This window comes from Aotus nancymaae, unplaced genomic scaffold, assembly GCF_030222135.1.
Source record: "Aotus nancymaae isolate 86718 unplaced genomic scaffold, 86718_ANA_hifiasm-v0.15.2.pri h1tg000117l, whole genome shotgun sequence".
NCBI lineage: Eukaryota > Metazoa > Chordata > Mammalia > Primates > Aotidae > Aotus > Aotus nancymaae.
The window spans coordinates 6,757,654-7,334,369 of NW_026988532.1; the positions used below are offsets into that span (position 1 = coordinate 6,757,654).

The 576,716-nt window shown below is 38.5% G+C and overlaps 1 protein-coding gene and 1 pseudogene across 2 annotated transcripts; both read right to left on the bottom strand.

The window, feature by feature from the left end:
• Positions 1-12,650: 12,650 nt before the first annotated feature.
• Positions 12,651-402,307, bottom strand: VAV3 (vav guanine nucleotide exchange factor 3). 2 transcript variants are annotated; one of them, XM_012466320.3, is made up of 27 exons: positions 401,805-402,307; positions 311,774-311,890; positions 213,145-213,203; positions 210,715-210,780; positions 204,431-204,539; positions 202,335-202,427; positions 200,100-200,168; positions 198,099-198,202; positions 196,727-196,826; positions 192,818-192,913; positions 189,310-189,378; positions 187,536-187,622; positions 182,137-182,222; positions 180,464-180,596; positions 179,969-180,078; positions 139,283-139,384; positions 138,883-138,983; positions 127,766-127,791; positions 122,874-122,919; positions 83,327-83,463; positions 61,721-61,786; positions 48,634-48,668; positions 42,334-42,450; positions 41,687-41,774; positions 35,264-35,393; positions 15,520-15,671; positions 12,651-14,841 (listed from the first exon to the last, which is right to left on the bottom strand). In XM_012466320.3, exons 1-27 carry the CDS (start codon positions 402,006-402,008, stop codon positions 14,800-14,802), a joined length of 2,544 nt encoding a protein of 847 aa, XP_012321743.1. In that variant the 5' UTR covers positions 402,009-402,307; the 3' UTR covers positions 12,651-14,799. The 2 variants fall into 2 exon arrangements, with proteins under 2 accessions (XP_012321743.1, XP_021523191.1); XM_021667516.2 differs by lacking the exons at positions 12,651-14,841; positions 15,520-15,671 and adding an exon at positions 15,688-17,880 and having other exon boundaries at positions 401,805-402,008.
• Positions 402,308-490,337: 88,030 nt separating this feature from the next.
• On the bottom strand, positions 490,338-491,455 carry LOC105726776 (farnesyl pyrophosphate synthase-like; annotated as a pseudogene).
• Between the last annotated feature and the right edge of the window lie 85,261 nt (positions 491,456-576,716).

Sequence of the window (576,716 nt, forward strand, 5' to 3'; positions counted from 1 at the left end):
AAACCAACCCAGAACCGCACAGCCTCATAGAAAATGAACAACTTTCTCCTGAATGTTGACTGGATAAACAATGAAATGAAGGCAGAAATAAAGATGCTCTTTGAAAGCAATTGAATGAAGACATCACATACCAGAATCTCTGGGACACATTTAAATCAGTCTCTAGAGGAAAATATATAGCAATAAGTGCCCACATGAGAAGAAAGGAGAGATCTAAAATTGACACCCTATCGTCAAATTGAAAGAGCTAGAGGAGCAAGATCAAAAAAACTCAAAACCTAGCAGAAGACAAGAAATAACTAAGATCAAAGCAGAATTGAAGGAGATAGAGACACGAAAAACCCTACCAAAAAATCAATAAATCCAGGAGCTGGTTTTTTGAAAAGATCAACAAAATAGACAGACCACTAGCCAGACTAATAAAAAAGAAAAGAGAGAATAACCAAATAGATGCAATAAAAAATGATAAAGGGGATATCACCACAGATGCCACAGAAATTCAAACCATCATCAGAGATTATTACAAACAACTCTATGCACATAAACTAGAAAACCTGGAAGAAATGGATAAATTCCTGGACAGTTGCCTCCTCCCAAGCCTAAACCAGGAAGAAGTCGAAACCCTGAATAGATCAATAACAAGTTCTGAAGTCGAGGCAGCAATTAAGAGCCTAGCACCCAAAAAAAGCCCAGGTCCAGATGGGTTCACAGCCGAATTCTACCAGACATACAAAGAGGAACTGGTACCATTCCTACTGAAACTATTCCAAATAATCCAAAAAGAGGGAATCCTTCCCAAATTATTCTATGAGACCAACATCATCCTAATACCAAAACCCGGCAGAGACTCAACAAGAAAAGAAAACTACAGGCCAATATCTATGATGAACATAGATGCAAAAATCTTCAATAAAATACTGGCAAGCCGATTGCAACAGCACATCAAAAAGCTTATCCACCATGATCAAGTAGGATTCATCCCGGGGATGCAAGGCTGGTTCAATATATGCAAGTCTATAAATGTAATTCACCACATAAACAGAACAAAAGACAAAAATCACATGATTATCTCAATTGATGCAGAGAAGGCCTTCGACAAAATTCAACAGCCCTTTATGCTAAAAACTCTCAATAAACTAGGTATCGACGGAACGTATCTCAAAATAATAAAAGCTATTTACGACAAACCAACAGTCAATATCATACTGAATGGGCAAAAACTGGGAGCATTCCCTTTGAAATCTGGCACTAGACAAGGATGCCCTCTCTCACCACTCCTATTCAATATAGTACTGGAAGTTCTAGCCAGAGCAGTCAGGCAAGAAAAAGAAATAAAGGGTATTCAATTAGGAAAGGAGGAAGTCAAATTGTCTCTATTTGCAGATGACATGATTGCATATCTAGAAGACCCCATCATCTCAGCCCAAAATCTCCTGAAACTGATAAGCAACTTCAGCAAAGTCTCAGGATGCAAAAATCACAAGCATTCCTATACACCAATAACAGACTTAAAGAGAGCCAAATCAAGAACGAACTGCCATTCACAATTGCTACAAAGAGAATAAAACACCTAGGAATACAACTAACAAGGAACGTAAAGGAACTCTTCAAGGAGAACTACAAACCACTGCTCAACGAAATAAGAGAGGACACAAACAGATGGAGAAACATTCCATGTTCATGGTTAGGAAGAATCAATATCGTGAAAATGGCCATACTGCCCGAAGTAATTTACAGATTCAATGCTATCCCCATCAGGCTACCAATGACCTTCTTCACAGAACTGGAAAAAACCACCTTAAACTTCATATGGAACCAAAAGAGAGCCCGCATAGCCAAGTCAATTCTAAGCAAAAAGAACAAAGCGGGAGGCATCACACTTCAGGACATCAAACTATACTACAAGGCTACAGTAATCAAAACAGCATGGTACTGGTACCAAAACAGAGATATAGACCAATGGAGCAGAACAGAGGCGTCAGAGGCAACACAACATATCTACAACCATCCGATCTTTGACAAACCTGATAAAAACAAGCAATGGGGAAAGGATTCCCTGTTCAATAAGTGGTGTTGGGAAAACTGGCTAGCCATATGCAGAAAGCAGAAACTCGACCCCTTCCTGACACTTTACACTAAAATTGACTCCAGATGGATTAAAGACTTAAACATAAGACCTAACACCATAAAAACCCTAGAAGGAAACCTAGGCAAAACCATTCAGGACAGAGGCGTAGGCAAGGACTTTATGACCAAAACACCAAAAGCATTGGCAACAAAAGCCAAAATAGACAAATGGGACCTAATCAAACTCCACAGCTTCTGCACGGCAAAAGAAACAGTCAATAGAGTGAATCGGCAACCAACAGAATGGGAAAAAATTTTTGCAGCCTACCCGTCTGACAAAGGGCTGATATCCAGAATTTACAATGAGCTAAAACAGATTTACAAGAAAAAAACAAACAAGCCCATTCAAAAATGGGTGAAGGATATGAACAGATACTTTACAAAAGAAGACATACATGAGGCCAACAAGCATATGAAAAAATGCTCATCATCACTGGTCATTAGAGAAATGCAAATCAAAACTACATTGAGATACCATCTCACGCCAGTTAGAATGGCGATCATTAAAAAATCTGGAGACAACAGATGCTGGAGAGGATGTGGAGAAATAGGAACACTTTTACACTGTTGGTGGGAGTGTAAATTAGTTCAATCATTGTGGATTACAGTGTGGCGATTCCTCAAGGACCTAGAAATAGAAATTCCATTTGACCCAGCAATCCCATTATTGGGTATATATCCAAAGGATTATAAATCATTCTACTATAAGGACACATGCACACGAATGTTCATAGCAGCACAGTTTACAATAGCAAAGACCTGGAACCAACCCAAATGCCCATCGATGATAGACTGGACAGGAAAAATGTGGCACATATACACCATGGAATATTATGCAGCCATCAAAAATGAGGAGTTCGCGTCCTTTGTAGGGACATGGATGAACCTGGAAACCATCATTCTCAGCAAACTGACACAAGAACACAAAATCAAACATCGCATGGTCTCACTCATAGATGGGTATTGAACAATGGGAACACATGGACACAGGGAGGGGAGCACTATACACTGGGGTCTGTTGAGGGGGAGTGGGGGGGACAGCGGGGGTTGGGGAGTTGGGGAGGGATAGCATGGGGAGAAATGCCAGATATGGGTGAAGGGGAGGAAGGCAGCAAATCACACTGCCACATATGCACCTATGCAACAACCTTGCATGTTTTTCACATGTACCCCAAAACCTAAAATGCAATTAAAAAAAAAAAAAAAGAAGAAGATCTGTATCCTGATGGAAGGGTCTGATAGATAAATGAAGTCTGAATTTGTGTAATGGAGAGGGTATCATCACTGAAATGATGTCCTTTAGCACAGGAGAAGAAATGGGATTCTGTGGGTAGGTGAACTGGTGAGCTTTGGAGAAGCACACAGGCCCAGTTTACGTAGCAAGAACAGAAGAGGGTACTGGTGCGAGTAGACTAGTAGGTGTGGTGGGGAATGTTTTAGATGGTCTCCTGTGATTTGTCCCTATTCCTGGAGTCTTCTTTTCTACCCAGTCTCTAAATACTGGAGTGCCCCAAGGCTCAGACATTAGCTTGCTGCTTCTCGTATACTTATTTGCTAAGATGATATCACTTAGTCTCCTGGCTTAAAATATGCTACTCATTTCCAAATGTTTTCCTCCTGCCCCAACCTCTCTTTAAACTCCAGACTCAGACCCAACTGCCTACCCAGTATCTGTTCAATATCTAATGAGCATCTTAAGCTTAATGTGTCTAGATCCGAATAACTGATTTCTTACTTTCCTTCCCAAATCAGCTGCTCATCCTTAACCATGTGTGTAGATCACCATGCACAGAGCTGCTGAAGCCAAAAATGTTGACACCTCCCATAATGATGTTTTCTCCCATTGTCACTTTACATTCAAGCTGTAAGTTAGGCCAGCAGTAACTTCAAAATACATCTGAAATCCCAATACTTCTTACACGTCCCTTTATATCATGCTAATGTGAACCACCAACATTTTTCACCTGTGTTACATAAGAGTACTTTTATGGTCTCTCTGCTTCCACTTCTGTCTCCCTTTAGTAAAACTTCCACCCAGAATCCACAGTGATTCTTTGATCAGGCAAATCTGATCATGTCTCTTTCCAGCTTGTCTTGGTCCATTTTGTGTTGCTAGAAGAAAATACCTGAACCTGGGTAATTGATAAAGAAAAGGCGTTTATTTGGCTCATGATTCTGGTGGCTGGAAAGTCCAAGATTAGGCAGAGAACACACGTGAGAAAGGAAGCAAGAGAATGAAACCGAGGAAGCCAGATTCTTTTTAACAACCTGCTCTCATGGTAACTAATCCATTCTCCAGAGAGCAAGAACTCACTCACCACCAAGGAAGGGCATTATTCTATTCATGAGGGATCCATGAGGGATCCACGCCCATGATGAAAACGTCTGCCACTAGGTTCCACCTTCAAACACAGCCACACCGGCAATTCAACTTTTGCATGAGTCATGGCTGCAATGAGCCATATCCAAACCATTACCACTGCTTAAGATTCGCCACTGGTTTTCCAAAACATAAAATCCTAAGTCCTTTCCATTACCTACAAGGTCATCCTGGACCAAGATGATCTGGTTCAAGATTAGCTCTCTAACTCATCTTATACCAAGAGAGGCTTTCCCTGACCAGCAGATCTAAAGTAGCACATTCCTCATACATTCTCCTTTCTTTGCTTTGATTTTTTTCATTGTATTTACCACTTCCTGATATTATGTCATGTATATTCATTTATTGTCTATCTCCCTGTTCTTTCCAATATAAAGTAGACTCTATAAGAGCAGAGAATTGTCTGTTTTGTTCACCATGTATTTCCAGCACTTGTGCCATGAATTAAATAAATGGGAGGTGTTAAAGAGTTCTGAAAAAGGGAACGAAATAATATAATCAAAAGATTAGAGGGAGGTGAGAATGGAGGCAGGGATGGCAGTTAGGGGCTCTTGCAATCATCTAGGCGACATGAGGTTGACTGGGACTCAGGTGAAAGAAGCGGAGATATTAAGAAGAGAATGCTGCAAGATTTACGCCCTTCAAAGTTGTCCACCTATTTTTGTTTGAGCGTCAGTTTTCTGTCCCATTTACAAATTTGATTTCATGAAGATGTATCATGGCCAAATATTTATTGAATGTCTTTATGCAGGATAATGGGATGTTAGAACTGGAAGTGGGCTTGAGGTCTTCATTCTACAGATAAGAAAACTGAGCCTCAGAGAGGTTGGGGGTTCCACCCAGAGCCTCTCGGCTCATTAGTGGAAGAGTCAAGAACTAGAACGTGGTTTGTCTTATTCTCATTCCTGTGCTCTTTCCACCACCACAATAGTTGTATTGCAAAATTATCTTGGAAAAACTATATGTACTTATATTAAGAACTTTGAAACTGCTAATTGTTGTAAAAATAACTTGTCATATGATTATAAAAGTTCAATTTAGGCCTCTTGCACAATTTTAATTGTGTTTTGGGCTGTGCTGAGAAGCCCCAAGAGGACACAACAGATTTTCATTTGGATCTTTGCGCCCAACAGCTTCAAACTGATAGTGCAACGTTCAGTATATCATTCCAGAATTATTAATTTAGGGCTTATCCACTCCCCCTTTCCTGGATGCCCCTCCTAAATATCCACTCAATGTCATCTTTGAGGCAGGAGCTTAAAAAATGGAATTATGTCCAGTATTTTAGAGACATTGCAAAATAAACCACGTAATGAGTAGACCAGAGAGGCTGCACACAGATAAAGAAAACAATTTTTTTCACACTAATGTAGATTCATTGCCTCACAGACTATTAATGTAAACTTTATCCTTCAAACCACCTAGCAAGAATAGTTCATCATTAAGCATAATAAATGCTGAGGGCATTACCCACCTCTCTATAAAACCACAGCACATTTTTTTCTCCCTTCTTCATATTATGTAGGCCTAATTTGCACAGAATCCAGAAGTGTTTCATTAATCCACTTAAATAGGTTGCTTTTTCCTAATGAGCTCACCTACACGAAAGTACCTAGGAGCTTTCCCCTCCTGGTGGGAAGATGTGTGATTCTGACACATAGAGTGAGGAAGAAAAATAAAAAGGTAATTCATTTGAGGCTGATGGCCTGAGAAGGTGACAAACACATGAGTGGAAAGGGCACTGTTTCTATCAGTATCTACTTGAATTTCTGCAAAAGTTTGGCCTTTTTTATGCCCCTTGAGGTTGAGCAGGACAGAGACAGGCTGTGAACACATCCGTCCCTAAGTATAGTCTCGCTCTGGCTCCCTCTACTCTTCCCATGCTGCACCCTGTGCCGAGTAATCTCTGCTGAAGCATTTGTATCATTTAGCATGCACTCTAATAACATGAGAATATAAGAAAGAGAGCTGTTACGGATTTAATTGTGTCCCCTTCAAATGCATATGTTGAAGTGCTAAACACTGGTACCTCAAAATGTGACCTTATTTGGAAATGGGGAGGTTGCAGATGTGATTAGTCAAGACTAGATCAGGCTGGTGTAGGGTGGGCCCCTAATTAAATGTAACTGGTGTCCTTATAAAAAGGAGAATTTTAGACACAGAAACACACACAGGGAGAATGCCATGTGACGATTACAGCTATGCTGCTGCAGCCGAGAACTACAGAGGCCAGGAGAAAGCCCTGGAGCGGATCCTTTCTAGTGCCTTCGGAGGGGGCATGGCCCTGCACGCACCTTGATCTTCGATTTCTGGCCTCAAGAACTATGAGACCATAAGTTTCTGCTATTTAAGCCACTGGGTTTGTGGTACTTTATTATGGCATCCCCAGCAAACAAATACAGGAGCTATTATCAAAGAAAGCCAATGTTGATTGCACTGGTCTAGCTCTATCTCAGTCCACAGCATCCAGTGTGAGCTTTCTGAAATGCAAATGAGATCACCTCACATCCCTGCTTAAAAGCCTCCAGGGGCTACTGTCACCCCCCTTTCCCCGCCTATAAGATCTACCAGATCTGCTCCCGGAAACTCTCTTCCTTTTCACCGCTCCAACCACACGGGGCCCTTGTAGTTCTCCAAACACTAAGCACTCAGATATTCACGTTTGTTTTTTCTTCTCACTTAAATTAGGTCTCTGCCAAAAAAAGTAATTTCCTCATAAAGCCGCCTTTGATCACCATATTCAAATAACACTTTCCTCACGTATTTTGCCTTTTGTTCCCTCCGTAACACTCACCAGTGCCTGTGTCTTACTCATCATCATCTGCAAGCAGATATGATTTTCAAGGGTAGGAATTGTGTCAGGTCCATTGTTGTAACCTCAAAGGCTAGAATTATAGAGTTTGTAGAAGGAGCTCGATACACATTTGTTGAAGGAATGAATGAAAGAATGAAGGAATGGATGATTTGCCACGTACTCTGGGATTTTAGAGTTTTAAGTTTTTAACAGCTACTTCCAGGGCGTGCCTGGTTGCGGTTTTCGCTTTTCTCTGTGTTCCTGTGTGGTTGAGCCTGCATCACACATACTGGACACTTCTCCCACACTTCCTCTCTCCCTCTTTCTCTCTCCCAACAATCTGAGCCTCAGGAAAGGCATTTCCTGAATGAGGAAATGGGCAAAGAAAATGAGCTTCCCTGGGAACACCTCCTTCTCTTATTCATCCTTGTATTCCCTGCAGAGGCTGGTATAGAGTGGGCTCAGTAAACACTGATTAAAGGAGACAATAGGAAATTATTTTTTATGAAGAACTACATTTTAGATTCCTTTAAGTTTCTCTGAAGTAACACAAGCCATTCAGATAGGACTCATCTTTGGGTCCAATGACCATTCAATGCACCAATCTGTCGTAGGCAGCCAGTAGGATGGCCCCCAACAATCCCTTTGTCCTGGTGTTCGTCCTGTGTAAGCCCCTCCCCTTGAGCATGAGCTGGATTTAGTAACTTAACACTAAGGGATAGAATAGAGCTGAGTGCTGGGCTGTCACTTCTAAGATGGTTATAAAAAGACCAGCTTTCATCTCAAGTGCTTTTGCTCTTTCCCTCTTAGATGCTTATTTTGGGAGAAGCCAGATGCCATGTTGTGAGGCAGCCATGTGGAGAGGTCCACAGGAGTGAACTGTGGAGCAGACTCTCCCCCGGTTGGGCCTGGAGATGACTGTGGCCTGGCTGACACCTTGATAGAAGCCTCATGGGAGACCCGAAGTCAGAAATACACAGCGAATCTGCTCCTGGATTTCCTACCCACAGAAACTGTGAAATAAGAGTTGTTTGCTGTACCCAACTGCGAAGTTTGAGAGTACAGTATTTGTCACGTAGCAGTGGATCACTACTAATACATGGTGCTGTGGTAGAGCATTTGATTGGGGCTCCATTTGTGCATCATATGAAGAGATTACTAAGTGAAAAGTTAACTCAAGGCCACGCATGGTGGCTCACGCCTGTAATCCCAGCACTTTGGGAGGCCTAGGTGGGCAGATCACCTGTGGTCAGGAGTTTGAGACCAGCCTGACCAACATGGAGATACCCGTCTCTACTAAAAATACAAAATTAGATGGGTGTGGTGGTGCATGCCTGTAATCCCAGCTACGCAGGAGGCCGAGGCAGGAGAATTGCTTGAACCCGGGAGGCAGAGCTTGCAGTGAGCTGAGATTGCACCATTGTACTCCAGCCTGGGCAACAAAAGCGAAACTCCGTCTCAAAAAAAAAAAAAAATTACAGCTAATGTTTCATTTAATCCTCACAAAACCCCCCTGAACTAAGGTGCTATCATAATCCCATTCTAACTATGGAGAAAGGACAGTGTAAGCATCTTGCCCAAGACCATACGGCTAATAAGTGGTAGAGTCAGTCTGGTTCCAAAGTCTTAACCACTAGTCTACACTGCTGTTTAGACAAAAAGACAGATCGTATAGATTAGTAAAACATGTCAAATAGTCTTAAAAAGCAACCCTAGTGTAGAAGACTTACTAAACTAGGACAAGATTTTTCATGATTAAAAGATGGGATGATGTCAGTCTGTAACGAATTCTCAGAAGGATTATAGGAGATAAATGAGATGATATACAACAAATACCTAGCACGCTGTCTGGCAGATACTGGTACAAAAAGAACAGCCAAAGGAGGAAAGGAGATGGACTAAAAATTATCACTGGAAAAAAAAATTCACTTTCAGCAGAGAGGTCATTTGGATCACTAGAAAATCCATCATCCACGTCTAGATAACAGGTTGATGGGTGCAGCAAACCACCATGGCACATGGATACCTATGGAACAAACTTGCACGTTCTGCACGTGCATCCCAGAACTTAAAGTTAACAAAAAAAGAAAGAACAAGAAAATCCACAAGTATTTCCTGATCAGACTCCTGAGTCATTGCTATTCTTATTGACTTGTTTCAAACTCATCACGACAGGCTGACAGCAAGAGGTGCAAGGATTGTGACTCACTCATATTCTCACCTGATCTAGGATCCCAGCAGTCACCCAGAATGATTCCCAGAAGAAAGGCCTCAAGAATGGAGGAAATAATTCTGGAGTCAGAGGCTCTTGAGTGCTGTTGTATGAGAGAGGAATAGAGACAGCATTTAGTGACTTGGAGCTGGGACACCCATGTTTGTGTCTTTACCTTGACACTATTTTCTACCTGCATGACCTTGGGCAAGCCAGATCATGAGTTGGACACATTGGCTATTCTCGAGTTCAACTTCCCTCCTATTCAGCACTCTCAACGTGGACCCCAACATCCATTAGAGAACAGAGTGTGAAGTGACTTTTGTGTACACTCTGTTTCTGCACCAAGGCCTCTCCCCATCTGGCCATGCGCCTGGGTCATCATTTGTAGTTGCATTGTGCCTAGAAATTCAGGGACTTTGAGAGAGCCAATGTGTCCAGACTGCTTCAGAAAAAAGTTTGTTTTCTGTCACTGTTTCCCTCAATCTGGTTTAATCAATGGCACCGAATGAGAGACAGAATTCCTTTACGATATCCTTTCTGGGACTTGTTCATTACTTAGAATACGGTGGCTTCCAAAGTCTGCCAGACAAGATGTGGGTGCATAACATTTCTAATCAGAGTCCAACCAATCCCAGCAAACTAGTTTCAGTGAAAAATGAAGTGACTAATGGACTCAGTCTAAATGATTATGAGCTAAGTAAAAATTCCATTTTCCTAGTCAAAATAATGTAGAGCTGTTAGCTTCAACTTCTGAGATTGTTTGTGGGTTTGCATATTAATCTTCCTGAACATGTATACCTTTTACTCTGTCCATAATTTGAGTGCAGAAATTAAACTATATGTGAAAAAAGCATAAACTCTCAATAATATTCAAAATAAAGGCTACAAGTACATAATTTTGTTCCTGAGTATCTTGTCTTTCATGAAGGGAGGGAAACCAACATTTCTTGCATACCTACTATGCGTGAGGCTCTGTACTAGGGGCTTTTCTCATATGTTACTATTTATTCTTCACAACAGCTCTCTCAGGCGCTTTTAAAGATCTCTTTATTTATTTATTTATTTACTTGAGACAGAGTCTTGCTCTGTCACCCAGGCTGGAATGTAGCGGTGCGATCTTGGCTCACTGAAACTTCTGCCTCCCAGATTCAAGCGATTCTCCTGCCTTAGCCTCCTGAGTAGCCGGGATTACAGGTGCATGCCACCACACCTGCCTAATTTTTGTGTTTTTCGTACAGACAGGGATTCACCATGTTGGTCAGGCTGGCCTCTAACTCCTGACCTTGTGATTCGCCCACCTTGGCCTCCCAAAGTGCTGGGGTTACAGGTATGAGCCACCGCGCCTGGCCTAATGATCTCTTTATTACAGAAGAGGAAATGCATCTTCATGGGAGAAGTGGCCAGATGTGTGATTATATACTGATTCGTGGTCAGGGACTTGGAAGAAGCATGATTGGAAAATTGGTGACAAAGAAATCTGGGGAAGATGTACGTGGATGGATTTCTCTGAGTGGTCAAAAACTGTGAAGAAATTTGTATCCTATGTGAGTGCTCACCAACGGGTGACCTCAGCACAGGAGGATTTTAATAATCAAGTGGATAGGATGACCCGTTCTGTGGACACCATTCAGCCCCTTTCCCCAGCCAGCCCTGTCATCGTTCAATGGGCCCATGAACGAAGAGGCCATGGTGGCAGGGATGGAGGTTACACATGGGCTCAACAACATGGACTTCCACTTGCCAAGGCTGACCTGGCCATGGACACTGCTGAGTGCCCAATTTACCAGCAGCAGAGACCAACACTGAGCCCTTGATATGGCACCATTCCTCGGGGTGATCAGCCAGCTATCTGGTGGCAGGTTGATTATATTGGACCTCTTCCACCATGGAAAGGGCAGAGGTTTGTCCTCACTGGAATAGACACTTACTCCGGATATGGATTTGCCTATCCTGCATCGATCCTTCTGTCAAGACTACCAACCATGGACTCAGATAATGCCTTATCCACCATCATGGTATTCCACACAGCACTGCCTCTAATCAAGGCACTCACTTTACAGCTAAAGAAGTGCAGCAGTGGGCTTGTGCTCATGGAATTTACTGGTCTTACCATGTTCCACATCATCCTGAAGCAGCAGGATAGAAAGTTAGGATGGCCTTTTCAAGGCACAATTACAACGCCAATTAGGTGACAATACTTGGCAGGGCTGGGACAAAATTCTTTAGAAGGCCGTGTATGCTCTGAATCAGCACTAAATATATAGTACTGTTTCTCCCATAGCCAGGATTCACAGGTCCAGGAATCAAGGAGTGGAAGTGAAAGTGGCACCACTCACCATCACCCCTAGTGATCCACTAGCAAAATTGTTTCCTGTTCCCACAATATTACGTTCTGCAGCCTAGAGGTCTTAGTTCCAGAAGGAGGAATGCTGCAGATATGGGTACAGCCCGGCGTGAGATTTACACTCTCTCTCCAGGATTTTCAAGGGCCAACCAGAGCTCACCAGATGCCGCTGGAACCGCGACGCTTTTCAAGGCATGGACCCCTCTCTCTAGGTGAACTCAATTTCGGGGCGCCCTGACCTTCACAAAGAGAAGGAAACTCTCCCCAGGGCTCCTGCTGGCTTCTCTGGGATCCATTGCATTACTGTGCTGGACACTTGGCAGTGCCCATCTCTGCCACTCCAGATTCAGAGATCTGAACCTGACTCCCTTTCGATTGGCTGAGCGCAATGGAGGCCATCACCCGTCACTTCAAAGTGGTGCTCACCAATCTCTCAGGACTGACTGACAAACCCACGTTCAGCTACTGTTCACATGGAACCCTTTTCGACTTCGGCCTTCAAAAGTTCTCCTTCGAATATTTGCTACTACCACCAAGATCTGCACCTATGGCGGCTCCACCCAGGCTCAGCCCTGGGCTTCAAGACTCACCGCCGCGGCCCTTTTTGACAGGTAGCACCCACGGGGCTGATGGTGGGAGGGAGGTGACTCCTGCTCCCCCCACCACTCCCATCCACTCTGGACTGCTGGCGACGGCTGGGTACAGGCCCAACAATCCAGCACCATCCATTTTCAGGAGAACCCTGACTAATACAGGGATCATGCAATAAAAAGACTCCAACTCCGAGAAATCAATTTAGTCACTATTTATTGTATTGACATATTTACAAAATAGTACAAAGCGAAATACCACTCTAATTCACCATATTACACAAGGGCTGCATACAGGCAAGACAAAGTATATGGAAAACACTCACTTCTGTCTTTGGTATTAGAACTCTACACAAACCCGCAGCATTTAAAGTTTCCAATACAAAGTATTAAACGCAGACAAAGATGGAATCAGTAATGTCACAAAAAACGGGCTCTAATATCCTCTGCTAGGAAACCCCCAGGCCCATGAAATGCAACAGGAAGACTAAACACCATTTATAAGGAGAGGGTCTGTTGACTAAACCAAACAAGAGATGCTGCGATACCATCCACAGGAGTGTTTCTGCTTGTGTGAGGCTGCTCCCTCCATAACAAAGTTGGCTGATGGCAACAGACAAAACATTCCTGAGACAGAGTCGCAGATAAGACTTGACAGGAAAGAATCCATTCCAAGAGTACACTTCGTGGTGTAACTGTACTGTACAGAACATTTTATAAAATACATTTTTGTCATCATTTACACATATACAAAGACTTAACTGGTTTTAGCAAATAATAATTTTTCTAAAACACAATCACAGTTTACATAATTCTGAGGTAAAGGTCTTGGATCTATCCTAGATGAAAAGTCCTAGCCCATGAGTCTCTAACGGGGGGATGTATCCAGTCAGCCATGAGTTCTGGCACCCAAATGGCTTGAGGAGAGGGCAGGCCACACCTGCTTCGTTTCAGAGATGATTTGAAATTTCAGAATTGAGTGCTCCTGGTTCAGCTCTACTAAGTTAATGCTTCTAACTTTGTGTTGTTGTTGTTTTTCCAAAAATGAAAACTCAATCTTGTCAGTACACGACTTCAGCAACGGAGGAAGTATTTCATCAGGGAAGGGCCAAGTCAGTGTCTTAACTGGACTGCCTTGACTGGGGGCTCTGCACCCCAGAAAGAATGTATTTAGGATCCTCACATGAAAGAGTGATGGCTTGGCAAAACAAATGTACTGCAAGACCGATCTTCCCTCCTGTTAATACACTCCCAGGACGGGCTGCGGAGGGGGAGACTCTGAGAGAAACTGAAAGCCCAATGTCCCTTTCTCTGTCCCAGAAATGAATAAAGGATCCAGCTGTGCTTTCCTTCCAAAATCGTTAACGAAGTTGTTTGTGCTCTAAGAAAATGTGGGAATCAAAAAGTCATTTTTGTGTCAGGGGGAGGAGGGTGGGAGGACAAGGCATGTGTTAATGGATATTGCTGCTATAAAATGACATAATTTATAGCCCTTGATCTGTTTCTGTAAACAATGCCACCTTATTCAGATTATTGGCAACTACCCATAATACACCTAGCCAAGATTCTTTCATAAAGTCAAGTACTATATTTCCAAAATAATCCAATGAAATCATGAAGATTGTGAAGGTCAACTATGAAGATTACTCTCTATGTGTTTTTTCACTTTTTATAAAGAAGTTTGCAAATATAACCAGGACACCAAATGAATAATTAAAACCCTTCAGGGATATTTCACTTATGATGCTAACCTGAGCACTGGCCTCATATTTAATAATAACGCAAGTAACATCTGAGGGTAAAAGTGTTTGTCGGGCAATGAGTCACCTTGTTGGACAATTTAAGACGAGTAAGGCTGGATCTTTCCAGTAAGCTGCTCGAATGGCAGAGCTCCAATTTTTCTTCATGCTGGGAAAAGAAAAATTATACTTCTGCTTCTTTGCACCGTCAAATAATCTGGTGAATGGCAGGTGAGAATAAAGCAAAACTGTATTAAAGATTTACTAATGACTAACATTCATGGTATCTGACCGGATGAAGTAGAGACACATGAACCAATGTGTTTGCAGGGCTCTTCTGGGAGGAACAGCTCTTGGCTTTGCCCTGGTCCCTGACAATGACAGACTGGCAGCCTGTTTCTTGCACAGCTCTAGGCAAACCATTAATCTGTCAGTACCAGCATCTTTTAGAAATCTCAGCATTAAGACTTAGGAGGGGTTAAGGAGGGAGGATGTTGAACAGCCAGAAATGCAGCTTTTTAAACACTTCAGTTAATTCACAATGCTGTGCAGGCCTCTGTTTATCACCTCTCTGAAATTTCTGGTGCAGGGTGCAATGCTGGATTTGAATTTATTCATCCTCTTCCACATATGTGGATGGAAACCAGCCCACCTAAAAAAGAAAAGCAACCAACATAGCAACGTGACTTTGTATCTGACACTTCAAAGGATTCTACAACAGAGCATTTTGTTTTCATAGTACCCCAGTTAAATGGGGGTTTTATGCTCATTGTAGGTGAGAGGATTGGTTTGACTGCTCGTAGAAGCCTAATAGAGTGAATGATCGAAATGGAGGAATAAAATAAACTTAAACAGTGTTCTAATCCACTAGCACACAAATAAATATGTAAATTGAGTATAATACGGGGGGCTCTGCTGCATAATGATTCCTATTTCTGCTGTAGAACAGGATGAAAAGACAGAGGTATTATGTCCCATTCTTTCCAATTTAGATCAGCAGCTCTTATAGATATTTTGCAATACACATAAAGTTTAGTTCAATGGCTCAGGGTCTAAAAAGAACTGAAATGCTCCTTAACTCTTTTCCAAGCAGGAAGCTACCACACTTACCCAGGTGAATTTTATTTATGTCACTGTCATATTCATTTCAAATATTTCCAGTGAGTCCCTAGTACCAGCAAAATACATCACCAGTCTCCAGAGGGCAGGGGCCTGTGGGCTGAAGGCTGCAATACGGTATAGAGGCTTCTCCCTGGCACCACAACGGGTACCTACAACTGCTCAGTCCCCTTCATTCACGTGCACCAGGACATCAAGAGGGCCAGCTTACCCTGCCATTTACTTCTCCTCTCCACCAGCCATTTGCACTCATCTTTGTGTAAATCTTCACCACGTCTCCTTTCAACAAGGACAACTCTCGCATATCTCTTGCACAGAAGTCATACCGAGCGATGGCAATGCCCAGCACTTTTGGGCTTAACACTGTTAAGAAATGACAAGGAATGAGAGTAAGCTTGCAGTTAGTTAACAACCATAAGAACCTAATCAGATGAATGTTATTGATGCTATCAAATGCACAGTCATGATTTCATTACAGACCAGAGATAACGGCAGAGGAGCTTGAAAGCAGCAGAATTGCTGTTTCAATTCAATCAGGTGCAGGCAAATTCACTTCAAAAAGTTTAAAGAACCATTGTCCTGTTTTTCCATTCTTCATCTATAAGAACTTCAAAGTAAAGACTAGTTTTTATAAAAATGAAACAAAACAAAAAACCCCAAATTAAAAGAAAAACTGGTTAATATCTAAGTATCTAAGGAGATAGAATCTGAAATAATTTCATCATAAATTTCCTATTGATGGCCCAGTCATCTGTTTCTAACTAGCACCTCCAAGATAAAGCTTTATGTTTTCATCCAGTAACTGCTTCAACTAACACTCAAAACAAAGAAACATTTTGCTCTGATGTAAGTCTGTCAAATCTATGCTATCACTTCTGGTTAGGTGGCACTCTCCCCAGTGAGACTTTCTATGTTAAAACTATTTGGTGATAAATTTAGTTATGGTTTTCTATATAATTCACCTATGTGAAGGGGTGTGAATCAGAAGAAACGAATACTATCCATATATGTTCTTTCTTTGAAACAAATATTGCCTTACAGAAAACCTTTACTGATGTATCTAATCAAAAACAAGATGTCAGGGTATTCAGGGTACTCATCTCCTGTGTCCAGAGTTGGGGGGTGTGTGTGTGTTTAATTTTTGATGGCAGGAGAGGAGCTAACTTTCTCCCTGCCCTTGCTGGCCCTGTTCTGAAAAGAAAACTCCATTCCAGTGGTTCATGTTTGTTAGTCTCTAGTGTTTCATAGCACATTTTATATTAACTTCCCTACCTGTTGCTCTTCGGGGTTATAAAGTGTTTTCAATTATATGTTCAGTGAATCTGAGAATCACTCATCGGAAACTGGTGAAACTTTATAAATCTTAAATGGTAAAGGAACTTAAGTGTAAGAAAAAGAGACAAATGGGAAACACCATCCATCTGTATTTTTAACAGTTCCCAGGGCTCAGGCAGTAGAAGTTATGACCCGTGTTACCCTGGAAGGGCCTGCCCACTTGGCCACAGGGATCTCTGACCTATTATTCATGGCTTTGTAATGACATAAAATTTTTTAGACTCCAGGTGTCCATCATGAGATAAATGAATGGCAATACCACAGATTTCAGAACTGTAAAGGGAGTAAAAATAGGTCATTTTATTTTACTGTTCAGGACACAAACCACTTTAATAGCTTTCTCACTGAAAACTGTCCCGTTACTAGGGCACTACCGTTAGAGTCAGTACACATAAAAACACCCCTGTGACGGAAAAACCCAATCATCAACTTAAAGGTGTGACCTTGCATACGTCTTCTAACCCCTCGAGGCCACATTTTTCTCATATGTGAAATGAAAGGTTTGCACTAGATGACTTCAAAGGTTTTTCTAGTTCTAAATTCTTTGATTTTTATTGGGATATGCAGGTTAATTTTTAAACATGTGTCAGGAAACAGACTATATCTAATGTCATGTAAATAGCCATTAAACTCTCTGGCTAATGACAGAAATCAAGACAAAAACGCCCAGGCACAACCTGAAGAAATTCAGAATTCATGGGCGCCGGTCATCTTTTCAAGTCCTATGTACTGAATTTTATTTTATATTTGGAAACAAAGTTTGGCTTTTAATTCTATTTATTTTCTTTAGAAAAATACATAAATATTGGCTTTTCTCAACTAAAATTTCTGGTTCTCAAGAAAAATAATGATTTTATAGATTTTCATCCCCCTTTCTACTTCTAGCCCTATCCCTCTCCAAACTCTCCCCAACAGGTAAATTAGAAAATGTCTTACTGAAATACATGGCATGAGCACACACGCAAAAACGAGTGAAATGTCATGACAAACAATGACTTTATGACAGAGAAGAGTAAAGTGCATGGTGGTAATGGAACTCGAGGGACTGTCTGTGAGGAGATGTATCTATATGAGAAGCCATACATTGAACTCGAATATTTTATTTGCAAGCAGAAGCAAGTTGAAGAGACAAATAAAAGCAATAAAGCAGTACCTGACCAGAAAGGAGTGGAAGAAGGGGGAACAAAGCTGTAGTCTGGAGGAGTTACAAAAGAAAAGCCACAGAACAAAGAGGGGGCTTCGAGAAAGGAAGAAAAAGAGAGAAGCAAAAGAGCATTTAGGTATTGGCAAAAATATCTCAACACAACTCTTTTGTTGTCTGTAATCATGAGAAAATCGTCACATCAAAGTTGGATTATCGAGCTCCATTTTCACCCACTTCTTTCCTATCACCATTTCTAAATGAAGAACAAGCCAAGCTTTTATATTTTGATAGACAATAGTATTTTGCAATTCAGAGCTGTCTATCCTTTTAGAGGCAAACACAGAGAATACCCACTGCACACTGCCATCTTTGAACCCCATCCATGCAAGGATGGCCAACGATGGCCTCATCCTCTTGATGAAGTGCCCAATTCCCACTTTGTTACATCAGTGGAAAGGGTGTGCTGTAGATTCGTAGTGTAAAATAATCCTTCACATCAAAACTGTTATAAAGAAAAGCCTGTAAGATGGTGTCAACAAAACATGCCGAACCCATGGAAAATTCAAGAAAATCATTCATACAATTTGTTAGAAACCATCTCCATCCTCCCAACCAAGCATGCACAAGCCAGCTTATTTTCAAAAGGAGAAAAGTGCAATTAGAAATGAAAACCACTCTGACTCTTATTATAGCTGGAAAAAAAATAAATATATTCTCCATATTGTATGGATGTACAGAAAAGTTACATGTATATGGATGTTCTAAAACTTTTCATTTTACTTTTAATATAAGAGCTAATAACATTTATCAAATGGTTCTGAAGTCTTAGATACCATGCTGAATGTGCTACATTCAGTATTTTACTTAATCGTCACAACAGCTCTAAATGGAAGGTACTAGTATTATTTCTTCTTTACATCTGAGAAAAATCTGGAATCAAACCTAAGTGCTGTGACTCCAGGGTACCTGCTCTTAGTGACTGCTGCACTATTCTGCAACTGCCGCTCTGTTTCAGGCACCTCTGCAGGCAGCTATATAATTTGACCTGCTGATACCAAGGTGCTACTGCAATGGAAAGGAAGGTGTGGTTATATACTTTCTCCCAGTATTTATTCTCCACTTCTTTCGTGTCATAGATCATGCACTGGGCTATGTTTGCCTAGAGAGGATGCTACATTTCTCAGCCTCCCTTACAGTCTAGTATAGCCATACAACCAAGTTCTGGCCAATGAAATATAAACAAAAGTGTCATGAGACAGCTTCTGGGACCTTTTCTAAGTGGGCACATGCCTTTGCCTTTCTTTTTGGCTCTTCATTCTGTCCTGCTGTCTGGAATTTGAAAGCTACTACCTTGGTCCATGAGGAGGAAAGCCTCCCCCTCAGGATGGTAGAGCATGAGCCTGAAGGAACCTGGATCACTAAAGATTTCCTGGAAGGGAGATGACCAGCCTTCCTCCAGCCGTGGGCTATTTCAAGGATTTTTTGGGAAAGAGAAATAACTATCTTCTTGAAACCTATTTAAGGTTTTTGGGTTGCTGTTACTTGTACCATGGCCCAATCTGAACTGTGACAAAAAGTTTTTTACAGCCAAGGATGAGGTAAAAGTGAGCTAATCTAACTGGGAACGAGTTTACATCATCTTCCAATATATTCTGCCTCTCTTCAGGTAACTGCTTGATTTGACAACCACAGAATTCTTCCAAAGTTAATATTCTTGCCAGGAAAGGGTCCTAGGGATATCCATGGATAGTAGTAACTTATTAAGGAGATTCCCAGACATCACCCAAGCAGACTAGCCAGGGAATTGGAGGGAGTTTAGTTATTCTTAGAATTAATGACCTTGGAGCCCTCATATACACACTGATGCATTCATGACATACTTTTCTCATGAATGGCCTCATGTTTGCTTTTCACTTACCGTGAAGTATGCTCTTATTTATAATCAAAGTTCTTATCTATTCCTTGCACATTCTGCAGTACATTTTTACTTTTAAATATGCTGATACATGCCATTATAACTAATTTTTACAATCAGCCCAAGTCATTTTTAGCCATGCAGTAGAAATGGTACATTTTTATTTTCTTGAGATCATGATATACTGTTAGAGGATAGGATGCTACCTCCATTTTAATGAAGCAAATGACACACATTTAACTCTATTATTGGAAGAAAATCTGGTGCTGAGATTCCTATCCCATGTCTGTGAGAACTTCAGTTAAAAGCCCTCATTCCAAACATTACTTCTGTCAGGCATTAGAATTCTCTCCTTGGACTGTTTTCTAAGTGTCCATCCTTGTCTCTCTCTCTCTCTCTGGGATTATTTTATCCATAAAGAAATAGAACACTTTATTTCTCCAAAATTTCTAATGAAGGTAATTTACACCAAGAGTCTGGAATATAACAAGAGATAAGTTAGCTCTAGAAGAGAGAAATCATGAGCCAATGAAAACACAGTTAAATGCAAATCAAATAATCTCAACAACAGGTAGATAAATTAGATTAGATAACCTATCTGTAATCTTAAAATATCTAATATTCCTAAAGGAATATGGGTAATGCTTCACTAAAGGACCTAAATCTCTGTTTCAATTATACAATATCAGGATGCTAGCTCTGTCTCTTATCTAACTCTAAAAGCCTTATCATCATTTGCATTTCTATCAAGTAGCTAGAATTAGAATCCTCTTAAATCTTATCTAAAATATTCTAATTCCATCCAAACAGTAGTTAGCCCTCACAGTTAGGTTTTGGCCCCACTGCTGTCTTCACTTAAACTAATTTTTCCCTGATGAATGCAGGAGATTCTTGGATATGATTTGTCTTCTCACCTGAATTTCAGTCTCGACTTCAAATGTTTTCATGACACTACTACAAAGAATAGCTTTTATGTCTGATTTTATGTGTCTGAATCCAAATTCATCTTCTTCCCTGTAATCTAGCTCAAATTCCCATGTTTCCACTCACCCCACCCCCCTGCAAGAACTCCCCTGTTCTCTCTGCAAACCACTCTTGCAAAGTTTGTACACTGTTCAGCCCTCCCTGTCCCCTTTCTAAGTAAAGTGCTTTCTTCCTCGGCAATATGAAATTAACCCTTCAGTAATTCGCAGCTGCACCATCCCAATTCAGGTATCTAACTCATTCCTACCCTCAGAAAACTGCCAGCCAAATGGCCTTCTTTCTTTTGGCTTTCTTTCTATTCTGTTCTACATACTGCCTTCACAGCAACTCACCTTTGATGTAGACTCCATCATGCTATTTGCTTAAATTATGAAATCCAAACCCTCGTCCTAAATTACATGACAGTTCATAATCTGGCCACTCTTGCCTCTCTAATGAAATCTGTATACGTTCCCACATGTGTTCTCTTTACCCGGAACAGCTTCTGGGGCCCTCAGCTATACTTCCAACTCCAAATATCTGTTCATTCTGGAATTCTGCTCCTCCCCTGGTCTCTGCTAACCTTAACTTCCTGGTCTCAAAAGCTCAACCCAGACTCCTCTCGGGAGCCTTCCCTGACAATCCAGACAACACTCAGGCCCATTCTCCGACCTTCCCTAGCTCTCTGGTAGGCATTTGCATCATGGCACTTCCTGGCTCTGATGTTTAGTGCACGTTTTCCTGTGTTGTAGCCCCACTTAGATGGTGATTCTGGGGGGCAAGGGCCAGTTCTTACATTGCTTCTGCATCCTTCACAGGATCAGGCCCAGCGCTAAGCAACGGAAGCTGCTGAATGGACAAGCATCTCGGCAGGATATTTAATTTTGCAGGTTCCTTATGTCTCCTCTCCCATTCCTTTAGCTCATCTTCTGCCCACTTAAACTGCTCCATAAGACTTCCAACAAAGTCCAGCAAAAGACAAAGAAAGTGAAATATGTGCAGGTTCTACTCCCCAGGCTTTCTGAGAGCCACAATCTATCAGTGATATTCCTACAATAACTAATTTTTTTCCTGAGATGCTGAACACCTATTAAATACTGTATGTCTCACGGCATTAACCACACTCTATGCCTGAGGAATCTTCTTAGGAGTAAAAGGTTAATTAGTTTCTCCTGCCATCCAGTGTATAGCTCTCAGCCAAACATTTTCAGGATTGGTAGGGATGCTTTCTTCTTCTCTACACACTGTAGCATGACTTACTGTTGCCACTCTTCCTATATATCTGTGGTAACTGCCTTTAGGTCCTTAATTCCTTTGAGCTGGGAAAACAGCATTTGAATGTCTGGCAACTACTGAGACAAGGGTAAAAGATAACATGTTTCTCCAGGAAAGCATGGATTTAAACCCAGATGCAAGCAATATCAGAATAAGGTATTTGATAAAAATATTTTTAGAATAATTTAACCTGTAAAACATATTTGCACCCATACTGATAATATATCCACATATTTCTACCATCATCAAACTCCTCCTATCATACCAAGAAACTTCTAAGGTAAAAATTTTTGGTAGATGCATGTCCTGGAATAGAATTAAAAAGAGCCAGTAACAGTGACACTCAAATGGGAATGGGAATGTTGAGGTGATTATCATCTGAACTCTTCATTCACTGCCTAACCTTATAGATACCTACCTGCTAGTGCATTATGTTATTTTGGAAGCTTCGTGTGAGAGTACTGTTTTATGTATATCAGCATCCATTTAGATAATATTATACCAATACTGTGACCTCATTCAGTAAGTAATCATTTTCAAACTGCATGCTTCTTTTAAAGGCCTAACTTTCCTCCTTTTACAAACACTTTCGACTCCATGTTAGCACAGACAAGGGAGAATACCTTGCTCAGAGAGACCATCACGCTTAGGCAGGAATCTGGTTATTCTGCCTGTGTGTGACACCTGGCTCTCAACGGAGCTAACATTCATGCGGCATTATTAGCCGATGACTCAGTGGCTCATAACTAGAGACTTAATGTTTCCAGTTAGGAACTATTAAGAGTACAGTCAAATATTATTTATCAACTTTCCCAAGTTAAGCAAAACCTGATGTACTAACATTATCTAATATAAACAGGAGTTATCTGTTAAATAAATAAGCTGGAAATAGAAGTTATCAGCATAGCCGTAATAATTGATTGGCAAATCATTAGTGGTTATTATTCAGTTCTGAGACCTGACTGAGAAGATAAAGCCACAAAACACAGAAGAATGTCAATTCAAAAAAAAAAAGAACACAGTGTTTATGGTAGGATAAAAAAGTACTAGTGACTGGATATTTGATGACTATTCTTTTGTTGCCAAGGCTAAGAATTGCTTTAAGGTATTATGTTCTGCCTTGATCATGCTATGATGTTCATGAGCAAATGAAAATTTACTCAGTTTTCAGTAATATTTAAAATTTGTACACAGCAGAAACCAACCTGAATCAACACTCTTCCTTCAGGTACTAGTTACCAAATCATAAGTATTTTTGAACTAACAATTATCCATTACATGTATCAGAGAACATTACCTTAAGTATTTGCTAAGTATTCTCTGGGACAAACACTCCTTAACACTCAGTTTTTAGTTGTAACAAGCACATGTGTTCACACTTACTTAGGTAACAAAGAGTTGTTAGTAAGAAGATCAGAAGATTGAGCCGATGGTACTGTGGACACAGGGATCACCTGTGTTTGCTGCCCAGCAGTGGCCCTACATGTTTTCCTGAAGAACTGTACTTTTAAGTGGTATGCTTTGATGAGCAGTCTAGGAGGCTCTTTTTGCCAAGATTGTCTACAGATGGCCTAACAGCAGAGAACATGCTGAGAATTTAATGAATGCTTAATTTAAATTTGTGATCCTTACCCTGGTTTTATTTCAGAACTCAAGCATGTAGTTTTAGATGCCCTGCAAAATTCATAGACATAGTACCCTCTATCTGCTCCCCATGCTCCCCCAAACAAAACAACCTAAAGCCCCGTTGTTTAGTGCTTATTGTATCTCTTATATATTGTCACTGAAAAAAACTAGGAATAATTTAGATTAATTTCATTTAATTGAATGCTTACATCTGGTAAGTAGACAAAGTTATTTTAACCCGAAATCCAAAGCTGTAACAAGGAAAACTTATGTCTAGGATTATTGTAAAAAATATACAACTACTTAATATTCAATGCCACAGAGAGTAAACATGTAAAGCCATTAACAAGAAAACAAAGTAAGTACAAGGTCTTTCCTATTGCTATGGAAAACTGCCTGGGATTTCATATGATTTATATGCCTATGATTTATCAAGATGTTAATTCAAAATCCCTATTTTAAAAATAATTGGCAGACATTTATTATATTACTAATGTGCCACAGACTGTGCTATGATTTTATAGGAGATATGATGAATAGGTACAGTCTCTGACATCAAAGGAGCTTACAAATTAGTGAAGAGATACAGACAGAAATTGAGATAAGGAAATAATTCATTTTGGATTGAGAATGCTATGATTAGACTTTAAGCTCTATTGGAGCCCTTAACACAAAAGAAAATCCTCCAAACTCCCAGTTGCTCAGGCCATGTGTTGGATCACCCTTAAAATAGGGTCATGTTATATGGCCACTATCATCTCTTACCTGGATTGCTGCATGGGCCTCTTAACTGGTCTTCTGTGCCTACCTTGTCACCTCTTTCTCATGGTCTTTTTTTCCAATACGGAAGCCAGAATAACCCTATTAAAACTTAAAGGCAGACCATGTTTCTTCTTTACCTAAATCCTCCCAATGGTTTCCTGTTTCTTCAAGAGTAAAACCTAAAGTCCTTTAGGGCCTCACTTACGCTTTGAACCTCATCTCTGGCTACTTTCCTCTTGGTCCTTCTGCTCTGGCCACATTGCCTGGTCAGACATACCCTTTCCTTAGCACTGGAGGTTCTCTCTTTTATCTCCTTGAGTCTTGACTCAAATGTCACCTTCACAATGAGGCCTGCTGTGATGTCCTATAAAATAGTCATGGATTCACACCACTAGTGCCATGTGATGCTGACAGAAACAGGGCTTATTGTGAGAACAACATACAATCAGAGAAGTAGATACAGTACATGCAATCTCCCAAACTCCCATTGTCCTACCGCTGAGGTGAGACACAAATGCTCTGCACACATTGTGCTTACAGTTTCGGCATCCTGCTCTACATATTAACAGGATATTTATGCAAGTTTACAAGAGGAGAAGCTCCCCGGTCACACAAGTGGCCTGTCAGAAAGGGCAGCTTCTAGAGCCACTGGCTGGTGTCAGCCTGCTCGATTGTTGAACTAACTTAGAAGTGATGACCCAGCTTTCCGCTATGCTACCAGAAAGAGGGAAAACGAGACTATAGTTTTGTTCTTCATCACCCAGTGAGCCTGGTTAAAAATTGTAAGTCATCCCTCAGCACTCATGAGTACCACTCCCTTGGTATGTTTTTTTTTTTTTTTCCCCCAGAGCACTCAGCAACTTCTAACGTAATACACTTAAATTATTTTTCTAAATCTATTAGCTACCTTCCCCACTAGCAAGTAAATTCCATAAGGGTAGGGACTTTTATCCATGATATTCACTGCTGCCTTTTAACAGTGCGTGCCCTGAAGTAAGCTCTCAATTAAGATCTGTTGAATGAACGTATGAATGAAAAATGAATGAATGAATGTGGGGAACTTTGTGAGGATGTAACAACCAAAGAATAAATTAGAAAAGAAATGCTAGATTTGATTCAAGTATGCAGAATTGTACCCTTTGAGGAGGAAGGATGAAGGGAAGGGTGGAAATTAACTGGGGAAGAATGAGTTTTGAATAGAGAAAAATCTGAGCCAATGAGTCAGTCAATATTCAAATTTTTGTACCCAGTCTGACAAATTGGAGTACATCTATCAGAGGGTGGTGAGGATGGTGAAAGACTGACAACCATTCATATGATGATGAATTGGATAAATATTTTTAAAAAGGAAAGAAAAGGAAGAAATGAAGAGGTAGGAAGGAAGTGCAGGGAAGGGAAAAGAACATACTAGATGAAAGGTTATCATTGTAGGGAGAGTACATAGTATATTTATTTTGACTATGTAATACATGATTTTATAGTATATTTGGGGTTATCCTGGTTGGGAGAATATATATTTATTTTGAACTAATCATAGTAAATAGCTATAGAAAATCAAATTTCTAGATCAATATAAGAAAAAAAACCTTAATTTTGTTCAGAAAAAAGGGTGTTTTGTGTGGTATTGAACATAAAGTCCCCTGAGTGTTCAACCAAAGCCTGATCATGACCTCTCAGGAGGGTTATAGAATGTACTTGTTTGAAAGAAACCTGTATTAAGGCTAATGTGGATGGTAAGTTTGAAGTGTCTAGATACAAGAAGAGTTTCTCTGGCATTCCCTCCTATTGTTCAGATGTTAAACTATACTGTATATAACACTTGCGGGGTGTGTGTGATATAGTATTTAATGCAAGCAGAGGCTCAACAACTGTTGAAATGTATGAAGCAATGAATGAAAGTATGAATTAATAAAAGGAAACCCTACCTGCATATGTAGTCAACTTATTAATGCTATTAACAGCAGAGAATTGCAGAGTTAAAACATGCTACCTTATGCAGATTTGGGATTCAACAAGGGAAGTCAAATATCAGGAACAAAGATGTATCAGTATTGATCCTCATAACTAGAAGCCTGGTTAAATTTTTAGGAAGAAAAATGGGAATTTCTCTCAATTTAGATGAATTTGTTTTTCAAGCAAGAAACTAGTAAAACCAAATTCTTGGATCACAGCTGCTATATGAAAGCACTATGGTAAATTAGAGACTGTTACATATATTAACTGGATTGAGACAAGGTATGTATGTATGTATGTATGTATTCATGTATGTATATATGTATTTTTGATACAGAATCTTGCTCTGTTGCCCAGACTGGAGTGCAGCGGCGCCATCTTGGCTCACTGCAACCTCTGTTCCTGGGTTCAAATGATTATCCTGCCTCAGCCTCCTAAGTAGCTGGAATTACAGGTGTGTGCCACCATGTGTGGCTAATTTTTGTATTCTTGGTAAAGACGGGGTTTCATCATGTTGGCCAGGCAGGTTTCAAACTCCTAACCTCCTAACCTCAAATGATCCATCTGCTTCGGCCTCTCAAAGTGCTGGGGATTACAGGCATGAGCCACCATGCCCAGCCAAGACCAGTTTTTAATTTAGAACATGAGGTTATATGAGATGGTAAAAAAGTATTAATGAACAGTATAAAAGATGAGAAATTTGAAGATCCTAAGTACTGCTTCTGAGCCTTGAAACATTTAAAAGCTAGTTCTGAATGAGGTTATCTGAATCTGTAGAATTTATACCTGTAAGCCATACTCTTAAGGGATCCTAGATACTGGTTGCTAACTTTTAAAGCTATCAAGCTGAGAATAAAAAATGCCTTTGAGAATCTGGTAAAGCTCTTGAAGTAAGTAAATAAAAAAAAGGGAAGCCCAGCATCACCAACTAATGAAGATGTGCAATTGTAGTTGATCAGTTGCCCAAGAACTGTAAATTCTGTGGAAACCATAGACAAACTGAGGGAAGAGAACATAAAAATGTCAGCAATATGTTATAACTAACTTAGCCCACAGAGCAGTGTGCATACTGGGAGAGCAGAGCCAAACCCCAGGAAATGGAAGTAGGAAACCAAAGTGCCAGGGAAAAGGAGAAGGACTTTATAAATATACTTAAAATTGTCAAATGAGGCTAATGTAACACTTCACACTGGCTAACAGTATTGGAAGTGGTAGCAGGAGCAGTAGTGTAATAGCAGGAGCAAAACACATAGCACTTCCCACATGTGAGACGCTATTCTCAGTATTTCACACCTACTAACTCTTTTAAGGCTCCTAACATGAGCATTAAACACTATGAGACAGTGTTGCATGATGAAATAAACTGGGGAAAACTCTAGATAAACTGTCACATTCCTAGTAGGGAATATATCATACTAGCAGCATTTCTTATATATCTGTTTGATAAAAGAAATCTTTTCATGGTCCTTTGCACAAGGCTATAGATTCCTGGAATACTCCATTGGAGATATTGATCTAAAATATGTAAAAGGGGTTTGAAAAGTAAGAGTGTCCTGTTAATCATCAAATTATTGAATGTCAGAATTCTTAGTTTCTCTTACTCCATATCAAATATTTAATACAATGTTTCAGACAAATGGTCACGCAAGTATTGTTTAGGAGCCTGCATTGTCTAGAAGCCCACTTTCTCAGAAAGATAGGGCATTTCACTGTGGAAAAGTGATATAATTCATTGAAAACACTTTTTTTTTGTATTATGGTAGTGTTTTTCGTTTATAAATCCCATTCACCGACTGCCTGACTGCACTAATAATGCAAAATCTGCTTATAACTCCAAGTTATAAATACGATAAAAAGAAAAATTAGAATAAGAATGGAAAAAAATTAGAGAAAAGTTTAAAATTAATACAATGAAACTGCAGTGGGTCGAATGGTGGCCCTGCAAAAAGATATGCCCTCCCAGAACCTGTGAACCTGTGAACCTGTGAATGTGACTTTATTTGAAACAGAGGTCTTTGCAGATGTAATTCAGTTAAGGATCTCAAAATAAGATCAACCTGTATTTGGGTGGGCCCTAAATCCAGTGACAACTGTCCATAAGAAAAGAGAAGGGGGGATGATACACATAGAAGGTGACATGAAAACCAGCAGAGACTGGAGCAATGCATCTGTAAACCAAGCCACGCCAAGGATTGCCTAAGAGAGGAGCACGGGAGGGATTCTTCCTCAGAGTCTCCAGAAGAATGGAGGCTAACACTTTGATTTTCAACTTCTGGCCTCCAGAAGGGTAAGACAGTAAACCTCTCTTGATATAAGTCACTTGGTTTATGGTAATTTTATAGCAGTTCTAGGAAACTAATGAGATTAAAGCAAATATTTAAATTACCAGAATAAAATTAGATCATATCAAATCCAAGTGCAAAATGACCAAGGAAAAGATGACAAAATCTGAGGACAAAATAAGATCAGAAAATAAAGGCAGATGAATATGGGAATGCTGAATTAAAAGGGCAAGGGAGAAACTAAGTGAAGTGGATGTTTGGGAACCTGACGAAGGAGATAATATACACTGTTCCCATTACACGGTAATATAACTAATAAATAGTAGTTAAGGAATTATTAGGATATTTAAGGAATTGTCAGGAATGAGAATGCTATATTATGTTCTATGTTCTAGTTAAATAAACGTAACACAAATTATCCAAGTTTCTGTTTCTGCCTAAAATAGTGACTAAAAATGAAGCATAAGCACATTGTTGGATGATGAATAGAATAATGGGGACAGTGGATGGCAAGAAAGAGACCACACCCAGGGAGAGAAAGCCTAGGCTCTGTTCTGGCTTCTACTTCTTCCTGCAAGGTCATCTATGTGGTTCCAATGACACGAGTAGCCTTTGTCAGTCTTTGAAGAACTGCTACACTATTTGTTACCACACTGAAAGGAACACGCTGATCTAAATTTTGTTTTCAAGCTTACCCATACTTCCATGCTTTTCCAGTATCAACTTAGCACTCCAATATCTGGTGTGTCTCCCATGAACCTTAGGCTCTGACTTCACTTATTTAGCCTCTTCTGAGGCTATTTCATGCAAGGCACTGTGCAAAAGTACAATTGAGAATGACAAGCAAAGGGTCCTGGCTCCTAGGGTTCCAGGGAACAATGATCAGAAGAAATTAAACCTATACACAAAAGCCTATAATCCTCACATCACTATATTTTATGTGAATTATGAAATGAAGTACTAATCATTCATAAAATTCTACCTTCAATCGGGACCACCCTCCTAGGTGCCAACTGCATACCAAACCATTGAGTATCTGTAGGTACCTGAACACTCTGCAAAACTCAATAGATTACCTTTTCCTCTTAAACCTGTTCTATCTCTTCTGTTTCCTGGTTTGTCAGTGGTTTTATCACTTGCCAGCTGTCCAAAGCAAATACTTATGTACCATACTTGTACTAATTTGATCTCAAATTATTTATCCAGTCAACTCAACCTCTAAAGTATATCCAAATTTGCCACTGTCCTTTTCTACTGTCACTATGCAACTCATGTCCAAAGCGTGCTCATCCCTCTCATGGACACCTGCAATAGCCTCCTAACTCATCTCCCTCCTGTGCATGCCTCCCTCTAGACCACTCCTCAGGAGCAGTCGGTGATCTTTTAAAATAATGTCAATTAGTTCACACCATTTTCTGTCTGTAAAACTTCAACACATTCCTACTGCAAACAGGAATCCACTCACTGTGCTCCCAACACATTGATCCTTTTTTAGTTCCTTAAACATATAGAGTTCCCTGCTGCTGCTTATGAACCTTCACACAAGTGACCTCTTCACTATGCAGGTTCCCTACTGGCCACCACCCAACACCCTGTCAGCTCTCAGAGACCCTTTAAGGTCAGTCTGACTGTTACTTTCAAAAGTATTTCTCTGACCCTACAGGTTAAATGATCCTGCTCCCATTTCCTTTCACTTATGCTTCAGCTTCATAAGGATTATCAAATTTGTGATTATTGAAGGCCTTTGTTTTTGTCTGTTCCTGTCCACCAGATTGCAAATCTTATTCACTGTTATAATTCCAGTAACTAGCACAAGGTCTAGCACATGCTAAGTGTTGAAAATATTTGCAGGATAAAGGGATGAATGACTGAATAAGCAAATTCAATGAAGTCACAGGTAAGGAACAGATGGCTTCAAATATGATCTGTTTAGTATATGCTAGTGTTCTACATGTCCTGAAATCAATGGACCAGGCCCTCCTATCTCTGAAGCAGGCAAAAGAAGAACACTGTCACCACCTCCCAATTCTTCAGATATAGCTGCAGATGGGATCATCTCCACAATTTAAAACTTTCTATTCTGAAATATTTCAGACTTAAAGTAGCAAGAATAGCAAAAGGAATTCCCACACATTTTTCATTCAGACTCCCCAAATGTTAACATTTTATGATGTTTACTTTATCAATCTATGTATTTTTCCTGAGCCACTTGAGAATAAATTGCAGACATAATGCCCCTTATTGCTAAGTACTCAGCACACGTTCCCTAAAAGCAAAGGTATTCTCTTCTCTTGTATAACCACAGTACAATTATCAAAAGCAGAGAATTGCATTGATGTGGTACTATTTCTTAATTGAGAGAATTTATTTGAAATTTGCTAACTGCATCACATCCTTTATAGGAACAGATATACACACATATTTTATAACATATACAAAATATATGATACTATGTACATATGTATACATACACATGTGTATATGTATGTGTGTGTATATATATACATATATATATATCTATGTGCACATATGTATCTTTTCAATTCCTGTTCTAGAATTCAATCCAAGACTATATGTTATATGTAGTTGTCATATGTCTTGGTCTTCTTTAATCTGAAACAGTTTCTCAGACTTCGTCTTTAACGATCTTGACATTTTTAGAGTATAAACCAATTATTTTGCAGAGTGTCTTTCAATTTGGGATTGTCTGATGTTTTATCATGATTAGATTCCACTTATGCATTTTTGGGACACAAATACCATCAAAGTGTTGGTGTGTCCTACTTGGAGCATTATATTAGGAGGTACATGATATCTCTTTGTCCCATTAATAGTGACGTTAACTTTGTGGCAATTACTATTATCCTTTTGTAATTAAAAAGTTCTTATGGAAGATACTTTGATATTATATAAATATAGTGATGGCCATTTTAAAAAATTACCGAGCTCTACTCTGTGGCCCAACTAGTTCTCTACAAATAAAAACTTGGCAAAATATTTAGGTCTGCTTATGGGTCACAAAATAGCTAATTATACAACTTTTCCTAGTATGCCAATCTGTTAATATTACCTTACGCACTTCTCTCATACACACAAAGAAAAAAACCTAAGATGCTATTTTTAAAAGAACATTATAAAATCTCTAATCTCATTCCTCATTCATCAGATGAGAAAGCTAAGGCCCAGATAGGCTTAGTGACTCGCCTAAGGTCAGACAGCTACTCTGGCAGACCTGAAAATAATTAAGTGTTCATTGTAGAGCAAGAAAGGCAAAAGTCAATTTAATGCCCTTCAAATACACAAGCCCTATAGGCATTCCTAAAGCAATCTAAGGCAGGTTTGAGATGATCATTTTGGAAAATAATGGGATTTTTACAAAGATCCATAGAACATCTTTCATGGAGCCACTGAAGTTTCCAGGGGAAGCACAAGAGCTCACTGCTATGCCTGAGTTCTCTCTTTGTTCTTTTTCTCTCTTCTCTTCTTTCTTAGAATGACTCTTAAGTCATTCCAAAGGCAAAGATAAAATCCTATCACTCTGGGAGACAGGCTGAGAGACAGCCTATGATGGGCTCCTAACTTTAAAATGTTATGCTCCTTGCCCAATACTTTGGACACTTGCTTAATTCTAATCAATATCTTTTTACATGTTATTTTGCATTTGCATAAGATGGCCCTGTCATAATCTTATCACATTGTACATATTTGAAAAAATAGTTGGTAAACATCCTAAGAACATTCTAACCTAGACTAGCCCAAAAGCAATCGGCCTGTGCAGTGCTCTGAGACTTTCTTTTTCAAGGTGACTATATTGTTTAAAAATAATAAGAATAATGAACAGTAGGTTTCAGGAGTTGAACTTCCATTCTCAATCTCTACTCAGAACACAGAATGGTTCCAAGCTTTACCTTGCCTGCTCTGTATCCTCCAAGGCCTTTCAGAAGTAATGGAGATGCCATTTCTGTCCAACCCAGTATCCCAAGGTAATAATGCTTGGCAAATGTTATTTTTAGATGACAGCAGCATATCTAAAGCTATGAACCAAAGGTAAGCAATATGAAGACATCCGGCACAATCTTCCTATACAGAACATGCAGCATTTCCTCCTTACCACTTCCTGGGATGTACAACATGCATAGAAACAGAAGCAGTCTTTCTTTAAGGGAACCTTTATCAAGACTTGGTATAAAATAAGCAAGTTATATTTAAAAAATCATAAAGGCAAAGATGTGAATTGCTATAAGTCATAATTAGTAAATTTATTCAAGCCTTAGAAATATAGAAAAGTGCTGCGTTAGAATAAGAGTTAGAAGTAGCAGCAGTAGTAGAGAAAGTAGAAGTTGCAGAGTCAGCAATAACTTTAACTATTTAACATGTAAGAGCACTGTGCTAAGTGCTTTATATAGAGCACCTCATTTAGTCCTCAGAACCACCTTACTCTTCCTCTAACTTTATACAAAGTTAGTCTAAAGTAAATAAAACATTGGGAGAGTATCATAAATTTGATCAAAGATTGTAATTCTTCTTTGCAGTAACAAATGACTAATCTTGGAGGGTTAACCACTGTGCAATTATTACTAACCCACTCCCCTTCTCTTCTTTTGAGTCACTTTATGAGGGAGATCTTCCCTGATCACTCCATATTAAAATATAAAATTCCTCCAAGCCAGACTTGCCTGAGTCTCCCCATTAAAATGTAAACTCCATAAAGGTAGGAACTTTGTCTTCTTAATTACTATATCCCAGAACCAGAACAGTGCCTTGTGTGTATTAGGTGTTTAATATATGTCTGTTTAACGAATGAATAACTGATCAACAAAACCAAACTCTACCAAATATAAAATTTTAAATGAATTGTTTGCTTTCCCTTCACAATTACACAAAAAAAAGTTACAGTGGCTTGACTTAAGTTGTCAGAATCTCTTAAAAAGATTGGGTAGAGAAGCTTGAGAAGTCACGAAGAAGGTGTGATTTTATTCTCTTATTTTATATTATTCTCTTATTTTGATATCATTTTTTAAATTTGATTCTTCATGGAACCCATGACTTTATTTGTTGAAAAATTTCTCTGGGGCTAGCATGGATATTCAAAGACATTCTACCGGCTATGCTTTTTTTTTTTTAAAAAAAAGGGCCTGTAATTCTCTTCCTAGTTGCCAAACAAGTTTTAGCATTAAATACTTCATTAAACATGAGATAAAATTTTAGGTTAGGAAACTTTATTCCCTGCTAGACGACATTCTCTGAATATCTCCATGTACTAAACACTGAGGAATTGGCTGGGAGTAAACCACAGAGTGAAATATGAAGGTTAGTGACCTTCCTACCTAATATGGGACATCTGTTCTCCCTGTTTGCCCACTTCTCCCTCCTAGGCTCTCTAGAGCTAAGTGAACAACTCAAACAGGATTTTTCATCTAACTGACCTCCTTGGCAACTTTTATTATCTCTTGCTGCTGGGAAGGCAAAGAAACAGAGCTTTGAAAATTACATGTTTCATGCTGGGGGAAATGTCATAGCTTCAATAGAGTTTTAAGAAATTTGTAGAAAAACTTTTTTATGGAAAACTTCCATTTTTGAATGAGCAAAAATTATTTGAGAATCTAAAATAGTCAAGTAATCTTGGGCTAAAAAGTAACAAGATAAAATGTAATAGGTGTTTAAAGTTTTAACATGAAGTTCGCTCTGCTTTCACTGTACGAGCTTAGGCATACATCATTCATTGATCACTGTGAGGAGAACATCTATTAAGTTACTTAAATAAAAAACATGTCAGTTGATGTGACAAATTGTTTGTTTACTTAAATTGAAATGTATAAAACTTCACCGACATTGTTGAAACCCAGAGCATTACCTGTTTCCTTTTTAGTTTCTGCTTTTAGGCAAAAATATAAAGTTATATTAAACTGATGCAAATTCTGTTTTCAAATACCTCTAGATATCCCAGTTTTGCTTAGGTTAAAGATTCTAAGAGTAATGAAACTGCATTCATTTCTCCCCTAAAACAGTTTTTTTTAAAGTGATATCAAAATAAGAGAATAAAATCACACCTTCTTCATGACATTTTTCATTACAATTTTTTTGTTACACACTGTATCTATCTCCAGGAAGATTATGTAACATTAAACAATGAGAAAAAAAGTTTTTGACTTAGATTCACAGTTCAACTGTAACATGTTTTCGTTTGCATGCTAATCTTTTGTGATTAGCTGTGGCACATATAGTTTTAGAAATACCAGCACCCCAAAACACACGTTAGTAATGTCAAAATTCTGAAAGCAGTTATTAAAATAGAACATAAGCAGATTTGAGATACTAGGCTAATTGACGAGCTGTGTACCAGTCCTGCTTAAATACTATTACTCAAACAGAATTATGACCACAAGCATTACATGTCAGTTAAAAAGAGTTTAGTTAATATAAAAGTTAATGAAAAGTATATAATGTAAATATTAACAAATCTTTTACATTTCTGATGGAATTTTGAACATAAACATAATTTTTAATTTGCCATAAAGATCTATAATTAGATATATTCATAAGCCTGTTGGTCCATCTGATTCTACTTAGCTCCAGAAAAAAGTCCTTGCTCATGCATTAGCACATTCATCAGTTATATTTTAAAATTTGGAATGAAGATGTTTAATGTTATTGCGCCTCTAATTTTTAAGTGACAGCAAATTGTATTCTCAATACTCACAGCTGTTGCCTGCTCTATGACCCCTCTGTCCAGCTGAATGTTCTGGCTCCTTGTATGGAAACTGTAGAGTTGTATCTAAGGTTCTGAATCCTTCCTTGAGAGAATGATGCTTGTAGTATTCCACAAGTTCCTTTGGAAAAAAGAATTAAACATATTTTTGATAAGGATACTTTTGTTTTCAAACAGGTCAACACCTGAACACATAAATACAAGGATGACCAATTTATTGTTAAATTTTCCATATGTATATGGAAGATTAAGTAAATTATAATCTCTCCCTGCTGTCTGGATGTACATGACACCTACCTAATAGTTGCCCTTGTTACTCAGGTCATTAATAATATGAGTTATCCCCTATTGTTATTCACGGATAGAGAACATCCTGTTAGTCTTCAGTCAGATGTAGCAAATGAAAAGAAACCTTGCTAAACCTCAATTTCAGAGTAGTAATTATTGTTCTTATTTATGAAATACTTGCCTTTCTAAACCAAAATAAAAGGAACAGCTGCTTGCTGAATATATAGCAATTTCTAGTTTCCTGCACTTATTTTCTTTCAAAATGGCAGAAAAACAAACTTGTACTTCTTCATGGTAAACAGAAGTTGATAAAGCACGAATAGTACTTGACATCGTTTTTAGTTTATGATGAAGTGTAGTACCTATCATAGCTCCGCATATCTGCTACTCAGAGGTCAGTGTAGTTCATTCCAGTTTTCTCTTATAAATAATTTGCCTTAAACACATCCAAGTCTAATGTAATAACCACATGCCATCTTTCAGACTACGGTTTCAGGAAACTTCTTTTGACAGGTTGGTTTCATAGATTCTTCACAAATCTGAATCCTTCTACTGTAAACTGATACTGAATAATAATTTATAATAAAAATACATTATCATTGAATGAGTACTGTAGACACAAAATTTCTTATAAATATCTGAAATAAAAATAAAATCAAAATCACTTTCAGCTTAATTACCCAATGCTTCTACTGGAGCACCTTTTAAAAAATGAAAAACAGAAAAAAACCTCATTTCTTCTAAAAATACCACTGCCATCAACTTAATATCTCTGTTCAATGGTTATGTTCAAAGTTCCCCAAACAAATCAATGAGTCCAAAAATCACTCGAAAGAAGAAAAAGAGAATCATCAATGATTTATTTATGATTTAGGACAAAACTTGGGTATGTCGTGGAATGCACTGTACCAGGTGTTTCAGGTGTGACAGAGATTATAAAGATAAGGTTCCTGCCCTGGAGGAGTTCTCATCCTGGAAGGAAAAGTTCAAAGGCATGAAAGAGAACTTCGTTTTGTGTATCCAATGGGAAGGATGATGAAACGTTTTGTAATACAAGTAGCTTGGCTTAAACTTAAGAACTAGTAAAACTGCAATAGCCAGGAACAGGGGAAAGATCATTTCAGATAGAGCAGGCAGGCTGGAAACAGACATAAAGGTGATAAAACAAAGATCACCTTTCACAAACTAAAAGCTGCATAGTTTGGCTAAAGCATTGGATAAAGCAAATGGAGGTTTTTCAATTTCACTTATAAAATGGGGCCAATAATATGATAACAAGGAATATATAAAATACTTAATACATGTGAAAAATTGTAGCAGCTATCCCATTATCTCATGTGCCAAGACCTTTACATAGCTTCTTATAACCTTCACTCAAGAACATTATGAAATGGGCCTTATTCCCATTGATGCTCAAATCTCAGTGAGGTGAGTAAACTTATGCAAGGTCACATAGCTAGTGTCTTTCTCCAAAGTTTGTGCTCTTAACTATATCATACTATTAGCAAATACTGCCTAGCAAATATAAATACAAAAACAGGGGCCATGCATGGTGGCTCATGCCTGTAATCCCCACATTTTGAGAGGATGAGGCAGGTTAATCACTTGAGGTCAGGAGTTCAAGACTAGCTTGGCCAACATGGCAAAACTCTGTCTCTACTAAAAATACAAAAATGTTAGCCAGGTGTGGTGGCAGCCACCTGTAATCCCAGCTACTTGGGAGGCTGAGATAGGAGTATTGCTTGAACCCAGGAAGGAAAGGTTGCAGTGAGCTGAGGTCGCGCCATTGTACTCCAGCCTGAGCAATAAGAATGAAACTGTCTCAAAAAAAAAAAAAAATACACACACACACACACACACACACAGGGAGGCAAGCAAAAGTGAAGTCATTTTTGCTATGTGCTCATGATGTCCAAGGAACTTTGTTTTCTTAGACTTAAGATGTTAGGATCTTCCAATTATTGTATCTATAACTTGAAAAATACGTATTTCTTCCTTTCTTCCTCAGGCCCAGATAATGTGGGTCCCTGGTGAAGCAAGTAATTTGGAATCAGACTAACCTTTAAAAATGAAGAGAAAAAGAAACTAAATACCATGTAGAAGTTCGTATCTCCAAAATGGTTTCAATGGTCAGAACATATATTTTTATTTTGGTGAATTTTAACATGTTTTGCACAGGCAAGGTATAGAATTCAATTCTACTTAGTGACCAATATTGCTTTTTTTTTTTTTTTTAAATACAAAGCAAAATTTTGTGAGGTATCTGGAATAAAATATATATATATATATATATATAATCTATCTATCTATCTATCTATCTATCTATCTATCTATCTATCTATCTATCTGTATGTATATATAGTGTCACTGATACAAATGATACCAAAGAGTTTTCTCCTAGTCTTATTACTTAAATTGAGTAAAATATGTTATCTTCTTTAGCAAATTCGAAAACAAACTTGAAGGGAATTAAAAGCCATAGCTTTGAACTTCAACATAATTTTGTTACAGGTAACATGAATTTTATGATTTTTGCTAGGAATTACTATGAATTACAATTTATATGAATTTGACTAGAAACCATAGAATTATCATACTGGAAAAGGATTTGGTGATTAATACTCGCCCACCCCTAAATTTTATGGAAGAAAAAATGACTTTCCCAAAGCCTAGGGTCATACAGTTTAGTAAGCTGCAAAATACTCTTTATCACTTCACTAAGCATGGAAGATATTTTAGTTCCATTTTTACAGTCTTATGAAGGTAAATCTTCCTACATGTTTCTAACTGGGTAGAATTAAATAGTGTCACCATGGATCTTTTCCAATTTGCCTTTATGCTTTCTGTATTTTAGTCTAATCCACCCCTGCTTTAACAGTCATTGACCTTCAGGTACAACAAGTAAGTAAGAAGACTCTAAACAAAAGAAATCACTAAGCTTTTCTTATCTCACACTGACACAGCAGTGTCAACAATTCAAGTCTCTGAAAAATAATGAGTGAGAGCCAGTCATTCCAATTACCAAGGAAACAGGCAATGGAGATGGTTTATAAACAGCATTTGGACATGGGCTGTCTGGCATACATAAAAATTAGAACAAAATTAATGCCTTGTAATCTGGATACAGAAATTCATTTAGGATTTGAATTTAATGACTAAGAAAAACCAAGATTTTGATTAACCAAGCTATTGAAACTCAAGGGAAAAAGGTTAGGTCATAACCACCTAAGGCCAATCTTCTTATTGAGAAACCAGTTAATTTAAAAGCAGCTCTGGAGTTGGCTTATATTTTACATGCTTTCCAGATTTAAATTTAATTCCAGACCCTATTGTGTTTCACAGATAGAAGAGTATACTAATACAAATAATAAGAAGATACTGAAATATTCTTAAGAAATAACAACTCAAATCCACAGATCACTCCTTATAATAGAGAAGTGTGTTATTTGATTCCAACATGATAAAAAGTAACTCCCTGAAGTTCGCACGATCTTGATTTTGAGGAGCCTTTACACTAATTAATCATCTTCTACCTCCTTCCAGAAGTTCAGGTTACTAGAACATGAGCCATTCCTTCTGATCAAGTATCCATGTGGCATTTTCCAGCCTAGGTTCAAAGGACTGCTCTATTGTGAGGTTCTTGGTATAGACATATTTACTACTTCTTAAGCTTCTTTTTAGAATGGCTGAGTCTTTTTGAGTTCTCCAGAAAGTAATTTCACTAGTAAGGACTCAATACAAATTTGCCTCACAAATGAAACAAAAAGAAAGAGTAGCTTCAGACTGGTTCAGCTACCTCTTCAGCAATTTTTACAGTTATTTGCTAAACCTGACAAAAGCACTTTTCTGAGATTGAGATTTTTTTTTCAGCTCCTTGTTTTTCTTTTCACAATTACATCCTTTGCTAATGTTTGTTAGTTTCATTTTGGTTTGCTAAAATTCTTAGTCCCTTCCCTTTAACACACTGTGATGCATGCTTCCTTATAAAACATCCCCAGATATGGAGGAAAGAAATATATATGCACGTGTCTAATAGAGGCACTGTTGAGATTTTATACATAACATATAAGGGAAGCCTATTTTAGTCCTGTGACAAGTACTTTTAATTCCTTTTCCAAAGAACATCATTGTATAAACTTTTAAGGATCTCTTGCACAAATTTTTTGAATGCTGGGACTGTACTGCTTTCATTATAATCACAGCTTTACATGCAGATAGAAACTCAGGCATCCATGTCTATTAATCCAGGTCACCGTAGTATTACTGGCTTTTCACATCTAACCTTGGCTTCTGAAGAACTTCCTTGAGCTGAACCCAGGTGACACAAAGCTAAATTGATTGGCCCTTTCCAGCAACTATTCCTTTTCATCTTCTTTGCTTGTCTCCTCTGATGGGAGTTACTTTTGCTGCTTTCAAAGTCTGCAAGGCTGGCATTTATCTTTGGCCCTGCAGCAGTTTTTTTCCTTTTCTTTTTCTTTTGAGATGGAGTTTTGCTCTGTTGCCCAGGCTAGAGTGTCATAGTGTGATCTCAGCTCACCACAACCTCTGCCTCCCAGATTCAAGTGATTCTCCCCTGCAGCAGTTTTTTTAAGTCCCATATTGACTGTAACACTGTGGAGCAGCCTCATTACCAGCCAAGGAAGTTCTGCAGGTGAAAGCTCAAGCTGGTGTGTCTTGCAGAGATGTGGAGAGCCCCTGTGCATGCTTTCATCATGTCTCAGCTGTGCCTGTCATTCATTATTTGTGCATCCACTTGCCACCTCCTTCCAGGTTTTCATTTTATGAAGAACCTCCTCTGGTCCAATTCTCTCTGTGCTCAGCCTACTTGTTTCAACAGAATGTAAGTCACTTCCAGCAGGGAAGATGCCTGGATCTTGGTTACAAATTTGACAGAGTTTACATTTTCCAGGACACGACCTTGCTGCCCATCCTTAGATTTTGAACTGGGAATGATCTTTACATCCACAGAGATTTTCTTATTTGTCTTTCAACTCAAGATGCTTCAATTTCTTTAAAACACTGACACCTGCCTTGAAGCAGTTCTAAATTTTTGGATAAGGTATTCGAGCTGGCCTACTTTGTAAGGCTCCCTTACACTCAGTTTAACTTTATTGTTAACAACTGCAAAGTGCTTTGAGATGTTTTCTGGAAGGATGCAGTATGTATCATTTGATTAATGCTTCAATCAATGAGTGGTCCTTCTCACTGTTGCTCAAAGTACTTAGCAGTGCAAATGCATCTTATGTCCTATATCCAAATTCTTCATTATCTCAAGAAACTACCAAACTTGAGAAACACACTTGAGACCATTTAAGGAAATGTGAACTTACAGTTTACTGTTAGCAATACATATGTGATGACATATACACATCGTTTAAATGACATACATGAAATATTCTTCTACGCTAACAAGAGTATGAATAAGTTGTATTTTTTTAAATTGTGGGAATAATCCTTATTCATTTGATGTGTTTTGACAATATACTATTTCCATTTAAATATACAATTCCTATGAAATATCAACTGTTAAGTGGCAAAAATGTTACCTTGTTAATGCATAATTATCCGAGGTAATAAATGAGAAACACAGCAGAGATCACTTAAAATAGCAGAAAAATACAAAAATCTTTTCAATTTGACTTTATTACATTTTATATAAATAGAACCTAAATGATAGACTTATTTTACTAATTACAACTTTTTGTGTTATGATTTAAAATGCTGTCTTCTGCCTGAATCAGGACATAGATACAAAGGAAGAAAAAAGAAGAAAGAAAGGTATATTAAAAATCTGCTGTGTCATTTAAACACAAACCAAAACTCATACAAATAGAAGTTTATTGTATTTATATTTGAATTTGGCATTGCTCTAAGTGTCATAAAAATATAGACCGAAAGTTATCTAAAACCTGCAAACAATTTATAATGAAGAATATGATTTGAGCAATATAAAACTTAGAGATTTTTAAATTAGAATTTTCAGGATTGTGTTGCAAAATTAGAATATGATTCTCTTTAAGTAATTTTTCAGTTAACCAAATATCCAAGAAACTACAGAATTAAAATGACCTTTCTAACAAAAGAAAAATAAGGATCCTAGATTGAAAAGAAATAATCAATGCTTACCATTAAACTTTTAAATTTTCTATTTTCTGCAATGTGAAAAAAGCCATCTCTTGTTAAAATCTTGATGTGCTTTGCTTCATTATTGTACCTGTGGGCAATGAATAACTTATGAATATAAATGTGTTTTTAATCAGTAGAAATCAATAATTACCAGAGGGCATGCCCCAATAACATTATAGGAATTAATTCTGCAGACAAAATATATACCTATGCCAATACGCTGGTGACAGCTAATTAACAAAATATATTTACTAGATTGGTTGAAGATACAACCAATATTTGAAGTGAGAAGGAAGATTGGATTTGACTAATCATTATGCTCAATTTATTAAGTTCAGTTTGAAAACAGAAAAATAAGACAAAAATTGAGAAATTTATACTGTTAGAATTTACTAGAAATAGATACAAATCAAACCACAAAAATACAATGTTATGAAAGAAATCGAATATGCCAATTAGCAGCCTATAACACTTATTACTGTTTTTCTAAGAGATATTTTCAAGTATTAATGAACTGTCTGGATAGGTGCATTATTTCTGCTGCAATTAGAACTTCGGTTTTCAACTTCAGTGTTATGCATGTCAGATGGTCTATGCAATTATAAAAACAGGAAATCTATTTCTGCAAAAGTACTTGTCCTACTTACTTAATGCTAATTGCATATTCTCCTGACTCTTTGGTCCTGTGCCTCACAAGGTAAGTACTATTTACCCTATTAATAAGTTCAGTCTCTGCTTGCAATCTTTCCATTGCTCCAGCATACCTGTAAAACACAATGACACAGAAATTTTGGATAATATACCTGGAAGAGAACAGAGGCTAAAAGTAAGCATCTCTCAATATTTAATTTAGTGGCAGATTTGAGCTGTTGGTAATTTTATACTAATTACATTGTTTAAGAAAAATAAATCAGAAAAAAGGTCCTTTAATATGTCCAAACACAAACGTTCTACAAAGCTAACAACAGCAAAATGAACAGTGCCTAATACCCACTAAGCACCTAGTAAATAAATAGGACAAAGAGGAGTCAGTAGGTATCAGGTTAAAAGACAGTGTGGAGAGCCTAGGGACAGGAAGGAAAAGGCTTGTAGAAAGACACTGCCCTGCATAAGATACATGGACAAACTTATTTTAGCTTTTCTATATAGACTATGAAATGAAATCTCCTTTAAGAGTCTTTTTTAAAGGAAATTCTAGTAACAATTAAGTTTTTTTTTTTAATTTTATTTTTTGTCAAAGCCATTTAACAAGTCTCTAGGAAATTAGAAAATTTCCCAACAATTAAGTTATTTTTAATAATTATTTTTTAATATGAGATTAATTCATATAGTCCACAATTTTGATAGCACATTTTCTTAAGAAGTTAGTAATGAGTAAAATTTAGTTTTAAAAGGTAGATATTTTTAAAACCAGAATTTAATCTCCCTAGACTTTGTTGGCCATAAACAAATTCCATAATCACTATAATAATAAAAGGCTCAAATTTAATCTTAAAATATTCTTTAATGACCCCTCCCTCACATCAAATATAGGTGTAAAATCTCCTGGCAACATACATCAGAGATTTTGGCCAAAAGAACTTAAAGGAAAAATTCTGTTTAGATTGGTTCTTTTTCAAAGTTAGTCAATAATTAACACAGCAGAAAATCCTCTGGTTCACATATAGACTCACGTAACTCAGTATGAACATCAACCTCCAACACAAACTAAATATTCATTTAAAATGCATATGGCAGGCATTCAATAAAAGTTTGTTGAGAGAGGACACGTTAGGTTTCCATCAAGTATAAAAGAGAAACTAAGGGCATTTTATGCAGATGGTACCTTGGGTTAAAAGAAAAGTTATAACAACTCATGAACTACTGGGACCTAGTATAATCTATCTGACTCATGCCTACCTCTCTTCAACTTTATCTCTTACATCCTCCATAACTAGTCTCCAGACTTCTTTCAGATCCAGGAATTTCTCAAGCTCCTTTTGAGCTTAGAGTCTTCTCACAGACTCCCTTGTCTGGAAACACTCACCCTCTATCAAGACAATATTCCTTCTCATTGTTCAGGTTTATAAGGGTCTTTTCTGACCATATCATCTAAAGAATGTTGTCCTGCATCTTGTACTACCTACTCCGTTATTCTCATTACAGTATCCCTATTTTCACGGCATTTATCACAACTAGTATTTAGTGTATGCATTTTTATCAAAGTTATACATTAACATGGTTTTCAAAGTCCATTCACATTATAATAATTACAATGAAAAAGCAGCAGTATTCCATTAGACCAGCATTATACTCCAAGTCCCATTTCAAACACTGTACCTAGTTTTTATTTCTACTTGTCTATTTCTAAACAATTATATGACAATTTCTTATCAATTTTAGATGATTTCAGGAAGAAAAATCATCTTCCCCCTGCCACCTGTGCTCACTCCTTTATAGTGCTGTTCCTCACTCTTGTCTTTCTGTAACCTCTACAAAGCCAAGCTGTCATCTGGCCCAGTTTTGGCATGGTGTCCATTCAAAGAATATCTGCCCTCCAAAATAAAATTGCTTATGTTTTTGTTTATTCAAGTTCTTTGTCTCTATCACAGATTCTTTCCAAATTCTCCAAAAACACCTCCCAATAATACATTTTTCAACACCATTGCTATGGTTCGAATGCAGACTGTTGTCAAAATGCAGCCGAAACTTTCATGCACAAAATTTAAAGTATTATATAAAATTACCTTCAGGCTTTGTGTATAAGGTATATATGAAACATAAATACATTTTGTGTTTAGACTTGGGTCCCATCCTGAATATATCTCATATGTATATGCAAATATTCCAAAATCTGAAAAAAATCTGAAATTTGGTCTCAAGCATTTTGAATAAGGGATACTTAACCTATAGCTATATTAACTGGATTAGGACAACCAAATAATCTACCTGTTAAACTTCTCTGTGGAGACTTTTCTTCTGAGCCCTCCACTCTCTTCTAATTGATACTGCTTGCTCTACTAAGCCTGTTGACTTACTGTAGTCCCCATATACTTCTCTTTGCTCTCCCGTCCTGGCTTCTGTATCTCCCTCTTCCTTGGTTTACAAGCTCATCCTTCAGTTTTCTGTAAATATATACAGGGTGTAACACTCTAAAGTCCCACATCTATAAAAATATTTTATTTTACCTAGTAATTCATAGTTTGGCTATGAATATTATTAAAATATTCATTGTTTGGCTATTGGGTAAAGAGTTCTAGATGAGAAATTATTTTGCCTCTCAAATAATAATACATTGATCCATTGTCTTTTAACTTCCATTCAATGCCATTTCTAATTCTCTGTATGTGATCTGATTTGTTTCTCCCTAGAAACCTTCAGATTCTGAATTCTCTATACTGCAAAATTTCATGATAATGTGGGGTTTTTTTTAATATACATTTTTCTGGCCTTTTAGAAGCATCTTTAATTTGGAGCCGCATGTCTTTCAGTTCTGAGAAATTTCTGTATCATTTGTTTGATAATTGCTGTCCTCAGTTTTCTCCTTCTGGAATTACTACTACTTGAGTGCTGTATCCTCCGAGTCAATAGCTTAGTTTCCATATCATTTCTCCCATATTATCTATCTCAGACTTTTTAGAAGATTTGCTCTACTTTATTTTCCAAGTCTACAATATTTAACTTGTAAGAACTCCTTTTTATTTTGATTATTTTTTAAAACATCAAGCTTACTTCCAATGAACTTATGTTTTCTTTTAATTTTGAAGACGTAAATAAAAGTTTTTTAAGTCATCTGCTCACTCTAGTATGTATTTTCAAATTTCTTTCTTTTTTTTTATATTTAGTTCAAGGGTTTTCTCAAATGTACAGTTAATCTTTGTTGTTTGTTCCTACTTAAGAGGGATGCATCCACGATTGACTGGAAGCTCTGTGTGTGTGAGCACCAAAGTAGGTCCATTGTGTAGGAATCTGATCTTTGTTTTTTAGTTTTTTTGAGACAAAGCCTCACACTGTTGCCTGGGCTGGTGTGCAGTGGTGCAATCTTGGTTTGCTGCAATCTCTGCCTCCAGAGTTCAAGCAATTATCCTGCCTCAGCCTCCTGAGTAGCTAGGATTACAGGCACCCGCCATGACACTGGGCTAATTTTTTGTATTTTTAGTAGAGATGAGGTTTCACTATGTTGGCCAGGCTGGTCTCGACCTCCTGACCTCATGATCCATCTGCCTCAGCTTCCCAACATGCTGGGATTACAGGCGTGAGCGACTGCGCCCAGCCAGGTCTGATCATTTGATAAGCACCTGAGGACTGGGCTGGGAAACACCCACAGGTCTGGATTTTAGATTTTTAACTCTATTTTGTTTCTTTAGCCAAAAATCTTCCAAATTCCTGCCTGAATACCAAGACAGGGAAGTATGTATATATGGGACCCAGCTGCCATGGTGCTAAACCTGAGCTACACGAGAGAGCTGGAGAGCATCATCACTCAGTATACAGAGCCCTGTTTTCAGAATGGTATCTCCCCAGTCTCTGCTAGGCTTGATCTTTCCAAATCTAGGTTCTATATGATTCATCTTTTCCACATAATATAGCTTCTATCACCAGTGTCTCTTGCCACTGCAGGAAAAGGCAATTTGTCTGACTCCTAAGAGAAAAGGCAGGGACCCTGGCATCTATCTCTTGTTCTGCGTACAGATTTTCAGACAGTTCCCCAGTTTGCAGTTCCAAATCTCTTTCCTGTCTTTTGATACCCCAAAACATAGATTATTAAAGACAATCATCTTAATTTTCTATTTATTTCATTCTGTATGCAAAAGACAAAATTTACCTTGTGGAAACAACTTAGTTTTAAATGTAGAAATAATGAGTAGATAATAGAGTTGATGATACTTAACTTCTCAGTGACTTGAGAACTACCATACCATTATACAATGTAATTTTCTCTTAATAGTTTAGTATTTCTAAAACTGAAGCTTTTATTTTCTGGGGTAGTGATCATTTTGTTCCCTAGCAGAAGACATTTCACATCAAACTGCTTGCTTAGTTTAAATAGATTGTCCAGGTTGCTCAAGAAAAAAGTAAAAGTAATTTTAAAGTTCTACTATATCTTTATTTTTTCCTGTTTTCAAGGTTTTACCTCTGCCTGAACATTTTGCTTTTTTAAGAATAATATTATTATAACTGGTCATATTTTCAGTAGGATTTTACATACTGGCAAGGGTGCATTTTAAAACAAGGGTACAAAACCTATCCTCTGGTGCCCTGAAGGTTCTCAGGTACCTGATAAGTTTATTTCATAAAATCTATGCAGTTTGAGGTAGCAGTATTTATCCCTCAAACCATTACCTTTGTAACTATAATGCCCAGTTACATGAAAAATGGTGTAAGAGAAGAAACTAATCATCGCACTTTCAAGATTTTTAACAGTTCCTGATGTTTTTTAGTTTGATTGTCAATGCTATCGGCTCTGCTCTCCAAATATAATTTCTTTCAGGACTACAGTTTAAAATTCCACAGACACTAATGACTTCAAATTGTCTTCAATCAGGTAAAAATAAAGTACATTTCCAGTTCTATCACAAACCTGCTGCAATGTCTTCAGCAAGCTCAGTGCTGAGGCCCAGGGAGGGACCTCAGGGAGGGTAGACAGTAACTAGAGAAGGCAGAAGTGAGTGACTGCCAGAGGAGGGCAGGTGGGGTAGGACCCGAGCAGGAGAATCCCGAACCCTGCACAATGGATTCCTACACTTTAAAAAGTAACTCAGGATTTTCCATGCTTTTGTTACAGAACAGAAAATAATCAGAATATGTAAAAAAAAAAAAAAATCAGATAATTCACATGGTAACATGCAAACCCAACTAGTACTATAGATTCCCAGGATATTTCATTTATATACGTATTCTGAGCTCTCATTTTTATACATGTATTTTAATATCAAGAAAATCAAAATAGATTCATTCTTTTTAAGAGGAGTCAAATACAAAAGTCAGGAAAACAAATCAAAATGAGTAATGTGCCCACATTCTGTATTTTGGGGGCAGTAGAGCAATGTACAGATGGCATAACTTGGAATTCCAGCTTTACCACTCACTAGTTGCATGTTCTGTTTCTTTGTTTCTTCATGCATAAAAATAACAACACTCACCACTACTTTTCTTATATAAATGTCGAAGAAACAAAATAAAACACGTACAGTACAAAGCATATAGTAAATAGTATGTATTAGTTATTATAATCATAACTATTCTGGATCCTAAATGTATTTTTTAATAGTTAAAGATATCTAGAAAATAATAATTACCACCCACTACAATTCTTTGGTTTTGTTAATGATACTGTCAGCCTTTAAGTGGTAAGGATGCCCCATCCTTTTGACATATTTTGTTGCTCCCATATTGTATGTTGTAAATTTTATTTTTAGAAGCTACTATTGTCAGTCAGGAACAGTGGCTCACACCTGTAATCCCAGCATTTTGGAGGATCACTTGAGCCCAGGAGTTCAAGGCTGCAGTGAGTTACGACCACACCACTGCACTCCATCCTGGGTGACAGAGCAAGACCTCATCTCTAAAACAATAAAAAATTAAAAAAAGAATCTCCTACTGTCCTTTTTTGAGCTAATTTTTAGTTTCAGAAAATGAAATCATATTTTTTTCTCTCTGCTTTATTAAATCTCTAAAATATAAGGTACATATGCATATGTTCCATTCCTTTCTGTGGCTGTTATAAACTTTAAATGATCAGTCAAGGGCAACTGGGCACTCATGCATGTACATGCACCTCCCTCTCAGATAAAGATATGGAAAGGTCAGCAATACATGAATTCATTACAGTGTTTTGTTACATCTGAAAACACTGTTAGCCAAGACAAATGGAAATGGAATATGGTTTACTACCCCCACATTTAAGGCATCCTGGAGCTAAGGGTATGGTATTTCAACTTAGCTACATAAACATTTTTAATACTTACCAGGGTTGGCAAGAATAATCTACTGGTTTGGGCACCTAGGATATAAAAAGGCAAAAATAGATTAAGTTTACTTAAGGGAAGCTTTTAGAAATCAATCATTAATTCAGTTCAGCTGACTCAGCTCTATAAAACCCTAAGTAGCACAGTCCTGGAACTATCCATTGGCAATTTTATACAGAGTGAATCACAGTATATGTCAGAAAAGTAGAAAATAATTCATTTCACTTTAATTCATTCTTTCATTCATTTTACTGCCACTGTAACTCTAAGGGGAGAGATAGCAAGCAAATATGAACTAGAAACTTTTAATATTTATTATCAAGGCAATTTAATTCTATCAAAGAAAATTAAAGTGAAAACGTTATTAAGAAAACCAAATAGCACTTTACTTTTCCAAAGCATTAGGAAAACATGCAAAATAAACAGTATATACTGGATGTAGACTCTTACTTTGTAATGAATTCTAAATTCAGATTTAAAAATCTACCAACTAGAAACCTTTTATTCAGAAAAAAGGCATGGAAAATACTTATTTTTCCATTTTCTCACATAGAGCTTTGCACAAGGGAAAAATATTGCATTTCCTGTTCAAAGAAAGAAAGCAAACTTGTAGCTGCTGATGGTCAACTAGAAAATGAACAAAGACAAAGCAGGTATATTAATGTTAAAAATAAGAAATAAAATATATTCTACAGAGAGGATTACAAAGATTAAAAATCCCTAACAATAGGAGTACAGATAGTCTGTCTCATGTCCAAATCTTTGATATATACATTCCATGCTATTACTGGTATTTTTATATTTGGTGATTGAAAATAGTGTTCCCTCATTTGTAACAGTAAAATCTATAGTATTTCAGAGAACTGGCCAATGTGAATATGTCTCTAGCTATGCTAGTCTTTACACTGTGCTGTTACTATTTTGCCCTTCCAAGTTGAGTTATGTACAGGTTGAGCATCCCTTATCTGCAATGCTTGGGACTAGAGATGTTTCCAATTTTGGATTAAAAAAATTTAGAATATTTGCATTATGTTCAGCATCTCTAATCCAAAAACGTAAAATCTTACATGTTTCAGTGAACATTTCCTTTAAGTGTCATGTCAGAGCTCAAAAAGTTTAGACTTTAGAGCATTTCAGATCTCAGATTTCCAAATTAGGACTATTCAAGCTGTATCAAAAATCATCTTTCTAGTCAGAACATTTCTTTGATTATTAATATTCAAATATTTTTATCCTATGTATTACATTTTTAATATTACCACTTTGCAAAATCCAGATAAACAGCAATTAATATTGAAGGTAAATTACACCTATTCTAATCTTTCAAATAGTTTCTTACATAATTTTGTTTTCACAAATAAATTGATCTTCAATAGTTTCCCTTTTGATGATAAGATACACATGGCTTCTGAAATCTGATGGGAAAAATATTTCCTCTCCCCCTCTCCCTCTCTGTGTTCTTTAAAAGTATAATGTATGTGTTTATTCTTTTTTTTTGGGGGGGGGTTGCTGAGGGAGATAGTTGTTATTTAATGGAGAGAGAGTTGTTGCGGGAGAGAGTTGTTATTTAATGGGGAGAGAGTTGTTATTTAACGGGGGTAGAGTTGCTGGGAAGAGAGTTGTTATTTAATGCGAGAGAGTGGCTTGGGACTAGAGATGTTTTATAATGGGGACAGAATTGTTATTTAATGGGGAGAGAGTTGTTATTTAATGGAGATAGAGTTGTTGGGGGAGGGAGCTGTCATTTAATGGGGAGAGTGGTTGGGGGAGAGAGCTGTCATTTAATGAGGAGAGAGGTTTTCTTTTTTTTGTACTTTAAGTTCTGAGGTACATGTGCAGATCTTGCAGGATTGTTGCATAGATACACACATGCCATGGTGGTTTGCTGCCTCCATCTCTCTGTCACCTACATCAGGCATTTCTCCCAATGTTATCCTTCCCCAACCTCCCCACCCCCTGCTGTCCCTCCCTTAGCCCCTATCCCCCAACAGACACCAGTGTGTGATGTTGCCCCTCCCTGTGTCCCTGTGTTCTCATTGTTCAACACCTGCCTATGAGTGAGAACATGCAGTGTTTGGTTTTCTGTTCTTGTGTCAGTTTGCTGAGAATGATGGTTTCCAGGTTCATCCACATCCCTACAAAGGGCATGAACTCATCATTTTTTATGGCTGCATAGTATTCCATGGTGTACATGTGCCACATTTTCTTTGTCCAGTCTATCATCCATGGGCATTTGGGTTGGTTCCAGGACTTGGTTATTGTAAACAATGCCACAATAAACATACATGTGCTTTTCTTTATAATAGAATGATTTATAATCCTTTGGGTATATACCCAGTAATGGGATTGCTGGGTCAAATGGAATTTCTATTTCTAGGTCCTTGAGGAAGCGCCACACTGTCTTCCACAATGGTTGAACTAGTTTACACTCCCACCAACAGTGTAAAAGTGTTCCTATTTCTCCACATCCTCTCCAGCATCTGTTGTCTCCAGATTTTTTAATGATCGCCATTCTAACTGGCATGAGGTGGTATCTCAATGTGGTTTTGATTTGCATTTCTCTAATGACCTGTGATGATGAGCATTTTTTCATATGTTTGTTGGCCTCATAAGTGTCTTCTTTTGAAAACTGTCTCTTCAAGTCCTTCACCCACTTTTGAATGGGTTTGTTTAATTGTTTTCTTGTAAATCTGCTTTAGTTCTTTGTAGATTCTGGATATTAGCCCTTTGTCATATGGGTAGATTGCAAAATTTTTTTCCCATTCTTTTAGTTGCCAGTTCACTCTAATGATTGTTTTTTTTTGCTGGGCAGAAACTCTTAAGTTCAATTAGATCCCATTTGTCTATTTTGGCTTTTGTTGCCATTGCTTTTGTTGTAGTCATGAAGTCTTTGCCTATGCCTATGTCCTCAATGGTTTTGCCTAGGTTTACTTCTGGAGTTTTTATGGTGTTAGGTCTTATGTTTAAATCTTTAATCCATCTGGAGTTAATTTTACTGTAAGGTGTAAGAATGGGGCCCAGTTTCAGCTTTATGCACATTGCTAGACAATAGTTATCCCAACACCATTTATTAAACAGGGAATCATTTCCCCATTGCTTGTTTTTGTCAGGTTTGTAAAAGATCAGATGGTTTTAGATGTGTGGCATTACTTTTAAGATCTCTGTTCTGTTCTGTTGGTCTACATCTCTGTTTTGGTACCAGTATCCTGCTGTTTTGATTACTGTAGCCTTGTAGTATAGTTTGAAGTCAGGTAGCATGATGCCTCCAGCTTTGTTCTTTTTGCTTAGGATTGTCTTGGCTATTTCAGCTCTCTTTTGGTTCCATATGAAGTTTAAAGTGTTTTTTTTCAGTTCTGTGAAGAAGGTCAATGGTAGCTTAATGGGGATAGTACTGAATCTATAAATTACTTTGGGCAGTATGGCCATTTTCACAATATTGATTTTTCCTAACCAGGAGCATGGAATGTTTTTCCATCTGCCTGAGTCCTCTCTTATTTCCTTGAGCAGTGGTTTGTAGTTCTCCTTGAAGAGGTCCTTCACATCCTTTGTTAGTTGTATTCCTAAGTATTTTATTCTCTTTGTAGCAATTGTGAATGGCAGTTCACTCGTGATTTGGCTCTCTGTTGGTCTGTTATTGGTGTATAGAAATGCTTGTGATTTCTGCACATTGATTTTGTATCTTGAGACTTTGCTGAAGTTGCTTATCAGCTTAAGGAGATTTTGGGTTGAGACAATGGGTTCTTCTAAATATACAATTGTGTTGTCTGCAAATAGAGACAATTTGACTTCCTCTATTCCTAATTGAATACTCTTTATTTCTTTTTCTTGCCTGATTTCTCTGGCTAGAAATCCAATACTATGTTGAACAAGAATGGTGAGAGAGGGCATCCTTGTCTAGTGCCAGTTTTCAAAGGGAATGCTTTCAGTTTTTGCCCATTCAGTATCATATTGGCTGTGAGTTTGTAATAAATAGCTTTTATTATTTTGAGATATGTTCCATTGATACCTAGTTTATTGAGAGTTTTTAGCATAATGGGTTGTTGAATTTTGTCGAAGTGCTTCTCTGCATCTATTGAGATGATCATGTGGTTTTTGTCCTTGGTTCTGCTTATGTGATGGATTATGTTTATAGATTTGTATATGTTGAACCAGCCTTGTATCCCCAGGATGAAGCCTACTTGATCATGATGGATAAGCTTTTTGATGTGCTGTTGCAAGCAGTTTGCCAGTATTTTGTTGAAGATTTTTGCATCTATGTTCATCATGGATATTGGCCTAAAGTTTTCTTTTTCAGTTGTGTCTCTGCCAGGTTTTGGTATCAGGATGATGTTGGTCTCATAAAATGAGTTAGGGAGGATACCATTTTTTGGTATTGTTTGGAATAGTTTCATAAGGAATGGTACCAGCTCCTTTTTGTATTTCTGGTTGAACTTGTCTGGACCTGGACACTTTTTGGTTGGTAGGTTATTAATTGCTGCCTCAACTTCAGACCTTGTTAGTCTATTCAGGGATTCAACTTCTTCCTGGTTTAGTCTTGGGAGGGAGTACGTGTCCAGGAATTTATCCATTTCTTACAGGTTTATTGGGTTATGTGCATAGAGTTGTTTGTAGCAATCTCTGATGGTAGTTTGTATTTCTGTAGAATTGGTGGTGATATCGCCTTCATCATTTTTTATTGCATCTGTTAGATTCTTCTCTCTTTTCTATTAGTCTGGCTAACAGTCTATTTTGTTGATCTTTTCAAAAAATCAGCTCCTGGATTTATTGATTTTTTGAAGGGTTTTTTGTGTCTCTATCTCCTTCACTTCTGCTCTGATCGTAGTTATTTCTTGTCTTCTGCTAGCTTTTGAATTTTTTTTGATCTTGCTCCTCTAGCTCTTTCAATTTTGATGATAGGGTGTTGATTTTAGATCTGTCCTCGCTTGTCATGTGGGCATTTATTGCTATAAATTTCCCTCTAGACACTGCTTTAAATGTGTCCCAGAGATTCTGGTACGTTGTATCTTCACTCTTATTGATTTCAAAGAACATCTTTATTTCTGCCTTCATTTCATTGTTTATCCAGTCACCATTCAGGAGCAAGTTGTTCAGTTTCTATGTAGTTGTGTGGTTTTGCGTGAGTTTCTTAATCCTGAGTTCTGATTTGATTGCACTGTGGTCTGAGAGATAGTTATGACTTCCATTCTTCTGCGCTTGCTGAGGAGTAATTTACTTCCAATTTTAGAGTAAGTGTGATGTGGTGCTGAGAAGAATGTATATTCTGTGGATTTGGGGTGGAGAGTTCTATAGATGTCTATTAGGTCCACTTGGCCCAGATCTGTGTCTATGTCCTGGATATCCTTGTTGATTTTCTTTCTCATTCATCTGTCTAATATTGACAGTGGAGTATTAAAAGTCTCCTTCTGCTATTGTGTGGGAGTCTAAGTCTCTTGGTGGGTCGTTAAGAACTTGCTTTATATATCAGGGTGCTTCTGTACTGGGTGCGTATATATTTAGAATAGTTAGCTCTTCTTGTTGCATTGATCCTTTTACCATTATGTAATGCCCTTCTTTGTCTCTTTTGATCTTTGTTAAAGTCCATTTTATCAGAAACTAGGATTGTAACCCCTCCTTTTTTTTGCTCTCCATTTGCTTAGTAAATATTCCTCCATCCCTTTATTTTGAGTCTAGGTGTGTCCTTGTACATGAGAAAAGTCTCCTGAATATGGCACTCTGATGAGTCTCAACTTTTTAACCAGTTTGTCAGTCTGTGTCTTTTGATTGGGGCATTTAGGCCATTTACATTTAATATTAATATTCTTATGTGTGAATTTGATCCTGTCATTTTTACTGGTTACTGGCTGGTTGTTTTGACCATTAGTTGGTGCAGTTTCTTCATTGTGTCATTGGTCTTCACTATTTGGTATGTTTTTGCAGTGACTGGTGCTGATTGTTCCTTTCTATGTTTAGTGCTTCCTTAAGAAGCTCTTGTTAGGCAAGTCTGGCAGTGATGAAATCTCTCAGCAATTGTTTGTACGTAAAGGATTTTATTTCTCCTTCACTTATGAAGCTTAGTTTGGCTAGATATGAAATTCTAGGTTGAAAGTTCTTTTCTTTAAGGATGTTGAATATTGGTTCCTACTCTCTTCTGGCTTGTAGGGTTTCTGCTGAGAGATCTGTCATAAGTCTGATGGGCTTCCCTTTGTGGGTGACCCAACTTGTCTCTCTGGCTGCCCTTAGCCGTATTTTCCTTCATTTCAACCCTGGTGAATCAGACAATTATGTGCCTTGGGATTGCTCTTCTTGAGGAATATCTTTGTGGTGTTCTCTGTATTTCCTGGATTTGAATGTTGGCCTGCCTTGCTAGGCTGGGGAAGTTCTCCTGCATAATATCCTGAAGAGTGTTTTCTAGCTCGGATTCATTCTCCCCATCACATTCAGGTACACCGATCAAGCACAGATTAGGTCTTTTCACATAATCCGGTATTTCTTAGAGGCTTTGTTCATTTCTTTTCACTCTTTTTTTCTCTAATCTTGCCTTCTTATTTCATTTCATTGAGTTGATCTTCAATCTCTGATATCCTTTCTTCTACTTGGTCAATTTGGATTGAAACTTGTGTATGCTTCATGAAGTTCTCATGCTGTGTTTTTCAGCTCCATCAAGTCATTTATGTTCTTCTCTAAGATGGTTATTCTAGTTAGCATTTTGTCTAACCTTTCTTCAAGGTTTTTAGTTTCTTTGCATTGGGTTAGAACATGTTCCTCTAGCTCAGAGAAGTTTGTTATTACCCACCTTCTGAAGCCTGCTTCTGTCAATTCATCAAACTCATTCTCCATCCTGTTTTGTTCCCTTGCTGGTGAGGAGTTGTGATCCCTTGGAGGAGGAGAGGCGTTCTGGCCTTTGATGATTTCATCCTTTTTGTGCTGGTTTCTTCCCATCTTCATGGATTTATCTGCCTTTGATCTTTGAAGTTGGTGATTTCAGATGGGGTCTCTGAGTGGACATCCTTTCTCTTGATGTTGGAGCTATTTCTTATTGTGTTTTAGTTTTCCTTCTAACAGTCAGGTCCCTCTGCTGTAGGACTGCTGGAGGTCCACTCTAGACCTTGCTTGCCTGCAAATCACCCATGGGGGTTGCAGAACAGCAAGGATTGCTGCCTGAGCTTTCCTCTGGTAGCTTTGTCCCAGAAGGGTACCCACCAGATGACAGCCAGAGCTTTCCTGTATGAGGCATCTTGTTGGTTATACAGGGGTCAGGGAGCTGCTTGAGTAGGCAGTCTGTCCCTTGTCTGCCTGCAGAAGCACTGCTGGGCTGTCAGGGACTCAGTCCAGCTGCTGTGCTCCTCTGGCTTTTGTTTACACAGGTAGGTTTAGACCCGCCTCAACAATGGGGGACGTCCTTCCTCCCACTGAGCTCAATTGTCCCGGGCCAAGCTTGACCTGATGTGCTGGCTGCAAAACTCTCAAGCAAGAGGGCTTCAGTTTGCTGGTCTTTGTGGGGGTGGGACCCGCCCAGTCATACCACCTGTCTCTCTGCTTTCAGCTTCCCCTCTTTCTGGGGAGCAGGTAGCTCCATCCCACAGGTACTCTTGGTGCTAGGCAAAACGTTCACCCAGTTCTGTACCGACAACCTGTGGCACCTGCTGGAGCTGCTGCTCCTGTATGTTTATTCTTAAGCCAAAAAGAATAAACAGAAAAGAGAACAGGGCGGGGGGGGCGGGGGAGAGAGAGAGAGAGAGAGAGAGAGGGAGGGAGAGAGAGAAAGAAAGGAAGGAGGAGAGTGAAGAATCTCAAAATATTCTGGCTGTGGACTCCTTTGGCTTTTAAAAAGGCTGGAGATCCAAAAAGGACATAGTGACGTAAGATTCTAAAACAGAACAGGCAACTGATGCTGTTCCACCTTGAAGTGTCCAAATAGAGCTTTTCTCTCTTCAGTGGGTGCATTCTAACGTGAGGATCTAGGACTACCTTCTCAGCCATGATTCCTATTACTAAGGTGGGGTCCTATCCTTTTCCATCAGTCATGGGCCCTCTGCATTTTCTTCTGTGTACTATGGGTCCTTGTTTGGACAGTTACTTCATATTTAAGACAATAGATAATTTCCTTTTGGGAACTTTTTCATCTTTGAGCATATGATTACTATTTTTCCCTAATGCCATTTTCCAGCAGCACCATAATCAGTTAACATTGCTAAACTTCTGCTATGAACATACTGTTTTTAAGAAACATTTTATTGAGAATATAGAATCCATACGAACCTTATAGAAATGCTATTTTTATCCATACAAACCTTATAGCATTTCCATAAGGTTTGTATGGATACAAACACAAACCTTATAAAACCTTACAGAAATTCTTTAAAGGTTATAATACCTTTAAGGTTGTAATACAACCTTATAGAAATACCATAAGGTTTCTATCTGAATTTTAGCCACCCAGAATGATACGATCCAGTGCCTGCCCTCAAGTTAGCCATAAAACAAATAAACTCACCCTAGTACCACTCCTTTTTCCAAGTGTCAACTCTTCTCCTGAGAAGTACCCTTAAATAGTTTTGTTGTAATATTTTGTCCACAACTTGTAGTTATGTGTGGGAGGACTGGTCCAATAGGAGCTGTTCAACAGTTACCAGAAGTGGAAACTCTTGTTGATTCTATTACTGCTGTTGTTAGCTGGGTCTAATTATCAACTCTTATAGATAATCTGTCTTTTCTCTCATTTAGTTTTAATAGTTTGTCTTTAATGTCCTATAGTCTCATTATGATGTATCCAGGTGTTAATTAATTTTAATATACACTTTTTGACTCTCAAGATTAGAGTTTTATTATAGAATCTGGAAAGTTCTCAGCCATTGTTTATTTGAATATTGCTTTTCTGCAATTATCTTTATTCTCTCCTTCTATTAAATGTATTTGTATCTCATCACTCCAACTGTTCTTTGAGAAATTTCTTCAGATTTTTCTCCAATTTCCTACGCAACTGTGTCCTATGTGCCATCCATTAAGGCTTTCAATTACTATACCTGAATCTTTTTCATATATGCCTAACTATATAGTGCCTTGCTTTCCTCTTAGATTTTTGTTTCCTTTAATTTCTTAAACCATATTAAGTGTAACATTTTGAATTTTTGAATATTAAGCATAAATTTTTGAATCTAAAATTCAAATATTTGCTGTATTTGTGGGTTTAAGTATATATTTTATTGTTTCTGCTGACCTTGGTACAAGGTGATTTGTTTCTGCATGAATGTAATGATTCCAAATTGTGAATGTATGTTCCCTAGGACTTTCTGTATAAAAATCATTTGAGGAATGTGCACAAAGAGGCTCCAATCCAGAGAGAATTTGAATTTTCATTGGGAGAATAATCAATGTGGAATTTTTTTTTAATTATTATTTTTTATTTGAGACGAGTCTTGCTCTGTCACCCAGACTGGAGTGCAGTGGCACAATCTGGAATAATTTTAAACTACGTTTCTAGCTTAGAATCATTTAGGTAGTAGAGCTGGTATTAATTCCAGCCTTTCATCTAGATGGTTTTGGATTTAAGGTTAGAAATTCCCAGGGGAGATTGCTTTCCTTTTTGTTTTCCAATCCTGAACCATAGCAAGGTAGGCATATCACTGTCAGTGGGATGGGTTTTCTCCTAGTTTACCCACTAAGCGCTTCTGGAATCAGAGATTCTACCCAAGTTTACATTGTGCTGCAGTTCCAGTTTGTCTCTAGTTACCATATTGCTAAAAATAAAATTGACTCATTCATGAACCGCCTGTGTTTCCCTCAGTTCTAGGTTTCTACCTGCATACCACAGAAGTTTTGAGGAGATGGATGTGGCATATGCAGGAAAATAAATTTTAAGCCTAGAATGAAACATTCAGCACTACTCATAGACCCCTGATAAATAATATATCCCAGAATCAAAAGCAATACCATTTTCCAAACTTCCTCAAAGTACCCTGTCTCCTTCAAATTCTCATCTTTCTACTTACTTTTACTTAACTTGTCCTCTAGTTAAAAAATTAATCTGTAATTTCATTAAGCAGTAAAATTTAAAGTAGCTACTTGCTACTATAAAACAACCATATTTAGTAGTCCTACTTATAATTATAAGTTACTCTACAATTCTGTCATCTTAAAATTTCTGAACGTATTTCTCCTTCTAGCTACTTTTTGGGTCAGCAAATATCATTTGCTATGATTCTACAGGCTGATTTAATTAGTGTCTACCATTGGTAATGTCGTATATACAGCTAGGGACTTGCATTTGCTTTTTTACTCCTTTGTTCATTCATTCAGCAGTAATTTATAAAATATCTACTTTGTACTAGATTGTCCCTAAAATAAAACTTCAAATGCTAATTTGTATGCCTTATTCAAGAGGCTGTAAACAAAAACAGTTTCATAAACAGAAAACAGTACATGGTATATTTAGTGCTTAACATTCTTGATGTGATGTCTTTAGGTTCTTAAACTTCTTAATGTTAGGACGTATAATATCCTGCCACCTGCCTACATATATATATTACTACTTTACAGATAGGAAGCCTGAATCTTGTTCATACAAAGTCAAAAAACTAGATAATCATTTTAGCTTATCTAATTAAATAAGAGTTGTAGCAAACTTCAATAATCTTTCAAGACTGTAATGTAATCTAAGACAAAAAATATGCAACATTATAGAACAATGGAATAGAACAGCAAGCCCAGAAATAATGCCACACACCTACAACCATCTGATCTTTGACAAAGCTGACAAAAACAAGCAATGGGGCTGGGACTCCCTGTTCAGTAATGGGGAGAAACAAGATTATGTCCTTTGCAGCAACATGGATGGAGCTGTAGGCCATTATCATAAGTGAATTAACATAGGAAAGGAAAGGCAAATAACACATGTTCTCACTTATAAGTTGGAGCTAAACATTCAATAAATGGTGCTGGGATAACTGGCTAGCCATATGCAGAAGACTGAAACTGAACCCCTTCCTTATATCATATACAAAAATCAGCTTGAGATAGATTGAAGACTTAAATGTAAAACCTAAACCCATAAAAACCCAGGAGGACAACCTAGGAAATACCATTCTGGACATAGGACCTAGCAAAGATTTCATGACTAAGATGCCAAAAGCAATTGCAACAAAAACAAAATTTGACAAATGGGAAATTAAACTAAAGGGCTTCTGCACAGCAAAAGAAACAATCAAGAGAGTAAACAGACAATGTACAGAATGGGATAAAATATTTATAAACTATGCATCTGACAAAGGTCTAATATGCAGCATCTAAAAAAATGTAAATAAATTAACAAGCCAAAAACCAACTCTATTAAATAGTGGGCAAATGACATGAACAGACGCTTTTAGAAAGAAGATATACATACACTCAGCCAACAAGCATTTGAAAACATGCTCAATTTTACTAATCATTAAAGAAATGCATATTGAAACTATTGTGAGATACCATGTTACTTCAGTAAAAATGGCTTTTGTTAAAAAGTAAAAAAATAACAGATGCTGGCAAGGTTGCAGAGCAAAGGGAATGCTGATACACTGCTGGTGGGAATGTAATTTAGTTCAGCCTTTGTGGAAAGGATTGTGGCAATTTCTCAAGGAAATTAAGACAGAATTCTCATTTGACCCAGCAATCCCATTATTAGGTATATACCCAAAGAAACAGAAATTGTCCTGCAAATACAGATATGCATGCATATGCTCATTCCAGCAATATTCACAATAGCAAAGACATGGAATCAATCTAAATGCTCATCAAGGGTAGACTGGATAAAGAAAATGTGGTACATATATACCACGGAATACTACACAGCCATAAAAAGAAACAAGATCATGCCCTTTGCAGCAGCATGGATGGAGCTGGAGGCCATTATTATAAGTGAACAAACACAGGAGAGGAAAAGCAAGTAACATGTTCTCACTTATAAGTGAAAGCTAAACACTGAGTACACATGGACATCAGAAGGGAACAACAGACTCCAGGGTCTTCCTTGAAGGTGGAAGGTGGGAGGAGAGTGAGGATCTAAACACTACCTATCAGGTACTATGCTTAGAACCTGAGTGACAAAATAATCTGTACACCAAACCCCCATGACATGCAATTTACTCAAATAATAAACCTGCACATGTACCCCTAAACCTAAAATTAAAAGTTAAAAATGTGATATTAGAACACAGAACCAACAGAATAACAGCTGCTTTTCTATTCTCTTTGCTTTTGAAAATAAAGCTTGAATGAGTGGAGTAAATTATCCTATAGTGTACTTTCTAAAATCAAGGATGGCAAATTTTCATGTTTCTAACATTAAAAAGAATGTCCAGTTTAGAAATTCAGTAACTACTGAAATATAGCAAGCAATATAGTTTAAGGAGAGTTTTCCCCCCGTCAGGCAATCATCTCCATCATATTAGTAAAGGAATTTCATTTACTTTGGAGTCAACAACTTAAAAAGTTGTGTAGAAAAAAATCACCCCAATACCAACTTATGACATTAAAATCATGTTACCCTACACAGACATTTATCAGTATCATAACACACCAGGGAGTACACTTTAGGTTACATTCACCCATAATATTGAGTAAATGTTCATTTATTCTCCTTTTATCTGTGTCTGATAGTTTCAAAAAATTCAATTACGACATTAAACAGTAATGACACTTTGTTTAGACATTTAATTGAAGAGTTTGTGGACTTTTAATTTTCTAGCATGCGTTCGAAGACATCAGTTGAAGTGTAGTGTCACCCTGTAACCCAAGTGACTGGAAGCAGACCATACCATTCTCATTTCGGTGGGAAAGGGGAAACTTGTACAATGCTTCTAATTTGTAACTGTGGTTTATTTCTTCTAAAACCTTTTAGACAATTTAGTTTTCTAAGTTCTACTAAGTTAAATTTACCTCTTGTATATATTTTCTTAACATTTAAAAACATATTCTGACAATAGAATCATAATGATGATGAAAATGATAATTTTTCTAGAAAATATTAATAAAATTAATAACCGGCCTGGACAGCATCCTTTGTAGATTTTTGCACAATTTATCACAGCATCAAAAACAAAACAAAGCAAGATAAAATGAAGATACTAGTACTTACACATGGGCAGGGCTTGACAGCATCACTTGGAAAAAATCCAACCTCTCCAGATGCTAAATTTCTGCCCTAATGAAGAAAAAAAATGCCAATGTTAAGAACAAATTTACCGCAAATTATAACCCCATGATGTAGCATACGTAGAGTACTGTTGCTTAGGATTCTTAGAATTCCTTATGCATTACATCCAGTCCTGCGCATTAACTTACTGTGGCTCAGAAAAGGAAGCAAAAGTAGAGATAGTTTTTTCAGTTGTTCAACTTTACATCTGGTTTCAGGTCATGAGCATAAAATAATTCAAGTTTTTTTTCAATCTACCCTTCCATTTTGTTAGCTTTAATCTCTCTCATTCCTACAGAACAGTGGACACCAAAGTTTTTGACACCAGAGATGTGGGGCAAGGTGGGGTGGGTGCTGGGGGTGAGGGGGGTTTTCAGGAGAAAACCGTTTCACCTGAGGCATTAGATTCTCATAAAGGGTGTGCAAACTAGATCCCTGACATGTACAGATCACAGTAAAGTTCGCACTCCTATGAGAATCTAATGCCGTCACTGATCTGACAGGAGGCACAGCTCAGGTGGTAATGCTTGCTCATTGGTTGCTCACCTCCTGCTGTGTGGTCCAGTTCCTAATAGGTCACGATCGGTGGCCTGGGGATTGGGGATCCTTGTGTTAGAGAGATAATGGCAGTTTCTATCTTTAGCCTTTATATTCATTGGTACAAGCAGATAATATGAATTTTGTGAAGGCATATAATTAGCAATTCCATATAAAGGGATACTACTAGTCTAATAGAAGACAAGCGAATGTCTCTCTAGCAAGATGGTATGTCAAGATGTGAAAATAGAAAACAGTGTGATGTAAGTTTTAGATGATTTTCAGATTTAAGAAAAAGAAATAGGATACTTATTAACAGAAGAAGACCATTAAGATTTTGGAGAATAGATCTCTATTAGGTTGGTGAAAATGTCACTGTTGTTTTTGCTATGAAATTGCAAAAATACTAATACTTACTGAATCCTTGATATGTGCTAGACTTCTATGAGTGTTTTATTTAATCCTTGCTATGATCCTTTATGGTAGGTCCAATTACTATCAGCACATTACAGATGAGGAAAATGAGACATGAAGAAGGTAAATAATCTGCCCATGGTCACAAAGCTAACAAGTACAGAGCCAGAAATCAAACTCTATAAAGGGTTGTCTCTCTGTACAAGCATAATGGAGACTCATGAAGGACAGTGGGACATAAAGAGAAAAAATAGGAAACAATTTGACAATAATAGCTGAATTCTATCATTGGTGATGGCATTTCTTTAAAGGTGTTGTATGTTTTAGGAGACTTAAACTTGCACCAATGTGGAATATGGCTCCTAGATGGATATCACTTTTGGAGTTGAGAATGTCACGAGGGAACTGATACCATGGTAAGGAAAGGGATTGGAGGGGGAGAAACAGGTGCTGAAGACACTATTTAACTGAGTCTGTTAAAGTAGCCAGTGGATTAGATATGGGAAGAGAAGATGATCTGTTTTTGAGTTAAAGACTGGGAAAAGTGTGCAGGATAGAAGTAGGAGGTGATTAGAGAATCCATCCAAACAACACAGACTTGGATGACAGAGGGGAACCTGGAAATTAGAGCAAGGCTGTCATGGGACAAAATGTAGAGAGAAGGCAGAAGACAGAATTTACAGAAATTAGTGAAATGACAAGGCAGAAAGAAACTATCAGGAGAGAGAAGAATCAGAGACCTGGAAGTGATGGCAGCAGTAACTACAAGGTTGGATGAACTGTTTCTTTCAGTCAGCTGTGTTTATCAAGCGCCCTATGATGCTTTATTTTCAGCATGGCAGTGAGATACAAGTAAATAAGTATGATATTTAGGACTATACCCACTAGCCAGACCTTTACACATAAATGCACTGCAATGCTACCTGAATGCTGAATGCAGAATATAAGGGTGTGTAGTGGGAACCATACACCGATTAAGCTCAGAAGAGAAAAGAATAAGAATGCTTAAAAAAACAAACAAGACCTTTGAGAGTAACAAAGGAAATAAGTCTGTTTTTCAGAGGAAAGGCCAAAGAGAGAGAGTTCTGTAATGGTCTTCCAAAGTACATTTGAAGGTGTACCAACAAATTGGAAAATTATGGCTATTGTAAAAATAGTAAACTGTCGATTTCCACTCTTCTTCAGAACAAAGACAAAAGGCCTTTATCTATAGAATGCAGCGTACAGGAGAATAAGTGATATTTTTTTGACCATGTATGTTGGCCAGTGTAATACCATCTACTTTCTCAGAGCAAACCTGATGCAGAGCCCCTCATATAAATTGACACCTTCATTCTGTTCCTCCTCCAAAACTCAGTTGGCACATCAGATACTCTGTCATCTCTTCCCCAAGGAGCAGATTCCAGATTGAATCCCATGCCTGTTCTCCCACCACACTTTTCCATACCCTTGGTGGTACATAAATTAGTAGTACTTTAGTAGTATTCACTTCTAGTAGTATATGTAATTATTGTTCAACATGGTCTTCTCTATTAGTAGACTGTGAGTTCCTTGACATAAGGGACAATCTCTCAGTCATTTTTGTATAACAAGATGTCAGACACAGAGTAGGCCCTTAATAAATGTTTCTAAGGGGAGATATAACTCAATCTGATAGTTCTATGTCAACAAGGAGGATGGCCTTAAAGTACTCTTCATTAAAAAGGATAAAATACAGCCATGTGCCACATGATGACATTTCCGTCAATGACTAACCTTATATATGATGGTGCCATAAGATTATAATATCATGTTTTTACTGTACTTTTTCTATGTTTAGATACACAAATGTTATAACTACCTACAATATTCAGTACGGTAATATGCTATACAAGTTTGTAGCCTAGCAACAAGAGGCTATATGTGTAGCCTAGGTATGTAGTAGGTTATACTATCTAGGTTTGTGTAAGTACACTCCCTAACATTTGCACAATGATGCATTTATAAGTATGTATCATTGTCATTAAGTAACCCATGACTATATGTCACATTTTTTTTTCACACAGACAAGCATTGAAAAACGTTAAGCTGCCTGTTTCTACGGGAAAATATTTACATGGTGACATTCTTTCACCTGTCTTTGACATGTTCTATAAGGACAGTGTTGGGGAGTGCAATGTCACAATCAAGGAAAAAAGGATAAGGAACCAAAGATTAAAAGAGTAGAAAAGAGATGAATTTTTTAGCTGATGAAAGTGTATAGACTGGCATAGTTTTTCTTTCTTTCTTCCTTTGTAGAAACAGGTGTTCCACACAAAAGACATAATTAGGAACTGAAATCATGCTAGATGGTTGACGAAGACACCATGGTTGTATAAGAAATGCTCTAAAACTAGTTGAACATATAATTTTCCATCCAAATCAAGACCTTTTGAGAGTAAATGGGTAGTGACTGATAATTATGCCAGAACAAAAGGTATAAACTGAAACTGTTTTGGGTAAATAAGTCATCAGATATGACACATGGTCATCATATCAAAACTCATTTTGTTCTTTCTCATCTCATTTAAAGGACACTCTTGGAGGTCCTTCAGGAGGGAAAAAATTTCACTAAACAGGCTGCCAATGTCATTCTGAATTGTTTTTTCTTTAATGAAATGCCCTAGCAGATCAGGTCACATTCCTTAAATGGTCTTAGGCATTCCTTAGATGAGAGATAATTTAACTTGTTTTGCCATATGAATAAAGTTACAATTACTAACTAATTCCTAGTCTCCTCAGTTTTAGCTATGAGGGATAATATGTGCTATATTCAATAATTTCCACTTATTAAAAAGATAGCTAGCCTACAACATTTGGAGGATTCAAAACAAAGTAGTGTGTAGGAGGGGTTTCTTTGGTTTCTCGGTAGATGTGTGTGGGATGTACATTGGTAATTCATTAAGACTAATGGGTAGAGCAGCTGTTAATCCCCTACGCATGGATGAAATTGCAGACTGTAACTATGAAATAGACCAACTTGATATCCAATGATTTAGTGTATTTTATGTGATGATATGAGGGACCTTGATGAGGGACATGCAACTGAATTTTCTTCTTTACATTACTGTGTGGGCATTTTATTCTGGGTCAGATAATCAGCTTGTCATCCCTTTTATGAGTATTACAAATGCCAGAGATATGGAATCATCTTTTAGTTATCCTCCTGCTTGATATTTGTTCTGTAACTCCCTTAGCATCTTCAAGGTCAACTTGAAAACATTCCTCTCTCGTACTATGTGTCATCTGATACACCATACCGTGCTATCTTTATATGCATTTATTCTGCAGGGCATCTCTGTACTATGTGATGAGACTTTTGTAAATCTAACAGTACAGGTTGGGTCATTCTTATGAAATACTTTCTTTAGAAGGCACCTGAAAAAATAGCTTATGGGTAGTAATATGGTGAGAAAAAATGTAACTTTATAATTTTCATTAAATTACCTGGAGCAGACATAAAGCAAAATAATATTGAATTATAATTCATAAAATAATAATGCCTTTTTCCTGAAAAGAAATTTTTTTCCTGTAGAAAAACGCATCAAACTAAAATTATTGACAACTTTCTCTGACATTCCCGAGTATCACAAATATAAATGCATACTCAGGCACTTATTTATTTCTAACTGACCTTAGGTTTTAACTATTCTTCATTTTTCTTAAATAAGAATCCACACTGAATCACAATGAATTGAAACTACTTCAGGTTTGCTGATAGAAATGATATTCACAATCTACCTGTACAGACAGATACATTAAGGCATGCCTCATTTTTAAGCCCACAGACAAGGATGGCTTAAAATGACAAAGCTTATCTTCCAAAAATCTTAATCGTAAATTGCTTGGCTCCTAACTCTCTAAAAAAAGGAGAAAGAATTGCTTTGAGAAAAATACAGTGTCTCTTCCCTGTGGCTCATTTATCCCCTTAATACTACCTGGATTGGAGCTTTAATGCACTCCTGGAATAGCGCTGAACAATTTGAAACAGATGTGGAAAGCTGAATGTAAAAGGGACAGATTAATGGTTATTTATGAACGACTGGAAATTCTCCCAAGTTACAATGCCCTAAACACTCTCAACTTATGCACGATGGTGCTGTGGAGATTACTAAGTAATATATCACACATGGGTAATGGCCAGAGCAACTGTCACCCTGTCCAGTCACTTCCCGCTGTCAGAAATACACATGTTGAGGATTTGGGGAAAGAAGATGTACAGCGTGGCCATGAATTATGGGAATATAGGTGAATGCACTGTACACATAAATTAGTTCATTGATTGGATGGGAAGATGGAATGAAAGAAGGATGGACAGAAAGATGGACACACTATTTTTGGAATTATTCTGATGAAGTTTGTGAGGACACGTAAGAAAAAAAACAGAAAAGATGAGGTGATCAGGAAAAGACCCAGTCAAAAACTGGCCATTGGTAAGGAGAGATTTTTAATCACAGCTGCATATTGTAACCATCATCAGTTTGATATACATAAGGGATAGTTCTTGGAAAACACAAAAAGGCAGTATCATAGGAATGTGTCATCAGAAGAGCTTGTTCTATTCCTAGCTCTGCTAAAAAAAGATGTGCAACCTTTGGCAAATCTCAGTGGTAAAACGGGGATGATGATAAGATCTGCCACACATGCCTCACCAGGTGGCTGCAAGGATCAAAGATTTAACATGCATGAAACTACTCTGCAAATGCTAAATACTTGTTTTATTTTATCTACAATATTGCTTTTTGATTATTGTCAATCAGTTATTTCATTTCTAAGTTTTCCTTTTTTATTTGGACCATTCATGTGTTATTAAAATAGAAATGTCTAATCCTGTGTATAATCCCACCACTCTCTTTATATTTCAGTAAACTTGCTAAGCCACAAGAAACATAGACTCTCATATCACTTTCACCTGAACAGGAAATATTATATTTCTGATAGTCCATTCTTTTACTCAAATGTTTTCTTGGAAGTACCTATATTCTTTCATTATTAATTGCCTCCTATATGATGAGTAAGATATGCACTTTCTACCAGTGAACACCTTGAAAATTTGCCAAGCATATCTGCATATGGTTATATGGTGGTCACTACCATTAATTCTAAAAAAGTCATGTTCACACACAAAATAAAACCATAGCTATGCATTTTTGTTATTTCTTAGTCAAAAGGGGATATGATTCTTAACTGTTGTCCAATGTACAAATAGTGAAAGTTCATGAGGCTGTTCAAAAGACAGTCTATATTTCTGGCATATTTCACTTGTAAAGAGGCTGCCATTGGCTTAGAATTCTGAATAAGTCTAAGAAACTTTCACCTTGGTCTAGGATCTCTGAAATTAGATTTACCTTCAATTTTGTATGGGTTTATAATTGCATTGAATCATCAAAATATATGACAAAGTCCTCAATTACAGTTGATGGGTTTTCCAAGTCACACAAAATTGTGTTTACTACATCTCTGAAATTTTGGCAGATGGAAGTCTCAAAAACCCTTAAAAATTAAAACTTGTAAAATGTATACTGAGAAAAAAAAACCACTAAAAGCCATAAGCTGTATTTCTACACTTAGTAGATTTGAAATGAATATAACACTAGAACGAGACTTTACAGAGTGTTTTTTCTGTTATTCAAATATGTGTTTAGTGAGGTCCCTGCATTTCTGCAGTAAGAAAGGGAATCCTCTGATTATGGTTCTCTTAATGCTTTTTCTCCAAAGTCTCACTGGGTGGGATGCACATGATACAATCCTAAATCATACTCTTCTGACTGTGAGAGAGAGAGTGTGTGTGTGTGTGTGTGTGTGTGTGTGTGTGTGTGTGTGAAGTAAACAAGAGAATACCTTTAATGATAGAAAAAATAATCGGCAAGTAAAAACCAGTCTACATGTAGGTAAGCCAAAACCCACGTTGTTACTCAATACAAAATCTGGAAAGAACCAGGTTCTACCACATCTTGGTGAGAAGCCATATAACCAAAAAACAATCCAGGCTTAACAAAGGTACAGAGAAATTTGCTTTTCTAATACTGACAAACAACAAGGGAATGTTTTTCTATCCTTAGCAATTTTAATAAGTAATTACAAAGAAAATATTCTGAATTATAGCACCATACACACTAAATGCTCATGGCAGTATGAGACATTTTTAAAGAATGTTACTTTTCTACTAAGAACAAAAGTAGTGCTTTAAAGAAAAGGTTACTGACTTCCTAATATGCACCAGGCACTTTGCTACATACTAAAGAATTAAAAATGAATAGACTATGGACATGATCTTCAAGGATCTCATTCAGACAATGTCTTTCCTTAATTCATCTTTGCTTTGGCTATTTTCGTAATTTTTGTGAAATTTCTGAACAGGAAAAAATCCTATGAGGTGACAATTTGATATGATTAGGAAGTTGGGAGCCTGGGTTTTATTCTTAGCCCTCTGATCTTGAGGAGGTCATTCAACCTTTCTTGACTTCAATATCCTCACCTGTGAAATGGAGAGAATGACCTAAGGATTTCCAATGTCTTGGCTACCACCAAAGTTCTTTGCTTACATAAGCACTTTTGCAACGTCCCCACAATACTCCACTCAGTTATGGTTGGCCAAAAAATATTTGATCCACAAATTCTTAATTAGGGATAGTATGTGTCATCAGTAATCTTTTTTTTTTTTTTTTTTTTTTTTTTGAGAGAGAGTCTCACTCTGCCACCCAGGTTAGAGTGCAATGGCACAATCTCTGCTCACTGCAAGCTCTGCCTCCCGGGCTCAAGTGATTCTCCTGCCTCAGCCTCCCGAGTAGCTGGGATTACAGGTGCCCACCACCATGCCCAGCTAATCTCTGTATTTTTATTAGAGATGGGGTTTCACCAGGTTGGCCAGGCTGGTTTCAAACTCCTCACCTCAAATCATCCACCCACATCAGCCTCCCAAAGTGCTGGGATTACAGGCATAAGCCACCATGCCAGGCCAGTAATTTAATCTGATAGCATTTATTTACAGAAGACAAGGACATTTCAGTTCCTTTGTGATGTTCATTTTAACTCAGTGTGAAGTGGTCTATTTTCCAACGCACATAAGGGTTGACTTGTTAGAAATTGCATTCATTAATTCATTCTTCAGGAATTCAGATTATCATGAATAATTAAAATTCAATATATGTTATAATTTGATAAATTATTTGGCCTCAATTCTTAAGAGCATGTGCACATGCACATTCTACTGAAACCACTTGTGGTATCGAATCCATAATCATGTCAGATGCAATTCCAAATTCATGGCCCACTGAAAGTATTCTGTGATTGACACAAAGTTTTAGTAATTATGGCAGAATGTAGCTTATATGGTAATAAAATAATGGAAGAAAAAGGACCGCAACAGAATTCCTCAGAACTTTCCCCCATAATTATAATCCCTTACCCTCCAGAAAAGTAGAGGTAATACTTCCTTGTCTGAACTTCTACTTAGATGGCAGTATCCTCATCTATGTACATTATAACCTACATTGCTCTGTACCAAGTATTGGAAAAATACAAGTAAGAACTGTTAACCAAAAATGCCCATCTTGAGAATTAACAATTAAGACCTCACCCACTTTGTCAGGAGGCCTGCCAATTCCCATAACACAGTCTGTACACTTCGAAACATTCCTGCAAACTCAGTTTATGATCTATTTAATCAAAGCCAGTTGACAATCACCCAGGGAAAATGTTTCTTACAGACCTTTACTAATGCCTATTATCTTCTATAATCATCTCTCCCAAGGCCTCCCTTGTTCTAGTATAGTCACACGCTGCCTTTTTCTCCTTTCCTATAATTAGGGACTATGATTTAACTCAGTATTTACAGGCAAATACCTGTCAAAATCAAGGTCTCATGATTATAGGACATACTAATACCGACTGAGCCTCTACACTTTCACACAGCTTTTTATCCCCACAGCCGCGATTTCAATTCTGCCTTAGCTTCTACTGATTTTACACAAGGGATGGGGCTAATGCATCGGTGGTGAGAGGAAGTTTAGAAGAAAAGCCAAGATGAGCAGAAGGACACCAGAAAAACAAGCTCCAACGTTGCCTTAAAAAGTATCACTGCCATGATAAAATCGAAGTTTGAGACTTCATGAAGAAATGCCCTTGGATAGGAATCTGAAGGGAAAAACACTTACCAGTTCCCAGAGATGTGTACTGTCTGGTTTAAAACCCAAAGCAATGAGTCTTCTGGTGTCCGAAATCAGTTTCCTTAACCAAGGAGATCTGATTCTTTCTTACATTTCTGTAATGTTCTTATTTTCCTCTGACTATGATGCAGACAGACATTTGAATTTTACATCAGGAGGAAAAATACACAACTTTAGAAAATTCTATTGGAGCCAATATTCTTGTGTGGTCTAGAAAGGATTAGAAGTCTCCTTTTAATCTAGGGCAAAGGAAAAGAATTCTTTGAAGTGACTGACCTCTGAAGTTTCAGGGAGAGGTGTCAGAGGGAAGATCTACTAACTCCACTCAGCCGCACCTCCCTTCTCCAGTCCTCAGAGGGTTTCTGGGTGAGGTTGTTCATTATTGCACAGATCACTTAAGTTCTCAGTCACATTCCCTAGGCAACATCTGTTTTCTGTAAACCCCTATCTCTCTTTTTCCTTCCTTCTCCATCACTCTCTGTGAGGCATCCTGGGTCTTCAAAACCTGCTCTGAGCAAAAGGGCTCATGATTTTTACCCTGATAATTATTTAAATCAACAAATCCCTTCTGAATTGATCGTTTGCATTTTTATGTCTAATTATGAAGTAAAACATTTAATCTCTGATTAAAGAAATTTCAAAAACTGGGTACGAGAATTGGGAAGGCAGAATAGTCAGTCTTCTATGAGACCATATGTGCCAGTGAGACTCTTCACATTGAACAGGGGGAGAATGAAACCTAAAACAAAAACAAAATAAAGCATACCTTTCAAAATCATTAATCATTATAACCAAATACACATTTTTCTGCTGTCAATCTCTTTTCAACTTTACTTCCTATGATTCTCACAACCCCATGAGTCATTTAAGAATTAAAATCTCATTTTATAGATGAAAAATTTGAGGAAACAATATTAAGTAGTTTTAAAAGTATTCTGGGAGAAAAAAGACAAATTTAAATCTGAGAAGATGAGTATTTTAATGGTCTTTCAAATGACATCGTAAAGCATAATTTAATAAACAATTCATTTTAAAACTTGTAAATAACACATTATGGAGATCACAACTCTGAATAGACTTATTCATTCCAGACCTATGGACTGAATGCCTATTTTATTCTAGGCATCTGAAATAAAGCAATGAAAGCCATAGCTCTTTTATTTCTGGAGTGCTCTAACTAGGCAGGAAGAAGGATAAAAAGACCCTTAGGACACAGTATGATGGGTGTTATGAGAGAAGCCTTTTTGGTTCAGAGAAGACCTCAGAGAAGGTGACCCAGTATTGTGCCTTGATGGTAAAGAAGGATTTAGCTGACAGAATGGGGGTGAAAGGGAAAATCGAGGAAGAGGTAACATATATATCAATGGTTGAGATTTGAGAAAACAGATATCCTGTGGAAAAAATCCCCGGAATCAGTCCTTCATTTTTTGATTCAGCTTAAAGTGAAGAAAAAAATGCCTGTAAAAAGAGAAAGCCACTTGGACTGTTTGAAGACCACATACAGCAGTTCTGTGGGAAGTAAAAATTCTTGACAAGGTAAACCCAGACAAGGGCCAGAACACTCATCACCACTGGGTCTGGATGGCTGAGAGGATGGTAGCAGGGAACCCAGCATCTTGTTGCCCCTGGCCAAGAGCCCACAACCCTCCAGGTTCATTGCCTCTGAAATCAGCGTGACTAGAAATGCTTCCTTCCTTCTGAGAACCTTCAAGTTCTCTCTAAGCTCAACTTACTTTCTTTTTATTTTCTGTGTGACTCTTCCTGTTACACAAAAACTTATAAAGTGATGTTTTGTTTTCTGATTTTTCTACCAAAAAAGAATAAAACTGCCTTTAAAAGTGTGTTTTCCTTAGTGGTATTAAAAAATTAACTAACTCTCCTAAAACAAAGTAGGATGGTCTAATATATAGAACTAAAGTAGGGGACCAAAAGTCTGAAAAGGACGCTAGTTTTAATTCTACAACTGCCATTTTATAAACAGGTGATAAATTTGGCTCTTTAAAGTCACAGTTCTAAATGAAGGTAACATGATTTTCCATTTACCCTCTTTATGGAGACCTTGTGAATTAAGAGTGTGTGTAAAAAAATTTTCACTCCTTAGAATAAAGATCATGTAGATGCATGATTAGTAAGCGTGAAGTATCACAACTATTTTCTAAGTTATTTAACTTTCATTGTAGATAAAAATATATATTACTTTTGGCACTGATTACAGTTCTACTGCTTATAATTGCCTTTTGGTTCCAATTAGCTTACAAAATTCTCCCTGTGGAACATTTGGATATTCATAAATGACAATGAGGCAAATAAAATCCCATGATATAAGACACAGAATCCTCATTGTTTCACAGGCTTTATTCTAAGAAGAAAACACATATAAAGCCTCTATTATAATAGAAACCATAGATGACATGGCTTAATTTTACATTAGCCTGTTTCTCTGTCTTGCCTTCTCTTCCTTTGAGATAAATATAGTTTATCTTTTCTGGGAAAATAAAGTTTGTAATATGAACAACTTTCTTCCAGCATGAAGGATATACTCAGGAGTTACTAAGATTTTATTATCACATATTGCAACAAAGACTTAAAAGCAACATGTTTGTCATCATCAATTGCATGACATGATCATAATTGTCCTGTATGTTGTCACGCTCAGTAAAAACTATGCCTTACACCTGCACTAGAAAATGTTCCCCAAATGGCCAATTTCCTATTTTATATTCATTTCACTTGAAGGCAATTTTATAGCGTTTTCAAGGAAAGAGGAAGAAAAAAAGAAGACAAAGAAGAAAAGAAAACGCTGCCAAAATGAATCCTTCAATGCAAAGATTGAACAGAGTACATTTTTACAGCTCAATTGATAATTCATTGTTTGAAATAAGTAATAATGAAAATGCAGATTGCCCATTTATTCAATAGCATTAGAAATTACTGTTGTTATAATAATAATACAGACTAAATTAATAGCTATTCAAAGAAAGAAAGTTCCTGATATATAGTAGAGGATAATTTGTATTCTCTTGACATACAGCATGTGGAAAACATGACAGCCTACTATAAAATCTGACTTCCCACACTAATGAGTGAAGTCATTCACTTGCAAAAACAGAAAAAACAGGTTAGAAAGCACAACTTCTCAAAAGTTTCCAAATAAGCCAAAGCACCTAACTAGTACAAAAGACATTTTTGAAATCAAATACAAAGCCACTGTAACATCTCAAAAAATGTTCTAGATTTTTATCTATAGCTTTAATGCTAGCTATATTTGTAACAATATGATTTACAAAACCTTAATAAAAAAACTCAGAATGAAAACCAGGTGCGTCATTTATCTGGTGCTCTGATTATTCCTTATATCATGGTGGCCGCCAGGTTAGAAACTGGTTCTCTAGTTTCTGGTTCTCCCAACATGAAACACAGTCAGTCACATAGTAGGCACTTTATAAGTGTCTGAGTGGATGGATGGGAAGATAAAAGGATGGAAGAATGGGTGAGAAGATGGATGGATGGATGGATGGATGAATGGATAGGAGCCGCTATCTAATGAGCACTGTGCTAGAACTCCTTTGTGTATTTGTTTTATTTTGTATGTGGTGATTGCTACTTCCACTTTACAGATAAAACTGAGACCCACAGAGTAAGTAATCTGTTTAAAGTCACACTGCTAATAGATGGCAGAGTCAGTAACACTCCGCAAAATAGGCTATCATTTTCTAAACACGTAACTTGCTTCTCCAGAGCTAAGTATTTGCACTCTGAAGAAAGATTAAGAAGGAACCAAAAAGAAGTGCTTAAAAACTATGTTCTCGAAAACAATTAAAAAACATTCCCAGTGGGGGAGTCACATCTTTTAGGATTCTCGTCATAAAGTACATGTCTTCTTTGAGTATGAAAATCAGCAAATTAACATAAAAGGGGCCACCGCAAAAATGACGAAAGACACACATGACTTCAAAGGATCAACCACTATATGATTCCACATTTACACCCAATAAGGAGGAAAGGCTTTTGTTCAAATATTTAAAATAAGCATGGCATTCTAGATCATGCCATTGAGTAAGTGCAGATTCAACCCAGTATCCTGCGTGTACCTTCCGTATGTCCAGTCTATGAAGCAAAAGCTAATTTAATCATGATAGCTATGAGACACTGTAAGATCTCAAGTGCTTTTTCAATTAGAGAACACTATATCAAGTTCAGTACAAAGACTGTTTAGCAAGTGATTTTTTAAATCATATACTAATTTGTCAAAAAGGTACCCCTTATTTGGTAACTATCAAAGCCAAAGTTCTGTGACACCTTATTTTGTAGCTACATTTAATAATACCAATCACCAACCAGTGAGCTGGGGATAATGTCAAAATTGCCATAGAATTTTATCAATTAGACCATCACCTCAATGGTTCACATTAGATTTATCTGGGGTTTTATACAACCTACTTATGCCTGGGCTCAAACCAGGCCCTCTGTGTCTTAATCTGTGGAAGAAAGGCTGTATGCTGACATTACTGAAAAGCTCCCCAGGTGATTCAGTCAGGGTGGTAAGCACTGCTCTGGTATAGCACCGCTCATGTAACACATGAAGAACGTAAGTTATATAGTGATTAAATGATTTGACTGAAGCCATATAGCTATTTGGCTACAGATACACAACTTGAGTTTAGTCTTTCTCACACTGCCATTGGTTCATTTCAATAAAACTAGCATTTGTTGACTAAAAATTCTTTGATTGTCTTAGAAGTATCTGCAACACAATTCTGATCTACGTTACATGTGTGTGGGAAACACCAGATGAACTTTTAACACATGTCCAAAAATTTGAACATATTACTGGCTGCTGGTAAGCAAAAATGGTTCTTCTAAAGACAGGAGACCTAACGTCAAACCAATGATAGGAATTGATAACGAAGTGTGAGCAGTGTCTGAGTAGTGAATAAAGAGTTAGCCCTCAATACATACTTGCTTTCAGAAATGAATCTGCTAATTGTTTTTCTCTGTTCTAAACATTAGCATTACTTGTTCTTAATCATTACATATACCCCAGACATATCCACATATCTGTCATCCAATGGTTCTCACTTCTCCTATGATGCTCCTGTCTCCAAAACCATTCCAATACTATGCCAGAACATCTTCATGCTTATAGGCTGCTGAAAGGAAATGACAACTACCAATGTCTTTCTTTTTGTCTAGAAAGAATAGGAGGCAGTAACGTTTAGTAAAAAATGGTACTGCGCTGGTTGTCACAGACTCTCAATTATAGTTCTACTTTTAATATTATGTGCTGTGAGGAATGAAGGAAATAATAAGTCTCAAAACATTATGAATATAATTGAAAGGACCATCTATACCTACCGTGACAGAAAAAAATAGTGAACACATGAAAAAAGATACTATACACAGTTAAGTTTTACAAATCTAAGGTTTAAGGGAAAAAAAGTTGGAAAGGAACAGAGAGCTTGGTTAGAAAAATATTAAGTCCCAAAATTATCTTTTTAAAGCTAAATGCCTCTAAGCATACATTGGGCATGGCTACAGGACTCCTGGGTGACCTTCGGAGTGAATCTCAAACACCACACTTTGCAAGCCACTTATACACACCAAGATCTTCAACATTTTGTGGTTGGCTTGACTACTTCCTGTCCCTTTCTTTGTTAAGAAAAACTGATTGGCTTTCAGTGCCCTTGGAACGGCTCACAAAACCAGTTTTTTCTTAGGGCTGCTCATATAGCTTCAAAATGTTTTCTGTCTGTGGCACACTGTTATTTTAGTATCTCGGTGAACCACACCTCCTGGTATTCAACTGGTATGGTCCCCTCCTCTTGTACTGGGCTGGCCACATATTGCTTTAACCAACAAAAAGTGGCAAAAGTAGTTCTGCACCAGTTCTGGTGCTTAGGCTTAAGAAGGTCCAGCGGCTTCCCCTTTTATACTTTTGGGAGCCAGCTACCATGTAGGAAGTCTGAGTACCCTGAGATCACCATCCTGTGAGGAAGATAAGGAGCCACTGAAGAGGTTAATGTGCAGAGAGCTTCCACTGAATTCCCAAGCAGAGGCTAACACAAACTGCCAATTCTGTGGACACGGGCATTTGGGACTTTACAGCTGCTCCCAGCATTCCAACCATCAACTAAAGCAGAAGAACCACCTTATCACCCATAGCATTATGAGAAATAATACATTGTTGTGTAATAATCACAAAACTGAAACACTGTCACAAATTTGATGGTGACAGTGAAAGAAAGTCACAAAACTAGTTTCTTTAATTAGCATAAAGACAGCCACCTTCCCAGTACCCCTAAGATGCAATAAAATGTATACCTATCTAGTCAGGTTGACCAGGCAAAAATGATACATTACTGATATCAGGAATGAGACAGATAATACAACTACAGTTTCTACAGATATTAAAAGGATGATGAAGGAATATGATGAATAAAAATTCATGCCATTAAATTTGACAACTTCGATAAAATGAACAAATTCCTTGAAAACCACAAACTACCAACACTCACTCAAAGAGAAGCAATTAACCTAAATAGCCCTATGTTTGTTTTATAATTTTTTGTTTTTTTAAAAAAACTTTTAAGCCAGGCACACTGATTCATGCCTGTAATCCCAGCACTTTGGGGCAGATCATTTGAGGTCAGGAGTTTGTGACCAGCCTGGGCAACATGGTGAAACTTTGTTTCTACTAAAAGTACAAAAATTAGCTGGACGTGGTGACGCTCGCCTGTAACCCCAGCTACTCAGGTGGCTGAGGCACAAGAATTGCTTAAACCTGGAGGCAGAGGCTGCAGCGAGCCAAGATCCTGCCCCTGTACTCCAGCCTCTCCAGCCTGAGCGACAGAGCAAGCTCCATCTCAAAAAACAAAAACAAAACAAAAAACAAAACACAAAAACAAACCCAACTTCCACTAAGGAAGCTCTTGGTCTAGACAGCTTCCCTAGTAAATTCTATGAAATACTTCAGGAAGAAATAATACCAATTCTAGAAATCTCTTTTAGAAAATTGAAGAGAAGGGAATAGTTCCCAATTCATTCTTTGAACATTTCATTATTACTCAAACCAGACAAAGGTATTATAAGAAAATAAAACAATGTATAAAAAGGATAATATATCATTGCCATTTGGAATTTAATCACAGAAAAGAAATACTGATTTAACATATGAAAATCAATCAAATTCACTACATTAATAAAAACAAAAAATTATATCATCATTTCAATGGATGCAGAAAGAGCATTTGACAAAATCCAACATTTATTACTGATGAAAACTTGCAGAAGACTATGACTAGAAGGCAATGTCCTCAAATGAAAGGCATTTATGAGAAACTATAGAGAACAACATACTTAATGGAAAGAAACTTAATGTTTTTCCTCTAAGATCAGGAATAAGGCAAGGATATACTCTCTCATGACTTCTATTTGACATTTTACTGGACATTCTAGGCATTGCTACAAGTCAAGAAAAAGAATTAAAAGGCAGTCAGGTTGCAAAGAAAGAAGTAAAACTGTTTATTCATTGGCAACATGATGTCTATATTAAAAAATCTGTTGGAATCTACACAAGGAAAGCTACAAGAACTAGTGAGTTTAATAAGAGTTAAAGAATAAGAGTTCAATCTACAAAAATCAATTGAATTTCTGTATCTCCCAATAAACAATAGAAGTTAACATTATAAAACTCATTTAGAACAGCATCAAAATGAAATGTGAAATAATTACAAATATGACAAAAGATGTCTATGACCTTAAATCTGAAAACTGCAAAACACTGCTGAGCATTAAATACCTAAATAAATGAGGAGTATAGTATCTTCAGTGATTAGAAGACTCAATATTGTTAGGCTGTCAATTGTCCTATATTGATCTACAATTCAATGTGATCCCAATCGAATTCTCAACATGCATTTTTACTGGTGACAAGGTTTAAAGTTGAGAAGGTGATTGCAAAATTCATATGACATGCAAAGGACCAAGAAAACCCAAAACACCTATGAAAGAAGGAATAAAACAAATTTAGAGGACTAACATTGTCTGACTTCAAGACATCTTATTAGCTGCAGAAATTGAGACAGCATCACATTGGTATAAAGATGGGAAAAGAAATAAATGGAACAAAATGGAGTCCAGAAGAAATAAATGGAACAAAATGGAGTCCAGAAACATCTACATATACATATATATAAAGATATATATGTACACACACACATATATACACATAAAGATATATATACACATATATCGATATATATACATATATATGTGTACACACACATATAAAGATATATATACGGTCACATATATATACACATACACACATATATATGGACAACCCATTATCTACAAAAGTACAATGGCAATCCGGTGGAGAAATAATCGCCTTTCAACAAATGCTGCTGGAACACCTAGATATCCATATGCAAAAACATCCTGACATTAGTACCATATACAAAACAAAACTCAAAATGAATCATAAACCTAAATGTAAAACCTAAAACTATAAAGTTTCTAGAAGATAACAAAGGAGAATGTCTTTGTAACTTTAGGGTAAGCAAAGATTTGCTAAGATGTAATACCATTAGCATGATCCATATAAAGAACAAATTAACAAACTGGACTACATCAAAGGTAAAAATTTCCGCTCTATGTACAATATTATCAAGAGAATAGAAAAAAAAACAAGCCACAGGTTAGAAGAAATATATAGAAATAAAATATTTTGTAAGGTACTTTTACCCAAAATATCTAGGGAGCTCTCAAATCTAAATAATAAAAAATGCATTACTTATTAAAAAATCTGACAAAGTATTTGAACAAGCACTTCACCAGTAAAGTTATATAGATGGTAAATAAGCACACAAAAACATGTTCAACATTATTAATGAAAAATTAATGATTAACGAAATGCAAATCAAAACCACAATGAGACACCACTATATACCTGCTAGAATAAATAAAATTTAAAAGACTAGCTCATGCTTGCAATCCTAGCTACTTGGCAGGCTCATGTGGGACGGATGCTTAAGGCCAGGAGTTCAAGAACAACCTGGGCAATTTAGCTAGACACCATCTCTAAAAAATTAGCCAGGCATGGTGACACATGTCTGTAGTTCCAACTACTTAGGAGGCTGAGATGGGAAGATGACTTGAGCCCAGGAATTTGAGGCTACAGTGATCTAGGACTGTACCACTACACTCTATCCTGGGCAATGGAGCAAGACCCTGTATTTAAAAAAAAACAAAAAAAATGACCATACCAAATGTCGGCAAGGATAAGAAACATCTAGAACTCTCATATACAGCTGGGAGAAATGTAACATGGTATAGGGACTTTGAAAAACAATTTGGTAATTTCTCAAAAACTTAAATGTATATCTACATATGATCTATACATTCCCCTCATGGTATTGGCACCTAAGAGCATAGGTGGGTGCTGAACAATGAGAACACATGGGCAAAGGGAGGGGAACATCACACACTGGGGTATGTTGGGGGGTCGGGGGCTAGGTGAAGGACAGCAGTGGGTGGGGAGGTTGGAGAGGAATAACACTGGGAGAAATGTCTGATGTAGGTGACAGGGAGAATGGAGACAGGAAACCACCATGGCATGTGTGTACCTATGCAACAATCCTGCAAGATCTGCACATATACCCCAGAACTTAAATTACAATTAAAAAAAAGAAGAAAAAGAAAAACATTGGGTCCATACAAAGAATTATACTTGAATGTTCATAGAAATTTTATTTGCAATAGCCAAAAACTAGTAGCAACCTGAAAGTCCATCAACAGGCTAACAGGTAAATAAACTGCGCTATCTCCACACACGGAACGATAATCAGCAATAAAAAGAACCATTTGTGGGCCAGGCGTGGTGGCTTACGCCTGTAATCCCAGCACTTTGGGAGGCCGAGGCGGGTGGATCACGAGGTCAAGAGATCGAGACCATCCTGGTCAACATGGTGAAACCCCGTCTCTACTAAAAATACAAAAAATTAGCTGGGCATGGTAGTGCGTGCCTGTAATCCCAGCTACGCAGGAGGCTGAGGCAGGAGAATTGCCTGAACCCAGGAGGCGGAGGTTGCGGTGAGCCGAGATCGCGCCATTGCACTCCAGCCTGGGTAACAAGAGCGAAACTCCGTCTAAAAAAAAAAACCATTTGTACACATAGCAACGTGATGGAATCTCAAGATAATCATGTTATGTGAAATAAGCCATACAAAAAATAATACTATGTGATGCACATCAAATTCTAAAAAAAAATGCAAACTCATCTCTAGTCTGAAAGCAGAACAGTGGTTGCTGAGGGTTGTTGGGAGAGGCAGAGCAAAGCAACAGGTAAGAGCATGACTGAGGGATTGCCAAGGGGCACAAAAACTTTTAGGAATGACATTGGATATGTTTATTATCCTGATTATAGTGATGGTTTCACTTACATATGTGTGTTCAAACCTATCAAATTGTACACTTAAACTATGCGCAGTTTACCATCCATCTCAAAGCTGTTTTTATATAAAGTGGCACTAATGATCCAAGGAGGAGTGCGGGAGACTGGCTTACGAATAGGACATGGAGTGGTAGAAACTGAGGACAGATTACTTCCCCAACAAGCTTAGCTTTGGTTGTGGAGAGGAAGAGGGCGAGAGAGTGCCTGGCATAACCAGACAAAAGGCTGAGTTAAATGTTTAAGATGGGAGAAGCTTAGAAAAGGAGCCAGTAGAGAGAATAAAGTTGACATTTAGAAGTCAAGAGCCAGCTGATGGAATATGGGATAAAAATCCAAGAAGAAAGATAAGTCTTGAATATGAAGAGCCTTATGGCTACAAATGCAGGTATGTTTTGTGGTTAGGCTGAGAGACGCAGGAGTCATCTGAAGAGGTAGTGGAATTCAAGTCTGTTGTTCTCTCTTTTCTTTTTCTGGGAAGGATGAAGTTTGGGAGGAGTAAGTTACTTAAGAAGAATGGTGGAGCTTTGGAAAAATCATTGGCTACCACAATTGAAATAGTGGTTAGAGATAAATGTTCAATCTTTGAGCATTCTTATATAAATACATGACAGACAATAAAATAGTTTTAAGCTAATAAAATAGCTGTCCCTTCCATATGTGCACAATGGATTACTACCCAACAGTCTTTTCTCTGATTTCTCTCTCTTTACCTCTAACCACATTTCACTTGTGATCATCTTTCTGTTGATTCACACTTTTCCCTCAATGCACAATAGATTTTTAACAAATTCTTTCCTCAACATCAGTGGGAAATATTTCTACCATACACACAAAATTTGATATTGAACAGCTTTTTTTAATCTTAACATAAAACCATATTTACCTAAGTTTAAAAAAAGTTTCAAGCAAATTAAAGTCCACAGGCCAAGAGAGATTTCACCATCGGAAAACATCAACATGCTCACTTACTTTTCACATTTCATATATTTTATGAATAATACCCAGAGCACCTCTGAGCACTCCAGGTATTACTGTCAGTAGACAGAAAGTAAATGTGGTCAGAAATGGCCACAGGTAAGCTAATTAGGTACTTCCCCTGAAGTGAACTGTTAATATATTAAAGCCATGCAAATTAGCTCATACCCACAGGTCCTAGGTTTGGAAAAAATGCCTTGGTAAAGTAGGAGTTTTTAATAAAAATAATAATTATGACCCTACAACATTGATAGCATTTTTCTCGAGTGTTCCAAGTTTTGTTGCCACTTCGGCATTAGTAAATATGGAAAAGGTTAATAAAAAATATTTTCCCCACATCATGTAAAATTTCTGACGCTGAAAGCATGCAGTTTCTAAAGACAAGAGTCATTTTTCTTTAAGCAGTAATAAATCATCCGTTACATCTAACAAACTGTAATTTGGACAGTGTCAGAGGCGTGTGAACCAGAGCAACTCCATCTTAAGTAGGAGCTGGGTAAAATGAGGTTGAAACCTCCTAGGCTGCATTCCCAGATAGTTAAGGCATTCTAAATCACAGGATAAGATACAGGTCATAAAGACCTTGCTGTTAAAACAGCCTGCAGTAAAGAAACCGGCTAAATCCTACCAAAACCAAGATGGCCACAAGATGGTCGTCCTCGCTACCACACTCCCATCAGCACCATGACAGCTTACAAATGCCATGGCAACATCAGGAAGTTACCCTATATGGTCAAAAAAGGGAAGGCATGAATAACCACCCCTTGTTTAGTATATCATCAAGAAATAACCATAAAAATGGGCAACCAGCAACCCTCAGGGCTGCTCTACAGAGTAGCCATTTTTTTACTTTATTTTATTTTATTCCTTTACTTTCTTAATAAACTTGCTTTTGTTTTGCACTACAGACTTGCCCTGAATTCTTTCTTGCACAGATCCAAAAACCCTCTCTTGGATCAGGACCCTCTCCTGTAACAATAGTACCTGCCAAAACAGACTGTGTGCATCTCCTCTCAGAAGTTCAACAGTATCCCCGGCCTGGAGGTGTAAAGGGGGTCCTTCATGAAGAGCTGGGGGTGGTGCTCCAGAATAGTTCCTAATGACCTGCATCTTTGGTAAACCTGAAAATAAGCCAAACAAGTTTTAGAATTCAAAAAAAATTATGTGTGAAGTCTATATGTATTTTTTTAAAGCCATTATTAACATTAAAAAGTGTTAATATCACCAAGTCCAAGTAAACATTTTAAGTAACTACAATAGAATTCTTTTCAACTTTCTCATTATATAAGATGGTAATAGAATAAGACACATATTTATCCCCTGATCCCCGACATACTTTTCCTCTCCCTCACCATCAATCTCTTTTTAGTTGAAAAAATATTTCTCCTTCAGCTGATGCCTGCTTCATAAAAAACATATCACGTACAGCTTAATGGAAAAGCATCAATTTTTTCATCAACTCTATCCTTTCTGCCTATTACTTTCCTCTTGGGCACTGGCTGATTTCATCACTGAGGAGGTTCACCCTTTCTGTGTATGTATCACACCGCCCAGTATATGGCTCATATCTTAAGGTTATCTTTGTAATTCAAAAGCAAAAAAGGTGATGGATGTGCCACTGCAATACTTCAGACATTTATATGGAGAAACTCTTCAGGCTCAAATTTAGGCTTGCAAAACAGACCCAATAAAGAGAACATGTCTAAGCCAATAGCACCAACGATATTTGAAATACAGATCCATTCCTTCTCTTTGTACTTCTTTGAATGTGCAATGAAGGCTTCCATTCAATATTTCATTTTTGAGAGACCAGCAGCTTCAATTGAACATGGGTCTAACTGCCGCAATACTGGTCACAATGGACAACCTCACAGTCACTTTTTCATTTACAGGTGAAACTGCTCCCTGCCAAGAGAGGCCACTCATAAACATTGGTTTTTTTTTTTTTTTGCACATTTAAGGAATGAAACCTTTGCTTATTACCCTTCAGGACATTTTATTCTAATAATTAACCATGGTGAAGCTGTAACTGGCTGAAAATGCTGCACTAAACATATAAAGAAGGATGAATGACTGTCATTCAGATGTAGATATCCAAGTTATCTAGAAAAATCTCAAAACATAAATCTCATACATAAAATGCTTCAGCAAACAGTTTATTAAAGTCCTCAAAATTCTTTTGAACAACCATGCCAGAGGGAGAAAAATAAGCGTGGCTATAAACTGAACAGACAAGAAAAGTTTTACAACACTTGTTTATCAATCCAATCAGGAGGCAGAAAGTTGAAAAACACTGTGCCCTTCACCCCAATTTAGATGCTAGGACTGCCGAGGCTTGTCAGGAGTTGCTACATCCTCCTTTGCTTCTGTTCTTGTGCCACAGAACCCCCAGAGGGATGATTTTAATCTCACAGTCATGAAGCATTTCTCTACCAGATGTTATAAGGTTGCACCCTAACACCAACAGTAGATTTCATTGACTTTTTTCTACACAACACTCTATAAGGTAACTCCTCTCAGTTAAACGTTTAACAGACTTGTTCTCCATACACTGCAAATGCCTTGAGTATAGAGAGCTTATTTTACACGTTCTATTAAGTTGCTACTGCTAATTTAAAATGAAACCTAAATATTTCATACACACAAGTGATTAAGAACTCCAACAGGTGGAAGAGGATGCAATATAAAGTAGAATAATTTTTTTTTTTTTTTGAGATGGAGTTTCGCTCGTTACCCAGGCTGGAGTGCAATGGTGCAATCTTGGCTCACCGCAACCTCTGCCTCCTGGGTTCAAGCAATTCTCCTGCCTCAGCCTCCCAGGTAGCTGGGACTACAGGTGCACACCACCATGCCCAGCTAATTTTTGTATTTTTAGTAGAGACGGGGTTTCACCATGTTGACAAGGATAGTCTCAATCTCTTGACCTCGTGATCCACCCGATAATTTTTTAAATGAAGTCTGGTTTGCATGATAGTTAACTCCATGTTTGAGGGAGAGAATTGCAGTTCACCTCTGTTTTACTGAGCATATCTAGAGCAAGGAAAGCATCTCATATGGAAGACTCCCTGTGTAATTCTGTTTTTCTGACAGCTTTTAAATAAAGGCAGAAGTCAAGAAAGAAGTTTTCAAACCTCAAATAGCTGATGTGGCCTCAGACACTGGGGCCAGTCCTGAGCCCTGGCCTTCACTGCAGTTTTCTGTTGCCAAGAGCCACAGGGATTAAAGGGAGCAATGCCATGTGACAAATGATGGAAAGAGCAGTCCCTTTATTGTCAACATGCCCAAGTCAATCATTATTAAGAAGAAATGACTGAAAATTCATAGAGTGTTTAGAAAAAAATTAATTTTGATGACATTTCACCACCCAAATATATATTAGGGATTAAAATACAGAAATGTCCAGGCTCCATAAGAGGCTGTAAGGTGTTAGGCATGGAGCAATGCTGCCTCATATGTCTTTTTTTAGATGGACTGTAATGCCCACAAAATGCCCACAACATGTAAAGTAATCTTTAACATTACAAAGGGTACATATACCAGTATACTCTGGTTATGCAATAGGACCTAGCTATGCTACAAAGTAGGAATGATATACTTTGCTTTTCTAGTCCCACTTATTCCTAAGTTTTTTATTTACTCTATCTTTTCTGGTATTGCTTTCTTCTTGGTTATGAGCTTCATTGAGGAAGTTCACCTAGTATCACACTAGCATAGGTATGTTGCTGACCTCATCCCCAAAGCAAAAATGTGTAACTCTTGCCAAGAATTATGGTTAAGCCCAGGTAGTAGTCACCAAAACATTGTTACTAACCTCTATTCAGCCATAATCAACTTACAAAGTACAGTGTTTTCTTCAATTCATATTTTTTTTTGTGGAAGGAATTGTGAGTTTATAATGGAATGTATTGGGTTTTTTTTGGTCATTTGTTAGGGTGGTCTTTGGTGATTTATTTCTGATTGTCAGCACTTCCCATTTCAGTATGATCTGTTGTCAGGGCTACAGAGATCAAAGGATAAAAGGAATGAAACAAGGGCACAGCGATATAATGAATTCTGACACCTTGCCCTTTGCTTCTGATTTTAGCATATAGTAGGTGTTCTATAACACAGGTGGGATAAATGGTTGATTTCCAAAATGTCCTTTAATATTCTTCCGCTTATAAAAAAGGCACAATTACATTGCTAAGAACATGAACACACATTAACTGAAAGACAAAAAAATTCCAATTAAAATAAGAGGAAATGGGTTAAACTTGACATCAACACTCAATCATCAATATAATTCTTAACACAGTCTACTGCCACAGCAGGCATCACACTTCACAAACGAGATCAATGGAGAATAAATTAGATTTACAGATGCTTATATTTCAAATAGCCATTTATTATTAACTTAATGTAGGTTTTCTTCTCCCCCTAGAAAACATGGCTCTGGCAGGTTTTAACCTCTGTTTAAAAACATCTAGGAGAGCACATTCACCACACATCCCCATGACAACTCAGTCATTGTTGCATAGAGTTTATTAGTACGGTCTTGAAATTTACTTTAAAATTTCTATGTAACTTCTCTCCATTGACCAACTGCCTTCAGTCTGGAATTACGCTGAAGATGAGAAATCTTCTTTTAATAGATTAGTCTTTCAAAATTTGTTCAGACTTAAAATCCCTAGTTCCTTAAAAAACTCCATTCATATTTTCCCTCGGCTGCCATACTTCAAGGATTCTGAGATGCAAAGTAGCGCAAACCATAAAAGTTGAACTCTTAAGTTTCCTCACTGACACCAACTAATTGGAAATAGTCATATCCCTTAAAAATTGACAAGAAATACACATTTCATTGTATTATAGACTCACAAGTAATCCCAGAAACCTGCTTCTCTCTTCTTGGGAAAACACAGACCTAACAATTGTTTAGTTTCTCTCCACTCCAGAACTGTATTTACAACAGATGTGTTAGCTGAGTTACAGTGTTGTTTACTGAAATCTGAATGTTTATATTGCAACTACCTTCAGACATTAAATGCAAAATAATCATACGTACTTTCAACATATGTATTTGGGTAATCTTAGAAGTTCCTAAAACTTTTGTGTAATCAATTATAATTATCCAAGGAAATATAATTAAAATACTAAGCCAAAATTAGACCTCCTGCCAGATACTTAATTATTTTACCTTGTTTCATCCCCTACAACAAATGCTTTGTTGTACAGCTAACTATGCCCTTAATATATAACGTGAGAATTTTGCTCATTAACTTTTGTTCACACTAGTAATTGTGCTTGGTCTTAAATCAGACAAGATCTCCAAGTCAAACTTATGCAGGAGGAATTAACAAACACATTAACAATATTAAAATGATAGTTATACTCTACCAATAGTCATGTGTTTCTGGTTAAATAAAACAAAAGCTACATGTAGGTATGTAGAATGCTAGAGTTTCCCAAAACAATACAGAAGTGTTTTTAAAAGGGGGACCTGAAACAAGATTTCCTTTCAAATCTGAATTCAGTACCACTAAGAGTGACACATGCCAAGTTACACGTGCTTTTTAAAAAAGTCAATTCTAAGTAGAATCCTATTAGAAAATCACTGATAAATTTCATATAAACTTTCAAACTTCAATGAACTGAACAGCTAATTGTAGAAGCATCAACCACTGTGTCTTCTAAGCAGGGCAAGAAGAGTGATTGCTACAATATAGATTAGTATCTATTCATGATGCTGATATCACTGCTCTAATGCAATGGGCTTCCCCAAGGCAATAACTTAGAAGAGAGTGCTGCCTACTAGATAAATGGGCTGTCAGTAATATGCTGGCCTTTCACCTCCGAGGTCCAATTTAAAATCTAAACACAGCCACATTAAAAAATAATTAGTTTTACAAGATATCAGAAGATGTAGATGGTTTATCCTGGGAAACTGATCACAAGCATAACATATCCATTCATTCATCAAATGGGACTTGAGCATTCTGTAAGTGCTGGGCACAGCAGTTTCAGAAGAAAGCAAGGGAAAGTATCCTGCCTTCAAACAGCCTATAGTCAGTCCATGAAATAGACAGTTGAACTCTAAGATAACAATACAACTGGGCATGATCTTCCATCCAGTGGGAACTTTAAAAAAAAATTCATATCCATAAAAATTTTAGGAAATTTTGCTTTCATAACTCTTAGGTAGAACCATAAAACATGTATTTTATTTTTTCTATAAATTTCCTAGGTGTGACATCTAAACTCTAGCCAAATTTGGGAATCACATTCTTGTGGGTACATGTGCAAAACACCATGACCAATGCCCACCACTGCCAAACTTGCTTTTGAAAAAATTACAGTGAAATAAGTGCTTCCTGTCATCTTACCAACTAAATCCCTTTTAAATTAACATGTGCACCTTTCCTGATACAAGTCCACAATCTAAGAATCAGGTCCTAATGACCAGGATGAGCCTGGGATGCTAGGTGCTGGGATTCCCCTGCCATCACACCTTGCAGCACTCTTTCTAAGAAAACATGACGTTTTCATTCTTTTGCTGGTCTTTAGAGAGGGGAGTAAAGGAACCACAGCATGGAAACCATCTGCTACAACAGAAGCAGACAAATTGGTGGAAAAAAAACTGGTCTAAAGAACTAACTGTTCACAAAGGGAACACTCCCCATCGATAATTTTTAAAATTTTCACCGGAGAAGCCTACATTATTTTTATAAACAATGATGACTCAAATAAAGGAAATAGCACTGTCACAGCTCATATAAAAACAAGATCAGGCAGAGATGCCTTCCTCCATCTTCATAATCACTGACTAGTCACTCTTTGGCACTGCCTACCGGAGTATTAGTGAATCATGAATCAAGGATGAAAGATAATGATAATGCCTTTTAGAAGGTTTTTTCACCTTTATTAAAAAGGTGTTATAGGCTACCAAATACAAAATAACTATAAAATTTCATGTGTTACTTGAAAATTCATGCAAATTTAACATTATGTTCTATTATACATATACATTTCTTTAAAAAAAGATTCCCTAAAATCGTTAAGGTCAACACTTCAAGAGAAAATACCATATACTTGGCAGACCCCTGGCAAACAGCTATTCCCAGGGATGTAAAGAATCCAGTTTCAGAAGCACAGCCCTGAGCTATCTTTTCATCTTTGTTAAAGACGGAAAAAGAACACAGTTACAAAATTTTAAAGAGTATTATCACCTAGTCTAACCACCTTATTTTTCACATTATAAAACTAAATACTAAAATAAATTGTCTAAAGTCAACAGCAAATTAGAAGCAAAAACAGAACAAAAATCTAATTTACAGGCTCTTAGTTCAGGTTTCCCTATACCAGCTTAGTCATTCTACTCAACCTACAGGGAATGAGACTGGTAGAGAAGAGGCTCCTGACATGGTAGATGTAAGTTTCAGGATGAGCCCTGCTGCATGTCTGGTTTTATCTTGGGAAGCAGGAGAGGAGGAGGCAGAACTTTTCTTCAAGTGGTGAACAACTGAGAGCTCACCAACACTAGGTGAATTCCAGCAGGAAGGTAATAATTCTCAGTAACATGCTCTAAAAACAGAGCCTCAAAAGCCCTCAACTTAAAAAATAAATCATTATATTGGACAAGCTGCAGAACTCTTAGAGCTTGACACATCCATATGCAGCTCTGTGGACATGTGAGTTAGTGTCCACAGGTAGGTTTTTCTACAGAAGGTTACAATCATTTAAACCACATCATTCTGCTCATCTGACCACACCCAAGTAACTCAGGGCTGATGATTAACTCAAAGACTGAAATAAATAGGCTTAACATGTGAGACACCAGTGGCTGAGGAGGAGGCCAGGGGAGACGGTCTAAGGAGCAGCCTCATTGAAGGATATTTGCTTTTACGGAACATAGGAGCAGGAGGCAGATATCTAAGTCAGCAAAAAACAACAATTTCCAACTTATGTAAAGAAAAGATGATTGAGATCACCAGTTTTAAAAAAAACTGTTGGTCCAGAAAGATCCCCTTAAGGCCTGCCATACCCTTCCCTTCTTCTAAGGCAGAGGTCCAGAGTGATTACTGAGATGATCTCCTAGGCTTTTTTTGCTGCTGTTGTTACTCTCCTACCATAAACACCCAGCTCCCAGAGCAACTAAGCATGTTTCCTTTCTTGCAAACAAAATGAACCATCATCAGTCCACTCACAAAGGATATGTAAAGGACAAGACAACAGAGTGAAAGTAAAAATGATTAAGGGCACTTTGCAAGAACCAAATTTTCCTTCTTTGTTCTATAGGTTCATTTATTTATTCAATAAATATTTACAGATCATTCATATATTGGTTCTGGCCTTGCACTGGGAATGCTACCATAAATAAGACTGAATATATCCCTGTCTCATAAAGCTCATATTTTAGTGGAGGAGACAAACACAAAAGCAAGTGAATCTATGTAATAATACCAGAGAAAAGTATCATAAAGAACCACTTAGAAAGAGATTCTGGATTAGAGAGTGACAGGGGTGTGTGTGGAGTGGGGGATGCTTTATTTAAGGGAAGGTCATCAGGTCAGGGTTAAGGCCTGAGAATAAGACAGTAGGCATTTGGGAGGAAAAATTTAACAGGCAAACTGAACCCTATGCATGAATGCTCTGAGACTGGAATGAACTTGAAAGTACTTGAGGGACAGAAAAAATGTCAGTGACACTGCATGAAAGCGATGGATAAAATTTAAACTTGATAATATGCAGTCCTGAGGGTCTAGCCCATTTTATTACTGCTTTCCTATACTCATTCTGTGAATTATTTGAAATTTATTGAACAGGTCAAGTTCTCATTAACATACTTTACCTTCTTCCTGGCATATACTTACTGATGTCTGAATATCTCACCCCCTACCCAAGGGGAAAAATAATCTCAACTACTCTTCTCACTCCTTAAAACTCAAATACAGTTTCTAAGAAACCCATTGCTGTAGACTAAATGTTTATGTACCCCCAAATACATATGTTGACACCTAATTCCCAGCGTGATGGTATTAGGAGGTGGAGCCTTTGAGAAGCAATTAGGCCATAAGGGTGGAGCCCCATGTGCAGGATTCCTGCCCTTGTAAAAGAGGCCCTAGAGAGCTCCCTTACCCCATCTATCATGTGAGAACACTGAGAAGACAGCCATCTATAGTGGCCCTTGCCAGACACTGAATCTACTGGCACCTTGACTGTAGATTTCTTAGACTCCAAAACTGTAAGCTGTCATTTATAAATCAGAGTCTATGGTACTTTATTGGAGCAGCCCGAACAGATTAAAACACTTACCAACATTCCCTTAAGTGCATTTCAAGGGCCTTAAATATACACTCCTTTAGATGCTGATGCTTCTTGCTTCAGTACCACTCAACATACTAACAGTATTTATTTAGCTAGTATAAAGTGTAGGTACCAGACTATAGCACCTTTCTTTGTGGTCTTGGTACAGAGTTTATATCTACTAGACTGTGACCAACCAGCATGGCGGCATAGGTTATATACTTTATCACAACGATTTTTTTGTTTTGTTTTTGGAAAAAAGAAGGAAGAAAGGAAGGTAGTGACCCTTTCTCTCCCAAAGGCCACCCTTCCAAATATGGATGTGCACACACATGCACACATACTTGATTATATCTCCAAAATTTCTCTCTAATCAAACCATTTCCCACTTTCATTTTTACTGCCCAGTTCAAGCACTGTGTTTCTAATTGGCTTTTCCTCATCCACTCGTATAATGCTTGACCATTCTACACACAGCAGCCTGATTTAAAAAATAATAAATTATACAATAAGTTTCCTATTAAAAACTTGTCCACAACACTTAGATTTAAGTTTGAACTCCTGGTCACTGCATAAAATACCCTATATGTTTTCTGGCCCCTGATAGCTCTCCAGTTTCATCTTGTTCCAGCCTCACACTTGCTCACTGTTTTTAGTCATGCTGACGTTCTTATGGTTGCTTAAATACTTGGAGCAAGTAGGTCTTACAGGCGAGTGAACCAGAGCGACTCCATCTTGAATAGGGGCTGTGTAAAATAAGGCTGAGGCCTACTGGGCTGTATTCCCAGATGATTAAGGCATTCTAAGTCACAGGATAAAATAGGAGGCCAGCACAAGATGCAGATCATAAAGACCCTTGCTGATAAAACAGACTGCAGTAAAGAAACTGCCTAAATCCCACCAAAACCAAGATGGCACTGAGAGTGACCTCTCCTAGTTCTCACTGCTACACTCTCACCAGTGCCACGAACAGTTTACAAATGCCATGACAATGTCAAGAAGTTACCCCATATGGTCTAAAAAGGAAAGGCATGAATAATTCACCCTGTATTTAGCATGTCATCAAGAAATAACCATAAAAATGGGCAACCAGCAGTCCTTGGGGCCACTCTGTCTATGGAGTAGCCATTATTTTATTCCTTTACTTTCTCAGTAAAGTTGCTTTCACTTTACTAACTCACCTGCATTCTTTCTTGTGTGAGATCCACGAAACCTCTCCTGGGGTCTGGATTGGGATCCCTTTCCTATAACAGGTCCAGCCAAGACAGTCTACATGATGAACCTGCACTTCACATAGTTACCGGTTTACTTGCTAGTATCTATTTCCTCTTGTTTTCATATATATTTATATTGCCTAAATGTGTATGATAAACATTTATTTTCATAGCCAAATTTAGCTTTTAATGATATAAATATTCAATTATTGGTATTATAGAAACAGACTGTCAATTGATCGTTAGTTTTGACTTGCTTTTAAACTACTTTTATTTATTTGTGCTTTTACCCAACTGTCAATATGCTACATGTAACTGAAATTTTCCAAAAGAATAAAATTGTTTTTTACATGTAGAACTGCTAATATATTTCTTAAAGGTTCTTATTAATGATCCTTTTAATAATTTATATTCATTCTGAATACACTTTAAATGAGATGACTTGCATCATTTTTGTTAAACAAAAACACACTTCTTTGTTTCCTATAAACTGAATTATTTGCTGCTTTTATTTTTCTCTGTTCTCTTGACCTCTCCTTCCTGTGATAATCTTGCTTGAGTAGCAGAAAGCATATTCAGATGCATGCCAAAAAGATTCAGATTCTTGTAGACAAGGTTTATTGATTTATATGTTAAAATGAAGAGCATGTGCAATTGGTATTTCTGACTAGCAAAGTTTCAGAGAACACAGATGACTCTGCACCATCAGTTTGAAGGGCTGATTTTTTTTTTAAGAGGCTAGGGAGCCCTTAGCTCAGAGACCAACTATCAACATATCCACATAAAAATACACATACATTGAACAATCTCTCTACCATTCTTACGAACATTCTTCCATTACAAACTTCTGAAATAGAACAAGGGAAATGCAGAAGAGCGGTCTTTTCTTTATAAAATGGTGCTACAATGAAAATCTTAACTTGGCAGAACTTCTAACCTGGTCAGTCTTCGAAAACTTCTATGAGTCCACTTTCAAACTCTGAGGATCTACAATCACCACAATATCTAACAGGTAACTCTAAGGTTTAGTCCCTCCCTTGTTTTTATTTGAATTTTGAATTTTTCCTTCTTAACCTTTTTCTGAAGTGGAAAAAGGAATTCAAGTCAGATAGAACCATTTAGTTACAATCCTGTGGATTCAGACATGAGCAGAGTAAATATATACATTTATCAGTTTAAAATAAAGCAAATATAAACTATGACTCAAAAACCACCAATGTTTCATAGGAGAAGGCTGACTATGTGTCTTCATTTTAATACAGTAAAATTTTTTATTTAAATTCCCTTTCACTGGGGCCAAATGTCAACCACCAACATATTTACCTACGAATATACATAAACTTTGCCCACTTCTCAGGAACATTCCTTCTTAACAGTGTCTATAATAAAGAGAGAGGAAAACATCAGAAACCATGCTGAGTTGTGCATTCTTTTGAAATAATATTGTTGTGACCATGAAAACACTACATGCTAGAATAGTGAGTGTGTCAAAGAAGGTTCTTATTTAGCCAAATATTTTCATTTACATATGAAGCAACTTAAGTCCAGTTGCGTATTGCTAGCTGAAAGCAAAAGTGGTGTTCTTTCCAAAAGCATTTTGCTACCCACTAAGGGTGGAATCCTTGATTGACCAGGAAAAATAAGTTTAGACTAGATTACAGAAAGTTCACAAGTACTTATTTCAGATTTCAATTATTTAATGAATGCATCACTACTCTTTTCCAAGGAAGCTGGAAAAGGAATAAGATTCAAAATTTTCTAGTGAGAATGGTAGTTTTATAGGCAACAGTAAATCCTTAAGATTATTATAGGAAGTTCAGAGATTTAGTCTCAAAATCTCTATAACCTTGGGATTACAATATTGGAAAAATATATTCTGTCTCCTTCCTATAAATTAATTGGGAATACAAAAAAATTAAGGTTACACTGGTAAAATTAGAGTTATACACAGAAAAGGCACACTGAAACAAAACTTTTAGTTCAACCTCAGTTCTCAATTAAAACACCAGTCACACTTAGCACAAAGTTCACATGTACAACTGTTCAATTACAGTTCATAAAAGCACCTGAAAATAACATAGAGCCAAAGCAATCCTGGACAAATAGAGCAAAGCTAGAAACATCATACTACCTGACTTCAAAATATAATACAAATCTATACTAACCAAATCAGCATGGCACTGGCATAAAAACAGACACACAGGCCGGGCGCAGTGGCTCACGCCTGTAATCCCAGCACTTTGGGAGGCCGAGGCGGGTGGATCACGAGGTCAAGAGATCGAGACCATCCCGGTCAACATGGTGAAACCCCGTCTCTACTAAAAATACAAAAAATTAGCTGGGCATGGTGGCATGTGCCTGTAATCCCAGCTACTCAGGAGGCTGAGGCAGGAGAATTGCCAGAACCCAGGAGGCGGAGGTTGCGGTGAGCCGAGATCGCGCCATTGCACTCCAGCCTGGGTAACAAGAGTGAAACTCCGTCTCAAAAACAAAAAAACAAAAAAACAAAAAACAAAACAAAACAAAAAAAAGACACACAGACCAATGGAACAGAATAGAAACTCAGCTATAAATCTATGCATTTACATCCAATTCATTTTTGACAAAGGCGCCAAGAACATACAACAGGGAAAGGGCAGTCGCTTCAGCAAATGGTGCTGGGAAAACTAGATACTCATGCAGAAATGAAAAACTAGACGCTTATATCTTACCACGTATCTAAATCAAAATGTATTAGAGACTTAAATCTAAGACCTCAAAACTATGAAACTACTAGAAGAAAACCTCGTGGAAATGCTCCAGGACAGTGGTCTGGGAAAAGGTGTAAGAAGACCTCAAAAGCACAGGCAACTAAAGCAAAAATAGAACAGGATTACGTTAAGCTAAAAAGCTTCTGAACAGCAAAGCAAACAATTGACAATGTAGAGAATCGGAGAAAATATTTGTGAACATCCATCTTACAAGGAATGAATAACCAGGAGCTCAAACAACTCAGAAGTAAAGAAATGAATCATCTAACTTAAAAATGAGCTAAAGATCTGAGTAGACATTTCTCAAAAAAAGGTGTATTAGGGGTCAACAGGTACGTGAAAAATGCTCAATACCAATAATGATCAGGGCAATGCAAATGAAAACCAGAGTGAGATATCATCTTATCCCATTTAGAATGGCTTTTCTCAAAAAGACAGAATAACAGATGCCAGTGAGGGCGTGCAGAAAGGGGATTCCTCATATACTATTGGTGGTAATGCTAATTAGTATAGCCACTATAGAAAATAGTGTAGAGGTTCCTCAAAAAACTAAAAATAGAACTACAGAATGATTTACCAATTCCCAATTCCACTACTGGGTATGCAGCCAAAAGAAAGGAAATCGATACATTCAACTGATACCTGCACTCCCATGTTTCTTGTAACTCTATTCATAACAGCTGGAATATGGAAATCAACCTAACAGTCCAACAATGGATGAATGGATAAGAAAATGTGACATTTATATATACAATGAAATATTATTCAGCCATACATGCAACCATAAAAAAGAATGAAATCCTGTCATTTGTGGCAATATGGATGGAACTGAAGGTTATTATGTTAAGTAAAATAAGCCAAGAATAGAAAAACAAATATTTAGTTCTTCCTCCTATGTGAGAGCTAAAAATGTTGCCAGGTTGGTCTCAAACTCCTGATGTCAAATGATCTGCCCACCTCAGCCTCCCAAAGTGTTGGGATTACAGGCATGAACCACGGCGCCCAGCCTCTATTTCTTGAATAATTAAAGTAAGACTTCAGCTTATGAAACAAAACAATCTAACAATGGTTAGGTCAATGTAGTATAAAGGGGACTTTATGAGAAAATTCCACATCTATTAAATCATGGCCTACAAATAAGAATCTTTTCTTATTTTTTAAGCAGAATTTCAAATTTTATGACCTATATTCTCTTAATTTTCCCTTTCTGGCTGTCTCAGGAAATAATGAGTGCTATAGAAAAGGATGGCTAAGAAAGAACTGTTATACACAGGAACTTAATTCTTCTTGACATTTTGTCCCAAGAGTTGCCTCTGGGTATATATTGTCTTAGACACCACAGTGATTCATATCACCTTGGACATATTACTTCTGATCTAGCATGACACTGACACAGAGGTCAACTGAAGTTCCACACAGCTAACATAGGGAGAGCAAAGTAGGCACAGCTTCCATGCAAAGACTGTGGCAAAATATTCTCTGGGATTCACAGAACACATATTATGATTAAATTTCTATTAATTATAAACATGAAACAGAACTGGATATTAAAACAGCATTTTCATACTTGATATTCAGTATTTTCAGTTGCTTCACTGGTGTTGTTAAAAAATGTATGTCCAACAACTTAATCACTAGTGCAGTCATGTAAGAGAAATTGCTCACTAATTGCTATTAGTACAGCCATATTAAGAGGAACTATAACCAGAAAATCTGCAATACAGGTTTTAGTTTTGATTTTGGCATGGAATTTATATGAGGACATAAGCATTTCATTAAATGCCATTTTGCCTCAATTTACTTACTGGGCACAATACTTCAGTATCTCTTTCTAATGTAAGAAAACCAAATTCCCGTTCAAATTAATGGCCTCAATAAAGAATGTTCAATGTGAAACATATAATAATATAAAATATAGCTAAAGAATAAAAGGTCTGATTTGTTACTTCAAAACTATACATAGGAAAAGTGAATGGAGATTAGATAAATTCATCAAAGAAATTCATCTTACTCAATAAATTAATGTCTACAATGCAACTGTAAAAGTAACTACTTACACTTCTACGAATCCCATAGACTTCAGCTCTTTACAATGTCCAAAAAGAGAACCACCTGGGATTCCGAAGTTTCTTCTTTAAAGTATGCAGGAGCACTGACAAAGTGACTGTTCTTTTTATGAGGAAGTGCTTTTATTTTTATATAACTATATACGTAGATAGATATACAAATATTTTATATTTTTACATAACCTTCTTGGAATCAACAGAAATGTATTCCAATTTAGTCATATTCCTTAGGAAATGCCTACTGAGCTTCTACTATCCATCAGCTACTATGTTGGGTATTAGGAACACGTTATTACCTGTATTTGTTTTCTGTTGAAGGCTTCTTTTAACATATGAGTTAAAACATGCAAATAGTTTTCCGTAAAATCTATCGATTAGGTAATAAAGTCTCCAATGAGAAACCAATGCGAGAGTGGTGAGTGCTAAACTAGACCTTTTTCATCCCTCATCTTCACAATCTTCATGAACAAATCACCAGAATACTGCCAAATTCTAAAGGGCAAACATTTATACTTCCCTTTCCCCGACCTCAAGACATAGGAAAGCTTCAGAAATGCCATAATGTATCAGGGAAATCTCTCCTACAACTGAAATGAAAATTCCTTGGCATCTAACAAGTATTCCCACAGATAATCTGATTCACAATTAATTTACTCACTTCTTTCCCCACACCACGTTTTTTCTTTCCTTGGGTTTATTCTCACTTGTTCCAGTTTCAGGTCATGGCATGTTGAACCCTGCAATGCTCAGAAAGGGAGTTTCCTTTCTTTGCAGACCTTTCCCACAGTCATTACTCTTTGAGTAACAGTGGTGACAGCGAACACTGCTTTCAAGGTGCCAAACTTGAAGATTTCTTTTCTGCTACACCAAGTTATATAATTGTTATTTTCATCTTAATTATCCAAGTGAGTGGGAAGTCATTTTGAGATTTGGCTCCCTTGGCTTTGAAACAAGGTAACTAGAAAAGAAACTAACTCATGTGCCAGCTCCTCTAGACATCCATCTATTTCTTCACAGAAAGAAAGATGGAAATGTGCACCAGGCCAAGGTAGACCACTGGCCTTACAGCCTCCTTCTCTGACAGAGTGAAGCTTTCACTTTACACCCATTTTCCCTTTTATGGAAGACATCATTCACTATGGCTGCAAAGGGAAGGAGATTCTAGGAGATAATTTATGTCTTAGTATTTCAGCTTTCAGCTTCTGTTTGTTCCTCTTTTCCAAAGGCATTCATTCATCCCCATGCATATTAATTTTTTTAAAAACCCACCCCATCCAATGCTTATTTTCTGCTTAGAATGTGAATAACAATAAATAAGGCAGCCTTTCCCTTATCCTCAAAAAGCTTAGAGTCTAAAAGGCAAAAGGAAAATTATACAGGCAAATATCATAAAGTATTATGAGTTTTACAGTAGAAAAATTGCAAATGCTATGGAAGCACAAGCCAAAAGGACATAATCTCATCAAATGTTCAGGGGAGGTACAATGTTCAAACATATTGTTCAGGAAAAAAATCAAGTTACAAGCAGCAGTGTACACAATATAACCTTATTTTTGTGTTTAAATACACACAGACACATACACACAGATACACACACAGACACACACACATACACACACGGAAGCACAGAAAAAAAAATCTGTAAAGATATGGGCCACAGTCCACAATATTAACAATGCTTATATCTGATGTGTAAAATTACGAGAACTTTTTTCCTTACCTGGGTTTTCTAAACTTTATGTAGTTAACTTTATAATATTATTTAACAAAAGTTTTTTTTTTTTTTAAAACTGGAGATAGTAAACAAAATCCTTTAATGACACCCTTGTTGCCTAAAAACACGTGTCCAAAATTCCTTGTCCTGACCATGAGTATCACCACCATCCCTCACTCTCCTACCACACCATTACAGTATTCAGCCATCAGAGCCACCTCTGGTCAACCAACACTGCACCTTTATGTGACTTAGAATGAGCATCCTCTCTAAGCAGGATTGGCAAGTAGATGGCACATTCCTGCAAAGAAGCAGCACTTCTTTCCCTGGATACTTTCCCATGCCAGGACCTGCTAGCTGGAGCTCAGTCCCCATCAGCCTCCTTCATGGGGCAGCTCTGTGACATGCACACACAAGAGGCACCACTCTCACACTACCTGTTATGCACCCAAAGTGCTTGCTACCATCCTCTGCCAAGTAAACCATTCATTTCCACAGTGTAAGGCTATGCTTTTGGATCATTCTGGTCCTTTACGGCACCACCTCTGCAATGTCTTCCCAACCCTCCCAGGCAGATATACTGTACACTCCTTTGTTCTGTAGGAGATTGGTCAGGGTGGTGGGAAAAATTATAGAGAAAAATGTAAACCTTCTTGGAAGGATAGAAGGTTTTGCAAAGGCTTTGGGAAAAGGTTTATGGCTGAAGGCAGCCTAATCCTCTTACCTTGAGCTAATAGCAAAGAGCAGATAACAAGGGAATGTAGAGGAGTTTATCTAAATAGCTTGTTTACCTATTTCCCCAGAAACAGAAATCAACCTTTGATCACCCTGTGAATGACTGTTCTTCTACTTGGGGGGTCAACAATGTTAATTACCCACAAATGGTGCTTGCTCAAGACATTTGTAATTAAATCTGTTCTAAAATAAATATATGCCTCTCTGGCATATGGGGGCTTCATGGCCAAACTCCAGCCTCTTTGGGGTCTGTTAGCTGTGGGGTCCCCTGGCCGTGCTCACACAGGCAAAACATCTGTGTCTGCATAGTTCTGTCAGCCATCGCTCAGGCAGTCTACCAGTCAGACTCAGCACTGTTCAATTGTGTTTCTGAATTTTTATTACAGAAACTATTAAACATAATTTACATGTTAATTTAGTTTTGTTTTCTCCCCATTTGAATATAAGCTTTACAAGGTCAGAGACCATGAAAATTATTCAATTGTTTATCCTAAGCATGGTGTTTGGTGCCCAACAATCTCTCAATAAAAGTTTGTTAAATAAATGAAAGCATATGTGAATGTTTATCATTAAAGAATAGATTTTTAAAATAATTTTAACATAGACATTTTCCTGCATTTCTTAATTTTGTTTCTACAAATATAATGGCAATATGGGGCCACTCTGTGTGTATATGCATTGCCAAATTCTCTATTTCAAATAAGGTAAACAAATGAACAAGATCATTAAAACTGTGGTTCTGTTCCACACCTAACATGTTCTGGGACTTGATGATACCCAATTTCTCTACCTACCACTGAAAATTAAGTTGGTATTACAGATTAGTTGAGGAAGATATTTTCCTCTCCTAAATGAACAATTATTAGATTTTCAAGTCATTATGAGCCTATAAGCAAAAAAATTAAACTGCTCTGTAAGCAAATAGGAGTTTAATTCATAATGTGAATAACTGTTTACATGGTATAGACCTAAAATTTGAAAAACTAGAGCACTGTATTTAAAGAGACTGTTATTTTTAAAAAATGAATTGCTATGATTTTTTTCAGCATTAAATCCATTTTGCAAAATGAGACTGTCAACAAATATATCTCCCTACATGACATGAATACAAATGTACTTAGTCCCCTTTCTCCAGCTGATTAAAATTACATGTTAAAATATGACATGTTGTTTTTATAAGAAAGCTATAAAGCTAAAACATTAGGGAAGCTCAAAAACATGCACAAATGAATACTGTCTCAATTTTTACTCTGCTCAATTTGGATTTTTCCTGAGAAGATTTCTATAAGGGAAAAAAATATCTGCCTGAAGTGGAGACAATAATGTCACAGGATATAAGTTATCTCATAACACACAGTGCATTTCCAGAGCACAAATGCTGCTGTTCCTCAATGATCAATGTTTTTAGAGGCCCAATAGTTATCTGTTCTATTTCATTAAAAGAACCAAGAGTTGAATGGATTTTATTCTAGGCCACTGGTCTTAAAGATTCCTATAGCCCAAATCCAACCAGACTGACAAGTTAAGTGCTGATGTTTTAGTAAGAACATTTACTAACCAAATGAAAGCTCTGTGAGGTACCATACTTCCCAGGAAAATGCTAACAAAACACATTCTCTCTGTGCCTAATGGGTAGAAAAATACGTATGAGTCATACGAGTAATGGGCAAGGAAGTGAAGCTAAAAGTTGCTAACCCTATCCAACTACTATTTAAAATACCAGCAGTTGAAAGCACTTTCAGAATGGGGCAAGTGTCAATCATACAGCAAATTCTGCAACACTGAAACCCTGACTATCCACAGCAATGACCCACACATCCACTTCTTGAGATGCTCCAGGCTGATCGTGTTTTCCTGAAGCTTCCTCGTATTTTCAATTACAGTTCTTTATAAATCTAATCATATTTTAAATATGCTGAAGAATTTATGTTTTAAGAATATATGTGGTAAATCTAAGTTCTTGCATAAACCAAAAAATGTATTTAAGACTGGAATATATGTTGCTCTAGTCCATCTGGTTAGTTAGGATTAATTGGAAACATCTGGGGGTGATTGCCTAGTGCAAAGTGTATTCAGGGACTTAAAAATGTACTTTCCCTTTGTAGATATTCAAATAGAATTTTAATATATAGACTTCTACACTGCTCTACAGGCTTGTGTAAATTTGGGTCATTAAAAACAGACTACTATAATAAAAGAAAGTTGACAAATGTCTGTCCTAAACCAAGTATTTCTGGTCCAAATATTACTCTTAACAAAATAAATATGTATAATATTCTATTGGAAGGGCTTTAAAAATATCTCTGGGTCTTCTGTAACCTCCATAAGCTTTCTCTAGATTTTTGAATCCCAGGTAAATTTGGATTAAAAATGAATATAATGAAAAAAATTGTTTGATAAGCTCTTTCACTAAACATATTATAGCTAGAACAATGTAACAGGCAGACTTAGATGCCACATGATTCAAGATAATTGCCTATAAAGTGGTCAGAGCTTCAAAGAAAAAAACATGCCAATTTGGAAAATGAAGCATTTGGTAGTATTTTACCTCTGCTGAAAAATTTGATTGCCTTGCCTTTCGGTACCAGCAAATTCCCCTTTATAATTCCAGCAAATAGTATCATAGAAATATTCTACTGTTGCTATTATGGATCCTAAATGAAACTCCTACTATTCTAATATGGCTCTGAGTGGTTAATATTAGACACAAATGATTTTCACTTGAAGATTTTTGCAAAACTTATCAAAATATCACTTTATAAGACATGTCTGTGTTCTATGATGCTATGGGTTTGAAATCTTTTATGCATTGAAAAAAATGACAAGGATAGTATGGACTCAACAAAACTCCAATGTAATGCTTTTCATTGTTTTTGTACAATAGCCTCAAAAATAAGCAACTAGTAAAACAGGACTGCTGGCTCATTAACAAACCATTTCCTTTTCTTTTTTTCCCCCTCTTTCTTAATGGTTTAATAAACATACATTAGTGATTACATAATGGTTTCTATATTTTTCACCTTGTTTTGTACAAGCATTCATTGCCCTCCCCTCCAATTTTATTTTTCTTCGACTTTATTTTAAGTTCCAAGGTACTTAAAATGTGCAGAGTGTGCAGGTTTGTTACATAGGTAAACACGTGCCATTGTGGTTTCCTGCACAGATCAAACCATCACCTAGGTATTAAGCCCAGCATCTATTACCTATTATTCCTGATGCTTTCCCTCCCCAACCCCCAACAAAAGGCCCAAGTGTGTGCTGTTCCCTGTCACCACCATGTGTCCATGTGTTCTTATCGTTCACTTCCTATTTATAAGTGAGAACTTGTAGTGCTTGAACAAATCATTTTCTTAATTTTCAAAGTATAAAAAGCAGCAGCATAGGTCGGCTTTCCAAAGAGGTTAAAGATTTTCACACCACAAACCAGTGTTCACTTTTATAAAGTTGGACTTCCAATTTTGTTCAATATGTATTTCCTGATCACCTACAATGTTCCAGATACTATGGGTATAAATAAGAAAAAGATGAAGCTCCAATTACTAAGGAGCTTATGAAAGATTGTAGAAAGTAGATGTACACCCAGATCATAAAGAAAAAAAAATACTATATCAGTGCTGTCATGGGACAGTGACCCACGATGCACACCAGATATGGAGTACCATAAGGTAGGATTCTTGGAAGAGAGAATATTGGAACTAGTTTAGATAGATGAATGATACATAGAAATTAACCAGATATAGAAGTAGAGTAAATAGAGAAGTAGATTAAAGTTATTTTGTCCAGAAACAAGAGCATAAGCCAAGGTACAGTGGCAAGAAAGAATTCAGTATATGTGGAAAATTACCAGATCTCCACTATTGCAGAAGGAGTAGGAATAAGTTAGGTATAAATCAGGTCTTGGGGGTCTTTTATAGTTAATATACTGTAGACTGGTTCTGAATATGGGCTGAAGAGTTTAAGTAGGAGAGGCCATGATCTCTCTCCTTTAGGTAAATAATTCTTATGATAGTCTGGAGGAGTCAATAAAATAAGTCAGGATTGGAGGCAGGATGAACAGTTGGACAGATGTTACAACAGCCGACAAACTGAATAATAATTTACTAAATACCAGTGGTATAGAAGAAGGGTTAGATTGTGGGAAAATATGGGGGTTGAGAAGGGTCCATACCAGGCTGGACAATAAGGAGTGCATTGTCTGGGGATAATCTGAAAACAATAATAAAACTGACTTTTAATCAAAGCTGGTTTGGTTTTTCTTATCGCATAGGCCAGCAATTCTCAGCAATGTCAGTGATAAAATATCCTTCCCCAATAGTAGGTAGCCTACTCCCATTGTATCCACCCTCCTTGACACAGCACTGCTAAAAGCTTTCGTGTGAAGGGTCCTGCACTAAATCTCCCTAGGAACTGTAAAGATAAAGACCAGGTGCTTGTCTTCAAAGGAGCTATCAGTCTAGCAAGGGAGATAAGGCACATACCTCAATAATTATAACTCACAAATACACTTTGATATGGTCAGTCACACCACAAGATCAAGGGTGGAAACCAACTAGTTTTATATACCTGACTGCACACAGCCATCCCTGCTGAGGGCAGAGTCAGTGTCTCACAGGTCAATGCTAGAACCACTCTGTCCCAACCTGATCCAGAGGGAGGAGGGATCCCTCCATGTCAGTATTGCTGCACACCTACTACGTCACCTCCTAGTTACAGAATCACATGGCCAAAATGCATGGCAGCTCTTGCTATCTCTGCTTTATAGACATGCTAGTGATGCATAAAGAAACAAAGGGTGATGGATATTATCTGTAAATGCAACTGTTTAAGGAAGGTAGAATGTGAGGAGAAGGGAATCTGTTCCAGAAACAAAACAGGGAAGGGGAAAAGTATTTTCAGAGAATGCTCCCAGGGTCACTAGGTTCATAAGTTAACATAGTTCTACATGGCCTGCAGAATAGGGGTTTTTATGCCAATATTTTCACCACACACATTCTTTTCCTTTACCCCTTCACTTTACCCTTCCTCTTTACTATGGAAAGAATATTAGGATACTAAGATGTGAACAGGTATTTGAAATCACCAAATCCAACCCACCAATTTTCAAGAGTAAAATAATGTTCATAAAAGTTAAATGAGCTACAAAAGTCATACAACTGGCTACTGGCATTCATGAATAACCAATAATGTTCTTACTCTTACTTAAAATATAAGGGTTAATGTCTTATTCCTCGAAAGCATATTCCTTGGAGAATACCAGAGTGACCTGAAGCAAGGTGGTATCTGCAATTTGGAAATTGGTATGTGGGCCTCCAAGACTGTGATGGCCACAACGTGGCAGGCAGGTGCAATCCGTGATGTCTGGACCAGGAGCCACTATTTCCAGAAGCAGCACAGCAGATGACCCTGGCTCCTGACCCCTCACTCTGTTTCATATTTCTACAGCAAGATCATTTAATGAGATATTAATTTGCACGTGTTCCACAGTATTTTCCCTCTCTCCCTCTTATAAGCAGGCAGTTAAGACCTTTATTTCCTTGCCTTGGGTAGCACTGCAGGGTAGCGAGCAAAAGCTTGTAAAGTCACGAATTCTCTTTGTCTTTTATAAAGCCTGGTTACTAGGAAGATTATGCTGAGTGTGTCCCAGTGGAGAGGATAAAGAAGTATCAGCCTTTGACAGAACTAAGAGAAGAGAGAGGAAACTCCACAGAAGCAGAAGAATATAGAGGTTTATGGGTCCCAGGGCACCCAGGAACTGCTTACCACTCTATGGCTTGTCTAGGGAGGCTGTAAGACTTCACCAGCTTAATAAGCACCAAGGATTGCTGGGTCCTAGGCCTCGGAACACTCTCTGGTCAGACATTGCACTGTCTCACATATGAGACATGAGCAGGCAGTCATCACACCTCAACCAAAGGGATAAAGGCTCAAGGTCGGAATAAAGCTGATTTTAAGAAAATACACAATGGTGTATTTCATGAACTCCTAAATTTAGGGACTGAAATTCCTACTAGCTACCTTCTGCAGTGTATATCATTCTATAGACAGCTAGTAACTGTGCCCACTGCCCTCTAAGTCCATCAAACTGTGCCTGGTTTTTTACTCCGAAAATGCTGCACTAACTGCCTAGCCCATATTCAGTTCTCTTTAAATACCAATCTACAGCCTTTTAAATATCATAATGATCTATTTGTAAGATTGTATCATTAACTCTAGAAAACTGAAAATATTTTACTTTTAAATATACTAGCTAACACTTACAAAGCATTTTTCATGTGTCAGGCCCTGTTCTATGACCTTAGGATATATTAACTCATTTAAGGCTCATGACAACCCTATGAAGTATGTCTTATTATTTCCATTTTAAAGCAGTTATGGTACGGAGGGTTTAAGTGACTTGAGCAAGGTCACAGAGCTGGTAAACAGTGAAGACTACATTCAAACCTAGGCAACCTAGCTCTAGAGTTTCTGTATCATTGATTGTCCAAAAAGCATCATAAGCCAGACACGTAAGAGCCAGCAACTTGTACTGCCGCCTTTGCTCTAATGGATCTGGAAACTTAAAATCAAAACAAACAAGACAACAGCATGGCCATGACCTCGGAAGTCTGGTACCCAGAACCTGCCTCTACAGGTTTTAGCTCACCTTCTACACTTCTGCTCCAGGATTGTACAGATGGTGGCAAAAATCAGGGTGATGCTAATATCTACCAGTTATTAGTATAGACAAAGACCAAACATTGTGCTAATGTTCCAAATATGTTCTCTCAGTTAATTGATACATAGAAATTCTGGAAGGTGGATGCTAATAACACCCCAAGTAACAAAGGATGGACTAGGGTACACCGCTAAGTAGTGAGGCAAAGCACTGAGCCAGGCAAAGCTAATTACAAAACTAATTTTTAAACTACTTATATTGTCTGGCTACCCACACATGCACTTAAGAGCATGCCTGTAATGGGATAGCAATGCAGGAAATATAATCCAACAAGGTCTCCATATGTGCCTAGGAAATGAGACGCAATTTTTACACAAAATAATGTAAATGAATTTATTATAAGGTTTATTGCCATCATTGAGTGATGATGGTTTCTCCGATGATGGTTTATGTTAGGATTATTAGACACACACACACACAATGAATAAATCACAACACAGAAAACAATCATCCTCTATAAATGATTTAAAATAGCAATATCATGCTTTAAACCCTGTTTTCTACACAAATCTTAATGAAGACAGTAAGAGAAAAGACAGTATAAAGAACAAACAGAAGTAGCATTTATTACATTAGTTTGGGGTCATTTCCTGATATTTTGCTATGATTTTATTTTCTAATCATGTTAAAATCAAAGGCACACTAATGAAAGATCCAAGATGCTATATGGAATGAGCTTCCTTCCTTCCCTGGAATTGTAGCATCCAAAGGTTGGCAGAGACCCGAGGGACCACCTGCAGTGCCTACTTGCCCTTTGCCCAACTGGGCCCTTCCGAGAAGCTCTTTCCCAGGCTCTCCAATCATACCTCAGCTGGTCCTCTCTCATCCAGGACCCACATGATAGCAACCCTATCTAGAAGCCCTCACATCAAGGTCATATTTCTCCTTTCATTTGATATTAACAATTAAGAGTGTTTATCCTTCTTCAATTTAACCAAGATTATTTATCTTTAGCCTACCTCAGCTCACTTCCTCCCTCCACTGAGCATCCGGCATGATCCATCACTGAAGTCAGCCTAGCTACAAAATAAATCTTCTGATAAAGTGCACTGATTTAGCGCATGCATTCCTACAAGACTCCTAATTTAGCTGAAAACATACAATGCTTCTGATAGTTATGGAAACACATATATGGACATTTTATAACGATTTGGTTAAAAGTGCTCACTTTCAGCGTTTATTACTTATGTGAATTTGGACACCTGTCACAACTCTCAGTGTAGTGTCCTCATCTGTAAAATGGGCATAATATCTCTCACAGGTTTTGTTGTGAGAATTAAAAATAACGTTTGTAAAACCTCTAGTATGTGAACAAATATTGCTCTAATATTCTTTCCATGGCTACTTCACATCATGCTGACTGATATTTCATACAAAGATGAATCTGCAGTCATGGAATACAATGAAATGTGTAGAATAAGAGATCAGCAAACCATCAACTTTTTCCTCATTGTAGTGAGAGAAAGAAACCACAGGTATAGTCCTAGGAACTATGTTTGGACAGTCTAGATAGTAGGAAAGTAACAATTCTAAAGAAATATACCATTAAATGAATGTAGGTGTTTCAGTGGGAATTTCTAATGTCTAATATTAACTTTAGTTTATATTTTTAGGTAAAACGTACAATTTTGACTGTCACATGTTAAATGGAATTTCACTTTATTTTAGCTTCTAGTTGGCAGTATCTTATTACAGAAGCATCCTGAAACAGTTAGTTCACAAGCTACTTATTTCAACGTGTTTATTTGTATTCTCTTCAACTCTTTGGTGGTAAGGGTGTGGGGTTCAGGATTTCTAAGGAAGTCACCGCTGACTATACACAGAAAATCCCCAAGGGAGAAAGTCAAGAGCTGATAAGAAAGTCATAAAGAACACAGGAAAAAAAGAAAAATGAGTCAGGCCAGTGCTCTTTAAAATTGAAGACAGAAAAATTCTTGGCTGCACTTTCATTCTATTTCACCTTACAAAAACCTCCTGCTATTCTACTCTGCTCAAAGTTTTCTTTCCAAACTACTTTGAATTAAAAAATGAAGTAATCCTTACTAAGTGTCCATATGATCTCTTCTTTATTCTTCACTGTGGAAGTGGGGACAAAAAGAGCTACCCAGTTTTGTTGCTGGACACCAGTCTCATCTGTCTCCTGTGATTTTCAGAAACCTCAACGCTGCGTGTCCTCAGGAATTTTTGTTCTTCTTTTGGCTTTTTACAATGCTTCTAGTAGCAGTGGCCATAGAAATACAGAAATGAACAAAACAGGGCATATCTTCTAATAGAGACAAGAAAGAAATCAACACATTTCAAGAGTGCCTGAAAATTTCACCGTGGTTCCATTCTTATCTCTGATACTTGGTAGCTGATGGTTGTAAACAAAGGGATACTAGAGCTTTTCTTGCACAGCAGGTTTTCTGTTTTTCCTATTTATGATTGTTTAAATTGGTGTTTCTGTTTTCCAGCATGAGGTTTACCTTAGTTCTTTCTTTTTTTTCCAGATTGTCATCCCTTTCATCTATTGGCGATATGCTGTATTACTCATGAATTTTAAATTAGAAGACAGAAGGAAAGAGGTAAAGAAATTGTTGTAAAGAAAGAGCTGTGTACTTTCCAGTAAATGGTAATGAAAAACATCTTAGAGGATAGAGTAACTACATGGCTGACTCTAAAACACAGTCTATATTACACACTGATCACCCAAATAATGTTACAGTTGAGAATCTGAGACACATGGCAAAATAAAGATTTCACAACTTGGCACTTTTCAGAATTATATTACATGATTTTGTATGCTATAGCTAGGTTCAGTTTTCTATCTTGATTAAGACATTATATCATTTGTGCCAGAGGATGTGGGTAGGGTCAGTTATTGTCATCCCATTTTACAGATCAGAAAACTGAAGCTTATTAAATTGTCCAAAGATTCGCACAGCAGCTTGGACTGAAAGTCATGTTTTCAAACTTCATGCCCATACTGCTTCCTACCAGTGAGAGTAAGAATTTCCATCACTGCTGGTTCTTGGCCAGCTATCCTGTGCCAAGCACTGTGCTTGAAGTGCTTTGCCTGTGTTATGACCACAGAGTGAGGAGGTAACAGAGCCAAGAATCTGGATCCAGATCTGTCTGATCCATGGGCCCAGACTTAACCAACACATTCTACTTCCATACACTATGCCTGGGCATTCTCAGAGCATGTTAAATTTACATAGCATTATCACAAATTAAATAACAGCCAAATTAAAACCTTTTCAAATGAAGATTAAACATTTTTTTTTTTTTTTGCCTTTCAGAAATGTTATTGAAAAAAATTGGCAAGAGACATGAAGTATGTTTGTTCTTGTGCTTCGATGGTGATTAATGAACTCCTTTTGGGAGAGGCAAGATCTGCACTTGGCATTAATATTATAAACTTTTCTCATCCCAGTAGCTTCTCTTTAGGTGGGAAAAGCAGTTATATAAGGCAGCGATTAATGAGATGCCACAAATGTTGATTTAGTCCCAGATAGGGATTTTTTTTTCCTCCCTCAAATCTAAGTGCTTCACCCAAATTAATTTTAAGTCACACTACAAATATGAGTAAAGTGTGCTGACTTGAGTTGAAAATACATCATATGCTCAACCTGAGTCCATATGCTTTTTCCCTCAGTTTCTTCCTGTTTTGCTAGGGAAAAAAAAAAATCCTTGAACAGTTTGAAATTCTAAGAAGGTGCTGCCATTTCATTTTCTCAAAATCATTGGCCAGATTCTGTTCTTGGATACTGCTTGAATTTAAATGGAAGATGCACAAAGTGTTTAAATCTGGGAACCCCAAAGCATGGCATTATATTTTTTGAACATGGCAATGTTACTTCCTCTGGGAGGGAAAAGCTATAATATTAGCACCATAATGGTAGGTGGAGGTAGTGAAATACATGTACAGTTTTCGTTTTTTATCTAACCATGTTGATGTCCTCTAGACAAACTGAAAGAGTAATTCTTACTCCCAAAAAGGAAAAGTTCTGTCCTGAACTGAAGACATCACACAATTTCGTTGGGCCATGTAATATAATAAGAAGCTACGATCACAACTGTTACTATCTGGACATCCAGAAGTATGTTCTCTGAACGGATCATAAGGGTCAACATGCCAGGCGGGAATCCAAAGTCATTATTCTACCTGCTTACAACTGACTTCTCCAAGGAAGTTTTTTTATTAAACACCTAATATTTTTATGGCAACATATAGGACTTTCCAAATTAGAACTCGAAAGTGTAGAATCTCTGTACTGTTTTTGAAATGAGAGCATATCTATTCCATATTTCAAACAAAGAAGTTGAAATTTTCATACCTTGATGAAAATTTATTAAACCTGAAGTTCTTTTAAAATAATAGGTATAGTCTCACCCCCAGGAGCAGCAGAGTAAATTAAGATGAGGAGGATTTGTAAAATTAAGGGAGACATATATGTACAAAGAGAAGTAAGAACAATGGGAGGAGCTACTCTGAACTCAAAGGCAGAGCCACAGAATATTCTTCTTCCTACTTCCAAAAATCCTTGGAGAAGTTAGCCTTAGTTTGTCATATTTAACAAACAAACAAAAAAACCCAAAGAACAAAGCAGCAAAAAAAAAAAAACCCTGATTATTTCAATATTAAGTACTTATTTGTTTAAAATGTAATTTTTTACCTATACAGAACATGTATTGTGACATGTTTTGCACAAGATAACTTATGATTTTAGCAAGTCATGTGTATAATATAATGTGGTTGTTATGCAACATAAAAAAGATAAATTTAGACTGGGCACAGTGGCTCATACATGTAATAGCACACTGCAAGGCCAAGATGGACAGATACTTGAGGCCAATAGTTTGAGACCAGCCTGGTCAACATGGTGAAACACTGCCTCTACTAAAAATACAAAAAATTAGCCAGGAATGGTGTCACATGCCTGTAATCCCAGCTACTCGGGTGGCTGAGGTACCAGAATTCGTTGAACCCGAGAGGTAAAGGTTGCAGGGAACCGAAATTGCACCACTGGACTCCAGCCTGGGTGACAGAGCAAGACTCTGCCTCAAAAAAAAAAAAAAAAAAGATAAATGTAAATTCTGTAAAATCTTGTAATGTAAATCCTGAAAAACATTTTGATACACATTTGGAACTAGTTGCAGAATTAAAATCTATTCCTGAAATAAAAATAAGTTAAAGAAGTAAAATAGGTTTTTACTTACAAATAAGTTAAATGGTCAAATGCTACAAAAATTGAACAATAAAATTATAAGTAGGTGTTTAATAGAAGTCAGAGGAGGGAAAACTTTTTAAGCACAAAAGGAATAAAAGAGACCATAAATAAAATGTCCATAATTTTGACCCCTGGTCAATTTAAAACTTTATATAGAAACAAGCCAGAAAAAATATTTTCCATAAATGCAAAATTGGTAACACACACACTCACACACACACACATATTCTTACAAATAATTTAGAAAAGCCCCAATTCTTAAATAGAAAGCATAAAGAAATATAATAGATAATTCATAGAAAAAAATACAAATAGCCAAAATCATTAAAAATAGTCTATCTCACTAAAAATCAAGATGTTCATATTATGGTATCAACTACGATGATATGATAGTAAGATACTATTTTCCTATCAAATGACTTAAAGTAAAAAGAATAATACAAGGTTGGTGGGCATAAAATAAGACATATTCTCATATCCTAATAATATGTGGAGATATAATTCAATGTAATATTTCTAAAAGGTAAATTTGGCAGCATATACATCCAAAATCTAGGAGTTGATATGCTTTGTCCCAGATGTTGTACCTCTATGACTCCACTGTTAAATAATAATCAACCATATGGTAAAGAATGTTCATCTGTAGATGTTACTCAAAGCATTTAGAAAAATAAAAATTAGAAAAGCTAATGTCTAACAATAAGTTATACTAAAATCCACTTCTTTTTTTTTTTTGGAGGAGTATTTAATGATTCAAGAGTAAGTATAGCTACGATGATCTTTTCAACCAGTCCTAGCTGCCCATGTCGATCTGCTGGTTAAAACCCTTCCAAAGGCTCAATCTGCTCTTCAGAATAAAGTCAAATTCCTCAACGTGCATCAACCAAGATCTTGCCTTGGTTTTCTTTATATTCTCTTTGTGAATGGCTCTACTGTTCCAACCCTCTGAGTCTTCTCCAACTCCGGGCCTTTCCCTCTGCCTGTAACCCTCTTATCTGCATTCAGATGCTGGATTCCAGGTTAGACATCATTTCCTGATACCCACATATCTAAAATCTATGCCTCTTTTAAGCACACGCTCTGTATTTCCCTGATCTCAAATCTTCACCATTACCTTTGCTCCATGACACAGCAGCTGTGTGAGGGAAAACACATCTTGTTCATTCTTGTACACTTAATGCCAAGTCAGCATACTTGTCAAACAGTTGAAAGAATAAATGAATCCACAAATATATTCAATGAAACAAAATTAAGTGATGAAAGGAGAATACCAAACTGGAAACACAGGCATTTAGTAAACATGTGGCTGCACATAAAGAAGAAACCTATGAGAGAAAAAGTGTATAACAAAAGTATAAAGGGTGATTATCTGAGTGAGAGGATTACAGGCAATTTGTCCAGAGAACTTTTCTATACTTCCTTATAATTTCTGAATACTGCAGAATAAACTTTTCAAAATGCAAAACTCTAGCAAAGAAGCTCAAGTGTTATTTTTTAAAAAGTGTTTGCTGCCTCATTTTTAAATACTACTTCGACAACAAATATCTATTGTATTTCTGTCACCACTGCACTTATCCAAATGACAACACTGCAAAATAATCTGAACAGTTTTTCAGAACAGCATATTTAAAAATTATATATTAATCTAAATAGTTAACTCCTTAAAATAGCTTTTAAAAAATTCAACTGCATTCAAGTTTAATATTTAGACTGCCAGAAATTCTTTCCGTTTCCAAACTGTTAAGCAGAGTGAGTTCTGCTGGGTGTCATCCACACGGCATGTTTCAGTGCCAGTGTCTACAGTTGTTGGTTTCAGAACCTCTAATTAGCTGCCTTATCTTCTGCTAGGGATTCTTCTGATGCTAAGTTTTAATCATCCAAATTAATTGAAATACTGTAGCGATTTCAGATTAACATTTTCAAAATTAACAATGCATAAAATAAAATCACTCATAAATCTGCTTGGTAACAGCAGCCACTAATGAACTCTGAAAATCAGACCAGATCCCACTGCTAATTTGTACAGAACTATACAGCTAGACCACAGGAAATAAGCTTTTCTCTGTCCAAAGCTTGACATAAGTAAAATACAAAGATGTCTAGAAGGATAAGGTCTCTAGAGCCAAATATGCTGCAATTAAGTTTGGCACCCACAGAGTACTGTGTGACCTTGGTTGAAGTACTTAACCTCTCAGAGCTTTGGTTCCTTCTGCTTAAAAACCCCAACCCAATGATCCTTGGCTCCTGATACTAACATACTTAAATCTCTTCCCTGAATGTGGGTAGCCAAAAGAATAGGACAAAGGTGATAGGATGTCACTTTTGTGATTATATTATAGAAGATTTTAATGTCCACCTTGCAATGAAACCCTAACACCTTCTTGGATTGTACATTCTGATGAAGCAAGCATCCATGGTGGGTAGGTCCATGTAGCAAAGAATTGAGGACAGCTTCTGGCCAGGTGTTCCAGGTCATAAGGCCCTCAGTTCAACAGTCCAAAAGGTATGGAATCCTGCCAACAATGTATGTGAGTTTGGAAGTGAACCCATCCCCAGTTGAGCCTTCAGATGAGATCCAGCCCTGGCCAATATCTTAAGTGAACTATTGTGAGAAACCCTGAAGCACAGAACTCAACTAAGCCATCCCCAGATTTCTGAGTCACAGAAACTGAGACAACACATGTGTGTTGTTTTAAGCTGCTGAATTCATGGTAAACTGTTAACCAGCAATAGAAAATACAGGTAAGTAAGCAGAGGGGCAGGACACAAATCCAGATCTGTGCCACTGCAGAACCCTCAGACGACACCACTGCACAGGGCTGCTCTTGGAGATTAAAACTGCTGTTGTGCATGAAAATGTTTAATATAGATCAAATTTAAAAATATCTTTCTTCTCTTTTTTCCTCATTACTCTTTTATTGCTGTTGAAGCAGGCTGTAGCTTAAATTTAATCCCTTAAGAGCTATATTATCTGGCTCCCCTACATTCTTACCCTGACCCTTCCTTTAGGGAGATGGCACCTTTCTTCACTTCCGTCCCCACAAAACATGCTGTTAGGTTCTGTTTCCTCAGTTCTCTAATCTGATAGACTAATCTATACTAACATGTGAGTAGCTAACAATAAAATAAAGGATGATCACTGTCTAAAAACAGTACCTGCATTCAAAGGAGAATATCAACGTGATATGTGAGGTACCATGATAGGGTTACAAGATGATCAAATATGTAAGAAAATTATTGTTTTATCACTGCAAACTAAAAGCTGCCATTTAGAATAAGCCTTTGCTGGGAATCCCCAGTTCCTATTTTAAGTTCATTTCTCCAGATTTGCCATTTTGGATACCAGAGAACAATCAGAGGATCCTACAAATGGAAAAAGGATGAGATAGGAGAGGTGGAAAACCTAGCCAAAGATGCCCAAGGATGAAAGCTGGCTGAAATTTGTTGCACAAAATAATAGGTGCATATTATAATCTGCTAAAACCAAGTTTATCTTTCCTCTCTCCCATTCATTTGTAAACAGAATTATAGAAAACAAATTTCATGTGGACAAGCTAGTTCAGTTCCATTTCCCATCTCCGAAGTGAGTACAGAAGCCAGACTGGCCAATCAACAGAGTACTCTGGTTGCACTGATTGCTTCAGAGAGGAGCACATGGTCTAGGCCAGGCCAATTAAAGCCCTCCTTGGGATTCTGCTGAATTTACTGAGAGAAAGGCCTTCTATTTTCTCGGAATTCACCAGCTAGGGGACAAGGTACACTGAGAGGTGCTAACAGACAACTTTGCCTCCACATGAGAAAAACCTCTGTGAGGTGCATGTTGACAAGAAGCTAATAGAAGAGAAAGGAGAACTGAGACACAAAGAGAAACTGAACTCTAATGATATCAGTTGGAGTCCCTGGACCCATCTCTGCCTAAAGCCCAAACGCTCTGGAATTCCCAGTTACCTAACTCAGGAAACTCTCATTTTTCCTTTTTTTTTTTTTCCTTAAGCTAGTTTGAAATGGGTTTTGTCACTTGGTAATCAAAAGCATATTGGTTGGTAAGAACTGAACTGACCCAAATCTAGGAACAGATTGATAACTTCATTAAAACATATGTAGTTCTAGTAAATTCACTTACTGATGTGTAGTTTAGATATTTTGTTTTCTTGTCCTGTGTCCTTCAGTTTGCAAAATATTCTCCCTTATCTGCCTTCAGTCAACCAGACCATTCATAACCTGTATCACACACTTTGGAAGTTTATCATGTAGTACACAATATTACTTAGACATGTTATGTTTGTATGTCTTCACTTTCCAGCAAAATTCCAAGTTCCTCAAAGGCAGAGAAACTCCACATATTTTTAATACCTATACAAAACAAAATGAACTAGTCTCAAAAGAAAAATAATCCATAAAAACAATGATAAGAACCTAAGTTTTTATTTTCATTCAAATTAAAAATTTAGAAATCAGCTTGATTTGAATATGCTGAAAGATAACTAATTGCCAATATGAGTCATTTTGACAGAAATTCCACAAACAGCACTCCAGGGTTCTAATTAATTTGATAATAATCTCGCTATTCATACACAGAACTGTAGTATAAATAAGATCATGAATTATATTAAGAATTACTTTATCAATGTCCTCTCCTGAAATCAACTGGATATCATTCGCATCAAATATTGTTATAGAAAGTCAGTATGTTTTGACCTAGTTGGTTCCTTTCATTGAAGTTACTTCAGACTTAAGTGCTGAAACTCAATTATCTGCCTCTCAGATGTCACTGGCCCATAAGAAATTTCTGAAGTTTCTTTATCTACTTAGCTTTTCATGGCATATACTTCTTTTCCTGAAATAGAATGGTATTCAACCAGCATGACCATAGGTATGGCACAGGAAGCCCATTCCATTATCTGATGTTCTAAGTAAGGAACAGTTTATTGATGATAAATGTTAAAAGTAGCTCACTAGGTTCAATACCTATTTTTCAGAAATTTCTTCAAAATATTTTATAGATACATACTTTATTTTCTAAAACATAACTAGTACCATAAGAGAAATTGCTGAAAGTGCATAAATGGCCCAGAGTAGGTTCTAAGTATTATAATTCAAATGTTCTGTTATTTCTGTAATCATATCACTGATGTGTATTTTCTACCTAAAAGCAACCACATGCACATCTCCACGTATCACCTCACCTTTGTTCCGATTCTGAAGGTACCTAACCAGCGTAAAAGACGGGCTTGGCAAGGCATGCACAGACCTGCCAGACAACAGCAGGAGTGATCCTTTGTGAACTTGGAATGAGCCTTGAAGGGGAGAAATAAATGCTCCTCAAACCAAGAAAGATGTGAGCAAGGGGCTGTGGAGCTCATTTGAAATCTGTTATCCCAGTAAAGGGAATCAAAAAGGTAGTCTTGAAAATAACAAGAAGATCAACTATCTTAGTGCAAAACTAGTCTTACTGTCTGTGGTTTAATAGAAGCTTGAAAAAAAGTCAGCTATTTTAAAAACCAGAGCATGCTCCTCAGCATTTGTTCACAGCTTGGATTTCTCATTTCTCTGCAATGAATCTTAATCACTGGGTTTACTGTCCCAGTTTTTTCAAGTTCATTTCTTTCAATGTGAAATACATTTCTACACATTTACAATTATGCTCCCAATATTTAGATTAGGATTTATGTTTGATGAGAAATTAGTTTTGGAGGTGATAGAAAAGACAGAAGTAGGTTTGACTGATTAATATGGAAATATTCTAATCTATGGAAACTTTATTATTTATTACAGACAAAAGCTCATTTACTAAAACCTTCAGGAATATGTATTTGTCTCTCTCATAAAAAGATATAAAATGTATTTTTAGATAAGTGCTTTTAAAAACACTGTGTGGTTAATTTTCTCAATGTTTTCTATTTAGAAACAAAAATACAAAATTTCTCTATTGAGCATCTTGGTATTATATTTAAAACCAAACTTAAAAGCAATCAAAAATTCTGTTTAGACTTGGAATAAATTTCACAATCCTTTGAAATTAAAACACTAAAAACAATGATATTAAATTATAATTCAATTCAATGAACCAGTATAACATTTTTATTCATATAAATGAAAACATTTATACATAACTCAGATTAAAAGACATTTGTCTTTCCCAATTTGTTTTGCTTTCTTGCACGTTTTGTATAATCCTAGATCTTTTTACATGTCTATCAAACTATTCACTAATTGTTTTTAAGGCACTGCTATACAGTAATAAATCCATATATAAAATAGTATATAGTATTTAAAAAATTATGTGTACATTTATATACATGCATTTATGCAATCAAAACTTTGTGTCTGTATCTATTCCTTTCCTAAGAAGGATATAAATTATTTGTGGAAAGGGGCCATGTTTTATAATTAATGACAATGCTGTGCTTAATGTCACATAAGAAATGAAATTGGTAATAAAAGAAAGATTTCTTAGATTCCTTTAATCAGACAAGAACAAATGGGAATGGCGTTATATGTCAATCCTATCCACCTGAAAGAGAAAGTGACCATCTTTGAAGATGTCTCTGCTAAGAAACAGTAAGAAATCTCCTTGGTGAATCAGAAAAGACAGTGTTCCTAAGCCATGTGCATCTCTTTGTAATCAAGAGTTTAACAATGAGCATCTGAGAAACAAGAGTTGTCAGAAAGGACTCATCAATTTAACCATTATCTATTCAAGGTTGTCACAAAGCACAAGAGTTACTTAAGATCAGAAAGGGTGTAAGGTATTTAAACATTTCCTATCTCCTCTATATAATCTTTAGCCAGTACAACACAGAATGATGGTCTGAAGTGCTTAAAAGCTAGTGACTGCAGGCTTAAATACAAGATGCTATGAGGTCCACAGATACAAGACAATTTTGCAATAATTTAAAAACATGTACTCAATGAAAAGAATACACGTCCTGGTATACAGATTTGCCACATGCAAACTGAAATAAATCTTGTATCTCTTATACTGAGACAGAAATAATTTTAAGCTCAGTATTAAAATTTAATTGGTAACTATGACCTTGAGTGCCACTTTAGGAGAAAAATATTACACCAGTGCTAAGATTTTCTTAAGATTTACGATCTCATGTTCTTGAAAAAGGCCTAGCACCTCCATGTTCCTGAAATAATTGATCTGTCTGTTACAAATGTTATTTTCCTGATATCAACATCTGTCTTAGGAAGAAAAGTAAAAATCGATGAAAATTCCCTGCTATATTTAAGAAATCCAAAAGAGCTACCAGAATTTGCATATAATACATTAGTATATTTATAAAAGCAGTCAAGATTATAAGTTGATACATTTCTTAGCACACAACAGAAGACAAGTAAAGAGCAAAGCCATTTACAAATATTGCCTATAAAGATTAATCACAATTATTAATAAGGAGTAAATGATTTAAATGTGCTAACAAGCTACAATGCAAACCTAGAGTTCACATCTTTCTTGAATTTGAATAAACCCCACAATATATGTTTTCAATATTAGGAGTCTTTCTTTGATTCTTTATTGCAATAACAAACACTAATAATTTCACCCAAAAAAAACCTCTCAACTATCACAATTGACTATGTTTATTAGTAAAGATAAGCAAAAGATCATGAAAGCCGTTAGATTAAGGGGAAATAACAACAAATCTGAAAATGACTGTGATTATGTAGCTTCTTGTTTCAACAGAAATTCAACATAAAATTCAGAGTCTGTCTGCAAAGAAATAATGAGGAAATGTTATTCTCCTTCACATGACAAAATGTCCAATATTAAAGAACATGCTCTAATATAAACTAGTTAATACAGTAATTGCTATACTTAGCATTTACTATATACTGGGCACCTCAGAAAGTACTTTACATGCTCTTTTGTTTCTTGAGATAAGGTCTTGCTCTGTCACCCAGGCTGGAATGTAGTGGTGACATCATAGCTCACCACAGCCTCAAGCTCCCAGCTTCAGGTGGTTCTCCCACTTGGCCTCCCACCATGCCCAACCTACATATATACTACATATATATATTTTATATATATATATATATATATATATATATATATTTTTTTTTTTTTTTTTTTTGAGATGGAGTTTCACTCTTGTTACCCAGGCTGGAGTGCAATGGCGCGATCTCAGCTCACCGCAACCTCCACCTCCTGGGTTCAGGCAATTCTCCTGCCTCAGCCTCCCGAGTAGCTGGGATTACAGGCACGTGCCACCATGCCCAGCTAATTTTTAGTATTTTTAGTAGAGACGGGGTTTCACCATGTTGACCAGGATGGTCTCGATCTCTTGACCTCGTGATCCACCTGCCTCGGCCTCCCAAAGTGCTGGGATTACAGGCGTGAGCCACCACGCCCGGCCCCCAGCCTACATATATTAACTCACAACAACATTGTAAGTTAGGTCCTCTTATTAATTTCCTTTTACAAATGAGGAAACTACAGCACAGAGAGAGGAAGCAAACTGCTTAAGTTCAAACAGCAAGTAAACAGCTAAGGCCAGTCCCAAGCCCAGGAAACATGGCTCAGAGTCATCCTTCCCACCACTAGACTATGCCTTGTTTCGTTAGTATATCAACAGGAGGAATTTAAAAAGAAAGAACGCCAATGCATACATAAAAAGTATATCATCACTTATTGCTTCACATAGCATTTATTAAGCACCTACTACCCATTGGACTATGCAGTAAGTTCCTTTTTAATGCAAAAGGGCTATGGAGAATATATATAATTTACCTTTGTACATGGCTCTGAAATTTGGACCTGGTGAAGTGGTTACACCTGGCCTAAAATGTTTAATCAGTTGTTTTTATATGCCACTTTAAGTGAGACCCAGGCAAGTCATGTATTGACACTTGAAGATGTTAACTAAATTAATTATAGGATTAAAAAAAAGGAACTTTCATGGTAAAAACATTAATAGCAAATAATGCATCGTGGAAGCAGTTTGTCTATGCAGATTCAGCTTCACTGATCCCTTGTTTAAACACCTTGTCTGAAAATTTCTAAACAGCCACATGAGGATCAAGGCACGATGGTCATCAGGTAAGAGTTAACTTTGAACAAAGAAGCTTTGCAACTAACCAGCAGAAAGAGGCAGAGATGCAAAAGTCAAGCAACTTTAAATACATAAGTCAAGCCTAAATCAAAAGACAGCTATGGGGAGTAATAGGCTTACCATATCATCAGCCTAAACAGGCAAAATCATCAAGTGTTTGGTTTTTTTATTTCCAAAAATATGGAAAAAGGAAAAATATATACATTTATTATACTTAATGGAAAACTATTACCTATGTTCTTACAAACATACATACAACAGTATTTTTCTTGTAAGTTTATTCTTCATCAAGTTCTAAAGTCTTTGGACAAGTAGAAATACCAAAACAAACAAACAAACAAAAACTGTACCTATACAAAGCTATCACCTTCAGGATACAGGAGCATAAATCTGTTTTACCGTTGTTCTACTTTGCCATATTTAAAATCTGTGAATTTACTATACTGATCTAAATAATCTAAGGGATTCTAGAAAATTTTGGCTATAAATTGTTGAGTCAAATATGTTCCTACTGACAAACTACAAATATAAAAGTGCATTTCCCTGAGGGGAGAAGAAAGAAAAAATACATTTAAAAAAGAACATTTATAAAGGTTAAATAATTTTTCTGAAGTAGCAATACTATAACTCACACAAAACAAGATACAAACATTATGTTCCCAGTCAAACACTCCTGCTAAATATAATAGAGAAAGTCACTTCTAAATATTATTGCAGAGTCTGCTGCAAAGGATATTGTCTTGGGAAAGTCAGAACTATTAAAAAGTAAACCAGAACCCTGTTTTTTTTGATGACTTCAATTGTGTTCTGTAGTTAAAAGATTTAAACTGGTCTCAGGACACAAGTGAGGCAATTTCTAGCCAGAGGCAACAAAGCTCCTATAAATCTTAAACAGCTCATAAACTGGCAAGACTACCATGGGTGTGGTTTCAGTTATAAGCTATAATGCTTTGAAAACTAAACTTTACAACCAGGTGAATACCACTTACGATGGGAAAACAAAATGAAACACATAATCCAGGTTATTTTCCAGTAAAGCTACTCCATTTTTCATGTTCCTCTTGGTTTATTATCAAGTTCGTATATTTGGAATCCTTTAACTGTGAATACCTTTAACTCACAACAAAAGAATCACATACATAAAAAATCTTTGGTAATTAAACTGTGGAAGGAAGGCATTGCATAATGGATGAAAAAAATAACTATACTAACAAAATGACAGGGCAAATCTCACAATGCTAAATAGAAAACAACTGAATGTTTTCTGCAGACAAATAATTGGTCTCCAGAGAGGAAACCTGTCACAAAGTCCCTAAAAACCATGCTGCTATTATAAAATAGTATAGATATAGAATGAAGAAATTTTCTCCGATGGGGGGTGGTTACCAGTTGTCTGGTTTATGCTCTCCCCTACTTACTTAGAAAACAGTAATTTTTAAGTGCCAGCTAACTGTTTATTTGTTTTTTTTTTTTTACTAGATTTACAAAGGAACACAGGGAGGGTGCTGGATATGTTAGCATTAACCAGGCACCCTGAGGCTGTTCAGTTAGCAAATAACCAGCTCAACTGCTGACTGTGAAAAGAGTGCAATGCTGGTGCCTGCTGGTAGTTATTCATCATGTGAATGATTTACACGTTAGACTGTGATCTCTTTGTCACACATTATACACCAAACCATGAGGAACAAAGGCCAACAATATGCCTGACTTTCCACAGCAATTCCCATATAATTTCATAAGCACTTAGCTGAAGCCATCATTATGGGATGTTTAATCAGAAACACACCTGGATCCACCTGTTTAGCAGTTCTTCGGAGTCCATTGGTCCGTTTCTGTGCAGAAAAGGAAAACAAAGCGAAAGAAATACATGTTGGTAATGTTGCATTATTAAATTATATTACTATTGGCACTTAGGAAAGCAAATGAATGCTGCACGTTTTCCAATTAAAAGTATGACTAAATTTGATCAGAGTATTAAAGTTTGTTTTTTTATAATTTAACCTTTTTTTTTTTTTAAATAAGTCTTCCTCTTGTACATCATTACACTTGATAAGTCGCTGGTACCTTATAACAGTAAGAAAAAAAATATTTTTGGTTGCCAACTCCAGATATTGAGACTCAGTTTTTTAAAAGTCTTAGTGACTGCGGAGAGAACAAAGCTCAGCAGCCATCTTGGTTAGAAAATGTTCCCAGTCAAGACATATGAGCAATAGCCTTAAACTGATTTCCTATACCTCTAACTCAGCTATTTATGGGGACTCACAGACAGACTGAAGAAGACATACAACCTCAAAACAAAGATCTGAAGCTCTGATTTTAGCAAACACTTAAATGAGAATAGTGTTTTAACTATAGACCAGTTGAAAACTTTGAAAAACAAAACAGGCATGCAGTTTGTGAACCATAAAAATAAATTCTTATTATAGAAAATGAAGCCATAAGAAAAAAACTTTGCATTACAAAAACTAAGAAATTTTAAATCTATGAAAATTCATGGTTACATATTTCTTAAGCAATTAAACTCATTCCCACCTAATAACTACAGTAATCTCACTAATTAAAAAAGTCTTGATTTCATTTCTTTATTACGCAACTGGATGAAATCCTGAGTCTATGGCTATCATACAATCCAGATTTTCACAAAAGCAATTTTCTTTTTATATGTGCTGGGTTGTGTCTGTGTGAGGAGACTTGGTTTCATTCAGAGCAGACTTGGCTGTGCTAAGCACACATTAGCTATGGATTTCTCTTGGGGTTCTTTCTGCTGTTTTCATTCACAAGTTAAATGGATGAAATGTTTTTCTTTTTTTTTTTTCCCCCAGCCTTCCTAAGGGCCTCAAAGCCATATCCAGCAGATTCTCAGGGTTCTCAGGTGAAAGCAAATTGTAGACATTTTTTAAATGTGATTTTTGTTTTTACCCAACTACTTCCAACATGGATTTGTAAAAGACTGCTAGGATCATTAAAATCAGCATTGAAGCTGTGTTGAGCAGGATAGACAGCTGCACTAGAAAAACTAAATAACAAGAGTCATTGTGAGTGAAAGGAAAATTTTGCTCTGGACTTTTTCGTAGCCAAGGCACAAACATTGGAAGCACGATGAGTTACAGACTCATGTCTGATAAAATGAAAGAACACTAATTTAAAGAAAAATTCTTTTCTGTCTGAAATTTTATAATTTTGAGGAACTCTATATAAACAACATCAAACAACACAATTGACAGTATTTTCAACGGGAAACTATTTAATGATGGGCATCTTGCTATTTACTTCCTACATATCCCATCATCTTCTTAATGCACAACGAGCAGCTGACTTTCTACTGGTCTTATACCTTCTACTACCAAAGTACTAGGAAGGCAAGAAAAAACATTTAACTCTTTGGTCTGATTCCTAGAATCCCTAAATTAGTCCCTTTTAGAAACTATAAATTTAAAATGTGAAAAAGGAATCCTGACTTCAAGAACAACTCTGTATTCTTGTATCTTGAATTTAGAATTAAAACAGGATACACATTGCAAGTATTAAGAGAATGGATCCTAGAATAATACTCCCTAAGTTCAAATTCAGTTTGAGCACAAACAGTTAAGTTTATATCTCTGTGCCTGTTTTCTCATCTATAAAATGGAGATAATAATGGCACTTACTTCATAGGTTTTGTGGTGAGAATTAAATGAGTTAATTTACCTTAAATGCTTGCAACAGTTACTGCCACATGGTAAGGATTATTAAGTGACAGATTATTAGCTTTTTGTTATTTTAAATGTTTAAATTCACAGAAAGTAATTCTTCTACTCTGTTAGTGCCTTACTACTTATATTTGAGGTTTTTCCTCCTAAAAAGCCACTGAAAATCAGTCACTCTGAAAACAGAAACCTTTCTACAGGAAGGGTGTGCAGTGGAATAAACTATGATCCAGCATATTTAAAAAATAAACATAGGAGGAATTTTCAACTCCCTAGACCAACTGCATTTGTAGAGTCTAAGATTTTTATACTTTAAAAGAACTTAAAAAGTATTTTATATTGAAAAAAACAGGAGATGTTTAGCAGATCATATTTTGAATAATTTTAAAGTGCAAATTTCAATGATCATCCTGTCATCTCTAAGCCTATGCTCCCCTCCCCAATCTATATTCTCAAAAGTCTAGGACGGGGATTGACAGGCCCTTGTCCCCAGCAGGAAGAGAAGGGAAAGGAGGGGAGGGCACATCTAGCAGCCACTCCTGGAGCTCTCAATTACAGCCTCACACCACCATGACAATCAGTCTCCAGAACCTTCTCAATTGCCTTTGGTCTACCTAAAAGTGGGGGGAAAAAAACAAACAAACTCAATTTTATTAGCACTTGGCAGTTATTTCTTGCTTCATTACCTATTAACTTGTCTTTCTTTTTTTTTAAAAAAAAAAAGGATTTCAGAAAGCACCTCTGGCTCCAAGAAGCAAGTTTATCAATGTATTCGATGATAAACTTGCTTCTTAGAGTCAGCAGAGCTTTCTGAAGGTCCACTCTGGAATGGGATGTGAGATGAACAGCCCAGGTATGGTTATGGATACCCCACAGATCCTGTGGTTAGTGAAAACTGACCTACTTCACAAAAAAGTGTAAAATTAAAAATAAAAACTTCACAATCATAACTATTAAAAGGGAAGCAGAAGAGGCCTATAAACTGGTACACAGAGAGAAAGAAGGTCTTCAAGAGAGGAAGAAAAATTAAGATCACAGAGCTTAAAAAAGTGCTTCACTATTTACTTATGAGGAGATTCCTGACCAGCTGCAAGCATCTTCCCTGGAGAGTGAAAGCACCTGGTACTGGGTGAGAGCTGTTTCTTAATATTAGTTTGCTATACTGCTCCCTTAAAACAAACTCAAGTTTCCAAATGGATTGGCTAGCCTCAGAGCTTACTATAATCCCCCATCCACACAAAGTAGAGATTGTTAATACAGTCACACAGTAAATAAAAATTATACTTATATTGAAGAGTGAAGCAAGTCACTAAAAAACTGATGTTACATATTTTTAAAAATCAATGTGAAAATTTATTCCTTGCATAATGGGCTTACATATAATTTAAAGAGTATAAAAGTGCCTGTGAGAATTATTTAGTATCACATGAAAATTTTTACCCACTTCTTATTAGCACATTTTCTTCCTGTAAGTACGCCCACTTCACATTACTTAATTAAAATGAAATGAAACCATCTTCCTTGGAAAAATAATACATATATCTAAAAGGATAAATGTTAGGTAAAACTGAGTTAAAGTTCAGAACCCTACAAGGTTTCTGTCTCAATGTTATAATAATAGCATGAGAAAGTAAGTGAAAGAAGGCTGCTTTGCAAGATCCTTGGCACTGCTGGAAGAATCCTGATAACCCTAATGAAAAATCTTACCTGTCAATGAAACACTAAAGGAACTCTCCGGTTAATTTATTTTAGCTCTAAAAGAACTTGTATGGCCTATTAAAAAAAAAACAACCTTGTTATGCATTCTTTGGTCTAGACTCTAGGTTCTAAAATATGGTCAACAGATACACTGATTAGGTGCATATGAGCCTCTTTATGTCACACTCTTGATATCTTATATGTTCAAATTACATACTTATGCAAAAAGTAGAGACAAGCACCTTTTATATTTTGCTGTACTTTTTATTTTTACTATATGTTAGATTAAAAACATACTAGTAACATTTTTAAAGAGAGGTTTTAACTGTGAGATGTTAATTTACAAATCATAATTTTCATCATTATTATTTTGAAATTTTCAGATCACTGAACTTTGGGTTCACATAACTAATCGCACATAGCTTGTATTTTATTCTTCTATTATCTTTAAAAATGTTTTGCTATGGCGATTGGGGGGTGGGGGCAGTCAGGTGAGAAATCTGTTATTTTTGGTTGAAGGCCAAGGCAATAATAATCTGGAAACCATTAAAGAAAAACTCTTTTCTGTCTGCAATTTTATAACTTTGGGGAACTCTATATAAACAACACCAAACAACACAATTGAGAGCATTTTCAACAGGAAAGTATTTAATAATTGGCATCTTGTTATTTATTTTCTATATAGCCCATCATCTTTTGTATTTTTAAAATAACTTCATTTTTTAAAATTTTTTATGTAACTTTATTCTGAAAGGTAAGAGAGATCACATACTTCTAAACCATTAGGAGATTGTGTTAAACCAAAAGGAAATGTTACCAGATCTTGATTTGATCAATAGGATATGATAACAATCATCTTTGTGCTCAAATGGAAAAGTACTGGAAGCATGGAACCATAACCTCAGATGAACAATGTTAGAATCTGCAGTAATTCTACGAAATTTCAGTAAGTTGGCAAATGTTGGGCAGTGACACATTTCATGACAGGGGATGCATCTGCCAGCTTCTGGGGATAAAGACCACCCTTCTCTCTATACGAGGTCCCATTTCATACACAGTCTTCTATTAAGTTTTCACATTTTTTTCTCTACCTAAGACCTTCGGACAGTGACTGTGAAAATTCCTTGGATTTAACTTTTGCATTTTGTTCACAATCACTTGGGTTGTTCCCTCTATTTTGGTTTATTTCTATTTATTTTAAAAGGTACATTTAACAGTGTAAAAGCTCAAGCCTGGTTAGGTTAGCAAACAATTTGAAAAGCAAGGATTAAAAAAATTTAAATGTTCACCTTACCTCCGGTAGTTTGAGTGTCCCTTGTTCTGAAAGAAATGTAAAAATTGGCATTGTCAGTGTAAAGTTATTTTGTTTGGTTAGCAACCTTAGCTTGTTCTCTGCAGAGTGGTAAAACACCACTGCTTTGTTTTCTTAACTGATACCTGTAATATATTTCCAGGGTCCCTCAGGCTGGGCTAGTAATTATTTTGCAACCTTGGTCCTCTTACCTTATTGGCTTGTCAGGAAAGTGACTCACCGTTTTAAATGACTTCTAGGTTATGCTTAACTTTTTCAATTGTTCGTTAAGCAATGTCAATTCTACCACATAAAGCTCCTTAAAACGGGTTTGCACTAAATTTATATGCATGAGAGAAAGCTAAATGCAACCTTTCTTTCAACATACCTCCTTTTAAGAATCTAAAAACACTAAGCTAACAAAGGTACTGCATTGACTATTTGTAACAACTGCAAATTATACATAGTACAACATTTCATGTGAATTGTTTTTGGTTAAGTGGCTATAACTTTTATGTTTAATTTTGGGAGAAATAGTTTAATTTAAAGATGAAACTTAAAGGAAAAACTGAGTCAGGATCGAGTCTGATGCTCATTTTCCTTTCATATTTAGTTTACCTCCAGAAATAGGAAGAACAATTCCTTCATTACATTTCAGTCCCTGAAAATGCCTAACGATTATAAGGGCCCCGAGATCTTCGGGTGCCCACTGTGGTAGAAGAGCAAAGGATTGTTCTGGAGATAAGAATGCACACAAGGCACTTGGAAAACTGGTGGGCACCGTCCTTGCTTCCTTTCCCCATACCCAGGAGCACCTATACATGTTCTAACTTCTCCAGACTCACAGGAAATCCCTCATCATCAAAAGCCCATGCCTATACTTTCCCCATCCAAAATGATCTTCTAAAGAAGCAACTGAAAAGATGCCACAGAGAGACATCAGGAGAGGAAGAGCAGGCCTAAGTGGGAGCTCTGTAGTATGTTTCTTTAAGAGAGTCTAAGAAGCGCCCAGCCAAAGTTGAAAGGAAAAACTCCTGCCAGGACACCTGACTAGCTGCTAGCTGCCACAGATTGCTTTACACAAGAAGATTGCCTGGGGCATGGAACGGGAGGTTGGTTTGTTTTTTTCTTTTCTCTCCAGCTCTTTTTTTTTTAAGGAATACTTCAGATTAATGGAAATGGAAGATCCATGGGCAGAAAGTCACCTTCAGAAGAAAAGTTAAGTCCTCAACCTTTTGTCAATTTCAAACTCCATCACCTTGGCTTTCACAGATAACTGCTTTCTTTTTTTTTTTTTTTTTTCTTTTTTTTTGAGATGGAGTTTAGCTCTTGTTACCCAGGCTGGAGTGCAATGGCGCAATCTTGGCTCACCGCAACCTCCGCCTCCTGGGTTCAGGCAATTCTCCTGCCTCAGCCTCCTGAGTAGCTGGGATTACAGGCACGCGCCACCATGCCCAGCTAATTTTTAGTATTTTTAGTAGAGACGGGGTTTCACCATGTTGACCAGGATGGTCTCGATCTCTTGACCTCATGATCCACCCGCCTCGGCGTCCCAAAGTGCTGGGATTACAGGCGTGAGCCACCGCGCCCTGCCCAATAACTGCTTTCTATGAAGACATCTTTGCTAGACCTAAAATCAGCCTTTACAAAGGAGTTTTCTGGACAAAAAGTTATTTCATTTCTTATTTTCCTCCCCATTAGAAACTCAGAATGTTTCAGAAGAAAGATTGCCCAACAGCACTGGTTTGGGAAGAGGTTTTATAAAAGTGCCATTTGGCTGGCCCAGGCTTAAAACCCAGGCTAGGGTAACTTGGGTTCTTAACAGAACAGCTGTGAGACCTGCTTCACTGGTTTGCCAGAAAGACCTACATATGCCAGAATATCCCTATTCCCCTACTGGTGAGTTAGAGCCTGAACTGAGAATCAAAAACTGCAGGAAGCACTAAACAGGGGGGTAGTTTAAGTTTTCCATCCAAGGAAACTGAGAAAAGCTTTCTACATGACCTCCAAAATTAAGGAAAACTCAGCTCTTTTGGGTTCAGTGTTCGTAAATGAGTGTGCACCTGAATTTCAATTCAAAAATAATTATTTTTTTCTGATTCTTCCCGTGGAAGTGTTTATAGGTCCTTGCGAAATCTTTTACAACATACTTTAAATGTATTGTTTGTGGCATAAAACCTATGATAACTCCATGTGTCAGTAGTTGTCACAACGTGTTCCATGAGGGTTCTCTGGGTGACCCCCAGGAAGAGGAAACAATGGTATTTACAGTGGTCACCTCACTACGTAGACACTTACACCTCTTCATCAGAGTAGCAGATTCAGGAACAGAAGTCCTGCATTTACAGGCTCCTCATATCTTATGTAGGGTTTGGCTGCCAGGTGGCCAGCTCTTGGCATAAGTGAGGATCCATCACAGGACACCAGAGGCTGTGACACTCAGACACAGCACTGATGAGACTGGTACAACATTGGGAACAACTAAACTTAGTTGTTTACCTTACTCAGATATTCCTCCTTTATTTTCCCCCTTATCATTGTCTCCTGCTTTCTTCCTCTGATGTCTCATCAAGAGAATGAACTTGCCTCATATTTCTGATTGGGTGCATTAAGAAGAACTGCTCTACACAAAGCCTCCTCTGTGTAACCCAGATAGGAAAAACAGAAAAGGGGCTTTGTGCTGGATGCAACTCCAAGGGCATGAGTCCTTTAGTAGGGCTTCCCTTTTCCTTTCTCCTTGCCTTCCTGTCCTCATGGCCACCACGTTCACCCCTCTGTCAAGAAGAGGCCCACTGCCTTCATGGATTTGGTATAGAGCTGTTTGCACTCCATCTGATCATGCTGAGTGTACCACATAAATAGTAGCTACTGGAAGTCTGTTTTTATTTAATTATGTCTCAAGGTAGGGTTCTGTAAATTTTCTAAGAATAAGGCAAAAGGCAAAGGAGTATCAATAACTCTTAGAATCTGCTGAGTTCAGAAATTCTTAGCCAGCCTCCTGTACTTATACTTTTGTGCTTGTGACAGTGGCTATACCATTAAATGCACTGCCCCCTTTATAAACACAATCTAAATTGTCAAACCCACATTAATGTAATAGTCTTTCCACTGACACTGAAATAATAGAAAGGAGAGAAAGGAAAACTCAACTGCAACACTGCAAACACATATATTTTCAAAGTAAAGCTTCAATCTGTCTGGGAAAATGGAGTAAGAATCTTTTGGTATGAAGTATTCTATGGAAAAGTTGATCTAATTTTGAAGCCTGCAATTCCCTTTTTACTTCCATTTGGTATGTACCCAAAACTACTATGGTGGGAACTGGGATCTCTAGAAAATTCTGTTCATGACTTAGTTCTGCAATAGAGCTGAGATAGTTAGGGATGGTTATCATCAAATCTGTCTTGGCTGTACTCTGACCTAGAAGAAAGGTTGGCTGCTGGGTGAGATGGGATGAAAAAGTCTCTTTTCTAGGTCCCTTTTTCTCCTGAGAACTTTCTTAGGATTGTAATTCAATTCTTCAAGTTTCCAAAAGTTTTTAATCCTCAACTTGTATTTACCCTGCAGCCTACTTCTCAGGCTCCTATTGATCAAACTATAAAATGTTCTTACCCTTTCAAGAACCTTTCTAGATGGTGACTCATGGGCCCTCAAGGGGTTTATACCTTGCATTCTTTCATCATGCCCCAACTGGTTTAATGTAATTCTGAGAAGTGGTGTTGCTGAGGTGCTTGGAGCCTTTGCAGAACTCCATCTTCAACGCCAGCACAGAGCTCAATGTGCATTATTTGTGCAAGAGAAACAATTTTCATGGAGGTTTTAAATTTCAAGTGAATATTCAAACAATTTTCACTTGTTTAAATATAAAATTCAGTCATATTTTATTTGTGTTTCAATACAAGTGGCTCTCAATTAATACATTATTGTGCAGTTAGCTTTGTCTCTTATGTGAAGTTCTATTCTGACTAAACAAATCAATGTCCAGTAAGACTGCCTGTCTCAACAGGGGCCACAGAAAAGTAATTACCAGTACAGTTTTCGAAGGTATGCTGTCATCATGACTAAAGTGCTATTTCTGTGAGACTTGACAACTAAAAAACAGTTGGACTGATCAAATTTTGGAGAAAGTGTGTTCACTTTCACAAATGTTATGTTTACTATTCAGATATACAGCAATGTTTTAAAAAGAAAATAAAGCAAACCATAAACTATAAATAATACTTGGAAAGAGGCTTTGATTTCAAGTCTTTTCATGGGCTCTAATAGGAATACAACCATATAATAGATTCCAATTCACATAAATAATTATTAATGTACCATTAAACTGACCCAAATAGATGGAAGGAATAATACCTACTCAAGTATAAAATTGTCTTTATGAGTTTTAAGTAATATTATACAGAACTAAAGTCATTTTTGGTTATAAAATCAATGATTGATCTTCAGTTCATGTAAAACTACTGTGATATAATGTCTAGCAGTGGAAGCCTGAAATAAACCTGTATCCTGAAAGCTTATCTTTTATGCTAAAATGGACAATATGATTTATAAAGAAGCCCAGTTCAGATACCAATATGAGTGCAGGTTCCAGGTAGCAGTCTCTCAGTTTTAAACCACTAGTATACAACAGAAAGCCACTCCAATTAAGAGTGGCTATAGCAGCAGCAGGAGCAGCAGCTGGCCTAGATAAAAGTGCAATTAAACAGATAAGCAAATGAGGATCTGCTTCGGTTAAATATTAGGGCAGCTGAGGCTTGCATTCTCACTGAAGGAAAAGATGCATTAAACTAAAGTCATATGCTCCAGCAATATTTGCCTTCCAATGTTACTTTGTTTAAACTGAGAGGATGCAAAGCAAGCTACATTGGTCAATGTTAGAGTAAGGGGGGACCAATGGGGCTTAGCCATATATATAGTGGGGGCAAAAAGGAAACATTCACAAAGGTTGCTGTCTGGGATGAGACCTTTGCAATGGTGTACTGTGAGAAGGAAACGGCACCCTAAAGTTACATTAGCCTTGCAGTGACTTGTTGAGAGAGGCTTGCATAGTGTGGTTCATACCTATTCATTATTAACTTCGGAAAGTTTTGGCACACACTTCAGAGCTCCTGTATGTGTTGATCATTGAGGTTGCCATAGTGAATGTGAGGAAGTCAACTCAAGTTCAGCGAAAAGGAGACTGGAACTGCCTGCCCTCTGTATCCATGCAAATCCTCAAATGTTAAGACGTAAACTAATCACCCAACCTTCAAATTTGTTTCCAAGTTGCCTAGTTTGTCTTATTAGCAAAATAAACTTCACACATCTTTTTCTCATACTTCAAATGTACTTGAGTTAATAATCTGTCATAATCATATATTAATATAAATGAGGTACTTCATTCAGAAATGCACTGCATTTTTGTCAAGTAATTATCATTTCCAGGGTGAATGAAGACTAGATAAATTTAAGGGATATAGAGCATGAAATATAAAAGCTTTCTCAACCCAAGGAAGACAACATCCAAAAAGGGCTAACTTGTCCAAAAAGAACTAAGTGATACTTCAAATGCTTAATAATTAACATTTAATCACATCCTATAACACCATTAAGAATTATATTCTGGTTGAAATAGTCCTACATTGGGAAAAAGCAACAACAAATTGATATTAAGTGCCATTTCTCTGAACTACGTACTAAGGGGTAGACCCAAAAGATGAGAAACACATTCTGAACAGCAAAGGAGCATATAATCTAATAGGAGTAGAGACAGACACCAAACAGTCCATGTGTTTCATTACATTGCCCAGTTTCCCCTGTAGTTAGGTTGAAGCCATGTGACTAGTTTTAGCCAATGGACTTGATGAAAAAATGGCACCGCTTACTTCCAGGCTACGGGTCTGTATATCAGCAACCCTAGAAGCCATGTGTCAAGTTGGCAGTCACAAGATCAAACTGATCTGGTTTCCTGCTTAGAAGGGAGCTGCTCTGAAGGCCACTGAACCCACAGCAAACAGTGCACATGTGAGAAATAAACTTTTATATCTTAACACCGATGGAACCTGGGGGTTTGTTACCACAACACAGCCTAACCTTGGCAAATGTATAAAACCTATATAGAAACTAATTAGAGAACAATTTAATTCAGGCTACCACTGGGTGGTCGAGGTGAGGTTAATGATTGGCAAAGAGCTTGGACAGAAAGTAATGAAAGGGTAGTCCTTGGACCTGCTCAGAGGAAAGGGAGCATGTTTCAGGGAGAGGAAATAGTAAGAGCCAAGCAAGATCTCTAACAATTGCACTGATCGGATCAGGGAGCAGATTTATCCAGAAAGAGAGACATTTTTGTCATCAGGTGTTCTGTGAATTGGTTCATTTTCTTGCTACTTATTAACTAACCCAGGTGTTTCCTCTCAAAGGCCTAATGATCGATGCTTAGGCCGTGAGCTTTTCCTTGCAAAAACACTAGAAAGGAATCTAAAAGGTCTACCTAATTTTCTGTCTTTCATTCTGAAAGTAGAAGCCAGGAACTCAGGTAAGGTTTTTAATTCCACTTTTCCATTCAACTAGTCAAGCTCTGGTCTCTACGAGGGGAAACCAAAACCTATACAATCCCCACACTCTCTTGATTCTGATTCTAAGATTATAGTGATCTTCAGGGCCTGGAAGCCCTGCTGCACTACAATTCTTCTCATTTGCCTGTCCATTTGCTGATCCATCCACTCACTAAACCATTCCCCACTACTTCCTTGAGGTCAATATACCAATTAAGTATGGTTCCTATCATTGCAAGGCCCACAGTCTAATTGAAGAGATGAACCTAGAGTCAATTATAATAAATGTGATAAAAGTAAATAAATATACAATGCCAGGGGAGTACAGAGGACTGACAGACTAACAAAGCCCAGGCATTAGAAGTATCAGAAAAGGTTTTCAAAGTGGAGGCAACATTTTCATTGAGTTTTTAAAGATGAACATTAAGTTCACAAAACAGAAAAGAGAAGGAAAGACAGTAAAAGACAAAAACAAAATACACTTAGATACATACACATAGACATGAAAAAAAGTGGTTGGGGAACTGTGAGTAGTTAAACAGAGTTGTGTTATAGGTTGGAGGATGAGAGGAAGTGGTAAAAAATCGGGCTGTATAAATTACTCAGAACTTTGTAGGCCATATTGGAAAGTTTGGACATGATTCTGCAGGAAACGTAAAATAGGGTAAGCGAAAAAGTAAAACAATCAGACTCAATTCTAATAAAGAACATTTTATAAATTGTATAAGAATAAGATTAAGAGCAGAGAGTTAGGAAACTTTTGAGTTGTTCAAGCAAGAGACAATGAGATTTTTCTGTGTATAGCAACATCATTATCAGTACATTCTAGAGAGACTTAGGGGGAGAGCTAAGAAGAACAGGAAAGTGAATCAAGATGAGGAAGAATGACACTCAGGTCTGTGTGAATGTATGGATGGTGGGCCTTTAACTTAGACAAGACATAGGAGAGGGAAGTTTGTAGTAATGATGAATGAGGTTGATTTTAGTTATGGGACCTTTGAGGTCACTGCAAAACACTTGGGAGGGAATATGTAAAGAGAAGATGGAAATTTAAAATCCATATTTCAGGAGAGACGTTTTAGGCACAGATGGACCTTTATCTGCCTGGGGTGTGGGTTATAGCTAAGCCAGGAAAGCCAATCAGATTTCCAAAAGATGGCATGGGGGCATGACAGGCTGTGAAGGATAGCATCGAGGAGGATGATTAATAGTGTCAAATGAAAAAGAAAGGTCAAGTAAGGTAAGGCCTCAATGTTATGTCCTATGGATCTGTCCATTAAAAGGTACAGTAAAAGATTGTCTAGCTTTCATTTAGCCCCTGGGTTACCCTGTCATTTTGTACAACTAGTGCCTCTTCTCTACTTGACCATCCCTTTCTATAAACATGTCTGATGTTGAATAAAGATGGTATGCCCCCCTTCATAAATTTTTTGTTTTATAATTTTTAATTGAAACATTTAAAGCCAGAGGTTTTTAAAAATTTTCCTGTTTTGTAGTGAATTACATAACAGTTTAGAGAACGATGCTACTTTTTAATCAATGATATCTGTGTAAGTAAGCATTACCTACAATCTGCAGGGAACTAACAGTATTATACATATTTATGGGGTACAGCGTGATATTTCAATATATGTATACAATGTGTTATGCCCAAATCAAGATAATTAGCATATCATTACCTCAAACATTTATCATTTATTTGTGTCAAGAATATTCAAAATCTGTTCTTCTAGCTATTTGAAAATATACAATAAATTGTTGTTAATTATAGTCAGCCTAAAGTGCTATAGGACACTAGAACTTATTCTCCCATCTGGGTGTACTTTTACATCCATTAACCAACCTCTTCCTACTCCCCATTTTGGAATTGCCTTTCACGCCAACTATCCAATGTTTGTCACAACTCCTACTAGTCACAGTTTTCTAGACCACGAGTGGACTCCTGACCCACATTAAGTCAATCAGGATCTCTTTTTGTTGCTTGAGAGTCTAGACTACGTTAAACATTATTGCTATGAAGCTCTGTAAAGTAGGGGTGAATTTCAAACCACGTATGATTTAATGTTATGGGGCAGTCTGAACTATGTAAACATTTGAGTTTGCCTTAAATCAGTAGTACTCATTTGCTTTAAATTTGGCTGTTGGAATGACTTCCCTCAACGACAAGTTCTGCTGAAATCATAATCACACTCTTCTCCATGCAAAAGCCCTATTAAAGTAAACTATGTCTCCATCAGTGTACTTTTTAATTGATGATACCTGTCTAAGTAAGCATCTACAATCTGCAGGGCACTAACAGCATTATTCTTAATTATTTTATTTTCATATATTTATGACCTAGTTTCTTCATCTTAAAATAAGGGTCCCTAGAACTGAAAGTGTCTAAAGTCTATCCAGCCTGGAGAGATTCCATGGGAAGACAGTAGGCATGGTCCCCGGGAATGGATGTCTTCTCGCAGCACTACAGGACACTCAAACCTAAAAACATGTGGCAGTTACTAATTTAATTGAATTTAAAAGTGTTTTTGCCTTTAAAAAAAACATTAGAAAATCACCCCCTTTCACAGAGAAAGGGAAGCACATGATTACTTATTAAGATTCAGTAGTGGGCTTTTGACACATCTGACGTTATCATCACAGCTAATTCACCTAACTGGTAGCAGAGCCCAGTGGTAAGAACAAACTCAGGGGCTGGCCTGCCTTGATTTGAATCTTGGTTGTACTGAATAAGCAACTTAGATTGCTCATTAACTTTCCCATCCACATGTACTCCAGATCATAAAAACAACAAAAATACTAAGTAAGCCCATGTCTTAAAAAACATACACACACACACACACACACACACAAAAACTGACTTTTCACTCTATCACCTTAGATGAAAATAGTAAGTTCTTACTTTGCTCAGGTACTGTAGTAAGAATCAACATTATCTCACTGGGTCCTCATAATAATCCTCTAATTTACAAGATGAATAAACAAAAGCTCAAGACTATTTAAGTAAATTTCCCCAAGCTCACATAGCTAGCAAATGGCAAAGCTAGGATTTCAACTATCTCTGCTTGACACTGAACTATTCTCCTACACTATTTCCTTTAAAAGCATGCCAACTACAGGATCATTTTACATTCTTCACAGATATCTCATCAAGACAGGGCCTTGGGATTTATATAAACATTAGCCTACCATGAGTAAATAGCATGTTAACTGTCTCCAAAGAGATTAAAGAGTGGGACATATAAAGATGGAACAACAAAAATTTAAGTGATAAACTGTATCAGGTTGACAAAAAATAACAACAATAATTTTTATTTCTATTATATTTTACAACTTTGTAAAGTGTTTCTGACCTTCCAACAGATGTAAGAAGTAAGTTTATTTAACAGGACTTGAGTAAACTGCATGAGCAATCTGACCCCCATCAGGAAATGTGCAGGGCCATTCTGAAGATGGAATGAGCTCATGCAAGAAGATGCCCAGTAGAGCACCCAGGCAGGGCAGGCACAATGTAGGCACTCAACTCATGCCAAGATCTGTCATGTCACAGCTGCTCAAGCCTAGCACAGAGAACGGCACACAGGGTGCTTTAAAAATGTCCCAGAGGAATATGCTGTGATCTCAATCTTTTAATAGGATTCACCTTTTCTACAATTGCCCATTTTCTGAACTCAGCTCTGAAATGAGCTATTCTCTATTTTACTCTTTTTCACATTATCCAAAATAATTCAGTGTCCACCTTTTCCTTTGGGAAAATCAAAGGTTGACATGGCTACCTTTTGAACTCAAGCTGTTAAAGATCCTTTCTTGTGTTCAAAAGTTTTACTGATTTTGAAAGGTCTTATTGATAAAAACACAGAGAAACTCAGGGGAAAAGGACAAAGAGAAAAAAGAAGAAAGAGAAAGAATAAAGAAGCCAGAAAAGAAAGAGAAGGAAGAGAGCCTAAGAGGAACACAGAGAGGCAATAGGCTACTGAATGCATAATTGCCAACAGTCTTAGAAACTAGCTCATGTAACAATCATGCAGCATTATTTTTAAAAACCAAGGGGAAAATATTTACATAAAATCCAAAAGATATAGGCTGTTTGTTAAGTTCTGCAAAATGACAATGTATTCAATTCATTAATTCATGAATTAGTCTGTGTGATGTTTACTTCTGGCAACATTATCATTTCTGAGCTAAATATTTAAAATAAAAAGGAAATTTAAGAACTAAAGATAGAAGTGAAAAATAGATTCTTTCTGTTGTTTTGTTACTGTATTGATTTGTTTTGGCTATATTTGTACGGCTTTAGTAATTTATTTAAGATTTTTAATGAAATAGGTGACATAAAACCACCTAATTCCATCTTGAAGACCTCTGTCTCCAAGGTATGTATAAAAGTCACGTGAATTCTAAATAATTTAATACAAAGTTACGTAGAAAAGCCACGTAAATTATAAGGATTTTTCTAATTGTGCTTATAAATAGTTTCAAAAGCAGATATGTTACAATAAACACATATTCAGAGTAAATTAGGCCTTAATTATGTTTAGCAAATTTTATGTCCTCATTAAAAACAGAATCGCAACAATAAACATGACTTACCACCAGAATTAACTCTGCCACAATTGTCTACTCTTCCCAAACATTCTTTGTGTGCTCTCGCTCCACACTTAAAACATAAATAGCCTTGATAAAATGTTCCCCTGAAAGGTAAAATTAGAGAGTGGTGTATTAAATGGTGCAAAATTCTGCCCATATGAAATCATTAGTGTAAGAAGAGGAAAAGAGGTATCAACAGTGCTCTTCAAGCAGAGGGTGAGGAGCGTGCCAGAGCTTCTGAAAGGACTGTCCAGGCAGAAGGCCTGGCAAAGATTTGTGGGATCCAGACTGCTAAGGCAAAATCCCCACTTTAGAACCTACTGGTTAGAAGGTTAGACAAGTCTGAAACACTTAGCAATTACATCATTCCGTTAAACTGAAAACCAGGACTGAGCAAGCTTACCTCAGGAGCATCTGGCAGACTTTGCAGGATGTGACTCTAGTGAAGGTGTGCATCTTGAAGTCGTGGAAATTGGAGTCTGCATAGTCTGGCCTTATGTTAGACCTATAAAAAGGAGAAAACATAACTTTCTATAGAAAGTTTCACAACAAAGCTGCAATTTAGTCATCTAAACCCTAAATTCATCAAAATTACATCAGGTAGAGATCTGATTCAAGCAAAGTAATTGCTAAATATGCAATGTTTTCTAAGCCAAAAGTATGCTATGCATTAAAATGTGTACCAGAATCTGCTTGTGTGGGAACAAGTAACCTGGAAGGACATAGCGACCTAATCCTCCTCAGAATTGGGTATTCTCAGAGAACTTTAAAGAATGGCCATAGAGGTCAGCCTGCCTGGAAAAAAAACAAAACCCACTGCATACTTATGCTATTGGACAGTTTCTTGTCTGTAGCCATGCCACTGAAACTAGCAGATGAGGGTAGGAGGGAGAAGAGGGTCATCTCTAAATAGATGTGTGGACATCATAATGGTCCATAACAAGGAATACAGTAATTTTATACAAAGCTTTAAAACACAGCATTAGTATGATCATTAAAGATTTCTTAACATTTCACTTTTCTCACAATCTAATAACAAAAAAAAAATTTATCAATCATTTTATATTTATATTATATATACAAAGGTTATTTTGCACACAACAAACCAATATGCTTTGTGCATTTACTCTGTGCCAGATACTGTGATGACCATATGACATTCATTTCTTCATTTAATCTTCACACCAATCCTAACTGCCTGGCACGAATAATATCACTAGCTTACAAATAAGAATATAGACACATACTCTAAAGTAAAGCTTACCCTTAAGGAAAATGGAATGATTGGAAACTCTAACTCAGGTCTTTGTTCTTGACCACTGAAACTATAGCTCAAGGAGGAGATCAGCAATATTCACATTAAAATATTCAAATTTTTGTGCTTAGTAGGTATTTTAACTTTTTTTTTTAACATTATTCTTGAGTTAGCTATTTACGTTGCTGCAAAAGTAACTGTGGCTTTTGCTATATTTTCAATGGCAAAAGAAAGTTGAAAAATTAGACTAGGATTAGTTAAAGATGGACACAAATCAAGGGTGCACGTAGAAAGCTAAGATGATGTGTTCCAAGACGTTACACGCAATTTGAGAGATTGTAGGAAAAGCCTGAGATACTGATGAGCCAGGATTTCCCCTTTTTATAGAATACAGCAACTCTCAACCACACAGAACCCTGGTGAAATGAAGCATGACACAGGCAGGCAACCAAGCATCAATCTCTGAGATACCAGGAGAAGTCTTATGAAAAAACATTCACAAAGGCAATTGGAGTAGCAGGCAGTGATGCAGAAGTGTCAGAGAGGTCAGCCTTCCAATCCATCTGCTGAATATGAGCGTGTTAAAAATGAAATCAAATATTAGTGCCATCTGGGATTTCTCTGCTCTCTGCTTCTGGTGACCTCACTTTTTAGGAAAATGTTTCACTGCTTGCTAAGAATTATGGACATTTCCATAGAGGCATTTTTGTGTTACTGATTAAAAATTACAGAGCTTTTCTGCAGAAAGACATAGAGAAAATATAAGGATCTAGAAACAAAACTTTCTTCACATTGTTTAGAAAAAATTTGATTCTTGAGTCCATAAAGCCATGCATTGAAAACTCTATCAAAACCCATTTCCTTAGCCAGGAAGGGCTATTGGTTCATTTGTTTCTGAGCATCAAGGTAATAGGGTCATAGGTGATTTGTCAAATAAGTTTGAGTCCTAGCAACTTAAAAAAAACTCATCTGCCTGGAGTTTTCAAACAGAAGTATGTCTCCTTCAGGCAGAAACTCATGTAAATAAGTTCCAAACATTTAAGAATTTAACTGATTTCAAAAGTCTGCCTCGGACACAGATGGAACATACACATGCACACACGAACATACTGGAGTCATGTCTGGACCATTGGTATTTAAAACTTTCACCAACTACGAATAAGCTGAACTTTCAGAAAACAAACAACAGAAAGGGGGAATCACAAGCACACTAAGATGTTTCATAAAAAATTTGTGATGAAAAAGGTTCTGAATATATTGTTAACAGTAGCTGCCTTATGGGAAAAAAGACTTGAAGTGTTAGGTACAGAGTAGAAAGAAACTATTAGAATTATTTGAAAACTATAATGGTATATTATTTTAAAAATCTAGACTCAAACCCTGAAGAATAGATGTTAATTCTATGACTCCGAAACTGCTGCTAAGGCAGTATTGAATAAAAAGCACAGGTAAGGACAGGAATCTGAAACTAGACCACCTGGGCTTACATCCTAACTTGCCAAACAGTAGCAGAGTGACCTTAGGCAAGTTAGTAAGTATAAAACAGGAATACAAATAAAACCAAACTCGTAAAGTGATATATGTAAAGTGCTTAGAATACTGCCTGACCCATAGTGTTCAATCAATGTTGGCTACAATTTATGAAGTGTTGATTCCAAATCCATATAATAATGGTGCGATCATGATAGTGCTTTGTGAGTGGTGAAGAGTCCCTTTGTAGGTCTGTGACCAAGTCCCCAGAGGATACTCACTATTCTGAGAATCTCCAGCACAATGACTTATATGATCAGTGTCCTTGGGATTAGGAATTCATATATAATTATTTACATGTAATAAGAAATAGGGTTACTCAAGAGAGGACACATATGAAAAACCCCACATGTGAAATTGTGATCTCTTCAATTCATACTTAGTATGGCTTCATTCGATGAGCCCTGGCAACTTAAAAAATTCATCAGCCTGGAGTTTTCAAATAGAAGTATGTCTCCTACAGCCAGAAATTCACATAAATAAGTTCCAAACAGGTAAGAATTTAATTAATGTCAAAAGTCTGCCTCTTGAAGCCATACTAAATGTGAACTGAAGAGATCATATATGGTCCATGGCCTGTGGAGGTGCAGAAATCAGACAGTAAGCTGGCTGGAGAAGAAGGGTTGGGAAAGTAGATTGGAGCAGAAAAGGACAGAAACGTCAGGGTTACGGATTTGGAGAAACAAAAAATAAAATGGTCAAAAGGGGTATTTATTTCACACCTCTAATGCACCAGGTACATCATTAGGCTCTTCATATACTTTTTCGAATTTACTTCTCAGAACAAATCTACAAGGCAGAGTCATTCATCCATTTCAGAAGAATTTACTGAGTAACTACTATGTGTGCAGACCCTTAGACAGGAACAGAAAGAAGCCTCCTTCAGCTGGAGCCAAATTAGCAAAGAGATGAGATAGGTTTGCAGGGGCCAAGGAAAGAAGTGAGATTTTATACAGGATTGACATCACATTTAGTTGAAAGAAAACAAACAAATAACTCCACTGCTACTACATAGAGATTTCCTTATAGTAAGACACGAGTAGATATAGTAAAACCAATCACAGGGTTGGGTTGTCTACAGATGAGTGCTGAGAGTCAAACAGATTAGTTAACTCACTCAGTCATGCTGATATACTAAATAATTCCAGGTTAGTGATCCGCCTTAACATATGACAATTTGCTTTTGAGAATATTAGGGAAATCCTGTAGATTACTCAAATGTTCCCATTTCTTTTGCTTCACATAAAACTCATTATTAATATAACTAATCAGGCAATCAAATATTTATAGGGCAAGGAATGTTGATACTTAGGGCTTCATATCGGTTTACATGTTCTCCTTAGCTGGTCTCTTCTTCTCACCTGGCTCCAACACAGGCCTAAGCTGAGGACCCCACATTCCCCCTAGCCTGAACCTCTTTGTTCTCCAGATACCCATTCCCAACTGCTCCTCAGGCATCTCAAACGCAGCACATTCAAAACTCAATTTCCATGTATTTCCTGACATAACTGATTCATTTACTCCATTCTAACATAGGAATTTCAGAATCACAGTGAACTTTCTCCTCTCCCTCACACCCACCACATAATCATTTTCTCTTAACCTATCCTCTGATTCAATTTTTCATTCCCTGAAATTGTGGCCAATTTCAGTCAATTCAACCTTAAAAATACCTCCTCAAAAACTCATACAAACCAAACTTGTTTGGTTCCATACAAACACATATACACACCCGCACATCCACACACACCTACCCCCCACACCCTATCCTGTTTGTTCTGCTTCTCTAGAGAACCCTAATATAGACACACTAGACAATAACGTTAGATAGGTTTAACAGGGCCAGTTACCAGAGAAGCAGATGGGAGCAGTGCTGAAATTAAAATACATCAGCCTCCACAACACTTTACATAACATCTGATGCCCAGTTAAGTAGACCTCCTAGGTTTTCAGTAACTTTGTAAAGCCCTAAAAGTAGCATTAAAAGTACTTGTATGTCCACCTCCCCACTGACCTATGTGGAGAGTGTGTCTTCTCCTTTTTACTGGTCTCCTCTTTATTGTCATCAAACATTCTACCAGGAAAATTTATGCTAGATATTAACAGTTGATAGAAATCAGGAAAATATGCTTTTATTGTAGCATTTCTTCATTCATTTTCAAAAGCTGCCTTCTGCCACATTATCAGATACAAAGATGGAAGTAGTAGAGACAGAGACACTTTACTAAGCCAAACAATTTTATCTCTTGATGTGAAAGAACACTGAAGAAAATCATGATTCACTAAATTTCCATTAAATCTTAGAATTTATAGTTACTTATATATATCCTCTCTTCATTGTGAGAAATATTTAATCTTTGATATGGTTTGGCTGTGTCCCCACCCAAATCTTATCTTGAATTATAGTTCCCATAATCCCTACATGTTGTGGGATGGACCAGGTGGAGATAACTGAATCATGGGGGTGGTTCCCCCATCCTGTTCTCATGATACTGAGTTAGTTCTCACAGGATCTAATGATTTTATAAGGGGCTTCCTCCTTCACTGGGCACTCATTCTTCTCCTTCCTGCTGCCATGTGAGGAAGGATGTGATTGCCTCCCCTTCTACCATGACTGTAAGTTTCTTGAGGCCTCCCCAGACATGCTGAACTGAGTCAATTAAACTTTTTTTAAAATAAATTAGCCACTCTCAGGTATGTCTTTATTAGCAGTGAGAGAACAGATTAATATCATATTTTCACAAAAAACTGTAATGGTACTCATATTTCAGTAATAAGTATGACAGTGTAGTTAGTAATACAATAAAATAATAATACATGTTATTTTTAAAAAGATATGCTTAAAATAAACATTTTTGTCTATTTTAACTGTGGATTTTTAAATCTCTATATCATTTTAGAAATATAGTTATAGAATACAGGAAGCAAATCCTAGCAAGATGAAATCATCTGTAATGATCATGGCCAATTACAGAGGAAATAAGATGAGAACCAATTTAGGACATCATGCTGTCTCATGCTCTATCAGTATTAACAATCAAGTATTACCAGTATGAACATTATGGCAATTATGTAGTATATGTAAAATGGTTTATTTCATCATATTGCATTGAAAGTAAAAATAAGAGAGCTGGAAGCAAACGTCAGTGCTTCAAAAAACCTGTCCTAATGCAACAGGCTTTTTGTGTACTAAAAAAATGTGGATTTATAAAAATGTATTCACACACATAGCTTTGTGTGTATTTTTGTGAAAATACAGAAATTATTCATTTTGCCAGACACTAAATACAGATTACTTCTTTGAGAATGTCCTTTAAGAAAATGCTAAACAATCTTATTTTTGTTTATTATTAATATATAAAATTATTTTTTCTCCATGATATAACACGATGGATCTCTTCTTGCATCCTTCTATTAAATTATATTAATTAAGTGGCAATAAATTACAAGAAGCATACTACTTAAGTTAATCATTTCCATAGCAAGATTTAAAAATCATTTAAAATAATATGGATAGTTTATTATCTTCAGGATACTTAGCTATATCATGACTCTTTTTAAATACAGCTTTTAAAATGTATGTGACAATTTATCACATTAATAAAGAACAAAAAAATTGGGTTGTCTCAACAGATATCAAAAAAGACTTTTAATAAAATGTATTGTGTGCTTCTAATGAAACTAAATTGACATTGAGAGATAGTTTCTTACTCTAATAAAGAATATTAAACTAAAGATAATAGAAAACATATCTAATATAAAACACTATCACAAATATATTGAAAATAAAGTTTTGAAGACAACTGTATTTATCAATGTTGTTCAGGAAGATCTAATCACTGTAATATGACAAGAAAAATGAATGTGAAAGATAAATACTGTGAAAAGAAGTATACAGAATTTTCATTTGCAGATGACATTATTGGAACTATTGGGAAAAAGAGAAGACATTAAAAGTGATACAACTAATGAGAGATGAAGACATCGAGTGGTACCTGAAGAGATCCCTGTATAAGTTTCTAATGCTCTCTAGCAGAGAAATGCAGTAATGTGTATAGCATCTGTATCTGGAAAAATCCCTTGAGATTCAGTTCAAAGATCTTGGAGAGACTGGTCACACAGACACTCTCTGCCTACATATTCAGCCACAATCTTCAAAAAACTCCCAGAAGGAAGTCAGTGCTCACTATAAATCACATTTTTTTTAAAAGTATAGGCAGATTGGCACAATGAAATTCAGTAAACCTGGCACACCAAATAACCTTATCACTTAGTACAACAGGGAACATTCCAAAGCCAAGTTCTCAGATGACAGCCAAGGACAAGACAACCCTGCAAGCAGATCCTTCTAAAGACAGCAAATTCAAGCCTCCTATGTTAACTGGTTTCTGCATGAAAATGTCTCAGAAAAACCCTAACATAAAATGTTTAGGTTCTATATAAAGTTTTTAAATTAACTGAGAGAAATAAAAGCATTCAAGAAATTAAAAGCCACATAGCAAGCTCCTAAATAAGAAAATGGAATATCTTATAAATACGCAACCTCTCTCCAAGTTAATTTACAAATTTAAAACAACTCATTTCCTGCAAACCAACACACATTCTCTCTCTCTCTCTCTCTCTCTCCCCCCCCTTCTCTCTCTCTCTCTCTCTCTCACACACACACACACACATACACACACACACACTTGTATAAATATACAATGAGATCTAACTTGACAAATGATTGTAAAATACAACTGGAAGATAAATGTGTGAGAATACTTGGGAAAATTTTTAAAGTAGTAAATTACTGTAGATCAAACTGTCATACCCATGGCCTGGAGGCCACATGTGACCCAACACAAATTCGTAAACTTTCTTAAAGGATTATGAGATTTTTTTTGTGTGATTTTTTTTAAAGTTCATCAGCTATCATTATTGTTAGTGTATTTTATGTGTGGCCCAAGACAATTCTTCTTCTTCCAATGTGGCCCAGGGAAGCTAAAAGATTGGACACATCTGTTGTAGAGAGTATATGGGAAGCCATCATAACCTAAGAAATACTAAAAGGTTTTTTAAGGTATAGTTACTAAATCTGTATGGGACTGATAATAAAAGGGACAGAAAGACCAATAATAAAAAATGTAGTCTTGAAGGGGACCAAATATGCACAAGGTCTTGACATATGATTTTTGTGGCAGCTTATTAGTCTATTCAAAATATAAAATACTCATTTTTTAAAACTGTATTAATTATCTAATATGTGCCATGCAGTGGGATATGATGATGAACAAAAATTAGTAAAGTCCCTGCCTAATGGTGGGTTGTGGGGAGGGGGCAGGGAGAAGAACGTTTAAATAATTCCACAAACGATCGTGAAAGTGCAGCTATGACATATGCTACAAAGAAAGATCATGTTAGGAAAACCTGAAAAGTAGAATATGACTTTGTCAGGGTATTACCACAGAAGGATGTTCTACAGAAACAAGTGGAAAGCAAGAGGAAGAATGTCGGGACAGAGGAAAAACAGCAGGTTTAAATATAACTTAAAAGTACATGTCCAGCCTTCTAAAAAGGTTAAGAAAGCTACATTTCTCTCACATTTTATAACAATATAAAGTTTAGATAAAGATTTATACTATCTACTTGACAAATATCTATTACATGCCTATGATGTGCCATGAGAATAGCCAGTGATAAGGATTTTTTAGTCTAATTTTTTTTGTCTAATAAGATAGACAAAATTGTTGCCTTCATGAGGCTTATATTCTATACTTAAATATAAAATTTAGATAGAAACCTGAAATTTATTTTAAACAAAAAACAAAAATAGAAGTATTTGGAGAAAATATTGATAACTACTTACATAATCTTTAAAGGAAATAAAAGTAAACCAAAGATGGCTGGGCTTATTTTCACTTAAAAAAACAAACCCAAAGTTGTATTTAAATTAAAAACCATAAAAAATTCTAAGAGAAAGCAGAAAAATGTTTACAATATGTAGGGTAAAAGAGTACCGTCCTTGCAATATGTAAGTGCTACTGAAAGTCCTTAAGGAAAAAAATGAACATCCCAACTGGAAAAATAGCAAGAAAATTAGCAGGGCAATTTATTAAAAAAAAATCAATATATAAAACATATACTAGTATCCAAAAGAAATGTATGTTTAAATTACAAACTATCATTTCACATACCAAATTGGCTAAAAAAGGAAAAGATAAAAGAGATACTCTAAAAGGTTTTCATAAAAGAGAAATTGTGTGATATATAACCAATGTGTTCAATGACATTATTATAAATACAACTATGTGCCTTCCCTTTCTATCTTTTCTTGATTTGATCCAAGGACATACTACCAAAGTATTACTCAATAAAAGCAATTCTATGCGGGGCCTTTCAGGACATATTCCATTTACATATCATCACTTAAATACTCATCATCTCCTGTAAAGTCAGATATCATGTTTTGGCTAGTCAAATAACTTTTGAATTTAAGAACTAATTATTCTACACATATGAAATTTATATGTAGATAAGGCAAACATTTGTGCCAAATATTCAAATACTAGCTCTAGAAGTATCAGGCCAAACACTTTAGAAGACATTTCTGAAACAAAAAGCTATTACCTTAATAGACGTTCGCTTATATGAATTATGTTTCCATCAAAACTAAAGATAAGTCAGACAAATATGCAAATCCTAGAGACCAAAGGAGACCTGAAGCTGTCTGAAATAGACATTGATCTGAGACCAATACTATGATGGACAGGAATCACTCTCCATATAGTCCCCAGCATGCAAGACAGATGATTAAGCTAGCTGGACCATGCATCCAATTTACCAAAGTATGTCCTACTCCTTTAGAATTACCAACTAAACATTAAAGAACATCAGAATAGTCTATCCCGATTGTTTCTGTCAAGTCATAGGCACTCCTAAAATCTCCAGTTCTGAGAAAACATTCTTTAACCAAGTAAAATTTTAGCCAAAATCTCAAAATAAAACTGATGCTTTTATTTATCTTATGGGAAACGTTAGACTTTCCCATAAGATACAATTTTAAAGCTCTCATTAAGTGGTAGGTTTTTCTTTAATATGAAAATTTTCAGAATAAAACCCAAGTATTTATTTTTAAAACATCTTATATTTTGAAATTAAATCCTCCAAATCAGTACAAAAGATATATTCATATAATCTTTCAGTAAACTGTCCTAAATCCTTGTGTTTTCATAATTTGTTCTTCCCATAACACCACAGCATACTAATTATGGTGCTGGTTACTTAAAAGGGCAAGAAAACAAAAACAAACAGGTCCTTCAAAAAACCAAGTTTAGAAAAACAGAGTTCAGAAGGGACATCTTCACCTATTCCTAAGGAGTCATAAAAGGAATGAAAACAAAAGAGACCAATAAATCACAACCAGATCTTATTCCTTATATTCCAAATCACGTACAGTCTGTTATCTAGGGAAATGAATAAATGCTTTCAAAATACTGATAAAAATCAGATCATGCTTGGCTCTGAAAAACAGTATTTTCTTATCTACTATATATTACACTTCTTTATTTCATTCAACATTGGCTTTATAGTAATTTTAAATATACATCCATCACTGCATTTCAGTGACATTGAAAGAAATTATTGAATGAAATGTAAAGTCAGTTAAATCTATAACAAATTTAAAGTGGAAAAATTGTCAGACTATCTGTAATTTAGATTTATATTTATTACAAACAATGTGTGGCTTTTGGCACATAAAATATTATTTCTATTTTTAGTTTCCTCACCAATCAAAGAATTCCATCTGCTCTTCCTGCTTTATAAGGCCAACATCCAGGAGTGGGAGAAGGAAGAGGGATCCCACATTTCTTTAGAACCTGTTCCACTGATCACTCAAATTTGTTCTGAAGACAAGTGAGAACATATATGTGTGTGTTTAAATAAATAAATAGTATTTACTAAGTGATACAAAGCATTACATAAATGCTAGATGCTACTTCTATTATCGTTATTGCTATCATAAGGGACAAACATTTAGTGGAAAGCTAGAGGCCTCATCAAGTTAGAGCAGTTTAAAGGATGATCTATCCGTTGCCATATCCCATATCCTGAATAAATTGAGATAACGCTTTTCTTGTATCAAGCATGTAATAAGTATATTAAAACTTCTCTTTGCTTATAATACAATTTACTTGGTCATGCATTCAACAAATTAATTGAGTGCCTATTATGTGCCAGTCATTTTCAAACACTGGAAATACAATAGTGAGTTTTTCTGGAGCCAACAATCATGGTTTTCCAGTTAATTTGAACTATCTTGCTTTACTTCAATTTTTCCATTAAAATGCATTGTTCATTCTCTTATCACTGAACAGGGGCTGGGAAGGTCTCAAAGTTCTGTTTTAAACAGCAACATGTCTCCCACTGTGTCAGCCAGTCCATGTGAGAAATCAATTCTAGAGAATTTGGATTTTCTCATTCTCTGGTCCAATAAATCCGAACTATAATTCAAACACTGTAGATAACATAAATTAGGAATGCTGAGCTGGCACAGTGAATTTAAGTTGTATCATATTTTAAATTATGTCTGATAATATGAAGTTTGCTGTGGAATTAATGTGATTTAGAAGCATATGGAGATGGAGATGGTATTGTTACAAGGTAATATTAGGGAACAAAAGAAAGAAATCTGAAAGGTAATCTCAGAAGCTTTGTAAAGTTTTCCTCTTCAAATTCTAAAATGATTATGCATAAAAAATGCTTTTAAATCAATATTCCATCCTTCAAATACACAGTCTCGGTTTTATACTAAACTCTATGTGCAGAAGTTCAGTATAAATTGATCAGGATTTCTGTAAATCTGGCATGAGTCAAGGCCACTATCATCCATCAAAACAAAAAATCACTCTTCAGAAAAAGAACTTTAAATATGGGGAGGATCCAAGATGGCCAAATAGGAGAAGCTCTGGAGTGCAGTTCCCAGCAAGAACAACGCAGAGGGTGAGTGCTCACTGCATTTCCAAACAAGTTTTCACTGCCCACAGACCAGGAGATTCCTGTGCTGAAAAGCGACAAGTGTTTTCAGCACAGCTCATGCCCCGGGTTGGTGCACAGAAATTCACACAAATCTGGGCAGCAGTTTCAACCGATGCCTGGAACACCTGGGAGACAGAGCCACCCATTCAACTGAAAGGAAGGGGGAAGAGATGGAGCCAGGTGATCTGGCTCAGTGGGTACCACCCCCACAAAACAAGGAATCTAAAATGCTCTGGATTAAGAGTTTCGCAGCAAGTGCAGCTTGACCTGGGACAGTCCAACTCAGTCGGGGGAAAGGCATCCACTGCTACCAAGGCAGTCCGCTAATACCGAGGCAATTCACACAGCAGTTGGGCAGAGCCTGCGGCAGCTCAGCAACACCTCTGCTGGCAGACTGTGACTAGACTGCCCTGTGCAGGGCAGGGCATCTCTGAAAAAAGGCAGCAGCACATCAGGAACTTATAAACAAAGCCAACCTTCCTAGGTCAGAGCACCTGGGAAAAGAGGCGGTTATGAGTTCCGCTGCAACAGACTTAAAGATACCTGCCCAGCAGCTCTGAACGGAACAATGGAGCTCTCAGCACAGCACTTAAGCTCTTATAAGGAACAGATTGTCTCCTCAAGCAGCTCCCTGACCCCCATATACCCAAAGAGACACCTCATAAAGGAGAGTTCAGGCTGACATCTGGTTGGTACCCTTCTAGGACAAAGATAACAGAAGAAGAAACTGGCAGCAACTCTTACTGTTCTGCACCACAGATGTTCTGAACACAGATGTTCAGCCACCACAGATGATCCCCAAGCAAGCAGGGTCTGGAGTAGATCTCCAGCAGTCCTGCAGCAGAGGGGCCTGACTGTTAGAAGGAAAACTAAGAAAGAGAAAGAAATAGATTCAACATCAACAAAAAAGATGGCCACTCAGAGACCCCATCTGAAAGTCACCAACTTCAAGGACCACAAGTAGAAAAAGCCACTAAGATGGGAAGAAACCAGCACAAAAGGATGAAAACACCAAAAAACAGAACACCTCTCCTCCTCCAAGGGATCACAACTCCTCACCAGCTAGGAATCAAAGATGGATGAAGAATGAATAAGATGAATTGACAGAAACAGGCTTCAGGAGGTGGGTAACAAGAAACTTCTCAGAGCTAAAAGAACATGTGCTAACCCAATGCAAATAAACTAAGAACCTAGAAAAAAGGTTAGATGAGATGCTAACTGGAATAAACACCTTAGAGAAGAATATAAATGACTTGATGAAGCTGAAAAATACAGCAAGAGAACTTTGAAAGCATGAACAAGTTTCAATAGCCAAATCGACCAAGCAGGAGAAAGGATATCAGAAATTGAAGATCAACTCAAAATAAAATGAGAAGGCAAGAATAGAGAAAAAAGAGTGAAAAGAAATAAATAAAGCCTCCAAGAAATATGGGATTATGTGAAAAGACCTAATCTATGTTTGATAGGTGTACCTGAATGTGATGGAGACAATGAATCCAAGCTGGAAAACACTCTTCAGGATATTATCCAGGAGAACTTCCCCAACCTAGCAAGGCAGGCCACTATACAAGTCCAGGAAATATAGAGAACACCACAAAGATATTTCTCAAGAAGAGCAACCCCAAGGCATATAATCTCAGATTCACCAGGGTTGAAATGAAGGAAAAAATGCTAAGTGCAGCCAGAGAGAAAGATTGGGTTACCAACAAAGGAAAGCCCATCAGACTCACATAAATGCCCATATGAAAAACAAGGAAACATCTAAAATTGACACCCTATCATCAAAATTGAAAGGGCTAGAGTAGCAAGATCAAAAAAACTCAAAAGCTAACAGAAGACAAGAAATAACTAAGATCAGAGCAGAACTCAAGGAGATAGAGACACAAAAAACCCTTCAAAAAAAAAATCAATAAATCCAAGACCTGGTTTTTTGAAAAGATCAACAAAATAGACAGACTACTAGCCAGATTAATAAAACAGAAAAGGGAGAAGAATCAAATAGATACAATAAAAAACAAAACAGAGAATACCACCACAGATTCCACAGAAATACAAACCATTATCAGAGATTATTACAAACAACTCTATGCACATAAACCAGTAAACCTGGAAGAAATGAATAAATTCCTGGACACTTGCACCCTCCCAAGGCTAAACCAAGAAGATTGAAACCTTAAACAGACCAATAACAATGGCTGAAGTTGAGGCAGCAATTAATAGCCTACCCACCAAAAAAAGTCCAGGTACAGAAGGGTTCACAGCTGAATTCTACCAGACATATAAAGAAGAGCTGGTACCATTCCTTCTGAAACTATTCCAAATAATCCAAAAAGAGGGAATCCTTCCCAAATCATTTTATGAGACCAACATCATCCTGATACTAAAACCTGGCAGAGACTCAACAAGAAAAGAAAACTTCAGGCTAATATCCATGATGAACATAGATGCAAAAATCTTCAATAAAATACTGGCAAACCAATTGCAACAGCACATCAAAAAGCTTATCCATCACGATCAAGTAGTCTTCATCCTGGGAATGCAAGGCTAGTTTGACATACGCAAGTCTATAAACGTAATCCATCACATAAACAGAACCAAAGACAAAAACCACATGATTATCTCAATAGATGTAGAAAAGGCCTTTGACAAAATTCAACAGCACCTTTATGCTAAAAAACTCTCAATAAACTAGGTATCAGAGGAACATATCTCAAAATAATAAAAGCTATTTACGAAAAACCTACAGCCAATATCATACTGAATGTGCAAAAACTGGAAGCATTCCCATTGAAATCTGGCACTAGACAAGGATGCCCTCTCTTACCACTCCTATTCAATATAGTATTGGATGTTCTAGCCAGAGCAATTAGGCAAGAAAAAAAATAATAAAGGGTATTCAATTAGGAAAGGAGGAAGTCAAATGGTCTCTATTTGCAGACGACACGATTTTATATTTAGAAGACCCTATCATCTCAGCCCAAAATCTTCTTGAACTGATAAGCAACTTCAGCAAAGTCTCAGGATACAAAATCAATATGCAGAAGTCACAAGCATTCCTATACACCAATAACAGTGTAACAGACAGCCAAATCAAGAATGAACTCCCATTCACAATTGCTACAAAGAGAATAAAATACCTAGGAATACAACTAACAAAGAATGTGAAGGACCTCTTCAAGAAGAACTACAAACCACTGCTCAAGGAAATAAGAGAGGACACAAACAGATGGAGAAACATTCTATGTTCAAGGTTAGGAAGAATCAATATCGTGAAAATAGTCATACTGTCTAAAGTAATTTATAGATTCAACACTATCCCCATCAAGCTACCAATGACCTTCTTCACAGAACTGGTAAAAACCACCTTAAACTTCATATGGAACCAAAAGAGAGCCTGCATAGCCAAGACAATCCTAAGCAAAAAGAACAAAGCCGGAGGTATCATGCTACCTGATTTCAAACTATACTACAAGGCTATCGTAATCAAACAGCATGGTACTGATACCAAAGCAGAGATATAGACCAATGGAACAGAACAGAGGCCTCGGAGGCAATACCACACATCTACAACCATCTCATCTTTGACAAGCAATGGGGAAAGGATTCCCTGTTTAATAAATGGTGTTGGGAAAACTGGCTAGCAGTGTGCAGAAAGCAGAAACTGGACCACTTCCTGACACCTTACACTAAAATTAACTCCAGATGGATTAAAGATTTAAACATAAGACCTAACACCATAAAAACCCTAGAAGAAAGCCTAGGCAAAACCATTCAGGACATAGGCATAGGCAAGGACTTCATGACTAAAACACCAAAAGCATTGGCAACAAAAGCCAAAATAGACAAATGGGATCTAATTAAACTCCAGAGCTTCTGTACAGCAAAATAAACAATCATTAGAGTGAACTGGCAACCAACAGAATAGGAAAAAATTTTCGCAATCTACCCATCTGCCAAAGGGCTAATATCCAGAATCTAAAAAGAACTAAAACAGATTTACAAGACAAAAACAACAAACCCATCCAAAAGTAGGGAAGGACATGAACAGACACTTTTCAAAAGAAGACATATATGAGGCCAATAAACATATGAAAAAATGCTCATCATCACTTATTATTAGAGAAATGCAAATCAAAGCCACCTTGAGATACCACCTCACGCCAGTTAGAATGGTGATCATTAATAAATCTGGAGACAACAGATGCTGGAGAGGATGTGGAGAAATAGGAACACGTTTACACTGCTGCTGGGAGTGTAAACTAGTTCAACCATTGTGGAAGACAGTGTGGCGCTTCCTCAAGGACCTAGAAATAGACATTCCATTTGACCCAGCAATCCCATTACTGGGTATATACCCAAAGGATTATAAATCATTCTACTATAAAGACACATGCACACATGTGTTCATAGTGGCACTGTTTACAGTAGCAAAGACCTGGAACCAACCCAAATGCCCATCGACGATAGACTGGACAAGGAAAATGTGGCACATATACACCATGGACTACTATGCAGCCATAAAAAACGATTAGTTCATGTCCTTTGTAGGGGCATGGATGAAGCTGGAAACCATCATTCTCAGCAAACTGACACAAGAACAGAAAACCAAACACAGCATGTTCTCACTCATAGGCGGGTGTTGAACAATGAGAACACAGGGACACAGGGAGGGGAGCATCACACACTGTCTGTTGAGGGGCAACAGGGGAGGGACAGCAGGGGATGGGGAGGTCAGGGAGGGATAACACAGGGAGAAATGCCAGATGTAGGTGACGGGGGGATGGAGGAAGCAAATCACATTGCCATGTGTGTACCTATGCAACAATCCTGCATGATCTGCACATGTACCCCAGAACCTAAAGTACAATTTAAAAAAATGTTAAATATATTTATTAAAGAAGGATATTCACTATAAACATTACTGTGACCAAAAAGCCCACCAGCAAAGACTTTTAAAAGTGCTCTGGTAACATCCTAGGCCCAGTGGGACTTACAGGTTATGAAGATACATCTCCTCTATGAGCCTGCCATGCATTTGAGGAGACAAGACTCGCAAACATCAACAATTTGTGAAGGAAGTGAGAACTTGAGCAGGACTTGGAGAGCCAAGTGTCAAGCTGTCACAGAACTGCCTTTCTCAGTGGAGAGCAAAATGCAACAACTCTGACTTCTCTATCAGAGAAGATATAAAAGATATGAGAGGATAATTGGCTATCCTATTCTTGTCATACACAGGGCAGAGCTGATACAACTAAAACTTGTATTACAGCATAAGAGATCAGTGTTTACAGGTATGAGCTGAACAGAGCATAGGCTTGCTACAGGAAGTTTTTGAGTTAATGTCCAGAGTTCTAGGGTGGACAGGAGAATTATTTATGGCTTCATGCTTTAAGACTAAGTTTAGGCATAAGAAACTGAATCAGGGCATGAGAAAACATAAAGTTAACAGAATTCAAATAGATTTGGACAGGTATGGTAGAGGAGGAAAGTGAGGGGAGGGTATGTCCATTCAGCAGAATAATTAAAGTAAGAAAACTGATCCAAAGATATTGGCTGCTATTATATGTCTGTCTTAGTATTACAGAACCTTTCAGAGCAGGACAGGAGTGGGCAGATGAGAACAGCATGGCCAACAACCTTTATCAAGGTCTAGGGCTTCTGAGACATTGTCAGCATTTGAGACGAAGGAATGGATGAAAAGCACTGAAAAAATAAGGTATTCCCATGTTTAGAACCAGGGCAGGGTAGGCATAAGGGGCACAAGACTGGATACAGAAGGAAAATGGGTGCTTGTAGAGGCAGCAGAGAAACACATCAGACACTTAAGAAGGAAAGAAACATGATGAAAGCTGTGCTTTCAACCCGACAGCAGATGGGTAGAAACAGACCCAGAAGTTTATTTCTCTCCACAAAGGTAATCACAACACCTAGGTATCAACACTACCTTACAGGAAGGGAAAAACTTGAAGCTTCTAAATGCTGTTCCTGAGCAATCAATCAATCAATCAATCAGTGATGATGCCTTGACATAAAACTGCTCACATTAAGTAGAAATCTCAGCCTAGCTTTCAGCTTCCTGCAGACCCAGAATGACTGAGGGTCACCATTCACTCAACCTGTTGCTTTGTGTCACCACCCAGAAATATGGGGTGATAGCAGCCCCCAATACTTCCCTTAAGAAAACGAACCCAAACCTGAGATGGACCCATAATTGCAAATGACTTTTAAAATGTCTTCTTGGCAGATGAAGGCAAGTACTAATGTTACAAACTAGTATCACTGTCCAGAAACCCTGAGATTTGGGCTAGACTTCAAATATTCTGGTGAGGTTGCTGTCTGTGTGTCCAAAAGAATTGACAGTAAACGGGGGTTTGAGACAACCATATTTTCTGCAGAGTCAGTTGTGCTTAAGAGTTTCAGAGTATGCAGAATGGCCTGAACACAGCTTCATTCTCCACCGTGAAGAATTAGATTGATCCTCTATTCCTGCCTTTCTGCTGAATATTGGGTTTTCTTCCCCCCTCAAAACTAATTACCTTAGAGAAACTCAGAGTAAAATATTCTGCAGAGCATACTTTTCTCACTATCCTTCTCAATGAACTTCAAATTGTCCCGTGATTTTGGGATTCTTTATTCTACAGCCTCTATCCATTTTGAAATAATTTAAACTCCCAAATGAGGCCAAAAAGCACACACAACAGTAAAACTCAAATGGCTACTCCTAAGACAAAAACTGGAACAGTCTCTCTGACTTGAAACAGACACCTGTGCCAGTCTGTCTCAAAAAACAAAATCCAACCACCCTCAAAAAATATTTTCAAGACACTCTAACAAATGGGCTTATTTCAAAAAACATTTACTGAATGACTACTGTGCTCCAGACAGTGTCCATTGAGAATATCAATGGAATCCCTGACCTTGAAGGGTTGTTTGCTGAGTAAACAAAGATGTGCCTGGGCCTGCAGAGCTTCACAAGCCCAGGCGTGAAGTGAGGTTCTACAACAAAGAGCAGCTCTGAGGCACCCTTTCTTCCTTTAAGATACCTTGGGCTTGCTTTTAAGGAGTGATGAAATGAACTAGATACCCTCTAATCTAGAAAAGTAGTTGCAGAAAGCCCTATTATCCTATCATTTTTTGTGTGTGCACTTACTAAGTAATTCTAATCATTACACTCGTAATGACCTTTCCCACTGGAGAATTCCTGTTCATTCTTGAGGACCCAGCTCAAATGTTATCTCCTTTGAGAAGCATTTCTTGAATCTCTCAGGCAGGATTTTTAATTTATCCTTTAGTGTTCCTGTGGTCCTTTTTGTTCGGCTCCATTATAGACTCTGCCATCTTATTTTGTAATTATTTGTAAATTTTGGTTGGCTATCTGTATCCAACTTGAGGACACCTTATTTGTATTTTGTATCCCCATAAATGGTACTTGACATACAACAGAATCTTAAAAGCTGTTGTAGAATACATTTATCCATGAAGAGCAAAACAAAAAACAACAACAACAAAAAGAGAGCTAGTCCTGTGAGCCTTGCCTGTCCTCCCAGCCACAGCATTAGGTGACCACCTGATATCACAGCCTCCCCTAACTTGTGCTTATGCTGTGGTGATGCCCTTCAGTGTTTTCTCTCCACACAAATTCACCTTCGGGGCTATCTTCCCACACAAATAGGGAAGATTCCATAAAAATGCTGCAGCCACCACCCGCTCAGCCCTCAAGTAAGTTCTCCACAGTCCGCCACCACCCCCTGTTGGACCTACCCCATTTTTCGCCAACATACACCTGGATTCTCCATCTAGGCCTGGCTGCTTGACACATTGCCTGTTCAGTGAAGTAGTTGTGAAATAATAAGAAAGATAGGCTGGATGTGGTGGCTCATGCCTGTAATCCCAGTGCTTTGAGAGGCCAAGGCAGAGGATCACTTGAGCCCAGAAGCTCAAGAGCAGCCTAGACAACATGGAAAGACCCCATCTCTACAAAAAATAATTTAAAAAAAATCATCCCACATGGTGGCATGCACCTGCAGTCCTAGCTACTCAGGAAGCTGAGTTGGGTTGAGGGGTGTTGCTTGAGTCCAGGAGTTCGAGGCTGCAGTGAGCTATAATCATAACACTGTATTTTTTTTTTTCGAGATGAAGTCTTGCTCTGTTGCAGCTGGAGTGCAGTGACGCGATCTTGGCACACTGCAATTTCCACCTCCCAGGTTCAAGCGATTCCCTTGCCTCAGCCTCCCGAGTAGCTGGGACTACAGTCATGCACCACCACACCTGGCTAATTTTTTTTTAGTAGAGATGGGGTTTCACCATGTTGGCCACGATGGACTCGATCTCCTGACCTCGTGATACACCAACCTCGGCCTTCCAAAGTGCTGGGATTACAAGCATGAGCCACCGTGCCCGGCCCACACCACTGTATTACAAAAGCAACAGAGCAAGACCTAATCTCATAAATATTAAATTAATTAAATTAAAAATTTTAAAGAGAAATGTATACATTGGCTTCTGCCCCTGGTTCCTGTCATAGAGCTCCTAAAACCCTTGTAGATAGGGGTTCTAGAATAATTTGTTCTAACATTTGGTCTTTGACCCTGGTTCCTGACACAGACGTACTAAGACCTTTTAAACTCCCTGAGTGATTGGAGTGTCTTTTATTCTAATAAAACAATGGACTCTGGATAGCCTCAGGATGGGGCTGACTGCAAGGAGAACAAAACATGTAATTAGAGGTCCCATAGGTGAAATATTCTATGTTAAGTGGTGTGTAAGAGTACAAAAAATTGGCTGGGTGCAGTGCCTCTTACCTGTAATCCTAGAAATTTGGAAGGCTGAGGAGGGCAGATCACTTGCAGCCAGGAGTTCAAGACCAGCCTAGCCAACATTGCAAAACAGCATCTCTACTAAAAATATAAAAAATTAGTGAGGCGTGGTGATGGGCACCTGTAATCCTAGCTACTTGGGAGGCTGAGGCATGAGACTCACTTGAATCTCAGAGGTGGAGGTTGCAGTGGGCCGAGATCATTGCATCACTGCACTCCAGCATGGGCAACAGAACAAGATTCTGTCTTAAAAAAAAGAAAGAGTACAAAAAATCACTTTGGTTTATTTCCTATCTTGTATGGAATACTTAACTTAGTGTGATTGATTTCTATTCCCTTTTGTCTCATGTATTAGAATCTGTGGGCAATGACCAAACTGGTGCCCAGTCACTGCACATCAACAGTGCAGTGACATGCTTCACATGCATTTTCTCATTTAACTTCACAATGACTCATGAAATAATATTCTTATCCTCATTTGCAGATTATGAAACTGAGACTCATGGAGCTTCAACAATTTTTCAAGGGTCATCTAAATAAAAAAATCTAAGTACCATGATTTAAATGTCGCCTGTTGAATTCCAAAGCCAATGCCTTCCAAGTCTATATTCTATGACCTTGCATTCAATAAAAAAGAGACAACTTTTAGGGGTCTTCATTTCTTGGAATTTTCATCTGGCCCATCCATGGGATACTGATAAGAAAAGTATCCCCAGCCCATGAGAACATTCTGCAGCAGGCCATGGCCCTCAGCTTAGGCTTACGCTCAACCCACTGAGCTCAGAGCTCCAACTACGTGATGCGCTCACTCTTACTATCCCATCCCTATTCCCAGAAAGTGGTACTCAATATTACACAGGATTCCAAAGTAATGTTTCCAGCTTCTGAGCTAAACCTATATTAGATCACAGGAAACCAAACAACTTCATGGATGAGCCCACAACTTAGCAGACCCAACTCTCCCTTAAACCCAAAGCCGCACTAGTATCATTAAGTACTCCTGCCAGCCACCCTATACAGAGGAGCTGTTCCTCCCCAACCTCCAAAACAATTTGAGATCATGTGTTCTACATTTCCATATTTCTATTGGTAGTACCATTATTTTGCCTATGTTGTAAAATGAAAAAACAATAACCTAATCAACATGGAGCTGACATAAAGGTTACAAGAGTTAACACACGAACGTGTCCTGCACTATTTCTGACATTTGATAAACAGAGAATAAATGGTAAATGTTACAACACACATTTTGAGGTAGATATCATATCTCCATTTTTTTCATTTCTAAATTGAAGCTAAGAAAAGTCAAGCAACTTGTCCAAGGCTCATGAAGCAACTAACAGAGTGAACTTTAACTCTTAACCCAGTATTAAGGAGTATGGAAATTATTATGTGAGTCATGAAGAACAGCAGAAACATTTTAATTAGGAAAATGGTATCTCCAATAGTAGTATTTAATCATAAGCTAAAGAAACCCATTTATTCAAGGTACTCTTTAAATGCTTACCTCAGTCTCAGCCCCAAACTGTTATTCGTAGTCATGAATAGTCTCTCTTCCCTCCACCACTCCAAATGTGATCTATCCCTGTAACATAGCTCCCTCCTTTTTTTTGAGACCTTCCCAGATTACTGTAGTGCATAATGACCTGTTCTTTCTCTGAAGTTATATGGCACTTACAATCTGAAAATTGTCTTATACTATTACTCAGCTGCTTCAGACATTCTTTTATTCAACAAGTATTTATTAAGTGCCTGATGTGTACCAAGCATTGTACTGGGACAAAAAAATACATAGCCCTTGGTCTTACAGTTCTTTTAATCTAGGATGAAGATAGAGACATGAAAAGAAGCAAACCTAATAAAGTAATCCTCAAAGGTGTAAGATACGGTAGAGAATAAAGGAGAGATTGGTCAATCCTATAGTATAGAATGGGGCATGGAGGTGGCACCTGAAAACAAAGTAGTTGCATTCAATTTTAGTCTTAAAAAAAATAGATGTTCCCTAGCAAACCCCAGCAGAGAACAGATCCCAAGCCAGTAAAGAATACTGTGATGAAAGGTGCAGAGGTACAAAGGAGCCTGACATGTTCTGGAAGCTGCCAGGAATTCATTCTGGTTACAACACTAAATATGGTGAAAACGAAAAAAAAAAAAAAGGTTAGAGCTGAGCATAGGCTGGACTGTAGATGACATTTGTGCATACTCCAGAAATCTGATCTTGTTCTGTGGGCAAGGAGTGACTACTACAGGACTGTATGCAGATAACCAGATCATATTTGTATTTAGGAAACTCTAGCAGCCATGTCGTAGAAGGGGTGAGATGAGAGACAGGGAGACAGTTACAGAGATGACCACAGCAATCTAGGTAGAAGAGCCTTAAGACCTAAAGCAAGACAGTGACATCGGGAGTGAATAAAGGGGTTAGAAATGATAAATAAAGCCATGGAGAGAGGCATGTCAGCTTAGAAATAACCCGTTTAGAGAGGTCACTCTTACAACAGTCAGTTGGGAGTCAGGTGGTTACAATATAGCAGGAAGACCAGGGAAGAAGCTAACAGTAGCCCAGGAGGAAATGATAAAGACTTCCCCATATTTTTCCTTCACATGATTGTTCTGTGTGACTGGTGTCATCACTAGCAGGTCCTTAACCTCATGAACAGTCCTCAGAATCAAGAAGCCTGCTGATCCTGAACTGAGCTTTCCATAGAGATGGTGATGGCAAGTCGAAGTATGCAGCCTAACGTAAAGAGAACAGAGAAGGACACTGGAAAGTCTACACAGCACTCACCATTTACTGGCTTTTGACCAAACTTTTGAAGAGCTCGTTATGCTAGGCTGTAGGGAATCCATGAGCCCCACACACTGGGGGCCAGAATGTAGGGATCCATGAGACCCACACTGGGCACCAGAATGTAGGGAACCAGCCCTACATCACCCGTGGGTACCCCGAGTTTGGTGGCAACAAAGGAAAGAGAAAAAGACAGATTAAGAGAGACAGTAGGACCAGGGAGCCATCACTTTATTACTTTGGAGAAAACAGTGAAGGCCCCGAGCTCTGATCATCCACACTATTTATTGGTTACAATCACTTTGATCTACAGGGTAGGGGTAGAGTCATGGTGGAGTGAATCAGTGAGCTGGAAGTGGTGTATCATCCTAAGGACTGATAACAGTGGCGGTTTGGGAGTTTCATAAAACAAGAACATGTGGTTATCTTTAGCTTATTATCTATGTACAGCTGATGGAACACAGCCTATAAGTCTGGCTATGTCATAGTGCTACGAAGAGGGTTTTACGTCCTTGAGCACAATGTTTATGGTAACAGAGCCGAGGTCACCCTGCACCAGAACATGAGGCATGGAGAGGCCTTCCTCCTCAGAGGCCTCCTTTGGCCTTCCGCAGTTTGTTTCTCCTTGTTTATATGTTACTCATAACCAATTTATGTAGGCACTCTGTAAGTCCTTTCTCCTTTGCTGTTTTTCCCAATACTAGGCAAATTTATTTATTTATTTTTTGAGACAGAGTCTCATTGTGTTGCCCAGGCTGACACAATCTTGGCTCACTGCAACCTCTGCCTCCTGGGTTCAAGTGATTCTTATGCCTCAGCCTTCTGAGTAGCTGGGATCACAGGCACGTGCCACCACACCAGCTAACTTTGTATTTTTAGTAGAGATGGATTTTCACCATGTTGGCCAGGATGTCTCAAACTCCTCAACTCAGGTGATCTGCCCCCTTTGGTTTCCCAAATTGCTGGGATTACAGGTGTGAATTACCATGCCCAGCCAGCAAATTTCAACAGCTAATCAAAAGCCTGTTTCCTGGGTCTCCTGGGCAACTATAATATCTGGTAGTTACAGTAGAATGTTTCAGACCAATGACAATTTTTATTGACTTACTATTCCCTTTCCCGATAGCAACAAGGTAACCATACTGTCCTGGGTAGTGGGTACTTTTAAATAACAATTCTGACAGATAAAGACAAACACAAAACTGCATTGAATTTAGGTTACTATGAGACCAAAGAAAGTTATCTAATGAAAGATTTTAATATTATGCTATCAATATCCCTATCCGAGAAATAAATAATAATGTGTGACAGCCTATCTTCAGGGTGTTTGAAAAAAATCAATGATCTTTTAAAAATCTGAGCTCTGATATTTGCAAAGTGTTTTTGGTTTAGATGAGGAAAAGCATTAGAGGAATATGCAAACAGATAAATAAATCAATCTATAAAAAGAAAGAAAGAAATTGCTCACAGAAGATAAACAAATCACTCTAAAGTAGAATTTCATTAAACTCTGTTTAGGTTTGATCCTCGTGCAAGCTACAGGAATTCCCCCAGAAAGTCCTCTGCGCTCTGGCAGAGGCGCTCTGCAGACACTTTCATGGAGTGGTGCTGACCGCCAAAGGCCAGCTGGCTCATTTCAGTTTTGTTAGTCATGCTCATTTCAGTTTTCCCAGTCATGTCTCAGAACCATCTTTGAGAAAGTCATTGATTAAATTAATCAATCAATTCTCTACATAATAATGCTCTGCCTTCTTGTGCTTGTAATATCAAAAAGCCTTCTTCACTAAAAGCTAGCAGTAATCAAGCTTTCTGGATCACATTATCTATGCTTTTTGATCAAGGGTTTACAGTTAATTTCTTTGGTTCTGGAAGGTATGTGGTTTACTGAATCAGCATAGACTACCAACCTCATTTCCTTTATTAAGATTTTAAATGTAAGCAATCTCTTCATTTATAATTAGATTGATTAAATAGATTTTATTCTTTTAGCATCACTGCATTTCCACAGATGGAATAAAGCCTGCTAATTTAATTTTCCTATTGGTTTACAGAGTGGCATAAAGTTTAGGGCATTCATCACCTTTAGGTTGAAAATCTTAATGTCCCCAAAGGGACCCCACTATCATTGTCTAGTGTTTACATCCACACAAAAACATGCAAACACATATACACACAAACTCACACAATGAGTAATAACCATCTAAAGTTATTTTTGAGAATAAAAAAAAAATAAGCCCAAGAGGAAAACATCGTAACAATGGCTGGGTAGAAATAAAAGAGAATGTGATTGCACCATTATTTTTGTGCCATGATTAAATTAACTTCCACACTTCCTCTACCTTCTTTTGCCATGCAAAACAAAAATAGATTACAGATAGTTTTCAAATCCCTCTTCAAGTATGGATGAATTAAGTTCCAGAGAGGAAGAGAGGCTTGCCTGGGCCAAGTCAGTGATAGGGCTTGGGTCTTTCCTCACTTTTGTTCTCCTTGACCAGCATTCTTTAAGATCCACTAAAATGTCTTTTCCATCCAGTTTTCTATTCTGTTTTTAGGATGATGAATATGATCTGTATAATTAAATCCTGGAATCTTGAAGCCTTCATTACTTTCCATCATTAACATTATTCTCAGCTGCTTTAACTTTCCTCCAAATTATTAAAAATATGACTTAAGCATAAATTAATTATTAGGCATTTAACCTCCAAACACCTTTATGAAATCAGGTTTATTGGAAATTTTCAATAAATGTGAATTCTCATTTTCCAAATGAATTCAAAAACCAATTACAAACAGTCTACTAATGAACATTTAAAATTAATATTTGACTATTTCCCAATCAGTCAAGTATTCAGATTGTCAACCCAGCAAGTATATTCAAAATGGCCAGCTAGCCATATTTTAAATTAAATATAAGCCTATGGGATTTAGCCTTTGTGGGCTTTGCACATTCAGACTTGTGTCAATATCAAAAGTCAATACAAACCTAATACTAAAACACTCAATCCCTTACACTGAAATTTTATAAAACCAAGAATTCTCTTAAAGCATCAATACCCTTTTTAGTCACCATCAAACCCCAAGACAAAGTCAGTCTAAGGGGAGTTTCATTATAATTGAATATGGAATTGCAAGTTGGACTGTGTGACACATTAAACAATTAAACAAGCAAGAAATTTAATTAAACTTCTAATTCACTTTGGATTTCACTGTATCCTGCAATTAGAAGGTTTCATGCTAGTATCAAGTATTCAGGAGTCAGGAGTGGCCTGCTGGAAATAAATCTGCAATGTCAACAGCAAGCAGTACCTTAATGTCAAACAGATGGTGGAAAAACAGGTCCTATTGCTAACATCCACTGGAGGCTGGTTGAGTTTCCCTCCTCTGTCCCAAATCTACTGGCCTCTGGACAAGGAATTGGCAGCCTTTCATGACAAGGATATAGAGCAAAGTGTCAGACCCCCATTTTAGGGAAAGGTACTCACCTAACACAAGATCTGTCCTGAATGAAGAGGAATTGCCAGGGATTAAAGGACTTGGTTCCTTTAATAGTTTCAGTTCCACTATTTACTACTCCTGTGGCTTTGGGCAAATTACTCTGTAGAGGAAGTTTTCTGGGTCTAACTAGATACAAAGTCTGAGATCATCCAGTATGTAGGCATTTGAGGGAAAATTAATCCGTTAATTGATCTATCTACAAAATAGCAGGAGTGAGGTGGGGGTAGGTGTTGCTCATGACCTCTGTGGTTCCAATCTGGGACTCTTTCTATTACACTGCCCTAGAGAAAATCCTTCATGAGGAGAGATGTATATGTGTATATATATGTACATGTATATGTATATGTATTGTGTAAAACTATATCCCCAAATAAGCTATACAAGGGGAAAGGCTTAACACACACTACTTATAAACTTGCATGAGTCTAATGCCACAAGCAAAAAGATTGCTTAGCTAATATAACCTGATACAAAAGTGTTTGCAAGACAAGAAACAATAATGCAAGCTGAGGGCGCAACTATAGAATTATAATTGTCACCAAGCATCACTTTCATCTTGATACTCTCTTGTCTTGAAGGATTCAGAATAGTTTAAAATTCATTATTCCTAGTTCCTACAGTATGCAGAAAATCCATTAGGTTGCTCTATGGTGTTTCTTCTAGCAAATCAAAACCCTGCAAAACAGTTTAGTTTTTTCTCAGTCTGAAAGACGTTTAGGTCATGATAATTGGAAAACTCTATTCAAACCTGTACCACAATTAAACAGGCCAGGCATAGTTTTGCCTTAGTAAACTACATATGACCTCAGGTCTATTTTGTTATGTAGGAAACACTATTTTGAAGCTACCTAGTTTTTAAAATGCACTGACAGCAACAGCTTTAATTTAAAATGCCAGTGTTCAATATGTCAAAGTTCAAATGTTCTCTGTGAAGAAGCTTTAATGCATATATATTATTAACGTACTATCAGAGAACAGATCCCCGAGTTTATTCTGACCAACAAGTCATTAGTCAAAGACTACATAAGGCAAATTTGGTATATGATAATAGATGAGAGAATTTTGTTTGTGGTTGCTGTTGTTATCCAAGGGAGAAGAAAGAAAAATGCAGGAAGTCCATAGTTTGAGGTTTGGGGATGGAAAACCTGAACTTAATAAAATGTAAGTGTTATTCCTTACCAGAAATTTGAAGAAAAAACTCTCTGAAGAAAAGAACGGGTAAAGCATGTCCTATGACGTGGTGCACTGAAGGAGCATGGCAGAATCCCTGTTCTGTGATGAGCTGTGTGGCTCAGGCAAGTTACTTACATTTCTGGTTCTTAGTTTTCTCCTTTGCTAAAACAGGGTAAACTGCTCCATCATAATTTTGTGAATAGTTAACAAGATAAGCATCCAAAGCATAGTATCGTGCTTGGAATACAATGCTAACGTCACAAATATGAAATATCTCATTGGAATGATACAAGGAAAGATTGGAAAAATAATAAACACAAAATTTATCTTTGGTTGTTTGCTATAACAAACTATAAAGAGTGTTGTTTTTAGTGAAAAGTGTTATTTTAGAGATCATTAATGTAGGGCGTTGTGGCTTCTGAAATGACTTTTCTTTACTCAAAGAGCTGGCTGCTTTGTACAGACAGTGGTGTTACAGATAAACATCAATAAGTAGACAGGAATAAACAGTCAGGAACCACCACCGACCAATGGAACAGTCTGGCTACTTTGGGGCCAAAAATCTGAGCTCCCAAACTTCAGTGTTTTCTTAGGGGAACATGTTTAGAAGAAAGTTGCTGTTTTAATAAGTGGCAGGTCAAACACGTGGTTTAGATAACCACTTCAAATCTGGTTCTCTCTAGGAAGGAGAAGCTAGTCAACGCTCAGTCTAAAGCATATCCTGAAGGAGAAGATGACAGTGTTATCACACTGTGTTCATATCTTCAGCAACTTATGTAATAAACATCCAATGTTACCAAAGTTCTGGATAAAAAGAAACACATATTTATTTAATACTCATCTGAATCCACCCTGATAACTGGCAGGGGCTTATTCTCAGACCATGAGGCTTTCCTTCCCAGGTCCTTTACATCTAAAAACAGAACTGAAACTCTGAAACTGAAATCTTATCTAAATAACTGAGAGAAGAAAACATCACAAAACCAAATAAAATCAAACCTTTGCATTAATGATATTAGGCTCAATCCTGTGATGAAATAAAACTGATGAAAAAATCTTGAAATAAATTAACTTGTAAATTAAGATTTGGTTGACTTTGCTCTAAGGAAATTCTTTGAAGCAAAAATTATCCTTACAGATGGTTGTTAATAATATACACAATGTTACTTATTATTTGATTTTGTAAAAATATCAAATTCTTATCCAACAGCAATCACTAAAAAATAAATGAAAGTATTTAAATTCTAAATCATATTTTTCATCAAGTGAATAATATACTACACAGGAATACCTCTTGCTTATGAAACAAACTGAAAAGGAAACTTTCCTATTTAGAGACGATAGGTGTTCTTGCTACAAATGAAGCAGTGTGGTATGAGACAAAAAGCCCCAGATTGAGATTCAAGCTCGGCTTCTGTCACTTGCTAAGGAAATAAAAAAAATACTTAATCTGTCTACTATTTTCTCATTTTTAAAAAGGAATAATACTTCCTAGCTACCTCACAGGACTCTTTAAGAATCAGATTGGGCATTATCCAAAAATCCTTTGGGAACTGTAAAGCACTATATAATAGCAAAGAATTATCACTACATGCCATTAGACTCTAAATACTCTAACATGAGGTTATTAAAATCTGCAGCCATCCTGAAAATACTCAAAAGCAGAATATTAAAATGCTATGCACGATTCAATCAGAAGTCTCCAAACTGATTTCTAAACATCTCAAAAAGATAAACTGTTCTATTTAGCTTTGTGTGTGTGTGTGTGTGTGTGTGTGTGTGTGTGTGTATGTGTGTTAGGACAACAGCATCCAGCATTCATTGTACCTTGTCTATAATTTTGAGGTGAAATTAAATTTTCAATATATCTACACTTTTACCTGATCCTGAGTAGCAGTAGTAAGCTAGGTTAATGAAAGAATCTTCCTAGACTAAGTTTCATTTATTCATAAAGAAAAATATATTTTAAGCCTGGACTTAGAGGGATAGCTATCTTCATGTATCTGAAAGATTTCCAGGTAAGGAAGAGTTAGACAGGTTCTATTTGGGCCCAAGAAGTGATATTAGGAAATTATACTTTAACAGACAAGTTTCGACTCATTATAAGGAAGAATCTTCTACAGTGAAAGCTAACCAAAGATAAAACAAGCAATTTCAGAGATAGCGAGTCCCTCACCACAAGAGGCATCCAAGCACAAGATGTACTTGGAAAGAAATTATAAAAAAGACTCAAGCAGTGAACTGTTAAAATAGAGGAACTTTAATCTCCTTTTCAGGGAATGTATGAATTTATAAAACTGTATAGTTTCTGAGGATTTGATCATAATGAAAAGGTGTTCAGAATCCATGAGAAAAAACAACTACAAAAAATTAATTTTTCTAAATTATTATTGGTGTCAAATGGCACCTTTTTCCTAATTATTTGAAGCAAAAAGCATACATACTTAACTTACAACAACTTACTTCTAAGTGAAGAGAAAAAATATTCAGTTGCAAATGTCTTTCTTAGATGCCCAGGAGCTGAATAACTCTGAAAATCTGTCCATCAGCATTACATGCATAGGCCTCTTCCACATTGAAATTTTGAATCCCATTCTCCACACATCAAAATAATGTGTAGTAGTATCAACTATTTCATATACCTTGCAATTTATCACTGCTTTGCATAAACATTATAATGCTGACTTGAAAATATAAGTTTTGTGACAATGTAAACTTCACAAGAGAAGTGAACTTGTCTATCATTATATCCCTAGTGCCTAAAACACTTCCTGGGCATGTATTGTGACATGCACAAGTTTCACAACAAAAAGCACACATGCTGCAGAATTCAAAAAAAAAATTTAAATAATCAGAGGTCAAACAGAACAGTGTTTCCAAGTATTACCTTCAAGCTCGGACTCCACTAGACAAGAATATCTTCTTGAAGTTTACTTTCTGTAGTTTATATGATTTCTCCCATTGTTTCCATTGCAAGGATTACCAGTTTCCAACTGCAGCTTATTTCGTGCTGTATAGCCCAAAGTAGTAAGTCTTATGATCTAATCATTTCTTATCAAGAAATAGCCTAAAATCAGTGCATGTGACACTGTTAGATTTAGACTTACAGGTTAAAGCTTGCTTATTATCATAGAATTCACTGCAGTGGAGATTTTGTCATTTACTTAGAGGAAACCATACTTAGTTGACTTAATACAACAAACAATTCCAAAACAATCTTACTCTTTGAATAAATCTCTACACTACCCAGACAAGCTAGAGACACTAATTCAGCTCACTAATTTTATTTGCATTTAGTTTTAACCAGGATAATGCTTATTTGTCGACAAAAATTGTGATATCTGTCCTTGGCTCTTCCTCCTTCCTGTGACTTCTTCCTCATAAGCATATTCAAGAATGCCAAAAAGTGTCAAATATGTATTAAACATAACCAGAGAAAAAGGAGAGAGATTGATCCCCACAAGGCAATAACAAAACAAGAATACGATTTAATTTTTACTAATGCTTTGTCATGCATGAAATACTTTCACATGTTTCTGGATCAAACAGGCTACTGAAAGACTCCATTTCATGACAGCTGTGATTTTTCTGAGCACTGTCCCGTGTCCTACTTCCTTTTATTGCTGCCAGTATAGTTCCCTATCCTGACTTAACTGCCAATTTTGAAAGGTTATAGACAATGCATTAGATTCAGGGAGAGTTGAGCTGGCTTCAACTTGGGAGATTAATGTGAATAGGTCAGTACCATGAGACTCAGCACAGCCCAGAGGCAACGGATGGTGCCGGCATGGATTCCACACCCATAAACAAATTCTTCACATTAAAAACTGATCATGCAAGCATTTTAAGGAGGAAGAATATAAGGTTTTTAGATAAAATGATTTTCTCAAGAAAAAACAACGCATGCATGGGGCAGACAAATAAAGGGATGGTTTATAGACTGATATATTGGCCATCATGCCGGTAAGGCTTCCAGTTTCCAAACAGACACTGACGGACTTTGGACGCTAAGAAAATGCCAAAGTAGGTGACAAAAGTTGATCCCCACATCCAGCTCATCCAGGAGGGCGCCCCCTCTGGTCAACTCTTGACACCACCACAGGCTTCCTCTGCCCCTTCTAGTTTTCCTTAGTATACTCTCCAGTGAGGAAATTTCAGAATAAATAATGGGCACAAATGGTATTGCTGCTGCTGGGAAGAAAATGCATCCAGAGCACAAAGAGAATGACTGATTAAAAAATGCTTCTTGTTCAGGAGTGGTGGCTCATGCCTGTAATCCCAGCACTTTGAGGGGCTGAGATGGTAGATTATGAGGTCAGGAGATGGAGATCATCCTGGCCAATACGGTGAAACCCCGTCTCTACTAAAAATACAAAAATTAGCTGGGTGTGGTGGCTGGTGCCTATAATCCCAGCTACTCGGGAGGCTGAGGGAGGAGAATCGCTTGAACCTGGGAGGCAAAGATTGCAGTGAGTAGAGATCGCGCCACTATACTCCAGCCTAGTGACAAAGCGAGACTCCATCTCAAAAAAAAAAAATGCTTCTTATTGATGTGGCTGACTTCTGAGTAGAGAAAAACTTACCACATGGCTGCTACTGGCCTGGACTTTGTGGGACCTGTCCTTTTCAATAAACCATGCAATAAAACTTAATGAAACTAGAAATTGAATAGATGTAGTCTGTTCTTTGAGCAGATATTTTTAATATTCAATTAGAAAGTAAAAAAATAATAGTGACAAATATAGATAATTCACCCAGGTTTATTATTTTTTTTGGTGAAGTAAAAAGCATTTTGGAGCTAAATCATCATGATAGCCTAAACAGGAATCACTGATACAAAAAACAAAACAAAATCACACTTCCACAAAAGGCCACAGCATGGTTTTATTATAGGTGAGATCATTTTGTAACATATATTCACTCATTCTCTAGGCTTAAGTCATTTTATTTGTGCTCTGAGGCAGGGGTCACTAACTAGAGCCCATTGGCCAAATACAACCACCAATTGTTTTCCTGGAACACACTGCATTCATTCATTTATATGTTACCTATGGCCACATTCATAGTTAACTATGACAGAATTGAGTAGCTCTGACAGAGACCATATGGCCTACAAAGCCTAAACCATTTACTCTCTGGCCCCCTACGAAAAAAGGTTACTGGCCCTTGTTCTAACAGATAAAATTTGTTGTCTCAACAGAAACTTATTTATACATTTGAGAAGATCCAAACCAACCTCCTGATTAAGAAAATGAAAAACAGGAGAGAGAGGAGGAGAGAGGAAAGGAAGAGAGGACTAGCAGTACTCATAGTAGTAGCTGTTGTTTTTAGGCTTGCTTTAGAACTGACAGCGTCATGCAGATACTGTAGGCCTCTCCATCTGGGCAAAAATATTAACAAAGTGAATCTTTTAAATTTTCACAGTTGAACATCAAATTTGTTGCCAAACCTTTAATAATAGAAACACAGGTCTTTCAAAAATTAACAACAAAGACCAATTTCTTTTGAAACACTCACTGGAGAGCTTGATTTTGAATAATGGGTAACATGACATGGCTTTATACCTCTAAATCCTCAGGACGGGTATGGGAGGCACTCTGTCTGGCCTGACTAGTCACTCCCTAAAGGGGTGGTGAGGTGAGGAGTGCTGGTCCTCTGCAGGGAGCAGTGCAGGGTGGGGAGGGTCACGCTCCAGTTGCTGCTGAGGGTGTCAAAGACCAGTGAAACAGCAGAGGGAACAGGTGCATGACATAAGCCCCACTGTGACGCCTGTTGGCATCCCAAAAAATAGATAGTGAATGGATTTTAGGTGAAAAATGGAAAAAGAGTAGATCCTTTCTCCTGGGTCTGACAGGTGGAGAAATTAAAATACACACACACACACACACCACACGCACGCACACACACACACACACACAATGAATAAAGAACATGGACGAAGAGAGAAATGTGAGAATGCAGGTGGGCTTTGAGCACCTCAGACCCTAGAACTGGAATCTGGACTAACCTCTGTCTACAACTCCAAGGAGCAAGGAGGCCCCGAGTACCACATGACTTGCATATTATTCTACAGTTTTCAGTATACAAATGAATGCGATCAGTGCTACTTAAAAGACAGGCCAGGAAATATGAGAATTGCCCATCCTGTTTGGTGTCAAAAATTTTATCCAAGTAATCCAGACTACTAGAAAGAAACATCTGGAAGGATCAGCATCAGGTTAGGTGTCTATAAAAATGCCTTAGCAAAATTGCAATTGCACAGTTGAAGGCTTACATAAAAGAGAAATACTGATCTATAACATCAACTTCAAGAATTTCAAAAATCTAATGCTGCTGGTAGAGAATGTTTTCAATATCTCCCACCTAAGGATCCACACTACATAGACTTCTTATCATACTGGAAAAAGTCTCTCCCCCAAAGGGCTATTGTAATATTTTGTCAGACAATAAGAATTCCACAATTCATCAAGTTTTGTGCTTTTTTTTCCCTTGTCTTGGTTGTCAGAAAACTTAGAGAGTAAAATTTCAAATGTACAACAAAATTATGACACTGTGCTAGGACAGATCATGCACATGAACAACAGGGACGAGATCCCCGCCCTCATGCAAGAAACAGACATTAAACACTCAAACAGATCTAATGGCAAGCCCATTATTCCATGGGTCCAGGCAGTTCAGCCTTGGACCACTAAAGGTACACCAAAATAACCAAAAAGTAATTTCATTCTTTACTTAGCATTTCGAAGAACATCAAGGAAAGATAAATTGAGATTTCAAACACCTGCATCTCAAAAGGCCTTTTCCCCTTCCCAAATCCCTTAGATTCCATAGCTATCCCAGAGCCTCACTCACACCAAACCCAACACTTTCTTTCCACCCCTAGATCCATGAGGCTTTCTTTTCCCCTTTCCCACAGCTCTAACCATGTGGTTCAACTTAACTTCTCTTCTAATAAACAAAACAGAATCCTTATTCTTCAGGAGAAAAGAGAAGTAAAACTGAGCCGACAAGGAACAGATTCTAACAAGCAGAGGGATTGTTGGACTATGAGAAGGCAGTAAACAGCATGCTTGGATAATTTTTCTCTGGCAATATAAATACAGTCATGAGAGAATACAGGAAAGGTGGTATTACTCACTTAGCATAGGGGTGAGGAGAGAGCTCCTTCACAAAGTAACATTTACAGCCAAGGCCTGCAGGATATAGAACCAGCTATCCGAAGAACAGGAGGAAAGATGAGGCCAGGCAGGGAAAGCTTATGTGTGAATATCTGAGGCCTGGACATCTCTAAGAACTTAAACTCACAATCTAACTAGAGCAAAATGAGCACAGGGAAAACTGATGGGAAATGGAGCTGGAAAGACGGGTGGGATAAAACCATGCAGGGCCTTCTTCTATCCTAGCAAAAACTCTGATATTATAGCAAATACAATAAATAACCAACAAAGCTTTTTAAGTGGGGCAGAATACCATCAGATCACCCTGATGCTTGTGAACAAGGACTGGTTGGGAGAAGACAGGGAATGCAGAAGCTAACGAGACATGCAGAAGAAGCAAACCAGAGGGTGGCAAGGGAGAGTTCAGGCAGGTGTTCAGATTCGATGTGCAGAGATTGGTGAGAGACTGATTACAAGTGGAGGGAGGGGGCTGTATTAAGCGTAATTCTTGAGACTCCATATGTTGATCCTCAAGTAAATGGGGTTGAAGGAAGAGATGATTTGAATAGAAGTATCAAAAGTTCAGTCCTGAAACGTAATCCATTATATATTAATGGAACATGATTATATTTAGAAATAATAATATTGAAATTCAATTGCAACAGCTGCCTCATTGTTATATGCCCAGGGCTTCCAACAGTGTCTAGCAACAAGACAAGTGCACAATAAATATCTGCAGAATGAATAACATTTCCTCTGGTAATTATCTCTCTGGTATTTAAAATATCTGAGCAATATCTTTAGATTAAAACAAATTATGTTTGATGAAATATAATCCTAGATTTGAAATGTGAGAAACAGGCTGTTTGTTTTTATCATATAAACTACAGAAAGTTAACTTCAAGAAGATACTCTTGTCTAGTGGAGCCTGAATTTGAAGATAATACTTGGAAACACTGTTCTATTTGACCTCTGATTATTTAAATTTTTCTTTTTAATTCTGCAGCATGTGTGCTTTTTATTGTGAGTGACTTCAAATTCCTTCTGGAAGTAGATGGGGAATAAATTAGAAAGAAACACTGTGCCTCAGATTAAATGTGATTTGTGGAGCTTAACGGCTACAGGCTACATTCTCACTCCCTGCCCCATCCCAAAAGGGAAGCTCTTCTCAGGGCTCACTCTGGGAAATGCAAAGCTCAGGCAGGGGCTGACCCTCCAGGTGACCAATAGGATAGTGCATCCTGGTCCCAGAGTCCTGCCCCAGCTCTAGAATCTCCATCCCCCATTCACATTCTCTTCTTCCCACTACCATTAGTCCTTGTGTTTAAAAGATAAACATCCTGGGCTAATACTCCAATAGACATGCCCAACCTCTATGCTATTATCGCTTAGGTAATCCACATAGAACTGTGCCACGCACTTACTACACAGTCAAGCAATCTTAGATACTCACCGTAGTGACGGCATATGCATCTCAAAGGGGCTCTCTTCATTCAAGGGGGTAAATGCGAATTGTTAGAATTTCAAGAACTGGGCCAAGGTCGGTCAGAAGAAATTCTAGGCAAGAGGACCTTTCATTTCCCTTCAAAAAACACTTATGGAGGCTGACTCTGAATCTTCCTGTTTCTACCATATGTGATGCTTATGGTATGCCTCTTATTTTATCTTTTCTTTTGTTAACTTGTCGTTTAAATAACCTTTTTTTGCCATTAAAAGTAATGGCAAAGCCGCAATTACTTTTGCACCAACCTAAATAGAATTCTGCTTCTTTGATTTATTTTTTACCCAGCTTTCACTTATTCCTGGGACATTTAAGAAAACTGTCTGATCACTAGATCCTATTCACCGGGAGAAAACAAAAACAAAAAATACAAAAAAAACAAACTCCAGTTATAGATGCCTAGATACAGGTCCAGTTGCTTATTTTGGCATCCTTATAGATAAAGAAACTCCTGTGAACTGAGATCTTCAACTGTACTGTAAATGATACAGCATCAAACTTGTAGAAATTTGCTCAAATGCTCCTGTGACTGCTATTTCCTGAGCTACAAAATGGGTATGACAAGGTTTATTAATTTAAATCTCATAGAAAAATCCATAAAAGCAAAATGGATATACTGGATTTGGGAAAAACATATCCATAGCTTCTTAACAAAATTTTGAACATTGCTATAGGCACTTAGATCCATATTTTCCAGCATCATTATGAAAACCAGCTTAACCCAATAAAACTACTTGCCATCCTGTTTCACAGATTACTAAATGGAATTGTGAGAGACAGTGATAAAAAAAACCTTTTGAAATAAATAAAAGTAAGCAATGTATATCAATCAGCCTCTTAAAGATTTAAACACATTCTTTAGATTACAGCCCCCAGAACGACAGCCCTTGCACTCTATTTGGTCTATTTGACTTAGTGACTTTCCCAACAACCTCGAACAATCAGTCCTGCTACCACTTCTCACAAAAAAAGGGGGGAAAAATCCTCCTGCCCTATCCAAGTGGGTCACTGCTGCTTTTCTCTTTGTTCAGCCTTTCCTATAGAGGTCTGCCAGGTTCTAATGTGGTTCACTGCATATTTTAAATGCTAGAAGTGGTTATGGCCAAAGAAGGTCAGGGAACATGACTGCTGAGCAAGGACGGGGATGTGCTTGGGAGAGATAGAGGCTGAGATTTAGGTCACCTCTGGGAAGAAGTGTTCACTGGATACTTATTGTTTATTAGTGTTCATGCTTTTCCATGGCCTTATTTAATATTCTAAATTAAGAACCTTAATTTAGAGCCTTAACATAGTATTTCAAGTGCCTTAACAGTGATTTTCAATAATTTTAAACAAAACTGATCCAATCATCCTCTAAACAGCAGAATTGTTGTCTTCTGTAAATAGAAATGGCAAGCATTTCAACACTCTTAAAAATATCAGCTCCCTTGGTTTCCCTCCACCCTCTCACCAGTGCCTCCCTTTCCTTTTCAGAATTCCGTAAAGCAGTAGTCCAAAGTGCTCTAGGGGAACTCAAGGGACTCATGTTGATGCTAAACACTCTGGGAAGAAAGCATCCTGTAGAGATACACAAGGCTTGCTCTTCTTCATGCATTGTCATGAATGATGCAGGATTTATTATTTTTTTCTCTGTGACTTATCAAATAAGAGTACTAGAAATTTAATACTGGATAAGCAGCAAAATTTGAACCAAAGGCAAAATCAAACTTCAGGATTTACCTATATTATTCTATTTTTATGAGCACCAAACAGGCAAAAGCTGTCTTACAAAGCTGGAAGCAGACATTATCAGGGCTTTCCTATATTATGAACTTCAAAAATAAAGGAAATAAAACAAAGGAATATTCTGATGCCTGATCAGATTTTATTTTACCATATATAATATAACCCTTATTTATAGAAGCCCTCAACTTCAACTCTGAGAAATTCTCCAAAAATGTACTTCTACCCTGTCACTATCTGCATGTACGTTCAACAGAACTCTAAAATACAAAAACTACTTCTACTGGTGTGTTATTATATTGCTCAAAAAATAATGAAAGATTAAGAATCCCAGGTTCTGTGCATGTGCTTGTGCTGCAGCCATCCTTATTGTGGTGGAACAATTTAAATCCATACATATTCCTATATGTATAAACCTGCAAGGTAGTGGTTGCTAGTTGCCTGCAACTACCCATTCCTCCCTTCTTCCATAGTAAAAGAACCTTGATTCTTAGTCAGGCAGTATCCTACCTAGAATAAAGGTTTTATTTGCCAGCCTCCCTTGACAGATGTGGCCACATGACTACACTTTGGTCAGTATTATGTAACAGAAGTGGGTGATATTTCTACAAGGGACCCATAAAAGTGAGATTACTTTCTGGTACCTAGAACATAGATTTTAGACCTCCAGCAACTATCTTAGACTACAAGGTGACCAGTCATAAGCAGAGAAGCCAAATGATGATAATAGCATTTATCTTATCAAATCTTTCTCTTTTTTTTTTTTTTTTTTTTTTAAGACAGAGTCTCAAGTTACCCAGGCTGGAGTGCAGTGGCACGATCTCAGCTCACTGCAACCTCCCACTCCTGGGTTCAAACTATTCTTTCTCAGTCTCTTGAGTAGCTGGGACTACAGACATATGCCACCACACTTGGTTAATTTTTGTATTTTTGGTAGAGACGGGGTTTCACCATGTTGGCCAGGCTGGTCTCGAACTCCTGACCTCAGGTGATCTGCCCGCCTCAGCCTCCCAAAGTGCTGGGATTACATGTGTGAGCCACCGCACCTGGCCATCAAGTCTCTTATATACAAAAATGAACTGTCTGTTTTATGGCAACTGAACAAAATAGTGACTGATATAGGTCTATCATATAGTCCAAAGAACCTGCCTACTCTGGGACATGAAATTCAACTTTGCTCCTCTGCAGAAATTCCTTCACTCATCTAAAGATTATATAGCCAAAAAAACTCATCAAAAAATACTAGCCTAGCACATATGAGTAAAAGGCTCAAGAGCAGCTCTGTCTTTGCATATTATCACTAACCCCAGCATCCTATCACTTCAATTCCAATTGTTCAACTCCAAGTGACTTCCTAAAAAGAAAAAAATAGCATATTGGAAGAGGCTATGTCATTTTATAAGTACTCATAAGTATATTAGGATCCCAAATGCAATTATTATTAATAATAGCAATAACAACAGATATCACGTATTGTTCAATACCATATGGCTACTATTTGGCTAGCACTCTGCAGATATATGTTAACTAGAATTTGAAATAAATATCATCCCTAATTTACAGATGAGGAACTGAGGCCGTGAGAGGTTAAATAATTTAGCTTTCATCACGCAGCCAGTTCATGGCAGGGATAATAGATGAACCCAGAATTGACTATAAGAATATTTTGGCTATAGAATCCTGTCTTTCAAAATATTAGATAAAATAATCTTGAAAATCTTTATTTTCCTATTTTCAGAGCCACAATAAAACAGCCCATTCCTACCTCTAGTTTACATTAACATGAGCATTTCTTAAAACAAAGAAAAAAAACTGACAGAATTTGTCAACAAATGGTAAATAATCTTAGAACCCAAATAAAACAAATTCCAAATGTAGTTTTCCTTAATTTCACCTTTTTCTAGCAGTTTTATTTCAGTGTATCCTATATATTTCCACAAAAGGGGTCATTGTGCACCTTTCAATCCTTAAACATCAAAACGAAAAAGAAACACCTATAATGACATATTCTTGGTTATTACATCTCTGTATGCCATTCCTTTTGAAACAGGGTTGATTTATTTTCCACCTCTTCATTGAGCTACCTCCTCAATAGAATTAAAAAGCACTGAAAGAAATCAAGCCCTTAAAGCATTCCTTAAATACATGAAGCATTTTAGCCAAGATTCAAAAAAGAGTTAAAACAGAGAGAATAATTCAACCTTTCTATTAAAAATAAGATATATATCTATTTACATGTCTGTCTGTGTATGTACACATGCAGGTATTTCCTTTAAAGATACATAATTAAAAATACAGTTATTATATTAAAAGTTTATTATCAGAATAACTAATATTTTCTTGGGCTGCTGAAAGCTAAAGAACTAAAACATTCCTATAAGAGTCAAACAGAAGATTAGAGCTCCCTCTTTCTTCTTTTTGAAGGAATTCAGCAAAACTCCTCTCCTAGGAGACCAAAGTTATCAAGCAGCCAGCCTCCTAGTACGCTCATGCTCAGAGCAAAACGTTTCCCCCTCTCTGCACACATTACACATGCTACAAGCATTAGAATACACTTACTGGTTGTTCCTTAAATAATTCCTAAGTTATTTAAGTAGTAAAAATAAAAGCACTTTTAAAAACAGAAATACTCACAGAGCCATTTCGAACTGTTCCAGCCATTTCTTCTTTAAATCTTTTGTTTTGCAATAAAATTCTAACCCATTTTGTCCTTGGGTATGGATGAGGTAGAAGCCATAAGACCACTGTTAAAATTAATATTCTTTAGATTCATATGTATCATTAATAGCATTATGTTTCTAAATTCACAAGAATACCACCATAACTACCCAAAACCCCCTCATAATATTATCAACGTACAAACTGACAATCACACTTATCATAGTCAACTTCACATTTATAACAACTTCTATTCCAAATGCATTTTACTATCTCGATCATTAGGGCATTAGAAATAATCAGATCAGCTGTGGCATGATCCAGTTATTTCTCACAAAGGCATGTACCTAATCAATCTCTAGAAACAAAAACATCTGGATTGATAAGCCACATCTCACATTATATTATGATACTTTTCCTGAATATTCAAGGTTATAAGTAAATTAGAGTTATTAATTTCCAAAAAGTCACCTTTTTATTTTCTTTATCAGTTGTAGGATTATTGGCTATCCTGTACTGCTGGAGATCTATTATTTCCTTCATTTCATAGTTATCACCCTTTCTCTTACATACGATCACTGCCAAATCAAATAAGAAGATATGCCTGTGAAAGAGAGATTGATTGATTGATTTTAAATGGTTTAGAAACATGTGCATTAATTTTTTCTGGTAAGATATAATTAAAGCAACCAAATGTTTTTTCTTTGCATTAAAGACAACAGGCAGTATCACACACTGAAAAGAATGGAGGATTTGAGGTTATAAGAACTGTGTGTATCCTGGAACTTCCCTTTACCATATAAATGGCATCACTGTACCTTAGTTCCCTCATTTTAAAAATGGGCAAAAATCATAATAAGAGTAATACGCACACTGCAGAGTTGTTGAAAGGGCCAACTGAGGTAAGCTATAAAGTTTGTTCATGAGCCCTTACCTGCATTTTTAATTTAAAAGCTAAAAACTTATAGAATACATTAATGACATCAGTAGCAGCTTCTACTAAAGTTACTAGGAATCAGCCAGAATGCCTTGAGAAGTGTTGTTCATCCCTTTCCCAAACAGGACTCAATTGAAATCCCCAAGACCACATGCTGGGTAGATACTATTACCATCTTCATTTTACTGGGGAAGAAACTGAGGCTGAGAGAAGTTAGATAATTTGCTAAAGGTCACATTGCTAGTGAGGCATATTAACAGGATTCACAAACAGGTCTAATTTGGGAAGCTGTGCTTTTACCCTCTATGTTGTTCCTCATGATTTAGTTGACCACTTAAAAACACAAATTGAATGGTTTCTGAGCAAAGTGTAAACTGAAAAAGTTATGGTGAAATTTCCATGTTAATATTTCTTTTTTCTTATTAAGAACAATGTAACTTGAGGGAGAAAATAAACTTTATAACCATATCCTCCAATACCAATACTTATGTATTTTTATAAATTCTCAGTGGTTAACACACATACTTTTTTTTTATACACAATGATAATGACACATTCACAGGGCTGTAACACTTGCATCACTTTTAACGTCTATTTCTCCCAGAGAGGTTTAAAGGACCGGTGGAGCCAGGGTATCAAGGTGGAAGCAAGAGCTGATGCTGCCCCCTGCTGGCTTTCTCGTCTCCAAAGACTCCAGAAAATGATCATCGTCAACCACAAAAAAACATTGGTTTGAAGATCAAATATATACATAATTAACGACCCTGGGCCAAGCTTACTAATCTTCAATGACTACATCTGCAAATTTCCCTCAAGAAAAATTACTACATGATTCTCATTTAGTCTTCTTTCTTACGGCATTTTTCTATTATTTTTAGTTATTTAAAAATATATTCCAAAAATTCAATTATGTTTTTACGGTAGTTATCTGCTGTTACTTTATCTTTCTTCTCATTTTAATGTACCCTAGCTGATCATCTATACTTGTTAATTCCTTCTTAATAACTTAGACAAATTAATAGATACCAGGACCCAGGTGGGAATACCTAAGATAATCCACATTTTAAAATTTTAGAAATCATGGGTTGGTCTGTCTCCTTGTATTTCTTCCCTTTTTCCTCTACTTCACACTGGAAGAATTGTTTTTAAGGTCTTCTCAGTTTTCTGACATGAATTACTTATTTTCAAAATAGTATTCTTTTCTCACCTTTCTTGTTTTGTATGCTTGTCTAGAGTGGTTATTCGAATTTCACCATCTCCCTGAGGTCGTCCAAAAAGCAAAACTGGTTGGTTCTAAAATATAAAATGTACATGTCAGAGTTTTTCATAATCACATGAAAATAAAAACAAATATTAGTAGAGACATTTGCTCAGGACAACTACCTTATTACATTACAAATTTTAGCATTTTTACATTTTTAAAGCCTACTCTAAAAAACTCAGGTCTACATGATAAACAAGTCTGTCCTCTGTAATCCCAAGGGGTATATCAAGGACATCAATTGATTTTAATTAGTATATATTCTTAAAGGGGAAATTAGCTATGAAAACAAAGACTCAACTGGAAGAATCCAAATTATGAGACAGTTCCGGTAACTAATATTTTTTGAGCATCTACTGTGTACCAGCCACTGGAACAGGTACAGGGCAAAATGATACAGACAATGCCCTCATGAAGTAGACTGCCCAGTGCAGGAACAAATATTTATAGGAGCATGCAATTACAAATGCACAATTGCCATGAAGAAGTACAGAAAGGGGGGCCTAATTTGGTCTACAAAGTCCAGGCTGGGCAGGGCGCAGTGGCTCACGCCTGTAATCCCAGCACTTTGAGAGGCCGAGGCGGGTGGATCATGAGGTCAAGAGATAGAGACCATCCTGGTCAACATGGTGAAACCCCGTCTCTACTAAAAATAAAAAAAATTAGCTGGGCATGGTGGCACATGCCTGTAATCCCAGCTACTCAGGAGGCTGAGGCAGGAGAATTGCCTGAACCCAGGAGGCGGAGGTTGGGGTGAGCCGAGATCGCGCCATTGCACTCCAGCCTGGGTAACAAGAGCGAAACTCTGTCTCAAAAAAAAAAAAAAAAAAAAAAAAGTCCAGGCTGGCTTTCTTGAGCTAGGACCTCAAGGATGAAAAGCTCTGACTTAACGATTTAAAATAATGAGCTATTTCCCTAGAAACTAATAACTAAATTATTATTATTATTATTATTATTATTATTTTGAGATGGAGTCTTGCTCTGTTGTCAGGCTGGAGTGCAGTGGCTCGATCTTGGCTCACTGCAACCTCCGCCTCCCAGATTCAAATGATTCCACTACCTCAGCCTACTGACTAGCTGGGACTACAGGCACACACCACCACACCCAGCTAATTTATTTTATTTTTTTTAATTTAGTAGAGACAGGGTTTCACCATGTTGGCCAGGATGGTCTGAATCTCCTGACCTCGTGATCCACACGCCTCAGCCTCCCAAAGTGCTGGGATAAAAGGCGTGAGCCACCACACCTGGCCAACTAAATTATTTTTAAATGTTTATGAGTACTTACTGTACATGCTAGGGGAGAAAACAATTGACTGAAAATCACTACCATCCAGAAATTCCATTTTAATAAAGGACAGAGATATGTGATTAATTAACACTATTATAAATACAAAATAAATGTTTCCTATCAAAATCCCAGTCATGTTTTCTGCACAAATAGAAAACTCCATTCTAAAATTCCTGTGGAATCTCAAGGGATTCTGAATAGTCAAAACAATCTTGAAAAGAAACAAAGTTGGAGGTCTCACACTGACTGACTTGCTTCCAAAACTTATTACAAAGCCACAATAATCAAAATCACGTGGCAGTGGCATACAAACAGGTATATAGACCAACGGAATAGTAGAGAGCCCAGAAATAAGCCCTCACATATATGGTCAAATAATTTTCAGCAAGGTTAAGACAGTTCAATGGGAAAAAAACAGCCTTTTCAACAAATGGTGCTGGGAAAACTGGATATCCACATGTAAAAGAATAAAGGTAGACACTTCATTACTTTATACCATTCATAAAGAATAACTAAAAATGTTTCAAATACCTAAACCTAACAGTTAAAACTATAAAACTTTTAGAAGAAAATGGGGAAAAGTGGGCAGGGAGTTGGGGAGGGATAACATGGGGACAAATGCCAGATATAGCTGAAGGGGATGGAGGCAGCAAACCACATTGCCATGTATGCACCTATGCAACAATCCTGAATGCTCTGCACATGTACCGCAGAACCTAAAGTGCAATAAAATATATTAAATAATAATAACAATAATAAGGCCAGGAGCAGTGGCTCATGTCTGTAATCCCAGAACTTTGGGAGGCCGAGGCAGGCATATCACAAGGTCAGGAGATTGAGACCATCCTGGCCAACACGGTGAAAAAAAAAAGAAAATGGGGAAAAGCTTTATGACACTGGATTTAGCAATGATTTCTTAGAGATTGATAGACTGGACTTTGTCAAAACTTTTGTGCATCACAGACAATATCAACAGAGTGAAAACGCAACAGACACAAGAAAGTATTTGCAAACCAAGTGTCTTATAAGAGATTGATATCCAGGATAAAAATAAAGAACTACTACACAATGACAAAAAATAACTTGATTCAAAAATGGGAAAAGCACTTGAATAGACATTTTTCCAAAGAGGATATACAAATGGCCAATAAACACACAAAGACGACATTCAACATCATTAATCAGTAAGAAAATGCAAATCAAAAACACAAGGAGATACTACTTTAAAACCATTAAGATGACTATTATCCAAACAAACCAAATAGCATGTGTTGGTAAGGATGTGGAAAAACTGAAACCCTTGTGCATTGGTGGTAGGAATGTTAAGTGGTACAGCTGCTGTAGAAAATAGTATAGCAATTCTTCAAAAAATTAAACATGATTACCACACAACCCAGAAATTCCACTTCTGAGTATATAACTAAAAGAAGTGAAAGCAGACACTTGAATACATATTGGTACACTGTTATAATAATAACATAACAGTATTATTCAGAATAGCTGAAAGAAGGAAGCAACCCAAATGTTCATCAATGAATACAAAAAGTGAGGTGTTTATATAAAATGATATATTATTCAGCCTTAAACAAATAGAAATCAAAAAATAAAATTTTGGCACATGCTACAAGGATGAACTGTGAAAACATTATGTTAAGTAAAATAAGCCAGTCATGAAATGGCAAATATTGTATGATTTCACTTATATAAGGTGCCCAGAGTAGTTAAGCTTATAGAGACAGAAAGTAAAATAGTAGTTTCCAGGGGCCAGGGAAAGAGGGGAATGTTTAATGAGTACAGAGAAAGAAGTTCATGTTTAATGAGTACAGAGTTTCAGTTTTGCAAGATGAAGTTTTGGATATGCTCACATAATATCGTGAATGCATTAAATGCCACAGAACTACACATTTTGAAAATCATTAGAATGATAAACTATGCATACATACATAAATGTGTGTGTGTGCACATATATATATATATATATATTTTTTTTTTTTTTGAGATGGAATCGGAGTCTCACTCTGTTGTGCAGGCTGGAGTGCACTGCAGCCTCTGCCTCTGCCTCCCAGGTTCAAGCAATTATCCTGTCTCAGCCTCCTGAGTAGCTGAGACTATAGGCATGCACCACCATGCCTGGCTAATTTTTGTATTTTTAGTAGACACAAGGTTTCACCATGTTGGCCAGGCTGGTCTTGAACTCCTGACCCTCAGGTGATCCGCCTACCTTGGCCTCCCAAAGTGCTGGGATTACGTGTATGAGCCACCACACCTGACCAGTGCTATATATATTTTACCACAATTTTTTAAATGCTACACAGCTGTCTGAGAAATATGCTATGGAAATCTAAAAAGGAAAGACAATAGGAGATTAGGAAAAGAGATTTATTTCAGATGCACCCACAATAAATTTGACAGGGAACAATAGGAAAAACCATTCTAGGCTCTGAGACTACAATTGAAGGCAGAACTATAGAAATGTATGGCAAATTGGAAATCTTAAAATATAGCAAAATATCCACAATGTAAAGAATAAGGGAAGTTATTAGCTGGATGAGTTCTGGAAAATAGCTTAAGTCCAGATCACTGAGAACCTTAAATATCATGCCAAGGAATACTGACTGAATCTTGAAGACAACAACAAAAAAATCTTGACAAATTTGAGAAAGAGAGTGAATTGAGAAATCCACACTTTGGAACTGCAACTATGTGAAGAGATGATGAGAGGCTACTGTGACTGGAAGCTGCACAGTCAGCTGCAAATGATGGTATCCTGAAATGGGTATGTGGCTGTATGTGTGGAAAGAAAGAGACAGGTTCACAGTGTTTCAGAGAAAGCAGCAATGAAATTGCTCTACCAAAAATGTATCTTAAATCCACTCATCTCTATTTGCATCCTCTCTTGAAACCACTCCAAGAGCTTGCTGGCCGGGCTGCTGGCTTTCAGGGCCTTCTTGAAATGTCAATCACTCTGTTGTAATACTCCCTGATAGAAACCTTTCACTAGCTTCCCACTGCCGTCACAGTAAAATCCCAACTCAGCATCTTGGCCTACAAGGCTGTGCTGTGCAATTGCCCTGCCAACCCCTCACGGCTCAGAGCCCACCATCAGTCCCTTTACTGTCCATTTCCAGCCACTCTTACCTTTCAACTTCTTGGACACACTTGGCTCTTGCCCATCTCTGAACATTTCACCTGCTATGGCTTCTGCCCAGGTCACTTCCCCCCAGATCTTCCTGTGGCCGGCTGCTTCTTATCTTCCAGGTCTCAGTTCAAATGACTCATAAGGATTTTCCCAACCAACTTATCTAAACTAGGACTCCCCTTATAATTCTCGGTTATAGCAGCCAGTTCACAGCACTAATTCCAATATAGCATTTTTAATTCTTTTTTTTTAACTGTCTCCTCAATCTTGAGACCATCTTGTTTGCAATTACAGTCCCAGTCCCAAGCAAAGTATCTTGGTCATCATAGTCACTCAGCAAATATATGTAAAACAAATAAGCGAATAGGAAATGGCTGTGCATATGTATAGGGATGAGGGAAAGAAAAGAAACAAACAAACAAAAAGGACTCCAGGGCCTGTCCGGGGGTGGGGGAGGGATAGCAGGGGGATGGGGGAACTAGGGGAGGAATAGCATTAGGAGAAATACCTAATGTAGTGACAGGGTGATGGATGCAGCAAACCACCATGGCACATGTATACTTATGTAACAAATCTGCACATTCTGCATATGTACCCCAGAACTTAAAGTATAACAAAAAAATAAAATATCATCTATGTCTTAAAAAAAAATGGACTCCCACGTTTAGATTCAGACTGCTGGGAGAAGAGGCAGAGTGTGACTACAGTAAGAGGGACAAGCCATCACAAAGTCCCTAGACAGGGACAGGTCGCAGGTGCCCCCAGACACCCACATGAACACTGCCAAACACAGGGACTGGCAACAACCTCCAACAGCAGACACTTGAAGGTAAACTATCTTTCTTCAGCGACAACTCCTAGAATGTCGTCCAATGTGGGGGTGAGGGAAAGCTGGATGGGAAGATAATTACATACCAAATTCTCTATAGATAGCTGAAACTGTTTAATTTCACGAAGGGTCTCATTATCTCTTTTCACTTCATTCACATATTGTGCCAAGTCCTAGACAATAAAGAAAAGGGTAGAAAAAGAAGGCACACTAAGATTAGAGATGCAGACTGCTTTGAAAGAAAACACATCATTAGTTCCATTAGTGGTAAAAGTAACCACCATAACTTTTCAAAGACAATAAAATGAATGCCCAGTCAATCAAAGCTGCATCACAGAGGCAATTTTAAAATGTCTGAAGTACAGCTGGGAAGACTGAAGAGCTGTCATTTGTCACACTGCTGAGAAGAGTCAAGATGGTGTTGCCTCAAAAGACAAAACAAAATATACTGCCGTTGAGCAATAAAAAGAAAACTAGGTCGGAAGAATAGAAATTCCAAGCACGTTAATTACTGACCTTGAGATCATGGTATTTTCACACAGGTTAGAATAAGGGCAATCATGAAGGATTAGCAGGGAGAAAAGTAACCAAAAGTTAGATAATGAATTTAGCAAGACTTTTTTTTTGCAACCAGTTAAAGTCCTCTTGGTTCCTGAGAAAATTCAGTCAAGGAAGCCAGCTCAGCTTTAAAGAGTTAATCCATTTATGGATTCAGGAGAAGTAAAGGAGAGGTGAGGAACTAAATAGCACAATGTGCTGGAACTAAATTTAATTCATGAATTAAAGTGAACAAAAAATGCTGGCTGTGTCTCTCCATGTGCCTTCACCTATTTTAAAACGTCTTTTCTTATATTTGAGGAAACATTAGCTAATCTCTCCATACTGTAACTAGCTATTTTTGTTACATGCGCTCCAGATTTTCCTGTTTTCTGAGCTCTTTTTCTTTTTTCTATACCCTCTTAAATTCATCTGCAACAGTAGGGACAGAACTCTGCAAAAAGCAATTCCTAACTCTGTTCTAATTGGAAGTCTGACTTTTCATAGGCTAGATCCATAAATGACTTCTTTTAAAACTGAAACTTGGTTTGACTTTTTAAGTAGCAAAAAGAATAATAAATAATTGTGTGATGTTTCCTAGTGGCAGACAATCAGCCAAACAGCAAAGCTAACACGAATTCTTACAAGGACACAGTTAAGTAATTATGCACTGCTCTGAGCAGGGTCGCCTTGCCATTTTGCTTTTAAGAACAAATATTTGCCTGTGTTTAAGTTATGGGCAAGTATTATTTTGTTTCAAAGTCATTTTTAAAACAACATAATGTGGAAACTGAGGTTTTATATATTCCCCAGTAGGTTCAAAATGTCTGTCTTTATTCATAGTTCTTGATTTTCATAATTACCTGAAAACCTAACAAACTGAAATTCACTTGTATTAAGCCACAGCAGCCATAAGGGAAAACCTGGCAGATATCCTCATATGAGGAAAATAAGTCACATGGGGTTCTGAAGCCACCAGCTTGCCTATAGCTTACACAAGGCAATGTTTTCTATTAGTCACCATGAAAAGAATGGGAAATAAAGCCATTATATTAAATAATTCCTCATAGTTTAAGAAAGTTGTTATACTTGTATGTAAGTGATTTTAATACACATCTTAGTTTTATGTGTTGTCTAACAATTAACTCCATGCAAGGATATCTATTTCAGTTAAAAAAAAAAATCCAGCTGTCCCCACTAAAAACAAATGTGTATTATACATTAGCATATTATAATATTATATATATATATAAGCAGTTTGAATTTTATTGTCTTTAGGCAAGAATAAAAAATACAAACAAGTTATTGATAAATCTGCCCTACCTTCATGGCATCAAGAGCCAGTTTTAGATTTGCCTTCTCAGTCGGATCAGTGGTATGTTTGACCAGTTCCTATGTGGAAGATATAGTTTAGTGCTGCTTTCATCAAATTAAAACTAAGACATACTAAATAAAATATTTTTACAAGTAAACCATTATTACTGGTTTTCTCTCTATAATGTGATAAACCTAATATGCCTGGGTTCCATTTCCATTCAAACTGTAAGAAGACCAACTAGACACCAAAAAATCATGAGACACAATATAAGACATTTTCTTTTCAAAGATGAATCTGAATTCTAGCCACCATCATTACACTGATATTGATTCCCATTGTGATGAAAGATTCTATAATGGCTAACTAAAATCATACTCTTTACTCATTTTCACTCCTGGCTTCTCTATAGCTTTCGATTCCTTTGACTGCATCCCTCCTTTCATTTCAGGGACATTGGGATGTTCCATTTGTTGTTGTTATTGCTGTTACAGTCATTCACCTGTCCATCCCAAATTTCTGCCTGCTCCTCAGTCTTTCATAGTTTCTTATCTGCTTCTTAGAAAGTTATTGTTCCTTGGATTTCCACCCTAGTCCTCTTTTTTCCCATATTTTACATACCCTACAAATTCTATCATAACCACTGTCATGATGTCAGCTATCACTTCACAGGGAAATCACTGTCAAATGTATGTGCTGAACCCAAAACTGATGCATGAGTCCCGGTCTCATCTGTCCAACTAAATGGTCCTACTTCGGCATTTCAAAGGCTCCTCAAATCCAACATTCCGCAAATTTAATCCATCTTTACCCAGAATCCAATTCTTGATCCTGTTTCTATTTTACTGAAGGATGGCACTTCCATGAGTGTACTAACTTAAGCCAAAACCTAAAAGGTGTCCCAGATTTGTCCCCATTCTCTCTCTTGTCCTATTGATGTCAACTTTGATCCTGCCTCTTGAAACCATCCTCACTGCCATTAATTAGGTTCAGATCCTTGCCCTTTTTCAAACAGGTAATTATTTGCCAAGCACAGTGGTTCATACCTGTAATCCCAGCCATTTCCAGCGTAAGATGGGAGGACCACTTGGGTCCAGGAATTTCAGACCAGCCTGGGCAACATGGCAATACCCCATCTCTATAAAAAACTTTTAAAAATTAGTTGGGCGGGTGGCATGAGCCTGTAGTCTCAGCTACTTGGGAGGCTAAGGCAGGAAGGCAGCCTGAGCCCAGCTGCAGTGAGCCATGACTGCACAACTGCACTCCAGCCTGGACAACAGAGAAAGACCCTGTCTCTTAAGGCAAACAAACAAACAAACAACAACAAAAACCAGGTAATCATAATAGTCTTCTGATTGGCCTTCTGACTTTCAGTCTCTCCTCACTCCAGTCCAGTCACCCTATTGACATCAGGTGTAGGATTCTATAACATAAATCAGATCCTGTTTCTACCCTACTCAGACTTCTGTGATGCCCCACAAAAGCTTCAGGTTGTCACCCATACCTCCTAGACTCCTCATGATCTGAAATCTGCAAAACTTCTCTCAATTTCTCTCTCCATTTCCCCCCAAACAACTTATGTTCTATTCAGACCAAATTAATTACAATTCTTAAAATATGTTCTAATATCTAATCCCATTAGAAATTTTGTTTTTTCTGCTTACAAAGCTCTTCCCCTCTGATCTGCTTATTGATCTCTTACTCTTTCTTGAAAGCCCAACTCAAGAGTTACTCCTCTGGGGGGTCTTCTATGACAGAGGCCTCTGCTTAGGTCCCCAGCTTCCTTATGCAGAATTATTTAGGCCTTTTACTGTGCCAGTTCTGTACCTTATATGCACCTATCATACTGTGTTACTTGGGAGCTTACACTTCCTCTCTAAACGATGAGCTTTATCAGAGTAGGGTCTGTCGTATACCATGAGTGCCTAATACTATGTTGGCACAGGGAAGCCACTCAAAAATCTTCAATGAACTCAATACTAGTGTTTCTGATATAAACAGGACCTAAAGACAGAATCTGTTAAGTATAATCAATCTGTCAAAATTCTATTCTTTTATTCCTTAAAAGTTACTTTTACTTTATTAAATAAAAATCATGTTAAAGTTCCCAATCACCTACTATAAAATATTCTAACTTTGTAAATCTGTGATTTCAAATCATCAAGCATTTCAAGTGACTTCGCCACTAAAGTACAGTAGTAAGTAAAAAAATGTCCAAACTGATACTCACATTTGTTCAATAAATTTATAGACAACAAATAAATTTCACTCCATACTCTTTTGAGATGGAAGAAACATTTCTAGAATTTTTATCTATGTGTAGTATCCAAAATAAAACTTCCACTATTTTAAAAAGTCATCATAGAACTAAACATACTCTTAAAATTTTAAATATAAAACAACCCAAGGGAAATTAGGGGGAAAGTTTGCTGAACTTCAAAAAAGTATGGTTGTATTTCATACTTTTATAAGTCTGTATAAAACCCTGTAAGGACCAAAATGGGTATTTTTTTTTACAAGCTATACCTTCTAAATTCTTCAATCAATATTTGACTACACCAATGTTACAGAATAAATTATTATCTTATTTTGGACATGTTTTTAGTTCCAGGATGCCTTGGAAACTGATTGCCTGAGTCGTTCTTATTATTTTTTCATAAAATCCAATTTGATTAAGTTGCTTTGAGTTTAGGTCTCATAAATGTTTTAATGCATTTTTAAGGAATAATCATGGTTTGATTTTTCTGATTTCTCAGTAGAACAAAAATAGAGATGACTAATAATTTTGCAGCTACAGTTCAAGAAATTTAATATACAAGATATACAAAGCACAGCCAACACAAAATTATATTTCACATACAGGTAGTATATCTTTTTAAAATGACATTTCACAAGCATCAGCAGAGATGACAGACTAACACAGTAAGATATTTCTTTGGAGCAGAACTAATGAGTCTCCTGGTATAGCTATCAAATTAAATTTATAAGACTCTCCACACTCATTAGAAGACTAACCGTGGAAACCACAAGCTTTGTGGGTTATAACAAGAAGGACTTCAAAGTAAATGTAGTCTTATTATAATTTAGTATAGTAGAAAGCAATATGGAATGTGACACAATCTCTTTAGCTTACTGTTATAAGGCAAAAGGTCTAATATGATTAATCTGCCAAAATTCAAGTGCACTGCAACACTGAGATGCTCATAAATGAATACTGATAACTACAGAAGACTTAGCTGAAAAAAAAATTATTTATTTTGACTTGTTTTTAATTATTTTCTAGTCAGTCCTGTTTTAAGGACACAAAATGTGATTTATGGCAGCTACTGAACCATCTTTGCTAAAAAGAAAAAACTGTCTAGCTGTTCTGTGATTTCCCTCTTAGCTATAATAATAATTCAAAATTTTAAGGGGATTGGGCCCAACACATGGAATATCTGCAGTGTAGTTGATGCTTCATTAATATTTTGCTGAGTGAATAAATGGACAATAAACAAACCGTTTTAAGTTACATACCTGGAGGAGAAGGTGGTACTTCAAAACACGTTGCATAGGAACCACAAGCAAGTCTCGAAGAGTAAATTTCCCATTATTTGCTCTTTTGGAGCATTCCTAATGAAATGTTTTTTTTAAAAAAACTTTGTTAGGGAGTCATAAACATTAAAAGCTGCAAAGACCATAAGCAGAACAGTTGTTATACAATAAATGAGTGTGCTTGTTTCCTTAACAATCCTTCTCTGTAAATAACAGAAAATATATTCAATTAAAAAACAAACAAATCCTGTAGTATTTTAACTCCAGACATGAACCAAATAGAACTATTTTGTGTATGAAAGTTATTTTCTCTAGTGCAAAATCATGCCCCCCCACCCGCAGGGTCTTCTTCAGTTTGTCTTTATTGCTGTACCTCCCACCAATGTCTCCCAGTGGACTTACAGAACAGGCATCAAGAACACATCCCTACTCATCAAAACTGTCATTAGCCTTCCCACCCTTATGCCTTGGTTTATTCAGCTCCCTCAACTATGATGTGCTTTGTTCAGCCTCCAGAAAAAGGTACCTTCCTGTTTAAGAACTATAATTCTAGGCCTTTCATAATAATTACAATCAAAATTGTGTACACTCTCTGTCTTGTCTTTTAATTATAATCATACATAATATCTCCCCCAACATAATTTATGCTTCATGCCCCTAAAAATGTAGTATTTGCTTAATAAGTATTTACTGAACTGAATGAAATATTTGACTTTAAAACTCTGCTGAAGTATAAACCTACTACTAGACTCCAAGTTTTTAGAAGCCTCAGATTGTATTTGTTTTTTAATTTCACCCTTTTCTTTCCTAAAAGTTTACTTTAAAATAGTATTGGCTTGTTTGCTCTTTTGATAATAACTATGACTTTGAGAAAATTACTTTGAATTTGAAGTGTCAAAGAATAAATACAAAGCCATGGGTGGGCAGCTCTTGGCGGCGTAACCTTGGACAAGTCACTTTTCTGATTTTACCGTTTCTCACATAACTATGGCGTTCTTCAAAAAAATAAATAAAAAGCCATACAAACATTATTATTAGTGAGCAACCTCATAAGTAATCCTCACACAATTGCACATCCCAGCCCAAGGACCTTTCCGGCTCATGGCTGGAGTTGTGCTTAAGAAAATACACTTTTGCTTACAAGTTTGTTTATTATTTGCCCACACTTAGTTTTTCTGGCACATGGAATGATATATTATCAGAGGCTCCAAAACAAACACCATTAACTCCAACAATCAGTAATTTAATGAGTATGTTTGACTACAGATATTAGGCAAAATGAACTGGGGACACATCCTGACATGTTAGCTGTGTCATCAATTGCTGCTGTTCATTAGAAGGACAACTATTTCAACCAGTTTCTTACTTCTACAGATTGCAGAGAGTTCTGGATCATGGGTCTCAAACAGGAAGTTTAATTGTTAATATACTGTAATGAGTGGGTCTTATCTCTTCAGCTGCATTTCATGGCTCCTGGAATTAAGGTTGTAGCTTATATTTCTTATATTATGCCATCCCAACACATGGTTAGGAACAGATATATTATACATTTAAAATTTACTATGTTAAGAAATTAGTTTCAAAATGTTGGAGAAAAAAAATTAGTTCCATTACAATCTAAGTTACAGGCTCAGAAAGTAAAGGAATTGACATTGTTGGCATTCGCTATACCTTGGAGACAGAGGGTGAAGTGTAAAATGCTTATTAGTGTTGAAAGTAAATAACAGGTAGAAAGAATTCTTTCAAAACATCCAGTCACTTGCTTAGCCTCAATTCAATTGTAAAGGAAAAAAAAAATGGGGTAGGATGAGCCAGGCTTATAGGGCAATATATATACACTCTTCACCCTTCACCCCATGTTATCTTGGTTCCAAAGTAGAGAAGAAAAAGACAAAAAAAAAAATCAACAAGAACAAAAATAACCACAAAACAGAAGACATAAAGAAGGCAGAGAGACACCAAGAATAAGGCAGTTTTCCTTCTATCATGCTGTGGCTTGTGGGGAGCAGTTCCAACTGAGTATTTGTTGGTGTTACATTAAGTATCTGACTTAATACTTTCAAATCAGGACTATGGTTAGAAGTGTGGGCTTTCAAACTGAGGACAGAACAGGCAGGGGCACCTCACCCTGTGCCTTTCAAACTCAGCCTGAGGTCCTCTCTTTCTCTAAGACGAACATTGACTGCAAAAACTACATACTTTGAGTCCCAGAGTATGCTCATTGGGCAAAATTTTGACAGTAACTCTGAAAGAAGGAAGAACAACATTCATACAAGACTGAGAATATAATGGAGGTGTGATGGACAACTTGCTGACTCCTATCTGGAAGCACAATTTTATATCTTTAAGAAAAACTGCTTTAATGTTGTTCTATTAGGAAGTAGGTATATGAGTTGTAAAATTTTATCATCATATTTTGAGTCACAGTGGCTCACAGCTGTACACTTAGGAGGCTTTATTCTCCAAAGAGGAGCAGGAACTCTTTGCACTAACAATGTTACAAGGATGTTATTTAGTGGTTACTCAAACTACCTCCAATCTTAAAGTCAACATAATGAAGGAATATTAAGGTACAAAGCAAAAGGATTATGTATCTATTACAGTTACTTGGTGGCCTGTTAATGTGCAAACTGTCTAAGCAATAGTTTCCCTTTGAGGGAGTTATGAGCTCTGAAATCATGCTAGAGAGGCAAAACAATGAAGGGCTTCTGATTTGAAAATTACCCGCTCCTTTTCTTCTGACTCCAGTGCTACAGTGAACAAAGAATAGGAAAAGAGATTTTAAAGAGGCAAATGAGCCACACACCGTTATTTAAGAGCTGACTATATACCTCTACCTGAAATGTAAGAAAATTCAAATACATGAATATTACATTTAGGATGATAACTCATATGACAATCATTTTTCAAAAGTTCTTGGGAAGCATGAACTCCTCTTCAGAAAAAAGTATGATGTACATAAAACATAACATGGGTTTCCAGACTTACAGTCTACTGTGATCATGTACTCTGTTTATACTAGCCTACTTGCCATTTCTCAAACTTTCCCAACTCTTCTGGTCAAGACATACCAATTATTCAGGAATGCTCTCCATAGAATCTGATCTGTCAAAGCTCATCCCATTCTTTGGTGACATAACTCAAATGCTGCCTTTTCGGATGAATCCTCTACAATCTTCCCACACTCAAGTTGGTAGATGCGGTCTTACAGAGCCCTATGATACAGGGCTTCTCACGCGCTATTTAATTCTATCATATTTGTGTTTGTCTTCTCTTCTTTCTTGTGGGTAATATTCACGCCTTTTTAATACATCGGCCTCTAAATGTCTAATTTTTAGTAAACATCTTTCTTATTTTGTTGTTTTTGAGACAGGTTCTTGCCTTTTCACCCATGCTGGAGTGCAATGGTGCCATCATAGCTCACTGAAGCTTCAAACTGTGCGGCTCAAGTGATCCTCCTGCCTCAGCTTCTCAGGTAGCGAGGAGCCACCTTGCCCAGGCATGAACCACCTTGCCCAGCTAACTAGTAAAGATTTTAAATCTACATATACAATATCTAGCATATCTCACTAGTCCTGCACCTCTTACTATCTATGCAAGTTACTCATAATCTCTCTGAACTTCAGCTTTCTCATCTTATTGATTAATTGTACCTATCTCACAGAGTCAGAAGGTCCTAATGAGATAATGCATATAAAACACAGGGCCATAAATGTTAGATTTTACTACTGTTACTATTACTACCATATTACTATTTTATAGAGCTATTTAAATTGATGTGAAATTACATTTAAAATAATGGGGAATGTACTGTTGCACTGATCATAAAGAGGAATACATTGCTTTTAGGTTTATTTTGCTTTATGTCACAAACAAAAAGTAAATAGGCACCTCTAATTTCAGTTTGACATCTTCTTTTGTCTTAGAAATGTAGTCTAAACTAGAGATGGCCGACTCCACTCCACTGCAGTACTGCCCATAAATAACCAATCTGAAAGGGAAAAAGAGGAAGAAATCTGTAAGACCTAAAACAAGAATGAACTGGAGGGGGAAAAGGCAGAATCTTCATGCCTTATAACAATAGTTAGGGATAACCAAAATAGCAGTAGAAATTATTTTTAATATATATCACATACACAGTCACAGAATGAGGGTCACTCATTTTTATATTAATGACTAATTTTTAGTTTCAACTTTGAATGAGATTAATTCTATGTACATTTTTATAGCAGGTAGAATTTACAAACTGGCTTAATGACTGTTAATGTTATTTGAGTATACATAAATGCATCTCAAAAACAAAATTAAAAATTTCTGTTAAAGCTCTTATTAGAGATAAATCTTTTTATCTCCAAACATTCAGAAAGTTTTATTTTCCACTACAATTTCACGGCAATCACTATGTACAACTCCTTCATTAATAAATCTACTCCTTGCTACTTTTTAATTAAGGAACATAAATCATCTGGAGAGAGGAAAATGAGAGATCTGAACTGAGCGGGACAGAAGATACCTCATATCACATGGAATCTGACCCACTTCAGGGAAGGTATCTCTGTAGTAATACAAATATTTTGCAAAAAGATCATTTGGTTTATTGTTTCTCTTAACTCTCCACTGGAAAAAAAAACTACTAATAAGATGTGAATATTTATCAAAGACTTGATGTAAACCTATTCATTAGCCACCTCTTAGTACTAGGAAATATGTTGCTTGATTTGAAAAGAGAGATAATTATATTTTAAGCAAAATTTCCTGATACTCCAATTCATATAAAGTTGTCAGGAGATTTTTTTTTTTAACTTAGAAAGGGAAACTACTCTGCGAATCTAATACTCTAAAACAGAGAGTCATAAAATACTAGAGTTGGATGAAAAGTGAAAGCATTAGGTACCAGCCAATCTACTCCAGTGTTTACAGATGGGGACACAGAGGCTCAGAGAGTTAAAAATGACTTACTGAAGATTATGTTGCTCAGTAATGATAAAGCCTATAAAAGAAGTTCAGTTTTTTTTATTTGAAATGCAAAAAAAATAAGGACCATACTGGGTCCTTCCCCCCACCTTTTCTTCTTATTCTTTTTTTTTTTTAAGTACACGTTTAGAATTCAAACTACCACTCTGAAAGTAACTGTCTCATGTTCTAATTACTGCTAGATAGTAGTGTAATAAACAGTAGTCATAGCTATTTGTTAGCTATTTTAATACTAACCCTTACTATAATTACAAACTAAGACCCACAAAACTTAAACTTCAAAAGTTACCTTTCCTTGTAGTTAATAAAAACTTGGTACAAATTCTGGTCATTTTTATTTACAATGGAATCATGAATCTCTTGCATTAGGTTCCGATGAAGTTTGACAAGTTCCTAAGAAAACAATGTGAAAGGAAAGTAGGAATCAGAACCAAAAACTATACCCCAAACCCAGAATCCCTTTTGTTGCTAGACTTGCCACTCAGAATATGCTGAATGCTCTCAATATATAAACTGCTTCCACTAATAAAGAAAGAGGGAAAAGGAGAGGGAGGGAGAGAAAGGGGGAGGAAGGGGAGGAAGCAGAGGGAGAGGACAGAGTAGAAGAGGAGGAGGGAGAGCAGGGGAAGGAAGGGAGTGAAAAGAGGGAAGATAAGAGGAAGGCAGAGGAGAGGGAGGGGAAGGAGGGGAAGAAAGGGAGACAGGCCATGCAGATGGGAAACAGCAATTTCAAATCTGACTTGAAATGTCAGTGTCCTGTGAAAGAAGAAATTATCTTACTAGTTATTAAAGGATAATTTATTCCTTGTGTGAAAATATGTACAGCTCATTTTTGTTTTATAATCACTGTAAATTTTTAAATAAAACTGTCCAAGTGCCTAATGTTTTATTGACAGGACAAAGTAATGACTCATGTCCTTGTGACACAGAAATGTAGATTTATACTTTGGTCAATTAGTGGTGTCCTGGTGCTAAGCTAACAATAATCAGACTAAATTACTTGAAACCAGACAACTAATGGCATAAATAAGGAGCAAATAAATTGTATTAGTTTACTGGAAAAACTCAAAATGTCAGAATTTCACATTTTTCCCGATAAGCAACTAATTTTCAGTCAAGCAGTAAATACAAGTCATAGCCAGGATATGAGGCAACTTGAACTAGGTGCCAATTCTCCCATTATCTCATCCTGTGTACCTTGGAGCATGTGTTGACTCCACAGCATGCTCTTTCCTTAGTGGGGTGGAAAGTAAACATGAAGATGTGGGCTCTAAGTTATAATGACCATACTTAAGTGGTCCAAGATCCTTATCTTCCCAAAATCTGCAGTTTGTTTAATGCTAAACTATCATCTGATATTGTGCATGTTATAAATCAACAAGAATTTCTTCATTCAGCCAAAATGAGGGATAAGGATGACATGCCATTGCTTACCAACTGCTGCTGAGCAACACAGAACACAACAGAATCAAAATATAAAGAACTGTTCAGGTAATACAAACAGGCCTGTGCATAAAAGCTTACATACATTTATCATGTATGTGTGCGCACGTGTATGGGGGTAGGGTTGTATAAACCAAAACAAGTCCTAAAGGTCTGAGAACTTGACTCTTGCCTAGCATTACCTCACTTGGCATGGCATTTAGCTTGCTTCTAGATTTCTGGGCAAATACCCTTTTAAGATTGTAAGCTTCTGGTAAGGTGCCCTGAAACTTGAAATGCTTACATAAATGTAAATGAAAAAAAAAATCTCCTCAAACTTTATAATTAAAATAGTCTGTCAAATCATAAGGAAGTAGTCTATTTCAGAAGTAGGAGTTAGGTTGATACAATTGGAAGCAGAAAGCACCAAACAGTAGAGGCCGAAGATGTGGAGGAATGGAGGAAAGTAGGGGAAACTGATGTGGTGAGGACATCATCTACAAGACAAGGTCTGAGGAGCTGGAAGAGCAACAGAGCTCCGCAGGGAAGTGCGGGGTGGAAAGGGACCCCCAGATTATTTGAGACTACTTCTTCATAACAAACAGTCAAGAATAATACATAAAACTCATTTATCCATTTGTGTTCTTCATACATGTTGACTGACTTTTGGTTAAAGATATGATACATCAGTTATTTCAAGAAAATAGGATATAGAAACTAGAAAAGCAAAATAATAACAATAATAATAACAGGGCCAAAATTCTTAAAGAATACAGAACAGTGTTAAAACAAGGATCCAGAACCCCCTAAGGAAATGAGGATTTTTATCAAAGTATACCGCAATTTTAGCTAGCATATTTTTACTTACAGGAATGTTGATGAATACTGAATCAAATTCTGCTGCTGTCAGAAATCTTTTTAGTGGCGCCATGAAATACTACGAGGAAAGAAGAAAATAGTAATTAAGTATAACTCTTCCCAATCTATATAATAGTTTCTCACCAACAAACCACAAATATTTTTTGAAAGTCAGTTGTTGATCGGCATTATAAACACCAAAAAAGTAGAAAATATTTTCTCTAACTTAAAAGATTTTACAAGTGAATAGAGATATAAAGACATAAATACAAGCTAATATTAATACATTTAAAGTATAAAATAAAAAGGTTTAGACAATAAATGCTTTCAAAAGGAAGGAAGAATACTACTGCCTGAGTTGGCAAACAATTACAACATTTTAAGATGTATATGAAGACTTACACAGTAACATGTCTCAAATATTTTGTGGAGATTCTAGATCCCTGAGCTCAATAATCTATGTATACAGTTTATGAATTATTCCTTGAGAATTTTAGTTTCTGGCCTACCATATCTCTTTCATTCTTGGCATTCTCAGAATCTGTGCAGAGGATCCCTCCAGTACTGGTCTCTCAGTTCCTTGGCCACAAATAATCTTGTGCTCCACTCTAGCTCAACTCCTAAATCTTAACAGCATGCCAACAGACTTCATCATCATCAACAATGTCATATGCTCCATAGCACTAACGTCAAGGAATCAACTCTCTAACCACAATCCTCTATTTTTACAGCTTATTCCTTCAAGGAAGGATTCAGCCCTATGGGGTGAGCCAATTCTCTAACTGTCCCACTTCCCTCATGTCCTCATTTCCCTCCCAACCCAGTTTACACTCCATGAATCGCTTCCCTACAAATACTCTTGCCCTCTCTTCTTCTGTTGTGCTTTTCTAGAAAAACAAATACCCTGATCAAATCTAGCTTGCCACATATTTTGTGCCTGTAACTAAGAAGTTAAGCATGGACATTACTGAGAGTCTGATTTTAAATATGACCACAAAACTCAACTGTGCCTGTAATGCTACACAGTGCTACTACAGTTCCCTAGTTAATTTACTCTCCTACTCTTCTAAACAATGCTTCCATAACTTCACTTCTTTCCCTAACCTCTAGATGTGAGAGTCTCCAGAGGTGGCCTCAAACCTCTTCCCTAACATGTATTCCCTAGGGTGATCTCACTTAGTCCCAGGGCCTTCATGCCATTGTGTGAAGATAATGGCCCAATCTATACGTCAATTCAATCTTTCCCCTTAATGCCTCAGGTTTATATACCTAACACCCTTCTCAACGAATCCCACTGGAAGTCTAACAGGTATCACAAATTTCACAAGTTCTAACAGATTCCTGACTTTCAAGCCTGTCCTTCCCCATCTCTGTAATCTTCACTGTTCTCACAATTGCTCATGCCAAAACCTACCAGTCATCCTTGACTCCTCTCTTTTTCTCACATCCTTTACCTAATTCATCATCCAATCCAGCTGGCTCTATGTTTAAAATTTATTCAGAATCTGACTACCCATACCATCACTTTGTCATCTTGATTAACACAATTTTCTTCTAATTCTTCTCCTAGTTACGACTCTTGCCTCACAAGAGCCAAAATGGGAGTTTAAAGACTTAAATTACATCATGTCACTTCTGCTCACAACACTTCCAATGTCCCTGCATGGCCTGGAGGCCCCCAGCTCTCCCACTTCATGCTTAGTCCCCTTCCCTTGTTCTGCTCCAGCCACACTTGACTGCTGCTGTCCCTGAAGCACGTGCTGAACACTTTCCCTCTCTCCCAGGAATTATCTTCACTGGCATATGTACACGGCTTATATTCTCAATTCACTTAGCTGCCCATTGAGTCTTGTCTTGGAGGCCTTCCACTACCACTCTTTATAAAATGCCACCAGCCCTCCCCCAATCACTATCTTATGGCCCAGCCTTATTTTTCTTCAGGAAACTTATGACCATCTGGCATATTTATTCACTTACATTCTAAACCCTCCCATGGGAAAAGTGTCATGAGAATCAGAGTTTTGTTGTAGTTATTACTATATCCTTAGTCCCTGAAACAGTGCCATTCAGGTGCTAAGACATCCATAAATAGTTGTAAAATGAATAAATCTGCTTTGAGATCTTTAAATAAAAAGTTCTCCTAAAAATTGGAATATTCTACACACATTCAGAAGAAACAGTGAGGCTAATATATTAACTATATTAGGCAGTATTTGGACATCAAAGATAATACCCGATGACTTACTTTTTCTATTGACTCCAAAGTTTCTGTGTATTTTTCTTCTGTCTGCTTAATTTCTGCTAGACAACAAGTTCGTATATCATTTTCTGGACATTTCTGCAGTTAGAATTATGAAAATAAAATGATTTAACAAAATTCATATATTAACCTATCAGGAAGCAGAGATGAAAAGCATTGCTGATTTTCTTAAACTTTCCTTTCTGATAAAACATGCAATTAAGACATCTAACTGCATTTGTGAGGTATCTTTGCTGTTTTTATAAAATCTTGAACGATGTAAATGAAAAAGATTTAGATGATTAAAAAATAAGCTTCTGAATGTAGACAGTTTCTTTAAGTTAAAACATCTGTTATTAAAAATGTTAATGAAGTTGGAAACACCATAAATGGTATGTGATTGTTTCCTTAATGTACAGCATGCTTTACAAACACTATAGAAATAATTGCAAAAACAATAAAAAGCGTATTCAGGAAAGTAAGTAAAAACCTTTAATATTTTTTCCAACATTAACATCTTACTGCTTGACTTTTTAACTAAGTATTTATTGGAAGTGGTAGAGCACAACACTAAAATCAAACATTCTGGAATCTGATGGAATTGGGTTCAATACCAGTTTGGTTATTAGCTTTCCTAACTGTGAAGGAATCACTAAATTTCTCTGTGACTCAGTTTTCTTATCTGTGAAACAGAGAGAATTACAGTACCAACCCTAAGGAATGAAAAATGACATAAACAGCGTAAAGCACTTAGCACTTTGCCAAGTACCCACGAAGAGTCCTGTCCATCTAAATTATTATCACTGCTCACCCCATCAGCTGAGTGAGGACTGCCCTTGGGGGAGGCAGTGAAAAATGTGCTGGCATCCAATGCAGTTAACAAGTATAGGAGGAACAGATGATACTCTGTCAACTAAAAATGTTTCGAAAATGCTGCCACAGATGATCTGTCAGCATAGGCAGTGGTTAAACCACACTTTCATTATATTTCCCAAACACGGACAGGTAACTCGTTTCCATTCCACAGAAGCTACTGGACAACCCACTAGCCTTTTATTAAACGTAGAAGCATAGAGAATGCTGAGCACATTCATCAAAGCACTGCAGAAACAAAAATTACCATGCAGCTGACGAAGAAAAACCGGAAGAAAAATGTATTAAGAGCCTAAGCAACTGACTTTTTTGTTGTTTCAAATTGTAAATGGGAAAATAATCCAAAGTTATCCTTTCTGAATGTTCTAGATATATTAATAGCAGATAATGTTTTGAGGACTCATATTGGCTACGACTATATCTGAAACTAAATTTACAAAATAGAAGGAAAGCCAGGAGACTTATCATGAAACAAAAGAAAAATGGTACTACATATTAACACTTAACAAATGTGAAGAAATACTCTTTAATATATATTTTATCTTATATCAAATTTAAAGGGAAAAATTTACCTATGTTATAAGAAATTTACTTTTATAAGAGTATAATTTTGGCCAGGCATAATGGCTCATACCCATAATCCCAGCACTTTGGGAGGCCAAGGCAGGCAGATCACCTGAGGTCAGGAGTTTGAGACCAGTCTGACCAACATGGAGAAACCCTATATCTTTTAAAATATAAATTAGCTGGGCATGGTGGTGCATGCTGTAATCCCAGCTACTCGAGAGGCTGAGGCAGGAAAATCGCTTGAACCCGGGAGGCAGAGGTTGCATTGAGCCGAGATCACGTCATTGCACTCCAGCCTGGGCAACAAGAGCAAAACTCTGGCTCAAAAAAAAAAAAAAAAAAAAAGTATAATTTCATGATTCCCTAAAATTCTATTCTACTACCACCCTGCCATTATTTAGCTGGGTGGCATTTCATTTCTCTCTCTCGGACTTTGTTTCCTTACTAGCAAAATGAAAAGATTAGACCAAAGATTCCCTATGGTTGTTCTGAAGTCTGAAGGGCCATGCATATGTCTCCAAATGCAGTAACAAGTCATAATTATATAGCTATAAGCAAGCAAAGGTTAAAAAATCCCAGCAGAGGTTACATAAATGAATATGTTAATTAGTCTTTCCTAATAAAATATTCAGAATAACTTTAAAAACAAGTAAAAGTCCTACAGCTTGATGTGCTTCCTCTGCCTTCATTAAGTCCTCATAGACTTCTCCACCTTCATCTTCTCCATAAACACAGTCATAGAGATCTTCTTCATCTTCCACAAGGGTTTCACTACAACAAAGGATATGATAAAAGGTCATTTTCTATTACACAGTAAATGCAATCGCTAGAAATAGCCTACTGGATTTTAGTAGAATATCCAGAAAGGAAATCAAATGGAATTAGTGGGAAGAGTTCAAAAGGCTTACATTATGACTCTGTCCCTCTTAATAAGTACAATGACAAGCAAGTACAGAACCCAACAATGAGGGCAGTGGCAGCTATCATTTACTGGGTAGTTACTACATATAAGCACAAAAATAACCATTCTACATATATTATCTCACATAATTCATCCAACATTATCAGGTACACATTATTATTTAATCCATTAAAGAGATAAGGAAGTTTAAAGACCAAAAGGTTATTCAACTTTATAAATAAGCCAGCTAGTCACTGGCAGATCCAATATTTAAAACCAAGTCTGTCTTAATTGCAAGTGTTTTACCCACTCTATCATACTGCCTCCCATTTTTCCTATTTCAAGACCTCAGTTTCATCAACTGTATTAAAGGGTATAATATGGAGAAAACAGGAGAATTAAATTGTATCTAGTATGTCATAAATGGTCTTTTAAAAGCATCAGTTACTGCAGTGTTATTACAGGATCTAATCCAGTGGTTTTTAAACCATGCTCTTTCAAGCCCACTCAGAGGATACCTACCAGTTCCCCAACAACCAGACCCTTCCTTTAACTGTTTTATTTGTTTGCATCTTTTATCAAGGTTCCCAAGGTCACAAATATTTTGAATAAACAATTTAAAATCTCCTGCTGGTCTCCCGGCAGTTGAAAATAATCCCTATTTCTAAATAATCCCTGTTTCTAAAGTTTCCACCAGCACTCACATAATAACTACTGTATCTTGCCAACAGCTGAGATTGTAAACCCATTCGGTCATTGCATGTTCTGTTACTACTCCTTAAGTTTTTCCTTTTAGTCAAAGACATCTATAAACGCCTTCTATTAACCAATGATCTCAAAGAATTGAGATTAACCAATTTCAAATGTTGGGGACAAGCATTCATATCTCTGAGAAAGAAATTCAATTTCTTTAATACTATCACTCCTTTGTCTCTCTCCTGGGTCTGTACGGATAGAACATTAAAAATTGATACATCCACAAATAAAAACAATGTAACTGTAAATGTCACTCTGTAACATGGAACATTTTTCAAAGTAGGTACAATCACACAGTTGTTTATGTTTGTCATGAAGGATTATTTGAAGGTATTTGACAGGAATGAACTGTCAAACACTTGGAGAAAAGGAAGGTATATTAAGGGAGAGGGATCTGTGGGTAACAAGTTTCAGAGAACTCTGTTCTGAGAAAAATTCGTTCCAGAGCTAGTTGTCCACCCACCCACTTATCTAGCCAGCCAGTCATCTATCCATTCCAAAGACATTTACTAATGTCTGAGTTCCAGGATTTTCCATGTTAAGAATGTATAGATCAAGAAGGCCCAGGAATTCTCCTATAGTCTAGTATGGAGAACAGCACATAACCTACAAATGTAATTCTGGGCTAGGTGTGGTGGTTCACGCCTGTATGTAATGACAGCACTTTGGGAGGCTGAGATGGGTGAATCACTTGAGGTCAAGAGTTCGAGACCAGCCTGGTCAACGTGGTAAAACCCTATCTCTACTAAAAATACAAAAATTAGCTGGGTGAGGTGGTGCACACCTATAATCCCAGCTACTCAGGAGGCTGAGGCAAGAGAATCACTTGAACCCAGGAGGCAGAGGTTTCAGTGAGCAGAAATCATGCCATGGCACTCCAGCCTGAGTGACAGAGCAGGACTCCCTCTCAACGACAAAAAAAGAAGAGAAAGAGAAAGAGAAAGAGAAAGGAAGGAAGGAAGGAAGGCGAGCGGGCAGGCGGGCGTATGTAATTCTGTAAATGCAGCAAAAGAGATGAGTGTAAAATATAGGAGCAGAGGAAAGAATAACTCTCACTAAAGAAGTTAGGGAAGGCTTCCCAGAAGATACTACATCTGAGCTGGATCTTGACTATATTTATCAATTTATTCAATAGGTATAATATTTGCTGTAAAAGTACTGTGTGCCAGGAGACATGGCTGCAGACTAGGCAGGCACAGTTTCCACTCTCCCAGAACTTCAGAGGGCAGCAGGAATGACACACACTGAATTAATAGAGGGAAACGGTAGTTCAGACAAAGGATACTAACGTGCAAAGGCAGATGGATGAGAGGAGCTTTGGAACCCCACTCAGTGTGGCCAGGTAAGTAGGGTGCCCCCACCTCCAGGGAAGCATTGACACCCAACTGTAAAGGACCATGCACTCTGTGAGCTCAACCTTACCCTGGGCATCAGGGAGCCAACAGGGGTTTTACATGGGGGTAATCTGGACGGGGAAAGACAGGCAAGGAGATCAGTAAGCCAAGAAGTGAAAGACTGTGTGTGAGCGAATATTCAGAGCTGTAACTAAGGTAAAGACACATGAGGAGAGGAACAGAGAGACGTAGGAGACTGAGACAACCAGACTTGGTGACCGCTGAGAATAAGCAAGAGAGAAGGAGCGAAGAGGAAGGAGATTTCTACTTTGGGAGACTAGGGAGATGGTGAGTCATTGGCAGTAACATAATTTCCATACTGAGGGGTTTAGGCAGGCAATCCGGCCAGAGAACAGTAGGGCAGGTAAACAGGTTTGAACATTTTCTGTACCACATCAAAGGACAGGGAGGTCTGGTGACTTCATGAGGGAGCTGAGATATAAAATGAAGAAAAAACAGGTTCTGCATTGAAGGGGATCCTGTTCTGAAGAAAAACAGATGAAATTATTTCTCTGGCACTCCTAATCCCAGCACTCCTGGTTCTAATTCCTAATATCACCACCCCTGCAAAAAAGTCGACCTTGCTGAAGTCCTACATTTGACTATTACCCATGACAGTAAAGAATGAATCATATACATTCACACAGACTTTTCTCTACTTTTTTTTGTGGCGGGGTGGGGGCAGAGTGTTGCTCTGTCGTCCAGGCTGGAATACAGCGGCACAGTCTCAGATCACTGCAGCCTCCGCCTCCTGGGTTCCAACAATCCTCCCGCCTCAGCCTCCCGGGTGGCTGGGATTAGAGGCACATGCCAACATGCCCAGCTAATTTTTGTATTTTTAGTAGAGATGGGGTTTCACCATGTTGGCCAGGCTGGTCTTGAATTCTGACTGCAGATGATCCGCCTGTCTCAGCCACCCAAAATGTTAGGATTATAGGCGTGAGCCACCACGCCCAACCGACTTTTCTCTATTTTAAGACCTATAAGAATGACATGCATGTGTGAGCGCACGTGTGCATGCAAGCACACAAATGCAAACACACACAAGACTGGTCTAGAACTGTTTGGTTTTTGTTATTCAATCCTATACTAAAAGAAAATACAATGCTTTTCTTTGAGACGGAGTTTCGCTCTTGTTACCCAGTCTGGAGTGCAATGGCGCGATCTCGGTTCACCGCAACCTCCGCCTCCTGGGTTCAAGCAATTCTCCTGCCTCAGCCTCCTGAGTAGCTGGGATTACAGGCACGCACCACCATGCCCAGCTAATTTTTTGTATTTTTAGTAGAGACGGGGTTTCACCATGTTGACCAGGATGGTCTCTATCTCTTGACCTCGTGATCCACCCGCCTCGGCCTCCCAAAGTGCTGGGATTATAGGCGTGAGCCACCGTGCCCGGCCCAATACAATGCTTTTCTTGCTAACAGCTTGGTAGACAATATCTGATTTCTGAGCCAGAAAAGAAAAGAGCTGTGATATTTTTCAGATGGTCAATAAATCAACAACAATTGATACTAGCTTTCCTGTCTTAGGGCCAGCTACATATGGGCATGTCTGGCACCCTGATAGTATAAGTAGGAGAAATGAGGACACTGTATAGTGTAGCTTTTACCTGCCCTCTCCACTCCATCCCATGGCTTTCTCTCCAACTTAGGAAAAAATAATTGCCTCCACAGTGGGGACCAGGCCAGTATTTATTCCAAGGGTTTCCCTTTGGGTGAATTCAGCCCCAAAAGTTAGAATTAGGTATATTTTCCCATAGAAATTGTAACAAAGCTGAGACTAAAAAATCAAACTGTCACGGCAAACTCAAAACTAAGCATTTCTAGGGATGATATGATACATTTGCCTTTTTTTTTTTTTTCAGATAACTCTAACTTGCCTGTAATCCTTAGGAGGCCGAGATGGGTAGATTGCTCGAGCCCAGGAATTCGAGACCAGCCTGGGCATATTAAATAAATAATTTTTTAATACCTTAAATACATTTGGACCTTCTACCACCAGGTAGAAATTTAAAGCAGACTGCCTCTCACAGAGCAAGAGCTAGCATCTCAGAGAAGCCAATTCAGGAAACCAAGTTTTTCGCCAAATTTAACTAGGAACATATCCTCATTGGCTTTATCCTGACATCAATTCTGCCTTAAAAAAATCAGTGAAAAAGACAAGATGGGGGAAGCTATAAAAATTTATAGGTGTAAGTCACCACTGGTATGGGTTAAAAAGGAGTGGAAGCACTCCTTTTTAACCCATCACAGCACTGGAAATCATACATTCTCCTTACTTTAAGTAATCCGAGTACACTGCTGATAATCTTAGTTACTTTGTGAAGACTGTAACCAATTCAGTAAAACAACTGGCACTATCTTGCTTAATGTTGGTGAGTTCTTAGAGATTTCAAGAGATAAGAAACTATTCTTAATTGATATTTAAAATATAAGACTGAAAGGTCATTCTGATGGCTCCTGTCCTGGAAAGAGCTGCTGCCCATCCATCCATGTGGCGCGGTTGGCGCTCGCCTCCTCTGCTCTTCTACTAAAAGCTCTGAGAGGGGCAAGTCAGGTTGTATCTGGAAGTTGGTGCTATGACTAACAACCTCTGCTCTAGAATAAGGGCTGTGTGAGTTCAAATCCGAAGACTACTATGTACTGGCAATATTACCTCCAGCAATTTACTAGGCTTTGCAAAATTCAGTTTTCTCCCTTTTGAACTGTGAAGATGTAATAACAACCTAATAATATTGTGGTATTACATGAGATAGTGCATGTAACCTGGTTAGCACACAAACGGACACTCAGTAAACTCTTATTATTATTGCCAGGTGTAATGCCTGGCAAACGGTAGATGCTAGATGCAGTTTTGGCTTACTGATTTAGAAAACAAACACTTATTGAGTACCTACTATATGCTAGACACTGTGAAGTTCTAGGAATATGGCCATGAACAAAGCAAGTCCCACACCTCACAAAGTTTACCTTCTAATGAGGAGACAAACAATAAAGGAAGCAAACCAAGACTGTCTCAGGCATTGGCAAATGCTGTAAAAACACAGCAACGTGAGGGGGTGGTGGCAATTTTAGACATGGTAGTCACAGAAGGCTTCTCTGTAGAGGGACGTCTGAGCAAAGACTTGAATGCTGAAAGGTCAATCAAATAGAAAGAACAGCAGGTGCAAAGGTCACAAAGCTAAAACAAGCCCAGTGTGTTGGGTGTATAAGGAAGGATAGATGAATGAAGGATGAATTTCCACAGCATTTGAATCTGTCTTGGGGCATAATCTATTTCTTATTATGATTCTTTGCAAACATGCCTGATCTATGTCATCAGTTCCTTGAGGAGTAAGGATCATGGTTATATTTATTTGTAATTTGTACAAGTCACTCAATCAGCAGAAGATAATCGGCTGCAAGGACCTTTTGCCTCTCCTGACTATTAAATAATAAAGCCCTAAAGGATCCTGTGTTCAGAAAGAACACCGTCTACTAAAACATCCCAGCTAGCTCCAACCCACACTTTCTGTTCCTTCCTTGAACTTATAAGGCAAGCACTATGTGTCCCACAACTCCAGCAGCAGATCTTAATTCTTTTTAATTGTTCCCTAATTGTCTAACTCTAGTTTTATCTACTATTTCTGTTATGCCTTTGAGAAACTTTGAAATTTTACTTCATTACAGTATGTTTCTTTATTCTTCATGGGGACACCACAACAGGAACAAAAAATCAGTTGAAGTACATTTTCTTGTAAAGCTTTCCATCACCAGTTTAAGGTTAATTCCTACATGTCTCAGTAATTGAGACACTTTTCCTCCTTCAGATAGCTTACTTTAATATCCACAGTTAAAACCCACAATGGACGCATAAATTGGCAGTGGCTAAATTTTGCTCAAAATGTTCAACATACTCTATTAAATCAGGAAGGCCTTTGTAGATGTCTTCATCATTAATGCTTTCTTCTGTTGGGAAGGGCCTAGGAGGAGGGGGAAAAAAACGTGAGTGAATGAGCAACAATCAGGCTGGGCATTTATCTCTCACTAAATATGTAAGTTGTCTGCTGCCAAAATGGTCAGATCAGTCACCATGTCTAACAATGTATAGGGCTTTCCCCAAAGTGCCTGCTCAGTGGCTGTGTCTGAGGTTCCTCTAGAGAGGTTGTAACACCTGCCACCTGAAACCATCTGAAGCAATTACAGCTAGTCACCACAGTCACATGTACCGGGGAGGGCATAATGACGTGCTTATGTGATCTCCCACCTGCCACATACCTGCAGGGTCACCTCACCCACTGCAGCTCCCCAAGTCAGAAAACAAACAGCCATGCGTGTGACCTTGCCTTCAGCACCCTCTCTTTTCAGCTATGGGATCTGATAACAAATAATTTGGTAACAATCATCCTTCCGTGGTTCACTTCACTAGTGAAGATGAAAATTAGTGGAAGACAAAAACATTGTGCCCTTTACAGGCTAACTGTCTAACTCCAGTTTTATCTACTACTTCTGTTACGCCTTTGAGAAACTTTGAAATTTTACTTCATTTCAATATGTTTCTTTATTCTTCATGGGGGACACACAACAGGAATGAAAAACCAGTTGAAGCACATTTTCTTGTAAAGCTTTCCATCGCCAATTTAAGGTTAATTCTTTCATGTCTCAGTAATTCAGCCACTTTTCATTGTGCCTTTGCAGGGCACGATGACACAGAAATGTCATTTTTCACCCTGAAATTTCTGCTCAGACTTTAGCATATTTAAGTTGTATTTTTTTATTTTCATTTATTATACAAGGCAAATGAGTCAACCAGACCTTGGGGAAAATAGAGTGTTTTCTTTCCCTATTCAAAAAAAATCACACTTTAATATATTTCCTGTTCCCATTGTGTGATTTCCCTGTTTGCCTCATGGTACTATGTACTTTTCTCATAACACCAGGATAATGCCTTAAATTTATGTCTAACAAAATCACAGTATGTATAATGTGCCAAAAATTCTACCCTTTTCAGGCAGCCAGCATATCACATGTTTCATGAAAACAAGAGGATCCATCAAAATAATAAATAAGCTTTAAATAATTACTAAATAGTTATATTAAAAAGCAGAGTTTCACACTGACTTACGGATTAATTTAATACTGAAGACATTTGAGGAGACTAGGTTTTTCAAATAAATCAGCTTGTGAGAAATATAGTCTCAAAATCATTTTTTATAAATTAAGGCACATTTTATTATGCAAGTTCATTGTAGAAAATACAGATGAGAAAAATTAAAAAAGAAAAAATCTTATTTTTTTTCAGAATCAAGAATACATAAAAATTTGATCATGCTTTAAAAAAATCTGTTTACATATAACATAAAATATATATTGCCATGAAAGTTATGCATGTGTTGAAAAGCAAATTAGAAGGAGCTGAACGTGTATCCTTCTGACAGACCACATACATAGAAAGCTGCCAAATTCATGGTGCATTTCTGAGAAAGGTCTCGCACACCAGCAGGGCATCTTTCCCGAGTGCACTGTGCTTTGTAGCCAGTGTAGAGAACCCTGGTAAGTTCTCCTTGGATCCTCTCCGTTAGAATGGGAATGTGAGCTGGACACAGAAAAATGGCTGTGATGGCTGGAGACAGAAATATGGAGCACTGAATAAAGAAGGCAAAAAATCCATTCCATTTCCATGAGGCCTGGCTGTGTCGAGACTATTTTTATTTATTTCCTATGTTACTTACATAATATATCTTTACTGACTGATCTAACTTAATGTAGTATCTGAAACAAAGAAGGCTCAACACAATATACACATCTATATTTGCATGCTTAGCAAACGCATAATATCCATCGCAAGGAGATGGCATACTATATTTAACCAATTTACTTCCCAGTTTTTAATTTACTACTGAACCTTCAATATATTCTTGTACACATATTTTATACTTGTCTGATTATTTCTTAAACTCCTAAAAGCTATGAGTTATTATGTTCTACTTTATAGGAAATAAACATATTACAACATATTTTAAAATATTTATTTACTTAAGCATTTGTGTTTACCTTGAATCATATGTACAGAAATGTTGGAGGAAAGTGAAAAAAAAATAGAACCACACAAGTGACAGTCACCTGTGAATTGAGAACAATGTTTAGCCAATGTGTTATTCAACTCTATGAATAAGTTCTACCTTGCTCAATTAATTTCAAATGTGTACTGGGTACTTACATACCAGGCACTCTTCATGAATGAGACACACTACCTGTGTGCAAGATGCTTCACAAATAGCAACCATTTAATAAAGAATCATTACACTGAACTCAATGGGACACGTGAACAATGAAACAGAGCTTACCTGATTCCTGTGGCCAATGCTATAGGCGTTCGAGAAAGTCGTGATAATGTTTCTATAACCTGAAAAAAGAGGGAAATATTAACTAAACCTATAGTTCAGAAAAGGTAAGATTTCTTTTTCCAAAACTTTTCCAATCTAATATTAACCATAGCAGCAGAAACATATATTTGCAGATGTCAAAGAGGTACAGAATGAGAAGGGCTGTGATTGTTAAGTATAAATACCTGGATTATATTTTTGTTCCTTTATTACTTTGAGCAGATTACCAACCCATTTGAGTTGCAGATTCTTTATCAGTATAACACAAAGTTAGCCTGGGTTACCCCAGGCAAATTATATCTCTACTTCTACAGAAACTGAAAGATTCTGGAAAGCTGTATTCTCCAGTAAAGATCCACTAGCCATAAGAGGCCATTTAAATTAATTTAAATTTTAAAAAAAACCCAGTTCCGCAGTTGCACTAGCCACATGTTAAATGTTCAGTAGCCACATACATGTGGCCACTGTAATGAGCTACAAAGTTATCAAAAATTTCCATCATCACAGAAAGTTCTATTGGACAGTCCTGTTATATAACAAAGCAGGTTAGAATGTGGATGGGTTCATAAGCTAGACCACCTGAGTCTAAATCCTGAGTTTACCATTTATTGGGTAGCTAACTTTGGGCAAAATACTTAATTTCTCTGAGCTTTAGTTTCATCGTCTAGGTAATGCCTATAATAGTTAGATTATTAACAATCACTACATTATTGTGAGGATTAAATAAGATAGCATGTAAAATATCTAAATAGTACTTATTCTGTATAATCACCAACTTTAAGGAAATTGCCTTAATTTAATTCTGAGTGTTTTCAGAAAAAGTTTTCTAAATTAACCTGATTATCTGTTTCAAAGATTCCTTATAAAGATCCTCAGTACCTAAACCTGTTAAATGTGCTCTGCTAGCAACTTTACCCTTCCTTCAATCTTTTGTCCTAAGGCTGTCTCTTTTGAAGACTTAATGAGAAAGCCATTTACCTAAAATGTAATTTTCTCATAAAGTCTGGTTTTTTGTTTGTTTGTTTTTTGAGAAAGAGTCTCACTCTGTTGCCCAGGCTGGAGTGCAGTGGCATGATCATGGCTCACTATAACCTCTGCCTCCCAGGTTCAAGCAATTCTCATGCCTCCCTCAAGTAGCTGGGATTACAGGCATGTGCCACCATGCCTGGCTAATTTTCATACTTTTAGTAGAGATGGGGTTTCACTATGTTGGCCAGGCTGGTCTCGAACTCCTGGCCTCAAGCGATCCACCTGCCTTGGCCTCCCAAAGTGCTGGGATTATAGGTGTGAGCCACAGGCCTGGCCATAACATCTATGTATATGATAATAGACATAATGCATCCTAACTCTCAAAAGTATAACAAACACAGCTTAAAGAGGTTCTACTATAAGGCCTATTCAGAATGAGAGTAAAAAAGGAGAAAAGGCAAAAATCTGTTTCTAAATTAAGGTAATCTAATTCCTTACTTCAGAGACAGAAACATAAAAATGAAATCTCCAGTACTCTGTAGATGCTTCATGAGAGTACTAGCCACACATACACTTATATTTCACCCACTTCAGGAAGCAGTCCCATATATATGGTTGCAGTTAAAAATTCCTGGCTTGGGAGTAAGAATACCTGGAGCCCTGACTCATGAGTTTTCAGCTATGCTCACCTTTACTAGCCTCTGTAAAACGCAGATAACAGCTAACTGCTTCATGGAGTTACTGAAAGAATTAAATGAGATCATGCCCATCATATGCTTGACTCGGTAAATGTGAACTTCTATTATTATGCAAAATAAATTATACAAAAATAAAATTTAATTGAATTACATATAGATGAAAATGTATTGCATTCTTGAAAACTGCAGAGGGTACATTTTAAGTGTTCTTACCATAAAAAATACATGATGTGATGCACATGTTAATTAGCTTCAGTTAACCATTCCACAATGTATACATATTTCAAAACAACATGTTGTACAAGATCAATACATATAATTTTTATTTGTTAATTAAAAAAATTAAGAAAATCTGTTACATAAACAAAAGAGAAGGGAGTAAAACTCTTTAGTATAGTTCCAAAGGGTTAGAAAGAAGCAAAGGACATGATGACTAGATGAGCTAATTTACTGACCCCAAAATTCTATAGTCTAACCTTAGCCCCCAGCTGTGACCCTAGAAAAACAAAAGAATGAAAATTCAATTGAAACCCTTCATGCAATTTCTTCCTGGTTAAGTGTGTTGAACATCTAATGTAAAAACATACATAACCAATCAGATAAAATTTTATATCAATTAATTTCCCAAAATAAAGCATTGTCAGTGAGTTGATAAATTCAGAAGATCAAGAATGAACAAATACTAGTAAATTTATCAAAATTAATTCAAAATAAAAACACTTGCTAAAATACCAAAATTATTCACTGTTAGGTGAAAAGTCTAGCTTTGGGGATAATCAGTAGAGTATCCAGACCCTTGAATTACCTACGCTGCTTTACTTTAGCATGTACTCTACCCTAATACAGGCCTGTTAGAAAGCTATGGGGTGAAATCTACCTCTGATTACAGTTTACACTGTGGTCCCCGCATATATCACCACTGAATAACAATAAAAATAGCAATAGCAGTACCATGGCTATGTATTTTATTATTGCCATTCTATTACATATTTTATATAGCAATGCATTTTATTCCTTGGGGATATTTTCTATACTAATTATGATGTATCTACAAAATTAGAAGGCATTTTCTATTCCTTTCCCCCCACCAACAATCAGAACAATGACAACCCCTCCACTACAGACTTCCTCTTTTAGAAAACTATAGTTTGATTTTTTTTCATGAGTGTCCACCAGAGGGAGCCAGATGATAGTCTATTAGTTTAGCCCTGCCTTGAATGTTTATAAGGACAAACATTTCTGAAAATCAACAAGCTGAGACCAACTCCTATTTTTTGCTTAACAAGGCTTATTTATAACTATTCACTAATAGAAAAATAACAAATATACAAATTAAGCAGATGAGGAGGAATAGAAAGACAGCATGCAGTGTATCCTAAAGTGAGTCTGAGAACTGGCGCTCAGTTTTGTGTCTATCCTATTGTACACTGAGTCCATCCGTTAACTCTAAGTTGAGCCAAAGCAAATAAAGACTGTTTAGTCGATGTGGTGTTTTTAGAACAATGTGTCTTCTATAAAGGCGGAGTGTATCCGGATTTGGAATAGACAAGTATACAAACTAAAGCCAGATCCTTAAATCCTCTGTGGAGATTCTGATCTGCCATCCATTCAAGAACTTTTACCAAAAAAAAAAAAAAAAAAAACTCCAAGGACACTAAGAAGACTATTTTCCTGCAACGTATTAATTTCTAACTTGTTACCTCAAAATAATAGCAAAATTTGAGGTACATTAACTCCCAGAAACAGAGGTAGCTAGTAAGAATACTTTCAAATCAATAAGCCAACAATCAACTAGAGTAAATCCATATTGCGAATTTTCTTTCTTTCCCTTTGTCTACTCCTTGGTGGGTAAGAATTGTGGCATCTATAAAGAAATGAAAACCATCCTGGATAACATAAATGAGAGCTATTTTGTGAGGCAGGTGAGAAAGGCAGACAAAGGGTTCTGAAAACCTGCTTTAGAAGGGTGGCTTATATTCCAGAAGCTAGGAAGGACCATTAAGAAAGTGTGGGAAGGGCAAGCATGGGTCAAAACTGCATTTTTAAAGTAAAGTGAAGGGCAGACTGAGGTGGGAGGACATGAGGAACAGACAAGGGGCCAAGAGACCACCTAAGCAGGCTGTCTCAACTGTCCAAGTGAGAGGCGAAGAGATAGAACCAAGATGGCCACCATAGAGACAGGGAAGAAGGCAACACGGGACAAGGGTTCAGTAATAGTAACTGGTGCTGTGTGAGGGCTAAGGGAAGAAGAAGAACCCAGGATGTCCTGGGCAAGCCGTTGAGGCTCTGGAGGTGGCCAGCCCCCAGGCCGGCTACCAGGATAGCCTCCAGGATGCTCCCAAGCAGAAAGTCCTTGTTCTCTCTCTGTCTTCTATGTGATGGACATTTATTTATAATCCTGAAACCAGTGAGGCTACCCGCTCCTCCAGAGAGTCTTCTCTCATCCTTGGTCTGTGACCCCTTTATCTCCCCATAGGACCCTGGATATAACTCTGCCATAGCATCTATCACCTCGTTTAAAATGAAAATGTATTGGCTTTTAAAAATATTTCAAAGAATACATGTTTACTTTGTCAGACTGAAATAATACAGTAATACATAAAAGATGTCCCTCACACCTCTCCTCTCTCTTCTGCCTAAACAGGACCACAGCTAAAAATTTGGTGTGATTCTGGCAGAATTTTTCTTTTTTCCTTTCCTTTATTAAGTAATGTATTCCTATTTTACAGATTTTCCTACAGCATGCTTTTGTCATTAACAATAAACCAGAGTTAGCCGAGCGCAGTGGCTCACCCTGTAATCCCAGCACTTTGGGAGGGTGAGGCAGGCAGATAACTTGAGGTCAGGAGTTCGAGACCAGCCTGGCCTTCATGGCAAAACCCCGTCTCTACTAAAAATGCCAAAAAAGTAGCCAGGTGTGGCGGCGGTCACCTGTAATCCTAGCTACTCAAGAGGCTGAGACAAGAGAATCACTTGAACCCAGGAGTTGGAGGTTGAAGTGAGCTGAGATCATGCCATTGCACTCCAGCCTGGGCAACAGAGCTGGGATTCCATCTCAAAAAAGTAAAATAAAATAAAAATAAAGCAGAGTCATGCCATATGTATATATCTACTTCATTCATTTTAGTGCTGTATAACACTTCAGTTAAATAGCCATGATTTAGTCATTCTCTTGCCAATTAGCTTTTTCAACATTTTTCTGCAAAATCTACAACTATTTTTCTTGCCAAAGATCTTTTCAATTATGTGCAGGTATTGCTATATGAAAGATTTTTAAATGGGATGATCAGGACAAAAGAAACACATGATATTCAATATATTTGCATGAATATTGCTTCAATATGAAAAATATCTGCATAATTTAGACACCCCTGAAGAGTATATAAAAACATAAGGCATTCTAGTGATCTGTTCATTGGTCTTTCAATCTGACAATGGAAAATTCCTTAAAGGCAAGAAAATCAAAGTGATTCTTCACTGTTGTATTTCCATCACCGAGTTCACAGACAGGCTCGTGGCAACCACTTAACACAAAAATATTTCTGGCTCAAACAAATAAAAGAGTAATAACATGCTAAACTGTTTTAAAGATTAGGGATAATATGTGTCCAGATATGTAAAGGGCTCAACCTGGCACAAGTGAAGAATGAATAAATAACTGAGAATCCTTTGTGAAAATTAAACGTTAAATATGAGAAAGTGTTCCCTACTTACTCAAACCTATAGTCAATAAACACTGACATGTTCCCCTATGAAACATTTTCAATCAATGATGATTTTTATTTTGTTTGAGCTCTTTATTTTTATCATCCCTTAGTCAGTTTAAAACCACAAAATAAAACAGCTTTCAAAAACAGAATGGTGATACTGCACACTGATAAAACTACCCATTTTAACTATTACCTTCATGAGACATTCTGTCAAATATCCACTCTTTGCTTCTCTAGCACATTAGTGCTGTTGGTATTATTTGTAATTAAAACAAGTCATGTATGCAGGAGCAGTATGTTATAGCTGCTCTAAGGTCCTGAGTTAAGAAAGCCACAGCTTAACTGTGGCTTAATAGTAACCAGAGGAAGCCATGAGACCAACATGCAGGTCTGCCAAAAAGTTGCTAATTATGAATTTATCTTCTTGAGTTCTTTATTCTGAAGTCTCACCTCTTAGCCCGTAGCAGACCCAATGGAAAGCCTGGTTCAAAAGGAATTCCGAGGGAAGGGGTACTTACAACAGGAAGGTGGGCTCTGCAAGGGCAATCAGTGAGCTGCAGGCTTGAGCTCAAATGCAAGATAAGCTTAGGGGATCAAGAAGGGGTCCACAGCATCACATCCCTACATCATTAAGTTGCTATCTAGCAGCGGAGGCTTAAGGCATGGATGTTGCATCCTAGTTCCCGAAGACTCAGAGCAAGTGCCCTGTGGGGTTACGGTGAAAAATGCAGGCCCCAGAAAAGGGAACTGGGAATGTGGACATGAAAGTGCTGGGTGGAAAAATTCAGGCAGAAGCATAGTCTGTAGATCAGGTCAATTGCAAGCCAGAGGCGGCCCAGAGCCTGGTACTACCCAGCATCCCAGACACCAGATTCTCTGACAATGAGGCCCAATTCTAAACCCAACCAGATGGTAAACTTTAGACTAACAACATGTTTCACCTTACTGTCCTAGGAAATCAACAGAACTCATTATCGTAATTTTCTCTGAAACTCTAATTTCACACAGCAAATTACCCCCATTAGTATACACTGCAGCTTAGTGTCACTTCCAGCAACACATCTTAGAGATTTCCTGAAGCACCTGCTTGTTGCTTTCATCTGCGGGATGCTGTTGAAAAATGTCCTTAGCACCTCCTCTATGGGCACAGCCAGATAAGATCAACAAAACATTTCTATGCCAAGAAGACTGTAAACCGTGGGGAATACATTTCCATTGTTCAGGAGAGTAGAGTATCCATATAGGTTACATGGATCCAAATTATAGTTTGTGCTGTCCTTGGTTACAATCATAAATAGAGGAATTACTCTATACTTACTATTTTTTGAATCTTCAAAAGTGAAACTACAGAGAAGAACTTCCTTTAAAAACATCATATACTGGGCTGATTAGAAGTGCAGGCTCAGGAGTCAGATGTTTTGGGTTCAAATACCAGCTCCACCTCTTACTAGCTAGGTAAGGACGGGAGTCAAGAAGATAAATGTTCTGTGCCTTGGTTCCCTTACCTAGTAAATTGTAATTAAAACATCACCTACCAAACAAGTGTATTGTCAGCGTTAAAGGAGGTGACAACAGACAGATATATGCACATAGGAGATGAGATATCCTACACTTTTACTCTTCCCTAATTTCATCATCACCCTTGTCATTGTTGTCATCCTCATCATCATCGGCAAAGTAAGACTTGGTCTTTGTGAAGTACTTCAGAAAACAAAATGTGAGTGCGACCTCACATAGAATTGAAAGAGTTCTAAGAAGGGATAGTACACAGGATGGGCTCAGAGGAGCCACACCTGTCTGTCCCAAATAAACAAAAAAGTCTGTGTAACTAGGGTGTGTTTGTTCATAGCAATTTCCAGACAAGTCCTTTAGCTGAATGCCTATGTCCAAGACCCACAACTCTATCTTATACAGAAATTCTAGAGATATCACCTTTTATTCAGTGGTTATGAATTATTTTAAGTTAGAGATCCCTTTGAGAGTATGATGAAAGCTCTCGCTCATTTCCTTAAAAAATAAAATAAAGGGGCCGGGCGCGGTGGCTCAAGCCTGTAATCCCAGCACTTTGGGAGGCCGAGGCAGGTGGATCACAAGGTCAAGAGATCGAGACCATCCTGGTCAACATGGTGAAACCCCATCTCTACTAATACAAAAAATTAGCTGGGCATGGTGGCGCGTGCCTGTAATCCCAGCTACTCAGGAGGCTGAGGCAGGAGAATTGCCTGAACCCAGGAGGCGGAGGTTGCGGTGAGCCGAGATCGCGCCATTGCACTCCAGCCTGGGTAACAAGAGCGAAACTCCGTCTCAAAAAAAATAAATAAATAATTAAAATAAAATAAAACTCACCTATCTACACACACACACACACACACACACATACACACATACACACAAGTCTGCATCTAATCTCAAGAAATCCAGAGACCTCTGAAGGACCATTTGCGGATTTTCCAGATTCTCACTAAATCTCCTTCTTTCCCTATCAGAATACCACAGCCCAGAAAAACTAGCTCGCCCCAGGTCAAAAGACTGACAGTAGCAGAATGAGTACCAGAATGCAGGTCCCTTTTCTTCTGTCCTGGATATTGCTCTTTCCACTTCACTACCTCCCCTGTAAGTTTCTTGTGTTTACTGAACACTTCATTCTGTGCTAGATACATCAGATACACATTCTAAAAGCTGTGGGTAGCAAAATGAAGATACAAAGCTTCCTGCTCTCAAAAAACCCACAGTCTATTAGGTAATACATAATGGTGAAGGACTCTTAAGTGAAAACGCAGACTAGTATGACAACCTACATCTGAAGCCCAGGGGAGACAGAAGGCCAGCTGCACCCCTTGGGGAGCAGAGGGAGCTAGAGAGGTTCAAAGGCATCTTTAAAAGAGGTGATCCTGGTCTGCATCTTGATGGGCACCTCGACATTTGCCAGACTCTCTTCCTTCAAGTTAATACAGGTTTGATGGGCAGGAACAACCGTTCTCAGGCCCATCCCTTCCATCATCATGTCATACTCCAGTGAGTACCTTATTCTCTGAGAAGCTTTTTGTAGTTGCCATTTCCTGAATGATATATTTCTTATTTGGTTAAAAGTGGTGATTTTTCAGATTCTGAGAAAAAGGAGGTCATTAAGCAAATTTTTTTTCTAAAGCAAACAGACCTGCACTTGTCTCATTAGGCATTTCCACACCATTATGGTCCTGCTGTCTCTGCCTTCTTGACCTTAGCACTCTGCCCCTGAAGACCCCAAACCGTGCATCTTTTCCTCCTAACCTGCTTCTCCTTCCCATGCCCAATGACCCCACAATCCCTTTCCTCTCCTTCACCTGGCCAGACATGGGGAAACTTTCTAGATGTAAGTGGCAGATCTAAATTCTATCAGTTCATCCTTTTCAGACCCTCTAGATCCAACCCCTTCTCCCTTCCTGTGCCTCTGCTATGGTCTCAGCCTTCTCTATTTCTTGCCTCAATTATTGGAATAGCTTCCAATATGTCTCCGGGCCTACAATTTCACTCCCTTTAATTTCATCCTCCACTTGGCTACCATAGAGGTTGTGTGACATTTCTAAACTATTAATATGATCATACCACCATTAGCACCACACCCACCCCATCATTCTTAAGTGCAGAGTGCCAGTTACTTAGCAGCACACTCAGGAGTCCCGAGAAGCTGCTGCCCTGCCCCTTCCAGCCTCACTCTGCCCACTCTCCACACAATCCCATGTTCAGCCACACCCAACCGCTTTGCCTACTGTGCTCCAGACTGACTCCAGACCTACACATAGAAACTCCAGCAGAGCACAAAATTCACATGACTATAATTTACAGAGGCAGTTTCAAAATTAACACATTCCCACTAACGAGCAGACGGAAAAAAAACAAACTGGGACCAGTAAGGCTAATTTTCTCACACCAAGTAAAAGATGGTAAGAAACTTTCCTCACACATTGTTATAACATCACCGGTTCAAACAGCAAAGCAGATAAAACTTGGAACTCATTCATACAGAGTTACCTGTCTGAAAGCAGTTTTCTAGTTATAAATATTCTCCGCTCTGCTTAAATTTATGCTGGTCTGTTAGGGTGGTGTTAAACTTAGTACGCAAATGATAAAGAATTGTTTGTACACAACTGTAAAAGAAACACTTTCATTTTGAAAATGTAATCATATTTGTAAATCCTTCTCTGCCTTTAAGCAGAGTAGAAAGAATAAACTACAAAGATTACACGGTAATTTTAATATGTTTAGTACAAAGAATGGAATTTATTTACAGACTCTGTAGGTAAACACCAATTACTGAAGCATTACAGTAGCAACTCCAGCAGAGTGGCTGGGAATGTAGCAGACAGCATCATCACCAGCTCACTGGAAAGCCACTGTAACTTTCACATGAACTCTCTTTGAATGGACATGCCCCATGTGCTCACGTCAGGCCCAAGGAGAAATTGTTGATGTGATCTAAAACAGACTCAGAGAGTTCTGTACGACCTAAGGGCCTTAGAAATTAATGAATGCTCAGAGCTCCCCACAAATCACACAGCTGAGGCAAAGTCAACACATTTTCCAAACGCAGCTCACTGTCAGTCACACAACTCAGTGGCACAGATCTGCTTCCTGAATGTTGTCCATAGCTGTTACCACTCTAAAAGAAGAAATGCAGAAAGTCCCAGAAAGAAAAACGCCAGAATGACAGGATTTCGTTGTGGAGAACATGCCACAGATTTCCAGTCCAAAGATGCTCCATCTTTTGTCCCAGCCTCAGGACTGCTCAAAGAAAAGCAAGAAGTATCTGCGAACATTTCAAAGCATCTAACAGAAGTTCTGACTGCCTACCAGGCTAGAATAAAATCTCAGTCCTTAAAGTCTCTGTTCTGGTTGGTGTGGTAACAGTGGTCATTTCACATACTGCTTTAAAGTACTCATTTTCATATGTGCCTGAACAAATGAAATATAGATAAATGAATTCATGATGAAAGAAATGTAGTTTCTGGACCAGAGCTAGTCAATAGAAATAAGTAAGTCACATACATAACTTCATATGTTTAAAGTCATGTTAGAAAAATATAAAAACAGGTGAAAATAATTTTAATCATATATTTTATTTAAATCAAGATACCTAGAATATTATCATTTCAACAGGTAACCAATATAAAAATCAAGATATTTTAGTGTTTTTTTAATATTAAGTCTTCAAAATCTCATGTGTATATTGCAGTTATAGCTCATGTCAATTCAGACTAGCCACAACCTGAGTGCTCAATAGCCACATGTGGTTAATAGCAACCATACTGAACAGGACAAGTCTATACAAAACTCTTCAGAGCACCCAGAACACAATGAGAAACAAAACAGATGCACACTGGCCAAGGCTGCCAAACCCTTCATTCCACAGATGCAGGTGGTAATACAGCGTGCCATGGCATCCCAAAGCCCCCACAGCTTGATATGGTCAAAGCAGAGCAAAAGCCTGCACTGGTAGAAGAACCAGAAGAAAGCTAAAAGGACCATGAAAAGGTGGCAAGCCCTGGAGGGAGAAGGAAAATACCCTTCTACACAGTCCTTATGTACTTCCCATTTCCCCACTGCCTACACACATCAACTGTTTGGTTATTTTCTCACTCAGTCAACCCAATGGTTGCCCACCTACCATATGCCAGGCTCAGCCCTGTAGACATGCACTGAGGAAACTGGACAAGGCTCTGTCTGCAAAGTATTCATGGCAGAGTTGGGAAGCAAACAAGCAAACAGTCACAAAAATGCACATATGCAATTACACGGGTGAGAAGGGTTACAAAGGAATGGCACACAGCGCCAGAGGAGAAGGGATGTCTCTCCATCTAAGGGTTCAAGGTAAGTTCTCTGAGGGACAGGCGAATTGGGGTCTGAATGACAAATGGGGTGATCAAGCCTTCTGCTACAGCATTTCCACACAAAAGTATGAAAGTTTTCCAGTGTCTTACATCACTCCTTCCTTCCACTTATTTCTAAGCCTTATTTATTCTTGTTCTTTCTTCCAAACAAGGAAAGACGCTGAGTTCTATACATCAGTCGTCTCACCAAAGTTTGAGAGCCAATGTGTGGCAAAAATGGACCCCAAAATATAAACCTCCCAACTCAGGGCATGTCTGCTGTGATTTAGCTGCATTTATCAAACTTCACAAGTTACAGTAATGACTTCCCATGTATCTTAAGATAGTGTAGATTCAGATTGCCAATAGCCTTGTGTGCCACATTAAAATTAGAACTTCATTCAACAGGCTACAGATAAGGTTCTTAAGAAGGGCAGTAACACATTCTAATTTGTTTTCCAAGAGAACTGTGCTGGCAGTTCAACAGATTAACTAAAAGGAAGAGAGACTGGTGATATAAAAAATGACTGCTGCAGTAGTTCAGGTGATAGAGTACACAGGTGAACCCAAGGTACCACGGTGTAAAGGAGGAAATACATCCAAGGGCTTTTCAGATCATACTCAACTAGTGCAAGACAGACAACTGCACAAATATGGTTGTCAGAGGGCAAAGACCCTGGCTGAATGTCAGAAACACCTGTGGAGCTTTTGAAAAACACCGATGTCCAGACCTTACCTTCAGAGAATATGACACAAATAGTCTGTGATGGGGCCTTAGGATTAGAATTTTTTAAAAACCTGTCCAGCGATTCTAGTAAGCAGCCAGGGTTGAAAATCACAGGCCTGGATAGAAAAGCTTTTTGAAACCCTGAAGTCCAAGAGAATCAGCTTTTTTTCTGCATTCTTTAACTTAGCAAATAACTATTGAATGCTTACAATTACCAGGTACTAGGTAAAGTGATTAGTTGTATTTAATCTCACAAAATCCATGATTTATACGATATTTTCATTTTGAAATGAGAACCTTCTAAGGGTCAGAGAAGTAAAGTGACTTCTAGAAGGACAGCAGGCAAATGACAACCTACATTTGAACCTGGCTGTGAATATTCAGATCTGCTAAAAGCAGGCAATGCTGCCAGCACCTTGGGATTCCAACCTTTAATTATAATTTGACTTATAGCACTCATTTATCCTTGGATATCTTGAATTCCAAGGAATGTAAGTACTTCAATAGTTAAACCATTCCTCATTTTTCCACTCAACCCTCTGCTGGGTCTCACGCCTTGGGAACAACAACTACAGCATCTAAACTCATCTGCTAGTGACTTCACCATCACACTGCTAAAGCAAGTGTTGGGTATTTTTTTTTTTTCACATTTTGCCAAAACAGAAACCTTAACAGTATTATTATAAGAAAACTTTTCAGTGTTATAATGCATTAAGTATTATGGAAATATAAATGCTGATGATTCATAGCCTAAAACAATTCCTTTAAAAATACAGCTCAAATTCATATGATAATATGCACGTCATAATGGTAACTTCTTTTTTTTTTTTTTTTTTTTTTTGTTTGTTTTGAGACAGGGTCTCACTCTGTTACCCAGGCTGAGTGCAGTGACACACTGCAGCCTCAAACACTCGGGCTCAGTGATCCTCCCACCTCAGGCTCCTCAGTAGCTGCAACTACGGGTGTGCACCAAAAACAGACAGCATCACAACAGCCACCAGCAACTATAAACATAAATTTCAACAGGTAACAAAGGCACCAGTACTATTTACTAGAATGGGAATGCCTATTATGTCATTGTGTGAATTGCTTAAGAAAACTTTATTAGTAAGTTGAGACTGTAGCATTTGGGTACAAATTTATGTAAAATAAAATGTCAAAAAAATTCCTATGATCTCAGTTAACTATAATTTATTTCCATATTGTGTTTGCTTGAAATGTAGAGGCTTAGTGTTTAGCTAGGAGAAATAATTAATGTATATGTAAAATATTTTTGTACTATCAAATTGAATACAAAAGAAATAGTTAACACAACCAGACTAAGAAGTATCTGGTTGCTCCTAGAGGATACCAGCTTGTACAATTCCTTCTGGTTTGCAATTAAGTAGACTGTAAGGAAACAGTAATGTATAATTCAATTGTACATTACAATAATGTAAAGGGCATTACAGGACTGTAATGATATTCTGGTTTAAGAGTTATCTATCAGTATAAATATTTATATTACTTAAAATTAACCTCACCCAAACAAAAATGACAACGGTAAGCAATTAAGTGTCACTATATGTTATACACATGCATGCACACGTGAACACACACAGGCCAGGATCTGTGCTGAGCATTTTCTAGACACTATAAAACACTCAAGACAACCTTATGAACAGAATAATAACATTATCCTCATTTTAGACTGCTAAACTGAGAAAGACAAAAGGAACTTGCCCATGGTCACCGAGGTAGTGAGTAGTAGGGCCAATAGCTGCAACACGGGTGATCTGCCCCAGAGTGTGTAACTAAAACCACAAAAATCAAAACAGCCTGTCATGAGTACTACATACATTGTAGAGCCATCTAGGGCTATGGGAGTTGAAAGAGCATCTGCATTCTATTCTATCACCTTTTTTATACTTGTCCTAATTTCTTACATTTGAAATATCACCTATCTATCTATTACCTGTCTCCCGGAATGAGAGCACAAGCTCCATGAGAGCAGGGAGTGTGTCAGCCTTATTCACTGCAGTATCCGCAGCATCTAGACCCCCACATGGCACACAGATGCTCAGTAACTACATCTGAATGAGGGAATGGCTGAGTGGCAGACACGATGGAAGTAAATATTTGGAGGTAAGGAGCTTGGATTCAGGATGGGGGACACGAGATACACTGAAGTCGCAAGTTGGAGGTAGACAGTTTTAAACACCAGGCTAAGGGGTCTAGATTTTATTATTTATATTACGATGAACCAAGAAAGATTTTTTAGCTGGAGAATGAACTGTCAAGCAGGAGTGCGTAGAGAACCCTAATCTAGTAACTATAGAAGATAGTGCAGAGAAAGAAGCCTGAACTGAGGAAGTTGCTTTAACAATAGCATAAGCTCTGAATTTGGGAGATAGTAAAGGAAGTAGATATGACAAGCATTATGAAAAAGGGATCAACTGGACTTGTGTGCTACTGGACACATCAAATCCCAGAGAGGCAGATCTAGCTTGAGCAAACTTCAGAAAATGTGATCTGACTCAAGTTAATTACTGTGCAGAAGACAGTTTTTACAGGGAGGATTAAATCCAGGCATTATTTAGAAATTTCACTCTGTTCCAGAGAGGACCAAAGATAGCTCTGGCTGACAATGGTTGAAATAACTGACCCAGAACCATCAAGAAGCTCCAAGATCCATGTGAATGGGACATGCCACATCAAGTCGGCTGCCCTGAACTGGTTTCAGGCAAGATCCACACATTTGGGCTGGCCCAGGAATAGCATGGTTTCTACTGAGGAATTTGAAACTATTTGTGGTTTGTGTGTGCTGTACCACACACACATGGTCCAGTACTGATAAAACAGGATTATGGAAATTAGCTTAATTCATCATTTTTTTCCCTTCATCTTGCTTTTGCCCTTTTCAGCCTGATTATGATACATTTTTTCCTTTAGAAAAATATCAAATTTAATCAGCTTTTAAAAATTCACTTGATTTTGATTTAAGAAAGAAACCGAAGATTGACTTTTATTGTGATTAGTTTCATTTTTGAGATTCCCTTCTCTCTCTCATTCTAAGTCTTTGCTGATTTTCTCTTAAGGAGTAACTGTAGTTGAATGACATAGTTACTTTTGAAACAGTGTGATAAAATCTACTGCTTTAGAACTCTGTTACTTGTGGCCTTAAAATCCTAAAAGGAATTTCTACCTTAGGAGCCCTGGAAGGCTTCTTTCTCTGGGTCTTGGGTATTTTGCAATGAACAAGGAGCATTTTTCAGTCATTAGCTCCTCTGAATGTATGTGGTTAATCCAGGATAATCTGAATTTCCCTTAGGATCTGAGTATTTACAAAGAACTGGCACAGAGAAAATAATCCTCTCAAAGGATGTAGAAAAGTGGCTCAGCCCTAATCGGCGAAATGACGCCAGTGAGTGTGGGGTGTGACACTGATGCACCAGGTTGGGAAGAGTATTCAACGTTGTTCTCTGACAGTCTTTCATTGGTATTTCATTTCAGCTTAGCCTCAGATGAAGTATTGCACCTGGAAGAATGGGTACAGTTTACTTGACAAATACAGAGGAAAAGGGAGGTCACTAAAGTCCCAAATTCTTTCATTAGAGTTATTAGGGGCCACCATCCCCTTCTTTGGAAACTGCTTCTAGATACTCTTGCCAGCCACTCTCTGACGGCAGACAACAATGCTTGTTCTCATCCACCAAACCAATTTACCTTCTGGCAGTCTCCAGGAATGGAACAGAAATCCTTAATGAGAAAATACTTGCATATAGAAAAAGTTACCAAGATAACTCACGTCTAAATAACCCAGTAAACTATGCCCTTTAAACCACTGCCGTAATGGCAACCTTAACGTATCCTCGGTGCTATATAGAAACTCTTATGGAATATCAAAAAAACAAAATTCTTTGGACAGAAAGAACCAGGGTAGATCTACCATATATTGGCTTCTGTGCAATTATACGTTGTGATCTAATTGTAATACAGTTTCTGTTTTGGTATTTTGTCTGTTTTCTTTTTATTATCTTCTCTCTTAACCCACCTCCCCCGAAAAAAAATGAAGTCTTGTCAAAATATGGTATAGGTAAGATGTTTTGTAATCTGAACGATCTTTTAAGGTTATTTCCCCCAGAGAATACTCGATAGCAACGTGAATCAAGAGGAAAACCCCCTACAGGGGCAGCCCAGACTCGAACATTCGTATCTAGTTATAAACATTTGCATAAGTCGTTAGGACTTTGTTTAGAAACAGAAATGTGAGCTGATGCAAAGAGCCCTAGATAAAGAATATTTGAATCTTTATGATTTGGTCAGAGGGACATTTTGACTTTCATGTTTCAAACAACCATTCTGATGAGGTAAGGTAAAAAGAGCTGAGCTTATTAGAAAGTAATGAACCGAAAGATATTCCTGACTCCATCAAATTCCTGATTCCCATACTGATCTCACCTCCTTGCTAACGCCCATCCCATTATATTCTAACTCTCGGAGTTGAAGAAGATTGAATAAAAGTTCAAGAATGGAGTGACTGATTACTTGAATTACAGCAAAGTAAAACAGAAAAGCTTAATCTTTTTTTTTTTTTCAGGTCACATCAAAAAGCCCCTAGCATCAAACAGTATAACAAAGTGACTCCTTAGACAGTTGTTTTGCCAATATGACTGCCTCAAAATGCCATGCAACCAGCATGAGACTGTACAGAGATTCTAATCTTCACTGCAGCCCTGACTTGCAGTGAGACAATGGCCAGGCCACATGCTCTCTCTGGGCCCCAGGTCCTCAACTCTAAAATGAGGGGCGTGAGTTATTTGGATCTCTAACTTCAACACTACCCAAGAAAGCTACACGGCTTCCAACTCCTATCAGTGAGGAAACAGTGACCCAGTCTCATCAGTTATTTTTATTTTTATTTTTTTAGGGATCAGTTCTCTTAGGAAAAACAAGACATGTATACTGGGGCCAATGTATGTGACTGTCCATATATATTCATATTCTAGAAGTTGATGATAGATTATAGATTCCATCCCTAATATGATGGAAAGGCACTATCTTTTTCCCACTAAAATGTATAAATATTGAATTTTCTCAATATATGGTGGCAAAAATTTTCTGATGCATGGCTCCTTTAAAAATATATGAATCTGTTTTGGGCCTAAATAAGGATCAAATATTTGTAAGAGCACATTATGCTCACAGGTATACATTCTTTAAAAACCTCACAAAATAAATTCCTGGGAATCATGACAGAGTCAGTAAGATATGTGGTAGTCTGATAAGTGAAGTTCAAGAAATAGACATGCTGTTATTTGTTAAAAAAGAAAAAAAATGCAAATTTACCATATAAGAACTTTTTAAAATCATGAGTGCATACTGATTAAAATGTTTGTCATTTATATATCTGAAACATTTTTGTTACTTTCTCCTCAAAATATTAAATAGTTAAATTCAATCGTTTGTGTGTTTTGGTTCTGATGAGTAAAATAATTTGTTTAAATAAGTGAAAAATACTCCTATATGACTTCAAAATAAGATAACAGTCCTCAAATTACTAGAATATGCAATAAGTTACTAATTTTTATTTGCTTATCAGCTACCATTTTTCAGTGTTAACTGTGTATCAGGAATTCTATGTGAACCTTTGAGGTAGGAATTATGTCAATTTTTTATAGCAAAAAACTGAGTGTCAGAGAAATTGCCTAAGCAATCTAACATAAAATCAGTATAATTCAAATCCAAGCCACTTTAGCTCTCACAACACTAGTTTGCCTCTTAGTAATTCTCGATCTTGGAGAAGCTATAACTTTATTTTCATTTCATCCTTCACTTAAATATTTACTGAGTATTTGCATATGCCATAAATTCCACTAGGTGTCAGGGGTGAAAGGGCATAGTCTCTTACCTCAGGGAGTTCCCAATACCCTGGAAAAGAGAGAGGCATGTAAACAAATTATCGCAATCAAATTTGAAGAACTACAAACAGGGCTCGAAAAAGTGTAAGAGTCAAGCCCAGCTGGATTTCCAGGTCAGCGGAAGTTCTCCAGTGAGTTATGCTAGAATAAAAATTTAAAGGATGATGAGTAATGTGTTATGTAGACAACAGTGGAGAATGGCATTCTAACAGCAGAGATGTTTCTGAAAGCTCAGCTCTTAAGAAAAATCACGTTATTTCTCAGTAACATCATGATCTTTAGATTGGGGTAAAAGTTCGTGGAGAATGAGAGAAGAGAAATACCAAGTTGATGTTTTTTTTTTAATCTTTGGCTATTATATAGAGCAGTGTCCTCAAACTTTATCCTGCACCAGTATCACCTGGAAGATTTGTTAAAACAGATTGCTAGGCTTTACCACAAGGTTTTCCAACTCAGTAGGGACCAAGAATTTGTAATTCTAGCAAGTTCTCAGAGGCTGTTGATGCTTAGCTGGTCCAGGGACCGTATTTGAGAGCCACTGACAGAGCAATAAGCCATGAAGAGAATAACACAAGAGCATAGTTTCAAAGTTTATTTTTGGCCCTCTGCTTTTCTCTAAATATTAATCTACATAATATCTCAAATTTAAAAAAAATAAGAGTAGCCAGGTGTGGTGGCTCACACCTGTAATCCCAGCACTTTGGGGGGCCAAGTGGATCACGAGGTCAGGAGTTTGAGACCAGCCTGACCAACATGGTGAAATCCCGTCTCTACTAAAAATACAAAAATTAGCTGGGCGTGGTAGCACATGCCTGAAATCTCAGCTACTCAGGAGGCTGAGGCAGGAGAATTGCCTGAACCTGGAAGGCGGAGGTTGCAGTGAGCCAAGATCGTGCCACTGTACTCCAGCCTGGGCGACAGAGTGAGACTTCGTCTCAAAAAAAAAAAAAAAAGTAATATTACATACAGGTTTATTTGATGTAAATAGTCTTGTGGAATGAACAGAAACCAACAAGGGAAAATTCTAACAAGACTGAACTCATGATTCATGTATGTTTAAATATTTATTCTAATTTCACCATCCAACAGCTAGACTGTTGAAGAAAGTCTCTTGGCCTTCCCCCTGCTCTATACAGAGGACACCTGTATAGAAATAGGAAGGGTGTTCTCACACCTGACCACTGCCCAGGGTAGCCCCTGCTCCCACACCTCCCTTCCCAATTCCCAGCCAAGTGGCCGCCTGTGCCTCCAATAAACAGGATGTTCAAGAAGAACATGCACTGGACTGTCAACAACGGTGACTATCTAAGAAGTGAAACTGCTATGAACCTGCACTTTCGTTTTTATTTTTTTACCATTTCTATATTGTTAGAAATTTTACTGAAATGGATACATAAACTTTTATTCAGAAGAATATTTTTTAATGCAAAGATGCTTTTACAGTTGTATGACAAGCAGCAATGATTTTCAGTTTTTTTTTTTCTTTATTGCTCTGTGGAAGACCTTTGTTCAAACAAAATACTATCAGAAACCCAAAACTTAAAAGTGAAGAAAGCACAGCTTATCGGGAAAACGTGGTAACGTAGAAATGAGAGACCCAGAAATTCTTTGAGCAACAGCAACCTTACTGTTTCCCATGATAATTACAGAACTTTGAAAGAGTACTATTCATTTAGCTATGTAAGTTCTGGATTTCACTTTTCGGTTACATCATTTCGTTTGTACCTGGCGTAGTCCCCTGGCATATACTGAAAACTCAATTAATTGTAAGACGCTTCCTAATTCAAAACCAGTTTCCTTATTTGCCCTTTCTGTTTTTAGTGTTCAACTATCAAAAAAAAAAAAAAAGACATCAGGTTCTGTCATGTAGAAAAATATCTAAAACTGAAGTAACACAAACATAACTTATGAAGTTCCTCAATTTTTTTCATAACCAGATTTGCTAGAATGGTAACTTAACTAAATATGAACCAAGTCAAAAAAAGAAGGTGGGGGATGGTTGTCTGGCATAAATATGTAATAATATGTAAATTAATATAGTAACTTACTTTCCACTCATATTTTTTTCTCCAAAACATTTTACTGATGCATACTAGATGCATATTGGACAGCTAGTATGCATCAATAAGAAATTCACACATTCATTATATGATACATACACACATTAAAAAATATATACATATATTATAAAAATTCATATATACCTTATATGATATATTCATATAATTCATAAATATCAAATCAAGGCAATTGGCATATACATCACCTTAAATATTTAACTTTTCTTTACACTGGGAATGTTCAAATTATTCTCTTCCAGCCATCTTGAAATGTACAATAGATTCATGTTAACTACAGTCACTTTAGTGATCCATCACAGGCTAAGACTTAGAAATTCTATCAAACTGTATATCTGTAGCCATTAGCCAACTTCTCTTCATGCCTCCCTTCCTCCTTCCCTTCTCGAACTCTGGTAATCACCAATCTTTCTCTGTTTTCATGAGATCACTTTTATAGCTTCCACATATGAGTGACAACAGTATTTGACTTTCTGTGCTTGGCTTACTTCACTTAACATGATGATCTCCAATTCCCACCCATGTTGTAACAAATGACAATGTCATTCTTTATGGTTGAATAATATTCCACTGTGTACATATACCACACTTTCATTACCTATTCATCTACTCACTAGGTCAATTCCGTATTTTGGCTCTTGTGAATAGTGCTACACTAAACACGGGAGTTTAGTTATCTCTTCAATACATTGATTTCCACTATTTTGGATATATAGTCAGTACTGGAAGTGTTGGGTCATATATTAATTCTATTTTTAGTTTTTTGAAGAATCTTCAAACAGTTTTCTATAGTAGTTGTATCATTTACATTTCCACCAACAGTATATGAAGGTTCCACCTTCTCCATATCCTCACCAGCATCCATTATTCCCTGCCCTCTTTATAAAAGCCATTGTAACTGGAGTGAGATGACAGTTCAATGTAGTTTTAATTTGCTTTTTTGTGATGATTAGTGATGCTGAACTATTTTTAATATAAATATTAGCTATCTGTATGTCTTCTGAGAAATTTCTACTCAGTCTACCTATTTTTTGTAATTTCAACTTGTATTTTAGATTCAGGGGGTATATGTGCAAATTTATTACATGGGAATATTGTTACAATGCTGAAGTTTGGGGGACAAATGATCCCACTACCCAAGTAGTGAGCATAGTACCCATTTATCTATTTTTTAAATCAGTATTTGTTCTTTTGCTATTGAGTTCCTTATATATTCTGGTTGTTAATCTCTTGCCATATGAATACTTTGCAAATATTTTTTCTCATTCTGTGAGTTCTCTCTTCACTTTGTTGATTGTTACCTTTGCTGTGCAGAAGCAATTTAGCTCGATGCAACCCTATTAGTCTATCTTGCTTTGGCTGTCTGTGCTTTTGAGATGTTACACAAAAAAATCCTTGCCCAGACTTATGCTCTGGAGCATTTCCCCAATGTTTTATTCAAGTAGTTCCACAGTTTCAGGTCTTAGATTTAAGTCTTTACTCTATTTTGCTTTTTGTATATAATAAGAGATAAGGGTTTAGTTTCATTCTTCTACAAAAGGTTATCCAGTTTACTTATTAAAGAAACCACTGTTTGCCCATTGTACGTTCTTGGAGCCTCTGTCTAACATGAGTTGGCTGTAAATGTGTAGGTTTCTATCTAGGTTCTCTATTCTGTTCCATTGGTCTACATGTTTGTTTTCAAGCCATGCTGATGTGGGTACTATAGTTTTGTAGTATATTTTGAAGTCAGATACTGTGATGCCTCCAGTTTTGCTCAGGATTGCTTTAGCTATTCAAGGTCTTTTGTGGTTCCTTATAAATTTTAGGACTGTTTTTCTATTTTTATGAAGAATATCATTGGTATTTTGATAGGGATTGCTTTGAATCTATAGATGGATTTGGGTAGCACTGTCATTTGAACTGTTTAAGCAAACTAAGCATGGCCTGAGAAACACTCCGTACTTCTATATTTGAGTCTTGTGGATGAACTGCAACCCAAATTAATAGGTAGACAAGATGGAAAGCCTAACTCAGAAGTATGCACCTGCAATAATAGCTGAGCATGGCCAATCCCAGAGGCCATACTTCAACCTCACAGCATATTGAGTGTTCAAATTATTTTCAAATAAGGCAAACGCCAACCTGTAACCAATCCAGCTGTTCTGTACCTCACTTCCAATTTTTATACATCACTTTACTTTTCCTGTCTATAAATTTATTCTGACCACAAGGTACCCCTGGAGTCTTTGAATCTGCTGTGATTCTGGGGGCTGCCAGATTCGCAAATTGTTCACTGCTCAACTAAAGTCCTTTACATTTAATTTGTCTGAAGTTTTTCTTTCAACAGAACAATATTAATTTTTCTAATCCGTGAGCACAGAATATCTTTCCATTTTTTGGTATGTGCCTTTTCAATTTCTTTCATCAGAATTTTAAGGTTTATGTTATATAGATCTTCCACTTTAGTTAAATTAATTTCTAGTTCTCAGGGCAGGATGGCCGAGAGAAGCCAACACCAGAATGCAGCTCCCAGTGAATGAGACGTAGAGGGCTAGAGGACTTCATGATTCCAAACAAGGTGTCAGGTTCATTTCTGTGGGACTGATAGGGCTCTGAAAATAGGCCCAGGGAAGGAGTCACAGGGCGAGAGCCGCCCAGGGGGGCAAATCAAGGCGGGGGGTGCATCCCCACCTGAAACATGCAGCTGGCTCGGAGGGTCGGGGGACTTAACCCCCTCGGTGCTCCAATTTGGATCCTGTGCTTACCTCATCCCTCCTGCAAGCCTCGGTCCACGAGAGCCCTGCCAGACGGTGGGGCGCAGTGGGTAGTTGATGCAAATCTGAGTGGCAGCTACTGTGGGGTGCAGCAAGTTGTCGCAGGGACCTGGATGGGAGTTGGGACTAACGCCAGCGGGACAGGCCGTCCCACGGGGGAGGCAGAGTTGAAAGCAGGGAAACAGACCATAAGGCCTGGCAGGCCCCACCGCCACAGAACTCAAACTGAGGCCCTGGCTAGAGAGCTTGGCAGCAAATACACCAGCTTGACTCCAACCAGGAAGATCCAGCTGGGGAAGGAGAGACACATTGGGAAGGCAGGGACAATCTCACCTGCAAACAAACTCCAGGGAAGGACCACCCACCCAAAAACCTGACTGAATCCTAGAGAGCCCATCAACGCCCTCTACAGGCCAGAAAAGATACAGCTCCATCTTCAACAGAAAAAAAATTGTCCACTCGAGAGACCCCTCCTGAAATCACCAACTTCAAAGATTAAAGGGAGATAAATCCACGAAGATGGAAAAAAGCCAGCGCAAAGGATGAAACCATCAAAGATCAGAACACCTCTTCTTCTCCCAGGGATCACAACTCCTCACCATCAAGGGAACAAAAAAAGAGAATGAATTCTGACGAATTGACAGAAGCAGGCTTCAGAAGGTGGGTAATAACAAACTTCTCTGAGTTAAAAGACTATGTTCTATCCCAATGCAAAGAAACTAAGAACCTTGAAAAAAGGTTAAACGAAATGCTAACTAGAATAACCAGCTTAGAGAAGAACATAAACGACTTGATGGAGCTGAAAAACACAGCACAAGAACTTTGCAAGGTATACACAAGTTTCAACAGCCAAATCGATCAAACAGAAGAAAGGATATCAGAGATAGAAGATCTAACCAATGAAATAAAAGGAGAAGGCAATATTAGAGAAAAAAGAGAGAAAAAAAAATGAACAAAGCCTCCAAGAACTATGGGATTATGTGAAAAGACCTAATCTACGCTTGATCAGCGTACCTGAATGTGATGGAGAGAATGAATCCAAGCTGGAAAACACTCTTCAAGATATTATCCAAGAGAACTTTCCCAACCTCACAAGGCAGGCCAACATTCAAATCCAGGAAATACAGAGAACACCACAAAGATATTCCTCAAGAAGAACAACCCCAAGGCACATAGTTGTCAGATTCACCAGCGTTGAAATGAAGGAAAAAATCCTAAGGGCAGCCAGAGAGAAAGGTCTTTCCATAAAGGAAAGACCATCAGACTCACAGCGGATCTCTCAGCAGAAATTCTGCAAGCTAGAAGGGAGTGGGGACCAATAGTCAACATCCTTAAAGAAAAGAACTTTCAACCCAGAATTTCATACCCAGCCAAACTAAGCGTATAAGTGAAAGAGAAAAAAAATCCTTTACGGACAAGCAATTGCTGAGAGATTTCATGGCTACAAGACCTGCCTTACAAGAGCTACTGAAGGAAGTACTAAACAGGGACAGGAACAACCAGTACCAGCCACTGCAAAAATGTACCAAATGGTAAAGAACAACAATGCAATGAAGAAGCCACATCAACTAACGGGCAAAACAACCAGCCAGTAACAAAATGGCAGGATCAAATTCAAATATAACAATATTAACGTTGAATATAAATGGCCTAAATGCCCTAATAAAAGACACAGACTGGCAAACTGGATAAAAACTCAAGACCCATTGGTGTGCTGTATTCAGGAGACTCATGTCACATGTAAAGACTCACATAGACTCAAAATAAAGGGATGGAAGATTTACCAAGCAAATGGAGAGCAAAAAAAAAGCAGGGGAAGCAATCCTCATCTCTGATAAAACAGACTTTAAACCAACAAAGATCAAAAGAGACAAAGAAGGGCATTACATAATGGTAAAAGGATCAATGCAACAAGAAGAGCTAACTATGTGCAGGAGCACTCACATACATAAATCAATTTCTTAAAGACCTACAAAGAGACTTATCCTGCACAATAATAGTGGAAGACTTTAACACTCCACTGACAATATTGGACAGGTCAACGAGACAGACAGTCAACAAGGATAACCAGGACGTAAACACAGATTTGGACCAAGCAGACCTAATAGACATTTACAGGACACTCCACTCCAAATCCACAGAACACACATTCTTCTCAGAACCACATTGCACTTACTCCAAAACTGACCACACAATTGGAAGTAAATCACTCCTCAGCAAATGCAAAAGAATGGAAATCATAACAAACAATCTCTCAGACCACAGTGCAATCAAATTAGAACTCAGGATTAAGAAAAGCACTCAAAACTGCACAATCACATGGAAACTGAACAACAGGCTCCTGAATGACGAATGGATAAACAATGAAATGAAGACAGAAATAAAAATGTTCTTTGAAACCAATGAGAATGAAGACACGACGTACCAGAACCTATGGGACACATTTAAAGCAGTGTCTAGAGGGAAATTTATAGGAATAAATGCCCACATGAAAAAGAAGGAAAGACCTAAAATTGATACCCTATCATTGAAATTGAAAAAGCTAGAGGAAAAAGATCAAAATAACTCAAAAGGAAACAGAAGACAAGAAATAACTAAGATCAGAGCAGTACTGAAGGAGATAGAGACACAAAAAACCCTTCAAAAAATCAATAAATCCAGGAGCTGGTTTTTTTGAAATGATCAACAAAATAGACCGCTAGCTAGACTAATAAAAAAGAACAGAGAGAAGAATCGAATAGATGCAATAAAAAACGATAAAGGGGAGATCACCACTGATTCCTCAGAAATATAAACTACCATCAGAGATTAGTACAAACAACTCTATGCAAATAAACCAGTAAATCTGGAAGAAATGGATAAATTCCTGGACACTTGCACACTCCCAAAACTAAGCCAAGAAGAAGTTGAAACCCTGAATAGACCAATAACAAAGTCTGAAGTCGAGGCAGAGATTAATAGCCTACCGACCAAAAAAAGTCCAGGTCCAGATGGGTTCACAGCTGAATTCTACCAGACACACAAAGAGGAGCTGGTACCATTCCTTCTGAAACTATTTCAAACAATACAACAAGAAGGAATCCTCCCTAACTCGTTCTATTAGACCAACATCATCCTGATACCAAAATCTGGCAGAGACACAACCAAAAAAGAAAACTACAGGCCAATATCCATGATGAACATTGATGCAAAAATCTTCAATAAAATACTGGCAAACCAAATCCAACAGCACATCAAAAAGCTTATCCACCACAATCAAGCAGGCATCCTTCCGGGGATGCAGGCTGGTTCAACATATGCAAATATATAAACTTAATTCACCATATAAACAGAACCAAAGACAAAAGACACATGATTATCTCAATAGATGCAGAGAAGGCCTTTGACAAAATTTAACAGCGCTTTATGCTAAAACTATCAATAAACTAGGTATCAATGGAACGTATCTCAAAACAATAAAAGCTATTTATGAAAAACCCACAGCCAATATCATACTGAATGGGCAAAAATTAGAAGCATTCCCTTTAAAAACTGGCACTAGACAAGGATGCCCTCTCTCACCACTCCTATTCAATATAGTATTGGAAGTTCTAGCCAGAGTAATTAGGCAAGAAAAAGAAATAAAGTGTATTCAATTAGGAAAAGAAGAAGTCAAATTGTCCCTATTTGCAGACTACATAATTGTATATTTAGAAGACCCCATTGTCTCAGCCCAAAACCTCCTTAAGCTGATAAGCAACTTTGGCAAAGTCTCAGGATACAAAATCAATGCGCAGAAATCACATGCATTCCTATACACCAATAACAGACAAATGGAGAGCCAAACCATGAGCGAACTCACATTTACAATTGCTACAAAGAGAATAAAATACCTAGGAATACAACTAACAAAAGAGGTAAAAGATTTCTTCAAGGAAAGATACAAACCACTGATCAAGGAAATAAGAGAGGACACAAACAGATGGAAAAACATTCCATGCTCATCGTTAGGAAGAATCAATATTTTGAAAATGGTCATACTGCCCAAAGTAATTTATAGATTCAATGCTATCCCCATCAAGCTACCATTGACATTCTTCACAGAACTGGAAAAAAACACTTTAAACTTCATATGGAACCAAAAGAGAGCCCGCATAGCCAAGACAATCCTAAGCAAAAAGAACAAAGTCAGAGGCATCAAGCTACCTGACTTCAAACTATACTACAAGGCTACAATAATCAAAACAGCATGGTACCAAAACAGACATATAGACCAACAGAACAGAACAAAGGCCTCAGAAGCAACGCCACACATTTACAACCATCTGATCTTTGATAAACCAGACCAAAACAAGCAATGGGGAAAGGATTCCCTGTTTAATAAATGGTGTTGAGAAAACTGGCTAGCCATATGCAGGAAGCTGAAACTGGACCCCTTCCTTACACCTTACACTAAAATTAACTCCAGATGGTTAAAGATTTAAACATAACAACTAACACCATAAAAACCCTAGAAGAAAACCTAGGCAAAACCATTCAGGACATAGGCACAGGCAAGGACTTCATGACTAAAACACCAAAAGCAATGGCAACAAAAGCCAAAATAGACAAATGGGACCTAATTAAACTTAAGAGCTTCTGCACAAGCAAAAGAAACAATCATTAGAGTAAACTGGCAACCAACAGAATGGGAAAAAATTTTCACAATCTATCCAACTGACAAAGGGCTAAAATCCAGAATCTACAGAGAACTAAAGCAGATTTACAAGAACACAAACAAACCAACCCATCCAAAAGTGGGCAAAAGATATGAACAGACACTTTTCAAAAGAAGACAAATATGCGGCCAACAAACATACGAAAAAATGCTCATCATCACTGGTCATTAGAGAAATGCAAATCAAAACCACATTGAGATACCACCTCACACCAGTTAGAATGGCGATCATTAAAAAATCAGGAGACAACAGGTACTGAAGAGGATGCTGAGAAATAGGAATACTTTTACACTGTTGGTGGGAGTGTAAATTAGTTCAACCATTATGGAAGACAGTGTGGCAATTCCTCAAGGATCTAGAAATAGAAATTCCATTTGACCCAGTAATCCCATTACTGGGTATATACTTAAAGGATTATAAATCGTTCTATCATAAAGACACATGCACACGTATGTTCATTGCAGCACTGTTTATGATAGCAAAGACCTGGAACCAACTCAAATGTCCATCGATGATAGACTGGACAAACCAAATGTAGCACATATACACCATGGAATACTATGCAGCCATAAAAAATGATGAGTTCATGTCCTTTGTAGCAACATGGATGAACCTAGAAATCATCATTCTCAGCAAACTGACACAAGACCAGAAAACCAAACACCTCGTGTTTTCACTAATAGGCAGGTGTTGAACAATGAGAACACTTGGGCACAGAGAAGGGAACAACACTCACAGGGCTAGGTGGGGGGCTGGAGGGGAGTGGAGGGGAGGGATGGCAGGGTGGGGGCAGGGAGGATAGGGAGGGATAACACCGGGAGAAATGCCTGACATAGACGACGGGAGTGGGGATGGAGACAGCAAACCACCATGGCATGTATGTACCTATGCAACAATCCTACAGGATACAAGAGGTGCACATGTACCCCAGAGCCCAAATACAATAAATTAATTAATTAATTCTAGTTATTTTATGTTCTTTGTAGCTACTGCAAATGAGATTGCTTTCTTCTTTTTCAGATTGTTCACTGTTGGCTTACGTAATTTTTGCATGTTGGTTTTGTATGCTGCAACTTTGCTGATTCCTTTTTTTGTTCTAACGGGTTTTTTTTTTTTTGGTAGAATCTTTTGATTTTTCTAAATATATGCTGATGTCATCTGCATATAAAGATAATTTGACTTCTTCCTTTCCAATATGTATGGCCTTTATTTCTTTCTCTGACTTCACTACTTTGGCCAGGACTTCCAGTATTATATTGAATAAAAATGGGCATCTGTGTCTTTTTCAGATCTTAACAAAAAGGCTTTCAATTTTTTCCCATTTAATATGATATTGACTGTGTGTTTGTCATATATGGCCTTTATTATTTTGAGTTATGTTCCTTCTATACTTAAGTATAGGACTTTTATCATAAGGTGATGCTAAATTTTATCAAACGTTTTTTCATCACCTATTGGAAAGATCATATGGTTTTTGTTCTTGATTAAGAGGATACATTACACTTATTAATTTCAATATGTTGAACTATCATCATCCTAGGATCCATCCCACTTGATCATAGTAAATGATCTTTTTAATGTGTTGCTGAATTCAGTTTGCTAGTATTTTGTTGAGGACTTTTGTCTCTGTTTATCAATGATACTGGCCTGCAGTCTATTTTCTGTTTTGTGTTTGTCTGGTTTTGGTATTGGGTGATGCTAGCTTTGTAGAGTAAGTTTGAAAGTTTTTCTTCCTCTTTAATTTTTTTGTTTTTTAAGAGTTTGAGTTGAATTGGTATCAGTTCTTTAAATGTTTGGTAGATTGTAGCAGTGAAGTCATCAGGTCCTGGGCTTTTCTTTAAAGAGAGACTTTTATTACGGTTTCAATCTTGTTGCTCCTGATTGGTTTTCTAAGGTTTTCTATTTCTTCAGGGCTTAATCTTGTCAGGTTCTAAGTGTCCAGAAATTTATCTGTTTCTTCTAGTTTTCCCAATTTGTTGGCCTATACTTATAATAGTTTCTAACGATTCCTTTCAGTTCTGTGGCCTCAGTTGTTATGTCTCCTCTCTTGTTTCCGATTTTATTCACTTGGGCCGTCTCTCTGTTTTGGTAGTCTGTTTAAAGGTTTCTCAATATTGTTTATCTTTCAGAAAACGAACTTTTCATTTTTAAGGCTGGGTTTAGTTTGTTCTTGCTTTTCTAGTTCCTTGAGGTACATTAGTTCATTTGAAGTCTTTATATTTTTTGATGTCAGTATTTATTGCTATAATCTTCCCTCTCAGTACTGCTGTTGCTGTATCCCATAGATTTTAGTATGTCATATTTCCACTCTGATTTGTTTCAAGAATGTTTTAAATTTCTTACTTAATTTACATTGACCCTTTGGTCATTTAGGAGAATGTTGTCTAATTTCCATGTGTTTGTCTCATTTCAGAGACCTTCTTGTTATTGATTTGTTATTTTATATCATTGTGGTCAAAAAATATATGTAATATATTGCTGTTTTAAATTTGCTGAGACTTGTTTCCTGGCCTAACATATGCTGTATTCTGAATGATCTTCCATGTGCTAATGAAAAGAATGTGTATTCTACAGCATCTGGGTGAAACATTCTGTAAATGTCACTTAGGTCTATTTGGTCTAATGCAGTGATTTAACTCTGCTGTTTCTTTGTTGATTTTTCTATCTAGATGATTAGTCTATTATTGAGAATGGAGTGCTGAAGTTCATGACTGTTACTTTATCGCAGACTATCTCTCTCTTCAGATTTACCAATATTGTCTTATATACTTGTGTGATCTTGTGTTGGGTGCATAAATTTATATTTATTTTTTGAGACAGAGTCTCACTCTGTCACCAGGCTGGAGTGCAGTGGCACGATCTCAGCTCACTGCAACCTCTGCCTCCCAGGGTCAAGCCATTCTTTTGTCTCAGTCTCCTGAGTAGCTGGGACTACAGGTGCATGCCACCACACCTGGCTAATTTTTGTATTTTTAGTAGAGAAGGGGTTTTGCTATGTTGACCAGGATGGTCTTGATCTCTTGACCTCTTGATCCACCCACCTCAGTCTCCCAAAGCGCTGGGATTATAGGCGTTAAGCCATCGCACCTGGCTGGGTGCATAGATATTTTTAATTGTTTTATCTTCCTACTGAATTTACCCCTTATATTATTATATAGTGACCTTTGTCTCTATTAGTCAAAGTCTAAAATCTTTGACTAATAATTTGTTTAATCTAAGTATAAATATTCCCCCCTTTTTTTGTTTTTTATTTGCATTGAATATCTTTTTCTGTACCTGTACTTTCAGTCTACATGTGTCCTTATAGGTGAAGTGGGTTTCTTTATAGGAAGTATATAGTTGGGTTTCGTTCCTTTATGTATTCATCCAGTCTGTGACTTTTAATTGGAGAACTGCATCCATTTATACTCAGTGCTATTGCTGATGGGTAAGGACTTAGTAGTGTCATTTTGTTGCTTGTTTTCTGGTTGCTCCGTAATTCCTTTCTTCCTTTTTTACTGTCTTCCTTTGTGGTTAAGTGACTTCCTCTGGTAACATGTTTTAATTCATTGCTTTTTCTATTTTTAGAGTATCTATTATAGGTTTTAACATTTAGGTTACCATAAGGCTTACGAAAACATCTTGTAGACATAACAAGCCATTTTACAGAGATGACAACTTATCACACATCACTTAAAAAAAAGAAACAAGAGAACTTTAAAAATCTTTAACTCCATTCCCTCCACATTTTTACTTTGTTTTCTCAAATTACACATTTTTGTGTTGACTATCTCAACAGGTTTCTGTAGCTATTATTCTTTTTGATAGATTTGTCCTTTAGGCTTCACACTTAAGTTATGAGTGTATCATACATCATAATTGCAGTATTTTTCTTTTTTTTTTTTTTGAGACAGAGTCTCAGTCTCACCCAGGCTGGAGTGCAGTGGCACAATTTCAGCTCATTGCAACCTCCACCCCCCGAGTTCAAGTGATTCTCCTGCCTCAGCCTCCCCAGTAGCTGGGACTACAGGCACATGCCACCACGCCTGGCTAATTTTTTATATTTTTAGTAGAGACGGGGTTTCACCATGTTAGCCAGGATGGTCTTGATCCTGACCTAGTAATCCGCCCACCTCGGCCTCCCAAAGTGCTGGGATTACAGGCATGAGCCACCACACCCAGCCCATAATTTCAGTATTAAAGTATTCTTGGGTTGTATCTGAACTTAATTTTACCAGTGGGTTTAATACCTTCATTTTTTTTTAAGCACAGTAGTCTTTTTCTTTCAGAATGAAAAACTCTCCTTAGCATTTCTTGTAAGACTAGTCTGGTGGTGGTGAATTCTTTCAATTTTTGTCTGTCTGGCAAAGATTATTTCTCTTTCATATGTGAAGGATACCTTTGTTGAAACATACTCTTGGATGGCAGCAGGGGTGGGGGCTGTTCCCCCTACCCCTGAAGCACTTTGAAAATGTATGGTTCCTGTTGAGATGTCTGTTGCCAGACCAACAGGAGTTCCTTTATATGTTACTTGCTTCTTTTCTCTTTCTGTTTTTAAAATCCTTTCTTTGTCCTTGACCTTTGACAGTTTATTATGCTCCTTGGCAGAGTCTTATTGGGGCTGAATCTGTTTGATGTTTCTCTGACCTTTCTGTACCTAAATATTTACCTTTCTCAAGTTTTGAAAAGTTTTCTACTATTTCTTTGAATAATCTTTCTACTCCTTGTTCTTCTTCAACTCCCTCTCAAACACCAATAATTCTTATATTTCATATTTGGAGCTAACATTCTATAACTCGTAGGTGATCTGTCATTCCTTTTTGTTCTTTTTTCTCCTCTGATTTTATCATTTCAAATAGCCTGTCTTCGAGCTTACTGATCCTTTCCTCTGCTTGAGCTATTGAGCTGTTGAGTCTCTCTCTAATAAATTTTTCAGCTCAGCAAATGTATTTCTCAGTTCCAAATTTCTGTTTGATTTTTTAAAATTATTTCAATCTCTTTGTTAAATTTCTCTGGCAAATTTATGAATCGCTTTTCTGTGTTATCTTGGAGATGACTGAGTTTCCTTAAAATTGCTATTTCGAATTCTTGTTCAGAGAGCTCATATATTGCTGTTTCATTAGTTACTGGTTCCTTTCTTTGTCCATTTGGGGAGATCATGGGTCCCTGTTTGCTATTGTTTCTTGTGGATGCACCTCTATGTATTTATTCCAGTCTTCTCTCTCTGGCTTGTTTTTTGTTGGGTGTTTGCTTAGAGATTCTTCGTAATTTACCTGTTACATTTCTCTTTTTTCTTTTTTTTTTTTTTCTGCTAGGTTGTGGCATCCTTTTCAGTATTAGATGGCACTTTAAGCCCAGGTTTTCCTTGGCTCTAGCAAACAATTAGTGTGCTACTAGTCCCAAATGAGGGAGGTCTCAAAGGGGATACTAGCAGTGTGGGGAGGCTGGCTCAGGGTTTGTACCCAGGAGATCTGTGGAACGGACCGCCTACAGAATGGTACTGAACAGCCACTCCGATCTGGCATTCCTTTGGCCATGTTACAAAGCAGAGTTTCCAGGGCTGCAGATGGTAGCCCTGCCTCTGCCTTTTGTCTTGCTATCCTCAAGGATATTTCTCCCTTCAGGCACTTGTGCTGCTTCCTGTGGGTTTAGGCAGAGCAGGTCTCCTGTGAGGGAACACAAAAGAATGGGGAAGATGGCTACCCACCTCAGTCTCACTTTTTCCACTGTTAGAAACCACGAGTTACAGAACATTTTCCATGTGCTTGTTGCTGGACTGACTGGGGAAAAGGGCATCACAGATATGGAAGTTATATTCTAACATCTGCTTGGAGTGTCTTCACTTCTCTGTGACCCCAGGAACTGACTCATCCTCATATTGAGTTCTGGGACCCTGCTGATGTTAACCTTGGTGCTGTACATCGTTTCTGGTTTTCTGTAGGGGCCACTGAAACCAGCTTGCTTCTACAGCACCATGTTGAAACTTAAGTCTCCAATAATGGCTTTTTACTGTCTTCAATCCTTGAGGGTAAACACATACTTTGAAATATTCGGCACAATTTTTCTTGCTGTGAAAATACCAATATTTTGAGTGTAAATCCCCTGTAATAAAGCACAGTGAACAATCCTAACTGCCACCATTTTCTTCAGATGAGGTGTTGCTCAGTCAAACACTGTAGAACAAACCTAACCTAACCACAAATGTTAGAATGTACAGTGCATTTTATTTTCTAGTGCTCATCACCCAAAAAAAGAACTACAGTCATTCCTCAGAATGCATGGAGGATTGGTTCCAAGTCCTCCCTCAGATAGCAAAATCTACAGATTCTCAAGTCCCTGATATAAAATGATGTAATACTTGTATAAAAGCAAGCACATACTTCCATATACTCTAAATCATCTCTAGGTCCCTTATAATACAAAATACCATGTAAATGCTATATAGATAGTTGTTATACTGAATTGTTTATGGATTAATGACAAGGAAAAAGGCTGTATATGTTCAGTACAGATGCTTTTTTCATTGTATTTTCCATCTCTGGTTGGTTGAATCCATGAATGTGGAACCCATGGTCATAGAAAGACGATTTGTACATTAAAGCCATGGAAATTTTTGGTTTCTAGGTGTCAAAATGATCATTTCAAATCAGAGTACTTCTCTAAAAAAGGTCATTCCACTGCAAATTCTAACCCTTTCCTCTTGATCCCTTGTCAAATATTTCATTTTCAATAGATATTTGAAAGAGCAGAGCTGGAAGCCGCAGCAACTTTCTTTCCTTTGCAGTTAGGTTCAACGTTTAGAACCTAACTCTGCTGCTTCTCTCCTTATAGAGTAGAAAATGTTATTATTCCCCACATTAAAAGAATCTGATTTATCCTCTGCTCTTATATTTGAGACAGGGCTTTTAGAGATATTCATAAGAGATTTGATTAGCAGCACTGATTTGATTCCACATCACACACTTGCTTCTCAAGGGGAACAAGCCAGAAACAAGAGCAGGATCGTAGTGCTCCAGGGCCCCTGCACATGACCTTGTGCAATGTTCACACAGCACATCCCTGTGCAGGGTACCCCTAGAGTTTCATGGTTTATATACAGCACATAGCCCAGCCCCACTCTGCTTCATACATACTCCTACCTCCTAAGTCTGACTAAGCTTTGCAAATATCTAAGACCAAAAAGATACTAGCACTCCATATACATCCTTGATCTTTTAATTTGCATTGAAATTCAATATAACTTATGACATGTTCCTTTAAAAGCAATACAAGATGCTTCTTAGATCTTTTTCCCTCTTTTGCAGTGAAGGTGGCAATATGTTTCAGTGTACAAGTCCAGGATCAGCAGGAACAGAAACTGATCAAATGGTACTGTTCCTCTACAGAAACTTGTACATTTACAAATAAGTAGCAAGTGTTGAGATTTAACAATTTGCAGAAATATAGTGCTCAGATTTCAGGCAAACATAATAATTTTCATAAACATGACCAATAATGATTGATTTTGGAATCCAAATGCTTGTTTAGAAACAATGCTGTCTACATACATATTTAATTTAGTCTCAAAACAAAGATATTTTATATAATATCCCAGGAAGCTTTGCATATTATGATTTCTTAATCATAATGTTTTAGTGATAAAATTTCCATCTTAAGCAGAAATACGTGATACATATGGGCTAAGTAATGCTAATGCTTAGAAACTGCTCATGAACAAGGGCTATTATTGAACACAGAAATGACAAATATAAATGAAAAGAACATAACAGGTCTAAGAAGAAAGTTCTTTTAATGAAATGTGATTAAGAAAGTCAAGGCAAAAGTAATTAATGTGCATAGAATACTAAAACTCAAAAGAGACACACCTTTTTCAAATTGCTTTTCAAACTCCAAAAATCATTTTCTTATAATATAATATATCTGTTGGTATACATTTTCCATGACTACTAGAAAAAAGGAAACGATGTAGCATAAAAACTAAGAAACTATCTATTATTTTAATTAAATTGGTAGGTTACTTTTGGCCCTAAATCTCAATTCATGATTCAAATACCCATCAATGATCAGCTGCCCTTACAAGTCACCTTCAATTCCAGAACACTAAAATATAAGACAAGACACTTAAATCTTGTATAATCTGAAGTGTTGCCAGTGACCCAGAGTAGATGCTCTATTATTTTTGCCTCATAAGATGATTTTTTTAGCTCCACAGTATTCCATTGCCTAAGAGGCTAAAATGCATTTAGTCAATACCCAGTTACTGAACACATAAAGTTTTTTCCCAACTTTTAACAATTACAATCAATGAAAATAATAATACTTCTGTATCTAAATACTAATCCATATGTCTAATTATTTCCTGATAACAAATTCCTAGAAGTGAATAATTTTCCGGACCAAAGAGTATGAACATTTTTGAAGTTCCTGATAAATAATGCCAAATGATCAGGGCATTTTTGATAACTTCCCTGCAAATAAGCTATTCTCAACTATTCACAAGACTGACTGCAACCTGCTCAAAGGGAAGTGGATTATTATATTAACAGATCTTGCCTCTGATCCTTAAGAAGTATTATGAGATGCTCTTGTGATTTTCTCCCTCCTGAAGAGATCTTTATGTTATTCTTGGCAACTGAAAAATAAGCAAAGCCTCGTCGTTATTTTCTTTGAACTACTTTTTGAAGGTTTCCTTTGACCATTGTCAGTTCAGCAACATTTTGAGGTGGAATCATCACTATAATTAGATACAACCAAAGAGTCTGAGAAATCAACACTACTAAATTCCCAATGAAAAGAAGAATACAGAATGAATAAAATATTTAGCACATTTAACAAGGAAGATCACATTCCCAGAGAGAAAAGAGCATTACTGTATCAGCATCTATTTCTTTGTCCTTGGATAGTACAGTCAGCATGGCACAGGCATCATCTGGATTCTGGAGATCCTTAATATAGCTCTAATTTGTAGCCCAGTCAAATTGCAAATATTTTATGAGCATTTATAATGTGCAATACCCTGTTATAAATGTTTTTAAGAAAACTAAAATCTGTAAACCAATGAACTTACACATTAAGGGAAAGGACCAGAAAAATATATTCAAAATGCACTGAAAGATGAAAGAAGATATTCAAACAACATTCCAAAACAACAGTATAAAAGTCACTATGCAAAGGCGCTACACTGTACAAATTACAATGCATTTTTGTAGGCAAACCCCATTTTATTGTATACTTTAGAATATCAAATTTTCACTCATATTGCAGTTCTTTATCAAATAACCCAAACATTATGACATTGAGAATGACAGAATTTACAAAACAACTTTTCCTTTTTGTAAATTATAGCGAAGAAAACTAAAAATTTTAAGGATCTCAATTTCCTGGAGAAACACTGCCAGGAAGGTTTTAAGAATAGTCAAGCTACAGCATAACTTACTGCTACTAGAAAATGATATGCTGTAGTAAAAACAACACATTTTCAGTTATAAATGTTTCTAGAAGTTTACGTGTTTGTAAAGACCATATATTCTGAAATAACTTCTTCCTTTTTAACAAACAATTTTCAATGAAAGAAAAGGTTGATTAGAATTCTGCTGATAAATTGCCACTGAAAGGGTAAATCCTGGAGATACTGGGACTCCAACAGCAGCAGCCTAGACTAGGATTTTTTTTTTTTTCTTTTTTGAGACGGAGTTCCGCTCTTGTTACCCAGGCTGGAGTGCAATGGCGCGATCTCGGCTCACCGCAACCTCCGCCTCCTGGATTCAGGCAATTCTCCTGCCTCAGCCTCCTGAGTAGCTGGGATTACAGGCACGCGCCACCATGCCCAGCTAATTTTTTGTATTTTTAGTAGAGACGGAGTTTCACCATGTTGACCAGGATGGTCTCTATTTCTTGACCTCGTGATCCACCCGCCTCGGCCTCCCAAAGGGCTGGGATTACCGGCGTGAGCCACCGCGCCCGGCCCTAGACTAGGATTTTCAACCTTGCCTTTGAGAGCTTGGAATATTCACTATAGAGGTGGGGTGTCACTCAGGCATTCTTGCTTTTATGGGAGAGTTCACATCTCTCCATCAGCGCTTTCTACATATTCAGAGCCACAGAAGACCACAAGGCAATGAGGACAGAAGAAATACACACAGAAAGGAGTGACAGGAGTTCTATGTTTCCTTCTTAGAACCAGAAGAAAGTGAAGTTCCTGCCCAGGAAACTGAGCAAGTCCCTTTCCAGTCATGCTTTCAATTCCACATACTCTATTTATAGCTATAACTAAAGAATTATGATAATTTTAAAAATCACTATGAGAGATGGAAATTTTACTGTCTTATGAAATTTTATAAAACATCACAGTCTCATGTGAATGTTGCCTTAGTCACTGTATTTATATGACAAGACCAAAATCTGTTTCTTATGATTTGGGATTTTTCAGTAAGGAAATCTAGGAGACAGTTTTTCCCTCAGTGCTTCAGCTGAACAATCTTATTTTTCGATCCAAGTATAATCACCCAATAGGTAATCATGTTACATCAAGGTTCCAAACACATTTTTTCCATTTATCCAGGATAACCTGAGATCATCCCAGAAAAAACAGTAAGAAGACAGCAGAAAATGGGTGAGAAACAGAACAATCGGCAACAGGACGGGGAAGAAGGGAAGAAGATGGAAAATGAGGCAGAGGAGGCATAGAGAACCACCATGACAATGGAAGAAAATAAAAGAAAAAGAAAAACATTAAAAGTCAAAAAGTGTAAGAAACAAAAAAATAATAAACTAGAAGATACTCTCAAAAAGGTCTTTTCACTTTGGGAGCATGTGGATTGTTCAACTTTTAGAAGTCCTTTCCCTACTCACGAAGGCACTCTGAATTAACTGACAGTTTACTTCCTTCTGAAACAGACACAGAAGGCACAGAGATTAAAGAAATAACATTGACAAGGGTTTTTTTTTTGGTTAGCTTTTAATCACTTTCCACACTCAGAAAACAAATTCATATCATTCTAAAGCTGGTTAGTTGGTGAACAGGTATATTTTAGAGAGGATCACCTCAAGGGATGCCTGCAGGACTTCTCCACGCCTTACACTCACGGATGACCTGGGCAAAAAAAAGAATGAGGCCAAACACAAGATCTGTACAGGGTATGAAACTGGGCATGACTTGCAATCTGCAAAGTGAAAGAAGCAGGCTGACATTTTATTTTAAAATAGGATGATGCTCTGGAAAAGCCTCACGTAGAAAAGCAAACGACAGAAAAATCTGGCTAGGCATCAACAAAAAGTAAGAGAACTGGGAGTAATGCTTAACAAAACTGGCTGAAATTATATTTCTAAATCAATTATTTCCTTACCTTATACCAAAAAAAAATTCTAGGTTATTAAAAATGTTTTAAAAGTTATAAGATTTAAAATATCTTATGGAAAGAAAACACAATGGACCATTTCAATAACTGGAATTCATAAAAAAGCAGAACTACTATATATCAATATAATATATTAAAAACAGTTAATACTTTTAATATCTAAATAATTCTTACAAATCAAATAACTGCAAAGAAAAATGAAAAATGACAAATCAAAGGAGAACACTACATCCTGCCACTCAGGGCTCCTCTGAGAACTGCCTTTTGACTTCTAGTAGGAATTCCTATGTAACAAGGATTATTGACAAATTAAATAATATGGCCTGAGATTTTGGTTTTAAGGTGTTTCAAGTTGCAACAGGCAGCCATAAGCTCACATCATTTTCTACAAGTGGACAAATTAAGCATGCCACGTCTCACAATAAAGTCTAGTTTGGGAAAAATAATGGCTTCTATAATGGCAAATGCTAAACAAAATCACATTTTCTTAGAAAATTACGTTTAAAAAAGAAATGTTAAAATAATATCATTAACAAAAGTTTAAAGGGAGAGAAATCTTTACAAGTTTTGGCTTATAGGAAACTTCCTGAAACTTAGCACAGCAGCTGAATACATTAAATTACAATGCTGTCAGATGCTGCTGGCGGAGATGACACTGTTGTGCATAGACATATTCATGCACAATGAGAATCCCAATGTAGAGATGCCACAGAAATATGTAATAAAAAATCCTATAACAGACTTGAGGAGAAAAATATTAGGAAGAGCATCTGTGTCACACATGTGCCCCTTTTTATTACCTAAAAAAACCTCTGATAAATGCAGTTTTATTTATTATCATTTTTAAGCTGATTTCCAAAGAATAGGAATAGTGGAGGTTAACTGTACCTACTCAATACTAGGTGGAAACAGTTGTGGTTCAAGTCATATATACATAACTATTTTTAATATACTCAACGGCATTCAAATCCATGTGGAGAATAATATACATAGTGCGCAGAAGTCCCAGTAATGACTGGTCTAAAACTGTCAAATCACATTCCTTTCTTATAATATGATTACAAAATGTTAACACCTACTAGAAATCTACATCCAAGGTTTATTTCCTATTCAATTAATCATCAAATAAGAACCTATTATGGGTCCAGCACTAGGAATAGTATAAAAATAGGTCTATGCCATCTTTGTTTCCTTAAGGATTTTGCATGAGGGTTGAAACAGGAAGGGATATAAGAATACAGGAATTAAAAACTTTTGATAAAATTTAAAAATGCCACTAAATAATAAGCTATGAAGTGCATATTACAAATTTTTAAGTATAAAAAAAGAAAAATCAATAAGGAAGTCTGGAAAGGCATGGGGACTTCATGGAAAAGGAGAGACAAGCTACACTCAAGAAAGGGTAGAATTTGGAAATCTGAAAGAACAGAAATGGCATTCTAGAGAGGAGACAGCATAAGCAAAGCAAATTTACTCCTCTGTATTGCCTCTCAGCAGCAAAGGGATCCAAATCAGAAATAATCCAAATTGGCATATTATTTATTATAGGTCACTAATTCCTGAAATGCTATGGTTAACCATAATTTTTAAATGTTTTATTGATACATAGTATTTTTACATTTTTATGTATGTGACATGTTGTTACCACCATAGAATGGATAATGATCAAACCATGGTATTTAGGATAACCATCACCTCAAACATTTATAATTTCTATGATGTAATGGAACATTTCAAGTCCTCTCTTCTAGCTATTTTGAAAAATATAATACATTATTAACTATACTCACTCTACTTTATTATTAAGAAGAAGTATTGTGAGATGTCCTTGTGATTTTCTCCCTCCTAAAGAGATTTTTATGTTATTCTTGGCAACGGAAAAATAAGCAAAGCCTTGTCGTTTCTTTCTTTGAACTAGTTTTTGAAGATTTCCTTTGACCATTGTCAGTTCAGCAACATTTTGAGGTAGAATCATCACTATAATTAGATACAACCTAAGAGTCTGAGAAATCAACACTACCAAACTCCCAATGAAAAGAAGAATACAGAATGAATAAAATACGTAACACATTCAAGGAAGATCACATTCCCAGAGAGAAAAGAGCATTACTGTATCAGCACCCACTTCCTTGTCCTTGGATAGTACAGTCAGCATGGCACAGGTATCATCTGGATTCTGGAGATCCTTAATATAGCTCTAATTTGTAGCCCAGTCAAATTGCAAATATTTTATGAGCATTTATAATGTGCAATACCCTGTTATAAATGAGAATGAGCCCTTTTCTCTGTAGCATGGAGAGCCATCAAAAGTTCATGAGGAGCAGAGGAGTGGCAGAATCAGAGCTAAACTTTGAAATTACTCAGATAGAAGGGAGATAGACAAAGGGAGTCAGGGAAATCAAACCAGCTAAGTGATGTCCAGCAATGGCCCCCACTGCAAGAGAAGAGGGATTGTCTACAGGCAGGGGGTGAGGAGGCAAGGCATAGAGCCCCTCCCGTGTGGCTGTCAGAACATGAGAAGGTGCTGACAACCAGACAGGACCACATCAATCAAAGCTAACATAAACCTACAGTTGTGCCAAGTCCAAAAACTAAAGAGAGAAGAGGAAAAAAAAGGCAAAAACTCATAGCAGGCAAGCGGTTTTCAGAGAGGAAAAAAAATACAATTTACTGCTCTGAGTTTGCTCTCAGGACTCAACTTCACAACTTCATCTGGCAACCAGAGACTTAGGAGACTAATTCCCCAACGGCCATCTCCACAAGCTGCAGACACCATTCACATAGAGGAAATTAATTTGAAACAAACACCAGGGCTCACACTTGTCATTAATCAGCACATGGGGACTCCTAACCAGGCCAGCTGCTCTGATCAGATTCCCACCTCAGCCAAGTTTCAAGAGTGAGGAGAGCAGGGCAGGTTCATCTGGACCATGTGGTAGAAGTAACCTTCCCCTAGAGCTGATCTGAATGCAATGATAATTCAGATGAGGGACACACCCAAAGGCAAGACTCCCACAGGAAAGACTATCCACCTCCTGTTTAATCTAGCAGTCTCCACGGGTCCGATACCAATCAATCAGGATCTATCTGAAGTGCTACTGCATTTCCTCAGATATATTCTCTATACATTTAGTGGAAATGCACCCAGTGCAGTTTTGTTGTTTTTTTTTAATAACCACAAAATGCCGATCATGCTTTCAGTAATGACTACCTAGAAATCACAAAGACCCAAGTTCCGGAAAAAGGGAAGGAGAGGAAAGGAAACAGGAAAGGAAGGGAAAGGAGGGAGGAATATGGACTGGAAAAACAAACTATAATATATTGCTATTATTTAGAACAGTTAAAATAAACTAAAGCTATATATGCCCCCAGGGATTAATCTGCAGAAGAGATTACTCTAAAAAGCATTTTTTAAAAACCAAGCTGAATTTTGTCATTTATGTAAATAATGCTAATACATAAATGTAAAACACACAAATGGTATAACTGATGTTTAAGACTCTCTGTCTCTCTCTCTCTCTACATATATATATATATGTAATATATATACATAGTAAATATATGTATTATTTTACTATATATATTCTCTCTCTCTCTCTCTCTCTCTCTCTCTCTATATATATATATATATATATATATAGTAAAAATATAAAGTAATATCATATAGTTGAGAGCTGATGACATTCTCATGATGCCAGGTCTCTAGATAGCTGGTTATTCAGTTTCCCCACTGGGTCCAGCCCTCCTCACTCAGCATGCTACCATCATTTAGAAAAATATTAAAAACATGACATTATAGGCCTCACTCAGTTGCCTGACTTTCCTGAGAATCTTGATTCTCGTACTCAAAATATATAGAGAGGGTTTTGTTCAATTCAGTTTTATAACACAAGAATTGCTGAAAAGAAAAAGTATTACTTTGTTGTCTTAAATATTAGTGATCCCTGTTTTCAACTCAAGTTTGGAAAAAAACGTACATAAGCTATGAACTTTTCTGAACCTTTCATACAGGGCTCCAGATGAAACAGCAAAATAGATTGCCTCAAGGAAACCAAGTATTTTGTCTTTAACAACATTCTATCTTTCCCCTTTAAATTATATCAGTATCAACCTCTTAGAAGCAGAAATTACTTCTTCCCTTGCTATCATGCAGATTAAATACATATATTCAACTCTGGGGAGTGAGAGAAGAAACAAACATGGGCCAAAACCTCATATAATAACAAACGAAACTTCCATTACATATGTAATACATTAATTCTTCTTTTTAAAAAACAGAAGATGATATGAGAGACCGGCACAGTGGCTTGAGGCTATAATCCCAGCTACTTGGGAGGCTGAAGGTGGGAGAATTGCTGAAGGCCAGGAGTTCAAGACCAGCCTGCACAACATAACAAGACTCTGTCTCAAAAATTTTTTTTCAAAAATGATACAAAACAAATATGACAAAGTGTTAATATATCTTAAATCTTGGTGATGAGAATAGGAATGCCTCAAATTGCACTTTTTGAAAAAAGTGAAAATATATCACTTCTTAAACTTTTAAATGGAAAAATTCGATTGGGGAAATTTATGTAGCTTTTCATAATGCCTTTTAAAAATATATCCTGCCAAGTACTTCCTTTAAACTGTTTTATCAATAAGGAAGTATGATGATTGTGGAATTAAAATCTATGATAACAGTTGTTATAAATAACAACTGCTTTTTTCTTTTCGCAAGTCTGGGGTTGTCATACAAAAATAACTGACCTTCTGCTCAATACCACTGAAATAAAAAAAAAAACTACAATGAAATATCATCTCTACCCAGTTAAAATGGCTGTTATCCAAAGACAGGCAGTAACAAATGCTGATGAAGATATGGAGAAAAGCGAACCGTCATACATTGTTGGTGGGAATGTAAATTAGTAGAGCCAATATGGAGAACAGTAAGAGGATTTCTCAAAAAACTAAAAATAAAACTACCATATGATCCAGCAGTCCCATTGCTAGGTACATACCCCAAAGAAAGGAAGTCAGTATATCAAACAGGTGTCTACACTCACCTGCTTATTGCAGTATCATTCACAGTATCTAAGATTTGGAAGCAACTTAAATGTCCATCAGCAGATGAATGAATAAAGAAAATGTGGTACATGTACACAATAGAGTACTATTCAACCATGAAAAATGAAGTCCTGTCATTTGCAACAACATGGATGGAACTGGAAGATACTATCTTAAGTGAAATGGGCCAGGCACAGAAAGAAAAACTTCACATGTTCTCACTCATCTGTGGGAGGTGAAAATTAAAACAACTGCACTCATGGAGATAAGAGAACAGAAGAATGGTTACCAAGGCTAGGAAGCGGAGTGGGAGTGGTAGGGCCTGGGATGGGTAATAGGTACAGAAATATAGTTAGACAGAATAAGATCTAGTATTTGATAACACAACAGGGTGATTATAGTTAAAGAAAATTCATTGTACATTTTTAAATAACTAAAAGAGTTTAATTGGAATATCTGTAATACAAAGAAATGATAAATATTTGAGATGGGATGCCCCATTTACCCTGATGAGATTATTAAGCCTTATAGGTATCAAAATATCTTATGTACTACATAAATACATATACCTACTATGTACTCACAAAAATTAAAAATTAGGAAAAACTGACCTTCGTTTCTCTGATCACCCATTTTTCAAATCTTTCCAGTTCATATACTTAGAAGAAAAAAATAGTAGCTTACCCGCTTTTTAATGTATAATAAGGGACAAGTTTTCTTTAAAACCTATATAGCCAAGAGAAAATAATGCAAACTGCCTAATGACCTAGATGATTGTAGGTATAAAAAGGCAGTTGACAGCATAAATCCCTTGTCTTGTGTAAGTCACGTATTGAGAGGCACCTCTGACTCATGAAGCTGTCTCTGGATAAATACAATATAATAAAGCAATTAGATTTACACACTTTAGATTTACTATAGAAGAAGATATTATGGAAACATTACTAATTTTGTCACTCAAGTTTCCTTAAATAATCATTGTTGTTATTAGATCCTTAGAAGACAAAATTCTGAAGACAAATTACTTTCAGACACCTAAGGAAAAATATAAATGTTATAGTATATGTATTCACTGATTTGGCAAATAAGCATTGATTGTCAGGCAGTAGGATAGACAATTAAAATACAATAAAAAGTAAGAATGTCCTTCCTCATGAAGCCAAAAATGGGAAAGACCGTAAACAAAGATATAAAACAATTATAGACAATCGTTCTGTGAAGAAATTCCTCTTAGTGCTGAGCCAGTGAAGGAGGAAAAACCCAACTAAGATAGAAGAAGCGGCTGGGCGTGGTGGCTCATGCCTGTAATCCAGGCACTTTGGAGGCCAAAGCGGGAGGATCACCTGAGGTCAGGAGTTCAAGACCAGCCTGACCAACATGGTGAAACCCCATCTTCAAAAAAAAAATAAAAAATAAAAAGAAAAGAAAACAAGATAGAAGAAGCTTCTCCAAACAAATCATTGACACTGTGACATAAAGCTTCAAAGAGAAGGGGCCAGTCATGTGAAGATCATGGAAGAATTCAGGAAGAGGACCAGCAAAGTAAAAGACTCAAGGTGGGAGAGAGTGTGTGGTGTGTTCTAGGAGCTGGTAGGCAGCTGCCATGCCCACAGTAAAATGGATGAGTAGAAGAGAGAGGAGGCTGGAAGAATATTCAGGGGCCATACATGCATGGAAAAGCCAAAGACAAGTTTCCAGCTGGGGAGTGCACAGTGTAAGATGCACTGTTAGAGGATACTTTGGCTGCTCTATGGAAACAGACTGCAAAAAGACAAGAGCAGAAAAGGGAGACCTGATTAGTCAGTCATGTAACTGAAATGCAGTTTCCTCACTCTCTACTTGCAGAGTCCAATTAACAAGGGTAAGGTCTAGTATAAAGAAAGTGATTTATTCCAAAGCTATCTTAGGGGAAGAAGTACAGGTGCCCTGCCTTTAAGTGTATTGCTTTGCTTTTGGAGCAGAACGTGGGCACTTATAAAGAGAAATGGCATGCAGGGGAGAAAGTCCGGGACTGGGGTCGCTGTGCTAGCTCCAGTGCCTTATCTACTGAGTGGCTGAGCTGGTGACTGCTGGTGCTTTTGTGGGCAGGACTAGGGCAAAATCTCGCCAGGTGGGAGAGACTAGCAGGCATACTTTTCGGCTCTCATCTCTTGAGGCAAAACTCCTGGTGGGTGGGAGTTCCATGGTGGGCAAACTTTGGTTTGTAAATTGTTAACTCTCAAGAAGAGATCCATCTTGGAGCACATGGTTAGAAGAACTTGCCCTGTAGAGAATGTATGGAGAAGGGAAGGCAAAGGGCTATATCTGCATTTCTAAAGGAATAAGTAGGAAGCAAGGAACCAGAGGAACAAGAAAAAAGAGGGAAAAAAAATAATTAAATGATCTCTTTAGAAAATGAGGGTACTTGGTTACTGTAACGGTCCAGGCAAAAGATGATGTTGGCATGAACTAAAACCGTAGCAAAAGAGGATGATCCCTTCTACAATAAATATATCTCGAACAACTACTACATACTAGGCACTTTTCTAGGTAATGTGGACATGGGAAGAGTGAAGTGAACAAGACCCTTCTTTGTTCTGTTAATATTACATTCTCAAAGGAGGAGACAGACGTGAGCAAATAAATAGAATAAACATAAAATTCTGGGTGAGAAGATACTAGGAAGACAATAAAACAAACTGATATAATAGGGAAGACTGAGAATGCGGATTCAGAGATGCTACTTAGGCTGCAGAGTCAAGAAAAGTAATTTTTACCCACTATCCAATTGATGAAAAAGTGCCTCAAAGTCCAAAGGAGAAGGAAAAAGGTAGAAAAATGCAAGGTGACTCTTGGAGACAGAATCAGAAAAACTTGCTTACATCAGTGATGACAGATATGAAGGAATCAGAAATAGTGTCCAGGTTTATAATTTTAGAAACTGCAGATAATGATTCTTCCATTTTCTAAAATGAAGGATGTGGAAGAAGCACATATAGGAATTTCGAAATTAAGTGTTCCATTTTTGACATACTAAATTTGAGTTCATATGAGATGTGCATTGACTGTGAGTCTGAAACTTAAGAGAAGAGACCTACTGTGCAGATTAAAATCTTGGAGAATCTGTATAGAAATGATAAGTGAAGGAATGGGAATAGCTGAGACTCCCCAAGTGAGCTGGTAGCATTAACAACAACAACAACAAAGATTAGAATAGAGCCTGTGGAACTCCAAATTTTAGAGATCAAGCAGTGGAAGAAAAGCGAGTAAAGAGACAGAATGGCCAGTGAGGCAGTAGAAAAGTCAGGAGACTGTTAATGAACAAATGTCTGTATCTCCACAAAACTTCCATATTGAAGCCTTAAACCCCAGTATCATTGTATTTGGAAATGGGGCTTCTAAGAAAGTAATTCAGATTAAATGAGGCCATAAGGGTGAGGCCCTGATCTGACAGGACTAGTACCCTTATAAGAAGAGAATCCAGAGAGCTTGCTTGCTCCCTATTCATGCCCATCCATTGAGGAAAGGTCATGAGAAGATATAGTGGGGAGGTGGCTATCTACAAGCCAGGAAAAGAGCTCTCCAAGAAACCAACTTGCAAACACCTTGATCATGAACTTCTAGCCTCCAAAGCTGTGAGAAAATCAATCATTGTTGTTCAAGTCACTCTGACTATGGCAGTTTGTTATGGCAATCCAAACAGACTCATCCAGTGTCGTTGCAAAGCAGCAGAGGGAGAAGGTTTCAAGAAGCAGGGAGATGTGAACCGAGTAGAATACTAGTAAAAGGCTGATTATGATGAGGGTAGAGAAGTGTTCCAGGATACGGAATATAAATGTCATGAGTGATGTTGATAAATGTAATAATTGTTTTATTTTTGAGATGCAGTCTCGCTCTGTCACCAGGCTGGAGTGCAGTAGCCTGTTCTTGGCTCACTGCAACCTCCATGTCCCTGGTTCAAGCAATTCTCCTGCCTCAGCCTCCCGAGTAGTTGGGACTATAAGCATGCGCCACCATGCCCAGCTAATTTTTGTATTTTTATTAGAGTTGGGGTTTCACCATGTTGGCCAGGATAGTCTCAATCTCCTGACTTCGTAATCCACCCGCATAGGCCTCCCAAAGTGCTAGGATTACAGGCATGAGCCACTGTGCCTAGCCGATAAAAGTAATTTTAATGTAGTGATGGGAACAAGTGCCAGAATGGAATAAACTGAAAAGCAAACGAGATGGGATAAAGTGGAGATGCACATAGCATCGCCATTTCAAGAAATTTTTCTGGGAAAGGGAAATGAGAATAAGGTGACAACTAAAGAGATGGCCCCATATGGAGGGTCAAATGGACAATGGCAGGTACATTTTCAGAACCAATGTACAAGATATTCTGCGAGGTACTGAAAAGGATCCATAGATAAATACTGCCAGCCTTCTCAGGAAGCAAGCAGAACCCCCAAAATATGAAACAACCTACAGGTGTTCCTTAATTAAAAATACTGGAACATATATACTACCTATATCTGTACTTACAACAAGAGTACATTTTATCTATGCAGCATTTTCAGTTAAATAAGACAGTCAAAATTTTGACTTAAAAATATTTCAATAAATTAATTTTAAAAGGTAGTATGGCTCAACTATAAACCAATATAATATATTCCTTGTAATCACTAGTAATAACTAAGTGGTTACTCATAATGATTTATTAGGCCCCATGCAGAATCTTATTAAGAATTTAAAATAACATAATAAAAAGCAGTATTAACCCCAAAAAATAGAAGAACAGGAACACTATTTTAAGAGTAAAAGAACCCACAGATGCTGAAGAAGATAAGAAATCTAGGGTCCAGTTATTTGAAATGAGATGATCCCATATGTCTCTAAACTAAAAGTCAGCAAACTACCACAGGTGGGCCAAGTCTGTCTTACCATTTTTGTAAATAAAGCTTTATTGGAACAAAGCCATGTCCACTCATTTATGTGCTATCTATGGCTGCCTTTCTACCACAATAGTAAATGTGAGTAGCTACAACAGATACTGCATGGCCAAAAAGGCCTAAAGTATTTTCTGTCTTACCTTTTACAGAGAAAGTTTGCTGACCATTGATCTAGATTATATACAAACAGGCGGGGCTGCCACATACAGATAGGTGGATCTAAAATGACTGTGTAGCAAGTAGCATCACACTTATGAGTCCTTATTGCGTATGTTTGTACCTTTTCTACAGGTTTTAATTTGTTTAATAAAATTATGGGACACAGAAACCAAAAACGAAAAAAAGATAAAAACAAAATTGAGAATCTATATGATTACCCTTTACCAAATATTTGGATTAATGTCAAAGATAGTACCCTTGTGGGAAAAAAATCTCTAAGCCTATTCCTCCTTAATAAATTGAAGAGGAAGGAAATGTAGGGAGACTCATGATGAAGAAAACTCTAGTACTTTCTCATTCCCATGTGAAATAATGATTATAACCACTCTCCTACAGAAATATTCTGTAGAACTGGTCTACCACCCTACCCGCAAACACTTTGACCTTTCCCACCTCAACGCTTCTGCCCAAATAAAAGCCTCTTCTTTCCATCAAAATAAAATAGCCTCTCACAGAATATCAGCCTATCCAAATCTCAGTCACCTTTCAAAGCTCAGCTTGAAAGTCACTTCCTAATTGAATTTCTTCCTGCTTATTCAGGCCAAAGCTGACCCTCCCTTTTGGACTTATCTGGACAAATAATGTTATTATGTCTGACACTGTCAAGACACTTACTAAATACTGCCATACTATATTGTAAATTTATCTACATATTTACTATATTGTAAATCCCTATCTACAAAATTAGGTTATAGGCAAGGTGGAGGAAAGGAATCATTTCTTATAATCCTTTATCCCCTCCAGCAACAATAATAGATGAGAATGCAGAGAGAGGCATATGTCCTCTTAATGAAATATGGGATCGACAATAACAATCTCATTATTGTCTTAAGGTTAGGAGATTTAACTTAAGGAGCTAAATCTACTAATTTCTACTACTTACCAAATACCGCCTTACAATGTTGTAAATTTATCTACACATTTACTATATTGTAAATCCCTATCTGAAAGGAAGCATTTACTCCATTATGCTACTTGCAATGCAGATTTAAAACCTGTGAGACTGTAAATACTTGTATAAGTATTTTCCACTAAGTTCTAACTCACATTTCTAAGGTTGAATATTTGTTTCTCTTTACCTCATTGCTTACTAGCCTTAGAGGGTCATCAGTCCTTCCAAGTTGAATTTTATATTTGTAAATAGCAGTAATAAGAATATGAGCCCTCCTGCCTTATAGTTCACAGTAGAGCTCAAGGCGATACAGTAAGTTTCATTTTTGGGAAAAAAATTAAAATTGTCACAAAAGGTAGAAAGAAGGTCATATTTTCATTATTGCTCTAGTGTACTGCAGTTCACTGGCAAACAGTTCACTGATGAACTTCCAATTTAGTGAAAGTCAAGGGCTATTCCAGGCACTTAAGCTTTATGATACTCAACAGACAGGTCAACTGATCATTACAGCTAAAGTGCTTTCACAAAGGCCTTGTTGCAGGGGCTATGAAGGTGAAATCTTTGAGATCCTGTCTGCATTAACAAATAGATTTTGCTGATCAAATCTGAAACCAGTATTAATGTAAAAAAGCAAACAAATGGAAAATAAAGAACGTAATGTCGGCCTGAGTCTATATTTTTAAGAGCAGATTAACAGCTTAATATCCAAGCACTAAATATTATCACTTGTTCCAGTTTTTTATATTAAAATGGTAATGTTTTAATTTTATCTATCATTTGCTGTATAAATCTTATTAAAATCTTTAGTAAAAAAATACGAATGAACCGGCCGGGCGCGGTGGCTCACGCCTGTAATCCCAGCACTTTGGGAGGCCGAGGCGGGTGGATCATGAGGTCAAGAGATCGAGACCATCCTGGTCAACATGGTGAAACGCCGTCTCTACTAAAAATACAAAAATTAGCTGGGCATGGTGGCACACACCTGTAGTCCCAGCTACTCGGGAGGCTGAGGCGGGAGAATTGCTTGAACCCAGGAGGCGGAGGTTGCGGTGAGACGAGACCGTGCCATTGCACTCCAGCCTGGGTAACAAAAGCGAAACTCTGTCTCAAAAAAAAAATATATGAATGAACCTAAAACTTAGTATGCTATAATAGTTTCTCATCCTTTCATGTATTTCTTGTCTTCTCCCCAACGTTTTAATATACATATATTTTTAGTTTTATCTACTTGTTTTCTACCCTGAACTATCTATGATGACATTCAGACAAGGGTCCTCTCAGCAAAATAAAATTTTCTGTGACTAAGCCAGACAGAGATAAAATGAAAGAACTGCTGACTACTATTAAGGAATGGAAAGAACACCATTTGACACTTAGTTCTTGCCTTCTCTCAACTCCTTCCTTATTCCCCAGGTGGGAGTTTAAAGAACAACTTACAAATGAGGTCACTGCTCCCTGTACTTCACACTTTGAAATTGTCATCACACCAATCAGGGTGTATCTCTCCCATCTAGGTCCTATGAAGAAATGTGAGTGGGATATAGTTCACTTAGACGGATTTATAACTGGCTGAAATATCACATCTAAGAAACAGTGATTAACAAATTGATTGATACAGGGAGAGAAAATTCTAGGAAGTAGATTAGCATCACCCCAGCTGCCCAAATCAGACATGATCAAAGAACTCATTTTACTTGATCAAGGACTTGGCCGCAGAATCCTTTCCAATAAGGTTCCGGAAAGCTATTACCAACAAATCAGCACTGGCAGATGACATCAAACAGATTTGAAGTTCCTGGATTAGGTTTTCTGAAGAATTATGTCCTTGCTCTTTTCCAATTTCAGGTTTTTTAAGCATTGATTTTATTTGAAATGGTCTTATCATTTCTGTGAATGACTACGAATTTTAATAAAGAACCTTAGGAGAAGTCAAAATCAAAATTCAAACAGGAGCTAAAAGATGTTTTTACTAGTATATTGAACTTATTTCACACTAGTTAATGGCCAATTCCTATTCTAGACAAACTAGAAGCTTGAGAATTACTCATAAGGGCCTATCAACTGTACATCCACTGGCAGATTATCTGGGACACAGCAGTCAAGACCAGACTCAAAACACCCAAGACATGCAGTCACTAAGTCGCTAGGCATTCTGGGCAGCATTCTGGATACTCCTGAATCAAGGGAGTTTTGGTGAGTGAACTTAAAGAACTAAATAGTACACAGAAAGATTCATTCTGGCACTTAGCTCCTCTCTGGAACATCTGGTCTCAGACATCAATTAAAAAGCACTCTCTGGGTACCTCTCTTTTGCCTATTCCTGTGTTAAATATTGTGGAAGAAGAGTCAAGTTGTTTCTGTCTTTCAAGGGTACAAGATTTGTGATATAACAGGCACTTACCACTTGAAAAAAGACCTAGACTGTAAGGCAGAAGGTCTGAGGTCTAGGCCTGGCTTATCCTCTAACATGGTGAGTATATTAGTTTTCTATACTGCTACAACAAATTACCACAAACTTGCGGCTTAAATCAGCTCTTATTATCTTACACTTCTGTAAGTCAAAAATTCAACATGCATTTCAATGGGCTAAGTAAGATGCATGTTGAATTTCTGACTTATGAAAATCACAGGGTTGGGAGGGTAGTATGGTTTTTCTGGAGGCTCCCGCCAAGAATTCCTTTCTATGCCTGTTCCACCTTCCACAGACTGGACACATAGCCCTCTTCCCCGATCTTCAAAGCCTGCAATGGAGATCGCTCTCAGAGTCACGTAGAAAAGATTCTCTGCTTTTCAGGACCCATATGATTACATTGGGCCCACACAGATAATCCAAGATAATCTACTCATCTCAAGGTCCTTGACTTTATCACATCTGCAGTCCTTTTTGCCATGTAAGGTGACATATTCATAGGTTTCACAGTTAAGATATGGGCATATTAGGGAGGCCATTATCCTGTCTACATATGATCAATCTTGAAAACCTCAACTTACCTCTGTGATACACCTGCAAAATGAGAAGTCTGGACGACATCATTTGCAAAGCTCCTTTCAGCCCTATTTTATGCAGGTGAGTAAATGTCAAGAATTCTAACAAGAAGCTTGTCACGTAACAAATGACGGATGCTGAAGAGCAGCATGCACACTCTGCTCTCCTTTCCAGCCATGTAAATTGGTCCATTTGCCGAGATGAGCCAATTACCCAGAGAGATGTTAGTAAAATAAACCAAATGATTTGTGAAAAGAATTACAATAGGACAATTACAAATCTACTGCTAGTCTCCAGAGCAAATGAAAGGGGATAATAGTGCTGCTTACTACAGCACTATTATATTTTAAATCTGGGTTGACTCATTGTGCGATATTGTTAAAGTCAAACAATTGTCCCTCAACCATCTGTTCCCCTGATTTATATAGCTTTTATGTGGGCTCCTCTCCTAGCTGCATTCTGTCAGCAAGCCATGTAAAAATACAAAGTCATTACCATGCTCTACATTAAAGTGTATTAGAATTAATTCTGAACATAAAACCTAGGAGAGTAAAGTTTATTTATACCAACTCATTTTTACTTCAGGCATAAAGTACACCATTAAGTACAACCAGTATTTTAGTTTCTGTGTGGGCATTTCCTTTGCACAGACCACAGTCCTGTACAGTATTTCCTGTAAAATAACCACAGTTTTTTTTTCTCATAATGGAGGCATCTGGCAGTTGCAGTCACAAGTAGCCTAACAAAGTTGACTTTATTTACTTTAGCCTAAGATATCCACCCAGAAAACCAAATGCACATATGAGAATAAAACTAAAAAATGTTATACCTCAATTTTTAAATCTTAAAAACAATATTTACAATGTTAATCTGGCTTACCTTTTTTTAAATTACGGAACACTATCAATGTCAAAATAGATTACAGACTTGCTCTGTATCTTTTAATCAAAACAAACAAGGGGCCTTTCATATGTCCCTTTGGAATGATTTTTCCCACACACAACTGAGAGATAAGATATCTGCTATTTTACTCAGTACATACAAGTTTTACTTCATTTAAACAACTAAATTTAAGTGAAATTGTATATAACAGCACTCCATGATAGTAAGAAAAACTACTTGAAACTCCTTAACCAAAGATTTAGATCCTCCTTTAAATAAAATTCCTTTCACCTTTTAAAATTCAGTAGGTTTTAAAGGCCATTATCAGAAAAGCCTGACAATCAGAAAAGAGGTTCTACAAACTATGAGTTTCTCATGCACAAAAGACCATGCACTATTTAGTGAGTAAGACAAAATTAAACACTTTTTTTTTTTGAGACAAGGTCTTGCTCTGTCATCTAGCATGAAGGACAGTGACACAATCATAGCCTGCTATGGCCTCCAATTCCTGGCCTCAAGAGATCCTCCTGCCTCAGTCTCCTGAGTAGCTGGGACTACAGGCATGGACCACCACGATCAGCTAATTTGTTTTAAAATTTTTTGTAGAGATAGGTCTCACTATTGTGGAGTCCTGATAAGTAAGCAACAACAAGGAAGGGGTCCCAGGTCGGGGAGAACAATTGCTCTGAGAGACAGCTAATCATAAACAACCCACTGGCACAACCACTTCACTCTACAGGTAGCCCCAGCAACACAACCTCGTTCTGCACATAGCCCCCTCCACATGACCCTATAAAACATCCCTCCAGCCCATCTCTTTGTGGACATCCCTTTCTCTGCTGTGCTGTCTGTTGCACCCTTGCAACACAGCTTTGCTCTTTCTCTAATAAATCTTCCTTTCTTTACCTATGACTGTCTTGGTAAATTCTTTACCACCTGCAATGCTGCCGCCAGTCAATCAAACAACAACAACTATGTTACCCAGGCTGGCCTTGAACTCCTAGCTTCAAGAAATTCTCCCACCTAGAGAGGATCCCAAAGCTTTGGGATTACAGGAGTGAGCCATCGCAGCTGGCTTATGCAACTTAAGTTTAACTTGTATTTAATGTATCTTTACTAGCTTAAAACTAGCTGATTATTCCAAAACCTGTGATACTGATTTCCACTTAAAATCTTAACTCAATGTAAGTAAAGCTCAGATGTGGCGAAAAACTGCAAATACTTCTGCAGGTTGAGTATCCCTTATCTGAAATGCTTGGGACCAGAATTGTTTTGGATTTCAGATTTTCAATTTGGATGCTCAACCAGTAATAAGATCTTGCTAACATAGTAGGTAAATGATAGAAAAAATTTTAGGTTTTTGTTTTTTTTTTAAAAAAAAGAGTATTAGGAGTTCTTTTCAGTATAGTCTTTTAAATTGGTTTTATAAACAATACATGAAAAACAGTATGTGGAAAATACTTAAAATTAATATATGAAATATGTCTCTATACACTAATACCAATTTGATATTACCAACTCAATGTTAATGGAAGTGAGTGATTTGAAACTGCTTTAGTATCATTTGAGAAAAGAAAAGGCTATCAAAATTGACAGGGAAATGCAAAATGAGCAAAGATAAGCATAGTTTTACAGGCAAAATCGAATAAGTAGAAATTTTCCTTCCATATTTATTGCAATATATATTCCCAATATTGTCCTCTGGACTGATCTTTCCTCTCCTTGCAATTCATATTTAACCTTAATAGTTCATCTCAAGCTTTACTTCATCTTTATTAGTTTCCTCTCATTTGATTTTCAGCCCTTTTATTCATGTTGTTCATTTGAGTGTTTAGATATAACCTTCCTTGTACATTTATATTTTATCAACAATGAGAATATACACTTGTTCAGAGCAGAGCTTATTAAAACATAAGTATAGTCCCTATTTTTAGGGTATTCTAGCTCTCAGGGTCATGCTAGTATATAATAGACCTCAATATACACTTAATAGATTTACATTTGTTTTTGTCACATTCTCAGGTAACCCTAGTAACAACCAGATTTTTTTTCCCCACAATTCAGTAGAAAGGTTCTGCTGAGATTAGGTATGTAAAATTGCCCCCCATTTAGAGAAGCTCCTTGAGGACTCTTGATCAGTCACTGATACGGAACCTAAACCACAGCCTTGCCTACAACATCTATTCAGTCCATAAAACCTTGTTGAATTGGCTCACAGGATTGACTTAAAACAACTAGGTGAGCTTGGAAGCAAATGTAATCATCCAGGTGTGAAGTAAAGTCAGTCTGATCTGGCAAGTAACCATGGAAGTGGCAGAGGACCTGGCAGCCATGGGGACTCATTCTGCTTATAAGAGCAATACAAGAATGGCAAGGGAAACATTGCTAATGATCTAATGGACCTCAGTTCTCTCCTGAGAAATTAGAAGATGGCAACTAAAGGTGTCTCAGGTTTCCTTCAGCTTCTAAATATAATGCTGGAGGAAGCATAGAGACTCATCGTGAACAAGCAGGTGCCTGGAGTCACCAAATGGATCAGCAGAACAGTTAGAATGGTAAGAACACAAAGAACCTTCAAAACTGTTTGAATTCAAGGACCAGGTCTTTAACAGTCTGAACAACCACCTGCAAGTCTCACAGCAATTCAAAAGGCAGTCCCACTGACCACCTCCTGTTTCTTCATGGCAGCATTTTCAAAATCATCAGTTTCATTTTTATCTGAGTCTTTTATAAAATAATTTAAAACACAAACTCTAAATTGCTAAAGCTTTTTCTAAAATTTATGAACTCTTCCAACTATCCAATATCCAGGATGTAATATAATAGTTTTCTTTAACACCTCAGTAGAAATGGCTCCCCTTGTGTCTACCTTGCAATTAATTTATATTTTCCAAGGTCTTTATGCTTTAAGATTCATATTTAAGCTACGGAAATTTCAAAAACAGGAGCGCTGTAGAAAATGTAAGCCATTGATTACATTGTACAAAATTTAAACTGCTGAATCATAAGTTAGGAAGAGCAAATAACAAAAATAAATTGTTAATTGAATGAATTCATGCTAGAAAAAGGACTATAGTTCAAAGAACCATACTATTTGATTTTGTGTGCTTGGAATTTTCACTATCAACAGCTTTAAAAAGTTTGCTATAACAGTGAAAACCTAATGAGAAATACATATATTTTAGCCTCTAGAAAGTCATAGCAAAAAATCATAAAGATCCATTTGGATGACAATGGTGGCTTCAAAATGGTGCTACAATTATTGCATGAATCTTAATTAAAAATTACATTCAAGTTCTTAATGGACTATTACAAATAATCAAGTATTAGCTATAGCAATGCTTATTCACACACAATTTTGTTCACAGTGTCCACTCCTTAGGTTCACTGCTCACATGAGGCAGTATCAGGTCTCAACAAACAATATTAAACTTTTAGTTATTTTTCAAAAGTAAAACACTTTCACTCACTATAAGACATTATAAACTCTGGGGAACTGCAAAGAAGAACCAGGTGTTTTAACTACAGTCAACAATTTGGTATAAATAATTCTTGTTTTATTATGCATTTTTATATGGCCATAAACCCATTTTATCTTTAAAAATTACACCAGCAAGGACACACACAAAATATACATTCCTTAAAGGGAAATGAATGCATAATACACCTGTGAATGATTCAAACACCACATATATTTGTTGTAAATGTCTTTAGTACCCAACGTCTCTGATGTTCTCAAGTCATAAATTAGCCCCTTTCAGGATTAGCCCCCATAACTCTTAACCACTGGGCCCCAGGCAGTGCTCTAAAGCAGGAATTTTAAAAATAGTCCCTTGCAGAAAATCAGTAAAGACACAGGAAAGTAACTCTAGGAAATGTGGAATACTCAATTGACAATCTGGAGTACTGTCAATTAGATCAAGTTATTTGACAACTCTAAACAATAGCAGAATACACATTCTTATCAAGCTCACATGGAATAGTCACCATGACAGACCACATTCCAAGCCACAAAACATACCTTAACAGGAGGAGGGGGGACATGATGGCCAACTAGATGCAGCCAGGAAGCCCCTCTCCCACCACGAGAGACCAAAATATTGAGTAAACCAACACACTTCAAACAGATCTTTGGAGAGAAAACACTGAGAGGCAACAGAGAGGCAATGCAGACATCAAGGTTGATGAGGAAGGAAGCTGGGAACCCTGCATGGGGTTGCTGAGTGCCAGGACTAATTCCTGGCCTTGAGTAGCTCCTAAGGAAGGAGTGAGTGAAGTGACTGTGGGACAACCTACTGTCACCATGAACCTCTGGGATCCTGGCTACAAGAGATCCCATGACTTCCACAGTCTTCTGAACTGACAGGGTGATCTGCCCAGAGAGTAGGAAGAGATAGCTACAGCCTGCATGGAACCCAGGGGTTTGGCACATAGGGCAGCTACAGTAAAATGCTGTAACTGAATCCATCATTCAAGGCTCTCCATCTTCCTCCAAGTAGCTGTAACCCCTGCTGACTGCTCAGCCAGGAGAAAGCAGGGCAATGTTTTCTGCAGGACTGGGGCACGTCTGTACTGCATGTTACCCTGTCCAGCAGCCCCTACCAAGACCTCTGCCTGGCTGCTCCCAAAAGAGCATGCACACAGCACAGGTTCCATTACCCAGCCTCAGTGCCTTGCCAGTCGCCCCACATGAGTGCTTTCCTGGAGGCCTAGGAGCACTATGGCTCCCGTATCACAGCTGGTGCCAAGCAGTTAGAGGACAAAGCCTCAGGGCAGTTCCAACCCCCAAGGTTAGAGCAGATGGTTCAGGAGTGTTGAGCTGAGATCTATGGCTGGTCCTCAAGCGGGGAAAGAGCATCCACTCTGAACATTAAGAAGAGTGAGATGTGGGGTTTATGCACCAACGTGAGAGCTGGGCATGCCTCCCTCTGCAGGGCTGGTCTGGGACAGTGTGGCCTGTCTGCTAGCATCAGCCTATGCCCAATTTAGCCTCATGGCCTAGAACACTTAACAGCCCAATGATCTGGGCAAAGAAGGTTTGGGACAAAACTAGCAGGTAGGGACAGATTCTGCAGCAGCCACCAGAAGGAGACCAGTCAATGGAGAGCAAGTGTGGGGGGTGGGGGGAGTCCCCACAGCTGTCTGCTGGGCAAAAAACCCTGGGCTATGGATACCACACCGGCTGCACACCCACAGCATCACTGCCCTGCCCAGAGATCCCACTCTTGGCCTGTTACATCAACAGACCACCCACAGACATACTCCACAACCCATTCTGACTATGCCAAGCAGAAAGGACCAGCAGACCTCCAGAATTCTGCAGATCTCCTGTCAATCTAACCTCCAGCTCAGCCTGCCCCTAAGGGAGGGGGAAGCACAGCCCATCAGGACACCCCTTATGGTTAGGGAAACACAGGCATGTGCCTAAATATATATACGCCTAACACTGGAGCATCAAGATTCATAAAACAAGTTCTTAGAGACCCATGAAAAGACAGATAAGCATAAAACAATAGTGAAAAATGTTAACACTCCACTGACAGCATTAGACAGATCATTGGGCAGAAAATTAACAAAGACATTATGGACTTAAACTTAACACCTGACCAATTGGACCTAATAGACATCTACAGAATATTCAACACAGTAATCACAGAATATACATTCTTCTCTTCCACACATGACACATAATCTAAGATTGACCATATATTCAGCCACAAAGCAAGTCTCAGTAAATTCAAACAACCTACTCCTGAATGATTTTAAGGTAAACAACAAAATGAAGGTGGAAATAAAAAAAATTGTTGAAATTAATTAAAACAGAGTGACAACATACTAAAATTCTTGGGATGTAATGAAAGCAGTGTTAAGAGAAAAGTTTATAGCATTAAATGCCTACATCAAAAAGTTAAAAAGATCTCAAGTTAACAATCTAACCTTGCACCCAGAGGAACTGGAAAAACAAGAAAAAAACAAGCTCAAAACTAGCAGAAGAAAAGAAATAAAATCAGAGTAGCACTAAATGAAATTGAGATGCAAATATCCATTTAAAAAGTCAACAAAAACAAAAGTTGGTTCTTTGAAAGAATAAATAAGATTGTTAGACCACTGTCTAGATTAACAAAAACAGAGAGAAGAAATAGATAAGCATGATCAAAAATGACAAAGATTACATTACGACTGATCCCACAAAAATACAAAAGAACCTCAGACTATAATGAATACCTCTATGTATACAAATTAGAAAAGCTAGAGGAAATAATAAATTCCTGGAAAAACACAACCTTGCAAGATTGAACCAGAAAGAAACTGAAAATCTGAACAGACCAATAACAAGTTCTGTAATTGAATCTGTAATAAGAAGCCTACCGACAAACAACAACAACAACAAAAAAAACAGATGGATTCACAGCCAAATTCTTCCTGACATACAAAGAAAAACTGGTACCAATTCTGCTAAAGTTATTCCCAAAAAATCAAGGAGAAAGGACTCCTCCCTAACTGACTCTACAAAGCCAACATCATCCTAATACCAAAACCTGTCAGAGAAACAATGGGGGAAAGCAAAACAAAACAAAACTTCAAGCCAATATCCCTGATGTATATCGGCAGAAATCCTTAACAAAATACCAGCAAACCAAATCTAGAAGCCTCAAAAAGCTAGTTTACCATAATGAAGGAGGCCTTATTCCTAGGACGCAATGTTGGTTCAACATATGCAAGTCAATAAACGTGATTCACCACATAAACAGAACTAAAATCAAAAACCATATGATCATCTCAATAGACACAGAAAAAAACTTTCAATAAAATCGACCATCCCTTCATGACAAAAACTCTCAATAGTCTAGGCACTGAAGGAACATTTCCTGATTGGAAAAATCAGTAACATTAAAATGGCCATACTGCTCAAAGTAATTTACAGATTCAACACTATTCCTATCAAACTAGCAATGTCATTTTTTCACAGAATTAGACAAAAACTATTCTGAAATTCACATGGGACCAAAAAAGATCCCAAATAGCCAAAGCAATCTTAAGCAAAAGGAACAAAGCCAAAGGCATAACATTACCCAACTTGAAACTATACTACAAGGCTATAGTAACCAAAACAGCATGGTACTGGTACAAAAAGTGACACATAGACCAATGGAACAGAATACAGAACCAAGAAATAAACCTGCATACCTACAACAATCTTAACTTTGACAAAGTTAGTGAAAATAAGAAAAGGGAAAAAGAATCCCTTTTCAATAAATGGTGCTGGCATTATTGGCTAGCCATATGCAGGAGAATGGAACCAGACTCCTACTTATTCCCATATACAAAAATCAACACAAGATGGATCAAATACTTAAATGTAAGACCTCAAACTATAAAAATCCTAGAAGAAAACCCAGGAAATACTCTTCTCGATATGGGCCCTGGCAAATAATGTATGGCTAAGTCCTCAAAAGCAATTGCAACAAAAACAAAACTTGACAAATGAGACCTAATTAAACTAAAGAGCTTCTACATAGTAGAAGAAACTATCAACAGAGTAAACAGACAACTTACAGAATGGAAGAACATATTCATAAAGTATGCATCTGACAAAGTTCCTGAATCTATCAGGAACTGAATAAGCAAAAAACAATAACTCCATTGAAGAGTGAGCAAAGGACATAAACAGACACTTCTCAAAAGACAACACACAAGTGGCCAACAAACATAAATGTTCAACATCACTAATTAGAGAAATGCAAATCAAAACCACAATGAGATACAAACTCACGTCTGGTCAGGATGGCTTTTAATAAAAAGACAAAAAATAAAAAATGTTGGCAAGGCTATGGAGAAAATAGAACACTTTTACACTGTTGATGGAAATGTAAGCTAGTCCAGCCACTGTGAATAGCAGTTTGGAGATTTCTCAAAGAACTAAGAGTCTAGTTGAATTACCATTCAATCCAGCAATCCGATTACTGGATATATAACCAAAGGAAAATAAATAATTCTACCTAGAGACACATGCACCTGTATGTTCACTGCAGCACTATTCACAATAGCAAAGACATGGAATCAACCCAAGTGCCCATCAAGGATAGACTGGATAAGAAAATGTGGTACACCATGGAATACTGTGCAGCCATTAAAAACAGAATGAAATCATGTCCTTTGCAGCAGCCTAAATGGTGCTGGAACCTATTAGCCTAAGTGAACTAACACAGAAACAGAAAATCAAATAATGCATGTTCTTACTTACAAGTGGGAGCTAAACATTAGGTATATGTGGACATAAAGATGGGAACAGTAGGCACTGAGGACTGCTAGAGCAAGGAGAGGAGAGGGACAAGGGCTGAAAAACTACCTATTGGGTACTATGCTTACTATGCTCGCTATCTGAGTGACAGATGCCTTCATACTCTAAACCTCGGTATCATGCAATATACCTCTGTAACAAACCTGCACATGTACCCCTAAATCTAAAATAAAAATTGAAAAGAAAAGGAATAAAAGAATACTGTAGTAGTAAAGTGCATAAGCTAGCATTTCTTGCCAATTTACTCAGCACTACAGGGCAGAGGCTGATTTAATTCATCTGTGTAAACCAACTTTGTTTCCTTCAAGCTTATGAAAAAAATACAAAACTGGTAACCTATTTTATTATAAAAATAATTACTTAATAAAACGTATCTTAACAGAATAGAAATCATATAAAGTATGTTCTCAGACAATATGGAACTAAACTAGAAATCAATAACAGAAAGAAAGCTAGAAAATGTCCAGATATCTGTTAATTAAAAACATGTTCTTAAGTAACTTATGGGTCAAAAAATTCACATATGAACTTTGAAATATTTTAACTATATGAAAATCAAACTACAAGTTGTCTAAATGCATGGAATGCAGCAAAATCAGTCCTTAGAGAAAAATTTATAGCATTAAATGCATATATTAAACAAGAAGAAAGGTCTAAAATCAATCATCTAAAGCTTCCACCTTAGGAAACTAGAGAAAGAACAACTTACACTTAGAGAAGGCAGAATAAAAGAAATACTAAAAATTTGACCAGGAATCAAAAAAATTGGAAACAGGAAAACAACAGGAGGAACCAATAAAACCAAAAGCTGGTTCTTTGAAAAGATCAATAAAATTAATAAACTTCCAGCTAAGCTAACCAAGAAAAAAGAAAGATGACACAAATTACCAATATCAGTAATAAAGGAGAGATCATTATTACTAATCCATGGACACTGAAAAGATAACAAGGGAACACCATGAATAACACTAGGCCCACAAATTTGATAACTTAGGTGAAATGGGACAATTCCTTGAAAGACACAAACTCACACAGGAGAAATAGGTAATATCAATAGACCTGTATCAGCTAAAGAAGTCTAATAAATAATTAATAACCTTCCAAAAGAAAACATCAAGCCCAGATGGTTTCACTGGTGAATTCTAACCAAACAAGGAAAATATAATCCACAATTTCTTCCAGAAAATAGAATCAGAAATAATACTTCCTAAAGTTCTCTATAGAAACTTGTAAATGTTTTGCTGTTAGTAAAGTAAGCATCGCTGCTTTAAATTCAATACATAAAAAGTTGGTGCTTCAATATGCTAGAAAGCATTCAGGTTACTTTTTACTTGCTATAAAACAACATATATATTTTAAAGAAGTTGTGCAAAGACCTTTCTTGATTGGCACCACTTAAATACATAAGGTAGTAACAGAATAGGTTATCAAAGGATGTTCATTAATAAAGTGCCTTTTCTTTCTAGACAGACCTTGCACTTCAACAGATACACACATTTTCCTCTCAGCCACAAATGCTCCATTCCAGGATACTTAACCATTGGCAGACCGGCCAAGTGTCTTGTTTTGATGACAGTTCATTGTCTATTCATACTTCACAACCTTTCTATGATCAATCCATCAGGAAGTACTCAAAGTTAAAGTTCTTAACATACCCCAAAGAAAAATAAAGGAAGCAACGAAAGCTGATTCAGGGGTTCTGGTTGAGGCATGAAAGGAAAAAAAGTATCTAGGAATAAAAAACAGTTGATACAAAGGAAAAGAAGAGGAGAAAGCACTGAAAGTATTTTAAAATAAAAGGCAAACTGTCTAGCTGGCAACAGACCAAGATATAAGTACAGCATATTTCAGAGACTCCTAAAAGCAAGCATGAAGAACTATAAACCACTGGGAGGAAGTGAAAACTCTGAGCAAGGGATCATCATGTTCAGGGATGCTTAAAAAAAAAAAAAAGAAAAAAGAAAAAAAAACCCATTCATCTGGCAATCGAATAGCTTACAAGAGAAGGCTGGAGGCAGTGAGACCACAATGAGGCTACTGCCATGGTCTTAGCTAGAAGAACTGCGATTTAAGCTGACTGACAGCAGTGTGTTGGGGAAGAGTTGGCAGGTACCAAAGGGAGACCATGCAGGGAAATGATGATGGGAGTTCCAGTACACACACCAATAGGAACGCCATATGGTCCTAATTTCATTCATTCATGCACTCAGGAAATACTAAGCACTTTCTATGTGCAGTACTGTTCTAGGACGTGGTGACCTAGCAGTGAATATAGCACAAAGTTCTTGTCCTCAACAAAGTTCATATTCTAGTGTATATAGGGGTAAGGGGAGTTGGAAAAAGAAACAATTTTAGACATATAAATGGTATATCAGATGTAAAAGAAATATGGAAAAAAAACTAAAGCAACATAAAGGGCACAGAAATTGTCAGAAGGCTGAGGAGAAATGGTAGGGGTTGCTACTTTGTTTCAAATGTTCAGAAAAGGCATCTACAACATAGACATTTAAACAGAGATCTAAAGGAGGTGAGAAAACAATCTTTCTCCACTCATCACTGCTTGCGGTAGCCACAGATCAAGCTATAAATCATTTAGTTATTTTTCATTTATTGCACACTACCAAGGAATATTCAGAAGTCGCTGGAACACAGAAAGCCAAACGTCATCCCATACTGTCTGCACCAAGTTTTTTCTACCCTCTCCCCACATGGTGTTATTCAGACTGATAAACTCAGACACTAACAAATGCATTGTTGGGGGAGTCTTGTGCCTGTTCAATTACAGATAATCCTAGGGTAAAACATACCCCTACAAGTCAGAGGTTCAAAGAAGATGATTCTTCCTGGAAAAGGGAGAAGAGAATGAACTTCACAACAAAGAAACAAGGCTGGGAACTGAGTAGTATTCATGATGGGACTATCTTATAAGAGATATAATTTTTACTCATACATAAGAGACTAACTTTTAAAGTTTTCTTCCTGGATTCTGGGCAAGATGGCCAAATAGGAACAGCTCTGGTCTGCAGTTCCCAGCAAAGCCAATGCAGAAGGCGGGTGATTTCTGCATTTCCAACTGAGGTACCCAGGTCATCTCACTGAGACTGTTTAGATGGTGGGTGCAGCCCACAGAGGGTAAGCCAAAGCAGGGTGGGGCATCGCCTCACCTGTGAAGCACAAAGGGTCAGGGAACTCCCTCCCCTAAGCAATGGAAGCTGTGAGGGACTGTGCCTTGAGGAATGGTGCATTCCGGCCCAGATACTATGTTTTTCCCACAGTCTTCACAACCCACAGACCAGGATATTCCCTCGGGTGCCTACACCACAAGGGCCCTGGGTTTCAAACACAAAACTGGAAGGCTGCTGGGCAGACACTGAGCTAGCTGCAGGAGTTTCTGCATACCCCAGTTGTGCCTGGAATGCCACTGAGACAGAACCATTCACTCCACTGGAAAGGGGGCTGAAGTCAGGAGCCAAGTGTTCTGGCTCAGCAGATCCCACCCCCTACAGAGCCCAGCAAGCTAAGATCTACTGGCTTGAAAAATCTCACTGCCAGCACAGCAGTCTGAAGTCAACCTGGGATGCTGCAGCTTGGTGTGGGGAGGGGCATTCGCCTTTACAGAGGCTTGAGTAGGCAGTTTTCCCCTCACAGTGTAAACAAAGCCTCCAGGAAGTCTGAACTGGCTGGAGCCCACCACAGCTCGGCTCTGGAAAGCAGCTGTAGCCAGACTGCCTCTCTAGAGTCCTCCTCTCTGGGGGCAGGGCATCTCTGAAAGAAAGGAAGCAGCCCCAGTCAGGGGCTTATAGATAAAACTCCCATTTCCCTGGGACAGAGCATACAAGGGTAGGCGTAGCTGTGGGCACAGCTTCAGCAGACTTAAAGGCTCCTGCCTGCCGGTTCTGAAGAGAGGAGCACAGCGATTTCATAGCACATTGCTTGAATTCTGCTAAGGGACAGACTGCCTCCTCAAACGGGTACCTGACCCCCATGCCCCCTGACTGGGAGACACCTCCCAGCACGGGTCTACAGACACCTCATACAGAAGAGCTCTGGCTGGCATCTAGCAGGTGCCCCTCTGGGACAAAGCTTCCAGAGGAAACAACAGGCAGCAATCTTTGCTGTTCTGCAGCTTCTGCTGGTGATACCAAAGCAAACAGGATCTGGAGTGGACCTCCAATAAACTCCAGCAGACCGGCAGCAGAGCGTCCTGACTGTTAGAAGGAAAACTAACAAACAGAAAGCAGTAACATCAACATTATCAAAAAGGACATCCACACAAAAACCCCATCCAAAGTTTACCAACATCAAAGACCAAAGGTAGATAAATCCACAAAGATGAGGAGAAACCAGCACAAAAAGACTGAAAATTCCAAAAACCAGAATGTCTCTTCTCCTCCAAAAAACACAATTCCTTGCCAGCAAGGGAACAAAACTGGAAAGAGAATGAGTTTGACAAATTGACAGAAATAGGCTTCAGAAGGTGGGTAATAACAAACTTCTCTGAGCTAAAGGGGCATGTTCTGACCCAATGCGAGCAAGCTAAGAACCTTGGAAAAAGTTAGAGAAATTGCTAACTAGAATAACCAGTTTAGAGAAGAACATAAATGACCTGATGGAGCTGAAAAACACAGCACATGAAGCATACCTGAGTATCAATAGCCAAAACAATAAAGCAAAACAAAGGATTTCAGAGACTGAAGATCAACTTAATGAAATGAAGCATGAAGACAAGATTAGAGAAAAAAGAATGAAAAGGAACAAACAAAGATTCTAACAAATGTGGCAATATATGAAAAGACCAAATCTACATTTGATTGGTATATCTGAAAGTGATGGGAAGAATGGAGCCAAGTTGGAATGCACTCTTCAAGATATAATCCAGGAGAGCTTCCCCAACCTAGCAAGACAAGCCGACATTCAAATTCAGGAAATACAGAGAACACCACCACAAAGATACGCCTTGAGAAGAGCAACCCAAGACACATAATCATCAGATTCACCAAGGTTGAAATGAAGGAAAGAATGTTAAGGGCAGCCAGAGAAAGAGGTTGGATTACCCACAAAGGGAAGCCCATCAGACTAACAGTGGATCTCTCTGCAGAAACCCTACATGCCAGAAGAGAGTAGGGGGCAATATTCAACATTCTTAAAGAAAATAATTTTCAACCCAGAATTTAATATCCAGTGAAACTGAGCTTCATAAGCAAAGGAGAAATCAAATCCTTTACAGACAAGCAAATGCTGAGAGATTTTTGTCACTACAAGGCCTCCCTTACAAGAGCTCCTGAAGGAAGCACTAAATATGGAAAGGAACAACCAGTACCAGTGACTGCAAACATACCAAATGGTAAAGACCAACAACACTATGAAGAAACTACATTAACTAATGGGCAAAATAAACAGGTAGCACCACAATGATGGGATCAAATTCACACATAACAATATTAACCTAGAATGTAAATGGTCTAGATGCCCCAATTAAAAGACACAGACTGGCAAATTAGATAAAGAGTGAAGACTCATTGATGTGCTGTATTCAGGAGACTCATTTCATGTGCAAAGACACACATAGGCTCAAAATAAAGGGATGGAAGAATATTTACCAAGCAAATGGAAAGCAAAAAAAAAAAAAAAAGCAGGGGTTGCAATCCAAGACTCTGATAAAACAGACTTTAAACAAACAAAGATCAAAAAAACAAGGGCATTACATAATGCTAAAGGGATCAATGCAACAAGAAGAGCTAATGATCCTAAATATATATGCACCCAACACAGGAGCACCCAGATTCATAAAGCAAGTTTTTTAGAGACCTACAAAGAGGCTTAGACCCCACACAATAATGGTGGGAGACTTTAACACCCACTGTCAATATTAGATCAGTGAGACAGAAAATTAACAAGAATATTTAGGACTTAAACTCAGCTCTGAACCAAGCAGACTTGATAGACATCTACAGAACTCTCCACCCCAAATCAACAGAATATACATTCTTCTCAGTACTACAACACACTTATTCTAAAATTGACTACATAATTGGAAGTAAAGCACTCCTCAGCAAATGCAAAAAAACAGAAATCATAACGAACAGTCTCTCAGACCACAGTGCAATAATTAGAACTCAGGATTAATAAACTCACTCAAAACCACACAACTACATGGAAACTGAATAACCTGCTCCTGAATGACTACTGGGTAAATAACTAAATTAAGGCAGAAATAAATAAGTTCTTCGAAACCAATGAGAACCAAGACACAATGTAACAGAGTCTCTGGGACACAGCTAAAACAGTGTTCAGAGGGAAATTTATAGCACTAAATGCCCACAGGAGAAAGCCAGAAAGATCTAAAATTGACACACACCCTAACATCACAATTAAAAGAACTAGAGAAGGAAAAGCATACAAATTCAAAAGATAGCAGAAGATAAAAAATAACTAACATCAGAGCAGAACTGAAGGAGATAGAGACATGAAAAACCCTTCAAAAAAATCAATGAATCCAGGACCTGATTTTTGGAAAAGATTAACAAAATAGATAGACCACTAGCCAGACTCATAAAGAAGAAGAGTGAAGAATCTCAATAGACACAATAAAAAATGATAAAGAGAATATCACCACTAATTCCACAGAAATACAAACTACTAGCAGAGAATACTATAAATGCCTCTACACAAATAAACTAGAAAATCTAGAAGAAATGGAAAATCCCTGGAAAAATATACTCTCCCAAGGTTAACCAGGAAGAAGTTGAATCCCTGAATAGATCAATAACAAATTCTGAAATTGAGGCAATAATTAATAGCCTACCAATCAGAAAAGCCCAAGACCAGATGGATTCATAGCTGAATTCTACCAGAGGTACAAAGAGGAGCTGGTACCATTTCTTCTGAAACTATTCCAAAGAATAGAAAAAGAGGGACTCCTCCCTAACTCAATTTATGAGGCCATCATCATTCTGATACCAAAACCTGGCAGAGACACAATAAAAAAAGAAAATTTCAGGCCAATATCCCTGATGAGCATCGATGCAAAAATCCTCAATAAAATCTGGCAAACCAAATCCAGCAGCAGATCAAAAAGCTTATCCATCACTATCAAGTCAGCTTCATCCCCGGGATGCAAGGCTGGTTCAACATATGCAAATCAATAAACTTAATCCATCACATAAACAGAACCAATGACAAAAACCACATGATTATCTCAAGAGATGCAGAAAAGGCCTTCAATAAAAGTCAACACCCCTACATAATAAAAAACTCTCAATATATAACAAGAGCTATTTGTGACAAACCTACAGCCAATATCATACTGAATGGGCAAAAGCTGGAAGCATTCCCTTTGGAAACTGGCACAAGACCAGGATGCCCCCTCTCATAACTCCTATTCAACATAGTATTGGAATTTCTGGCCAGGGCAATCAGGCAAAAGAAAGAAATAAAGCATATTCAAATAGGGATTGAGGAAGTCCAATTGTCCTTGTTTGCAGATGACATGATTGCATATTGAGAAAAATCCATCATCTTAGCCCAAAATCTCCTTAAACTGATAAGCAACTTCAGCAAAATCTCAAGATACAAAATTAATGTGCAAAAATCACAAGCATTCCTATACACCAATAACAGACAAACAGAGAGCCAAATCATGAGTAAACTCCCATTCGCAACTGGTACCAAGAGAATAAAATACCTAAGAATACAACTTACAAGGGATTGTGAAGGTCTCTTCAAGGAGAACTACAAACCACTGTTCAAGGAAATAAGAGAGGACACAAACAAATGGAAAAGCATTCCATGCTCATTAATAGGAAGAATCAATATCATGAAAATGGCCATATTGCCCAAAGTAATTTATAGATTCAATGCTATCCCCATCAAGCTACCATTGACTTTCTTCACAAAATTAGAAAAAAACTATTTTAAATTTCATATGGAACCAAAAAAGAGCTCGTATAGCCAAGACAATTCTAAGCAAAAAAAAAAAAAAAAAAAAAAAGCTGGAGGTGTCACACTACCTGACTTCAAAGTACACTAGAAAGCTACAGTAACCAAAACAGCATAGTACAAGTAGCAAACAGATATATAGATAAATGGAACAGAACAGAGGCCTCAGAAGTAATGCCACATCTACAACCACCTGATCTTTGAAAACCTGACAAAAAGAAGCAATGAGAAAGCATTCCCTATTTAATAAATTGCGCTGAGAAAACTGGCTAGCCATATGCAGAAAACTGACACTGGACCGCTTCCTTACACCTTATACAAAAATTAACTCAACATGGATTAAAGACTTAAACATAAGACCTAATACCAAAAAAATAACCCTAGAAGAAAACCTAGGCAATGCCATTCAGGACATAGGCATGGGCAAAGACTTCATGACTAAAATGCCAAAAGCAATGGCAACAAAAGCCAGAATTGACAATTGGGATCTAATTAAACTATAGAGCTTCTGCACAGCAAAATAAGCTATCATCAGAGTGAACAGACAACCTACAGAATGGGAGAAAATTTTTGCAATCTATCCATCTGACAAAGTCTGATATCCAGAATCTACAAGGAAATTAAAGAAATTTACAGGAAAAAACAACAACAACAAAAAACCGCCATCAAAAAGAGGGAAAAGGATATGAACACTTTGCAAAAGAAGACATTTATGTGTCTAACAAATATATGAAAAAAGCTCATTATCACTGGTCATTAGAGAAATGTAAATCAAAACCACAATGAGATACCATCTCACGCCTGTTAGAATGGCAATCATTAAAGAGTCAGGGAACAACAGACGCTAGAGAGGATGTGAAGAAATAGGAATGCTTTACACTCTTGGTGGGAGTGTAAATTAGTTCAACCATTGTGGAATACAGTGTGGCAATTCCTCGAGAATCTAGAACTAGAAATACCATTTGACCCAGCAATCCCATTACTGGTTATATACCCAAAGGAGTATAAATCATTCTATTATAAAGACACGTGCACATGTATGTTTATTGCAGCACTGCTCACAATAGCAAAGACTTTGAACCAACCCTAGTGCCCATCAATGACAGACTAGATAAAGAAATGTGGCACATATACACCATGGAATACTATACAGCCATAAAAAGGATGAGTTCATGTCCTTAACAGGGACATGGATGAAGCTGGAAACCATCATTCTCAGCAGACTAACACAGGAACAGAAAACCAAACAACACATGTTTTCACTCATAAGTGGGAGTTGAACAATGAGATCATGCACACAGGGCGGGGAACATCACACATAGGGGCCTGTCAAGGTGTTGGGGGCGAGGGGAGAGACAGCATTAGGCGATATAACTAATGTGGATGACAGGTTGATGCACGCAGCAAACCACCATGGCACGTGTATACTGATGTAACAAACCTGCACGTTCTGCATGTGTATCCAGAACTAAGAATAATTAAAAAAGAAAAAAAGTTTTCTTCCTTTGAACTTGTAGAGCCGGACTGATCATCCATTTTTAAGATTTCTCTTCCTAATTGTCATTCCTCCCTATTATCTGCAAACATCTAACAAAGGCTACCACATACATATATTCCTTTTGGATAGCTGCATAGTGGGAAACCAAGCAAAGTAAAGATAAGTGTGCCCTTGGCATTGCCCTCCATAGCAACATAACTTGTAGGGAGAAAAGTTGTCCTGAATTCTAGGTGGCAATAAGCAGCGAAAGCAGCAGGGGCACAAGGTGTAGCTGGAAACAAGACAGAGCTGGGAATACATGCAGAGAAGCAGCTGCCACATGAACAAGGAAGCTGGCCCTCATTCCCAAAGCTAGAGGCAAGGGACCAGTGAGAGGAGGGAAAGGAGAAGAGCTATCACTTGGCTTACAAGCATTTGTAATCATCTGTATCATCTGGCCTTAAACAGATGTGTTATAAAAGGGTCATTGTTATATCTATTTGTTTTAATTTGATTAACGCCCAGCCTACTTGAACTAGAAAAATACTCAGAAAAAAAAAAAAAGCAAATTTTTGTATCAATAGTGAATTTTCATTTTATTTTCATTATACCTTTAATCTTAAATGTCCTTGTCTATAAGATGAAAAGCAGTTTATTCATTTTACGGTAAGCCACAGAGGAACAAGATTTTCATATTTATTTGCAAGATAAAAAAGTCACCACATACTCTTTACTTGTTAAGAGCTCTTTAAATACATGGGAAGTCAAAGGGAAACAGAAGTGCTCCCACAGGATGCTGTCCCCAAAGGGAACAGGCTCTGCAAAATAATTCTTGCCAAATCAGGATGTTGCTGGAAGTAAACATATAATAGACAAGATTTTTTAAGATGTATCTAATCTCACCATTAGGCAGCATCAGCTAAATGTGTTTCTACAAATATGTGAATCTACCCACTTAGAAAAATTTGTGATCAATTCAGTATAGTGCTTTCTTCATATAATATTTTAGGAAATAGAATAACATACTATTTTACGAGTCTGCTGATTTAAAAAAAAGTTTTATAAGAGTTTCAGGTTTTACTAGATACAATAAAATGGAAGTGTAATTCTCAATTTCAATTACATTATCGTGAGATTGTTTTTAATCTGTAATCCTCAATGAGGCAGAACTGATTCCTGGAAAGGCTGTGTTCAGAGGCACAAATAAGCTATCATACCTCCAGCTAGGGATTCTGGTGCTAAGCAACTAAGGCCAGAGGAATGACTACTAGAGGTGTGAATTGTTTATTAAAATGGAACTAAGACTGCACCTATACCTTTAATACACGTTTTCCATGGGACTATATATTTTTCCTTTATACAAATGATGAAATTTCCTTTTTAGTTTCCCTGTTCCTTTCTATGCATAATTCTCAATCTTCCCAAAGAAATAACTTGAAGACACAGGTATGTTCCTAAAGAACTCTTCAAAATCTTCTTTAAGTACTTTTAAAATAAAATGAGTCCCTAATTAAGGAAGACAAATTCACTATATACAAAAATTTGTAAAATAGAAAAGAAATAAAAATAAAAACCACCCCTAATCCAGCCAGTGAAAAACAAACACAGTTAACATTTTTGGTAAGCTTCCTTCCAGGCTTACATACATAATCTTAATAAAACCGGGTACCATGGTTTACATACTGTTTTATTAGACATTTTTCACTAATATATTGTGAGGATTTATTTCATTCCATTATTCTTCTAAAATATTTAAATGGTTGCAGAGTACTCCATTTTATGAAGCTCTGAAAACTCATTTAGCCAACTGTCTTCTATTGAATGAGTGAGTTAGTTTTTATTACAAATTATTAAACTAACATTGCACGTATCAACTGGTATCTTAAGTATGTAAGACTCTGAATATTTATTTTATTAGATAATGTCTTAAAAGCATAATTACTAGGTCAAAGACCATAAACAATTTTAAGGTTCTGGATCCACCATGGCAAATCCTAACCAAAAATGGTGTATCAGCAACTACTCTACCAGTGCCCTTAAGAGTGCACTTCACCATACAAATGCTATTAAAAGGATAGGATCACCAACATTTCACTCCACCTTTATCAATTCTGAGTATTTTCACAGGAACAAAAGACTTGCCAATCTAATAGACAAAAATGAAGGTAGGATTTTTTTTAAAAAAAAATTGTATTGATTTTGCCATTTTAATCAGGTTTAAAAGCATGTTTACTGGTCACTTGTATTAATAAGTGTATGCAAATATGTGCACATGGATGTGGGCAAAAACTATCTGTGTTTTTTGAGCCTTCTTCTTTTGAGTTTTCCATTTATGTATTGATCTAGGACAGCAGCGGTTAAGAGCTTGTGCTCTGGAATCTGACCACAGGGGTTCAAAATCCCTTCTCTATCACTTATTAGTCATGTGGCTATGGCAAGTTACCTAACCATCATCTGCGAAATAATAAAAAATATGGAGCTGGGAGTATTAGATGCAATAATCTATGCTGCAACTTAGGAGATAACTGTTTTTTATTGTAATCCATTATTTATTATTTTTGAAGAATAAAACTTTTAACACTATATTTTCCATAAATAATAAATATTGCGTCAGAGTTGGTCATATGTGCCTTTTATTTGTGGGTACTCTGAGATACATAAGTGCTCCATTTTCATAAATGAAAATTTATCACCTTCTGTACAAGTTCTTATTTCTATACTCAGAAAGATCCTTCCCCCATCCCTCAATCACCAAAAAAAGAAAAAAATCATTTATATTACTGCAAGTTCTTTTAATATCCTTTAAAAAAAAAAAAAAAAATTTATTTTTGATGACAAAGCAGGACACAGAAAGACCATCACAGAAAGAGAAAAGCCAGAGAAACAAAAATAGATCAAAAGAGAATCAAGATCAATGAAGGTTATCCAACATTCTATTTCCTAAACACAATCCCGTATTAGGGCTAATTCAACAATGTCCTTAAGTAAACCAAGAAACGGAATTTTAACTCCTTTATAAGAGGTAACTAAAGAACATTCCACAGACAAGTTATTTATGAGTTAACTTTCTATGTGTTTACCAGACACTCTTTCAGATCTGAACCCCCTGTGCAGATGAAGTTGTCACAGTGTAGGGGTAACTGTATTTTTTTTTAAGCTGGGATATTGCTAAGAATGAAAGGTCACTATAAATAATTATGCTAGGGGCCAGGTGTGGTGGCTCACGCCTGAAATCCCAGCACTTTGGGAGGCTGAGGCCAGCAGATCACTTGAGGCCAGGAGTTCAAGGCCAGCATGGCCAACATGGCTAAACCCTGTCTCTACCAAAAAATACAAAAATTATAAAAATTACAAAAAATATAAAAATTAGCCAGGCCTGGTAATGTGTGCCTGTAATCCCAGCTTTTGTGTCTCTGAAGGCTGAGATACAAGAATCGCTTGAACCAGGGAGGCAGAGGTTGTAGTGAGCCAAGATTGTACCACTGCATTCCAGCTTGGGCGACAGAGCAAGACTGTCTCAAAAATAATAATAATAATAATAAAATTATGCTAGGTTAACAGACATAACCCCACACCACCCTGGGCAAACAGATACATAGTTAGCTTATTGCTACATTGTTGAAGATCCTGGCCTTAAGATCTTTTAACAAATAGCTTCAACGAAAAACAATTCCCTTGTTTTCCACAAATTTTGCAATTTATGATTATGTTGATGGAATCTAATATATTAGGATAACTTCATTCACTGCTTCCATTTGCTCATCTACCATTTACTTCTCATGCTTCTGCAATCTCATCTGCTGCTACTTCCACTCTACTGAGCTGTTTTAACAGTGGTCTAAATGTTGCTAAAGCTAATGGCATTTCTCTGCAATTTTCCTGTTCAACCACTTTTGCAGTATGTCATTACAATGACCTCCCTGACCTTCCTGAAACTATCTTTTCCTGCCATAGTGAATCATGAATATGATGGGAGTTTCTCATCTCTCAGGTATGTGAAGGTGAAAAAGGTTGAGAATTGCTGAAAAATGATGTGAAAGCATAACACTAACTGCTGTAACAAACCCTAAAATTCTATATTTTAACATGCTAAAGTTTAATTTCATTCACATAATAATCCAGCAAAGTTCCTGGTTAGCAGGTGACTTTCTCCTACATAGCAACCCAGCATCCATCCCTTTTGTGCCTTTGCCACCTTCTAAAGCCAAGACCTCTGTATTCAGTTGGTATTTGGCAAAATCACACAAAAACAAAAGCATGGAGGATCGCATATTGAATGTTTTTATGCAACAGGCCTGGAAATTGTACACATTACTGCTACACACAATCACTGGCTAAAACTTGGTTACATGGTTAAGTCTAACTGCAAGGAGGCTTGGAAATATAATCTGCCTATGTACCCCAAAATAAGAAGAATTGGGTTTGGTGAACAGTACTCCACTGTCTGTCACACAAAAAAGGCTCCAATAAATCTCTGTTATTTGTTAACTTCATTTATTTTATTTTTTTGAGACAGGGTCTTTGCTCTGTCACCTAGACTGGAGTGCAGTGGCACAATCATGGCTCACTGCAGCCTCAACCTCCTGGATTCAAGCGATCCTCCCACCTCAGCCTCCTGAGTTCGAGGCCAGCCTCCTGAGTAGCTGCAACTATAGCTGCATGCCACCACACCCAGCTAATTTTTGGATTTTGTTGTAGAGATGTGGTTTTGCCATGTTGCTCATGCTGGTTTCTAGCTCCTGAGCTCAAGGGGTACACAGGGCTGGGCCTCCCAAAGTGCTGAGATTACAGGTGTGAGCCACCCCACCAGGCCTGTTAATTTCATTTATATGTTAAATTCATTAAAAGCAGGGGCAGGACTGGTGTAACAACTGGAGCCTACCCCAAATCTGCGAGTTTCAAATATGACTGATATCCTTGTTAGGACTAGCAGGGTGACCCACAATAAATCTAATAGCATGAGGGACTACAAAATCTAATGTAAAAGAATTCAGTCTAATAATAAAGCAACCAGGAAAAAAAAAAGGACTCAAAGGCAAGATACAGGAAGATGTCCCACAGCTCTTCCTTTGTGTCAACTCTAGAAAAATACCTGCTGAGTCCAAGGAAAGGAAAATTTGTGGAGAGAACTGAGAGTACAGGCTCCTTCCACTTCTACCCAGAAGACAGTGTGGTGCTTGAGGTCCAAAGGCTTCACTACCATAGCGGTGCCCAACAGTCTTCCTTCACAAAGGCTGCAGAGGCAGCTAGGAAGCAACAGAAGCACAGCCTGGCATCTTCTGAGTAGGAGACCACCCCATGCACACTCATAAGCAAGCTCAGAAATGAACACTGACACAGGTGGAGCAGGTGAGAAGCAAGATGAGAGATAAGCCTATGGTAAGCAGCAGGACTACTCAAAATCTGGGACTCCCAAATACAAGGTGAGACACTGAGGGAAGGTGATGGTAATGGTGGCAGCCACAGAAATATAATTGATTATGGTTTATATCATTCCAGTGAAAATATCCTACATTGCTATGTTCCTGAAAACTGCTTACATTTATAATATTCTTAGCAGTTTGGAGCTATTGAGTAGAGGGTATTGCTTATTCTGTAAATTTTTATATAACAATTTTCTGATTTGAGCCAAAGTCAAAGCAGGAATATAACTTTTTTTATGACTAGATAGTTGAAATTTCTATCCAATATACTGATTTGCTGATCAAGAGACACATGAAATTTTAAGTGTCTTTTCCCCCAGGACAGAAATATAAAAAATCAATGTTACTGTCATAACAGTTAATTTAAATTAACTATCAAAGTTACGGTAACTAACTGATAAGGCTTTATGTTGTTCTCAAGTTTAATTCTCTTGTTAAATAATCAGCTTCTCAAAAAAATTGGCTGAAACCTATCTAAAAAAGCAAATAAGAGATTTTTGTTTTTTATTACAAAAATCTAATGATTCAAGCAATTTCTAAGCATGAAGAAAGACCAGGAATGGTGGCTCACCCCTGTAATCCCAGTCCTTTGGGAGACTGAGGCTGGAGGATCACTTGAGGCTAGGAGTTCAAGACCAATCTGAGAAACATGGTAAGATCTCATCTCTGCAAAAAATTTAAAAATTAGCTGGGTGTGGTGTTGTGTGTGCCTATAGTCCTAGCTAATTGGCAGGCAGAGGCAGGAGAGTCACTTTAGTACAAGAGTTTAAGGTTACAGTGAGTTAGGATTGCACCATTGCACTCCACCCTGGATGACATGGTATGATGGTTAATACTGAGTGTCAACTTAATTGGCTTGAAAGATGCAAAGTATCGATCCTAGGTGTGTCTGTGAGGGTGTTGCCAAAGAACATAAACATTTGAGTCAGTGGGCTAGGAAAGGCAGACCTACCCTTAATCTGGGCAGGCATCATCTAATCAGCTGCCAGCATGGCCCGGATATAAAGCAGGCAGAAAAACGTGAAAAGGCTAGACTGGCTTAGCCTCTCAGCCTACATCTTTCGCACAAGCTGGATGCTTCCTGCCCTCAAACATCAGACTCCACATTTTTCAGCTTTGGGATTCAGACTAGCTTCCTTGCTCCTCAGCTTGCAGACAGCCTATTACGGGACCTTGTGATGGTGTGAGTTAATACTACTTAATAAACTCTCATATATGTACATATATATTTATATGTATATGTATATGTATATATCCTATTAGTGCTGTCCCTCTAGAGAACCTTGACTAATACACCTGGTAAGATCCTCTCTCTATATAAAAAAGAAAAAGAAGAAAAAGAAGAAAAAGAAGAAGAAGAAAAAAAGAAAAAAAAAGTATAAAGGCAAATATGCAAGCCATTTTTCAAAAAATCATATCCATTCTAAAGATGTATAAAACTTTGTCATCAGTCATAAAAATGGCCATAAATTTCTCCCCATATTTTCAAGGTCAATCAACAGTCTCAGAATTGCCTTTCTAAAAAATAAATGCTAACATGACAGGAGTATTAAGTAAAATATTCAACTATCAAACAAGATTAGTCTAGCTGATTTTTACAATGCTAAACAGGGAACAACTGTCAACTTCACAATCTCCCCAAGAACAATCAAGAAAACAGAATTAAGCAAAGGAAATGTCTGTAAACTTATTTCATCACCCTCCCATGCACTTACAAGGTTTATCTTCAAAGAAGAATAAATTATCATTAGATTTGTTCTTAATAGACTTTCACAAAGACTGTGACATACTTCTATGGAACAGAAAACCATAAATTTGTTTACATGTGATCTTTTTGCACAAGATTTAAAAGACCTGTAGAATATTCTTCATTGATTTTCAAGGTTTATTTGTTTTAACATCATCCTTTGATACAATGAGTAAAGTTTACCTTTGCAAAATGAAATGTGTTACTAAAAAGATGCCAGATATGAGCTACTCCAGGTGTTACTATTTATGAACACAAGGAGCAACAACAACAAAAATATCTTCCAAAGTTCTTATCCTCAATTCCTACCTTCAGACATTTTTTATTTTCCATAAATTATATAAATGCTTGAAAAAAAACCTTACATCTATCTAGCTTTGCTACCACAAATTAAAATTCTTGAGAAAATTAAAATGTAGTAAGCCAGATATAACAATATTAAGCACTAATTACTAAGGACAATCATTTACCACTATAGAAATACAACTTTGCAAAGGATCAGGGAGATGAGTACAGACATTGTATTAGTTAGCACATACAACCTGCTAAAAGCAAATCCTATTAATAATAATGTGGACTTCCAAATAATCAACACTAAATTTTTGTTGACTAGCAGAAAGATAATTTAGCAAATGAGAAGTCAGGCAATCAGAGACAGAGCTGAAAAAGTCTTTATAGTTATTATGCAAACCCACATCCCCTGACTCATTCCAAGAATCTTTTCCATTACATACAATTCTGCTTCTAAGTTCCTCTTTGGAACTTAAAGGAAACATTAAAGTAAAATGTTTATAGGAAAATCTGACGCCCTGCAATATATACTATATGGCTATAGTTGTACACACAAGTGAACAAAAAAGGCCATGCAGAAACATCAACTCAACCATCCACACTGACAGCTCTTCTCATTTTAGGACAAATACCTTGTCTTCTTAGTAAGCCAGAGTCACAGAACTGGGTTAAACCACAAGAAATTATAATTTTTGTCAAATATTAGCAATTTCATATAGTTCAACCAATTTATCATCTAATTTTAAAAGGGTAATGAATTATTACATGACCACTGATAACTATGGAGCAATCAGTAGTAAATGCTTTATGTATTTTGTTTTCTCTCTATTTTCATCCCTCTTTAACTCTCATTGGGTTCCTTAAAAACATTAAGTATGCATCTTTAACCTGAATTTGATGCAATTTATGCAATACAAACTGTAGTGAAAAGAGGTTTCACTTAAAGATGGAGGAAAAATATGTAAATAGAAGTATGCGAAAAACTGTCTCTGTCCCATAAATCAAGTTTAAACACATATTTTATAAACTAATATTTTTCTAGCACACTCATGACAGGCAGTATGCTGAAAACCTTACATATGGCATTGTCTGTTTTAATCCTCCCCAAAACCGTACAAAGTAGATAAAATAATGAGCCATTCTTTTTCGCCTTAAATTGGTTTTCTTAATTAGCTGAAATCATTGCTGCATACTTGACTGCCTTGAGATTTTATGATCGCATGTGCCTATGTTCACTTACATCAAAATCTAAAAAGTTAAACTTTCAGTGGTATAAACATATGTACCAAAGAGAAGCTATCCGCAAAAGTAAAGATTTCCTTGGTATTGTTACATTGTTAATATATTACTTTTAGCCAAAAAATAAATCAATCATTCCTTAAAGTACTACTAAAGGTAATAATAAAGTAACACCATTCCTATTGTTTTACCATTCTCATTAAAAATCCCAAGTTAAATATGAATTTTGAATTTTGTTATAACTTTTTAGACTGTAGTAACATTTTCCATGACACTGAATGGTGCAGGTTTAGGAATAATGGAAGATATGAAGTATGGAAAAAAAATCCATTTCAACACTTTTTTTTTTTTCTGAGACAGAGTCTCGCACTGTCACCCAGGCTAGAGTGTAGTGGTGCAATCTCGACTCACTGCAACCTCCACCTCCTGGGTTCAAGTGATTCTCCTGCCTCAGCCTCCTGAGTAGTTGCGACTACAGACATGCACCACCATATCCAGCTAATTTTTTTTTTTTTTTTTTTTTTTTGAGACAGAGTCTTGCTCTGTCACCAGTCTGGAGTGCAGTGGCGCAATCTTGGCTCACTGCAACCTCCGCCTCCTGGGTTCAAACGATTCTTCCGCCTCAGCTTCCCCAGTAGCTGAGACCACAGGCGCGTGCCACCACATCTGGCTAATTTTTTTGTATTTTTAATAGAGACAGGGTTTCACCGTGTTGGCCAGGATGATCTCGATCTCTTGACCTTGTGATCCGCCCGCCTCGGCCTCCCAAAGTGCTGGGATTTACAGGCGTGAGCCACCTTGCCCAGCCTCCATTTCAACACTTTTCAACTTCTGTTTCACTGCCGTACACCTTCTTGTGGGTATGTTCTTTTGGGCAAATCTGGGCTTCGTACTTTTTTCTGTAACAAAACTAAAAGCTTTTGTCATAAAATATTCAGAATGAATGCAGAATGAAAGGGGGGAAGTTATCGACTGACTGTGCCTGATTCCTGTCTCAGAAGAAGAATTGTCAACTTTACCAAAGACTTTGCTAGGCCTCTTAAAGGATAAATGAACAATGCTTTCTAGATTCCTTTTAGATCATCTGAAGCTTGAGAGAGAAAAAATGTGGAAGAAAGCTATATGGACTACATGGGAAATTTTTCATGAAAAAGAGGATACAAATATTAGATTATTTACAAGACCCAACTTTGAGGCAGATTTTATTTATGTAACAAGTAGTATATAATAGCGCACAGGTAAAGAAAATGTTTTCCTAAACAAACTACAATCACTCTGGCAATAATAAACATAATAAGGAATATGCTTATACATTTTACACTTTTTGAGTTTTAGGGAATTCTTGCCACTCTTAAGTGAGTTAACCACTCCTAAGGATATAACACCACCACAATTTAAACCAAAGGAGAAAAATCCACTCAACTATAAAAAAAAAACTCCTTGATTTCTTTCCATATCTTTACTAATCGAGGGCTAAGATTAAAAATCTGATCTTCATTTTGAGATCAACATATTGACAGCACTGAAAATAACACAAAATTTTCTAAAAAAAAAAAATGTCTTCTACTCTAAACCATCCTTAAAACTATTGCTTTTGAAACTTTAACTATTATCTTTCTTAGAATCAAAATCTAAGAAACATTTAAGTCAAATACCACCTAAGAAAAAAAAGCAGTGAAACTTCTAGATCAGGGTTCCCCAACCCCCAGACTGGTACTGGTCCAAGGCCTGTTAGGGACAGGGCTGCACAGCAGGAGGTGAGCAGTGGGTGGGTGAGCATTACTGCCTGAGCTTCGCCTCCAGTCCATCAGCAAAGCCATTAGGTTCTTATAGGAGCATGAAGCCTACTGTGAACAGTGCATGCGAGGGATCTAGGTTGTGTGCTCCTTATAAGAATCCAATGCCTGATGATCTGAGGTGGAATCGTTCCACCCCCAAACCATTCCCCTAACCCCGAGTCCATGGAAAAACTGTCCCTGGTACCAAAAAGGTTGAGGACTGCTGCTCTAGATGAGAGTATCCTGGAAATGTGAGTAACAGCAAACAATATTTGGCTAAACTCTCCATAGAAACGAAATACCATGGACAAGAATATGACATCTCATTCTTTAAATGTTCTTGAAATTATACGGTTCTTTTACGCAGGGATAAATCAGAACTCTAACATTTTTGACAAAGTCTAAATGGCTTAAATACTTTCTTAATAATTTGTTGTTTGGGTTTTGGTGTTTTTATTTTCTCTTTTTTTGTTGTTGTTAAGCCAGGTAAAAATCTTAGCAGTTGAGCACCTAAGACTCTAAAACTCTCAAAGATTCTTGAGGCATTTTTTTGGGTTTTGGAGACAGAGTCTTGTTCTGTTGCTCAGGCTGGAGTAGAGTGGCACCATCACAGCTCACTGCAGCCTTGACCTCCTCCCACCTCCGCCTCCTGAATAACTGGGACTACTGGTGCGTACCACCAACCCCGGCTCTTTTTTTGTTGTTTTAGAGATAGAGTCCCGCTCTGTAGTCTAGGCTAAAATGCAGTGGCATATGATCTCAACTCACTGCAACCTCCAACTCCCAGGTTCTGGGTCAAGTAATTCTCCTACCTCAGCCTCCCAAGTAGCCAAGTAGCTGAGATTACAGGCACATACCATCATGCCCAGCTATCTTTTTGTTTGTTTGTTTGTATTTTTAGTAGAGACGGAGTTTCACCATGTTGGCCAGTCTGGTCTTATAACCTTATTTTGAGAACTGTAACATTTGAAGTATTTAGGAAAAAAATGTCATGATGCCTTACCTATATTTACTTTTAAATTGTTCAGCAAAAATAGCAATATATATGTATTTTTAATAGATAGTAGATAAATCAAATATGGTCAAATGTTAGTTTTTGTTTGTTTTTGAGATAAGGTCTCACTCTGTCACCCAGGCTGGACTGCAGTGACATGATCTTGGCTCACTGCAGCCTCCAGATCCCGGGCTCAAGCTATCTCCCCACCTCAGCCTTCCAAGTACTGGGAACTACACGTGCATGCCACCATGTCTAGCTAATTTTCATATTTTTTTGTAGAGACGGCAATGATAATTTTTCAAAAGTAGATATATGAGTGATAATTGCAGTAGTTTTCTAGGTTTTATGTGGTTGAGTATCTCTACAATAATTTAAGTTCCTGGGCTTTTAATTTAGCATTTTTCAAATTACACTGGGAACAAAGGCTTTAAGCTAGTTCATGAACTCATTTCTGAATGAACCTGATGTTTGGGTTTCTTTTTTTCTTGACTTCGGAGCAGCTGAGAGATCACTGTAATCCTCAAACTACGTGGTATAATGATAGTGTCCCTTTCTTTAAATGGCTTCTATTCTCTTCTTCGATTTTAAATTTCTTAACCTTTAACTGTGCTGCTTCCTGTGTGTTATCAAATAAAACATCACAAATTATCCACAGAAGTTAGAAAGTTGTAATCAAAAAAGATAGAATTGAGGAGACTATGCTTATTTCATTTTAAGAAGAGAAGCTGAGCACAGTGGCGCTCACTTGCACTCTCGGCTACTAGGGAGGCTGAGGCACAAGAATTGCTTGTGCCCAGGACTTTGAGTATAGCCTGGGAAACACAGTGAGACCCTGTCTTTTACACACAAAAAAAGACAACAAAGAACAGCTTTACAGAAACATGGTAACAGTCTTCAAATATTTGAAGGACTGTCCTACAGAAGGTGTAGAAATTAATTCTGTGCTGCTCTAAAACCAATAATAGAAAATTCAGAAAGATAGATTATGTGTTATTATTAGTGATGAATTTCTAAATAATTCATTAGCCCATGATTGGATCCATAATTGGAACTGCTGATACTTAAGAAATTTCTGTTAGATCACTAGGAATCATTCAAATACTGCAGAAGGGATTCCCACCATGAGTCCAAAAGAGTATAGAAAAAAAGGGATATAGGTGTTTGATTGCTCATTTACCTATCTACACATCTATTTATTTGGAAAATCTTGCAGGCAGTCTACTGACCAAAATCCAAGTAAACAAAGCTAAAAACACTTCAGCAATTTTTTTGTAAAAGCCAATGCTAATTAATACCATCTCCCTTTCATCATTACATTTTATAGTCACTTTGTTAAAATTTTAAATTGCTATCTCCCCAGGAAACTGTACTTTATCATCTGACAGCCAATAAATTCAATTTTTTCTGCCCCTTCTTCCTAAAAGCCTAAGGCTCTTAGGAAAAATCAGCAGTGATTTTGCTAAAGAATCCTTGTTAAGCTTTACAGATATAAGCAGCAGATGCACAGCTAATTCTAACATGAATCTAGCCTTCTATGTATGTTTTTATTACTCTACCCAATCCATATCCAGTGCTATCAATCATTAAAATTTGACCTAGACTGACCAATAAAAATAGTGTCCTATGTCCACTCATATCCTAATACAACCATTCTAGAGTCATCGTCTTGTCTAAGATGAATTATGAATATACAGCTACTTTAAAAGACAACTCAAAGAGTGCAAATGATTTAGCACACAATCTATAAGGCACCTGCTTACTCAGAAGCAGCAAGCAGCATCCTTTATTTCCTCTACACAGAAACACAGAATGAGAGTAGCAAGGTAAAGCCTACACCTAGGGTCGCCAAGCACTTTGCTGTGTAAAATTAATTGTGTGTAGACATGGACACACACTTCAGTGGGGAGTATTATGAAAGATTTAAATACCATTCATTTATTCTAACCTAATGATTTCTGACTGCTCTATGCACTGGCCTGTCCTGATACCTCAGACACTATGTTGATTCACCAGAACTTTTCATGTCCAAAGAGCATTATAATTGACATTGCCTCATTGACATTATGGCAAACCAGAGAAAGACCCATAATGAACTAATATTTCTTCAATGGTGTTCTCCAAAGACACAGGTGCTTTAAGTGGAAAACAAGTGACTCAGAAACTAAACTCTATCCAGAGGAAGCCTGCGTGGCCAGACTCTACCCGGCTGCAGTGACTGCCAAGCATTGTTTCCTGTAGTTGTTTGATGCTCATACCACTCCTGGTGCACACTTCCTCTGCCTAATCCTGTGCAAATGAGAGCATTCTTCCAGTTCCACCCCCACACTACCCCTCTCACTGAGCATGGGAAGCAAACACCAGCCTCCTTTTTCTTACAGATGTGCATAAGCCATTAAAAAAAAAGAAGACACAGAAAATAAACATGGAAAATGCCATCCTCCTTTTCTAGGAGATCTTGTTGATAGGAAATACACAGGCACAACAGTCAAAAGCATTGAAGGCCGAGAGTTCTGCCTCCTGCTGTTTGTGTAGATAAGTAAATTGGCTATTAATATATCATGCACTGGAATTACCAGTTCTCCTTATAGATTTATCATCCATCATATTTACAGTAACAATTTATTGAAAGAAAATTAGATTCAATGACCTCTATACATAACTTGGCTAAACCACATCTTACCCTTAAGCTAATGTGACAAGGTCAAGGATCTCTGAACACAGCTCAGATAGGATATGGGCCAACAACTAAGGCTGGGAATTAGAATATACACATTAGTGAGCATATATGTACTCACATATACAGACAGATATTCAGACAAATACAGACAACATTCCTAGAAGCTTTACTATTACACAGAAAGAAAATATTGTCCATTTTTAATAGAAACTATAAACCCGAAATTTCTAAGTGTTCTACCAGGGGCCAAGCTTCCAGTAGATAATCAGTAAGTATCAAAAAACCCAACCAAGCAACCAACTGAACATCAAAAAAAGGAACACAGGGAAATTTAGGATGGCACAGTATAGCAAAAATCATTAAAAAAAATCTACTCAGTTGTAAAATACGTCCACAGAAATTGAGAGTAAACGCTATTAGAATTCTGCTACATTAATTTTAAAAACATTGTAAGTTTATAACATTATAACATTTATAAGTTGCTCCTGCTCCATTATTTCCCTTGCAATAAACCCTACTTTCCCCCTGCCAAGTTTCCAGGGCTCACTGTTCTCTCTTCTCTCTTATCCTCTCACCACTCACATCAATTCTTAAACATCCCAAATCTCTCAAACTCTGGGCCTCTTTTACAGTTGGTCTAGTAAAGGTCTGCATCATTTTTCAAACAGACTGTCTCGTCTCAAGCCTGCTCCTCCTACCACTGGCATAACAATTGTCCACTACAGCCTCCCCCACTGACAGAGTGCTTAGCTCAAGCACTCAGCAGGTCATCTCCTGTCTGTCTGTTAAATATTACTCACCCCAGCACTTTGGGAGGCCAAGGCAGGTGGATCACGAGGTCAAAAGATCAAGACCATCCTGGCCAACATGGTGAAACCCCGTTTCTACTGAAAATACAAAAAAATTAGCTGAGCGTGGTGTCGTGCATCTGTAATCCCAGCTACCCGGGAACTGAGGCAGAATTGCTTGAACCCGGGAGGCAGAGATTGCAGTGAGCCGAGATCGCGCCACTGCACTCCAGTCTGGAGCCTGGTGACAGAGCAAGACTCTGTCTCAAAAAAAAAAAAAAAAACAAGTACTCACTGGCCCTTTGTCAGAATCAGTGCAGACCCTGCTATGCCTGAAGGGCCCTCCTACTCTGGCCCCAATCTCTGTTAGATCTCAAGATCCGGCTTGCCGCAGTTACATCTTATGTTCAAGCTATGAGGACTATCAGCAGAACCCCAAAATTCTATGTAGATTACCCCTTCAGCACCTTCCTAAATGACTTTCCCTCTACTTACGTAGGTAGATACACATATCTCGGTATGTCTGTAAACCTCTGTGTGCATATTTACATGGATATTAGAAAAAATAGAGTTAAAAAAATACTCAAAAGATTCACTGTTTTGGTCTGTAGAGGAATCCTTGAAAGAGCAAAGAGAAGTTCCATTTCAGTTCTCAAACTAGATTTCCAGTTTTGGAAATATTCTCAGTAGCTACGCCAAATGCAGATGTAAAACCTAGGTGATATCTTTATCATGCTTTTAGCTCTTTATAATGCCTTTCTCTCTCCAGAAGTGTATGTACAGTCAAGTTTTTTCTCTCTCTAAAAGTTTACAATTTTAAGGTATTGCCAATATCACCAAAAATGAAGTATACCCAGGTTTAAAAGTCTCTGTAAAAGAGCTTATAAATAAATAACTTAAAAGGTATGAGAAAGTCTAAGCCTTGATGTTTTCAGAGACGATTACACAACTAAGAATCATCAAAGCAAAACATTACTTTACAAAATGCAATGTATACATATTACATCTACCAATAAGTGGCATTTGAGAATCAGAAAAATATCAGAGTCGAAAAAACTGAGGCCAAGTTAAAGAATTAGCCCAAGGGGATCTACTGGAAGAGGTAGGATAGAATCTAGTTAAAATGTGCTATATAACTTATTTAAAACTTAATTTAAATCAGAGTGGAAGGGCCAGTCATGGTGGCTTACACCTATAATCCCAGCACTTTGGAAAGTTGAGGTGGGTAGATTGCTTGAGCTCAAGAGTTTGAGACCAGTCTGGGCAACATGGTGAAACCCTGTCTCTATAAAAAATACAAAACTTAGCTGGCTGTTGTGGCATGCACCTGTAGTCCCAGCTACTCGGGAGGTTGAGGCGGAAGGATTCCTTCAACCAGAGAGGTGGAGGTTGCAGTGAGCCAAGATCGCACCACTGTACTCCAGCCTAGGCGACAAGGGTGAAACTTTGTCTCAAAAAATAAATAAATAAATAAATGTATAGTAGTACTAGCATCCTCTTCCCACGGGGCCACTGGTATTTCAAATAATTTTTCTTCTCAGTCTGTCTAAAGTGGCTTTCTCTAGCCGCTCATCATTGTACTCTGTTTCTTTCCTCAGTGGCACTTATCGCTGGCTGTAACTTTTTGTTTATGTTTTACCTGTTTGTTCCTTAACTTGGATACTGATGGACAGTGACAGTGCCTTGAGAGCAGGTGGTCTTGACTCCCTGCTCCTCCACCCTGATAAAGCAGCATGTGGCATACAAACACTTCCCAATGAGGAAATGACGGGTAAATTACTCGGGAGTTACCTCTGGCTGAGCCTTACCCCCTGCCCACACTGCACTGGTTGCTTTTCCCACAGAATTCGATTCACAGTCATCACCACAATTCCATGAAGCAAGGATCCTCATCAGGCCCATTTCATAGATCAAAATGGGAAGGCTCTGAGAGGCTGAGCACCTCCCCTGCACACAGGTGGCTGGGGCAGGGTAGGGTGAAAGTCAGTTTTACTTGATCTCAAAGTCTCAGAATTAGCTAAGAAAAGAGTCAATGTATGTGTCAGGGCCCAATTTCTGTGGGGCAGAGTAGGAGGGGGAAGGTCCCAGGTGAAAATGAAGGGAATGAGCAGAGACAAGTCAGCGCAAAGCTAGGCCCAGAAGACTCAATACATCCAAGAACCAGCTAAGTCCAGAGCTCTGGACAAAGCACATACTCTCATGTTTTAAGCAGTGTGTGTATGAATGTAATGAATGTATGTGATCTTGAATTGAGTCACTGTAGACAAGGGGCTAAAGGATACGAAAAGAAAGGGCATTCCAGGCAAAGGAAGTGATATTAATAAATATTAATCTGGTGAGTCATGATGACTTTAGTAATTTGTAGGACTTAAGCAAGGGAGTTAATAGGGGTAGGAAAATGAGGAATAAGGTTAGAAAGGTAGGCAGAGGCCTGATCATGAAGAATCTTGTGTGGCTTGTAAAAGACGTTATTCTCTTATAAACAACAGGGATCACTATCAAGTGTTAACCCTGGTACAGGTAGTTAGATAGTTGTGAGTGAGCAGGAAAGGGCTCTCCCACCCACTAGGAATGTCAGATGATGGTTTGGCAATTATCACACTGCCTCTCTAAAAGTGATAAGCTGGCAGCTGGTACCAGGGAGAAGCCATTTCCTGATGGTCCATACCTGTTGCACTAAAGTGTTAATCGAATGCAGGCACCAGGGAGAAGCAATTTCCTGGGTGTGTGCAGTGAGACACAAAATGGCAGAGTACATACTTTCCGGGGGCACCCCACCAGAAAAGGGAAGAAAGTCTCAGATGGGCATGCGTACAACATCCTAAACATACTGCGTGTGCTCACTTCCCAGAAATAAGGAGGGCACTGTACTTGTGGGCAACCAACCCTAAGGAAAGAATCATGGGGAAGGAGCCAGCCTCTAAAGTCCTAGGATCAATGTTAAACACCTCACTTGACCTCGATGTCCGCTTGGGTCTCTTCCAAGCATACTTTCCTTTCTTTCCTGTTCTAAAGCCTTTCTAAATGAACTTCCACTCCTGCTTTGAAACTTCCCTTGGACTCTTTTTCTGTCTTATGCCCCTCAGTCAAATTCTTTCTTCTGAGGGGGCAAAAGTTGAGATTCCTGTAGACCTGTACAGATTCACCACTGGTAACTCGGATACTCTCCACTGGTAACAAACCCATTAGTAAAATGATCAGCTCTACATTTTTGGAAGATTGTCTTGAAGATTAGCTTGAAACTATTCAAAACTGATGGCAAGAAGACACCTAGGAGACAATTTCAATAATCCCAGTGATGACTACCTCAACTTAAAGGCAAAAACAATGAGGGATAAAGAAAAGGCGTTTTGACCAGGTGTGGTGGCTCACGCCTATAATCCCAGCACTTTGGGAAGCAGAAGCTAGTGGATCACCTGAGGTCAGGAGTTCAAGACCAGCCTGGTCAACATGGCAAAGCCCCATCTCTACTCAAAACATAAAAAATTAGCCAGGTGTGATGGTGCACACCTATAATCCCAGCTACTCAGGAGGCTGAGGCAGGAGAATTGCTTGAACCCAGGAGGTGGAGGTTAAAGTGAGCCAAGATCGCACCACTGCACTCTAGCCTGGGTGGCAGAACAAGACTCCATTTCAAAAAAAAAGAATAAAGTACTTCAGTTTTAAACAAAATGAGTTTTAAGCAATCATGTGACACCTAAATAGCTAATCATGTGCAAATATGAGAAATTCTAGAGTAAACAAAAGTTTATTTTCCTCACTGCAGGACTTTTCAGTTCCTTTACCATGCTATATCTCACAAATACAATATGCAGTGTTTACCAAACTCATTGGAACAAGAATATATTTTCTCCAGGCTTCCTATTAGCATTTCTTGGGACAATGGGATTCCTTGCAAAGTTATTTGGGAAATATTATTCCAGAAGTTTTCAACTGTCTTTAGGTTACAGAAGAGTAAAGAGCTTATTGAACTGACTCAAAAATAATTAGGAAACAGACTAAAATATGAACTTGAATAATCACTAAGGTATAAAAAATGTCTTTGCATGGCTTGGGTACTAAAGTTCTATAAGAGGAGGTAAGAATGGGAAAATCTGCCAAGCATTAAATACCCCTACAAAAGTGAAAAAGATGAGGAGGTTGCTAAAAAGGTCAACTCTATCCAAAAACAAAGGAGGGGAATAGTGCTAATGATGCGGGAATTGTGTTAACAGCCAGCCAGACACATACATTAGGAAAGGCTAGAACTGTTCCCTCCTCCTCTGCCTAAAACACAATGGCCTTGGAACAAGCTATCTTTGTTCAGGGAAGAATCTCTGCAGAGCTCCCCCTTAGTTATGTAAATACAGGCAAGCCTCCTACTGCTCAGGGGGACAAAGCAAAGGAGGCCTTGGTGAGTGGAGGTTGACTCCTGACAGTCTCCTTGCCAGGCTGAGCCAGCTCTAGGCTGAAAGTTGGCTAATTTGTGGGAAAATTCAAGAGCCTTGAGGGAGGAAAAATACTGGGGATCCCAAATGCTGCTCTGAGACTGGAGGTTGGTACCCTGTAAGGGCTGAATGAGGAGTACGTGACCCAAGCTTGCTGACAGAATACAAGGAGCCACTGAATAGAATTCATCACAAAGCTAGGGAGATAGGGCCTGGCCAGGCTCAATTCAAAAGCTAAAATGCTATAGGGATGAAGGAAAGTGGTGTGGGCAGGATGGGGTTGAGAAGGGCTGAAAATACAAGGGCATTGCTAGCATCAGAGAACTAAAGCTCCCCCAGGAACCACACACAACCAGTCTTGTGCAACGGCACCACACTAGAAGACAAAGAGATCAAGCTCCTGTGGGGCTTTGAAGCAAGGCTGATTTAAGCCTCACTGACTATGTAAAGCCCAGAGATTTCTGGATAATTTGGGTGGGAAATACTTCGAGAGAAATGTCAAACTTGTTTTATGTCAAACAAGTAACTAAAAAGATTTACACACTAAGATGATTCTTCTTGTTTACATACGTGTATATTAAAACATGTTTCCAGGTGTTGATTAATGTGTATGCACTACATAGTAAGGATCTTTCAAGCCATGCCAAGGCGAGGCTCCTGGAGCCACCTGTAGCAAATGAAGGCTCAGGAGCCTTTTCTTGGGAGGTTTTTCTCATGACAGGGAAAGCCAGACAGTTTCATGAGAATAGACATGCAGTAGTAAACCCTTGCAGGCTCTCAAGTAGCTTGTTGTGTTGCCTGTGGTGACCTAAACCTCAAGGTCTATGATATTTCTGGAATCAATGGTAAGGAAAAGAAAGCATTTACTATGAAGCTGGGACTGTACTTCTATTTAATTATTTACATGCTGCAAAATAGGTTCTGGGACTTTGTCTTCATATCTCCTCTTCAGTATATGATAGAAGATGTAGAGGCTAACAAATGGTCTCCAAATTGCCTGGAACTTTCATAATAAAAGTTAACATATCTGTAAACCTGAAATCATTTAACTGGTGAAACACAGTGAATCACTTAGCTTTATCCTACTCTTGGTTAGGAAAATAATGAAAACTGGCTCAAAAAAGAGAAAAGGAGGAAATGTATTGGTTCATGGCATGGAAAAACCTATAGATATGTATTTAGCTCTGGGCACAGCCTGATTCCCACTTCACATGATGTCACTAGGTTCATCCTCAACTACTCTATTCCCTCTGAAATGGGTCCTTTTTTCTTTTTTTTTTTTTGAGACAGAGTTTCGCTCTTGTTACCCAGGCTAGAGTGCAATGGCACGATCTCAGCTCACCGCAACCTCCGCCTCCTGGGTTCAGGCAATTCTCCCGCCTCAGCCTCCTGAGTAGCTGGGATTACAGGCACGCGCCACCATACCCAGCTAATTTTTGGTATTTTTAGTAGAGACGGGGTTTCACCATGTTCACCAGGATGGTCTCGATCTCTTGACCTCATGATCCACCCGCCTCGGCCTCCCAAAATGCTGGGATTACAGGCATGAGCCACTGCGCCCGGACCCGAAATGGGTCCATTTTGAAACTCCATGTGGTACCCAGATGGCTATAGCTCCACCAAGCCTCAGACTCACATCTACAGTCGTCTGTATCAGGAAGAGAGAAAAATAAAACTGCCCTTGCAAATGTCTTATTGGTCCCAACTGAGTGACTCACCCCATTCCTGAACCATCACTATGTGTTCAAAGGCATGGGATATAATTGATTAAACCATCCAAACTCTATAAGTGAGAAAGAGGAAAGGGTGGTTTTTCAAAGGAGATGCAAGGCCACAGAAGGAAAGAGAAAAGATGGCTGTGCAAAATAAAACAGAAGAGTGCTACACAACATTAGAAAGAAGTTTATTTCTTAATCTCACCCCCTCCAATATCGATATTTTTCTTGCACTTAATTCAAAATTCGACACTTACGTTTACCAATGAATCCCAAAATCATTAAAAATAATAACAGTGTTAATAATAGTAATGATAAGAGTACTTACCTTGGACCAAGACACTCTGTTAAGCACTTGACATACACGATTTCATTTAACACTCACCTAAACTCGATACATAGATGAGGAAACTGAAACTCAAAGAAGTTACTTGCCCAAGACTGTATACTAATCAGGACCTTAACTGGAATCCAAATCAAGATCCAACTCAGAAACCATGTTTGGTTTTGTTTTTTAATTTTCTATTTCCACAGGTTTTGGGGGAACAGGGGTTACATGAGTAAGTTCTTTAGTGGTGATTTGCGAGATTTCGGTGCACCCATCACCCAAGCAGTATACACTGAACCCAATTTCTAGTGTTTTATCCCTCACTCCCCATTTGCACTTTCCCGAGCCCCCAGAGTCCACTGTATCATTCTTATGCCTTTGCATCCTCATAGCTTAGCTCCCACATGAGTGAGAATATACAATGTTTGGTTTCCCATTCCTGAGTTACTTCACTTAGAATAACAGTCTCCAGTTCCATCCAGGTTGCTGCAAATGCCATTAATTCATTCCTTTTTATGGCTGAGTAGTATTTCATCATGTATGTATGTATATATATATACACACATCACAATTTCTGTATCCACATTGACGGGCATTGGGTTAATTCCACACTTTTTGCAATTGTGAACTGCTATAAACATGAGTGTGCAAGTATCTTTTGATATAAATAACTTCTTTTCCTCCAGCTAGATACCCAGTAGTAGTATTGCTGGATCAAATGGTAGTTCTACTTTTAGTTATTTAAGAAATCGCCACACTGTTTTCCATAGTGGTTGTACTAGTTTACATTCCCACTAGCAGTATAGAAGTGTTCCCTTTTCACCACATCCAGGTCAACAGGTATTATTTTTTGATTTCTTGATTATGGCCATTTTTGCAGGAGTAAGGTAGTATCCCACTGTGGTTTTCATTTGCATTTCCCTGATCATTAGTGATGGTGAGTATTTTTTACATGTTTGTTGGCCATTTGTATGTTTTCTTTTGGGAACTGTCTACTCATGTCCTTAGCCCACTTTTTGATGGGATTGGTTTTATTCTTGCTAACTTGTTTGAGTTCCTTGTAGATTCTGGATATTAGTCCTTTGTTGGATGTGTAGATTGTGAAGAATTTCTCCTACTCTGTGGGTTGTCTGTTTACTCTGCTGACTGTTCCTTTTGCTGTGAAGAAGCTCTTTAGTTTAATTCTTAACTAAATGGCAACTCTCTCCACCCCCACCCCAATAATGTTCTTACCTGTATCCCTGACTAACCCCTAAGCTGATGCTCTGAATTCCTTTTGACAGTGCCTGTCCTGAACCTGAACATGATGAAACTATCCTACTGCAATTCAAATCAACTGGAACTACCACTGGTCAGGTGTGGATACTCTTTGGTTTAAGAAAATACATAACTTTACACTTGCAAAGTGCTTTACAATACTTGAAACAACAGTGTGTCATGGGAAGCAAGCCCTTACACTCACCCAGAGCAAGGGTAAGGAGCTGACTTTAGTCACTCATCTGAACAGTGGCAACCTGACTTCCATTACTCTCTAGAAATGGTCTCATTAAAGAAAAAATCCCATGTGCTTCTGTGCTGTAAATGTGCCAACAGACAGCTCAGTAGGAAACATTTCCAAAGAGCAATATAATCATAAAATGACAATTGAAACAGTTGTGAAAAATTCTTTATATACAGTATGGAAATGAACAAAGTTATAGATACTGTTATAATGTCAAAAATAATATAGTAATTTCTAATATTATTCTGGAGGGGAACATTTTAATTACTTTTCTTAAGCCAAAAAGTTAACTAACAAGATTTTACTTACTTTTGTTGCCAGAAAGCCAGAAAGAGATTTCTTTTTTTCAAAAGTAAGAAAGTAAATGGTTTTTCAAAACATAAACCCCCAACACGCCCCATTCCCCCATTCCCCCTCAGACCTCAGCAGTCTTAGACAAGAAATCTCCCTCTTTCAGGAAGCTTTTCAGTATTTTTCAACCCTGAAGAGTGAGAGTCTCATTTAACCTCAAGGCCTCTGCTGACTCTTAATTGAGTTCAAGTTACTAAACTCACTCCTCTTTCCTGTGTTATTTAAAAAGCATAGAAAGCGTTTCAAACTATTCTAAGTTTTCTTGATGTTGGTTGAGTTTGAAGTGAATTACTATTGAGTAAAGAGTTCAATACTAAGAATTAAAGGTAACGGCCAGGCGCGGTGGCTCACGCCTGTAATCCCAGCACTTTGGGAGGCCGAGGCGGATGGATCACGAGGTCAAGAGATCGAGATCATCCTGGTGAACATGGTGAAACCCCGTCTCTACTAAAAATACAAAAAATCAGCTGGACATGGTGGCACGTGCCTGTAATCCCAGCTACTCAGGAGGCTGAGGCAGGAGAATTGCCTAAACTCAGGAGGCGGAGGTTGCGGTGAGCCGAGATCGCGCCATTGCACTCCAGCCTGGGTAACAAGAGCGAAACTCCATCTCAAAAAAAAAAAAAAGAATTAAAAGTAACACTGAAAGGCAGAATTATCATAAGCCCTTCTAGAGGACCCCAAATGGATGCTCTTCACCATCTCAATAAAATACAAATTATCATTCATGTTAACATTGTTTCCAGGATTTTCTAAAAGAAAACATATCCATATCAAGCCTAAGATTCAAAATAAATTTCCTGAAACCCAAACAGGATTTTCTAAAAGAAAACACATCCATATCAAGCCTAAGATTCAAAATAAATTTCCTGAACCCCACTAATCTTGGACAAAGATTAGTGAGCAAACACTGCAATGAGAAAACAGGGAGGAGGGTTTAGCTAAGAATTGATTGCATGTGTATAGATGAGAATTTGTGAATCACATGACTATTTAGAGTCAGTAACTTTAACCACCACTGGGTTGCAGACTCATGCAGTATCTTAAATCTCTCCTTTCTTTCCAAAGTAAAATTAGATGCCAAGTAACACATCACTTATGTTTTTTAATTTTATAAATTCCTTTAAGTTCATCCTTTTCTCTGACCATCCACATAGCAGTGAGACCCAAAACACAGACACTGGACAAGAAAAACAGGACTGAGAAGCCAGAGGCCTGAGCTCCAGATCTTGTTCCTCTTCCCAAGCAAGGAGACCCTGGAATCACTATCTAAGCACCTCCCCATGTCTTAGCTTCCTCATCTGAAGAATGTCTTCACAAGACTATTATGAGAATCAAAGGAGGTCAGTAATACTAAGCACTCTGAAAACTTCGAAATGCTATAAAAACATTAGGTGCTGCTATTACAATTAATATATTCTTAGGCAAAAAGGTGCAAAATACACACGAATTTCAGATTCACCATTGTAGGAACTGAAGCAGAGAGGAGAGCCCACATATTTTCATTTTAAGTTAACAAAAAATGTATTTAAATCCTAAGAAATGAAGGAAAATAGCCTGTCCACATCCTGTTAAAATGTGTATTTTCATATCAGAAATTATTTTGTTGCTGAATTAACACTCTATTCACATTTTTTCAACTTAAAAATTTTAAACTACATGAATTATTCCAGTTCCATTACTCACAAGCTAGGATCCATAAATGGGAAAAATAATAGTACTCACATATTAGAACTGATGTGATGATTCCCTCATTACATGCTAAGCACATGTTACATGCTATTTGAATGTTTGCACTGTAGTACAATAGCAGAGAATCAGCTAGACCTAAGTTCAAACCACTGCTTCAATCCCTAATAGATATACAATTTGGGATGTAGATTTTCTCCTCTATACAATGAAGAGAAAATGTAGTGCCTACTTCCTAATGTTGTCAAAATAATTTTCAAAATTTTATCACGGAGACTGAAAAGGCTGCACATTTTAAGTGTTCAATAAGTGGTGGTATTGGCAGTTTTTACTTAGAGCATATAATGCTTACTAGCATTAGTATTGATAAACTATGAAATGATACCACAAATTATTTAACTTTCAGTGTTTTCTTAGATTATACAGTTCTAAAGAGATACCTACTCCAATCTTGGCAGCAGCAAAACGTAAGTGACTACAATGTAGGTTCAAATTCTAAACCCCAATCTCAAGTTTAATTCTGTTTCCGATCTACCATTGCTAAAATATTTTAAGCAGTCAAAAATACATTTATCCTTAAGAAGCATACAGTTTATGCTTTCACATTCAATTTTTTGTAGTATCAACTCTCCTACAAAGCTTCCATTGTCTAATCAATCTAGGATGCAATCTTATTCCACTAGAACACCATGCATTTTAAAATATTTACATATTTTTCCAATATTTATCAACACCATTTCTTGCAAATTTAAATGAAAAATAAATAGTTCCTTAATGAGATTTAAAAAGTCAAAACTTTTTTCATTTTTCATTTCCCCAATTCATTTTCATTTTTCATTTCCCCTCTTGGTGAAAATAAAGGAAAATAAAGGAAGATTTTTTTTTAAGGTACAGGAGGAATAGGGGGATGGATAAAAGAAAAAGAAAACCAGAAATCTCTCTGGTGTTTTTCAGGGCCAACAGCTTAGAGAAGTGTCCACCTCACCTGTGCTTCATGGCCACAGAAAAATACGCTACCACTTCACTTACTAAGGGCTTGGCTTTCAGTTCCCAGTACTTATTATCATCTTTTTTCCTCCATCAATTTTTCGACCTCAGGACAGTTAAATCATAGCTTTCCAGAGATTAAAGGAATCTTAGAAACCACATTCTTATCCCCCCTTCCCTTTGTACAGCTTTGCAAGCTCGAAGGCAGCCTAATGCCCGAGAAGGCTGGTGACTTCTAGATCACAAAATGAGCCTGAGTTAAGACCAGAGAGAGAACCCAGGCCTTCCCCTTCCACAGATAGAGTGGCTTCCCCATATGTGCTGTATTTCAGCATCTAATTTCCTATATTGCTGTCTCAAGTTTATACTGTTTAGCAAAGAGCAATCCATTGGTTTTTATTTTCTAACCAAAATATTACATCTCAGAGATCAAAAAAGTATCACTCTCAAACAGCCTTTTGATAAGACACTAGCACCTGAATTACAAAAGCAAGGACAAACTTCTCAATAACATTAGTTTTTTCCTTATCATGCACTTATTTTCATAATGCAATTACATCAGCATGAGCTGAAGTCCCGTCACCTTAATTACCTGACTCTTTTATGGCTGGTTACTTGTGAGAGGTTTATGTTCATTCACTTCATAATTTTTTAAAGGATGATTTTTCACTTATTATACACATGTTCAGTGTGCATACAACAACAGTAAATATTAAAACAATTTCCATGTGAAAAATGTCCCTGAAATCCAACAATTATCTGCTGAAATCCAAGCAACAGAAATTATTCAACAATCTCAAACACTTGTGATTCATGTCTTCTCTGCGTCACCTAATCAAGTGTCAAAATAGAGAAAAAAACAGCAGAACATTCTCAACTTCCAAAAATTAGGAGCTTTCAAATATAGAGAAGACTGGAGGAAAAGAATACTGGTCCTTACCCCTGAGTGCCCAGTGATCGATCTAAAGGGCAGATAATAGTAACCCTATTATCTGAGGTGACTAGCAGAAAAAAATTACCTCTGGAGAAAAGATTCCCTCCCCCTATACTACTTTAATTACAAAATAATATTAATCCCATTTGGAAAGTTGATGCCAATTTTGTTGTTGTTGTTTTATGTGTATGGTTTCTGTTTATTTTTGCTAAGCCATCTACATGTGAAATTTAACTATACAATACAGAATTACATAAACCACTTAAGTTACATGCCCTACTTCAACATTTAAAGCAATTTGCTTAAATTTCGCCAGTTAAAAAGTAATATTAAAAACAAAGTATATTACCTTTCCAAAGTCACGAACATCAAACAGGTCAAATGCCTCGAAGAGTTCACTTTTCCTCATTCCAAACGTCTCACAACAGGCCGTGAGAAATGTCCTTATGTTCTTCAAACAGAGAAACTGAGGAATGGGAAAGAGATGTTAGCATAGAGTTAATCATTCTGAATGTTATCTATCTTCTGTAACAGTCAGACTGCTCTAAAAATGACAAGAAAGCATCAAGCAGCCTTGAGGTTACTTTTCAATTACTCATTCAGCAGTCATGACCAAGCATGCAGTCTCTCTCAGGCACAAGTGACACAGCTGTGACCAAGGCAATTTCTACCCTCATGAAATTTATATTCTAATATGAAAAGGCAGACAAACAGAGGAATAAACACAAAAAATCAAGTGTTTTTACTTTCATATGGTGATAAGTGCAATAGGGAAAAATAAAGCCTGGAGGAGGGATCAGGAGAGCTGGTGGGGCTGGGTGGGGGGACTTAAACAGGATGGTTAGAGAAGGTCTCACAGAGAAGAGGATGGTGGAGCAGAGATCTGAGGTGCAAAGGGAGCAAGCCATGCAGAACCGCAGCACACAAGAGCCCAGCCTAAAGAAGCATCCCTTACCAAGGCCCTGGCACAGAGGCCTCTGAGCATGTCTGAGAAAGGGGTCAATGCAGCAAGGCAGAGTGAGTAACAGGGGAAACAGGAGGAGAGATGGAAAGTAATGGGGTCAGATGATGAAGATCCTTATTGGACAGCTTTTACTCTGACTGATATGGGAGTACACTTGAAGGCCTTGGGCCAAAAGGGGGACATAATCTGATGGTTTAAAAAGGTCTTTTTGGGTTGCTGTGCTGAATACAGAATGAAAGGGACTAGAGCAAGGATGGAGGCAGAAAAACCAAACAGAAAGCTCTTACAATAACCCAGGTGAGAGACAACTGTGGGAAGACCACAGTGCGGTCACATTTTGACTGTGTTAAATCTGATATGCCTAAGGTCAGTCATCCAATAAGTGTGGGGTCCAGGGGATAGATGTGTACTTCACACAGAAAAATGAGGAGGAGCTCACAAAGGAGTCTAAGTAGGAGTGACCAGTGGGGAAGCAGGAAAACCAGAAGATAGGGCTTTCCTGAACCCAAGTAAAGAGAGTGTTTCTAGATGAAGGGAGTGAAAAACTATGTTAGATGCTGCAGATGGCCAAATAAGATTTAGACCAAGTGCTGCCCATGGACTCTAGCAGTGTGAAAGTCACAGGTACCTTGACAAAAGCAGGTTCTGTATAAAGGGTGAAAGGCTTCTTGGAGTTGGTTTCAGAGACAGAAAAGAGGAAGTGAAGATATAATATAGACACCTGAGTTTTGCTGCAGAGGAGAACGGAGAAATGGTCAAGAGTTTTAAGAAACAGCAGATAAAGTCGTGACATGTTTCTGTTTTGAAGGGAATAACTTGATGGGTGGAGGGGGGGAGTTGGTCACAAAAGAGAGAGGGACAGTTCCCCAAATGTAGTCCTGATTAGGCAAAGTGGGGAGAGATCAAGAGTTCAACTGCAGAAGCTGACTTTAGAGAAGAGCACGGTCAGTTCATTCACACTGTAACAGGGACATAGGAGGGAAGGCAGACACTATTGACTGCTTAAAAAAACAAAAGTTAAAATTTGCTTTTAGTATCTAAAAGACTGACATGCACCTAGACAAAATACACACATACCCTAAAAGTGAATTAATTCTTTTTGGAAATATTAGCTGCAGTGTCATATACATGAAAAGTTTAAATAAATGCAGCTTATTATATAAGTTATACCAAAATAAAGTTTAAAAAAATGGATAAAACCTACTAACCATCAAAAAGTGAGCAACATATTAGCTAATTGTTGTATCTTTGCTTTTTTAAAAGTGTTGCCAATGTTTTATTTCATTATTTTATCTTGATTTGTTTTTTTAATTTGCAAAAAGCATATCTTTTTTACTTCACCTATTAATACATTTGAAACATTCAGATTATTAATAGTCTTAACTTAGACACACTTTACTTTTTATAGGAATCATTCTCAGAAGCTTAACTATTTCAGGAGAGATTAAAACCACAAGGGAAGCATCATAAACCCTTTGAAACACAAAAGCATCAGCTAATCTGCACATGAAGTTACTGCTTTCACTTTAAAAAATTCATAAGAGACCTTTAAGACACAGAATCACTCTGCATGTAGCTCTTCCACATAGAATTGCTTATTTACAGATTAAAAGCCCTGCATTCTGCCAAGACAGATAACAATTACTCTCTTGGGGATTACGCAACTGCTCTCTTACAATATCATTTACATAATTAAGTGCCCAGCTCATAGCTCACAAAGGAACAAAGTATAATTGCACATGCCACCCTCTGAAGATTTCTCACCAAACTCAAACATTCCCCACCTATAGGGAAAGCTGCAGAAGACTTCCACTAACGTGCTTTGTTCACTAATCCAGAAAAGCAAGTATTATTACTAAAAGTTAAAATATGAAATATTGCATGCACAGAAGATTTAAAAAGAGGCCCTCCCCTTACTTCTGGAATTCATCTTAAACTTACTTTTCCCTTAACTAGTTCAATTCTACTAAATTCCACAAATGTTTACTGAATTTGAAAGTCACTAATATACTCTCACTTTTCCAGGCAATCCTCAAATTTGGTCACCACTTTATTTATGTATTTTTCAGTCAACAGTTTTTGAATACCTACAACATTACAGACAACGGAAATGTTAAAAATAAAGACAAAGCTCTTCCTCTCTATTAAATTTATCAGGAGATTTTCCCAGTGCTCCAAAATTTGACTAACACTAGGCTCACACTTCACTCAATGCTCACAAGTATTTGGCTCTGTGCACATACAGGAACAGAGTTGAGGGATGGAGGAAGTGAGCCTGCCAGCCTGCCAGCAGTCCACTCCAGGATTTTGCTTTGTTTTTACCATACTGATTTTTTTCCAGTTTATTTATTTTTTTAATTTCAGAACAAAAGTTGAAAGAATAATACAATGAACATTCCATCTATGCAACAATTGCAACATAGTGCCATATATGCTTTTGCATGCATACCCCTTATATATTTATAAAATTTATTTTGTTGAACTATTTGAAAATGAATTACAGATAGTCCTTGACTCCTAAATACTCTGACTCTACATGCATCTCCTAGGAATAAGAACATTTTCCTACAGGTCAACAATACCATTATATCTAAGAAAATTAATAATTTCATATTATCTAATATCCATTCCACATTCAAATTTCCTCAACTGCCCACTTTTTGTACTAGTTTTTTCCCCAGTCTAGGATCCAATCATGTTTTAACCACTGCATGTCACTGTTTTATCTTTGCAGTATCATTTAATCTAAAAATCCTGTTGCCTTTATTCTTCTTTAATGATGAAGAGTCCAGGCTGGTAGTCTTACAATATGTCCCACTTTCTGCATTTGTTTGATTGTTTCTTCATGGTATCATTAAACCTATAATTCTTTCACTTGTATTTCCTGTGAACTGAAGGCTAAATTTAGATTTAAATTAAATGGTTTTGATAAAAGTACTTCATACTGTGAACTTCATATTTCATCACCTCAGAAGACACAAAATATTAGGCTATCCCATTGTTACTGATGCTAAACTCAATCATTTGGTTAAAATGGTTACTGCCACATCTCTCCACTGTAAAGGTACACATCCCCCCTTTATACCAGTAAGTAACCCAGGGGCGAAGATATGGTACCATGTGGCTGTCCTATTTCCCAATAATTTTTCACTATGGGATTAGCATCCCTTGATCATCCTTGCTTCAATTATTCCACATGGGATTTTAAAATGTGATTTTTCTAACTCTATTATTCTTTTATTATGTATTCTCTAGTATTCTTTTATTAAAAAAAAAAAAAAAAGAAAGAAAAAAAAGAGCTTCCCCTAACCCTCCCTTTTTTCTATTTGTGTAATAATCTATTGCCATCATTATTTTTTTAATGCTCTTCTTGTCCCAAGTTTGGCCACTGGGGGTCCCTTCAAATTGGTTCATGTTTCCTTTTGGCATAATTAATCATTACATTAATCTTTGTTTTATTGCTTTCTTATATGAAGTTGTCCCAGACCCATCTCACATTTCACTGCTGTAGTTCTGGAATCAGCCATTTCTCCAAGTAAGTCTTATTTTCATTTATACAATGAATAGTATTTGGAAACCAGCCCGAGCACCACGCTGCTCCTAGATTACAAGAGCCAATTCCATGAGAAGGACCAATACCTCCACCATTTGCTTAAGCAATCTATCACTTGCAACAGAAAGGCTAATATACACAGGATTGGCCTAACTGTCCCCTAATGTTCCTCTTAGACAATCCTATAATTTCTTTGTGGACTGCATAATAAGCCAACTCTTATCTCACTGTGTTCAGCAAAAAGAAACTTGAGATAACTGAAGAAAACTGATGAATGATTTTATGGCTGGAGATGGAACTGATGTTTTTGGCACAACATTACTTGAGTATAAGGCGGTGTTTTTTTTCCCAGTCTATTCATTCTTTGAGATCAGAAGCTATCTGCTAGACCTTTGAATCATCTGAAGCAGCTTCAAATATACTGCCTTCAGAGACAGTTTATGAGTCACAAGGGCAAATCCACCTCACTGTTTCATAACCAAACCTATTTTTGACAAAAAAAAAAAATTGTACAACTTTGCTAAATCATCTAACTTATTTACATGAGTTAACTTTAGAATCTGTGAGAATTTCAGTACTTAGAATTAAGTAACTTTAAATTTCTTTAAATATTCAGCATTATCCATATAAAAGTTGCCAATTAAGGATACACAAAAGTTTAAACAGCCATGCATCCTCATTTAACAAATATTCATGAGGTGCCTCTTACGTGCTAGGCATAATGAAACTTCATGAAATAAATCCTCAATTGGGTGGTGATTTATTAATGTATTAAACAAATGTTAACTGAATAAAAACTGCCAAGAACTGGGTACAAGAAAAGCAAACACGATCCAGACTGTACGCTCAAAGGCTTATTATAGTCAGAGAGAACATATAGATAAGTGAGTTCACAGTTGCACAGTAGTGTGGCAAGTGCAATGAAGAATACATTCAAGGCCAGGCACGGTGGCTCACGCCTATAATCCTGGCACTCTGGGAGGCCAAAGCGGGCAGATCACGAGGTGAAGAGACCAAGACCATCTTTTTAGTAGAAACCCTGTCTCTATTGAAAATACAAAAATTAGCTGTGCATAGTGGCATGCGCCTACAGTCCCAGCTAGGCAGGAAGGTGAGGCAGGAGAATCGCTTGACCCCAGGAGGGGGAAGTTGCAGTGAGTCGAGATTGCACCACTGCACTCCAGCCTGGGTGACAGAGCATGACTCTATCTCAAAAAAAAAAAAAACATTCAAATGCTCCTTGAGAGCCCTAGACCATCAGGGAGCAGCTTTCTTGAATAACTGATACATGAGGTAAGAAAGGATGAGTGGGAGTCACCTACACAAAGAGAAGGAGTGGTTGGTGTTCAGAAGGCAGAAAGGCAGTTTCCAGACTTGGAGTGAGAGGGTGCTCCAGGTAAATGGCAAAGCATGTGCATGAAAGCATGGACCACATGGGGCAGTGGAAGTGGTTGAGATGGACACTTCTCTGGACAAGAGCACCGACAGAGGAACAGGTGAGGGGAGATGGAATTTCCATGGCATGCCAAAGGGATCTGGGCTTTATCCTAGAAGAAGAGATGAGGTCAAAAGGTCTTAATTAGGAAACTGGAGGCCATGCATGGTGGCTCCACCTGTAATCCCAATACTTCAGGAGGCCGAGGCAGGCAGATCACCTTAGGTCAGGAGTTTGAGACCATCCTAGCCAACATGGCAAAGCCTCATCTCTACCAAAAATACAAAAATTAGCCAGTTGTGGTGGTGCAAGCCTGTAGTGCCAGCTACTGGGGAGGCTAAGGCACAAGAACTGCTTGATCTTGGGTGGTGGAGGTTGCAGTGAACTGAGATCATGCCATTGCACTCCAGCCTGTTCAACAAAGTGAGACTCTGTCTCAAAAAAAAAAAAAAGTCGGGGGGGGATACTCAGCTTGGCACTTTATGATTATTGGTGTTGTAGTGACGCCGAAGTGCTTGCTATGTGCCAAACCATATACTAAATGTTCATGCCATTCAATCCTCACAACAATTCAATCAGAAAAGCTTTATTTTTTTTAATACACACTGAGGCTTAGAGATTTACCAACATTTACATAACTGCTTTTGCCAAAGTAATAAAGTCAGGATTCGAATCTACACATCCTGGCTACAGAGCCTATATCCTTAACTACCACGTTATACTAACTCCATTTTTGCAGCATATAGAACTAAATGTTTTTCTTCTTACTACAGAGATGATGTGGCATAGGTAGACAAGACAAGGACAATCAGGACGTCATTATATAATTTAATAAGAAATGATGTGATTTAGACTACAACAGTAGAAGGAGAAATGGAAAGAACTCTAGGAGACTACATGGAAAAGAAATATTTGGTAATTGATTGAGCGTGTGTGGGGAAGCAGTGGAGAGAAAACAGAAGACCTCAGAATTATAACCGTGCCTCTCTCTGCCTTGGGCACTGGATGGATAGCAGGGCATTCACTGAAAATGGTAACTTAGCAAGTTGGGGAACATAGTGTGTGAAAAGGAGGTCAAGGAGTCAGTTACTTCCTGTCTTCACATATGCAAACTCCCAGTAATTAGATGCTGCCTAGCCTCTCTCTCAGGTATATCCAGTGAAAAGTGAAATATTCCAATAACAAAGCCATGTGTCTTCAACAATCATGCTTAGCCTCTCTGCCTCTTCAGAAAGGCAAGAATAGCTTGCTTATTCCAAGGTGAGGAAGGAAAATGGTAGAAAAGCACTCAATATTGATGCATGTACCTTCTGAAGAAGAACGTTTAACACCATCAAGGTCTAAAACATCCTAATATTATACATCAGGCCAAAGCTCCTCCTCTATCCCTCTCTAAAGGGCTCAGATCATCCTTTTTTTAACTGGTAAGGAGGAAGAGGTGGAAGGAAAATAATAACATCAAGTTTTTCTCTTACTGGGGTTTTCTACTGTCCCTTTCACCATGTCTTCTCTATCTCTCTTTTAAAATTAGGTGAGCTAAATCTTTTTTTTTTTTTTGAAACATAGTCTTACCCTGTCGCCAGGCGCCAGGCTGGAGTGCAGTGGTGGGATCTCCGCTCACCGCAACCTCCGCCTCCCAGGTTCAAGCAATTCTCCTGTCTCAGCCTTCCAAGTAGCTGGGACTACAGGCGCGCGCCACCACGCCCAGCTAATTTTTGTATTTTTAGAAGAGACAGGGTTTCACCATGCTGGCTAGGATGGTCTTGATTTCTTGACCTCATGATCTGCCCGCCTAAGCCTCCCAAAGTGCTGGGATTACAGGCGTGAGTTACCACGCCCGGCTAGGTAAGCTAAATCTTACATCTCCTTGAAATTTAATAAAAGAAGAAGAATTTTTATTTGAATGAGGACTTTGTCCTTTTCCCCTGTGAATCAGTGGGTCCCAACAGAGGGGGCATTACATCCTCATTCTAAGAAATCTATCTTCAGATGTCCCCTGAATTACACAATAAGTATGTTACAAGTGGTGTCAGTTCGGACTGCACAATACGAAGCTTCAAATTATTTTCATACTGATGCTAATATCATAAGTAAATGACAACTCTGAAAAACATGCAGAAAAGAGATAAATGGAGAAGGGCTATTCTTTGGCTCAAATCTTATGCACAATTCACTAAACCAAAACCTCCCTATTCCCAGCAAATTAAAAGCCAATATTTTTGTTTTGATTATTGTCCAGGCCACAACTCATTTTTAATGGGTAATTTTTTAAGTCACTCATTCAAAATACAGTAATTTACCATTTAAAGTTAACAGGGTTTCTTTTTTTTTTTTTTTTTTTTTTTTGCAGTATTCAATGATAATATATTTTCATGAGTTATATGTAACTATATTGAAATGGCTAAGCTCATAAATGCAGGGCTAAATTGTGAAAACACATGCACCCTCTTTGCTCTGCAGCACCTGGCTGACACCTGTTAATGGTAATAACTGTGCTTAACTATAATATATCTGTCTGACCACCTAGTGCCCTATGAAATAGTAAATATTTGAGAGTAAAGAAAACATCTATATCAGCTGTGTATCCCATAGATTTTATAGCACATACATGTTTTCAAATAAATTGATGAAAGAATGCTGATGCAGTTTATCTTTAGGAAAAACTAAATGCAACCATTTCTTAGTAGTCAGGGAACTCAGTACAATTTTACAATAAATTGCCATCATATCCTCTTACTTCAATGTTAATGTAGCAATGTGTCTTTTTTAAGTTACCTAAGAACATTTTTAGAAGTTATGTTAATATTTATAGATAATATCAATAAAGATTTTAAATTATTAGGCAATTACATTCATAAGCATGATCTTTAGTCTGTGTTTCCTGCCTCTGGTGCGTGTTCAGTGGGAAGCTGCCAACTGATTTTTCAGGGGCCCTTGGACATTAGTCACCATAACACACACACACAAGCCCTCTGCTGCTTTCAACAGCTCTTGTCCTCATAAGAGGGAGCACTGTACCACTCTCCCCTGGCAGAAACTTAGACTTAGAAACTCAGTTTCAAGGGTTTTTCTGTCAATCCCTGCATTAGCCCCTGGACACAGAAAAGGAAAACAAGCAGCATCTATACCCTTCCTTTTGTATTTTTAGTCTTTGAGCTGAAAAACTGAATACGTGGGAAGTACGGAGGTCAAAGTTAGCCTGAATCATCTATTTCACTAAGTTAATTAACCTGCTAATGAAAGCGGCGCACGTGACTGCCTTCAGTGAAATAAAGTAGCACTCAAGTATTTTGTTAGCCAGAAGACAGCCAGCTCAAAGCAAGCCAGAGATGAGGCCCAGTCTACAAAAAAAGAAAAAAAAAAGTTAAAAAGAATTAATAAGATCTGGTATTCGATAGCACAACAGGGGATTATACTCAATAGTAATTAACTGTACATATTAAAATAACTAGAAGAGTACAACTGAATTGTTTGTATCACAAAGGATAAATGTTTGAGGGGACAGATACTCAATTTTCTATGATGTGATTATTACACACTACATGCCTGTACCAAAATAGCTCATGTATCCCGTAAATATATACACCTACTATGTATCCATAAAAATTAAAAATATGTTTAGGGTGTGTGTGTTTGTGTGTGTTTGTGTGTGTGTTTTGAGACAGGGTCTTTCTTGCTCTATCGCCCAGGCTGGATTGCAGTGGTGCAATCTCAGTTCACTGCAGCCTCAGTCTGATCTTGTGGGCTCAAGTGATCCACCCACCTCAGTCTCTAGACTACCTTGCCTCACTAATTTATTTTTTTGTACAGATGAGGTCTCACTATGTTTCCCAGTCTGGCCTTGAACTCCTGGGCTCGAATTCTCCTCCCACCTCAACCTCCCAAAGTGCTGGAATTATAAGCATGAGCCACCATGCCTGGCCCAAAGAATTAAACAGTTTTTTAAATATAAAAATTTAAAAAAATATGACCCAATCTACATTCCAAAGAAAGCTTGCAAGGTTCTCCACTTAGGGTATGGAAAACAAGGGTTTCTTTCTGCAGGTGCCATAAAAAAGTAACAGAATACAGTAGCTAAAGTCAGGATTTTGATATCAGTGGAAATCGTGGTGGTTTAACAATAGTAAAGTCAATAGTAAAAACAGTGGAATAGAAGTAGTGGCAGTAACTGGACTAGCAGTGGTGGTGACAGCAGCTGCTAACACAAGCATGGAGGGTGAGGAACCGAATCTCACACTACTCATATGTGGGCTAGAAATGAACTGCCCTTTCAAGACAGAGGAGCTTCAGCACTGCATACCAGCCAGGAAAACAGCTCCCTGTGAAGCAGGGAACAAGAATCTCCATGCTGGCCTCACCCCAGGGGGAGGGGAGCTGGTGTTGTTCCTCATTAGAGCACAACACTCAAAATGAGGGAAAAGTCTGTGGTAACATGTAAGTCTTATGCTTTAATTTCTTTTATCTTTTTGAGATGGAATATTTTTCCTTAACTGGATAATACTGCTTTATGACACGCTAATGGCAGACTACATTAGTTTACTAAACGAATTCTGTTATGCTGTAATTTGAACTCTCCTCACTACAACTCATTTAAAAAGCACCAACAGTTTTTAAAAAAGGAAAAGAAAAATACAATTCAAAAACATTACATTTTAATTACTCATGAGTAAAGTAATAAGTAATTGGAAATCATCACTGGGAGAACACGGAATAGTCAAGCATAACACACCTACAGAAAGATAATTATCTCCAAATTAGGAGGTACATTTACCTGCCTACCCACCTCTTCATGTCTAAGTCTCTTCTGTCTTATTTAACCTGCCCTTGACTTGTAACAATACTTAACTGTATCAGGTAACTACCATTATAATTCCCATTTACAGATGAAGCCATCGGTGCACAGACAGGTAAAACAATTGGTCCTACGTCACATAGCCAGTAAGTGATGGGGCAAGGTTCTATCCCAGGCTGTTGCTCCCAAGTCCATGACTTCAACAACCATGATATTCTGGTCTCTTATATGACAGACTGTCCCAAATGAGGGAGCTGGTAGCTACAAGTTCTGTCCTGAAGGGGATGATAATCTTGTGAAGGAAAGAAACACATGAACAGGACATGTCAATCTCAGTGTAACACTAGGTTTAGTTCCAATGAAGGGAGGTAGATTCGGATTCGTATCTCCAAGGAAGTGGCTGAACTGAACACCCAACTATGAACAAAAAGGTCATGAGAAACAGTATGGTTAGAAGCAAGGGGACTAGCACAAGCAAAGGCCTGGCCAAAATTTTGGAGGAAATGCAGCAGTTCAACTGGAAGTCAGAATTAATTTATCTGACAAGGTAATGTCTCACAGCAATGACTGCATCCTACAAACAACTTATAGTATTGACACATGTCCCAGGCATGACACTAAGAACCTGCCTTGGAGTATCTCAGTTAATACACATAACCCAATGAAGAAGATGCCATTATTCCATTCTATCCATAATGAAATTGAGATGCCACAAATAACCCAAAGCTATGGTAGCTAATGAGTGTAGAGACAAATCCAACTCTCCTACCGGCACTCCTCCCTGCCATATGAGGCCTCTTGGGGAGGAGGTTCTACAGCAGCCTTAGGACTGGACTGCAGGCACCTGCCATTTATTCAGACCTGTGTTCCACTCTAAGGAATGTCCGGCATGACACCACTCCTCAGGAAAACATACTACAACCAGCTTAACTTGTTGGAACAAACCAAGTTGAGGACTTCCTCTATTTGGTTTTACCCCCAATGCTTTAAGAAATCTAAGAGGATGACTGAGCTAAGATGGGTTCTGTATAGTGGGTAGTTTCCAAAACAGCTTTTCTCTTCCTATGAATCTTATTCATCTAGGTTTGTACAAACTTATACTTTCTTCCTTCAATTCCAACCACGCTGGAAACTTCCGTCACAGTGCTGCGTTCCTCACCCTTTGCCCTCTCCCGCAGCACATCCCCACCCAGGAGATCATGCTTTTATATCTGCTGCTGCTCTGCAGTGTTTAGTATAAACTCAAATTTATAAAATAAAAACGAAACAAAAACCTTCACTTGTCATGGAAAAGAAAAACTGTTAGAAAAGTTTTAAATAAAATACAACAAAACCACATCCAAAACCATTACATTAAATGTTCTACCAATTGTATTTCTATTCAAAGGCAAGGAAACAAAGTAAAGTAAAACAAGAAAGTAAATATAAGTTATTAAGTTAAACTAGAAATAGATGAAACATTTGTTAGTATGTTTTCACTGGTCAAAGAGAACTTCTCCACGTTTGCTCTCAACCCTAAGGCTCTGGGCCAATCCGAGCCCTAGGCCCCATCCCTTACCCACTGAGGCTCTACCCAGCCCTGGCAGCAAGCAGTAGCCACGAGGACTGCCCTGTTACCCACATGGCAGACACACTTCAGTCAAACTCCAGTCAGTCAGCTTTGATCTGAATGGCTTCAATCACAGACTGAATTTAGCACTTTCTTTTGTCTAGGTGACCCACCAGTGCATGTTGTTAAAAACAGCAATAGCAAGAATACTCTTATAAATAATCTGATTTTAAATCATTGTATCAAATATCACAAGAATTATTCTTTGGGATGGAAATATATCCAATACATAAAATCAGCAACCATTCATTCTGACTTTTTATGGATCTTTTATTAAATGTAAATTCCACAACATTGTCCTATCTCCATGATAAATGCCCCCAAAATACCCATATTGAATATCCAAATTACATTCCTCATATTGCCTTTCATATTCAGAATGTTTTAAAAAATCTTTTACAAAGCATGTGTCTTAATTTTTAGTTCAAAACCCTTGGTTACTGTTCACAGAAAGCCAAGGTGTATAAGTGCCACTTCTGAATGGTACCACTATGATACCCCAACCCATACACCAACACCACCCGCTGCTCAGATACCTGGCCCTCTCTGATGTTTCATGACCCCCAGGTGCTTTGATCTGCTTACCTAAACTAAATACATAATAATTTTTCTGGCGTATCTTTAATTTTTCCAGTTCATTTTCTTGTCATTTTGTAACAATTAAGTAGAAAAGATGTATCATTAAACTTGAAATAATTATTAGTTTTACAAAATAACCATTTTTCTGGCCTCCAGCCAAGCTGTTGTTTTGGTTCTATACAAAAATTTTGGGGGGTTACTTTGTAAAGTATCTTTAAGATCAGACTTAAGAATACTATGTTAATTCTTCTATATAAAGTAAAATGAAAGGACTAATGGTTACTTTATAAACTTGCCTTATTATGCCTACTGGCATAATGGCAGGAATAATAATAATAGCATAATGGCATAATAAAATATATCGGAGAACACTGTTATTAACCATGTATCTTCTGTATGAACCATATATCACAAGACTGTGATATCTTCTTTATTGAAAGTGGTAATCTGTAGTGCAAGTAAAAACAAAGCGCAACATTCCCCACAAGCGATTTCAACTTCAGAAAAAAGTGGCCTATATAATTTCTATGTAGAAATAACCAACAAAAACAGTATTTAAACTGCAACTCAGATCAGCAAAATACTTAGCACTAGAATAGGCAACCTCCCCTCCCCTCTTCTGTCCCCCAACTACAAAGGAGAACACCACTTTCTTTCGGCAGGCTTCTTCTATACCCTGATTCACATTTTTTTTTCTTTTTGGAAACAAAGTTTCACTCTTATCACCCAGGCTAGAGTGCAATGCCACAATCTAGGCTCACTGCAACCTCCACCTCCCAGGTTCAAGCGACTCTCCTGTCTCAGCCTCTCGAGTAGCTGAGATTACAGGTGCCCACCACCATGCCCTGCTAATTTTTCAATTTTTGTAGAGACCATATTGACTAGGCTGGTCTCAAACTCCTAACCTCAGGTGATCCACCTGCCTTGGCCTCCCAAAGTGCTGGGATTACAGGCGTGGGCCACTGCACCCAGCCTACCCTGATTCACTTTGGAACAAAATTATTCTAGTATATATCAGTCACTGTTTCTCTGTACTGAATTACATTCTATTTTCTGTCTATATTTCTACCTAATTGATATTCTCTCAGCACCCACACTCCTCTGAATTTAGCATCATCTCCAAATTTTATGTAAATTTAAAGATAGGCTCATCTACATTTTATAGTCCGGGGCTTAGAGAAGGTAAGTAACCGTCCTAAATTCACCTACCGTACCCAGTGCCAGTGAGCCAGTGGGTGTGTGATTTGAATGCAGGCCTGTCTGACTCCTCGGACCATTCTTAAGGACTACAGTAAATTATCTCCTTTATGACCAACAATTATTGATGGCAGAGCTAGGATTTGCATCCATGTCTTTTGTTCCTAGTTCTCCTGTACAATTTGTGTGTGTGTGTGTGTGAGAGAGAGAGAGAGAGAAAGAGAGACACCTGTCACTTGCCATGTAGCAGGCTATTTTCAGGGCATATAACAATGACCAAAAACCTCAAAATTCTGTTACTATGTAACACTATACAACTGGATAGATTTTATGAAAGATGTTTGATTAAAATAATACAACATCTGAGAAGAGAGAATGACTATCACTACCCAGAGTTGCCATGCAAGACTTAACACAGAAATGTAATGGTGTGAAGAATAAGAAATACTCCAGGTAGAGGAAGAAGAAATGAAGAATGACTATGTAATTTATTGTCCAAAACAGATTTTTTTAAAGAAACAGACGCTAGCAATAACTGTGGTAGGACAACAGGGCTTGAACCAGGACCATCTGTGGTGAACCAGAACAATGGTCTTCAGACAGAAAAAAAAAACTGGTTTAGGCAGAAGGCACTAAATATACTGTTATGGCTTCTTAAAGATCCATAACATTTCAAACAGTGTTCAATATTTAAAAAATAAATAAAGCAAACCCTACAACACATCTGCCTTACAGGGGTAGAGTGACAATAGATAACCACTGAAGAAACAGCCTATAAATAGCTACCTAGGTGAGAGTCTAGAATGATGTAGCACAGTCTATTCAGGAAGTTGTATGATCTAAAAGTATCTTCCATTTTTGGCAGAAAAATGGCTAAGTTAGGTGCAGATTTGGAGAACACAGACATTAAGGTATTTAAGAAACTTGGGGATAAAGATAAAACAATTCATTGAAATTGATTTCACTGTGAACATCTGACTCAAAGAAGGAGGACTAAAGACATCTGGCTATGGAAATTAACAGAATTTGGGAGACTCTACCCATTTATTTTAATTTTATTACCTGCTTTTATTACCTGATTGAGAAACTTATTTGTGGCTTATACTCCAGATTTGAGCTCTGCTCACTATTTCACAATCTTTATTTTATAAAAATAAAATTGTATATTTTTTTCTAAGTATAGTATCAATGCTTAGGATTTGCTCTAACATCACCATATCAGCAAGAAGTAGTAAATTGTGAGTAGGATTCGTGGACATATGTCAGAGTCCAGAGTGCTAACCATTACACTATGGATCATGTACATATATCATACATATTGTTATCTGTATGTTTATAAATACAAACATGTGATTTTCTTAATAAATACAAACATGTGATTTTCTTAATAAATACCACCACGTCTATGCAGTGTCTATTCTGGAAATATTAGCCATATCGAATACCAACCAGGTTAAAGAATATCCAATTAAGTATAAGAAATACTTCTTGGTCTTTTCTTTTTCTCACTTTTGTCTTAGCCTTCCAATAAACCCTACCACCTCTAAATCAAAGAGAGTTTGCATCCTCTTCAGAAACTTGCTAATCCAATCAAACTCCATTACCCCTCCTCACATTCCCACCATACACACTATTTCTGTCTTGGGCTCAATAGCGAATTAACAGTGTTTTACTTCCAGTGGCAAGAGAAAAATCTAACAAGGAAACATAAATGGATAAACTAACTTGAATTCTGTTAATTCCCACAACCAGATACCTTTAGTCTGCCTTCTTTGAGTCAAATGTTCACAGTGAAATTAATTCAATGAATTAAATGTTTTATCCTTCTTTATCCCTAACTCTAGCAAATACCTTAACTTCTGTGGTCTGCAAATCTGCAACTAACCTAGCCATTTTTCTGCCAAAAATGGAAGATACTGTAACTGGGTTTTTTTCTTGAGTGCCAGCGAGGCACAGCTCCTGTGGGTTTTTGGTCTCCAACCTCTTAAAGAATAAGCGGTGGGGCCACTGCAGGTGTGTCGTATGCTCATAAAAGTAAATATCGGACCCAAGAAGTGTTGCAGAAAGGTGATTTTATTTAGATAGAGAAAAGAGAAGGAAAGGAGAAGAACAGAAAGGATTCCACAAAGAGTGTGGAAGGGGATTCCAGAGGGGAAATCCCAGAGGGAGCTCCCACCATGTGGGAGGGGATTCCAGAGAGTTAGAAATCCGGTGTGGGTGAAGGAGCAGGGGAATTTATCCTGGGAGAAATTCCCACCTTCCCAAGTTCTTCTGGCCAATGAAAGGAGTTCATTTAAACTTCTGCTGGGGTGATTGACTTTTAGTTTCTTCCTGTGCCTGCAAAATTCAAACATAAGCCACTGAATCTCCTGGATGGAGAGAGATGGGAGGTGGGCATGGCGCTGGGAAATTCTTGCCCTTAAAACTATGCCCCCTCATGGACTCGGAAAGAGAATACATTCCCTCAATACTTTGGGATCATACAACTTCCTCAATAGACTATGCTAGATCATTCTAGAACTCTCTTCTCCCTAAGTAGGTATTTATAGGCTGTTTCTTCAGTAGTTATTCATTGCCACTTTACTCCTATAAGGCAGATGTGGTGTAGGGTTTTATTATTATTTTTATAATCTAACACTGTTTAAAATGTTATGTGATTTTTAAACAACAGCCACCTGTACATGTAGCTCCTTCTGCCTAAGACAGTTTTTCTATGTGAAGACCATTGTCCTGGTTCACCACAGATGGTCGTTCAAGCCCTGTTGTCCTACCACAATTATTGCTAGTGCCCCTTTCTTTAAAAAAAAATCTGTTTTGGACAATACACTACATAGTCATTCTTCATTTCTTTTTCCTCTACCTGGCGTATTCCTCATTCTTCATGCTGTTACATTTCTGTGTTAAGCCTTGCATGGCAACTCCAGGTAGTGATAGTCATTCTCTCTTCTTAGATCATTTTAATCAAATATCTTTCACAAATTCTATACTAACAGAATTGAGGTTTTTGGTCATTATTATATGCCCTGATCGTGGACTACTACAAGGCAAATGAGATACACACACACAGGCACACAGAGCGAGAGGATACACAGGCAAAGAAAACTAGGAACAAAAGACCTTAATGCAAATCCTGACTGCCATCAAGAATTGTGTGACCAGAAGGAGGTAACTTAGTGTAGTCATTAAGAACAGGCTCAGGTGTCAGACCAGGCTGCTTTCAAGTCACCCATCCACTAGCTAGGTAAATTTGAAAGGTAACCTATCCTTTTAAGCTCCAGATTATAAAATGTAGATGATTCTGTCTTCCTTATAGATAGTATTTAGTGAAATTATGCCTGTCAAATATAATTTTAAGAAGCAGTAAGCTTTCACTAAATATTACTTATTGCTAATGATAAAACAATAAATCATGAAATAAAAATATATCCCTAAGTTTATGCCATTAATATGTCACAATGGCATACCAATGTTAGTGGAATTATCATTATTAGGCAATCGTTTAACCCAAGAGAGTCTTGGTTTGTCCTTTTATAATACGGGGAAAATTATGTTTTCCTTAAAGGACTTGTATTAGGAGAGATAATCTATAAGGAATCTAAGTTTCATTAACTGATTTAATTCATTAAGCACTGACTGAGTATCCATTATGTGCTAGGTACCACTTTAAGCACAGGCTGAGATTAGATGCTAAAGATACAAAGAGAAGATAGGCCTTTTCCCAAAGAGTTCATAGTCTAAGGAGCAGCATTTAATCTGAGGGAGTTGTACAGATGCAATATCATTGCCATCTCTTACTCTCCTGTAAACTTCCTTTTCTGATTCTCTTTCTCTTTCTTTTCCATTTTTTGTTTGTTTGTTTGTTTCTTTAACCACCATTCCATCTTTGCTACCTGAATTTAGGCAAAAAACAAAAAATTAATTACAAAAAAAAATCAATGACATAAACTACTCTGTATCTATACATAAAGACTATAATAAATTCACTAAATCAATATGTATTCATTAAAAATTATAGGCATTCTAAAATTATTTTGTGAGTGAATATTTTTCCCTGAATTTCTGAAAATCAAGTATTAGGTTTGCTCATGTCATACTCTCCATGCCCTCACAAGTCTAAGGAAGACAAAGATAACTTTTCTGTTGGCCTAGATTCCCCTCTACTCCTATACACATTTTGAATGTCAGCAATAATATTTCAACACTAACTGTCTGTTCCTTTCCCATGTGCCCATTTGTATGGGGTTTATCACTAGGCTGAGCACTACCTGGCCTCCAGTTCATGACTAATACAAAAGATATTCTAGGTGATTCTGGAAACAGCTAAAATAGGTCAACTAAAATCAGAGAGTGCAAAACTTAAAAATATACACAGAGTAAAAAACGTGGTCAAGTTGCTAAAGCTCAAGTGTCAACTTACAAATATAATAAAATTCAGTGGGATGTTCCCATGGCCAGTTATTCTGTCATGAACATTTTCATTTTTAGCAGTACAACTTTACTTAGTGACTTATTTTTGAGCAAGATTATATAATAACATTTAAATGATTTTCTATAAATACTGTGCTAGCCTCAATTTTAAACATTTGCTCCTTTTTAAAGTTTTTTACATATCTAGGAAAATACTTTTCCCAAGAATACCATTCTCCAACTTTATAATAAAAATCACAGGGTAAAAGTGTTTACTTAAAAGTAATCTACTTGTACAAGCCTGTGTGTTTGTATTAGTCCATTTTCACACTGCTGATAAAGAAATACCTGAGACTAGGTAATTTATGCAGGAATAAGGGTTTAATGGACTTACAGTTCCAAGTGGCTGGGGAGGCCTCACAATCATGGCAGAAGGCAAGGAAGAGCAAGTCACATCTTACATGGATGACAGCAGGCAAAAAAAGCTTGTGCAGGGAAACTCCCCTTTATAAAACCATCAGATCTCATGAGACTTATTCACTGTCATGAGAACAGCACAGGAAAGACCTACCCCCGTGATTCAATGACCTCCCACCAGGTCACTCCCACAATCTGTGGGAAATTAAGATAAGATTTGGGTGAGGACACAACCAAATCATCTTGGTGTTCTTCTGAGCAAGGTTACATGAAACTTATTTTTTAAAGATCTAGCATTAAACATGGCATTGTTCTTCTTTACCATATACAACTTTTTTCCTAGGTAGGCTATTATGTTCATTAATATCCCCACAAGATCACAATATAGGAAAACTCTTTCACAAAATAATTGCCAGGGACACCTCTGTGCAAGAACAGTGCATCACGACTTGCTATGAACACATCGGTTCTGTAAAGAAAGATTCCTGGCAAATGAAGATAAGTAGCACAACCCAGTCAAAGCACACACAAAATACTGACTTGGGGCGCAACAATTCAATGATGACCAATGTCATCCCTCAAAAGCATTATTATAAATAGTTAAATTATTTCCTATAGTTGACCTTACTCAGGCAAGAATTTTCATTAAAGTTCCTATTCCACATAATGGTATATTAAATGTTTATTAATTTAAATTTTGACATAGAGATCACATTGAGAAAAGATTTCATAGTTCTCACTGCAGAGAGCAAACTTTAAAGCTAGATAAAAATGCAATTTTCACTATTCAAAGAAGGAAAGGTAGAAGAAAAAAAGGCAGAGATTTAGACCGGCATCAATTTATTAAGTAAAATGTCTTCCGCTTAGGACAGATATCTTCCTGACTACAGCAAGTTTCATTATAAGTTCCCAGACATCCCAATTAAAACAAGCTGCCATCTCATAATAAGGGAAGTGATACAAATCTCATTACATAAGAAATTTCATTATGATGAAATTAAGTGTTTAGAGAAACAAAATGATTCCTCAATCTTGGCAAGTAGCTCCCAAAAACAAAGAGACAAGGACAGACAGACAATCTGGTTATATTACTTTCTCTATAATTAAGGACAATAAGTGCTTTCCTAATAATTCTTAACTTCTAAAAATGGCAGATACAAATATTATAGTGTGTTATCTGTAAACTATAGAACAGTGACTGAAAGACAAATTTCAAACTATTTGCTCACTATTCGATGTAATTATCAAATGTACTTTCCCAAACATTTCCCCCACAGAAGTACCCCTAATGGCAGAGGAGAATAAATGCTCATTCCTGGTGTTCTGGTTGCCTGAAGTGGCCCAGTCTACCACACAGTTAGAATTTCTTTATCCTATGTAAGTTCTGCCTTGTATTCTATCAGATATGTGCTTTAACACAAAAGGTGCTATAAATTATTTAAAACAGATTCCACTCCCTCCACTTCCTCTGCAAAGCCTCCCATGAAGTCTGCTGCCCACCCAAATGCTTAGTGAAAGAAGCTGGGGAAATGAGAAATCAAGAGGAAGAGACTGGGTTTCTTATCCAGGTCAGTTTGGGACCCAGAGGGAAAAAAAGAAAGCTATGGAAAACAGGAGCAGGAACACAGGGCTGCAGTGACCATGAGAACTTAAGACCCAAGGCTTCAGAATCTTGTTGAAGGAGGAATCGGACTCTCACCCACAGGATGTGAGTGGGGAACTAAAGTCAATTTTATTTCCTCAAAGGTGTAGAAAACCATGGCTAACATTTGCATTCCACTTACACTGTACTTAAAAAGGTACTTTTTCACATTGCTTGTCATCTGCTGTTACAACGCAGGAATCTGAAAAATAATAATTAGTAGAACTAATATTTATAAAGGTGTTATTCTGTCAGACACTATCCAGTTCTCACAGCGATCCCCATTTTACAGAAGAGGAAACAGAGGCAGAAAGATGTTAAATACTTGCCCAATGTCATACAGCCAATAATTAGAGGAGCTGAGATTCAAACTGAGGGCAGCCTGGCTTCACAGTTACTAAACTACGAAGTTACTAAATACCTCACTATACTTTAAGACTACCTAATGACACAGGAAAGAAAGGCTGATATTATTGGCCATGTCACTGATTCCTGTATGCTTGTAAAAGATTTATAATAAATAATATAGTTGCATTTTTATTAAATAGTAATCCCACCTCAATCATATGTCCTTGCTCAAAAATCAATTATTTATAAATTTTGCATGTTTTTACACAACTGTGAAATTTTATATCTAATAAACATAAATCACATAACAATATAAAAACTGTATTGTAACTGTGCATATAGAACTCACAGCAATTTACCCTGAAACAATTCAGCAGTAACACCAGGAAACTGCTGCTATACAGAAAGTGTTCAATGAAGTGGCACCAGAAATGTGGCCCTGAGGGGATCTATTTTCAGCCTGGACTTCTTGCAGGAAGTAACCCTCCCTGCCAGAGGTGCTGCCACACACTTTCTTCCATGGCCACATGCACCTGCAGGACTCTAATTCCATCAGAACAACACAGATACATAATGTTCAATTTAGGGAACCAGAGCACTGCAGAACCACGGAGCCATTTCTATAAAATATTGTTTGGCAACCTGCATTTGGCAGAACATACTGGACATACATCAAATGTTAAGAAGAAATCAATTGATAAAGCTCTCCACTTAGAGACAGAGACTCACTTTGAGCAAGTCCTTAAGAACTGACCCCTTAAGAAGAAGAAAAGCAGGTAGGGTGCCTCTCCTCACTCCCACCCCACCCAAGAACCATTAATCTTCCAATATAACTAGGATCATCACTGCCCTCATTCATCAAATTAATTGCACAGCAGCCATTATTACTAACTTGATATCTAAAAATGACATGTACATTCTCTGTATTTAGTGTACTGTTATTATTGTTCTGTGTTAGTGAATTTTAAAAAAAAACTTATATAGAGACTTTAAGGTATTTCCTCACAGATTTACTCTCCTGTATCTATGTTTTCTAGAAAGTCCTTTAGTTCCTCAACACAAAACCTCCTGCCACAAGAAACCTAATCACAACCCAAGCCTAATGTACTAAGATCAAGATTGGCAGAGGTTGGAGGTGTGTGATTCTATATGGTCATTGTAATCTTATCTTTAAAAACACTGGCTTTCTGTTATTAATCAGCGATAAAATATTTTTTAAAAATGGCTATAGGAATGTCATGGTCCATTTATAACACTTTTCAGACTTATACAGTTTTTGTTATCAGAGTGGAAATCTGAAACATTTGCCAGTTAATTTACAATGGACCACATGTGAGACTAAAGAGTTTGACTCCAATCATTAATCAGATCCTCAAAAAGCCCCTCTCCAGAAATACACAGGAAAAGAAATCTACTCTGTACAAGACACTGCTCAGCACTCAACAGACAGAAGGGTGAGAAAAACAGACTCTCGCCCAAAGAAATCTACAGTCCACGATAAGGTTTAAACAGTACCCAGATGGCAAAACAAGGAGCCAGAGCAGCACTGACACCTGCTGTAAGTGCCATAAGGCCCAAAGTAACTGCCACTGTCCTGAGAATTCCCAAGGGAGGAGGCTGGGCTTGGCCTGGCATCTCTGTTACCTAGAGATACAGCAGTAAATATGTATATATATATTGAATGAACAACTAAATCAATAAATGCCTTTGACTACTACATACATTTACCTCCTACTACTTTCACATGTAGGTATACATATGTAGTAGTCAAAGGCATGTACATACTTTGTACAAAAAGATGACTGTGTTTTAAAAGATCAGCTTTTCTTTACAGAAAAAACCTTGAGAATTGAAAACGCAGAAGGAGAAAGAGAGAAAATATAGACGAAGTGAGTATCAGAAGCAACAGGGGAGGGAACAGGAGCAACCAGGACCTGGCAAAGGCATATGGAAAGCTCAGAATGCCAAGAAAGAAGGAAAGGGAGGAAGTGAGGCAAGAAAGGAGCTACCCACATAGCACCAGGGATCCCAGGGTCCCAGGTAAGTCAAGAAGGCTTTATCCTTCTCTGGGACTTCCAGATACACCATTTGGCTTCCTGCGCCACCTCATGTGCGTTCATCCTGCAAATGACACCATGGTAACTCAGTAAGCACATAAACCATGGACTGCAGTTCCTCAGAACCACTTATCTGAGGCCTCATGCTGGTACTTCCCGAATGGCAGCCTGGCATTCTGAGATTACACTCTTGCTTCATCTGTGATGATAGAATCGGTCCTCTCCTTTATGAAATGAAAGTGGTAGTAGACTTTAAGACATATTTTATGAAATTTTATTGCTGTCCTTACTTTCTAAAATCCCCTCTCATTCTTTTCCCTACACTGTTCAATAAAACCCAAAGTCTCACAACCACCAGTGTGTGCCACATCTTAAAAGATTTTTTATTAAAAGCTAAAAAGTTTAAAAATATGAGTATGAAAACCCTTACTTAACTTGAAAACTATTAGGCAGAATATTTTATTCTCCAGTGATTTTAGATAAAAATAGGTTTTATTACTCTTTTGTGTAAAGAATGCCATTATTAAATTAAAAAACAAGAAGGTAGATCAAAACTCAGCATCTGTGCTATGACCTCATTTTGTAAAATATGGGTGAACGGGTGTGAGCATGTGAATACACACACACACACACACATATATATACACACACACACACACACACATATATATATAATGCATGTATACTTGTAGGGAATTATACACAACAAATTCAATAATGGTTATTTCTGGATAGTGAGATTTCCCCTTATTTCTGGTCTCATTATAAGAAATTACTTTTATAAATAGAAGAATTCTAAAAATATAAAAAATCTGTTTTTACTTTGAAACAATAAATGTGAGAAAAAATAACATAAAAAAATATTTGTTATCAACTCTATGAAGAAACAGTTAGTTTCCACTGTGGCCAGTGGCCTTCTAAGTGAAGCATGGTTTTCTGCCCTACATACCAAGCCTTTAGACAATGATCTCTTTGTAAGCGCTCTGTTACTTAATACATTCATTTACATTATTACCATAAAGATGACTTTTCCTAAATAAAGCTTTCAATCTCTGGGTCCCTGCAGGGTAATAGGAAGCATTCAGCGGATTACTGTTACTGTGTTACTGTGTAATATGTTTTATTACACTTAATGATGCAGATACTTCACAGTACTGGTTTTGTTGGTATTTAAAATGTATCTCCTACAAAAATATATCTACTGAAAACACATCTCCCATAAAATATGTAAATAAAATATTCATGCAACAGATTATATATTATACATGAATATAAAAAACAAAACACCTTTTAAACTATTTTAAGCAATGTAGTTCCATTTAAAAACAAAGTATTTTAAGTAATGGGAAGATTCTTTATTCTAAAAAATAATAATGTTTCAGTCTAAGAAAGGGATACACCCAGTCCATGTGTCAACAAACACCCTCTGGGTAAGGACGTAGAGATGAACTAGATGCAATGTCTTCTCTCAAGAAGCTTACTATACATTAGAAAAACAAACAAGTTGAATAAATGTTTCAAGTATATGATGAAGATGATGCAAGTATGTATGTGGGTCTCAGAGGGCACAAAGAATAAACATGGTTGTCCTACCTAGAAGTGTGGGGGCAGAAAAGTTTCCTAGATGGCTTTTTCCTCAATGCAGTTATTATTTCCTGAAAATAAATTATGATAGCACCTATTTATTTTACCAAGCATCTAGAAACATAGAAAAGAGTGTCAAGGGCACAGTCATAGAGATATATTAATAAAAAAAAATCTGGGCTGAGCCAACAGTGGTAAGTGGCCATCCAATCACCTCATTCACTGCATGTCATTTCTGAGCACTTATTAGATTCTGTGCAAGGTGCTGAATAAGATGTGGTCCCTCATGTTCAACAACCTTACAGCCCACTAGGAAAGAGAAGCAGGAATAAATAATACAATTTAATAAGTGCTATAACGGCATGAGTTGTGAATGGCTACAAAGGCACAGATGATGGCACAGTTAACTACACATTTAGGGAAGGTTTAAGAAAGAAGGAGCCACATGTGAGCTCTGTAGGACAGGAAAGAGAAAGCATTCATTGGAATTTTCTAAGGCAGCATGATGTATCAAGGCTGAGTTAAGTCCTCTGCAGTGTTACTTCATCTAATCCTAAGGATTATCTTATGAAATAGGTATTGTTCCCATTCCTGCCTGGATATTGTTCTAGGTGAAGTATGTGTGGTTAGAGAATGAAGTAACTTGCCTAAAGCCAAATTAATAATAACCAGTGAATTAGGTTTTGAAAGCAGATCAGAAGTCTTACTTGGCTGCCTCGGATTTTCCCAGAACACATAAGCAATAAACATAAGGTTTACTTTGATCTGTATCTTAGCTGGGTGGCTCTTTAGTTTCCTGAAACCTGACCTCTTCAAGAATTTCCTTAGGTCCATAAAATTTCTTTTTTTTATATTCATATACTTTCATCTTACTTAATATATATCAGCAGGCATTTGTAGCTCCCTAAAATTACCTCTTCTTCTTCACTTTTCAAGGAGTTCAATCCTGCACTAAACACATTGCAAAGTAAAGCTCAAGGCTCAAGGTTAGACATTTTCAATAATTTGAAATAGTTATACATGGATAGAAATTAATTTGGTACATGGACTACAAGCTTCAACACTTAGGACATCTACTGAAAATTAACAGGATATGAGAAGTGAAAACATGATACAGTGTAGTCACAAAGTATATGCATGGTATACTTTGTAGCCACATGTCAGGAGGAAGTTACCTTTATGTACTTCTTACTACTGCACACAAATTTGATATTTTCTCTACATGCTTTTGGAAAATGTGCTAAAAACTAAATCATCAACACAGTACTTGCAAATTGGTTTTAGACCTTCAACTCTTAACAGGTAGAAATGAAAAGTTTCTTTTCCACATGCAAAGTGAAATGTTACACCTTATAAAGTCTAGACTCAGAAGGCCACATCGTATCAGACCTGTATTCAAGCCACTCAATCTACTGTCAAGATAACTGTAAACCATGAGAGCCTGTTGATAAGTGCAGTCCTGTTATAGAGGGATCACTGCCTCTAAACCACAAGTGAAGCATGCTAAAATAGGCAGTGTGATTGATACTGTATTTTTCTAAATGGTCCTATAAATGATCTTCTGAAATAGCTATTCTCACCAGGACATGGAGAAGATATGCTCAGTTAGCCAAGTTTATAACATCACAATAGGGACTTTGTGGTCTCTGTGAACTTACCAGACACATCTTATACAAAACTGTTTGTGGTAGTGGTGGTAGTGGTGTGTAACTAAACTCCCAAGAAAATAGGGTCCACAAGTTGTTTCTTTATTCACATGGCCTCTGGTTATTAATGACTGCATTTCCTTATTGTGTATGTTTTACATAAATAAGGTTTTTATAAAGAGACTCAGTAATAAGTGTGTCACCCACTTCCACATAAAATCAAACAATTGGCAGTAAGATATGTGAGGCTGTACTTACTAAAGATTACTGGATTGTAAATATAAATCAGACCACCATGAAAGATATGGAAATAAAAGCTGACAGTATGGCAAGGGAAAAACAATTTACACCAACTGGGGAGCTGCTATGTCCCAGGCACTGTAGCGGACAATTTACCTATTAAAAAGCACTAGGAAGCAAATAATTTCTGCTCTGTGTCCCATAACCTACTATTTTAAGATTATTGGTTGATAGTTCCCAAATTATGCACCAAGGTATCCTTAAATACCACAGCAAACTCAGAGACACTGCAAGATATTTTTAATTTTCACACAAAAAAATCACAGGAATATTCAGCATCTGATACTGCATGAACTCCTAGCTCAAATTACTGTGTCGTTTTAACATTAGATCCCACTAAGTTCCTTTCAGTGGTGTATCTTTGTGAAGCTGGATATTTAGCAGCTGCTGTGATCAACAAGTAAACACGGTACAACAATCAACGTGGAACAGAAAATGAGGGTGTGGTGGTGTGTAATCTTATTCCAAGATTTGAGAAGTTATGTAGTGCCCAACAGGCACACATGTCCTATATAACTGTGGGTATTTAAGAATAAAATAAAATATTTTCCTTTCAATGTACTTGTATTATTTTCTTTCAGAACCAACTACTATGTTGTTAGGACATAAATATTTATTAAAATTGCTTAGAGATAACTACTTAAATACAAAACTGGGCCAGGCACAGTGGCTCAAGCCTGTAATCCCAGCACTTTGGGAGGCCAAGGCGGGTGGATCACCTGAGGTCAGGAATTTGAGACAAGCCTGGCCAATGTGGTGAAATCTCATCTCTCCTAAAAATACAAATATCAGCCAGGTGTGGTGGTGTGCACCTGTAATCCCAGCTACTCGGGAGGCTGAGGCAGGAGGATCCCTTGAACCCAGGAGGCAGAGGTTGCAGTTAGCCAAGATCATACCACTGCACTCTGGCCTGGGCTACAAGAGTGAAACTCCATCTCAAAACAAACAAAACCTGTTGTTATTTTGGCCTATAAGTGAAGTTAAACAAAAACTCAGAGAAACATTAAGTGTGCCTTAAACTAAGAAAGCTCAAGAACTTCTGCTAAAGATGAATTCTGACTTTCCAAGCCAAAGGACAGGAGGCTGCACCAAGGGTCTCTAGAGACTTTACCTAGTTTTCTGTGCTAAGTTTCTAAAGTGATTAAAAGGCCACCTGTGATTGAATGTACAATCTCTTTTTATGTCATCATTGTAACAGATGGAGATGTAATTGTTTCAATTTGTTTGTACTCTATAACTTTACTCATCTTCCATTCTGTGTCATTTGTGTAAATACAATGATTGCTTTTGTAAGCAATTATATAATGTTTCACATTCAGGAAAAATAGCATATCTATTTTTGGTAGCATCTCCTGTTTCCTGCCCTTTCACTATTGCCATGCACTGAAGTACTGCTAGTCTTATGTAGGGGATTTTTTAGGTGAATTTTCTCCATAATATGCTTTTATTCATTACACTGACTTATAACTTTATTTTGTATTCTACATATTTTAGAAAAACCTGAGGTCCTACATGTTTAAACCTTTAGGAAAATATATATATATATATATGTGTGTGTATATATATATATATATTTTTTTTGAGATGGAGTTTCACTCTTGTTACCCAGGCTGGAGTGCAATGGCGCGATCTCGGCTCATCGCAACCTCCGCCTCCTGGGTTCAGGCAATTCTCCTGCCTCAGCCTCCTGAGTAGCTGGGATTACAGGCACGCGCCACCATGCCCAGCTAATTTTTTGTATTTTTAGTAGAGACGGGGTTTCACCATGTTGACCAGGATGGTCTCGATCTCTTGACCTCATGATCCACCCGCAATATTTATGAAGTTATACGAAGTATGCCACCTGCCTTGAGGTTATAAATCTTATGATATATCTATGCATAAAGAAGAGAGGGGAGGTGGTGAGGAGGCCAGTAAGATGCCAATAAAATTAAAGAATCAAGACAAAAAAATCTTACACTTATTTGTGGAATCTTGTGATATAAGGCAACTTGTTTATCTATATCCATTCCCGTGTTTGCCATACCAGATAGAGAACCTAATAACTTCCCAGCCATGGATACTGATGTGATTACACCAAAGGATAAATCCCAATGGCTAACACAGCTGCATTACTAAACTAGGTTTTTGGTTAAACCATAAAGGCAGAATTGAAATGAGATAATCTGCTAGTGTGAAAGAAATAGTTTTAAGTGACTAGGAAGGGCTTGAAATGTATCTCCAGCCTTCTCAACAAAGTCAGGTGATACACAAAAAGGCAAGAAAAAATCAAAGTTAAGACATGGGAATGTGCTATAGAGAAAAAAAGTGAGGTAGCAGGATATTTGATTTAAAAAAAAAAAAAAATCTGAGCAGTTGGTTTGTAAGAAAAAGCACCTTAAATCTTTCAGAAGAAAACCAGCAAAAAAGGATTCAGACAGCAGGAAGCTTCTGCAGCTGCAACAAAGGTATGACCCAAATAGACCAAATAATCTTTGAAGTAATGAACGTAAAACAAAGGCTATAACAATGAATACCGTATTTGCCAGAGATGTGCTACCCAATCACATGGACCAATCACATGGACTTCCTAGTCACCCTTAAATGTGACCTCTGAGGGTGCAAGCAGACACATAATGGAATATGAGTTAAGAATGAGGGCTTTGGAAGCAGAGAGACCTACATTTGACCTCCAGCTCTATCATTCATAAGCTGCAAGATGCCAGACAAATGATAAAATCTCTCTAACCTCAGGTAGAATGATAACAATACCAATTTCACAGGGTGGCAAAGAAAGTAATGAGGGCATTAGCCTAAGATACTCACTACAGAAGCTGAGTATGCATCTTTATCCCTACTGCATCATTTTCACTAAAAATTAACAAAACTGAGTCCCCTGTTAACGTTTGTAGAAAAACTCTGTCTATCAGAAATTCCTATCTTAACATTCCCCAGCCATCTTAAATTAAGCATGGTTAAAACTAAATTTACATTTCCTGAGAATGGACACCCCCATTTGTGTAAATAAATTAATCTGCCTCACCTCTCACCCTTATGGCCTTGAAGTCATTCTTGACCCCTTGCTCTCTTGGTCACACCCCCATCAGCAGCTCCTCTCAATCCTCTGCTGCCCACCTCATACTACTCTCCTTTCTCTCCTACCATTCCCATGCCCTCATCAACCTGCAGCTGAATACTCTTAACACTTCACTTACTTATCTCTCCGTTCTTGACTTCTTTCTGGCTAACCTATCCTACCCAGTACCTGTTCTATAACTTTCCACCTTACATCCTCCATCAGTTCCTCTTCCTCCTCCATCAGACATTAGTTCCCAAAAAAGCTTGTGGAGTTGCCTCCACTCGGGGCCACTAAGCAGACACTGGCCAAATGACCCTACCAATCAGAAAAGGCACCCTTCCCTTCCTTCCTTCCTCAATTGAGTTAAAATGCTGATTTTGTTAAAGAATGCCACATTACTGCTAGATGCCAAGCTGTCCATCTAGATAAATGCATATGTATGATGTGATTGAATGATGCCCAGCAGGTGGGTACCAAATATGGACAGTCTTACATAAGAATAATGGCTTCATTTCCTTGGTTCTTTTCTAGTACGCACCTCATCATCCGCATTATCCAACTGAAACAAAAATCGCCAATGACCTCACAACTGCCAAATCTGATGGCTGCATTTTAAAATTTCTTTTCTTATTTGACTGCTCCATGATTCTGCACTGTGGTCACTGTATTTTCCCTCGGTCTTCAGATAATATTTTCTCCTGCATTTATTTCTGCCCCCAACTACTATGTGACTGAGAGTTTTGCCTCCTGCCCTTTCTGTTCTGTGACTCAACTTCATTCATGCATACATTAATTCATTCAACAAATCTGAGTACCTACTGTATACCAAGGTGATACTCTAGGCACTTGGGATATAGATCAGTAAACTAAAAATGCACAGAAGAAAAATTTCTCTACCACCATGACACTTTCTCTTTTGATCTAAGAGGGTGGAGAGAGAGGTACACAATAATAAACATATTAATTATATGAGATTATCATTATATTCAATATTTGTTGATAAATGCTATGCTTTGGTTATATGCAGGTGAGGGAAACAGTTATTTTAAATAGGATACACTAGGTAAGTTCCATCATGAAGGTGATATTTACACAAAGGCTTAAATAGGGAATATCTGAGGGATGAGCATTCCAGACAGAAGAATAAGCCAGTGCAAAGCCTTAAGGAAGAAATCTTCTTGGGATATTCAAGGAATATCAAGGAGCCAAGATGTCTAGAGGAGTCAGATTATCTACCTGAAAACTGTTATAAAACATATACAAGTCTGTAGTATCTGACAGGAATGAAAACATTGACATATTTTATACAGAACCTTTGTGTATTGCACAACCTGATAAGTCAGCCTTACCTAGAATTCCTGCTCCTCCATACTTGCCTTAGAATGCCCTTTACTTTATACACCACTTTCTCAAGGAAGTTTTCCCTCTCAAATCATAGCCATCATCAAATTCTTTAAATTCCGTTTGCACGTGGTTAAGGACTGGTATGTGGGGCCATAAATTTACATGTATCTGTTCTTTCTAGATATGTGTCTTCCTTGTCTATCTGACCAAATTGGAAATCTCTATAGAGTCGTAATGCTTCCCCAGTGCCTGTCAGCATGCCCTGTACATAGTAGGCCCATGGTAGCAGTTCATGGAAGCTGCTGCTAAAGGCCTATGATATCTTTACAAAAAAAAAATCCAGAATAGTTTTTATGAATGAAACTTTAAATCCCACCTTGACTGCAAACCTCTGAGCCAATATTCCACAAAGACATGGGAAATACTTTAAAAGACATGTTTATATAGTACATTGATTTTTCAGTTGATTCAATTTTATTGATTTTTAGGAAATAATTTAATCATCTGTATTGCATTTCAGATAATTAAGTTTTGCTCCTGGCTTCAATACTGCTTTCTAAGACAAAAAATCTTTTATCTTCCTAATAAAACTAAGCCATTTCTAAATGAAGAAGTTAGGAAAATATATTCTATTCTGGTAAGAAAATGTTAAAGATACATGTAATAATCAAAAAACTAATAAATAAATTCAGAGTCAAGCATGACTGCCCATGTAAACACTAGATAAAAGCTGGTATTTGTAGAATTGCTTTCAACACAAGTGAAGAGTGAAGAGTCTATTAAGCAAGGTCTGAAGAAGCAGAATGTTGAGATTACCAAAGAACTATTTCTATATTTTAAAAGGAAAATCTCCTAAACTGAAAGTTGCAAAAGTCTTCCTGCCAATGACGAAATCTTTATTACTGGTGGATCCACTGATGACCGCCCAAGGAAGAGATCTTCCAGCAACCCATTTATCACAGCTGCTTCCAGAAAGGCAGAAGGCCTGTAACCGTAGCCAGAAGCCACAACCCTAAGCCAAAGCTTGTTTTGTTTTGTTTTGTTCTGTTTGTAAGAGACACGGTTTCACTCTGTCACCCCGGCTGAAATGGCCAGCAAGAAACACAGGTCAATATAAGCTTCACAACTGGGAAGTCTTGTATAAAATAACAGATCATGTCTAAATACTAAATACCTTAATGATTGTTTTATGATGACAGTAAAATGGAAGGAAAAAGGGAGAGAAGGAAGAAGGAAAGAGGTAAGCGTAAAATGAAAAAGGTAAAGTCTCTAGAGACCCTTGGTCCAGCCTCCTGTTCTTTGGCTTGGAAAGTTAGAATTAATCTTTAGCAGTGGTTCTTAAGCTTTCTTAGTTTAAGACACATTTAATGTTTATATAAAGCATGGGTGGAGGTCCAAGTATCGTACATGATTGAGGATTAAGAACTCTGAATGCAAAAGGGCCTAAGCATTAAAACTATCCTAAATTGTTGTATCTCCTTAACAACGTTCTGGTATCCAGTTACCTGACAAATGGAAGTAAGCAAAAAGAACTCAGGAAGAAGCAAAATACAAGTCAGAAAAGCCCATAGACCATGCCATTACAGTTGGCAGTTATATGTCTTGGAATTTTCCCTGAAGAATAAAAAAGCATATACAAAGTTTTAGTCACAAGGATATATAGCAAATTACTGATATAATAGCCAGAAATTGGAAACTAAATTGTCTAGCACTGGGTGTTTATTTAATAAATCCAACAAGAGAATTCTAAAGAGCCATTCGAAAAGATGTTGATAGCATCGTAAGTGATAAAAGCAGCTTACCAAAAAATATTAATATATTCATTTTTAACACAAAAATTTTAAGATATATGTATAACTACTATCTTTTAAATGTGTCCTCCAAAGTTCATGTATTAGCAACTTAATCCCCAAAGCAACAGTACTGAAAGGCAGGAACTTTAGGAGGTGATTAGGTCATGAATGCTTTGCCTTCATGAATGGATTAATGCTGTTATCTAAGGAGTAGATTCATTACCACGAGAGTGGTTGTCATAAAACAAACTTGACCCCTGCTATCTCTATCTCTCTTTCTCTCTCTCTCTCTTTCTTACTCTCTTGCCCTTCCATCTTCCACCATGGGATGATGCAGCAAGAAGGTCCTCACCAGATGCAACCCCTTGATCTTGGGCTTCCTAATCTAGACTGTAAGAAATAAATTTAGTTCTTTGACAATTACCCAGTCTATGCATTCTATTACAGCATCAGAAAACAAACTAAAACATAACAGAGTTTAGAAAGAGATGCATTATACTAAATTAAGTGATAAAAGCAAATTACCAAACAGCATAAATCTATCTATAGTCCTGATTAAGTGTTCAGTTGTAAGTAGCATATGTGTGTTGAGGAAAGAATTTGGAAGGATGCTGCAGGGGATATTATCTGTTGATAACAAAATTACCAATATCATCCCTATACTTTCAAGCTGTTTCACAGTGGCTGGAAGCCTGAAAACTACATTTCCCAGATTCCTTGTAAGCAGGATTTTAGCTTAGGCTTTGTGGATGAAAAGCACTCATGTGAAAGTAAGAACACTGGAGAGAAGCAACCATATTCTTCCCCGAGCAGTTGCTGGTAGAAGTGGAGACAGATGTTAGAGTGATGTATACATGGCTTCTGGGGAAAGCTCCTGATAATCACCCACTGTAGGGCTATAGGTGGCTGATATCACAGGTCATGGCTTCCTATGATTCTGGAATTTCTTCATATCCTCAAAGTAAGATTGGTGATTACCAATCTTCTTTCTCTGTATTAATGCTCTTCCTGCTAAAATACTTGTAGCAATTTATCTTTTCCTGTTTTAGCTTAAAAAGGAAACAATCTCTAGTATGTGAGATGATAAATGACCTTTTTATTCTTATTAACATTTTCTGGCTTTTTAAAACAAATGTGTACTGCATTTGTAATATGAGAGGAGGTTTTGAGATTTTTAGTTCATCACTCTTCAGGCCTTTGGTAAGCACTAAATTATGTATACTTCTCTTGCACAATTTTAAAAACCTTGATTACCTATGTTCCATGTTAAAAAGGAAAGGGCTACTGAAGAAAATATAGTAACAGGAGTAAGATGTGATAACTGATATAAAAGGAGTCAGAAAAAGCAGTTTTTAAAAAAATTTACATAACCATCACCAAACTCCCTCACCCCTCTCAAACACACACACACAAAATATAAAACATTTTAGACGTATTCAGCACAGGACACACAAAAAATGTAAAATATTCTGGAAGTATTCGGTATAGGGAGAAACTTCTCTAAATACCTCAGCAAAATAACAAACACTTGCTATATAAGTATAACTGCTATTCATATTAATTATTCCATTAAGTTATGTACTTTACATCCCATTAAAGACATGATGGAAAAACTTTGATAGATTGATGTTCCTGTGAGTAACTGAAAGAAAAATATTTATCTGCTATCTAAAAACAACTGCTTTTTCAGAGTAGGTGTTGCCCTTTATTTTAGAAACTTTTCACTGAGTAACACTTCAAAATTTTGTATTCAATGTTTATACTATCTTGTTCATTTCTAAGACTCTTCAAAAAGAGCTATAGTACTAATAGCAAAGACCTGGAACCAACCCAAATGCCCATCAGTGATAGACTGGACAGGGAAAATGTGGCACATATACACCATGGAATATTATGCAGCCATCAAAAACGATGAGTTTGTGTCCTTTGTAGCGACATGGATGAACCTGGAAACCATCATTCTCAGCAAACTGACACAAGAACACAAAATCAAACACCACATGTCCTCACTCATAGGCAGGTGTTGAACAATGAGAACACATGGACACAGGGAGGGGAGCACTACACACTGGGGTCTGTTGGGGGGAAATAGGGGAGGGACAGCGGGGAGTGGGGAGTTGGGGGGAGATAGCATGGGAAGAAATGCCAGATATAGGTGAAGGGGAGGAAGGCAGCAAATCACACTGCCACACGTGTACCTATGCAACAATCTTGCATGGTCTTCACAGGTACCCCAAAACCTAAAATGCAATTAAAAAAAAAGAGCTATAGTACTGATTAAGTGGACATTTAACACATAGAAAACTATCCTCCAAATGGTTAAAAACAAAATATAAGTACCTCAGTAATGTTTCATAGCTCTTCCAGCTACTCCAAAAGCAACTGTCATATAAGTAAAAAAAAATTGTTATATGAGTATTTACTTCAATAGACTTTATAATAGCAGTTAACTGCACTAAAGGATTTTAAATCAATACAAGTTAAATGAAAGATGAGTAGGCAATGAAAAAAAAATTGGTCACAATTTTTTCAGAGCTTTATATTTTCATTATTAACAATAAGTTTAAAAACCTGCTAGACCCATTTTAATCCAATTGGTACAGATTAATTATAAATTCCATATTCATCACATATAGCAAAGTATAGAATTCATAGACAATTTCATTTAAAACATGGGAAATTTCCTAAAAACTTATGGTGCAATCTCATTTTTCTTGCTGCATTTAAGAAATTACCAAGTCTACATAATTACAAACTCAGTTTTAACCTCTCAGGATTCTTCTAGGGAGTTTGCAAAGATTCCTTTTAATATCATAATATAATGCAGGTATCCAGACCCTCTGCCATGTATAGACATTATTTAATTGTGTTATCTTCTTTATAAGAAGGTGAGAAAACCTTTCTAATCAGTTAAAAATACATTAAATGTTTCATAACCATCTTTTCTTTCAAATATCAAGCTTGCTCAGCTTCACATTCAAATCAGTTACAGATTATTTGAACAATGAAATTAAGAAGTGGCAGGCATCTGTCAAAGCCAAATTAATAACTAAAATGGCTATTATTGATAATATTGAGCAATTACTATGTGCAGGCACTATGCTAGCACATTGCATGAATTCTTCATTCAATCCTCACAACAACTCTATGATAAAAGCATGATTATCCTCATTTTACAGAAGAGGAAATGAACTTGAAGAGGTTAAGCTGAATGCCCAAGATTGCACAGCTACTAAGAGGTATCAGTGGAATTTGTATCCAGGCCTATCTAATTCCAAGGCCTTACCAATACCCAATCTAAACTTTTCTATACACAGATAAGAACATAAAAGCAAAAACAAACATCTGCCATGAGTCATCAGTTATTAAAACAAATATAGGAACATAAGTCATAAAATCCCCTCTTACATGTGCTAAAGAAGACAACTACATACTTTTCACTCCAAGAAGGAAGCTTTCAGACGATTCTTCAGAATTTAGTAAGTCAATCTACATAAAATATTATATGCTATTTGTTTTTGCTAAGCTACATGATTAAAAGCAAAAGCCCCAATTAGCACTGCTGCAGTGACAGCTGACAGCAAGGAAAAGGCCAAAAGTACAATAATTGAAGGTCAGAGTAATGACCCTGGTTCCAGGATAAGGTCAAACTCAATGTAGTATACTGTGTTTCATCACAATGGATTTTAAAACATGTAACACCAATAACATAAGGTTTTCATCTCAAGTTTGAAAACTTAAAAAATCTCAGCTTTTAAAGTGTAGGCTTGAGGCCAGGCATGGTGGCTCATGCCTGTAATCCCAGAACTTTGGGAGTCCGAGGCAGGCAGATCACCCTAGGTCAGGAGTTCAAGATCAGCCTGCGCAACATGGCAAAATCTCATCTCTACTAAAAATACAAAAGTTTGCCGGGCATGGCGGCACATGCCTGTAATCCAGCTACTCAGGAGGTTGAGACAGGAGAACCACTTAAACTTAGGAGGCTGCAGTGGGCTGGGATCATATCATTGCACTACAGGCTGGGCCACAGAGCAAGACTCAGTCTCAAAAAAAAAAAAAAAAAAAAAAAAAGGAGGGTTGAGTCATATAAAATTTACATAGGCAGAATCTCTCTCTATTCAACACCATCAAACAAATAAAACATCACTCAATTGCTTATTATCCTAAAAATAAAGCAGAGTCCCTTCGCCTCTCAACTTCTAGGAAAAGAAAACAATAGCAAATAGATTAGAAACTTTACAGTTCTTTTCCTTTTATGAAAAGAATATTATCTAAGCTTCTAAAAGTTGGAAAATACAAAGAAGGATAAATTAGAAAATAAAGGGTTACCTGTAACTTTACTAACATTAACATGTATATATGTGTGTATTATATTCCTTTGTTTTTTCTTTCTTATGAGCTATGTATAAAACATAAGCTCAATGCAAGTAACTTGCAGACAAAGAAATAATGAGTTTGACACAGGGAAAAACTCAAAATGACAGTAGGTCATCCATGTAGCAACGCGTAATAGAATAAAATGCTGTGTCTCCCATAAACACTATGGAAGGCAGACAAATTTTGAATGTGTTATGTAGAAGGGTATTAACCCACTCTGAAAATGGTTCAAATCATTTTTAAATCTACAAAATGGTTAAGATAGATAGATAAATAAATAAAACATAAATCAAGTCATTTAAAGGTATGCTCAGTATCTTCATTCTATTTTAAAGAGAGTGTTCTATGGGACAATAGGCCACCACAGAGACTGCTGCTAGAGCAAGAAAAGTAGCACTATTATCTGCTAGGGGAGAATTAACTGTTAGCAGATTGGCCAAGTGAGAAAGAAACAGGTTATTAACTGGCATATAATATTAGGCGGAATGTAAAATAAAACTTCTTATCAGCCTGTGTTTAAACACTCTGACCCACAAATTTAACAAAGACAATTGGACAGGTCCTTTAGATTCCTCTGTCCATCAATTACATTATCTAGAAGCAAACACAATAAACTTACTGCAAACAGCACTAATTTAAACAAAAATATAGTGAATATTGATAAAAGGTGTCAAGTCCCATGATGTAGTAATAACACAGAGCAACCAGACAGGGGCTACATGACTTGGAAGTTTAAAAGAAAGTAAATACCAATTGGTTTTGATTTTTGTTTTTTGTTTTTTGGTTTTTTTTTTGCATTAGTTTCCTATGAAGAATGAAAGCTTTGTGAAATTTGTAGAACATACAAAAAACACACCTAACACTATCGTTTTCTGAAAAGAAGACATTTGACAAAAATCTCTTTTCTGACACAGAAATAACAACTTCAAAGGCAGACTAATGTTTTCAAAAGATAATCTATCGCTTAAAAAATATTAAACAAAACTGCTATTTTGTTTTGTAATTTTGAAGAAGAAACCTCCGATAACCTCAGGTTTAAAAAATGCATAAGGAAATACCACCAAGGGCAGATAGTGGTTAATATTTAATATTTGCATCACTGAATTTTTTTTTCCTAAGAACCCTATACCAGCAACTTAAAGGCTTATCCTCTGATCTTTGAAAAGGTCTTAGAAAATAAAATTGAAAGAGTATTAAAGGCATGTGTTGAGAGTGGACAGGACCTCAGGACTCTGGCCTGCTGGGACAAATGGTAGAGAGGAAAGCCTGAGACCCAGTTTCCCAACCAATCGTTCTGGCTTCTCCACTTCCCCTACTCTCTCCCTTCTCTGATCTCTCATTTCACAAATATTAAGTACCATGTAAGTTAGATCTAATTTTCTTAAGTTTTCTCTTATCAAAATATTAACTAGCTCCTCTAGGTCAGGGACTAGATACCGGCATCTGCACCTCTTCTGGAATAGCAGGTGCACTACTAGGCAACTGCAAATTTGGTTGACCCTTAGGAACCACATCTCTCTAGCAGATTCCTTTATGAAAAAGAAGTCTCAACTACTCATCTCTGGTTGAACTGAAAAAAAATCTCAGCCACACTTTTTCCACAACCACACTTTCCACAGCATCAAAACTACTTGGTACAGTGACCATATGCTTAGGATCAAGGAAGTCAACATGCCTATTTCTTGTTTATTTCTCTCCAGGGCTAAAATGAAGATGGCAATCTCATGTTTATACTACCTCTAAACTAAACTATTAAAATTTTTTTCATGTAGGTTTTTTTAAACTATAAATAGATTATATCCCATCAAGAGCATAAATATGTCTTTTCCATACTGTCTACAGCAATCCTCATCTATATTTAATGTCTTAAATTTTTAATCATATTTTAAATGGTTCTGGTATCTGATTATACAAACCAAAAGCAAAGAAAATGTTTAAAATAAATTCCACAAGCTAATGTTCCCCAGAAAAATGTCAGAAGTCCAAAGACATAAAATGCCCATATGGAAGATGTAGTCATTTTAAATGTGAAGTATCCAGTTTGATGGTCCTCTGGCATGCCATTGTGCCCAGGTATACACACAAACAAGAGTAAAAAATTGAAAGTACACTGCTAATCACTCATAGCAACAGCAATAAAAAATTTAAAAGCTCTAAATTATAATCAGATAACTAGAAAAATATGTTCCTTTCCTGCACCAAGAACTCACTTCATGAGGTAAAAGGAAGGAAATGCATTGCCCTTAAAAGTATTCATAAATTTCCAAGGACAAATTCCAAAGATGATCAGAGCTTTTAAACAATCATGAAATATATAAGTACACAAAAGAATGTCTTTTTCAAAATCATAATATTTGAGTTCTCTAGCCCAATGCCATCAATACAGTTATGCACCAACCTATACACAACAATCATCAACCTTGGCAGAGTGGAGTCTTAAGGAGGCACCAAAAAAAATGTTAATTTATAACATCACAAATTATTTTGAAGACTTCAGATGGTTTTTATATAACTGCAAATGTCTTATTGTTTAAATACAAACACACAAAGGGATGACAGACAGATGAATGTAAATGGCTAATGGGTAGTGAAATGCTAGCAATAGAGGAGATAAACTCAACAGTCCCCGCACAGCCAGACAGAAACGTACACATGAGAAAATTCAATGGGCAGCTGACGCAAGAACCTCAATTTTATCTTGCAACAGTGATGTGGAATAAACATTACTGGGCCCTGCCTTCTGGAGCTCACAGCTGGTTGCTCCTGTCTCTCCTGTGGCAGGCACTAGAGTAACACAAGTTGGCACCAAGTCCTAGCTCCAGCCATGTGATTTATGGGAGTCCTAATGCTGTCACTCCTCAATGAGGATTAAACAATTTCTCTCCTATAAAATTAGCTTGAGGATTAAGTGAGCTAATGCCCATGAAAGCACTCCATAACCTGTCATGCACAACACAAATGAGAAGTGTCTCTGTTCTTACAGAAGACTGTGGTTCCTCCAGCTGCCTTTCTCCAGTATGCCACAATGTTTGGAAAGCACTGAGGTTTTCAGTTATAATTAGGAAGTACAGACTCTATAATTAACGTTACTTCAACCGACATTTTAGTGCTTACTTAGTAGGCATGGTCCTACGCCCAGCACTGTACTAGACACTGTGGGAGACAGAAAAAAAAAACAAGATTTGGTCCTTTTGCTCCAGAAATTAAAAGTCTCACCAGGAAACAAAACCAGCACACATAAAGCAGCAGCAAGGCCTGGAGGCTAGCAAAGGACTGAAGGGCAAACTCTGCAGGTGAAACTTACTTTGGAAATGAAAGAGAAGAACACATTTTTAATTTTAACTGGCCAAAAGTTTGTGGAAGGCATTCCAGAGAGAGCCTAAAGAAAGTTATAAAAGTAGGAATGTATCTGCAGGCCTCACTAGGGACTAACTTGAATAGTGAGTGGTTAAAAGGAGCAGAAATTGTTCATACTATGGAGAACACAAATACCAAGAAAATATTTTTATACTTAATCCAATAGGCCCAAAATATAGACTAGACAGTTTCCAAAGTCAAATAAAAAATATCACCATGAAAAAATTTGGTAATGGGAAGAGAGTCTCAAAGAAAAGAGGATAAGGCTGACTAGAAAAGGTTTAATAAGATGCAAAAACCACAATCAGTAGTGGGTTCCTTTTCAAATCTTAATTCCTTGCCCCAGTTTTTAATGCAAACCCAAAAATGCATGAGCCAAGAGAAACAAATTTAATTTCTGATAAGACAGAGGAGGTGCAAGTTGTGACTATCACCCCCATGTGGTTTGTTTACTGGTTGGAAGTAGCACAGGTCTTAGGTGAAGGATTTGGAGATCAGACAGAGGCAGGTTCCAATCCTGAGGGAACCTGGTAAGTTACTTAATCTGTTCCCCAATGTCCTCATCTATTGAGGGAAACAGTACATCTTCACAGGGTTATTTTGAGGCTTTAAAAAAATGACTTTATACTCAAAAATTTTCAGTAAAAATTTTGAGTAAAATTTTTGATAAGCCAGCACCTACTCTGGCTTATCAGAAATTAAATTTGTTTCTCTTGACTCATGCGTTTTTGGGTTTGCATTAAAAACTGGGGCAAGGAATTAAGATTTGGAAATGAACCCACTACTGATTGTGGTATTTGCATCTTATTAAATCATTTCTAGTCAGCCTTATCCTCTTTTCTTTGAGACTCTCTTCCCATTACCAAAACTTTAAGCAGTATATAAATGTCAGTTAAATAAGACAAACTTAGCACATTTTGCTAGTTGATGAGCACCCTGTAGACAGGGGCTATGTGTTATTCTCCAGTGCAAACCCAGAGCCTAGCTCAGTACCTGACCGCTACAGGAATGCAGTAAGTCTTTGATTAGTGAATAAATATCAAATTTACTGCAATGCATCTTTGGTGAGTGCTTCTTATATATGCTGTGGACTTTCTAGGTCCTGGCAATTGAGTCCTGAAGAAAACAGAAACAGCTCCTGCCCTCATGAAGCATGTGGTTTAGAAGGAAGGGTAGACACTATACAAATAATTATAACGCTGGAAGGCATCACAAAACAGTGAGCACAGGGGCTTTCCATGTTAATAGCAATGAGGGGAGCATTTAACTCAGCATAGAAGGTCAGACAAGGCCTTCAAGCCATGCAAGTGACAATCATCAATTGCTTCTATTATTTTCCACAGCAACAAAAACTATTAAGACTTAACTGCCTGTTGCTCTAAATATAAAATTTTTTTCAAATACTAACTTAGACATTACATTAAAAGGAAGGGGGAATGTTGCACAAAAATTATGAAGGGAAGAAGACTTCCTGGTAAGTTCAAGTGATATTAAATGTGTTCTACCTACCATTGGTAGGAATAGAAGCATACTGTTCACTCACTCATGGTCAAATTTTTATCAGAAAAATCTTAATTACTACAAGCAATCTATGCTGTTACAGATCTTTCTTAAAAAGAAACATATACCTAAAGCATAACGTGCAAATCTGATTTCAAATACATTGCAAGTTATGCTTTTCATTTTTGAAGGTATAGCTTTAAACCTCAAGCCATGAATGTGACTGACTCTCTAAAGTTAACCAGTATTTGAGTTCTTTCTCTGTGTAAAATATCAGATAAGACATTAAAGAAAATATTAAAAGCTTTAAAATACTCAGCTATCAAGTAATTTACAATTTGTACCGGGAAAAAAATTTATAGGAGTTCAATAAATAAATGCAAATTATACAAAGATGTCACAAAACATGATTCCCTGTAAAATAAATACTGATAAACAACATAAGTTCTGGGAAGGTTGGAGTGTCTCTTTTTTGATCACCAGTGTATCCAAGTGCCTATAACTAGAACAAGCACCTAAAATTACTACCTTACAAGGCAGTGAGTGAACGAACAAATAAGAATCAGGGATTAAGTAAGGAGAACAATGTCACAAGAAAGGGTTCAGGAGAAACATCATGGACAGTAAGAATCAGGGTCCATAAATGATGTTTAGGGAAAACTAGACAGAACAGAGAGGAGAGAAAAGTGTGTGAGGCACAGGACAAGTTGAGGGGATGGAAAGTGTGACGGCAGTGACTGGAAATTCATGCAGAAGATACCAAAATAAGGCTAGAAATGTTAGTGAAGATCAGATTGTCCAAAAATTTAAATATCAAACTGAGGTACGCACAGGCTTGCACAGGCTGGGTGCAGAAAGTCATCACGGGTTCTGAAGCGAAGGAAATAATCAAAATCTATTGGAGGAGTCCTGCAGAGGCCAGAGCAGAGGGCACTGCTGCAAATATCCATGCAAGAGATGAGAACCTGTACTCAAGCATCAGCAGCAGCCTCACCAACATAGTGAGGCCACTGAAAAGCCCCTCATGACACACTGGGAATCACAGACAGCTCACTCAGCAAGTACCACATACCAGGGACCACGCTAAGCACTTTCATGAACATTCTGACACAACCCTCAAAACAAGTCCAAGAAGCAGGAACTTTATAGATAAGGGAATAAAGATTCAACAAGTTAAGTAACTGCCAGAATTCTAGCCATTGGTCTATCTGATTCATCTTACAGATCTGACCCACTATACTACTGGATCATAAAGGGGCACCACAACTTTTAAAAAAGCTAGACATTTTCAAACCTGACTGACTAAAAGAATGATGATACCACCAGTAAAAGCAGAACACAAGAAAGATACTGAGTCTCAGACATGTTATGTTTGAAGTTACAGAAGAACAGTCAAGGAGAACAGTTCAGCAGACAGTCAGGCAGGCAAAAGTCTAAGAACAAAGTTGGAATATAGGCTGAGTATCCTTTATCTGAAATGCTTAGGCCAGAAATGTTTTACATTTTGAATTTTTTCAATTTTGGAATATTTTCAAATTACAAACTACTTGGGCTTCCCAAATCCAAAAACCCAAAATCCAAAATACTCTGATGAGCATTTCCTTTGAGCCACATATTGGTACCAAGTTTCAGATTTTGGAGTATTTCAGATTTTGAATTTTCAGACAAGGTATGCTCACCCTATATGAATTAAGGGCTGAGCTGCACAGACCCAGGAATTAACTGGAAAAGTGTAGTAATGGAATAGAATAATAGTTAATTATTTATTCAACAATATTTTGTGAATATCTTTTCTATGTGAACCCCAAGGCTAACTTGAGGAGGGAGATAAAACAAAGTTTCTGCTCTCCAATAGCTTTCAGACTGGCCAAAAGGAAGGGAAATAATGTATGCCCAGGTCTGAACAAAGAGTGTGAAAAGCACCTTTGGAAAACAGGAACACCCACAGGCAAGGTTGGGAAAGATAGCACACTAAGAAAGGGACGACACGCTGGAAATAAAAATATTACAGAATGAGATGAAAAACACAAATACCATGATTTCATAAAAGCAGTGGAACTAGAAACCGAAGTGCAGGTGGCAACGATTTTACCAACAGCAGACCTGGTAAATGGGACTGTGGAGCTTAGGAGGTCCCTACAAATCTGAACCCAACATAGACAAGTATTTAGCTCTCTGAGAGGATTTAATGTTTCAAAAATGTAAACCTAGATTATTACAAACCAAGCCAAAGTCAATGAAGGTAGGGAGAGGGGGAGGAGCTGTGGATAAATGATGTAAGAGACAGAAGAAACCAAGATAAACCAAGAATATATTGACACATTTTATTTCAGAAGCATTTTCTCACTGTACCTGAATTAATTAGGTATTTTGATGGAAAAAATAAACCACTCCATGAAAATGAACCATAAAGTAAAAAGTACTCTTAAGGTTTTTTTTTTGAGATGGAGTTTCACTCTTGTTGCCCAGGCTGGAGTCCAATGGAGCAATCTTGGCTCATTGCAACCTCCGCCTCCTGGATTCAAGCAATTCTCCAGCCTCAGTCTCCCGAGTAACTGGGATTACAGGTGCCCACCACTATGCCCAGCTAATTTTTTGTATTTTTAGTAGAGCCAGGCTGGTCTTGAACTCCTAACCTCAGGTGATCTGCTCTCCTCAGCCTCCCAAAGTGCTGGGACTACAGGCGTGAGCTTACCATACCTGGCCAAGGCATATTTTAAAATATATTTTCACAGTTACATGTGCCAATGAAAAAATATACCTCAAATTACCTATATCTATAACTAGACTGAATACAGTTTACCACTCAAGTTATTCTCCAATATATGTTTTATTTTTCATAAAATTAATAAATCATTAGTCATTGGTTATAAATTTATAACTAAGAAAAGAAATCAATGACTTTAAATATATTCAAGTTATTCTAAAAACAAAACTTACATCTACCTTTAGATGACAATATAGTAAAGCTTTATTGAATGGTTATGAATTTTTCTGGAGAAAATTTAATATAACTATTGCTTGAATCAAATTCACTATGGAACTATTATACTACTGCTCATCAATTTAAGCGTGTGATTGCATTTAGTGGAAAGTAATACGAATGTATTGAAACTGGACTAATTCTATTATGTAGCTCCAGTGAGCCTATTTTAATGAAATTTCCATGTGGCTGGTAAGTTCTGATAGTTTACCTTTTAGCCTATTCTTAATATAAATTGGAAAGTTGCCTAAAACCCTGGATAAATCAGACAACTTAAGTACAAAAAGCCTAAGAATTTATCTTCTAGTAGACTATTGTTTTGTATGAGAAAGCAAGACCAGGAGAAGTTAAATGGCTTGCCCAAGCTGACAGATCTGAACTTTAGATGGATAGATGGATAGATGGATGGATGGATGGATGGATGGATGGACCAGTAGGAAGACAGAGAGGGGAATATATACATTATGCATAATTGCCTCTAAGAATTATAAAACATTGTAAGCATTTCATTTTATCATAGTTATATAAGGAAACATATAAATACAACATGTTATATAAAGACCTACAGAATGTTTATTTCCATAAATATGTAAAAACAATTTCTTAACAGTTAAACTATCTTATGAAATCACCATAAACCATGTGGTATCGTAATAAGAACAGAAAGAAAATTTTAAAAAACAGAATCAATGTCCCAGAAACAGAACTCAGAAACATGAAAAACATTACCTTAATAAAGGTAATAAAAAAAAAACAATGAAAGAGGAAATTAACACTGGTTTTCATCAGTTGAGGTAACTTTCTTACAAAATAATTCCTTGAAATCACTTGAATAAAAGGAAAAAAAATCAGTGGTAATCTTTTCTTTCATAATGTCTGGCCTTATCTCCTTATTACAGAAGCAGTTGAAATATCTTTAGTTTGCATTTCAACCAGACAGGAAACAGTTATGCTTTCTTTCCAGAACATAGTGTGTGAAAACTTCAAGATTATAACTCACTGACAAGGGAATGTAGCATAATGCTCTGCTGAACTAGGCTTAACGTATAGCATGTGATAAAATGAGAACAGTACTGGCACAATGTTACCATCTAAATATTTTATTAAACCACGCTTCACTTAATAGTTGAAAAGCTAGATAAAATGTCTAGGAGTTTATCTTTATCACACACAGGGTATAAACACAGCCATCCACTAACAAACTTCGGGGCAAATAGGCACAAAATTCTTCTCCAAATGATGAGGCTAAAATCAAACCAAACCAAACAAAAACTTAAAAAAATTTAAGGGTGGGCCAGGCATGGTGCCTCATGCCTATAATCCCAGCACTTTGGGAGGCCGAGGTGGGCAGATCACGAGGTAAAGAGATTGAGACCATCCTGGTTAACATGGTGAAACCCTGTCTCTACTAAAAACACAAAAATTGGCTGGGCGTGGTGGTGTGCCCCTGTAGTCCCAGCTACTTGGGCGGCGGAGCCAGGAGAATAGCTTGAACCCGGGAGGCAGAGGTTGCAGTGAGCCAAGATTGTGCCTCTGCACTCCAGCCTGGCGACAGAACAAGACTCTGTCTGAAAAAACAAAATTAAGTTTGGTAAGCATGTCCACCAATTATTTCCTTGGAGAGACAGGGCATTTTGCTCACATAAAAAGCTATAAAATGATGATACCTCATAAATTTATATATCTCTGAATAATCTGTTTCTAAATCAGGAAATTCTACTCAACTACTTGAACTCTCCAAACTACTTCTCTGATGAAAAAGCTCCCCAACTATTCCTTATATTTTATTGCAAAATTGTTTTATATAATTTCTTAAATACTTTTTTAAAAAAAATTAAATTGAGCGCAAAGAAAATACAAACATTTCCTTCTACTCCAGTGACAAGGGGTCCTCCCCCCTACTGAATTTCCTAGAACATCGCTTGTACCTCTTACAGTGATCAGAATATTTTCCCTGGAAAATGTGTGTGTGTGTGTGTGTGTGTGTGTGTGTGTGTGTGTATCTCCTTTGTAGCTTTTAAGCTAGCTGAGCACAGACAAAAGCTTTATTTACATTTTATTCTCTTCACATTTCACATTGTGTTATATGCAAAATAAGGAAATAGCATAAAACTTATTAGTCTTTTGATTAATATTGTGTTTTGTACAGATACTATCACAAAACTTTTTAAAACTGGCTTCCCTCTCTACTGCAATTCACCTTCACTCTGTTGCTTGCAGGCTTATTCTAAAACAAAATTCCATTTATATTATTCTCCTACTTAAAATCCTTCAGTGCCTTCCGGCAAGTTCATCTGCACGTCATACATGGCTACTGCAATCCCATCCGCTCTCTCATCACTTGCTGCAGATATCCCACAGCCTGGCCTTAAGGATCTATGTATCCCTTCCTCTGTGCCTTCACTCTCGCCCTAATCACCAGGTTAATTGCAATATATGAACACACTACTCCAATCTTTAAACTGCATCATACACTTTTGTGAAACACACTCCATAATACTTCACTTATGCCTGCCCTACAGCACTTCTCGTATTGCAGAGGGTAAGGAACTGGGGAAAGGTAAACATGGCTATTTTTCCCCCCTCTAAATTTTAAGATGGTTCCCAGTGATCAAAAGCTAGAAACAACCTGCAAGAATGTTTGCCTAAAAAGCTAAATCCCAGAACTACACATAAGACCTGAACACAATAAAGTTCTGGCAGGTGGTAGGAAAGTTTATTCTATTCAAACATGAAACCTGCCTGACAACCAAGTCATCACTCCATAACCGACCATCCCTTAGAGATACATTTCCCAATTTCAACAAAGCACCCAGAGAAAAATGTTTTAAATGGAGATTATGGTGGTAAACCATCCTAACATCTGAAATTACTTATTATGTAAAAATCTTCCCAATCTTTAGTTCTAAAGTGAAATTATCTACTGTAACATTCTAAGAAAAGTTGTAAATGGGAAGGCATTAATATATGGCTTTGATTTTCTTAATCTGTAAAAACCAGTGAAAAGGTATTAAAAGCATGAGAAATTAAAAGATTAGTGCTATTCCCTACTATAACACTAGTTCATAGAGGATAACCTTAACCTAGTTATTTAATGTCTTCTCAGATTTTGTGTAAAACAGGCCTTCAACCTGCCTCACAAACATGACCCAAGGGAACAGACACTAAGTTTTTCTGAGAAAGATTCAGTGCTTGTGAAATGCATGAATTAGATTATTTATCTACTTCATCTGTCAAAACTGTATTCAGGGAAAGAGCCAGTTCCTCATATATCACATCACCCCACTCTAGCCAGAGGGTTGACAGTTCCCTCCTCTGAGCTCATCTATCACTCTACCTTGCACACAACTTGAGTACTGTCCACATCAAGCTGCATCATAATATATATTTATGTAACTGATTGGCAGGAAAAAATCCATAAGCTGGAAATTAATGTCTTGTTTTGTGTCTCAGCATCCAGAAAAAAAATTGCTCAGTTTTTCCAAGCCATAGAAGAGATTTTTAGGCAAATTTTACTGAAGTTAAAAACTGAAAGTCTATTTTCTAACAGAAATCGCAATATCCTGAGTACACTGTGAGATTTATACTGTGACTTTCAATTTTTAAAGTTTTATATGAATATATATCTATACAAGTTATATTGTATAAATAAAATACGTCAGCTTTTTGTTCTTGCAACATGGCCTAGAAAATAGTAATTTCCTAACCACCATCAAATTAATTTTTAAGAATATTAAGAGAAAAAATTTTACATCATTGCTGTTTTTTAACAGCTTTGAGGTGTGACTCATGTACAATAAATTGCACATATTAAAGAGCACAATTTGATGAGTTATCTCAGGTGTATACATCTATGAAACCACCACCACAATCAAGGGAGTGAACATTTCCATCACCCTCAACAGCTTCACAAGTGTTTTTCATGCTCTTTTGTCATATCTATCTTCCATCCCTTCCTGTCCCTAGCAGCTACCAATCTGCTGTGTCACCATAAATTTGCATTTTCTAAAACGTTATATAAATGGACTCATACAGTATATTTCTGTGTGTTTGGGTTTTGTTTTGGAATTGCCTCCTACCCCACAGAACTTGCTACGGTTTGAAGGTTTTTGTCTTCCTCTCACCCTAAATTAATATGTTGAAATCTGAATCCTGAAGGTGATGGTATTAGGAAATGAGGCCTTTTGGGAGATGATTAGGTCATAAGAACAGAGCCTTCATGAATGAAATTAGTGACCTTATAAAATAGGCCTGTATTAGTCTGTTCTCACACTGCTATTTAAAAAAATACCTAAGACAGGGTAATTCATAAAGAAAAGAAGTTTAATTGACTCACTGTTCTGCATGGCTGGGGAGGCCTCAAGAAACTTACAATCATGGAGGAAGGTGAAGGGGAAGCAAAAACCTTCTTCACATGGTGTCAGGAAAAAGAAGTACAAGCAGGGGAAATGCTAGATCCTTACAAAGCCATCAGATCTCGTGAGAACTCACTCACCATCATGAGAACATCATGAGGGAAACTGCCCCATGATCCAATCACTTCTCACCAGGTCTCCCTCAACACCTGAGGATTAAAATTCAAGATGAGACTTGAGTGGGGACATGAAGCCTAACCATATCAAGGCCCGAGGGGACTCATTTTCCCTTCCATCTTGTAAAGACACAATAAAAGGTTCCATCTATGAATCAGGAAACGGGCCCTTACAAGACACCTAATCTGCTGGTATTTTCTTCTTGGGCTTCCCAGCCTCAAGAACTGTGATACGTTTCTGTTGTTTATAAGCTACCCAGTCTATAGTATTGTGGTTTAGCAGCCCAAATCAACTAAAACAGTACTGTTTTGGACTTTTCATTCAGGATCTTTCAGAACAGGTTTTAGAACATTTAATTCCATAATCTGGAGAAGGGATATGACCACTGAGGCAAATTCGAGATCTCTTCTCTCCCATTCCCTATAGAATCTTATTGGTAAGAAGTGACTGTAATTTGTCAACAATCCATTGCAGTTTTGAAGATAAAGAATTAAAAACAAGTAAATCTATGTAATTGCTATTTTAAAACTAAATGTCCATGCCTAAATTACAAATGTTATAAATTCTTTTCACATAAAGAATTTTGAATGTTACTAAATAATGTCAGCTTGATAACCAATTTTACCCTCCAGTCGATATTATGACCAAAAAAAACCTGTAAACATTCAATTAAAAAAAACTGGGTGGCTGACAGGGCTTTAATGGCATTAAAGTGGCCATATCTGCAAAAAGGAAATATTACCTCCTGGTTACCTCTCAACTTTTGTCAACTTCCCAGCATATCACCACCAAAAATATCTATGGCATTTAGAATTTCTGATCATGCAAATACAATATACATTAAGAAAATTTAAGAAGCTGTAAAGAAGTGCATACATGACCAAACTGATTTTATTGACAGTAGCTAAAAATAGTGCCTTCGTATCTATATGGAAAGTTGATGCTATGGTGAAATGTTTCTCCTGTTACTTTACTGATGCCATTGGGGGAAAAAAACTGTGACCATATGTTCCTTGAGAATCCTTGGCATATTAAATATTAAACACAGAACAACACAAAGACATTAAGATTAGGGAAACTTTGGCAAATGCTGTGTAATACGGCTAGAGTGACACAGTTAAAAGCCACTCCTAATTCTATATGCAACAGAAATGTGTCCCAAAAGATATGTATACATTCAGCAAAAGATAAATTTAGGATGGTCAAGGCAGTATTATAATACTAAAATTTGAAAGCAGAAAAATGGACAAAATATGGTACATTTATAAGATGAACAAAATATTGCTGCATGGGACAATGTGGATATGTCTCAAAACATGATATTGAACAAAAGATGCCAGACACAAAAGAGTGCATTATGTGTGATTCTGTTTACATACACTTAAAAGAGATTGGAAAAACTAATCTATAATGTTGAAGGTCAAGATGGAAGTACCTTTGAGGCCTGAGGGAGGCACAAAAGTGGGACTCTAGGGTGCTGGTAATATTCTATGCTAACTAAATAGGAGAGTCAGTTTGTGAATATTCAGTGAACTGTATAATTATTTAAAGAAGGTACACAAACCAATATTACACTTTAATTTAAAAGCTGAATTTGTATACCTATGTTCAGAGCAGCATTAGTCACAATGGCCAAAAGATTAAAGCAATTCAAGCATTCATCAATACATAAATGGAAGAACAAAATATGGTGTATACATACAATGGACTATTATTCAACCTTAAATTTCAGGAAGGAAATTCTGCCATATGATACAACATGGACAAACCTCAAAGGCATTATTCTAAGTAAAATAAGCTAGTCACAAGAACACAAATATATGATTCTACTTACATGAGGTATCTAGTGTAGTCAAATGCATAGGGACAAAAAGTAGAACGATGGTTGCAAATGGCTAGGGGAAGGGGGAATAGGAAATTACTGTTTACTGTTACAGAGTTACAGACTTTACACTTGGGAAGATGAGTTCTAGAGATGAATGGTGGTGATGGCTGCACAATAATGTGGACACATACTTAAAGCTACTGAACTATATAATTAAAAATAATTCAAAGAAAAAAATGTTATGTTTTATATATAACATATGTATGTATTACCACGTCTTTTAAAAACTGACATAAAAAATTGTTACAAGAATCAACAAGGGGCCAGGTGTGGTGGCTCACGCCTGTAATCCCAGCACTTTGGGAAGCTGAAGTGGGCGAATCACCTAGGTCAGGCATTTAAGACCAGCCTAACCAACATGGTGAAACCCCATCTCTACTAAAAAAAAATACAAAAATTAGCCAGGCATGGTGGCATGAGCCTATAATCCCAGCTAATCAGGAGGCTGAGGTAGGAAAATGGTTTGAACTCAGGAGTGGAGGTTGCAGTGAGCTGAGATCACACCACTGCACCCCAGTCTAGGTGGCAGAGTGAGACCTCAACTCAAAAAACAAAAAGAATCAACAAGGGGCTCTCATTGGCCAAACACAGGATAAGTTGAACATCAAAAAGAATAATGGGTAGTGAGTGGAGCAAGACGGTGGAATAAAAGGCTCCACCAACTGTCTCCTCCAAAGACACCAATTAAACAACTATCTACACACAAAAAAAAACACCATCATAAGAACCAAAACTCAAGTGAGCACTCACAGTGCCTGGTTTTAACTTCACATCGCTGAAAGCAGCACTGAAGAGGATAGGAAAGGCAGTCTGGAATTATGGACACTACCCATCCCCTGGTAGTAGCTGTGTGGTACAGAGAATCTGTGCACATCGTAGAGAAAGAGTGCAGCAAGTGTGAGGCATTGCACTTAACTCAGTGTTGCCCTGTCACAGCAGAAAGCCAAACCAGGAGTTTGCCCATGAAGGGAGTATTTAAACCAGCCCTAGGCAGAGGAGACTTGCCCATCTCAGCAATCAGAACCTGAGTCCCCACAAGCCCCACCACCATAAGCTAAAGTGCTCTGGGGCCCAACATACACTTGAAAGGCCGTCTAGAGCACAAGGATTGCAACTCCTAGGTGATTCCTAGTGTTGAACTGAACTGAGAGCCAGGGTACTGTGGGGAAACACGACCTACTGAAACACCAGCTGGGAGACTAAGCGAGTGCTTGTACCACACCCCTCCCCTAACCCCATGCTGCAGAGCTCGCAGCTCCAAAAGAGAATCCTTCCCTCTGCTTGAGAAGAGAAGGTAGAGAGTAAAGAGGACCTTGTCTTGCATCTTGGATACCAGCTCAGCCACAGTAGGATAGGGCGCCATGGTCATGAGGCCCCTTTTCCAGGCCCTAGCTCCTGGTCAACATTTCTAGACACACCCTGGGCCACAAGGGAACAACTGCCATGAAGCAAAGGGCTCAATTCTGGCAGGACCAATCACCTTCTGACTAAAGTGCCCTTGGGTCCCTGAATAACCAGCATCAATACCCACGTAGTACACCATGGGCCTCAGAACAGACTCTGAGACTTACTGGCATCAGATGAGACTCATGATATTTCCAGCTGTGGTGGCTATGGGGAGAGATGCCTTCTGTTTGAGAAAAGAAGAGGGAATAGCAAAGGGGACTTTGTCTTGTACGTTAGGTACCAGCTCAGCCACAGGGGGATATAACACCAAGTAGGCTCTGGTGGGTCCCCAATTACAGGCCTTAGCTCTGGACCTGCCCTGGGACAGAGGAGAGCCCACTGCCCTGAAAAGCGAGTCCTATGCCAGGTGGCATTAATGACGAGCTGTATGAAGAGCGCTTGGCCCTTAAGAGAACGTTGATGGTAGTTTGGCAGTACTCCCTGTGAGCCTGTGATGCTGGCCATGGGATAAGGCTCCTCTGCCCGTGGAAAGGGGAGCGAAGAGTAGGAAGAACCATGTCTCATGGTTTGTGTGCCAGCTCAGTCACAGTACAATAGAACACCAGGTAGACTTCTAAGGTTTTGGACTCCAGTCCCTGGCTCCCAGATGATACTTCTGGACCCACCTGAGGTCTGGGGGAACACACTTCCCTGAAGAGAAGGACACAAGCCTGGCTTCACCACCTGCTGACTATAGAACACCAGGTCCTTTAAAGAACATAGGTGGTAGCCAGAGAGTGGTTACAGTGGGTCTTGAGTGAGACCCAGTGCTGTATTGGCTTCAGAGCACAGTCCCAGTGGTGGTGGCCAGAGGGGTGCTTGTGTCACTCTCCCCTTGGCTCCAGGTGGCTCAGAACAGAGAGATAAACTCTATTTGGGATAAAGTAAGGGAAGAGAACAAAAGTCTCAGCCTGGTGGTCCAGAGAATTCTTCCAGATCTTATCCAAGACCATTAAAGTGGTACCTGTACAACCCTGCAAGAAGCACAGCGTTACTGGGTTTGCAGATACAGCTTAGCTCACAATACCCAAGTCCTTTTGAAAACCTAGAAAGCCTTTGGAAGAAAGATGGGCACAAACAAGATTAGATGGCGAAGACTACAATACCTAACTCTTCAATGCCCAGCCACAGACAAACATCCACAAGCACGAACACCATCCAGGAAAACATGACCTCACCTACAGAACTAAATAAGGCACCAAGGACCAATTCTGGAGAAACAGAGATAGGTGACCTTTCAGACAAAGAATTTAAAATAGCTATGTTGAGGAAACTCAAAGGAATTCAAGATAAAGCAGAGAAGAAATTCAGAATTCTATCAGATAAATTTAACAAAGAGATTGAAATAATTTCCAAAGGTTAAGTAGAAATTCTGGAGTTTAAAAATGCAATGACACACTGAAGAATGCATCACTTTTTATCAGAACTGACTAAGCAGAATTAGTGAGCTTGACAATGGGCTATTTAAAAATACACAGTCAGGGGAGGCAAAAGAAAAAAGAATAAAAAACAATGAAGTATGCCTAAAGGATCTAGAAAACGGCCTCAAAAGGGACAATCAAAGAGTTATTGGCCTTAACGAGTAGGTAAAGAGTTACAGACAGAAAGCTTATTCAAAGGGATAATAACACAGAACTTCCCAACCTAGAGAAAGATATCAATATCCAAGCACAATAAGGTTCTAAACCACTAAGCAGATTTAACCCAAAGAAGACTACCTCAACGTATTTGAAAATCAAACTACCAAGAATCAAAGATAAAAAAAGGATCCAAAAAATAGAAAGAAAAAAATAAATAACACACAATGGAGGTCCAATACATCTGGCAGTCAACTTTTCAGTGGAAATCTTACTGGCCAGGAGAGTGACATGACATATTTAAAGTGCTGATGGAGAAAAACTTATGCCCTAGAATAGTATATTCAGTGAAAATATCCTTCAAACATGAACGAGAAATAAAGACTTTCTCATACAAACAAAAGCTAAAGAATTTCATCAACACCAGACCTGTCCTACAAGAAATGTTAAATGCTTCAATCAGAAAGAAAAGGACATAAATGAGAAATACGAAATCATCTGAAGGCACAAAACTCACTGGTAATAGGAAGTACACAGAAAAATACGAACATATAACACCTTAACTATGGTATGTAAACTACTCCTAAGTAGAAAGACTAAATGATGAACTAATCAAAAATAGTAACTACAGCAACTTTTCCAGACAGACAGTACAGTAAGACATAAAAAGGTAAAAAGTGAAGGGACGAAGTTAAAATGTAGAGTTTTATTAGTTTTCTTTTTGCTTGTTTGCTTATGCACACAGTGTTGTTATCAGCTTAAAGTAGATTTGGAAGCAACCTAAGTGGCCATCAACAGATGAATAGATAAAGAAAATGTGGTACTTATACACAATGGAGTACTATTCAGCCATAAAGGATCCTGTCATCTGCAACAACAGACGCAGAACTGGAGGTCATTACTGAAATAAGCCAGGCACAGAGAGACAAACTTTGCATGTTCTCACTTATTTGTGGGAGCTAAAAAATTAAAATAATTGAACTCATGGACATAGAGAGTAGAAGAATGGTTACCAGAATCTAGGAAGGGTAGTGGGTGGTTGGAGGGGAAGCAGAGATGGCTAATGGGTACAAAAACATAGAAAGAATAAGATTCAGTATTTGCAAGTACAACCGGGTGACTGTAGTAAAAAATAATTGTACATTTTTTAATAACTAAGAGTATAACTGGATTGTTTGTAACACAAAGGACAAATGCTTGACATGATGGATATCATATGTACCCTGATGTGATTATTACACATTGTATGCCTATATCAAAATATCTCATGTAATCCATAAATATACATACCTATGTACCCACAAAAATGAAAACTAAAAAAAAAATTTTAAAGAATTATGAGTACCTTGATAAAAAACAAATTGAATATATAAAGACCCAGTAACTCAGAATAAGACTTAAAACAGAAAATCTGCCCCTCCCTTCAAAAAAAATCAATTAGTCATTACTAGAAATGACTTACTCTGAAAATTGATAATCGAAGAAAAAGAATTACCTAACCACTTCTGCCCTTCCCATATGTATTAGACTTCAGGGTTACTTAGTTAAGAAAAGATTCTTCTTTACAAAAGAATTCCAGTCAAAAAATATTAAAGAACTAATGACTTTTTTTAACCATCATTTTGCAAAAGATTAATAATAAATTACACGACTGATGAAAAGTCAATGAAAATTTCTACACTGAAGAGACGATACTGTCACCATCTAAACACTGATCAATCTTAGCGACTCTACGTGTCAGGCAACCAGCCATTATTTACCTCTGATGTGGTACAAAATGAAGTACATTGCATCGCCTATGATGTATCTTAGCAAAAATAGTTGAATATTAATAGATTAATGCCTTCAGAGCCATATATTATAATATATAGAGAAACAAGTTAATGACACCACTAGGAAGCAAGACAACAAATCCAGAATGTGAGAAAGTCTACAAGACAAGTCACCAGGTTTCCTGATTACATTACTACCTAGAGAAAAGGACCACTAGATTAAAAGTGATTCACAGGTAAAATTCAAATGCAATAAGGATCTAAATGAACTTTGTTTAGATCCTTCTTTGGAGCCAAGATTTTGAGAAAATCTAAGAAATCTGAATACAGACTGTATGTCAGATTATTATAAGAAATTGTTTACTTTGTTAGCTGTGATAATGGCATTCTGACTATTTAAGAAAATGTTTAGGCCAGGTGAGGTGGTTCATGCCTGTAATTCTAGCACTTTGGGAGGCCGAGGCGGGCAGTTCACAAGATCAGGAGTTCAAGACCAGACTGGCCAACATGGTGAAACCCCGTCTCAGCTAAAAAATACAAAAAAAAAATTAGCTGGGCATGGTGGCTCGTGCCTGTAATCCCAACTACTTAGGAGGCTGAGGTAGGAGAATTGCTTGAACCAGGACCCGGGAGGCAGAGGTTGCAGTTAGCTGAGATCACGCCACTGCACTCCAGCCTGGGCAGAGTAAGACTCTGTCTCAAAAAAAAAAAATTTAAAGATGTATATCAAAGCATGTAAGGACAAAAGTAGCATGATGCCTGGGATTTGCTTTAATAGGCAGAAGAATAAGTATATATTGTAAATATGTATCAAAATATCAAATTGCATGCTATAAATATGTACAATTATTATGTGCCAATTAAAAATAAAAATATATATTTTTACAGAATAAAGGGGTATAGTTGAAGCAAATGTGATAACCTAGATAACAGCTGAATCCGATGGGTTTATGAGAGTTCATATTCTCTTTGTGTATGTTTAAAGTTTTCCAATATAAATAATTTTAGACTATTCAAATGATGCAGATTATACTTTATATACTTTAGATTATCCATGGATATTAAAACACGATTGAAATACTGTTATAAAGAGCTATAGTCAAATTATTCCTTACTTCACAAATAAAGAAAATGAGGCCCAGAGAGCTTAAGTACTCTGCTCAAAATCACACAGCCATTATTAACAGTCAACTGACACTAAGAGTAAAAACAACCAGCATTATACCATGGAAGCAGCCTTAATTCAGTGTTACACATTTGGGGGTTTGGTTAAGGGGTAAAGGGGCTAATTCTCAGTAATTCAATATCTCATCATTTTATTTCACATTTGTGCTTTGAACATTAAGCACTGCCCTTATGTAACTAATCTGAGAAACAGTTCTATATAAAAAAAATAGAAATCTATTTCATTCTTAACAGTATAGCTAATGTTTTTCTTATGGCCAACCAGCATAGCACAACGGTAGCTCTCATACCCACACAGGCAACAAGAGCCAGCTTGGCACATTGCACTGGGCATTCCTGGTGCCCACACTTGTGTCTTCCTCAGCTTCAGTGGTATATGCCAATTGGTTCATTTACTTTATCTGATGTTACTTTATGTACTAGTAACAATGTTAATTCATCACAACAGCTAACAAAATGCACCCAAATCATAGCACTAGAGATGCCACTCAAGTTCAAGAGTGGGCATTAAGACATACTTCTCAGAGTTTCAAGGTGAATGACACACCTTAGAGGGGGTAGCTGAAGATACTATGATTCAGTGATTTGTGTAGCAGTCACAGAGAAACTGGCAGAAGTCCTCTGCCCGAGAGTGAGTGACATCAGTTTGCATGGACAAAACCTGAAAGAGACTATGCAGAAACACGTCAGACTTTAGGTGATTTGATGGGAACAAAGCAATAACTGTGCAGTATGATTTACAGAACACAGCTCCATAGGGGCTACGCTGCAAGGACCTGGTGAAAGTGCTCTGGTAGGTTGAATAATGGCCTCCAAAGATGTACTCATTCCAAACCCTGGAACTCATGAATAATACCTTATTACGGCAAAAGGGATTTTGCAGACATAATTAAAGATCTTGAGATAGGAAGATGATACTGGATTATCTGGGTGAGTCCTAAATATAATCACAACAGTCTTTATAAAAAGGAAGCAGAGTAAGATTTGACCACAGAACAGGAGAAAGCAATATTATTACGGAAACAGACATTAAAGTGATATGGTTTGAAGAAGGAAGGGCAAAGAATACAGGTGGCCTCTGGAAGTTGAAAAAAGCAAGAAAACTGATTTCCTTCTCGGAGCCGCTAAAAAGAACTAATTCTGCCAACATCTTGACTTTAGCACAGTGAAACTGATTCTGAACCTTTGGCTTCCACATCTGTAAAAATACTCATTTGAGTTATTATCAGTCTCAGAATTTGTCATAATTTGTTACAGCAGCAATAGGAAACTAATATTCCAATATTAAGGAGTATATCTCCCCAATAAATATGCCTATGTATAAGAAATCTATGCCAAATAATGGAATGTGTGTGAATATATTAAAAACCTCTTACTATTCTGAGGCCTAAATGACAGTATAGTGTAAACAGTTTCTTTCTAAATTATTCCGTTTGGGTGGTTATTTTGTTTGTTGTCTTGTTTCGCTTACAATACTCTTATTTGCCAGATGTTTAGGTTTCATTTGGTTGTTAGTGGTGTGGTGGGGTTTTTTCACTACAAAAGATAACCTTTCTCCAGAAACTATTTGGTCACCCTCTTACCCCTTATCAGCAACGGGTATCTTAGACACATTGCTTTTTAAAATCTGACCATTTCAAATTCTGAATATATATCTCCTCAGAGTCCATCTACATTAATTAGCTTATTTCAAGTTTAGCGATTAGAAGGAGGAAAAAAGTTAAAGCTCAACTACCCATTTCCTGCAATTGTATTTGCAAATTCTGTAATTTAATTGACATATGAAAATTGAATCTCCTCAGCACTCTGGAAGCCAAGGCAGTAGGATTACTTGAGCCGAGGAGTTAGAGACCAGCCTGGGCAATACACAGAGACTCCATCTCTACAAAAAGTTTAAAAATTAGCTGGCTATGTTGACACACACCCAGTAGTTCCAGTTCCTCAGGAGGCTAAGGTGGGAGGATGGTTTGAGCCCAGGAATTCAAGGCTTCAGGGAGCCATGACTGCACCACTCCACACCAGCCCAGAGTAACAAAATAAGACTCTGCCTCAAAAAAAAAAAAAAAATTAAATCTCATTACTTAAAAACTGTGATTTAAAAAGCATGCTATCTGTAGCTAAAGCAATGTTTTCACAATCATAAGAGGAGTACAGAAGTTACATTTTCTTCTTTGGCCCTTAGTAGAAGCTTGGGCTCACGACAGTGATCAGATCAAAATATGACAGCACTACCACTGGTCTCTGGGCTACCTTGCTGAATGCAAAACAGTTTTTGACATCATCAGTAACCATACTCAAAAAGCTGTTTCTTAACTCTAATCCAAGAAATTAGGATTTATTCAAGGAAATGTCAAAAGAGATAATATGCCTATTATCTTGGAATTATAAGAACTCTATGGTTTATTTTTAAAATATTTATATCCTTTAGAACTAATAAGAATACATTCTCTAAAGTTATTCTATGAAATGGCTAGATGAAAATATTGCAAAACCCAAGACTTTCCTAGATGTCATCTATTAATATTACAACAAGAAACAGATGTACCTCTACTTGGAATAGTAAACTCTTCTGCTATTAAGAATCCTGAGACTTGTGGATCTGGACCAAAACCCTTAGAACAGAGCAGAAGATATACTTTGTCACTCTTTCTCTTCCTTCTGTTTATGAAAACATGAACAGAACTACACAGGCTGTGTGTGTGTATCAAACAATTCTATGTGGAATTGTTTTTTAAGCCATTTAACTAAGATGAATATTAGTAACAATTACTTAAGAATTCCTAATTATTTTGGACAAAGATATGTCCCCAGGAGGAATGGCTCCTATGAAAAGTGTAGTTCTAAACAAAAAAGTATAGTTCTAACAAACACAGATAGCTCTATTAAAAACTATACCCTTCTTACATATCAAAAGTCTCAAAAAGGAAACCCTAAGTTCCAAAAATAAGTTATGATGAAAACTTAACCACTGAAATTTTAATTATATGCTGTAATTAGCATATAGTGTTTTCAAATATCACATTCAGGAAATTTCATACTGAACACAGACTCCGGGGAGTTTTGTGAATCACTGGGTTGTTATTAAGAGAAAAGCAGATGCTAAACAAAAGCACACTGAGGCAAATAAGAGGAGACACACTACAAGAAACAAATTATTTCATGACAAGGCTATCGGCAGCTTTGAAGAGAAGAGTTAGCAGTGCATGAACCCATCACACGCTAGTAACAATAGCCTCTAATTTCCCTCTATCACTTCATTCACGTCCCACAGATGAAGCTAACTGATGGGGCAAGTTTCCAGTTGGCAAACATTTATATCAGCCAATTTGCCAATGAGAACAATTGGCAGTGTTCTACTTTCAACATAAATACCTAAGGTCTTCTCCATTTGGAGGCAATTAAAGCTGTAAGATTCCAGTTTCCTATGGTCCTCCAAAGCAAAGCAGTTGCTTCTACTTATTCCTTCTTTTTAAAGCAATGATGCCAAATGTTATTTGATTTCATTCAAGTTAATAAACACTGAGCTCTTCCTAAGATAAACCTCTAGAAAGCCAGAGTTGACACTGCCAGTCAGCAAATAAAATTCAGAGTGATAAGTATATAAAAGAAGTAAATACATAATTCTCAGGAAGAAAGGAGGAGCTGCACCTACTGCACAGAAACCACAGGGTCTACTCTCTCCTACAGTGTTAGGAGCAGTGAAATGTTCAGTGGTTGGAGAAAATGAAAAGCCAGGGTCTGACAAATACACAAATTTGGTCCTCAGTCCCTAAAATTAGAAATAAGTTTCCCCACCACAACAATGAGGATGAACATTTCACTCACTCACTCATTGCAGTTACAGAAATGAGTAAGAAACCACCTGTGCCCTGAAGAAGTTCACAGCCAGGTAGGGAGAGGCAAAGGGACAACAGGGTGCAGTGGTGTGCACCATGACAAAAGGGGAGTGCTAGGGAGGCACACAGGAGAGGCACCAAAAACAGAGGGGCCAACCAAGGCCATTATCTGTGTTGTGTTTTGGAGACAAATAGGACTTAACGAGCAAAGGGAAAAGGTGTTCCCATTACAATGACAAGGACATGGAAGAAAACATGGCATATCAGGCTGTGTGGTCCAATGGAAGGGAAACAAGGCTCTGAACTACACCCATGACAGAGGCATAGGGACATCAAGAAGGTGAAAATACCTGAAGAGTTGAAAAATTTTGCTTTTTAATATGTGAGAGATGAGGACACATTTATGCCCCTTTTGGAAACTTTACTGTAATTTTATAATTGGGGGGAAGTTAATGTAGGACATTATTACAGTTCCTAGATTCGATGAACTAGTAATTTTTAAAATGTGAACTGAGAAGGGTGAGGAGGGGCCCAAAAAATATGAATTGATAGATAAAACATCCTGAAAATATACCTGCAATTTTTTTAATAATTGGAAAATAAATCTGAAAATAATTTGAATAATCAACAATGCCTTAATGCAACTTGTAACACTTTTGAATAGTGGAAAATCTCTTACAGATTTGAGGAAAGTGCATTTAGCCAATGACAAATTTTATATTTCATACATACATTAGTTGTGCATAACATCAGAATTACAATATAACTAGATTAGAACCAAAAAGGTAAATTAGATTCTGGGTCTAATTTTTAGATTATAAACAAGAGATCTAAAATCAAACACTAACAGATTTGTCTTACCGAGTTTTTAAAGATACGTCAATCTAGAAAAACAACAGTGACAGTATACAAAAATTACTATTAACCTTTGATTAGTTTTATTCTGCAACTTGTTTTTAATTGTTTTCATTCATTTGCTTAATTGACTGTAAAGAAACCAAAGCTGGTGAAGTGACTCATGAATGAGTCACAGCTCCCCTCCTGGAGTAGCCACAAGCCTGACTGTGGCGTATTGCTTGCACTAAGCCTGAATTTCAAGTTGGAGAAGAATGCGTGACAAAATGCCAGGGGCTGCTGACACTGCCAAAGTTATTGTCAGGATAATAAGGATGTCCTGAGAGTAGGATTCCCTGCACTTCCTTTCCAGGCTGGAATTTATGCACTTATACCTCATCCAAAACCACAGAAAAGATACACCTGTGTCACTCTGCTCCTTCCCCATCTGATCTTGTGACTTGATACACATCATTCCTTAAAAGGAAGGGACATCTTAGAGGGCACCCTTTTACTGACTTCTCAATGCTGCCCATCAGATTTCCAAAGACTATGGGAAATGGGAGGGCCAATGTGACTAGTTAGATTGCCACACCTTACACACAGGCAAAGGATGCCTAGCAAGAGTGACAGTGTCTAAACATAACACCCTCCACCACCACCCCAAGAAACAGCTCCATCATTCACACCATAATCCTGTTTTAACAAATAATGCACATGTGACACAAAATCACAGTACTTGGAGATCTGAAAAACATACCAAAAAATACATGTGATTATTTTAATTCAAAACACCACCATGACCATTGAGGTGTTACTTCTTACAGAGGCAGGGATAAAACCCTTGCATGACTAATTGGTCCCTTCCATGCTAACTGTGGAACACTCCAGGCCTTGCACAATGAATCTGGCCAGTGACCGCAGCAGCTGTAACATCAGCACAAAAGGTTTTCTTCAAACCAAACTTCCATCTCTGCCTGCCAAATACCAGTATGTCATTTCCTTCCTGCTGGACTCTATGGTTTCTGGAGGACAAGAACCATGTAATTCTTAAACTTACACTATTGGTATCCTCTACTATTTGAGATAAGTACAAAACATTCAATCAATGTGTGATGAATGCAAAATGAGCAGGGAATATCTACAACTGTTTCTTGGCTGTTTATGTCCTCACTACCATGTTGACACATGCTAAAGAAAGTATGCATAATTATCCTAATTACAGTCATTACAGCCAAAAAGCCCTTAAAGTTAATCATAAGGTTTCTGGTGGCAAGCTTAAAATAAAATTCTAAATTAAAGTTCATAAAATTCTAAGCTCTGGCTAAGGTTTATAGTCCCAATTATTAACAAAATATAATGATTGCATTAATATCTATACACTATGGATAGGCCCCCATTTAACAAAAATTTTAGAATATAGTACAAGAACGTGTCTAGTCCTTAGAACTTAGAATACATGTTTCCAAATAAATAAGGCTACTGTGATCAAGTTCATAGGCCAGCAGCCCTCACCTCAAAAAAAGCTGAAAATAGAAAAATGAAATCATTTTAGTTTTACCTCCTTGCTATGAAGCATCATAAAATGCACTCTGTCACAAAAAGCATGTCTGCAGTCTTCTCAACATGTCTGGCATGGAATTAACTCTAACCTTCTTGGGGAGCCAGGGAGCATGGACTCAGGGGTATAGCTATTCTGGACCCTTCATATATACATGGCTGGTGGGAGGGGTAAGAATGAAAATGGGGAAACAATGATCCTACAAAAGAGGAGGCGATCACTGAGCCAGAAAACTGGCTAACCAACTTGGAGAAATGTCCCCACCTTCTATGCTTCAGGCACTAAGGCCAAGGGCCAGCCCTAAGCGCAAGGAAAGCCGAGGAAGAAGGAGCTGCCAGATGGGACCATGAAGGCCAGAGGCAGGAGTACCTCAGGGATCTAGATTCTCAAGGGAGGAAACTTTCAAAACCATGGGGGTGTCTTTTGCGGGGGAGGGGAATGGGGGTAAACTGCCAAAGACTGAAATAACTGTTCCCTGTTGAAGCAGGGATGTAGACAAGAAAGGGGGAGAAATGGAAGAGAAAGTAGGCATGGAAGGAAGAGCTTACAGCCCGGGGTCATAATTAGGATGTCAGAACAATTCAGATGTGCCCAGTGGATGACCTGGTGGTCTTTTCTCTCCATGATTCCTGTTTTGGTTAAGCCCAAAGGGTTCATGTGCTATTAACTCATGACACTAAACCCATGAAGTACTCAAATACTCAAATATTCTCATGTCACCAAGTAGCTCTGATTACCTCCAAGGCTCCTAATCGACTGGGCATTTAGTAAGTACTTATGGTACAAAAGAACAATGAAAAAGGAAGATGTTTCCTGTGCTGTGTAAAACCAGGTTCCTTTCATTGCTCTTGGAAAAACTGCACATGAATTTGCATATTTTAGCACTCAGTAGGTTAAAATAAAATTAGCTAATTACTTTGTTAATCAGCTTCCTTCTCAAAAGAAAAAGAAAAAAAACAGGAGAGGAGAAAGGTATGGATAGTTTGGGCCCCCTTCACAGTTTTTATAGGTCCTTTATACCCACCACTTTACATCACATAAATTTCAGTTATTATATGAGTACATGTGTTCTTCCTGGAAGGCTTTTCCTCCCAGACACCATTCATCTCCATCTTTTATACTTCTAGACCCAGGAATGTTCCTGAGCCTCTGAGTCTCAAATGCTCAAATGTTGAGAGTTTAGGGGATCCAAAATATTCCTCTTCATTTAGAACCAAATGAGAGACAGATACATGAGTCAAACAGATATAAATTAAAATGTCAACTTTTAAATATTAAAAACTATATTTGAAGAAAGGGTTTAGATGTGCAGCTAAACAGACTAACACCTCTTCCACAACTGAAAACCAGTCCATGGGGGCAGAGCCTGCTCTATAACTCACCTTCATGGCAAAAAGGAGACTAGAATAGATTTTCTGTAGGCAGGCAGATCCCAAAGAGGGGCTAGGTCACACATGCCCACTCTTCGCTGATTCATGATTTCTTTGGGACAAACAGGTCATCCTCTTCTCCTGGAGGAGAATGCATGAGGAAGTGGAGAAAAGTCAGAAAAGTCCCTCCTTATGTTATGACAACATCAAGACTAGGTATAAATGTTCTCCTTCATAGTCACTTGATTTTTTTTTTTTTTTTCTTAAGGCCATGGGCTACCAGGATTGTGGCTGTCTCCCAAGGGAGAAAGATCAGCTCACTAAAGCAGCCCTTCTCTTCCTTTGAGGTACTTTCCAACCTTTCCAATGCTAACCACTATCCTTTGGGCAGTGTCAGGATCACTGTGTGTGTGGGGGGGCAGTTAGGCATTGGGCAGTGGGCGGAGGTGGGAGGCAGAAGCGGAGGTGGGGACAGGGGCGGTAGAGGGAGTGGGGGAGGGGTGGCGGTTCTGAAATAGACCGGAGAAGTACATCAAACAAAATAATGCTAAGGCCATGCTGAACCCAAGGCTGAAGTCACTCCCTATTTTCTTTCAGATTCCAAACTATGCCCAGGCATGTTTCCAATGTGGGTCACCAGTGATGTGATTCTACAATGAACTTAAATCACAATACTAATGCTAACTTAAGTTTAGCCTAAAGCTGCCCCCTCATATATTTTTAGTTTGGCCTAAAGATCTCTCTGTATATATGGACACAGTGAACTGTAACCTAACTGGATGTGTAAACAGACCATAATCTACTCTTGTACCAATCACAGAGTTTCAGCCAATCACAGAGTTTTAGTCAATCACAGGTGGCCAGCTGTTCAAACTGGGTTCAAATAAGTCAAATGGCGAGCTATATCCAATCCAGCTGATTCTGTACCTCACTTCCATTTTCTGTCACTTTCCTTTTTCCTCCCACGTGGCAGCACCAGACTCGCTCCGGACCTATTCTGGTTCTGGGGGCTGCCCGATTTGCAAATCATTCTTGGCTTCATTAAACTGTGTTAAATGTGTCTAGTTTCTTTTTTACAACACTAAGACAACAGCCCCAATTTTAAATATAAACCTTAGTTTTCCAGTAAGATATTAAAGACTAGAAACTAAATCCCCTGGCAAGTTAAAGTCCAAAAATGTTAAATTCCAAAGGAATTAAATTCTGGATTCGGATTTTCTTGCCTTTATACAGATGATCCTTCGGCTTACTATGGTTCAACTTAAAACTTTTCAACTTCATGATAATGGGAAAGAGGTACATGTTCAGTAGAAACTGTACTTAGAATTTTGATCTATTCCCAGGCTAACAATATGCATTACCGTACTTTCTCAAAACGCTGGACAGCAGCAGCAAGCAAAACCTCCCAATCAGCCAAGAGATCATGAGGGTAAACAACCGATACCCTACAATGTAATTGTGATGCCAGCATTTTTTGGATATTGTGTTTTCTGGTTTTGCATCCCATCATGTCTACAAAACATCCAGTCTTGACTTACAATGCTTTTAGCTTACAATGGATTTCTCAGGACATAACCCTAACTCGTGCGGCATCTTTATACAGTCTGTCTTAGTCTGAGTTTCCCAGAAAGTAGAAGTGGAGACAAAAGCCTGAATGTAGGAATTTAGTTTGGGAAGTGACCCAAAGGAGCAGGAGAACAAAAATGGGGAAGGAGGCAAGAAAAATACAAAGATGAATTACTAAACTGATCATTGCTATTGGGGAATACTTAATATCTCCCCGCTCCCCACCCCCAAGCACCAGAGAGAAGCCCAGAAGAGGAAAAATAAGAAGGGAAAGGTAGAGAATGTGGCCCCAGGTGAGGTGCTCTCCAAATGTACCTGTGAAGTTCTTGGAAGTTTGTACGGGACTGGCCACTGCAGCTGTAGTTGGAATAAGAGGCCAGGCAAGAGGATTTTGAAGTGATGTACAAAAAATATCCAATACAAAGTCCAACAATATTAAGGGTCAAATTCATCCTCTCAAATTTCTTATTCTATACTCTCCGCTGGAGGCACTCTTGATGCCTGGGTAGAGTTGTAGAGGTTTTTGTTGCTTTTTGTTTTGAAACAGTGTCAAGCTGTAACGAAGAAAGTATAGTTCCTTCAGAGCCTCAGACGTTGATTCAACTTTATCTCAAGTCTTTGATATCCTCCACTTTTAAAGAGACCAAAGAGTTATAAGGGCAGGCAAGACTATCATCTGCCCCACAGGCACCGTATTTAAAAGGAAAGTCAATCCTCAGGCCATGAAGTAGCTACCTCCACAAGCAAGACAGTGTTCCCAGAATCCAGAATTTGGTATAATCCAGAGCCATGTAATTGCTTCCAAGGACAACAGCAGAAATTCCAGAGCATTTGAAAGACAGAGAAGGCTCTACAAATAAAAACAAAATCCTCCTGGTTCCAGCCTTGCCAGGATGCCTGCAATACTATGCCAATTTTCTAAAGCTTAAACCTCAATTAGGAGACAAGTAGCCATCAATGAATGAAAAAGCAAACAAAAAGTGGTATCTGTACGAAGGAATATTATTTAGCCTTAAAAAGGAAAGGAATTCTGACACATGCTACGACATGGATAAACCTTCAGGATATTAAACTAAATAAAATAAGCTGGTCACAAAGGGTCAAAAACTGTATGATTCCATTTATATGCAGTATCTAGAGTAGTCAAATTTGAATTTGACTAGAGACAAAGTAGAAAGGTGGTTGCCAGGGGCTTGCAGGGGAGGGTGTTGTTTAATGTAAAGAGTTTCAGTTGGGGAAGATGAAAAGGTTCTGGAGATGGATGGTGGTGATGATTGCACAACAGTGTGAGTGTACTTAATGCCACAGAACACTATACTTCAACGTGGTTAAAATGGTAACTTTTATGCTATGTATATTTTAGCACGATCAAAAAAAAAAAAAAACCCTCAACTAGGAGAAATCTTCAAGCAGGAGGTAATTTTGGCCCCATGCCTACTGGCAGGAAAAATCTAACTTTGCAAAGTGTCTTCTCTCTCAAAGCCTGGCATCTGGGGCATCACTGACTTCTTTCAAAGTTCAGAAATTTGCAATGATGGCAGCCCTAGTCCCTTCTGGGCCCTAATTGTGGAACCTTTCTTTCCTAGCCGGATAGTTCTAAATGTCCTATCTTCTAGTTCTTCTGAGTCCCATGTTTCTAGCACTAAAGGACTAAACTGAATGTGGTATCTGCCTGGTAGAGTCATCATCTCCACAATCTTTTACAAGCAGAAATTTTTAGTCTTGGGCAACAGCATCTGTTGCAACGGCTTTTTGCTGTGTAATTGCTTTGGTCTGTGAAAACTGCTTCCTGAGGAAGGTCATCTCTTGGTCTTCTCATGTCTTCCAAGTGGACGTCAGAAGACTCCAGAACTGCTTTTGATGCCAGAACCATTTCTGAGGACCACATCCTTGGGGGCCTGTGACGATCTACACCTTTTTATGAACACTTTAAAAGATAGAGTTTCTGTACATTTTAATGACCAGGTCCTCAGTACTTTTGTTTGTTTTGCCAGAAATAGGGTATATCCCTCATGTTTAATTTTCATCCGCTGACCCCGTTTTCTTTCGAGAAAACTTCAGAGGCTCCTCTCCTCTTCCCGCCTTTTCCTCTTTCGAGTTATCACTGTTAGGTAGAAATAAATAGCTTAATTTCTCTTTAACTTCCTGCACCAGATACTTGATTTTCTAACATACTCCTCAATGTTTTATCATAAAATCTCCCAGATGACAGAGAATTTTAAGGTTCTGAATATGATCCCCCCACAAAAATAAAAACGCCTTCAATATTTAAAATAAATCTTGTCAACCTTCTCTTCCTGAGTTTCATAATCCCAGCCAGGAGGTGACTCTCATCAGGCCACATCCAGCCAGCCCTAGGCTCTCCCCTCCTAAAATGCCCCTCATCTTTTCCTGCCTCCCCTTAGAGTCTGAACTCCAAAAGACTGAAAATGTTCCTTCAGGGTGCAAGTGACGCCTGCTTGCCAAATCACAGTAATGTTATCACCTTGAAACTCAGTAAATTCTTCCTTATGTTATGCTGGCATCTCTGGACTTTCCTCTGCAAATGCAACTTTCCTGTAACTACTTGATATTGCTATTGCAGGGTCACCACCACTGGCCTAGTGAGATGATGAATATTTTATACAAACTAGAAGGAAGTACCCCTCTAGCACAGACGTAAACCCTGGTGAGATCCCAAAGCGAGAAGAGAGCAGTTGCATTTCAATCTCTACTAGCAGAAATCTTTATTCAGTGTACAAAATGCAAAACCATATCCCATATCCAGCCCTGAGCCTTAAAAATCATACTTCAGCCTCTCACTAAATATTTAAAATGACACTTGGCAACATTTTCTGAACCTGGTAAAAACATTTCAGATCTTGTCTCATTTCTTCAGGCCTATCACACTTGCTAATTGGTAATCATTACAGTGAATCTCTTTCTATATCTGTGTATCCTGACTTACAATCTCATTTTTCCCTTTATACCTCTCATAAAATGTGAACATTTCTCCTAGCTTAGTCTTTTCAGTCTACCATTGCTTCTTTTCTTGATAATAACAAAATTATTCTATGATAATAACAAAACATATTTTTCAAACCAATTCTAGTTTCTCCTTGATTTTGTAAGAAAATCTGATCTTTGGTTTGCAATAAGTTTATTGACTTGTTTATCTATTTCAAACCAAGAATATGCCATATATTTTTTAAGGGCCACACCCATTCCTTTCTATCTGCTAAATAACAAAACCCAACAACTCTTATACAGCTACAGTTCCATGATCTAATGGGCAGAACTTAATTTTCCATGTTTCCTTGTGGAGGAACTTCTGTTAGAGTATTATAACAATGCTTCTGTACCCCTAGGCAGTGTAGAGTTCAGCTTCTCACAGTTCTTGCCTTTGAGACCTGCTTATCTGCAGAGAGGATGCATTCCTTTTTGACTTACTTCTGATTCAATTCTTTTTCCTTGACACACCAGATCTCTTAGAGTCTTGGTGTCCAGTCACATCTGGCCATCTTTTTTCCCCCTTTCATTTTTAGTTCATATGTAATAATTGTACATATTTATGGGATACAGAGTGATACTTTGATATATGTATATACAGAGCATGCTTTCTTGCCCTGCTCTTGGTTAGTCAGTTGAGGTTGATCATTGTAGATAAACTACAAAATTACCTAAAATTAGTCCCTCCAGGGCCTTCCTTTGGTTAGAACAAAATTAAGTGAATGTGGCAAGGTCAGTTTATCATTTCCTACCTTGGCTTGTTTCTCACCATTTAGAGAAAGAACCTCACACAATAGCACTCTTAAAACTTTGTGGCTTTTACAGTTTGAAGTCCTGGCCTAGAGCCTTGACTGAAATACAGTAAAAGCAGCAAATGCTATTCCACCACAGATGACTAAAAAGATCAAACCCCTTCCTCAGCCTCACCTGCAACACGAGTCCAAGCTGTATCCACAAAACCCAAAAAGCCCACCCATAAAGCCCTGCAGGGCTCCATCTGCTAGTAGGACCAGTGCATCCTGTGCTTGCTAAGGCCTAAACACCCATCACAAACAGCTGCGCCTAGTTTTGACAGTCATTTGCCTGTGGGCTAGGCTGCCATAAGCTTCAGTCTCCCAAAGTCAAAACAGTAAATACTCCTCTGTTCTACTGAGTGAAAAACCCAATGAGCAAGGATACAGAAATCAGATCAAAATGTGGCTGTTTTTATTGACAGGCATGAGCCACTGCACCCAGCCACAAAATGCAGTTTTGAACCTGTAGAAGTTAAAAGTGTAATATGAAATAGCTTGCACTTTTGGAATACATGAACCAAAATAGCTGGAGGTCTCGGATGAAAGGAAATGTACCAGGCATAATCTAGTCTTTTAAGAATGTTCAACTTCATCATTAAATCCCTCTGCTATTTGGCTCAAGATGATTCTATGCCCAGCTTCCTGGATGGTTTAGGTAATGTTATTATAGGTCTTAGGTGAAGAATGTTGGGTAAGATTAAAGATTGCTAGATATTAAACTAGGTTTAAGTATTTACCCTCTCTTCAGACTTGCTCTCATTAACATGAAAGATTATATAAGAATAAAGCAAGATCTTATTTAATTACAAGATACATTTGAGTTTTTAGAGGCCCTTGAAAAACACCTACATATTTAATTTCAGAGCAATTTAAACTTAGAAAGGCTAACAAATATCTAAAATTATTTCTCTCTTGTTTATTGTTACTAAGAAGTTATGATATAGTTATTTATACATTCCTCAATATTTATTGAGCACTAGTGCTGGTCATTGTGCTGATCCGAAGGAATCAACAGTGAATAAAAATGTACATGGCCCCTGCCATCATGAAGCTTAGATCTAGAAAAAAATCAGTCATGGCTGGGCATGGTGACTCACACCTGTAATCCCAGCACTTTGGGAGGTTGAGACGAGCTGATCACCTGAGGTCAGGAGTTCAAGAACAGCCTGACCAACATGGTAAAACTCCATCTCTACTAAAAATACAAAAATTAGCAGGCCATGGTGGTGGGTGCCTGTAATCCCAGCTATTCAGGAGGCTGAGGCAGGAGAATTGCTCGAATGTGGGAGGCAGAGGTTGCAGTGAGCCGAGATCGTGCCATTGCACTCCAGCCTGGGCGACGAGAGTGAAACTCAGTCTCAAACAAAAAAAGAAAAAGAAAAATCAGTTACAAAAATAATATTTAAAAGGAGAGACGTATACAAGAGGTATTTGGAAATCAAGAAACAAAAGAAAATGTCAATTTCCAAGTCTAGAAGAAAAAAATGGTGTAAGAAATTCTGAGAATGGAAAAATACCCAGTATGGCTGTTTACCAAATGAGAAAGAGGAGAGAATTGAGGCTCAAGAGGGTGGTAGGGTCCACACTCCAAGCATGGGGAAGCATTCTAAGGGTTACAAAGGGGTTTACTCAATAAGATTCTGGTTTTGGCTATTTTTTAAGATTACTGACAACGTAGATGGGATAATGGATTGGTGTGATGTCGAATATTCATAGGGAGACGAATTAGGAGGCAGTGGTTCAAATGCAAGAAAGAGGCTGGAAAGGAGCAGACATGGATTCAAGACAATGAAGGCTGAGCACTACAAACACCCTGCACTAAGAGCTTGACCAGTATCATGAGGTAGGTACTTTTATCCCATTTTACAGACGAGAAAATAGATTGAGGGAGGGTAAGGAATCTGTACAAAGTCATTTAGTAAATAAGTGTCGGAGACTGAAATAAAACCTACATGCCACTCAAGTTTTTGTTTTTAACCAAGACTTTGGAAATTTGTGCTTTTTTGTCCACTGGAACTATTTATCTGCAAACTATCTGGCATTATGTTAACGGGAGCTGCGAAAATGTTTATGACCATTGACCTAGAAATTTCGCATTGGAAAACAGAGCTGAAGAAAATAATTCAAAGAGGGGAAATAATCTGCACAAGGACATGGATAGTCATGCTATCCATAAAAAAGAACTGGAAATACACCTATGCAACAATCTTGCCTGTTTTTCACATGTACCCCAAAACCTAAAATGCAATAAAGAAAAAAAAAAAGAACTGGAAATAATCCAAATAACTGATTCCAAAAAATTGGAGCATATTAATAAGATGGACTATTCCTCATTTTCGCAGCTACGTGCTACTCCATTATCACTTCCTGTGTGATCATGAAAAAATTCCTCAGTGTCTTCTAAAATTCTTCAGCTATAATAATTATGTTCTATTACTAGATCCCTCAACTACCTAAGGAAAATAGACATTAATAATATTAACCATAATAGTATTTAGTGGAAGGTGTTTTTGACACCCTCTTATTAAGAGTTTACAACATTCAAAGCTCAGAGGCAGGAATTTGTCATGCTTTATCTTATCTAATCATGACAGCAGCCTACAGCATAGACAGTGGTGTCCTCCAGAGGAAGCCAAGGGAACCCAGAGGTAAAACAGCCTGCCCTAGATCATCCAGCTTATTAGTAGCAGATCCAAAATTTGAACTCTAAAGACTACATCCTTTTCACTATAAAATGCCACCCACTGGTTATCACAGAGAGAATGGAGGTTTAGAGATCACTGAACTTATCAGCAGCAGAGCCATGAGAAATGTAGATCTCCCAATTCTGGGTAGAGTGTTACATATATAAAATTGCCAACAGACAAATCGACAGATTAAAATATGCCAATTAAGTCATTTTTTAAAGCCATAATATTCCAAGTCTTATATTCAATAAGTCTAAATAAAATATCTGCACAAAGATGACTACAACAGAGAAGAAAAGTTTGCCATAGACCAGCGAAATGATATAGTTCCAAAAGAACTGTGGGGAAAGCCCTATACCATGAGAAGATCAGATGACGGGGTGGGACAGGAGAAGGGAAAGTTTCCTACACAATTACTAACTGTCTGCTATGTTCCCGGTGCTGTGCTAGGTATCTTGCCCATCTGAGTTCACTTACTCTTCACAACACTCTGCAGTAGGAATTATCCCCACTTCATAAGAAAGAAAACTAATAAGCTGAGAAATTAAGGAATTTGCCCACAGCCATTCATCTAAAGGTGCATGATTTGAACCCAGGTCTGGCCAATGCTAACATTCATATTCTTTCAAGATAACATGCTGCCTCCCAGTGCAGAACAACTGGCAGAAGACTATAATTTTTTCATCCTAGAATTAATAAATAATATCTAGCATTCTCATCCAACCAACATTAAGGCCAATGTGAGGGATTCATTAAATAATCACTCAATGGCCATTCATGGAAGCAGTCACTCTGTACCAGATACTGAGCCGAGAACAGGAAACTGACAAATGGTCCCCAATTTCATGGAACTCACAATCTAGGAATGATAACTTATGGTGACATTTAAACATACACCAATACTCACACATTTTTGTTATCTGGCTTAAAATAGCAAAATAGCTCTCTTAGGAACTGAGTAACGCTGAATGGCTAAGTTTTAGATAGCTGTGGATTTACTACTTTGAGCATCAGATCTTTGATTCATAATTTTCATTAATCATTTTTCAATGCTTTGTCAGTTCTCCCAGGACATTCTAAGCTCCAAAGTCTGAGACCCTGTACCCCGACCTTTACAGATTCCCCTAAACTACTGCATCCAAAAAAGGAAAAACATACATGAATGAGAGAAAATAAGGTCTTCATAATAAGTGCTTCACATGAGAAATTCCAAACTAAAGTACTTTCTAATCTTGTTTAAAAAAAAAACTAAGAGAATAAACCTGATTTAAACTTCTCTTGAGAGCCACGGTAATGAAATTCTGTAATGAAAACCTGAGTTTAGACTGGTTCTGGCAAACCAAGTGACCTTGGTCAAATCATTGTATACATATCAGAGGACTTAGGCTGCTCATTTTTAAAACCAAGTTGCTGAAATAGAATTATCTGTAAGGATGTTTTTCAGCTCTATAATTGTACTCTTTCAACAATGAAGCTGGCTAGGCACAGTGGCTCATGCCTGTAATCCCAACACTTTGGGAAGCCAAGGTGGGTGGATCACCTGAGGTCAGGAGTTCAAGACCAGCCTGGCCAACATGGCAAAACCCTATCTCTACTAAAAATACAAAATTAGCAGGCATAGTGGCAGGTTATCTGTAATCCTAGCTACTCAGGAGGCTGAGGCAGGGGAGTTGCTTGAACCAGGAGGTGGAGGTTGCAGTGAGCTAAGATCATGCCACTGCATTCCAGTCTGGGCAACAAGACAAAAATAAAATAAACGGAATTACCACAATGGTTCATTCAAATAGGAGCATCCTAGTCCAAGATTAATATGGTTTTTGAGTTACTGAAACCACTCTGTACAGTGTTTACTACTGCAAACTTAACTTTCAGCTATGCTTTATTCCTGTTTTAACTTACAACCTATATCCCCTTAGATTTAAACAGGCTTAATGAAAAGGAATGGAAACTACAATTTCTACTATACCATGCTGCCTCACAAGCTTATTAGAACAGTGTATTAATCAAAAGTCCTTAGACTTGAAGTCAGAATCTAGAAACTCTCTTAACATTTGCATAAATGAAGTTTAGCTTGTTCCATTTATATGTAGTTTAAGAAACATTTTATGTCACATTCTCTTTTTTTTTTACATATAATTCATTTTCAACAATTATTTATAAAAAATCCTTTTTCTTTCTTTGTTTTTTTTTTCTTTTGAGACAGGGTCTTGTTTTGTTGCCCAGGCTGGAGTATAGTGGCATGACCATGGCTCACTGCAGCCTTGACCTTCCTGGGTCAAGAGATCCTTCCACTTCAGCCTCTCAAGTTGCTGGGACAACAGCCATGTATGTTGTGCTCAGCTAATTAAAAAGAACTTTTTTGTAGAGATGGGTGTCTATGTTGCCAAGGCTGGTCTTGAACTCCTGGGCCCAAACAATCCTCCCACCTTAGCCTTCCAAAATGCTGGGGTTATAGGCCTGAACATTCTCTTCTTAAACAGTGTCTCTGGAAGTACCCAAATCTTTTGTGTTAACCCTCATTCTGAGCCCCAGAGCTCTCAATTCCTGCTTCCCCCTTACTGAAGTTGAATTAATTGCTATATTTTACTCAATCCCAAAGTACATGTATGCACACAAACACAGTTCTATTTGTCACCATAATCTGAACTTAAGCATTTCTTGTGTGGCTGACTGAACTAAGTTTACTAACGTTCCTTAGCCAACAAATGCCTTCTCATATTTGAAGGTCTTCTGCTAAACCTACATTTTGGAGTATTAATAGGTGACAGAATCACTCTAGACCAACTTTCCCTATCAGGTATTGCATATATGATTAAGAGAAAGTTGCACTACTGAACTACAACATTACTGAAAACAGCCTTACAAAAATAAGCAGATACCATGAGCTGGTTGCAAGAGGGGGCACACAGCCTGAGTACTGCTGGGAACTGAAAAACGTGACTTGAGAGCTTCTGGTTCATCAATAATGCTCTCTCAAGCACACCACTGGGTTCTGGAAACCACAAACCAAAAAAAATACTTCTACGGTATAGCGCCCAGCTTCTCAAAATCAAAGTTCTCACAGCACCTGGTTCTCTCTGAGATTCTAATTTATTAAACATCCACTTCAAGACCCAAAACTCTCTCTGGGAATCAGAAGGCAAAAATGTGCATGCAAATGTTACTTGTAAAGTTTGGCACAGTTGCTACTGCTACTTCTAGTAAGAATAAGAATATTCATTGTGGTGCGTGCAACATGACAGACTGAGGACAAGTCAGGGTTCAGGAGGACTGGGTGGTAATGATGAGGACTAGTTGAGTTTACTGGTACTAAGGGAGAGTTAGGGATTCAGGGTATCTGGGATTTGGAGGGTTAGAGCATGACCAGGGGAAGGACAGGAAGCCAAGAGGGTGTTGATATGAGGCACTCCAAAGAGGTGAATGAAAGCAGGGGCAAGTTGTAGTAAACACAGACAGTAAAAGCAGGGAGTGAGCCACCTTCTCCAACAGCTCTCTGCTGCTCACGGGCAAGGGCAGCAAAGCCTAAGAAGGGTGCTCTAGGAATCAGGTGACTGGCATATCTCGTGTCACAGAAGGTGGAGGGAATTGGAGTAAAAACGGAAAGGCTGATCATGAATTCTGACAGAACTCAGGAGTACACAGTCAAGACCAGACGGATCTGGTCTTGGAGAAAAGGAGGAGATATCAGTCAACTAAAGAACACAGGGAGGATAATGGCTCAGTAGGTGTGAGGGAGAGAGAAAGAGCAAGTCTAGAGGTTAGAGAGAGGAAAGAGAGCAAACCTCTACTTTCAGCACTTTTGATGTCCATTAAGCATCTTGATTCTATAGCTTTTGCTCCCTAAACTTTCAAGATATTCAAGAGAATAGACCAGCATCTCATGCTCCAGCCTATCCACCAAAGATAGGTACTTGAATGTCTTTCCAAACAAATGCAAATGGTACGGCCAAATTTCCAGTACCAATGTTATTAAGGGTACTACATTGTTCAGAATAGCTTTCTGCTAGAGACATCACTGAGATCTGAATGTCTTTGCACCACAATCTTCACCTCACATAACTCTCTCCCCACTCAGTTTTATTCCTCAAACCTTCTTCCTCTGTGGCAACCATTCATGTCTGTCCTCTTCTTGGTCTCATCTCTGTCACCCAGCTGCATGTACTTTTGCACCAGTCTTATAACATCCAATAACTTTATTTCTGCAGTCTTGCAAAAGCCTGCCAACCAGATTCACTCTGTTTTTTCTTCAAAAGTGGAAACTTATGTGATTTATCTCTACGCCTTTGTGCCCTGTACAAACGTCTATAGAAGGCAGAGAAATAAAAAAGCAAAACTTGACAAATGGGATCTAACTAAACTAGAGAGCTTTTGCACAGCAAAAGAAACTCTCAACAGAGTAAACAGACAACCTACAGAATGGGAGAAAATTTTTGCAAACTATGCATCTGACAAAGGCCTCATATCCAGCATCTATAAGGAACTTAAACAAATTTCCAAGAAAAACACAAACACCATTAAAAAGTGAGCAGAAAACAAAAATAGACACTTCTCAAAAGATGACATACATGCAGTCAACAGGCATATGAAAAAAAGCTCAACATCACTGATATTGAGAGAAATGCAAATTGAAACCACAATAAGATACCATCTCATACCAGTCATAATGGCTATTATTAAAAAGTCAAAAAAATAACATGTTGACAAGGTTATGGCAAAAAAGAAACACTTACACACTGTTGGTGGGAGTGTAAATTAGTTCAACCTTTGTGGAAGACAGCATGGTGATTCCTCAAAGACCTAACGACAGAAATACCATTTGACCCAACAATCCGATTACAGGATACATACCCAAAGGAATATAAATTGTTCTAGTATAAAGACATATGCATAGATATGTTCACTGCAGCACTATTCATAATAGCAAAGGCATGGAATCAACTTACATGTCCATCAATGATAGACCGGATAAATAAAATGTGGTACATGTACACCATGGAATACTATGCAGCCATAAGAAAGAATGAGATCATGTCTTTTGCAGAGACATGGATAGAGCTGGAGGCCATTATCCTTAGCAGACTAATGCAGGAACAGAAAACTAAATGCACATGCTCTCACTTATAGTGAGAGTTAAATGATAAGAACACATGGGCACATAGAGGGGAACCACATGTACTGGGGTCTATCAGAGAGTGTAGGGTGAGAAAAGAAAATAACTAATGAGTACTAGGCTTAATATCTGGGTGATGAAATAATCTGCCCAACAAACCCCCATGACACACGTTTATCTATGTAACAACCTGCACATGTACCCTTCAACTTAAAATAAAATTTTTAAAAAATTTATATATACAATTCAACCTAAAAAATAAAAAGGAGAGAAATACCTTGAGTCATGCACACACATAAAAAAATGCATTTTGTGACATTAGTGGCATAATATGCACATCAGCAAAATTAACTATGTATCCAGAAAAGCATTACCCGCCTACCAAACTTTAACCATATCCATTCACTCTAACCCAAATGGCTCCCTTCCCATCCACTGTTTCACAAGGGAAAATATGAAGTAAAATCCATACTGTATAGACTAAAAGCAACACAAGGTCAGGGACTGAGTTTCATTCACATTTGAATACCCAGCATCTACCGCAAAGTCTAACATTTAGCAGACAACTTGATTTAAATAATTGCTTCACATGCAAAAATTTCCATGAAAACAGAATCAAACAGAAAGTAGAAGGGCTATAACATTACCAAAAAGCAAATAATCCACAAACTAATCAGACTATAAAATAACGGAAAACAAGTTTCGTTATTTTAGATGTTTCATTTTAAATACAGTAACTTTCAGTGCAAAATAATACAATCTCACTTTCCATTTCCAGGGCATGCCTTATTTTTTGAAAGCATTTTTCCAGTCATTTCCTCGTGCGATATGCCATCTATCCACTGAATTTGGCAGCAGGAATGGGACATTTTGTCGAATTTGAAATTAGGACAGTTGGACTTAAGTCCTGTCTTCAACACTTCCTGTCTGTGTGACCTTGAGAAAAGCCCTTTAGCCAGTGCCCATTTCCATTTCCTCCTCTGTAGAGCAGTGATAAGATCTTATTCTTCCTGTCTTACAGACATGAGGATTGGGGAGGCAGTGGGGAAAAGGAAGGAAATAATCTTAACGAGTACCTACCACGTACCAGGCATTTTAATATTTTCATTCTCACCACAATCCTGCAAAGGAATTTCACAATTTCTTGCCTATCAGATGAGGAAACAGAGTCAATTAGTAAAGTAAATTTCCCAAGATCCGCGCTGTTAAGTACCAGAGCTGGGATTCAACCATTTCTGCCTGATCCCTGATCATGAAACTATAATGTTGCCTAGATATGTGTCAAACATTTTAGTTGCTACTTAGAATGTTATTGCATATGTAAGTATCCGCTGCTATTGCCATAAGTATAGAATCCAGAGGCAAAGAGAAGGAGACACTAAGGACATGCAGCCTGTCAGAGACAGAGCTGGGACTAGAACTCAGGTCTCCTGACTCCTGACCTGAAGTTTTCCCATTAAACCATGCTGCCCCCATGCTCCCAGGAAAAGGCATAGAGAAGCACGATGCTTGTTTATTCAGACCAGCTGTTACAGATCTATTTTAAGACAGGCACTCTGAAAACCATGGAAGGTGAGTATCGAGTGTATCATTAAATATTCCATATTAATTGACCCTTTAAAGAACTCTCATGTGAGTAGCATATGCTGCTGACTTCCTGTTAAGCAAGCAACTCAAAAGCTGACTTACACTTCTTGCAACACAGATTTTGAAAGCACATTCAGCTAGCAGCACAAAATACAATTCAAAAATAATTTTCCATGGAAATCCAAAGGAACTACATTGATCTTCATGGTTCTATCTACTAAATGTCCAAGATTAAGGAAAAACAGAATGTCTACTTGTGACTGGCTTTAACATGATGCAGGATCTATGTTAACAGAGGAAGAGAAATATGATAAAATAATGCTCCAAATAATAGCTAACAATAGATTGTCTGGAAATTTACAAAAATAATATTTATAACATAAAAAATGCCATTTCAAAGCACATCATTTTAAACAACAGTGTTCCTGCTTCCCAGAGAAATGTAGGCACTCCTGACTCCAGAACAGAGCATTAAACCATGTGCTTGAGACCAGCTGTCACAAGGCACAGTATTAAAAGGCCAAAAAGGAACAGCTACATTCAGTTTCTCTCTTCCCCTCATGAACTCTCCTTAGTTTTCCTGATTTTCTTTCCTTTTCCCATTATATACTTGTCAAAGGTCCAACACCAATTTTATATTGAATAACGTGAAAAATGTGTATGAAATCATCCAATGGATACATTCAGTGTATCCATCCTGAGGCAAAATTTTAACTCGACATCTGACTAGTATGGCCGTGCTATTAACAATAGCCACAAGGCCAATCAGAACAGTCCTCCAAGGGAACCCCACAATAGAGCAAAATACAATGAGGGAAAAGATTCCTTGCAGTCCTCATTGCAGTTCACATTCAGATGTCCCAATAGCTTGCTGACGAGAATTCAGTTCACTCTTAACGTTCTAATTCTATGTTTGGCTCTGCCACAGACTACTTGTTGCTTACTAAACCCCTCTTAGCCTCAGAGTATCTACCACATGGGGATAAATAACAATGCCTGCCTCATGGTGCTGGACAATTAGATGAGATAATGCATGGAAGGTGTTAGTAACTGCCTTGTATGTTTCCACAGAAGCATGGATAATCATTATAGTAAAAAAAACAGTTAATATCTATGGGTAGTCATAAGCCAGTCATATTAATTAATTCAGCTAGTCCTCGCAAGAACCCTAGGAGGTAGCTTCTTTTATTTGGTCTATTTTAGAGATGAGAAAGCCAAAGAAAAGACAGGTAGACGGGTTTCGCCACTTTCTCAAAGTCAGTCAGTTGGTAAGTGGTGGAATAATGTTACCTGCTATTATTAGTAATGGTGCTTAACAAGTATTTTTGTTTTGTAATGACAGTCAGTGCTCATTATGTTTTTTTTAAGTTTGTAGATATGTTTGAAAAAGTAGTAAATAAAGTGTCACCATTTTCATCCCATTGATGAATTTCACCTAGGCCTATTTACGTATGTCTATTAGGTATGACTCCCTGTGTCCATTTCTAGTGCTGTCTATTAAGGAAATAGCCTATGGCATCCTCAATCAAGCCAAAGCCTGGAAGGGAGACAGATAAGGATAAAAACCGTAAAACAGCAAGGAGTGCTGCATTCTACCAGACACTGCGGCACAAAGCAGCATGTGCTCAGTCACACCTGGGAGAAAAGTCAGGGAAGACAATACAAAGATGACTCTTGAACTGATTCTTAAAGCAGACAAATGAAAAAGGGAACTTCAAGCAGAGAAAAAGGAATATGCAATAGCACAGAGACATTTAGCAGCATAGTCTTTTCAAGAAACTGCAAAAACGTCAGGAGTACAGAGTGCAGAGGAGCTTTGAGAGATGAAGCAGGACAAGACCATGAGCTCTTGCATACTAAGGAGGTTGGATTTTATTCTGTGGTCCATCGGGAACCACTAAAGTTATACGGAGGTTGTCTGATCGCCTGCCCCAGTAGTTCAGATCAAACCCTAGGCAGCCTTGGTTGCTCTCCATTATACCCAATGTTCATCCACATCTTTGGATCTCTACCTTGAAAATATATCTTACATCAAATGAGGGGAATAACAGCAACATGCATGCAAATGGGAAAGATCCAGGAGAAAACTGATGATGCAGGAGAGCGTGGGGGTAAAAAATAAGGAGAAACTGGCCTTGGCCAGGAGCACTGTTAACTCACTCGCAGTACCAGAGAGAAGGCTCATCTATCTACAGGCAAAGATGCAGGAAGGCAGGAGCTTGAGGAAGCTCTCCCCCGATTTTATCTTTTTTCTCAGTGGAACAGGAAGTGAGGTTACAAGTTGAGAGAAAGAAGGAAGAAAGGGGTGATGAAGGTCTAAGGAAAGAAGAAAAGGTACTAAAGAGTGACCTGGGAGAGTCAAAAAGTAAATGGTTTTGGGCAGTTCTCAAACTTTTTTTTTTCCTCAGGACCTCTTTTCACTCTTAAAAAGTGTTTGAGAATCCTCAGCAGCTTTTGTTTGGGGTTTCATAGCATCAATGTTTAACATGTTAGAATTCTAAACTGATAAACCTTTGAAACATATACAAGCATATATTCTACAGTCAACCACAGCAACGGCATGGGCACTATCACACAGCCTTTGGAAAACTCCACTATACACACATTAGAAAATGAGAAGGCAAATAATCTATTATTATTAGATTATAAATAAAACTATAAAGAGAATTTTGAAATTGTGGGACCCCTAAAAGCATTTCAGGGACTGCGAGTAGTTCCAGACCATACTTTGAGAACATTAGAGAAATATAACCAGATGATTGGATGGCCCAAGGTGCCCACCTGAGATTAGGAAACATGAACTTAAAGTGAGAGCAATCAGCGCGGTGGGTTTTCCTGCATTACATTCAGCAGCTCAGTTGTAGGAAGGGAATAAGTAACAAGTTGAATTTAACCAGGGTTTTGTTTATCCAAACAAGCAGGACAAATCAAGGGAAGTCAGGGAATTATAATGGCTATAGTATTTAAGCTAAGTAGGAAGGAAATGAAAACTGAAGGCAGTTAAGAGGTGGCAGAAGCAATGAGTTCAAAGGATTGTTGGGTTTTAGGTATTAGTAGAATAAACCAGAAAGAATGGGGTATTAAAAGAGTGGGATACATGAAACTGAGAAGAGAGAGGGTAATTGGTAATAACTTCCAACTCAGAGTCCAAGACAGAATGTGCTCCCTTTCTCATTAAAATGTGGCCCTCCTTTATAACACTCCTGTCACCTGATGCTGAAACCTGGGTCTCCGCCTAGATACTTTCCACTCTTTCTCCATATCTAAAAGGTTGCCAAGTCCCATCCATCCCAACTCTTTATTACCATTTTAACCTCTTTTGTTCCTCTCTATCCCTCTACTCACCTCCTTTCTCTGGCCTCATCTTCTGGTGAATGACTTCAGTAGCAGTCCTGCTCATGCCTAGTTTTGTCCCATCCAATCCACCCCTCTCTATTGTGAGTGAACTTTCTTTAATGATCACACTTCATACCCATGGGGCAACTGTAACTATAGAAGCAGAGGTGTAAAACAGGTAGACTGAGGCTGTCAGTGTAAATTTGGGGTCCATCAAGGTAGGCAACACCACAGACGTCATAAGATGCTCCAGGGAAGCAAATGTGAAATGAAAACCAACTAAAGAGAAAACTCTAATAAAGCTTTCAACAAAGAGAAGCCAGCAAACAAACAAAAAGAAAAAAACCTAAGAAGGAATAATGAGAGGTACAAGAGGATCAGGAGAGTAGGGTGTAGTGAGAGTAAAGGGTATGATCAGTAATGTCAATTGCCACAAAGGATTAGAGAAAAATAGTAAAAACAATCCACTGTATTTGAAAATTAGGAAATATGTGGTAATCTATACTAGATCAACCCCATTTATATTGCAAACATGATACAACTTTCTCCATCTTAACAAAACAAAAAGACATGGTCTCGTTTTCCTCACTCTGGCAAGCCATGGGACTGCACCTCCCCAAGGGGGTTTCAGCACTTCAGTGCCTTACACCAGGCTCTGCTTTCTAGAGAACCTAGGTTAAGCCACCAACCACACAGACAGAACAAATGCTTAAGATGCCTAAATATGCCACAACTACTTTACATAAAAAGATTCTGATTGGTGTTGTGTTTAAAATTATGCTGGCAGATTATCCAAGAGAATAACCTAACAAATGGCAAAGAAGTTACTGACTTCCGAGAAGACTAAGGAATGACATTATTCTGAACAAAATGACTAACAACGTTACTAGGCACATCATTCTTTATGGAAAATAACAGTTTTTCATCCTTCACTTTGGTATAACCCAAAAATCTGTAAGTCACACCACCTTGTATGGGAGGGGAGGGAGTGTATAGACCTGTATTTGGAATGCACACCTCAATTCTAAAACTAATATAATCATAGTTTTTAAAAAACAATGTATGGTTATCCATAGCAGAAATTATTTAACTCTTTATTTAAAAGAATAACAAGCAGCATCAAAACCCAGCTTAGAAGGAAATCCCACAGGCAGTAGTGACGAATTCTCTTAGAAATGCTGCATCACCAACACTAGATGCTCAAAGGGTAACACTATGAAAACACTTGGCAATCAGTGACTCTAAGTTCAAGTAGTATTCAGAATAGTCACAATCTGAACAAAAAGAAGATTTTAAAACACTTTAAATTTTACTTATTTTTTTATTATTATACTTTAAGTTGTGGGATACATGTGCAGAATGTGCAGGTTTCATAGGTATACATGTGCCATGGTGGTTTGCTCCATCCATCAACCCGTCATCTACATTAGGTATTTCTCCTAATGGTATCCCTCCCCTTGCCCCCCATCCCCTGACAGGCCCCAGTGTGTGATGTTCCCCTCCCTGTGCCCATATATTCATTGTTTATATACAGATATATCTTTTCACATACATACATATATATACAAAAGTATCATATGAGAAAATCTGTCCATCTAAAGGATCTCTTTTAATAGATATAAAATAAGAATTGTGTCATAAGAAAATAAACTATAACTAGGGCAGACGCAGTGGCTTACACCTGTAATCCCAGCACTTTGGGAGGCCAAGCCAGCTGGATCACCTGAGGTCAGGAGTTCGAGATCAGACTGGCCAACACGGTGAAACCCTGTCTCTACTAAAAATACAAAAATTAGCCAGGCATGGTGGCTCACACCTGTAATCCGATCTGCTCGGAAGGCTAAGGCAGGAGAACTGCTTGAACCTGGGAAGCAGAGGTTCCAGTGAGTCAAGATCTCGCCACTGCACTCCAGCCTGGGTGACAGAGCAAGACTCCATCCCAAAAATGAAAAATAAATAAATAAAAATAAAATAACCCATATCTTGATTTCTTTTCCTCTATTAGCCACTACCCCATTTTCCTGTCCTCTTTACAGCAAAATTACTCCCCAAAGAGATGTCTATACTTGCTGCTTCGACCCTCTCCTATCATCAGGTGTTTGCCCACCACATCACCAAATCCGTTTTTGTCAAGGTTATCAAGGAACCTTGTACTGTTTAAATCTTCTATCCTCAGCCCTTACTTTACTTGATCATCAGCATTTAACATGTCATCACTCCTCACAGAAATACTGTTCCACTTGGTTTCCTGGAACCACATTACTGGTTTCCCTCCTACCTTGTGGCCATTGCCTCTTAACTCCCTCACAGTTCCCCCCGGCCCATCTCTCTATCCTCATGAACAGGCAGGCCCCAACGGCTCACTCAGATTTTTTCTTCTTTCTTCACTACTACCTGAGTGATATCACCCAGTCTCATCATTTTAAATACTATAACTCCAAAATTTATACCTACATCTCCTACTCCTCCAACTTGCTCAGCGTACCCTTCTAGATGTCTACCAGGCACTTCAATCACAACTAGCTCCAGATATGTCTTCCCCTCTCCCCACATACACCTCAACACCATACTTCCTCTAGTCCTCTCCATCTCAATAAATGGGAGCATCATTAGTTTCTCAGGTCAAAACTTCTGGAGACATACTTGACTCCTCTCTGCTCATATCCCCTAATCTGAGTCCATCAATAAACGCCTGCTGGCTCTACCTTCAGAATATATTCTAAGCCTACTCTTCCCACCATCTGCCCTGCTATTACGCTGGTAAGAGAAGCCGCCATCATCTCTTGCCTGAATGATGTATTAGCCTGGGCACTTCTATCCTTGCTGCTCTCCAGTCTGTTCTCAATATGGTAGCCAGAGTAACTGTAGGAAAGATAAATCAAGGCTGGGCGCGGCAGCTCACAGCAGTAATCCCAACACTGTGGGAGGCCGAGGCAGATGGATCGCCTGAGCTCAGGAGTTGGAGACCATCCTGGGCCACATGGTGAAAACCCGTCTATACTAAAAAAAAAAAAAAAAAAATAGCTGGCGGTAGTGGCGCGTGCCTATAGTCCCAGCTACTCGGGAGGCTCAGGAATGAGAACCACTTAAGCCCAGGAGGCGCAGGTTGCAGTGAGCTGAGATCGCGCCACTGCACTCCAGCTTGGGCTACAGAGTAAGATTCCGTCTCAAAAAAAAAAAAAAGAAAGAAAAAAAAAGATAAATCATAAATCTGGCCATGTAACTCCTCTGCTCAACCCTCTGTTGACCTCTCATTTCACTCAAAGTGAAATCCAGAGTTCTTAAAGTAGCCCACAAGTTCTAAAACTCGAGCTTCCGTTTTCTGACTTCAACCCTACCACTCCTTCCGACACTCGCTCTCCCTCCAGCCACGCTGGCCTAGCTGTTCCCCTAGTATACCTGCCATTTAATGACCTCAGGAGCTTTGCACTTGGTATTCCTTCTGCCAGGAATATTCTTTATTCCAAACATCCACATTCCTGTGTTCCCTCACTCGCTTCAGGTCCCTGCCTAATTGTCACTCCCTCAGAGAGGACTTTCTTGACTACCTTCTATAAAATTGCATTACATTTCTCTCTAGTTCCCAACTCAGCTTCAAATGGGTTCATAGCACATTATAATATATAGTCATTTATGTATAGTTCAACTTCACTAAAATCCAAATCCCTTTAGGGCAGGGACTTTGTTGAGTTTGTCCAAGACAGTGTCCGAAACAGTGCCTGGAACATAGTAGGAACCGGTAAATTGTCATTGAAGGAATCCTTCAAGTCTGAATTATTCCTTTAGACAATTAAAAGTTTACATATACTGTTCATAGTGGCCAGTAAACTCATGGAATGTATTACCCCTACTCTAAAGCATAGTATAAAGCAAAATTTTAAGTTTAAAATTAAGACTAAGGTACTCTAATTCATGATAGATCTAGGGGTGGTTATAGGCATTCATGAAGATCTTCTTAAACACTAAAAATAGCATCAAGCCAATAACTCATGCCCCTCCACAGGCAAACCCCCTGCCCCAACCCTAGCACGTGCTGCACACCCAGTACAGCTATCACCAGTAGGCTCCCCTCTTCCAGAATCATTCATGTGCTTTGTGTCCAGGCTAGAATACTGTTTTAGATGAAAAATAAATCTCAGATATAGACACTAATATCTAAAATATACAGACACCAAATTTCTTAGATATTCACTTACCAACAGCATTTTATTTAACTGTATTCTTTATAATAAGAGGAACATGTTAAATGTATAACTAAATGTGATTAAGTTTACCTCTTTAATCCATCATAAATAAAAACAAAAGCTAAATCAGCATGAAAAAATATACTTATTTTTGAACTGAAGATCATCCTCTTACCAAGATGGCAAGATCAAAAACAAACTGATGTCCACAGCCAGAAAGAACAATAAGTAAGAGAACTGGGATCCCATCCATGCTTTTATTTTGAAAGATAATCAACTAACTTATTAAGATTCCAAGATTCAAACCTATAATTGAGCAGTCATTATTTGCAGTTATTTATTTGTTTTTAATGCAAACAAGGCAGAAGGCTAACAGAATGGAAAAGCATCCCACTCACTGGAATAAACACTCATTTAAAAATTGTAAAAGGCTGGTCATTTTATAGCCTATTTCAGGAAAACTAAACAGGCTACAAGCAAAACATCAATAAATTAAAATTTCCTTTGTCAACATCTGCTCCTTAGAGTCTCAATATGACACAAAACTCTGAAGTAACACCTTCTAGTTATTTCTCAGCTTAGGAGATCATGTGCTATATATAAAAAAAAAGTCTATTTCAAATTAGTATCAACAGAACCTAAGTTGGGTGGACAGAATGACTCTCAGACATACCAAAAAGCCACAAGTACTAGTAATGACATCTCTAACTCCAGGGGAATAAATTCTGCTGGGACATGACAGGGTGTACCAGGTTATTCACTACAGCTAGAAACTTTCCCGAGAGCAATATTAGTTAGAGGCAAAATGTTTAGGGATATCAGCCCAAAGGAAATGGTAGGCCTCTACAATTCTAAAATTTCTATTGGAACCTATTACTCTTAATGTAACAATAGCATAAAAAATGTTCTACATAATTTTGCTAATAGTGAACATTTATTAAGGACATATTAAGTACATGTTAAGGTAGGCACTGTAACTATGTTAAATATGTCAAGTTGTTTCATAAAATCATTTCATAAGTCTCATTTAAGAATTTAATAACAACCTACATGATACAAACTCATCTGCCTAGCACCCACTTGTTCAGCAGCCTTACCCCTCTGCAACGAGGCCAAGAACCAAGAGGAAAGCAAAAACAGACATCACCATACTCAGGTACTAGCCTTCTAGAATTCACATTTGAGAGAAGCACCCACTCACAGGACATCACAGGAGAAACTGTACTTAATTTGGAACCAGAAAGCTCAAGGTTGGGCAGACTTAAGAACTCAAAAGTGCAACGGCACAAAGAAGGTCATTAGCTGTCTTACTTACCTTATTATAACCCAGTGATTTATCATCTGATAGCACAGTGTAATAATTCCTTTAGGGCAAGTATTCTGGTTTGCTCTTTGTGGTACCCCCAGTAGGGAACAGAACGCTTAGAGCATTGAATGTGCTCAATTTTTATTAATGATGCTTATAATGACGATCTTTGGTCATCAGAAAGATTAAATTACATCTAACATATTATAAGAGAAGAGCAAAATACATTCAAAACGATTCTCATCCATTGTACCATTCAAATAAAGACTTCAGGGTTAAAAAAAAAAAAAAAAAAAAAAGGCAGCTCTTCAGCTGTCCAGAAAATGTGATTATTGAGAGCAACTGCTGAGAGTTCCAGGAAACAAGTTCCAGGAAACGTGCACAGTACTGTACTCCCTACTGGTGGCCAAGGCATCCTGATCCACGCTGCCTCCTGAGGCTACAGGCAAAGTGGAAAATGAGGATGTGTGAGAGTAGATAACTGACTGCAGCTCCCACCAGAATAGAAAAGTCTGCTAAACCCCTCAAAGGGATATCCAGAGTTGAGACAACTCTGAAAGGGTACCTAGAGGTAGCAATCACCATGCAGATTTATGGGGGTATTAAATAATTTATCTCACTTTTAAATACATATGGCTCTCCCCACTTCTGTGCCTGTTCTTTCTTGGGGACTGCCCACCAGCAGGTTGAAGGCAGACAGGCAAGGAATGCAGAATTTGAAGTGCAGGGGACCCTGGTGAAATAGTGACACCAAGAATCAGAGATGACTGTGTGTGCTCTAACTTTAAATACATATTTATTAAATCATATAAGGACCGTTCCTTCTTGAAAGGCACTGCTCTGGCTGCTAAGTAGCTGAGGCTCTGCGTCATAGAGGATTAGTGCTGAAATGTGTCATGGAGAGGGCTCTGCCCTCTCCCTTTTAAGCTGAAAGCGGTTTGGTTTTTGTTTTGTTTTTTAACATTCTGAAAGAGACTCTGAACCGAGTTTAACATCCTTCTGTACAAAAATTTTCCGACAGGATAAATAAACTACTCTTCCACTGAACTGTGACTTTTGAGCTGACTCTAGGGTGCACCCAACCTTCCAGAGGTGCGTGCCTGGCTTCACCCTCAAAGAGGCAGCTCCAGCCCCAGGAGCCGATCAGCACCACAGCACCTGAGCCGGGCACTGCAGGAAGGAAAGCAGAATCTCTAGTGAAACTTCTCATTTCCTGTCGCTGCTGAGAGAGGTTGGACTCGCTCCTTCTGACATGGTTTAGGAAGAGCTGTAAACACAGCGACGGAGCTTGCTGGCCGGCCACCAGCTCAGGGCCCCCGGGGGCAGCCCGGGGGCAGCCTCTGGGTTCTGCTCCCGGTTCGTCCCTTCGACTAGTGTCACTCCTGGGCAGATAACGGGACCGAACGCCCTCCACTTCCTCGAGTCCTCATTTATGTCATGGTTCCTCTTTCAAGAAAACATGAGAACAAGACGCAAAGCAAAAGAAGAGACTAAAGGCAAATTACCCCATCACCTCGTTTCGTCCCTCCCCTTCGTTTTTACGGAAGAGCTTGATCAAATTCCCTTTGTCGCGCCACACGCACACGCAGAGTAGGTGAAGGGCACCCTAAGACAACTTATTTCTTTCCCGCCTCACAGAAAGCCTTTACGAAATCCTCACACCATCTCCGGACGCAAGGCTTTCGCATTCAGCTTGAGGCGATAAGCCATTTCAAGCCAAGGTAGGAAAAGCCGAAGTGGTGCCGAAGAGGTCCCAGAGCAGAAGGCTGGGAGGCAGGGCAAGCTCAGCGCACCTAGACGTTTGCATTTACACAAAGAAATTAGCCGCAAGATTAATGGGAGCTGCCGGCTGGAGGCGGGGCGCCCGCGCCGGCCTCCTCACCTGGGACATCTGCGGCCTCAGGTTGATCTCCTTCAGGTTGATGGAGTGAGCCCGGAGGTTGTTAAGCAGCTGGCAGAGCAGGACTCCATCGCGGAGGGTCTGCGCCAGGTCGAACACCTGCGCCGAGTCCCAGGTCACCCGGTGGTTGGCGGGCAGCACCTTGCAATGGATGAGCCACTGCGCGCACTGCTTCCACGGCTCCATGCCCGACGGCTCCGGGACGCCGCCGGGCCGGGGCGGGCGGTGAGGATGCGGCCGCCGCGGCTCCTCAGCGCCCCGCCGACGCCAGCCGCCGCCGGCCCCTTCCCCGCGCGGGATCGAGGGAGCAGGCGCCGCGGCCGGCGGGTCGCGGGTGCAGCGCTGGGCTCGGCTCCGGTCCCGGCCCGGGTGCGCCGCGACCGGGCCGCAGCTGCAGCGAGTCCCGAGCGCTCTCCGTGCGCCCCGGCCGGCTCGGCGGCGGCGGCCGCGCACGGGCTTCCGACTCCAGCGCCCGGCCCGCCACTGAGCATGCCCAGCGCGCCGGCCGGTCTCGCTGCCGTCCGCGAGTCCCCAGAGGCGCGGGTGGGAGCGCGCCGGCGGCCGGGGCTGGGGTCGGTGGCCGAGGGCGGGGCGCGGGGGAGGGGCCGGCGGAGGGGGCGGCGGCCACAAAGGGGATCCCGCGCCCCCGCCCGCAGACTCGCGGGGCTCACGCAGCCCCCGGCGTCCTGGGGTCTTCTCTCGGGGCGGGTTCCCGGCTTTGCGGGGAGTGTGGCCGAATAGTGTAATACGAGGGGCTCCTCCAAGGCCCCCTAAACAACAAATGTTCATAGGAGCGACGGATTAATTGGGGCACCCGGACTCCCTAGAGAAATGAAAAAAGTGCCCAGAGCATCCGTAGAGCACGGCGCTGAAAGTTTTAGAGATCGTCGCCCCCGCGCGCCTTCCAGTTCTATCCCCTCCATTCTCCACAGCCGATTCCTCAGCCTGTTCCTCCTAGTTGCCCCTAGGGGTGTTTTGGCACCCTGAAAGTAAGTGAGAGTGCCTGTGTGGAGACGCCTGCAGAAACCGCCCCCATCTCGAAGCCTATTTCCTCGCGAGGTGATTTTCACTTGGAGCTTGTTTCCCCCTCCCCTGTCAGGCTTGGAACTGTTCGTGATGGCAGTTCTGACCCTTTTGCTGACCCCACAAAAACCTGCCTGAGAAAGGCCTGTGCCACGGTGCTAGACTGCGCATGCGCCGGCCCCTGGCGCCCGGGTTTGAGAGCAAAGCGCGTTGGCCCTGGGCAGCTCCTACCGAGCTGTTCTGGGATCCTTAGTGAAAGTTGGAACTTGCCCCCAGAACTTTTGCACAGTGCACAAGCAGTGCATCCGTGTTTCTTAAGTAAATCTTTTGGGACTCTAAACTCCACCCCTTTTACTCCCACTGCACACTGCCTCCCAAAACCACAATTAATGTTTAAATTATTCATAGCAAGATATTGCCACATTGAACTCTTGCTGTTTGATATAAATGTGATCCTTCGTTACCCTTTTGAGATGCATTCATTTAAAATTTGAAAATAAAAAGACTCCAGTTTGATGGGATTTTCGATACTGTATTAGATTTCTGGACCCCAAATTTTTTATTGCGAACCATACTTTATAAGCAGTCCAAAATATTATTTTTAAAAGAATGATCTGTTCAGGACAGGGACTGCGTCCTTTTTCGCTTGGCTACGACAAGGATAGCACACTGTGTACACTCAGCGCTGAACAATAAATCAGCCTGAGGATTTCCTTTCCTCACAACGCATCCTTCCCTAGCAATTTCCTCTTGTGTTCAGTGTGGATTCCATCAATAGCACGATGTTTCCTAGGCCATAATTTTGGCAAGTAAATTATACTAAACTCCACATATCTTTAGAAGCAAAATCCAACACATCTGAATCACCATTTAATACAAAGTCCTTCATAAAAAGAAATTAGAAAAAAAATCCTTAAAAGGGACGAAATTGAAACTAAAACTATGAATTTTGTTTCAGGTAGCATCAGGTCACCCTTGGATGTTGGAGAATATTTCCAAAATCCAGATAATATACACTATCCCAGGAGGCAAATCTGGATTTAGAGCCCAAGCTGTACTGCTTTCTAGCAACATGACCTTGGATAAATTCTCTACACTTCAGTTTCCATAGATATGAAACAAGAAATAATTTCTAACTAATAGGGTTGTTGTCAGGATTAAATGATACAATGTCTTGCTATTCAAAATGCAGCCTGTGGACAGCAGCATCACCCTTGAGCCTGTGGGCAATGTAGATGTTTGGGCTGTACTCCCATACTGAATGAACCAGAACCTGAATTTTAGAATCTCCATATCACACGTATTTCCATCAAAAGCTGAGAAGCACTGATACAATGCATAGAATGTGTGGTGCCTGATAATAACAGATCAATAAATATTACCCAATGCTAGCGACTTTGCATTCACAAGTGGCAACAATGATCAAATATTCTATTTAATTTCTCTCTCTATATAACATAATATATGACTTCAAAACATAATGCTTCTCAAATATAGTAAAACACAGAGTTGATAGAAGGGCAACCGGAAAATATATGGAAGGCCTAGAAGGGAAGGAGGTTAGTGCAGTCACCGGATTCTTCACGTAAACAAGGAGCTGAGTGCCAATAGGTGACTCATGTGGAAGACATTTAAGTGTCAGAAATTGGCGCAATAAAAATAGCAATGGGTTTCTCACCTGAGCTATCCTTGATAAAGGAAAAAATTCAGTCTTTTCCCCTTTTTTTTTTTTTTTTTTTTTTAACAGTCTTACTCTGTCACCCTGGCTGGAGTGCGGTAGCACAATCTCAACTCACAGCAACCTCTGCCTCCCAGATTAAAGCTATTCTGCCTCAGCCTCCTGAGTAGCTGGGACTACAGGCACGAGCCACCACGCCTGGCTAATTTTTGTGGGGCTTTGTGGGGCCTAGCCCTTGTCCCAACAGATCACTGATCTCAGCCTCCAGGCCTGCCCTGGCTAGTCATCACAGTGGTATGTGCTAAAAGCAGGAGGCAGAGGCTGAGGAGGACAAGTGAGGGGGAGTGGGGTCCAGTACAGGGAACAGGGCTTCGTCATGCAGACTGGAGTGCAGTAGCACAATCTCTGCTCACTGCAACCTCCACCTCCTGGGTTCAAGCGATTGTCCTGCCTCAGCCTCCCAAGTAGCTTGTACTACAGGCATGTACAATCACACCTGGCTAATTTTTATATATTTAGTAGAAACGGGGTTTTCCCATGTTGGCCAGGCTGGTTTCGAACTCCTGACATCCAGTGATCCGCTCACCTCAGCCTCCCAAAGAGCAGGGATTACAGGTGTGAGCCACCACACTGGCCTTCCTTTGCCATCTTAAAGGAAAGATTCCACCTAGTGAAGACAAATTGGGAAATAGGGATTAACTAGTCAGTGGCAACTCCTTGCTAATCCTGGTACCTAGTGTTCTTGCAATGTGCAAGAAGGCCTTTCTTGCACATCTGACATGGGACTTCACGACCCCTCCTATGGTCCTACTGCCCTTGACTCCTGCATAGCCCCTGAGGCACATCCACCCTCTCTCATTTGCTGAATGCCCACTATGTGTCCAGCACTCTTCTGGGCACTTTACATGCACTATCTGCAAGTGAGAAGATGCTCTCCTACCCATTTTAGTGAGGAAGCTGGAGATAACAGAGTTAAGCATCTTGCTCTTTATTAGAAAGCTCAATAAAAGGATGAGCTCGTGCCTCCACATCTGTGCCCCTTGTTCCGAGTTGTGGCTCACCATTAAAATAATTACCCTTAAATATCATTCTCCCTGCTAGACTGAAACACCTTGAAGGCAGGGGTGGTAACTTATTACTCTTCAAATTCCCAGAACCAACCTTGGTACCTGTCACATAACAAATAATAAATATTAGTTTGGTGAGTAAATAAATGAATAAGCTATGTTAACTCTCTTGCTCTCCCTCCATCCCTTCTCTGCCTTTCTAGCCTGTCTTTCTGGTGGTGAAAAGATCAGGAAGGATTTGCCAGCATTACGTGTATGGGGCATAAGAGCCACATGAAATAAAGATCTGCTTTTTTTTCTGTGTGTCTCGCCAGTCTTTCTGTGCCCTCCAAGATGAGCAGGCTGCCCTCTGTTTCTCTCTTGTATCACGGTGTTGTTTGGATCTTGCTTCAGCCCTATACTGTATAAAAATGGGAAATGGAATAAGTGGCATCCTGAGCTGCAGGAAAGACAAGGACAACAGATAATGGATATCACATACTAGGTTCCTTGCCATGTTCAAAATTATATCCTACATCGTAGGATGTTCTACATCAGGCCGAATGTACTAAGAAAACTGAAGTAAAGGAGCTGAAAGCCACATTAATTCATTGCCTGCTGCATCTTTATTGTCACTCAATCCTTAGCAATATTATTCTTCCAACTCTTAAGTTTAGCTAAGTTACAAAGACATTAACATCTATCTTCCACCAGGAAAGTCAGAAACCATTTTTTTTTTTTTTTTTTTTTTTTTGGTGAGATGGAGACTTGCTCTGTTGCCCAGGCTAGAGTTCAGAGGTGTGATCCTGGCTCAATGCAACCTCCACCTCCTGGGTTCAAGTGATTCTCCTGCCTCAGCTTCCCCAGTAGCTGGGATTACAGGCACACATCTGGCTAATTTTTGTATTTTTAGTAGAGACAGAGTTTTGCCATGTTGGCCTGGCTGGTCTGGAACTCCTGACCTCCAGTGATCTGCCCGCCCCAGCCTCCCAAAGTGCTGGGATTAGAGGCTTGCGCCACTGTGCCATTTTCTTTATTCTTCATTGTATTTCTTATTTTTGTCATAAGAGAAGTAAATCATGGACGGTACATAACCTGTCGAAGATAAATTAGTTCTGAAAGAATTAAAGATGCAGAAATATAAACATTGTAAACTGCAAACTGAAATCCAGCCTGTTTGCTGAATTAATTTCCTTCAACTACAATCAAATATAGTTTGTTTTCTCATAAACATTAGGGATATGGGCTTTACGTTTCTGTTAATTTGATACTGTCTTTAAAATAAATACCAGAAAAACATTGTGGTGATAAATGAAGGTAGAGTAAGATTTCTATAAAACTGTTCCTTTAATAAATGTGCCCAACTCAGTGTGAATTTAAAGGTATTGAAATTAGGTACAACTGAGCGGGGTCTTATTAGGATCACAGGATTTCTTTTTTCTTCTGACATGTTCAAATCCTTGATTATAACAGTAACAGTAACAACAACAGTGTCAATAACCTTATCTCCAAATGGCACTTACCATTTAACAAAAGAAATTCACTTGAGATAATTTATGACATAAAAAGCTTCCAATTTGGAAGGCCGAGGCAGCTGGATCACCTGAGATCCGGAGTTCAAGACCAGCCTGACCAACATGGTGAAACCTCATCTCTACTAAATATACAAAAAATTAGCTAGACATGGTGGTGCATGCCTATACTCGGGAGGCTGAGACAGGAGAATCGCTTGAACCCAGGAGGCAGAGGTTGCAGTAAGCCGAGATCGCACCACTGCACTCCAGCCTGGGCAACAAGAGCAAAACTCCATCTCAAAAAAAAAAAAAAAGCTTCCAAAGCAGCTTTAAAAGGAGGATGAGGATATGACTATACGTCTGTGTAATTGACTGATGTCCAAGTAAATGAAACAATGAAATAAATGGAAATACAAGTGTTCTTCACACTCTGTGAGTATATACCCCCACACACATGCACACACACAGAAAGTGAGGCTCCAAATATTTACTTCACTGAGTTAATTGCACCTCAGCTGGGTCTTTTTGAAGTCTGGCTCACATTAAACATTCTGCAGCCCTCAAGCCATGATTAGATGTTAGTCCATTTTCAGAACATTAGCAGTGATACACATATATGTTATGTTTTGAAGATGACTAAGGAGGTTAAACTTACAGCGAAAAGCTAAATAGCCCTATGTATTCCTGTCAGCAACTAAGGACCTTAATCTAATTTGTAGAATATTTAAATCCATTTGCATGTTGGTATAAACAAATTGCCAGTGAGAAAGTTCTTTATACAGTGATGGTGAATTTTAAAATCCAATGCAAAGAAATTTTTGTGGGAAGTCCTTGATGCCCCTTTTTCCACATAGTCCTGTGTATATCACAATCATTATACTAAGTTCGTTGCAGAATAATTATCTCTTTAAGTGTCTGAGACCACAACTACCACCACCTTCCTTGTACCCTAACCCTGCCTATCCTTAATGTCCTTGGAAACAGAAATTGTAGCTTACCATGTCATTACTCCAATGCCTGGCACTTAGTAGAGGATGGATGGATAACTGGATGGATGAAAACGTGGGTGGATGAATAAATGAGATGAAGAGGGATGTAAACCATGTTATTACAGTAATGCTGAGAGAGGAGAAAATTTCACTTATCACTCTGGCATGTCACTCAGATTTATTCCTGCCACCAACAATGTCCTTGGAAAAATAAAATGATACTGAAGGACAGATCCACTACCCATGTAGAGAATGCAGGAGTATTTGAAAGCACCCTGTCGACATCCCCATTCAAAAAAAATAAAAGTCCTCAATTTATGTTTAACAATTAAAATCCATTATAGAATAATTAGAAACACTCCCTGAAAAATGCAATATATTTAACTTCATAACTCATTCCTGAGATCAGATAATAACAACAGCAGCAGCTATCTGTTGAGTATATTATGAGCACTGACAACTAGCTATTGAACTACCTACTTCATATGTATGGTTTTATTTGATTCTCATAACCTCTCTGAGGTGTTACTATTATTAACCTCATGTCGTAGATGAGGAAACCAACTCTAAGAAAGCTCAACTCTCTTTCCTTAATTCAAATAGCTGATAAATAGCAAAGTTAGCATTAGACCTAGAACATCCTGACGCCAAGATTTTCACACATTTAACTATGATGTCATTCTGCCTCCCTGGAGATTTAGGACAGAGGGATCCCTAAAAGCACATGCCAACAAGATGGTTTTACACACAGCCAACTTTAAATGTTCCACACCCTGCATAAAGTCATTAACAAAACATCGTTTTACATTTTATTTACATGAGTGAAATTCCCCACCCCAACCACCACCACCATTGCTATTCAAATAGCAAGAAAAGATTCAAGATTTGTTTAGTAAAGCAACGTTGTTTTAATTTATTTTTAATTCTTAAAATATTCCAGTTTTAAATGTTTCCAAATTTCTTTAAGCATTCCATCTACTCTTTTCTGATGTATCCCTTTTGTTTCATTGTGATGTGTTTTGTTTCATTTCGTTTCAGACTGACATAAGGTTGTGAAATGCTGTGCTTTAGAAAACTGGGTATGTTTTTTGATCATCAAAATCATAACAATGCAGGAGTGATTCAAAAAAAGGTTGACAAGCTTTCTGGGAACTGACAGGACAAAGCTAAAAAGCACTAAAATGGAGACCTAATGTGCCATATCAATCTCTCACACGTGCAGCACAGACAGACACTTACACAATTATATATTTTTGCAGACTATGCTCCATTTTGCAATCTTGGCATTAGGTTACCTGTAAAATCATAAACTGGTTTCTGTTGCACACACAAATGGAAAAGGAAGACTCACTGGCCACACCAAGAGTGCTCATCTGGTCAGGATGAAAACACAGTAACTTTTTCTGCTTCGTTGTTTGTTTTGATACTGCCTACAACTTTTCATCTGTTCTTTCAGAAATTTCCCAGATTTAGGGAATAACTCATATGTTCTGCTAGCTTTGTGTATCCTTTTGCTGACATTTCTCAGGAGCTAATTTCTTAGGTTATTTAAATCAGAATATAACATTGGGGTGTAAGAAAGAAAGAGATAAGGCTAAAGAGGATAGCTCTGAGAGAACAATAATCATTCAGATTATTTTAAAGAGAGAATAGGATAAAATTGGTAGGGCTGAAAAAAAAGGACAATTTACATACATATATATGTAGATGTCATTACAATATAGAAAAAATAATCGTTTCAAAAAATAGGAAATATTGCCCTGACCAAAAAAAAAAATTAAAAATCTGCCCTAACCTATAAAATCTGATTTACCTACCTCATTTAATAAATACTAATTTTGCACTTTCTAAAGAACAAAAACTCTCTTCTAAATTTTACGTCGGGTTATAGGGTGAAAGGAAAGCAGTGTTCCCAAACCAAATCCCTGTGAAAGTGTATTTAACACTTAAAGATGAGACTATGAAAGATGGCACAAAGTAGGCACCCCAGATCTTCCTGTATGGTAGTGTTTATATCTAATGTCAACTTCTTACGGCACTTGAAACAAGGAAACTTACGCGCCAACGCTGAGCTGGAGGGATTGCTGGACAGGTGGAACACAGAAGGTCCACCGTAGAAGAGCATCTAGCTAAATGAAAACTATCATCTTCTAGAATCCTAATATGTCCATATTCTTGTCCCTTTCATTCTGTCTACCTAATCACTCTAAGTGCTAGGAACCAGGAATAATTTCTGGGGCTGCTCCAGGCACAGAAATGTTAACAGTGATGCAATTTGATAGAGCAAAACGAGTTGAAGTCGTTGGTTGAAAACTCTAAAACGTTCTAAGGAACTCAAACAACTCAATAACAGGAAAACAAATACCAATTTTCAAACGAGCCAATGATCTACACAGGCATTTCTCAAAAGAGAACATACAAATGACCAACAGGTATACGAAAGAAATGCCCAGTATCACTAATTGTCAAGGAAATGCACTTAAAACCACCTGTTAGAATGGCTATTACAAAAAGATAAAAAATAAGTGTTGATGAGGATGTGGAAAAAAGGGAACCCTGGTAGATTGTTGGTGGGAATATAAATTAGCACAGCCATTATGGAAAACGGTATGGAGGTTCCTCAAAAATGTAAAACTGAAACTACCATATGATCCAGTATTCCCACTTCTGGAAATGATATCATTATGTCAAGAGATACCTGCACTTCCATGTTCATTGCAGCAATATTCACAGTAGCCGAGATATAAAATCAACCTAGTTCGTCAATGGATGAACGGATTTTAAAGTGTACTATAATGATAATGGAATATTATTCAGCATTTAAAGAGAAGGAAATCCTATCATTTGCAACAACACGGATAAACCTGGAGGCCATTATGCTAAGTGAAAGAGGTTGGATATAGAAAGACAAATACTGCCTGATCTCACTGTATGTGGAGGCTAAAAATGTTGAACACATAGGGGTAGAGCAGAATGGTGGGTGGCAGGGGCTGAGGCAGGGTAGGAAGCAGGAATGGAGAGATGTTGGCCCAAGGGTACAAAGTTACAGTGTAGCAGAATGAATAAGTTTTGGAGATCTATGGTACAGTATGGTGACTATAGTTAATAATCATGTGTTGCATACTTCAAAAGTGCTATAAGAGTAGATGCTAAATGTTCTCACCACACACAAAAAATATGTAAGATGATGGACCTATTAATTCACTTGACTTAATCATTTCACAATATACGGGTACATCAAAACATCACATTGTACACTGTAAGTATGTAATTTTCATTTGTCAATTATACTTCAATAAAATTAGGAGAGAAAAATACTTCAAAATGTTGAAAATCCTGACTAATGAGGCCCTTCACCCTCCAAGTGTCAGAATTAATCTCCCAAGTGGTTGAGCTCTCTCACAGTACGATGGGAGAGGGACTGCCAGAAGCCACTGAGAAAGACAGGTGATCAATACTTACAGTGCATGGACTGTGTCCTCCCAGTCTATCCTGATCACACTTACGGGGAATTGAGTTACAGGCATCAAAGTGAATGAGATTTTGCTGCTGGCCAGCTATCAGTGCCTTTCATTTTGATCTGTCTCTTATTTGGAAGTGTCTGGGAAGATGAAGCCACTGGCTGAGATTTCTTCTTATGGCTGCTCCCCAGGATCCAGATGTGTCCCCAATGCCTCCATAGAAGCCACAGTTTACTTTTTTTTTTTTTTTCACAGTTTACTTTTTCGTAAAAGTGAGAAGGAGACAGACATTGCTAACATAGAGCCTGTGGGTCTCTGATGCTGAACTGAGGGGAATTAGAAAGATCTTTTCTTTACCACTACCTCCAGTTTGAACATTTTATGGTAGGTATGTACCTAATAATTGCTTTGCTAATGCTCATTACATCTTTCATATTCAGACATTAAAATCTTAATTCTTTACTAATACCTTGTGGAGTATATATGAATATGGCAATAGTTTCATTATAGATTAAAAACATTTATCATTTCTAAATAGCCAGAAACACGTATCAGTAAAAACACATGTATCTTATTTAAAATAATTTAATTATTTTTGAGGTCAGCTTTAACTACCACTTTTCACTTCTGTACATTTAAAGATATAGGCAATATTTTACTGTTTGGAAAAACTGATCCAAGGTATGAGTTTTAAGATATTTGACTATGTCTGATCTGTTTTTTTCCTTCAGATTCTCTACCCAAAATTTCTTCACAATATTCCTATACTCTTCAGATAAACAAACAAACAAAAAAAATCTAAGTCTTGAATTCTGCTTTTCAAAGGGTCTTTCAGGAATGAGCTAAGCAATGGTCAATTTGCAATAGGATTAAAAACTAAATTGGCGTCTCATTCAAGTTCCACCCTGTGGCAAATTAGAGCAGCTGTTTAATACATGTTGCCAGTGGACTCAGTTCTACATCAGCCATGCTAGTGTAAGTCTTGCTATGCTCCATGGCTACAAAATATTGCTCTAACCTAAGCCATGTCTGTAGCCAATGTGGGAAGGGCTCAGCTACGTTAGGACAGCTCCCCCTGCCCACATGAGACACCTGCAAGCCCAGGTAAAAGATTTGTCCTCAGGTAGGCCTATTCTGATGAGTGATAACTTAGTGCTGGTTTCACTACCACCAGCAGCCACCCATGCCCACCTGTGTTATTTTCAACCTTATCTTATTTTCATTGGTTTTAAGAGGAATCCTATGGAAATACAGTGTCTAGTTCACCTGAGAATTCCCAAGAGCTCACTAAGTATTTATTGAATGAATAAACAAATGAATGGTGTCAGAACTATTACTATGGCCAATGCTACATCAAATTTTAAGCTACATAAAGTAGCTTAACTTATTAAGTAGCATTATTTCCAGCATTCTTGTGCTTATTTAACCTTCTGCTGTCTAGATTTTACCTTATTGGAATAGTTTTCTCTTAAAGTGTGAAGAAGAGTGTAAGAAGGATCCCATGAGAAATAAAGTGTGGATGCGGGGCAGTCGGGGTGGGGGTTGAAGCAAGGGAGAGAATAACTCAGAGTGGTATGATTCATTCAACTGCAAACAAAACCATTTCAAAATTCTAAAGAAAGTGAAGTATCTAGTGCAATTGTTGTGTTAAGTGCTATTTAGTTATTCATAAGCAATCACTATAAACAAATATTTATGTGGCTTAAAACAAAAATATGTTTACTAGAAGTCTAAGAATTCCTTTTTCAATAATCCTAAATTACACTTTACTAAGAAGAGGTGTGGTTTGTTTACTTTTCAGAGTAATTTTCTCCACAATGCCTGAACTATACATGATTTGTGTGAGTGGGATAAGCCCTTCCAGCTGTTCAAAATTAGCTTAGTCACCAGTCTAGTGAGGCCATCCATGAAATACCCTGGTTGTTGGCAATTTGTTATCTCTGAGCTCTTTAAATTAAATACCATTGCAGTTCATTCCGAGAAGGGGTCAAATCACTTAGCAGAGCATGAAGAAGAGAGGATGTGTCACTACTACTCTTAATCAAATTCTTTCACTTCTTTTATTCTTTTTCATTCTTGGCTGCGGTTGTCTAAATTCATCTTCAGGGATAAATGGTTACTGGTCATTTATCAAAGCATGAGTCTTTTCTGCAGGCTCAGGATTCTGCCATTTTAAATATGCATTGGACTTCAGATTATGAGCCAGGAACTGACCTACATGTTTTACATATCTTATTTCATTTACAACAGATCTGTAGGGTAGATATGATGCCCCAATTTTACAGGTTAGGAAAAAGGTTTAGAGAGGTAGACGATGTTTATAAGAATGTAGCTATAGAAACAAGATTCCTGAACCTTATCTCAAACCACTAAATCAGAATTTACAGGAGATAGCTAGGAATCTATTAAATCTGAATTTCTGCATTTTTAACTGTGTTCCTGGGTTATTATTATTATTATCTTATATTGTTAAAATTTTCAAACTTATACAAAAGTAGATGGAATAGTTACTAAATTCCCACCTACCAATCACCCAGTTTTAACAGTTATCAACCAAAGTCGCAGGTATCTTTTTAATTGTTCAGATTTTGCCCTGTGATCCAGGTGATTCTTTAAAATCATAAAATTGAATACCAGTGAGGAATAGTGACTTTCTCAGTGTCATTTACCTGTGGAGCAGCAGAGCTGGGAAGGAAATCCAAAATACGTAACTCCAACTAGGATTTGCTTTCCATTTAACCATAGTTATATTTATTGCATAAATATATATTTATTGGGGTCCTTCATATTCATATAGTACCAAGATGAGAACTAAAACAAGAAGATAAACCAGTTAAATCATATTTCAAAGTGGCCTGTGAGCAAGGACCAAAAAGTTGACAGTAGGGCCAGGCCCAGTAGCTCATGCCTGCCATTCCACAGCACTTTGGAAGGCAAGGTGGAAGCATCGCTTGAGGCCAGGAGTTTGAGGCTGCAGCAAGCTATAATTATGCCACTGCACTCCAGCCTGGGCAACAGAGCAAGGTCCTGTCTCTAAGAAAAGGCAAAAAAGTAGACGGTAAGTATGACCATACATTAAAAAGTAGGAGATCAAAGAATGAAACAGTTTTAAAAGTCTATAATGGAGGAGGTACAACTTGACCTGGGCCTTCAGCAAGGAAAGTCTTTCCAAGTGAAGAATGACATAAACACAAACAAAACATTCAGAATCAACAAGTTATTTTGGAGAACTAAGGAATAAAAAGCAGACTGGCTGGACAAAAGAGGTCCATACTGGATTGCTTGGGGGATCAGATCACATAAATTCTCAAAGGCAAGGTTGAATGGGGGTAACAGAAAGTCACCAGGAGTTTTTAAATAGGAGAGAAATATGGTCAAAGTGATAATTTAGGAAGAAAACTCTGACCACAGTATGTCTGGAAAAGAGAGTAGGGAGGTAGGGTGACAAGTTAAGAAATGACTACATCAAATCAGGCATAAGCTGAAAAGGATCAAGATTTAAGAGACAGTCAACTGGACTTGGTGGCAAAAAGAAGGAGGAAGGAATTTAAAAAGACTGGTTTTGTAACTGGGTAGCTAGAAGAATTCAAGAATATCAAAATGAGTTTTACTGAAAATAGCAGAAGATATGAGATCAGTGCTTAGGTGAGAGCTAGTGTGGGGATGCTAGGTTCAGAGGCATCAGCATAGGAAATCATTGAAATAGTGATGGCCACATGATCAAAGGTAAGACTCAGGTATTGGAAAATAATACCTGAGATTCCAAGGACTGCTCACAGTGAAGGGGTGGGAGGAGAAGAGGAGGAAGAGGAGTTACAGAAACCCTAGCGGGACTGTCACTGGTTATCACCCTAATCCAGATCACTGCCCACCAGAGAATCAATTCATCTCAGTCCCTGTGAGGATGCTCTTTATACAACTACTTGTGACTGATGCTAACTGTGTAGAAACCACTGCCATGTTGTTTCTGTAGCAATTTCTGGACAGTCACTTGGGGCCAACCCTGATTCAATATCTGACTTATAGAGCCCCAAAAAGTTCTTTAACTTTGATCTTTAGAGGAAAAAAAGAAATGGGTAAAAAATATTTGGGGCAAGTTAGTGGCAAATCACACCTGCTTCATAAAATATTAATTTAGACCTATTACATAGGTTTCATACAGGTGTGGTCTTGATGAAGTATAATTCCTCCTCCCCAGAGATTAGGAGATCTCTGCTGGCAATAGCTATAAGCAGGACTTGATTCTGCTTTAAGGGTTGATTTTCTTTGTCTGAATCCATCCCCTTCTAGGATTCCAAATTAGTCTGTGACAATTACTTCATTTATGAATCAATATTTATAGACAACCCCTTTTTTTCCTATTGCTAGAGAGTTAGTGGTAAATAAGAGACAAAAATCTTATTCTTCACAGAGTTTGCAATCTCCCTCTGACTTTGCTCGATGTCTAATGGTTTATGAAAGTACAAATCCAAAATAAAGCATGCTATTATTCCTAGTTGTAGAGAATGTATTCGCTATCCCTGTGACTGCCTTTGTCCATGAGCACATTGGAACTTTATGTTCAAAGCTGCACTTTCTACCCTACCTGATAAAAACAGCACCTGCATTTAGCTAAATGACCACAGGGTTAGTGGCTTTACAAGCCAAATTTCCAGCTCTCTGAGCAGCCTCTCTTCCTATTAAGACTGATGACACCAATGCTTCATTGCTATTATACCTCAGTGCTCTCTCCTCCTTCCCAAAGCCCCTGACCCTTATAGTTGCTCTCATGCTATCCCCTGCTGGAACAATTCATCTTACTCTCTGAGTGCCACTAGGAAGAATGACACCTGCCTCTAAGAAACTCTTGCCCATCTCTGTACCCATTTGCACTTCTCTCCAAAACCATCTCAAATTCTGAGCCCATAGTGGAGAATTTAAAATCAAAATTATGACTGTAAGCAGCACAGAAAACAATTCTTTCTTTCCTCTGGTACACAGCTTACACTGCAGCTCAGAAATCAAGATAGGAGAGAATTTCAAGAAAGACAGGGTGATGGAACTCAGTGAACTAGCTTCTAATTTGGCAGGTCCTCTGGTACCATCTCACACTGTCCCCACCCATGTATGAAAAACTAGAGCAAACCACTTTATAGGCTCCTTTTTGAAAACCAAAGAAATATTCCCACTTGTATTCAGTTGGATTCCGTTCATCTAAGACGATTAACACTTTTTCGAGAAAAGTATAGTGCTTAAAAAAATACCTACCTAGCCCTGCTGATACTCTTTTAGTGAGGATACTTTTTTGAGTCATATACTTTTGTTATGATTACACTTTTTTTAAAAAAAATTTATTTATTTAACTTTAGGTGCAAACTGTATCTGGCATTTCTCCCCATGTTATCCCTTCCCTTAGGCGTAAGCATTTCTATTTTTTTCCTAATAATGTTTGAGCTAGTATTTTCACCCTCATTTAGGGAAGACTCCCTGTTTAAGAGATCTAGACATCTTCTTTTATTTTTAACCAACATTAATTATAAAATTACAAGGACTATTTCCAATTAAGAAAATGATGACTCAAATCAAACTCAGAAAATATTTTTTTAAATATTATTTTATTCTACAAAAATAATGGGGTGAAAGTCCAAGCCAAATAATTTAAAAATGAATGGTTTCTAAAGAAATAATATTTACTTTCAAGAAACACCAATGAAAAGTAAATCGTTTGCTTCACTGAGGCTCCCAGGGGAAAAAGGAGTTACCCATAGACATTAGGTTTAATATTAGAAATAAATGTTGCATTTTGAAGCTTTGTTCTTTTTCTAATTTTTAGGAGATTCAGAAGTTTAAATTTTTTATTAAAAATTTATATGGCAATTGCTACTATCTTATTTTCTTTTTTGTTTTCCTCTTATCTTTAATACATTTTGTATAATAAGGAAGCAATTCCTCTGCTATTGAAGAGACAGAGAGACTGCTTTTAATGAGAAACAGAGATGTTTTCAATTGCAAAAGGAAGGGATCGAATAATATATTCTATTTCAATGTAAAACAGAGATTTTGCTCAATGGTCAAGAAAAGTAATCCATTTCACTGAAACAGAAAAATCAATTTTGTAGTTCTCATGTCTCTGCAGCAGTTAGGCTCTCATCAAGAACATGTTTTCACATTACAATTTGTAAAGTTCACAGAGTGAGATCAAAAGGTTTTTTCCCATAAAGTAAAACCAGTGTCCCCAAATTCCCACCAACACATGTTTAAAGAAAACTTTCATGTCAACATGGATTACCTTATCTTGATTTATTTTAGATGTGGAATTTGTAACTTCAATTAAAAAAGGAATAAATATTCAATTATGAAGTTTTTTAAACCCTGAGGCTTCTATATAGAAGGAGAGTAATAAATTAATCCCATAGAACAAAGATTACACACTGCTATCTTCTGACTCTACCTAATTATCTCAGAATATAAAATGCATCAGAAATTCAACAGAGGGTTATGAAGAATTATCAGAATATACAGTGATTAGTAATTAATATACTCTCAAATAAAAGTGAATTTTGCACAGTTTATATGTGAATAATTATCATTTCAATTCTTGTAAGATTTCATGCATAATATCTAAAGTTCTGGATCTCTGGAAGTGAAAAGAAAAATGCTCTCCCTTAAAAATAAATTGGTTTTGGCTGGGTGCAGCCGCTCACACTTGCAATCCTAGCACTCTGGGAGGCTCAGGCGCGTGGATCGCTTGAGCTCAGGAGTTGGAGACCAGCCTGGGTAATATGACAAAACCCTACTAAAAATACAAAAATTAGCCAGGCATGGTGGTGCACATCTGTAGTCCCAGCTCCTCGAGGGGCTGAGGACAGAGGATCGCTTGAACCCATTAGGTCGAGGCAGCAGTGAGCTCCAATCTTGCCACTGCACTCCAGCCTGGGCCACAGAGTGAGACCTTGTCTCAAAAATTAAAATAAATTTAAAAATATTAAACAAAAATAAAAAATAAACTGGTTTTAATTAGTATTCATCCAAATCTAATAAATTCCAAGAATGCACTTTAATAGCACTCCAGCCTGAGTGACAGAGTGAAACCCTGTCTCAAATAAATAAATAAAAATTAAACATATACTGGTTTTAATCAGTATTCATTCAAATCTGCTAAATTCTGAGAATGAACTTTAACAGCACAGTTGACGTTCCCTTTCTATATTTAAAGAAATTGTTAAGTATAAAATAATATGTGCAGCCCAGTTTTACCTTTTCCATTCAAAAATGACCCAGGAAGTTTCCCACAAAATGGCTCCTCTTCTCAATTTTGCATTTTAGCTAAATAGCTGGTCATAATGATGTCTGTTTGCTGAAGCAATGTCGTAAGTTCTAGCAATTGTCCACCAAGCTGTGGAAACTCAATATAAAGGTAAACACAGGAGACTGAGAGTAGAAAATCAGGGTTCTAGTTCAGCCTCCCTCACATCTGGCTGTGCGACATGGGGTAATCTCTTGGATCTTGTGTGTGTGTGTGCTTGTGTGTGTGTTCCTACTGATTAAGTGAATTGGAGTAGATTACTTGTAAAGTTCGTTCCAATGCAAAATTCTGATTCTATAAGCTCTCCCATTCTCAGTTCGTTAGACTTAAAACTGGAAAATTCGACTACATTGTTTTCATCCAAATTTCACCAAGCATTGTCTGTTTGTTTTCATCTTTGCCTTATCCTCTTAGCATGGTCTGTAACTTTGTTAATGTTAAATTCGTTCTGCCCATGCCACCTACTTCTCATCAGATTTCCTAGCTCCTAATCTTCAGCGGTTCCCTGTAGCCTATCCTACTGTGTACTCTTCATAAAGATGATAATACAATTCATCAATCCGATCTTATTTTCAACTTCTCCAATACAGCAGAGACCATTGGCTCGTCTCTCCTCCAACCTTAAATTTGCTGTTGTCCCTCAACTTGAAACTATTTATTCTCACTTCAATTCTTAGCCTCTCAAATAAACTTCTACCTGTTTTTCAAACTCCTTATTCAAGTACTCAAGACTTCCCGCCTTCAACTAGTATGAGGTAGCATAGCATAGTGGTTATAGGTGACTTTACTGAAGCCAGATTGCCTAAGTTCAGTTCCTGGGTCTGTCACTTGTTAGTTCTGGAAATGTGGATATGTTATCTAATCTTCCTGTACTTTGGTCTACAAAGTGGGGATCAAGTAGTACCTACTGGATTCAGTTGCTATGAGGTTGATAAGTTAATATATGTAAAGCACTTGGAACAGTGACCAGTACACAGTAGGCACTTTAAAAGTGTTTGCAATCACCAATACACCAGCTCCCTGTGGCATGCTTGATCGGTAGCATATATTAAGACACATGTATTTACCTGTCCTCTAGCACTCACTTCTATCTCTCTTAGTTAGAAAGAAAAGGGGAGATGAAGAATGATGCCACTGTTATTCCCACCCTCTCCATAGGCACAGAGTACTGCTCAAACTCTTGGGAATTACAACCAGAGAGAGAAATATGAAACTATGGAGAGAAGCCATAATGATGGTTAAAGGGTTGGAAAATGATGATTAGGAGGAAAGAGTAAAGAACAAGGACTAATAACCCCAGAAAAGAAAAGCTGACTGTTACTTACATAAAGATCTTTAGAATACAAAGGCCCTTAAAAGCCCCCTTATAATTGTTTGCTGTTTACATTTGACTCTCACTGCCTAAGATTTTTACCATAGCCGTTCTTCTTCCTTTCCCCCTCCATAGCTTCTTTTATGTCATTCTCATTCTGGTCCCACTGCCTGGCTTACCTCAACCATATGCCAGACAGTCATATGCATTATTCATATTCCTCACTACAACTCTGGAAGGTGGATTTTATCAAGTTTTTTATTAAAGCATATGACGCTTAGCTAAAATGACCGCAGTCATATAACCAAGCCAGTAAGTAGCAGTACTGGCATTCCCCAGGTCTATCTGATGCAGAATCTAAGATCAACCCATGGCACATGCGTGATTTCTCCTTAGGATTGACTTCTGTTGCTTTATACCCACCACACCTCCCAAGAACTCCAATTGGGCCCAGTATGGGAACATTAGAAAATATTCACAGAGAGCTAGCTGCTTAAAAAAAAGTACTGACAATTGTAAATACTGCAATGATTCAAGGGGAAGTTGGGAACTTTTTTTTGAATGATCAACATTAATAAACTAAATAATTAATTAATTGGCTCTCCCAGCCCATTTAAGAGTTTCTAACAGGAGAGCCAGTGTAAGGATCTATCAAGAAAGCTTGAGAACTTTACAGGGTTTTTTTTTTTGAACCAAAGCTTTTACGTTCGTAGACAATCCAATTTGTAGAAAATTATTTAGCCAATAAATGCAATGACTGAAGATGTCACTAATTTATAAAGCTACATGAACTCTATTAGGGGCTGATAGAGATTATTAGTCAAAAAAATTTAAATCTAAATATTTTAATACCCTTAATAAGAACAATGGAAAACTGATGAACAATCTATTTATGATGACCGCTCATGAAAATGCTAGTGGGTCTGTAAACTACAGAACTCTCTCAATAAAGAAAATCTTTATAACATTTGCCCAAATTTCAGGAAAATCTGTGAAACAGTTACAGAAAATACACCCATCTAAAAATGTTTCACTATTTTGTTTAATGACCACAAAATTAATAAAATGAGATGAAAATCTTGATATTCTTTATGCTATGTGAAATTTGATCTGAGTCCATTAACTTCCTCATAAAGAAGTAAGCAAACATCCCAATACAGGAGGTCCAGATAAAATGAAAAGCTCCCTTTATTCCATCACGTTTGTGTGGATTTAATCCTTTGACCATCCTTACAATTAAAATTAAATTAAACATACATAGTACAAACTCAGCAGAAACCTCCCAGACTCCCACAGAGCTGACCCTATAAAAAGTTCTTCTTTGAGTGGAACATGGCACAAAAAAATAACCATTTTATAATCATGTAATTAAGATTTAAAAGAAATCCAATGCCTCTTGCCACTCTAGCAATCAAATATTTTCCTCCTATATAATTATTTAAATTTCATTTGTACAAAAGTAACATATACTCAATGCAGAAAGGTATGTAACTATATATATGTTTTATATTTTATCTATCTATAACCAGGAATTCCATCTTTGTAATATACATTTTTACATTTTGATGTGTACTCTTTCCATCTATTCTTGTGATATATACTTTTAAAAATAAAAATAGCATTTTATCATACATCCTATTTTATAGCTTAGTTTTTCATTTAGCACTCATTATAGTTTTTCTCAGATTTGTATAATCTTTATTATTCATTTTATAAACCTGCTTGACTCATTTAATGTAATATAAACCAATAGTTGTATTTTGTATTTTTAATGTATCTTATATGCAAAGGTCTTAATAGTCACTGTTTAAAAACAATTAATTTAGCAGCATCAAGATACTCTGGTTATTTATAACCCTCCACTTTGCTCTTAAATCCCGGGGATATCCTGCTTTAAGTAAACTCACATGTTATGAGATGAAAAAACTGTTATAATCTGAACAACCAGAGGGAAAATATTTTAAGTTGGGCAAACTCGCCTGGCACATTTTTGGGGCCTGGGCAAGAGTATGAATGGAAGCCACACATCAGATGTCTTAATACTCAAAAGTTACAATTCAGACTAACAAATTGTTGAATCTCCCAGTTTGAGGAGGAAATCTACCCTTGAATTAAAAAAATATAAATGCATTTTTATTTTGTAAACATAACTATTCTGTGATTTTAAAAAATGGAATAGTTTAGTGCTTTCAAAGTGGTTACATTTTAAAACGAGGGCAACAAAATATTTTCAAAAGGTCACATATAGAAATGTGAGAATCAGATATTAACAAAAACAACAAAACAGGACTGGATTCCCTTTTGCTGTAGTAAATCCCTAACTAGCTCTCCTTCCTTCTTTAGGATACTCAAATTTTCCATCTAAACCTAAAGTTTTCTGATAAATTTCAAAAAGCATTTTTCAAAATTTAACTCAGAGGCTATCTGCATTTTCACGCTTTGAAATGTCTCTATCTAACAAGTTTTAGGGGCTCTCTTTCCTTTCATAGAGCAAGTAGTAAACCACAAAGTGATGGGTTAGCTCCAGCAGCAAAGTGAGCGGTACAATCACAATACGTTGTTCGCTTTCTTTAACAGTACGCTGTGATTTTAGCATAATCAGCGTGACCTTTATGGCACCAATAGCTAGAGATTTTTTCCATTAGTTTCTCGGCCTCCAAGCACAGATCTCACAAGAGACTCATTTAACGTGATGTAAACCAAGAGAGCTCTTAATAAATACAACTTATTACCAGAAAAAAAAAAAATAACACAGGAAGCCTCAAGCCCTTCATAATCAAGGCATCTCAGTTCAAAGTACTGTTGTCAATAGTTTTAGGTTCTGTTAAATCCCTCTGATCCTTCAGAACCTCCAAGAATTTATGCTGATGGTATTTTCCCTAAATGACTTCTCACTATGGTTACTGAAATTTACTGATCACGTGCTATGTGCCGGGGCTCAATGGTAGGGAAGACAGTCCAAAGCATGATTGTAAACAAAGGAGAGGCAGGGTTGAGGTGGACTTGGATTGCTACAGAGGCACAGAGGGAGGGAAGGACCTGCTGCCTGGGATGGGGAGAAGGAGTGTATTAGTGTATTAGTCAGGGTTCTCTAGAGGGACAGAACTAATAGGATACATGTACATATGAAAGGGAGTTTATTAAGGAGAATTGACTTGCACAGCCACAAGGTGAACTCCCACAATAGGCTGTCTGCAAGCTGAAGAGCAAGGAAGCCAGTGGTGGATCAGTCCGAGTCTCAAAACCTCAGAAGTAGGGAAGTGGACAGTGCGGTCTTTAGTCTATAGCTGAAGGCTCGGGAGCCCCTGGCAAACCACTGGTTTAAGTCCAAGAGTCCAAAAGCTGAAGAACTTGGAGTCTGATGTTTGAGGGCAGGAAGCATCCAGCAATGGAGAAAGAGGAAGCCCTGAAGATTCAGCAAGTCTGCTTTTCCATCTTCTTCTGCCTGCTTTATTCTAGCTACACTGGCAGCTGATTAGATGGTGCCCACCCAGATCGAGGGTGAGCCTGCCTCTCCCAGCCCACTGACTCAAATGTTAACCTCCTTTGGCAACACGCTCACAGACACACCCAGGAACAATACTTTGCATCCTTCAAGTTAATCAAGTTGATACTCAATATTAACCATCACAAGGAGGGAGAAAGCAGGGGTTCAAGAAGGTGTTCACCTGCAGGGGGACAGTAGGTGGATGAGTAGGTATTATTAGAACAACACACACAAAAAGTCAGAAGGCCAAGGACACACACAGAGTCAGAGACCAGTCAGGTTTGTGGAGGGGCCAAAATGTTGATGTATAAAGTGAAGGGAGAGATTCATGTGAAACTAACAGCGAAAATGGCCAGAAAGACAGGTATGGACTGTAAAAGGTCCACGAAAGAACCTGGAGCCTCCCAAGGAGGCTGCCCTAAAGCTCATGCCTGTTAGGTGGAACCACCCTACAATTAGATTCTTTGGACAGCTCATTAATAAAGCCCCTTAGTAGAATTTAAAATTTATACTCAACTCCACTTATTTTTCTTTTTGTTTTCGAGACAGGGTCTCACTCTGTCACCCAGGCTGGAGTGCAGTGGTGCAGTCATGGCTCACTGTAGCCTCTAACTCCTGGGCTCAAGCTATCCTCCCACTGCAGTCTCCATAGTAGCTGGGACTACCAGCACACCCCACCACTCTCTGCTAATTTTCCTATTTTTATGTAGAGATGGAGTTCTGACATGTTGTCCAGGCCAGTCTTGAACTCCTGAAGCAGTCAAGTGCTCCACCTGCCTTGGCCTCCCGAAGTGCTGGGATTACAGGTGTGAGCCACGTGTAATCACACCTGGCCTAAATTTCACTTTCTAATGAAATGTGTTAGAACAAGATTCCGTAGCTACCTGAGAGGAGACAACACATACAGCACATAAGACCTTGCTGTACCTGCCTTCTCAAATGGAGAAAGTTGGACAAGCCAAGCTGTTAAAGATACCTCTTTGTAATTAACTTAGGAAAACAGGGGCCCTCATGAAAACAGAGATGATGTCACCCATAGCCAAGATCCTTGAAGACTTCAGGAAGGGCAGTTACCTAGTAGTTTCTTAGCATAAGGCCATATCTGCCCCATGCAAACGTACTAATGCAAATGGGAGAATGCGCATGGGCACTTAAGAGAGATATAGAGGCTCAGCCTTAAGTACATCAGTCTAAACATTTTAATACTATCTATCATTTTAAAACTAACAGGATACACAAAAACCCTCTGCATGTGGCCCTGGAGTACACAGGTTCTTACAAGTCTCTCTTCTTCTAGACTCTTCACAGAACACAGATGCCACCGTACAGTTCCACAGCCCCATTAAAATGTGGGCAAAGGATATAAACAGACACCTTTCAAAAGAAGACATACATGTGGTCAATAAGCATATGAAAAAAAGCTCAACATCACCAATCATTAAAAAATGCAAATCAAAACCACAATGAGATACTATCTCACACCAGTCACAATGGCTTCTATTAAATCAGAAAACAGCAGGTATTAGTGAGGTTGCAGAGTAAAAGAAACGCTTATACACTGTTGGTGGAAGTGTAAATTAGTCCAACCATTGTGGAAAACAGTGTGGAAATTCCTCAAAGAGCTAAAAACAGAAATACTATTCAACCTGGCAATCCCATTACTGGGTATATACCCAAAGGAATACAAATCGTTCTGTCATAAAGACACATGCACATGTATGTTCACTGCAGCACTATTCATGATAGCAAAGATATGGAATCAACTGAAATGCCCAACAATAATAGACTGGATAAAGAAAACATGGTACATATATACCATGGAATACTATACAGCCATATAAAAGAACAAGATCGTGTCCTTTGCAGGAACATGGGTGAAGCTGGAGGCCATTATCCTTAGTAAACTAACACAGAAACAGGAAACCAAATACCACATATTCCCACTTATAAATGGGAGCTAAATGATGAGAACACATAAACACACAGAGGGAAACAATAGACACTGGAGCCTATTGAAGGGTGGAGGGTGGGAGGAGGGAGAGGATCAGGGAAAATAACTAATGAGTACTAGGCTTAGCACCTGGGTAATGAAATATAATCCATACGACAAACTCCCATGACATGAGTTTACTTATATAACAAACCTGCACCTATAAACCTGAACTTAAAATACAAGTTAAAAATAAATAAATAAAAATAAATTTCTGGCCTCATTTTAAAACTATGATTCAGTAGCAACTTTTGTTTTTAGAGAAAATTATTTATTTTCACTGCCAAAGTTGAACTCTAGGCTGTGAAGAAACTAAACCTAAGAGAAGGCTTCACAGTGACATCTAGAGAGGCTTTAGAAGGTCCTCAAGAAATCTCTGCCTTTTTTTGGCGGGTGTTTGTTGTTCTCTGCGTACCCTTCACTTCCCCTTCCTCTAATGGCTCCTTTAGGGTATGTCCCATCCCCCTGGCATGCAGTCTTGGTGGGATGGTCAACAAAAGTGTCCTACCAAGGACACAGGGATCAAGATAGACCTATCTGTTTCCTAAACATTAAATATTGAGTAGAATGACAGAAGAATAAGGAATTGTTGGGGTTGGTTCTATTTCTCACTCTTTGTCTCTCTTCCTCCCTTCTTCCCTCCTTCTGTCCATTTCCTTTTCATTGTGTTAAGTTAGCCAGGCATAGTTTCTATTGCTTGCAACAAAAAAGTCCTTAATGATATATTGCAGTTCATGCATCTCGGTATCTTGTGAATCTAGTTTAACCACCAGGAGAGCAGCCACAAGGGTAAGACAGATGAGGAGAACCTGGACAGAGATACCAAGTTTATAGCTTTCTAGAAAGCTTGCTAGAATTTCCAAGTTGCTTCAAAATGGCATATGAGGAAGAGGAAAGGGATAGTGGAAGACTGTATAGAATGGACAATCTTGTAGACATCTGCCAATGGAGGCTCCCTTGGGTACTAATTCATAATGAGAAGCATTATGAGCAAGGCACAGCAGTAGGAGGGCAATACCATGGACCAGCTGAGTCACCGCCATGACTCAGGTGAAGGCAGAGGAATAAGGTGGAGTCTATACACTAAGGTGCCATTCAGGAAATATTTAGGGCAGTATCAGGTGGATGAGGCAGAGCACCCTGGAGCAACCAGCCACAGCCACCAGGGAAGACATGGAAGTAATGGCTGCAGCAAGTGCCAGAATTGAGGGCTCCTTGCTCAGCCATTGCAGGAGGCTTTCTGTATTTCTAACCTGGTATCATCACAGGCTGTTTTGCCAGACAGAATGAGAACATTCTAAGGGAAATCCAGGTCCCTCAGAGGCTCCTCTGTATCACTGCTGTTGCCCTCTGTCAACCTAAATGACCAACAGAGAAAGTCTCTCTAAAAGACAGTGGTGTTCATTCAGGAAAAGGGCATTACAGTATGGGAGCCATAGTAAATAATGCGTGTATTCAGGGAGGTAAAAGTATTTAAAGAAAAATAAAGATGATTATATAATAGTTTTGAGATAATTATCCTTGGCTACAGGGTGACAGCAGTCTGAGTTTGAGCAGGCAGTTGCTGGGCAGAAGTTCTCACAGAAATTTTTTTGTGTGAGTTTGCAATGGCCTCTGTGCAAAGTTGTGGGTTTCTTTTTTTTTTTTTCAGAGTTTCTTGTGATGGTTTTTGTTATCAGACATTTATGTATAAGAACTCTCTCTTCATAGCCTTCCCCACCTCTATTTGTCAAGGTTTTTTCAACACAAGTGACTTCATTTTGATTCTGACAACTTTCACACTTCCAATGGCTGGGAAAAGACCCTAATTTTGGGACTCTTCGGGGTCTTTTACAACCTCCATACTCAGAGCTACAAACAGCAGGCTCTCCCAGGACCTCACATTCTAGAGTATTTGTTTATAACGGGAAGTCATACAGCACAGTAGGCCTGGAGTTTGAATTCCTTTCCCCTTTGCCACAGCTGCGAAGCCCAGAGATGCCCAGTAGCCATTTCACAGCACTGCTGTGAGGATAAATGAGATGCTGCACATAATGAATTTAGCACAGAGTCCCACGCACATGAAGTGCTCAAAAAAGTCAGAGAAAGTGCCAGCGAAGATGCTCACTGACGCAACCAGGAACTGCTCCAGTTCCTTCATTGTCACTATCAAAGTCCTACACATATTCTGTGGAAGAAAAAAGCCTGCTGCCATGCTTGCACCCCATGACCATCAAGTGGTTCTAGAAGACTTCTACTGCAGGTGGAAGGGTCAGAAGGGCAGTGGCTGTTGCTGCAAGAAGGGGGACTGGGAGCATCTGGCAGCAGCATCCCTTAAAGCCAAGTGGCAGCTGATTCACACAAATGGTATTTGGATAGAGGTGGAAGGAATAAGGGAGAAGCCTGCCCCTGCCTCCCAGAAGCTGGCTCATCTCTCATCATCACAGCTGCCATCTTTCATCATCCAGGCCTCCCCCAGATGTGGCAGCCAACTCACTCACAGAATCTCCTCCCACACCAGGAACATATTGAGACTTTGCTGTCTGTTCCCAGCACTCTTAGGATCTGTGCTCTTGTCTCTTGTGTAGGAGGCAGAGAAGAGCAGCAGAAGAAAAGGGGTTGGGGAGATTAAAAATTGTTTTTGATGCAGCTAGAGAAAAAAATACATTTGACATTTAGGTAGATAAAATGTTATGGCAAGATTAAATGCCCACGTTTAGAGGAGGTCCACGTTCACAGAGAAAAAAATCACAGCTTGCAACAGTTAGCAATGCAAGGCTCTGTCCCTCCACTTGTGCAGTCGCTTCCAATGTGGACTCCAGCATCAAAAGTGCAGTGATGGACACGATGAAAATTAACTCATTTTATTCAAAGTCAGAATATAACTCCACTAAAAAAATAAACTTCATTTGGGTATTTCCACCACATTTTTAAAATACAGACATTTCCAAAGATACTTCTCTATGTTCACGTCCAGTGGCTTTTACAACATCAGCAAAATTCCTGTTGGAAATTGTTCTGCCATCACATTGACCCTTCAGAAATGGTCCACAGGAGGGTAGTGGTGCTGAATTCTCAGCTCTCTCTATAAAGTTCCCTGGAGGAACTCTAGCACTCATTTCCAGTGGGTTCATATATGAATCTAATAACAACGTTCACATTTGGGACGTGAATAAGAAAATACTGTTTACCTGGAGTCCCAGACCCCGTGCTAAGCGCTTTACATGTGTTGTCTAATTTCGCAGATAACAAAGATGAGAGAGGTTCACATCAGAGAGCTAGTAAGTGGAGAAGCTGGGATTCAAACCTGACCCACTTCTTTGCAACTGTTAGGTGAGCTTGATAGAGTTAGGCGACCTTGATAGAGTTAGGCGGACATGTTTCCTCATCATGAAGACCCCAGTTTTTATAACTGTCCCTGTGTCTACAGAATCTGCCTTATATTATTAGGAGAGCCCCAAAAAGTTTATTCTTAGTCATTGGTTTTACTTCTTTAAGTAGGACACACCTGAATTTACCTCCCACTAGTGTATTTCAACTCCGTAACCAAAGTAAAGCACTCCAGATCCGGAGTTCTCTCTCTAGAATTCTAGGACTAAGGTTGAAATCTAAAATTAGAGTTCTACAAAAACATAAAATGAACCCTTTTCGTTAGTTACAAATAGAAGTAACAAAATTTGTTTTGAATTCACATTGCCAGTTGATTGTCACAAGTTTCTTCACAGATTTTCAATATTCTCAAACTCATGGAGGATAAAGGATGAAGAGACGCAAACTGAATTACTAAGGATGCCACGTTAATGGAGAGAGCCAAGGGGTGTAAGTGGTGGCTGGCCACCAGCAGATCTTGAGTGCCCGTTATCTAGGTATCAGTCCATCCAGTTTCCCCTGCTCATTCCAGTTGCCAACACAGGCATCAGAGAATCTTTCCAACTCATCCCTGCTCATACCTCATAGCAGTCCACTGAGACCAGATACACTGCTATCCTCATTTTCAGACAAGATAACTGACTTAGAGGAGCCAAGCCACTTGCCCAAGATCACAGAACCACTGAGTGGCAGAACTGGATTACAACCAGCTCCCTCTAAGCCCTTAGACTGGCACCTAATATTCTGTTTTCTAATAAAACCCTCGCCTTGTGTAAAAGATGCCCTTTAGGAACTTTCCTAAGATAGGTAATGACTTGCAGAGAGTGCATTTCTGACCCAAATCAACCCTAGGCTGAAAGAGATGAAGCAAGGGCCAAACGCAGTGATCCACTGCCTACCTTGTGAAAGACAACAGTAATTCTAGGTCAGTCTAATGAATGGATGTCTGCATAGCAATTAGCAGTGCCGGCACCCTGACTGGCAGTCTTGGCAAAGCCTCTGTGATCGTCATAGAAACTAGACTACTCTCTCCCCCACAGAGAAGTTCCACGTGGCTGATCCAGGATGGATCAGGCTGCCAATGACTCTCTTTCTTCCTCAAGCTAGAATAGCTTCCTTAAGCCCCTTTAACACCTTTCCAAAAAGAGGCAACCCATGGATGGTAAGAGCAAGATGGAATAGTTGTGCCTGGTAGTAAAAATATGTATCATCCTTCATTTCATCCAGCTTTGAAACTTCTGTTAGCAGCTCACACATGCCCCCAAGGGTAGCTCCTCAAATCTGCTGAAGAAAAGTTAAACAGAATTAGTTTTGTTCAATATCTTCCATTCTGTAAGACTGATCCTTTGCAGTCAAGAATGACAATATTAATGGAACCAAGGAATACATACTATTAACATTTTGTCTTAATTCTACAAATGTCTAAAATTCTCTGTAATTCCCTTAAAAATAAAAAAAAAACAAGCCATATTAAGGAATACTTTAGTTGAGCAATCAGTTATATATAAAATCAATGTTATATTTCTCCTATTATTTACAGTATATGTCATTACATTGTAAAAACTACCTTATCTTTTACAAGGGGTGGAGGATTTGAGGAACCAAAACTTATAGAATTCCTAGTATGAACTAAGCATATCATTTCATCTACATCTACAAGATATTATCTCCATCTTGTATGTATGAAAACAAAATTCAGAGAAATTAGATAACCACTGAATTCTAGCCTGCACAACAGAGTGAGATTCCTTCTCAAAAAAAGAAACAGACACCAAATCCACAGAACTTCACTCTGATATGGAGTAGCAGTTAAGAGCACGAAATCTGGAGCTAGACTTCCTGAGTGTGAATCCTGGCTCCATGTGACCTTTGGCAAGTTACTTAACCTCTTCTGTTGTATTAAAAGAGTGAAAGTGTGGGAATCCTTAAAACACTGCCTAGCATTTAATAAAGCCCATATATAGGTTCGGTATTCAATATACCACAGGGAACCAATTAAGGTAATGGAATTAGCATGTGACCTAACTGGTCTACTTGTATAGTTTTCCTTAATGTGCCATATTAAGGAGGCTATATTTAGGAGCTGGAAAAGGAGCTTGTGGTTGCCATTGTGTGCAAAGTTAAGAGGAATATATATTTAATCTATATGATTAGTAATGATAGGTTCTCAGTCCTGGGAGCTCTCAGGTTGTCCAGATCCCAAAGACAGACCATGGGCGATGGTTCACATTCTCAGGAGCTCCTGGGAATTGGAAGGCACATTTCCTTTCATTAAAATAGTCATGGTAGTTACATGCTTTCATGTGAAATGATCATTCCATTTCTTATTCACTCTTTCATGACTTTTATTAGATTTTCTTAGAAAATACTAGCGTATTAGAAAATAAAAATTGGGGCTCATAGCAAAGAACATTGGATGTCTAGCCAGTTTGGAACACATGATTCTTTTAAGAGATGCCAGGGACATTTCCCTCTTAGGAGAACCGGGAGCAACAGGCTTAAAGGGATTCTAGACACTGCATGTATTAATTATTAGAACATCATCCATTGTTCCTCTATTCTATTACTCACTGGTGACTAACCTTAAGGAGAAAGGTCATTATTATAAACAGCAAGAAAACAGAGTTTTAAGTTAAAATTGTCTTGGAAGTCTATAAAACTGTGATTTTCCTTCCTCTAAGGAATAGTAAATGCAAGTATTATAATTCATAAGGGATATTCCTTTATACGATTCAAAATCAAAATCTCATTACTCAGATCATTGCATTTTTAATAAGAATTAAATTTCTGAATTTTATTGGTTTTAACTATGGACTCTGCTCAAAGTTCCCAGGTTTGGAGAAAAAGTAGGACAGCATTTCTATTCCATGCACGGAAAGAGACCTGGAAAGGATGCGAAAAAGCTATCACACTCCAGGAACTGCAGCAAGGCAGTATGACCTAGTTGTAGACCCAAACACCTGGTGTTCTTTTCTAGTTTTGCTGCTATCTGGGCCACATCATCGCTCTAACTTCTCTGAGCTTGGTTTTCTCACTCTGGTGAAGTGTACATTAATGCAGGGAATTTATTAATGTGGTTATACTCTTGTAGTCAGCAATGGTAATTCTCTTTCTCTTTCTCTTACTCACTCTTTCTCTCTTTCTCCTCTCTTCCTCTCTTATTTTGCTTTATAAAGACTCAAACTAGGGGGTGATAGCTACCTAAAAGTCCAGACTTCACTACACAATATATTCATGTAGCAAAATGGCACTTGTACTTCTTAAATCTACTTTTAAGACTCAAACTAGGAATAAATTAGATTTTATTTATACATTTATGAATATGCATGCATGTCATATATGATGAAGGTATTTAATATACAATCATTTTGTAGATGTTTAAAAATCATCCTTCCTGTGTGCAATGTTATTGTCTAAATGTTGATGAAAGACTATTTTACCCAGGGAGATGTTGATGGGGTCACAGGAACCAGCTCCCTTCACTTCTTGGGTTACTTTCCAAAGACACCAGTTACGAAGATCAAGGAAGCTCTTCTGCAGAGACTGCCTAGGGAGCTGCAGCATTTCCCTTGCATTTGCTGGGCTCCTCCTACTCCAGGAGTTTCTCGTCAGCAATGGATCTCAAAGCAAAACCTCTGAACCAACAGTATTAGCATCAGTATCACCTGGGAACTTGTTAGAAATGCAAAATTCTCAGAACTCACCTGAGAGGCACTGAATGAGAACCTCTGGGAGTGAGTCATAAGCCCACTGCTTGATTCTGATGCATGCCCAAGTTGAGAACCTCTGCCTTACAGTATAGACATACACAAGCAGCCATTTGGAAAGTAAACGAAACTATTGTAGTGGGATAACAATCTGACGGTATGAACCATATAACATACAGGTTATTATAGTGCAATCTTTTCAAACATTATTGTGATATCTCCCGTTTAAAACCAAAATTTTAATATGATTTTATTCATAGTTTTATTTCATTTCTTAAGTTAAGAGACATTTACTGAGCCTCCACCATGTACCAGGTACTGGGGATATTGAGATGACAAAGACTTCGTCCTCTGCAACTCATGCTCCACTAGGAATCCAGAAGGAGAGGAGGATTATGCAGCCAATATTTATTGAACACTCACTATGTGTTCTCTGTACATGAGATATCATTTAGTAAAGCAATCCAATGAGGTTTTCACCATCGTAACCCATATATTACAGAAAAGATAATCTTAACAAGGTCAACAACCTGCCCAAAGTTGAGAATATTTTTTTCTTTCACCTTTCTATTTTGAAAAATTTCAACCCTACAGAAAAGTTGAAAGAATAGTACGGTTATAGCCTTCATCTAGATTCAACAACTGTTAATACATTACCCCTAAATACATGATAATGTATTTTTTAAGACATCCTTTTACATAAGCACAACACCTTTATCACATCCAATAAATTTATCACTGATTCAATAATATATTTTGTAATCCCCAGTTGACTCAAAAAAGCCCAGATAGCTGGTTCCTCCCACCCCCAACAAATCATGCTCCAATCAAGGAACATGATATTGTATGTGGTTATCATGTTTCTTCACTTTCAATTTCCCTTAATAGCCCCCTGCTTTTTGTATTTAATGTTTCATGACATTGGCATTATTTGAAGAATCTAGGGTAGTTATTTAGGAAAATTCCTTACATTTTAGATGTGGCTGATTATTTCATTTTTGACTAGAATTTTTACAATGATGATGTTGTGTATTTCATTTCATGTCACATCAGGAATCTTATATCGGTTTGATCCAATACTAGACATCCTAACTCCAATTCCTTGGTTGAAGTAGTGTCCATCAGATATTTTCATTGCAAGGGTACCTTTTTTTCCTTTGTAATTTTCAAGTAATCTTCAGGGTGATGTTTTGAAATACAATACTATATCCTGTTCTCTAGCAATCTTTTATCCAATGGTTTCAGCATCCATTGATGATCTTTTAAAAATAATTTATTATATTGATGGCTGAAAAATAGAAAACTTTCAAATTCTATTATCTCTCCAAAATTTATCAGCTAACATTCTGTTACAAAACAAAGCTTCTTTCTGCTTCTCTCATGTCTCTTTGGAACATCCCTACGGACTTGTTGATTCTTTTTAAAAAATTAATATATTATAATACATTATTATTATTATTTTAATGCTTAAGTGTTTCCTAAATTTAACCAAAGAGAGCCTAAGACAGTTTCTTACCCATTGGTCATTTCTTCACAGTTCTCTGAGCATATCTTGCTTTCTAGCCCAATAACATATTCCAGAAGCATAGTTCTATACTCCACACCTAGAATTGACCATTTCCCCCAAGGAATTCTGACTCCCTTTAGTAGGCAATGGTCTTTAGAAATCAACGTCTGCAAGTCACAGCTGGAATTTGAACCCAGACTGTGGGACTGCAGAGCATGCTCTGAACATTGTGCTATATGACTCTAGTTAAGTACAATATCCTCTAATAAGTGAGGTACACTAAAGATGCTCTAGGAATACAGAGGAAGATGTGAATGGGGAAAAAAGGGAGGATTTCGAAGGGAAGGATTGCCTTGCTAATCCACCTTTACTGTTATTTCCATGCTGATACCAGAGTGATTTCATTTAACCACCACTTGGACACTGGAAATACGGTTTTCCCATCTTTCACCCTAGTCACAAATATCTCTGAAAAAGCTCCTCTTTCCTGGTATTCAGAAAGATCTAAGAGAAACCACTCCTCTCCTTCATTCTACTCCTTTACCTCCTTTCACACATTCACACATTCTTTTTGAACTTCGTTGTATCCTCAAAGCATACAAAGTTTCTTTCCAAAGGAATTCTCTTTCTTCAGACTCATCATTTGGGAGCTTCTAACTCCTACTGTTCTCATATAGACTTCTCCAGACCTCATTATCTTAGCATAAGCGTTAGTACAGAATGTCAGCATGTTTTAAACCTGACTTCTTTCCTTTCTACAAATAAATAAATAAATAAGCCCAATTTTAGATTTCAGCTATCCTGCCTCAGCCATATGTGAGCACCTCTCAAATCCACATACATTTAAAGAGAGCAGTTTTTTTTATCCAAAGTTTATATTTGCCTAGTAAGGGAGTATAGGAGAAGACGGGCAGCTTGGAGTTAACACCAGGCCAGATTTCCTTAAAAGAGGCAGCAAAAACAAGCCAGCTGGGAGCTCACCTGGGTTGCAGCAGCTGAAAATTCAGAGCCTTGTAGGTTTGGGCAGTACTAGATGGAGTCTCGTCCCTGGCATCCTTCCCTTTGCACTGCCGTGTGTTTTCTTTAATACTATTGCTGCTGCAGTGTCACTGCTGCTGTCAGTAATGAAATTAATACTAATATTAATATCCTGACCTATTCTGCGATCACAAATTTCAGTCCATTCTAGCCCAAAGACGAGATAGCCAGCCTTTAACTCTGCAGTTGAATATTAATTAAGTGATTTTTTCAGTGGCACAAAGGAAGGAATCAAGGGCCTGTTTAAAACCATTCCCTTAAATCTATTGCAAATAAAAATCAATAAAGCATCCATGTTCTGGGTCACAAATTGACTTGGAAAATAAATCCACAACTGAGAACCCTATAGCCTCCCCTGGAGCACTCCAGGCCAGACCACTCCCTGTCTGACGACAAACTCCAAGAGCTAGGGCAACCCATTACTCACTCCCAAGCAGTTGTGGTTTTCTGTTTGTTTGGTTGGTGTCTTTTTTTTTTTTTTCTTGCTGTTGCTTGACTATAAGCCAAACAAAATGAATGTTCATATGGTGAACCTGGCAGCTGTCCCACTCCAGACTGCGCTTTTTCACAAGCCAAAGGAGGCTTTGAAGCTGGCCTCCCCTTCACTTTGCCCCAAACCGGGGAATTACCCTTGGAGGAGCAGAGATCAGCTGGCACTGAGCCATGCTGCCCTTTGGGTCGGAAGACATTCAGGAAAGGCCTGGCCTGTGGGCCTCACAGCTGAGCAGAATGACTTGGCCTGTTCCCAGGGCTGCCAAAGGTATCCTATATCTTTTTGCTGAATTTCTGGGGAGAAAAGCTCAGCATTTTATGCTCACATTTTAACATAAGAATATCTCTCCTTTTGCCTGTGTGTATTGAGACAGAAAGGTGTCCCACTGCAAGGCTTTAGAAATGTTTTGCAACATTTCACACTCAGTTCACCAATAATTCATAGTAAGATCTGAACTTGCATAGTCCGGATTCTATACAAAGAGCACTGGAATGAAGGTATAGATGAATGAACAAATGCAGTTAGACTATACCACGAGGGAATGGAGTAAATGAATGAAGACTGGACATCAGGAATCTCGGTTTTGGTCCTGGCTCAGTCCCTTTCTGGCCTCTCACTTAACTACTTATACGTCAACAGCCCCACCTAGAAAATAAAAGGCTTGGAGAAATGATTTTATCTCTTCCAGATACAGATGATTTATTATATCACTTGTGTGCATATGCAGATTAATAGTCAAGCATGAAAGCATGAAAGCAATTTATAATTTGTAGCCATCAGTAACATTCAAACAACCTCCGAACAAGCAGAAATCCAAAAGCAGCCAAAAATTGAATTATACCGCATGATTAACAAATTGTGAATTTGAATCTTGACTCTGTCACAAGGTCAGGTAACTCAGTCTCTGTGGCATGTCTTCACTATAAATATTCCAGACACATTTGCTCGCGAACTAAAGTATTTTTAAAATATAACAAAAAGTATATTTACCCAAATATGTAGGGTAAATATATTTACCCTTGGGATATTATACTAATGTCCCAAGATGGACTCAGATAAGCTCTTCAAAACGGTTCCTATTTGAAGACTCTAATTCTGGAAGAAACAGTGTTTGAATCATACCAAAGGTCTTCCAAATAATGAACAATTAAAGGAGCATTTCTTAAGGTCAACTAGAATGCCACAATTAGTATGAATGCTTAAGATTACTCAAATGTGTGGTTTTCCTAACACTAGTCTAATTTAGAAATGTGTATTATAGAATTAGAAATGAATACTATAATTTAGAAATATTCACTACAACTGGCTATCCTTTTTCCTCTATTTTTATTTTGTAATTTTGAATCTTTTTCTTTTTCTTTTTAATTTTTAATTTTTTAAGAGATAGGTCTTGTTCTGTCACCCAGGCTGCTGTTCAGTGGCATGATTATAGCTCACTGTAGCCTCAAACTTCTGGGCTCAAGCAATCCTCCTGCTTTGGTTCCCAAAATTCAGGGATCACAGATGTCAGCCACTGTGCCTGGCAATTTTAAAGTCTTAAAACTGTGTTATATTAATATAAATCATACTAGGATTTGACATTTCAAAGAAGTTGAGGACAAAAAACATTTCTTAGGGGACCAACAATGATCACCAAGGGGACCAAAAATGATCACCAATTTGTAAAATGAACCTAGACTCACCCACATCTCCCAGGTGATGTTTCCTTCTTCAGAGCTGCTCTACATGTACTTAAGAGAACAAAAGGGCCACCTGCATCAAATGCACAAGCTTCCCTAGCACACACAGTTCCAATGAAAATCTAAACAGCTATACGGATGGACTAAGAAATGATGTTAATCAGGTCTTCGAGATGAAAATACTACCAGAACTTATCGTTGAGACAAGAATATTTTAGCAAACAATAGATCAATAAATTTTACCTCTCAAAAAAGTTTTTCACTTCATTCTTCCACTTTTGACTCCAAGTCGTAAAAGACCCAGGGCAGAATAAAGTAAGTATGCTGAAAGGATTTAGACATCCTCTCTCATGCCCAAGCAGGGTCATATGCTTAAAAATGGTCCTTGGCAAAAGAATATATTTTTAATTCCTTTAACATATTAAAAACCAAACTTGAAGCTGGGCGCAGTGGCTGTGATCCCAGCACTTTGTGAGGCTGAGGTGGGTGGATCACCTGAGGTTAGGAGTTCAAGACCAGCCTGGCCACCATAATGAAACCCTGACTCTACTAAAAATGCAAAATTAGCCAGGTGTGGTGGTGCCGCACGCCTGTAATCCCAGCTACACAGCAGGATGAGGCAGGAGAATTGCTTGAACCCGGGAGGCGGAGGTTGCAGTGAGTGGAGATCTCTCGAGCCTGGGCAAAAAGAGCAAAACTCTGTCTCAAAAACCAACAACAACAACAACAACGAAAACCTGGAAGAATAAGATCATACAGTTTGCCCAGTTGTGTATAGGATTCTTCTTACTAAAGATTAGCCACAAAGCTAGAGTTAGAGCAAACGAGGCCACAAAGTAGATGAAGAAAAAGGAAGCCCTTCCTTTCTGGAGACTGGGCAACTGTGGTTGAATGAAGACAAAAATAGGAGACTGAGATAACGGAGGAAAATAATAAAACATATATTCTTTGATTCCATCTGTGTTAAAACTGCAAATTAGAGTTATATTTGAGAAAATGTAGGAGAGAAGACTCTTTGTGTTATATGCACTTTAAATTCTCAAGAAAGTGTACTAGTTGTGTTCTCAGAAGACAACAAATAGAATGCTAGACAATATTTACCTCCCTTGCATACCAGACCAGAGGAAACAAACAGCTCTATTCGGATACTGGGCACGTGAGGAAACAATGTAAACTTGAAGGAACTCTACCACTGTATTATGTGCCTGGAGAAGCAAGAGACCTCGTGAGATCATCAACTTTTAACTACTAAAGTAGTGTTTAATCTTCCAGGGATAAACCTTCTATTGCAACACACACCAAAGCTTGTTAAACATATTGTGCATTTACTCTACAGATGCTTATTATAGGAAATAGAAGCTATTCATTTAAAGTGTAAATGTAAATACCAGCTTGTGTCAACTGACACATCACTATGTAAATTGTATCGATACTTTTGTGAGTCAGGGAGCTCCAGACTCCCTAGTCTGACCTTCCCTTTGCAGATTGAATTAAGAAAAGCAAAGCATGTAAAGTTTACCACACAGTTTCATGTAGCCCAAATGATGAAAAGCCATTGGGAATATCACCTACTTTTACCCATAATGTTCCACTGTCCTAGAGATTATGTTTTATCATCTTGATGACTCTATTGCTTTGTAGTTCAGGTTTTGATTTGGTAAGCAAAATAGCAGCATGAAAATTTAAGCCTCATGCTTGATACACTAGGCTACGTGGAAGAAAATGTTAAACAATAGAGCTGGCATATTTTTTCCTATATATTTAAATTGAGAACCAAAAGTTAAAGTTAAAAAGGCAAAAAAGGAATACATAGTTTTGGAAATAATAGTACATATATGCTCCTATATATACTATTTTCCATTCAATTAAAATAATCAAAAGAATTTTGTTGATTGGCAAGAAAAATTAGAAAACATATAACAATAACTTCTCTGTCTAGCAATCTGTAACCTAGATGGGTGACGGCCCCAATTAGACAGAAGCACTATAATCGGGCATTTGATCTATGCTTTTTTGTCAAGTTCCTAGAAAATTTCTTTAACTGTAGATAGAGAAATCATTCTAAATGAGAGCAAAAAAGAGCATCTGAAATACATTTCTCACTCTCTGGAGAGTGAGAGTGGCCCAGTACAGATTCCAGTGTTATAAATAGGATCCTCAGCATGTACTTGACATAGGAATATATCAGAAATCCTAGTAAAGATGGGGAGTTTTCACTGTTGCAAGCAGCACAACCACAGGTTCTATCTGTCCATGTCTTGGTTGTTACCTAGTTTGCAGGCAACTGCAATTGCCCAAGCACACCCATCACTAATGTGCCATTTCCAATGTTTATAACTAGCACTTTGTCAAGCCTTCATTGAAACAGTACGGGCAATAGGTGGGAAAAATAATTGTTCACTTTGTGCCAAATTTAATGGGTTTTGAAGCCTGAGGTGTCGGGAATACACACACACACACACACACACACACACACACACACACACACTGATATGCTTTGGCTGTGTTCCCCCCCAAATCTCATCTTGAATTATAGTTCCCATAATCCCCACATGTTGGGGGAGAGACTAACTGAAAGGTAATTGAATCATGGGGTGGTTACCTTCATGCTGTTGTCATGATAGTGAGTTCTCATGAGATCTGATGGTTTTATAAGGAGCTTTGCCCCCTTTGCTTGGCACTTCTCCTTGCTGCCGCCATGTGAAGAAGGATGTGTTTGCTTCCCCTTCCACTATGATTGTACGTTTCCTGAGGCCCCTCCAGCCCTGCAGAACTGTGAGTCAATTAAACCTCTCTCCTTTATAAATTACCCAGTCTCAGGTATTCCTTCATAGTGGCGTAAGAATGGACTAATACACACATATTTTAGAAAGGAACTCTAGCAATTCAATTTCTAATCTAATTATAATGCTCATAATACCACATTGTTCTGAGAAATAGTTATACTGCCATAAAATTCCAGAATACAAAAGTAAAAGTTTGCTTCAGATTCTTTTAAAAAAATGGAAAATTTCAAAGTACCTACTGAAGACATCTATTTGGTTATTCCTTAGGCATTCCATTTAAAGAGGTAAATAGAGAACTAGATAAAGGAGGGGTGGAAGAAGTAAAGGGAATTTAGCTGACACATCTATGGCTCTAATAGCAGGCATGTTCTGTCTGCTTACTTTGCTAAGTAGCATATACTGCCTGCTGTAGACACTTAAATGCACCTGATGGTAGAATTGATCAATTTAAGGAGACAATGCTTTTGGGGAAGAAAGGGAACAAAATATCTCTGGATAATTTAATCGAAAATAGAAAAATAAAACCATATGGATTTAATGACAGATTCAAAGACATTTTAAAAGAAATCGTTAGTATAATGCAAAATAGCTAAACTATTTGTTAAAACTTTTGAAAATTGTAATGAAATTCATGGTTTCCTGAAAAATTAAAATAAACATGAACTGAAGAAATATGAATCCAAAGAATAGACCCAAGAGAAAACTCTTAGTTCTTAGTAAATATTCAAGAAATAAAGAGAAAATTTCCAAGTTTTATCTTTCAGTCTCAGGGTCATATCAATGAGTTAATAATTATAATTACCAGTTACATTTATTACTGCCTGAGATTTCACTAAGTGATATACATGTTTTATCTCTTTAATCCTCATAACAACCTTATGATATGAATTATTATTTTCAAAGGTTTATGGGAAAAAAGAAGAACTTGATACTTAGAAAGTATACTACTAGTATATTTTCAGAAAATTTTACAGGACAAACAAACAAATTTCAGTCAAATTAACTTCAATGAAAAAAGAGAAAGATGGGTAGTGATTAAGAGATTTAAAATATGTTATTAATTTTTTTTTTGAGACAGAATCTTACTTTGTAACCCAGGCTAGAGTGCAGTGGTGCAATCTTGGCTCACTACAACTTCCACCGCCTGGGTTCAAGTGATTCTTCTGCCTCAGGCTCCCAAGTAGCTGAGACCTCAGGCACACACCACCATTCCCAGCTACTTTTTGTATTTTTAGTAGAGATCGGTTTCTCCATGTTGCCCAGACTGGTCTTGAACTCCTGACCTCAGGTGATCCACCCACCTTTGCATCCCAAAGGGCTAGGATTACAGGCATGAGCCACTGCGCCAGCCTAAGATGTTAATTAATTTCAAAATGTAGACTTTGTTTGTATTCTGATTCAAATGGTAAAGTATAAAATAAATAAATAGAACATTTATGATATTTATGAGACAACTGGAATTTTGGACACTTGTTAGATATTGATATTTAAAAATCATTATTTGTGGATGTGATAAAAAGGATGTGGTTATGTTTTTTAAAAGTATTTAGCTTTTAGAGATATACATTGAAATATTTAAAGATGATATATGATGTCTGAGGTTTGTTTAAAAATGTATGGGAGGGGAAAGTAGATAGAGGGACAGATATGACACAACATTTCCCATGAGTTGACAATGATTGGTGCTGGGTAATGGGTACATGTGAATTTGTATAACCATGTTTGTATATGCTTCACATTTTCATAATGAAACATTTTCTTAAAAATTACTAAAAGTATAATAATCAAAATGCTATGCTCCCGGCATAAGTAGAGATGGAATAGAAAAAGTAACTTGGAAAGAGATCTAACCATGTGCGCTGTGTAAAAAAAAATTAATGATCAATATCAGAAAACAGGGTTATGTCATGTAAATTATTGGGAAAACTGGCTAACTTTTTTTCACCAGAAAAAAATACCATCTTAGATCTACCATTTACCAAAAATTAGGTACAAGGGGATCAAATAATAAGAAAATATAAATAAGTGTTTATCTTTTTTTTTTTTTTTTTTTTTTTGAGACGGAGTTTCGCTCTTGATACCCAGGCTGGAGCGCAATGGCGCGATCTCGGCTCACCGCAATCTCCGCCTCCTGGGTTCAGGCAATTCTCCTGCCTCAGCCTCCTGAGTAGCTGGGATTACAGGCACGCGCCACCGTGCCCAGCTAATTTTTTTTGTATTAGTAGAGACGGGGTTTCACCGTGTTGACCAGGATGGTCTCGATCTCTTGACCTCGTGATCCACCCGCCTCGGCCTCCCAAAGTGCTGGGATTACAGGCTTGAGCCACCGCGCCCGGCCATAAGTGTTTATCTTATATTTGAAAAAGGAATAACTGACCAAGTGCAAAAGAAATAAGTGCAATAAAAGAAAGCGTAAGAGTGACAAATTTGAACACACAAAAACTCAAAGATTATTGCAAACTATGATAATCTATACCTCAAACTGAAATAAACATACAGCAAAATGGCTGCTGAGAGGAAAGTATTCTTAAAATATTAAACACTTCATCCAGATTGAAAAGAAAAACATAAAGCCATTACAGAAATTTGACAAGGAATCTAAATAGGCAATTCACAGAAGAGAAAATGTTAATCTCCACTAAATAAATGAAAAATCAATCTCACAATGTAACCAAATAAGAAAAAATAAAACATTAATTAGATATTATCTTATTAAATTAGCAAAATAATATAAATCCTGATAAGATTATAATGAAACAGGAAATCCCATTCAGTGCTAATGTATAATTTATCCAAAAGCCACTTGGCAATATAGTATGAAAAGTCTTTAAAATGTTTAGGCCCTTTGACCTAATAATTCCAAAACATAGTTTATCATAAGCAAATAATATGAAATGCAAGCTTTATGTAAGTATAATACACATAGCATTATGTATGACAGTGAAAAATTGGAAATAACCTAAATATCGACCTCTGGAGATTGGTAAGTCACATCCATATGATGCAGTCATTAAAAACCGTGATCCAGCTAACATTTACTAACGTTACTGACACCAAAAATGTTCACACTATGTGATCATTTATAAATGTTCACACAATGTGAACATTTTCTACATGTTCACATAACAGAATATTCATACTATATATGTAGAAAAAGACTAGAAAGCTATCACCTGAATGTTCACAAGATAAAAATCAATTAAGCCAATTTAAACATTATGGATGTTTTAATAAAATTAAAAATGCTTACATTAAGCCATTAAAATGGAATATAAACTATATACAAATAAATGCAAAGAATGATGGTAAACAAATTCACAGTCCCTAGCTACGCAGCAATGAAGCATTGATCCCAGCAACCTGGGAACTCAGGTGGCCAAGAGCAAAACCAACAGGAAGCAGTTATCCATGTTAGAAACCGGTGAGGAGTCCAGAATCCAGGAAGTGAATTACAGATAGAAATAGGACCACTGCTCAAGAACTGTCTGACGCCAGAGTGAAGAGCATCTGGCTAGCTGCTCCTAATATGCTATTTACCATAAGGGCAAGAATTTGGGTCTGTGTGAGGCTAAGTCTGATACTACAGCTGTTTGAAGAATGAGGGAACTGATAACAGATAAGACCAAAAAGAGGAAAAAAGAAGCCTAATATTGCAGGTGGTCTCTGACAGATACAGAAAGTAAACTTTAAATAAAAGACTTGGACTTTCTACTAAGAAAAGAGAGAATTGTTGATATCAAAACAGTGTCAACAAGCCTTATAGTGCAGTCAAGTAAATCAGTACAGCTGAGAATAAGATTGAATCAGTCTGTGTGCCCCATAAAATAAACAAATAGTCTGAACTAGACTCACAAAACTGGCTCTCTGAGGCTCCATCTCAGGCCCTGGTGAATGTGAAGTGTGCTGAATGGAAGGGCTACAAAGTAGCTTCTTTTTTAATCAATAGAATAAATCTCTTAGTGCTATTTTAGGGCTATCTTTGAATGCCTAGTGAAAGTGACAGGTACAGATACCCCAGGTCTGATTGTCTAACAGATGGGGATGATCAACTTGTTTTTCTTGCTGCACTACCTCAAACAAGATTCCAACAGTTTACTTTAGAGTCAACCAGAAAGGAATGACTTTACCTATGTTTTGCTCAACCTTTTCAAAGAAAGATTGAAACAACTATTTCTGTAAGTAAAGAATTGCTGCCTAATGCTTTCTTCATCTGCAGAATTGATTTTTTCCCACCACATTGAAGTTCTTTCGATACTGCAGTCTTTTAAAATGCGTCTTGTACACACTACACATTCAGAGGAGGACAAAGAGGTGGGCAGGTTGTTTACTCTGAGGAGCTCGTTAAGCTGGTGGTATGATGCCTTCAGGAGTTTAATCTCTGCAGTGACTGTACATAGTTGTTCTTCCACAATCATCTCAGATAGTGACTTCCCTTTAATAGGACCATTTATGTCATTCCTTCCCTTTATGGGATGGTGTTTCAAATTTCTTCTGCCCAAAAAGTAACAGGCATCCTTGGTGAAGTGCCAGGAAATGCCTTGTCTTGGATTTTCAGATACACAGAGCCAGGCCAAGGCAACAAGTTCCTTGTGTTGAATTGCCCCATTGGAGGATAAAGTCAGCCCCACTCCCTCCTCCACCACCCAGAAACTTGTTTTTGGAAAAGAATGACTTTAACCTTATTGATGATTGTCCCCAAAATATAGACTATATAGTTACACCTAATATTAAGAGCTGTCTGGGAAGTGGAGAAAACTGTAATACCATAGAGCTTCAAAGTAAAATTACCCCCTACAACTTACTAAGAGCTCATTGTATCTGTAGAACCAGAGCAGAAGAGGCCTTAAATAGAAATATAATCTCACTTTCTAGGCTCAAGCAGATTTGAAACTGAAATTAAATAAATGTAGGCATTCAACATTTAATAGAGAGTTCTGCCAGGAATTGGAGTTAGACTACCTAAAAGTCTGCCATTAAGGGTATATTTCTTTAACCAAAAGGCTTAGGTATCCTTGACACCTAAAACTGTATCCTTAGTCTCCTATGAAATAGCAGCAGCTCCCCTGAAATGAGCAAACATAATGAGCCAACTGTCTACCCTCTGTTGACTGATAGGCACCTGCACAAAACCTAATTACAATGAAGGACAATAACCCTGTCATATTTATTAACCCAATGTAATACTCCTAGAAATGTTTACAGAGGATGAAGAGTTTTATTTTCTGCCTGAAAATTGTGAACATATAAGTAACTGTAAACATCTCAGAAACGATATGTTCAAGTTCAAAGATTTTAACTTCTACTTGTTACTTTATTAAGCCACACACTTACGTATGAGTTAAAATGTATTATGAGTTATAATGTATAAAGCACTAATCTTTATAGTACTTTATAGCCATAACACTGACAGGAAAAAGGAAGTACAGGAGTGATTTTCTTTTCTTTCCAGTCATTAGATGTTTATTCATTAGTTCATTCAACAAGTATTTATTCCAGTCACTGTTCCAGGTAATAGGGACAAAATAGTAAACAAAATAAATATAAATCCTGGCCCTTGAGGAGCATATAGTCAGTGGAGGTGAGGTGGGTGTGGTTTATTCATTTGATTGCAATGTTTTTCTTTTCCAGGGTACATTTACTACACGAAGTGCAAGCCAAAAATACAAAAGCAATTATTTTTGCTATAATAATAAGGGGTGGTGCTTGCCAGATCCCTCCAACATAGAACTAGAATTGTGGTAACAAATGACACAAATACTCTCAACTTAGGTATTCTTCGTAACGTTATGTAAACAGGTTCTTTTAACTTGGAGATTTATTCTACAAGTCCCTCTTGGGCAGCCTATACTGGACCTGAACATCAGAATTATTAGGTCAAAAATAGGTACATTTCAGGGATTTCAGTACCTAATACAAAATGCTCTTTTAGAAAGTGAGCCAATTGATTCTTCTAGCAGCAGTGCATGACACCCATTTCACCCAGAGATGCCCCCACTCTAGCCCTACCTTTTTTGCTGGGTCTTTTTCAGTATGACAGGTCAAAACAATGTCCTCTGGCGATCATCATTTGCATATAACATAGACAGTTGTTATAGATAGATTTCACTGTTGGAAGAATTAAACAAAAGTTGAATGAGCTCTGAAGACCTCTCTTTTTTTTTTCCTATTCACAGTCTTGGATTTTACAAGCTTTGTGTCTGTCTGAGAAAGTAGAGCTCCTTTGGTGAGTTATCTATGACTCATAGGAGAGAGATTCCTAAACGTGTCCAGCATTTGATTCATCAGTTCCTAAATCATCTAATCTTGCTCCATTTGTCCTCCAGCCCACCTTGGTAAATTCATCAGGACACATTTGGTCCAAATGATCTTTTTATCATTTAACAGAATATTTATCACCATTTTTGTTTTTTGCTGTATTTGCCTGACTTCGTTTCATTACTAACTTGTCTGTTGTTTACTCGGTCTATCTTGTGCAAGGGGAAAGAAGTTTATTGATTCCAATAACTGAGAAGTCAAGAGGTAGATCCAGCACGGCTGGATCCAGAAGTTCTAACAATGTCATTACCAGTTCACTCTTCGTCTCCTCTCTCTCTCTTCCCGCCCACCTTTCTCTTTCTTCCCCTTGTCTCTGCTGTTCGTGATGTTTTCCTAGCAGCCTTCTGTGCTGGCTCCCACAGAGATATTCCAAGAACACTGGCCTGATCTAGGTGCACGGCCATCTGCCCACCCCTGTGAGCTTCGTAGCTCTGGGGAGTGGAGATGGGGTATGGAAGAGATATACTCTGATTAACAGCCTCACTCAGACTCTGTGGAGTAGAGGAAGAGTTCACCAAAGAAAGCAGGAGAAGAGGATAGAAAAGCTTGTTGAACAGGTGAAAACCTAAGTTACCACTATTCACTCTAGTTGCCAACCTTGTCTTCTTTTTAAGCCCTTTTAACTACACAAACCACAAACCATGACCCCATGTTTCTCCTGGCCTTTAGCCTTCACTTTCTGGCTGGTCACAGGTCTGTATGTCCCACTCGTGTCCCACTCAGCTTCGGCTGTCTCTAGAGGCCAACCATTAGGGTAACAGTCCTTCCAGACCAACTATCCCAGCTTGATGATGGAGGTGTATAAATTCTGTCCTTTTCACTCTAGTCCACAATAGCAAACTAAAGTAGGAGATGCAACTTTGATGAAGGAGCAGTTTCTCAGGCTTCTAAATGTCCACCCCTCATACAAATCTGCAGGAATTTTGAGGCAGCGACATGGGAGAATGTCCGATGGGGCAGGTAGTTTGTTCAGGGCCGTAAGATGGCTAATTTAACTGTGGGAGCTGGCTGGCAGGGAGGTAGGAGGGAGAAAGAGTAGAACGGAAGAGGGATGGAGAGAAATCCATGAAGTATGTGCTCCTCCATGGTAGCTTGCTGGTTTTTCTCCAGCAGACCAGCGCCAGCAGGAGCCCAGGACCGCTTCCCTCTGCTCTCCAAACTGAGCTGTGCCTCAGAGCTGGTTCTGGGCTTTCAATGCTGCCGTCAGAAGTAACGCTGCTCCAGAACTCCATCACAGTCACATGGTCTGAGCAGGTCATGGTAGGCATGCTTCATCCATCTTCATTATCATAAACAGATCTGATCTCTTTATCATTTAACAGAATATTTATCACCATTTTTGTTTTTTGCTGTATTTGCTTGACTTCATTTCATTACTAACTTATCTGTTGTTTCCTCAGTAAATTTTACTCTTTTAAATGGGGAACAAGAAAGAGGCTTAGTCTCGTGTTAAGGTCACACCCCAAAGAAAAGGAGCTAGATGCCCCTTCTCTGGCTTCCTCTTTTCTCAACAGCCACACCTCCCCCTCCCAGCTAGGTTCTGCAGTGGCCGTTTTGGCACCTATCAGTCAGTCGGTCAGTCACTCAACAAACACTAACAGTGTATCTACCAGATGTCAGGGCTGGGGGTTCAGATGTGCCCTTAGCTCACACTTGGAGAGGATTCCCCTTCCAGTCACAGAGTGACCTTCTGACCTTAAATACCCACCTCCGGAGAAGACTGTTGAGCATATTTTTTGCCTCTTACAAATGTGGAAACTGAGATACAGAGAAGTTAAATAGCTTGTCTAAAATTACAAAGCTAGCAGAAAGTATTTACACCAGGGATTTATTTAAATCCCCTGTCGTTTCCACTGAACAGTGTGGCCTGTTTAAGCATGCAAATATACTGAGGTGGGTTGCATTTGAGAGAGGCCAAGATTTTCAATCCATGATTGTTTCTTTTCAGGTGTTCTACCTGCTATTTTAACATCAGATGAGCCGGTCCACCTGCTGAGGGTAGAGAACTGAGAGCAGCTCTTAGGTCTCCCTGGGTTTAATCTAGAAATTTTAAATACAGTGATTTCCTAATATTACCATTTAAGTAAGGGAACAATTTAAAATATAATATTTAAAAAAACTTAGATTTGGGAGCTAAGCTATGAGGATGCAAAGGCATAAGAACTATACAATGGACTTTGGCCACTTGAAGAAAGGGTGGGAGAGGACTGAGGGATAAAAGGCTACACACTGGGTATAGTGTACACTGCTTGGGTGATGGGTGCACCAAAATCTCAGACATCACCGCTAAATAACTTCTTCATGTAACCAAACACTACCTGTTCCCTAAAAACCTATTGAAATTAAAAAAAGAAAAAACCTTAGGTTAAGGTCAGTAAGAAGAGCATTTCATTAGGATTTAATAAATCTAGGTCTAATTCTACCATTGACAATCTGTGTTGGGCAATTTATGTCCACCTCTCAAGGCCTCTATTGCAAAATGAAACACTTAAATTAGATTCTCTCTAATACTCCTTCCAGTTCTAAAATTCTATGATCCAGATATATACATTATACAACATAATATATCTTTCCTTTCCATTTCTCTCCTCTAAGAAAATACTATTAACTGTTTACCTTAAGGCCTCTGGGATGTCGAGAAGCCCCAGGGCTTAAGGAACCATTTTCTTCAGCTGGAGCTCTATCAGACATTGGCTCTAATTGCTCTTTGAAAGAGCCTTATCTGTAAATCCAGGTCGGCCTCCATCCCTTTGTATTAGTAGGATCTCTAGAGAAATGGAAATAATAGGAATATATAGACATAGAAGTGAGGATTTATTGTGGGAATTGGCTCATGTGTTGTGGAGGCTGAGAAGTCCCATGCTATGTGGTCTGCAAGCTGGAGAACAGCAAAGCTGCTTGTGTGATTCAGTCCAAGTCCAGTGGCCTGAGAACCAGGGAAACCAATGGTATAACTCACAGTCCAAGGCTGACGTCCCAAATATCAGGCAGGCTGCTAGTGTAAGTCCCAGAGTCTGAAGGCCCAAGGACTAGTAGCTCCGATATCCGAGGACAGAAGATGCATGTCTCAGCTCAAAAAGATGGAGAGGACTTTCCTCCACCTTTTGTTCTATTTGGGGCCTAAAAAGATTGGATGATGACTGCCCACAATGGTGAGGACAGCTCTTCTTTTCTCAGTCTGTTGATTTGAATGCTAATCTCTTCCTTAAACACACCCTCATAGACACGCCCAGAAATCACGTTATACCAGCTACCTGGGTATCCCTTAGCCTAGTAAAGTTGACACATTAGCTTGACTGTCATACCTTCCTTCTGTTGTCACTTACAGAGGTACTCCCATCACCCACCACTGCCCTGGCAGCCTTCTAGTCCTCCCAAGCACAGCAGGGCTCTGAAACCAGGTTTTCTCTGATCCTCTCATAGGTACAAGATTAACACATAGCAGGAATAAGTGAGCTCTCCACTCAGTCCCTCTGTATCTTCCTCTCCCTGAGTAATTTTGGGAAGATTAGAGAGAAAATTGATGAAGATTAAGTGTCAGTTTATCCTTTCCTGACAAAGGGGCCCCAACCCTCAGGTTCAGGTTTAGAGGGTCTTCCTCTTAGTAGTCTTTTCTAAAGAATTATTTAATCAGAAGCTAGTTTTTGAGCCAGACATTTTAATCTAATATTTCCATGTACACAGCATCACACTTTAAACATAACATGGAGCAGTCGAATTAGCCCAGACTTGACTAATTGTCTCTGAAAACGATTGCACTTATGTTCAACATATGTACTCTCAACTGGAATAGGAAAACCAGCATGTGTCAAACACATTTCCTGGCTTCCTTAACTTGGGTTCTGATTAGAAAGATAATTTGATTTTAGGTATAAAAAGAACTGAGATATGAGAGATGGTTTACCTGGGGTCACAGGTGTCAGTCGTCAGAGCTCTGAATCAGACCTCTTTATTCATATGTGTGTTGCCTCTCTCCAAATCCATTGGCTTCTCTCATCTAGCAAATACCTTTCATATAACTTCAGTGCTCCAAAATTGAGGCATACAGCTCCCTTACTTTAGCAGGCCAGAATAAATGGATCCTATGGCCAATACCCTCAGGACCCTGCCCCTCAACATCTGAAATCAGAGAATGTAATCTGAGTAACAAAGCATGAGAAGGTTGATGGTGCAAAGGCCTTCTCTTCTCATCTGGTTACTTGAGGGCACTTCAGCTTGTCCTCAGTCAACTCAGGGCTCCTATGTGTGCTGTCTCCTCTGCCTGTCATTCTTCCTCTTCTCCTAGCTTGGACACTCCAACTAATCCTCCAGACCTGTTTTGATGTCATTATCTTCAGGAAGTCTGCCCTGACTCCATAAAACTCTGAGTCAGATCCTGTGTGATTCCTAATGCCCTGGCTTATATCATTTATATCATTCTTTCTATTGCACCTGTCTAGACCAGCAGTGTCCAGTGGAAAATACTGTAATGCTAGAAATGTTCTATGTCTGCACTGTCCAAAATGGTAGCCTCCAGCCACATGCGAGCTACTGGAATATGTAAAATATGGATAGGATAGCTGAGGAAGTAAATTTTAACTTGTAATATTTAAACTTAATTAAATATAAAAGCCACATGTGGCCAGTGGCTATCATACTGGACCACGCAGGCTTAGACATTATAACTCTTGAGCACAAGGGCTATGTTTGGTTCACCTTTGAACCATTGGTACTTAGCCAAGTGTGGACAATCAGTAGGTGCTGGATAAATATTTTTGGAATGAATGATTTTAGTAGAAATCCATGTTTTGTTGTCTCAAAGGATGAACTTTCACAGTGGAACCTCCAGGCTAGGCAGAAATGGAAGTGATTCCTTGATTGACAAGGAGGAAGCTTTGAAAGGCAAATGAGATTGTCACCTGGAACAGATTCTAGGTGTACAAGGGTGCCGTTGGTGCCTTCCTCTTCTTCTCTTAGTGCCCTTTCCCTTCTCCCAGGTTGTCTCACCTCAAGTCCTTAATCTCTCAGGGCTAGTCTGCTACCTGCTGCCTACCCAAGCCCTCATACGGATGCACCCCAGTGTCAGTGAGATCCTTTGGTTGCAACCAGCAAAAACCAATTCAGGCTCACTAAAACAAAATACCAACTAGACGGATATGGAGTAATTCACATAATTTAAAAAAAGTTGGACACTTGGACTTCAGAATGGACAGGAACCAGAGCAGCTCTGGGAATCGTGGTGTCAGGACCTAATGAAGAGGCCCTGGAGTAGCTGCCCTTGCGGGGATCTAGCTGTTTCTTTGCATCTCTTCCAGGATTCAAATCTAGGGAGGGTATTTTCAATTGCTCCAGCTTTGGATAGGGAAGGACAGGCACCATGATTGACTCTTGCCAGACGTAAATCCAATGAGAGGCAGTGGTTTCTCCCAAAGTAAAATCAGAGTGCTCTAACCAGAATAGATTCTGACAGGTAAAAATGATAGATATCCATGATGGCACCACTGACTAGAGCTCCACAGCAATGTCCTTCTGGATCTTTCCTTTCTGTCTCCATCTTTATCTCACCCTCAGCCTGGTCCACTCAAGAAAAAAAAGAAAACACCCAATATGACTACTCATAGTTCATGGTATTGAAAATGTTGCCTGTATTTGGTCTATAAATAGGCTAGATCTCAGCTTCTTCATCTCCTCACTCTAAGAGAAAACAATTATATGCAACTACATCTGCAAAGATAATAGCTACAAATGTACACAGACACACACATACATATATATACACACACAAATATGTGTAACCCAGGGCTGGGAATGGTTGGTCAGGTATCCATTACCAGGAGAGGGGACTGAAAAGATTTAAGGGAAAATTCAAAAAGAAGGTGACACATGAGAGACCAGAACAACTCTACCAAGTCACTGGTTTCAGCTTTATCTGCCAGAAAGGACTAAATCCTTGAGATCTGAAGCCCTTAAAATGGAGAAACAATGGCCCAAATTAACAGTGCCTTAAGCCACAAAACAATTCTTGCAGAAGTGCTCACTCAGGACTCTGCTGAAAGTACAATGGTCATTCCCAATATAAAATGGTTCTCCAGGCCAAGTGCCGTGGCTCATGCCTGTAATCCCAGCACTTTTGGAGGCCGAGGTGGGTGGATCACCTGAGGTCAGGAGTTCAAGAACAGCCTGGCCAACATGGTGCAACCCTGTCTCTACTAAAAAAAATACAAAAATTAGCCAGGCGTGGTGGCAGGCGCTTATAATCCCAGCTATTTGGGCAGCTGAGGCAGGAACATCACTTGAACTCAGGGGGCAGAGGTTGCAGCCAGTTGAGATTGTGCCATTGCACTCCAGCCTAGGCAACAAGAGTGAAACTCTGTCTCAAAAAAAAAAAGAAGAAAAGAAAAAGAAAAAAGAAAATGGTTCTCCACACTGTGACCAAAGTGATGACTGACAATTTACAACCAAGGTAGCTGCTGGCTTCACTGTCCCAGCCGAGAGGGAAAGGCTGACAGACACTGATGATAAAAACTCACCAAACCATAAGCTTTGCTCACACATTACCCTGAAAATAATCAAAACCCAGCTGCTTAGTCTCTAGTTGGGTGGCAGGCCCATCTCTCCTACCCACAATTGTTCCAGCTGTCAATTATGGCCAGTGAGTCACCACTGCAAAGAGATAAGCGTCCTGCCACAGAGACAAACCCAAGTGTCATCCTGGGAATGCTTATTATTTCTTTCTCACACCACCAATGTTCCACTTGGCTTCCTCCATCTGGCATTTCAGCACTTGAAAAGTTTCGAACTTGGAGTGCAATCCACATCCGGCTTCTGAGAGCCATGACTGTCTTTGGAGGCTTCTGAATCTTACAGCACTGCAGGGAAATCGTCACGAAGATGACTGAGCATGCACGCTGTCAATAGGGGCTACACAGGGCAAACTCTGTGTTATAGTGGGGATATGAATGGCAGGATAATGTAGTAGGGAGAAGAGATTGACAAAGTTAATTAAATAACCCAGCAAATGAAACATAGATACCTTAGACTGTATAGATGCTTAACAGAGACAGACATCACTGAGATTAGAGCATTGAAGAAAACCAGAATAGTAAACAAAGAAATAAAGACTTAACATACCTCAAAACATACTCTGGTGTGGATGACTCATGAAAACATTACACTGAGTCACAAACAACCAGATATCGTAGGATTTTTTTTTTATATTAAATGTCCAAAGTAAGAAAGTCCATACAAGTAGATTCATGTTTTTTGTTTTTGTTTTGTTTTTGGTTTTGGAGATGGAGTTTCACTCTTATCACCCAGGCTGGAGTGCAGTGGCGTGATCTCAGCTCACTGCAACCTCTGCCTCCCCAGTAGCTGGGATTACAGGCGTATGCCACCACACTCAGCTAATTTTTGTATTATTAGTAAATATGGGGGTTTCACCATGTTTGGCCAGGCTGGTCTCGAACTCCTGACCTTAGGTGATCCACCCACCTCAGTCTCCCAAAGTACTGGGATTACAGGTGTGACCCACCACGCCCGCCCAGATTAATGGTTTTCAGGAGCTGGGGAGAGGCAGGAATGGGGAGTGACTGCTAATTGTGTTCAGGTTTCTTTTAAGGGAATCAGAAATGTTCCAAAATTTGATTGTAAGGATGACTGAAAAACTCTATAAATATTTTTAAAAAGCATTAAATTGTACATTTTAAGTGGGCAAATTGTTTATATGTGAATTACATATCAACAAAGCTGCCTAAGACATATTCTGGAGTTTGGGTGTCTTTAAAAATAAATATTTGCTCATTCAAGTTGTTTTCATACAAATCATATCTCCTTATTCTAAAAGTCAGCTGCTGAGAAAAAGCAAATTAATTACAACTTTATTTTAATTTCTCTGTCTCCAAAGCTAGTAAAGGTCTCCAGACCTGCCCACTGTCCTTGGGCAACCCATGACACAGACACCAATGATACAAGCGGCCCCTTCCAGCCCACAGCACTCAGAGAGGTCCATCCATGTACCTCTTTCCCAGATTTCTTTGTCACCAATTTTCCAGTCATGCTTCTTCCAAGTCCCTGACCATCCAGCTGAACCATTGGCTACAGCCCATGAGTCAGTACATAATTGCACATCTGGCCATTTTCTCCCATGCGAAAAGCACAACCAGGTGTAGTGCTTGAAGTGCTGCCCAATGCGGAGGTTTCCCTTCACCTCCGTCCTTCAGGGATGTCCTAGAAAGGGGCTGTAGTGCTGCAGCTGTTCACTTTCAGGTGGTGCCTGCATATCGTACAGAACCATCTGTGAACGAGGCCCCAGTCCTCCATTCTCATTTGTTCATCCTTTCATTAACTTATCTAAAGAATCATGGGCCTGCAATTCTCTAGGTTCTGAGGAGAAAGTGGTGGATCTCTAGAGAAGGTCCCAGGCCACTAGAGCTCAAATTTCAGTCAAAGAGAGGTGAGAAGGGGTAAAAAGGATGTCAAGCAACCCCTTGGAATCGAAGGTGAGACCAGGAGCATAAAGAGCACACTGGAAAGGCATGAGTCAGGCTTTGGTCATCTGCAGTTGTCATCCAGTGCAATGTGAAGTTGAGCAGGATGGAAACTAGGGTTGGGCTGAGCAGAGTTGGCAGCAGAATGCATTGTAAGGGTTCAGTACAGGAGCCCAGGTGAAGGGTGCAGGAGTCAGTAAAGGTCAGTTACCAAGGGACGTAAGCCTCCTTGAAAACAGGCACCAGGGCTTTTGAACTGGCTGAAAATGATCTAGGGAACGAGCTACAGGAAAGCCAGTGTCTGACTAAATCTTCTCAGTTGTCCTGTTAGACCCAGGGCTGGCCCTCACCATGGCATCAGTTTCCTTGACTGTAAAATTAATATAATAATAACCACCTTCTAAGGAGGATTAAATGAAATGAAGCAAGCTTACATACCTATCAGAATTATGTATTTAAAACAGGACATTTTAGTTTATTTAGCAAATATTCTATTATATAATATGTATTCATTATAATAAGGTATTATTCAATGATACAATAACAAAGCCACTTGCTTCAACTTTTTTCCCCCAAAATGTACAAGTGAACTATTATCTTCTATTTTCAGTTCCCACCTCCTGGTGAAGGATATGTTCAACTGCTTTTCAAAGTATGATGACCATTTCTTCATATTTACTAATATGAAAATATGCTATAATAATAGTATGATAAACTATTATGTAGATAAACCTGTATTAGGGTTCTCTAGAGGAACATAACTAATAGGATACATATATATGTACATGTCTATATATAAACTTGTGTGTGTATATATATATGTATATATAAACTCGTGTGTGTGTGTGTGTGTGTATAGGAATTTATTAAGTAGTATTAACTCACACAATCACAAGGTCCACAATAGGCCATCTGCAAGCTGAGGAGCAAGGAAGCCAATCTGAGTCCCAAAGATGAACAACTTCTGATTGATGTTCAAGGGCAGGAAGCATCCAGCATGGGAGAAAGATGTAGGCTGGGAGGCTAAGCCAGTCTAGCCTTTGCACATTTTTCTATCTGCTTTATATTCTAGCTGCGCTGGCAGCTGATTAGATGGTCCCCACCCAGATTAAGGGTGGGTCTGCCTTCCCCAGCCCACTGATCCAAATGTTGATCTCCTTTGGCAACACCCTCACAGACACCAGGATCAATACTTTGCATCCTTCAAATCAATCAAATTGACAGTACTAACCATCACAAGTGCACCCCTTGTCAACTTGAATCCACACACATCTCCTGAGATCATACATAATCTTCAAACAAAGACAATAATGTAGTAATTACACCTAACATCCTGTAACTATCCTTTGTACACCAGAAACACACCAATCCCCAACTCAAAAACTATTATGTAAAGTTAACAATACTTAAATACTGATACAAAGTCAATAAATCTTATGTCACATGATAAAGAGAAAGGAAATAAAATGAAGATATTTTATTAGTACAGGTGTTTACATGCATAAACATGTTTTTAATAAAAGGAGGAAATACTCATGACAGTTACAGTCCTCAGTCCTGCAGCTGGTCACACGGTCATAGCTGGTACTTATGGCTACCTTCTTCTACTACCCATTATATATTCCTTTTGCCTTCAGCAAGCACCTCATCGGGTCGTGTTTTTTTTCCTGGTGGAGTGACCCAAACCTTCATTCCTGAAGGGTCTGGGCCATTTGTAGTCCTGCCTGGATTAGGCTGTTGTAGTTTCCCATTGACCTTAATCACAGGGCATGGTAATACTAAGAGACACCCCAAGGGATCTCCTGCATTCCATGCATACTCTTCTCTACTCCATTGTGGAGTGGTAAACTGATTTCATCTTGATATTTCAGGTCGATCTCCTCAGCCAACACTGTCACTTTCTTCTTAGACTGTTGGCTTAAAGGTAGGAGAAGCCCAAAGTGTTCAGGTGGCATCTTCACTTCCAGTTTAGTGGAGTCATTGTTGTGTTTCCTGGCGGCAGCGTTCCTCCCTTTGAAACTAGGACCTCTAGGCCAGCAGAACGAATGTCGAGGGAACAGGAAGCAAAATTTTGCTAGTGGATCACTAGGGGTGATGGTGAGTGGTGCCACTTCCACTTCCACCCCTTAATTCCTGGACCTGCAAATCCTGGCTATGGGAGAAACAGTACCATACACTGGACACTGATTCAGAGCATACGCGGCCTTCTGGAGAACTTTGCCCCAGCCCTGCAAAGTATTGTCACCTAGTTGGCATTGTAACTGTGGCTTGGAAAGGCTATTCCACCATTCTATCAATCCAGCTGTTTCAGGATGATGTGGAACATGGTAAGACCAGTTAATTCCAATAGCATGAGCCCACTGCTGCACTTCTTTAGCTGTGAAGTGAGTGCCTTGGTCAGAGGCAATGCTGTCGGGAATACCATGATGGTAGACAAGGCATTTTGTGAGTCTATGGATGGTAATCTTGGCAGAAGCACTGCATGCAAGATAGGCAAATGCATATCTGGAGTAAGTGTCTATTCCAGTGAGGACAAACCTCCGTAGCTGGCTGATCACGTCGAGGAATGGTGCCATATCGAGGGCTCAGTGTTGGTTGCTGCTGCTGGCAAGTTGGGCACTCAGCAGTGGCCATAGCCAGGTCAGCCTTGGTGAGTGGAAGTCCATGTTGCTGAGCCCATGTGTTCATGGGCCCATTGGATGATGACAGGGCTGGCTGGGGAAAGAGGCTGAGTGGTGTCCACAGAGCACGGCATCCTATCCACTTGATTATTAAAATCCTCCGCTGCTGAGGTCACACACTGGTGAGCACTCACATGGGATACAAATTTCTTCACAGTTTTTGACCACTCAGAGAGGTCCATCCACATATCTCTTCCCCAGATTTCTTTGTCACCAGTTTTCCAATCATGCTTTCTCCAAGTCCCTGACCATCCAGCTAAACCACTGGTTACAGCCCATGAGTCAATATATAATCACATATCTGGCCATTTCTTCCATGCAAAGTGCACAATCAGGTGTACTCCTTGAAGTTCTGCCCACTGGGAAGATTTCCCTTCACCACCATCCTTCAGGGATGTTCTAGAAAGGGGCTGTAGTGCTGCAGCTGTCCACTTTCGGGTGGTGCCTGAATATGGTGCAGAACCATCTGTGACCCAGGCCCTAGTCTTCTCTTCCCCTGTCAACTGATCATAGGGAATTCCTCATGAGACCATCAGTGCAGGCTGAGGGAGAGAAGGCAGAACGGCAGGAGTGGAGACCACGGGCATCTGAGCCACTTCCTCATGTAACTTACTTATGCCTTCAGGACCTGCTCTAGCCCACTCACATATATACCACTTCCATTTGATGATAGAATGCTGCTGTGCACAACCCACTTTATGGCTAGGTGGGTCAGAAAGCACCCAGTTGATGATAGGCAGTTCAGGTCACATAGCGACCTGATGACCCATAGTCAAACGTTCAGTTTCCACCAAACCCAGTAACAGCCCAAGAGCTGTCTCTCAAAAGAGTAGTTCTCTGCAGAAGATGGCAGGGCCTTGCTCCAAAATCCTAGAGGCCTCCGCTGTGATTCACCTATGGGGAGCCTGCCAAAGGCTCCAAACAGCATCCCTATCTGCCACTGACAACTCAAGCACCATTGGATCTGCCTGGTCATGTGGCCCAAGTGGCAAAGCAGCTTGCACAGCAGCCTGGACCTGCTGCAGAGACTTCTGTTCTAGATCCCACTCAAAACTGGCAGCCTTTCAGGTCACTTGATAATGGGCTGGGGTAACACACCCAAATGAGGCATGTGTTGCCTCCAAAATCCAAATAGGCCCACTAGGCATTGTACCTCTTTCTTGGCTGTAGGAGGGGCCAAATGCAGCAACTTACCCTTCACCTTAGATGGATTATCCCAACAGGCCTCACACCACTGGACCCCTAGAAAATTTACTGAGGTAGAAGGTCCCTGAATTTCAGTCAGGTTTATTTCCCATCCTCTACATTAAACCAAGGGAGATTAGGCATTTCCAGCTCATTCATAGGGTGCCATCTTTTAATCCATATTTCAGTTAACCAAGGAAATAGACTATTAGAACCATTTTGAACTCCCCAAGCTGCAACATTAAATGCAGAATCCCTACATAATGGGCTCAAATCAATACATTCAGCCTGATCCAACTCTACGTTCCTTCCACCATTATCCCACACCCTTAGTATTCATTACCATGACTGTTCTCCAGATTTCTGCTTATATAAATTAGAGAACTCAAGCAGTTCTTCTCCAGTGTAGTGCACCTTCTCATGGGTCACACTCTCAACCTCACCTCTAGGGCCAGACAAGACTTCAGTCTAGTTATAGGTCTAGAAGCAAACAGGGGTGTTGGGGGTGGCTCCTGAAGAAAATCAACGTTATCTTGCCTGGCACCTGCCTCAGGGGAGGCCATTACTGTTATCTCAGGGAGCACAGGGTTTATCTCCTCAGACAAAGGTGGAAAGGCTGATGGCAGCATGGGTCACGGAAGGGATGTTGCCACTGTCGGGGATGGGGAAGCTGTTTCTTCTGGCAAAAGGTTTATCTGAGTTTACAAACTCAGGGTTCCAGCTTCATCAGGGTCCTCCCACACATCCCCATTCCAAGTTGCAGGGTCCCATTCTTTTCCAGTCAGTGCTTCACTTTAACAGTAGACACCTGGCGAGGCTGTGCATGCTGCTTTCACTGCAGGTCAGCTACTTTCAACATAAGAGCTTGTGTTTGTTTTTCCACAATTTTAGCTCTTTTCATACAGGAGATAAGACCCTCATTCAGGGCAATCTTAGCAGATTTGAGGCACAGTATCCGCTTCTAAAGCTGGGAGTTAGAATCTCTGAGTTCATCCTTTTCTTTTATCACTTTTTTTTTCTTTTTTTTTGAGACAGAGTCTTGCTCTGTTGCCAGGCACCAGGCTGGAGCACAGTGGCGCAATCTCAGCTCACTGCAACCTCCGCCTCCTGGGTTCAAGCAATTCTCCTGCCTCAGCCTCCCAAGTAGCTGAGACTACAGGCATGCACCACCACGCCCAGCTAGTTTTTGTATTTTTTAGTAGATACAGGGTTTCACCATGTTGGCCAGAATGGTCTCGATCTCCTAACCACGTGATCCACCCGCCTCGGCCTCCCAAAGTGCTGGGATTACAGGTGTGAGCCACTGCGCCTGGCCTCTTTTATCACTTTATCCAGTGAACTTAGGAGCAACCAACCAGTTTCATTATGTTCCTCAGTTCTCCACATATGGTCAAAGGGATTATGTATAGAGTCACTAAACTCCTTGCCTCTCACAAGCAGTGAATTAGGAGTCTCAAATGCATTTATTTTGTATAACTCTCTAAACAGTTTATGCCAAGGACTATCAGTATTCTCCATACTATTACAAGTATAGCGCTTAGCATTTTTTGGGTCTAATCATATTAAGCATCCAACTCCAGAAACCCCAAAACCAATGAAAGAACTCCATCCTTAATATTCTATTCCTCTAGAACCACTCCTGGGACCAAAATCTGTATTAGTCAAGGTTCCCTAGAGGAACATAACTAATAGGATAATAAAATATGTAGGAGTTTATTAACTAATAGGATATATAGATATATAGGCATTTATTATATATTAACTCACATTATCACAACATTCCATAATAAGCCATAATAGGCCATCTGCAAGCTGAGGTGTAAGGAAGCCAGTCTGAGTCCCAAAGCTGAAGAACTTGGAGTCCCATGTTCTAGGGCAGAAAGCATCCAGCACAGGAGAAAGATGTAGGCTGGGAGGCTAAGCCAGTCTAGCCTTTTCACGTTTCTCTGTCTGCTTTATATTCTAGCTATGCTGGCAGCTGATTAGATGGTCCCCACCCAGATTGAGGATGTGTCTGCCTTTCCCAGCCCACTGATTTGAGGCTTAGTATCTGCTTTTTAACTCTTTAACATTTTCAGCATTTTAACATTTCCATTTTTAACGTGTTAGCATGTATTAACTCAAATGTTAATCTCCTTTGGCAATGCCCTCACAGACACACCCAGGATCAATACTTTGCATCCTTAAGTCAAGTTGACACTCAGTATTAACCATCACAAAACTATTATGTTATAGTATAATTCTATTATATAAGAAAGTAAATTACGGGAAACATACAGACTTCTCTGGGTCTTCCAAGCAAGATCTCAGTGCCTTGAGAAAAACAATAAAGCCCAGGTGGATTCAGACATTGGTCCATTCAGTTACCACAGGCATCGTTCTAAGCTGGCAAACCCTGTATTCTCAGGAGCAGAGAGTGAATGGAGATGCTACTTTAGATACGTGGTCAGAGAAAAGCCTGAGATAGTGGTATCTGAGCTGAGATCTAGATGCTGAAAGTCAGCTCCATGATTATTAGGCAAAGCCTTCCAGGCACAGAGAATGCAAGTGTGAAAATCTGAGGCTGACATGAGTTTGGTGTTTGGGGAACAGAAAAAAATGTTCTTGTCCCTGGAGCATAGTGTGGTGATAGGAGAAGGGATCAGAGAGATAAACAGGGGTCAGAATTTATTCCAAATGCCAAGATTTGGTTCATTTTAGAAAGGTAGACTACACAGGTAAAGTTGTAGATAGGTTGGTAGATTTGGTGGTGGGAATATGAAGAATTCTCTAAAAGAAGCAAAATTGCCTAGGGCCAGAGATGAGCGAAGAGAAGTGGAAGTTAAGAGCTATCTCAGAGGCAGTTTCATGGCCAAGAAACCTAATTTTCTCTCTCTTCCAGAGGTCTGTACTCCACCTATTAATCATTTAGTTTAGATCTTGAGATAATGTATATTTATTTTCTTTTAACTCTACAGACTTGCATTTGCATGGAATCTTAAGTTACATAAATATACTTTCTAACTTGATAGAATTTTGCAATCTTTCATATTCTTTTGATGATATTAAATATCTTATCAATATTTAAAATAATATCCCACTGAATTTTGCATGCCTCAAATGGCTTTATCTGACTTTGTGTTAAAACTTATAAGGTCATTTTACTGACAAGCAAGAAGGGAGAGAAAAAAGGGCAAAGAAGTCACTGGGGTGCACACATTGAGAGACATACAGAGTGGAGGTTAAGGACACAGACGCTGGAGCCTGACTGCCTGGATTTGGATCCAGCTTTGCTGTGTACTTGTTATGTAACCTGGATCCAGCTTTTGAACACCTCTGTGCTTCACTTTTCCCATCTGAAAAATGAGGTTAACAATGGTATATGGTTAATGGGTTGCTGTGAGGACTAAATGAGTATGTGCTTGTCTCGACCATCTCACAGGATCTCTCCCGGTCATTTTGGGGCCTCCCCGTGCTCCGGCTGTGGCTGCAGTGATCAATTCTCTTCAGGCTTTGACCAGATTTCCCTAGGGGCAGCTTGACAGTGCCTCATTCTGGTCCTCCTTGCACACCTATTGCCTCCTGCCCCAGGGCCTCTCTGATAAGATAGCACAGGACCCGTGTGGAATGTACTCTGAACTCTAGAGCTCTAGACACAATCCAGCAATGTAGGGGAAATAAAGCCATATGCCCACCCTTGGCCTGTGAGGAATGTGAGTCATGAATAGATTCCCCTCTTTTCTGTTGGGCAGATAGTTCTGAGAAGCATTTATGAGGCTTCCTGCCAAGCACCAGGTGCCCACAGTGGTAGCCCCCAAATAAGGCACCCTGGTACTGCTTTCCTCCTCCTGTATTTCATTGGCTTTTGTCTCTCACACACACTTTCCAGGATCATTTCACAAATAAACTACTTATATGGATGCCTTTGACTCACGCTCAGTTTTCGGGGGAGCTCAAGTTAAGACCACATGTAAAGTGTTTAGAACATGGCCTGGAATATTGTAAGCCCTATGTAAGTGCTAGCTATTATTATTTTTGCAAGGGAGTGATGATTGTGATGGACCATAAAACTTAAGCTGAGTTAAGTGGGAAGTGAGGAGAGGATAAGGATACCAGAAAGTGAAAAATTGGTGGGACCAGGGGATTGGAGGTCACATAAGGTGTTAGTGTGTGAGTAGAGTTAACGGAGCAAGTGAGCTGAGAGAAGATAGCCAGAGAGTGAGACTCTTGAAATCAGTAAATCAAGGTGGTATAATTATTGATGGTGACAGAGTCTAGAATACGACCATGGAAATAGATGGCATATTTATAAATATATATAAATATAAGGTAAGGTAAAAGAAAAGATCATGAGAGGCAAGGAGGCCACAGATCTAAGAGGTCATGGATTTATCTGCATATGAGTTAGTGATTTCTGCAATCGTGCTGTGTCATAAACCACCACAAAACTCTATGACACGCAACAGTGGGCATTTAGTGTGATGTTCACAGGTCTGCAGATCAGCTGGCTAATCCTGGCTGGTCTCAGCTGCATAGTCTATTGGGTTTGGTTCCAGTGTGTGGCACACGTGTTTGTTCTGGGACCCAGGCTAAAGGAACACTAGCTACTTGGGGCATGTTTATCTCATATAGATTACCATGGTAAGAACCAAGCCTAATCATGCCAGCATGTTCCCCAGGTCCTCTAACATTACACTGGCCCAAGCCAGTCACATGGTACTAAACCCAATATCAATGGTTCAGGGATGTTTGCTCTGCCCACAGTGGGGGTGGGAAGAGAGTGAACGTTTTCTGAACAATAATCCGAACTATCACAACACAGATGTTGCAAACACCAGAATGGTGCCATGAGTGATGGGGAAGAGGACAGCACACCAGGCACTAAGATCGTTCAAGCATACACTGAATAAGTAGGACTTGTAGGGGCAATTAGGCACAGTCTCTCTTCCCACACAGCCCATGCAAGCATTCTGTGGAGCTGGATTTTTCCCCTATCCCTTTATGAAATCTAAGGTACAAATTTTTCAGTTACTATTAGACAACAAAGTCCTCTGTTTGTTTTAATTGCAAGAAGTCTGGTTTTTAGTTATTCATATGTACAATGTCATGTCATAATAAAAACTCCCCATTTTATTCAAAATTCAGTTTCTCTCCTTCCCAGTTTAGACCTGCTGAAGGTGGAAAAGGCAGGGGGTTGACTGTCCTGGTTTCCTGCCTCCACTTCCCACTTAGCAGGTTGCTCCCGGCTTATTGAGAATGGAATTGGTAGCAAGAGGCAAAGGAGGTTATGGAGGCAGGCAAGACCTGAGTTAACCTGCATCAGTGAAGCTGGCATTGGCTTTCTCTACTGTTTAAACATCTGGTGAATATTTAAAGCCAACGAGTATTGGCAGTTGCTTCTTTCAGGAACCATTAGTGGTTTCTTCAGACATTCCCATCCTCCTCTTATTTCCTGTCACTTCCAGTCTCTTTATGGAAAACTGTTCTTCCTCCAGCTATTGCTTACAAGTGCCCTCTGAGCACCAGCCTTAGTTTCCCCAAAGACTCCAGGGACATAGAAAAACTCTCTGCGTCCTTCCCTTGAAGCTATTCCCACCAAACTTAAGGAGACGGGACTCACTCCTATTTTCTCCATGGAGAAGGTTGAGACTCAAGGTATGCTAACAATTCTCTCCAAAGAGAATTCTCTTTTCCAGAAAGAATTGTTAGTCTACCACTTCTTTCTTGGAGCTGGACGTCCTCTGAGGGCTGCAAACCTGGTTCTCAATCCTTGTTTGCATCTCCTGCCTGGGAAATACCTTACGCTGGTATGCAGGACAAGTACATTGTCTTGGATCTTCAGTGTGAATGGAGGCGAAGAGTGTCTCATGTTAATGCTCTGCTGCATGTGAATTTGAGAGTGTAACTGAGAAGTCATAGATGGCAGAATGGGTGGAGATAAGATTTTCACTCTGTAGAAGCAGGACCCCAGAAGAGAACTGAATCTCTTCTTCAGAATTCTTTGCCCCAGATTTACAGTCATTGGGTTCCTGAAGGAGGAATCAGAAAAGAATTACATGGGGTTACAGCTTACCTGCTGATATTAGAAAATGTAGAATGCAATTTTGTGGTTGGCCACTAAAAGATTCACTAAGATCTGAGCTGTGGGAACTGAGAGTAAGAACTATGATGAAAGCCCTGAGTGGTGAGAGGGTGAAGACAAAGACCCCACTGGCCACTGTGAAGAGAAGAGGAAAATCAGACTGCAAAACAAGGCAACGCCATGGGGGATTTGAATTTTAAATCATTCAGATTACATTTGCAAGAACAGATATAATGTCTTGTTTGTGTTTGAACCTTTTAATACATAGTACAGTGCCTGACCCCCAGTAAGTGCTGAAAAGTTGTGGAATTGAATTGAATATATAGTATGTAGTAAATATATGCTGAAGTGAATTGAACATACAGGATGCAATAAATACAACATATAGTGAGAAAGTAAAAGCTCAAGGTGGTATTTCGTAAAGTGTTTGTCTGATGAACAGCTATGCTTGCTCATTTCTGACAGGTTTATTGTTTCTGTAGTTTCCCATTTTGCCCTGGCTGCCAGGGAGCTTAGACTCAACTAATTATTTTATCTCTCAGCCAATCCTGTATATTTGCTTGCTTCTCTTTTTGAAGAGGCTCCGTATTTCTATTTTATTAACCTTACGTTGTCTAGTATAATTTTGAAAATGAGACAGAGTACATTTCTATACTATGTTTCTTGCCCTACAGCAAATATCAAGGGCCTCATCAATCACCAGTTCCTGGCATCGAGGTGGCCATTTCAAGACAAAGGCAAGGCAACAGGAGACAGAAGTTATTTCTGGGAAAACTATTCTGTGCTCTGCTGGAAATTGGTCCCTTGCAACCTCAAGCATGAGGTGTCCTGAGAGGTTAACAAATGGTTCCCCTTTTAGAAAAACCCCAAAAGCAGAAGAACCACAGGGAGACAAACAGAAGCTAAGCTGACACAGGGTCATGCCATCAGCGTGAACACTGGCTGCTCCAGGAAAGGAGGGAGGGAGACAGAGAATGAGCAGAAGAACAACAGCAGGAGTGGCAGCAGAGTGACACTAGCATGCGAAGGAAAAGGACAGGAGAAGAAGAGAGAAGGGAAGCGGAAAGTGTAAGGCTGGTTGCCTCACCTGGAGCTCGGACGCACACCCCCCACCCCCCGCTTTTTCAAAAGCTCGGACAAGCCCAGACGAGCTCGGGCAAGCTTAGACATGCTCAGGCTTGTTCCCTTCTCCCATGCTCACACAGCCTGACCCTCCCTTAAAGAGCCCAGTATGCAAACAAGGTGTTGTAACCATAGCCTCTTGTTAACCAATAGCAGTCAAGCCCTATTGACCAATAGCAGCCGAGTCTTAACAACCAATAGCAGCTGAGTTTTAACAACCAATAGCAGCCAAGTCTTAACAACCAATAGCAGCCAAGTCTTAACAACCAATAGCAGCTAAGTCTTAACAACCAATAGCAGCCGAGTAATTCCAACCAACAACAAGCCAAGTCCTAGGTCAAGGCTTGTAACTTACCCAATAGCAGTCCTGCTCTCCCACAACCAATCGAGCTGTTTCACTCCCTATAAAACCCCACGTCTGAGAGGAGTCCCTGTGACTTCTCCGGCCCCTTCTGTCAGACCGCAGAACCTCACCTGGGAGTCTGAATAAATTCCTTCGCATTGGATCTATTTGTGCTGGCCTCAGTTTCTTCGTTTTATCCTCGGCGAGAACAGACCTTACAGAAAGAATAAATATTTTTTTACCTACTGTTAATTCATTGCATAAATACTTATTAAATGACTTATTTGTGCCAGGAACTGAGGCTATGCTCATGAAAAAGATAGAAAGCTTTTCTGCTCTCATGCAGTGTACATTCTAGCTGGGAAAAAAAAAACATCTAACAAGTTACTGCATGTGTGATGACTGCTAAGAGGGGATGTATATTGCCATTTTAGTGAATAGTGAGGGATCTACTCAGGGAGTTGAAGAAGTGATCTTTAAAAAAGACCAAAGAATGATTAGGAATTTGGTAGAGGAAGAGTAGGAGAACATGTTCCAGGCAGAGAACAGCACAAAGGCAGCAGAAAGGGAGGGAGAGACGATGGAGGGGCAGCTGGGCAGCAGGCAGCAATGTCCAAGGGTGAAGCAGGCCAGGATAGGGAGGTACAACTACCCTAAAAGCAACCAGAAGCCGTTAAAAGGCTTGAGCAGAGTAATGACATGGTCTAGTTTACATTGTCAAAAGATCACTTTGTTCCTAATGTGCAGAATGAACTGAAATGGATAGATATGGAAGTAGGGAGATCAGTGAGATTGTTCCCTTTATCAAGCCTGGTGTTCCCTTTGTCAAGCCTGCTGGATCAGAAAAGGGTTATGGCAGTGAGGACAGAGAGAGGTGGTCAATTCAGGACATGGGCCGGCGGAATCAATAAGGACGGGTTACTCATTGCATGAAGGGGATGAGTGTGAGAGATGAGTCAAAAATGATTCTCAGGCCTGGCTCAGTGGCTCATGCCTGTAATCCCAGAACTTTGGGAGGCTGAGGCAGGAGGATCACTTGAGATCAGGAGTTCGAGACCAGCCTGGCCAACATGGTGAAACCCTATCTCTACCAAAAATACAATAAGTAGCTGGGTGTGGTGGTGGGTGTCTATAATCTCAGCTACTCAGGAGACTGAGGGAGGAGAATTGATGAGTGAACCTGGGAGGCAGAGGTTGCAGTGAACCCAGATTCCGTCACTGTACTCCAGCCTGGGTGACAGAGCAAGACATTGTCTCAAAAAAAAAAAAACAAAAATGATTCTCATATTTCTACTCCAAGGCCCAGAGAGAAGGGTGAGTTCATCTTCTTAGAAAGAGAACCTTGAAGGAGAAGGGGGTTAAGGGTACCAGGAGAGAGGGAGACCATGAGTTCAGTTTCATACAAGCTGAGCTTGAGGACAGTCAAGTGGACACTGAGTCAAGCTGGATATATGGATTTGTATCTGAAAGGAAAGTCTGGGCTTGAGATATAATTTGGGGAGTTGTTGAAACATAGGGAACATATTAAAGACTTAGGACTGAATACGTTCACCAAGGGAGTATAGCTTGAAAAAAGTCTAAACAAAGTCCTGAGAGTCTCCAACTTTTTATTTCTTTTTCTTTGTTTTTTTTTGTTGTTGTTTTTTTTGAGTTGGAGTCTTGCACTGTCGCCTGAGCTGGTGTACAATGGCAGGATCTCAGCTCACTGCAGCCTCCACTTCCCAGGTTCGAGTGATTCTCCTGCCTTAGCCTCCAAGTAGCTGGGATTACAGGAGCCCGCCACCACGCCCGGCTAATTTTTGCATTTTTAGTAGAGACAGCGTTTCACTATGTTGGCCAGGCTGATCTCAAACTCCTGACCTCGTGGTCCGCTCACATCAGCCTCCGAAAGTGCTATATCTAATCCCCCAAAGGGATTACAGGGGTGAGCCACTGCTCCTGGCTGAGAGTCTTCAACTTTTAATGGCTGATGAAAGGTGGCAAAGGACACTGAAAAGTAGTTGCCAGAAAGATTTCCATTGACATTTTGGTCAGGAAAAGAGCACCACTTTAGATATTTTATTTTTAATGTATTTTTTTTTAGAGAGAGGGTCTCACTCTGTCACCCAGGCTGGAGTGCAGTGGTGTGATCATGGCTCACTGCATCCTTGACTTCCTGGGCTCAAATGATGCTCCCACCACAGCCTCCCGAGTAGCCAGGCTTATAGGTGCATGGCACCATGCCTGGCTTTTTACAAACTTATTTATTTTTTGTGGAAACGGGGTCTTGCTATGTTTCCTAGGCTGATCATGAACTCCAGTGCTTATGTAATCCAGACTTTTAGGCCTCCCAAAGTGCTGGGATTGCAGTCATAAGCCATGGCACCTGGCCTAGGTATTTTTAAATAGAATGGTATTTATACAGGAAAGTTATTGACAAATCCATTGGAAAATACAGAGAGTAGAGAAAGCTGCTCTCAGAATTACTTCTAACTTTCAGAAAATTAAAAAATTACAATAAATTGCAAAAACATAGTAATCACATCTACCTGCTAGGTGAAGATGGTGATTTGCAAGAGAATGCTGGGGGTGGTTACAAACCTCCCATGTGCCTATTGTTGGGGGAGAAGTAGCAACATCTGCCTCTCGTCTGCCTCCTAAAGCTCACACATATGCCTCTCATTGGTGGACCTAAAGCAGGAGCCTGCTGGCAAGGGATGCTGGGAAATTTAGTTACCCAGACTTAGTACCCCTGGAATAGTATGAAAAGGATGGGGTTGGAAGCCAAACAAAAACCAATAACAATAACAATAATAAAAACACGATCCAGCGAAGGTAGGAAAGGGCTGTGTCTCCAGTGCTTGGGAGGGGTGGCTTCGGTGAGTGAACTTTGCTCCTCTGGCCCTTCTAATTTTTCATCAATGTCTCCTTGTTAAACCCCTTACCACTTGTAGTAGCAAAAGTGATTTCTATCTTTCTAACAAGAACTGCCTCTCTGGCAACAATTTTTCCATTTCACTTGCAGCTCTTGCTCCATTCTACACAACATTGTTATTAGTATTTTCCAGAAGAAGAAAGGAAGAATGAGATAAATAACTCACCAAGGATTAAAAAGCTAGTAGTAGGCTGGGTGTGGGGACTCATACCTGTAATCCCAGCGCTTTGGGAGGCCAAGGCAGGAGGATCACTTGAGACCAGGAGTTTAAAACCAGTCTAGGCAACATAGCGAGACCCCATCTCTACAAAAAAAAAAAAATTTTTTTAAATTAGCTAGGGGTGGTTGTGCGCAGCTGTAGTCCTAGTTACGCAGGAGACTGAGGTGGGAGGATAGCTTGAGACCAGGAGCTGGAGACTGCAGTAAACTATGATCACACCACTGCACTCCAGCCTGGGCAACAGAGTGGGACCCTGTCTCTAAAGTAAGCAAACAAACAAAAGCTACCGGTAGCAAAATTAACATTTTAATCCAGATTTATCTCAGTCCAAATCTTACGCTCTTTCCATTACACTACTTTTGTACACAGAATACAGAAAAAGTCTATTCAAGGAGAAAAGGGGAAAAAAAGAGACAACAGTATCATGTAAACGGAAAGTTGGAGCGGGGAAGATGGCAATCCTGTCTTTTCTCTCCCCGCCCCAAACGCGCCTCTTGTTTTCATTCTTGTTTGACGGCACAGGGATCCCCAGCATTCCCTTAGCAAGCTCAGTGCATTCTCCTTCCTCTCCAACCTTCCCTGCCTCTCGCTCCCTGTTGCCCTCAGGTTTTCCCGGTTCCTTATCTGAATGATTGCAACTTCTCTCCTTTCTTTCAGTCTTGCTCCCATCTAATTCATTCTTCTCACTGCTGACAGAGTGATCTTTCCCAAGCAGAAAATGGACTCCTTCTCTCATCCTTCAGAAGGATCTTACCGCCTTTTGTATAAAGTTAAAAGTGTTGTCCAGTCTCTCCCGGGCCTACCTCTCCATGCACAAGCCACACCATTCCTCTGCACGTGCCGTGGGTCAACGAGGCCAACTTACTTGCTATTCACGTACAGGTCAAAATTCCTTTCACTCCAAACCTCTACCATCCATGTTGTTCCTTCTGCCTGGAATGTCCTCATTTTTCCCGTGCCGGGTTGGTCCTTACTCCTCTTTTCTTCAGCGCTCTTCTGGGGAAGATTTCCTGAATTCTCAGGCCACGTAGGGTGTCTCTCTTCTCTCCATCAGCACCTCTTTCTCACCCCTATTAGAGCACCCACCACTCTGTGTTATAACTGCTGGGTAGCTTTTTAAAATATGTTTTTCCGCCAAACTGTGAGCCTTTTAAGGGCAAGCAACTATCTGCTTCCCCTGCAATAGGTATTTCCTATATATACAACATTTAAATAGTGGTTGAATGAGGGTATGAATGAATGAAGCTGTTTATGAGATTTGTGCAGTATGGAGAGAATATGTTGCCATAGTAACCTGCTACTGTAAATAAAAATACCCTCAAGAGGTCGTCGTCAATTCAGTGAGTGAAATCAATAAGGCTAACATGGCAAATACGAAAAGAAGTTGACCAGAGACCAAAGAATTGGACTGAAATGCAGACTTGTTACCCTTGGCCATCAATCAGTTACCAACTTCCTAAGTGACGAGGAATTGCTGAAAGCTCAGCTTACATTGATGTAGCCCATTTGTGGTGATATGATGAGCTACATATGTTTGCTTTGATTACTTAGCAAATCTGTTTCTGATTTTGTCCATGTGGTATAAACTGAATTATTGTGGAATGATCCAATTTGTTAAAATTCAGACTCCATTAAATTCAGGTACATCCTATCAACCAACTAGTGGCTATAAGCTAGGCAAGAATGGGCTGTTCTTGAAGGTGGCTCCTCAGAGAAGCAGGTAGGGAGGAGATATTGTTTCTGAATTCATATCTGAATAATAGTAGCTGCATTTATTGAGGCTTTCTAGGTACCAGTAGGCTAAATCCTTTCCATTTATTATCTCACGAACCTTTTACACTAATCCCATGGGATTTGTGTTATTATCCTATAAGGGGGAGATTAAGGCTTTGAGGGGTTAAACCAATTTCCTAAAGTCATGGAGCAAAAAGGGGTAAAGCTATGTATGATTCCCAGTCTCTCTGATTTTAAAGACTATCCTTCTGACTACTAATTTCCTACACTCTCCTGACTCTCTGAAAAAAGAAATTACTCATCAAGGGTCTCTATAATGGGCAGCAGAGATGTTCTGCTGAGAGTAAAAGAAAGCATGATACAAGGATGTACTGATGTGGCATGATTTCCACCATAGTACCGTCACCTAATGAGAAAAGGATTTTGTTTGGACTAGCAAAGTCAGACTCATCCTGTAACTTCCAGCTCAAAGGGCTCCTCCACCATGGGTGGGGTTGTCCTCAACAAACAAAACAAACTTAGCACAGCTCAAATTGCAAACCAACTTATGATTTTCATGTTTGCTTGCTTGCTGTGTAAACAACTTGTAGACGGACTACATAGATATTCCCTGAGCTGTCTTTTCAGAGCCATAGATCATGGCAATTTAGAAAACTCGAAGTCACCCACACTCTTAAATTAGTTATAACCTAATTTTAACAAGGAAGAAAAGGTCTTCTAGCCCCCATCCCCCACTGATGTATACTAGAAAAGCCCTTCTGTCTTATTACTTGGCACAGGGGTAGTGCACTTAAATTGTTTAATGTTACAACCACAGTTATCATCCCTATAGACTAAATTTTGGAGAGAAATAAATGAATGCTAAATACCTGCTGTCAGTTCTGGCACTCGAGGCTGGAAGTTAGTCTGTTTCCCACAAGGAATAGAAATAAAAACAAACCACTTAGACGGTTTTGGCTTTTATACAGACTTATGAGCACATGCACACACACATATACACTGTCTCTGTATCTCTCTCTCTCTCTCTCTCACACACACACACACACACACACACACACACACACACACACAACCATGATCCCTAAATGGAACAGGTTCACATTAAGGAGAATTAGACTGAAAATCTGATCTAAGCAGAAAAAAGGCAATCTGAGTCTCTAGGACTTTGCTTTATTTAATGTAATTTTTACTTCTTTTGCTTATACTACATCTAGCAGAAAATACTAATATACACAGTGCCATAAACATCACTATTTTTGAGGTCCTTTCCCTCCAATTGAAAAAGAAATGAGCCCCCTTCTCATATATACATACTTAGAGACAGGGTCTCACTCCTCACCCTGTCACTCAGGCTGGGGTGCATCATAGCTCACTGCAGCCTTGAACTCCTGGGCTCAAACAATCCTCCCACCTCAGCCTCCCGCATAGCTGGTGGCATGCACCACCACACCTGGCTAATTTTTTTTTTTTTTTTTTGGTAGAGATGTGGTCTTGCTCTGTTGCCCAGACTGGTCTTAAACTTGAAATAAATGTTGGCCCAGGATCATTTTTTTTTAAGTTAAATCATCCAGCTACCACTTCACGTAGCAATTGTTCAGTCTTTGGAGTCTTTGCTATAGTGACTACTAAAAAAACTAATTTCCTTAATACAAGAAAGTTTTAGTACCTGCCCACAGAGTAGGAAAGTACCTGGCACAAAGTACCGGGACAAAGTAGGCATTCAGTAAATGTTCATGAATGGCGAAATATACAAACAAAAGAGAGAGAATGGCCAAGCATAACGATAAAGATAACAGGTTTAAGGAAAACACAGTAATGCTACTATAGACTTTTATTGGCTGGAAGGCAGACAAGGGAGTCACATGAACAGGATCATAATTACAGATTGCCCACAAATTTGCAAGGTTTTATGGGAAATGTCATTTCTCTCTTCCAGTTCTTTCTATAATGTGGGAAAGATATTTATTGCCTCATTCCTCACAAAAATGTTATAAATCATTGTGTAATTTTGTGTGTTTTTTAACTGCAATCTATAACTTAAAGCCCACAGGGGAAAAAAAAAATCAGCTCCTGGGGAAATAGCAACCCTAGAGGGAACTTTTGTATCTCAGACACCAGACCAAAGATCCCAATTGTGAACTCAGTCTCCACAGGACCTTCTGGATGTCAATAAGGAAGAGCAGCTTAATCCAGTGCCCTGGGACTATCCCTGAAAGATGAGAGTCTCAAAACTGGACTGATCTTGGGCTCTAAGCCCAGAAAGTCAACACTTCATGGTTTATAATTGCAAGGATGATTCTAGGGCACAATATCATCTCTGGAGGAGATTCTCCAACTGTAATGTGAATTGTCTAGGATAATCTGGCAATCTCATTACAATGCACATTTGGAACTAGTAGGTCTAGGGTGGGGCCTGAGACTCTCTGCTTTGCTAATTAGCAACCAGATGATGAGGATGCTCCGTGGAGGGGCCACCTGGAGCAGCGAGTCTGGAGTCTCTGGAGCCACAACAGTGCCTCAGGATAGCAATCGCAGAGGCACCACATGGGCTCAGATGAGGAGATTTTGAAAATACTTCCTGTTTGAGTATTAGCCCTTCAAAGCACAGTCTCCGGAGCCAAACAGACATGAATTGGAATCTAAATACTGCCACACCCAGGAGCTTTGTGACCTTGAGCCAATAGTCCTTTGGCTCTCAGTTTCTCCATCTGTAAAATGGGGATGATAATACCTACTAGAACTGTTGTGAAGGTTAAATCCAGGCAAACAGACCTACATTTCAAATCCAGCTCTTCCCTTAGCTCTCACAGCTATGAGATATTAGGAAAAGCATTCAAGCTCGCCAAGCCTCAGTTTTCTCATCTGAAAAGGCAAGATATTAATAACTAACTCACAAGGTTGTTTTCAAGATTAAGTGAAATAACTCAGTGTTCCCGATGTGGGACACATTCCTGAGGTTCACACTTATTTTAAAACATCATCAAAGGTAGTTGTTAAGAGAAAAGCTGTTATAAAGCTAAAACATTCAGAGAAAGTACTTGGAGAAAGCAAGACTTTTATCTGAGTCTTGAGAAACTATTAGGATCTGCACAATGGGTGAGAATGTTGCCTTTTTATAAGCAAGTCAGAGCTCAAAATGTAACTCTCTCCATTCTTCACTTGACTAATTGGTAGTCACTCTTTATTCTCTGTGCTTAGATGTCATTAACTCAGGGAAACCTTTTCAGCCCTTCAGGCCAGGCTATTTCCTAAACTCAGCGTTACTACAGTATTCAGTACTTGGTACCATCTTCCTCCCTCACCAGTCTCTGAGGCCTGTAAGGCAGGGACTCTGTCTGCCTTCTTCCCTGTTAGATCGCTAGAGCTAACACAGCATACAAGAATATCTTAGGCATTCTGTTAATATTTTTTGCATTTCTGCATGAGATAGAGTTCAGAATTCAAATGATCAGATTTCAAAATATATTTGAAATGAGATATAAAAAGTATATATAAAAGACTGTAATTTCTACTTTCAGCTCAACAACAGAAATTACAGATCACCAGTCCTTTAGATCTTACAGGCGATGGAAGGACATGGGCATGAAAAAATCACAGGCTTATGGAGCTTCCAAACTAGCAGAAAGATGAACGCATCAACAACATCAGTGGTTGGATAAGCATATGATCAGGGTGTGTATGAAGTGCTTTGAGAGCACAGATGTAGGAGCAATTCCTTCTTCTGGAAAGAAGTTGAAAGAAGCGGGGAAAGTTACAAAGAAGGAGACAGTTGAGCTAGACTTTGAAGGATAGGCAGCAATTGGCTCAGTGAACATGGAGATGAAAGAGCATTTATATCATCTTAACAGTGCCTCCCGAGCACAGACTCTGAAACCCGGCTCTGCAATTTACTCTTCCTGGACCCTTAGGCAAGTTAGTTGCCCTCTCTGTGCCACTTCAGTTTTCTCATCTGAAAATGGGACTAACAAAAGAATGTATTCTCTTAAGTTCCTTATGAGGATTTCATACATTAATGTATGCCAAGTGCTTACAGCAGTGTCTGGCATCCAGTAAGGGTTATATAAATGTTAGCTGCTGCCGCTGCTGTTGTTACCATTATATCTGGGAATCAAAATGTGACTTTATACCCATAATGGGTTTCAGTCCACCTGTATGCCTGAGCACACCAGTGGAAAACCACTGCTCTAAAAAGAATGGAATGGAGACAAGGGTGAACAGGGACAGATGCATTAGATATTAGCTGACTATAATCCAGGTGAACAAAGGTGTCTTTCCATGTACTGAAAATAGAACACTCAGCCCATGCCAGAACTTTGGGGTGTTATACTGGGGGTGCTGGTTTAGTGCCGCTTACCACAAGAGAGGTCTGAAATCTATCTTGCATATTTCAGCACGAGTGCCAATCAAGTGAGTATTCTTCCTAAGAACAGCTCCTTTTAATGGCTATTTTTTGCCTCACGACCTTTAAAGCAGGAAGATGGCTTAACATATCCAAGAAACATCATTCTGTATGCATTGCTATGGAGTAAACTTCTCTATTAATATTTCATGAAACAGACTCCCCAGAATGGCAGTGCAGACTGAAGGTCAGAGAGGGTCAGTCACGGCTGATGTTGGAAGGCTCCGCTGAAACCCACTGATGCCACATTCAGAGGCTGTCTGCAGCCAAGACAAAGGATGCTACATCTTAGAGAAAGGGTTTGAAAAGAGGATTCTAGAGAGACATCTACTTTACAAACAAACAAAGCGCCCTGCATTGTCTTACATTCATGACATGGTTCGGTTCCCCACTCCAGACGTGTTCCTATTTTTACTCAGCTCCTGGTATTCTTTCTGTTTCCACCCGATTAATTGTCAGATGATTCTCAGTCATGAGACGATTTGGTCACATAATGAGATGGTCCATGATTGTGGCGGCATACTTCCTCCCTTCTCCCAAAATTGTACCAACATGACAAAATAATTTTGGTGCAAAACTTAGAATGCATGACAACTTCTGTCTCAGTGGCAGTTGCTTTCTGTCTTTTCTGGAATAAAAACAATAGAAGCCTCGCTAGACATAAAATGCAGAATGGCCAGTTTTCTGTCCCCACCTTCCCCAGGGCATCATCAGGAACTCCTGAGTGACGAGCCATGTCCAGTTAGCTTCCTGTGCATAGCTCTCAGCACAAGGCCTCACAAGTACATACATTTTTCATATTATTAGATGATGATTACAACCCTTTGTTCAGACTTTTTAAAGAAAACCTTTATTGTATCTCAAATGCCTGAAACCTCTTGTTTCAAGTTTGCTTTATTAGTAAATTAGAGCTGTTCTTTCTATGTCCTGTCCAGGCAAAGAGGCCTTCCCAAAAGCTCCAGAGCAGTAGTTCTCCAAGTATGACCCTGGACTCGCAGCATCAGCGTCACCTGGGAACTTGTTAGGTGTGCAGATTCTGCAACCCCATTCCAGCACTACGGAATCAGAAATTCTGGGATGGGGTCCAGCAATCTGGTTTCAACGACCCTTCAGGTAATTCTGGTGCACGCTGAAGTTTGAGAACCATTGTTCCAGATGTACGAAAACTCATTTTCTAACAAGTTAACACTGAGTTTAAAAATGTTTATATCAAAGTACTCATTTTGTTGAATCTTCCTCTGTAGGTCATATTACCTGTTTAAAATCCTCTGGGGGTTCCCTTTTGCCTACATGATAAAAAACAAATTGCTTAGCTTGGTCTACAGAGAACTTACAAGCCAGCCCCTATCCAGCCTCCCCTCCCTACTGCAAACTCTATGTTCCAGACCTACCATGCACATTCCTCACTTTGTATTATGCATAGGCTGGGTCCTTTCCCTAGAATACAATACGTTTTCCCTCCTTTGCCTGGTAGACCTCTCTCCTTCCTGAAGACAAAGTGCTGATATCACCTCCACCTTCAAGTCCCCCAAGCAGAACTAGATGCTGTATCTTCAGTGTTTCCACATCTTCTTGTTCATATGTCTCTAGGAGTACCATTAAATTATTTTATAATTTCTATGGCCATATCTTCTAAGATAAACAAAATTCATGTCAGAGGCTGCATCTTTTTGGTCTTTAGCAGTTCCAGGGTTAAGCTTAATGCCCGACCCTATCAGATCTTTGCCGTGTTTATTAAATAATTGCTCAATGCCAATTTCACATTCATAGGAAACAAATCCAAATGTATAAATTCTACACTAAGACAAATACAACTAAGGCTAAGAAAAGAGTTCATATGATTAAATCCTTGTTACACGGAACTAAAAGCCTATGTGAGTAGAGATTTAACAGTAGAAAAAGAAGGTGCTTCCAAATTTGAAAATGTGAGCCTCAATTTCATTGCTTGCAGTTTTTAAACTTGAGCAAGTAAGATCACTGGGCCTCAGTTTCCTCATCTGTAGAATGGAATGGAATAGTACCTGCCCTGTTTACCTCACAACGGGTGGTTGTGATAACATGAGATACTGTGTGCCGTAAAAGAGATTATTCATGTATCATGTCCTGTCCATATACAGCTTGATCTTATCATCATCAGATATTAAACATTACCTAAAACACTAAAGCACAGTGAAATGAAAAGGTTTCATTCCATTCACTAAACGTATGGGCACTGGGATAGAAAAAAGAAGGAAAGGAAAGAAGTTCACCAGTTGAGCAATACTCCTTTGAATTTAACATAGCAGAGGTATCTCAATGCAAGAACATCTCCTATGGATACTTGCTCTACAGAGCCCACCTCTCTGCTCCCACTCTCTACACGCTCTACAAGCTCTGATTTCTGAAGGTGAAAGCAACAAGGAGGTTTCCTTTCCTACCTCCCTTCTGTGTGTTCTTTCTTTCCATGCTCCCCCTTTAGAAAGGCAGGGGTGGTCTGCCATTGGGCTTCTCATCAGTCTCCCGAGAGCCCCGTGGTAGATACAATTATGTCAAGCTTCGGATTGCTTGCAGGAGACTTGTCAGGCTACTTTCAGCTCCAGGCTTTTGGCAGAGGTAAGGCATTTGGCTGGACCAGACAAAGTCTTTAACTCTCAGCCTGCTCTGCCAAGTACAGTTGATGCTTCAGGCAAGAGGAAAGGAATCTGAAGTTGACCCTGGCTCCAGAAATTCTGTGTAAGGAACGTCAGCAATGAATAAAATTTAGTTTTAAAACTAAGCTTATCGCTTTTTGTGTGCTAATCTGTAATCTCCCCTTCTGGGCAGTATTTCAGCCTGCTTTGACAACGCCTTCAGACTCCATTAATCATAGGATGTGATGACTTCCCTACTTTTTGATTTTTAAGATACTTCGAGGGAAATCCATCTCCCCAGATGCTTGTGTATTACATTGTAAGCCATTTTTATACTATGAAGAAGGTTGTAGGATCAGTTATGGGCTCTACTGCACTAATAACAAACACAGATATAAGCCAGGCAAATGACCTCCTGCCTCGAGGGTGGTGAGCAAAGAGCCTAAGCCAGACTGAGAGGAAATGAAGCACAGAGAGGAAACAGAAAGGTGAGAAAATAGAGGGTAGGAGGGCAGACAGATGATTCATGGGGCCCGCATGAAAGGGATGTGTTCAGTGACCAAAGCAAGACCTCTAGAAAGGGCTCGAATGCGTAAGATGGAGAACACATGGGGCTGGTCTGTCAAATATAGGGTGAGTGATGGAGAAAGAAAATAACTTGTTAAGGGAAGTTTCTAAACCAAGAAAATTTGGTGAGGTTTGAATATCTATGAGACCAGTTTCCATCTAGAACCAAGAAGTAGACCCAAGACATCCACAAAATGTATGTCTCTTCCCTGAGAAGAATGGGTTAAAATGTTCCAAACTAGGTACAGGAATAAGGAGAAAATAGCAGTCCTGGAAGAAGAGCTAATTGGCCAATTAACTTTTTTGGCGGGTGGGAAGCGGGGGACAGAGTCTCTGCAACCCAGGCTGGGGTGCAGTGGTACAATCACTGAAGCCTTGATCTTTTGGGCTCAAATGATCACCTCAGCCTCCCAAGTAGCTGGGACTACAGGCATGCACCACCACACCTGGCTATTTTTTGTAGAGACGGGGTGGGGTTTTGCCATGTTGCCCAGGCTGGTCTTGAACTGCTGAGCTCAAGTGATCTGCTTGCCTTAGCCTCCCAAAGTGCTGGGATTACAGGCATGAGCCACCAGGCCCAGCCTAAGGCCTATTAAGTTATGCTACCAAAAATAAATTTTATAAGATATTGTAATTATATCCGTATATAGTACATAGTTTCTCCTGTGAGCTCTCTCTACTATGCTACTACTTTTTTTTTTTTTTTTTTGAGACGGAGTTTCGCTCTTGTTACCCAGGCTGGAGTGCAATGGCGTGATTTCGGCTCACCGCAACCTCCGCCTCCTGGGTTCAGGCAATTCTCCTGCCTCAGCCTCCTGAGTAGCTGGGATTACAGGCACGCACCACCATGCCCAGCTAATTTTTTTGTATTAGTAGAGACGGAGTTTCACCATGTTGACCAGGATGGTCTCGATCTCTTGATTTCGTGATCCACCCGCCTTGGCCTCCCAAAGTGCTGGGATTACAGGCTTGAGCCACCGCGCCCGTCCTATGCTACTATTTTTATCCTTCTATAGGTAGATGATGTTTGTGATCTACTACAGAGGACACTGGAGGGTGGGGGATCTCCAAAACAAGTGAGGGGAAGCCCCCTTTTCCTTTTCTCCTGGATGATGAATTCCTGGGGCCGAGGGGATTTGAACCTCTTATAGTCACTTTCAGCTCTGAGCTCTCACACTGAAATACTAGTTTTAGAGATCATCTTGGATCATCACCCATGTCAATTGTGTGGTCCAAATTCCTCATCATATTGACCTGAATATTGAATTCAGCCTTTTCTCCAATTTTTACCATTATCAACCAACAAACCAACAGAATGAAACCATCACTGAGGTATTTATATGAATAGAAGATTGGCAATGACAAGCTATACATCACAGGAAATGTAACTTAAAATTCCATGATTGATATCAACCAACAAACCAACAGAATGAAACCATCACTGAGGTATTTATATCAGCTTCTGATGGCCAACTATCCCTATGCAATTACCAAAGACCCCACTCAGCCCTGGCCTACAGCCTGCCCATGGCTTTGCTGCTAAATTACCTTGTCTTACCACGACAAACCCTGTTACAGACTTGCTGGCTTTCAACTCAGTATGAACACCCTAGAATGGAGGGGTGTCTAGAAAGTGACAACCAGACCTTTTTCTGGGTCTGATAGGACCACTCAGCTTCCCTTGCCTAATCAGCCTGGGCTGCCCCACTGTGCACAGAAGTGTCCTCCCAGGGTTCCCAAACAGGACTTTGGGGTCAACTTATAAAATGCACAGGAAATTGGGATCTGCATTAATTCTTTCGCTTTCCTCCTTTCCCTCTCCTCTTGTCATAGTTCCTCTGAGACAGAGAGTGAGCTTTTATTTTGCTTTCTTTTGTCATATACACACCCCTGCACCTGCTAAGCAACAGTCCCCATGCTTTGCTGTTGCAGACGGAAAGACCATCTTCTCTACACCAAAGAGAACTCTATGGTTTCGGTCACCCAGGCTTGGATGCAAGAGAGGGTAGTAGCCAAAGGAACACAGCAAAGTGTTTCTCCTGCAATGTGATTCTATTTACTTGTCAGAAAGTAAGTATCCTCTCAGTCTTTCTCCTGATGTTACTCTCAGCCAAGTGGGAGGACAGAACACTATATTTAGAGGATACTAAATATCCATGTAGTCTCCCAATACAGAATAGAAAACTTCTGAACTCTTAAATTATCTTTGTCTGCATATTTATCTTCAACAACAACTGCTTAGCAAGCTAAAAAAAATCCTCAGGAAAAAAAAAAGCCATTTGAAGTGCTTGAAAAATACAACCTCTAAGTAAGAGGGAAATTTCTGCAATCTATAAAGTCTAGATCTCAGAGTGGGAGTCCCTTTAACACGTGGCCTTCTATTATTTATGTAAATGCCACCAAAACTCACTCCTTCATGAGACAACCCATCTTGTCTAGGGACATCTCATGTTACCAGAAAGGCCTTTCCTATATCAGGCAGAAACCAACTGAGTTTTTTTCTCCTCGTGGAATATCCACCTCCCCTGGTGACCCCTTTCAAAATTCTACCTGATTTTCTGGATGCATATCAAATGCCACCAACTTAGTATGTCATGTCCCTAGTCACAGTGCACCTTAGGTTTGTCACTGACAATCTCTCCCACCAGACCCCAGGCCCGGAAAGGCAAACCTGTTTCCTTCTCATTGAAGTTCCTCTTGCAATGAGCACATAGTAGGTGCTCAACTCTTATTGTAATGAGTGAGCTTCCTAAGTTCCAATTGCCTTCTGGGCCCTGAAATCGTTTCTTAAGCAAATGGCTCAGCAGTGGGAAAAAAGCAGGTAGCTGTGAGGCAGAGCGACACGTCAATGGCAAAGACGAAGTGCACATGACAGACAGGAAGAGGGTGACACGGTTCTGTTCCTTGTAAGGTTAGGCAGCTCGCTATGCATCTATAAGCATGCGAGGCAGGTGGAATACTTTGTTATGGCGGCCTGCACGCCGTGCGCTGTAGTTAATGTTCTTCAGCTGTGTGACAGGACTGACAAAACTGATCCTGCCTTCATCCTTATCTAATCATTTTATGGGGCATTAAGCTGCCTTTGCCTGAACAGTTACCAGCTGCAACAACACTCCAGGAAAGGACACAACCCCGCTTATGATAAAGCACATTACACTCGCAGAACCTGTCTCTATGAATCTCTGATCCACAGTTTATGTAACTTACCCTAGGCTCATCCTCCACCTTCCCTCTGGGGCGTGGACCTACATCCACTCAGCTGTAGGCAGTTGACTGTTGAAGGTGGTGGGCTGCACTAAACCATTGTTAGGGTTTTAAAGTTGGTGAGACTTTTCCTGCGGCAAAATAACTTTCACAGTCTCTAGGTTAAATACAGACAGCTCACTGTGTCACTTTAAAGCTGAGTATCCCGGCTTTGTAAACTTTAATGACCACAGTTTTTGCTATAAACAGCAGTTACCTTGTTTGTGGGGTCAGGCTCCCTGTGGAGACACGGAACCTTCTGGTCACCCGAAGGCATTTCAAACATGTTTTTGCTTGAAAGGATCATTGCTGCATGCCTCTCTCCATTCCTGCTCTCTTCTCGTGCGTTGCCTTGCTGCCGGCATGTGTTCATTCTGCAGCTCCTGGCAGCTGCAACTCAGGGCAGTAGGATGCCAGCAGGTGAGGAATGTATATTATGCAAACCATGGCAACCAGAAACACCAACATCTCCTGCACCCTCTGAAAATGAACGGCACAGCTCTGCGACAAAGTCCATGTATTAGAACTGGTCTGTGTCCTAGGAGTGAGCTAGTAGCTCTTCAGAGAAATGGAGACAGGCAGTGTGGTGAGGTGGTTAATGATATGGGACCTGGAGCCAGCCTGGGTTTGGATCCTGGTTTGACCTGGAGTGAGTTGTGGAAGCTCTCTGCTGTCTCAGTTTCCTCGTCTGTAAAATGGAGGAAATATCTCAAAAGGTAGTTTTGGAGACTAAATGAGTTAACTCAAGTAAAGTACTTAGACTTGTGACTGGCACAGAATATGACCTCAAGACACGTGAGCTTGTCTGGAAGACTACTGCATCTGTTCCCAAGTGTTTAGTTATTATGGATAAGCCCATGTTGTACACAGTTCTAACTGCAGGGAAGACCTCACCTAATAGAACATCTCCCTCGGGTATCTCTAAAGCTCCTCAGCCTCAGCATGTCCAACACCAAATTCATGATTGTCCCTCTCCAATCCAGGTCCTCTCCAGTGCTCTCTTCCTCTAAAAACAGCACCACCATTCACCCTGGGTAGCCCTCTTCACGCTCAGCCTCCACATTCTCTAATTTGAGCTATCATCCAGGCTCCAACCAATGGCACAACCAGCCCTTCCCACCTGGTATCCCTCATCCTCTCACCCCTCTCCAATCTATTCTCCATGAAGCAGCCACAGTGGTGATCTGCTAAGTCGCAGAGCTTCTCCTGTCACTGATATACACACACACACACACATACACGGATGTACACACTGCCTAAAATCCTTCAGCAGCTCGCACTGGCCCTTAGCGTAAAGCAAACTCCCTACGAAGCCCTGCGTGTCCAGCACTGCTCACCCCGTCAGCCTCATCTTGCACTGCTTTCTTCTTGTTCTCTGGGCTCCAACGACATCAGCTTCTTTCAGGTCTTTAACACAACCTGAGCTGTCCTTTGCACCTGCTTTTCCCCATCCCTTTGCCTACATAACTCCTGCTCATCTTCTGGGTTGCTTCACTGTTCCCTGGTTGGCTAATCTGCTTCTTTTGCCACCTGTGTAACAAATTCCCTGCATCACATCCTCTTTGCTTGAAAGGCTAAAAGTTTTTTGTTTTCTTGGTTTGGCTCCAACGGATGAGGTGAGGGATGATGCCTGAGTACTGGTGGTCTCCACTGGAGAGTGAGAGGGGGACACGAGCTTTCCTGAGCCTCTGGTTAAAGTTGGGTTTTCTTTTTCATATGTTCTCAGACAGCCTTTCCTATGAAGCTGAGTCTGTAATTGAGATGCATTAGTCTGACTCTGAATAATGCCTGTCTTCCCAATAAACTAAAAACTCCAGGACAGGCAGGACTTAGCCCACTATCTAGCCCATGGTTAGTTTCTCAATAAGTATTTCAAGAATCCCTTAACCAATAGAAGACAAACGTTTGTTCAGTACTTACCCATACATTGCTTCATTTAGTCTTTATGCAGTCTTCATTTAATATTTATGCACACCTTTAAGTATGATTGCCCCATTTTAACATATGAGGACTCGAGACTGCGGGACTAGATGATTTCTTCAAGACTACACAGAGGGTAAATGGAAGAACTTAAATTCAAGTATTCCATCGGGAAGTCAAGCCTCTTCCCACAAATGCTTTTGACAGCTTCTTTTTAATTGTCCTTTAGCACTGTACAGAATCTTCAGTGAGAGAACTATTCCTACCTGCACTAAGATGCTGAACAGGTCTAAATCCGAGTCCTGGCATACCTCAGTTAGTTCGCCCCCGGCCCTCCTTCCAACAGCTCTGCCTTGTTTGTACATCCTGGCCTGAGAGGGCAAGAGAGGAAAAGAGCTCTTGCCAAATGGAAGGCTGGGCCTCTGCTAATCCTGACATAACTTTCCAACAGTCTGAGGTGCCCCATGTGTTCCCCTCCCAATCTCCAGTGGAGACCACCAGTCCCCAGGCATCATCACGTGTCTCATTAGTCAGAGTCAGACCAGGAAAACAGAAAACATTCCACCTTTAAAACAAAGGGAATGTGGTGCAGGGAATTTGTTACACAGGTGACAAAAGAAGTAATTAACCAACTGGGGGACAGTGAAGCAACCCAGAGGTTGGCAATAGGAGGAAGCCACTGCCACCCCTGGGCTATGAGGACAAGAAAGGAGGAGACTTACCAGAGGCCAAGGGCCCAGGTCATACTGAACCTGGAGGAGGAGAAATACCTGGTGGAGTAAGGAAGACAATCTCCCTCTCAAGATGTCCACATTCTAGTCTCCGGCACCTGTGAATACGTTATCTTACATGGCAAAAGGCGCTGTTCAGATGTGAATAGGTTAAAGTTTTTCCAGTGGGGAGATTATCCCACTTTTTTGGGATGGGCCCAATGTAATCACAAGTGTCCTTATAAGAGGGAGAAAAGAGGGATAGAATTAGAGAAAACAATGTGATGTCATTGCAGAGGTTAGAGTGATGTGGTCACAAGCCAAGGAATGCAGACAGCCCCTAGGTGTTGGAAAAGAAAAGGAAATGGGTTCTTCCCTAGAGCCTCTGGAAGGAATGCAGCTCTGCTGATACTCTCAGTCTCGTAAGATTTATTTCAGACTTCTGACTGCCAAAACCAGGAGATAATAAATTTGTGTTAAGCCACTAAGTTTGTGGTAATTTGGTACAGCAACAATAGGAAATGGATACATCCGGCTCACCCCTTCTTCCTGTACTGCTATCTTGCCACTAGCTGAGCCCAACAGGAAGCCAAGTGGCAGAGAAGCGAGGGAAATACAGCCTGCAAAGAAAGGACAAGGGAAGGGCCTGGGAGCAAACGTGCCCCCATGTATATAATAAAAACAAGGCTTATTCTCTCCCAATTCATTCGAACTTCATTGCTTAATCATTGGAATCATGGAATGGCATTTGGTCAAGGAGTAATTTTCATGAGATGGTTTGGTCATTTTTCTGGACTTCATTTTATTTTTATTATTTTATAAGCATGTAAATCAAAACAGATGACACCTCATCTTTCTCAACGGCATCAGGAACAGAACAAAATCAAATGAAAGTACTCCATAAAAATGAGCACTGCCCAAGTTATAGCGTGTGCAGGCTGCTGCCCACTGCTCCCTTCTCTGAGTCATTCCCTGATGTGACTTGGCAGCCCAGGTCCATCAGCTCTGTGGTTGAAAAAAAATGGGTCATTGCACTGCGACAAAAGGACATTCATTGAAAATACAGCAATTAAGAAAAATTTGAGCTCCAATAGTCTCAAATGCCCAAAGGAAGCTTGTACTCGCAGTGTGTGGGTGCCAGCAGCAGACAGACCAACAAGCAGCGTGAGCTCCACCGGCCGCCACCAGGGACATGTCTAAGAATTCAACCAAACAGAAGGAAGTGGCTGAACTCCACTGATGCAGGGGACATGAGGCCTTGGAAAAGGCTGTTTTCAGCATTACTAGCATTTAATTGAAACATTCTGGAACCTCCAGTCCCAGGACCTAAAAATAGGGCATCACAACAAAACACTCAACAATAAAGTTTTTCCTTATGAAATTTTATTTTTGCTTAAATGATAGGGGAATATATAGAACACTGTAAAGGCAAAGTTTCACTGGATTCTCTCTCTCTCTCTCTCTACCCCCGACACACACACAGAATTGGAAGAGTTCATAAATAAAACAAATGAGCAAAAAGTTGATGGTTGTTGAAGCTGGATGATGGGTACATGAGTGTCTGTTGTATTAATATCTCCTACCTTTTGTTTTAAAATTTTTATTAAAAAGCAAAAATGTAAATGTTGGTTTCATTAGATGCAGGTTTTTCCTAGTTATTCTTCCTTTACGCTGTTCATTTCACCGTCACCAGGCTTCACCACATCTCTGTCGTGGCACCGAGCATCATGTAGATATAGCCAAGTGTGCTCTGATTCTCTCTGTGCTTATGTGGAAAGCAGAAGCCTGCTCTGGCAGAGGAAGGGTGGTGTCCAGGCAAGGGGCATAGGAAATGAGTAGGCAGCAGGCTGAAGAGCGTGAAAAAAACAGAGCAGGAGCAACCCTTCCACCGAAATGCACTGGGAAGGGGGACTTATATACGAACACAAGTTCAATTCAAGAAGCATTTATTGAACTCTCCTTCCGAGCCAGGCCAGGGTGTTCAGCACTGAGCATGTCAACATGAAGACACATGGCCTCTAAGTGTCCACCATCTGCAATAGCTAATGCTTAATTGTCTTTAAAAGTTGAAGAATGTTGACTGAATTGTCTGCAAATCAGTCATGTGAGTACTGCTAATCTAATGAAGAAGAATCTTGAAAGATCAATTCTCTAAAGGCTGTTGCTCCTGCAGCTCCTGCTGCTCCGCCTGCTGTGGGAGGAGGTGAGTGGATGATACCCAGCTTCTTTTCTTGGCAACAATACTTTAAAAATAAGGTGAAACTTTGCTTTTCTAGAGAGTACTGAGATGGTCAAGATATGCACTGTTGATGGGTTAATTTTAAGTGTTCAAAGCACAGCAGAAAATGCCAAAGTAGAACACAGTGAGAAAGAGACTCGTGCCAATTCCATTTTGGAACAAATGTCCGAAAAATCACAAGGGTCAGCAGCTCTGGTCTTGCTTGGTTCTGTCACTGTGGGGAGTGGGGGATGGAGGAATGAGGAAATAAGCCAGGATTGATAATGGTCAGTGTAATGCCTTGTCCATCTAAAGCACTGCTCCCCTCCCACTTCTATTCCTTCTTAACAGCTGGCCCAAAGAACCTAAACTTAGCAAGGCGAGCTGTAGGAAACTAGATAGTGCATTCTACAGTTGGATAGGAAATACTGGGCTCAATGTGTTTAAGGTTAAGATTAATTCCTCACTTCCTCTGAATCTATTTTAAAAACAGAGCAAAGGATGGCATATGCTTTCTTCTAACGAAATGACAGATGATCAAAGGATAAATATGATCTGCCTGTCAAACCCTCTGACTACTGCCATGGCCCTTTGCCTACAGAATTTAAAAAAAAAAAAAAAAAAAGCAGTATTGTATCAATGTGGTTAAAACTTGGTTCCCTGTGTTTATTCAGAAAACTCGGTAGTGGCGATAGCCGGAAAAATAGCGAATCATGATTGGCTAAATTGAAACAAGCCAGTAGTAGAACAAAGGAAAAACTTAGTGGTACTCTGGTTCTTAAACGTCAGCTTCACAGCGATGAACAAAGACCACAGCCGCTCTCTGTGCAAGAGGGAGCTTGAGCTTCAAGTCTGTGAGACGTGGTGTCTGAAAGCAGAAATCTGCCTGCTGCCGACGCTGCAAATCAATTTTTCTGATTTGCCGTAACAATCCTAACTGATGTTGGCTCATTATTATTCCCTGTGTTATGTAAACAAAAACTCTCATTGTGTGCAGTCACTCATTAGGGCTGATTTAATTGAATTTGAGAAGGAAAGGAATGGCTGCCTTGGGAAGCAAAGGACCCTAGGCTTCTGAAAGAGCAGCGAGTGCTCCACAAGTGACTTACAAGTGATGCTTGTGTCAGAAGCGTGCACAGGAAGAATGGGAGCAGACCGTCCCCCCTCCCCTTTTCTCTCAAGGGCGGTTTATATGGCTCTTCATTAATTGTGTTTGCCACACAGTGCCTCTGCTTTGCTTCTTTGATGTAGTCATTTTGATGTCCCATGAAGCTACGGCCCCCCTTTGAGTTTTTCAAGACCCCACAAGTCCCAGAGAAATGCCATTCAATCTGTGATTCCTAAGTATAAAGCAAATCAGCTCAGAAATTGGCAGGCCATATCTAATGGCTCCAAATTTCATTGTTAGCACTCTGGGCCTTTTTTTCAGCCAAAGCACTTTGAACTCTGGAAGGAACCTGGCCTTTCTTTGAATAGGGTGCAATTAATAAGCCCATTCAATCAATCATTTACTCATCCTACAAATACTTCTCGAGTTCCTAATACTATGTGTCACTCTCTTCTCTAGGCATTGGGAATTAGTGTTAAACAAGACACAAAAGGTGTGCCATCAGGAGGATCATACGCCAGGGCAGACAGATGATAAACATGAAATCCAGTAAATGCACAGAGAGTTTGTGCCATGAAGAAAATAAAACTGGCTAATGCAGTGATAACTACCAGGTGTGCTACTTTGATTGGGTGTTCAGGGAAGACTCAGGAGATGCCATTTAAGCTGAGATATGAATGATATGAAGAAATCGACTCTGCAGAAATCTGGAGCAGATCGTTTCAGATGCGGACAAACAGGGTCAACAGTGGTAAGGCAGCAACAAGAGTGGGGAGTTCAAGGAGCAGCCAGCAGGCCAGCAGGACTGGGCACAGCGAGGAGTGCGGGCAAAGGGAGGGCGGTCATGGAGCAGGCAATGCCAAGTCTGCAAGGCCTACCGTGTAGAACATGGCAAGGTGTTTGGGTTTGGCTTTATCCTCAGTGTAACGAGAAAGCAGTGGTGGGGAAAGGGCCTTATACAGGAGAGTGACATGATCTGGTTTGAATTTTTCACTTTCTGATTACTACATGGAGAATGTACTGGGGGAAGAGGAAGGGGAGAAGTAATGAGCATGACCAGTTAGGAAGCCATAATACATTGAGAAATAATATGAAGATACGACAACAATTATCATGTATGGAGTACTGACGGGCAAGCATTGTGCTAAGCGCTTTGCATATAGTATCTCATTTATTTTTCGTAAAACCCCCATGTGAAGTTAAGAAAGATTAAGTTACTTGTCCAAGGTCACAAATGGTGGATAAGGCAGTTTGAGTCCCACATTCACCTACCTTGGAATTCAGCAATGAACACTGTGTGAACCCTGGAAAGAAATCCACTTAAGACAACCATACATACCCCTTTTTATATAGCGGATACAGTCCTGGAATTGGAAATTATTTGCTCTCCTAATTCTATTTATTATTATATTGTGTGTCAGTGTGGGTATACGAACAAGGTGGTTTTGTGAGCAAGTAACTGTGGAAAAATGCAAAATAGCAGAGGGAAGCCAGGAGGACGCCGCTGTTGCCGCCCAGCTCTTTCATCTATGGGACCTGCGAGAAAGGGCAACTTCCATTTGAGAACATCGTCCTGGGGAAGAGCTGGGTTTCAGTTAAGATGTGGAAGTAGAGGGAATGTTCTGTGACAAGTATGTGGGGGTGGGGAGTTTACAACTCAATGGGATTCCAGAGGTCGCACTGGAAAGGCTGGCAGAAAGCAAAGCAGTGGGAGGATGAGTCAGGGGCTAAAATGCACAAACAACATAGGAATAGGAGTACACGAGAGGATGATGTACTCTTGCAGTTCAAAATGCATTCATTTCAAAACCCAAAATGCAGTTCAGATGGCTTGTATTTTGGGTGCTGGCCAGACATCACAGGAATGAGAAGGAGGAAACTAATTGGGCTCATGGTTCCAACAGAACTTTGGCAAGGGGATCGCTCTCTGCAGGTCACCAGGTACTATGAAAGCCTCTGCAGCCACTTCCCAGTCCTCCCGTCATTTATCTGACTCATGTTGCTTATGTAAGGACAATGTCCATCATTTCCACACTTGAAATAGTCAGATGTTCCAAAACAGCCCTGTATACATCATCTAAGAGTTTTGAAGCCGAGTTGTTAGTGTTAATTTCTCTCAAAGCATTTGAGATTCTCTAAGCCTGTACTGATGAACAGGTTCATCAGAGGACATTAACCTAAATTTAATTTAGAAAATGCTACCAACTAAACATGATAGCAGAGAGCATTGTGATAAAATGAAGACAGACATTGGCAAGCACTTTTCTGCTTTATTAACATATAGTTCTATACAATTGACACATTAAATGGCTTTACCGTATATTTTCTTTTTTTTTTTTTACACAGTAATTTATTTATTGAGAGCCTCCTCTCCCTGCCCTTGCAGTCTCTAGGTCACTTTTTCTACGTGTAGATTTTTGTGCACAAGCCCCAGAAAGTTAGCTGGGGGCAGGGGCGCTGCGTATTGTTCAATGAGACCCATAATGTGACTGTAATTGTCTTCCTCATACTGCGAGAACACGGCCGGCACATCCAGCTCCTCATATAATGCCTTCACCCGGGCCACCTTCTCAGCTTCCTTCTGCCCGTAATTTTCCTTGAGGATCTGGTACTGTTCCGGAGTGGCCCGTTGCAGACACAGAACCACCAGCCAGCTGCATTTGTTGTCCTGGATGTCAGTGCCAACTTTGCCGGTCACACTGGGGTCCCCAAAGAGGTCAAGGTAATCATCCTGAATCTGAAAGAACTCTCCCATCTCCAGCAGGATCTTGTTGGCATTGACATGCTCCTTCTCGCCATCAATTCCTGCCATGTACATGGCTGCAGCTACAGGAAGGTGGAAGGAATAGAAATCCATCTTGTACTTGACAATAGATTTTGTACCTCTTTTCAGTGAATCTGCCAAGATCCACATTGCCCTGGGGGGCTGTGATGAGGTCCAGGGTCTGCTCAATCTCAGTCTGATAGGAACTCTGCAGGAAGAGCTTGATCAAGTTCAGGTAATATGGCTGCTCCCGGCAGTAGAGCTTCAGCAGGAGTTGGATACATGCTTCTGTAAGGATAGCATCATTGATGGCATCCAAACCCACGCCTGGCTTCTGATATCAGCAGATCTGTCCCCAGTGGGTGAGGGATGAATCCATGATGTCATCTGTCACCAGGAAGAAAGCTTGCAGCAGTTCCACACACCAGCCCACAGTCAGGGCCCGCTGGAGACTATCAGCATCCTGTTTCCTTGGCTCTGTCAGCTCCCGGAACGCTACTAGCACCGTCAAACCCCGGTGATACTTGCCTCCAATGGCATTGTACTCCAGGACCTCCTTGAGCCAGGCAATAGCATCTCCTGTCTCTGGGTGCCCCATCTCATCCTCAGTCAGCACCCTAACGATCTGGGAGAAGTGCTGAATGGAATACTGCTTTTCTTGGGCATAAACATCTGATTTCTGGTCTGCATTCATTCTGAGGGAGGACCAAAGGGCTCTGTTCCTGGATGTGGTTTCCTGTTCCCCATATATTTTCAGTAAATTCAGGAACTCTTATAATAATTACTGTGGTAACCCTAAAAGCTTTTCAATATATATTTTATAGACAAAATGTATAGAACATATACTCTATAGGCAGAGTGTTTCAATATACATTCTATAGACATTTATTTATTCAAGTAAATTTATAATGGCAACTCTTTGTGTCTCTCTTTTTTTGCTTTTTTTTGTGTGCATTTTTAAAAATTTTATTTAATTTTAAGTTCTAGGATACACATGAAGGACGTGCAGGTTTGTTACATAGGTAAATGTGTGCCATGGTGGTTTGCTGTACCTAACAGCCCATAACAGACTTAAAACCTCTGTTATAAAATCTTTACTGAATAAATATAAGGATGGGACAGGGGTCTTGGTCTACTGGCTGCAGTCACCCTCTAAAAGCAGCCAACAACCATCCGTAGCCCACTTGAATCGCTGAAATAGGTCTAAAAGTGCGTGTATTTATCCATCTTTAAGTCAGGGTCTGTAGGAAAAACCTCCTCAGGTGGTGATCAGTGTCTCAGGTGCTGATCCTGACGTCATGGACTGGTTGCCTTCAGCCTGTCCCAATAAAACCTTTTGGCCTTCCAAAACTTTGAGATGAATCTATAATTTTCCCTAAAAATTCCCTAATATTTTCCCAGCCACCCCAAGTGAATCTCAGCACCTCAGTGTATGTGGTTCCCCTTCCTGTGTTCATGCATAAGTGGAAGACCTCCCACTTAAGAGTGAGAACATGTGGTGGTGGTTGGTTTTCTGTTCCTGTGTTAGTTTGCTGAGGATAATGGCTTCCAGCTCCATTTATGTCTCTGCAAAGGACATGATCTCGTTCCTTTTTATGGCTGCATAGTATTCCACGGTGTATATGTACCACATTTTCTTTATCTAGTCTATCACTGATGGGCATTTAGGCTGATTCCATGTCTTTGCTGTTGTGAATAGTGCTGCAATGAACATACACATGTAGGTATCGTTATGATAGAATGATTTATATTCCTTTGGTTATATACCTAGTAATGGGATTACTGGGTCAAACGGTGTTTTTGTTTTTAGGACTTTGAGGAATCACCACACTGTCTTCCACAAATGTTGAACTAATTTACATTCCCACAAACAGTGTAAAAACCTTCCTATTTCTCCACAGCCTCACCATAATCTGTTATTTCTTGACTTTTTAATGATCACTGTTCTGACTCGCATGAGATAGTATCTCATTGTGGTTTTGATTTGCATTTCTCTAATGATCAGTGATGTTGAGCATTTTTTATATGATTGTTGGCCGCATAAATGTCTTCTTTTGAGAAGTGTCTGTTTGTGTCCTTTGCCTGCTTTTTAATGGGGTCATTTGTTTTTTTCTTGTAAATTTGTTTAAATTCCATATAGATTCTGGATATTAGACCTTGTCAGATGGATAGATTGTAAAAATTTTCTCCCATTCTGTACGATGTCTGTTCACGCTCATGATCATTTCTTTTGCTGATAGTTTTATTAGATGTCATTTGTCAGTTTTTGCTTTTGTTGCAATTGCTTTTGACATTTTCATAATGAAATCTTTGCCTGTACCTATGTCCTCAATGATATTGCCTAGATTTTCTTCTAGGGTTTTTATAGTTTTGTATTTTATATTTTCAAGACTCCTAGAAAAATAGATATCTTCTATTTTAGGCTCCCTTTTGGGTCACCCGGTATCCAGAGGGGCAAGTATGGCTACTAGGAATCATTTCCTCAGGGAAAATGTCCCTGATGTGCCTTTCTTGCCACCCCACCAGTGTAAGTTAGGTGCTCCTTCTAAGTGCTCAGCTGCACCCCGTGCAGTTTCTGTCCTCAGATTAGTTCTCCCTGGGTCTCCTGCTCTAGACTGTGACCTCCCTTCAGATAGGAAGGTGGGCCTTAATTCGTCTTGGGATCCCTGACACCTGTATTGCATGTGTTCAGTGCATGATAAAGGAAACATTCCCTTCCCTCTATGTTTCTATTTTATGTTACCTTGTCTTAGAATATTGGTCATATGCTTCCTGTTCTTTTGAAAGGGGAGTAAGGGAAGCTCCAAAATAGAAGGGGAGACAATTTTGCTGAGATGTTTGGGAAATACAAAGAATCCAGATGAGAGAAGGAAACTAATACTTACTGAGTTTCCACTATGCACCAGGAAATATGCTAAGCAGCCTCTCCTGATATCTCATTTAATCCTTCCAACCTTTCACTCTGGAATGCTTGTGCTCTCATTAAAGCACTCTTAGGTTAACCTGCGTGATGACTTTAAGTCAAACACTTGACTGAACTTGACCAAATTATATGAGCAAGTTAATTACCTGTTACAGTAATGCTAAAATATATTTTTAAGTAGAATGGCACCCATTATGCTGATCTCTAATCCCAAGAGAGCAAGTTCAACATCAGAAGTCAAAAGACCATTATTTGTATCTGGATCATCCACCCCTGGGCAATAGATCAGAGAATTAAGATAATTACATACTTTCTGGTTAATTATCTGAGATGAAATATTCTATAGATGTGTTATATGTCAGTGGAGCTGCAATCTGGTCCAGGCTTTCACAGGAATCTATTAAAAATATCCTTGATGTTCAGCAAGAATCACATAGATTGACTTGCAGCCCTTCTCAGCATTAGCCTCAGCCTTACTCCTAACCTGTACCTGGCCTCCCTGGGTCCAGTTCCCTGCATATGGCTCCCTGTCCCTTGATTTTACATCACACCATCCACAGGCTTACCTTCAGCTTTACCTATGGCTAGCCAGGACCCCTGAAAATTAGAGTAGTGGGTTAAAAACGTGAAGAAAAGGAAACCCCATACATCTATACATACAGACAAAATACCTCCCAAACGCTCACTTCCAATGATATCTGCTCTCAAGATTTTGGCCACAAAAGATGAGGCAAACATGATTGACTGCCTCCTCGATGTATTCCTACCACTCCCTCTGTGCTTAACGAATGCCCCCACAGTTCTGGGCTCAGAAATCTGCCGTAGTACTTACTAGTCAATAAAAGGAAGTCTGCAGGAGGCTTCAAGGAAAGGTTTCCTTTCTAATAAAAAGAGTTGCATGCCAGTCAAAATGGCCATTATTAAGAAAATCAAAAACTAAAAGATGCTAGTAAGGTTATAGAGAAAAAGGAATGGTAATACACTGTTGGTGGGAATGTAAATTAGTTCAGCCATTGTGGAAGACAGTGTAGCAATTCCTCAAAGACTTAAAGACAGAAATACCATTTGACCCAGTACTGGGTATATATCCAAAGGAATATAAATCATTCTACCATAAAGACACATGCACATGTATGTTCATTGCAGCACTATTTACAATAGCAAAGACATGGAATCAACCTAAATGCCCATCAGTGATATACTGGATAAAGAAAATGTACACTACACCATGGAATACTATGCAGCCATAAAAAAGAACAAGTTCAAAAAGTTGAGAGCAGTCCCTAGTCTGAGCCTTTCCGTTGCCCTCCAGCACCAGCAGTACCATGGACTCCACCCTGCCGCAGCCCCTCAGTGACTCAGTGCAGCTGCCGTTCCACCAGCGGGAAACCAGTCAGAAGTGGGAGGCCTCTGAACAAGCTGTATTCTGTGTAGCTGCCAGCTTCTGCTTTCTCCAGGCAGAATGCTGGGCCTCAGTGCCTCTTTCTGCTTCCCCTTGTTCAGACCACTGAGGACTGCCACTGTCCTGTCTGACTCCTCCTGTTTTGGAGGAGGAACCAAGATGGCCGAATAGGAACAGCTCTGGATTGCAGTTCCCAGCGAAAACGCAGAGGGTGAGTGATCACCGCATTTCCAGATGAATTTTTACTGCCCACAGACCAGGAGATTCCCAGGCGGAAAAGTGCCACGAGTCTCCAGTGCAGCTGTTTCAGCCAGCGCAGCAGGTCTCAGCACAAAAACTCACAAAAATCTGGGTGCTGTTTTAACTGGCACCTGGAATGCCTGGGAGAGCGAGCTGCCCATTAAACTGACAAAAAGGGGGCTGAAACAGGGAGCCAGGTGATTGGGCTCAATGGGTCCCACCCCCACAAAGACCAGCAATCTAAAATACTCTGGATTGAGAGTTTCACAGCAAGTGCAGCTGGACCCGGGATGGTCCAGCTCTGTGGGGAGAGGTTGTCTGCCATTACCAAGGCAGTCCACCACTACCAAGGCAGTCCACCATTACCAAGGCAGTCCAGCATTACCGAGGCAGTCCAGCATTACCGAGGCAGTCCAGTATTACCAGGCAGTCCACCATTAATGAGGCAGTCCACCATTACTGAGGCAGTCCACCATTACTGATGCAGTCCACCATTACCGGAGCAGTCCGCCATTACCGAGGCAGTCCACCATTACCAAGGTAGTCCGCCATTACCAAGGCAATCCGCCACTACCAAGGCAGTCTGCCATTACAGAGGCAGTCTGCCATTACTAAGGCAGACCACCATTACCAAGGCAGTTCTAACTATACCCCTATAAACAAAACCGCAAGGAAGTTCACACAGCAATTGGGCAGAGCCCACCGCAGCTCAGCAACGCCTCTGCTGGCAGACTGTGACTAGGCTACCTCCTCACTGGGCAGGGCATCTCTGAAAAAAGGCAGCAGAATTGTAGGAACTTACAAATAAAGCCCCACCTTCCTGGGACAGAGCACCTGGGAAAAAAAGGTGGTTATGAGTTCTGCTGCAGCAGACTTAAACATACCTGCCCAGCAACTCTGAACAGAACAATGGAGCTCACAGCTCAGCACTTGAGTTCCTATAAGGGGCAGACTGTCTCCTCAAGCAGCTCCCCAACCCCCATATAACCAAAGAGACACCTCATAAAGGAGAGCTCAGGCTAACATCTGGTGGATATCCTTCTGGGACAAAGATAACAGAAGAAGAAACCGGCAGCAACCCTTACTGTTCTACAGGTGCTGCAGGTGATCCCCAGGCAAGCAGGGTCTGGAGTGGACCTCCAGCAGTCCAACAGCAGAGGGGCCTGACTGTTAGAAGGAAGACTAAAAAACAGAAATAAATAACTTCATCAGCAACAAAATGGACGTCCACTCAGAGACCCCATCTGAAAGTCATCAACCAAAAAGGCCACAGGTAGATAAATCCACAAAGATGGGAAGAAACCAGTGTAAAAAGGATGAAAATACCCAAAACCAGAACGCCTCTCCTCCTTCAAGGGATCACACCTCATCAGCAAGGGAACAAGGCTGGATGGAGAATGAGTCTGATGAATTGACAGAAACAGGCTTCAGAAGGTGGCTAATAACAAACTTCTCTGAGTTAGAAGATCATGTTCTAACCCAATTCAAAGAAAATAAGAGTCTTGAAAAAATGTTTGAAGAAATGCTAATGAGAATAAACAACTTAGAGAGGAATATAAATGAATTGATGGAGCTGAAAAACACAACACGAGAACTTCGTGAAGCATGCACAAATTTCAACAGCTGAATCGACCAAGCAGAAGAAAGGATATCAGAGATTGAAGATCAACTCAATGAAATAAAACAAGAAGGCAATATTGGAGAAAAGAGAGTAAAAAGAAATGAACAAAGCCTCCAAGAAATATGGGATTATGTGAAAAGACCTAATCTACGTTTGATAGGTGTACCTGAATGTGACGGAGAGAATGAATCCAAGTCGGAAAACACTCTTCAGGATATTGTCCAGGAGAACTTCCCCAACCTAGCAAGGCAGGCCAACATTCAAGTCCAGGAAATACAGAAAATACCACAAAGATATTCCTCAAGAAGAGCAACCTCAAGGCACATAATTGTCAGATTCACCAGGGTTGAAATGAAGGAAAATATCCTAAAGGCAGCCAGAGAGAAAAGTCAGGTTACCCACAAAGGGGAGCCCATCAGACTCACAGTGGATCTCTTGGCAGAAACCCTACAAGCCAGAAGAGAGTGGGGGCCAATATTCAACATTCTTAAAGAAAAGAACTTTCAGCCTAGAATTTCATATCCAGCCAAACTAACCTTCATAAGCGAAGGAGAAATAAAATCCTTTATGAACAAGCAATTGCTCAGAGATTTCATCACCACCAGGCCTACTTTACAAGAGCTCCTGAAAGAAGCACTAAACATTGAAAGGAACAACCAATACCAGCCACTCCAAAAACACAGCAAATGGTAAAGAGCATCGACACAATGAACAAACTGCAACAACTAATGAGAAAAACAGCCAGCTAGCATCAAAATGGCAAGATCAAATTCACATATAACAATATTAACCTTAAATGTAAATGGGCTAAATGCACCAATCAAAAGACACAGACTGGCAAATTGGAAAAAAAGTCAAAATCTGTCAGTGTGCTATATCCAGGAAATTCATCTCACATGCAAGGACACACATAGGCTCAAAATAAAGGGATGGAGGAAGATCTACCAAACAAATGGAGAGCAAAAAAAAAAGCAGGAGTTGCAATCCTCATCTCTGATAAAACAGACTTTAAACCAACAAGGATCAAAAGACACAAAGAAGGGCATTACATAATGGTAAGAGGATCAATGCAACAAGAGCTAACCATTCTAAATATATATGCACCCAATACAGGAGCACCCAGATACATAAAGCAAGTTCTTAATGACCTACAAAGAGACTCAGACTCCCACACAATAATAGTGGGAGACTTTAACACTCCACTGTCAATATTAGACAGATCAACAAGACAGAAAGTTAACAAGGATATCCAGGACTTGAACTCAGACTTGGACCAAGCAAACCTAATAGACATTTACAGAACTCTCCACCCGAAATCCACAGAATATACATTCTTCTCAGCACCACATCACACCTACTCTAAAATTGACCACATAACTAGAAGTAAATCACTCCTCAGCAAATGCAAAAGAATGGAAAAAAGAACAGTCTATCAGAAGACAGTGCAATCAAATTAGAACTCAGAATTCAGAAACTAACTCAGAACCACACAACTTCATGGAAACTGAACAACTGGCTCTTGAATGTTGACTGGATAAACAATGAAATGAAGGCAGAAATAAAGATGTTCTTTGAAACCAATGAGAACAAAAACACAACATACCAGAATCTCTGGGACACATTTAAAGCAGTGTCTAGAGGAAAATTTATGGCAATAAATGCCCACATGAGAAGCAAGGAAAGATCTAAAACTGACACCCTATCATCAAAATTGAAAGAGCTAGAGGAGCAAGATCAAAAAAACTCAAAAGCAGGCAGAAGACAAGAAATAACGAAGATCAGAGCAGAACTGAAGGAGATAGAAACACAAAACATCCTTCAAAAAATCAATAAATCCAGGACCTAGTTTTTTTGAAAAGATCAACAAAATAGACAGACTGCTAGCCAGATTAATAAGAAAGAAAAGAGAGACTAATCAAATAGATGCAATAAAAAACGATAAAGGGGATATCACCACAGATTCCACAGAAATACAGACCACCATCAGAGATTACTACAAACAACTCTATGCACATAAACTAGTAAACCTGGAAGAAATGGATAAATTCCTGGACACTTACACCTCCCAAGCCTAAACCAGAAAGAAATCAAAACCCTGAATAAACCAATAACAGCAGCTGAAGTTGAGGCAGGAATTAATAGCTTACCACCAAAAAAAGCCCAGGTCCAGATGGGTTCACAGCCGAATTCTACCAGACATACAAAGAGGAGCTGGTACCCCTTCTTCTGAAACTATTCCAATCCAAAAAGAGGGAATCCTTCCCAAATCATTTTATGAGACCAACATCATCCTGATACCAAAACCTGGCAGAGACTCAGCAAGAAAAGAAAACTTCAGGCCAATATCCATGATGAACATAGATGCAAAAATCTTCAATAAAATACTGGCAAGCTGATTGCAACAGCATATCAAAAAGCTTATTTATCACGATCAAGTAGGTTTCATCCCAAGGATGCAAGCCTGGTTGAACATATGCAAGTCTATAAACATAATCTACCACATAAACAGAACCAAAGACAAAAACCACATGATTATCTCAATAGATGCAGAGAACACCTTTGACAAAATTCAACAGTTCTTTATGCTAAAATCTCTCAATAAACTAGGTATTGATGGAATGTATCTCAAAATAATAAAATCTATTTATGACAAACCAACAGCCAATATCATACTGAATGGGCAAAAACTGGAAGCACTCCCTTTGAAATCTGGCACTAGACAAGGATGCCCTCTGTCACCACTCCTATTCAATATAGTATTGGAAGTTCTAGCCAGAGCAATGATGCAAGAAAAAGAAATAAAGGGTATTCAATTAAGAAAGGAGCAAGTCAAATTGTCTCTATGTGCAGACTACATGATTGTATATTTAGAAGACCCTATCATCTCAGCCCAAAATCTCCTTAAACTGATAAGCAACTTCAGCAAAGTCTCAGGATACAAAATCAATGTGCAAAAGTCACAAGCATTCCTATACACCAATAACAGACTTAAAGAGAGCCAAATCAAGAACGAACTTCCATTCACAATTGCTACAAAGAGAATAAAATACCTAGGAATACAACTAACAAAGGATGTAAAGGACCTCTTCAAGGAGAACTACAAACCACTGCTCAACGAAATAAGAGAGGACACAAACAGATGGAGAAACATTCCAAGCTCGTGGTTAGGAAGAATCAATATCATGAATATGGCCATACTGCCCAAAGTAATTTATAGATTCAATGCTATACCTCTCAAGCTACCAATGACCTTCACATAACTGGAAAAAAACACTTTAAACTTCATATGGAACCAAAAGAGAGCCCACATATCCAAGTCAATTCTAAGCAAAAAGAACAAAGCTGGAGACATCACGCTACCTGATTTCAAACTATACTACAAGGCTACAGTAATCAAAACAGCATGGTACTGGTACCAAAACAGAGATATAGACCAATGGAACACAACAGAGGCCCAGGAGGCAACACCACACATCTACAACCATCTGATCTTTGACAAACCTGACAAAAACAAGCAATGGGGAAAGGATTCCTGTTTAATAAATGGTGTTGGGAAAACTGGCTAGCCATGTGCAGAAAGCAGAAACTGGACCCCTTCCTGACACCTTACACTAAAATTGACTCCAGATAGATTAAAAACTTAAACATAAGACCTAACACCATAAAAACCCTAGAAGAAAACCTAGGCAAAACCATTCAGGACATAGGCATAGGCAAGGATTTCATGACTAAAACACCAAAAGCATTGGTAACAAAAGCCAAAATAGACAAATCGGATCTAATTAAACTCCAGAGCTTCTGTACAGCAAAACAAACAATCATTAGAGTGAACCAGCAACCAACAGAATGGGAAAAAATTTTTGCAATCTACCAATCTGACAAAGGACTTATATCCAAAATCTATGAAGAACTTAAACAGATTTACTAGAAAAAAACAAACAAGCCCATTCAAAAGTGGGCAAAGGATATGAACAGACACTTTATAAAAAAGACATATATGAGGCCAACAAACATATGAAAAAATGCTCATCATCACTGCTTATTAGAGAAATGCAAATCAAAACTACATTGAGATATCATCTCATGCCAGTTAGAATGGCGATCATTAAAAAATCTGGAGACAACAGATGCTGGAGAGGATGTGGAGAAATAGGAACACTTTTACACTGTTGGTGGGAGTGTAAATTAGTTCAACCATTGTGGAAGACAGTGTGGCGATTCCTCAAGGACCTAGAAATAGAAATTCCATTTGACCCAGCAATCCCATTACTGGGTATATATCCAAAGGATTATAAATCATTCTGTTATAAGGACACATGCACACATATGTTCATTGCGGCACTGTTTACAATAGCAAAGACCTGGAACCAACCCAAATGCCCATCAATGAGAGACTAGACAGGGAAAATGTGGCACATATACACCATGGAATACTATGCAGCCATAAAAAACAATGAGTTCGTGTCCTTTGTAGGGACATGGATGAACCTGGAAACCATCATTCTCAGCAAACTGACACAAGAACAGAAAGTTAAACACTGCATGTTCTCACTCATAGACGGGTGTTGAACAATGAGAACACATGGACCCAGGGAGGGGAACATCACACACTGATGTCTGTTGTGGGGGACTAGGGGAGGGACAGTGAGGGGTAGGGAGTTGGGGAGAGGGAGCATGGGGAGAAATGCCAGATATAGGTGATGAGGATGGAGACAGCAAACCACATTTTTATGTATGTACCAATGCAACAATCCTGCATGTTCTTTACATATACCCCAGAACCTAAAATGCAATTTTATATATATATATATATATATAATTGATTCCCTTACTATAGTTTTTACTATCAAGTACTTTCAGACTGCTCTAGAAGTATGGAAAATTCTAATAAAATGTTGGTTTATAAAAAAAAAAAAAAAGAACAAGTTCATATCCTTTGCAGCAACATGGATGGAGCTAGAGGCCATCATCCTTAGCAAACTAACACAGGAACAGAAAACCAAATACCACATGTTCTCACTTATAAGTGGGAACTAAATTAGGAGAACACATAGACACAGAGGGGAACACCACACATGGAGGCCTTTTGTAGGGTAGAAAGTGGGAGGAGGGATAAGATCAAGAAAAATAAGTAATGGGTACTAGGCTTAATACTTAGGTGATGAAATAATCTGTACAACAAACACCCATGACAAAAGTTTACTTATGTAACAAACCTGAACTTGTACCCCTGAACTTTAAATAAAAGTTAAAAAAAAAAGAGTTGAATGGGGACAAACTGTCTTTTCTTTCTTTGGATACTGTCATGGGAGGACACAATGCTTGTAGCAGACTTCACTTTTGTGCCCATGAAGGGAAAGCCAATAAATATGAAAGAAGTTGACCTGGAATCCAATTCACCAATTCTGGCACTATGTGAGAAAATAAATGCTTTACTGGTTAAGTCACTTTTAGTTGGGTATTTTGTTACTTACGGCCAGAAACATCCTCACTGATTCAATGGAAAAACCAGAAACTTCTAGTCTGTTATTCATATCTTAGTATGGGCTGTATAGAGGCCAAGGCTTCAGCAACAGGAATACCTTTCTAATTATGGCATTTCTGGTCTCATGGCAGACATAAGAGTTGTTTGGAGAAGAAAGCCATCCGAAGACTAGCCTCCTCCATGATCTTGTGGAAATGACCAAAAGTCTTGATATCTATATTAAGAAACGGTAACTATGACCAGCTACTGCCTGATCTAAGATGCTGCCTAAGACCAGCATCTTACAACTTAGTGCAATAGCGAAAACTCAGGCTCACTTGTTTTACGAGTTTTTCAGTTGGGAAAGATTTCTACCCCATAAGCATCAATTGTCCTTGAACTTCATTCTCCGGGGTATAGAAATCATGGCAGAGAACACAGATCCCTAGAATTTTAGAATTGGAAAAAAGTTGAAGATCATCTAGATAAAACATCTGATTTCACAAATGAGGACAGAAGTACATGACTTATCTGCTCTAGATAATGACTCAGATCCTTAAAACTAACAAAACGCTCACTTCCTATGATGAGAGAGAATTTCTTCAATAACTTCTAGACCATCTACTTTAAACAAGACAGCTTATTTTTACCAGGTGCTTGGCATGTAGAATTCTCTTTATAAATGTTTGTTGAAGTAGGTGGAAAAAAATGAACTCATGCAAAAGAAAAACAATCTGGCTTCTTTCTCTGTGTTCTCAAAATGTTATATGAAAGAGACCCTGGGTTAACGCCCTAGGCTGCCATGTTTCTGAATTAGCATCAGGATAAAATTATTCCTTCAAATAATTAAACCAGAATTAATAAACTAAATTTGCATTTAGGCCTAGTTTACCCCTTTCCCTCTAGGATCTGATATATGTAAGTATATGTTTATTACCCATATTGAATGTTGTATTCCTACATTTATTTTACTACTTAGACCCTACACACTGGGGAGTGTGTGTGCCTTTCTCCCCTTCCAGTTCCAAAAGGAAGTGATCCTGTGATGCTCTTTAAGTCAAGCTCAGCTGCCCGTCTCACCCTGGGAGACTAATAAGAGAACAGCCCCACACCCAACTCCATTTCCTGCCTCCTCCTCACTGCTGTTTCCCAATAAGCTGTCTGCCCTTAGGAATCAAGTGTCAACAGCTGAAGAGAAGGCAAGCCCTAACTAAGGTTTTCAGAGTTTGTAACAAACAACATGGACGCATTTTCTACAGAAAGAATCACATTTGTAGTTTGGGTATACTAAAAAAAACTGAAATGAATTTAAGGAGTTTTTCGATCCTACAGTTGATAGGTTCACATTTAAAATAACTTCTGATGGGAGAAAATGAAATCCTAGTATTATCAATCACTTCCCTTGTAGGGAGCACAAACCTTATAGACGAACTTCACCTAGGAGTAATTTCAAAAGAACAAGGAAGTAAGAAAATAAGATTATAGTACAAATATCTTAGGGAGAGGTAACATGCTGATTTAAATGCATGCTCAGATTAAATATGAACAAGATTATTCCTGAACCTTTGTTTAACTAGTGGGTAGAAGAGAAAGCCTGGGTTGGGAGAAAGGATGTTTAGATGCCAAGATGTAGAGAAATGAACAGCAGAAAGAGGATCCTGAAACAAAGGAGTCCCCTCTTCAGCCACCTGTAAGTATGGGCCTGTTCACAGAATTAGATGTGATGCTTCTCAGGGGCTTCAGAATATGAGTTATAGGAGCAGGCAATGTGTCACCTCCAGAAAGGTGATCTGCCTCACCTCTTCCCAGGCAGAGAAACACAACCACTCAGATTGCATTCATCTCAAGCAGGTTGTTAGAGGCCAAATAAAAGGGTGTTTCTCTGAAGGAGATGGAATATGTGAAGGATACTGTGGAATAATGAAGTTGATATCCTGCCTTTGTCTGTGGTTTCTGGCACAGAGCTTTGCAAACCCCTATCATTTCCCCAGTGTTATTCTCCCCCTCCCCCCACCACCAAATTCATATGTTGAAGTCCTAACCAGTACCTGATAATGTGACTGTATTTGGAGACGGGGTCTTTCAAGAGGTTAATGAAATAAATGAGGTCATTTTTTTTTCTTTTTCTTTCTTTTTTTTTTTTTTTCAATAGAGACTGGGTTTCACCATGTTGGCCAGGCTGATCTCGAACTCCCGACCTCAGGTGATCCACCCGCCTCGGCCTCCCAAAGTGCTGGGATTACAGGCGTGAGCCACTGCGCCCGGCATAAATGAGGTCATTAGAGTGGGTGCCAATCCAATAGGATTGGTGTCTTTCTAGAAGGAGGAAATTAGGACACAGACATACACAAAGGGAAGACCAAGTAAAACCACAGGGAGAAACAAGACATCTGAAGCCAAAAAGAGAGGCCTCAGAAGAAACCAACATTTTCCATACCCTTTTGTTCTCTGACATCTAGCTTCCAGAATCATGAGAAAATAATTTTCTATTGGTAAAGTCATCCAGTCCGTGGTGTTATGCCAGCCCTAGCAAACCAATATATTGAGTAGCAGTAGTGTCCGTTATGGTGATGAGGGGACTCTTGGTGGGCACCTAGATAGCTTCAGGATGGGGGCTTGTCACCAGAGAGACCAATCATGTGATTAGAGAATTGGGACTTTGGGCCCACTGGACCTCCCGGCAAAGTAGTTTGTTAGATCACATGGCCAATGATTTAATCAAGCACATCTATGTAATGAATCCCGAGTAAAAACTCTGGACCCAAGCTTGGAGGGGTTTCCCGGTTGGTTAAGACATTGATGAGCTGGGGGATGATACACCAGGATTTCATGAGGGGAAGACAGAGAAACTCGGCATTGTCCCCCACTCAAGACCTTGCCCTATGCATCTCTTTTAGCTGTCATTCCTGATCTGTATGCTTCATAATAAAATTGTAAGTATAATGCTTCTAATTAGTTCAGTGTGTTGTTCTAGCAAATTGTCAAACCTAGGAAGATCGCGGGACCCTTCAAATATATAGCTGGTTGTCAGAAATAGCGATGGCTCCAGGGGCTTGTGGCTGGCATCTGAAGTGAGGGCAGTTTTGTGGGACTGAACCCTTAAACTCTTAAACCACACTAATTCTGGGTAGTTGGTATCAGAACAGAATTGAATTGCAGGACATCCAGTTGATATCAGGGAACTGGAGTTGGAACAGTAAGATTCTTCTGAGAACCCTGTAGTTTGAATTCTTTTCACAGAGCATTTTGTCTACCATCCAATGTAACATGTTCCTTTCTTACAGGAAAAATTCCTCTGAAATTATTCGAGGCTCTTCAGACAAAAAACAGAAAGAGAGAGAGAGAGAATTTTAGCCCAGTTCTATCTCCCAAATATTTTCATAAGTAATATGCTTTGTTCATTCAGACAACCCAAATCTCCAGTAACAGCAACAATCTGACATACTAACAGCCAAAGTAACTCTTAGAGATTTTTGCTGAATTTAAATTTTCAAGTGAAAGATACATAAGTTTGGGAGATGATTTGTCGCTATTATGAAAGGAGAAAGTATAGCAAAAATAGAGTAAAAGTAGAGGAGGCTTTCATCACTTGGAAAACAATACTTTCATCATTCATATGGTTGGCACTGGGTAGTTATAATAATGCCAAAAGTTCTTGGAGATAGTTTTGAAGAACACCCACGATTCCCTTAGCAGAAACAAGAGAAATGTAGTTACATAAGTAGATGTTAAATTATATCCAAGTTCTCTTTTCTGGGAAAGAAATAAAGCAACCCAAAACTGGTATAAATGTCAAGACCAAAGCGATTATCCCTTTAGTCTTCTATCATAAAGCAAAGTTGTAGTGAGTTGAAAGGAGATTTGACCCCAAATAAAATGAAATTAGGTGACTTTTTTTTCCAGGAAACTAGTTAAGAAATTAAGAGGAATGTTAAGACATAGTTATTAAAACAAAATGTAGTCAGAATCTGTCATGTGTTTAAAAAAGAAAAAAAATTGTCTACAGATGTTTTAGTAGGTAAAAAGTAGGCCAGAGAGTCTTTTATAAAAAGAGAAAACTTATAATATATTAAAGTGTCCTACGACTCCAGCTATCACTTGAGAAGTCTCAAGAAACATAGGAAATGTACATAAATTCTCACTTTTTTATGGCATTGAATAAAAATTATTTAATTGTAATTTACTTTAAAATAGGTTGTCAAAAAATCATGTAGATATGCATATATTGCTTAATGTAGGTTGTGAATATGTGGATATTGACTAAACAATTTTTTCTACTTTTCTGTATGTTGAAAATTTTTTACAATAAAAAGTCTAAAATTAGTTAATCAAACAAGAGACATTTAAAAACAAAATACAGAAAGGCTACAGAATTCAAATATCGCATTAGCTATTGCCTAAAAGGACCAAGTATTATTAAGACTCTTCTTAAACGTGATTAAAAGATAAAGAGTGCTTTTTATCTGAGGCTTATAGATTTTATGTAGTTTTATCACAGGATGAGAACTTAGACACCTGAGAAACAAGGGGAGTAAATAAACTTTTATTGTAGTCAATTAAACATTAAGATGTATTGGTGTTTATGTTTACACCAAAGCAATATACAATATTTGTCAATGAAGAGGTTGAAATTCTAAAACCAATAAGTCAGTATGCACCCAGCTCTCTGACAGATATATGCCCCCAGGGAACTGATAATTGATAAAGACAATGATACTTCCATGTCCAAAATAATTATAAATTATATAAAGTATGGAGCTAAATTACAGTTATGGATTAAAATGCATTATAGATATGTATGTATAGAGTATTTCTGATACGCAGAATAATAGTTCCCTAAAAATGTCCACATATTAATCCCCAGAACTTGTTACTTTCCATGACAAAAGGGACTGTATAGATACGATTAAGTTACAGATCTTGAGATGGGAAGATTACTCTAGATTATTTGGGTAGACTTACTGTACTCACTGGGTACTTAGAAGAGGGAGGCAGGAGGATTGGAGTTAGAAAAGATGTGACAATAGAAGCAGAGGTTGGAATGATGTGTGGCCACAAGCCGAAGGATGTGGGCAGCCTCTGAAAACTAGAAAGAGCAAAGGAACGAATTATTTCCTGGGCCTCCATAAGAGTCATAGCCCTCCCAACCCATTTTAGACTTCTGAGTTCTACAACTGTAAAACAATAAATTTCTGTTCTTTTAAGCCACTAAATTTTTGGTAATTTGTTACAGCAGGGTTAGGAAACATATAGCATATTATAAGTGAGGGTACTGTAGGGGTTAGAAAAGAGAAAAATACATATTAAAGAAAGGCATCTTCATGGGAGAAATGAGATATGTGAAAGATAATAGTAGATTTTAGAGATAGAGAGACTCTAGAGACTTAGGGAGATGAAATGCAGAACCCAGTATTGAAAGGATATACTTTATTAATAAAAAGCAAGGAGGCAGAGAAATGGCAACGTGCCAGAGTAAACTAGTAAAACCCCATCTGGGAATCCATGATTCCAATAATATACACAAATTAGGAAATATTTAAGTAGGGATAAAAAGGAAAAGTATAACAAAAGAAATGGTCATGGGCAGCTTTATAGAGCACCAAGCTAGGTGAAAGTAATTACTTCCCTAACAGAGATTAAAAACTAATGGCATATGCAGAAGATGAACCCCTCCCTTACACCATATATAAAAATAAATTCAAGGCGGATTAAAGATTTAAATATAAAACTTTAAGCTATAAAACCCATGGAAGATAACCTAGGAAATACCATTCTGGACATAGCCCTGGCAAAGATTTCATAACAAAGAGGTCAAAAGCAATTGCAACAAAAACAAAAATTGATAAGTGAGTTCTAATTAAACTAAAGGGCTTCTGCACAGCAAAAGAAGCTATGAACAGAGAAAACAGAACCCACAGAATGGGAGAAAATATTTGCAAACTATGCATCCAAAGGTCTAATATCCGGAATCTATAAGGAACTTAAACAAACCAGCAATCAAAAAACAAACAACTTCATTAAAAAGTGGGCAAAGGACATGAACAGACACTTTTCTAAAGACATAGACACAGCCAATATGAAGCAATGCTCAACAGCACGAATCACTAGAGAAATACAAATCAAAACCACAACGAGACACCATCTTACACTAGTTAAAGTGGCTACTGTTAAAAAGTCAAAAAGTAACAGATGCTGGCAAGGTTGCTGAGAAAAGGGAATGCTTTTACACTGCTGGTGGGAATGTAAATTCATTGAGCCATTGTGGAAAGCAGTGTGGTGAATTCTTAAAAAATGTAAAACAGAATTACCATTTGACCCAGTTAGTCCATTTCTGGGTATCTTACCAAAGGAATAGAAATCATTCTACTGTAAAGACACATGCATATGTATGTTTATTGCAGCACTATTCATAACAGCAAAGATATGGAATCAACCTAAATTTCCATCAGTGGTAGACTGGATAAAGAAAATGTGATACATATACACCATGGAATGCTATGCAGCCATAAAAAAGAACAAGATCATGTCCTTTGCAGCAACATGGATAAAGCTGGAGGCCATTATCCTAAGCAAACTAATGCATGAACAGAAAACCAAATACCATATGTTCTCACTTATAAGTGGGAGCTAAACATTAAGAACATATGGACACAAGGAAGGGAACAACAGACACAACATCAACCCTACTTGAGGGAGAAAATTTAAAAAACTATCTATTGGATACTATGCTTATTACCTGGGTGACAAAATAATCCATGCACAAAACCCCTATGACACACAACTTACCTATATAACAAACCTGTACATGTACCCCTAAAACTATAATGTGAGTTAAAAAGAAAAGAAAAAAAATCCATGGCAGAGTTCAACTGTACCAATAAACCAGTGACATCAACAGATTCTAAAAGTCCTCTTCTATTGAAACCAAGCATCAGACTCATTCTTTACTTGCCCTGGCTGGTAATTTCATCTCTTGGGAGGCACAGGAAGCCACAAAGGGAACTGATACTCCATACCTAATTCCAAGAAATAAGGAAAATGTGGTTGGTGATTGGATGTGACAGGAAGTGACGATGTCATTTTGGAGCCTGTAATAGCGAAAGAAAGGATAGCTGCAAACTGTTGGACATGTACCATAGGCTTTAGACAATAGGACATTTAATTATTTTAGAGAAAAAATAGATATGACTGAAGATCCTGAAGAGGAATTTGGCACATGAGGGTTCAGATATTTTACAAGTATGAAATTCTACGTAAATAGTCACAATTCCATCCTTTGTGGAAGAAAAGTGGAGTAGCATTTAAAGAAATAAAAGATTTTACAGAAGCTGTCTGATTAGCTCAGCCTCAAAACTATACATTTTTTAAAAAAGGACAGGCATAAGACCAGGAATAACCATCTATAAGTATAGACTTTGTGAGGGTAGAAATAGCTTTTTTCCTTAATTTTGCATCAGTAAAAATTGTGTCAGAAAGTAAAAACTTCCATAAGTAATTCACACACTCTAATAGCAACTAATATTTAATTAATTAATGTATAATTGATATATATGATATAGTATACTGATTATTGATCAACATATTGATATACTATATAATGAAATTAATATGGTATAATCTCAACAGATGATAGAGAGAAGACACATCCACTTTTGCTTCCATATTAATTATAAAGAATGATGATCAAATTATTAAATTAAGATAGGCATCTTAAACACTATAATAAAGGACCATGGTCTTCAAAGTAAAATAGTTCAAGAAAGCAGAATGGGCACATGTTTGACTTCCTCTCCATCAGCTCCAATTGATATAGAATAAAGTTATACAAATATAACCCAAATAAACATCTGGGCCCCAAATTATAGCCTTAACATGGTGTCTTCCTTAATGAAAAAAATCCCAACAATATAGTAAGAAGTGCTTTCTTAGGTCACAGCAAATATCTGCGATATCCTCTTTCCATCTCCTGTATCTTCTCCACCTGCAGCCACAGTGCTCTCTCTCTCTCTCTCTCTCTCTCTCTCTCTCTCTTTCTGTGTGTGTGTGTGTGGGGGGGGGGTGGCTGGGTGGGTGTGCGTGGGTGTGTCTCAACTGTCCCAGATACTTACCCCTCAGGTTCTTATGTTTCTTTCATTCCCTACACCCTACTGTAATATCTCCTTACTATACACTTACAAGTAGCAACACTTACAAATAGAAAATTCTATTTTTCCCTGTGAGCTGCATCAGATAGCTTCAGAATTCTGGAAAATATGGTGTCTCTCCACTTTTCTCCTCAAAGAAGAAAATATGTGCGGCTTCCCAGAAAGTATAATTTTCTCACTTTAACAAATTTTCAAATCTTTTTGGAGAATTTCTGGTGAACAAAATTCTCTACCACATGACCCCAAAAAAAATAAATTTATAGATGTGATGAAGACAAGGTGGCATCAGATGGATGTTTACAATAGAGTCTTTGATAAAGTGAGTCTAATCATATTAACACATAACCAGAGTTGGAAAAAATAAATGAACAAACAAGATTCCCAGAAGCCTGGAATACCAGAGGCAGCAGTAGTAGAGGTAGAGCCATTCTTCTTTAGAGAACCAAGAGAGGTCTAGACTCAAGATTGGCAGGTAGAGAATGGAGCATTGGATCTGGAGAAGCAGTCAGCAAAAAGGACAGGGTGATGCATTACTGTCCCTGTCAGGTAAAAGCAAACTGCTCTACTAGTCTCTGCTATTCAGTTTGGAGAAACAAATTATTTTCCAGATTAATAGCAGAAGTGAGGGGCTATGCTAATTGATTCTAGCAAAGATAAAACTTTAGGAACAATAGATACAATTAGAGTCACCATCTGATTACATTTATGATACTCTACTGTCATTATCTAAGATCCATCTGTCTTCTTGCAGAGACCAAACAAACAATAAATGAAGAAGTAATAGGAATCACCAGCCATGCATCTGGCATGTCTTTAATGGCAGCATTAATCTCTGCTATTCTCTTAAGAATTCAGTATTGCTTTTGGTTTATAAATGTGTCCTTTCTATTATAAAACTACAAGTCAGAGTGAAGAGCTTGCTAGTTGCTTAATATGCGTATTCTAACTTTCCATTCAGGTCCTGGGGAAAAACCACTAGATGGATTTGTGAACCCATTGGACCCACCACGATAGAGGCTTGGGGCCTTTGACACCTGCATTAGTCAAGATGGTCTATGTTATGCAGAAAAACAAATAACTCCAAATATTGATGCCTTAAAAAAAAACAGATGATAATTTCTTGTCCATGTTACATGTCCATCATGGGCTAGATATTGCTTTATCATACATTTCTTTGCTCCAGGGTCTAAGCTAGTAGCTGCTATCTGGAGCATTGCTAATCTTATGGGAGAAGAAAAAGAAACATGGCAAAACATACAGTGTCTTAAAGCTTTTGCCCAGGAGTGACATATGACACATGCCCACATGTTATCAGCCAAAGCAAATCACACATCCACTCCGAACTTCAAAATGGCATCATAGAATCCTGCCATCTTAAAGGCACTACAAGGAAAGAAAATGGAGTATTCAACAAACAGTAATAGGATCTACTGCATTGTCTGACCTGCATGGACTTCCACCCTGACTGGGGGACCATGGCGACATGTTGGAGCCCTATGGAGTAATGTCATCTCAGAGGCAGTATACAGTAATTCCAGAAAAATCTTGGAATTCCTCTGTAGAATATTTACAACATGTACTTGTAGCAATGCCAGAAGATTCTTCTTCCAGGAGATAGGTCTTCCTTCCCTTCTAGGGTTCCAGATTTGAGAAATGGCTCAGGTCTGGAAATGGTGTGAATAGTGTTAACTCTTCATTGTGATTAAAATTAAGACTGTAATCATGACCTAGACATTTTTCTATTTTATATATAAAGTAAAACTATATTACATAAACACAAAATTACCCTTCTATTTCAGACTTAAGAACACAATAATCAATTAGCCATCATCAAAAATATGTGTGGGTTACAGGAGGCGGAGGTTGTGGTGAGCCGAGATCGTGCCATTGCACTCCAGCCTGGGTAACAAGAGCGAAACTCCGTCTCAAAAAATATATATATATATATATATGTGGGTTAAACTGTTCTAATTATCACTAACCAATCCCACCCCACCTTGTTTTGTCAGTATCTGCTGCCACTTAGCCTCTATCACTCTGAAATCAATCATCTACACTGAAATCGAGGAGACTATTTCTACAGTAGCATCTTCAGTCATCATCCTCAGCCTTCAAGGACAGACACAAGAGGGCTTTCCAAGAAAGATGAAGCTCCTCTGATTAATGTTTCCCTGATGTTTTGATAAAGGTGGTGTCCTTTGATATCTTCGATGAAATGTAGTAAGAGTGTGTATTAGTTTGCTAATACTGCCATAATAAAATATCACAGACTGGTTGGCTAGAACAGCAGAAATTTATTTTTCCACAGTTCTAGAGTCTGGAAGTTCAAGATCAAGATAGGGTTGGTTTCTCCTAAGAGATCTGTCTTTGGCTTGCAGATAGCCATCTTCTCATTGAATCCTCACCTGGCATTTCCTCTCTACATGTGCATCCCTAATGTCTCTTCCTTTATTTAGAAGGACACCAGTAATAGTGAATTAAGGCCCCATCCTTGGAACCTCACTTGACATTAATTACCTCTTTAATGGCCCTGTCTCCAAATAGTCACAATAGTCACATAAGTCTTTAAAAAAATATGAATAAATAGGGGGACATAATTCAATCCACAACATACTCTTATCTCTTAATATATCTTAACATAGTAGACCTGGTGAGGCAGTCAGTTGCAGTTCTCCTGTATGCAAGATCAAATTTGGGCTCTGGCTTTTAGTTATACTGGGATTTGGAGTTCTGGTTTTGGTACATTTTGGTATGTAGAGTCCTGTAACTCTAAAAGATAAGATGTTATTTTGAGGCAGTCACAGCAGAATCTCCCTGGTTTTCTGATGATGTCTAAGTAAATCTTTTAAAACCCTGAGGTCATTTCTGTAATCTCTCCAGAGTACTCAGAAATATCCAGCCCACTATACAGTTTCTGTAGTCTTCACTGCAAGAGCATGCAAATATTGCAATAGCATCTTTGTCTCCCAAAACTGTATCTTTAATATCAGGCACTTAATTCTGTGCAAATATAGGTAACAATTTATGTAACTCTTTTGCCATGAACTACTGATATCCCAGAGATCATCACTGCTTCAAATCTTAGTTATTGGAGATGTCCAATGATAAAGCCAAATGCATATTTTTGAAGGTCTTTTTCTTGAAGCCATTCTTGGTAAGTGTTCAATCAGAAAAAAAAAAAAAATCTTTATAGGTAGTCCAAGCAGGAAATGATCTAATATACAGATCTCATACTGCTGAAATGGCCAGAGGAGTAGGAGGAAGCTACACAATAATCAGGAAACCACGTATATCTGTTGGTCTGTTGGTAAAGCTACAGCTGCTAATAATGTATATTGAAATATGAGACAGCCACTGCAAAAGCCCATGCTCGTCTGTCACTACTTCTAATTGAAGAATTAAACCTATCTCACTTTCTATTTTTAAGTCTCATATGACCATCTTTCACTGATCTACTCTAAACAAAAACATTGATAGCAAGGAATTCTGGGAAATGTAGTTTTAGGCTTCCAGCCTGTATCATACAGAGAAGACCAGGAAAGGTGCTGAATGCCAGTGAGCAGATACCTGGCACACACTCTTTCTGGAAGTCATTGGAGGATATCCTCCACAAAATGAAAGATTAAACCAAAAAGGAAGACATCATGAGATCCTAGAAACTCAGAATTCAAGACAGAAGAGAGAGCTTTCTGTCTTGAATTTTCCCAGATGATGACAAAGGAAGTCCTAGGATAACAGGTATATTAGTTGCCTATACAGCAGCAGCCAACCCAGATTAGAACAGACGGATGAAGAAATTTAAGAGAAGACTTTAAGGAAAATGAATGAAACTGATAGACTTGTGCTCCTATGTTGAGAGGATTTTTACAGTTATTTTGAAAAGATAAGAAAGAATTAAATATAAAACAAGAATAGCTGGGTGCACTGGCTCATGCCTGTAATCCCAACACTTTGGAAGGCCGAGAGAGGTGGATCACTTGAGGTCAGGAGTTCAAGACCAGCCTGGCCAATGTAGCGAAACCGCATCTCTACCAAAAAATACAAAATAATTAACCAGGCATGGTGGTGCATGCCTGTAGTCCCAGCTACTCAGGCATGGAGCTGAGGAAGTTGAGGCAGGAGAATCACTTGAACCTGGTAGGCAGAGGTTGCAGTGAGCCAAGATCGTGCCACTGCACACGCTCCAGCCTGGGCAACAGAGTGAGACTCTATCTCAAAAAAATGCAAAAACGGCGGGGCGTGGTGGCTCATGCCTGTAATCCCAGCACTTTGGGAGGCCGAGGCGGGTGGATCACGAGGTCAAGAGATCGAGACCATCCTGGCCAACATGGTGAAACCCCGTTTCTACTAAAAATACAAAAAATAGCCGGGCATGGTGGCACGTGCCTGTGGTCCCAGCTACTCAGGAGGCTGAGGCGGAAGAATCGCTTGATCCCAGGAGGCAGAGGTTGCAGTGAGCCGAGATTGCGCCACTGCACTCCAGCCTTGGGACAGAGCAAGATTCCATCTCAAAAAAAAAAAAAAAAAAAAAATACAAAAACAAAACAAGACAAGCAAAAAAACACAGGTACATAAAAATCTAAACAAATAAAAAAGGAAGGCAATAATTACAGGAAAAACACAAAAGGGTACTCTACTTGGTTTAATGACTAAGGTTTACAGTCATAACACTAAAAACATTAAATATTAGTTTAATCAAAATTATAATTATGTTGGAAGCAGGAGATGGATAAGTCAAACTGGTGGTATAAGAAAGTTAAATTCTTACCTGCTGTAAGAAGTATAGGTTAGTTTTCAAATGGATAAACATATAAAGAGTAATATATTTTTATTTCAGAATTGGAGGTAAATACTGGAAGAAATAGTTAAAAGATGTAAAAGTTGATAAATTCTAGGAATTTATTAGTAGAGATGGGAAGGAGTTAAAAAGGGGCCTGCCAATTTTTGTTATGAGCCTTGTAGAATTGACTGTTAAACTGTATATATGTACTAGTTAAATATAAAATAGAAAAAAAATTTAAAAGACTGAATGGGAAGCAAGGAAATAGAGGCACAAGTCATAGCTTGGTGCGTCTCAAACTTTAATGTACATATAAATTACCCAGGGATCTTATTCAAATACACCTACTGCCTCAGTAGATCTGGAGTCAGATCTGAGATTCTACATTTCTTTCAAGCTCCCAAATGATGTCAAAGCTGCTGATCCATAAACCATAACTTTGAGTAACAAAGATGTATACTTAGAACAAAGTATACTTTGAGAATAAAGATGTCCTTTGTCTTAAGGAGACAGAAAGACAAAGAAGTAATTAGACGGATACCAAAGATAAAAGTGGGGTTTTAATTGTGAGAGGTTACCCTCTTTCTATTCTATGTTTTCTGCCTGAAAATGTATGCGTACTTGAAGTTTTCTCTGTAAAACTTTCCTGAACTTTCTCCCTCTCACCCCTGCCACCAGTCCCAAGCAAATTAATTATTTCCCAGCTTGGAAGCTCCCATGAAAATCTATAAAAGCACTTGTCTCATTGTATTGTTATAGTTGTTATATCGTCTGCTTCCCCCAATAAATGCGGGAACATAAATCCTGGCTTCTTTTCCTAAACCAGTGTAATCCTTGAATTTAGCATAAATACTTGAAATGTTGAAATTTAAATAAATGCTTAGGAGAAACAAATCATTAACGAGTGAACATAGTAACAAATTATAGTCACTAGAAGTGTTTGGAAGACAGGTACATGCTCACTGGTGATATTATACAAGGGATTTTTGGCGGTAAAAAGTAGATGACCAGGCTAGGAGTGGTGGCTCATGCTTGTAATCCCAGCACTTTGGGAGGTTGAGGCGTGTGGATCACGAGGTCAGGAGTTTGAGACTAGCCTGACCAACATGGTGAAACCCTGTCTCTACTAAAAATACAAAAGAAAACAAAACAACAACAACAAAAACAGCAGATGACCATATAAATCCCCCCTAAAAGCCTATGATTCTATACCCTGATGTTATGAAATAATAACATTGCCATGAAGTATTTATCCTATTTTCATGCTTTTAGTCATTAATTTTAAGCCTTTTTTTTTTTTTGAGATGGAGTTTTGCTCTTGTTGCCCAGGCTGGAGTGCAGTGCTACAATCTCTGCTCACTGCAACCTCTGCCTCACAGGTTCAAGCAATTCTCCTGCCTCAGCCTCCTGAGTAGTTGGGATTACAGGTGCCCACCTCCATGCCCAGCAATTTTTTTGTATTTTTAGTAGAGATGGGGTTTCACGATGTTGGTCAGGCTGGTGTCAAACTCCTGACCTCAGGTAATCCAGCCACCTCAGCCTCCCAAAGTGCTGGGATTACAGGCGTGAGCCACCGCACCCCGCTGAATTTTTAAGCTTTTAATACACCTGGTTACAACTGATTCACTAAGTACTGAGAAAGAAAAGAATGTGGTAGAGGCAGGCTTAGGAAACTATATAAGGTTTTAGCTATCGAAGTTACTCTGGCAAGTTTTAGATCCCACAAACAAAACTGACCTCAACTTGGCAGCCCCTACACTCTAAATTATGGGCCTGAAAAGAAAGCCAAGACTCATTCTAATTAGGATGATAACCAGCTGTTAGCAATGAGCAACTGAGCCTAGAGAGCGTACACTGCTAGCCCAATTTTTAAACAGCAGGAAGTTCATTAAAATAATAACAGTGATAAGACACTGATATATTGTTCCAGCCAGTCCTGGGAGGTAGAAAGTGCCGGTCTCAGATAGATGTATCATTCCAGATATTGGGTTTAAAGTTACAGACATCTGCAAATGTGGGAGTAAATGATAATAATTAGAAAAGAAATTAGGAGAAAGATAAAGCATCGCAAGGGGAAGGAGCTGGGGCAGCCAATGTTCTGTCATCTGCCAAAATTTAGACTTCAACTTTTATTTCAAGGTCTGGAAGGGAGCTTTTAGATCAGTTACTAGTGAGTAGATATTATGCCTGGATGCACATTAAAATCACCCAGATGCATTTAAATAATTACTGATGCTCAAGTGCCAAGATAAGGTATTCTGATATACTAGGTCTGCACTGGGCTAGTGATGATCACTGTTGGTGTTTGAGTCTATTGACTCGCAACTTAACATATGCTTTCTTCTGCTCATATTCTGTAGTGACCACTCCCTGATATGTTGCAGATGCAATTGAGAAGCAGCTTCATTCCACATTTCTCCAACATCTTTCATGGTGAGATCAAGAGCATACTCAACACCATGAGTGGCTCAGTCCAACTGGGGAGACCAAGTCAAAAAGCCTCAACTCCGTAAGGTAGGATCTTGTCCATATCTCATCACCCACATCACAGAAGAAGCCAGGACGTTCTGAATAAGGTCTGCATAAAGGAATAATTCCATAGTTTCCAACTGGCCCATTTCGTTCTCTGACCAAACAGCTGCTGCCTGCTTACCGAGTGTGCATGCCCCACACACTCACACTGACTGTACCTCACCATCCGCTGTAACGAGGCAGTTCTCTCAAGCCATCTGCAGCTGGGCAAAAACCTAGAATGATTAAGTCATGGATATAACACCACTTTCCTGAAAATAGCAATACTTAAATACATCTAATCCTGATCAATACCTTGACATTCTATACTATACATTTAAAAATCAAGTTACAATGAACAAAACAACATTATAACTCCAAATCACTGTGTTACTACCACCATGGCATGGAAACTTCCCATCCACTCCAGAAGGTGGTTTTATGCCCGCCTGGGCACCTGTGCCACAGCCTAGAAACACTTAGACATCCACGGGGGCAGTCCTAGGGCTTAGCTGGGTTGTTTCCCTATCTCAATGATGATTATTCTTTGTTGCCTGATGTCTCAACATTTTGAAAACTGCTGTTTCACGTGTTTTGTCTGGTTTTCTGGTTGCTTCAGACAGGAGTTAAATACAGCCCTTATTACTTTGTCTTGCCTGAAAGCAGAAGTCTTTTAACTAAAGAAGAGCAGATATTTAATGTATCATCTTTAGAATTTGATGAGAAAGTAAAATTGCTTCCTCACTCTCCTCACTGGATTCACAGGGGGAATTGATTTAGAGGCTTTTGCCTTCAACTCCCAGAGCATGTTCTTGCAATTGTTGGGCTAGTCTTATCTGGCCAAACTCTGTTACTAACAGAATGTCTAGTTGTTTTGCAGGCAGAGTTAAGAAGTGGCAAGTTATGCAGCCAGAGCATGCACAGAAGAAGAAAGTTTCGACCTCAGATAACACCTAGAACTAAAGTCCCTACCACAGAACTAAATGATTGGGACATGGCTGGAACTCAAGGACCTCAACACTTTCAAAAGTGAGCAGTTCGTTTTCTAGGAATCTTCACTGATGAGACCCTTCCCCATGCCTTACCATAAATAGTCTTACTTAAAGTCCTCTCAGTAATCAAAACCTGCCTTGCCAGTGCTTCTGCATACCAATTGATCCTCCCTGACTGATGACACTTGCCCCAAATCCCAGATCAGAGAGACAGATTTGAGTTCTCCTCCTGTCTTCTTATAGGTGGACCTCACAACAAATCCTTTCTTTCCTCAAAAACTGGTGCCATAGTATTGGCTTCTATGTGCACCAGACAGCAAATCCATTGCTCAGTAACATTCAGACTACTAAATTTCCTCAGTTCTAAGATGTCAATTGCAAGAAACATTTTTTCATCTAAAAGTCATTTTAGAGCATTTGGTGAGAAAGCCAGCACACTGGACGTACACTCAATTGTAAGGTACATCTTTATTTCAGAAATATTAGTTTATAAAAAAAACTACTCGTCTTAAAATTGAAGAAATGTGATTTTTTTTAACTTTGAATTTTTGTCACCTATAACAAAACTTCCCTTGCTGCAAATAAACCTCTAGAAGGGGTAGCGTTACTGATATGGCAAACAGACATGACACAACCATCCCAAACCTTCTAAATGGTGATTACATCAGTATGAGTACTTCAGTCATGTTGTGGATAAGAGAAATTTCTGTGGACCTTCTTAAGATCCCTAACTATTCTTTATCTATTTATAAAGCATTCTTTGAGTGAAAAAATTGTTTCTTGGTAAAGAGAAAATAACCTTCCTTGATCCTCTAGAATGCTCTTGGTTACTTTGGTGATGGAAAGAAGGGAATTCATGACACAGAGCACATTTCACTCCCATCTGTTATATTAGTGGTTCTCCAGTGCATCAGAATTACCTGGAGGGAATGTTATCACACACATTTTTGACCTCACTCCAGAGTTCCAGATGTGGTTAAGGCAGAGGTGAGGACCCAGTATTTGCATTTCTAACAAGTTTCCAGGTGATACTAATGCACAGTCCTGGAAGCACACTTTGAGAATCACTGCTGTGGTGCCTTATTGGCCACAGGCCACATGGTATGCAAGAGGATAGAACTCCCTGTCTTTAGAATATCCCTCTTTTAGATTTGGTGATAAGCATAGGTTGAACTTTGTATGCATAAGGCATTTATAAGTCAGATGTTTCCATCCTTAGGGACCCATGATCATCTATCCTACAGTTTTAACACAGTTTACCTATTTGCTCGTTTTCTTGTTGTTTTAAAGAATGAGTTTAAGATGGTCATCGTCCATTACTAAACTTCAGGGGAAAAAAGTATTGGTTGCTTTTACCCAAGAGAAGAGAGCTTGCTTATCCAATTATTTCTTCTAATATATTTTCTTTTAATGATCTTGTCATTCAATAATCAATAGCCAGTGAAGAAAAATGAAAATTATTGTCTACTGGAAGTTAGGGGTATTTTTATTACTACATACTGTTCATGACAGTTTTAACACAAATCTCATACAATAACAAATAATCCCACTAACTGTGTATACTGTGTATAACCCCTAAATTGTATAAAGAAATAGGCAACTGCAGGAGATTCAGAACCCACATATTTCCCTCATCTTCTCTCCCCAGGGCTCTACCTTCCAGTGTCTACTTGGCCTCCCAGTGTCAGACAGCTTCTTGCACCTGACCCATCCAGCTGAGGACCTATATGTCAAAAAAAAAAAAAAAAACCATAAATGTAAGATTTAAGAAAAATTTACCAGTATGTTACATTCTCTGTGGTTGCTTTATAAATTTTTAAAAATTATTGGTCTAGTAAAAGGTCTGAAATTTAAGCCTTCTCTTGGTTTTGAAGCATTTTTTAGATAGTTTTCATATGTTGATGTATATCAGAATCAACTGGGCAGTGGATCTGGAAATGTGTATTTTTAAAGTTGGTGATTTTATTAATCAACTTCATTTTTTAGAACAGTTTTAGACTTACAGAAAAATTAAGGCAATAATGCAGGAAGTTATCCACACACAGTTTTCCCTATTAACATCTTACATTAGTATGGTAACTTCATTGCAATTAAGGAACTGATATTAATATTATTAATAAAAGGCAATAGTTTATTTCAATTTCCTTAGATTTTTAGCTAATGTCCTTTTTCTGTTCTAGAATCCAATTCAGAATCCCATATTGTATGTTTAGGTATCATGTCTCCTTATGTTCCTCTTGGCTGTGACCATTTCTCAGACTTCCCTTGTTTTTAATGACCTTGACAGTTTTAAGGAGTACTGTAAAATTCAAGTGTTTTGTAAGCTGGCCCTATATTGGAATTTGTCTGATGTTTTAGTCTTGGGTTATGAGTTTGGGGAAGGAGGATCACAGAGGTAAAGAACCACTATCTTCATAGCATATCAAGGGTACATATTATCACATGACTTATGGCTGTGGTTGACCTTGAGCATTCAGCTTAAGTAGTATTAGACAGGTTTCTACATCATAACGTTACTCTTTCATTTCCCCTTTCCATTACGTATTCATTGGAAGGAAGTTACTACCTGCAGCCCACACCTAAGAAATGAGGAGTTATGCCCCTCCCCATTAGGAGGGAGTCTACATAATTTATTTGGAGTTTTCCCACATGGGTGATTTATCTCCTCTCCATCGTTTATTAATTTATTCAATAATTTCTTTATGTCAGTAAGGACTCATTTATTTTGTACTTTGAGTTGTACTCTAAAGAGACTTTATTTATGTTGTTTCTCAAAATATGCAAGCTTTGGCAGGTGGGAGCTCTTTCAGTCAGCTCATTTGCACTTTTGACATACTCCGTGTGTGTGTGTGTGTGTGTGTGTGTGTATTTACTTACCTCTAGTACTACAAAATGCACTAGAGTCATTTTGTATAGTCACTGCCCCAGTCCTATAATCAGCCATTTCTCCAAAGAGCCTGGTGCCTTTTATTGGAGGATAGTATAAGAAACCAAGGTTTGAGTGCTTGGTGTGTTCCTTACTACTGGATGTCACTTCTTTTACACCCTGTCAGCTCACAAAGCAAAGAAATATATGTACATATAAAAAGCTGTGTATGTAAATATACAGGAATATGACTGCATGTAAACATCTGTATCTATTTTAAGTTAAACATGAGTTCTTACTGATGTCACCAACTCTAGTCCATTACCACATGGATCATTCTCTCACTTATCTATAATCTCCTACTCTAACAATAAGAAACCTGACTCCCACCATCTGCAAATTCTTTTACAAAAAATTAATTGTTAAATTCCAGCAGACATGTATAGCAATATCAGAATTGTTAATACTTACTTCCATGAGAAACAACTTTTTAAAATAAAATACTCTACTTAATGTGCCTTTAGCCCTATACACTCCATTCATTTTCAAAGCTACCTAGGTCAGCGCCTTTTCCCTCCTCCAGTGAGGGCATTTTATCCTTATTATTATTATTTTAATTTTTATTTTTTTGAGAGGGAGTCTCACTCTATCACCCAGGCTGGAGTGCAGTGGCATGATCTCAGCTCACTGCAACCTCTGCCACCTGGGTTCAAGCTATTCTTCTGACTCAGCCTCCCAAGTAGCTGGGACTGCAGGCAACCACCACTACGCCCAGCTAATTTTTGTATTTTAAGTAGAGACAGGGTTTCACCATGTTGGCTAGACTGGTCTTGAATTCCTGACCTCAGGTGATCCGCCCACCTAGGCCTCCCAAAGTGCTGGGAGTGAGGGTATTTTATACATTTATAATACAATTAGATTCTCTCGTCACAGTCTGCATTTTTTCCTGGGATCTTTGACCTCTTAAATGATTTATTAAATTTGCGTACATTAAACCTTATCCTTTGTGTTGTAAAGTCATATGGGTTTTGACAGATGCATAATGTCATGTATACTTTGTCACAGTATCATACAAGATAGTTTTACTGCCCTAAAGTTTCCCTGTGCTTCACGTATTCATGGATTTCCCCACCCCAAGTCCCTGACAAACCCCTGATCTTTTTATTGTCTATATAGATCTGTCCTTTCCAGAATGTCATACAATTGGAATGAGAAAGTAGCCTTTTTAGACTGGCATCTTTCACTTAGATATATGCATTTAAGGTTCCTCCATGTTCTTTCATAGTCTGATAGCTAATTTCTTTTTATTGCTAAATGATATTCCATTGTATGTGTCTATCACTGTTGGTTATACATCCATCTATTAAAGGACATCTTGATTATTTCTAGGTTTTTACAATTATAAGTAAAGCTGCTATAAACATCTGTGTGCGGGTTTGTGAACATAAGTTTTGAACTCAATTGAGTAAATACCCAGGAGTATGATTGCTGAATAGTATGATAAGATTATGTTTAGCTTTGTAAGAAACAGCCTGTCTTCCAAAGTGGCTGTACCATTTTGCATTCCCACTAGCAATGAATAAGAGTTTCTGTCGCTCTGCATCCTCACCAGCATTTACTGTTATCAGGTTTGGTTTTTAAAAGTATTAGTACTCTAATATATGTGCATGATATACCATTGTTTTAATTTGCAATTCTCTAATGATGCATGATGTTAGAACATCTTTTTATGTGCTTCTTTGCATATATCCACCTTGGTAGTGTCTGAAAATGTGTATTTTTTAACAATCCTTCTGAATGATTCTGATGAAGACCAAAATTAAAGGGCCATTATTCCAGACTCATCATTCGCCACTCACCTCAACTTAGCCACTTGTCTCCAATTATAGCATCTTAGATACCAACAGGGACACTTTCCACTTTACCTCACTTCACAGCTTTGGTCTTTCAATTTTCACCACTTACTTATAATGAACAATCTATTGGAATAGGAGAGTGATCTATTCCCAAAGACCAAAGAGGGAGTTAAACGTGAGGATGCCTATGTCTGAAGATGGGCTAAAGTTTACACTTACAGCTTAGAGACTCACTAATTTCTACAATTTGATGAATTTTTACTCACTGAAGTGTGATTCTATGGAGCATGGTCATCTGGCCCACCTGTCCAGAGTCTCCCCAGGTGAGGATATCAGGTGCCAGAGCTTTTAATTCACAATTCAAAACACATTATTTATTTTTCTATGGAAAATAACTGTATCTCTTTAATAAAAGAGAATGCTTAAGCCCATTTGTAAATTGCAAAGTGCACAATTTAGAATAAGGCTTAAAACTCAAGCAGAAAACAAATAGCTCACTATAAACATCAATCGTTGGACATTGACCACTCAATCCAATGCTGTTTCTCTTTTTTCTTCTAAGAAGAAACTTTCTACTTTCTTTCATGCTTCAGATGTTTGCAGTCTTAAGGCCTGTGCAACCCACAACTTCCTGGAGACATGACTTCCTACACTGTTCTCAGGAGCTTCAGAGCGTTTTACTGTTTTCATAAAGCAGGGGTTCTTTACCTTCCTAACTTTCCTGATCACACAGCACAGGGCGCTCTTATATGTACCCAGGTCCTTCTGGAGGGGATTAGTAACTCTGTTTGCCTCTTGTTTCCTGTTGACTCTCTTTGAAAGTTCAGAACAGACAATCTTCATCATCATCACCTGGTTATACTATATATACCTAAACATCCGCAGGTATCATTAACTGCCTTTTTCCTGCCCCCCAGAAGACAGGGTTTGTATCCTTGGTAACCAAGTTCCTTCTCTCTCAGTTACCATCTACCATGTTTCGCAGCTCTGGGGAGATGTGATAATTTTCACATTAATTCCTTAAAATCACCTAGCAATTAGCCCTCCTCTAAAACCACCTCCGGGTTGTTGTTTTTATTCTAGGTTTTGAACAGTCATTCCTTAAAATCTGTTTTTAACCTCTACAAAATTTTAAATAGATTTACAATGGAAACATTCTATGTGGTTATAATGTGGTTTCTTTACAAGGTCTTAAAGAATCCAGCAATGGAAAGCAAGGTTATAGCTACTGCCTTTCCCAAGGAAGATAACAAATCTTCTTTCCATATTGTCATCGGCCTTGGTTTATGTGGAAATCCATTTGAATGGAGACTATATTTATCTATATGCTCTGTATTATGTATTCAGTTTGGGCTCACTGTGAGAGATGTATATGTACCTGTCAAATTATGACAACTGGTTATTCTTGGCTGCAATGCTGACTTAAGATATGACCTTCCTCGAGTCTCATAGGTTTCTCATCTTGTAAAAATACTAGCCTACTTAAATAGAAACATTGTGGGGTTTAACTAATAGGTTGTTCTGAAAATGTCAAGGTCTATAAGCATTATTATTAAATTTATAGTGTTAAACTATAAATATACATGATGAAGTAAGCGAGCCCTTGATTTCCAACTCCAAAAGAATGCCAGTTTCAATAGCTTAATGTTTTTACCCCAGTATAATTTTAGAGTTTTAAAAATCTAAGACTTCATTTTGCCCAAGACTATGGCCAATACACACCAAATTGGTTTTCTGTTGTTTTGTTTTAACTACCTTTAACTAGAATTTTCTAGAATCTAAGACTAGGTGATCTTAGAGATCATCATACTTTTACCCAGAGTAGGGTTATAGTTTTATAACCATTTAAAAATCTGGTCATTCAACCTCCCATTAAACTCTAGAATAGCATTCTAATTCATATGAAGACGGTTTCAAGTGTACAGTGAAAGCTAATTGTCAGAAATTGTCTTCCTGTAAAGTGAGATGAATTCCATTGAATTCCTAATCTTTGGTCTGTGTTCTGGAGCTAAATCTTATCACTCTTCTCCGTGAGAACCTTTTAACTATTTGATGACAGTTGTCAGAGCCACATGAGCATTTTTCTTCTCACAGTCCCCAGCTCCTTTTTTCATCCCTAATGTGACATGGTTTCCTGAACTCAGCCTTCATCCTGTTTGCCCTCTTAAGACAGGCTCCAATTTCTCATGGTACCTTTCAAGCATGGTGCGGAGGACTGATAACAGAACTCTAGAAGTAGCCTCCAAGTGGGAACCAACGCTGGGGCCCACCTCCCTTCCTGTCCCCCTCCCACCTGCACAGGCGCCCAGCTACAGGCAATGATAAGATGCTCTGCTTCTGGGCCCCGCTTCATTTCCTGCCTTCCAGCCAAGAGCTTCAGCTGCAGACGATCAGAACTGTTCATATCCTAGGGTCCCACTGTACATCCTGTCCCCTAAATCCCTGGGTGCCAAAGGTAGGTGCCAGTCAGCACCCACACCCTCACCACCAGCAACTGGAGGTCCATGTCAGCTTCAGCATAAAAATCTTTTTATGCCCAAGGGCTCCTTGTTCACCAATAGTTCAACACCCTGACTGTACATTAGAAATCCCTAGGGCCCCCTAAAAAAAATCAATACCACTATACTACCCACAGATTCTGATAGAATGGGCTGCTATAGGACCTAGGCTTGGTATTTTTGGAAAGCTCCCAGGGAGTTCTAATGGACAGTAAGGGTTAAAATCCAGTGAGGAAACCTGGATTCTTCCTGAGGCTATGAATATGTTTTTTCTCACCTGCCTGACTTATCACCTAGTCAGTGGTGGTTCCTTAGTCATGCAGGTCATTACTGTAGGCATTTAATATTGAATGTTGAATGAATAAATAGCCTATTGTTCCTTTACAACCCACACCCTCTGAGAATGATAACCTCTCTGCTTCTTCAACCTTGTCATTTGACAATCTCTTGTCAATTCTCTCATATTCATCATGAACGCTTGCCATCTTTCTCCTCCATCTTTTCATCACCTGCTAGGGGACCAGCACCCACACAGACTGTGTCTCCATATCCTGGTCTCCACTTCCTTGATCTCAACTCCAGTGACTTTCATCTCCACCACACCATAGACACCAACGTCCAAGACCACACTCACACTTTGTCATCACTCAGAACATCTTCCCCTCTGAAATATTAAATCCCACTGGTCCATTCTAACCATTCTCTGTCAAGCTCTCGCTTTTCTTTTTCCTCCTATGTCTTTTTCCTCCTCACTCTTTTTTTTTACCCCCTGCCCAAGCTTTAAGAAAGAGTGCTTTCCACTCTCCAACGCCCTTTTGCTGTCTCCCACTTATTCCTCAACTCACTTCACTCTGCCTTCTCACCTCAGCTTGCCACCAAACTCCTCCTTCTAGGGATACTTCTAAGTCTTCATTTACTGAAATGCCTTACAGCATTTAGTGCTCAGTATAGTCATTCTTGCTTGAAACCAGGTCCTCACTCAGTTCCTGGAGCCACACTCTGCTGGCTCACCTGCTGTCTCGCTGATCATTACTTTGCAGTGTCCTCTGCAGGCTTCTTTTCTTCCACCAGACTCCTAAATGTTGCTGGTCCCTAAGGCTTCAGTGTGGTCCCTTAATGACATTTAAATTTTTAAAAATCATGCCCATTGCTTCAACTACTGCTTTTAAAAGACAATTCTCCCAAATAAATTTCTAGCCCAGACCCCTTTACTGATGTAGGAATTGAATTTCAGTTCACACGTATCTCCAAAACAATATCCCATGGTTCTTCTCAAATCCAGTATATTAAAAACTGAACTAATCATCTTATCCTATCATGGAATTCTAAGTCCAAAAGGGACTACAAAGCCTATCTGGTTCAATTTTTATTCTACAGCTTCAAGAACTCTCTAAGAACACAAGCATTGCTGCACAAGAGCTACCTTGATGGTTCATTTTAACTCAATATCTTCCTGAAGAGACTTTTTGGATTAATCTCCCTCCTAAATTCCCTATCTCAGCATATGACCCCATCTTCACCCACTTGCCAAAGCAAAAAACTTTGGAGTACTACTAATTTTATCTTTCCTTTAAGTCTACATCCAATCCCCTAGTCCTATTACTTCTACCTCCTAAAAATCTCCCATCATTCAAAAATATTTACTGAGCATCTGCTATCTTCCAGGTACTGTTCTAGACTTGGAACAGAGTGGTAAATAAGAAAGTCAGATCTTGCCCTAACCATCTTCATACTCAATATCAATCAGGGTTCAATAAAAAAATCAGAACCACTCAGAGTGGTAAGAGGTTTGGTGTACAGATTTGACCTCATACAATTGTGGGAGCTGGTTAACAGGTTTATGTACAGCGGTTGCTTCTTCATTTGGTGCTGGCCTGAAGGCATCAGGGTAGGCAGTCAGGAAGGAAGGATGGACAGGAAGTGGGAGAGAGCAAGGACAAGCTGGAACCCAAGAGGACAAACTGGAATGAGTGTCAGTCTCTCATTGCCTCCAAGCCTTCAATTTCAATGATGTGGGTGACCTGCCAATGATTCTGGCACCCTTTGTCAGGAATCTAAAGCCATGGCTGGCCCAGGAGTTGGACACACTGAAAGAGGAGAGCTGGCAGTGGTCACAGGAGCTGCAAGCCCAGCTGCTGCCTCATGCCAAGAAGGTGAGCCAGCAGATCCCGGACTACACATGTGAGCTGCAGTAGCTCCTGACCCTACGCTGATTTCCTGCGACAGTGTGGCTGCTGCCTCACTTCCCCCTTCCCAATCCTAACTATAGCCATCCAGGAAAAGGAATTCTGGGAAATCTGTTTTTAGTTAGCTAAGCTGACCCAGTGCAGAGCCATTCCCTGCATTGTCTCTCCCCTGAATCACGTGGCTCTACCTGCTAGTAATTGGTCCCACCCTAATAATTTTTCCCAGGTGTCTTTAGGAGATGGTTCTAACATGCAACTCTGATCATGGTGCTGCCCCTGCTCAAATTCTCTACCACCTGTCCAACAGCAACAGCATGAAATCTCAACTCCATTGCTCAATGCATTAAAATTAGGTATATCTGTAAGAGGCAGAATACTCGAAGTAACAGATGTTGAAGCAAAACAGAAATTTCTTTCTCTCTTCGGTAGAAATCTGGGTAGTGATTTATGGCTATAAAGTTTTCCACAGCTTCAGGAACCCAGGATCTTTCTATCTTATTCTGTATGGCCAATACTATTTGTTTTCCAGAATTTAGATGGAAATGGGGACAAAGACAAAGATGAGAGAGAGAGAGAGAGAGAGAGAGAGAGAGAGAGATGCTGTCTTGTTGTCTGTCTTTAAGAGCAGACTCCCTGGAGCTGCTATGTGTCACTTCCCTTTACAGAATTCAGTCAGCTGGCCATGCCTACATTCAAGGGAGCTTGGAAAATGTAGTCTTTAATCCAGGCAGCTTTGTGCCCAGCTAACATGTCTATCACCAATTGAAAAGGGAAGAAAACAAATAATGGGGACAATTAACAGTCTCTCCCACACACGACATATAAGGTTCCTCATCTCCTGTTCCTGCCAACTCCTCTAATTTCATTTCCTGCCCATCTACCTTTCATGTTTTAATAGCAAAACTAGAATACTTGATGGTTCACCCAACACTGCATAAACTAGTACAGTTTCCTGACTTTCACATGCTGTTTCCTGCCTAGAATTCCCTCCTTCGCTCACGTGCTGGGCAAACACCTATTTATCCTCCAAGAGCTCATTGGCTATTTACTCCAGATGTTCCACCTCCCTACACACCTCCTGCCCTTTGAACAAATACTTATTAAAATCGTTACATCATCCTACAACAATTGTTTGTTGCCATGTCTCTCTCCCTTCTGCTTGAGCTTCTAGAGTGTAGGGCATGTCTTTTTAGCCCTGAATCTCAACATGTGGCCCAGTGCCCACTGCATAATACATAGGAAAAGTTTGCAGAATGAAGATATGCAGAGTACAAATGGATTGTACTTTAACCAGTCCACATGTTGTACTTCTATGAATGCAGTCTGAAGCCAGCCATAGGCTTCTATGGCTGTGGCATTGCTACATATCTTTTTCTGTTTACTGAGACAGGATCAAGACAGAGGCTTCCTGACAGGCAAAAGAGCTTGCCGGAGGAGAGAAGTAATTGCTTCTTTATCTCTTAAACACAGCATTGAGGGCAAGCACAGATGGTTCCCTAACTCTCCCTGTGCCTTCGGGGAACAAGACCAAATGTCACAAGTCTAGAGCCAAAATACCATAGGATGCTTCAAGAAGGTTAAAGAAAAAAAGGTCCCAGGTAATAACCTAAAAATCAAAATGACAAACATCACTCATGAGTAAGACACAGAATTCTTCTTAAGGGTGCCATAACGGTGGGAAAATGACTATGCCCACCAGTAAATAATTTCTAATTTCCAATAATTTCTAATAATACATGAGTCTCCTCTGAAACAGGAGGGCCTTTGAGATACAACTGTGTCCCCACCCTCACCCCACCATATTTACTGTTCTTTTGAAAGGATATAAAAGCTGTTCCTTTGACCCACAAATACTCAGAGGATGAGGGAAAACCCTTCCTGGCAATTATTAGTATTACAGCTATCATTATATTTTTCTGAAAAGGAAATATGAAAAATATATTTAATAAAAAATATTTTAAGAGAATACAAAAAACAGTTTAGAACACTAAACTGTCTTATCTAATGTGACATTCGGGGACTCAAAAGTAGAGTGTTCAAACAATTCTAAGCCTTGATTGTGTTCTCTTATAGCCCATTTAAGAGAACATCCACAGGAGAACATCTTCTGAATTATTTTAGATAACTGTTGCCAGCCCTTTGCAAAGCCTCAGAGGTTGCTGGTGTTGGTGTAAACCAGAGTGCCCTTTTAACCAGTAAATTCCACTTGTAGGAAATTACCCTACAGAGATCATCACTGATGTACACAAAGTTGTTTGTAATAAGATATTTACCTCATTATTATTCATGATAGTGGCAAAACTGGAAGTAAATGTCTCATAATAGAGAATCAGCAACATATACCATGCAGCTATGAAATGATGTCATAGAATATTTATTATTATAAAAAGATGCTCATGATGTTAAGAAAAAACATGAAGGTTATAAAAGAGATGATTTAGTATGATCCAAATTTTATTTTTACATGAATTATTACCATAGAGTACAGCACGCTTTCCTGGACCAGTGCCAGCCCCGACTCAGGAGGCTGGCGGATTTGTAGGCCCCTCACCATATACCTATTTGCATTTCAGCTTGAGAATTAGAGAGTCTCTGGCCACAGTATTTATGTGTCCTAAATTAAGAAAGAGAGTAAAGACTTAGAAGATGCCAAATCCTTGTGAGATTTGAAGGTTTTTAAATTGTCTGAAGGACTGGGGGTGAGAGGGCTAACCAACAGAGTAGTGAGAATTCTGAAAAAATATCCCCCTGCAGGAAGGAAAAATCAGAAGTAGTAGACAGGTCTTGGCCTCAGGGCGAAGGATCAAAGGGAGCCTGGTTCTGGGTCAGGATAGTGGCCTCTCTTAGGACTCTCCCCAACTCAGCTGTCCTAGAGACAGGTTTGCATCAGAAGAGCCTTGGCCCTCAGGGGCCAGGGCCTATTTCTGCGAAGCTCAGAAAGTAAGGCAGAGAGAGGAGTACTCCCTCATCCTAGACATCCCACCACCGTTACCTGCTCCAGCAGTGGTGGTCGACGGAGCAGGTAATAAGGCCAGCAGGAGGTGGGGTCCAGCTGTCCAGATCCCTGAGGGGATGCCAGGGCCTCCGAAAAGCTGGCAGTGATACCAGCTTGTTCCAGTGGTCAGGGCAAGAGCCACTTTACCAACACAAGACTCACTGGAGCACAAACAAACTTGCTATTAGAGAAGGAGCCATTCTCATCCTATGAGAGTGACATTTGAATCTTGGAATTAATAGCTAACACCAACATTACTGTTCTGCGACTTCAAAGCCAGCTATTCTCAGCTGGTGATAAACTCTGGGGAACTGGCCTCGTGACCAGTGGTAGCCTCAAGAAGGCGTCTGAATTCCAAAGCTGCCTACAAATACAAAGATCAGGACGACTGTTAGGAACAAACGTGTACCCTCTGTAATTCTCAGAAACACCAGCTGAAGAAAGAGGCTGGGAAAAGCTGGCCTTCCTGCTAATTTGGCTAAAGAGGTCTGGAAGTCATAATTTGAAGAGTTAATGTAAGCATGGCCAAGTCTGGTGAAACCTGCCTATCTACACTACTTATACTTGCATTGAGGATGGTGCAGTGGGAAGGGGAGAAACAGTGGGCAGCCTGTCCAGAATGATGATGAATCTTTGTCCAATACACAGTTGCCCCACAGACTAAGTACTACATCTAGAACAAGAATTATCTAATGTTTGGCCTGCACTGTTACTGTGCATAAAAAAGTATGGATGCTCTCAGAGATGGATGCCAGTGAAACTGAAATTAAAGGGACATTACAAACTGCTTTGAAATTTTTACTTATAAGAGTTTCAAAAGAAACAAAAAGGCAAATGTAGCCTAGTATTCTGGAGGGCTTAATTGTGACAAGTGACAATAATTCTGAAATCATCTTACGACAGTTTCCTGAGCCTCTCCCCTTGCAAACATTGTATGGACTGGGATTCTGCGCCCAAGTCCAAATGCTTCCATCCACTTGGAGTATGGGAAGGTGGAATCTTCTGAAGGATGGGTAGGGATAAGGAAGAGAGGGTTACGGCAGCAATCGCACACCTGGATTGGGGATGGATGTGTAAGGGGTGGCTCACCAACAAAGTACAACCCCAGCTCTTCTAAAGCACTTGCCCAATACTGCAGGTGAGAGGCTAGGGACCCTCTGGGTTTTTTTTTTCTTATCCTTGTCCTGAAGGCAGATCCTGCTAAAAGATAGAATCTGCTTCCTCTACTAAAGCTGTCACAACTGCAACACCTTGTTTAAATCTTGAAAACTTTTTATTTTGAGGTGTGGGAAAAGAAACTGAGGAAGAAGATCGAAGCAAGGAGTAACATTATGTTCTTCTTAAGTGCAATGCAATCTGGGTCGGGGCAAAAACATAAAATAAAGATATAGGAAACTTCACCCTGAAAATAACACCATAGAAAGAGTACTCTACTTAACATTAACAGCTGATTAGAGCTAACGATTAAGTGTATCATCTCAAGGGTGACCATGTACTTTATTGGTCAAACCAGGATAACTTAAGAATGAAATGGGGAGAGAGATCCAAGATGGCTGATGATTAGCAGCTCGGGCACGTACCTCCCAGTGAAAGCGCAAAGAACGAGAGGACGCCACACTTTCAGACGAATATTAGTTGCTCACGGACCAGGAGATTCCCAGTGGAGGAGCCCCACGGGTCGCCAGGGCGACTCTTGTGGCCGGCATGGCGGTTTTGCTGGTGCCTTAGCACGCCAGTTCTTGGTGCAGAGTCCGGAGATTCCCGGGCAGAAAAGCACCATCAATCTTAACACCGCTGTTTTGGCCGGCTCAGTGGATTGCTCAGATTTCGGCGCAGGGAATCAACAAGTTGGACGTCAGAGACCCAGTTAGAAAGTCGGTAATTATAAAGACGACAGACGGACAAATATATAATGAAGGGAAGAAACCAGCGTAAGAAGGTAGAGAATACTCAAAATCAGAATGCCTCTCCCTCTACAGGGGATTGCAATTCCTCATCAGTAACGGAACAAGGCTTAATAGATTACACCTGTGTTCCAATAACAGAAGCAGGTTTCAAAACGTGGGTGATAAGAAACTTCTGTGAATTAAAAGAACTTGTTCTAACCCAATGCAAAGAAACTAAGAACCTTGAAAAAAGGTTTGACGAAATGTTAACGAGAATGGACAATTTAGAGAAGAATATAAGTGAATTGATGGAGCTGAAAAACACAACACGAGAACTTCGTGAAGCATGCACAAGTTTAAACAGTCGAATTGATCAAGCAGAAGGAAGGATATCAGAAGTCAAGGACCAGCTCAGTGAAATGAAACGAGAAGACAAGAATGCAGAAAAAAGGATGAAAAGGAATGAGCAAAGTCTCCAGGAAATATGGGACTATGTGAAAAGACCTAATTTACGTTTGATAGGTGTACCTGAATGTGACGAAGAGAATGAATCCAAGTTGGAAAATACTCTTCAGGATATCATTCAGGAAAACTTTCCCAACCTGGCAAGGCAGGGTAATATTCAACTCCAGGTAATACAGAGAACACCACAAAGATATTCTTCAAGAAGACCAACCTCAAGGCACATAATCGCCAGATTTATTAGGGTTGAAATGAAGGAGAAAATACTAAGGGCAGCCAGAGAGAAAGGTCAGATTACCCATAAAGGGAAACCTATCAGACTTACAGCAGATCTCTCAGCAGAAACTCTACAAGCCAGAAAAGAGTGGGGACCAATATTTAACATCCTTAAAGAAAAGAACTTTCAACCCAGAATTTCCTATCCAGCCAACCTAAACTTTATGAGCGAAGGAAAAATTAAATCTTTTGCGAACAAACAAGTACTTAGAGAGTTCACCACCACCAGGCCTGCTTTACAAGAGCTTCTGAAAGAAGCACTATACATATAAAGGAACAACCAATATCAGCCTTTCCAAAAATACATCAAAAAGCAAAGAACTTTAACACAATAAAAAATTTACATCAACTAATGGGCAAAACAGCCAGCTAGCATCAAACCCCGGTATTAAACTTATATATATTTTAATTGGATAAAAAGCCAAAACCCATCGGTATGCTGCATCCGGGCCCATCTTACATGCAACAATACACAAAGACTCAGAGAGAAGGAGGAAGATTTACCAATCAAACAGAGAGTAAAAATAAACTAATAAACAAAAAACAGGAGATGCAATTCTCGCCTCTGATAAAGTAGACTTTAAAGCAACAAAGATCAAAAGAGGCGAGGAATGACATTACATAATGGCAAAAGGATCAATGCAACAAGAAGAGCTAACGATTCTATAGATCAACGAGATAGAAAATTATCAAGGATATTCAGAACTTGAACTCAGACCCGGAACAAGTAAACTTAATAAACATTTATAGAACTCTCCACTTCAAATACACAAAACATACATTACCACCTCACACCTATTCCAAAGGTGACTATATAATTGGAAGTGAATCACTCCTCAGTAATCGCATAGCATTTCATAGGTTTAAATTAAATATTGGTTGGCCGTTTGTTTGTTATCTTCTTCCCTTATTCCTTCCTGACTACATCATTAAGTATATTATCAGTATAAAAGAGGTTTTCAATACCCATTACTAAATTGCATTCTAGCCTGGGCAAGAAAGCAATACTCCCTTCTCTCTCCCTCTTTCTTTTCCTTCTCCCTCCTCCCCATTATCTCTCTCTCTTTCTCTTCCTTTTTCCTCCTTCCTATTCTCTCTCTAAAAAAAAAAAAAAAAAAAAGAATGAAATGGAGTCCTACTAATTAATATTTGCACCTGAATAATAGGCATAAAGCAAAGACTGTCCCAGACCAACCAAAAGGCATAGTCACCTAATCATCTCTAAATCCTGTAGTTCATGTGCTTCTTCTAGTGGGTTATGGCAGAAAAACAAGGCAAAATTTAGATGTAATATGAACTATGGCATTGTGAATAGATGCACCAAAATACATCTGTGTTTAAAAAAAAGAAAAAGCCACAAGTCCAGGATAGTCCAGACTAAATGCTAGGAAGCCAGTTGTTTTCAGTGATTGTTATTTTTGTTTTTTCTTTTTGAGACGGAGTTTCGCTCTTGTTACCCAGGTTGGAGTGCAATGGCGCGATCTCATCTCACCGCAACCTCCATCTCCTGGGTTCAGGCAATTCTCCTGCCTCAGCCTCCTGAGTAGCTGGGATTACAGGCACGCGCCACCATGCCCAGTTAATTTTTTGTATTTTTAGTAGAGACGGGGTTTCACCATGTTGACCAGGATGGTCTCGATCTCTTGACCTCGTGATCCACCCGCCTGGGCCTCCCAAAGTGCTGGGATTACAGGAGTGAGCCACTGCGCCCGGCCCCTCAGTGATTGTTTTAAGACATGAGTATTATCATATGCATCTAGGACTAAGGAAGGTAAAGAAAAGATGGCATTCTTCTGTCTTGTAGGGGTCTGATTTAAAAGTATGGCCCCAGGGATCTTGGGGCCTCTGTTATTTTTTAAAAATCAACGGTAAAATGATTAATGGCATAAATTGTATGAAACTGCTAGCTTGTGTATAATACCTAATTTTATTTGTCAAGGCCTTGAAGGATCATGAACATAAAATTGCTCTCCATTTGGGAGATACGGGCTTCCTGTTACACCTTGACAAACACCAACCCTATTAGATCCTTAATTCAAAAACACGTAGGACAGACAGAATGGCAGCAGGGGCAAAACTATCTCTGCCCTTGTTGTCAGCCTAGTTTTGCCAATGGCAGAGGATCCAAAACCTTCTTCAAGTTCAGGAGTCTGAATTGAAGTATTCAGGTCAGAACCATGGCACTATTTCAGAAAGGAAGACAAAAGGGACAGCCCATCCTATAGGAACCCTGTCACCCCAGACCTCCTGGAAGCTCTCTGGGAAATATTTCTGACCGTGCATTTATGTCCTTGGCAAACTCCTAAATCTGAGTTCACAAGCAGGCATCTGCTGACACATCCTCCCCCATGCTCTTTATTTTATATCCTAACCCAGCTCCAAAGGTTAGAAGCCATGATCTGCCTTTGCCAACTATTCTATCCAAGATTGAAACTCAGTACATTCAACAGAATTAAACTTCCTACTGCCAAGGTACAAGTACACACAGCTGAGAGTCAACAGTGTGTTTATGGAGTTCTTCCCTGGGCATGGACTGATAATAGGCCCTTAAGGTACGAGCGTACTACCAGCGTCAATGTAATATCACTGGGAGATGGCAGAGCACACCATAAACAAAAGGTGAAAAAGCTGCTTTCACAAACACAAAGGGAAGATAGAGTCCTGAAACCGCTTTAGGACTCACCCAAGAGCATGTTACACCACAGTCAGTGAAGCAATTCTGTCTACTTCACTTAGACAAAGATGAACTGTTGCTTATTGAGGATACTGGCACATGAGGAGCTTTGGCCTGACAAAGCATGGTCACAAGGAGATAGACCGCCATCAGTGGGAGAGAAATCCACAGCAGAGGGAAATACCTGCCCAGGGCTTGCTGTCAGCTGAAGCCTTTGCAGCACACAGAGCCTGGGAAGTTAGCTGCGGAGCAGCAGAAGAAAATGGCATAGGCGATGAGATAGCTGAAGCTGCTGGGCTCCCAAGCACCTAGCTCTGCAAACACATGTAAGCTTCTTTCAAACAAGCTGGAGATTGAGAAAGTGCAAAGAGGGTAGAATATTCTGCTGATGTGGCTTAGAAAAGACAGGTTCCACAAATAAGGCGCTGTTTTCTTTGTTTTTCCTCCAAGTTGTGTGACTTTATGAATGATGTTTTTAGTTACAATTATATTCAACAAAAGAATTCTTTTTGATTATAGTACTTGTTCTTTTATCTCCTATTGCCAAAACAAAGGCAGAATACAAAACAGTATGTGCACTGTTATTAAAATGATCTAAAAATATGCAAGCAGAGGGACACCGCAAGGTAAAAGATATTGTTCTTTAAAAACTTGAGACATCTAATATTTAAAACCAATATTTGTTGTCTTTATACATTTCTAGTCATGATCATTCTTAGTCACTGATATTTCAGAATGTTTTATTCAGAAATTTTTTTCTTATTTTCTAAAAAATTATTTTTGGTAGAGACAGGGTCTCACTATGTTGCCCAGGCTGGTCTCGAACTCCTGGACTCAAGCAATCCTCCTGCCTCAGCCTCCCAAAGTGCAGGGATTATAGGCATTAGCTACCATGCTCAGCTATTTCAGAAATACTTTATCAAAGACTTTAGAAAGAAATAAAGTTATTTTTCTACCTAAAATAATGTCAGATTTGGCAAGTAATATGCTAATATCTCAGTGAGTCTCCCCTATTTTCCAAATGTTGCACACTAGTTTTAAATGTGTTAGGAATTAGATTGTATATCTGAGTGACACATAGTTCTTAGAGGAAGAGAAACTTTTCTCTTTGAATGTTATCTGTTCAATATTGGCAGTTACAAAAGCATTATCCAGAAGTGGGTTAAAAAGCTTGGCTGAGAGTCAGTTGGTTATTAAATGAAAAGAAAAAGTTAACACTCTGTTCTCCTATCTCCTAGCCCAGCATCCTCACAACCCTTTCCACTGCTTTGAAGCACAGCTAAACCCTATGCTCTATGTATAATCTGGGAGTAGAAAGAAGTTTATTCCGAAAGATGTATAAATTCCTCATTGGAGCATGCCCAAACAATATTTAACAGCCACATATTACAGAGGAAGTTCTTGTGCCTTTCACAATAAGAGATGTATAGAAATGAAATACATTCATTCGCTCTTAGTAGACCAGCTCAACTGAAAGGAACGGACAATTTTGGGTGTTGGCATACTCGGATATATGGGAAATCCTCTAGAGATGATGCACTGGCAGGAAGACTTTCACAGAAACCACAGCTGTTTTCAATATTAGGAACCCAGCGCATTGACCTCATGAGAAACAACTTGCACCACTTTTATTTTTGCTTTAACAAATAGCAAGGCCCAAAGGTTGGGTCAACAAATGGGATTCCAAGGAACTGTTTTACATCAGTGTAGGGTCTGGGCCTGATGACAGAAGTCATCAAATGAATGTTGCACTTGGAAGTCTAGGATGTAAGCCAGCATGAGTCCTGATTCCCTTGCCAAATATTACTACATGCTTCTTCCCTGATAGTCTAGGCTCTTCTATATTCTTTTGCATGTGGGACTTAAGAGATTTCAAAAATTCAAGAACTTAGGACAAAATGTATTAACAAATCAATGAACTATATTTTATTGTATTCGACTCCTGTTACAAATATTTGACCTTAAGGAAATGAGAGAATATTCCTTAGAAAGAGAATTTTACTCCAAGACTGAAGTGAGGTCAAAGCTATTTTCAGGACTGTGAGTGACAAAGCACCCCTCTTTTCATCAGGTAGATACACAGTGACCCAAGGAAGCAGGTTGGGAGGATGGGAAAACCAAAATGTGTTCATATTTATGTATAAATTAATCCCAAACCATGTCTCCATCTCACTCCTCCTTGCTTTCCCATCCTTGCATCACATACCCACTGATAGAAAAAGAAACAGTAGAAGGGAGTTAAAATTAATATTCACTGAACACCTGCCAAGTACCAGAAATCCTAATAAGTGCTCATTCATGCATTCATTTACTAAAAAAAAAAAATTTTAATCATATTCCAAACGTGAGACTCTGTGTTAGATACTAGGTATACGACCCTGAATAACACATAATCGCTGGCCTCTTCCCAAGACACTTAGGAAGGCTGATAGGAAAATATGCAATTATAATACAATTTTAGGAAGGCTGATAGGAAAATATGCAATTATAATACAATTAAGGCTTGCTTTCTTGGACATATATACAAAGCGTGGTGGGGGCTTAGTGGAGGTAGTGTCCGAGCTGCCCATGAGCAGTCAGGGAAGACTCCTCAGAATTTGAGCTGATATTTACAGAGTGATTAGAAGTTTCATAGGAGTTGACAGTATTTATCAATATTTCTAAACTTAATCCTTATAGTTCTGTGAAAAACATATTTATCATCCCCATTCTTCAAGTGAGAGAACTGAGACTCAGAGATATTGTCTAAGTTCACCCAAGAAGGTAGCAGAGCTGAAATTTGAAGCCATATTCATATGACTTCAACATTCACATTACTTCCACCAGGGAAACTACCTCTCTCTCTTCAAAAATGTTTTTAGGCCAGGCTTGGTGGCACACACCTGTAATCCCAGCTACTTGGGAAGCTGAGGTCGGGGTAGAGCTTGAGCCCAGGAAGCGGAGGTTGCAGTGAGCCAAGATCATGCCATTGCACTCCAGTCTGGACAACAGAGCAAAACTCTGCCTCAAAAAAAAAAAAAAAAATACACAAACACACACACACACACACACACACACATGTTTTTAATCATATGCCCTTGTTTTTTGTTTTTGCTTTTTTTCTCTACAAGTGCTCTTAATGTTCATTTTAATCTAATTTTACTTTATACAGAATAGAGGAGGAGATGGTCATGAGAAAATGTATTGTATGGTTTATCCAAGCTGTATATCCTAAAGATGACCCAGGACTTTCTATCAACCAGTGTAAGAAGGTCTTGAATGAAATAATCCTACCTCACAAAACAAAAAAATATTCGATGTTGTCAAGGAAAATTTTACTTGGGTACTCCTATGTCTAGAATTTGACTTCATGTAACTTTCGCCTAAAATCAACAAAAATGTAGGACATAAACTACAACCAGTTTTTCCAGCTTCCCAAAAAAGCAACTATTTAAATCTCCTCTTATATCATGAGGTCTATAACATAAGATACTTAATGTAACAAGTTAAAAAAAAGAGGTAGTGGTAACATGCCTTGAGTTCTCTCAATAATTGCTCACATAACTTCTATTTTGAGGTTTATGTTGGCTTCATATTATTTTCAAGTAATTTTTTCTAACCCCATAACTCTACAATTTTTGTCAACTGATCAGGACCTACTCTTTGTCACATGGATCAAGAACTACTCTGGTGACCTCTTAATTTGGAAAATGAAACTAACCAAACATGCAAGAGACAGGCATGGTCCTAAATTATCACACCACTTTTAGAATAATGAATATCAAGTCTTGATCACATTGGTGTTATTAAAATTCCTACCCAAGGATTGCTTTAAATGTTTTATAATAATATGCATTTTCTTTGCACTTAATGTGAAAATCCAATATGTGGAAAGTTAAGACAACTCTTTTCTACTCATTTATCCAGGACAGCTAACCACATGTTGAAGTGGGCAGCTAGAGGCAGGCATAGAGTGAGAAAGAAGAAACAGGTAGACTAATACTGGACTTTCCCCCATCTTCCCCCTCCTCTTCCTGCTCCTTTTCCTCCTCCTTTTTCTTCCTCCTTTTCCTCTTCCTCCTGGACCTTCCTCTTCTATTAATCCCAGCTGTTGCATAAGTCAAAATAGACGTCAACTTGTAGGGAGGCTTCCTGTACTATGGCTTAGTACTCATGCCCACAAAACTCGCCCCTCTTTAGTCTAATTTTAAGAATAATTTCTGACCTGAAAATACCTGAAGCTACCCTGATACTCCTCTCCCATGCCTGTCTCCACCAAAATAAGAATTCTGGATTCCACGAGCCCTTCCCCAAATAAATGGAGAGAATACTTGCAAATGGTTACTTCCTCCAACTCATTCTATGCCTCCCAGCTATCTCTGGTGCCCATGATTCCATTTGAAATAGTGTTGCAACGACCAGCTAATCCTTCCCTCTAACCATCTGGGATACCAAAACACATCTCATCAATGAAGGCTGCTTTTTGCTAACATGAAGCCTCTATTACCCTTTGACTCTCAGCTGCCCATGCCAAACCCGTAGTCTAGTCTAGTCTAGTCTAGTTCAGTTTAGATGTAGTATAGTATCTATTGTATAGATATGCCTAGGATAGGATAGACAACCCATGACTCCCACTTCATTCTTAGGCATCCTCCACCAGCTATCGGTTCTCATATCCTAAGAGCACCCATACCATGTGAAGAGTCTTCTCCACATCCACCTACACACTCAAGCTTTTCTCATTACCTTGTCATTTAATTCCCATACCTCATATTCCGCAGAACACTTTTCTGTCTCTCAGCTGCAACATTGATACATTTTCTTTCCACTATCTTTCCCAAACTTTTTCTTCCAGGATATACATGCCAGCTGTACTGCATTCTATCCCTCCACAACTTGCTGCCTTCTACTGTTGCCAGGATCACCAACCCGCCATTTCATATTGAGAACTTTGGAATTTTGTCATCCTCATGAATAATGTTAGCCTCCATGTGATCATACATCCAACAATTTAGATTCAAAATGTGTTAAGATTCTGGATGATAAGAGCCTTTATTCACACTTTACTTCAACAACTCACTTGTAAGAATAAGAATACTCTAAATGCACATTTGATTCTGAAGATCTATCAAAATAAAGTTCTTGTTCCTAGCCAACCTCTGTCCTATCTCTTCCAAGAACCACATAGGGGTACAAGGTGGCAGATCAATCAAGGAGTCAGGGTCTTGGCCCCAACAACAATCTTCCTTCCATTAAGCCATGTAAATAATCCCTTCAAGAAGATGCTTCCCTCTCACCAACATAATTTAATCAGCTATCAAAGTCCTGCTGACTTACCTCCCAAATATTTCTTTAAAATTTTTCTTGCTCACTATCCGTACTTCCATAGAGTCAATTTAAGACTTCATTGTCTGTTTACCCACACTACTTTAATAATCTCCTAATTTGTGTCCTGCCTTCATTATGTCCCCTTAAATCTATTCTCCAGTTAGCTAGAATGGTATATCTAAATTGTAAATCTGACCTTGTCACTTCCTTGCTTCAGTGTTGATATGGAAAAAACCTAACCCTCACAAGATGAAAAAAGAATAATTGTGAATATTAGCAAGAAAAAGTTACCATGACTTTCAAAGTATCATAATTATATATCAAGAAAATGGAATCAACGGAAGAACTATTATAACTAATAAAAAGAGTGACAATTTGGCCAGTGAAAAGCATAATATATAGAAATTGATAATTTTCTTACATAGAAGTAATAGCCAGATAGAAAAAACAATGAAAGGGAGGTACCATTCATATTAGTAAAATAAATATCTAGAAATAAAGTTTAAAACAAATGTGTCTGATGTGTATGAGAAAATAAAAACACAAAACTTTGCTTAAAAAAAAAGACTCAAGAGAGGACACAAACAGATGGAGAAACATTCCATGTTCATGGTTAGGAAGAATTAATATCGTGAAAATGGCCATACTGCCCAAAGTAATTTACAGATTCAATGCTATCCCCATCAAGCTACCAATGACCTTCCTCACAGAACTGGAAAAAACCACCTTAAACTTCATATGGAACCAAAAGAGAGCCCGCATAGCCAAGTCAATTCTAAGCAAAAAGAACAAAGCGGGAGGCATCACACTACTGGACATCAAACTCTACTACAAGGCTACAGTAATCAAAACAGCATGGTACTGGTACCAAAACAGAGATATAGACCAATGGAACAGAACAGAGGCATCGGAGGCAACACAACATATCTACAACCACCCGATCTTTGACAAACCTGAAAAAAACAAGCAATGGGGAAAGGACTCCCTGTTCAATAAGTGGTGTTGGGAAAACTGGCTAGCCATATACAGAAAGCAGAAACTTGACCCCTTCCTGACACCTTACACTAAAATTGACTCCAGATGGATTAAAGACTTAAACATAAGACGTAACACCATAAAAACACTAGAAGGAAACCTAGGCAAAACCATTCAGGACATAGGCATAGGCAAGGACTTTATGACCAAAACAGCATTGGCAACAAAAGCCAAAATAGACAAATGAGACCTAATCAAACTCCACAGCTTCTGCACGGCAAAAGAAACAGTCAATAGAGTGAATCGGCAACCAACAGAATGGGAAAAAATTTTTGCAGCCTACCCATCTGACAAAGGGCTGATATCCAGAATTTACAACGAGCTAAAAAAGATTTACAAGAAAAAAACAAACAAGCCCATTCAAAAATGGGCGAAGGATATGAACAGATACTTTACAAAAGAAGACATACATGAGGCCAACAAACATATGAAAAAATGCTCATCATCACTGGTCATTAGAGAAATGCAAATCAAAACTACATTGAGATACCATCTCACGCCAGTTAGAATGGCGATCATTAAAAAATCTGGAGAAAACAGATGCTGGAGAGGATGTGGAGAAATAGGAACACTTTTACACTGTTGGTGGGAGTGTAAATTAGTTCAACCACTGTGGAAAACAGTGTGGCGATTCCTCAAGGACCTAGAAATAGAAATTCCATTTGACCCAGCAATCCCATTACTGGGCATATATCCAAAGGATTATAAATCGTTCTACTATAAGGACACATGCACACGAATGTTCATTGCAGCACAGTTTACAATAGCAAAGACCTGGAACCAGCCCAAATGCCCATCGATGATAGACTGGACAGGAAAAATGTGGCACATATACACCATGGAATATTATGCAGCCATTAAAAACGAGGAGTTCACGTCCTTTGTAGGGACATGGATGAACCTGGAAACCATCATTCTCAGCAAACTGACACAAGAACACAAAATCAAACACCACATGTTCTCACTCATAGGTGGGTGTTGAACAAGGAGAACACATGGACACAGGGAGGGGAGCACTATACACGGGGGTCTGTTGGGGGGGAGGGGGGACAGCGGGGGGGTGGGGAGTTGGGGAGGGATAGCATGGGGAGAAATGCCAGATATAGGTGAAGGGGAGGGAGGCAGCAAATCATACTGCCACGTATGCACCTATGCAACAACCTTGCATGTTTTTCACATGTACCCCAAAACCTAAAATGCAATAAAAAAATAAAAAAAAAAGACTCAAGCCATACTCCTTGAGAGTAGAGAGATCTGATATTATAACAATATTGTCCTCAAATTCATCTATAAACTTAATGTAGTTCCATCAAAACCCCAGTAGGATGGAAGATGTTGTCCAGACTGCTAGTTTCCTAACCCACTATGTGTTCTTCAAACTCTCTTAGACATAAAAACTTCCAGACTTAGGCTGGGCTCCTGACCAATTAGAGAGAACATATTTCCAGACTTTGTAACTGTTAGGTGTAGTCTTGGGACCAAGTTCTACCAATGAGCTATAGTTACTGATATTGTGTGACAGCTACCAGGAAAGCCCCATAACAGACAGCCCCTTAAAAGGTGCTCCATTTGCCTTTTCATCCCCACTCATTTCCTCCAGGTGTTACGGCTACAGGCTGAGCAATCATTTCAGACTATGAAATAGGAGCCAAGAATGTTGAAAATGGTGAAGCAACAGGGTAGAAAATTCTGTATCCTCTTAGTCATGGACCCACCATAGTCCCTCTGGACCAGGTTGTGTGTGCATGATAGAGAAATACACTTTTATCCAGTTTAAGCTACCGTTAGCTTTGGGTTTTAGGCTAAACCTTTTTCTATTCAGTAGAATGCACAAGAACGGACAAAAAATTCTACCAAGATGAATAAAAAAGGACTTGTCATCTCAGATGTGAAAACACACTCCAAAGCTCTGGTAATTAAACATTGTGGAATTGGAATAGGAATAGATAAAAGCTCAACAGAACAAAATTAAACCCTACAAACAGAGCTACAGATATATGGGGATTTCGTATATGAAAAAGTAAATATCTCCAAGACAGTGGGATAGGAAAAAATAATCCAATGGAAAAACAAGTAAATAAATATCACTAAATCCCCATCTCATATCATATACAAGATTTTATTCCAAATTGACAAAAAAACTTAAGCATAAAAATAAATGACTACAAGAAAATATAGAATATTTTATATTGTGAGATGTGGAAACACTCTTTCAACAAAACATAAAACCCAAAAGTCATTAAAATGCATATATATATGGAGAGAGAGAGAGAGAGAGAGAGATTTCACTATATAACTAGAATTCTATGTGGTAGAAGACACTATAAGCAAAGCTAAAAGGCGAAAGTACAGACTGGAAGTAAATATTTACAACAAGTTTAACAAGCAAATAATTAGTATCTATAATCTATAGGAGCCCTTGTAAATAATAGGAAAATATTTAAATTGAAAATGGTACACAGTACATAAATAGAATATTTTTAAATAATTATGGTGAATAAATATTTGAAAAAACAATCATTCATACTATATTAAGCAACATTATAACTGAATGTGAGTTTTGTCTTTATATCAGCAAATATTCTTAAAAGATTGATAGTATTCTGGAGAAATTAGTATTCACATACTATTGATAGGAAGACAAATTGATAATCTTCTTGAAGAGCAATGTGGTTTTTCCTTTTAACAAGTTCATATTTTAATTTATTTGTATTCCCACAACTACCCCCCAAAACACACATTTTTAAATCTTCTTTACAATATTATTTGTAACTGCAAAACTTGGAAGCCAGACTAATATTTATCAGTGTGGAAGTGGTTAAATACACTTCAGTACATTCACATCATGGAACACCAGGCAGTTATTCAAAAAGTAGAACCATGTGTTCTAAAGCAGAAAGACACTCAAGAATTATTACTTAATTCAAAAAGAAAGCTGAAGAACAATGGGATTATGTAATATAATCCCATCGTGATAACATTATAGTATATACAGAAAGTAACTGGAGGAATGGGAGCTGAATGTTGACAATAGTTATTCTGGAGTTGGATTTGGTAGAATTTATTTCGATATTATATTTTGCTGATGTTGGGATATTGCCTACCTATGTATTATATTTGTAATCAGTGAGAAAACAAATGGCATCATGGCTTAGGACATCCTTCATGATCTAGAAACTTTCTAGCTTTCCAATCATCTTCGCTTCTACCTGCCTGTCAATTTATTCTCTCGCCACATGGGATTATAAGTTAATCCTCGTTTACAACTTGCATTTATTGGCTTGTCGGTGCAGTGACGTCCACCCCCGTGGCATGAAGCCTCAGACACAAAAACACACCCAACTCTTACTCATCACTCCACACTCAGCTGAGCTATCTCAGGGATGGAGGATGAAAAGATACACTTTCAGCACAGGAACCAGCCTCTGTAAGTCCTGGAAGTTGTGAAAGGTGCTTCGGATCCAAGAACTGCAAATAAATAATTCACTATTGCTGTAGGCAAGTGCAAGTGAAATGAGGTGAAAAAATTTTAACACCACCCCACCCCTCACAAAGAAAATGCAAGAAGAAAGGACAAGATCCCACAGCACCTTATATACTGTGCCAAGGAAGCAGGGATTTATCCATTCCATAATAGGGACCACTGACATTTTGAGGAGAGCAGCTTGATCAGATTAGAAAGCTCACCCTATGAGCAAAGTGAAGAAGAAATCAGGACAGAATATCAGGTGTCACAAGCCTGACAGAAAGACAAATTGAGAGGCTCTTTTTCCTCCATTCCTCATGACCGCCTTTCTTTCTACCCATACCCTGTACCTCTCCCCCACACCCAGTCCAGACAGCAACTTTTATGAAAAATGGAGATTAGTCATTCTTCTCTGAGATGTCAGGTTATAATTAAGTCTAATTGGTATAAGTGTGAGGAAAGAAACAAAAACAAAATTTCATTCATTATTAAGAGCTTTATAATTATTGCAGTATTTTCCCAAATATATCTTCAGAGCACTTCTGTGAAGAGGGGAAAAAATGTTACACGACCAAACGCTTGGGAAATTCTGGGTTAAACAAAATAGAAAAATTCCCCCCACCATGCTTTTTCAGAACTCTTATTATGTTCATTTATACAACAGCTCTTCAAAAGGATACAATTTTGTAAAGTATTTCCCCAATGTATTTGACCTCAGAACCTTTTCTGCAAATGACCACTTTCCAAACTGGAGCATGCTTTGGAAAATGTTGAGTTGAACTAGAATTTTCTAATGAAGTAGTGATTTCCCCCAGCTCCCTTTTCTGGAATGTTTAGTGAAAGATCAGCCCTCTTAAGGGTGATATGAGATTTCTTTATTGAGTGGGATATTAGATTAAACTACCTCTGAGGTCACCTTCAACTCTGTGGCTATTGATGATTTCATCATGCCTACAATCTGATTGTTCTATCTTTAATATTTCATTTTATTATTGATTTTTTTAAGGGGGAGGACGTTTTTCCCATTAATTAAATGGTAAATATAACTGTGCAATAAGGATTGGACTTTTTTCCCTCAACCTACATAAGGTCATTCACTCCCAGCATCAGACTAGAAAGAGTTTTCTTAGTCTAGAAATGTAATCTTTGGTCTCACAGAGAGCTGCCCCCTCCAACACCACACTCAATTGTGTGGGTCCCTTTCAGATATGCACCTATGGGACTCATAGCCCTTTATGTGACTCCTGATTTCTTTCAGAAATGAGAATCAAATATTTTCAAAGGAATGCTATCACCAATGTTGCTTGGAGGAATAGGGAGGATGGTGACAAAGACAGTTACTGTGTAAGGGCACGCTGGGGGGATACACCTGTTGCCACCAGTGTAGCTGAGAGGATCTGTTGTGGAATGGACTCACTGAGAATTAAGGATGAGGGGCAGGAGGAAGCCAAGGAAGAAAAATAATTCACTCCTGCTCTATGGTAAGAAAAGGGGAAAATACATAACATTTTCTGATCATTTGACAGTTTATAAAGAATATTTATGGAGATCGCACCACGGCACTCCAGCCTGGGCAACAGAGCAAGACCCTGTCTCAAAAAAAAAAAAAGAATGTTTATAAATTTCTCATGAGTTTTAAAGCTCATTAATTAACTCCTACATGTTAAATAAGTCTTCTCATTTTACAGATGGAGGGGTAAGTGGCTTACCCAAGCTCCTACAAATCAGTGTGAGTTGTCATTTGGGCTGAAATCTTTTGATTCCAATTCCAGTGCTTTTTCTACTACATTTTGATCCTGATAAGACTTCTTGTATCAGGTTAAAGTTGATTGTATACAACAGGACACACTTTAGCCAATTTAAACTGAAAGATAGTCATTTCCAAGTATTAGGGTATCTTACAAAATCCTAAATATGGATGGATTGAAGACCTGACTTGCCAGAAACAACTCCCAACTCCAGAAGCATGCTGCCTCTGCAACTATCTCCAGAAAGCTTCACCTTCCAATGGAAGGAACTTGCCAAAGGATTAGACCGCTGACCAAAGACCCCTGGTACTCCATCACAATCTCTCTCCACCCAAGAGATGTTTGGCAGAGTTCTGCATCAATCAGCTGCACCTGATTGGTAAAACCTACACTACAACCAGAACCCTCAGCCATAAGGGAGAGTTATAAACGTGGTTTTAGCTTTCTAGCCTCTGCTGTACCGGAAGGCATACTAAAAGGACATTTGAGTGAATGTGGAGGGCTATCTGCCATACCATGCATAGATACGATACTTAGAGAAACATGTATTTTTTAAAAAACAAACAAAATATAAAGTAAAAAGAGCTAACTGGGGTTCAATGACAGGTTATAAGTGACTTTGGAACACTCCTGATGGTCCGCTGACCCTACCAGTCATTAATACCCAGTCACATGTAGGATGGATGAATCTAAGTGAGGATGCAAGACAGAGTACTCATCCTTCCACTTTCCCTTCCCAGTCCTGTGGCAGGCATTAGTAATCAATCACATCACTTTTGTGCTATACATAGATCCGACCTGAGATCCTTTTCAGGACAATGCATCATGCAGGTGGGAACATCAACCAGAATTACGGTAAAATTGAAGTTGAAGTTGAAAATCATTCATTTAGAGTCTTTATAACATCTGCTGGTCTCAGTCAGCTATTACCACAAAAATTATATTTTTAAAAACACAAAATCAGTGGTTTAAAGCAACCCTCAATTGAGCAGATCTAAATTAGGCATGGCTGGGCAGCTGTGCTCCACATGTCTCTCATCCTCCTTGGACCAACAGGCTAATCCAGGTATGTCCTTCTCATGGTGATGGCAGAGGCACAAGAGAGCCTGCGGAAATGTACAGGCCTCTTACGGCCTAGGTTGAATCAGTACACTGTCACTTCTGCACACACGATGTTAGCAAGGACAGATAACAAAGCTGAGCCCAAAGCCATGGAGTAGGGAAATACATTTCAGCCACAGTGATGCCATGGCAAGGGTATAGAAGCAGGGAGCAGCAAAGAACTGCATAATGCAATCCATTAATGCAATCTACCATAAGGCCTTCATTGTCAGCTCATAATAAAATCTCTAATCTTCAGTGCCAACAACCTTGAAAAATTCTGCCTTATTTCATAAGGCATTTACCCATATTAGCTAAGAATGTAGATCCACAAAGAGGTGACCAATGGACCCTAGGAGCATTGAGGTGAGCATGAAATCCACTGGTTGTGGAAGTGTCACCCTTGGGACTCTAAGACAACACAGAGAACTGTAGCAAGAGTGGTGGTTATATTAAAGTGGCTAAGATCATCATCCTAAGTGAATAATGCAGGAACAGAAAACCAAATACCACATGTTCTCACTTATAAGTGGGAGTTAAATATTGGGTACATATGAACATAAAGATAAGAACAATAGACACTGGAGACTCCTAAAAGTGGGAGAGGGGAGGGGAGCAAGGGCTGAAAAACTACCCATTGCTACTATGCTTACTACGTGGGTGATGAGATCATTTGTTATCCAAACCTCAGTGTCATGCAATATAGCCATGTAGTAAACCTATATGTGTACCCCCTGAAATCTAAAATAAAACTTGAAATTATTTTTTAAAAGATACTATCCAAAGGGGAATATCAGTGCTATGCATCTGAAACCTAAGAACAATGTTTTATTAAAATTACAAGGACAAAAATAAATAATGAATTAAATAAATAATTCGGTGGCCAAGATAAAGGCCATATGTATTAGAAGCAGCTCTATTTGCTCCCCGGGAGGCACTTACTATAACCTCACAGGCATGCAGTGACAGTCACTTTCATTTAAAGGTTGAATTTGCTTCTGTTATTCAGTTCTATTTATGAGAGAGGTTAATATGTTTACTATGTGAGTTTGATAGTCTTAAAAACACAAATATAACTTAATGGGCATCATAAGTACTGAAATATTTATGGGGCTGTAAATTTTTGATTTATTGGTGCAATAAATAAAAAAATTGTTAAGAAAGAATGTTTCAACCATATAATACTGCGAAAACATGCCATTTTAACTATAAATCTTCACAACATGAACAGCAGTTGTATAATTTGATAGCATATATTGTATTCATAAGCAACATTTTAACACCAGTTAAAAGAAAACTATGAATACATTTGCTGGCTTTATCAATCCTATAAATACCTTTGAATAATTTTTCCACCAAGAAAGCTAAATTTCTTGAACTAATGTTAAACACCATAAACATATACAATTTATATTTGTCCATTTAAAAATAAAGTTTAAAAAAGATAGCTAAATTTCAAAACACTTGTATTCCTGATTTTTACCAATACAGTTTAGTCTCAGAACTTCCAATAACAATTTTCGTTCCTTTCTCTTTCTTCATGCTCGTGTCTACAATCATTAAAGATCACATGGGAGGAGTAGAGGGAGGAGAAAGATAATTTTAAAAACTAGGTGGCAGAATCCTTCTCAAAGAGAACATCATTTGTTTTGATTGTAGAAAAATTCCCCCTTAAGATGGGTTCAGGATAGGCCAGGAATGAAGTAGAGAGAACTAAATTGTTCTACATAATAAATAAGTTTTTGTAGAAGAGGTAGAGGGAGTCCGAGAACAATGTAGAAACTGAGGGAGAAGATAAGAGAAAGTGGAGAGACCAGGCAAGTACAGTGGCAAGAGGCGGATGCCAAAGAAGAGATCACTGTGGAGAAATTCAAAGTTGTGGGCATGGTAGCCCATCTTGATGAACAGGAACAGCTAATATTCTATTTCATATTGCTCTCTGGGCTCTGCTGCAATGTCATACAAACCTGATATCAACCTGCAAACCCTTGTCATCTTGTTTCATAGAAATAAGAAAAAGAAATTGTCTTCTTTAGGTTGACCAAGAGCAGAGTAAGAAAAATATCCATGAAAGATGAAATAGATCAAGGAAGAACTTGGTGGAAGCAGAAAATGTGAGCAAGGGATGACTAGGAGAAATGCAAATAGGATTGCCAGATAAAGGATTCTTAGTTGAGTTTTAATTTCAGATAATATTTTTTATAAAAATAAAGTATATCCCAAATATTACCTGAGAAATTTTTATGTTAAATATAATTATATTGTTATTTGCTAAATCTGGAAACCCTAAATGCCAGCCTCCTCCACCTAAAAACCTTCCGCTCTACTGAAGGGAGTGTATATTTCTCTTTTTAATTTGAGGTGGGGCTTCAAGCCAGTTTTATTTAAATTCATTCAGCATGCCTTCCTACTTTCTAGCAGACAGGAGGACCTGAGAAATTTCAGACAACTGATAAATAAGTAAATATATCAAATTACCTTCTTATTAGGTAGTAATAAATACTAATCCAGTCATCCACAACTAAGCATATTTTCTATTGCCCATGTCTTTTTGGTGGTATTACAGCACTTTAAAATGAGGACTATCGTCCCAGTGAGTTTTGCTCCTACAGAAAGAACAAAAAGTAGACTAGAAATAGTCTTCCTTTTGACATTATGGACAAATTAGATACCCTGAACAACTCTCTCAACTGAATCAACTAGAATTCAGAAAAAAAATGTGGTTTAAAAATATTTTAAGTGCATCACTAGGTTGGCATAAAAGAATCTATGGAATCCAAAAACGAGGTGAAAGCAGGAATCCTGAGTGGTAAGCAAGTACCCAACCCTGCAGTGAGGGTTTGCGCTGAAATCTGAAGACCTGGAGACACTTTTAGAAAAACTGCATAGTACACAGGCAGGAAAGGTAAAAGTGCAGGTACTATACAAAGTAGAGAATCAAATGGGAAACCCCCTTCATAGAGCTGAATTTGTAAAAGGCTATACTCTCAGAATAAAAGTAATGAAATATAAATGCCTCCATGCAGAAAGAGACAATCTGCCTCTACCTTAATGATACATGAAAGGGAAAAACAGTATTTTTCTTGAGATCTCATAACCACGCAGGGCTCTCAGGGGGTTCATAGACTAAATTCATATCAACTATGCAGCCCAGAAATTCAGGCAGAAAATTTTAAGTAGCCCCAGGGGACTCTATGGAAAAGAATGATGGCAACAATGAGGTACATATGGGCAGTTCCAACTACTTTGGAGGTTGAAGCAGAAGGATTACTTGAGGCCAGGAGTTTGAGGCTGGTCTATGAATAGCCACTGTACTCCAGCCTGGGCAACATAGCAAGATCCTATCTCTTTTTTTAAAAAAAGTGCTAAAATAAAAATAATGGCAGCAATCTGAAGTTATTAAAGCTTCTGAAAACCAAACAGAACAGCCTAAAAATGCTGGCAAATGCTTTCCACCAAAAGAAGAGCCTGCCCGAGTAGCAACCCGGGAAGCATACCTGAGAACAACTGGTGAAACTGAGAGAAGGCTTCATAGGCATCAAGTTATAGAGCACACACTACATGTGGGAATGAGAGGAGATCCACAGTATGACAGTCAGCCTTGTCATATCTCAGAAAGTGTCGATAATTTCCAACCAGTACCTCACATTAGCAAACCCACCAAAATCCAGCTGACATGGAAACCAGTGAAACAAGGTGTCAATTTCCTACACCGTAGAACAAGGTAGGAGAGAGACAAAAAAATAGATCCATGAGCAAAAAGGCAAATGACCAGCACAGCTATCTTTTTTCTTACTGCTATGATCATGGAAGTACTTGTCAAGGAGTGACCATTAGCAGAGCCTCGCAGCCCTAAATTGAACTCGTACTGTGTTAAGCCTGTTAAGCCACAGAGATTTTGAAGTCATTTGGTTCTGCAGCACAACTTAGGCTTACCTTCACAGGAACAAAAACTGGTATCAGAAGTGGGATTCTGCTATAACAAAAAAACCCTCAATATGTGACGTTGCCTTAGTGGTCCATTGGTCAGGAGTAGGCACAGATCAACTACAATTAGAGGTTAGAGTGGCTATCCATTTTATGCTTTCTGGGAAGCATTTGATAAAACTGTCATTATAGCAACCTGGAAGGCAGATCATATGTCTAGTGAATTTATAACCCTAGGGGAAGAGTTCAGAAAACAAAATGTTATTTCTATGTTTTGGTTACGATTGTCTACATTCAACAAGGAACCATAGGGATGGTATGAGTTCAGAGTAGATTTAACTGGTTTGCCGAAAGGAGGAAAAGAGAATTCTGGGACTTACACAGTGCAGAAGGCAACTACTTTTCAATCTTAAACAGTGAAAGGTAACATTGAAGACGTTTGGGCACAAGAAGGGCCAATTAAAACAGAGTTTGGGAGCAAAAATCCAGACAAAGACACGGACATCTGAATTCAGGGATAAATACCTTCAAATGGATTATAGGCTGGGAGTAAAGGTTAAGTTAGCAGTGTGGTAACCAAGAAATCATTCATTGGAATAACGGCTCGGGGGAAAAGATACTGTATCTGTCTAGGATTTGGAGCTATTTATTAAAACGCAAATTATATATATTTGCTCATGTTTGCAAAAAGAAGGATAAACCAAAACCTTTTTTTAAAGTTGTTAATTATTGGAAGGAGAAGGGGACAGTGTTGGAAGCAAGATTTATCTCAACATACTGTATTATATGGTTTTATTTTTGAATCACATAGTTGTTTTATATATTCTAAAATATATAATTAAGTTAAAAAGCAAATTGTGTATCAATTGGCTACATAACAGAGAAAAGTATTATTTTGAGTGACTTTAGAATACACTGGTTTGATGTATTATTCAGTAGAATACATTCTAAAGACAAATAAGAACGAAAAGAAATCTTTAACCTCACCCAATAGTCTTATGGTTAGTATAATATTTGCTATTATTATTTTGAAACTAATTAATATCTTCTATAGGATAAACCAAATAAAGACTTACATTAATTATTGGGAACCAGAATTTTCACTGTGAGATTTTAAAAATACAATTTAAAAAGTCAAAGAAGTAAAAATACTGGGTGTTAAGGTGGAATTAAAACTATAAGTTTGAATTCAGAATTTTTGCTGTGTTTTCAAAAAACACATTTTTCTTAGTTGTGTCTCTGAAATTACTTAAAGGCAATATAAACACTGCTTACACCCTGATTATAGCCTGTAAATACTATTCCTTACCAAAGGAAATCGGGCTCCTTGGAAGAACAGTTAATTTCAGGCCTGAGACGGGAAGTATAAAGATACTAGAGGATATTATGAACAATTTTTTTTGTAAATTTGAAAGTTATTGGAAACATATCAACCTCCAGAGGGAAAAGTCCTTTCCAGCAATAACCAAAGAAATAGAAAATCCGAATATTTCTATAACCATTAAACAAATTTAATCAACATTGTAAAACCTTCCCACAAAGAAGACTAGACCCAGAAAGCTTTATCGGCAAAATTCTAGCAAACATTTAAGTAAATAATTATTCTAATCTTACATAAACTCTTCCAGAGAACATTAAAAAAAAAAATTCAACTCAAATTATAGACTACTGTTACAATTCCACACCCAGACCAAATGAAGATAGCACAAGGAAGGAGATTTATCACTGAAGTCAGGCTCTACTCAGGAACACAAATGTAAATATCTTAAGGAAAATATTAGCACCCTGAATCTCAAAGCATGTAAATTGATAATATAACATGATCAAGTTGTTTTTCATTCTCAGGAATAAAAGTTTGATTTAAAATTAAGTACTAATTAATATAAATTAATCTAAATTTCTTATTTCAATTGACATAGGAAAAGCATTTAATAAAATTCAATATTCATTCATGATTAAAAAGAATAAAACTCAGCATACTAAAAATAGAAAGTCTTTAACTTATTAAAGGATGTCTAAAAACAACTAATAGCAAACTTCATTCTTAAAAGGAGTGCTTTCAGCATTGTACTGTCAGGCACCTTTAGATACAAAACGTGAATGCCTATTTACCACTACTTCTATTTAACATTGTACTTGAGATTTTAGCCTGTACAATAAGACAAGAAAAATATAAAATAAAATAAGATAAAATGAAGATTTGAAAGGGAGATACATGCCAATATTTGCAAGTTATATGACTGTCTACATACAAATCCAAAACCAGCACAAACAAATTAGAGTAAATAACAAATTTTAGCATTGCTATTTACAAAGTCTATATAAAAATGCCAATTATATTGTTGTATACTCTCAGCAGTCAGAAACCAAAATTTAAAAAATATATTTGATACACTTTTTCTTTAAAAAATGGATACATTTAGCTCAGAGGAAAAGCTAACAAAAGATATAAAAACATTTTACAGAAAAACATATAAATTTTTATTTCAAGACTTCGTGAAAGACCTAAACAAAGTAGAGATCTGTCATATTCCTGGACAGAAATATTTAATATAATAATGAAGTTAATAAAATGATCTTCAGATGCACTTATGTACTTTAAGATTTCCAAAATATTGTGCAGAGAGAGAAACATACAAAAGGAAAGGAGCCATAGAAAGAATAGCTAACCAAAATTTCAGGGTAGTTACCTTTAGGTGGGGGCTGGGAAATGAATTAAACTGGGAGGGGCTCCCAGGAGACTTCTAAAGTTTAGTAATGTTCTGTTTCTAAGCTGAGACATAGCTATTCAGGTATTTTATTATTATTATTAAACTGCATGTTTGAGTTTTAGACACTTTTGACTGCATATTTCAAAAATAGAGCTTTTTAAAATAAAAATATTAGTAAATAATTTGCCCAAACTGTCCACTAGCTATAGTCGTCTACCAAATTTCTGATAATGTTAGCCCATTAGACTTAGAAGTACCAAAAGGGCAGACAGTAGATCTTGTTCTTCATTCCATTTTCCATCATCTAGTACAGCACCTGGATGGAGAAATCGCTCCATACATATTTTTTAATGAATGAATAAACAAAGCCTCATTAAGTCTCTATCATGGCATACATCCAGGCCAAAACCAATTATCCTCATCCTCAGAACTCTGCTTTTCTTGTTCATGTATCGCTAAGGCGTGCTGGTGCTCCTATTATTTCCTGTCCACTGTCTCCTGGATTTCCTTTCTGCTGAAATGCTTAACTCACTTCCTCATATATGTTTAATGAAGTTGTCAGCAAAACCCTTTTTCATCAGTCAGCCTGGCTTGTTTGACTTAAGGTCTTATTAGCATGCCTAATTCCATTTCCAGAAAACACAGCAAATTAAGCTACCAAATCTGTGAGTATGGCCTGGCATCACTCCTGGCATTTAATCTGTATTTATACACCTAGAAAAAATAGTGAATCCAATCCTCATTCTGGGACTTGAGAAATATGTCAAGAGCACCAGGACTTTCTTGGGAGTTCATGAAAAAGAAATGGAGATGATAATCAGAGCACAAAGGAAGATTAAGGTCTGGCATGAGTAGCAACAGTGTTAGGCACCCATTTACAGCAGCCCCCACCAACAAACTCATGAGCCCATCCTGAGTTCCTGTGAGAAGCCTCCATAGCACAAATCATTACAGCTCAGGAGATTATTACATTTAAAAAATTATTATTTAAAAAATTTGGGGGGGTATATAGTAGGTATATATATTTATGTGGTACATGAGATGTTTCACCAGAATATATAAGGGACTCAAACAACTCTATAGGAAAAAAATCCAATAATCCAATCAAACATGGGCAAAAGATTTGAATAGACATTTCTCAAAAGAAGACATAAAAATGGCAAACAGGTTATTGCATTTTTAAAAAGAGCCTTAGAGTGTCATCCAGCCTCCCAGAGGCTCATGCTCATGAATGACTGTGATGAGATGATGATGTGTCTTCTGGTGACTTTGAGAATAGCACTGAGCAACTTGGGGATTTCCATGCTATACTGAGAGGAATCAAGGGTCTGGGAAGATGACACAGAACTAACGCTCAGCCAGGCTAGGCCACTTTCAGGAAGCCCAGGGACCATAAGACTCCTTCTGAGGCACCTCCTGCAACTCCTCCCTTCCTTACCCTCCAGGGTCCAGGGCTACCTGTGGAAGTTAAATCTCCGCAATAGGCCCAAAATTCCCCAGGGAAGATATAAAAATTAAACTCTACATGTGGTTCTCGGTTAATTCGATATATTAACGTAACAAATTCAAAGTAAGATAATAAGCTAACAGAATTTTAGTTATGGAGTCTCAATTGCTTCCTAAGGCAGTTTTTGACAGAACTAAATGTTGAAGCAACTCTCTGAACGGCACCAGCAATTGATGGCCCTGGTAAGAAGGAAGTCAGGTGATCTTACTTTGCCTGGCAATCAGGCTGCTTTCTGGACTCTGCAGATGTGTGGCTAAGAGAATTTCACGCAACCTCTCTCAGCCTTGCTTTTTCCATCTGTAAATTGGGGATCACATAGCCCTCCTAGAGTTGTTGAGAGAGAGTTAATAACATGATATATATAAGATGGGCTTGTAGGAGATCAAAATATGTCACTTTGGCATAAGAATTATTTTGAGCTGAAGGCAACTGAGAAGAAACAGACACGAGAAAAGCTATCTGCCTTCCTCCTATTTGCTACAAAGCAGGACATAAATTTACAAAGGTATCCCGCCTCCCCTCTCTCCCAGGGAGGACAAATTTAAACTTTTATCAGCCTGGAGATGGCACCAGAGAAATCTATATAACAAACTTTAGTAACAAGCCTTCATCTGCTATTAGTTTACCATATATTTGCCATCCCATAATTTGCTTCCCTTAGAGACTCAAGATCCTTTTCCTTTGTCTATCACTAAAACTTTGTTATCCCTTTGTTAAGATTTTGTATAAACTCGAGTTCTAACCAAACTTTTGAGTTGCTCATCTCTGGGTACTCCTATGTGTTATATATGTGATACACATGTTAATAAACTGCTGTTTTCTCTTACCAGTCTGTCCTTTGTCACAGGGGCCCAGCTGAGAATTTAGAAAGGTAGAGGGAAAATTATTTTTCTTCCCTTATAGGTTGCAAAGAGTAGGCACCCAATATACTATAGCTATCTGTATATTAATACTAATTTATAACATTAATTTATCTTTATTATTCCATCCCACCGTCACCGGATTCTGGGCCTTCCTCCCCTTGGTCCACATCACCACCCCTATTTTTCCAGATGTGCTCCATAAGACTAAAGCCTCAACTCTGAAATCAGAACATCCTGGGTTCCAGTTCCGACTCTGCCAACTAACAGGGGTACAGCTTTAAGCAGCCGTGTCCCTCCTCTAAATACCATGGACTAATAATAGAACACACCTTAAGAGATCCTGATCAGATAATCCATGGAAATTCACCAGTTCCATGTTCAGTAAATAATAGTCATTTATTATTCCTTCCTCAATTCCTCAACTCAAATTCCTGCTATCCCAATGCTGTTGATCTACTCCAGGACTTGGAAAGAGATTACCTTTTAAAACTTGCAATTTACATTAAACAAATAAATTGCCAACAGCTTTAACTCTAATAATAGGTTGTTAACAAGACAAGTCTCTAATTGCTGGAGATATTGTAAAACTACTCTTGAACACAGGGTTCTCCCTGGCTCTTCAGTTCCTCTCTCCACACTCCTGTGTTTTAGAGTTGCTCAATAACTGCTCCAGACTTCTGAGAGGAGTCCCACACCCACTCTGAACTCTCAAAGATGACAAAGCAGTATTTCTGTTCATATTCTTAAAAGAGTAGGACAGTGTGGGGTTATTCAGCAATTATTTCCTTGATGCAATTTCTTTTTAAATTTTTCTTTCCTTCTTCTCTTAATTTTGACAGTTTATCTCATTAAAGATATTTCTGTAACCCAGAATCACTATTAGCATATTTCTCTTGTGACACCTAAAGATATTGCTCAGACTCGCTTTGCACCCTAGGCATGGGTACCCTAGGCCTTGTGGGAAACGGAGTGTGGGAAGGCTCTAAGAGGGCAGGCTAATCTGGCTGGGTAGCAACAATGACTCTCGCAGCACATATCCTCCGTAGTAAAATTTTTAACATTTGTAATGAATTAATTGGGGAATTACCTGCTACCGACTCCTCCCTCGCCTCCCCCAACACGCTGGACTGTTAACTCCATAATGCTGGATTTGATCACCACAATATATCTATCCAGTACCTAGAGGCATTTCATCCACTTAGTATGCACCAATAAATATTTGCTAAGCAAATTTAAAGTTTCCTATAGGAAAATATTCTGTTTCTCTTTCCTCGGAAATAAATCCATTTGGGGTTGGAATTTTGATAACCAGGGTTCCATAGTTCAGAACATTGAGAAAAAAAGGAATCAAATCGCCTTATTAGTGATATAACTGGATTGAAGCATGTGACTTAGATGTGGCTGCAATGGACTTCCAAGATAGACTCACCGGCACCCATCCTTCACCCAGCTGCAGTCAGAGGTATCCCTGACTGGTCAGGCCACACTGCACATGGCAAAAAGCAAATCAAAACAAGTCTGTCTTGTGGACAGGTGGCTCTAAAAGAACATGTATTAGTCCATTCTCTCGTTGCTATAAAGAAACACATGCAACTGTGTAATTTATTAGGAAAAGAGATTTAATTGGCTCACGGTTTTGCAGACTAAAAGCATAGTGGCATCTGCTTTTGGGAAGACCTCAGGAAGCATCTAATCATGGCAGAAGGTGAAGAGGAGCAGAAGCAAGGGAGTGGGGAGGTACCACACACTTTTAGACAACCACATCTCGTGAGAACAGCACCAAGGGGATGGTGCTAAACCATTCATAAGAAATCCACTCCAATGACCTCCAACACTGGGGATTAAATTCAATGAGATTTGGGAAGGGATGTATATACCTAAGACATATCAGAGAGTCAAAAGAGGAGGGTGGGCCAGGAGCAGTGGCTCACACCTATAATCCCAGCACTTTGGGAGGCTGAGGCAGGCAGATTGCCTGAGGTCAGGAGTTCACCAGCCTGACTAACGTGGTGAAACCCTATCTCTACTAAAAATACAAAAAAATTAGCCAGGCATGGTGGCACATGGCTGTAGTCCCAGCTACTTCAGCTACTTGGAAGACTGAGGCAAGAGAATTGCTTCAACCTGGGAGTCGGAGGTCACAGGGAGCTAAGATAATGCCACTGCACTCCAGACGGCATGATAGAGCAAGACTCCGTCTCAAAAAAAAAAAATCAATCAAGTTGCCTTATCCCACCCTCCACACAAGGGGAGAAATGAGCTGAGGATGGACTAAGAACAAGGCTAGAAGTGCTAATGAGGTAAAGCCTTCCCACCGCAAACATGAGGCTGTGAAACGGAGGTTCCCCTAACAAAAGTTACCAGTATGTCCTTTCAGATACTGTATAATATCCCTCAGCTGTGGCCAGCCTCTGCTTTTAGCCCAATGGGTAAAGACACACCACTTTTTCCTGGAAAGGTCCAGCTCATTTGGAACAGCAATCAGTCAACTGAGGATCTAATGAGTCCCAGACAAAGGTTATGATGCTCAGCCTCCAGAGAGCCAGCCAACTCAGTTTGACATGGGACCAAGAGAAGGCCCTCCAGACCTGGCCCTCCAGGCTGCCCCATCAGGGGACGGGGAGGATGATGGCCTCCAGGGCGCCATCAGAGATGGAAAGGCGTGCATGAGCGTACTTGGGCAGCCGCACATACACAGAGCACTGAACAGCTGCTAGGCCTCTGCCCAGCCGGCTTGGGAAGTGTCCCCAGCTTCTGTGTAAATATCAATGGGGCCTCTCACTGGAGCCAGTGAGAAACCGGGCACATTCTGAAGGTCAAATAACAGCTTGGGCTTGTCTGGAAATGGGACTCATCAAAAGGTCACTGAGGGCAGCAGAGCAGGCAGGTCCTACACATTTTTTACAGCAGTCATTACTCGGCCTCCTCCTCCCCCACCGTTCTCTCATTCTCCCTGTTCCTTCCGGCACCCATCTCCCCTCCGAAATTCCCAGTGCCCTTGTACCTCATATTCTCTGATGTCCCAGAACTGCCTTCTCTGAAGTATCTCAAAAATCACAAATTAGGTCTTCATTTTCCCCATGATTACTCACATCCCCCAAACTCAGTCTCTCTCAGGGAAGCTAAACTACATATTAGGAAGAAAATATCTTACTGAATTAACACATACAAAGGTTCCCCTCTTTTTGTCCAAAACACAGCTGAGTAGAATTTCACCAGGTGAGTAAATGGGGGCAGGAGAGCCTTTGCTATAGCCTTTAAGACATAGTATTTGTTTCTCCCTTGAAATGGTAGGAAACAGGACCATCAGTGTGGTTTCCGGGTAACTTCTCTTCAAAAGAAGAAACAGAAGTTCCCTAGGTCCACCTTAGTCTTTATCTTTTAACTCTCATTGTACTGCCCTAAACTAACCATGGCCATAGAACCCCCCAAGCCTGGCCTCCTCATGTGTCCCAACCTGAGGGCAAGGACATCCGTCACACTGGAACACCTGGGCAGGGTGGAATCCCACCTGAGAAGAGGGACTCCAGACAGCTACAGGGCACCTCCTTGTTCTACTCAGTTTATTTTTTCTCCCTCCTCTGATTGACCCAGCAATTGGATCAGATGAGTTCCGTGAATCCACTCTGATGCCTTCTTAGCCCAGGACCCACCCTCTACCTCCATTCTCCTGAGATTGAACAATGACCTATGGGGCATACCTGGCCAAGGACCCCAGTCAAGCTGGTGTCAGACATAGCCAGGAAAAACCACCCTTAGCCCCAGCCTGGTCCTCTATGGACCACACATATCAAGGGAGTTGGAAAAGTGGCTGATTTTTTTTAATGAGTTTTTATACAATGGCATAGTAGAAAGGGTGCGAAATTTGAAAGTCTGCAAAATCTGGGCTTGAATAGTTGCTCAGTCACTTGTTAGCAGTCGGTTTTTAAAGTCTATAATGATTTAAAGCCTCTGGTTTTTGACATTAAAATAGAGTAGTGTACACCTCTCAGAACTTCTAGGATTAAAAATGAAAATATGTGAAGTGACCTAGAACAGAGCAGGAGTTTAAGAAATCTTAACTCATTACAGTACTGAATGTCCAGGTGTCATATCACAGGAGCCTTGCCACGGTGCCATAAGAATAAGCACCAGCACATGTGTCCCACATCCATACTTTAGGCTATGGATGCAATCTCCTCTGGCTGTAATTCCTAGGACCGATGCAGCAAGCTGCAGTCCCACAGGGAACCAGCCTGGGGCCGAAGCTGATACTGAGGATGACGGAACAGAAGATGTAAAGGATCTGTCTCTTGATGGTATCATCGAGTTGAGGATAGCCACGTACCTGGGACCTGCCTTTTTCTTCCTGTGAATTTCTTGTTATGGGATACAGTAATTCCTTATTGATTAAGCTGCTTAGCAGGACCAGGATTGGCGTGAGATAAGTGAGACAGGGCTGAGCCAGTGTAAGATTGAATTCTGTCTGCATTTAAAATTTTAATCTTTTGTTCATAATGGGTTTTTTGCAATGATTTTTATTTTAAAAAATACTGTATCAGAATAATGTTCATCTTTCTTGTTAAGTTTGTTTGTGTCCCTCCTAAATTTTTCATCCACTGCCGGTCCCTCATTCACCTCATTTCAATTTTCTTTTTCTTTCTTTTATTTTTTTTCACTTGCAGGCAAATCATCCCCAGGGTGAACAAAACATGGTCAGTTCAATAAAAAATTGGGGAAAACTAGTTACCCACGTGGGATAAATGTTAAAGTAAGAGAGTCTGACTTTAGAACAGGCCCGAGGAAGAGCCTATGGGCTCACAACACTTCCTTGTGGCAAGGGGGAAGAGCAAATTACTGAGCTGGCCACAGCTTTGCCACCAACACAGCTCATGGCCTGCTCTTACAGCACGTCTTAGGGAAGGCCATTGGAAACCTCTGCATCTTGGAACACCATGGGGAAAGGAAGCAATCTAAATGCTGGCTTTTCCCTTCCCCTCCTCAGTGTCATTAGCAGAAGCCCACCTGCTTGCACTTCCTGGTTGTGTTCCCTGGCCCCTTGGGGAGCCACTGGGGAAGTTAGAGCCTTCCAAGGTCCCATGTGGCCTGCTTGGAAAACTCTGCTTGTCAGTCAATGCTGCACAGGGGGCTCTTTGGTCTATGGCATTGGGGGCCATAACTTTACGACCATGAGTGAACAATTGCCAGGGTCACTCTGTCCAGAAAGCAAGGCAGGTGGCTAGGATCAGGGCAGTTGGCAGACCCAGGCAGATCTGGGGTGGTGCATAAACGGGGTCTGCTACAGATCCCCACCTCCTACTTTACGCAAAAATAAATTCTGGAGCATTAAAGACCTATTTTTTTTTAAGAAAAGTAAACAATTAAAACATTAGAAAAAATAAAAGAAGATACCTTATTTGCAGGTAGGAACGCTTTCCTAAACAAGACACAAAAAGCAAAATCATAAACACCTTGTCAATTTGATTCCACTAAGAATTACACTTTGTATAAATCAGTGGTTCTCAGCTGGGGCAATTTTGCTCCCCAGAGGATATTGGACAATACCTGGAGACATTCGGGTCGCCACACTCAGGAGGGGAGGCAGGGTCCTACTGGCATCTAACGGATAGTGGCCAAGGATGCTTCTAAAAATCCTACACTGCACAGGACAGCACCCCCACCCCCCATTAAATAATTATTTGGCTCCAAAGTCAGTAGTGCCAAGGTTGAGAAACCCAATCACAGCAGTTAATAGACAAGTTAAAGACAGACAGAATTTGTTTGGCATATATATCCCAGATAAAAGAGCAGACTCCAACAGAAAGAGGAAATTAGGAATCAATAAGAAAAAACCTTAACAGAAAAATGAGATGTCATTTTTCCTCTTTTCAACCAGCAGAAAAAAATTAAAACCATTACTATCAAGTGATAAGGAGAACATAGGCAAGGAGATTCTCTTATTCTGCTGGCAACAGTGTAAACAGGTACAGTTGCCCACTATGGAAAGCTATTTGACAGCATCTATTAAGATATGAAATGCCCATGTCCCCACAATGGCACATCAGGAAAAGTGCTGTGTGCCTCTTTGAGGTCTGCTTCTTAGAACACCAATGTGAGCTCTATGCATTTTTCTTTTCTTAGGACGGAATCTGGAACTGCCTTCCACCCAGCTTTAACCCTGCAGGCATGGCTAAAGCATGGTCTATGGCCATGTGAATGGAGCCAACTCTCTACTTCAGCTGCTCACATTGGAACTATTCCGTGAGAGAACATAAACTTCTACTTTGTTTAATCAACTCTATTTGGGGGCCTCTTTGCTGAAATAGCTTTCTCTTACCCTGTTAGTATTAGTACACAATTGTATTAGCACACAGTTTGGTGACAGGTATACCTTGTGATTAGAGGATTAGAACATTCCCCCATGTGGAGGGGAGAGGAGTTGAAAGTTGAGTTCATCATCAATGGCCAGTGATTTAATCAATCGAGCCTATGTAACAAAACTTCACAAAAAGCCATGAGGGCATGGTTTGGGGATCTTCCAGGTTGCTGACCTCATGGAGGTGACCAGAAGGTGGCACTCCCTAAGAGGGCATGGAAGCACCACACCCTTCCCACATACCATACCCCACGCTTCTCCTCCACCTAGCTGCTCATCTGTACGCTTTATTATGTCCTATATTAATATAACATCTGGTAAACACAAGTAAAGTGTTTTCCTGAGTTCCATGAGCCACACTAGCAAGTGATCAAACCTGGAGAGGGGGTTGCGGAAATCCCCAATTTATAGCCAGTCAGGCAGATGTTCTAGAGGCTAAGAATTGCAATTGGCATTTTCAAGTAGCAGGTAGTCTCACAGGCTGAGCCCTTCACCTGTGGGATCTGACGCTAACTACAGGTAGACTGTGTCAGAATTAAATTGAATGACAGAACACCCAGTTGGTGTCCAGTGGAGAACTGCTTGGTGTGTGGGGAAAACTATATGCACATCTGGAGTGAGGAATGAAGCAGGATGCACTGTGTTGAGTAGGACATGTCGTAAGAGTAGGAAAAACACTTTTTTTCCTATCCCTTACGGTAGTCAAAGAACTCTTCCTGTGATGTTTTCTTTTAAATAAGAGAAAGTATTCACACAGTGTGCAATTTTTAAAATTTTAATTCAAGTTCTGGGGTATATGTGCAGAACATGCAGGTTTGTTACATAGGTATACACGTGCCATGGTGGTTTGCTACACCTATCAACCTGTCATCTAGGTTTTAAGGCCCACATGCATTAGGTATTTGTCCTAAGGCTCTCCCTTCTCTTACTCGCCCCCACCCTCCCGACAGGCCCCAGTATGTGATGTTCTTCTCCCTGTGTTCATGTGTTCTCATTGCTCAACTCCCACTTACGAGTGAGAACAAGCAATGTTTGATTTTCTGTTCCTGTGTCAGTTTGCTGAGAATGATGGCTTCCAGCTTCATCCATGACCCTGCAAAGGGACACGAACTCATTCTTTTTTATGGCTGCATAGTATCCCATGGTATATATGTGCCACATTTTTTTTAATCTAGCCTATCTTTGATGGGCATTTGGATTGGTTCCAAGTCTTTGCTATTGTAAATAGTGCCGCAATAAACATATGTGTGCATGTGTCTTTATAATCCTTTGGGTATATAACCAGTAATGGGATTGCTGGGTCAAATGGTACTTCTAGTTCTAGATCCTTGAGGAATCGCCACACTGTCTTCCACAATGGTAGAACTAATTTACACTCCCACCAACAGTGTAAAAGCATTCCCGTTTCTCCACAGCCTTGCCCGCATCTGTTGTTTCCTGACTTTTTAATAATCACTATTCTGACTGGTGTGAGATGGTATCTCATTGTGGTTTCGTGCAATTTTTAAACTTTTTTTAAACAATTGATGGAGGTTTTGTTGCTAAAGTACATTCAATAAAGTACAATTAGTAAGAGTACAATTAGTGAGAGTCCCATGCAAGACAACTAAGGGTGTGTGCTCTTGGCGCGCCCAGGTCGGCAGGCCTGTTTCGATGTTTGTTTGCTGTGAGACCTTAGTCCAGTCACATCATCTCTGAGATTAAGTTTCTCCAGGTAGATAAGATAAGGGCAATCATGCCCCACTCACCTGGCTGTTGTGAGGAATAAAAGAAATAACGTATGTAAAATTCTTGGAATGGTGCTTGGCATTTTGGAAGCACATAATATATAAAAGTAATCATTAGTAGTAGTAATATTAGTATTAGTATTATTAGGATATGTGTAAAAAGCTCTCTGTTCTAAGAAATGCATGTGTGAAAATAAAAATGACAAAGCTAGTTAATGAAGGAAAAAATAAAACAAAATTCAGCACCATTTAATATGCATGTATTGAGTGCCTATTACATACTAGACATTAAGATACAAAGACGAGTAGGACCTAGTCCCCCGCTTTTAAAAAGCTCAGAGTCTAATTGTGATGATAGATAAAACTAAACCTCTAAATATGATGTAGAACCTCTAATATATGCAACAAGCGGAGTAGAACAAAGAAACTATCAATTCCTTCTTCAGTGGGTTGGAGAAACTGGACTAGGAAGGCTTCAAAGGGAAGCTGACATTAACCATGAACAGAAGTTCCAGGGTCAGGAAAAGCCACGTACAAGGGCAGTTTAGGCAAAAACAGAGCCACCACGGTTTGTGGGGCTCTATTAATAGATGTGAAAGCAGAAGGGATGACCAGACTCCAGAAGCCTCTGAGGCCAAAACAGGAGGAACACCAGGTTCCAGAACTTCATGCTGGCAACAGTGTGTGGATATGAAGGAAGTAGGCTTAGAAACAGAAATCGGAGAGGGCGGCTCATGAACACAGCAAGAGCAAGGGGACACAGAAGAAAGGCTATGTAGGAGGCAAAATCCAAAGTAACAGATGATGCATGGGACATGGGGGAAGAAAGAAGAGCAGGAGCTGAGGATGGCCATCAGGCTTACAGCTGGTGCAGCTGGTTGTGCCTCTAAAACAGAGAGTTCAGGAGAGAGCTGTGCAGTGGGTGGGTTCATAAGACCGATGTAATAACAAGCCAGACAGTTCCTGTGCTGCCAGGCCTGAGGGTGTGGACGGTTGGTGTTACTGCCAGATCCTGCAGGGTAATCTGATGGGCAGGATTAGGAAGAAGCTAGTGGTGGGGAAAGGCAACTGCTATCTCTCCACGAAACCCTGGAAAATTGCATCCACTGGCCAGTGATCACGTGCTTTAAATATGCCCAAGAATGGCCCAGCCCTACATCTGACTCATCATCTTTCACAAGCATTTCTATTTAAACCTTACAGGCCACAAGTGCTGCAGACACAAAGGATGGAAATATGTAATCCTGTATTAGGGTCCCTGGTATCTGTGTGCTTAATCTTTAATATTTTCAATTAAATCATGAAGAAATAATTATGCAAACCATAACTTCACCATCCACAAGGAAGTGATTAGTTTATTATCCATGAGAGGTTTGTATTGGGGCATTTAAAAACTTTAGATGAGGAGCTAATTTAATTTTGGTTCTCCTTTTGCTAAGATTTTTTACTCATGGGTAATATATACAAAATAGGAAAAACATGTAAGGTCTCTAGGTCAAGAATATTAGCGTGATTATTAATAACCAGAAATGTGACTTTCGTACTGGTTTACTTCTTCAGTCTCCAAAGTTCTTTCTCATGTACTATCTCATTTCTTCTTAAAGATAATATAAATAGAGCAAAAATTCCAAAACACAAAGTAGCTAAGTTATGATGGAAGCAAACTGTACTTTGGAAAGAGTCTTATCTTCAAATGTAGATATTGCTAAACTTACAATACTTTGAATCATGTAATTCTATTGCTGAAGGAAATCATTCCAGAGAACTTGGCTTGTTTGAGAAGTGAAACAATGAAATCACAGAGCAGATTGACAGCTTGGTGACACTCCCAGTTGGTCAGGAAAAGTGCAGGGACCAGAACCCAGGTTTCCTACCCTCAATCCAGCATTCTCCCCTCCATCCCTTACTGCTTTCTTAGCTGTCACTTACTCATTCTTTGAAAAATCAGATTTCTTTTTTTTTTTTTTTTTTTTTTTAGAGAGAGAGAGAATAGGAAGGAGGAAAAAGGAAGAGAAAGAGAGAGAATGGGGAGGAGGGAGAAGGAAAAGAAAGAGGGAGAGAGAATGGGAGTATTGCTTTCTTGCCCAGGCTAGAATGCAATTTAGTAATGGGTATTGAAAAGCTCTTTTATACTGATAATTATACTTAATGATGTAGTCAGGAAGGAATAAGGGAAGAAGATAACAAACAAACAGCCAACCAATATTTAATTTAAACCTATGAAATGCTATGCGATTACTGAGGAGTGATTTACTTCCAATTATATAGTCACCTTTGGAATAGGTGTGAGGTGGTAATGTATGTTTTGTGTATTTGAAGTGGAGAGTTCTATAAATGTTTATTAAGTTTACTTGTTCCGGGTCTGAGTTCAAGTTCTGAATATCCTTGTTAATTTTCTATCTCGTTGATCTATAGAATCGTTAGCTCTTCTTGTTGCATTGATCCTTTTGCCATTATGTCATGTCATTCCTCGCCTCTTTTGATCTTTGTTGCTTTAAAGTCTACTTTATCAGAGGCGAGAATTGCATTGCCTGCTTTTTGTTTATTAGTTTATTTTTACTCTCTGTTTGATTGGTAAATCTTCCTCCTTCTCTCTGAGTCTTTGTGTATTGTTGCATGTAAGATGGGCCCGGATGCAGCATACCGATGGGTTTTGGCTTTTTATCCAATTAAAATATATATAGGTTTAATACCGGCGTTTGATGCTAGCTGGCTGTTTTGCCCATTAGTTGATGTAAATTTTTTATTGTGTTAAAGTTCTTTGCTTTTTGATATATTTTTGGAAAGGCTGATATTGGTTGTTCCTTTATATGTATAGTGCTTCTTTCAGAAGCTCTTGTAAAGCAGGCCTGGTGGTGGTGAACTCTCTAAGTACTTGTTTGTTCGCAAAGGATTTAATTTTTCCTTCGATTATAAAGCTTAGTTTGGCTGGATAGGAAATTCTGGGTTGAAAGTTCTTTTCTTTAAGGATGTTAAATATTGGTCCCCACTCTTTTCTGGCTTGTAGGGTTTCTGCTGAGAGATCTGCTGTAAGTCTGATAGTTTTCCCTTTATGGGTAACCTGACCTTTCTCTCTGGCTGCCCTTAGTATTTTCTCCTTCATTTCAACCCTAATAAATCTGGCAATTATGTGCCTTGGGGTTGGTCTTCTTGAAGAATATCTTTGTGGTGTTCTCTGTATTACCTGGAGTTGAATATTACCCTGCCTTGCCAGGTTGGGAAAATTTTCCTGAATGATATCCTGAAGAGTATTTTCCAACTTGGATTCATTCTCTTCATCACATTCAGGTACACCTATCAAACGTAAATTAGGTCTTTTCACATAGTCCCATATTTCCTGGAGACTTTGCTCATTCCTTTTCATCCTTTTTTCTGCATTTTTGTCTTCTCGTTTCATTTCACTGAGCTGGTCCTCGACTTCTGATATCCTTCCTTCCGCTTGATCAATTCGACTGTTTAAACTTGTGCATGCTTCGCGAAGTTCTCGTGTTGTGTTTTTCAGCTCCATCAATTCACTTATATTCTTCTCTAAATTGTCCATTCTCGTTAACAGTTCGTCAAACCTTTTTTCAAGGTTCTTAGTTTCTTTGCATTGGGTTAGAACAAGTTCTTTTAATTCACAGAAGTTTCTTATCACCCACATTTTGAAACCTGCTTCTGTTATTGGAACACACGTGTAATCTATTAAGCCTTGTTCCGTTACTGATGAGGAATTGCAATCCCCTGTAGAGGGAGAGGCATTCTGATTTTGAGTATTCTCTACCTTTTTACGCTGGTTTCTTCCCTTCATTATATATTTGTCCGTCTGTCGTCTTTATAATTACCGGCTTTCTAACTGGGTCTCTGACGTCCAACTTGTTGATTCCCTGCGCCGAGATCTGAGCAATCCACTGAGCCGGCCAAAACAGCGGTGTTAAGATTGATGGTGCTTTTCTGCCCGGGAATCTCCGGACTCTGCACCAAGAACTGGCGTGCTAAGGCACCAGCAAAACCACCACGCCGGCCACAAGAGTCGCCCTGGCGACCCGTGGGGCTCCTCCACTGGGAATCTCCTGGTCAGTGAGCAACAAATATTCGTCTGAAAGTGTGGCGTCCTCTCGTTCTTTGAGCTTTCACTGGGAGGTACGTGCCCGAGCTGCTAATCATCAGCCATCTTGGATCTCTCTCGAAAAATCAGATTTCAAACTTCAGACTAAAAACTATATCTGAATTGTCATCCATATTTGAGCTCATCTGTCTTATTCCATCTCTCCCTGGTGAATTTAACCTCTTCACTCTACTGTTTTTTCTCAAATTCATAAGGCTACCACCCTTAAAAAGGAAAAAAAAGCATCCCTTTGATCATGCCTCCCTCTCAAGCTGCCTCCACCCCCTCTTCCCTTCAAGCTGAGCTTTTGCAAAAAATGTCTACCCTCCCAAACCCCTCTTCCTTCCCTCCCATTCCTTCCTCAGCTTACTGCCATCTGCAGTCTGCAGTCTGTAGCTGCCACTCAACCAAACTGTTCTCACTGAAGCCTCAGACCTGGCACAACTCAAGGACTTTGTTCTTTTTGAACATCTGTCCTGCTTGGGACAGTGTTGACCACTCCTTCCTTTTTGAAACACTCATCCCCTAACTACTGTGATATCAGTTCCTTGGTGTTTCCTTCCTTCCTAGTCTCCCCAATTGACACTTACTTTTATGAGCTGGTGGGGCCATGAGGCATGGGTTGACAAATCTGGCAGGAGCAGAAGAGAGGCACGACTCTCCCAGATGTAGCTCCTCCCAAAACCTTGCATCCACCACCCCAAATCAGAAATCTCGTTTTCCTTCATTAAGTTATTCATCCAACAAATATTTGTCAAGAACCAACCATATGCCATATAATGTACACAACACATGGGGCTACAGACATGAGAGATAAGGACTTAGCCTCTGCCTTCCATCCGCACCTGCCTTCCATCCACTCCTCTCTAACCCATCAACCTTTTGGAAAGATGCTGCTGAGCCTGCATGCCCCTTTGATTAAATCCTCCAGTGGTTCTCTTATCAAACCCAGTGCCTCAGAATGGCATATAACTGGTACTAACCTATCTTTCCAACCAAAGCTCTCACCACTCTCCCCAGGGAGCACTCCAGCCTCACGGAACACCTTTGCAATTTCCCCAGATGTATCTATCCTGCCCACCTCTATGCCTTTACATACGCCGTCTCCTTCCTCCAGAACATGCTTCATTTATCTTCTTTGTGTGGAAAAATTCTCCTCATCCTCCATACACAGCAAGAATTTCATCTCGCCTCTCACACTTTGTGGATCACCCTGCCCATTGTTCTCCCAGCTCATTGAACAAACTTTTGCTACAGCACTTAGCGCTTTGTATTGAATTGTTTTCTCATGTGAGCCTTCCCAGCAGACTGTGAACTCTGAGAACAAAACAGCATATTATTTACCTTTGTACAAGCCTCCCGCCTAGCAGAGGCTCTGCTAGACGGTTAGCAGGCATCCACAAGAACTTTGTGAATTAATTACTCTATTCTCAGTGGTACCAGGAATGCTTGGTGCGTGTGTATCCCCATCAACATTTCATATTTTCTGGGTTGATTTCATGTTCTTTACAATTGGCTACATGTCATTACTTCTTTCTATTCTATTTATGTACTTCAAGTGGAAAAGACAAAACCTGACCTCTTTTCTTATCCCTGAGGCTCCTCTTTATTAAGTCGAAACTGAAAATATTAAACCACAAAAAGACTTGGTTCAAGGCCTTCCTCCTGTAGACAGCAAAGAGGTCGGATTTCCTTTCACTGGATTTGATTTATTCCTTCATAATGGAATAAAAATTAACTTCAGGGAAACAGTACATGCAGCCAGAGGTAATTCAATGACTAATGAATGAGATATTATATAACGCAACGGGCTAATTGCCTACTCTTGATTCAAAAGGCACAGCCTCTATATTTTACAATGTTTAGTTTCCTCTTTTTATTTCCAATCTTGTCACTGTTGAGGTAATTACCACAGAGCCCTCTTGGGAAACCCTGCCTTCCGCTCATCCTATTCCTGCCCTTTTGGGTGCACCACGCCTGCCCACCCCGGGCTTCACTGGGACCGAATTGAAAAAAATCACCGCACAAAAAAACGCAGGCCGATGCCCCCGCTCCAGGATGCTCCCAGTCCCGCGCAGGCGGCCCTTCCAGCTTCCTCTCCCACTCGGCTTTCCAGCGTCTCCTCGCTCCCGCTTGGGGCTTGTACCGCAGGCCCCACACTTTCTTAGAAACACGGGTGATGACTCCGTTGGGACTCAGTGACCAGCGCCCTTGGCGTCCCGACGGCATGGGGCCTGCAGATCTGCCCTGCGCTCGCCCAGTGCAGCCGGAGGCCGGGCCTGCCCCTCGGAGAACAGCCAGGAACAGGAGCCTCAGGAAGGGGAGCGGACTGGTGGGGCACCCGCACCAGCTCACACATGGCTTTTCTTGGGTTTTAGAGATGGGGTCTCATTAGGTTACCCAGGCTGGATTCTAACTCCTGGGCTCAAGAGGCTCGCCCACCTCAGCCTCCCGAGAGCAGCTGGGGCTACCGGAGTGGCACCTGTCTTCACCGGGCCCTCCTTCCTCAGCGTCCCTCTAATCTCTGCATCAGAAAGCTCTGCCCACCCCTCGCCCAGGTGTCTCCTCTCCGCCTCCCTTCCTACTGAACCTGGGCCTCCGAGGAGGACACCCTGGCCCTCCACAGAGCAGCAGGCAGGCTATGGCGCCCCTCACTGTCCCCTCCTCTCCCTCACCATTCTGCCCCACCCACCACCACAGACAGGCCTGTGTGAAACCCCTGCCCGCCGGGTCCTGTGCTTGACCGTTACCCACCCCTTGTCACTTTCCCCCTGCTGCTCACCCTCATCCCTTAAAGACTTAAAGGTAGCTGGGTCACTAGAAATTGTCCTCACCCCAAACTGTTTCCTGTCAGCTTTATGACTCAAAATCTGTCTGGCCCAAAACTCCCCTTCCAGTGTATTTGCCAGTCATTCCCCGCCCTTTGTTCAAATTCCTTGAGACCCCCTGTCCATCGACCTCCACGCTTCTTTTGCCTCCACCGCCTCCTTTCCCCTAACTCGGAGTCAACGGCCCTAACCAGAGTGCCCCCCCCGGCCCCCGCCCCCTAGTGCCCTCAGTCTCGCTCCCCTCTGCTCTCAGCACTTACCCAGCTCCGCTCTGGCTCAATCAGGTGCTTGGGTTTGAGCTCACACCTCGGATAATATCAGTGCTGCTGGAGTGGAGCCACCCGCTTCTTTTCCTCCTCTCCTTCCCCTGGTGAGCTCTGAGGAGTGCGAGACAGGCTGGGTTCTTACTTGATGTGACCCCAGCCCATCCCATTCCCCATGTTTTCCTCCCAGCTTGCTGGCTGCTGCTTCTCAGCACCTTCACAGCTCCCTCCTCGTCTCTCTGGCCGTTTCCTAGAGGGGCCAGCCTTCATCCCCTCCTTACCTATCCTCTCTCCTTAAAGAATCATCTGACTGTGTGGCTTTCAACACCATCTAAATGCGAATGACAGTCAAATGTGTGTGTCTACTAGCCTGGATCCCTCCCTGGGTTCCAGAACTGCCTACTTGAACTTTCTACCTGGATTTCATGAGCATCTTAACTTTCATGTGCCCAAAACCCAATTCTCCATTTCCCACTCTGCCCACCTTGTTATTCATGCCACCTTCCTATCTCAAAAACAACTTCATCATTCAGCTTTTAAAATTTTTTTTTTATTTTTTATAGACAGAGTCTTGCTCTGTCGCCCAGGCTGAAGTGCAGTGACACTATCTTGGCTCACTGCAACCCCTGCCTCCCAAGTTCAAGCAATTCTCCTGCCTCAGCCTCCAGAGTAGCTGGGATTACAGACACCCACCACCATGCCTGGCTAAATTTTGTATTTTTAGTAGAGATGGGGTGTTATCATGTTGGCCAGGCTGGCCTCAAACTCCTGACCTCAAGTGATCTGCCTGCCTCGGCCTAACAGCTTCTCTTAAACCTCTAATTGGTCAATAAATCCCGTCATTACTCCCTCCTGACTTCCTCCACCTGGAAGGGCACTGGAAAACACTGTCCTTTTATTTATAGTCCTTTAATCCCAACCATTAATAACATCATGTGTAGGCAGTGGTCAGAATGAAGCCAGATTACAGTGGTTCTCAACCTTGGCAGCCGCTGGAATCACCTGGGGGACTTTTAAAAATACTGGTGCCTGTGTCCCTCCCCAGAGAGTCTGCTTTAATTGGTCTGGGATATGACCTGAGATGTTTAAAAGCTAAGCCCAGTTCCCACCCAGGTGCTTCTAATGTGCAGCCAAGTTTTCAAGCAGCTGTGCTAGGGCTTAAAAAAGACCCAGTGAAAATCATTAGTGTTAATCAGTGTTTAAATGTCAGGTAGATTTTGGTATCACACACTAAAATCAATATACCAAAATGTTAAAGTAAACAATACAGACAGTCCCCAACTTAGTGATGGCTTGATTATGATTTTTCAACTTTATGATTGGTTTGTTGGGGTATTAAATGCATTTTTGGCTTATGGTATTTTCGACTTACAATGGGTTTATTGGGGTGTGACATGACCCCATCATAAGTCATGGAACATCTTGCAATTAAAACTGGGAGATCACATGAGTACACCTCAGTCTCTTTGAATGAGCCTTATAATTTTAATCTTTACTTTTATAATCTTTTATTTCTCATTTTAATAAAAATATTTGTTTTAAATATTGATCATTTAGTGAGAAACTCCCAGCACTGCCTAAAATAATGGGGAGACTATCACTATCTCAGTTCCATCTTATATCTTCTGTGTTTTTCTTTTCTTTTTGTGGGGAGGGGACAGGGTCTCACTCTGTTGCCCAGGCTGGAGTGCAGTGGTGCGATCTCAACTCGTTGTAACCTCCACCTCCTGGGCTCAAGTGATCCTCTGCCTCTACCTCCCAAGTAGCTGGGACTACAGGCTGCACCACCACACCTGGTTAATTTTCTTCATTTTTCGTAGAGATAAGGTCTCACTATGTTGCCCAGGCTGGTCTCGAACTCCCAGGTTCAAGCAGTTCTCTCGCCATGGCCTTCTAACGTGCTAGGGTTATAGTCACTGCACCTGGCCCACTGTGCGTTCTTTTAAAGCACAGTATTTTTTTCTGTGAATTTTGGGAAAATTAGCTGAAAAGCTCATCTCCTTTTCTGGCAGTGCTGAAGGAGTTTAACAGATTAACGAGGCCAGTTTTATCACCTGAATTTTCTTTTTAAATTTTCTAGTACTTTTCCTCCAGAGGCATTCAGACCATGGTATTTTCATGGGGGGTAATCACGTCACAGTTTATTCATAAGTTAACAAGCGGGGGAGAAAGAGACAATTGGGAGGTAAAGAAAGATCTCTAAAAGCAGCTCACAGAGTGTGGGGTGAAAGGACTGGGGAGAGAGGCACCCATGGGCTGGCAGCAAGGGGCGCCTCTTCTCAGTTCCTGTCGCCGGGAGAGAGCTGGGAGAACAGACAGCTGGCGCATTATAAAAGGTCGCCCACATCACCACAGCAGAACCCAGACTTTTCTCTTCCACATCCTAATTCCTACTTTTCTCAGCTCAAAATTTCTATTTCCACCTGTTTACTAGCATTGAAGGAAATTCCTGATTAATCCAAAAACAAAGATTGGGTTGCCTGATTTTCCTATTAACTTCTCCCTCTGATGCGTATTGTTCCAGGAAGATAGCCGTGCAAACTGTGTTCATCTGAAACCCAAAGTTTATTTATTTTAAAACGTGTCAGTCAGAGTGTCACACAAATCAATAAAAATAACTCTTGTAAAAAAAAATCCCTGAAAGGCAATGGAGTCAGAGAAATTTTGTGGTGCATTTTATTACTTGTTTATTTTTGTTTTTATTTTACCACTCTTGTATTTCAAGCTTGAATTATGACTACACTTCTGAAATTATTTTAAGCAAACAAAAAACATTCATCACACTATGAAAACAAATATCCAAAAATATGTTTTATGGTCACAATTTTTGTATCTGAACCTACGACTCTGTATATGAACAGTGATACATGCTTTCAATCATTTCTTATTTGACTTGTAAAACAGAATTTTTCTATTTTTGGAAAATGTCTTTAAAAATAAGAATAAGCTCTTCTCTTCAGTGCTACACATAAAGGACCTTCTTTGTCACCTTCTGTCCTGGAATGGTAACAGGTCGACCCTAATTTCACTCCTTTAAACAAGGTAATGATGGCTTGTGCAGGAAATCTAAATCCGGCCTCAGAGGCAGCCCAGTGATTTTCCAGGTCAAGGGAAAGGGAAAAAACAAAGATCTGAAGCTCCGCACTCGTCTCCTGGGTACCTGCTGTCCACAGAGCTGGGGGAAGTCTGCCATCTAGTGGAACGTGGAGGGCACTGACAGTTACTTGCAATAGTGGTTTCCCAGGACCGCTTGAGCACCAAGCATTTCTGAT

Coding starts and splice junctions, on each gene's coding strand:
- VAV3 (XM_021667516.2), bottom strand. CDS start 402,008: ATGGAGCCGTGGAAGCAGTGCGCGCAGTGGCTCATCCATTGCAAGGTG. Junction 202,428..204,430: donor CAGAGGAAGCACATCAAGCT/GTAGGACTTTTA, acceptor TTCTAACTGCAG/AAATGTCCAGAAAATGATAT. Junction 35,394..41,686: donor GAAAATTTAAAAGTTTAATG/GTAAGCATTGAT, acceptor TTTTTTCCAAAG/GAACTTGTGGAATACTACAA.